The following is a 576,716-nucleotide window of genomic DNA, read 5'->3' on the forward strand; positions in this document are numbered from 1 at the left end:
TTGGAGATCACTTAATCCAACTTCATCATTTTACAGGTTGGGAAACTGACAGAAAATTGGTGGAACACCACACTATAGTAAGGACTAAATTGAATTGGATTAAATGAAATGACTTGCATGTTTACCAGGGATCTATGATGTCGGCAATGTGGGAACTTCTTCTGTCAAAAAAGATTGCAAACTATTTGTGACTTAGTAGCATTATATGGAACTAAGTGAGTTGCCTAGAAGTTAAGTGACTTGTCCAAGGTCATAGAACTAATGTCAGAGATGGAGTGTGAACTGAGGTCTTTCCCAAGTCTGACGCTAGCATTCGATCCACTCTATCTACATCAAGCTGCTTCTCTAGATCCATGGAGTGAGAGATGGGGGGCTTCTGGACAGGATTAATTATTATGCTAATAATAAAATGTCTAAAAATAAGGTTATGTTTTTACTGCTCTGTCTACTCTTTCAACTAGGGGCAGCTAGGTGGAACAGTGTATAGAGCCCCAGGCCTGAAGTCAGGAAGACCTGAGTTCAAATCTAGATTCACACATTTAGTATCTCAGTTTCTCATCTGAAAAATGAGCTGGAGAAGGAAATGACAAACCACTCCAGTATCTTTGCCAAGAAAACCCCAAATGGGGTCATGAAGAGTTGGATACAATTCAACCAACTCAACGACAACTACTTTTTCACCCTGTGAATGTATATTCCCAAATAATAACGTATAGTAGTATGCTTTGATAGAGTAAAAAACAACAGTTCTCCTTTACATAGTCCAGTGCCTTTGATTTACAACCGGGAAAATTGAGGTTTAAAGAGGGGCGATGACCTTCCCGGAGGTAGAGATAGCACTATAGCTCAGGCATCCTGACTCCCACTCCAATGACTATTACAGCACATCAGCCTGCTAACGTCAGGTCAAGTAAAGTCGAGGTAATGAGCATCTACTCTGCACCAGGCCCTATACTAAGTACTGGCGATGCAAAGAAGGGCAAAAGACAAGTCCTTGCCCTGGAGGGGCTCACAGACTAACAGGAGAGACAACATGCAAACAACTCCATACCAACACAATGTACACAAGTTGAGGTGGAGATAATCAACAGAGGCAAGGTGCTAGCATTAAAAGGGATTGGGAAAGACTTCCTATAGAAGATGGGATGTGAGCTGGGACTTGAAAGAAGCCAAGCAATTTCTTTTTTTGGGGGGGGGGCAAATCTATGATTTTATTACTAGAGGGGAATGTTTCTAGTGAGGAAAATACCAACACAGGTAGGTACCTGCTCTATCACTTCCATTCTTATAAAAATACCCAGGGCAGTGAACAGTGGAGTGACTTAATCAGAGTCACACAGATAATATGTATCAGAGGTTGGATTTAATCCAAATTTGACTGCCTTGGAATAATAACAAAAACATTTACACAACATTCACTAAGTGCCAGGCACTGCCCTAAAACACTTTCCAATTATTATCTCATTTGACTGTCACAAAATCCTTGGGAGGTAGGTGTCTTTATTATTCCCGTTTTACAGGTGAGGAAACAGGCAAATATAAGGTAAGGGACTTGTCGAGTATCACACAGTTAGGAACAATCTGAGGCTGGGTTTGAGCTTTGGTCCTTCTGACTCTAGGTCTGGTACCCTATGGACTGTACCACCACCTAGCTGCCTCCAGCTCTTGATGCATTGGCTACGCCAGGATGTCTCTTGCACTCAAATTAGGATGTCAAGCTTATGCCTAAACCAGGAAAGTTCTTGACAAAATGAAAACCGTTTCTAACCCAATGATTCTGATCCTAAGTATTCCAAAGATCTAAATAATTTATATTTACTTGGAATTGGTGACAAAGGTTTGCGGGTTGGAGGTTTCTCCTTGACTAGTCCAAGAGGTCTGACTTCCAGCAGGTGACAAATTGAAATAAATGGTCAATGAGAATACATTTGTACACGCCATCTAGCACCATCAGCACTGCCATTGATTTTGAGTAGTAAATTTGAAGAAAATCAATGGAAAATCATTCTGATAAAATGAGCTATCTCTAGTCATTTGAATATAAATCAGGATGTTTACAGCTGAAATTGAAATCCTTCCAAAATGAGGCAGCAATTCCCTTTGAAGCCTGAAATGGAAAATCAGGGGCAGGAGGGAGTTCAGAGATCATCTAGGCCAACAAACGCCCTCAAGTTCCTGCCCAAGGTCTCTTAGCTAGTAAATATCAGAGGTGGTCTTGGAACCCATGGCCTTCCAATTCCCAAGCCTAGCATTGTAATACCACGGAACATTAGAGCAAGGGAATTTGTAAGAGATCACCTAGTCGGGTGCTTTCACCTTACACGAAGAATGAATCTGAGTTTACCAGAGTTATAGCATGTTAAAGGAAGAACTAGGACTGAAGCACAGGTTTTCTGACTCCTACTCCAATGCGTAATACACCACATTTTACTGTTCAGTCATTTTCAGCCACGTCCAACTCTTCATGACGCCATTTGGGGTTTTCTTGGCAGAGATACTTGAGTGGTTTGCCATTTCCTTCTCCAGCTCATTTTACAGAAGAGGAAACTGAGACAAACAGGGTGAAGTGACTTGCCCAGGGTCACACAGCTAGTAAGTGTCTGAGGATGGGTTGGACCTCAGGTTTCCTGGTATCCACCGTGATACCTAGCTGCCTGTGAATTGACACTATCAGATGGTATCATTCAACAGCCAATCCATCAACAAGCATCTATTAGGTATGTCCTTGTGCCCAGCACTGTGCTATGCTTGAAGACACAAATAGAAAGAATGAAACAATCCCTATTCTCAAAGAGCTTGCAATATTCCATACTCATAGGTCCCAACCTCTGAAAAGAGTTATTTTTCAGTCATTTCAGCTGTGTCCAACACTTCATGACTTCATTTGAGGTTTTCTTGGCAGAGACACTGGAGTGGTTTGCCATTTCCTTCTCCAGCTCATTTTACAGATAAGGAAACTGAGGCAAACAGGGTGAAGCAACTTGCCTAGGGTCACACAGCTAATAAGTGTCTAAGGCTAGATTTGAACTCAGGAAGATGAGTCTTTCTGACTCCAGGCCCATCACTTTAACCACTGTGCCACCTAGTAGAGAAAAGTGAATTTTGTCAACTCTTAACCCATTAGAATTCAATGCTCTTTCAGTGGTCTGACTTGCAACTTACTTCACATTTGGCTACAGATAACTTTCTAACATGGGGTAGCTAGGTGGCTGCAATGGCGAGCAAAATGGGACTTTTTGTTTTGCTCTTCTTTCTTTTGGAGTTCCAGTTCTTCTCAGTGCTAAGGTAATCAAGTGCCTTTGATTGAGACTTGCCTTAGAATCAAGAGTCTTTGTGGTGACAAAGAACTGGAAATTATGAGGATGCCCTTCAATTGGGGAATGGCTGAACAAACTGTGGTATATGATTGTGATGAAATACTACTGTGCCATAAGAAATGGTGACTTTGGTGATCTCAGAAAAACATGGATAGACTTGCACAAAGTAATAAGAGCAAAATAAGCAAAACCAGGAGGACTCTGTATGTAGTAACAGCAACATTGTTTTAACAACATGGAGTAAGTCATTTTGACTTTTATTAAATAGCCAAATTAGCTACAAAAGACCTAGGATGGAAGATACTATCTGCATCCAGAGAAAGAAATGATAGATAGAAGTACGTATAGAATGGTTGGGGGCGGGGTGAGGGAAGAGAAAAAAAGAAACATAACTTGGTTATATATTTAAAAGGAATAGCAAGTTGTACATAAGAGATTTGCAGTTTCATGTGGAATCATCTCTTTTTTATTTTACCATGTTGTAGAAATGCCTGTTTTATTCCTTGAATTAAAATTAAATTTAAAAACTTTTCAAATGAGCTGGAGAAGGTCTTTTTTCTCGGCTTCTTGGCCCGCTTCACCTGCGTCCCGAGGACACCATGAGCAGTAACCAGCTTGTTCGAGAAGATTATAACCAGACCCGTCCTCGGAGACCGAGACCCAAGCCCCAAGAAAAAGGCCCTCTGCGGTTCCTGGTCGAGGCTCGGCTCGTGGGGGCCCTTATAGGGCTGAAAGGATCGAGGATTCGAGCCATGGAGACCCTTTCGGGAGCTCAGATAAAAATAGATCTGTTCACTCAAAAGGAAGACGGTGAAAAGTCCGAAAAAGCAGAGGTGCAAGTTTTCGGAAGCAACCACAGTAGACTTAGAGCCAAAGAACTGGTCGAATGTATCATCAGATGGTATCCACCGGCCTCCGACGATGCTGCAGATGAAGCACAGAAGGCTGTTGCCCAGATGTCCATTCAGGAAGAGAAGTAATATGCAGCCCAGCTGGTTTTTGTTAATTTTATACAAATAAATTATGTTTCTGTAAAAAAAAAAAAAAAATGAGCTGGAGAAGAAAAAGGCAAACCACTCTGGTATCTTTGCAAAGAAAATCCTAAATGAGGTCACAAAGAGTCAAACACAACTAAGCAATAACAAAAACAACCTAACGACAATAGGACACTATTAATTTCAACCTTTATTTATCCCAAAAATTCTTTGTAAGAATTTCCTAGCTCATCTAGTGGTTCATGTTGGATTTCCCCAAAATCCCAACAATGAATTGGTAGATAGCATTTAAAACAGAAGTCTCCTGACTCCTGGTCCATTGCTTTATCCATTACAACCCAGTTGTCTGTCATATAGAATATTCAGCTCATTACAGTGTGATATAGTGGAAAGATTACTGGATATGAAGTCAGAGCATTGTGGTTCAGATCCCACCTCTGACACTACCCTGTGACCTTTAGGAAATCACTCAAACTTCTGGGGCCTCAATTTCCTCAACTATAAAATGAGTGCGCTGGCCTAGATAGACTTTGAGACCCTGTCTAGTTCTAGATCTGTGATCCTATATAATAAAATGTCCAATCAAACGAGCCCCTCTTACAAAATATACATCAAGGACTAAACACAGCATTGCATCTTATTGGGGGTTAGGACTTGGAGTTGGAGGATACACATACAAAAACATGGGCTGGTAGCACCAACATGCATATGGATGGGAGCACATGATCTGACTTGTGAGATAACAAAGACCATACCAGGTTTTTACTACAAATAAAACTTTAGTACATCATTTGAAGTTCTTTGTTATTTTTCTCTTATCTCTATCAGGTAATAATTATTTATCTTGTAAAAAATTTTCATCACAAACATATTTTATGGGCAAAGCCTTTGGTTCTCAGGAAATGCCAAACTTGAGCATTCATTTCGAATGAAAAAAGGGTAGAATTGGGAAGGGGAAGCTAAAAGCAGACTTAGAGAAATGATGTGTAACCAGTTATATGGTTTGAGGAGAGGGAAAAATTGCTATTAACTTTTCTATTAATAACACCTCCCGTAGGAGAGATGAAGAAAGATAATGTCTTCAAGGTTGTGAACAGGAAACGATGTATTACCTCTGACAAATTGCTCCATTATCTGACCGTAATTTACTCCCAAATTAAGAAAAAATCACTGTAATTAATATCCATCAGAAGCTTTTCTGCATGTTTTGAGGAATATGATTCAGAAATATCAATCTGAATGGTTTCATACCTTTTTTTGTCTTTCACCTGGAAAGACTGCCAGTTGATGAAAGCCCAATATTAGAGCAGGGAAAAAGTGGTATCAGGGACATGTCGGTATATGGATTGTCTAAAGAGACAGAATGGATTGGTTGTCCTTTCTGGCCTTACAAATACAGGAGGTCAGAACTGTAGAGGAAACTTACTAATCTTCTGGTCCAAACATCTCAATTCACAGATTGAAAAACAAAGGCCCAGAGTAAAGTAGTATGATTTCCCCAAGTTCACACAGCTAGTTACTAGAAGAGTAGAAGACAGATCTTCTAATTTTTAATTCAGGCTCCTTTTTCCTATGTCACTCTGTATCATTTGATCTCCGTTGAATAAAAAGCTTGCCCGGTATGTGGCCCATTTAATAAAGATATCAAGCTTAATAATCATTACTAAAGACTTTTAGAATCAGATCAAGAATTTCCCATATATTTGAGAATTCCAGTTAGGTAGGTTCACAAGAGGTCACACACAGCTGAGCTTTGACTGAGGGTTGAAGGATCACAGCATCACAGAATCTTAGAATGTTGATGCTGGAGTAGGAAAATAAGTCCACTCCTCTCATATTAAGGTTAACATAGATGTGAGGTTTCAGATTCAGAGGAGAGTACAAGTAAAACAATTGGTCACTTAAATCCTCTGAGCCTATGTGTTTCTTTCTTTTCCTTTCCTTTCCTTTCCTTTCCTTTCTTTCTTCCATTCTTCCCTTCTTCCCTTCTTCCCTTCTTCTCTTCTTCCCTTCTTCTTCTTCTTCCCTTCTTCTTCTTCTTCCCTTCTTCTTCTTCTTCCCTTCTTCTTCTTCTTCCCTTCTTCTTCTTCTTCCCTTCTTCTTCTTCTTCCCTTCTTCTTCTTCTTCTTCTTCTTCTTCTTCTTCTTCTTCTTCTTCTTCTTCTTCTTCTTCTTCTTCTTCTCCTTCTCCTCGTCCTCTTTCTCCTACTCCTCCTTCTCCCTCTCCTCCTCCTCCTCCTCCTTCTTCTTTTTAAAAACTGAATCATCCTGTCTTGCCTATGATGGAAGTCAGTATCCTCTCAGAGGACTGATCCCACTCTGATCAGCATTGTAGCTTTGATCAATTCCATTTCCAGCTTGGGTTAGTTTATTCCTCCTTATGCACTCTGGTTTTCCCCATCTTTGCTCCTAGGGGCTTATCACATCAATGACAAACTTGAGCTTGAACAACCAATCAGACACAGCCTGATGCAGCTCAGAATTCCCAAGTTCAAGAAACCCTCCAGCCTCAACATCCCTAGCAGCTAGGAATACAGGCTTGTTCCAACACAGCAGCTGCCTACATATTTCTATCCTCAAAATGCGGATAAGCATTATTACTTTCTATTCACTATACTAAGATAATTCAAATCCTGGGAAGGACTTGAGAGGTAACCATAATAATCAATCTGTAACTCATATCATCCTCTCTTCTCATGTTTGGTCAGCAATTCATGTTGAATGAGGTCCACAGTTCACCCTAGGAATGTCTCCACCATTTCTTTTTCCAGGTTATCTTTTTACCACAAGACACTTGAATGACTATCACCCCTGATGGCTTCACCCCAACAGCTGCTCCTTTAACTCTCAGCTACCCACAGGGTTTTCCTAGAATCCTCCTCTTTCCCAAAAGCTGATTCAAATTCAATGATGAGACCCCCTGAACACGGGGAATTCTGAGTAAACCATCTGTTTAGTAGGTAACTTCTGTCCCCCATGGTTTTTTAGCCAAGGTACCCTGAGTGCACAGGTTAAAAACTGGGTTTATAAATCATGCCTACTATATGCTAGGCACTACATTCATTAGGCAATGGATATTAAAAAGGCATAATTAAAGTGGTGTCCACACTCAAGGAGCTTATAGTCTTTTGGGAGAAATAACGTTATACCCATAAGTGTATACAGAATAAATACAAAATAAAAGGCAATTTCTTGGAGGAAGTTGATAGGATAAAGAGGAGGTGGTGCTTGAGCTGAAGAAAATGAGGGATTATAAGAGGTAGAAATGAGGAGGAATTGTATCTGATACATTCTGTGCAAAGGCCTGCAGGCCTGGAAATGGAGAGTGCTGCCCATGAGGAATTGTAAGAAGAATAGACATTGATTGGATAATAGAGTTCATGTAAGGGAATAATATATGACAAAGTTGGGGTAAGGGGGAAAGGGAGAAGGAAGAAAAAAATAAGAAAAAAGAAATCTACATGATAACTTTGTTGTATATTTAAAAGAATAGCAAGTTATACTTAGTAGATTTGCAGTTTCATGTGCAAACATCTTTTTTATTATATTATGGTATAGAAATACTTGTTTTATTCCATAAATTAAAAATAAAATAAATGTTTTAAAAATAATAAATTTGGCAAGATAGGTTGCATCCAGCTTGTGAAGAGCTTTAAATCCCCAAGAGGCATATATTTGATCCTAGCGGCAATAGGAAGACGCTGGAATCTATTAAGCAAGATAAGGAATTGATCAGACCTGATCCTTGGGAATATCATGTTGTTAGATATGTAGACAATGGATTGGAGAGGGGAGAGGCTGGAAGCTGGGACACCTATTATGGGGCTATTGAAGAAATAGAGAAGAAAGATAATGAAAGCCTAGACTAAAATAATGGCCATGTGAATAGAGAGAAGGGAATCTGATGAAGGAATTACCATAGGTGTTCTGGAACCAGTGCTAAAAGCCTTGCAGATTGTGAAGTATTCAGGTAAGCAGTTGCTACAAGTCAGGGTTTGATTTATTGTTTTGTTGATTGTTAGTGCTAATGTAAATTAAACTTAAAAGCATGTGTGCATACATTTTCCCTCAGATACCCCAGTCGTTAAACATTTGCCACCATTTTAACCATGAGTAGAATCAGTAATACTTGACAACTTATTGGATATGTAAGGTAAGTGAGAGTAAGGAATCAAAGATATCTCTGAGGTCATGAACCTGAGTAACTAGAAGAGTTAATCACTCAATAAACATTTATCAAGCACCTACTATGTGCCAAGCACTTTGCTAAGCACTTGGGATACAAAAAGGGACAAAAGACAGTCCCTGCCCTCAAGAAGCTTACAGTCTAATGGAAGAACTCAGAATAGTGGTACCAAAAAAAATGAATGAAATGAAAGTTTGGAAGAGGAATGGGTTTGAGATATCTATGGGAGATCCAGTTCAAAATGTCCAGTATATAATAATAATGACATATTTATGTAGAACTTAAAGGTTTGCAAGACACTTTACATTATTTTATTTGATCCCTACAACGACCCTATCTGTTATACAGATAAGAAAAATGAGATTCAATAAGGTTAAATTATATAACTTAGGTCCCACAATTAGTATGTATCTCAGATGAGATTTGAACTTAAATCTTTGTGATGTCAAGTTCAGCACCCTATCTATTATACTACACTTCCTCTAGATAATTGTAACAACAATGCTATTTGCCACTTCTGTATAAGACAGTTGGCTGTATATTGGCTGTATAAGACCAATAACACCAGCACACAGGAGGGCTGCTAGCACAGGCTCTGTGATGTGCTTTTCTAAGGAAAGCAACGTTAATGGGGTTACAATCTCACTTTAATCGAACACACACGTATCATTCACTTAGTTCAGGGGGAAAAGTCAGCACCCTGAATTTCAGAGAAAACACAAACAGAAATTACAAGCAGAAATTATATAAACAGAACAAAATAAACACAAATCAACAGTCAGGCTTCTAACTGTCTGACCATAGCAATACATCTGCAATTATCAGAAAGAGAAGCACCACCATCTGGGTTTCAAAGCCAGGAGGGCTCTTTAAGAGCTACCTAGAGTCTCATCTGGCCAAATCACATGAACGGTCTTCCAATGAGTTGAGCCCCCAAAGCAAAACCTCTCCTCCCACACTTCTGAGAGTTCTAGCTTATGGCTACCCTCAGAGTATATATACCCTTTTTCAGGGCCCAAGGGCTTCACACCTCTCATGACCTAATTAACAAAAAGGTATGGGCCTTTCTGCAAACAAATGCAAGATTCAATCAAAGGCACTTGATTGCCTTAGTGCTGAGAAGCATTCCAAAACAAAAGACAACAAAAAGTCCCACTTTGCTTGCCATTACAATGATTTAGTCCAACCCATTACCCCCAGGCAGAACCACACCTGAACCATCCTAAATATAAAATGTGATATGTACAATGTATTAAAATATTTAGCTTACTAATATCTAGCTCCTGATTAATGTAAGACACTGTGCTAGGCACTAGGGCATTGGAGACATTTTTTAAGTTATTCCTGCTCTGAAAGACCTTACATTCTGTTCTAAAGTTGTGCCTAGTGCTTATGTCTTTTTGGCTTTACACAGTTAACATTAATTCAATGAAGATTTTTAGCTACTATAACATAGGAATAAATGATCAAAGAATCAGAAAGTGATGTAGTTAGAAGAAATCTTAGAAGTCATCTCACCACCACCACCACCACCACCCCATTCAACAGATAACTCCCCAGCACAAATTCCCTAATCAGCAGTCATCCAACTTCTGTTTGATCAATTCCAGAGATAGGGAATACACTCTTACCAGGTGGCACATTCCAGTTTTGGACCACTCTAGTTATTGTTTTCCATCATAAGGGACTAAAATCTGTCTTCCTCTGTAATCATGTCAATCAGCTTTGCTTAACAACATTTCCATGTTATAAGGGAGGATTCTTACAGAAGAGAGTCGTATTAGGATACCACTGTAGTATTTTTTAGAGTGTTATCAATCAACAAGCACCTACTATGTGCTTATTATATGTCAGGCACTGTTCTCCATGCTGAGGCTACAAATACAAAGAATGAAACAATCCCTGCTTTCCAAGAGCCTATATTCTAGTTGGGGGCATTAAGTTAAACACATTAATTAGTCTGAATGTTTTTGTTAATGGTTAATAGCTGTATCACATTTCAAAGACTTAGAAGTAAAAGAAAACATTTATGCAAAGAACAGTTTCCCGAAGCCCCATTTTCCCATTTAAACAACCTGGCTGGGAGACAGAAACAGAAAATGGCAATGAATGAAAAACTCACAGAGACACTCTGCTTCCCCTTGAAAGGGAGAAAGGAAGGATGGAGAAGATCACCGTCTTTTTTACTTTACTTTTTTTACTTTATTAGAGAGCCAGTGGAGATCCTTTGGCAAGAGAGTGATGTGGTCATCACCTTGGCAGCTGAGTGGAGGATGGATTGACATGAGGAAAGACTTGAGGCAGGGAGAACAGAAGTTTGCAGTAGTCTAGTGTTATAGCCTTTACAATGCTATGCTAAGTGGGGCAAACTACCTATTGCTCTGTCACTGAGTTCAAATCGTGGTTCTACCACTTATTACCTGGATAGGTATAGGCAAATCACATAACCTCTCTGGCTCTTGTGTAAAATGAGAGGGTTGGCCTAGATTAATTAATATCAACAAGCATTTATTAAATGTCCCTCAATGGCCAATGTGGAAATATTTATTCAGGTACTCAAGGAGACTTTTGATACCCATCTCCTTTCTACAACTGCCAGTCCCCCTCCTCCAGTCCCAAGCAGTAGATTTCCCAACATGAGAAAGAGAAGATCACAACAGGGTATTCCACGACTTTCTGGATCCTGTTAGGACTTGGCATGGAAAGTCCCTATTCTGGGAGGGCTTGTCTATACCCACTGTAGGATTTATTAGCTTGGCTAGATGCTGTTACTCACTTGCCTACACTTACCCGGCAATACATGTGCCCTGAGTCCTACCTTCAATCACTGACAATTTTGTGGCAGACCCTCTAGCACTCAACCAGATGTTATGGGCATTGAACCAGGTATGAAGGGGAACCAGTATAGCTCAAGGTGCCAGATCCACCCTCACCACCCAGTCATGGAGTTCTACTCAGATATGTTTATCTGAGGTGTCTCAAATATATAAACTGAGTTTCTCTGGGATATGAAGTAATGTTCATAGAACACTGGAAATTCAGGGCTTGAGCTCAGGGAACGACCTTGTGAGAAATGTGGTTTTGGCGATCACTGGACTTCCTAGGCAGGGCCAAAGTCCTGAAGAAGAACCCTTGTGATAATCCCTAGGGAAGGCTATACAGACCACAGGACTCCCAGAGGAAGACCAAGTGGTAGCCATCCCTTAATCTGTGGGGATCACAGGGCCTCCTAGGGGTCAGACCCTAAGGAAGACCCAAGTCATGGCCCCTTAGGATGGCAGTAAGATCACAAGGCTCCCGAGACAGGGCCGGAAGTCCCATGTGATGTCCCCTTAAGAAGGCCATGCAGACCACAGGGTTCCCCAAGGGAATCCAGAGTGGTAGCCCTCTTAACACCGCAGTGGGGATCACAGGACACCCCAAGACAAGATCCAGGAGTAAGCCTGGCGAGCTTCCGCTGCCTGTTGCTTCCCTTCACTTGACCTTAGGAAAATCCATGTGATTTGCCCATTCACACCCAAAGAATTCAGGACCAGAGTGGGCAGAGGAAGGCATTTTATTACGCTCCCGGGAGAGCGGGTGTAGTGCTCGCAGGAACACTCACACTGATACAGCTGCAGGAGCAGGGGTAACCATTCCCTCCACTCCTGCTAGAGTCATGGTTAGTTTACAATCTTTGTTTTTTTTACATAGTTTTCCTAGGTTATATAGTTTATATAAATAGGATAATAAGGATACAGAAGCAAAAGTGAAGTTAATTAGATTTTCCTTGTCTTAGTTTAGGATTAAACTATATTCTTTTACTTCCCCTACTTTCCCTCTTTAACATATGCAAATTAGGCCTGGATTCTTGACCAAGACCAGACCCTAGATAAGTTTGAACAGGTTCAAGTGGGTTTGGCCTCTCTAATTCCCTAGACTGCCTTCTCAAAAAGTATGCACATGAGTACAAGCCTCTGACCTCTCACCTGACCGACCTTGAGGCCTGGTCTCTGCTAAAGCTGGGGTGGAGGAGGGCAGGGAAGCACACCTTTAGTTCTGTGGAAACAAAACTCCTTCTCCCATTTCTTACAACCTGAAGCTAGAGATACAGATATGGGAGTCCCCAGAGATGAAAGGTTAATTCCATGGAAATTGTTGAGGTCTCTGAAGGAGAAAGTATATAGAGAAAAAAGAAGAGAGACAAGGACACAACCTTTTACATTTTTCATTTTTACAAAATGGAACAATAGAAATCCCATTAATCTTTCCCAGAGACTAATTGCTTTGCTGTCATTGGCATTTTTGTTCCGAACAAGCTGACTTGGTCATTTTTATAATTTGAGAAACCTAGATTAAGATACATAAGTGGAGAGAATTAAGGCAGCTAAAATTGCCTTCACATGGAGTTTCCTGAATTTAAAGAATAGAAAATGTTATTCATAATTGTCCAATGACATCTTTCTTGCTACTAAAGATATTAAAGTTTTTTAGGACACAGGAAGCTGAGGGGCCAAAGGGACTGGGAGGAGAATAAAAATAGCTGACATTTAAATAGATTTTAAAGGTTTACAAAGCGTATTACATAAATGAGCTCATTTGATTCCCACAGCAATCCTGTTTGTGCCCCATTTGAAATTTCTTTTTGTGTTATTATTTTCTTTTTTGCTTCTATTTCTACCTGCTAATTCAATGTTCTGCCCATCTCAAATAGAGAACTTCCACCATAACAAATAGTTATAGTCATACAAAATATATCAACACACTGGCCCTATCTGAAAATGTATGTCTCATTTTGCAATTCTGCCAAGAGACAAAGAGGCATTCATCTTCTAAAGTCATGCTTCATCATATGCATCATGCTAACCTCTAGACTCACATCTCTAACTGCCTATTAGACATCTTAAATTGGATGTCCTGTGGGCATCTTCAACTGAACAAGTCCATAACTAAACTCATTTTTCTACCCAAACACTCGCTGCTTCTGAACTTCCCTGTTATGGTGGAAGGTGTCATCATTCTTCAGTCCCCTAGACCAGAAAACTAGGTGTCATCCTCAACTCCTCACCTCTCACCCCACCCTCATATCCAATCTCTTTCCAAGTCTTGTCTATTTTACCTTCATAATATCTCTTGCGCACTCTCCATTCTCTCCTCTGACACTGCCGCCACCCTGGTGAGGGCTCTCCTCATTTCTAGGACTATCGCAATAGCCTGATTGTTGGTTTCCCAGCCCATCCTCCACTCAGTTGTCAAAGTGTTCTTCCTAAAGCACAGGTTTGACCATATTACCCCTTTCCCCCATTCAATCAGTTCTACTATCTCCCCATCACCTCCAGGATCAAATATAAAATCCTCTGGTGTTCAAAACCCTTCATAACTTGTTCTCTCCTCACCTTTCCAGTCTTATTACACTCAACACACAAACATACAAACACACACACACACACACACCCACACACACACACACACACACACGTACTCTGCCATCCAAGGACCCTGGCCTTCTTGCTATTCCTTGCACAAGACACTCTGTCTCTCACCCCCAGATATTTTCACTGACTGTCCCCTGTACCTGGAATTCTTTCCCTCCTCATCTCTACCTCTTGGGTTTTCCGGCTTCCTTCAAATTCCAGCTAAAATCCCAAGAAGACTTTCCTCATGCCCCTTGCTGCTAGTGCTTTCCCTCTGAGACTGGGCCCCCAACTTATCCTGTATATAACTTGCCTGTACATAATCGTTTTCTTGTTGTCTCCTCCATTAGACTATATGGTCTTTGAAAGCATCTTTTACCTTTCTTTGTATCCCCAGCACTAAGCAAAGTGCCTGGGACGTAGTAGACGTTTAATAAAGAAATTGACTGACTAATTGAATTGCTTTGAGTCCTTCAGAATTGTTTTCCTTTATATGGTTGCGGTTGTTGTCTAAATCACCCTCCTGATCCTGCACATTTCATGTTATAGAAGTCTGTATAAAGGTTTTTCAAGTCTCTCTCAGTCCTTCGTATCTGTCCTTTATTTCTTTTTTTTAAGACAATAGGGTTTAAGTGTCTTGCCCAGAGTCACACAACTAGTTAGTGTCAAGTGTCTGAGGCCAGATTTGAACTCAGGTCTTCCTGGTTCCAGGGCCAGTACTCTATCCACTGCACCACCTAGATGCCCCTGTATCTGTCCTTTCTTACAGCACAATGATATCCCTATCACATTCATGCAACATAATTTGTCATTTCCTAGTTAATGGACATTCACTATGTTTGCAATTCCTTAATACAGTAAAACACATTACATTGAAAGAGTAAGAAGTAAATTTACACTAAGAAGTGATATGGAGTAATTTCAGAAAAAAGAGAGGACTAAACTAGGGAGATGAGGAAATGCTTCCAATGAGAGATGGTACCTGAGCTGAGCCTGAAAGGAAGCCATGGATTCTGAGAGGCAGAAGTGAGGAAGGAGTGCATTCCAAGCTTTGAGTAACAGCCTGTCGTAAGGCATGAGAGCAGAGGATGTAATGCTGAATTCAGAGGATACCAAGTAGTCCAGTTTGTCTGGAACATAGAGGATTGTGCAAAAAGCCTAAAAAGAGTTGGGCACACAACATTCCTACAATCCCTCCTACCAAAGAGGGTGGGGCTGGAGGATCTCTTGAGCTCAGGAGTTCTGAGCTGTGGTTGGTTAAGCCCATTGGATGGCCTCACTAAGGTTGACATGGATGCGGTGAGCTCTCAGGGAACAGGAATCGCCAGGTTGCCTCAGGAAGGGTGAATCAGCCCAGGTGTGGAGAAATCAAAACTCCCCTGATGATCAGAGTGGTGTCTGCCAGTGAGTAGTACCAAGACTTCTAGCCTAAGTGAGATAGGGAAACTCAATCTTTTAAAAAGAAATTTTAAACCTAAAAAATTAGGCTGGAACCAAAATGAGAAGGACTTTCAATGTAGAATAAGTTTATATTTTATCCTAGAGGCAGATTATAAGAAAGAAGAAATTATGGTTGGCTCCTCCAACCAAATGAATAAAAACATGAACATATCATGATGGCTAGACTAGCTAAGGCAACCAAGAAAGCTGCTAAATGGTGGGAGCAGGGGATAGTAAGGCTGAGCAGTGAGGGAAGAAAGAGTGCTGTGACTTTCTGCTTGAGAGAAAGGACAACTTCGTAGATGTTGTTACTGTTGAGTTGTATCTGACTCTTTGTGACCCCGTTTTGGGTTTTCTTAGCAAAGGTACTGGAGTGGTTTGCCATTTCCTTCTCCAGATCATTTTACAGGTGAGGAAACTGAGGCAGGTAGAAATAAAGTGACTTGCCCAGGGTCACACAGATAGCAAGTGTCTGAGGCTCAGATCTTCCAGCTGCCCAATCCGCTGTACCAGCTAGTTGCCCAATTTGCAGATGAGCCTGCCCAAATTTGACAAAGTTCAGGTGGTATTCCTATGACAATCAAAGCATCTTTTCCCTCAGCCCTTGGCAGAAACTCCGAAGAACCAGAAACTTTGGTTTATTTGTTTTTCACCTTTTCTAGTAAAAGTTACCACTCTTTCCCTCAAAGAATTACCCAGACTCTCTTCTGATCTAACCCTGCCCCCCCCGACACACACACACACACACACACACACACAAGTTGAATACCACTGAAACTTAATCAAATTAGTAGACACAATGAAAAGTAACAGGGCCATACCCAGCAGAAGGCAGGGGTCACCTCAAATTCCACATTTTCTAACCCTGATCCAGAAGTCCTCATGTACCTACTTTGCTGTGGAAATGATTCCATTTCCCCTAGCTTTCTAGAGAAATGCAAAATACAAATCACTTTTCTCCCTGGTCCTCTAAGCCACATCCTTACACTCCATTGATTAAACATCTGATTTGTTTAGTCCACTCTTATCTTTGTCACCCTTTTGCCTCAAGGGGAAATAAGAGAGAGGAAGATGCCCATGCTAACTAAGGGAATGGAATGGAGGCATGATTAAAGCTTTGCTCATTTTTCAAATTAAGATTCAAACCAATTTGTCATACACAAAGTATGAAAGCAATACCAAAATAGGAGCAAGTGTACTCAACACCTAAAATAATTTCTGTAAATTCATCATATACACATTATTGTTGCTAGGACAAGTACAGTTGTGGTAGGAATTGTGGTGCTGCCAAGCTTTCTCCCAAGCTACACCATAAAGCTAGGAATCTCTCCTCACTCCTACCCTACCCTACTAAATTGGCTCCTTTCCAACATTCAAGTCACTCCTAAATTCCAGCCTCCTTCATTAAGCCTTACAGGACTTCACACCTCCACCCCTCACCCCACACCCTCATGGCTTCTCCTTTCACTCGCTACTCCCCAGGGACACATGCTCAGCATGCTCGTTGTGTTGCCTACAAATGCATGTTATATAATGATAGCTGGTGCTCATATAGCACTTTGCTTACAACAGTCCAGGGAGATGTGTAGTACAAAGATGACTATTCCCATTCAGAGCCACAACTAAGGGAAGGCAACTAGGGCTTCGTCCCCAAGTTTGAAAGGGCACTGAAATGAAATGAAAGGATGAAATTTAAAAGACACTGGCAACACTTGGGGTGTGTCAGTAGTGTTTAAACAACTGAGTTTAACAAGAGTAATGAGCTGAAATAGGACACTCCCAGACTGTGAATTGTCAATCATTCCCCAGGGGAGCTCTTCCCTTCTCCTTCCTCTCCCCTACCCTTCTCCGTGACCTCTCCAACAGCGTTTGAGGGAGTATGTCATATCGCTCACCCCAGGCATGTTCTGTTCTACTTGCCCTGACTCAAAACCCACAAGCATGAAAATGGTTAGTCACAGCTCTGTCTCCATTTCACAGGTAAGGAAATTGAGGTTTAGAGGCATTGTGTGATTCCCACCCTCCCCTCCCCACTCCCACCCCTTCTCCATAGAATTATAGCATTTAGAACTAAAAGGAAGCTAAGAAGCCGACTAAATCTAATCCACTCATTTTACTGAAGAGGAAATTTAGGCCCAAACAAGTGAAGTAAAGAATTATTAGACTTGGAAGAGACCTATGGATGATCAAATCCAATTACCTCACTTCCCAGGTAAAGAGACCAAGACTCGGAAGAGGTGAATAAACTTCCCCAGGGCCACCCAAATGACAGACCAGGGATTGGAATCTGGGTCTTCTAACGTGAAATCCAGTGTTCTGTCTATGATACTGGCTAACACAGTGCTTCTACCTGCTTAGCACAGTGATAGATGTTGGCTGAATTGGATTGGGGAAGAGACAAAGAGGAAGGGAATAAGCATCGATAGTGCCTACTGTATGCCTGGCATAGTACTGAGTACTTTTGGCAAATATTATTTCATGTGGTCCTCACAACAACCATGAGGTAGGTATTATTACTGTCCCCATCTTATAGTTAAGGAAACTGAGGCAAATAGAGGTTAAGTGGCTTGCCCAGTGTCACACAGATAGAAAGTATCTGAAGCCAGATTGGAACACAAGTCTTCCTGACTCCAGGCCCAGCAGCACTATTTTCTGGTGTGAGGAAATGCGCCACCATGAGGGCTGCCTGATTTCCAGATTGTTTATTGAGAGAAATGCGATAATCAACTCCCTTACCATTTTGGAGGTAGAAAAGGACATGCTCTGAACTCTGTTGGCTGTTGTTGTTCAGTTGTTTGAGTGATGTCTCACTCTTCATGACCCCATTTGGGGTTTCTTGGCAAGGATAGTAGAGTAGTTTGCCATTTCCTTCTCTAGCTCATTTTACAAATGAGGAAACTGTGACAAACTTGGTCAAGTGACCTGCCCAGGTTCATACGCAGTAAACATCTGAGGCCAGATTTGAATTCAGGTCTTCCTGACCCCAGGCCCAGTGCTCAAGTGTAACAGCAAACACCTTAGAATACCCAGGATGGCCGACTAGCACAGCTTCTTTGATCAGCTTCTCCAAGAAAGACTGCTCGAAAAGGGGTTGACAATCCTACTTTTAATTACATTCACTAGTTCAGGGAGATGAACATCAGAGAAAATACGAGCAGAGAAATTAGCACAAAGACCAACAGACAGGGCTCTAACTGCCTGATCAAAGCAATATTGCTATACACTTTACATACAGCTCTAGATCAAGAGAGCCTTTACATCTGAGTGTCAGGGAGCTCTGAACAAATGGCTATTCGGTCTTGACCAGGAAATCAAAAGATCCTTCTCATAATCAAACCCCTAAAGCAAAATCTCAACTTAGATTACACATACACTTTTGGCTAATAGGCTCAGAGCCAGAAGGCATCACAACCCTTGCAAGTCCCTCCCCCAACAGGCTCTATGACTCAGGAGGTATCACAGCTGGGTACATAAACCTGTTAATAGATGGGGAAGGTCTTCCTATTCCATCAACATCACATCTAGCTGAGAAGAATTCTCTGAGGGGGCATTGGCTGAGCCAGTTGTTTGGATGCCTCTCCATCCCACTGACTTCAAAAAAGGCGATAATTTTTCCTTTTCTATTTACCACTTTGTACTGTTAATCCAGAAGAAGTTAAGGGGCCTGTATACAATATATCAGAGATTAAAGCAAAGGAAAGAGGAAATAATTATCTAGACCATTGAGGTCCCAAAATAAGTCCTTTCTGTAGAAGAAAAGGCCTTTATTTCTTTTACCCTAATTATACAGATAGCATGTTAAAAGGAGATGAAGGCACAGGGTAAAAAAAGGATAGAGGCTTAATTTGGCTTGTTTTCATCTGATTGGGAAGAGCAACTCATGAAATGATTTTGCTCTGGCCAACCACTGCAGCACAAGGAAGGAAGACTGCTATATCTGTGCTGCTCAACAAAGCACAGCCCCTCAACTCTGGTTAATCTGCTACTAGATTTTAAAAGAGTATGTTAACAAGCGATTACTGACTCTGAAAGAGCTAGAACCCAAGTGAATAATAAGTGTGATATTAGGTAGTTTACTAGTAGAATGTAAGCTTCTTGAGGACAGGGACCGTTTTCCATTTTGTTTTTTGATCTTTAGCACATAGCACAATGTCTTTCATATAGTATGTACTAAATAGACAGGTCATCTAATTGAGTTCAAATGAATTACCTCTAAAATTCAGCTCCTAAGATACTCTCTTCTATGTCTGTCATTATCTCTTTCAACTTCTTATTGTACATTTGTTTCTGTATGAGCAGAGCTCTCACTAGGAAGGGAAGGGATAACCCTTCTAAAAGGAGAGAGGAAGGGAGAGGAATTAGATGAAGAACAACGAATGAGAAAAAGTGACAGAAAGATCCATAAGTAGAAAGGTCACTCCTTGATGACAGCAATAAAGTTTTTGATCAGCTTTCCCTCGCATAGGCCACTGATTCACAGGAGGATGAAGAGAGGGAAGGAGAAACAATTATGAGACACACAAAAGTGAAAAAAAGCACAATTTAATGAGGATCTAGTCAGTTAGCTGCAAGGTTTGTGACTCAGAATGAAATCATAGCCTAAAGGAGCTTATTAACCTTCTCTGCTTCAATATTAGGAAAACTATCAACTTTATAGACCATATTAATAATAAGAACACTATAAATCATCAGACTATGCCATTAGAAACAGAAAAGGCTTTTGACCAAATACAACATCCATTCCTATTAAAAAAAACAGAAAACATTGGAAGAGATGGATCTTTGTTTAATCTGATAAGTAATATCTATCTAAAAAGAAGAGCCTGTATTATATGTAATGAAGATTAAATTAGAGGCCTTTCCAATAAAATGAACTAAAGCGAGAACATCCATTATTACCACTATTATTTGATATAGTGCTAGAAATGCTACTTATAGCAATAAGACAAGAAAACAAAATTGAAAGAACAAGAAATATAGGCAAAGAGAAAATAAAATTATTGCTATTTGTAGACTATGTGATGGTTTGCCCGTAGAACCTTAGAGAGTCAACTAAAAAATTAATTGAAACAACTAACTTCAGCAAAGTTGCAAGATATAAAAATAAACTCACATATGTCATCAACATTTCTGTATATTTCCAACAAGACGCAGCAGGAAGAGATGGAAAGAACAACTTAATTGCAATAACTATGAAATGCATAAAATACTCAGGAATCTATCTGCTAAGACATACACAGAAATGAAAAGAATATAACTCTGAAACACTCTACGGAAATAAAAGCAGACCTAAATATCTCAAAAAACATTTCCTCATGGATAGGCCACACCAATATGATAAAATGTCAGTTCCACCTAAGTTAATTTACTTCCTCAGTGCCATCCCAATTAAACTACCAAAGGATAACCTTATACAGTTAGAAAAAAAAAACAAAATTCATCAAGAAGAACAAGAGATCAAGAATCTCAGAGGAAATAAAGAAAAAAGATTGGCAAGAAGGGGGCCTAGCAGTACCAGATCTCAAACTATTCTACAAAGCAGCACTCATCTGAACCATTTGGTACAGGTATAAGAAATATAGGGGTCAGTCAGTGGAAAGGGTTAGGTGTGAAACATGCTGAAGCCAATAAGCACGAAAGCCTAGTGTTTGTTAAACCCAAAGACCCCAGTTTCTGGTGTAAGAACTCACTATTTAACAAAAACTGCTGGGAAAACTGGATAGCGATCTGACAGAAAATACCGAGAGAAATAATTATTAGTGATCAATGATTTGGGAAGATCAAGTTTCCCATTTTTTCTAAAGTCCTGATTTTTGAAAGTTCAGTCTCTTAAAGGACATTTCTGATAATGAGATTGGACTACCTTTCTTGTTCAGACTCAGCCCAGGTGAAGTAGCCATTGGGTTGTGCTCAGGCTTGGGTGGAGTGAGGATTCTTTGAGCAGATTGCCCAAGGCTGGGGTTGGTCTGGGTATAGAGATAGTCTCTCTGTCCAGAGGTGCCATGCTGTCACTCTCACTCCCTCCTTATAATATTCTGTTCTCTCAATGATTGTTCAACCAACCAGGGTTGATTCCCACCATGGGGAACACCTACTCTTCAAAGGGTATATAAACCATGAGCCCACCACCATGATTGTCTTTGGTCTAAGAAAGATGGCCAAATGACCATCCTTTCATTAATAAATATGCTGGCCTTATTAATAAAATGATTGAAATACCCAGAAATTATGTTTCTCAAGCCTTTTTAATTGCCACAAGGTATAGAACAACATCTCACGTTGCTTACCAAGATAAGCTCCATCTAGGCACATGATCTTGACAGACAAATTAGAGGATCAAGGAAGAAATTACTTGGCAGACTTGCAGATGAGAGAAGAGTTATAGGATCACAGACAATAAAATGAATAATTTTTATTGTTTAAAAGTCTTTATACAAGCAAAACCAATACAGCTAAATTCAGTGGGAAAGCAGGTAACTGAGGAGAAGTCTTCACAGCAAATTTATCTGATAAAGAATTAATTTCCAAGAGATACAGAAAATTGATTAGAATTTATATGAAGAAAAGCTATTCACCTTGCCCACTTCTGTTTTTTAAGGAGTCATTTTCTTTGGTTAAATTTTTGGATCTCTTTTTCCAATAAGTCGATTTTCTTTTCATAATGTTCTTGATTTTCTTCCATCACTTTTATTTCTTTTCCCAACTTTTCCTCAATCTCTCTTATTTGATTTTGTAAAAGTCCTTTTTAAGCTCTTCCAAGAACTCTTTTGTGGGTTTGTGACCATTTTACATTTTTCTTTGAAGTTTTTTGAACCTTGATCTTCTCTATCATCATAGTAGCTGTCTATGGTCAGGTTCTTTCTCTGTTGTTTGCTCATCATTTTTAGTGGCCTGTTTCTTGGCTGTTAACTTTATGTTAGGTTCAGGCTGTGTTCCTGGGGCATGGGGGAATAAAGTCTCAGACTTCAGGTTTTTGTGGGTTTTTTTCCTGAGCTCTATCTGGGCGGTGGGGGTCTTTGACCTTTTGGTTCGTCCAATGTTCTATGATCCAAGATCAAATAGGTTCACTGCTCATCTCACTTACACCTTGGTCGATGAGTGACCTCAGTTGCTCCTCTCTACCCCTGACCAGGGCCCCCAGCACTACTGCCATTGCAATCACTTTTGCTCCCCATGATCCCTCAGGTGGTTATAAGCATCAGTTCACCCTTTGACCAGGAACCTAAACCAGAGACTCTACTATAGGTGAATATATGGCCACAACCAGCAGAGTCCCCACCCCTCTGCAACTGCATTCACCACATGTGCTCACTCCTCCTCCCCTGCAGCCACAGCCTGGGACCATGTCTGGTCAACGCCTCAGGGCCCCATCTCCAGTGCCAGTGGATGGCCCTCACAATCTTCTCTTGATCCGCCACCTGACTCCCCACACCTTCTATGGCATGAAAGTTCCTAAAGCTAAGGCTGCCACCAAGGACACAGCTGCATGTTAACTCAATTTCTGCCCTGTGTTATCTTCACTTGCCACTAAAGGAGGTCAGATCTTTCCTAACACCCTCCAAACTTATCTTAGACTGGACAAGTGCTTTCCTAACTTTTCATTATTTCTGCCCCTCTAAAATTCACTTTAAGGCATTGTATTAGGAGGGCAGAGTTTATAATCTCAAAGAGGATCATAAACATGTCTGAAAGGTTCGGAACCGCCAGATATAAGAAACTCTCAAAGTAGAAGGCAGAAGAATCAAAATATATATTTAGGCTCCACAGTAACCAACCCATGAACCAGCAACCCCATTTTGATATATTGATCAAAAGCTTCCAGGCCCAATAAGTACGCCTTGAAAGAGTAACCAGGAGGCTACAGAGAAGCATGATTGCGTAAAGCAAAATCATGCTTCCCCCTCTATGGTAAAAAGATTACCCACTGGCCTGAAGTCTTTGTTCAGCTTCCTCCCGTAGGTCAGCTCTGCTACTGGCAGCTCCTGCTTCGGCTGTGGCTGTGGCTGTGGATGTGGATGTGACTGTGGCTGTGGCTGTGGCTGTGGCTGTGGCTGTGGCTGTGGCTGTGGCTGTGGCTATAGCTGTAGCAGCCTCTGGCTCCAACGGGAGCTGCTTTTAACCATCCAGCTTCTGCGGGGGTGTAACGTACGCGGGGAAAGCACAGGTTCTTTCAATCTGCTTAAGCAAGGTGAAGGGGTTGACTGGGAAAGCACAGGTTCTTTCCATCAGCTTAAGCAAGGGAAGCAAGGTGAAGGGGCCGACAAGCTTACTCCAGTCCAACATACAAACAGCATTCAGTTCAGGGGAAAAAGCCAAACTAGTCAAGGGCACTTGTTGACTAAGTGCTAAGGAGCCCATTTTTGGTTGCCAATACAGGCATTAATTTAAGTTTTAGCAGATGGGGGGCTTTGGGAGAGCCAGGTATCTTCCTGCCTTATCCTGCCGTCTTCCCACAATTCCCTGGCTAGTAAGTTTCTGAGGCTGGATTACACTCCAGGCCCAGCATGCTATCCACTGTACCATCTCAATGTCCTTAACTATATATCACACATATGAGTAATAATGACTGTAACCATGATGATGTTAGTGATTATTATCATTATTTTGTGGAATTATCAAAGGTCTTATTGAAGACTATTTGAGATAGGAAAATTAGTTCTAGGTTACCCAGTAGAATAAATGGCCCTAGTTTTGTTAACTCAGATTTAAGCATGTAGCTTTTGCTGAACCTGTTTCATTGTCTCACAATTTTTAATAGAATTTTTTAAAAAACCAGAAATCTCACTAATTTTTGCTCTACTAATTAAAATTTGTAATAATTGAGCTGGGCTTCCTAAATTTTACTTCACCTTTGTAATATCTGGCTATGTAAGAAAAGTTTCTGAAGCAAGTTAATAATATCATGTTGTAGAGACTGTGTAGACAGTAGGCAGTTAATAATGAATGAATGAACCAATGGATGAATGAATGAATTCTTTAGTAAGGGTTCAAATGAATGAATGAATGAAGAGATGAATAAATTTTGTGGAGGCAGTCAGTACTAGAGCTCCTCATACTAGAAGGCAAATTGTTCTCAAGTTTTTGCAAAAGGGAAGAGAAAGTAATCTGTAAAATTCTAGGAACTTAAAGGTATGGCTAATGAACATCTAGAAATGAGGCAATAATCACAAAGAGCCAACCTGACTTCATCACAAACTAACTTCATTGTGGAGAAGAGTTCATTCAGCCTCCAGTGACAAGGATCACATTCTGTTCTATTTTGGAGTAGTTCTGGTTGTTAGGTATGCAATAGAAATCTTCCTTCTCTATAGCTTCCACCTTTTGGATTTAAAATGTTCTGCCCTCCTTGACGAAAATGCAATGGGAGGTATAAAGTATTGTGTTAAGAGATAGGAGAGAAAACTTCTGGTTATAAGAAATAGGACAGATTATCTGCAGCAGGGAGATGAGAATAGGGAAGAAGGCAGAAGCTAAGTCACATGAGAACTATTTAAAGGCATGCTCCAATGATTACAGACAGAGGACCTGGAGTCAATTTCTGGTTCTGCCGTTCAATACCTGTGTGACCGTGGGCAAGTCTCTTCTACCCTTTGGACCTCAATTTCCTCATCTATGAAATAAGGAGATTGAATTAGATGACCTTCTGTCTCCAAATCCATGATCCTATGATCTTTTTCTCGTGAGGTCACTAGCCTTATAGACAGCAGTGGGATGCTTTCGATATGGTTTATCTGGACATTAGTAAAGCATACACAAAAGTCTCACATGCCATTCTTTTGAACAAGGTAGTGAGATGTGGGATAGATGATAAATAATGAAATTAGCTAGATTCAAACTGGCTGAATGACTGGACCTAGACATTAGTCATTAATGGTCTCATGTAAATGGAGAAGGAGGTCACCAGAGAAGTGCCTCAGTTTCTGTGCTTGGACCTGTGCTACTTATTATGTTGATAGTCAATTTGGATAAAGGGCATACTCATTAAATATTCAAATGAGACAAAGTTAGGAAGTATGGGTAACACACCGAGTTACAACAACATAATCCAAAAAGATCTTGGCAGTCTAGGATGCTGGGCTATATGTAATAAGATGAAATGGAATGAAATAAAAATAAAGGTCTTTCACTTGATTTCATGAAATCAGATTCATGAGAATAAGACAGGGCAGACATGGCTAGACAGAAATTCCTCTGGGGGATTTTTAGTGGACTAAAAGCTCAATATGAGTCAACACTGTGATATGACAGCCAAAGAAATATAAATATTAGGCTGAAATAAGAGAGTCTGCAACTAGGGAGTTGATGTGCTTGTTACATTCTACTCTGGTCAGAACAAATTTGGAGGCTGTGTGCAGATTTAGGCCTCACATTACGGAGAGGGGGGCATTTATGAGCTAAACACTATCCAGTAGGGAGGGACCAAAACAATGAAAGGTCTCAAGATCATGACATATGAGGGCTGATTAAAGGAACTGGAGATATTTGACCTGAAGGAAAAAAGACTTACAGATACACAACAATTATTTTAACACCCAGCAGGTAGCAAAAAAAAAAAAACTGACAAAATGGGAATAATGTGAGAAGAGCTGCAGAAAAATAAGCATATTAACATATTGTTGGTAGAGCTATGAATTGATTCTGAAAAATAATGTGGATTAAAATGTCTGTGGCCTTTAACCCAGAATTTCCACTATAGGCAAATACCTCAAGAAAGCCACTATCAAAAAGAAAGATTCTTCACACACCAAAACCTTCATAGCAGGACATTTTTGCGTGTGATAGCAAAGATCTGGAAATAAATTGGATATTTATCCATTGGAGAATGGCTGAACAAATTGTGTGGTACATAAATGTAATGAAAAAAACATTTAATATGTGTAATGGAATATTACTGTGCAGTAAGGAGAGAGTATTAAGAATTCAAAGAATCAAAGGAAAACATATATGAACTGACGGAAAATCAACTGAACAAAACCAAAGAGAAACAGTATACACAATGACTAAAACATTGTAAATATAATTAACAGAATAACACAACTGAATGCTATGTGTATGTGGTAGGAACAAGATCCTAAACTAAGGCAAGTTTCTTCCTCCAAAGGTATTAAAATCATCCTAATGTCCCAGGGGACTAAAGGTCTAGGACTAGGTCACGGATATTACTTTCCATTCACTTAAGTACAAAACAGTCTCTTACATGGTGAGTGGCAGCTCAGGCAAAGGAACACTGCCTCAGTTGAATGAACTCAGGGTGCCCCCAGTGCATATCCTAGTTGAAGATCCTCCTTATGCTCTGGCTAAGTGAATCTCTTTTGTTAATTTTCAAACGATCGGCAACTATCTCCTTCTGTGCCAATATCGAACATAAACTTACGGGGTCCTGCCAAAAACACTATGCAGTTATAATGACTAATATTGAACTAGGGAGAAGAGAAGAGAAACTGCACCTTCATATCCCTTCTTTACAAATGACAGGATGATGGTTTTGGATAATTTCATGTGCCATCATACTCACCTCATATGTTGATAATTTTGCTGAACTGCTTTTATTACTTTTTGTTCTTTTTCATAAAGGGTGGTTCACTGTATATGGAGGGTATATTTAGAAATGGAGGTGATATAAAAATAAAAGATATCATTAAGACTATATTTTTTAAAGGAAAAGAAACTTTCTAATAAAGCAATGACTTAATTTTGTGTTTTGCTGTAGAACTTTTGAAACACTTTCCAATGCATTAGAAAGTATATTATAAAATGTAAAGTGCCATATATATCATATGACAGTATAGACATGACCCTAGACTCTCGAAGTATATGTCAGTTAGAAACAATCTCTGGCAGGTGGAAAGTGTCTGCTTTCCAAGGATCAATCAAACTAGATAGTGAGAGGCTGATCACCAGTAGACTCATCAATGATGATTTTTTTGTCAATGTCAAACCACTTGAATATTGAAATATAAATATATGTGTTATGATGTATTATATATGAGACAGTGAGGCGGTGTAGTAGATAGAGCACTGGACCTGGAGTCAGGAAGACTCATCTTCCTGAGTTCAAATCTGGCCTCAGACACTTCCAAGCTATATGACCCTGGGCAAGTCACTTAACCCTGTCTGCCTCAGTGTCCTCCTCTGCAAAATGAGCATACAACTGAAAATGACTAAACAAGTATTATAGATATGCACATGTATATTATATGTGAGTAGTAACTTACTGCTTTACTGTTATTTTCATTGCTACTAATTCTTCTCATCTTTTTTAGAGTCCAGATAGAAACAGTCCAAGGACAGCTTGTTGCTCTGCTCTTACTCTTAGATAATCAATGACCCAGGGCTATTATTAGAGTTAGACAAAATGACTGCTTTTATAATTGAGTAAGGGTATCAGGATGTAAGATCATCTGAGCAATCACCAAAAATGTCTTCGAAACATCCCTTATAGCACGCTGCTAAGACAACCATAATGATGCATGATGTACCTTATTCTTTTCCCACAGGGTGTAAGTTTCCCAAGTTATGTCTCTATATTTTAAAAGTTTTTCATTTCATGTAGTTTAGAGATTATGAATATGTAGTATGGTGGCATCTTTTATCATTGTTCTTAAGTTCTTGTGGTTGAGTGTAATATCCTCACAGAATAGTCATGAAGACATTTTAAGGGCTGCTGAGAGTGACCCCAGGAGACAAGATGCCCCACCATCACTGCCACTGCCCACACTAAATGCCACCATCAGGAAACCTCACGGGGTACTAGTACAGTAGATGGTATGAGTAGGAAGGAAATACTACCACGACCTTCCCCTCCCCATAAACCCTACCACCACCCTGGGAGATGACCCAGGACCAGAAAGCCAAGAGCACCAATGCTTTTCCAGGCCCTTGGCCCCATGGCCAATCTGGTCACCACCACAGTGCAGAGCTGCCTCCTGGAGAGCAATTCTCTCTGCAGTGATTTAGTTCCTCAGCCTCTAGGCAGCCACTGTGACTGAAAACCTGGAAAAGAAAGGGCCATCTCACCACCAAAGTCCTTGGCATGACTCTATTGTTGATAAGATCGGCATGATTTCGTCAATCCAAATGGCACTAAAGAGGCTGTGTTTGTACTTACATCAGGCTCATGACCCCTCCAGACAAACTAGATTACTTGCCACTAAGACTACCAGGTCTTCCCATCCAGCCAAGCATTTGAACCTTCCTGGGTATGTTATGTGTCCCAGTTAGAGTGTGAACTTGAAGCCAGGGACCATCCTGCTTTTCTATTCATATCCTCAATGGTTGGCACATGGCAAGCACTTAATACAGGCTTTTTTATTTATTAAAAAAAAAGATTGTTGCTTAGTTGTGTCTCACTCTTTGTGACCCCTTTTGGGGTTTTCTTGGAAAAGATACTATAGTGGTTTGCCATTTCCTTCTCCATGGCAAGTATACCACCATAGAGGGCTAACTTCCATTTCCTTGATTTTCTGTATCAGAATCTAATAAGCTGTGCAAGTCAATATATCATAAAACACAGAGGTTACCCAAAAAGAAAGCAGTCTCTGAGTCAAAAGGGGGTATTTTAAGAGAAAATTATGATATTAATAATTATAGCTAACATTATATAGTGTTTTGGGTTTTCTAGAGCACTTTACGTACATTTTCTCCTTCAAAGATATAATGAAGGACTTAAAATCATCTCTTTAACTTGCTGGTAGGCTTGTAGACTTTTAAATTTTACTCTTTGAGTGCCCCCCCCAAAGAAAAAGATCCAAAATTAGCTCCTAAATTTCTCTAAGCCCAAAGTGGTTGTGGATCTGGTAGAGATCCTGGTCCTACTTTGGTTTTCTTTCCATTCTTTACCCACCTGAATTTCTATAGGCTTCTAATAAAACTTGAAATCACTCAATAAATAAATCAATAAACATTTATTAAGTACCTAGTATGTGCAAAGCACTCTGCTAAGTGCTGGGAATACAAAAAGAGACAAATTATGGTCCCTGCCCTAGAGACAACCTACAAACAAGTATATGAAAATCAATTTCTATATAGGATAATTACAAGATAATTAGGAGAGGGGAAATACTGGAATAAAAATGGATTGGGAAAGATTTCCTATAGAAGGTGAGATTTTAGTTGGGACTAAAAGGAAGCCAGGGAGGTCAGTAGTCAGAGCAGAGGAGGGAAAGCATTCATGAGGAAATGCCCAGAGCCAAGAGATGGAGAGTCTTCTTCATGCAAAAGAAAGAGGAGTTTGTGGGAGACCAAAAAAACTAGCATTTTCACCAAACATTTTTTAAACAGAATTCTTACAAAGTACTGTTCTGGGAAATGAGGGCAATATAAAGATACATAAGATATAGTCCCTGCCCTCCAGGAGCTTATAATCAAGTAGGGGAACATAAGACATAGACACAAATGACTATGTCTATAAAGAATTCACAGAAGAGATACCAATAAATCTACACAAGAGTTCAGATGGACAAAGATATCACTTTCAAGTAGGGGTTCAGGGAAGGCTTCATGAAGGAGACGGGTTGTGAGCTCGGACTTGAAAGACAAACAGGTTGCCACATATGGAGAAAATGGGCTGGAAAGATGGGTCATACCTAGATAATGAGATAAATAAGTGAAGAAGCATAGGAAATAGAAGGTAAGTAATACTATTTTACCAAAGCATTGAATATTTTAAGGAAATTATTGGAGGAGTTTGTTAGAGACAAATGATGAAAGACTGTTAGTGCCAGGCTAGGGAGTAGGGAGTTGATTTGGAGAGCCACTGAAGGTTTACTATGAACAATGGAATGACGTTATTTAATATGGATATTAGGAGGCTTACTCTGGGGTAAGTTTTTGTGATGGATTGCAATGGAGTTGAACCTAACATAGGGAAAGTAATCAAAAAAAGTAATAAAAAGATTATTTCAATAGAATTAAAGAATCTCAAAGTTCTCATAGACTTCTGAATTTATCTAGTCTAACCCATACCTGACAGGAATTGCTATGATTCCCTACAAATGGTCATCCAGCTTTCTGGAAGACGTCCGGGAAGGAGGAACTCATTACCTTGTAAGGAAGTCCAGTCTGCTTTGGGATAGTTCTAATTGTTAGGAAGGGTTGTCATTTGTTGTTTTTCAGTCATTTTCAGTTGTGTCCAACTCTTTGTGACCCCATTTGGGGTTTTCTTGGCAAAGATACTGCAGTGGTTTGCCATTTCCTTCTCCAGCTCATTTTACAGGTGAGGAAACTGAAGTAAATGGGGTTAAGTGCCCAGGGTCACACATTTACTAAGTGTCTGAGGCCAGATGTGAACTCAGGAAGATGAGTCTTCCTGACTCCACGTCCAGGTACTCTATCCACTGAGCCATCTAGTCAACCCAGAGTTGCCATAGATAAATTTAAAATCTGTCTTTCTATAAAGCATTCCATTACTTACTCCTACTTGTTCCCTTTGGAGACAAGAACAAGTCTAATCTCTCTTGTATATAATAGCCCTTTAAATATTTGAATACAAGTATCATATCTCCCCTTCTTTCCACTTTTTTCTTGAATAAACACTCCAGGTTACTTCAACCTATCCTCATGCAGCATGATCTCCAGTTTCCTCACTATTCTGGAGATTCCTTTATCAATGTTCTTCTTTAAGGAGTTATGGTGCAATGAGAAGAGCAGTGGCCCTACAATCAGCGGATCTGGGATCAAATCTCAGTTTTGCAATTTGCTATATGTGTAACTTTAGGCAAGTCATTTCTCTCTCTGGGCCTCAGTTTCCTCAACTGTAAGGTTTGGATTAGATATCTGCTAAGGTTTTCTACAACTCTTAAATCTATGATCCATGCCTTTAACCTTAACAAAATATTCCAGATGTGATCTGACTGGGGCCAGTCTACACAGTTTAAGTGAGAAATAAAGAAGGCTTGAGCTGTATTGGAGATGGTAGAAATAGAATGGAAGGAAGGGATTTGAAAGATTTTGAGGAAGTTTACATCTTTTTTCTTCATGAATGAATGAATGAATGAAAAATCATTTATTAAGCACTTACTATGGGCAAATAAGGCAGCTGGTGGTGCAATGAGGGGCCTGCAATCAGGCAGACCTCAGTTCAAATCTGGGCTCAGACACTTACCAGCTGTGTGACTCCGGGCAAGTCATTTAACCCTGTTTGCCTCAGTTTCTTCATCTATAAAATGATCTGGAGAAGGAAGTGGCAAATCACTCCCGTATCTTTGCCAAGAAAACCCCAAAAGGGCTCACAAAATGCCAAACAACACTGAAAACCATAACAATGTGCAAAGCACTGTGCTAAGCACTGGAGATACATATAGAAAATGTACACAGTCCCTACTCTTAAGCATCTCACATTTTTTATATTTTATTTTCATTTTTATGTTCACTTCCACATTCTCTCTGTTCTTCACCCCTCTCCAATCCACTGAGAAAGCAAGAAATATGATACTCATTATACATATACAGTCATGTAAAACATATTTCCTCATTAGCCAGGTTCCAAAAAAGGCAAGAAAAATAAAGAATAGGAAAAAAAACATGCTCTAATTTGTATTCTGAGTCCATCAGTTTTCTGTCTGGAGATGGATAGCATTTTGTATCATGAGTCCTTTGGAACTGTGGTGGATCATTGTATTGATCAGAGTTGCTAAGTCTTTTACAGTTGATTCTCTTTAAAATATTGCCGTTACTGTTTAAATTGTTCTTCTGGTTCTGCATCAGTTCATATAAATATTCTCTGGTTTTTCTGAAACCATCCCCTTCATAATTCCTTATAGCACAATAGTATTCTATTGCAGTCACATACCATAACTTCTTCAGCCATTCCTCAATTGATGGGCCTCCCCTCAGTTTCTAATTCTTTGCCACCACAATAAGATGTGCTATAAATATTTTCAGACAAATGAGTTTTTTTTCCTTTTTCTTTAAGGTATGCACAGTTTTATATCCCTTTGAGTGTACATGGTTCCAAATTGTTCTCCAAAATGTTTGAACTGGTTTACAATTCCACCAATAATGCATTAGTGTATCTATTTTCCCACATCCCCTCCAGCATTTGTAATTTTCCTTTTCTGTCATGTTAGCCAATCTGATAGGTATAAGGAGGTACCTCAGAGTTGTTTTAACTTTAATTTCTGTAATTATTAGTGATTTAGAGCATTTTTATATAACTCTTAATAGATTTTATTTCTTCCTCCGAAAACTTCCTATTCATATCCTTTGACCATTTATCATGTAGGAAATGAGGAACTTACATTCTAATGAGAGAAACAACAGAGAGGAGGTTTCAAAATCAAGTCAGATGGAAAAGACTCTTGGTGCTAAGAGCACAGCTGCAAAGCAGATAGCAATATATCTTCTTTAGTGTCATTTCCACTTGACAAAATAAAATCTCTTTCTGATTCTGGATCATTTGACAATGCCAAGAACTTTGGTGGCTAAAAACCTTTTTTTTTTCTGGGTCTCTAGCAGCTGTGGTAGCTAAGGAGTTGAGGGCTGGAACAACCCACAGTTGGCAGGTCACATCTCCATAGAGGTGGCTTCCCAGAATGATGGTTGCAATGACTGGCTGGAAGCAAGGCTGGTTCCCTGCTTCTAGCCTCACTTCAGAAACCAAGAACCCTGCAGTTTCCAAGGTCCTAGGGTTAGAAGTCCTGGGCCAGCTCCATCAGGATCTGAAGGGAGATGGTGGTTGATGTGGTAGCAGTGTTTTGACTCTCTCCCTCAAGGTTCAAGATGGCTTGCTGCTGTAGCAAACTTCTCACTTCTCTCACTCATGTCTTTTTTTTTCCTCTATGTCCACTAAACACAGAGGAAATCCAGGTTGAGGTGGGATTTCCTGGGGGTGGTAAGGTCCACTAGATGGTCGTGTTTGTGGATGACATTGTCTTAATTGTATCAAGTGCCAAGGCTTTGCAGAATTTCCTAGAGGAGGTATGTAATCATTCAAAGGAGTTTGGCCTATTTATCCACACAGGGAAGACCAAATGGATGAAAAGTGCTTGTTGCCCTGATTTCAATATGTATCTGAATGGGTACCCTATGGAGCTTGTTCAACAGTATGTATATCTGGAACAGACACTACAGATGGACAATGAGTTATGGCTAGAGGTGAAAAGAAAGTCGTAATGACTACGTTTTCAGTATGAAGGTTTAACCAGTATTCCTGTACAGTGGAAAGATCTGGAACATCACTAGCTCCAAAGGAATAAGATGAGCATCACATACACAGCGGAAAGGCATATGATGGATATGAGCAGGTCCAACCAACAAGGTGCTCTAAAGAAGAACAGAAATAAAGGATGACAAATAGAGATGGGATCGATTGATTGATTAGCCATGTGGATAAGAGAGGAAAGACAGTTGAATGGCCAGAGTGATCCACTAGTCCACCTATGATATCAAGAGAAAGCAAAGACCTCCTGCATGTTGGGCAGACACCTGGTGGAGAGCTTTTGGAAGGACATTGATTATATCAACAAAGGATGGGCAGGTATGGATATGCATTGTTGAAGGGGGCTCTCAAATTGATGAGATCACAGATGCATTTGAATATTGGGTGTCTTTTATCCAGGCCTAGAACCTCTCTTCCCTTTCTCATTATTGATTTGTTATCCACAAACTATACAGAGAAACTCACTGAATCCTCCACCGTGGCTTTTGAATGAATACAGGAAATGTCTTACCTCCTCTGGAAAAGCACAATTCTCCTCTGGTTTCAGATATGGATCTCATGTATCTTCTTGTAGGCAGTCACATTGTAGCAGAGTAGTGAACCCAAATTTAGGCCCCAAAGCTCCCACTTATTAGCTGTGTGACCATGGGCACGTCACCTAACCCATCTGACTCATCTCTGAATTAGTAATATTTGTACCGTCTACATGCCAAGGCTGCTCTAAGGAAACCCTTTTGTAAATAATAATAATAAAGATAGCATTTATATAGCACTTAAAGGTTTGCAAAATGTTTTATATATGTTAGCTATATGTTATCTCATTTGATCCTCACAACTGTATGAAGTTTGTTGCTACTCTTATCCTCATTTTATAGATGAAGAAACTAAAGCTAAGAGAGTGACTTGCCCAAGATCACACAGCTAGTAAATAGTTGAGGAAGGATCTGAACTTCTGTCTTCCTGGTTTGAAGTCCAATGCTCAATCCACTATGCCACCTAGATGCCTTGAACTTTAAAACACTATATAAATTTAAGTATATAAATTACTCTGACCTCTCTTGTGGTCCTTATTAAATGCCCCACAGTTGAACACGAATTCTTCATGGGTAAGAATTATTTTAGTTTTTGTGTTCTATAGTTAGTACAGGGTCAGACATATAGGAAGAAGTTTAACAAATATATGTTGAATTTAACTGAATTCTGCTTACTTTTAACTTAATTTTTTATTCTGCATTTAATTAACACCAAAAAGGAACATTTTATCATACAAAGAACAGAAAAAGGGAATTACCTATGAAAATGTGAATTCCTTTATGTCCAATTTGCTTTTTTAAAGTATATAATAAATCAATTACTTTCAAAGCTTTCCTATTTGTTTTCTTCTGACCTTCCTTCAGTTCTCCTCTGTGTACTTTTTAAAACGCTTCAGTGATTTCCGTCTCTTTCTTTTCTTCTTTTTTCTTTTGCTGACCCTATTGCTAGCTTTTCTTTCCTCTCTAAGTATCCCCATCACAAAATAAAAATATGATCCTTGTAACAAATAAGCAATGTGTCAAGCAAAACAAATTTGCACACTTTGTCATGTCTAAAAATGTACATTTCATTCCTCCCCTTGAGTCTATCACCCCTCTGTCAGGAAGTGGATAGCATGCTTTATCATCAGTCCTTTGGCATCATGGCTGGTCATTGCAAGGTTCAAAGATCCTATTTCTCTTGTTTTTCTTTACAATGTTATAATTATTGCAAAAAAATTTCTCCTGGTTCTGCTCACTTTACTCTACATCAGATGATACAAGTCTTCTCAGGTTTCTCTGAAGCCATCCTCTCCATCATTTCTTACAGTGCAATAACACTCCATTACATTCCTATATTCCCAATTTGTTCAGCTATTTCTCAATTAAGGGGCACCCTCTTAGTTTCTAGATCTTTGCCATCACAAAAAAAGATTGCTATAAATCTTTTTGTAAATACGAATATTTCTCTCTTTCTTTGATCTGTCTGGGCAATAGGATTAGTAATGATATTACTGAGAGATGAAAGGGTACGCACAGATCAGTGACTTTGGGGGCATGGTTCCAAATGGCTTCCAGAATGACTGGACCATTTCCAGCTCTACCAACAGAATACCAGTGTTCTTGTCTTCCCCAAATCCCTCCTACAATTATTATTTTCCTTTTTCCCATCTTTGCCAAGCTGATAAGTTTAAAATGGAATCTGAGGGTTTTTTAATTTTCATTTCTCTACTTATTAGTGATTTGGAGCATTTTTTTTCATACAGCTGTTAAAATTTCTTCCTTTGAGAACTGCCTATTCACATTCTTTAACCATTTATCTATTGGGGGGTGGCTGTTATTCTTATACATTTGAATAAGTTCCTTAGATACCATAGATATCAGATCTTTACTAGAGAAATTTGTTGCAAAGATTTTTTTTCCCTAGGTAACATTTCCCTTTTTATTTTAAATGTATTGATTTTGTTTGCAAAATCTTTTCAAATTCTGCTTATTTCTTCACAAATCCTCATTTCTTACCAAGCTATACCCCAGACTTCTCTACCATGTCCTAGAAAACTCTTCATCCTGGAAGATCACTTCAGCCCTAGAATTCACATCTGAGAGGTATCCTCCACCCCTTATGGCCCCTCCCTCAAATTGGGTGGCTATTTCCAGAACTTCCATTTAAGAACACCCAAGCCAGCCTGCCATTTCTTCATTTCTCACCAGGCTCAGACTTTACCACATCCACTTGACAAGTACCCTTTCAGCTTCCTTTTACAGGTTGTCTGACCCCATTAGAATGTAATTCTTGAGATGACACAGTCTTTCTACTTCTATTTGTATTCCCAGGGCTTAGCACAGTGCCTGGAATTTAGTATTTAATAAATGCTTGTTGACTGACTAACACAAGTCATCTCCTCTGCTAGACTGCAAGTTCCTTCAGGGATGACTCCTTGCCTTAGTTGTCTTTATATCAATAATGCCTAGCATAGCTGTACTGAGCAAATACTTAATAAATATCTGTTGAATTAAATTGAGGGGGAAGGAGTATCACATGCTGACGATATTTTTCCTTACTGCCTGAACTGGTAGACTCTCGTGTGTCTCCCTTTAGCCTATCCTAAGGTATGCCTGCAAAGTTTTGCTCTCAGACTTTTACCAATCTTCTGACATGTTGAAACTCAGGCCCTTTTGGCAACAGATGCAAAAAACACCTAGTGCCAATGGTAGCAGCCAACCTATTGTGTTCAGCGCCAGATTTGGATGGCAGGCTGGCACTTGTAATGCTTCTAACAGCCGATAGATTTCAGCTGTTTGGAAGCAAACCCCTTACATCCCTCCCCCCCCCTCCCCACCAATATTGTTGTGGTTTCTGGTGAAACTCTGAATGAAGTTCATAAGCTACATTCAGATAATCCATCCCTAGGAGCAGAGATCTTTCTCTCTGAGCTTAAGAAAATCAATTCCTGTGATACAAGGATATGAATATAGTACATTTCAGCCTCACTAGGAGGGAGATACTCTACCTCCTGATAAAAGTGAATTCCTAATTATTTTATAAATTGCAAGAAATGTGAAATGGACAAAAGCTGCCTCTAATAGTCTCTACCCAAGACAGGATTCTGGACTTCAGCACCCCAAACTGAGCTACAGGAAGGAGCAGAAGAGTCAGTGGTCAGAAAGCAGGAGGTTATGTGATACATTGTCAAACCAAATAAATCGGGAGACCTAAGCAAAAACTATAGAGGGTCCTCTTCCTTGTTAACTTCTCTACCCACCCCCATTCCATGTGGCAATAGAGTACTTAGTAAAGGGATCCCCCATTTGCCTTCATCCCCTCATGAATCATACATACACAGAGTATTCATAAGCAAAGGAAGGATAATATGGGGATTTGTCTTTCACAGGGAAAATTCATGGTGAAAGGAATGCAACTCATCTATAAATACAGATAATTGTAGCCAGTCAACAGAATTATGCTTTGTCTAATATATTACCCGATTGTAGAGATGTATGGTGTCATTAAATGTTGCTTAGTATAGGAATATAAAAATGTACACCTGCCAGAACACTCTTCAGGAATCACAGATGACAGTACAATAAGAAATCAGAGTATCGAGACCTGATTGTGTGCCCTTGTGTTTTTTTTTTCTTTTTTGTTTGTTTATTTTTCATCAATCCATTGACAAGTATATTAAGCACTTTCAGAATCTCATACTACTAGATAGAGCTGGAAGGGAACATGGATTTCAAGCAGTAACCTACTATGTTCCCAGTGCCATAAAAGATGCAAAAGCCTCAGATAGTGACCCTGCCCTCAAGCTGTTCACAGACTAGCTGGGAAGCAATTCAAACATTTATTATCATTATTAACATGACAATTAATAATAACAGCTAACACTTTTACAACCCTTATGGTTTACAAAGTGCTTTGCATCCCTTAATCAGTCAACAAGCACGTATTATTAGCATCTGTGTGCTGAGTGCTGGGTTTACAAAGAAAGGCAAAAACAGTCTCTGTCCTTAAGGAGCTTACATTCTAGTTGGAGAAGACATGTAAATAAGGTTACACACAGAACAGAGGGGAAGGCACCTTCTCTGATCCTTGAAACATTCTCGTGAAGTACCACCATAATTATTCTCATTTTATCCTCCTAACAAGCACCACACTTATCATCTTCATTTTACAGATAAGGAAACTGAGGTCACAGCTTGTGGTGTTGATCTCTCTTAACTTTAATACCAGTGCTTACACGTCTATGCCAGGCTGACTCAAAAATGAAATAATTAAAGAACAATTAAGTGGTAATCTGTATAATACTGAATATAAGTAAAACTGGAATTCAGAAAAGGGAGGATGGCCTGCCAGTTAGAGGATTAATGTAAGTGTTACCTGAAGTCCAATGGGCACTACTCTCCAACATGGGACTCTAGATTTAAGTAACTCCAAGTGGAGGAGCCTAACTCCAAAGAAAGGCCACTAGGCTTTTCTCAGTCTCTCTTGGTCATAATGTTTCCCCATTGTTTATGACCAGAGATAATCTCTTAAATAAAACATAAGGATATTGCATGTTTAGCGTCTCCTGGAAAAAGGGATTAAGAGGATGCCTACTAGAAAGTTATTAATGTAAAAAAAATACTAGCTATCAGGTATAAGACAGCTATTTATTTACTCCACCACAATAAAATGTTTAATATACAAAAGGTTCATAAGCTTACATTGATAAATATTTAAAACATATAACATTAACTCTTCACTTTAATTATATATTCCCAATAGGCAAGACTCCCAGAAGACTTCTAGAACTGTTAAACGGATAAATCATTTTTACCTCTAACCTGCATCATCTGAGAAATTGTCAGGATTTTTCCTGGCAAGTCAGAACATGGCTTGGGCTGTCTCAGTCCTTTCATCAACAGTGTTCTTCTGGCAGTAGCCATCTCCTATTCCCAGAGTAGCTGTTATCTACATACTTTCTAGGGACAACCACCAATCATAGAGCCCCTGAATACTGAAATTCATGAAGTAGCACCAAAGATGCAAACATCTGTCTCAGTATTGTCTGCTTCTCTGCGCTCAGGAAATTGTTGCTGTTTGTTGTTCATCCTTCCTCCTTGAAGAGGACCAATGACATCATGAGGATGATATCTTGACTTGCAGGTGAATTGGATTTAAGTGAGGCAGGGCTGTGCAAAGTCATCAGCCTTATTCTCTCCTCCAGAGAGTCATTGGACTCCAGAGGCAAGACATAGGTCAGGATGACTGGCCAAGTCCCTGATGCAATGGAGGACCTTGGCCTTGTAAGGTCTTATTTGGTCTGAGACAACACCCATTCAGTGATCAAAGGTTAGGTAATAATTGAGGCAAAAAATGGCCTAGTTTGCCTTCACAAAAGGAATCAGTCTGGGAGAGGAAGACCCTCAGAGTTTCTGGCCAGAACAGAAACAATTGCTATTTACATTCACTCTGATCCATCAAAACCCAACAATGAGGCTTGGGCTGAGACCTAATGTTGGCCAATCAGAAAGAGCCAGAGTGATTTGGGTTTAAAGGCATAGTCAAGTAGCTCCACTTGAATCCCAATGAACTCCCAAAAAGAAAGAAAGCGAAAGAGGCAACATTAATAAAAAAAAAGGAAATTTAAAAAGGATAAGATTGACAAAATAATATTTGATATTAGAATCACTAGAGAGCTATTGTAGTTTACTGAGTAAGAGAGCAACATGGTTAGAAATGAGCTTTAAAAATAATTACTTTGGTAACTGTGTGAACGACAGATGGGAGAGGGAAAAGGCTGGAGGCAGGGAAACCAATTTGGAGGCAACCTCAATAATACCAGTAAGAAAAAAGGAGGACCTAAATAAAGATGTGAGTAGAGAGGGAAATTGGCATTAGATATACTATTGGAGTCGAAATGATAAGATTAGGCAACTGATTAGATCTGGAGTGTGAGAGAGTAAGGAGTCAAGACACTAGGGCTGCTAACCTGGGGGACTAGAAGGATAAATGGAACCCAGTCTGTAGTAACAGGACTTTGAATGAGGGGTAGATTTAGGGAAGAGGATTGTGTAATAATATCTGCGATTCATATTGCAAACAATTCCTTCATATGTTGTACTGTGTCCCACCCAAAATGAAAAGAGGCAAGGAAAGGTTCTTAATCACCCATCACTGCCAGAGTGGGAGCTGTAAGAAATGATTGAACTTTTGTTTCCACAGAAATCATGTAATACATGATTTATGAAACCTAAGGAATCATACAAGTCAGAAAGTCTCTCACTTATTAGTTACTTCAGGAAATAAACTGATTGTAAATGCAGTGGGAGATGTAACTGTGGAAAATCACCATTGGGATGTTGCTCCTGCATATGGCTCAATAGGGTATGAGAGCTTACGTGGCAGTTAGACAGTTGAAAATTCCTACCCTCCCTGTCCCCACCACCACCACAATAGAGAGGCCTCACTTCAGACCGGGACTAGCCCTGTTAAAACTGATTGAAACTGGTTTTGTGGTCCAACATGTCTGCTTATAATAAGCTATAGGGAATTTGGACCAAATAAGGTAAAAAGAAAATGGGGGGGGCACTGAAATATGGGATGGGAGATGTAATCAGGGGTGGAGACTCACATGGGTGGTTTAGGCACTCCAGATAGGCTGTAAACTCTGCAGTACTCAACCAATGGGGAACCAGGGGAGCCATTTGCATCTGGGACAGAAAGATAAAAGTCATGTTTTTGTAAAACAAGAATGTGCCTACTTATGGGTCACTCATTGGAAAGAACGTTAAATAAAAAAATCTTTTCCTGAGTTCACTAATGGGCACGTGGAGTTCTTGGTAAAGCACTTGTTTCTTACACGGCCTGATATTGCCCACTGGAGGGTACTTGCTGTACCCCAAGATGATATGGGGGCAGGGGACTGAACACTTGGGGGAAGGAAGATTTTACCAATGGCATCCATGCTCTGAGTATTCTGGGTAGTGAGTTAAGTAATTATTGCCCTAAGGCCCAGACTCCAGGTACAAAAAAGAAGATAGAATTTGTACAGGAGAGAGAGAGACAGACAGAGACAGAGAAAGACAGAGAGAGAGAAAGGAATGGGGGAGTGTTGAGGATGAGGTTAGGTGTAGTTGTGTTGAAGACAAGCTTCATGATTGCCTATCAGAGGGAGTATGAGGGTGAACCCATTATTCCTACTCTCTAATTAGTTGCATACACATCCCTAAGGGTCAGACCATGACTATATACCTACACAGAGACTTGGCCCCCAACCTAAAGACCATTGCTTCCTACCATGCTGCCTTCTAAAAGAGGTGGAAGACAAGATATGCCTGTATGACTTTGGGATGTTGACAACCTCTCTGAGCTTCAGTTTCCTCATTTGTATAATGAAAGGATTAGATTGGATATAAAGTTCCTTTCAGCTTTAATATTCTGAAAACTTATCATCTATTATCCATGATGCAGTTAGGTATCAATACATGGCAGTACATTTAGGCAGTACCTAAATTAGTGATAGAGATAATAAATAGGAGGATTAACTATGGGTTGGAAAAATCTGGGAAGGCTGCATAGAAGAACTAGAATCTGACCTGGACCTTGAAATATGGTTATTATTTGGTCAGGTGGAGAGGAAAAGGGAGGTGTCATGCCAAGTCGGAGGAATAACATAAACCAAATACAGAGCTACAAAGAATAAAGTGTTAGGGAAACAATGCGATTATCCTGTCTTTAAAGAAAAGGGTTCATGCTAGATAGATATGGTTAGAAAGGTGATGTGGGACCAGGTTATAGAGGACTTGCCCCCATCCCAAGGACATCTTCCCTCCAACTCACATTCTGTTCCTGAAGAAAGTCCTCATAGAGTGATTAAGAGCATTCAAGAGATTGTTGAATATATCAGCACTTCTTAAACTGTGGGTCGAAGGGTCTCGAAAAATTTGACTACAGTAAAAGGTTTCTGAACATACAACGACCAAAATTTAATTCCAAATCAATGAATCTGAGGTGTTTCTGGCAGCCCTTGCCCATGCTGCATCGTCACTGCAGCCTTGGTTCTGATCACAGAACATGTACGCTTTTCACTGCAAATGCCTTCAGGACATTCAACACCAAAAATAATGCTGCCCAAATGGGAAAAAGGGTGGAGAGGGGAAAAAGTTTAAGAAGCCAGGGTATATCAATATATTAACATAACAAAAATTTTTTGTTATAATATAATTAACATATTAATAACATATTAAGACTGCTGGAAATAAAGAATGACTTTTCCAACTACTCCTCCTTCTTTTTTATTGGTCCTCATCCTCTTTCTGCTCCTATGCGTAGGTATTCCCAAAGGATCAGGCTTCCACCTCCTGCTCTTATTCTCTCCCTCTGTCACTGTGTCTCTGTATTTCTGTCTCTCTCTCTTTTCCTCCCCCACTCCCTTTTCACAGCTTCAACTGTTTCTAGATGGTGATTACCCAATCTGTACTTCTATCTCTAGCCTCTCATCCAAGCTCTAACTCTGTATTTCTAATTGTCTATAAAAAAAATTTCCCTTCTATATCCTGCCATCACTTCCAATAAAAAAATGTACAAAATTGATCTCATTATCTTCCAACCAAAACTGACCTCTGCCCCTCACTACTTCCCTACTGTAATTGATGGAAATGATGGAGTGCTTGGGTGCTTGTGCGTGGACCCTAATTCTAACATCACATTTCTCCTTAGCCTCTGCTTGGGTGCCTATGCTTGGACCCAAGTTCCAAAATCACATCTCTCCCTAGTCTCAAAACACTATCCCTAGCAGTTTCTCTCTAGCGTAACAGGACAGCACGCCCTGGCAAAATGCTTATCTCTCCTCCTGATACAGCAGTCAGTGGCACCTGTAGAATTTATTAGCTTGACCAGTTGTATACATGCTGAACTGGCCATGTACTGGGTCATAGAGATATTTACCACTCATTGGCCTATCATGTGCATGCTAGACCCAGACATATGTATACTCCCTTACATTTATCTTGTCTAATACAACATTGATGGAAGCAGCCTGGATATTTCCAGGCAGCCCTGACCATTAGTTGACTTAGTGACATGTCAGACCTAAAACCACAACTCCATGTAGCCCCACCTTGGGCTATTTCCCAGTGAACTCTGGGTAAGACACCTGTGCAGTAGATACAAAAAGTGTATATTCCTTTAAGACCTGACCACCCCTTAACTACTCCCTAATCCCACCCCAAAACAACTAATTAACATCTTTGGCATGTTTCACCCCAAAATATGCTATATAAACATTAACTGCACCCCTGTAAGGTTGCAGGTTTCCTAAGAACTCTTGCCCACTGAAAAGCATAATAAATCTTTGCCACCTTGACTTAAAGAATGCTTGAGTCCACAAATTCATTTCAGATGGCCCCGAACCTCTCCAGTACTCAGGTCCTTGAAGGGTACCCCCCTCAACCACCCTGTCTGGGAACTCCAGTCTTAGGGTGCCTGTACTTTGTATCCCAACCCTCAACAGAAACAGCAATCTCTAAGTCTTCTAGACTTGAAATAGTAGAATCAACTTTGGCCAGCCCCTCCTCTATAGCTTTTATATTCATTCAGTCACTAAGTCTTGCTGATTCTTCCTTTGAACTGTCTTTCATATCTGGACTTTGCTTTTCATTCTTGGCACAGTGCACTCAATTTTATCTCCTTCCTGGTCCTGTTCCTGAATTTCTCTGGACTCCAAAACTATGCCCCTTCTACTGCTGGCTAGAACTTCCCTCAGCCCTTGGGCCTCCTTACCCTGGAACAATTTACCACCCCAAGTACCCACTCACCATTCCTCCACAAGGCCCACCTCCATCTTCCCATTATTAAATTCCTCCTGGACCTCCATTTTGTAGGGAGGCCCCAGAAGTCCTGCCTTCATTCCCCTCCAGGCCCAGTTTCTGACTTTCTCCTACCTCCACTCCTCTCCTTCCACCTTTCAGTTCCCTTATGTGTTTTGTCTCCTCCATTAGATTGTAAAAGGGTAGGAGCTATCTTTTTGTTTTTGTTTGTATCCCCAGGGTTTAGAGATACATCAAGTGCTCAATGAATGCTTGTTTCCTTCCTCCAATGAATATTTGTTAAATTGAATTGAATTGAATCAATCTGAATTGAATTGATTTTTTTTGACAGATGACAATAGTGTATTCACCAAAGACTCCAAGTCATAGGTGAAAAGATCTTGACAACCTACAAGTTGGCCAAACTATTTTATGGGCTGAGTACCTCTTTTCCCATTGTTCAATCTCAGGTTAGTATGACAGAAGGAACATGCTCTCAGAATATGGTATCAGAAGACCTAGGTCCAAATCCCAACTCTTCAACCTACTACTTGTGTGACCTTGAACAAATCACTGAACCTCAGTTTTCTCATCTGTCAATTTAGGAGATTGGATTAGATAGCTTCTCCAAGGTCTCCTCTACTTCTAAATCTGTGGTCCTGAACCAAAGATATGCCAAAGTATGTTAGGAATTTCTATTCCCTCTCAAGCTATTTGACAAATATTCACTAACTAGGCCACACATTGCCTACAGGGGCTCTAGGTAAAATATTTTATCCTCCTTTAACTTAGGTGTTAACTGACATAGAGACAATGACTAAATGACTCATTTAAAGCCTGTAGGTGAAGCTTGCCTAAGGCCACATGGAATAGATGTCAGGATCAAAATTAGTTGGTAGATTTTTCACTCCTGGTTTAGTTTTATCATTGGTTCCACCCTGCTCCTGCCCCTCTAGGCCCAGAATAGCAGAAATAGCAGGCCTAGGGAGTACTAGAGCAGGTGTTGAGAACTGTCATGGAAGGCTCTAAGGGACATTAGATGGAGAACATTATACTTAACTGCCTTTGTCGGCAGAGCTTTTCTCATCCACTATTACTTTGCCTGGACTCCTTCCCCAGTGGTTAGTAAACTCTGACCCCATTTAATCCTCCATAATTGACTATCTGAAAAACAATGTCACATAATAGATAGAGTTGACCTTGGAACCAGAGTTCAAGTCCTACCTCTGAGACTCTTGATCATTTGAGCTCTTAGCATGCTAGGCAATTCTCTAAGACTATATGATGCAGACCATGTACCAACATACACTGGTAGAGATATTTTTCTCACCTGGCAGAGATAGTGGAGTGGTTTGCCATTTCCTTCTCCAGGTTACTTTACAGATGAGGAAACTGAGGCAAATGGGTTTAAGGGACCTGCCTGGGGTAACACAGGCCAGATATGAACTCAGGTCTTCCTGACTCCAGGCCCCACACTCTATCTACTGTGCCACCTAGCTACCCCCTTTTTTTGGAGGAGGGGGGAGTGACTAAGGCAAAATGTTTTGTGTGACTTCATATAATAGGTATCAAGAAATATGATTTTTTGTGACTTCAGATGTATAATGAATATCAAGAAATATGACAGGAGCAGAGCCAAGATGGCAGACTGAAAACAGGGACTTTCTTGAGCTCTCCCCCAAATCTCTCCAAACACCTGTAAAAAATGACTCTAAACAAATTCTAGAGCTACAGAACCAATGAAATGACAGAGTGAAACAAGTCTCCAGCCCAAGACAGTCTGGATGGTCTCTGAGAAGGAGTGCAGCCCAGCATGGGATGTGCCAGGACAGACCAGGCAGGAGCAGACCGGGCAGAGCAGGCCTCAGGGCCCTGAATCACCAAATTGTGGCAGTTTCCAGCCCACAAACACCAAAGACAACTTAGCAGGTCAGTGGGAAAACTTTGTTGGACCTGGATGACAGAAGGGCGCAGTGTGATCCCAGCCCCAGGATGATGGCAGCAACAGCAGCAGCAGCAGCATGCTGCTTCCAGAGCTCCAGGCCCACAGACAGTGGGGGTAATCAAGGGACTGATCAGAGCAGGACTGCAGGGATCTCTTTGCTGGTGCTGAGGCAGGATTCTCTTGCTTTGCCTTGCTTGGATTATGGTCACAGTCCTGATTGGTGGTCCTAGGGTGAGGAGGAGCACTGGTGGTGACTATAAAGAGGGAGTCCTCCTGGTAGTTACACAGCAGAAAAGAGTACTTGAGATCACTCACAGACCAGAGCACAGACAGGCCAGGAGAGAAGTAAACACTTCTTATTGGATCATACCACCTCAGAAGAACTGAAAATTTACAGGTACCTAGAAGTAGCCCTGAAAAAAGCAGTGCAAAACCCCTAAAGCTTGAGACACAGCACTCTCCACTCTGGAAGCAGAATTCTACCTTGGCAAAGAGCTAAAAAGCCAAGTAATTGGCTGGGAAAATGAGCAGAGCATAAAACCTCAGACTATATAATCTTACTTTGGTGACAAAAAAGATCAAAACATACAGCCAGAAGAAGACAACAAAGTCAAAGATCCTACATCAAAAGCCTCCAAAAAAAATGTGAATTGGTCTTGGGTCATGGAAGAGCTCAAAAAGGATTTGGAAAATCAAGTAAGAGAAGCACAGGAAAAATTGGGAAGACAAATGAGAGTGATGCAAGAAAATCATGAAAAATGAGTCAATAACTTGTTAAAGGAGACCCCAAAAAACACTGAAGAAAATAACACCTTAAAAATAGACTAACTCAAATGGCAAATAAGGTCCAGAAAGCCAATGAGGAGAAGAATGCCATAAAAGCAGAATTGGCCAAATGGAAAAGGAGGTCCAAAAGCTCACTGATGAAAATAATTCCTTAAAAATTAGAATGGAGCAAATGGAAGCCAATGACTTTATGAGAAATCAAGAAATTATAAAACAGAACCAAAAGAATGAAAAAGTAGAAGACAGTGTGAAAGGGCGGAGCCAAGATGGCGGCTGGTAAGCACGGACTAGAGTGAGCTCCGTACCCGAGTCCCTCCAAAAACCTATAAAAATGGCTCTGAACCAATTCTAGAATGGCAGAACCCACAGAACAGCAGAGGGAAGCAGGGCTCCAGCCCAGGACACCCTGGATGGTCTCTGGGTGAGGTCTATTCCACACGGAGCTGGGAGCTGGGAGCTGGGAACGGAGTGGAGCAGAGCCCAGCCTGAGCGGCGTGGACGATCCAGACCAGAAGCCGGGCGGAGGGGGCCCTAGCGCCCTGAATATGTGAGCTGCGGCAGTTACCAGACCCCTCGACCCACAAACACCAAAGACTGCGGAGAAGGTTAGTGGGAAAAGCTGCGAGAGTGGAAGGAGTTCGCGGTTCGGCTTCCAGCCCCGGGGGCAGCGGAGGTGGGGCAGCTACAGCTGTTGTTACTTCCGGCTCCAGGCCCACCTGGTGGGAGGAATTAAGTGGCGGATCAGAGCAGGAGTGCAACAGCCTGCTAAAGATCTAAGCCCAGTCTGGACTGGGGGTCGTTGGGGAAGGAGGAGTGCGGCTCTGACAGAGCTGGCACCTCCCCCCCAAACATAGAACATAGAACTCGTAAGTCTACAAGCAGTCATACCCCACTGAAAAACTCAAGGGTCAAGTTAGTTGGTTGGGAATATGGCCAGGCAGCGAAAACGCGCCCAGATTCAGTCTCAGACTTTGGATTCTTTCTTTGGTGACAAAGAAGACCAAAACATACAGCCTAAAGAAGACAACAAAGTCATAGAGCCTACAACCAAAGCCTCCAAGAAAAACATGAACTGGCCCCAGGCCATAGAAGAACTCAAAAAGGATTTGGAAAAGCAAGTTAGAGAAGTAGAGGAAAAATTGGGAAGAGAAATGAGAAGGATGCGAGAAAACCATGAAAAACAAGTCAATGACTTGCTAAAGGAGACCCAAAATAATACTGAAAAATACACTGAAGAAAACAACACCTTAAAAAACAGACTAACTCAAATGGCAAAAGAGCTCCAAAAAGCCAATGAGGAGAAGAATGCCTTGAAAGGCAGAATTAGCCAAATGGAAAAGGAGGTCCAAAAGACCACTGAAGAAAATACTACTTTAAAAATTAGATTGGAGCAAGTGGTAGCTAGTGACTTTATGAGAAATCAGGATATTATAAAACAGAACCAGAGGAATGAAAAAATGGAAGACAATGTGAAATATCTCCTTGGAAAAACCACTGACCTGGAAAATAGATCCAGGAGAGATAATTTAAAAATTATTGGACTACCTGAAAGCCATGATCAAAAAAAGAGCCTAGATACCATCTTTCAGGAAATTATCAAGGAGAACTGCCATGATATTCTAGAGCCGCAGGGCAAAATAGAAATTGAAAGAATCCATCGATCGCCTCCTCAAATAGATCCCAAAAAGAAATCTCCTAGGAATATTGTCGCCAAATTCCAGAGCTCCCAGATCAAGGAGAAAATACTGCAAGCAGCCAGAAAGAAACAATTTGAGTATTGTGGAAACCCAATCAGAATAACCCAAGATCTGGCAGCTTCTACATTAAGAGATTGAAGGGCTTGGAATGCGATATTCTGGAGGTCAATGGAGCTAGGATTAAAACCTAGAATCACCTACCCAGCAAAACTGAGTATCATGTTCCAAGGCAAAATATGGAGTTTCAATAAAATAGAGGACTTTCAAGCTTTCTCAGTGAAAAGACCAGAACTGAATAGAAAATTTGACTTTCAAACACAAGAATCAAGAGAAGCATGAAAAGGTAATCAAGAAACGGAAATTGCAAGGGACTTACTAAAGTTGAACTGTTTTGTTTACATTCCTACATGGAAAGATGATGAGTATGATTCATGAGACCTCAGTATTAGGGTAGTTGAAGGGAATATGCATATATATATATATATATATATGTTTATATATATAAGTGAATGTGTATGTATGTATATATCTATGTGTATATGTATGTATGTGTATGTATATATATATATATGTGTTTATATATATATATATATGTAAAAGAGAGAAAGCAGACACAGGGTGAGTTGAAGATGAAGGGAAGACATCTAAAAGAAATAAAATGAAATTAAGGGATGAGAGAGTAACATACTGAGAGAGGGAGATAGGGAGAGATAGAATGGGGTGGATGATCTCGCATAAAGGTGGCAAGAGGAAGCAGTTCTATGGGAGGAGGGGAGAGGGCAGGTGAGGGGGGAATGAGTGAACCTTGCTCTCATCAGATGTGGCCTGAGGGGGAATACCATACATACTCAGTTGGGTATCTTACCCCACAGGAAAGAAGAGGGAGGAAGATAAAAAAAAAAATAAAAGGCAGGGGGATGATGGAGGGGAGGGCAGATGGGGGTGGAGGTAATCAAAACAAACACTTTGGAAAGGGGACAGGGTCAAGGGAGAAAATTCAATAAAGCGGGATGGGTTGGGAAGGAGCAAAATGTAGTTAGCCTTTCACAACATGAGTATTGTGGAAGGGTTATACATAATAACACATGTGTGGCCTAGGTTGAATTGCTCAACTTCTTAGGGAGGGTGGGTGGGAAGGGAAGAGGGAAGAGAATTTGGAACTCAAAGTTTTAAAATCAGATGTTCAAAAACAAAAAAAGTTTTTATATGCAACTAAAAAATAAGATACACAGGCAATGGGGTGTAGAAATTTATCTTGCCCTACAAGAAAGGAAGGGAAAAGGGGATGAGAGGGGAGGGGGGTGATAGAGGGAAGGGCTGACTGGGGAACAGGGCAACCAGAATATAAGCCATCTTGGAGTGGGGGGGAGGGTAGAAATGGGGAGAAAATTTGTAATTCAAAATGTTGTGATAATCAATGCTGAAAACCAAATATGTTAAATAAATAAATTGCATTTTAAAAAAATAGCTTTGTTCTTTACACAAACTATTTACGTGGAAATAAAATGTATATGCACATTTTATACAAAAAAAAAAAAAGAAGAAGACAGTGTGAAATATCTCATTGGAAAAGCCACTGCCCTGGAGAATAGATCCAGGAGAGATAATTTAAAATTTTTTGGACTACCTGAAAGCCATGATCAAGAGCCTACACAACATCTTTCAAGAAATTATCAAAGAAAACTGCCCTGATATTCTAGAACCAGAGGGTAAAATAGAAATTGAAAGAATCCATCGATTGCTTCTTGAAAAAGATCCCAAAAGGAAAACTCCTAGGAATATTGTAGCCAAATTCCAGAGTTCCCAGGTCAAGGAGATCTTGAATTTTGATCTTGCTTTTAACTACCCTTTCCCCCAATCTGCCCCCCACCCCCTTCTATCATCTCCCCTTTATCCCCTTCCCCCTACTTTCCTGTAGGGTAAGGTACTCAGTTGAGTGTGTGTGCTATTCCCTCCTTAAGTCAAATCTGATGAGAGTAAGGTTGGAATTTGGATCACTGTACTGATCAGGGTTAATTGGTCTATCACAGTTGGTTATCCTTACAATATGGCTATTTCTGTGTATATCATTCTTCTCCCTTCACTTTGCATCAGTTCATATGTCTTCTCACATTTTTCTAAAACTGTCCCTTTCATCATTTCTTATAGCGTAATGGTATTCCATTACATTCGTTTATTTTAACTTGTTCAGTCATTCCCCAATTTATGGGCATCTCCTCAGTTTCCGATTATTTGCCACCACAAAAAGAGCTGTTATACATATGTGTCTTTTTCCTTTTTCTTTAATCTCCTTTTGGTATCATAATTGATTCTCCTTATTATTCGCAGCAATAACTACTACAAACTTCACCTCTTCTCAAGTGTTCCATTGCACCCTCATTACCCACCATCTCAGCCGAAGAACTTTGCTGAGACCTTTACTGAGAAAATTGAAGTTGCTTGCTGTGAGCTCTATCTTCTCTCCTTTCATCATCTTCTAACACTGTGTTGGTAAGCAAAATGGGCTCCTTAGCACTTAGATCAACAAGTGCCCTTGAAGAGTTTGGCTTTTGTTTGCTTTGAGTAATTCAGTGCATTTCATTGAGTCTTACTAAGTGCTAAGCCTCAGGCCCAAACCCCTATTAGGTGTAAAACCTACGTGGGTGTGGATTGGCAACTAAGGTGGGGCCCAAGGTGGGGCTAACTCCAGGGAGGGCCCAGTTTACATATCTGGGAGAGCAGAGGCTTTTAGACCACGTGGGTTTAAGTCACCTCTTTGTGACGATTCTAGGTCACGTGGGTGAGTCGCATGTGTGACTCACCCCTGACCCTGAAAAACATATAAAAACAGGGGTTGGCCTTCTCTTCTTTGGAGTTCTTATGCCCACAGCCATGGTGGCACACGTGACTCTGGACCAGCCCTTGTTACGAGCTCCCGGGCTGAACCTAGATGTTGGTAACTATGAATTGTATTGGGTCTGTCTGTTGATGTTTGTAATTTGTTTGTATTTTGCTCTGAAGTCCAGTGTGCTGGTCTTTTCCCCTGAACTAAGTGAATGATATTTGTATGCTGAATTAAAGTAACCTTGTCAACCCCTTTAACCTTGCTTTCCTTATTAAAGCAGATCAAAAGAACCTGTGCTTTTGCTGCGTGCTGGTAGCATTCTTGTTGTTGGGCTTTCACCCCCACAACAGCTGCTAGCCAGATTGTTGAAACAAACACCTTGACATCATTTTTTACTCTCTCCTCTTTTCCTTTAGTTTCTGATGAAGGGATAACCCTTCTTCTTAGACCTTTGATCCCATTCTTTCCTGTCTTCTCCAGAGTATTGTTCCAACTATCATCCCCCACCCCAATCTTCAATCAATGCCCATCTACAACATCCTTCCTTGCTGCCTGCAAACACTCCCTAGTCTCCCCTCTACTTAAAAAAAAAACTCATAAAATCCTATCCTCCCTGCTAGCTACTGTCCTATATCTCTCCTCCCTTTCTCGACCAAACTCCTCCAAAGAGCCATTTACACTGGGTGACTAGGGTGCCTGAACTTAACTTCATCTCACTCTCTTCAGCTGTTATTTGTCAAAGGCAGGGCTTAATCTCAGGCTTTCTTGACTCTGAAATCAACTCTGTTCATTAGACAGTGGTCTCCAAAGTAGAAATCATAGCCTGATCACTACCGGAATGTAGTGAAAACAAATAGAAAGTGAAAAAGGTGGTTGATAATGCTGCTATATAATGCTCTGATCAGGTCATATCTGGTGTATAATATTCAATGCTGAGCATCACATTTTAGGAAAGACATTGGGAAACTAATATCTAGAATAGCATGACCATTGCCATGTAAGAATTAATTGAAGAACTGGAGAAGTTTTGTCTGGAAAAGTGAAAACTTAGGGATTAGACATTTTCTGCTTAGCCCCCAAGGGAAGACCCAGTAGCAGTGGGTGGAAGTTATGGAAAGATAGAGTTAGGCTTGATGGAAGCAAAAATTTCCCAACAATTATAGCTACCCAAAAAAATGCCATGGGCTATATTGGGAAGTAGTAGATTTCCTTTCATAAGAAGTCTTCAATCCCCAATTGATAAATGGTCAAAGGATATGAACAGGCAGTTTTCAGGTGAAGAAACTAAAGCTATCTATAATCACGTGAAAAAAATGCTCTAAATCACTATTGATGAGAGAAATATAAATTAATAAAACTCTGAGGTACCACTTCACACCTACCAGATGGGCTAATATGACAGAAAAGGAAAATGTTAAATGTCAGAGAAGATGTTGGAAAATTGGAAGACTTATGCATTGTTGGTGGAGTTGTGAACTGCTCCAACCATTCTGGAGAACAATTTGGAACTATGTGCAAAGGGCTATAAAACTGTTCATACCCTTTGATCCAGCAATACCACTACTAGGTCTGTATCTCAAAGGAGATCACAAAAACGAGAAAAGGACCCACATATACAAAAATATTTATAGCAGCTCTTTTTGTGGTGGCAAAGAATTGGGGACTGGCTGAACAAGTTGTGGTGTATGAATGTAATGGAACACTATTGCACTTTAAGAAATGATGAGCAGGAAGTTTTCAGAAAAACATGGAAAGACTTAAAACCGATGCTGAATGAATCGAGCAAAACCGTTGTACAGAGCAACAGCAACATTGTGCGATAATTAACTATGATAGGCTTAGCTCTTCTCAGCAATCCAAGATAATTCCAAAAGACTTGTGGTGGAAAATGCTAACCACGTCCAGAGAAATAACTGTGGAGTCTGAATGCAGTTAGAAGCATACTATTGTCATTTTTTTCTTGTTTTTTCTTTCTCATGCTTTTCCCCTTTTGTTCTGATTCTTCTTTCACAACATGACTAATGTGAGAATAAGTTTTACATGATTGTACACAGATAACATATGTCAGACTGCTTGCCATCCTGGGGAGAGGGAATGGGAGAGAGGGAAGGAGGATGGGAGAAAAATTTGGAACTCAAAATTTTTAAAAAATGAATGTTGAAAACTATCTTTACGTGTAATTTGAAAAAATAAAATACTATTAAGGAAAAAATAAAATCTAAGTTAATTGGGGAAAAAAGCAAGAAGTCTTCAGCAAAAGGTCAGATGACCACTTCTCAGGGATGTTGTAGGATGTAGGAAGGGTTTTGAACTTCATAACTTTTAAAGTCCTTCCTAACTCTTAAATTGTGCCACTCTTTGACTGAATGGGAGAGTGAATGGACAGAAAGAATATTGTTCTGGTGTGAGTCATCCAGGAAGGCAAGAACAGAAAGGTGGCATGGAGGAGGGAAAATATTTAATTAAAGGTGCTAGTATTGTCATTTGTTCCAAAGCTTCCAGCTCTAACTTCTGACTGAACACTTCAGGAGAACCAAGGCTAAGCAGCTTATCCGTGTGTAAACCATGTCATAAATATACCAATGAGACAGGAAATCATTCAGATATTTTCTTTCATCTCTGAAGCTTCATTTTAAAACCTATGTTCTAGTAAAATATCCTATAATGCCCCACTCCTTTTTGTTCAAGTTTCCTTCTGTGTTCTCCAGAGCCAAGGTTGGTCATTGCAATTAATCCAAGTTCATCTGTATTTTAGTAGTGTTTTATATACATCATTACATCATGTGTATATTTTTCCCAGTTCTCAATTCACATCTGTTCATATGTTTATCCCCATGCTTCTCTGAATTCATCCTGTTAGTAATTTCTTATGGAGTAAATGATATTCCATTACATTCCTATACCTCAACTCTTCCCTAATTAATGGACAGCCAGACATTTTGCTACTATAAAAAGTGTGATACAGTTCTGGTTTTTGTTTATTTTTGAAGAGGGAGGGAAAATGTTATGATCTCTATAAACAAATCAATGATTTTTCAAATATTTTTTCTGGGGTGTCTATAACAGATGAATACAAAAATACATGACAAGTAAATTATTTACTTTCAGCTAAAGAAGCTTGGACTCGTCTTGTTCTATCCAGCCTTATTTGTTTAATAACTGTGAGGTAATAATGCTGCGGATGGGAAGAGATTAGAATTTTGGCTATAAATCACTCAATGGCAGGGTATTCGCTTTATTATTACATCTTCCACTGTGCTTAGCAAAGTAAGATGCATATAGTGAGTGTATGGTAAATGTTGAATGAGTCAGTCTACAAGCATTTATTAAGCACCTGCTGTGTAACAGACACTGTGCTAAATGCTGGAGATACAAAAAAGGCAAAAAACAGTCCCTGCTCTGAAAGAGCTCACAGTCTACTGAAGGAGAAAATATGCAAATAACTACATATAAACAAGACGTTTATACAGGATCAGTTGGAGATGATCAAGAGAAGGAAGGCATTAGCATTAAGGGGGATTCAGAAAAGCTTCTTATAGAAGGTGGGATTTTAGCTGGGGAGGCCAGGAAGGAAGGAAACATTTATTAAATGCCTACAGCACATCGAACACCTCATTTGATCCCCACAACAACCCTGGGAGGTAGGTTATCACTATTCCCATTTTAAACATGAGGAAATTGAGACAGACAGAGGTTAAATGACTTGCCCAAGGTCACACAGCTAGTAAGATTCTGGGGCTACATTTGAACTCCTATCTTCCTGATGCCAGGGCCCATGCTCCATGCACTGCATCACTGCCTCTAGGGTAGAAGTCTATGATAAGGAGGGAGGGAGAAATCCAAGCATGGAAGATAGTCAGTGAAAATGCCCAAAGTCATCCTTGTTCAAAGAACAGAAAAGAGGCTGTTGTCACTGGATCACAGACTGAAAGGTGGAGATTAAGAAGGTTCAAGACTGGGAAGGTAGGAGGGGATTGGGTTATGAAGGGGCTTTGAATGCCAAAACACAAAAATTTTGATTTGATCCTAGAGATGATAGGGGGCCACTGGAGTTGATTGAATGGTCAGACTTGTGTTTTAGGCAGATCAATTTGACAGTTGAGTAGAGGACAGATGAGTGGGAGAGACTTGAGGCAAGGAGTCCAGGTATGATGTGATAGAGGCCTGGACCAGGACATTGGCAGCATCAGAGGAGAGAACGGGGAATGTTGGACATATGTTACAAAGGTAAACAATCAAAGTACTTCTTTCTTTTCCCTTTTAAACCCTTTATCGCTCCTGACTCCTCCCACCAAGTTCCTAGGACATTGCTTCAGGATGTTATAATTCTGACAAAGATGGAAAATTCTACTCATATCCCCAGACCAATAGATGTTTCATAGCCTCCTTCCCCATGCCAAGTGAATGTAAATTTTACAGAAATATATGTTTATAAAACAGCCAGGAGATGAGGGGCTGGAGCCCCTATTGAGGCTTCAGATCAGCAGCTTGAACAAGAATGGGTAGCTATGCTCAACTAACTTAATGCTTTATTCTGAATGAGCATACCTTCCTTACTCTGAACATCCTTCCTCTCCAAGGGTCAAGTAAATCTGCTTTTCTTAGATGAATTATGAGTGTCTTATTTCAGACCTAAACTACCAGGAGACCAGTCTGAGTCAGACCTGGTCTATTATAACATTCTCTTGAGTTTATTAAGCTCATACCACCACCATGTAGTGTGAGTAATATTGCAAGCTCCACAGACAAAAAAGTATGAAGGTGGCATATAGATATGAACAGAGTTTTGTATTGTAATCAAGAAAAACTTACAACGAAGTCAATATGACATTTAATGGCATACCTAGTAGTTTTTGTCCTATACTTTGGGTCATCAGGCATAAGTGATAAGGTAGTTAGGAGGGCCCAAAGACAAATTTTAAACCTTTTCCCTCAATTGGACCCATTCAATTTAATTCAATACCACGGACGTTGACTAATCACTTACAATGTCTAAGGTGATGTGCTTGGCACTATCATTTTACAAAGATGAAAAATTAAAGTCCATTCACTCAAGGGCCTTACTTCCAAATGGGATACAACATGTATACAGATATGGAAATAGAAATCTGAGAATGGAGAGAATACCAACCACCGGGGATTCACAAGAGCTAAGTGGTCACTCATAGTATTATTTTGCACCTCCCAGTGACTTTATTTGCCAGTAGAATGACCAAGTACAGGGAGTGCTTCATAGACCAGTTGCCACCTGAGCTAAGTCTTGAAGGATGATAAGAATTCTGAGAACTGAAGAAGACTGAGGAAACCATAGGACCTATCCATAGCAGGATCAGCATAGGCTCCAATTGTTTTAGAGATTCCTCCATTTAAGGAGGGCACCCAGAGCAACCAGTCATTATTTCCTGCCTGGCTGCACACATCTGGACTTCGTCGTGACCTCATGATAAGCAAACTTCTCAGTTTCTTTTTAGATTTTTATATTACGGGCTCCTTGAGATCAGGAACTGTCTTTTGCTTTTTGTTTTGTTTTGTTTTTTATCTTCAGCTATTAACACAATGCCAGGCACATAGTAGGTCCTTAATAAACGTTTATTAATCTACTATATCAATTTGCAGAAAGCTTTTTTCTCTGGTTTCCCTAAATTTTTGCCATGACTTTCAGGTATTCTTATGGGAACCTTGCGGTAACCTCCTTCACCTTCCCTGAAAATAATAATGACTGGTCCTTTGGAACCCTTTCCCCTTTGCTTAACTGGATTCAACAAACCTTTTCTTTTATGGGCTTCAAAGATTCCTCCTAAAAAAAGATTCCCCCTTAGGCTTCAAGTTGTTGTACAGACTTCGAAGCTGCCTCACTGGAGACTGATGGCCCCAATACTTTAGAAGTTTCAGCTTGAATTTTGTCTTGTTCCTCTGTCCTGGTTGGTTTGCCTGAACTAGATTCACTAGCAAGATACAACAGTTGGTATCTATCCTTTAAGTGAGACTTGAGTTTTTCACATTTTCTTCTAGGCTATTATCTAGGTTTAATTTCCCTCTAAAGGTCATTTGTATCTGTGGCCAAGTGTCTGGGTGACAAAATGCCACTACTGCTTGAAAACTGTTTCTGACTATTCCCAGTAAGACTAGAAAGCAGACTGACAACTTCCTGTTTCAAGGAGCACAACTCCTCTTTGACAATCCATTATGTTTCTATTTCTGATTTGAGGGACTCTTATTTGTTTTAGCTTGTCTACAAAGTTAAGATGGTTCTTAAGCATAGTAGTCAGCCCTTGTCTAGCTGCCACTGGACTGATGACTCAGGAAGATAGAGTGAGGCTGATGACTCTGCATAATTCAGCCTCACTTAAATCCAATTCATTTGCAAGTCAAGACATCATGCTCCTGAGGTCTTTGGTCCTTTTCTAGAACAAAGGATGAACCACAACAACAGCTCCACTTATCAGCATTGCTCACCTCTCCAGGTTTTCTCTGTTGACTCATCTATCATATGATGTACCCCATGAGTGGAATTTGCAGAGTTTTGTTATTACAGGTTTATGTCAACATGTCAAGCACCTATGATTTCCTCAGTATGGGAATTCTGTGTAAACTCCTTCAATCAATGCAGATCACAATCTCTCTTTAAATTACAGCCTTAGAGAACTATCTGAGGCTCAGAGAGGTTGTGACATAACTGTGGTCACACAGCTGGTAAATGTGATTTAGAAACTGGTTCTTCTCAGCTTCAAGTCCGGTAGCCTATCCACTTAAGCACAGCACCTCTCTATTATAGGATTATAAAAATGATATATGAAGTAATAATAATAACAGACAGTTCCCACCAATAGTAAGGGAAGGATCATTGAGTGACTATGTTCAAGCCTCAGAATGGCAGTAGTAAATTGTTCAGAGACATTGCAACAAGGTATTCATTCAAAACAACCTAATTTTTAAGCTACCATATACTAAAGCTGCTCTTAATGATATATGACCTTTTTTCAGTACTATATATTTATTAGAAGCCTTTGGATAAGGAAGATATGCTGATGGTACAAGATTGTCTAAGACATTAGAAGCTAGAGAAAGTTGTAAGGCACTCTAGAGGGATCTAGCAAAGCTCGATAATTGGGCAACAGGAAGACAAATGAAATTTAGTGCAGATATATGCAAGGCAATGCACATTTAGAAAGGGCCGCTTAACTCACAGAGACATTCGGAATTAGTTATAAAATTCTCAGGGAACAGATCAAGGTACCAGCATAAACAGCTCAATTAAGTTGTCTGCTCAATGTGTAGTAATGGTCAAAACAGAGTCTTTAATCTAGGAATAGAGAATTGCCTTGAGAGCTCTAATGAAAGTCTCAAAATTAGTTATACCTGGATTCCAGATGAAACCATTAAGCCAGAGATTTGCATAATGACATGAGCAGCGAGGTGACTGGCATGACAGCAGTTATTTGACTCATTATTTAAGCTTCTTGAGGGCAGGGACTATACCTTTGTCATCTATATGCTACCCTTCTTCACCCCACCCCCTATCTTGAACAAAGCCTGTTTTGTTGAATGAGGATGGATGGCTATTATTTATGTTTGCCTCATAAGTACTGGTAAAAGACCCTTGACAAACAGATCCCTTGGGAACATTGAACAGCTAGACACAGGTATGTAAGCACGTCACTTGGGCAAGATGGTATCTACCTAACAAAAGTTATGTTATATGTGGAAACAATTCTGGTTTCAGTAATGGACTAGGATCCTAGCTACTACACATACAATTTCATCATAACATGTTCTACAGGGACACCAAAGGCTTGGTTGCCCAAGGTAGTAGAATTGTTTTACTGTGGAAGCCATTCATCAGGATCTCTCTCTTCTCCCCTACTCAAAACCCTTTTCTTCACCCCACCCCTAATTCTAGCCTTCTTTGGTTCAGTCTCCTACTCTCATGCTCAATCTCTCTCTCTCTCTTCCTTTCTCTCTCTCTCTCTCTCTCACTCTCGCTTCCTCTCTCTCACTCTCCCGCTCTCTCACTCTCTCTCCCTCTCCCTCTCCCTCCCTCCCTTTCCCCACCCCCTCCACCATCCCCCAATGGTTCCTTCCCTACCACCTATCCACCTATATACAGACATGCCAAACTATCTCCCTCATCCTTAAAAAAAATCACTTTTTACTTGAAGCTATCAAACTATTATCCTATATCTCTTCTCTCTTTCATAAACAAACTCCTGGAAATGGTCATCCACATTCATTGGCCCTGTTTTCCCCCATGCCACTCACTTCCCAACCCTTTCCAATCTGGCTTCCCCCACCACCACTCTGCTGAAACTGTTCTCTACATGCAATCTCTTATCTGCTATACCCAATTATTTTGCCTCAGTCTCTATTTTGCCTGACCTACCTGCAGCTTTTGACAATATTGGCTACCCCCTCTTCCTGGATACTGTTTCTTCTCTTGGCTTCTACAAATCATCAGAGGTTGGTAGACCTCTACAAACAGACAGGTATTCACCAATGTCTGTCTATTGAGCCCCCTCTTCCCTCTCCCCCCGAACCTCACCCTTTCCATTCCTGAAGGAGGAGAAGGACAAGGAGGAGGAGGAATAGAGCTTCATTGGTGGAGGAGAAGCAAGCATGGGAGATGGATGCAAGCATGCTGGAGCCCAGGAGAAAGCTAAGGCCATTGTGGCTATTATACTAAAGCCCCAAGCACAGGAGCAGAGATAGCCTCAGAAGGAGGTGAGCTGGTGCTGCCACCATGAGTGAACATGCCGGGGAATGAATGCTGAGACACTAAGATAAAAATGGTCTTAATCTTTCTCTCCTCTGACACTGCCACCATGCTAGTGAGGGCCCTCATGCCTGGACTTTTGCAATAGTCTGCTGGTTGGTTTCCTGGACTCTAATGCCTCTCCTTCCCTTAACTATCAAAGCAATCTTCTCACAGCATAAGTCTGACCACATAATACATATCCACCCCATTCATTAAACTCCACTGGTTCCCCATCATCTCTAAAATATAATATAAAGTCCTCTGTTTTGTTTTTAAAGTCTTTCATAACCCAGTATCTTCCTACCTTTCCAGTCTTTTTATACTTTCCTCCCCTCCATGTACTCTACAAGCTAATGACACTGGCCTCCTTGCTTTTCCTTGCACACTGTGCTCTGTCTTTCAACTTCTGACTAAATTTTCATTGATTGGCCCCCATGCCTTGAATTCTCTCCCTCCTTTTTTCTACTTCCAGGCTTCCCCAGCTTCCTTCAAATATCATCTAAAATCCTTGCTTGTGGAAGAAGCCTATCCTGCTCCCCTCCTTAATGCTAGCACCTTCCTTCTGAGATTATTGCCAGTTTAGCCTGCATATATCCTGTTTGTAGGTACTTAACCTGCATGTTATCTCAATCATTAGACCATGAACTCCTTGAGTATATCCACTTTTTGCTTCCAGTGCTTAGCAAAGTGCCTTGTATATAGTAAGTGATTAATAAATGCTTTGGAAAAGGAAATGGCAAACCACTCCAATGTCTTTGCCAAGAAAACCCCAAATGGGGTCACAAAGAGTTGGACATGACTTAAAGAACTGAACAACAACAACAAATGCTTGTTCATCCGGTTTTATAAAAAGAGGGGAGAGAAAAGCAATTTTAGCAAAACCAATCAATGCATTATCTATTCCTGACAGTATATCAAGCAATATTCCACACCTATACCCCATCGTATTTGCAAAGAAGGGAAGAGGTTCTGTCCCTGTGCCTAGTGGCCCTTTGGTTGATCCTCATCTTCCCTCACTGGGACTAAGGATACAAGTCAGAGCTTCAAACTCCTTTCCTTTCCCTTTCAGCACCAAGCTTCACCCCAAGTTCCTCAGTTCTCTGTGAAATACAGGGCTAGGATAGATCATGTGACATTCCTTAATGTCTGGGGTCACTCGTTTACTGGGAAATCAGGGCTGCAGCTCAGGGTCACACAGGGTATCACTGCGCAGCTTTTTTCTCTCATCTGCAGACCAGGGCTACATTACAGATGGGCTTCTGGCAGTTGTATTGGTAACCGATTATCTTAGGTGCCAGCCAAAAACCAACTATCTCTAATAAGGCAACATGGCAGAGGAGGTGGGGAGAAGAGGAGGGAAGAAGGGAAGAAAGCTTGTTTTAAAGTGACAGAATCACTTATCTGACACTTGGTTTTCTGCCTGGAAATCTCCAAGGAGGGACAACCTATCCACTTTAAATATTATCCATTCCACTTTTGGACAGATCTGCTTGGTAGGAAATTTTTCCTGATCAGGACAGAGATCGGAACTTGACCTGTGACTTCACTGGCATTGGGAACTCCAGGATGATAAAATTCCCTTTAACAGTTCAGGCCAGCATCTTCACTACAACTTTCAAGTTAAGTGACTTGTCCAGGATCACACAGCCAGTGGTTCTGGTCTTTCTGGCTCCAAGGCCAGCTCTCTATCTGCCATGTAATGCTGCTTTTGTCCTGATTTCAATCCCAAATCTGTTTCTTTGCCACTTCCATTCACTGCTACTGGTTCTGACTTCTGGGGCCAAACAGAACACTCTCATCCATATAATACCCTTCAAAAATCTAGTTTCATGTCCCCTGTGAGTCTTCTCCAGGATAATCATCCCTACTTCCTCCAATGGATTCTCATACGACTCTGACCCAGGGCCCTTCACTCTCCTTATTACTTTCCTATTAATGCTGTTCAGTTTGTCAATGTCCTTTCTAAACTATGGTATCCAGAACAGAACTCAGTACTCAGCATATGGTCTGACCAAGGCACAATAGAGGAGCTATCATACCCTTATTCCTGAAACTCTACAGCTCTTATCGTCTTCAAAGATTCCATTAGCTTTGGGAGCTGCTAACCTCACATAGCTGACATCCACTGATTTTGCAGTCCATCAAAAGCCCTTGGTATTATATTCAAAGGCTCTCTGATGCATACAAACAAGCATCCTTCTGGTGAGCATACACACCAGCCTCCCACCCCCAACAAGCTGGCTGGTTTTAGACTTTCCCAAGTCATATTATGCAGCCCTTCGTACAGATGAACATGTAATCAGATTAACAAAATTTTGTGAATAAAATAAGGATTTAGATGGTAGTAGTACAAATGGTTTAGGGCTAGAGGCTTAAAAGAAATACGTAGAATCGAATTAGAGACTCTTGGACTGGATTATAGCAGGACTAGAGGGAATCTCTTAAATCCTTCCAGTGCATGATGGTTAATCTCCAATTTCACTTTGGTCTAATTAATGACTTAGAATTCAATCATTCTTTACCTAAGATCCATGAATATTTTTAACATTGATGACTATGTCAATATAATTAGTTTCCTTTGTAATCTAATTTATTTTATTTTATACTTTAAAAATATCATTCTGTGAGAAGTCCAATAGGCTTCATCAGACTGGTAAAAGGGTCCATGAAACACACACACACACACACACACACACACACACAACCTTAAGAACCCCTGGCTTAGATTTAAATGGCTGCCATCTTAAAATTATTCAGCAGGCTTCTTCCCCAATGCAAATTTCCACACAGCACCAATGTAGAACACCAAAGTAGCAAATTCTCAAAGGAAATTGTCAGGAGACAGAAACCATAGTTTCATGAAACTCCAAAACCTAGTGTTTCATTCCCAATAATAATCTCACAGGTCACCTAAAGAATATAACAGCCAGAGTAATATTGTGCTCACTCTCATTCAGGAAAACCTGGTACACAAAAGTGCAATCATCAATGCATAAGGAAGAGTGATGGTAACTTTACTACTTTATAAAAAGTGGAGCATTCAATCATAGACCTTTGTCTGTGAACCACCAGAATTTCAGTCAGGTACAGCCCAAGTAACAGAGTGAAGAGTACTTTGGAAATCCTGCTGTACTTCTCTAGCCTCATATCATACAAATAGTTTCCACCATCCTGATCCTGATTTTATAAGTATCCAAGTAGTATGAAATCCTATTCCAACACCATATTGCCCTCTGATCACAAAAAAAAAACAAGAGATAAGAGTAAATATATGCCACAAATCATAGCTTTTCCACTGAAATCTGGAAACTTGGTACTATATGAAATTGTTCATGGAAATAAGCCCTTGGTGGTTATCTAGGATGAGAACAGAATTTTGAACTACAAACATAACCCATTGTGTTGCTCAGTCAGAAAGTAAGGGCAGCTGAGTTGTGAAAGCAAGAGGGTAGCGACTAGTCCAACAGCACCAATGAGGAAGCTAGCTCTTTATCTCACTGGAAGGCTACCTCTCCAATTTGTAAAAGCAGACATAGCTTAGGTCTAGTGTTTCCTAAACTGATGCTTTTCCTACAGTTACATAGCAAACGTGTTGGCAGGAAAGAGAGCAAGAGAGCTACGTGATACCTCATGGTATCACAACTCCCATTCTCACTGACTAGTCAAGACCCCTAGAGCAAGCCTAGCTCACTCACCCCAGGGATCCGGGGCTACCCCTGAGGGCCAGTGGGATTTTCACTAATGCTATCCCATCAAGCCCCCATTCAGATCTTCTCCCCAGTGTTAACTGATAGTTACAGTTAGTGTCACCCTTATATCACCAATACCCAGATACCTTTCAATGAGTAGCACCCCAATATCACTTAACCAGTTAGTAACAATGACAATTAGTTTGTTGTTGTTGCTGTTCACTTGTTTTTCAGCCATGTCTGATTCTTTGTCACCCCATTTGGGATTTTCTTGGCCAAGATACTGGAGGGGTTTGCCATTTCCTTCTCCAGCTCATTTTACAGATGAGGAAACTGAGGCAAACAGGGTTAAGTGATTTACCCAGGGTCACACAGCTAAAAAGTGTTTGAGGCCTGATTTGAACTTAGGAAGATAAGTCTTCCTGATTCCAGGTCCAATTCTCTATCCACTGTGTCACCTAGTTGCCCAATTAGCCTTTACAAAGGGTTATTAAGAAGATATAGCACCAATAGAAGAACAAACATTCCCTCCCTAAGACCTAGGGTCATATTCTCCCCCATATTACCTTGGGTCTCGGGGAGAGTAGTCTCAAACCTAAAGTGCTTGCTATGAATATTCACCACCAATTTCACTTTAAAATGTGGCATTGTCAATGGATGAGTCAATGAGTCACTTCCTCTTGGCTGCCTTCAGTCAGTATCTATGCTGATTAAGCAGATCAAGGGAGATTACATTATTCACTGGATTTACCTGTTCATTGATTCTACCTTTTAGACCTTCTCTCTCCCAATCTTTCAAGACTCATGAGGTGGTAATCTTGTCCCATACTCATTAGTCTAAGGTTAGAAAGGAACAAACACAAAGAAGCAGAGAACAGAGACCCATTTTCATGGCTACATGTGGGCCAGAATAGTCAGTCAACCAACATTTATTAAGCACCTACTATGTGCAATGAGTGCTGGGTGGGCCTCTAGTCTGGAAGGCTTATCTTCCTGAGTTTGAATCTAGCCTCAGACACTTACTACCTGTGTGACCCTGTGCAAGTCACTTAGTCCCGTTTGTCTGAATTTCCTCATCTGTAAAATGTGCTAGAGAAGGAAATGGCAAACCACTCCAGTATTCTTAGCAGGAAAACCCCAAATGGGGTCACAAAGAGTCAGCGATGACTGAGATAACTCAACAACACAAAAAATGTTCTAGGTACTGGGAACCTTCTGACCCAAAGGCTAATAGCATGTCTTCCCTCAGCTGCAGCCAAGGTGGAAGGAGGGACCAAATCATACGGTTAGTGCCTTTTGTAAGAATTCTCAGTTCTGGCTCAGCAGCCAATCAAAATGTTCCTCTTCTTAATGAAGTAACCAGATTAGAAAAATATCAGTGCATGCTCTGAATTCCACTTGGGGATCAACAAAGCAGAGTATACCTGCTCATAAGACTGTCATCTCAATGATGATCCCCTTCTATGAACATCATTGCTGTGATTCTGCTTTCTTCAACACTTCATGAAAGTGTCTCCGTATTTCTTTGTATTCTTCATATTTGTCATTTCTTATACACAACAACATTCCATTATATGCTGGACTTGGAATCATCCTAACTCCAAGGTCTTCCTGAGTTCAAATCTTGCCTCAGACACTTACTAGCCATGTGCCCCAGGGCAAGTCACTTAACCTCTGTATGCCTCAGTTTCCTCATCTGTGAAATGAGGATATTAATAGTATCTTCTCTTCCTCCCTGGGTGGTTGTAAGGATAAAATCATTCAATGTATGAAGTGCTTTTCAAACCTTAAAATGTTTTTTAGTTGTTGACTATTCCTATTATTACTACATACCACAATTGTTCTTCCATTTCCCAATCATTCCAGACAACATATTTGCCTGTATGATGACTGGGAGAAATGAGTGGTGAGTGACTACAGGATTCCTCTAATGTTAAAACAAAGGCATCAGATCAACCTCGATTTTACCAGAGCTCACAGGATCGGAGGCTTCTAGCTCCAAAAGGGCATTTAGCCAGCCCTGGCCTTGCTAAACTCCCAGGTGCTCAAATGACTCCACCTTCCCAAAGGCCAGGCTATCAGCCAGGCAGCTAAGCATGGATGAACTGGCTGCTGGCTATTTTATATCCCTAAGGCTAAAGAAGCTGCTTGTTTCTCCCTGGTTTTTCTTAGCTTATCCTCTTCCTTACATATGAAAAAAAACCACCACTTCAGAGTTCGAATAATCTTTAAAATATTGCTAATACATCCCATAAATTCTCCAATTGTCTCCAGCTAGTACCCAGCTTGGGTTGAGAGGAAAATGTCTCCTGTCCCTTTAAGGGTTTGGTTCCCTCCTTCCCCTCCACCCCCAACTCTTTCCAAGCATTTAATATGCAAATGGCTTAGGTCAATTGCCATTAAGTTTTTATAATAACAGGTTCAACAGCATTGAAACTGAATGTAAGCATGGGATAACTTTCCTGAGGTGAAGGAACAAAATTGCCTTTTCTCCCTCTCCAGGATTACTCCAATGAACCTGAAAGGGAAGAAACAAAAAGACTGACTGGCAAAAGGGGAAACAGCTCTTCATCAAACCTTCCCAGGGACAGACGAGGGGAAGGAAGTGCACTTAACTGGACTGAATTGCGTCACCTGACCAGGGCCTGCCCATGTCTGGCTTGCTCTTAGTCACTGCCGCTCACAGCCTTATCTGGGAGCCTGCTGAAACAAGCTCCAACTGGGGAGCTGATTGTTACATTTCCAGTGTGAGCATTTACATGTCAGAAATCAGCAAATGCTACAAATTAGAGCTTGATTTATTTATTGTTTTGTTAATTGTCTAGGCTTAAAAAAATGATGGAGAAAATGCTAATAATTCAGATTAAAGGTAAAAGTGTGTCATAGGTACATTTATTTTTGGAGAGCCCATTGTTAAACATTTACTAACACATCACCAACCTTATCCCACTAGACTTGCAACTTTTGGTGTCTACCTTTCCCAGCTCTGCACCTCCATCTCTACAACTTCCACTCAAGAGACCTCCACTCAAAGCTTGAGGGATGGCTACTAGCCATTTAACTCCCTTCTCAGACAGTCCAGGATGCAGTGCTGGTTGGGGCTCCCAACTAACATTCCCTTCCCCCACTTTCCCATATTCTCCAATGTGGCCACTCCTTTAGCCACTGTCTGGACTCTGAGATCGAGACTACCCCTGGTATGGACAACCCCCCTTACCCTCCCTCACTGCTTCTTCTTGAAAGTCCATTGAAGGTCAAGAACATAACCACAGGAACCTGGGGAACTCAGAAAGATACCTAGCCCTCCAAGTTTCCATGCTAACAACTCTGGGGATATGGCAAGCCTGGGTTACAGATGCTGCTGCACTGGTCTGTCTGAATCAATACTAGATACATGGCAATTTAATGTAATCTAATACGTTGTAAAAAAAAAAAAAAAGAAAAGAAAAGAAGGGAAGACTATTTACCAGTGGGGGAGCTGAGGTGCATGAAGGCTAAGTGATTTAGTGTCATTGCTGAGAGTGAGCCTTAGGGATCCTGACTAGGTAGTCCTCCTAGCTTTATTATTTATGACTATTGATACTTCTTTATACAATTATTTCTTATAGATGATCTTGTAATATGAGGGTTTACTATTTCCTAAAGAAAAATATATGGATTTTGGGGGGCATATTAGAGGAAAATACTATCTTACTACAATTACCCTATCAGAAACTTGAGAACAATATCAATATTACAGGGGTCCTATGAGGGTTAATTATATATGGTACTTTTAAATGTTGAGTACAGACACAAAGTGCTATGGAAGTTCTCAGCATAATGCTATAGAATTACCACAATTTTAGCTTGCAAATTATATCCCCAACTGAGCCTGCACATGGGAACAGTCTGCTACAACTGAAAAGGGAAGGGAAAGAAAAGATACTGAAATAGAAATAGCTCTCAAGAATTTTGGAAAATAAGAAACCACTATTTTCTATGTGAAATTTACAAAAGGTGACTGACCATAAAAGGCAGTTAGACCTCCTGATTGGAGCCAATAGCTACCTTCTTGTCCCAGGCGGCCAGCTTCTCTGACTTTCTCAAAAATTAGTTGTGGCTCCTTTAGGAAGCTGGGAAAGGAAAGATAGAAAAGAGGAGAAAAATAATTTAAGAGATTGAAATGTGGTGCTTACACTTAGGATTTTCTTTTCCTTTTAGTTTGGTTCTTACTTTTTTGAGGTTTAATATAATAGAGGAGTAATTTTAAAATTTAAGACTGAGCATCCCTGTAGGGTAATCCCTTCTTTTTCTCTATATGCTACTAGTTCATATTTCTTAATTTATTCTCATCCTGGGATCTCATTCTCTCTCTCCTAGTGTGACTTGAGATATTGTGATCTAAGGAAATCAAAAGGTATGCTTTTATAGCTTCATATTAATTACTAAAATATTAATATTTATTTTTATTAAACAATTAACTATGAGCCCCCATCTCAGTTTTTAAAACTTTATTTTCCTCTAAGTGCTTGCTCATTTCTCTCTGGACATATAGATATGATAGATAAGTCAAACCACCTAATCTCCTAGGCTTAAATAAACAGCAAGTTTACTGGCCATGTAATTTTTTAACAATGTAGCACATAATAAAAATAGCTACGTTCAATATATCAGTTATGAGAAAGATCACAAGTCACTTTTAACTATCATTATAACTACTTCTCAATTCTGGAAACTCAATGCCATTATTCAACTTTCTCAGGAAAGCAGTTCAAAGTCTTTCAAGAATTCTTTTTATAGCTGTAGCACTTTCGACCTACTTGTCCTTGTGCTCACTCGTTATCTATTTAAGAAGGTCCCTGCTATTACCTTTTGTTATAGGGGTACCAGTGGATGAACTCTACCTAGAGCTAGTCCCATAGATAGATATCTTCCACCCCTAAAATTACAGCTCATTAGTCCCAACTTGTGTGCTTTGCCTTAACAATCAGCTAGTAGACACAATTAGTTCTTCGCAAAGGCATTTATTAAGATGGTATAGTAGGAACTAGTAGCTACAAAATAATCCCCCTCAATCTATATCCAGGGCAAACTCCCACAAATATACACAGCAAATGTGGGAAGAGTGGCCAGAAACTTCAGTGTGCAATGGTAGTGAAGCATCCATATAGGGACCATATGTAGTCAAGGCAACTCCCAACTGTGGCACTTCAGGACCCCAATGTCCTTTCTTCATAGAATCCTCACAAAGTTTCCCCTTGCATGAAGTACCTCTGCTGGGCACTTTACTGAGCGTCGACTCCTCTCTACAACTCAACTTTTAATTTCCGGGAGTAGCTCTTTTTTTGACTCCATAGTCAGCTTTATTTTCTGCTGCCAGAGGTCTTACTCTTCAAAGATGCTTCTAGCTTTAAGTTACTGCCTCTCTGGATCTGTTCCCATCAGTGGCACAATGTACCTGCTTAAGGGACCTATGTCAGTTGCAGAAGTACTTTCAAAAGGACATGGAGGGAAGGGGAGATTGAGAAAGAAGCAAGACAAGAACTTTTGAATGGCTGCTGTGAACCCTCAGAGCCATGTACATGTATGAGAAGCCAGCCCCATTATGTTCCTGGACTAACTCGGGCTTGCCTCTCTAGAGACTATTGAGGGCGGATTCCCCCAGTAAGATCATTCTCTTTCTCCTAGTGTGAGTTGAGATACTGTATTGCTCTCAGCTGAAAAGTTCGTTTGCTCTATGTATGTAGACAATCCACATTTTTACGTATATATTCACATATTAATATGCATTATATATATATACGTGTACATATCTTACATAGAAATAGCAGATTTGTTGATTATAATTTGATGATAATCTCCTAATTACCAATTTCAAGCCAGGCAGAAAACACGGAGCATATACTTGTCAAAGAGTCTAAATGGGAGGATTCTCTCTATATATTATGGGCAGGGGAGTAGTCTGCCAGATGCTCCTGTTTGTAGATGCACTATGAGGATGGCTTCAAGTCGTGGGATACTACAGAGTCTCCTTAATGGGATTAGCTATCATTAGAAAGAATTTGGGCAAACATGCACATAGGAGAAACCAATGGAAAAAAGGCAACATGGTATATTGAGCTATTTCAGAATCAGGAAGATGTGGTTCAAGTACTACCTTTGACACAAACTCTATGTGTTGTGGCCCTGGGCAAGTCACTGTAATCATTCACTGACCCCAGGTAATTTTCTAAGCCTTTTTAATTAGATAGTTATTGCAGATCTGTATTGGTAGACAGAGTTTCTTTATAAAGAAGCTTCAAATATTAATAAAATCACAGATCTGCACCCAAAAAAGGGAACAAAACAAAAAGTGGTGAAAGAATGTCTGTTGTCCACACAATAATATGCATAATATAGATGGATATACAATTGGATTGAGTTAATCCATCAATATAAGCATAATCAACACTAGAGATGAATGATGAACCAAGCTCAGAATTAGGGGGAATTGTATAACACTTTTCAGGATCACAATTTGTTTCCTGAAACAAAAGCCCGCCAATTTCTGGTTATGTTGTATATACATCTATAAATTATAAGATATCACAGTTTCCAGATACAACCCAAATATAACCCAGATATAACCATAATTCCCATATATAATTCAAAGCTAAGTTAGTTGGAGTCAGAAAGACCGGAGTTCAAATCCAGCCTTAGATACTTACTAGCTATGGGCAAGTCATTTAGCCTCAGTTTCCCTCAATCCACCAGAGAAGGAAATGGCAAACTACCCCAGTATCTATGCCAAGATAAGCCCACGGACAGTACTGACATTCCATGGTCCACAGGGTCATGAATAGTTGGACACAACTAGACAACAGAACAACAACCAAAAGGCAATGGAGAGACATATGGCACACTTAAATAGGCTGAAACCAGTCACCAACAATGTGTTGTGCACAAAAAAATGGAAAAAAAAATGTCATCCAGGAAATGTATGACCAGAAAAGGTGGTGGCCGGGGTGGGAGAAGTGTAGTCAAGTCAATAATCATTTATTAAGTACTTAGCATGTGCCTGGCAGCTGTGCTAAGGACTGGGAATACAAACAGAAAGAGATAGTTCTTGTCCTCAGGGAGCTTACATTCTAATGGAAGAAGACAACACATAAAAAGGAAACTGAAAAGGTGGATTCAGGAGGCTGGTGTGGAAGAGATAAAGGTGCTTGGTTGGTGGGCATTGTAGGGAAAGTCAGGGAGAATCAATAGAGGAATAAAGACGTGGCAGGTCTGAGCCTTCTCTTATAATGGAGGTTCTAGGAGGAACCAGCTAATCAGAGACAGCGGCTGTAGAAACAGAGAGTACAGAGCTGAAAGAGCATCCAAGGGTGAAAAGCTTTCTCGTAAATTGTGGGAAAAGATTGAGGAGAGTGAAGAGTTAAGTCTAGAGAACATTGTGGCTATAAAAAAAATTGTGAAGGTAATTTTCTATCCTTCCCCTTTTACTTTCCATCTGTTTTTACCCTTATATTTAGCAGAGGCAGAATTGACATGGGGCAACCAGATGTGCTAACATGTTGGGAGGGGTGCTTCCTGCCCCTCCCCTCACTAGCCCCAGGCTGCCACCACCATGGCCTTCATATCAGTCTCCAGGATTCATTCCCACTGGGGTAGGCAGACTGTCTTTCTTTACAACACAATGCGTTGCCTGAATGGGAGATCTGTGTTATACAGCTATGGCTTAACCCACCTTCTCTCTTCCCCCATAGTAAATGTATCTGTACCAATACTCCATTCACTATCCTTCTCTGTTCTCCCTTTCTGAACCTTCTTTGGTTCATGAGGCATGCAGAGGAAGCAGCAGACAGAGCTTGGGACCTGGAGTTAAAAAGTCCTAAATTCAAATCTCAGTCAGGCACTCATTAGCCATGTGGTCCTAGACAAGACTCTTTCCTCATCCATGTTGTTGTTGTCCAGCCATTTTAGTCATGTCTGACTCTTTATTACCCTACTTGGGGTTTTCTTGGTAAAGATACTGAAGTGATTTGCCATTGGTCACATAGCTAGTAAGCATCTGAGGCTGGATTAGAACTCAGGTCTTCCGGACTCCAGGTTTGGCACTCTATGCATTGTACTAAACTATGCCTTTCCTCACCCATAAAGTGGGGATAATAATATCACCTATCACCCAGAGCTGTCATGAGGATCAAATGAGATATCACAAGTTCTCTTTGCTGTTTTGAATTAGAAAAAAAAAAGACTTAACTGATTATTCATAAGGCTCTTTTGTATAAGCAGATTTGGTGGGATAGTGCTAAGCTGGCATTTGTAAGCTAAGGGCTATTCTCCCCCTTGAGAGAAGGGTAAGGTGCCTGGTACATAGGAAGCATCATATAAATGTTAGCTGTTAGTATATTAAAGATTGTAGGAAGGTCAAGGAGGCTCAGGATTGAGAAAAGGCAATTAGATTTGGCAAGTAAGAGAACACTGATAACTTGAGAGGTCAGTTTCAGTTAAAAGATCAAGACATTTAGGGCCAATAGGGGGAGATGGAATGTTCCTTACTCCTCACTTCCATGATTAGACCTCTTCATCACTCAGCCCCAACCTGTCATGCTTTAACTCTCATACCAACCTATCTAGATGTTAAGTGTCATCTTTCAATCTCCAGGCTATTCTCTCTTCTGACTCCCAGTGTTCTCCTCTCCCTGTCCCTGACCCCTTCAAACACCCAGCCCTCGTAAGTCAGGGGCACTGTAACAAAGTTGTTGTTTAGCAAGGCAATTTTCTTGCCATGACATAGGGGAAGAAGTCCAATTTGCCATTGTGGGCAGGGGGTGAGGGGTGCAGTAGACTGAGGACTTAGGATAAGTGGACGCTATGATTGGTACAAAGAGCCCCATTGGGCAGAAGTAGGCATTTTGTTCTTAGATAGGGACATCATATGGACAAAATTCTTCTGCTGGTCCTGATCCCAAAGGGGAAAGTCTCTGATTGTCTTGTCCTGTTCTTTTCAGGACCCATGTCATTTGACTATACACTTGGCCACTGCCCAGAAATCATGGCAGATAAAGATCTCATCTATCCTTTCTCACATGCACCAGCCATGCAGCTCAACTCACTTGCAGGACTTCTCAGGAACCCCATCGTCCAAGATCCCATTACAGGATTGATGTCTTTAAAAATCTAGTTGCCATTTAGGGAAGAAAAACAAAACCTAACCCAACCCACAAGACAGTCTGTTACTCCTGTCACAAGATGCTAAGGGAATGCTTGTTGGATTGGACTGGTCATTGCCACATCGCCTAAAGCTTGGGCTAGAGGAGGTAGTGCCATGCTCATTCTGGGCTCCTCAAGGAAGATTAAGGTAAGGAATAGGAACAGGGTTAGGGTACCCCATGAACTGTTTCAGCACAACTTTGATTGTACCAGCTAAGATTGAAGTTGTGTAGGACAAGACATATGTCCTCATAGTGTTGTTGGTTTTCTTTTCAGTTTCTTTGGAGGAAAAAGAAATCTCAACTCTGTTGGCAAAACAAAAAAGAAAAGGACTCTGTTGGTGTTAAGCCCCAAAGAGTTAGCGATCAGAGTGCCCCCGGTGGACAGGTGTTGTAATTGCGATCGTAATGTAATGCCTGGCTCAGTTCCTGGAACAACTTTCCATCTGTGGCTATGAGACTTGAAAACTCAGGTGAGGGTTAACTGTTATTGATCATCCTTAGGGCTTTGCCTATCCACTTTCAAAGAAAAAGTTTAAAGGGAGAGTCCAGGCACCTAAATTTCAGGTAGCTGGGAAGGCTCAGTTTCGGAATGGTGCAAAAACGAAACAAAACATTGGATGGCTTTGTTATAAGGAAGGGTTCTATTAGAGGTGTGTGTTTTTTTTTGGGGGGGGGAGTGAGATCAATTTTTAAAAAGCATTTATAAAGCACGCACAACATTATGAAATCGAGAAATGGATTCTGTCGCCAACTTTGCTACTTAATCACTCTATGATATCAGGCAAATTACAAACTCTCTGGGCTTCTTTATGTAGAAGGGAAAGGTTGTACTAGGGGCCTTCCAGGTTTTAAAACGCTATCTTAACCTCCTTCCCTATATCCTCCAAACAACAGTTTGCTATGTGCAAACTTGCTATAAAGAACTGGACTTCATCTGAATTGAAAAGGTAAGTGAAGACCCTGCTGCTTCAGCCTTGCTTTGATTGGTGCTCCTGTTTCCTATATGGCGCCTATCCCAGCTTTATCCGTCAACTGCAATGCTAATTAATTCATTAACATAAAGCCTCCTTTCCTCAAAGACCACCGACACTGAAAGATCACCCTCCCCTTACAGAACAAGTGGGGCTTACATACACGTAAAGACAACATTAAGTGGTATCCTGTGTATTTACAGAATTGTAAACCCGCGAATGTCCGAATTTTAATCGGCTCCCAACAAAGTGTTCTTTCCATGTCCAGCAGCAGGGTGCAAGATGCTGGAGGCCGGAGATTTAGTAACAGCTGGCGTAGGCGGGGGATGGGCAAGCTGCCCTCCGAGCTGAGCCGGCTCTGCCTCTGCGATTTGCGGGTTACGAGTCTGGAGAGTTCATTACTGCAACAGGGCCTTGAAATCAGCAGCAACATTTGCTTGCAGTTCTTACTGTTGTTGCTGCTGCTATCGGGAGTTCACGTTTCCAGGTAATTCTCGTTTGTCTCCTTGCCCCAGGAGGTCGGAGAGTGCAAGAAGCTTGCACGAATTTTGTGTGTGAGTGTGCACACGCGAGGCATAGGGAGAGAGCTAGAATGTGTCAGGTAGGCGGAGCCACCCGGACGGCTTAATTTACACAGAGGGCGGGGTTTTGTGTCAGTGTCCCGTACCGCAACCGTGCGTCGAGAGGTCAGGGAGTGAGTGAGGTGGCACTCGAATCGGGGGCTGGGGGCGTGGTCTTCTGTGTGGGCGTTGCCTAGGGGAAGGTGGGAGGCCGGGGTAGGGAGGGGAGGGCGTGCGGCCAACCTCCCCGCCCGCGGAGGCGGGGCTCTGTGGGGAGGCGGGCTCTGGCTGTGGTAGTGTCACACACGCGGCGGTTCCGGAGGCGGCAGGAGGCGCCGCCGGGACGGGCACAGTCTGTTGCTTACTCCCTTTCTCTCGCTCTTTCTCCGGGCTCCAGGAGGGGTAGGGAAGGGGGGAGTGAGGTGGGGAGGCGGGGAGAGGATCGCACAGCCCTCCTCGCTGTCAGTGGAGCTGATAGGGGGAGCTGAGAAGGATCCCTCCCCGACCCCTCGCCGGGAGCAGGAAAAGAGGGACGGGGGAGAAGTTCAAGCCGAAGCGGCAGGATCCAGGCAGAGGCGGCGGCGGCGGTGACCTCGGTGAAGCCGCGGGGAGGAGGAGGAGCGGGCCCTGCCGCAGGACGGATACCCGAACAAGCGAAAGCGAAGGAGGTGGAGCGAGCGAGCGCCCGTCCAGGTGCCGGTGGCCCGGCTCCCCGCATCCCTCCCTCCAGCCGCGGTAGTGCGAACGCCCCTGGGGGACCGCGGCCGCCCCTGGGGGACTGCGGCCGCCTGGCCCCCTGGCCTGGGGCTTCAGCCAGACCCGTGGAGCCCGAGCCGAGGGGGGAGCGGCGTCGCTGCAGAGCGGCTGCGGCCAGAACTTGAACTTGACGCTGAGCCTTTTCTAAGGGGTCTCGGCCGGGGCTGGAGACCCTCAGCGAGTTATCCAGGAGCGGGTTCGGCTGCAGCTGCTCGCCTTTCTCGCCGCTGACGCCGCCTTTCCAAGAAGCGGAGCCCGGGGCCGAGCTGCCTGCCTGTCTCGCGGGGAAGAGGGGTTCGTGGTGGCCGCCTACGTCCCCCGCAGCCTCCGGATGGCAGCTGCGGGTCGGGCCGGGGCTCCCCTGTTGCTGATCCTCGGGCCGTAGGGGGTCGGCTCCGGGGCAGTCCAGGCGGTGGCACCATGGCTAAGTGGCTGAACAAGTACTTCAGTTTAGGGAATAACAAAACTAAGAGCCCCCCGCAGCCTCCCCGGCCGGACTACCGCGAGCGCGGGCGCGGGGGCAGCAGCCGGGGGGCCGCAGCAGGGGCAGGTGGGGGCAGCGAGCGGCGGCAGCAGCAGCAGCCCCCGGCGGCCTCCTGCTCGTCCTCGTCGTCCTCTTGCTTCTCATCCTCATTCCGGGAGGACAGCGGCAGCACCAGCGACCTCATCCGCGCCTACCGAGCCCAGAAGGAGCGCGACTTCGAGGACCCCTACAACGGCCCCGGCTCGTCGCTGCGCAAGCTGCGGGCCATGTGCCGCCTGGACTACTGCGGGGGCCAGGACAGCGCCGGGGACCGGACCTTCTCCTCCGCCTCGTCGTCCGCCGGCTGCTGCTGCACCTCGGGCGGCGGGGGAGCTGCCGCGTCCTCCTCGTCTTCCTCCTCACCGCACCTCTTCCGCAGCAACAGCGAGCGGCGGCCCGCCACTCCGCCCGAGGTCAAGTACATCTCCCCCAAGCACCGGCTCATCAAGATCGACAGCGGCTGCGGCGGCGGCGGCGGCGGCGCAGACCCGGGGGGAGGCGGCAGCAAGAGCAGCAGCAGCAGCGGTGGCAGCGGCAGTAGCAGCGTCCGAACCTGGAGTCCGAACGCCTGCGGCAGCAGCAGCAAGAAGCTGCTCAACAGGTGCCCGGAGGAGAGCGGCGCCACCGGAGGCAAGAAAGAGAAGGTGAGAGACCCTCCCCCTTCCACTTGCCCCCCAGCTTCCGCGTCCTCCCCTTGGCTCCTTCAGCCCTTCTCACTCTTGCACTCTTAGCATGTCTCCTTCCACAGCAAGAGCAGCCCCTGCCGCCGTGGGTCCCTCTTGTTGCTTAAGAATTTGGGGAGGGGGCGGGAGAAGCGGGCACGAAGCTTCAGAAGCTGTCTGGGGTAGATGCGTCAGTGGGCAAATATGCAGAGTGGGAAGGAGATCCTGGTAAAACACTGGCTCTCCAGGAAGCGTTCTTGACTTCTAGAATCTTAAAGATCCAGACCAGGGTTTCTTCACGTGTGTGTGTGTGTGTGTGTGTGTGTGTGTGTGTATGTGTATGTGTGTGTGATGGCCCCTTTTACCCTTATGGACCCCCTTCTCAGAATGTTTTAAAATGCATAAAACAAAATACATAGGATTACTGAAGAAACCAGTTATATGGAAAAAGTTAATATACATATATAGTATATTATGTATGTACAAAATAACTAATTCCATGTAACTGGTTTCATATATATCTATAATATATAGTATGTTTGTATATATATTTAAAAACTTTCAATGTTACTGGTTTCATTTGCATGTGATACATATATATGTAACCAGTTACATGGAAATAAAGCTACATACATAAACAGAATGGGGAGAAGGGGTTGCAGCCTTTACTAGTGGTATGACCTTGTACTTCAAGTGGTGTGACATTTTACTTCAGAGCCTTGGCTACTCTGTAAAATGTGAGGTTTGGTCGGTCTAGTTCCAGGATTCTCAACTGAGACAGTCTCCTGAAGTGTGTGTGTGTGTGTGTGTGTAATATACATACACAAACATATACATATATGAAGCCAGTTATATTGAAATAGTTATCTATATACACCTATAGTTATCTCTGTATAAAGCTATGTATAGATAACTTTATTTCAATATAACTGGCTCCATTTATATCTCTATATGTGATAATATATTAGAAATCTCCTGAAGCATATGTAAATAAAATTCCCAAAATTCTCTCGGTTGAGAACCCCTGACCTAGACCAAACCTCACATTTTACAGAATATGCCAAGGCTCAGAAGTGAAATAATTTGTGCAAGGTCATGCCACTAGTGGGTGGCTGCAACTCCTCCTCCCCACTCTGCTTAATTCCTTTTTAACTACCGTCCTCCTTTTGGGGGCTCACAAACCAAGGAGACAGGCAGTCAGCCTGTTCTCACACAGCTACATAGATTGTATGCATCCCCCTTGTGTTTTATGGAAGGTATATAAGTGGCAGGATGAAACAGTGCTGCTTACCTGCTTAATGCACAGATTTCTGGGTTGGCTAACTTCAGTTTTACACAGGGAAAAAGAGAAGAATGGAGTGTTGCTCACTTTCATTGGGACAAAGGTTATAGAGAGAAATAACTGCATTACCTAAGGAATTTAAAATTGTGAACACACCTTTTGCTTTTTCCCCCAACCCCCTTAAGGTGGGGGAAAGGGAGCACAGCTAGTGTTTGGGATATTTTTTTTTTTCACATAGTGATGATTATTTTAATTGTAGAGAGAAGAAAGCCCATTCTGAGAAATCCTTTTGCCAATTTTAGTTTAAGTTTTCTTATTCTTTTGATATCTCTTGGGAAGGAGTGATGGGTAGACAAAAATGGAATTGACCTAATCCATCTGAGGGGTATGGAAAGAGCCTTACTCCTTCCTCACCACCCCCACAAAACAAACAAGTAACTTGAATTATCTTCCACAAGAATGCGGTGTATGTCAGATGCATCAGTCAATGAGGGAGCTGTAAGAGAAAGAACCAGCAGTTCTGTTGTCTCTCTTCATAGCTCTGTTATTACTGGCCTCTTGTCACCAGTCACCCAAAGGCTGACTTTTCCATAATGGGGCTTCCAAAAGTGATCTTCATTCAGCATAGTAGGATTTATCTTCAGTGAGTGCATCTAACTAGATTGGAGTAGATGAATTCAATGGACTAATTGGATCATCTTCAGTATGGTGTACCTTCAAAAGGATTAAGAATGGGAGGGAACAGGAGAATGATACATGTTATGAAAGTTGAATGAAATTAACCCACTCCACCCCCTACAAAACCCTAGCATGTCTTATTCTAGGAACACAAGGGCTTTTGCCCTGAGGTCAGTCAATACCTCACCTACCTTCCGGGTCACTGAAATCACTACTTTGGCTCTTTGACTGCTTTAAGAAATTGACTCTGAATTGTTAGAGAAGCTATAGTGAGAGTATCATTGATTATAGTCCCACCAACAGCCCCACTGGTACTAGGTGACACTAGGTAGTACCAGTTTAGGGGGGAAGGAAGCCCCTCTCACTGCTGGTTTTCTCCTCATGTTCTCAAGGTCCTCCATTCTAACTTATAAGCAGAGAACTTCTGTTGCTACAGGACCAAAGTTGTGTGTCCACAAGAAGAACTGAAGATTTTGGGGAGTTCACTTGGCTAGCAAAGGTGCAGGAGGCAGGGAGATGTTGCTATCTCTTGACAGATACATGCCATAGAATTTCAATTACCATTTGGGAGTCTTGGCTAGTCAGCTAGGCCAACACCTGTAGGGGCAAATAAAGAGGAAGAGTAGCCAAAGGACGAGCTTAATTTTTGTTGTTACCTTATCTTACATCATTTCCCACAAAAATGAAAAATGGCTCCTTTTTTTTCCCCATACGGAGCATTTTCAGAAAAAGGATAGGAAACTTTTTTCCCATGTTAAATGCCAAGCATTCACAAGGGGGGAAAAGATGAGATGTGAAAAAGGATATGAATTAAGAGTTTTCAAAAGAAACACTAAAAACTACTAAACAGCCATATGAAAAATTGCTCTAGATCACTAGAAATAAAAGAAGTGCAAAACATAAATAACTTTGAGGGTTAGCCTCACAATCAGAAAATTAGGAAAGATGACATTAGATGGATACTATACTGGAGGCACTGTGGGAACTAATATGTGGGTTGAGCTGTGAATTGATCTGACCATCCAGGAAAGTAATTTGGAGTTTTGCTTTAGAAAGTAATTAAAATATCCATACCCTTTAACCCAGAGATCTCGCTGCTGGGCATTTGCACCCTCAAGGATGTCAAAGAAAGAAAAAGGTTTTAGAAATGTTAAAATATTAATAGCAGTGTTTTGTTGCCATTATTTTTGCTGTATCAAAGAACTGGAAACCAAGTAGATAACCATTGATTGAGGAATGGCTAAGCAAATCGTGGTATATAATATCATGTAATATTATCATGTAATATCATGAGAAAAGACCAATATGAAGAATTCAGAGAGAGGTGAAGACACATGACCTGATGCAGAGTGAAGTAAGCCAGGAAAGCAATCTTTACAAAGACCACAACAGTGTAATTGGAAAGGACAATATCACCAACGGGAGTGTGAGAGTGTGGCCAAAAGAATCCTGGCTCTGGAGTCAGAGGAGCTCAGTTCAAATCCCATCTGTGCCTGCCACTTACTACCTGTGAGACCTTGAGCAAGCTGATGAACTTCATTCATAAAAGGAGGAGGTTGGACTGGATGACCTACCTCTAAGGTCCCTCCAAGCTCTAACTGTTACCTCATGAACCAGAATGCTCAATAGTGATAGATGACTGAGCTTGGACATGTAGAAGAGTTGAAAAATTGCACCTCCCTCCCTTTGTTTTCAGAGGTGGGGGACTAAGGATATGGAATATATGGATGTGTGTATACATACATGTGTGTATATGTACATACATATATATATATACATGATTTTGCTGAACTGCCTTTTTCTCTTTATCTTTATTATAAGGAATAGTTTGTTGGTAGAAGAGAGGGAGGGATGTGTTTGAAAATGAAAAACAAAAGGAATTCATTACAGAACTTGAAACGCCTTTGAAGACCACATGAAGAAAATGATTTTTTATTTTCAGTGATAGAAATAAAGTTTTGACTCGCTTTTAAAAGTGAGAACAGGGAATATGAAACCATTCAATAACTATGTTTAATAAATTATATTTATATTTGGCCATTTAAGTAAAAAAGATGAGAGGAGACAGGGAACAAATATACCTGAGAAAAGGAGAGAGATCTCTAGGGGAGAAGGGAGGAGAGGAGTAGGTTAACATCTTTTGATTCAGTTTTGGATTCCTACCCCCAGGCTTGTAGCCTGATGACTTCCACCACTTCCCCACATCTAGGCAGAGTCCTCTCTGCTAGACATTTCTGTCTCTGTCTCTCTGTGTCTGTCTGTCTCACTCTTTCTCTCTAGTTTCTGCCTCTGTGTCTCTCTATCCTTATAATAACCCTGTACACAGGTATTATTATCCCCATTTTACAGATGGGAAGCTGAGACTCAGGTTTAATTACTCTGTCTTTGCTAGAGCTGTATCTCATTTATAAAATCATTTATAAAATCCTTGGGATAACAGTCTGATGCCTTGAATTTTAGAGCTGGAAGGGGATGTGAAGATCTAGTGAGCAAAGTGAGGGGGAGAGATGTTTCAACATTCCAGCTAGCAGCTGCCATGGGGGTGAAAAACCAACAACAACTGGCTCACAGAACACTGCAAGCCCAAGTTCTTTTGATCTGCTTTACTAAGGAAAGCAACGTTAAGGGCTTAACAAGCTTACTTTAATCCAGCATACAAACACCATTCACTTAGTTCAGGGGAAAAAGCTAGCACCCTGAACTTAAGAGCAAATACAAATTACAAACAGACCAAGAAAACCATCAACACCTGAGTTCAGCTGGAAGGGTGAGCCTCCAGGAGTGAGAGCCTTAAGCAAATAGCTCTGTCTTCCCTTTTTTATGCACTCTTTAGCCCTCATCAAACATCATCTGAGTGACCAGAACTTAAGCTTTTACTATATTGGCTCTGGAGTTAGCACCTCCCTTCATTGGCCCCACCTTAGTTACCAATTCACACCCACATAGACTTAGCACCTAATAGATAGGGGTTTGGGCCTGGGGCTCAGCACCTAGTAAGACTCGATCAGAGACACTGAATTAATCAAAGGAAACAAAGGCCAAACTCTTCAAGGATCCCCAGCACAAGAGATTAAATGACTTTGCTCAGAATTGTTCATCTAGCTGAGTGACTGATTCCTAGTTCCTTTCCCCACACCATGCTGCTTTTTTGTTTTGTTGCATACAGTTAGAATTTGTGTTAGTCACTAACGTTTGGTGTTGGTCTCCTTCATTTCTGTAAGGTCTTGTCTTAAATGCTCCCCCTCTTTGTCTCATATAGTCTCTCTTCCTTTCATACTTTGTACATTGAGTCTCTTGCATCTACATAAAATATGGCACATAATATGCAGCCTTTTTTCTCCCATCACCTCTCCCCTCTGCTCTTTCTGGAGGTAGGACAGACTGACTGTTCACTGTACCTGTCTCCATCCAGGCCCTTTCAAAGAAGCTGAACCATTGGGGAATAGCTACAGGGTTATGACCAGGGCTGCAAAGAAAGGGGGTTTGCTAGTGCTTGGTCAGGGTGGAGGATGAAGTAAGGATTCACCCCAGAAATAGAAGAAGGGCATTCACCCATGCCCTCAGGCAGCCACAGGTGGAAGAGGGAGGAGATCTATGGGATCCCTAGCCTCAGAATGATTGATAAAAAGTTTAAAAGGTTCGATTTAGCCATGCAGTTTGGAAATCTTAACAAATAGATGCTTAATGTGGAATCTAATATTGTATAACAGTTTGGGAAAATGCTGTTTTCAAGAAAATGTACACAATTCTATACTAATGTTCCATATAGTAAAACCTGTGCCATCTGATTCTATTTTTGTTGAAGTTTTATGTTGTCTTTATCCTCATTAACTAAATGTTAGTTTCTACGACAGCTGAACAAATAGAAGAGATGTATTATCAGTTTAATGAGGAACATTGGATTTGGAGTCAAAGGACCAGGGTTCAAATCCTAGCTTTATACACTTATGTCCTATGTGACTTTGGGCAAATTATTTCACCTCTGGTCCTCAGTATCCATAAATGTCAAATAAAGGAATTGGGTCAGATGCCTTTTGAAGCCCCTTCCGGTTCTAAGTCTACCACCCTATGAATTCTGAATATACAGTGCTAATGCTCTCTATTTCTTTATTCATTCAATGTGCTAGATAGGTGTGTGTGGAGGTGGGAGGCATTCATATATAAATTAGGTATGGTCTCTGGCCTCTCAGAGCTTAAGGTAGAGTAAACTGAATCTCTGTAGTTGAATTGAATAGTAACACATACCCTGTACTTAAGTAACAAATGATAGTTTGCCTTTCCCTTTTGGTCCAGACCTATAATTTCATCTGTGCAGCAGAATTCCAGCCTAGAAACTCCCTCCAATGCTGAGATCAGCAAGCCATCCATAACTTACTGTCTTAAAGAGTTGGGAGAAGGGCATGCTGAGAGGTTGTGACTCGCCCAAGGTCACATGGCCAGTATGTATCAGAATCAGGTTTTGAACCCAGGTCTTCTAACTCCAAAGCAGGCTCTCTATTCACTATACCAGATAAAAAATCCCTTAGAGTAAAATTAGATTAAAGCCAGCTGTTAGGTTTTAGCTAAAAGGTTGCACTGTCAGAGACATTTCTATATAGCTTCATTAATAATTCTTAAAAGTGATGTGATTAAAATGAAGAAACAGAGTTGGTAGTACTGAGCTTTGGGACTGATCATTTGTATTTCAGGCTATGAGATAGTTTCTGCATGTGGTTTCGTAGCCTGCCGTATGAATTACAGGTATCCCTAGATTTATGGAGGAGATATATATTTGAAAAGTTATCCGTAACCAAAATTCAGTACACCAAATCGTATTTTCCTATTGATTGCCATAAAGAAGAAAATGCCCACATTGAGAAGGAATTAGATTTTTTTTCCCTGAATTCAGGAACTAATTTGTCAATCATAGATTTAGAGCTGAACGGGGATATTAGAGGCCATTTCCCACTTTCTCATTTTACATATGAGGAAACTGAGACTCATAGTGGTTAAGTGATTTGTCCAGGGTCTCACATGCAGTAAGTAGCAGAGCTATGTTTTAACCCAGGATCATAATAATTGGCGACTTTGTAGCATTTAGAGTTTTATAGAGTGCTTAATATTTAAGTCTCAAAACAATGCTATGACAAGGTTGATATCATTATCTTCATTGTATAGTTGAGGCTGAGAGAGCTTAAATTACTTGTCCAAGGTAATATGGCTAATGCCAGAAGTCATATTTGAACCCAGTCCTTTCCAGTTGCAAGTCCATCACTCTCTGCTGACATTCAAAGTATTTAAGAGTAAAAGAGTAAGGCTCTGATATTCATTGATGTATGAAAAAGGAAAGGGCAGCTGGGGGCACAGTAGATAGAGTGCTGGCTCTAGAGTCAGGAGTACTTGAGTTCAAATCTGGCATTGTACAGTGGCCGTGTGATCCTGGGCAAGTCACCTAACCTTTTGCCTCAGTTTCCTCAAATCGTAAGTGAGCCAGAGAAGAAAATGGCAAACCACTCCAGTATCTTTGGCAAGGAAACCCCAAAACGTATCTCGAAGAGTTAGACATGACTCTAACAACTGAACAACAACAACATGAGAAAGGGACATCTTGCTATTATCTTCTTCTGTGTTCGCCTGAGATGCAGTGTCCTATAGTGGAAGGAGCAATGAATTTGAAATCAGAAGATCTGAATTTGAATTTCTGCTTTGCTATTTGCCATCTGTATGACTTTGGGCAAGTGACCTCACCTCTCTGAGCCTCATTTTATCCCATGTAAAAATGAGGAATTTGTCATGTTCCTTCTCTCTCTAAACTCTGTGATCCTCTTGGTCTCTTCTTCTTCATCCTTTTTCAGCCATTATACGTGGTTCCTGCTTTCTAAACAAAATAGAAAGACATATGCCAATTGGATTTTTCATCTTTGAACTCAGGAATGCATGATGCACACCTCCATTCCAAAACCTTTGTGGACTTTGTGGTAGTTGGGTTACCTTTTAAAGGATCGATAGGATGGAGGAACAGTATAAGCAAAGACCTGGAGATAAGGAAGTGTGGAGTACAGGTGGAGGATGACCAGTCTGGTTGTGGTGTTGAGTACATGAAGAGGAATATTAAGACATCATGCTTAGAAGTAATGTGTTGCTAGATTGGGGATGGTACTGAATGCCAGGCTAAGGAGACTTAACTTGCCTTGACAAGCCATTGGAGGTTTTGAAGAAGTATAACAACTGTTTCTGTGCCTAAGTCTGACAGTTATGGGAGGGGTAAATTGGAGAGAAGAGAAGGGGGAAGCTAGGTGACCTGTAACAGGTCAGTGGTTTCCCAAGTGAGGGCCGTGGAATGATGCCAAAGGGGCTGTGGCTTGACCCCAGGTAGGAGAGTGATCATCTAGTTGGAGTGTAGAAAGATGAGTTGCAGCCCACCTTCCCCTACCCATAGCTGGTCATAGGTTTGTGTCCAACACAACAATATTAATCCCTTTAATATTCCCTCACTTATCTTACTCTGGTGGGCTCTTCAGGGAAGTGGTAACCTAAAATGACGCAGGCATCCACGGCAGCTATGCAAACAAAATTCCCCATATCCACTCTCAGCATCCTTGTTCCTTGGATTACCTTCTAGATGCCCATACCACAAGTGCTAGTGGGGCAGTGGTGAGTGCCTTCATCCCCCTCCCCCATCCATCTGCTTTTCATGTTTTAGTTAGTAAGCAGTACAAGATGAGCAGAATAGGATGGATCTCCACTACATTGCTTTTTTTTTTTTCTTCAAATCCACCCCTCTTCCAAACTTCCCTAATTCCTTTGAGGTCCCCATCATCCTTACAGGTTTTCCAGCCTCTTTAAAGTTACAAGTGATCTCTTAATTGCCACATTGGATGGATTTTTCCCGGTTCTCATCCCTTGGACCTGTCTGCAACATCTGACTCTGTTCACCAGCCTTTGCACTAAGGTACTCTCTCCTTTCTGGCTTGTCATGACATCACTCTCTCTTTGGTTCTCCCACCTCTTTGACTGCTGCTTCATATTGTTCAGTCATCAGATCTTGTGTCTACCTCAATATTTCTCACATTTGTCACTTTTTCTCTGCTCACAGAGTCACCATTCCAATTTAGTCCTTCATCATTTCTTAAGTAGGTTATTGAAATAGCTTCCTAACTAATCTTCTTAAGCCTCAAATTTCTCTCCTTTCCAATTCATCCTCCACATAAGCTGCCAAAGGGATTTTCCTGAAGTACTGGTCTGACCATACCACTCCCCTCCTCAGGATATTTCCCATTTATCTAGGATCAAATATCATTTCTTTTTCATAGCTTTTTTAAAAAATTCTATTTTGTGTACATTTTATAATATGTATATAATTATTTTATAACCATATGTGTGTCTAACTTATAATTAGGTAGATATACAAATATTGGAGGTGCATACTCAAACAATTTTTAGTGATAAGGGTGCATAGTGAAAATGGTTTAGAAACCACTGGGGGTAGGTGGGTGGCAATAAGGGTCAATACTAGGCTGCTAGCAGTGGAAAAATAGAAAAGTCAGTAGATGTGAGAGATGTGGAGATCAAATTAATAGACTTTGTAACTGATATGAGAGGTGAGGGAGGGGGAGTCAAAAGCATCTCCAAGGTTTCTGAACGTGGGAGACTGAGTGAATATTAGTGTCGCCTATAGAATTAGTAATTTCAGGAGGAGGAGCATTATGGGGTGGGAGGAGAGGTAATTACAAGCCTGTTTTGGTCATGTTTAGTTTGAGGTCTCAGTGAGGCAGTTAGGTGGGAACGAGGCTGTAAACCACTGGTGTCAAACACGAGGCCCACAGGACACATGTAGCCCACAACACTCCCTAGTTGGGCCTGAACCAGATTAAAATGTAATTGGGGAAATATTTAATAAAAATCAATAAAAACAATAAAACAGATGTTAGCATGTGGCTTTCTAAGTCAGTATGCACCCCAGAGGGATCCTTATGTACAGTTTGGGGGCTCCCCTTTCTGTCTGACTTTGACACCACTGCTGTAATCATTTGGAGGTGTGGTCTGAAGCTTGGAAGAGAATTCGGCTCTGGATATACTTGATTTGGGAATTTGAACAAATTGCCATTGAAGACATGAGAGCAAATGCAACTGCCAAAAGTGTTTTGAGGGGGAAGAGGGCTAAGCCAAAGTTATGGTCAACACTCACCTTAAGAGGCTGGACCTCAAGTATAGGACCAGTGAAGGAGAGAGAGAAGGAGCAAGTAGATACATGAGGAAAAAAAAAGGAATGTTTTTTCTGCAGCCTAAAGAGATGAGAATATGCAAATAGAGGGAATGTCCAAAACTATACCTGTGTCCCTGGCTTCAGAGAGAATGAGGATCTTCAAAAAGCCATTTGATTTGGTAATGAGGTACTTCCCTGTGACCTAGGAGAGAACAGTTTCAATAGAGCCCTGAGGAAAAACATCTGAATACTGGGGTAGAGGAAAGAGTGAGTGTGAACCAATGGAAGTGTCCATCATAGACAACTTTTTCAAGAAGTTTGACTTTGAAGGAGAGGAGAGAGATGGGACTTTAGTTGGATGTGGTCAGAGGGGTGGGAGAAAGCCCGCCCTTCTTTCCGTCCTTCCTTCCTTCCTTCCCTTTCCCCTCTCTCTCTGTGTCTCTCTCTCTCTCTCTCATTCTTTCTGTCTTTCTCCTTTTTTCCTTCTATCTTTCTTCCTTCAAATTTGATTAAGTTTATAGGCCAACAGGAAAGACCCAGGGGAGAGGAAGAAAGTGAAGAGGAGGCTGGGATGATTGATCAAACAAAACTAGAGGGCTGGACTCGAGGGCATACATAGGGGGATTATTCTTAACAAGAAGAGGTAGATATACCTCTTCCTCTGAGACTGGAAAGAAGGAGGTGAGAATAGATGATGTGATGCAAATAAGTTTTAATGATCTGCATTGAGGGACTTCCTTTTGAATGGTCTCAGGCTTCTTAAAAATTTCATAAAAGAAGAATTGAATACATCATGCAAGTTTTATAAAGAAATTGCTGCATACACAGAGGCATTTACACATTAATAAAATGTATAGCTTGCAATAAAATGTATAGCTTAGGAATTTAGTATATTTCTACATCTTCTGTATGAAATGGTAGGTTTAATGTTTTAAAAATTGAAAATAGGCAGCCCACAATACCTCATCACTTGCTCTCTTAAAGAATAGATCAAATGATATCTTCTCCATTTTGACAATCTGAGAGTGATTGATTAGTGCTCGATTTAACTTGGAGACTTAACCCCTTCCCCAAATCTTTCCTTGCCCACAAAAATGGCTTTCGAAAGCAAATCTGAAACAGGTGTGGCTTTCTGTGGCCATTCAGTTAAAGCTGGCTGAATTTACAGGTGGTCAGAGACCTTGACAAGCAAGTTCGACTTGGAGCAAATTTTTATAGTTTGAGTTATGAGCTCATTATAAAGTGATAATAACAAATGAAGAGAGTAGCTTTGTAATACTTGGCTTTAAAAATAAATCCTAGAATCATAGCTTTGAAGTTATGGAGCTACTTTGCAGGCCTGGAACATGGAAGACTTCCCAGCAACATGGTATTGTCTTCGAATGTTTGAAGGAGCACTTAAATCTTAGAATCATAGAAAGTTAGTGTTAAAATGGGCTGAAGAGATCAGCTAATGCAGTCCCTTTGTTGCAGGTGAAGATGTTGAAGGTTGATCAAGGTCATATAGCTCACAACCTGAGGAGCTTGAGATTTAGAGCCTGGGGTCTTGACTCTCAGTTCAATGCTTTTTTCCATTACACCATTCAAGTGGTCCTATTAAAGAGGGATTAGACTTGTTCTGTGTAGGTTTAGAGGAGAGTACGTGGACCAGTTGGTAGAAGTTATAGGGGCATGATTTGATTTAATGTAAGGAAGAACTTTCTAATAATTAGACCTTTCAAATGGTCAAATTGTCACATAGTGAGTTTTTTGTCATTGGAATTATGAAAACAGAGGCTCATTCAGGCATTGGACTTCTAGAAGGCATCTAGAATCCCTCCCAAAATCCTGTGACTAGAATTATGTCTTAATTCTAGCCCACCTTAGCTAACTTGTTCTTTTGGTTTTTCTGGGTTTAGTCATATTTTATAGGAGGATTCCTTTGGGAAGAAAGGGTGCACATTTATCATTTTTTATCACCATTCTGGCCTCTTAGGCTTTGCTGATAGAAAAAGATATTGCTGAAGATTTAATTACTAAATATTAAACTAGTAAAATATTAATAATTACTAAATAATTTCTCGCCACCTTTGCTTTGGTGAACCTTTAATTTGTATTAAATTGTATTGTTGCCCGTTCAGCAGTGTTTAAACTCTTTGCTTGTGTTAAGCAATCAACTTTTTAGAAATAGAGCATGACTAAGGAAGGTCTTTTGATCTTTCCTAGAGCCGCCACTAGTGTTTCAGGCGATTGGTTTTAGCTGATCTTGGGTGGGCTTAGTTTACATAGTAAGCAGGAAGGGTGATAGCCTGATTAATTTCCATTTTGTTCCATGCTTTAATTTTTTAATTATTTTCTGATTCTTCAGTCTTGAGGATGTTAACTGTAGATGGAAGACTTGATCACAACAATGGAATTTTCCTTCTCTTCCTGTTTGGTATTTTCCAGTAATATTTCTATTAATGTTTCACTTTCAGTAGGAGTTAACTTCCTGAGTTTTTTTAGCTTTCTCAACCGTTGAACAAAAAAGAATTAGCTTTTCCTCTAAGTCATTCAGTTTCCCTACCATTTTAATAACAAGTGTCCTTTCTGGATTTCTCATTAGGCTGTAGAGGAAGGATCTCAGAGGTGGGTCCAAAAAACTTAGATAGGAAAAGTGAGCAGTTTTGTGGATGACTCCTTTTTTTTCATATAACTTAGTATTAGAGAAGGTGGGGAAGAGAAATAACTAGAGAATTTTTCTGAGTATCTCCAGTAATCACAGGACTACAGGTTTGCTGTGTGATCTATTAGGGAATTTTGAGCCCAATCAGGCACCACCAGTGATGCCTTTTAACAATAGTTGACATTTCTCCATTTTGTGAACCTCAGTGATTTTTTTTGTTTCATAACAAGAAATCTGTGAAGTACAATGATTGCTGTCATTTTATATTTTTAATTAAACTATTTTTCAATGAACAAAAATATATTTTCTCTTCCTTCCCATCCCCATGGGGGAAAAAATCCTTGTAACAAATATGTAAAATCAAACAAAACAAATACTCATATTGGATATGTCCCAATATTTGTCTCTTTCTGCAACTCGAGTCTGTCATTTCTGGGATTAGGTAGTGGGGATCATGCTTCAATATTGGTCCTCTGGAAACACGTTACCTTTGCATTGCTATGACTTCCTAAGTTTCTCAAAGCTGTTTGTCTTTTTTTTGGGGGGGGGAGTCCTTTTTTTGTTAATTTTTTTTTTAGTCTACAATACTTATTTCCACAAAATTTTGAGTTCCAAATTTCCCCCGTCCCCACCCAAGACACATGTAAACTGATATAGGTTCTACATATACCTTCACATTAAACTTATTTTCCCAATAATCAAGTTGTAAAGAAGAATTTTAACCAATGAAATGAACCATGAGAAAGATGTAACAAAATCAAAAAGAAAGTAAAAGAAAAAAGAAAAAAAAAGAGAGCAAATAGTTTGCTTCAATCTGCATTCAGATTCTGTAATTCTCTCTGGATGTGGATAGCTTTTTCTATCATGAGTCTGTTGGAGCTGTCTTAGAATCTGGGGTTGTTGAGAAGAGCCAAGTCTATCAAAATTAGTCATCACAGAAGCAGTGTGTCTGTGGTTGTGTACAATGTTCTCCTGGTTCTGCTCCCTTCACTCATCGTCAGATCATATAAGACTTTCCAGGTTCTTTTGAAGTCTATCTGCTACTCATTTCTTATAGCACAATAGTATTCTATCACATTCATATACCACAATTTGTTTAGCCATTCCCCAATTGATGGGCATCCCCTTGATTTCCATTTTTTTTTGCCACCACAAAAAGAGCTGCTATAAATATTTTTATACATACGGGTCCTTTTTCCCTTTATATGATCTCTTTGGGATACAGCCCTAGAAGTGGTATTGCTGGGTCAAAGGGTATGCACATTTTTATAGCCTTTTGGGCATAGTTCCAAATTGCTCTCCAGAATGGTTGGATCAGTTCACAACTCCACCAACAATGCAATAGTGTTCCAATTTTCCTACATCTTCTTCAACATTTATTATTTTCCTGTTTTGACATGTTAGCCAATCTGACAGGAGAGATGTGGTATCTGCCAGCTGTTTTGATTTGCATTTCTCTAATCCATAGTGATTTTGAGCATTTTTTCGTATGACTATAGATATCTTTAATTTCTTCCTCTGAAAACTGTCTGTTCATATCCTTTGAGCATTTCTCAATTGGGGAATGACTTGTATTCTTATAAATTTGACTCAGTTCCCTCTATGTTTTAGAGATAAGGCCTTTGTTAGAGACACTGGTTGTAAAAATTCTTTGCCAATTTTCTGCTTCCCTCCTGATCTTAGTTGCATTGGCTTTGTTTGTACAAAAACTTTTCAATTTAACATAATCAAAATTATCCATCTTGCATTTCGTAATGCTCCCTATCTCTTGTTTAGTCATAAATTCTTCCTTTCTCCATATGTCTGACAAATTAACTATTCCTTTCTCTCACAAATTGCTTATACTATCAACCTTTGTTTCTAAATCTTGAACCCATTTTGATTTTATTTTGGTATATGAAGTAAGATAATGGTCTATGCCCAATTTCTGCCATACTGTTTTCCAGTTTTCCCAGCAGTTTTTGTGAAATAATGAGTTCTTATCGCAGAAGCTGGACTCTTTGGGTTTAGTAAAGAGTAGATTACTGTATTCATTGACTACTACATCTTATGTACCTAACCTATTCCACTGATCCACCACTCTATTTTTTTTAGACAGTACCAAGTAGTTTTGACGATTGCTGCTTTTTATAATACAGTTTAATGTCTGGTATGGCAAGGCCTCTTTCCCTAGCATTTCTTTTCATTAATTCCCTTGATCTTCTGGATCTTTTGTTCTTCCAGATGAATTCTGTTGTTATTTTATCTAGCTCTATAAAAATAATTTTTGGTAGTTTGATGGTATGGCACTAAATAAGTAAATTAATTTAGGTAAAATTATCATTTTTATTATTAGCTTGACCTAACCATGAGCAACTGATGATTTTCCATTTATTTAGATGTGACTTTATTTATGTGAGCAGTGTTTTATAATTGTGTTCATATAGTTCCTGGGTTTGTCTTGGTATGTAGACTCTCAAATATTTTATATTGTCTACGGTAACTTTAAATGGAATTTTTCTTTCTGTCTCTTGCTGTTGGGCTTTGTTAGTATTATATAGGAATGCTGCAGATTTATGTGGGTTTATTTTATATCCTGCAACTTTACTAAAGTTATTTATTATTTCAAGTGGTTTTTTACTTGATTCTCTAGGATTCTCTAAGTACATCATCATATCATCAGCAAAGAGTGATGACTTAGTTTCTTCTTTGCCTATTCTAATTCCTTCAATTTCTTTTTCTTTTCTTATTGCTAAAGCTAACATTTCTAGTACCAAATTGAATAATAGGAGTGATAATGGACATCCCTGTCCCCTCCCCACCCCCAACCCCCAACCCCGCCCCTGTCTTATTGGAAATGTATATAACTTATCCCCATTGCATATAATGCTTGCTGATGGTTTTAGGTAGTTGCTACTTATCATTTTAAGGAAGACTCTGTTTATTCCTATCCTTTCTAGTGTTTTTAATAGGAATGGGTTTTGTATTTTATCATAAGCTTTTTCTGCATCTATTGAGATAATCATATGCTTTCTGCTAGTTTTGTTGTTGATATGATCAATTATGCTGATAGTTTTCCTAATATTGAACCAGCCTTGCATTCTTGGAATAAATCCTACCATGTCATAGTATATTATTCTCATGATAAGTTGCTGAATCTTTTTGCTAATCTTTTATTTAAGATTTTTGCATGTATATTCATTAGGGAAATTGGTCTACACTTTTCTTTCTCTGTTTTGACTCTTCCTGGTTTAGGAATAAGTACCATATTTGTGTCATAAACAGAATTTGGTAGGACTCCACCTATTTTCCCAAATAGTCTATAAAATATGGGAATTAATTGTTCTTTAAATGTTTGATAGAATTCACTTGTAAATCCATCTGGCCCTGGAGATTTTTTTCCTAGGGAGTTCATTGATGGCTTTTTCAATTTCTTTTTCTGAGATGGGGTTATTTAAGTAATTTACTTACTATTGTGTTAATCCGGGCAATTTATATTTTTATAAATATTCATCCATTTCCCTAAGATTATCAAATTTATGAGCGTACAATTGGGCAAAATTATTCCTAATTGTTTTAATTTCTTCTTCATTGGAGGTGAATTCACCCTTTTCATTTTTGATACTGGTAATTTGGTTTTCTTCTTTCTTTTTTATATCACATTGACCAAAGGTCTATCAATTTTATTGGTTTTTTCATAAAACCAGCTCTTAGTTTTATTTATTAGTTCAATAGTTTTCTGGATTTCGATTTTGTTAATCTCTCCTTTGGTTTTCAGTATTTCTAATTTAGTATTCAATTAGTGATTTTCAATTTGTTCTTTTTCTAGCTTTTTCAGTTGCCTGCCCAACTCATTGATCTCCTTCTTCTTTATTTTATTCATGTAAGCATTCAGAGATATAAAACTTCCCATAAGAATCACTTTCACTGCATCCCATAAATTTTGGTATGTTGTCTCATTATTGTCATTCTCTTCAGTGAAGTTACTGATTGTTTCTATTGTTTGTCTTTCTAATGTTCTTTTTATTGTACAGATTGTTCTTCTGGTTCTGCTCATTTTACTCTCCATATGTAATGGGGCTTTTGGAGTATGCCCAGTTCACCTAACATGGAGCTTGTCTGGGCATACCCAGATCTAAGAGGGCAGCATTCTCTGTTCTCCTACCCTCTGAGGATACAATAGAAAAACCTGAAGGAAAGACCTTGACCAAGAAAAAGAGACTGCCTCACAGTCTTGCCAATTTTAAAGTCACAGCCTGTTCCCACTTAGCCAATCAAAGGAGGTTAACACCTGTCTAGGTGGTGGGACTGCTTCCATCTTAGGAGAGCTGCACATGCCCAGACAAGCTCCCTTAGGGATGGCTCCATCTTAGGCAACTGGGTTTGCTCCATAGATTTTTAAAGAGTCAAATGGGGAAGTGATTCACCCAGGGTCACATGGTTAATAAGTGGTAGTTTGAATTCAGATCTGAGTTTTCTGACTCTAAATCCTATAAAAGTCACATTCGTAAATCTTCTTTCAACAGCCTTGGGTAGAATATGTTTCTTATTCCTTAAACCAAGATCTGGTAGCAGCAGAATGGAATGGGCGAGGGCCACAGTCCTGACTCAAGAGGGTTGATTCCCAGTGGGAAGGCAAGGAACATAGGGAAGGTCAATCACTCCACGAACACTTACTGTATTAAGCATATGCTGTGTACCAGCACTGAGGAGTATAAAGAAAAGCAAAAACAAAGACCTTGCCTTGTCTTGCCTTCAAGGACTCTTCTAATGTAGACAACATGCAAATAACTGAGTACATGCCAGATATTTACTGTTTAAATGGGAAGTAATCTCTGAGGAAAGGAGTGTGGGGGCAGGGAGGGAAACTGCAAAAGGTTTTATCCAGAAGTTGTAAATCCAAGTGGGCAGGTTTCAATAACTGGAAGGAATCACAAGTTATGGAGCTTCAAGCAAGTAAGACAGAGGCCAGGAAATCAGGAACCCAGATGTAGAGCTTGGGAAGCACAGGGGTTGGTATTCAGGTCCTGAAGACTTGGATGGCAGCAGTAAAGAACTTAGCCAGAGGGAGAGAGGACATAGGGAACTAGTACAAATTCTAAATAAGCAGCATCATCCTCACCATCAAAGGCAAAGACTCCTTACTTGGTTGGTTCCCAGGACCAGAATGAAATCAGGGCATAAAAGGCCTGCACACAGAAGTAGGGTCAAATAGGAACTCCTTACTTGGCATAAAGGGCACATGGGGACAAAGAACAGGCAAGTCCAGACACAACCTTACAGACTGCTCTTTCCTTCTTCCCCCCAAGTAAAAATCTGGATCACCCTTGAAATCATTTTGGTGTACATTTTGACCATTTTCACTTTTCTGTTATCTTTCATCTTAAAATTAGCATATCAGTTATATTGAATTGCTAAAAAATATTCCCTGGAACAAATGTTTGTTAAAGAAACAAGTATTTGTGGAGTTTGATTCCATAAAAAAAATAAGTTTGGTTGCAGCTTTTTGGTCCTCCTCTCCCCCTTACCCTCTTCCCAGCTTAAGTATATTTATTTAGGATTACCACTGTGAACTGACAAATGATGAACTGAATACATCTCTAAGGCTATCTTCATAATACTAGCTTATCTCTTTTGCAAAACAGAAAGCTTCCTTTGTTTTCTTATTTATCTTTCTTATTCCTCTGAGAGGAACTTGATTGTTTCTTCAGTGATTTTTAAAATCTTTTGTTTACGTTTTTATTGATATCTTTAATTTTTACATGATCTTTATTTCTAAATACATTCCTTCCCCTTTCCATATGCAGTGAGCCATCCTATTCCAACAAAGAATAGCAAAAAGAAAAAGACATTTCACCAAACTAACATGTCAACTGAATCCAGATCCCTACCCACCTCTTCCAGAAAGGGAGGGAGAAGCATTTCTCCAACTTTTCTCCAGGTCCAAGCCTCTCAGTCATTATCATTGCACAACATTCTGCTTTGGGCCTTTCTTGGGTTCTTTCAGTTTACATTGTTGTAGTCTCTCTACTCTGTATGAGGTTTTATGTAAGCCTTATCATACTCCTGAATTCTTCTTATTTGTCACTTCCTATGCCGTAGTAATAATATTCCATTATATTCATGTACTGCAGTTTTCTTCTTAGGCATTTTCCAATTAATGGATGCTTTTTATTTTTACATAAGTAATTTCTTAATGTATCCCTCCCTCCCCCAGCCTCTGAATCTTGTCTTATAACAAAGACACTTAAAGCAAAAACATCATCACTGTCATGACCATCTAACAAATATTTGGCATGTTCTGCCCTTGTAGTCCCCCACTCTTCTGCTAAGAGGAGGAAGGTATATTATTCAGATGCATTTTTTAACAACTAAAATAATATTTGAAGTATAGTAATGTTTATGACTTGATTATTTGATCCAGGAACACTCTGATCTCTTTTTCCTTAGACAAAAAATCCAAGTGCTTAGGTGTAGGGTTTTGGCTTCTATGAATTAAAATCTCTCCCTGTGTTGGACTGGATTTGTCAGCCAGGAGTTCATGATGGTACTTTCTTTGTTACTGCTTTCTGGGAGCCAGCTCTTCACTGTGTGGTTTTATTATTTTGGTTGTAGTGAATTCCTAGACTACCATACCCACCTATCATATATAAAATATAAGTAAGAAATATTTTTGAAAGTGCAATGGATGATTTGGTGCAGGAAGCCAGAGCCAGATTATGCAGTCTCAAATTGCCTCCATTGGTGAAAGTTGTTAAGAATTTATTATAATCTGGAGTTGTTGAGTTAGATTGGGGGAGGGGACAATCCTGTTATTTTAAATTTAAATATTTTAATTTTAAATACATTGATGTGACCAAACTCTCTGTTTCTGCCTTTCTAAAATGGGAACAGTAGCTTCACTATCACTGTCATCCTCATGGAGTGTATGGGCAAAGTGCTAGAAAAACGTGCTGTCGTTTGTGTCTAGGGATTACTGATTATTGTTGCGATAGTAATGATGCTTTGCATTTTGAAAATAACACTTTGAATCTATAGATAGCCAGGCGTTCCTCACACATTTGTCTTCCCATCGTCAGAGTAACATAGGTGACAAGTTCATTATCTTCTTGTAACAGATCAGGAAACTAAAATAGAAAGACATGCTCAAGGCCAGATACTTGGCACCTCAGTGATGAGCTGTGGTAGACCTGGGGAGGTCTGATGTCTTCCTCTTTGCCAAAGGTTGCCTCTGGCTCTTCTTGAACAGAGTTGGCTGGACTGCCTCTGTGATGGCAGTGGCTCCCCACGATGATCTGTCATTTGTATTTTGTTTCCTTGGGGTCCTTTCCAAGGTTCAAAACTAATGACTTTATTTGCAGAAGGAATTTCTTTGGTTTACATGGCCCAGCGTCAGGTGGCTTGGATTTTAAACATTTTTTTTTCCTTCAGAGTTCTACAAAAATGAGATACAATCCAGTTCTTCTTCCTTTTTTTCCCCCTGTCTTCCTTGAAATTATTCTCATCTCTAAGGAGATTTCTGATCTCCTTAGACAGTGGGAAGCTGTTTCCTCTTGTATGCGCTGGGTAGCAGCTGCCAAACAGTTACCATTTGCTCCTTCTCCCACACCTCCCTGCCTTGCTCAGATAAATGACAAGACAAACAATGCCACCAGAGGACCCTGAATAAGAAATCAGGCACCTGCTATGTGTCTGTCATCTGAATGGATTTCAAGTAGAGGGGATGGTCAGAGGGGCAACATACAAAATACAGATTTGGGTTTTTTTAGATGAACATTTTTGGAATTTTGGAGAAATTCTGAACTAATCTGCTCAGATGCCTGGCCCATCTTAGAGGTAAACCTAAGTTCACAAAGTATGATATCATTGGAATGCATTTTGGAAAGGCTTTGAGTGTGGTCCCAGCACAGGCTGTGTCTGCCTACCTCCCTAAGTGCAGAGGTCTGTTACGATATTGTGTCCCTGCATGGTATAACGCAGAGTCAGACACACAGCCCATGGGCTGCATGAGGCCCATAACATCCCGAATGTGGCTAGAACCAGAATTAAGCGTAACTGGGGAATACTTAACAAAATAAGGAAAAATACAGTAAAACATAGCTAGTATTACATTTAAAAACTGATTCTGTGCGCAGCCCTCAGGGATACTTAAGTATGGTTTAGTGGCCCCTGTTTCTATTTATTTCACACCCCTGGTGTCACGGAAAAAGTTCTGAACTTAGAGTTGGGAAGACCCATTTGTAACCCTGCCCCAGACACGTAACTAGTTATGTGAGCACAGTTAAAATGTTAAATGTTTTTTTCAACCTGTTTCCTCATCAGGAAAATTGGGATAGTAATACCTGTAGCCCTTAATTCAGAATGTTTTTGAGAGGCTCAAATGAGATAATACGCTTTTCAGACCTTAAAAGCACCAGATAAATGTCACTTATTCTTCTTGGCCAACGCAGCCCATCTGCCTGACTACCTTAAAATGCACATCATTTTTAAAAATTTTATTTTTGTTGCTGAACTTAATAAACACCAAATGGAGCAGGCATTTCCATGTACTTAGTAGAACTGCAAAAGATTGCTGTCCGTGAAACTGCTGATCTCCATTATGTACAGCTTGCTTTTCTTTTGAAATCATTCAATAAAGTCGACCTGTGGCTTTCCAAGCTTTGTTATTTGTGCTTCTTTCTGCCCTTCTGATCTGTGCATACCAATGAATACCACACTAAATTGTGGGCGGCACAATTGTGAATGCTGTAGACCAGAGCTAAGTGGTGTCATGGGTAGATCACTGAACCTGGGGTCAGGAAGACCTGAGTTCAAGTGTGGCCTCAGACACTTACTAGCTGCGTGACCTTGAGTATGTCACTTGACCTATGCCTCAGTTTCATCATCATAAAATGGGGATAATGATAGCATCTACCCCCATGGTTGTTGTGAGGATTAAATGAGATAATATTTTAAAGTGCTTTACAAACCTTGAAGCTCTGTATAAACGTCCATTGTTAGTAAGAGGCCTGAACCAGGTATTCAGCCCGATGGGGGAGAAGGGGGTTAATGATGTTCTGTATGGCTGGGGGTAGGGGGAAAGCTACTATAGAAAAGGGCATTCATGTTGTCTTAAGTACAGAGCATGGGGCCAGGTCTAAAGCTAGGGATTCTATATAGGCAGGAGGAGACAGAAGCATTCTAGGTTCCAAAGAAGCAACAGGAGTTTCATTGTAAGGCCTTTAAGGAAGAAGATAGGAAGAAACCAGAGTGCAAGTAAGTGGGCCGTGTTTGAACATCTAGTCCAGAGAAGATAGTGGGGGGCAAGTAAAGCAAACTGGGAACAGCATCCTCGAGGCCAGAACACAGACTCCCCAGGCCGTACAAGAAACCAAATAGGATTGAGACAACTGATCCCACAGCAGAGACTCCTGTCTTCCCTGGTTTTATGTACCACGTTAGGCGTGCATGACCCACGTAACTTGAGAGGGCTAGGGATTCAGATGAGCTCCAAGATCACAACTATACCTTCTCTAGATTATTTTAATCTTTTTTTAAAGAAAAGATATTTTCTAGAAGAGGTATCAGAGAAGAAGTCGCTGGAAAAATTATCCTTCTGGGACTACTCAGTCTCCAGGCCTCTGGGATTTATCCCTATTGGGGGAGAGTCCAACCCTGCTCATATAAAAACTTCTTCACAAACAAAGGAATAGAAATAGTACCCTGCTCTAAGGATTGTCATTTGATGTAGGCCCTGACTTGGGATCTTAGTAATTGTATGTTTTAGTTACCTTTACTTTCCTCAGGTTACTTGCTGGGGCATGGTCTCTGATAATACCTGGAATTAGGCGCATTCCCTGATTCTTTACGCTCTCAGGGAGTATTTCATGCGGCTGTGGGTGAAGCTGTTAGAGAAGACATCGTTTGGCCTTTTCCATCTTGAAGTGTTAGTGGTGTGAACGAACGCAGAACCAGATTCAGTCCTTATACTATTCAGACCATTAATACTATTAATGTAAATGTCTGGTTGTACTGGAGTTTGTTTTTTAAGTTTGCTTAAAAAAGTACATTGAGGGGACGTAATTGAGCCCAGCCCCATATTTAATAATAATAATGGCTAATGCTTGTGTTGTGTTTACTATAAGCTGGGCACTGTGTTAAACATTGTGAAATTATTATCTTGTTTAATCCTCACAACACCTGGGAGGTAGGGGCTATTATTATCATCTCCATTTTACAGATGAGCAAACTGAGGAAAACAGAGTCACACAACTACTGTCTGATGCCAGATTTGAACTCAGATCTTCCTGGCTTCCAGCACAGTGCTTTATCCACTGTGCCACCTCAGGGTCCCATAAAAGGCCTCATGATTCTAAGACTGCAGGTTCGATGTTAATGAGATTGAGAGTTGTCTAACTTCTCAATGAGAACTTTAGAGGCTGCTTGGATAGAGGCTAGATCAGTGATTTCACTGTTGTAAGGAAGCTGAGGATGAAATAACTAAGAGTGGGCTTACCTACAATTTTATAGCCTTAGGGGGAGCTCTGTGGCACAGTGGAGAGAGTCTCTGGGCCTGGAGTCAGGAAGACCTGACTTCAAATCCTGCCTCAGACATTTACTAGCTATATGACCCTGGGCAAGTCATTTAACCTCTATCTACCTCAGTTTCCCATGTGTATAATGGAGATTATCATAGCACCTACCAGCCAGTATTATGAGGCTCAAGAGAGGTAATATTTGTAAAGCACAGTGCCTGACTGGCAATATATAAATGCTTATTCCCTTCTTTTCTCCTTTCCCTCTCCCTCCCCTTACAGAGTTGATTAGAAAGGACCAAGCAGATAAATGACCTGCCCAGGGTCACACAGGCAGCCAGTAAGTCAGAGAAAGGACTTCCCAGTTCCAAAGCCAGCTCTAACCAATGGACTACACTGCTTCTCAAGCACTGGGGATGTGGTTGGCATAGTTAAATTTCCCATCAGTGAAACTGTGTGGATTGTACTAGGTAATCTCTAAGGTCTCATCTTCCAACTCTAAAATTCTATCATCTTGTCCTGCCGTTAAGGAACTGTTTGTGGAAGTTTGGTCCCTAACAAGCAGCTTCTTCTCTACTCACAGAGTTGGGCAACACCATTTTCTTTCTTTCTTCTTTTCTTCCTTTCTTCCTTTCTTCCTTCCATCCTTCCTTCCTTCCTTTTCTTTTGTTTTTTCTTTCCTTTCTTTTCTTTCTTCACTCTCCACATAGGGAATCACACCCTTACCTGCCAGTGCTCTGCCCCAAAATAGTATAAATTTTAATCTCTGAAACTTTTTTTTTGTTTTCTCTTAAAAACCAGCCTTAACCCCAAATCACTCTGGTTGCAGACCAAGTCCTACTTGGTCACTGTTTGGGTCCTGATTGGCTTAGAATGAATGTAAATAAAAATTGTTTCTGTTTTTGTCAGAAACCCTGAGGGTCTTCCCCTCCCAGATCTATTTTTTTTTTAAAGAAGTCATTCTTTGCCTCATTTTTTATTAAGCCTTAGTCACTGAATGGGCTCTGCCTCAGTCAAATTTAGATCTTGAAAAGACTAAGGTCTCCCACTGCATCCAGGGCCATCTCCAGTTGTCCTGATCTATATCTGGCCATTGGACCCAGATGGCTGCAGAGGAGAGAGTGAGGCCAGTGACTTTGCGCAGTCCTTCCTCACTTAAATCCAATTCACTTGCAAGTCGTGGCATCACCTCCCTGATGTCACGGTCTCTTCTAGAATGAAGGACAAACAGCAACCGTTTGTGGGTAGAAAACATGTAGATAAAGGAGGCTAAAAAGAGGGCAGAGGAGAGGTTTCAAAATGTTTTTAAGATAGTTGAGAGATCAAGGATAACTATGGGGAGAAGTTGGCACCTGGGGTTAAGCCTTAAAGCAGATTAAAAAAAACAACTAAAAAATAAAAAAAATTTAGTAGCATTTTGGTTTATTTAACATAGCAGTCACAAAAACTGAAAAAATATTTGGGGGTGCGAAGCATAGAGATAAACAGTCCTTGATGTCATCACTGTGTTGCAGCGCAATGTAATAATTGATGTTGATGACCAAGAAAGTATCTAATTGTATTCCATAAACTCCATTTAAGCAGGAAGGCACGCAGGATGTTTTGATTTACATAAAATGATGGATACAGTGTTATTTAAAAAGGCTTTGGCACTTTAAAGGGGAAATTTTACTTGTATTAAAGAGTTCATTCCCTGGCAGTGCTGGGTAGATTAGACCTTACTGTAGATTGCTCTGTGAGGGCGTGGGTATGTGTGTGGGGGGGTGTCTGCGCTGAGCGTAGGCGTGACAAGTAGACTGGAGTCACAGAAGAGGAGTTTGACTTTCAAAATAGTATCTGAAAATGAAACATCATTCCTTCAAAGAACTGGCAGGAAACATAAAGATTCTCAAACTTTTTGCCTTGGTAGAGCCCTTCATTTTAAATCAGATTTTGTCAGAACCCTTGCAATAAATACTTTTAAGAAGAGTCGGATTGCTTTCCATCTGATGGTGCCAACAAGGATAAGATTGATTTAAAAAAATATTACCACAGACAAAACTCCAAAACATTTCCAGATAATTTTTATTTAGAATCTAGTAGTAGCGTGAACAGTTCCTTTCATTAAAATGCTATAGCTTAATTGTTGTTCAATTGTGCCTGCCCGTATCATTGCAAATGTACTGGAGTGGTTTGTCATTTCCTTCTCTAGTGGATTAAGGTAAACAGAGGTTAAGTGACTTGACCAGGATCACACAGCTATTGAGTGTCTGAGGCTGGATTTGAATTCAGGTCTTCCTCATTCCAGGCCCAGTGCTCTATCTACTGAATCACCTAGCTGCCTCCTTAATTGTTATAAATAACTTTTAAAAATAATTAGGAATCATTTTAATAATAGCTTTGCTTATGATAAGGTACCTTATAATAATTTCCATTTCCCCCTTTACTTACACAAATTGATATTTTGGGAAGTTGTTTCAGTTTGTCATACTTTCCCCTTAAACTGTTAAGAGTTTTGTTTTAAATTTTACATCATTTTGTTTGTAAGTAAATGCAGTCTTTGAAATATCTCCCGATCTTTAGAACTTAAGAAAAACTAACAATTCACAACGAACTGCAGTGTAAGAGCAAACGTTTGTATAGCATTTTCAGGTTTATAAAATGCTTTACATAAGTTATCCCTGGTGATCCTCATGACAACTTTGGGAGGTAGGAGCTGTTATTATCCTCGTAAAATGGAGGAAACCGAGGCTGACAGGTTAAGTGACTTGCCCAGAGTCACACAGCTAGTAAGAGACTGAGGCTAGATTTGAATTCAGGTCTTCCTGAGTCCAGGTTCAATGTTCTATCCACTCTGCCTCCTGCTCTATCCATGAATCCTATCTAACCCATTTTGGAGATTGCATGTATGACTTTTCTGAATTTTAATTTTGATATTCAAATCAGGTTTGTGGATATTTGTTCCATCCTTAGCTCTTGATTTTTAAGGCTTGTGTCTTGTTTTTTGTTTCATTTTTTTTCTCTTTGGTCTTTGCAAAGTCTCTAGTTTCACTCATTTATATTATAGGTGCCGATGCCAAAGTAAATTATTATTTTAAAATAAATAACTAAAAATATGAATAGATACTGATTATTTTGCATGTACTCCCTACGGTCAAACTGACAGTGAATGGATTGGATTTCTTTCATTGTTCATTTCATTCTTTCATTTCAATGATTGGGGTGAATTTCGATCACTTTCCCTTTAGTCTTCCTCCTCAGGTGATCACACACTTTAGATGTTACTGACAAGGTGGTTTTGTCTGCCATTACAACCTTCTTCTTCCCGCTGATCACATCCAGCTCTCTTATTTTACAGATGAGGAAACCAAGGCTTGCTAAGGTTAAGTGACTTGCCCAGGGTCACACAGCTAGTAAGCGAGTTGGATTTGAGCTCAGGTCTTCCTGACTCCATGCCCAGCACTCTATCTACCCTACCACCTAACTGCAAGTAGACTAGATACATCTAGCATGTGCTGTATCGGGGTAATTTATTAGCCCCTCCGAATGGAGTTTGCCTGTTCCAATGGGGGCCTTGCAGAAATGGATGTTTTTGAAACTTGATCCTTTTTATCAGGTTTTTAGCTTCATCACATACTGTTACTCAAACAGTTTTTCTGTTCTTTTTCTAAGCATTTGAAATTTGCTTTCTTTTATGACTATTACACCGGAAAAGAATGAGATGATAATACCCATAGGATTCCCTGAAAGAGACATTTAATGCAGGCTTAGACTTTTATCTATTTTAGGAATTCTGACCACGTTTTCTCTTATGTTCTGATGTGTGCTGATGTTTTGGACAGTCAGTTTGTTCAGGCAGGACAATGGTATTTGTCTGCAGAGGGGATCAATCTCCATACTCCTTTCCTGTACCCTGCCCATGCATGGGATGCAGCTCACACAGCTTGAAGCTCCCAGGCAAGGAGCTGCCAGTGAGAGGACCTGGATTTAAATCCCACTTTCGTCATTAACTCATATGACCTTGTGCCATCATTGAAGCATTTATTAAGCTCCTAGCGTCTACCAGGCACTACACTAGACCAGGGGAAACTGGGACAAAAAAATGAAATGATTCCTTTCCTCTAGGACCATACATTCTATCAAGGGAACAACATGAATGTGTAGCGTACAGAATAAGCGTGAGGTAATTATGGGGGGAAGGCACTGGCAGCAATGGGGGTCAGGAAAGGCCTCATGGTAGGAGCTGGTACATAGGTGGAGATGCAGAGGACAGTAAGTACAAAGGCCGCAGAGATAGGAGACTATGTGTAAGCATATCAAAGTCAGCGTGGCTGTACTGTAGAGTTCGAAAAGGGTAATAATGTTATAAGGCTGTAAAGGTGGGTTGGAACTAGGTTGCGCAGGAATTTGGCAAGTTACTTAACTTTTCTGGACCTCAGTTTTTTCTTTTAAGTCTTTTTTTTATAAATTTATTTAATATATTTAGTTTTCAGCATTGATTTTCACAAAAGTTTGAATTACAAATTTTTTCCCCCTTTCTACCCTCCCCCCACTCCAAGATGGCGTATATTCTGGTTGCCCCGTTCCCCAGTCAGCCCTCCCATCTGTCACCCCACTCCCCTCCCATCAGCCTTTCCCTTCTTCTCTTGTAGGGCAAGATAAATTTCTATGCCCCATTGCCTGTGTATCTTATTTCCTAGTTGCATGCAAAAACTTTTTTTTGTTATTGTTGTTTTTAAAGGTCTGTTTTTAAAACTTTGAGTTCCAAATTCTCTCCCCTCTTCTCTCCCCACCCACCCTCCCTAAGAAGGTAAGCAATTCAACATAGGCCACATACGTATCATTATGTAAAACCCTCCCACAGTACTCATGGTGTGAAAGATTAACTATGTTGTGCTCCTTCCTAACCTATCCCCCTTTATTGAATTTTCTCCCTTGACCTTGTCCCTTTTCAAAAATGTTTGTTTTTGATTACCTCCTCCCCCTGTCTGCCCTCCCTTCTATCATCGCCCCTTGTTTATCTTCTTCCTCCTTCTTTCCTGTGGGGTAAGATACCCAATTGAGTGTGTACGGTATTCCCTCCTCAGGTCAAATCTGATGAGAGCAAAATTTACTCATTCCCCTCACCTTCCCCCTCTTCCCTTCCTACAGAACCATTTTTTCTTGCCACTTTTATGTGAGATACTTTACCCCATTCTATCTCTCCCTTTCTCCCTCTCTCAATACATTCCTCTCTTAAACCTTAAATTGATTTTATTTTTTTTAGATATCATCCCTTCATATTCAACTCACCCTGTGCCCTGTGTGTGTGTGTGTGTATGTATATATATATATATATATATCTACATACATACATACATAGACACATATGTATATGCATGTATACACACACACACACACATATATATATATATATGTGCATATTCCTTTCAGCTACTATGATATTGAGGTCTCATGAATCATACACATCATCTTTTTGTGTAGGAATGTAAACAAAACAGTTCAACTTTAGTAAGTCCCTTATGATTTCTCTTTCTTGTTTACCTTTTCATACTTCTCTTGATTCTTGTGTTTGAAAGTCAGATTTTCTATTCAGCTCTGGTCTTTTCACTGAGAAACCTTGAAAGTCCTCTATTTTATTGAAAATCCATATTTTGCCTTGGAGCATGATACTCAGTTTTGCTGGGTAGGTAATTCTTGGTTTTAATCCTAACTCCATTGACCTCCAGAATATCATATTCCAAGCCCTTCGGTCCCTTAATGTGGAAGCTGCCAGATCCTGTGTTATCCTGATTGTTTTTCCACAATACTCAAATTGTTTCTTTCTGGCTGCTTGCAGTATTTTCTCCTTGACCTGGGAGCTCTGGAATTTGGCAACAATGTTCCTAGGAGTTTTCTTTTTGGGATCTATTTAAAGAGGCGATCTGTGGATTCTTTCAATTTCTATTTTACCCTCTGGCTCTGGAATATCAGGGCAATTCTCCTTGGTAATTTCTTGAAAGATGATATCTAGGCTCTTTTTTTGATCGTGCCTTTCAGGTAGTCCAATAATTTTTAAATTATCTCTCCTGGATCTATTTTCTAGGTCAGTGGTTTTTCCAATGAGATATTTCACATTGTCTTCCACTTTTTCATTCCTTTGGTTCTGTTTTACAATATCTTGATTTCTCATCAAGCCACTAGCTTCCACTTGCTCCAATCTAATTTTTAAGGTAGTATTTTCTTCAGTGGTCTTTTGGACCTCCTTTTCCATTTGGCTAATTCTGCCTTTCAAGGCATTCTTCTCCTCGTTGGCTTTTTGGAGCTCTTTTGCCATTTGAGTTAGCCTATTTTTTAAAGTGTTGTTTTCAATATTTTTTTCAGTATTTTTTTGGGTCTCCTTTAGCAAGTTATTGACTTGTTTTTCATGGTTTTCTTGCATCATTCTCATTTCTCTGCTCAGTTTTTCCTCTATTTCTCTAACTTGCTTTTCCAAATGCTTTTTGAGCTCTTCCATGGCCTGAGACCAGTTCATGTTTTTGTTGGATGCTTTTGGTGTAGGCTCTTGGACTTTGTTGACTTCTTCAGGTCGTATGTTTTGGTCTTCTTTGTCACCAAAGGATTCCAAAGTCTGAGACTGAATGTGGGTGTGTTTTCACTGACTGGCTATGTTTCTAGCCAACTTACTTGACCCTTGAGTTTTTTGTTGGGGTATGACTGTTTGTACAGCAAAGAGTACTTTGTTCCAAGCTTGAGGGGATGCGCCGTTGATTTCAGAGCTATTTCTATACAGTCGGCTCTGCCACACCAGCACTCCTCCTTCCTCAAGAACCACCAACCCAGACCTGATGCAAATCTTCAGCAGGCTCTGCACTCCTGCTCTGATCTGCCACTTAATTCCTCCCACCACGTGAGCCTGGGGCTGGAAGTAACTGCAGCTGTAGTTCTGTAGCTGCACCTCCCCCGCTGCCCCTGGGGCGGTGGCCCAACCACGAACTCTGTCCCCTCAGCTTTTCCCACTAACTTTCTCTGTTGTCTTTGGTGTTTGTGCGTTGCAAAGTCTGGTAACTGCCACAGCTCACTGATTTAGGGTGCTAGGGCCTGTCCTGCCCGGCTCCTGGTCTGGTTGGTCCTGCTGCCTCCCACGCTGAGCTCTGCTCCCCTCCACTCTGTGCGAGATAGACCTCATCCAGCGACCATCCAGGCTCTCCTGGGCTGGATCCCTGCTTCCCTCTGCTATTTTGTGGGTTCTGCCAAGAGTCTCATTTCTTAATCCAACATCTAGGTTCAGCCCAGGAGCTCAGAACAAGGGTTGGCCCAGAGTCACACGCGCCACCACTGCTGTGAGTAAGAGAGCTCCTGGGCCTCAGTTTTTCATCTGTAAAATGAAAGGGTTGGACAAGATAGCCTTATGAGGTTCATTCCAGCTTTAAAGTTATAATCTGTGAGAAATCTGGTGGGAAGAAAGGTTCAGCTTTTGGTTACTTCTTGGCCTTTAATCTTCTGCTTATTGACCCTTTGTCTAGAGGTTGATGGATATGACCGCCTAGCTAGGTCTCAAAGAACTGAGTGAAATGGGCCTTTGGAACAGCACCCACTTTTTCCCCTAGAAAAATATAAATAAGGGACTTTTGGACCTGCCTTTTCAAATAACTCAGGAAAGAGGGGACCAAGAGCAAGTTTAAGGCTTTTGGATTTAAGTTCTGGTGCCTCCTGCCCAGTGACTTTGAAAGCCACAAAAAGAGCTGAAAGAAAAGGTAGACTTTTTATCAAAAGATGGGAATTCAATTTGATCTGAATCCAGACTATTAAGTGATATTCTAGCTTCCTTGGCATATTTTCATAAACCATATCACTCACTGTGAAGGTCTTACCAGTATGGGGAGTTGTGTCCAAAACCTTTACATAAACTTAAAAATGAAGTGGGGAGAGTGGGGGGAGGAGGGCACTCCAGGAAGCTGAGAAAGGTTTTTATAAGCATCTTTGAGGAGCTACCAGTACTCTGTGTGTAGATGTGGTAGCTTACATGTAAGTGATATTAGTACCCTCTAAACTATACTCAGCACCCACTCTTACTACCACTGTGCTGTGTCCCCCTTACCCCAAGCTATATTAAAGTGACTTATTAGTCTGGAAGCATTTCCTTTCGGCAAGCTTTTCCAGGAGGGGGAAGAGGTGATTTTTAAACACTTGTCAAATGATTGTGGGTTACTTTTTTAGTTTTCTTTTTTATTTTGCACTTAAACATTATCAAACATAAACATTTAGATACAGACCAAAAGAGAATTGTGTATTAAATTTAATACCATAGTAACAACATTGTCCTGCTTATCATCTATGAATTTTCTCCTTTGCATTTGATTGCAGATTTTCATTTTCTCTTTTCCATGTTCCATCGATACTAATTTCTTTCTTTTCTTTTTTAGTGGTTTCACTATCACTGCCCACCAAATTCCTCCCCATACCCCTTCCTTTCCCTCTGACACCTGCAGATATAAACTCTGAATTTTGACTTTGGATTTCTGGATATTTCCCATTTGGAGTTTCTTTTAGGAGGTAACCCATGGATTTTTTGTATTTTCATTTTATCCTTTGGTTCTTCTAATTGATCACAGTTTTCTTTTGTGGTTTCTTGAAATACAGTATTCAGATTTTTTTTTTAATTTGGTCATGTTTTTCAGAGAGTCTGATGATTCTTTTCTTTCCTCAGCCTGTTTTTTAGACCCATTTTTTTTGTTTTGTTTTGTTTTGTTTTTGCAGGGGGGAAGGCAGGGCAATTGGGGTTAAGTGACTCGCCCAAGGTCACACAGCTAGTAAGTGTGTCAAGTGTCTGAGACTGGATTTGAACTCAGGTCCTCCTGATTCCAGAGCTGGTGCTGTACTCGCTGTGCCACCTAGCTGCCCCCACATTGTTTTTTATATTAGCTGCCTGGCATATTCAAATTTTTCAGTGTTTTGACTTGAATGTTTCTTTTTATTTAATTCTTAAGTTTGATTTTTTCCATTCTGTTTCTCAGGGAGTCTGTTACTTTTATGGTTTGTCTGTTTTCCTTCTATTTTTTTCCTTAAGAGGTCTCCTTTAATTTTTTCCCCTCTTGCTTCTTTTCTTCTACCTACTCTTTGAGTTCTTGTAGCCAGTCATTTTTAAAAATTAATATATGAGGTCCTACTTGTACTTGTAGAATTACTCTCTTCTTTTGCATTTACCTTTAGTTCTTCTTTTAACACATAGTATTTCTTTTGTTGATTCATATCTTTAGCCTCAGGCCTTGGGTAGAGACTTTGTTCCAGGGCCAAGTTACACCCCCTTCCACATTCTTGGAACAGGTAGGAAGGCCCTGACTGATTCTGTCCCCTCTGCATCATGGATGCTACTAGAGTACCACAGCACTGGATGGGATGGCTGGGACCACCTTACACCCTCTGCTATATAGTTCATGGCTTTTTCCTGCTGGTGCATTGTAGTTGCTATCTCTGGCCCCTTCTTATTAGACAATCACTAACCAGTTTTTGGCTTTGTCACCATGCTGTGGCCTAGTCAGTACCCAATCTGTATCTGAGAGTGTGCCAACTTTAAGTCTCCTAGAGATATCTGGAGTACCTCTTCTCTCTGTCTTCCCAATTCTTTTTTTCTGTCCCTGAATGAACCTGTTTCAGGCTCACAAAGCACTATGCAGCCATTGTTTTATTTGATCCTCACAGCAAGCTTATGAAGTGGATGCTGTTCTTATCCCCATCTTACTGGTGAGGAAGCTGAGGGTTAGAGAAATCAAGTGATTTGCCCATTTCACACAGTTAAGAGATGTCAAGGAGTCAGATTCAAAGCCAGGTCTTCCTGACTCCCAAGGACAACAGCCTTCCTGTTGGACTGTGTACCATGATACCTCGCAGACAAAAAGAAACCTAAAGAGGGGGAGGGAATTGACCAAACTCTTAAAAGCTGAATTTATTGTTCTGAATCTAACAACTAAACATGCTTTCAAGCAGGAAGTTTTTAAATGTCTAACATAATTTTACCATGTGCTCAGCAAATATTCTTGGAACAAGTGTTTTATCTAAGCCAGAATGTTAATGGGCAGTGGGATTGGGATCTCTCATGTTATAATACTTAAAATGGATAGACAAATGTGTGGGGAGCAGAAATTATAAATTGTATGATAACACTCCAACCATTTTTATACAAATATTGAAAGAAAACATATTGCAGAGCATAGAAATCATAAAATATATGAAGTAAAATATTTGCTGACTTCCCTGCAAGCACTATAAAGTTGCATGTGAGGATAATGGATAAGTATCCTCGTTGTTGCAACAAGGATGTATGTCCCAAGGCCTGACCTGTTTATCAATTATGTAACAAAGTTAGCTGTCTACAAGAAATTTATAGAAGAACAAAAGAAATTTTGAAACCTGGAAAAGCTGCTTGTATTTGTAGCCTTCAAGAAGGAGTGCAAAGACTAGGCAGAATGGATGGCACATGGTTAGAGTGCTAGTCTTGGGAAGCAGGAAGGACCTGAGTTACATCCTGACTCAAACATCTATTAACTGTGTGACTCTGGGCAAGTCTTAACTTTTTCGTCTCATTTTCCTTATCTGTAACATGGAGTCTCACGGAGTTGTTGTGCCACATAAATTTAGCTATTATTAAATAGTGGCATTGGATTGCCTTCTCTCTTTCCTTCTTTCTCTCTCTCTTTCTTTCTTTCCTTCTTTCCTGTCTTGGCCAGATTGGAAGTACAGTACACCACCAGATCCTATTGCTGATTGACAAGGAAGCTTTGACCTCCATTTTTTACCTGCACCTGGTCACCCCACCTCAGATAGCCTGGTAGCCGACTTTTCCTGCTCCTCTTTTCTTCCTTTGTTTCTTCCCCTTTCTCTCATCTTCCCTCCTCCTTCTTCCCTTCCCATTCTCCTCTTTCCCCTCTCCCAGGGGTTCACCATGTTGGTGCCGGACAGTGTAGGTACCCAATTGTCTTTAAGTTTCTTTGCTTTATTTATATCTTCAGGGTTTAACACAGTGCCTGGCACATAGTAAGCACTTACTAAATGCTTGTTGATGCTATATATGATGAGAATGTCCTTTTTGTAAAATTGCAGAGCTCCCCGAATATTCTAAACCCAATTTCTTTAGCAAAGCTACATGCAAATAAGATAGTGCACCTGTGTCAGAGATATCTTGCTGAATGACCCAGATAAAATCAGTTGTTTCTGAGAGTATTAGCATATCTGCTTTCCAAGTCCCCAAGGAAAGTAAAAGTGGTATACCAACTAGGAAATGGCTAGGATTTTGTTGGCAGCCACCTGCTGCTGATGTAACTCTATAAGATCTAAGACATAAAGGCAAAAATATACATGGTGAGATGCTCAAGTAATAAGATGAGTTTTCTGGGTACTTTATAGTCATGATGCACAAATATTGGTAATAATGCTACTCCATTTTAAAAGATTACAAGACAATCAGCATTCTTAGTTCTTAATGTTGGAAAGGATTTTTCCAGCTTTGCAGAACAAAGGACATCTTCTGATGTTAGGCTCAGGACTATTGAGGAGATTTCTGCCACAAGATTTATGCCAAACAAACCCTTCCAGGTTGTTGCTCCTGTCTCCTTTTCCATCTTAAATAGCTTTAGATTCTTCTTTTGCAGTGAGTAGGGGGAAGGTACTATGTTGGAAACAGAACAAATTGGGAAATGAACTAATGTAAAAAGATTAAATGGTCCAATCTAGGAAATCCTTCAGTTTTTAGAAGTTCATGGGGATGAAAAAAAAAGTCACAGAAACTATAGATAGAGACAACTGTAAACATGAGATTGATTTTACAGTTTCATAGGGGAAAATATTTAGTTTAATGAGCTTTGGAATTTTTTTCTCTTTATTTAGCAGCTTCTTTTCTGAAAATGAATTCTTTCTGTATCTGATTAACACTGTGGATCACAAGAAGTTGATTATATAATTCCTCTTCTTGAATTTAATTAATTAAAGTACAGTAATAATGAGCATTTCTTCTGTTTCCTTATATACAGACAAAAGAAATCAATTAACCCTATCCCCCAAGATGCTAGGTTCCTTGAAGTTTAATATCTCATAGCTCCATTTGTATCACTTCTACTTAATAAGAATTTCATTAAGTGCCTAGTAAAGACTTGGACAATAATTAGAAATTCACTAAACTTTTGAGTAAACTATGCTTTTTTTAGACACTGACAGTCTACCAGAATTGACTGCTTCTAGCCACACAGCTAGTTAGTGTGAGAGGCAGAATTAGAGCTCAGGTCTTCCTGATTACATGCCCAGCACTCTTGTTCACTGCTACCTCTCTGGGTCTAGGCCCCTAGTATTCCATAGTCCTCTGTTTCTGCAAAGAGGCTTAGGGGTGGTGGGAAAAATGGCTTCTTATATCTGTTCTTTAGGACCAAGCTTGATAATTTTAATTTCACGACATTCAGTTTCAATTGTTTCATTGTCCTTCCTACCAACTTTGTCGAAATCATTTTGTGTATTGTCTTCCTGGCTTTGCTTCCTTCACTCAGCATCAGTTCACAGAAGCTCTTCCATGCTTCTGATCCATTCCATTCATCATTTCTCACAGAACAGTAACATCCCTTACATTCATGGACCACAGCTGGGGTAGCCATTCCCCTCTCAGTGATGCTCTCCACTCCTAAACCCCTCAACACAGGATTACCATAATCACACATCTCAAATTACTAATTATTTATTACTAATTAATACTAATCTGTTACTAATCACATACCATTTGATTAGGTAAGAAATGGTTACTCTTCTGATTTTTCCATTATTACGAGACATATCAAACTAATTGGCTAAACTATTATTCTGACAACCCTTACTTGATATTTTCAGCTCCGGATTTACCTTGCACCCACCTAATAGCCCTATTGTGGCATTTAACCACCCCCAGTCTACTTCCCTTCATTTGATTGTTTTTGTTTATAATCACACTTGCCTTGTAGTCTCATTACATTATGAGAATGTTTCATCCTAACTTCTCCTTTCTCTTGCTGGCTGGATCAAACTGGCTGGAACTCTAGAGATTGTTTCTCATAAGTTTTTATCTCTAACTTTCATCACCCACTCTTAAACCTAGCCTCCTCCTTTCTCCACTTGCCCAGACCTGCTGCTGTTCTCCATCCCCCACCGTACATCCCTCCATACATATACTCACCAGGATTAATCCCTAAACTTTTGAATGGAGCATGCCAGACATGATAATTTTATGAGCAATCCACATTGTGTGTAATATATTTTCATGGTCCAGTTCTCTTTTTCCTTGACCTTTCTGTAGCATTTGGCACTTCTGACCAGAGGTGTCAGACACACTATCTACAACACTCCCATGTTGGCCAAACCAGATTAAAATGTAATTGGGAAATATTTAACAAAATAAATGGAAATACAGTAGATAGTACAATAATACAATAGATAGTGGTTTTCTAAGTCAATATACAGCTTTCTAGGGTTTATTGGCCACTGCTCCTGACTGGGCTCTTTTCTTGGGCTCCCTACACTGCCCTTCTGATTTTCCTACCTCCTACTGCTCCTTCATCTCCTTCTTCTGTTTCTACCCTCTTTACTGGCATCTCTTGGAGCTCTCTCTTCAGTCCTGTTCTCTTTCCTTTGTGTTCTCTCCATTGGTGAGTTCATCTCTTGTCTGGGTGACTCCTAAATTTATATCTCCAGTTCTAATCTCTCCACTGAGCACCAGGCCTGAATTTTTAGCTACCTGCTAGACATCCCTCTTCCTAATATAATTAGTTGTTTTGTAATCCATAATTATTTCTGTATATGAGTCATCCCAACTACTATATTGTAAGTTCCTTGAGAGAAGACCCTATTGAATTTTTCATTTTTTAAAAATCCCTAACACCTGGCATTGTTCCTTGAACTAAGTTAACACTTGCTGACTTTCAGGGCTGCTGTGACCTAGAGTTGCAAGTTACTTTAGAGATCATCTGATCCAACCTTCTCATTTTACAGTGACCAAACTTAGATTCGAACCTAGGATGCCTTGACTTCAAATCCAAAAGTTTTCCCAGTACATCATGCAATTAAAAATATAACAACATACACTGACATTGTATATTCAATGTCTATTCCATCATATGCTCTCGATCTTGTGAGAGGTCCAGAAATCTGCTACTGTATCTAAAGTTAAACTCTGAGAGACTGTAGGTCATAGATCCAGTAAGAGGCCATTGTATCATCTTTTTTTTTTAAATGCTAAACCTTAAATAGTAAAGCATTATGGAAAAATTCCATCTTCTGTCAGTTCACAGATACTGCTAATAGACAGTGAAGAAATATTTGTTCTGTGTCTTGATTAGTTTTCTGCCTGGCCTATTAGAGTGATTTGTGGAGCCTCAAAGGCAGATCTGATAGAGAACTTCTCATTGTATTGGAATGTGGCAAATGAGGATAACAGGAAGTGATGACAAACACTGTTCAATCCTATAAGATGACACACTCATCCATATCAGTCCATTCATTCAGCTAATGTGTTAGTTGCATCATCTCTAGGTGCCCAAGGCACACACTTTATTCGGAGTGGTTGTTTGGCATATACAGAGATCTTTTATCAAAAACATACAGGCAGATACGGGAAACTGCATTACTCTCAGTTGGCTCCAATTCTAATGTTTTGCAATAGGATGGAAAGTAGGAAGCCCTGATAAATATATCCAGCATATCCTGTATGAGAATGCCGCCCTCTCTGCATAAATATATGAGATTATTTTTCCCTTCTTGAAATACATCTACCTAGCCAGTATAATCACGTGTTTACTTAATTAAAGCAATTCATTTTTGAATCATATCCCTTTCCCATTTCACTTTTGCCAGAATTCTTAAGGCCCTGGTCACATTAGAACAGTTATCAATTAAAGATAATTGCTCTAATCTAGTGTAACTATGGCCTTATTAAGGTTGTAATCCAGTTTGTTGTCTCAATTAACTTCACTGCAGGAAGAAAAGAGGATAAGAAACTGTGATTTGAATACACATGGAGTATGTATGTGTGTGCTTACTGTAATAATAAAAAAAAGACCCCCATGATGAATGCATTCTTTCTGAAGTCTGACAAATGTGTATGTTTTAAAGAACAATGCTTTCAGAGTGACTACAGAAGCCTTTTTATCAAAAGAGATACAGCCATTAGTGAATTGAATGAAAACCTACATCCTTTCTTTGCTTTATGTTTGTATCTTTTACATTTTTTTTAAATAAAAAATAAACGAGTCGGTGACCCTTTAACAAAATAGGTAATAAGTGAATTGAATGAAATCCTTCCTCCTTTACTTTAATTTCATTATGTTTGCATCATTGATTCAAACAAAAATGCAACTCACTAAACATCATTCAGTTTACCAGTGCCTTTACCTCTTTTGGCAAAGGGTTCCTGATTTGTTTATTCCTTTTGAAAGTATTGTTCTCTAAAACATCCATATTTATTTTCCTCTCTTTAGGGACATCAGTGTACTAGTGGGAGAAAGTAGGTTTAAAGTCCAAAAGTTGGGATGTGAATTTTAAAAGGGACTTTTTGTTCAAGTACTGATGATTCTTCCTTTTAAGTGAGTGCCTCTCTCTCTTTCCTTTGTTGTTTTTGTGGCCCAATCTTAATACCCCAGACCTGGATTATTCCACTGGCCTCCTTGTTAGCTTCCCTTCCTAAAAGCTCCTGTCTCTCCAGTTCATGTTGGACACCATTACCAGACTAATTTCCTTAAGTTATCATTTTCCTTATCAATGACCTGCACTAAAATTTTCTGACAACTTAACCTGTTGCTTTTTAGGTCAAGGCCAGTGTTTCCCCTTAAGTTGGTACTTAATGCCCTCCTTCACCCAGTTGCCCTTTATACTCTTCATTCATAAGTACTTTTCCTCTTTATGGACCTCTGTTCCCAACAGGTCAACTTTTTGTACCCCGTGTATGCCATAGCAACCCTCAATTTTTTTTATTAAGATTGCTCTAGTTGATCTCTAACATAAAATGATCTTTCACTTACTAACTTCCTGTTATGCCACCCTTATAAACAGTCTGTATCATACTTGCTTATATGGGATAAAATAATAAGACTATTAAAAAATAAATAAACCAGAACTTAATCATCTCATTGATGAAGCTAGAACATTCTCTTTTGAGGCCGTGTACTTGTTCTAGTGGGGCTGTCTTCAAAAGCTAGTTTATGTTAATACAAAAATTACCCTCCTTAATTTAGTCAAATCCTTCTGATCAGCTTCAGAATGATTTAAGTCTGTTTCCAACCCCCTGAAGGAGTAAATGATTGGCACAATTGAAGACCATTCAAAGGAGGGGTAAATTTTGAAAGCAATAGTAAAGGAAGACTTCAAAAGCATTTTAATAGTGGCAGAATTTTTGAAATAAATAAATGCATGACCTCCCAACATTACTGTATTGAAAAGGACAGTACTCGCTTCAGACATGTAAATTCTGATGTTCATAAAAAAAATCAGTGACAATACTTTAGAGAAGTACTGTATAGATAGAAGTGCTCCGCTTTTCTGATAGTAATATACTCTTACATAAATACATCTTTCACACGTACATATTTATAGGCATGCAGGCAGGTACCTCTGTCCCACTATCTATACACTTTGCCTCCCTAACTAGGCAAAGAGGACCCTTTGGTCAGAGATTTTCTACTTCTTTTGTGTCTGAAGTAAAGCCTAGCACAGCACATAGACTAAAATGATTATTGTACATTTGTTACCTACCTATTCTGAGGGTGAAAAGGTCAAAACTAAAGAAAACTTTCTTACAATCCCATGCTGCATTCTGCAGGTATGATCATATTATTTAGAACTGGTAAAGTGACCTTAGAAATACTTCAGTCAAAGAGAAGTTTCATGACTCATCCAAAGTCAAAGAAGTAGTATGTAGCAGCCAGGATTCGAAACCAGATGCTCTGACTCAAAATCTAATGTTATTACCAGGCTGTGTTCTTATTGATGAAGCTAGGTAATTATTAGAACATCATAAAAGGATGTATTATTTTGGAGTGTCAAAAAATATTCTTTTCAAATTGGAAATCAAGGGAATGCCCATCAGTTGGGGAATGGCTGAACAAGTTATGGTATATGAATGCAATTGAATACTATTGTTCTATAAGAAATGATGAGCAGGTGGATTTCAGAAAAACCTGGAAAGACTTAGGTGAACTGATGCTGGGTGATGTGAACAAAACCAGGAGAACATTGTATACAGTAACAGCAACATTGTGTGATGACCAATTTTGATAGACTTAGGTCTTCTCAGAACTGCAGTGATCTAACAATTCCAAGGGACTAATGATGGAAAATGCTGTTCACTTCCAGAGAAGAACTATGGAGTCTGAATGCAGATCGAAGCAGACTATTTTCTCTTTTTTTTTCTTTCTCATAGTTTTTCCCTTTTGTTCTGATTCTTCTACAACACGACTAATGTGGAAATATGTTTAATATGATTGTACATGTATAGCCTGTATCAGATTGCATGCTGTTTTGGGGATGGGGAGGGGGGGAGAAAAAAATTGGGACTCAAAATCTTTTAAAAGTGAATGTTGAAAACTATCTTTGCATGTAATTGGAAAAAAATAAAATACTTTTAAGTAGAAAAAATATTCTTTTCAAACACTTTAAAAAGAAGGCTCATAATGCAAATTTTGAATGGTAGATTATATGGTAAATGCCTTTTTATCTAGAATCATTGGGAAATAGTATGTTATAGTTAACTGAGCATACTTTTTATGAAAAATAATGCCTGAATTCATTGTATTGAAGAAGAGGATATACATTTCCTGACATTTTATGTTGTTTAGGCAATTAGAAGGAGAGATAAACTAGTAAACTGTTTGAAGTTCAGCCTTTTTCCATTAGTAATACACAAGGATTTTTCATGCTAAATGGATTTTTTTTCCTCTGGCCCAGTCATCAGAAGAAAGCCGTAGAACGACATTTAGGATATTAAGCGTTGTGCCCATGTTCAAAATGGAGAAATGTCACATTTTTTCCTCCAAATAATCTGAACCTACCAAAAATAAATTGAGCAAAAAGGGAAAAGGTCCTTAAATACCAAGCAGTCTTAGAAGTAACCCATGGAAAAAAAGTTGCCACTGAATTAGGTGTTTTGAGTCATCTGATGTGGAAGTTAGCTAAAACAGGTTTAGTGGGTTATAGTATCTCCTTTCTTACCTGCTCATGTTTTGTAGAACTCTGGCATAAAGTAAATAACAAGCCCCTCCCTTCTTAAGAACAGGTTTGGTGTTTTGTTTTTTTTTTTAAAGACCTGAGTTTGTCAGGCTACAGGTGACTTCCCTGAAACTCTCATTTCCTCCATGACCGTGTTTGACATTCTTCCTCATGAAAAACTACCCCTCATTTTAAGGGTAGCCAGACTAGTACCTTTTCTTCAGTGGTCCCAGCCTTTAGGGAGTTAAGTCTTTGGTTTCAGTATAACATTTCCTTACTACATTCCTCAGGAAAAATAGCACTTACTATCATATTAATTGTACTTTAGAGAAAATCAAAATGAATTTTATTTTCAAATGTCATGATACCCCACCCTACGTTGAGAATCCTTGTAACTTTAAATCCTGGGCTCCCAGGATCACTATTCGCCTGCTGGAATGTTGCGTAACAAGGGATGTGAATCACTGCTCTAGCATAACAAACCCTGCTGCTCTATTATTTCATACAAATTGCCATCAGTATAAATAGAGCTAAAAAACAGGTTGGTCAGAAGTGTAAGGGAAATGACCAGCCTTCAATTCTAGTTCCTAAGTCTTCTTTTCCATAATGTCTTTTACCATTACATACCATAAGTACCATTACAAAAGAAAATGCTATTTAACAAAAACAGATTTCTAGGGCCCTACTCTATTTGGAGTCCTAGTACAAAATTCTAAACCAACATTGTTTGGAAAAGTCGCTTTATTGTAATGTGACTTCCCCCAATATTAGTCTACGGCTGTTCATCTAATCAGAAAGTATAAATTGCAAATGAATTTGTTGATTTGCAGTGGAAGGGACCTTAGAGTCCATCTATTCCAAGCTCCTGATTTTACCTGTGAGGAAACTACGTCACTGACTTGCCCAAGGTCACACAGCTACTGAGCTAGGATTTGAAACCAGTTCCCTTGACTCCAGTACAGTGCTTTTCCCATTGTACCACACTGCTGCAGAGGAATGCTTACTCATGAAGATTTTCTTAGCATATTATCGCAAAAGGAAAGAAGTAAGAACTTTGAACTGGTGCTACCAGAAGCTCTGTTCAATTTCCACCCCCTTTAGGAAAACGCTGCTGACTACTTGGGCCTTTTAGCTTTGAGCCATGCCCTTTTTAAAAGAGGCATTTACATGCTCAAAAATGGATTTTTATTGAAATAGTTTGTTTTCACATTGCTAAAATTTCAACTAATTTCCCTCTTGTTACCCTTTCCCATGGAGCCATCTCCTATAACATAATATTTTAAAAGGAAAAGAGGAAAAAAGGAAGAGGAGAAAAAAAATCATTAAAACTGATCAATCCATAAAAAAGTCTGAAAATGGCATTGAAAATTTGTCTCACTATGATAAACTTAATGATACTTCTGATATTGTTTTCTAATTCTTTCATGTGCCTTTCACCCCTCCCCACCCCCCGCTGGAGTATAATATTCCTAAAGGGGGGGGAGTAACTTTTCATTTTTCTCTTGCAAATATTTACAATTTAAGGATTAGTAATTTTGTCCTCACAAGTGTAAATAAACCCTCTTGGTGCCTGGTCCTGGAAATTTCAAACAGTAAAAGTTGTTTGTCTTCTTCTCTGTAATGATATACTAAATATTTAGTTTGATTTGAATTTCTGAGCCATTTTAATGACCATTTTATAATAATAGGCACTATTTGTAAAAGGGGGTAGATCTAGACATCCATGGTCCTAACTTTTGAAGAGAGGTAACACTGACTGTAAAAAGGGAGATTATGATGCATTCTTCTCTGAAAATCAGCTGCTGGAATTGTTTTCAGGAAAATCGGTCTTAGCATCAGTCACACCTTGTTTTTGACCGAAAGTAGCAACGTCCATTCTTGTTCTTCTAGGTCCTTGGGTGCGGCTTTTTGACCAAGTCCAAGTTTTACAAAACAAATCCTTTTATTAAAGGGATTTGTTCTCTGAAGTTTGGATTGAGTTAAAGGGCTGCACCTAAAGGGCCACATGTGGCCTCGAGGCCACAGGTTCCCCACCCCTGAACAAGACATTCCCATCTCTTGGCTCCAAACATTTTTACTGTCTGTCCTTCCTCTTCTTCCTTGCCTACTGGCATCCTTGGCTTACTTCAAGTCCTAGCTAAAACCCCAGCTTCTATAGGAAGTCTTTCCCAAACTCTCTTAATTCCAGTGCCTTCCCTCTGTTGATTACTTCCCATTTATCCTAGTTATAGTTTGTACGTAGTTGTTTTCATGTTGTCTCCCCTTAGGCTGTAAGCTACTCAAGGTCAGGGACTGTCTTTTTGCCTTTCTTTGCATCCCCATCATATGACACAATGCCTGGCCCATAGTAGGCACCAAATAAGTGCTTACTGACTGACAGTTCCAAAATAAGGCTTATAAAATTATAGAATTAGAGCTAAAAGGGTTCTTAGAAGTCACTGAATCCAGCCTCTTCAATTTCCACATGAGGAAACTGAGGCCCAGAGAGGTGAAATTTTCTTTCCCAGGGTCACACAATTAGTATCTTTCTGAGGGAAGATTTGAACCTGGATCTTTCTGACTTCAAACAAAAATATTTTAAGCCATGTCGTAATTGTTGGAATAAGTGTGTGGCCTCCAAAAGTGATAGTTTTAAAAAGAGCAACATCCATCTGAAGGCTTATTATTTTTTGCAAAAAAAGGTCACATTATTTTATAATCACTTTGTGGTTACTATATGTGGATTACATATAAAATGTGTTTTATGCAAATAAGAATAATATAATAGCTAACATTTATATAGTTCCTACTATGTGGCAGATGCTGTGTTAAGGGCTTTACAGATTTTATCTCATTATATACTTATGACCTATCTTTGGAATAGAGAGACTTGGGAGAGGGGCTGACTGCCAGACAGACTGACTTCAACTCCCAAACTTGTACCACTCCCACCTTTGGGAAAAGGAATTATGAGTAGAAGATGCCAGAGCCAGGCAAGCGGAAAGAAGAGATTTAGGATCTGAGCATGGACATGAACAGCTGCTGAGAGATAAGCCACCCTAGGGTGGTAAGGGCCTGTTCAAGGGATGGTGGGATCAGGGACCCCTTCTACCAGTAGACATCCTTGTCCTTGATAGCCAGGTGTAAGGGTGGTCAGTTCTTTGTGAGGTACTTAATAAATGCTCCTTGACTGAGTCACTGTTGCTTTTCATTTAAATCTCATTTACCTATTCTAATATCCTGTTGGCCTTCAGAAATACTAAGCTCTATATGCATTGTATTTAAGTAGAGAAAGAGGTTAAGGGCAAGTATTCTTTATTCCAGAGCAGTAGTTTTTAACTTGGTGTCCATGATTTTAAAAGAAAATATTTTGATTACTGAGGATATCAAAGGGGTCTATGACATAGGAAAGGCTAAACAAAGAGATCAGTTAGAGATGGGGGGGGATTTAGAGCTGTTAAGACAAAGTGGGAGAATGGTATTAGACTGTACAAGCCTGACATCAATTTGGGATTCAGATAGCCCTAGAAGCCCGAAGAGGTTTACTCTCACTTTCACAGGGCCTGCTACTGTATTTGGTGGGCTGAATTTGAAAGGAAAGCCTTTCCCCTGCAGAGTGGGAGAGGGGAGAGAGGGAGAAAGAAAGCCATGCCTCCACCAAGGAGGGAGGGGAATAGTGTTTTTCCCCCACCCTATCTCACCCCCAAAGTTCAGTTGTCCTTGCTGCTACTTACATATAGACCAGGACTGATTCTTTGATGATTCATTTAGAAGGCACCTCAGGATACCGTAGAGCATATTGGTCAGTAGAGAAAACATTAAGGTTCATTGTCCAGGAATGAAGGGGTAGAAAGTGTAGGAAATTGAGTAATTTCTGTACTGACTCCAGGTCATTCCTGGGAAGTTGCTTTTTAAATAATTCCATTCAATTTATTTTCCACTTGTTGCTTTCTCATAAAAGCAGAGTGCCGAATGTGACATGACTTCCTCACAGAAATCTAGTTATGTGATTTTTTTTTGGCTCTTTGGGTTCCTGATAATCAGGAACTTTATGTTATGATGACTATCCTTATGGTAGTTTGGAGTTAAATGAAAGTCAAGTTGAGGCAACAAGGGTGCCTATATGTACATGTACACGCAGGATAAATTGGAGCTAGTATTAGAGGGAAGGCACAAACCTTAAGGGGGATTATTTGACAAAATTGTTTGACTGTGCTCCCTGTGTAATTTGTTTGTATAGATTTTGTTTAGGAGTGTTATATAGTATAGTAGACTTCCCCAAATTAACATCTCTAGTTGCTGTCATCTGAATAGCTGGTTGTTCCTGTGACTTGGAAGTGCATCTCTTAAAAAGTGTGTGATTTTCTTTAGGAAGGGAGGGAGGGAGAAATTTATAAGGATTCAGGCATTCCAGGCACACTAGCCATCCCAAATATCTGACTTAGTAGCTTCATATCTTTGGTGTATTGCCACTTGACCTTTGGCTTTTTCCTCCCTTCCCTTCCCCATCCTCCAAAATCCAAACCTCTTGGGACACCTTGGGAGACCCCCACGTAACTTTAAAGGTAGCTCTGTCAGTTTCCTGCTTCCACCTACATTTGATGGTCAAAGACCAATTTTCTGGGAATGATACAACTTCTCTGGTATTACAGTTAAGAAATATACAGGTATGGGAAAACTGGGACACTAATGCACTGTTGGTGAACTGATCCAGCCATTCTAGAGAGCAGTTCAGAACTATGCCTGGAGAACTATAAAACTGTTCATGCCCTTTGATCCAGCAATACCACTACTAGGTCTATATCCCAAAGACATCCAAAAAAAGAGGAAAGGACCTAGCTGCACGAGAATATTTATAGCAGCTCTTTTTGTGGTGGTTAAGAGTTGAAAGTCAAAGGGATGCCCATCAATTGGGGAATGGCTAAACAAGCTGTGGTATAGGATTGCAATGGAATATTATTGTGCTGTAAGAAATGACAACCAGGATGATTTTAAAAGAAACCTGGAAAGACATACATGAACTGATGCATAGTGAAGTGAATAGAATGTATAAGTGACCAGAACCAGGAGAACACTGTACACAGTAACAGCAATATTGTTGATGAAGAACTGTGAATGACTTGGCTATTCTCAGCAGTACAACGATCCAAGACAATCCCAAAGGACTAATGATGAAGTACATTATCTGCCTCCAGAGAAAGAACTGATATTGATTGAATACTGAAGCATGATATGTTTCACTTATTTTTCTTTTATTCAAGTGTTCTTGTACAAAATGACTCATATGAAAATGTTTTACACAATTGCACATGTATAACCTATATCTGATTGCTTACCATCTGTGGGAGGGGGAAGTGGAGGGAGAGAGGAATAGAATTTGGAACTCAAAACTTTAAATATGTTTTAAAAATTAGGAAAAAAAAGAAATACACAGGGAATGGGAGAGAGTAAATTATCCCCTAAGATTCTAATACCCCAGCTCCTTGTAGCCAAGTAGAAGTATCAGTTACCAAATTTGGGGGTGGGGGATGAGTGAAGAGGCGTTTTTTACAGTACACTCAGACAAGTCAACATTTGTTAGCCAATGTGTCTCCCTTTGTCAAATCTTGTTGAGAGGAATAGAAAGAAGATTACTATGAGCCTCGGAGGGTAAATTCTCCATGCTGATTTCTTTGCTAGTCAGTAACAAGTTCGCTAATATTGTTGTTAGTCTGGAGTCTGCTTTCTTTGGAAGGATGAAATGGACCTTTTTTTTTTCCTGAAAAGTGAACAACTATGAGTTCTAGAAAATAATAGGAGTTCTTTCTTTTTTTTTTAATTTTAGACTCAAGGGCCAGAACACAAATATAGAATAGAGAAAAGAAACAAAACATATCATAAACTTAAATATTGAAACATAAATACAAAGTAAGAAAGGAAAAAAGCATGTCACTTGCATAGCAGAATGTAAGAGAGGATTCAAAGTATGTAACAATAAATTTTCAAGAAAGCCTATCCGATAAATAATACATGTTGTGTTGGGAATTGTCTATATTTTCTTTGCTTCCTTGTGAGTTTTCTTTTGTTCTCTGCTGTGCACTTTTTTACTTCATTCTTTTTTCCCTCCCCCACTCCCACCCCCCCTGAAAAAAAATAGAAAATAATCGGTGTTATTTCTTTATGAAGAATAGCTCTAATGCTCAGAACAGAAGGAAGAATAAGTTGGAAAGAACAATATACATAATGATTTCAATAGAGTAAATGATTCCATTATAAGCAATCATGATATATTATTGCAATCAGCCTTCATCCTGGAGAAGTGATAAGAAAGCATACCTCCGTTCTTCCTGTATAGATAGGTCCAGCTCAGCACAGACTTCAGAGACAGAATGCAAAATACACCATCCAATGTGCTTACTGTTTTGGTTGTCTTTGCTTAAATATTAAATATTGATGTATTTGATATTTTTAAATATATTAAATATTTTTCTTTGTTACAAGAAAGGATTAGATGAGGGGTGGGGGGAAGAGGGTATTCAGGGGGAAATGAGGTAAAGACAAAAGGCAACAAGAAAACTTTAAAAAAGTAACTTGAGGCAGAAAGATGAGGAGGCACAGGAAGTGTTCTGTAGAGGTCAGATCCATCCCAGCTGAATAGTCCCAATTCTGTCACTTAACTAGCTATGGACTTGTTTTTGCTTTTGTTTTTAAAGTGGTCCAGTGATGATTTCATTGATAACTAGAATTCTCAGTGAGGAAATTCCCACTTGTCAGTTTGCAGTTTATAATCTTAGTTGCCTCAGGGTACTAACAAGCTAAGTGACTTGCCTAGGGTCACAGTGTATGCCACAGGCAAGACTTAATAATCATAAATAATAGCTAGTGATTATATAAGGCTTTAAGCTTTCCTGAGTACTTTGCAAATATCTCATTTGATCTTCACAACATCCCTGGGAGGTAGATGTTATCATTATCCCCATGTTACAGATGAGGAAACTGAAGGAGACAGGTCAAGTGACTTGCCCAGGGTCACACGACTAATGAGTGACTGAGTCAGGATTTGAATTCAGGTGGTCCTCACTTTAGGCCCTATACTCTGTCCACTGTGCTGGACAACTAGCCAGTTGCTTCACTTACTTGGTCCTATAGGGTCTTCCAAATGCTGAGGCTAATTCTGTATGCACTATGGCACACTGATTTTCTTGGTGACCTAAAGCAAGTTATTTAACTTTGCCATTTATTAAAACATAAGAGCTGAACTATATGCTCTTTAAGCTCTAAAATTCTATGATTTTTAGGAGGTGTATATGGGGGCTATTTTGGACATTTGCCCTTGTAGGAAGTAGGAAAGACAGATGAATTAATATTTAATGACATTTTCCCTAGTGCAGATTCCATTTCACCCTTTTCCTTTCTTTTCCCCTCCATCCCACCCCACTTTGCTGTTAAATTTCAGGCACCAATTGGGGAATGGGAAGGTGCAGAGGAGCAATGTTTGGGGGAAATACTGCTCTAAAAGAAGGAAAGAAAGAAAAACTATAAGGAATGCAAGCCTGCTTTAGGGTTTTGTTTTGTTTTTAATTCTCCAGAGAAGTATTTCAAAAGCAACAAGACAAATGGTGGTTTTTCAAGCAGTTGTACCAGACTAAGCCATTCTGGTTAAGGAGTCCAGTAATAAAAATAGAATAAGGGAGAAATACTTTCCAGAAGAAACAAATCAATGACAAATTATAGCTTTGGTGACCTTCAGGAATCTTTCTTTAGTTGATGGAAAATTTGATCAGCTGACCTCACATTCAGGGAGGGAACCTTAGTGGACATAGAACTTAGCCCACTTCATTTTAAAGCTAGGGAAATGGAATCCTTAAGATTTGTCCAAGGTAGTAAACATTAGGTTGGGTTTTCAAACTCCACATCCAGTGCTCTAAATGCATTTGATTTGGGGATCAGACCTGCTTGGACACATGTAACAGCTTTTTGGTGTCAACTAGCAAGTTTAAGTTATAGTTCAAGCAAGCTGTGGCTGAAGTTTGAGGTTAAACTTTGGTTAAATATGGTCACTTAAAAGTGGGTGTAGTGAAAAGGTAAGATGGGCATGAAGCTCATCCTCCAGCCTAAAAAACCCTTCCCTGTCATCTTTTTTTTTAAGATTTAATGATTTTTATTTGATATTTTTTAGTTTTCAGCATTGATTTCCACAAGATTTTGAGTTACAAATTTTTCTCCCCATTTCTACCCTCCCTCCCACTCCAAGATGGCATGTATTCTGGTTGCCCCGTTCCCCAGTCAGCCCTCTCTTCTATCACCCCACTCCTCCCCACCCCCATTCCTTTTCCTCTTACTTTCTTGTAGGGCAAGATAGATTTCTGTGCCCCATTGCCTGTATATCTTATTTCCCAGTTGCATGCAAAAACAACTCTTTTTTTTGAGCATCTGCTTTTAAAACTTTTGAGTTCCAAATTCTCTCCCCTCTTCCCTCCCAACCCACTCTCCCTAAGAAGGCAAGCAATTCAACACAGGCCACACATGTATCATTATGCAAAACATTCCCATAAATAGTCATGTTGTGAAAGACTAACAATATTTCCCTCCCTCCTATCCTGTCCCCCTTTATTCAATTTTCTCCCTTGATCCTGTCCCTTTTCAAAAGTGTTTGCTTTTGATTACTTTTTCCCCCATCTGCCCTCCCTTTCTATCATCCCCCCTTTTATCCCCTTCCCCCTACTATCACGTGGGGTAAGATACACAATCAAGTGTGTATGGTATTCCCTCCTCAAGTCAAATCCGATGAGAGCAAGATTCACTCATTCCCCCTCACCTGCCCCCTCTTTCCTTCCTACAAAACTGCTTTTTCTTGCCACTTTTATGTGAGATAATTTACCCCATTCTATCTCTCCCTTTCTCCCTCTTTCAACATGTTCCTCTCTCATCCTTTAATTTAATTTTATTTTTTTAGATATCATCCCTTCATCTTTAACTCATCCCGTGCCCTCTGTCTATGTATATGTATATTCCCTTCAACTACCCTAATACTGAGAAAGGTCTCATGAATTACACACACCATCTTTCCATGTAGGAATGTAAGCAAAACAGTTCAACTTTAGTAAGTCCCCCATGATTTCTCTTTCTTGTTTACCTTTTCATGCTTCTCTTGATTCTTGTGTTTGAAAGTCAAATTTTCTATTCAGCTCTGGTCTTTTCACTGAGAAAACTTGAAAGTCCTCTGTTTTATTAAAAATCCATATTTTGCCTTGGAGCATGATACTCAGTTTTGCTGGGTAGGTGATTCTTGGTTTTAATCCTAGCTCCATTGACCTCCGGAATATCATATTCCAAGCCCTATGATCCCTTAATTTAGAAGCTGCTAGATCCTGTGTTATCCTGATTGTTTTTCCATGATACTCAAATTGTTTCTTTCTGGCTGCTTGCAGTATTTTCTCCTTGACCAGGGAGCTCTGGAATTTGGTGACAATATTCCTCAGAGTTTTCTTTTTGGGATCTTTTTGAGGAGGCGATCAGTGGATTCTTTCAATTTCTATTTTACCCTCTGGCTCTGGAATGTCAGGGCAGTTCTCCTTAATAATTTCTTGAAAGGTGATATCTAGGCTCTTTTTTTGATCATGACTTTCAGGTAGTCCAATAATTTTTAAATTATCTCTCCTGGATCTATTTTCCAGGTCAGTGTATTTTCCAATGAGATATTTCACATTGTCTTCCACTTTTTCATTCCTTTGGTTCTGTTTTATAATATCTTGATTTCTGATAAAGTCACTAGCTTCCACTTGCTCCAATCTAATTTTTAAGGTAGTATTTTCTTCAGTGGTGTTTTGGACCTCCTTTTCCATTTGGGTAATTCTGCCTTTCAAGGCATTCTTCTCCTCGTTGGCTTTTTGGAGCTCTTTTGCCATTTCAGTTAGTCTATTTTTTAAGGTGTTATTTTCTTCCATATTTTTTGGGGTCTCCTTTTGTAAGTCATTGACTTGTTTTTCATGATTTTCTTGCATCACTCTCATTTCTCTCCCCAATTTTTCCTCTACTTCTATAACTTGCTTTTCCAAATCCTTTTTGAGTTCTTCCATGGCCTGAGACCAATTCATATTTTTCTTGGAGGCTTTTGATGTGGGCCTTTTGACTTTGTTGACTTCTTCTGGCTGTATGTTTTGGTCTTTGTCACCAAAAAAAGATTCCAAAGTCTGAGTCTGTATCTGAGTCCATTTTCACTGCCTGTTCATGTTCCCAGCCAACTACTTGACCTTTGAGCTTTTTGTCAAGGTATGACTGCGTGTGGAGTAGAGAGTACTTTGTCCCAAGCTTTAGGGGCCTTGCACTGCTGTTTTCAGAGCTACTTATACACAGCAAGCTCTGCCACAGCAGCATTTCTCCTTTCCCAAGAACTGCCAACCTGGACTGGGACTCAGATGCAAGCAGGCTCTGCATTCGTGCTCTGATCCACCGCTTAATCCCTCCCACAGCATGGGCCTGGGCCGGGAAGCAACCGCAGCTGGAGCTCTGGAAGCAGCCTCAGAACTGCACCACTTCCACGCCCCTGGGGCTGGGGCCAACTATGCACTCTTTTCACTCTGTTCCGGTAGTTTTTCCCACTAACCTTCTCTGTCGTCTTTGGCGTTTGTGGGTTGAGAAGTCTGGTAACTGCCACTGCTCAATGATTGAGGGCCATACCGCCTATTCCACCTGGCTCCTTGTCTGGTTGGTCCTGGCACAGCCCATGCTGGGCTGTGCTCCTCTTAGCTCCCAGTTCCATGTGATAGACCCTTCCCAGCAACCATCCAGGCTTTCCTGGGCTGGAGCCCTGCTTTCCTCTGTTATTTCGTGGGTTCTGCAGCTCTAGAATTTGTTCAGAGCCATTTTTTACCAGTGTTTGGAGGCACCTAGGGGAGAGTTTAAGCAAGTCCCTGCTTTCTAGCTGCCATCTTGGCTCTGCCCCCCTCCCTGTCATCTTAATATGGGCTTCCCTTAGAGTAGTGATGTATTAGAAAGGACACTGGTCTAGGGATTAGGACCTTGTCCTGATTCCAAACTAATCAGCTGCATGTACTAGGGCAATTTGTTTAAACTTTAGAAGCCTCTTTTTTCTGCTTCTGTGGACTAAGTAACTTCTAGTAAGGGCCCTTCATGCACTAACATTTGATAGTTCAGTGACTCTACTGTTTTATTTTCAGTTTTGCCGCGAAGTAGCTGTTTTACACTGGGCAATTTACTTAATTAGTATTCTGAGCCTCAGTTTCCTCATCTATAAAAAGGTGATAGTAATACCTGCATCACTTGGTTCACAAGATGGTAAAAGAGCATCGTTCAATGCAAATAAACTAATTTGGAGTTAGGAAACCTGGGTTCAAATCCTGGCTGTATTGCTACCTGTGTGATCTTGGACAGTTCACTTAAACTCTCTGGAACTCAAAATCTGTAAAATAACAGTTGGACCCGATGCCCTCTAAGGCTCCTTTCAGCTCAAAATACTTTGCTGTACCCTGTGTTGTATAGGAAAGTATTTTGAAAAGTATGAAGGACTATACATATATAAAATGTTATTATTAACCTTATTTTAGAAGGATGTGAAATTGTGTGAGACAGCAATAAAAAACTAAAAGAACTCAACATTTCCCTTTATTCATTCAAGCAATTCAGTCAGTTTTGCTATAATGAGACTTGTGTTTTCCCAAAGCAGCACAGTATGCAAAATTGTACAATACGGGGAAAGTGGAGTTAGGAGCACAATGCTCAAAAACTTTGTCAGTGACACACAAAAGAAGTGGAACCTAATATAAATGATAGCACACTTTTGTACATACTACGTGGTTAAGAAATACATGGATACTACAATAAATGGTGCCAGCATCTGAGCCTTTAGCCTTCTTACAGTTTAGAAAAGGCTGGGCAGGCTGCAACTCCGGCCTAAGACTAGAGGTCATGGTGGATGGAGGGGCCATGCACACCAACCATCTTCCACCTGCAGTGCCTACTGTACCAGAAGATATACAAGAAATACGATATTTTACCTTGAAAAAGGAGTTTTCTTGTGGGAAAGGTTGCCTATAGAAGAGGACATTGGAAGAGTTTCAGTTATTGTAAAGTGGTGTGATGTGTTCTCTTTCAGGTGAATCATATTGTGCGTAAGCAGACACAAAATTCATATTATGCTCAAATGTTACCTAATCTATCAACAATGTTGGAACAAATTTGTGTTTTAAAAACAAGCCTTATAGTAGAACTGACTGTAGTTAACTGAGTTCCTGCCATAAGCAGGGCACAGTGCTGCTAAGTACAGTGAGTGATCCAGTCACATACAAGAGCTAATCCCTATCCTTAAGAAATACATAGTCCAGGAGTATTGGGAATCAAATGAGATTTAGAGTTTTTCAGATTTGGAAATATGGAAGGAATAGGATCCTTATCTATAAAGCACTTATGTAGTATTAGTGGCAAGTTTATCATACAGGAAATTCTATCCATCCACTATACTTTTATGAGTTGTCCTAAATGAGAAAAAGGCATTGAATAGTTTCATAACTATCAATATCAGTAAGATTTTCCCCCTCTTTTTGCAGTTGACAAATGTTTCCCATCATAGTGGAGTATATCCGATCTTTGTTTTTATAGCACGTTAGCAAGACCTCTTTTGTGACAGGTTGTGGCCACCACACAGGGTTGCATCCTCAAACAGGCATACAAACCTACCTTACAGGGTTAATGAGAGAAAAGCATTCTGTTAGCCTGAAAGCACTATAGGAATGTGAGCTAATACAGTTATCCCTTCCACATCTTGACTTTCCCCATGGCATTTTCAATATATCACGGATCCAGATCAGCATATGAAATTAAATGAGAATTTGGGGGAGAGTTTTGTGGAAGCTGCAGATGACACACAAAGACCAGCAGATGACACAGAAAAAAGTTTAGAAACTTAGAAATGCATAAAATATATGTATTGTATATTAAATTTTACAATAAGATACTGTAAACACTCCATAAAAGAAAAAAATATTCAGACTTCTCTCTGGTACGAAAGGAGGACCAAAAAATTTTACTCGGATTTTCCAGTTTCTGAGGTACTGCCCTCCTAAGCACTGTGATGTGGAAATTGTATAATTATTATTATCATCATCATCATTAATAACAATATAACAGTAATGAAAATGAAATCAAACTTATTTACTACTTTTTTAAGAGACCGAAGGTTTCAAGACTAACTTTGTAGCTCCAAAAGGTAGACATACATTGTCCCACTCCTTCCTGAAACTTTTAGATTATTTGTTAATTACAGCAGGATAGAGGACTAAGCTAATGGCTTCCACAAGAGATTAATATTCAGAAACTTGAGAGAAAATTGAAGTAGAAGAAAGGAGAATGTGCACAGTATGAAGTATTATTCACAAGACCTAAAGTAATATTTAAAGGATGTCTTTAAACAGATGCCTACCAGCGCTGACCAAGTCTTGGATCCACAATTCTTTCATTCATCTATTGGTTCCATTAACCTTTTGTTTTCTGGTTATTTTTTATTTCTCTTTTTAACTTTTACTTCAGAATAATGAAATATGACCATTTTCTTTGACGATATTTTTTTCAAGATTCCCATTCAACTAATCAAAAAGTATGTGCTTTAGAAGTGGGCCAAGTCAAACTGGACCTCACACACAGCCCACATTTTATGTTCTTATTTACTTTTGCTCTCCCTGTAGTTAAATCTTCTCTTACTTCTCCTGTAGGAACCCTTCCCAGAACACCTCCCAGTTGGTAATGGCCATGAAATAGCATAGCATTCTGCTCATACCTCTCTGATACATTGTGTATCATTTTGAGTTAGTTTTGTTGTTAATCAAAATAGCTTACTGTAAACATGCTGGGAGATCTGTTCAATTTCATGTCTTTTTGTTGTCCTAGTTTCATCAATAAAGGTTCTTGGTAAGAGTTGGCTTGTTAACAGAATCTTGTGCCAAACTCTCTTTGGGCTTGTTTTCTTCCCAGTTGCTTCTTTTCCTTATGTGAGGTGATAATATTGTACATAGGCTTCCACACTTTTCTGTAATGTAAATGAACTTGTATTCCAGACTGGTGGTGTTCTTGGCTACCACGTTTCTCTGGTTAGCAGTGAGATTAAGTTTTTGATGTGTAAAGCTGTTTCTTATAGCTGTGTTCAGGTATTTGAGGGGCTGTCATATGGAAGAGGGGTTAAACCTTGTTTTATTTGGCCACAGAAGACCAGTGGATAATCATAGAAAGCTAGTATTTGGGTCTTTCCTCAAATGGAATGGATTGCTTCATTAGGTAGTGAGTTACCTGTTACTTGAGATCTTCATGCTAGAGACTGGATAAACATTTATTAGCGGTGTCATAGAACAGTGTCCCTGTTCAACTTTGAGTTAGATTAGAAGAAATTCTGTGTTTCTACTTGTCAACTCTTTAAAATGAAAAGGATAAAAAAAATATGCAAGTGAACAAAATTGACTTAAGAAATGATAAGGGAGAGACAGAACTTTTGGCAGATATGGAATGTAATTACTAGAAAAGGATTTAAGTTACAATTTAACTAAAACAGAAAGGACCATTTGAAACACTTACACCTTGCAAGGTGAGGATAAAATACTCTTGATTTGAGAGTGGATTTTCTAGGCATTAAATGCCAAATGCCTCTTTTCAGTTAGATAAAAATAGGACCTAGCAGCAAGCATTGACTCTCTCTCTTATCGCTGTCTGAAAGACCCATCCACACTTGCATCAAAACAGAACAGAAAATTTTTTCTCTACCTGGCATAATAATAATGTTTTCCTGTAACTTATTCTTAGAAACCCTTTAACATCCTCCTCATACTTGATTTTGATCTCTCCAATGTTGAGAAGAATGAATTTTAAAAGAGAAAAAAATATGTAAAACTCAAATTATTCTTCTGTTGTTGGCATTAGAGTAACTGTGACCCAGAAATCTTGCTGGTCTGTAGTTAGCCACCAGGTTTGTGCACATTTGAGCTTCTCAGCTGGGATAAGAAGAAAGCAGCAACCAGTTTATCAGTGTTTCAAAAAATGTTTCAAAAGCTTGTGGGTTGGTTGTTGGGAACCTGAATCTAATTTTCTGATAAAGCAGTGTTCCAGCAAAGCAAAGTCTTTTTAGTCCATGATGTAGCGGAACCAAATTACCTAGGCTTTGTTTGCCATAGTTAATCTAGCCCCTGGAATTGTGAACTTTTGCTGTCTATCTATCCCATTTATCTCTCAACTAGATTCTAAGTGCCTCAAGGGTATTATTATTCTTTGGTGTATTCCGTGCCAATACCTTGTGGTTGTTGTTCTTTCCTTTTCCATAGTGTCTGACTCTTCATGACCCCATTTGGGGTTTTCTTGGCAAATATGTTAGAGTGATTTGCCATTTTCTTCTCCAGTTCATTTTACAGATGAGGAAACTGAGGCAAACAGGGTTAAGTGACTTGCCCAGGGTCATAGCTAATAAGTGTCTGAGGCCAGATTTGAAGTCAGGAAGATGAGTCTTCCCGACTCCAGGCCTGGGGCTTTATCCACTGTGCCACCTAGCCATCTGCCAATACCCAACAAAGCCTTTTTACCTAGATGTCCAATAAATATTTTTGGTTGATCTAATTAAATGAAAAAAAGTTTCAGAGTTAGGTGGTGCAGTGAAGAGGGTGCTGGGTGTGGTATCAGGAAGATCTGAATTCTAATCCTGCCTTAGATGCTATCTATGTGACCTTGGACAAGTCACTTAACCTCTCTTTCCCTCTATTTCCTTTTAATAAATAGCACTTACCTCCCAGGGTTATTGTGAGGATCAAATGAGATAACAATTATAAAACTCTTAGTTCAGTGCCTGGCACCTAGTAAGTGCTGTTTAAATGTTAGCTATTATTATATTAAAAGGCTACATGTCAGAATGGCAGCATTTTCCAAGTATTAACTTTCATTCTTGAACCAAAAAAGATGCATTTTAAAGCTATATTTAGATCCCATCAGATTAAAGAGACAGTTTAAGGAGAGATAGAAATAATTCACTTAAAAATAGGGTTAAAAGAAGCTTGCAGTACAATTTGTAATACAATATATTAGAGGATCTAAGATCATTGTTATCACTTGAATATATAATCTCAGGCAAACCTGTAGTCCTTCTTTCTAGGATCCCCTGATGTGTGGCGTTCAGTCTGTTAGGATTTGTCAGGGAAAGATTACAGCCACGTTGACAGAAGGACCATTGTCCCTTATATAGATGATGTATAGGAATTGCTGTCAGCAGCAGAGGGAAGCAAGCCATCGCCAGCATGCAAAGCAAGGCTCCAAAAACTTGGGAAGTCAGAGAGTATAATCACCGTGCCAGTGGAGACAGCAGCAAGAGTGAAGGTGTGCAGGCTGAGTCTTACTAGACTGGTATTAGTAGGCAGGAACAGAAGCCAGGCTGAGAGCGAAGCTTGAGCCTGGAGCCAAGGAAAACTAAATCCTGCCAGAAGGAGAGCATATCACTACTTGACAGCTTGCTTTTTGACTGGATGCTCCAGCTGCGGTTCCCTTTCTGCCAGATTTGTTCAAGCTAGCTCCATCCCTGCTTACCTTTTGGAGGGGCCTGTGCTTTCAAATGCAGGGATCCATGTGTTGATGTTTAGTCATGTGGTGTGATGGGAAGAGGGCTGCACTGGGTGTCAGAGCAGGTGGGTTTAATCTCTGTGACCATGCACAAGTCAATGCAGGAGTCTCTCAGGGTCCATGTTCCCTCATCGGTAAAATGAAATGTTGGGCTAGGGAAGTGCCCAGGTCCCTTCTATCTCTCAATCTATGAATCTTTGGTCTGCTTTTCTCATTGCTATGATAAAGGAAAAGTTCAGTTACACCAAATCACTCTGAAAAAGAGGCTGTGTTCAAAGAATTAAGAGAAAACAGACCCAAATAATTGAAAAGAGCAAGGCAAGAAATCTTAGGTGGTATGTGAATGGTTTAAGAAGACACATAGGGGCAGCTAGGTGGCGCAGTGAGTAGAGCACCTGCTCTGGAGTCAGGAGGACCTGAGTTCAAATCTGGCCTCAGACACTTGACACACTTTACTAGCTGTGTGACCCTGATCAAGTCACTTAACCCCAATTGCCCATCCTTCCCCCCTGCAAAAAAAAGAGACAGGTAATAAATTTCTTTTTAATAGTGACCCTGTACCTTAGTCTACTGTCAATGAAAGCAACATATCATATAGGAAGGACGGAAATAATAATTTATTAAGTGCCTACCATGTACCAGGCACTGTGCTAAGCATTTTACAAATAGTGTCTCATTTGAAACTCAAAATACCCTTAGAAGGGAGCTGCTAGTATTATTCCCTTTTTGTGGTTAAGGAAACTGAGGCAGGTAGAGAGGTTAAGTGACTTGTAAGGTCATACAGCTAGTTAAGTGTCTGAGGCTGGATTTGAACTTAGGTCTTTCTGCCTCCAAGCCCTTTTCTCCATCCACTGTGTCACCTCGCTGCCTCTTATACAGGAAAGAGCAATGGATTTGGAGCCAGCTGTAGTGGGCTTATAAACCTGTGTTGTTTCTACTGACTACTTTCATTAATTTGGCAAATCACTTCAGATCTTTGGGTTTGAAGGTCTTTCTCTATAAAATGAGAGGGTTAGTTAGACTGGATGATCCCTGATGTCCCTTGGCTCTGAATTTCAAGATCCCATAAGTTTTTTCAAGTATCCCTTGTTATATATAGTGCTGTCAACTTGGATGTTACCGTTGAGTGAAAAGAGTCAGCATCGTCAGCTCTCTGTAGAAGATTATTGCAATTGGAATTACATGGTTGTTTTCTAATGCATTTGGAATAGCAATACATGTGAAACATAGCTTCGGGCTGAAATTAGAGTCTTTGGTTCATAAGTTCATAGATGTAGAGGTGGGAGGGAACTTAGAGGCCACTCTAACCCCTTCTTTACTAGATGAGGAAGCCAAGGTACAGAGAAGAGATTTGTCCAAGGTCCTCCATGTGGTACGGGTGCTCAGGAGGACTAGTACCCCTGGTGTGAGGGCTGCTGAGCCCTTTCCAGGGCTCCTCATTCTCCTCTGGTGTCTACCTTTCACCCGACTTTCACCTGTGGCTCCAAGAAGCTGTAGCATGTTCCCACACCCCTGTAAAGCTTGGCATATGGGCTACACTGACAGGCCTCAGACCCTTCAGTGAGTTGGGGGGATGTCTACTCCAAGTATGTGAAGACTTCCCCAATGGAATGGGTACAAGAGAACAGATTTGTCCCAACAGCCATGAAGGCAACTGGAACAGGTGTCATGGAGCACTTAGCTTGGTCAGGCTTTGGAGACCACAAGGTCAACCACTGCATCATGGGCCCTCTCTAGTCATCTTGACTTTTGTCTTACCACTAGACTTTGATGACTCTGGAAGAGAGCAGTGAAGCTGAGGATTTTGTGCAACTCTGCCTCACTTAAATCCAATTCATGCACAAGTCAAGATATCACTCCTGATGTCATCGGTCCTCTTCAGAAACCAAAACAAACAACAATAAAATGTAGTAAGTGGAGCCAGATTTTGAACCCAGGCTCTCTGACTCTCTATCCAGGACTTCTGTTGTAGACTTTATCAAGACTTAAGCCACAACAACAATAATCATAACAGCATTTATATAGCTCTTTAAGATTTTGCTTTACGTGTGTTATCTCATTTGGTCCTCATGGCAATGCTAGCAGGGAGGTGCTATTATTATCCCCATTTTACAGATACAGAAAGGGAGGCTAAAAGAGGAGGATAAGTGACTTCTCTAGTGTCAGATATCTGGTAGATGTGTGAGGGAGGATTTGAATTTAGAGCTTCCTAACCCTACATCCAATGTACTATCCACTGCACCCCCTACCTATCTTAAACCAAAAACCTATATTTAAATAGTACTCAAAAACATGCAATCTCTTGTTTTTTGCCTCCAAAAAAAGAGCATTTTGCTATAACCTATTACAAGAGGTTTGTTGTTGTTCAGTCATTTTCAGTTGTGTCCAACTCTTCGTGACCCCGTTTGGGGTTTTTTTGGCAAAAATATTGGAATGATTTGCCATTTCCTTCTCCAGCTCATTTAACAGAGGAGGAAACTGAGGCAAACATGATTAAATAACTTGCCCAGGGTCACGCAGCTAGTAAATGTCTGAGGCCAGATTTTAATTCAGGAAGATGAGTCTTCCTGACTCCAGACCCATCACTCTTTCCCCTGCACCACCTAGCTGCCATGTTACAACAAGTAGGTGTTTGATTATTGGAGCTCAGAAATCAGATACTTGGATAATTTCTTCTAAAAATACTCATTTTATAGGCAAGGTAGAGCCCAAAGTCTTCTCAAGGAAAAATAAGATTCTAGATTTTATCAAGATAAATTCTCAAATCATAGAGTTTCTAACTACTTCATTTGGCCGTTTACATTGCACAGGATGGTCAGTATCCTTGTACTTTGAATGTAACCCTCATATTGAACAGCATACATGGGGGGAGAAGGTGGATGACAAAAACTTTAGGGTCCAGAAAACCAGTTTACAAAATCTATTTTTGAAGTTCAGGAGAAATGTTAAGATTCAATATTATTCCATGACTTGACTTTTTTGCAGTTATGGCTTTAGTATTTATTAGCCTAGACTCATGTCTTTCTCATGGTATAAGAATTGGTGACAATGTTAAAAAAGCAAATTTAGAAACTAATTCATTTATTTAACAGACTAAATACTATATGTACTATGTACATATTGACTACATACTATGAATAGGGCACTTTGGAGCATGTAGAAAGAGAAACAAAAAAGATGATGCTCAAGGAGATCCAGTCTAGTAGATAAGACAGGTGCACAACCAACTTTTATGGAAGGTAGTACTTGATTAATGCCATGAAAGAAGTGTGAAAAAGTACTTCAGAGCAAGAATACTTCTGTCAGGGGTGGGATGTGGAAGGGCATCCCATAGAGAAGGTTGTTTGGATGCTTAACGTAAATATTAAACATCACGTCTTTTAAAAATTATAGGAGAATGAAAGGAAATACCTTTTTCAGCTGTGGTGAGGGAATTCTTAACCAAGCAGGAGGTAAGGGGTGATCATAAAAAAATGGAAGATTTTGATTACATAAAAATCATTCACTACTTATTAGAGAAATGCAGAAAATTGAAACGACCCTGAGATACCATCTCACACCTGTGGGATTGGCTAACATGACAGAAAAGGAAAATGAAAAATACTGAAAGGATGTGGAAAAATTGGGACACTAGTGCGCTGTTGGTGGAATGCTAATCCACTGTTGGGTTGATCAGTTGTGAATGGATCCAACCATTCTGGAGAGCAATTTGGAACTATGCCAAAAGGGCTATAAAACTGTGCCTGCCCTCTGAGCCATCAATGCCACCACTAGGTCTGTATCCCAAAGAGATCAAAGAAAAGAGTAACAAAAATATTTGTACAAAAGTATTCATAGCAGTTCTTTTTGTGGTGGTAAAGAATTGGAAATTGAAGGAATGCCCATTAATTGGGGAATAGCATTTTTCACTGGGCCTACTTCACATTTTATTTAGTCAAAAGCATTATACAGTATTGCTAGTATCTTGCATATGCATAAAAAATCAAGGCATATATTTGCATATGTGCGTATATATGTAAAATTTCTCATGTGGCTAAACTTTTGGTCTTCACCATTGTCTCTAGAAACTCATCATCCTGAAAGAATCACATCAACTCTAAAAGTCACAACTCCTCAGCACTCCCAGTCCCTGGGTCCCCTCCCTCCCTCTTATTGGGAAGAGCTTCTCTTCCTAAAGCATCCATTTCATGATTTTCCATCTAGCTCCCCTCTTCTCTATCTACCCTCTATCCTCTGTCTCTCTGTCTCTGTCTCTGTCTCTCTTTCTCTCTCTTTCTCTCTCTGTCTCTCTCTGTCTCTGTCTCTCTCTCTCTCACACACACACACACACACACACACACACACACACAAACACACACACACACACACACTGGGAGTATTGTAGGAATGAGAAAGTCAGTGGAAAATGCCCAGAGACAAGTGATAGAATAATCCATCATTCAAAAAAAAATACTTGGAATTGGAGTGATATATTGTGCAAGAAGAGTGCTACTCAGGCAGAATAAGCTTGGTCATGTCCTGAGGGGTCCTCTATAAATATCAAGCAAGTTTAGAACAAGATATTCAAGATATTGAAGCAAGTATGATGTTCTAGCTAAACCCCCTGAGAAGAAACCATTTGGGGAAGAAGAGGGAAAGGCTAGTCTCCTTATCCTATCCCACCTTGTGCCAAAGGGGTACCTTGCAAGCCTTGAAAGGTCTAGAGGATCTGGGACTTCTCTTTTTCAAGATGTTTTATAACAACTATTCTTACTGTATCAGCTTAGTAAATACCCCTCTATAAAAATTGAGTCTACATCAACCCATGATCATGGGGAGAACAGAATGGGAGCTCAAACTGATAGCATTTGATAGAATCACTCAACTCCCACCCTCATCCCCCACTGCCACTGCCCTTCAGGGATACTAGAACTCCAAGGAGCAGATTGAGCTTCAGTCTAGGACTTGGCTCATCAGTGTGACTGGGAGATGGGATAAGCGTCCTTCAGAGTCTATAACTGCTACATTTGGTATTGTCCTTTAGAACTTTGGAAACATTTTATTATTATATCTCCACTGCCAAGAACAATGAAGCAGCCTTCCAAAATCATGTTTAGGAAACCTCCTTTAAGAGAGAATATAGTTATTCTGTTTTGCTTTAGCAGAAGTGGTTTCTTCCAGGGGGTGCCACAGGACAGTTTAAATGACTAGACTTGACTGTCTATTAGAGATTCATTTAATACTTTCAACATCAGGATTTATTAACAGCAAGTCACATTAATCCATTAAGGCGGTGTGTGTGTGTGTGTGTGTGTGATCAGCAACTATTCTTCAAAGTAGAGTTGTTGAGGGCACTTGTAGTTTAAGTGACTTACCTAGCATCATGCAGCCAGTGTATCAGAGAGACTTGAACCCCAAGTCTTACTGGCTTTGAGATTTGTTCTGTATCTGCTACATCATGCTATTTCTTATGATCATCCTAAAAAAAAAGCTGTCCAAAGGTGGACTGAGTTGCCTTGGGAAGTGATGAGTATCCTGTTACTGGAGGTTTTGAAACAGAGGCTGGATGACTACTTACTTGCCTCAGGGATCTCTACCTGTGAAGGGGATTTTTGGTCAGGTACATATTGGACTAGACACAGACATTCATGCAACTACAGGCAAATCACTCTTAGTGCCCCAGGCAATTCTCAGGTTTTTTTTTTCCCTTAATAGTATTTTATTTTTTTTTTCCCAATCACATGCAAAGGTAATTTTCAACATTCACCTTTGTAAAATTTTGAGATCCAAATTTTTCTCTTTCCTCCTGCCCCTCCTCAAGACAGCAAATGATCTGATATTGGTTGTACATGTACAGTCATGTTAAACATATTTCCAAATTAGTCATGTTGTGAAAGAAGAATCAGAACAAAAGGGGAAAACCACAAGAAAGAAAAAACAGGAAAAAGTGAAAATAATATGCTTCAATCTGCATTCAAGACTCTATAGTTCTTCCTCCGGATGTGCTTAGCATTTTCCATCACAAGTCTTTTGCAATTGTCTGGGATCTTTGTACTGCTGAGGAGAAGAGCTAAGTCTGTCATAGTTAATCATTACACAATGTTGCTGTTGCTGTGTACAATATTCTCTTTACTTCACTCAGCATCAGTTCATGTAAACCTTTCAAGGTTTTTCTGAAATCTCCCCAGGCAATTCTATTAAGAATACCAGAAAGTCCAGAAGAGTTGCCTTTTGCATTGACAGAGTTTTCACACAGGATGTTCTCCACACAAAGGAATTCACAGGTCTAGATCTGCACCACCCCCACCCCCCCAAAAAAATTTTGAAAATAATTAGAGGAAGTGATTTTATTTTAGTTATTTGGCTCATTGATTATGATGCACTGACTGCTATAAATATTAACACTGATCTTACAGTTACTTTGTTTTTAGAAGTTATTTGGGGGGAGTTGGTGCTAGTTAGCAATATGTAAGCCATATTCTTAGGGTTTTATTTCTATTTACTTATATTCATTCTTAGGATTTTATTTATAATTCTAAAAATTTCCACTATGAGGAAACTCCCTCTGACAATGTAGATTGACATTTCTTCTAAAACACTGGGTTTATAGAATTGTCTGGGACATTTTGAGGCATTTGCCTATGATTGCACAGGTATCAGAGGCAAGCCTTGAATCTACATCTTCCTAGTTGTAAGGCTAGCCATCTATCCACTGTACTCTGTTTATTGTACTAAACTGCCTTTCATTTCCATTTCCAGAAAAAAGCTATCATAATCCTAAAAAAAATCCGTGGAAATAAAACTTACTTTCCAAATTTTTCCTTGAACCTAACTGAAAACTTTGCCCAATAAGTTTCAGAAGTTTGAAAGCATGAAATAATGCCTTTTTATTGCTAAAATTCTACTGCCTCATAAAATATTAATATTCTCCTTTCCTGTGGTCAAATAGGCAGCCTTCTTCATATTTCTGCTTTTGTTCTCCCTACAGTAAAAGCGCCTTCCCCATTTTTCTTTTCTCTCATGTGTCGTACCTCACAGTTCCATGTGTCTTCTTGTCATTCTCTCTATAACACACAACCTCTCGAGTACTCAGACACTGTATTTCTCACTCATGTATACCCAATCTTACACATACACTCTTGCTTCTAATCTCCATTTACTGAAATAACACCTTACTGTACTGGTTGATGTCCTTGGCCTCCTTTCATCCAAGAACAGAATAATTTTTGTTGGGTCTTTTTTGAGGTGAGGATGGGGAAGTTCCGTGAGTCCTGAAAATGTTTTGTGTGGAGTGGAACAGCTGTCCTTTTATTTTTGGCTAATCTGTACTTTCTGGACAACTTGTCTCCACTACTTCACCCTCCTTGTGCCTTCTGAGCTCAGTCCTGAAGGTCCATGTTGATAGCCAGAATGATAGCCGCCATTATGCAATGTTTGAGGTTTTACAGAGAGCTTTACAAGCATCACTTCATTTTATCCTCACAAAAACAAGGTGGGTACTATTATCATCCCCACTTTACAGATGAGGAAACTAAGACAGTGTATTGTAATGTATTTTTCCTTAATGGGAAGATCTTTCCCATCCATTCATAGGCCCATGCGACCCATTTAAGTCACACGGAATCCTGAGTCACATGAAGCCTGTGGTGGGAGGAGTTTGCTGAACAGGTGGAACAGAACTGAGAGGAAGTGAGGTCAGAGCAGTTAGCACAGTGGGAGAGAGCAGAAGTGGTTGAGGAGGCAACTAGGACTGTGAATGTTTGTTTTGGGGAAGGCTTTGGGATGGTGATGCTCCCTGCTGGGATAATGTGTATGCACTTCTTTGTTGCTGTGATGGATTAGGTTTCCTGGTATTGGGATTTGGTTCTCTGGTGTCTGAATAAATGTTTTGCTTCTGTATTCTGTATGGAGAGTCTGTTACATTTTGCAATTCAGAACCATGCCAGCATATTCATAGCAATAGCAACTGCTGTGAATATTGCCTCGGTGATACATTTGGCATCATCTACAGGACTTGTTCAGGGTCACAAAGCTAATAAATGTCTGAAGCTGGATTTGAACTTGGTCATCCTTCCTGACTCCTGGTCCAGTTATTTATTTGCCATGCCACTTGTTAACAGGCAGTCACAACTTCACAAAATGTATGTGAAAGCTAGATTTACTACCAGAGAAATGAACATGCATGTAGAGTTCAATCCACACAGAAGTTCATGTTTTCGTAATAGTAGGGCAAAGGGAGAAGGAGAAAACACAAATTTCCACCTAAAGGGGTATGGCATGGGAGGGGGAAAGGTGAAGTAAAGTGGGAAAAGGACAAAATCCCTCTTGAAGGGGAGGAACAAGGAGATGGCTTTTCCCTTGGGAGTCGTTTGACTGCAAAAATAGGAGGGTCTGCTTATCTACAGAGGTCCCAGCAGCACAAGCAGTTTCTCAGCCTAGTGCAGACTGACTGGCACCTGTCTTGACTCTCAAGGACACACAGGGAGTCCAGTTTGGGATGCAAATAACAGATTATGTCAGCTCAGCAGGAGCTTCATCCTTGACTCATTCAGGGCCTCCTTGTATATTCCAGATACAGTGTTTCTGGAAAATAAGGCCAACTCGAAAAACAAGTTCAGGGGACCCCTTAACATTCCTTAACACACCTGGATGGGGAGAAGGGAAGGATATATATGTGTGTGTTCAAACTAAGGATAGGCAGGAGACAGATGAACTGAACCCAAGTTACAGAAAGGAGGAAGGGCAGAAATTTGGAAGCTGTACTTTGATACTCAGAAATTTGCATGGAGTGGTTTGGCCTTTTATACTCTTATATAAATGCCAGGAATTACTGCAAATACTTCATTCTGTGTTAAGACTGCTAAACTAAGAAAAGTGAAATAAAATTTGACAGAATATGAAATAGCTTTTAACTGGTTCAAAAGTGACCTTTGGGCAACTTGTTTAATTTGTTTTGAGTATAGTAATAGAATTTAAAGTTGAGCGAGACCTTGGAGAGCTATGGATGACCACTTCTCAGGATATTAAGAGAGAGGATGACCATTGTTCAGACAGTTTCAAGTTTGAGGGCCCCACATGCACCTTGACCAGGAATCTCCTCTGTGATGAACACTCCTTCATCCTCTGTTCAAGGACCTCAACAGAGGGAAGATCTGCTTCATCCCCAGCCACCTCCTTCCACTTTTGGACAGCACTGATGCCTTTGATAATGATAATTACCTTCCTACATTAGTGACATTTGCAGTTAACAGGTTCTGGAACTAAATGTGTTAATAGGCTCTCTAGCTAGCTATCAAACCCTAAATCTGGTCCACACTTCTTTGTGCAGTGTGGACCACTCCTACCATAGTGAATAAAATAGAAAAACCATTCTCTCTTAGAGCACAAGTTTCCTGGCAAATAGTAACTGCAAATGCTGTTTCTTTGCTCTTAGCAATGCTGATATAATAATAGTAATAGCACTATTAGCAATAGTAAATCTCATATATGTGCAGCACTTTGGAGTTGACCTACTCTTGCCAATGTATTGGAAAGCATTTCAGATCTACTGAAGCATAGCTCATATGCAAGGCGTTACTACTATGCTAAAAAGGTACTTTTCCAGTACTCCAGCCCAGCAGATATGTTCTCCTCTTGGGTACCTTGTATATAGTGATGCCAGAATACTTCTGAGGTTTGTTCTCGTACCATTTTGTTTATAATCATAGCAGCTTGTGTTTATTTGGTGTTTTTGCAGTTACAAAATATTTTTACTTGGAATTAGAGACTATCAGAACTGGGCATTACCTTAGATATCATCCAACCTATACCTCTTGTTTTGGACTTGACCTGTGATTTCATTGGTATAGGAAATTCCTGGTGAAGAAACTCAGTGCAGATCAGCACCTGCTCTGCACCTCACTGAGTTGCTTAGGGGACCTAGACAGCTTAAGTGACTTGTCCAGGATTGTTATATAGGCCTTTAGGAATTGAGGGAACCCATTTCTCATCTTTCATTTGCAAATGCTTCCTTCTGAGGTTACCTTTTGGCTTCCTTCAGGCAAAAGTGTATCTTTCTGGCTTGAATGACTTGTTTTATGGCCTTAAATCTCCTCTTCAGTTTGTATGTTTATGGAGACTAATGTTGAGCATCCACCAGTGTGCTTAAGGAATAGCCCCTGTAGGTTTATGATCTAGATGACCTCATGTGCATTTAAGAGAGGACCAATTTGTTTCATAATGTCTCATAATACTAAAACACCGTATAAATGTAAGCTTTTATTATTCAATAAATTTGTCCTAACTCAGGCACCAAGATGTGCTGTTTCTCCCATACCACAGCGATGCTTTTGAGTGTAGTCTTCAAAGAGTAGTTTTACAATTATAATAATGTGGCACCAAGCCAGACTGCAGGTAACAAAGGTGGAGAAATGTCCAGGTTGCCATATTACTGACACTTAACCACAGGTTAAACCTAGTCACTGTAGAAATTTAGGGGATGCTATAATCTAGCTTTGCTCACCATCGACTACGACCATGACTTCCTACTATGATCAACATGCAATACAAGGACTAGCGTCCTTATATTAATACCAAGGAAGGGAAAAGAACAAGCATTTGTTAAGCACCTACTGTGTGCCAAGACACTGTACTAAGTGCTTTACGGATATTTATCTTGTTTAATTTGTAGTTTAAAGGGGTACACTTTGAACAGTGACCCCTAACTTGGTCAGAGTGCTAAGAAGCTAAATATCTTCTGGATAAACAGAAGACCTCCAAAATATTTCAAATATGATAGCGATAAGAATTCAGTAAAATTTATTAAATAAAGTTTATTATATGTGCCTATTATGTCCAAGTCACTTTGTTCTCAAGGGATAAAAAGAAAAAAAATGAAATATTTTCTACCCAATAACAACATAACAGTCAGTAAGCATGTATTAAACTCCTTACTATATGCCAGGCCCTGTTCTAAGACTTGAGGATACAAAGAAAAGCTCACAGTCTGATGGTAGAGACCCCTTGGAAACAACCATGTCCAAACAGGATATAGACCGGGTCAGTTGGAAATAATTAGCAGAGTGAAGGTATCTGCATTACAGGGGATGAGGAAAGGCTTCCTGTAGAAGGTAGGATTTTAGCTGGGACTTGAAGGAAGCTGGGAGGTAAAGATGAGGGGGTAAAGAACTCCAGGCATATGGAAAAAGCCAGTGAAAGTGACCAAATTGGGAGATGAGGCATCTTGTGTGAGGAACAGCAAGAAAGAAGCCAGTGTCCATGGGAGTTGGAGTGGCGTGGAGTAGGTTATGAGAAGACTGGAAAGGTAGGAAGGTGCTACTAGGTTGTAAAATGTTTGGGAAGCCAAAGGTTTGTATTTGATCCAGGATTGATAGGGAGCCACCAGAGTTTATTGAATGGGCATGAGGTGGGGAAGAGGGGTGGCATGGTTGAATCGGCATCACTTTACATACATTATCTCTTGATTCTCACAACAATTCTTCCAGATACATGTTAGTATTACCTCCATTTTACAAATGAGAAAACCGAGGCTGAGCGGCTGGGTCACACAACTCTGAAGCATCTGAGTCATAACCTGAACCCACGTCTTCCTCACTCCTTGTGCTCTGTTTCTTGACTCATCCAGACAAATGTTTCTGGCTTGAATGACCAAGTTTAGGGTCTTAATTTCCCACCTCATTTTATTTGTTTATAGAGCCTAATATTGACCATCCACCAGTGCGCTTAAGGAATAGTCTCCCCAGGTTCATCATCCCACTGATTGCATAGGAGTATAGGAAAGGATTGAAGAAAGTCCATGCCATGTGATGTTTCATTTCTGTGAAAGAAACATTTTCCAGGATTGCTTGTTGAGGCTTTCTGAAGAGTTACATGATAATTTAAGAGCTAACCAACAATAAAATAAGCAGCAGTTCTGCTAAAGGTAGAGATGATGGGATTTACTCAGCTTGCCCAGGTCCACTTGAACATGTTCACTTCCTAGACACAGAGGACACTGAAGATTGTTGCTTGCCTTTGCCAAGCAGTTTTGCAACATAACTCAGTAGATCTCAGGATTAGAGACGCTGCAGGTCTGTATAGGCAAAACCTTCCCAAGAGCAAGCACATGTTGGCAGGTGCCCGTGGTACCCTCTTTTTTCTCAGGTGCTAATAAACATTTTACACCTTCTGACATCTTTCATGCTCATTCTAAAAACAAAGATGGCTGTTTTTGAAATACCTTTCAGTATTCTTTTGAATTAGGCAGAGTTTGGCACTAGAACAAGACAGTCTTGTGCTTAAATGCCTTTCAGTTTTGTTTCTTTTGTTTTTATTTTTCTCTTGTCTCCCAACTCCCAGAGGTGCCATGTGTTTATTGGAAACAAGAATAGAATGAAAGAAAAAAAAAAAGAAATACATACATCTAGACTAGGGTTTCTTAACCTTTTTTTGTATCATTGAACCCATTTGGTAGTCTGGTGAAGCCTCTGGAAACCCTCTCAGAATAATTTTTTTAAGTGCATAAAATAAATACATAGATTTTAAAGGAAATCAATTATATCAAAATAGTTGTCAAAAGTTTTAAAGTTTACAGACCTGAGGTTAGGAACTCCTGATCTAGAGCTACTTAGAACAGGGGTTCCAGTATTAATTATATCTGTCAGTGATGTCATTTTTTCTCTCCCTTTCATTTGTTCCCCAAACTCTGATTTCTTATTTTAAACCAAGTTATGGATGTAGTTGAACCCTGCACCTAGGCAACACTACCCCTCTATCCTGCCCACCCTCTATGAATCCATCCAGTCTCAGTGCCAGTGTGAGGCTCAAAAGGGACCCAGATATTTGTAATCCTCCCTTGTTTAGGCAGGCACTCTCTGCACCCTCAATCTCTACCTCTTCCCCTTACCTTGAAGAAAAGAGAGGGGTCTGTTTTACTTGAGAATGAAAGCAAATGCAAATCCCATACTCTGAATGAATATAGACAGCATAGACCAAACATGATCCATTTCATTTTGTGATTGAGGCTCATGGGCTTCAGTCTCATTGAACTTAGCAATACGGGCTTAGTTCTCTGGTCTTTATTTTACCATGCAAGCAGCTTCACAGGCTTGTGCTTCAGACATTGGCTGTGAGGGTTCCCCACATGGATTTCTCTCCTCCATCCCCACAGTGGGAACCACCCCTCATCCCACAAGAGGCAACTAATGCTGATTCTGCCAGTTACACAAATTAAGGGGAAAATAACTGAGAGAAGGAGCAGAAGATACAGGAGCTACTTAGGGGGAAAAGAGCATCTCCTAAGCTAAAGGGGACTAGACACCCAAATAAGGCCAGTCCTCTTCCACCAGAGTTTACTCTGGGCAGGGTCCCAGGCTGGGTCCCTAATATGCCCCCATCCCTAACATTAGAGTTCTGTGGCTTCTCAGCCAGTGGAAGGGAGAGGGTCCAGTGACTTAAGAGGGAAAACAGAGGCAAATGATTGGGAGAACAAGAGAAAAACTGAAAGTTTGATGGAGAAAGGCTGAGAACAAACCTAGCTCGTAAACACAGAACAGAGAGAGAAATTCATTAAGTCAAAAGGAAGAATGATTTAAAACAATGAGAGACCAGAACTCTATAAGCAAATATTGTACTATGAAGGAAAACAAACAAAAATTCCTTCGTCAAAAACAGTATTTATTAGATTCTGCAGAGATCATGTAGCAACACCTATAAACTCCAGAATGATTCCAAAAAGAAAAGATATTAGAAATAAACTTAGGTCAGAAATCAGAAGATATAATGCAGAATTTAAAATGACAAAAACAAAATATAGGATTTAAAATCTAAAGATGCATCCCTCCAAGTCCAGAACAGAACAGGACTGAGGAGGAATTGTAATTTCTTTAGTCTTTTAACCAGAGGTTGGGCTGTGGGGACAATAGCCTAAAAGCAATGTAGGGCAGCATCGAAGAGAAATCTCACCCCAGAGAGGAAAAGAAAGATGCCTTCTAAGACCATTCCTCAAGGGGTTGGGGAAGATGGGGATGCATATGTCTATGGTAAGAGAAAGGAGCCTTATAATGGGTTTTGTTTGGGGGAGATTTGTTCATTAGGAGAATAAGAAAGGATTATATCCCACCTTAGGAGAGGGTTTCCAAGGGCAGTGATGGTGGTAGAGGAAGTATAGAAGCAGAAAAAGGATAATTTGGCCTTAGGACTGGTGATTGGTCCTTTTAGTAAGTTTGCTTATACAAATGGGCATCAGAAGAGTTGCAACTTGAGTTATTGTGGAGTAGTGCAGTTTTTAAAATTCTCAATCAATGCTGAAAACTAAATATATTAAATAAATTTTTAAAAAAATGAAAAAAAATATATTGAACTCAACAAAGATAATAGAAGAAAAGGGGAAAAGCAGAGGGAGGGGAATAAGAGGGAGGGTAGATTCAAAGAGAAATGAGTCACAAATAACATGTACTCTAACCATAGAAAGTGGATTGTGAAGAGGGGTTTAAAAGTAATGATTAGAACCTGGGATTGGGGCCTGGGTAATGGAAACAGAAATGAACCATGGGAGTAGAATCAGATTACATCAGATCTATCATCTTAAATACCTAAAGGAAAGCTAAATTAATTACAAGGAGAAACAAAGTAAAATTATGAGATTAGGGGGCCTCAATGTACCCCTTTTCAGACCCAAATAAATCTAATAAAAAACTAAACAAGAATAAAAAAAGTCAAATCACCTTGCTCCAATTTCTTACATATTATAACTTTTATAAGAATCTTTCCTACTAGCAATTGTTTCTGAAGAATAAATATGTTTTTCCTCAAAAAAAAGAAGTGCATTCTATGAAACATTTAAAGAGCAATTAATATCTATGCCACACAATTTATATGCTTAGGATTTGGAGTCAGGGAGACCTGAGTTTAGATCCTGCCCCCAACAGTAGCTGTAAGAAGTTGGGCAAATCCCTTAACCTCTTTCTGCCTCAGTTTCTTCACCTGTAAATTGTGAATAATAGTACCTGCCTTACTGGGTTTTTTTGAGGATCAAATGCATTAACTTAAAACACAGGTTTAATTAACCTAAGTCTGTTACCTCCTGTTATGCTAACCAATCCTACCTCCCTACATAGTCATTTGTCATTTTTTAATATTGTATATCTTGTGAGATGATGCATTCAGTGGTTTGCTGAACTTCTTCCCCACCCTCGCCCCTTATTATAAAATCATTTTTACAAAGGAAGGCTCACAAGGCAGGAGAGATGAAGGGGGAATGTATTCAGAGATGAATATCACTTTATCTCTGTTTGCCTCAGTTTCCTCCACTGTAAAATGGGGATAATTAATAACATCTGCCTCTCAAAGTTGCTGTGAGGATCAAAGGGGGTATTTGTGAAGCGCTTAGCACAGTGCCTTGCACATAGTAGGTGCTTAATAAATGTTTGCTTCTTCCATTCCTGCCTTCTTCCTTTTCTCTCTTCCTTTCTTAATTCCCAGACACAGTCAAGACTCAGGCTTCAGCAAATAAAGTAAGGGACAACCCAGTTTGTTTCCAAAGTAAACCAAAGCTTGTTTTCTCCCTTGATGAAAGAGAAAGCAAAGCATTATTAGTTGGGAATCGAAGAGTAATTTGATAATATAGTAACAATTTTATAAAGTTGTTTCTTAAACCAGCTTGGAAAGGATGTGCCTGGTGGGAATGTGTTCGTTCAAACCAAGCACAGATCGACTAGCCAAGCAAATCCTTCTGTGTGATTCTGCTAGTACTAGAATTTTAACATTTCTTCTGAATTGCAGTCTTTCTACCATTCAGATTTTGTTTGGCCATCTATTTGGAGTGATCTGTGGCAGTCTTAGGGCATTCCTCCTCTTCCCACCCTCTCCTTGCATCCCATGCTTATAGCGACTGGATTCTTTTCCCCAGAGAAAACAAATGTAACTGTGACAAATGAGACCCATGTGTCCTCACGTTATGGATCAGAGAGGCCGCAAGCCCTATGACCTTGTCAGACAGTAGTTATTTTTTGAGCACCTCCCTGGTACAAAGTTTAATCCTAGAGGCCCTGAGCAAAGAAATCTGAATTAGGATGTAGAGGCTTTGAGTCCTGAAGGTGAGAATCTTCTGAAGAAGGGATGGACTAATGGGATTTTAGAGCTGGGAGGTGGGGCCAAGAAGGCTTATTTGACTACCCTCTTACTTTAGTGAGAAAATTGGTACCATTTGCTCTATGTTCCTTCTTTTCCCTTTCTATTCATCTCAGAACCCCCTGAGTATGGTAAGAATGCCCTACTCTCTGCTATAATAAGAGAAGGAAAGGGAGAGAAGGAAAGAGAAAAGAGGGAGAAGAAGCAGAGAAAAACATTGTGAACCTAAATAACTGGAAAAATGGTGGTTACCCTTAGCAGACACAGGGAATTTAGTAGAGAAGGTTTGTGGAAAAAGAGATTTTTGTACGTGTTTAATTTGAGATGCCCATAGAACATCCAAGTGGAGATGTCCAAGAGGAAGCTAATTGGCAGTGCAGAACTAGAGGTTAGGAGGGAACTTGGAGCTGGATACTTAAAGCTGGGAGACCTTTTTTTGAGGCAATTGGGTTAAGTGACTTGAACAGAATCACACAGCCAGTCAGGGGCTGAGGCTGGATTTGAACTCAGGTCCTCCTGACTCCAAGGCTAATGCTCTATTCACTGAGCCACCTACCTGCCCTTGGGAGGCATCTTTATATAGGGACAGTTGAACCCTTGGGAGCTGATAGAGATCACCAGAAGACTATGTATAAAGGGAAAACAGAAGAGGCCCCTGGATAGAGCCCTTGGGCTATCCAGCAAGGAGGACTGAGTTGGAGCCAGACAGCTAGAAGAAGAACCAAGAGAAAGCAGCATCACTATATAGGAATGACTGAACGAAAAGAAAGTTAAAACAGACACAGAGACAGTTAAGTGATTAGTTGTCATAAACATTTCCATGATGAAATCTCACTTATTCAAACTAAAATGAGTATGTTTCAAGTCATATTTCTGGCCTCAGACACTTTAGCTGTGTGGCCCTGGGTGAGTTACTTTCACCCTGTTTGCCTCAGTTTCCTTATCTATTTTTTTTCTGTTTTTTTTGGCAGGGAAATTGGGGTTAAGTGACTTGCCCAAGGTCACACAGCTAGTACACGTGTCAAGTGTTTGAGTTCGGATTTGAATTCAGATCCTCCAGACTCCAGGGCCAGTGCTCTACTCACTGCGCCACCTAGCTGCCCCTCTTTATCTGTAAAATGAGCTAGAGAAGGAAATGGCAAACCACTCCCAGCATCTTTGCCAAGTAAACTTCAAAATGGGGTCATGAAGAGTCAGGACTGAACAAGGACAACAAAACCCAATGCACTATCATTCAAAATTCATCAAGTGACTGGTTAAAAAACAAAAGCTAAAATGCATATATGCCATCTGGCATGCTTTTATTTGGGTGGTGGAGGGAGGGGAGAGAGTACGTGAAGTGAAGCCAACAATACAGGTTTGGAACTTCCTGCAAGCTGGTAATAACTGAGAAGGGAAGGAAGGGGTAGGGAGAGAGCTAGCTGCGGGGCTGAATGCTGTCCAGGTGCATTCGGGCTCCTGCTTTGTTTTCGAGGCACAGATTTATGTTGTGTTGCAACATGCACTTAGGAAGAGGAAGAGGACACTTCCAGTAAGGTAAGAAGGCATACCGCAGACACAGCTGAATCACCAACAGAGAGAAGGTGGAGAGCAAGGCCTCTCTGTGGTATCCTCTGGGACAGGAGTCTGTCTTAAGCTTGTGTAATTCTCTGGACTTCTTGGAGACTGATTGGTTCCTCTATGCACCCTACCCCACCTTGCCCTAAGCTGGTAATGAGAATGCACCACCAAGCCAAATTAATGGTGTTTCCCCTTCCTCCTGCCTAGTTGAGGCAAGTTATTTCACAGTCCCTTTGGTGATTTCATTCTAGAGGAAAAAGGCATTGAATACAGAAATCTGTTTGCCTAGTAGTCTTGGAATGTCTCTCTCATCAGGCGGGAAAGAAATGGAGTAGAATAGCCAGAGAATTTAAGTGATTTGACAAAGGATACACAGGTAGTTCCTGGCAGGCAGGCCTTGAACCTATGTCTCCTGCCTCGAGGTCCAAAGTAATTTCCAGTGCACTCATGCTCGCTATTTACGGATGCTTTGGGTAAACACAGTAATATGGCATTATTATGTGTGAATCTTCTTCCCTTCCAAGCAAGCTGCTAACGAAGGACTACTTTCTGAAGTAGAGCCTAGTAGATTCATTTCAGGATACTTTTGAATTTCTTTTAAGATTGTGATATTCTCTCTGACAGACAATAATAATTGACATTTATGTAGCTTAGAGTTCAAAAAACACTTTATTTACTTTATTCTCAAGCCTTGCAACTGCCCTAAGAAGCCAGCATACGTACTTCTTTTTTTTTTGGAGGGGGGAAGGCAGGGCAATCGGGGTTAAGTGACTTGCCCAAGGTCACACAGCTAGTCAGTGTGTCAAGTGTGTGAGGTCAGATTTGAACTCGGGTCCTCCTGATTCCAGGGCTGGTGCTCTACTCACCATACCACCTAGCTGCCCCCAGCATAGGTACTTCTTTGCTTCCACTGTGGCTCCCCCAATTGAAGTTAAGATGTAATCAGGGTACAGGTAGGTGGGGAAGTGGATAGAGAACTAGGCTTAGAGTCAGGAAGACCTGAATTCAAACCCTTTCTGACCTTGTATACGTCCTAGATGTGTGACCCTGGTTAAGTCACTTAACTTCTGCTTTCCCCAGTTTCCTCATTTGTAAAATGGGGGTCACAATAGCACCTACATTCCAGGGTTGTTGTGAGGGTCAAACAACATCATAATTGTAAGACTCTTAGCACAGTGCCTGGCGCATAGTAAGCACTTTCATGTAGAAGTTAGCACACAGTAGGTACTTAATAGATGGGTATTGCTTGATTGATTAAAAGACAGTGAAACTGTCCAGAACGATTAAGTGATTTACCTGGTCAGAGGTGTACGTGGAGTCTAGGTCATCCTAACTCCAGGTCCATCACGTTCTTCACTGCACCAAGCCAGGCTCCCTCTTAGATTAGGACTCTGTGCTTAGAAGGGCAGTTTTGAATGCAGATTAACAAATAAGTGCATGGTTTTATATCTGACACCCGTAGCAGCAGCCCAGAGCTGGGGGAAGCAGCTTATCCTTTAATATTTAATGAACACCAGGGAAGGGCATTTCAACTGACCTCTGTAGCCCTGAACACGACATATCTATGAGGATTAGAATCACAGCATGGCAACTAATGAAATCTTGACATTCCTATAGCACTTTACAAGAAGTTTTCCATACATAATGTCTTTGGATCCTCGCAGCAACCCTTTGATGCTGATCTTACAGTTATTTATTATCTACATTTGATAAATGAGGAAACCAAGGATGAGGCAGGTACAGGAACTTGCCCAAGGTCCCACAGCTAATTTTAGCAGAGTTAGGATTCAAACTAAATTCTTATTGTCCCCAAATCCAGTGCCCTTTCCACCGCAACATTGCTACTGTACTGTATTCATTTCACTGTGGAACTTATGGTAATCTCAGTTATGAAAGATGTGAATTTCCTGGGTAAATTTTTGGAAGGAAAGGAGCAAAGATTTATGGGATGAAAGTGGGCTATGAGAGATTGTCTGAGATATTTACGATGACAAGGAAGGACAGAGTGCAATGGGCTAGGAAAAAAGAAATGATGGAGAGGTGTTTGATGAAGGTGAGCCTAGGAGGAAAGATCAGAAGAGATGAAATTTGGGGCAGAGTGATGGAAAACAAGGCAGGTAAAGTCAACCATTTCAAATTTGATGTTCTAGAGACAGTTGAAAAGGAGTGAAAGGATTTCCTTTTTTAAAATTTATTTTTCTTTATTTCACTAAATATTTACCAATTATATGTAAAATAATTTTTAACAATCTTTTTTTTTAAATTTTGAGTTTCAAAATTTCTCTTTCTGGCCCTTTGCCCCTTCTTGAGAAGCAAGCACTTGGATTTTGATTATACATGTGAGGTTATGCCAGACATTTTTTCCATATCAACCATGTTGCAAAAGAAAACACAAACAAAATAACACAATTAAAATGAAGGAAGTTTTTTTTTCTTTAAACTATGCTTCAAGCCCCTCTCTCTCTCTCTCTCTCTCTCTCTCTCTCTCTCTCTCACACGCACACGCGCACACATGCGCGCGCGCACACACACACACACACACACGGAAGGGGTAACCAACTCATCAGCAGAGTCTGATAGTACAATGAATGTCCCACCTCCCAAAAGATGGGAGGGAGGTACATGTTCTTATCTCTTCTGTAGAGTCAAACTTGATCATTATAATTAGAAAGCCTTCAGTTTCACTTTTTGTTGTGCTTTCCATTTTCACTGTTGTAATAATTGGATCTCTTGTTTTCCCATTTCTAATGATGTCTATATCAGGTCACATAAGTTTCATTACTTTTCTGAATTCTTCATGTTTGTCATTTCTCAAGGTGCAGTAACGTTTCATTATATATTCAGGTTTGACAATTTGTTTAATCCTTCTCCATGGGCATCTACTTTGTGTCCAATTCTTTGCTACCAAAAAAAAATCTCTGCTGCTATGAATTTTTGTTGTGTATATCTTTGACCTTGTTGGGTTATATGCCTAACTAGGGATCTCTGGGCCAAAGGATATGGGCATTTTATTTACCTTTTAAGGCATAATTTAGCCCCTCTTTAGTCCTTTTCTCTGTCTCTGTTCTAATTTAACAGAAGGATTTCAGGGGAGGCATAAATTACAAACTCTAAATGATGGGAGATGTATAATTGCCAGAAGCTCTGCGCGCCCCCCCCCCCCCACCTCCACTGGACCTGTCATTTCATCAGGGAATTCAAGGGGAGGAAACATCTTTACCTGTGGAATAGCCACAATTTAAATGATCTGCCCTGGCTCACTCAGCCACTTTAAGTGAGAGGTAAGAATTAAACTCAAGTCTTAGTGAAATCAAAGCTGGCTCAATATCCATACTGCTTCTCAGCAGCTAAAGGCAGGGTGTATCAAGAGCAAGAGTTGGAGTTAGAAAGACCTGAGTTCAAAATCTGCTTCAGAAGCTGAGTTTTGTGACCCTGGGCAAGTCACTTGATTGTCCCTCAGTTCTTCAACTGTGAAATGGAGATCATAATAGCCCATTTGTCAGATTCAAATGAGTTAGTATAGATAAAGCATTTTGCAAACCTTAAAGTGATACATAAATACCAACTATATTATTAATAATATGGCCAGCTAGGCATTACAGGAGGTAAAATAATACTAAGCTTGGATAATAATAGCTCCTATCTTAGGGAGTGGGCAGCTAGGTGGCACAGTGGATAGAGTCCTGGGCCTGGAGTCAGGAAGACGTGAGTTCAAATCTGGCCTCAGACACTTACTAGGTGTGTGACCCTGGTCAAGTCAGTTAACCTTGTTTGCCCTACTTTCCTCATCTGTAAAATGAGCCGGAAGGAAATGGCAAACCCCTTCAAGTATCGTTGCTAAGAAAACCCAAAATTGGGTCACGAAAGGTTAGACATGACTAAAAAGCTTCTTACAGGGTCTTTGTTAAGATCAAATGAGTTAACACGGGTAAAGCGCTTTGCAGAACTTAAAGTGTTATGTAAATGCTAGCTATTATTAGTAGTCTTTAATGTTGACCTTAGATCTTGCAATGCTAATGTTATTCTGAAAATCAGTGATCAGTCTGTAGTACTATAGATGTAAGTATGGAGATGAGATTCAATGAGATCATTATAGTATAATTGAGAGAACCTTGGATTAGAAACCTAGTATGGAGGTTACTCCAACTCTCTGGTTGCCAGTTGTTTCATACAGCATGGTACAGCGGAAAGAGAGGACTGACTCTGGACTCAGAGGACCTAGGTTCAAATCCTGCTTCTGACACCGGTTAATGGTACGACCTTGAGCAAACTAAGCCTCATCTGGCCCCAGTTTCCTCATCTCTAAGATGAGTTGGGTTGGGCTTAGTGGCTTCTGAGGACCCTTCCATATTGACATCTATGATCTTGTGATGCAGTGACCTGTAAAATAAGATTTGGGGACTAAATCATGTCAAAGGTTAATTTTCTAAAATTTCATATATGCCAACTGCAGGATATAACTCAAAAGTTCAATTTTTAAAAAATGAAATATCTGATAAATGTACTCCTTTTTACCACTTCCCTTTTTGACCTATAAGTGACACAAGGGAATAAATTCAATTAATTGATAGTTCTTAGTGATGGGTTCTCGTTAATCAAGATATCATTTTATACTCTATATAAATGACCCTACAAAGATATGTTATTGTTCAGTTGTTTCAGTTGTATGTGGCTCTTCATGACCCTATTTGGGATTTTCTTGGCAAAGATACTGGAGTGGTTTGCCATTTCCTTCTTCAGCAGTTGAGGAGACTGAGGCAAACAGGGCAAAATGTCTTGCCCAGAGTCACACAGCTAGTGTCTAAGTGTCTGAGGGTCATGTTTGAACTCAGGTCTTCCTGACTACAGGCTTGGCACTCTATCTGCTGCACCACTTAGTGGCCCATCTACAAATATGCTTGCTTGTATATTTGCTCTAGGTGATTTAGAATCACAAGTTTGTTGTGACTCTAAAACAGAAGAATTTAGCATATTTCCTTTGCATTGGTTCAAGTTTCCAAAAACAATTTTGTTTATTGTTAAGGTAATTAGTATGTCACAGAAACTGAAGGAAATGTTTTAGAAGTTGGCCATTTTTTCCCATGAGATACAAAGTGAGGGTGTCAACAACATGATACCAAAGTGATATTCTCACTAAAGTGCAGTTATCAACTATAGCAAATTCCTTCTTGGCCAGTTCCTGAATATAGCCTCTCCACAGGGGGTTCATGACCAGGGAGTGCAGAGAACTTCCTCCTAGGAGGACAGAGAAACCCATCAAGGCCAATAACTATATTATCTTATTAAAATATTCCAAAAGCAGTAGTGTGGGTGAAAAGATGCTATATACCAAATAGTTTTCTTTGTGAAAAATTAATCTGTTTTACTTTAGAAGTAGACATAGAGTAGAAGATAAAAAGCTGGGCTTAACCCCCTCACCTCTCAGTGCTCCCGGCAGCTCTCTAAGACAGTCGGTTGCAAAGCACCTGCCGATCTGCTTTGGTGGAGGTGTTTTGCTCATCTGGGAGTTCCCTATATCAGTGCAATCGTAGATCCTATCCCTGTCCTATTTTTTATTATATTTCTTTTTGGCCTGTGTGTGTAAAACTCCAGAATTCATTTTCTTTTATGGTGAATAAACGTACAAGAAGATTTACTGAAAGTCAGAGGGTCCATGATCTGACAAAGGTTGGGAGCCCCTGCCCTATTCCCTTGGAATAGCTGTGTGAGGGGAATAAGAAACCAGTTGGAGTCCTGTGGAGGGTTGTCATCTGTTGAATCACCAGAGAATCAGGGCCCTTTTAGGGAACTACAGATCACTGAATGTGGAATTTTTATGCAGATTCCTGTTATCATTATTTTTAATAACGATGATCATGCTGCACACTTGGATAATGCCACTAATCCAAGCATCCTAGAGGTTTCCAACTATCCTCTTGCCTTTCATGGAAGTGTAGTAAGCCGGCAGATATCATTGTTCCCATTTTCCTCTTGAGAGTACCCATGGTACAAAGAGCTGAATAATGTGCCGGCACCTGGAAGCAGCAGCCATCCATCCAGTCCCTGAAATAGAATCCCAGGGTGCCTGTCTTAGGCCCCAGAGCTCAATGGCGAAAGCCTACCAACAGGCTGCCGCCAGTAACCAGCTGTGTGCATGGAGGGCAGCTGTACTGACCCAATTTGCCATGTTCGCCCTGGCTTCCTTTCTTTGATTTAGAGTTGTGGCCACTTTGTAGGAAGGAAATTGCTTGCTTTAGCTGCTGGGATCAAGCAATAAATTTAAATTTATGTAAATAGCTATGCAAAGTAGGCATCAGCTCTCCTAATCTTGGCCAGTTGCCAAATGGCCCTGTTACTGTTGTGGAAGGGGCTCTCTAAGACTAGGCAAATGAGGCAGGGATAGTAATTTATGAAATACAATATGTTGGATTTGATAGTACCTATCCAACTGGGCTCAGCAGTAGGACGTCAGTTGGTTTGCTTTTTGAAAAGGGGCTTGAGGGCAGTTCATGACTGCTTGAAGGTGAGTGGCAACAAGAGAATCCATATTTATCATTGCGTCAATAAAGCAGCCGAGGACAGGATGCTTGATGGAGCCTGCTAGGGGTGAGACAGCCCCCGGGTGAAGGTGGCAAGATAGGTTCATTTAAATTAAAAATGATAAGAACAAACTCCTGTTCACTTTGAGCTTAGATTGACAAAGAAAGGGCATGCCATTTCCTAGTTAATTCCTTAGACCAAATATTTGGCGTATAAACCCCCATGGCGGGACTGCGACAATGACTGACGCCTATTTGTGCTTTTAAAAATGTTGCTCCATAGCAAATTTACTGTGTTCAAGCACTGAAATTACTAAGTAATTGCTGCAAACACAAGCTTTTAGCAGATGATTATGATTTTTGGTTGTCAAGTCAACATTATCTCTCTTTACCTTGGAGCAATACTTCTTTTAACTGGTAGGATCAATTTATATACATTTCATTTAACCACTTGTTCATTCCATAAACATGTATTAATTATTGCTGTGGTCTCTGACACTGCACAAGTACAGGCCTCACAGATGTGTTTAGACAGCAGTTTCCGTGAAAAAGGACTTGGGCTTTTAGTGAACCCGTAAGCACAATGTGAATTAGTGGTGTGATGTGGCAACCACAAGCCCAGGGCGGTCTAAGACCAGCAAAGTGAAGGAGGTAGCTGTCTCGATATAGTCAGCCTTGATCAGAACACACGTGCAGTTTTTTGTATGGTCTGGGCCAGGGGTGGGGAACTTGCGGCCTAGCGGCCGTATGTGGCCCTCTAGGTCCTCGAGTGCAGCTCTTTGACTGAACACAAAACAAATCCCCTTAATAAAAGGATTTGCTCTGTAAAACTCGGACTCAGTCAAAAGACTGAACCCAAGGACCTAGAAGGCCACATGTTGCCTTGAGGTGGCAGGTTCCCCACCCCTGGTCTGGGCTCTACAATTTCAGGAAGAAGACTGACTAGCTATAGTGGATCCAGAGAAGGACAATCAGTATTCTGAGGGAACTGAAAACTATGCCCTATGAGAATTGGTTCCAAGAATTAGGGGCACTTAGCTAGGAGAAGGAGAAACTTGGACAAAAATACTTGTGCTTTTCAAATAACTGACAGATTATCATGTGGAAGGAAGATCAGAGTTACTCACTGTTGTTGTTGTTGTTGTGGTGGTGGTGGTGTCATTCAGTCATGTCCGACTCTTCAAGACCCCACGGACCATAGCATGCCAGGCCTCTCTGTCTCACACTGTCTCTTGAAGTCTGTCCAACATTCGTTGTTCCCATGACATCATCTGTCCATCTCATCCTTTGTGGTCCCCTTTTCCTTTTCCCTTCAATCTCTCCCAACATCAGGGTCTTTTTCAATGAGTCCCATCTTCACATTATGTGGCCAAAGCTTCAGTATTTGACCTTCCAGTGAAGAGCCTGAATTAATTTCTTTGAGTATTGACTGATCTCAGTTTAGCCCTACTCAAGAGATGGAAGTTAATAGATATCAGCTAAATGTGAGGATGGAAGCAACTTCCAACCCTTAAAGCTATCTCCAAATGGAATGTGCCATCTTGGTACGTAATGAGTTCTCAGTCACTGGGAGTCTTTACGCAGAGGCTAAATGACCAATTTGTTGGGGATATTGGAAAAAACATTAATATTTAATTTACAAGTTAATCTTAAGTAGATCAGAAACTACCAGCCCCTATGGTCTCAGGAATACTAGTTTATAAACTCTTTCTGTTTGGCATAAGAACATGAAAGTACCTTGAGCTCCTACGAAGAAAGATTTAACATAGACTATCAGGACTGAAGAGAACCTAAGAAGTTAGCTACTTCAGCCTCCCACTCAGCATAAGTCATAAAGTCACATGATCCTAGTCATGAGCAACAGTCACTACTTTGGGCGGCCCACCTCTATCTTTGTGGGATTGAGCTGATATTTAGGAAATTCTTCCTTATGCTGAGTTAAAACATTACTGTCCATAAATTATACTAATTGGTCCCTTTCCTACTTCCATGACTTGGCTCATGCTGTTCCCTCCATTCTGACTGACCTCCCTTGCTCTTTCCTCTTGAAATCTTACCCATCCTTCTAGGCCTGTACCAGTACCAGCCCATTCACAACCTCTGTTGTGTGTCTGCTAGTTAATAAATATTCAACTCCTCCTTCATGTCAGGTCCTGTGCTAAGCACTGAAGAATGCTCTCAAGGGCCTCACAGCCTGATGGGTGAGACAGCATGGTTATATACAAGACAAATTGGAAATAATCGATAGAGTGGAAGGCATTAAAATTAAGAAGGAATTCCCATAGCAGTTCTTACCTCTTTATGATACTTCTCGTACTACAGTCATTTGTATACTTGTTTTTTCTACTTTAGTACACTAGAAGCTTCTTGAGGGCATGTGCTACATCTTATTCATATTTGTATCCCCCCTGTGTCAATCTATCATAATGTTTGGTTTTTGTTGTTGTTGAGTCATTTCAGTCACGTCATACTCTTAGTGACCAAATTTGGGGTTTTCTTGGCTTATTTACAGATGAGGAAACTGAGGCAAACAGGGCTAAGTGCAAACCTCAAAGCATTATATAAATGCTAGCTCGTTAATAGTCTCTCAGTAAATATTGGCTGAATTAAATCGGTCCTAGTTCTAAAGTGACTCTGAATAATTTGACTCCTCCTACATAACAGCATTTCACTATTAGAAGATAGCTTTCTGACCTTTTCTTTAGCCTTCCCTTTTCCAGATCAGCATTGCTAGGTCCTTCAAACATCTTCATTGAACCCATTTTTCAGACCATTCACCATCCTACTTGTTGCCCTTAGGACAAAATCTTGTTTATCAATGCCTCTTTAAAGTTTGGCACGCAGAATGTAACATGATTCTCTAAATTCCAGGTGTAATTCTTTGCCACTGAATGCAGTTGGATTATTCACAAATCCTACTTATTTATTGGAAGCAAAATCATATTGGCTTTTTTTTATATCTGGTGCCCCGCTGACTCATATTTAGTGTTCCACCCCATTAGGTTTTTTCTCGTTCACATGAACTACTGCCAAACCCAGTTCTACCATATCCTGCATTTTTATACTTAAGGCTTTTTAACCCGAACACAAGACCTTGCATTAGCTCCTGTTAAATTTTTTATGTTTTTTACCCGTTGTTCTAACATTTTGAGGTGTTTTTGAATCTTGATTATGCCATGTAAAACTAGCAAACTCACAACCCCAGTGTCACCCTTGACTCTCATTCAGTCTCTCCGCAGTCTGTTGCTAAATCTAGTTATCTCTGCATTCATACCATCTCTCCCTTTCGTCCGCTTCTCTCCACCTACACCACTCCACTACAGACCCTCATCATCTCTCACTTCCAGGCTGTTAGTCTCCATGCTTCCAGTCTCCACTCCAATCCATCCTCCTCTCAGTGACCAAAGTGTGTCACTTCTGCCCCCATGAACTTTTGTGTCTCTGTTTCCCTCGGGATATAATTCTCTGTTTGGCAGTTAAAGCCCTTCCTAACTCTTAACCTGATCTATTCCCACCTTTCCAGTCTTCTTACATATTATTCCCCTCCACGTACTCAATGGGCCATGTCCATACCCTGCTTTAGCTGTTCCTTGCATGTGACCTTCAGTCTCCAGCTTGGAACTCCGAGCTCCCTTCAAGACCTAGTTTAAGCATGACCTTCTTCAAGAGGCCCTTTGCCTGGGCTATTGAAATAGTCCCCTTTTTGGTCTCCCTGGTGCAAGTCTTTCCCCATTCCAAATTACCCTAAAGTGTAGGTCTGCCCTTGTTGACACTCCCCCTCCCCATTCAATAAACTGTAGCAGCTCCCTATTAACTCCAGGAGCAAACAGAAAATCTTGTGTTTGACATTCAAAGCCCTTGACAATCTGCACATTTCCTACCTTTCAAGTCTTCCTGAACATGACTTCCCTCCATGTACTTTATGATCCACTGGCATCCTTGCTGTTCCTCATGCTCAGTCTCTCCTCTTCTCCCAAACTGGCAGTCCCACCTGCCTGGAGGCTTTCCCTTTTTAATTCTGTCTCTTATTCTCCCTGGATAAGATTCAGCTCAAATCCTGTTTTCTGGAAGAGGGTCTCTTGGTCTGTCTCACTGTTAGTGCCTTCCTCTGAGATTTCATGCCATCTGCTCTGCATATATCTTATATGCACATAGTTATTTGCATTTTGTCTACTCTGTCAGAACTAGAGCTCCTTGAGGGCAGGGAACATGTATTTGCTTATCTTTCTGTCCTCAGAACTTATCACAGTGCCTGGCACATGGTAAGCACTTAATAAATGCTTCATAGAATGACTGGCTAGGTTTCATGTAATAAGCATGCCTTCTTCTTACAGTGCACATTGTTGAAAATAAGATCAAATGGGATAAGGGCAAGGGCAGAGCCTTGTGGTATGTTACTACAGACCTCCATGTAAGTTGACATGGATCTGAAAATCACTATGGTTGTCCGTTTGTCCAGCCAGATATTGTTCTATTGAATTATACCATCCAGACTACCAGGCATTAATCTTGCCCAGAATAGTGAAAGATTTTTTTAGATGCCTGATTGAAATAAAAATTCACCATGTCGTTAGCATCCCACTGATGTACTGTTTTATAACCCTACCCAAAAAGTTAGATTAGCTTACTGTTACTTAATTAGAGTCATAGGATTTGGACCCGACCAGGACCTTCACAGCATTCAGTCCAATGTCCTTAGTTTACAGATAATGAAACAGAGCCAGAGAGGTGACGGGACTTTGCCAAGGTAGTAAGTGGCCAAGACAGGATTTGGACATATACAAATCCTCAAACTGTGTATCTACTCTTCTCTCTGCTAAGATTCTACCCTTGTTTTTAGGGAATTCACACAGACTTCCAATAATTCTAACTTTCATTTCTTAATCTTAATAACAAATTATGTGAACTGATATAGATCAAAGTAAGCAAAACCAACAGAACAACGTCCAAAGCAGCTGCAAATAATGTAAATGGAAAAGTTCACTAAAATTCTGAGTGACAGAAAAAATTAGTGAAGGTCAAGAAGAAAGGACAAAAGTGAAAGGTAGGTTCTCCCTCAAGACAGGTGGAGCACTATCATCTCTATAGTAGATGTTTTTGCTTTGTTGTTCTTCTTTGTCACAAGTGAGGATGCAATCCAGAGGAGAGTGGGAAATACCTGAGATGTAGAGAAAAAACCATCATGGGATCTTGGAGCTGGAAGGGAGGCATCAGTAAAAGGTATCCCTCCCTGCCCCCCCGGCTTTGGAGGCTATCAGGGTTAAGTGACTTGCTCAGGGTCACACAGCTGGTAAGTGTCTGAGGCAAGATTAGAACTCAGGTCCTCCTGGCTCCAGGCCTACTGTCTCTCCACTGTGCCACCTACCTGCCTCAAAAGTTATCTTTTTAAAAAAGAAAATATTTTAGAAGAAACTGGGAAGACTTCTAGGAGATGGTGTAGAGTGAAATGAGCAGAACTAGGAGGACAATTTATCCAACAAGACATGATGGGCTGAAAGAATCTTAGAGGGGAGAAACTGATTCCCAGAGAGATTGTGACTTGCCTAAGGTCCTACAGTGGCAGAGTTGGAACTTGAACCTGAGTCCTCTCACTCCACTTCCATTACATAGGAAACTGTTCTAAAGTTTAGCAGCCTATACAGGAGGAAAAAACAACATAGAACGCATAAGCTGATCTCAGGAAGCAAAAGAGCCTACCTGTATAACCTTGGACAAGTCATTTAGCTTCCCTGGCACTCATTTTCCTCAAGTGTGAAACGAGAGGAGTTGGAATAGAAAGATTCTAGGCTGCTTTTGAAGGGCAGCTGGGTGGTGCAGTGCATAGAGCCCTGGGCCTGAAATCAGGAAAATTCATCTTCTTCAGTTCAAATCCGGCTTCAGATACTTATCCTAACTCTGTGACCCCAAGCAAGTCATTTTACCCTGCTTGCCTCAGTTTCCTCATCTGTAAAAGGAGCTGAAGAAGGAAGTGGCAAACCACTCCAGTATCTTTGCCAAGAAAACCCCAAATGGAGTCACAAAGAGTTGGACACAACCAAAACAACTGAACAAAAACAAAAAAGCCCCCTTTCAACTCTGTATATATGATTTTTTTTCTGATCCATAGTCCCATGAAAAGAAAAGGAGACATCAGGCAGTGAGAGGTTTCAGCAAGACCTGCTTCCCCGAGAAACACCCCGGCAAAGATGAAAAAGCATCAGATGAACAAAGATTCAATTCAATCAAAGATAAACACCATCAACAATGGCGAACAGTGATCAAGCTCCTTCATCCAGTCCAGGACTGCACAAGAAGATGGCAGCAAACCTGCTGGCTCTGTGGTCAGGGGCCTCAGGCCAGTGTGATCTGAGATCCTGGCCTGTGCAAGCTGTAGAAAGGGAAAAAACCAATTCTAAGGATATGACTACATGAGGAGACAGATGGGCTGAGACACCTGGCATGTGTCTTCCAGGAGACCTGATGCTGGCTGACCTCTGATAGCAGGTCAAGACCCATACCAAGGGACAGAGCCAACTGCCAGCAGGTGACTGCACAATGACACAGAGGTCAGAATGCATTCTGAATGGCTAGGAGACAGAAGGAGGAGCCAGGGATGGAAAAAGAAGTCAGGGCTTGTTCCCAGGCTCAGTTCCCTGCCCCCTGCCCCAGGGTTGCAGAAGAATGCAGGGAGTGGTGACCAGAACTGAACTGCCCCATCCAGAACTATGGCAGAGCAACAGCAATGCCATCCAGTTGGGACTGTCCCTGGGGCTAGTCACTCCATCAAGAGAGTAGAGCCTGGCCTTGGTACAGTCTCAATCCAGGAACTGAAACTGGAGACATGAGCAAACAGAATAAGGCTACCAACAGAATGAAGAAAGACTGTAGGTTAAGAGAAACCAAAGAAGTGTAACCAGAAGAAGAGAATTTCTTCATCCAAGCTAAGCCCCAGGAAAAAAAAATAAGGAGTTGACAAAGACTCATGAGAGTGGATAGAAGAAATGAAGTAAGGGATTAGAAAAAAAGTGAAATTAGAGTTCCTGAGGAAAATTGGAAGGACATAACTTCAAATAAAATAGCTTCAAACAAAAAGGAGAAAACCCTACCCCAAATAGTGAGCTCCACCCAAAAAGAGAATGAAGCAGATACAACTCGGTGACTTCAAGGGACAGAAGAAATATTAAGGGAAGAGAGAGAGAGAAAGAGAGAGAGAGAGAGAGAGAGAGAGAGAGAGAGAGAGAGAGAGAGAGAGAGAGAGAGAGAGAGAGAGAGAGAGAGAACACTGAAAAATTTGAAGAACACTATAAAAACAACTGAGAGAGGTGAAGTACCATTAGACTTCCTGAAAAACGTGACCAAACAAAAACCCCAGAATACCATATTTCAAGAAATCTTTAAAGAACACTACCCAGAACTATTAGAACTCAAGGTCAAAATGAAAACATAATCTACTGGTCACCTCCTGAAAGAAATCCCAAACTGAATGCTTTCAGAAATGTAATAGCTAAAAACTGCAGTGTTTCCAGATCAAAGAAAAGATATTAGAAGCATCCAGAAAGAAAGAATTCAATTACAGGATCATACTAGGCTGTGTTGCAATTATAGTAAAGGAAAAGAATCTTAGAATATTGTAAATGCCCTCCCCCCCTCAAAAAAAAGAGAAAGAATAAGACTTAAAACCAAGAATGACTTATCTTGATTAAATAAATATAATCCTATAAAAGGGGGAGGGCGGCAGGAATGGAATTTTACTTGAATAAAACAATTCCTGATGAAAAGATCCAAGCTTGGGCAAAATCTTTGAAATATAAACATAGCAGACAAGAGAAACACAGAAAGGTAATGTTGAACAACGTGAACAGCTAAATGATTAGCAAGTGTTTAATCCTAACGGGGGAGAAGGAACAAGGGTGCCTTCAAAATTTTATCTTCAAGGGTCACTAAGGGATTAAAGAAAGGTTAAAAATCAGAGTCTGCATGTGGTTTTGTTCTCTTTTCTAATTTGGGGGAGAAAAGAGGGAGGAAGAAAAGAAATTCTTTAGGGCAGAAATAACAGAAGAGGGAGGAATTTCCTATTCTCATAATTGGAGTGTACTAGAATACAAATAAGTATACAAATACGGAGCTGAGGTTGGGGGAGCAGGCATTTCAGGAACTTTACTCTTTTATCTGAACTGATGAATGGAGGACCAAATGTAGAGAAACATGTACATGTGCATACACATACATAGAAAGCAATCTTGTATAGAAATACATTAAATGCAACAGGGAACTATTCTGGGACTAGAAAAGGAAAGTAACATTAGAGAACAGTCAAATAAATTCCAGTGGAACACAAGGTGTGAGATGGGAGGAATTTAAAAGGAGATGGAGAAAAAGCATAAGAACCAGACATATTTGGGTATAAATAGGGGAACAACGATCATTTTCCAACAGTAGAGTTACAGATGATCAAACCATTCTTGAAGGTACTTTGAAACTACAACCAAAAATTCGTTGCACTGTCCATACCCTTTGACCTAGGAACACTACTACTAGGCATATACCCCAAAGAGGTCAAAGACAGAAGGAAAGGGCCCTTGTGTTCAAAGCTCTTTATTAATATCACTTTTTTTGTTGTAACCAAGAAGTAGAAAAAAAGATGAGTGCCCATCAATTGGGGAATGGCTAAACAAGCTCTGACATTAATGTAACAGGGTACAACATTATTCTGTAGAAAACAACAAAGGAGTCGGATTCAGAGAAACCCAAGACCATTCATGACTCTAGAAGATGGATGAGAAAGCATGCCTCCCACCTCTTTGGCAGAGACATGATAGACTAGAGGTACAGAAGGAGACTTCTGTTTCCTTCCATAGCTAATGTGTTGGTTTGCTTTGCTTGGGGTAAACTTATTTGTAGCCAGGGAAGACTTCTCATTGGAGTAGAGTGAAGAGTTGCCGGGTTGTGATAGTAATGCAAAAGGTTTAGAGTATAAGATTGTAAGGACTGTAAGGACTAACTTTAATAGACTTGGCTCTTCTCATCAATGCAAGGTTCAAAGTTAGCTCCAAAAGACTCATGATGGAAAAAGCTATGCATATCCAGAGAAAGAATTATGGCGTCTGAATGCAGATTGAGGCAAACTATTTGCTCTCTCTTTTTTTCCCTTCTTCTTTGCTTTCATTTCTTCTTTCTCATGATTCATTCCATTGATTATAATTCTTCTTTACAACTTGACTGTTGTGTAAATAAGTTCAGTGCGAAGGTATATGTAGAACCTATGTCGGATTACATGCAGTCTTGGGGGAGGAGAGAAAATTTGGAACTCAAAAAGTGTTGTGTTGTAAACTAAAAATAAAAAAATAAATTTAAAAAAGAGTATAAGCATATTATATATATATATATGTATATATATATATATATATATAGAAGAGGGCAGAGACTTAGAACAGGATACCAGCAAGCAGGGCAGTATTGTGTTAAATTCAATATACATTTTTGGAAAAATAAACTTAACATATCAAAAATTCATAGTTTAATATATAATCCTCTTTTCCCTTTGTGTATTGAAATTTTACTGTTTATAATATCTCCATTCATTATTTAAAAAAAGAAAATTTAAGAAAAATAAAAGGAAATCAGTTTCACGGTTAGCTTTTTCCAGTTGGTATATCACTGTGGCTTCAGTGCTTCATCTAACTCTGTGATCTTGGGTCTCTTGTTTGATCTTTCTAGGCCCCAATTTCCTCATGTAAAATGATGGTGTTAGAGCTAGTTGGGCATAGAGACTATTGTACTAGATTTGGAGTCAGAAAGACCTGAATCTGAATCTTACCTTAGACACTTACTAGCCATGTGACCATGGCCAAGCCACTTAACTTCTCTCTCAGCCTAAAGTTTCCTCATCTCTAAAATGAGGATAATAATAGCACCTGCTTCACCAGGTTGATGCAAAGGTTCAAATAAGGGAATATTTGTAAAACACTTTGCAAATTTTAAAGCACAAATGACAATAAATTTGAGCTATTTTTATTATAATAATAATTTCTCATTAAATTGCCTTTGATGCCTACAGCTTCAAGTCTGTGATCCTGTGATTCTTCTGGTACCTCATATTTCATGATTCCCCATGCCAGACAATCTGAAGAGATTTATTTTCTATACTATGTACAGTAATAATTGCTTTGACTCTAGAAATGTTTATTCTTATTCCTCTTAACAGTGAGGATTATAATACATCCATGCTTACCCAATCCTGTGTGTAACTCTTTGCATGTCCATCCATAAGTTAATCACTATGCATCTCCTGCCCCTTCCCCATGTCCCATTCCCATATGCTAGGACCTTACTCACTTTCTCCAGTGATTGCAAGTGGAGATGATCAGCACATGGATCATATCTTGTTCTCACCGTGTAACTAGCACCATCTTTTTCAGCCATCCATTTCTCTTATGATCTTTACTTCAGTTTTTTCATATTTCCTTATTTATGTACTATAGGTCTTTACTCTTGCTGTCTCTTTTGCACTTTGAGTGATCTCTTTCTTTCCTTCTCTCTCTCTCTCTCTCCCTCCCTCCCTCCCTCTTTCTCCCTCCCTCCCTCCCTTCCTGCTCCTCTTCCTCCATCATCTTCATCGTCATCATCATCATCTTCTTCTCCTCCTCCTCCTCCTCTCCTTCCTCTCTCTCTCTCTCTCTCTGTCTCTCTCACTCTATCTCTCTCTCTCTCTCTCTCTGTCTCTCTATCTCTCTCTCTCTCTCTCCCCCCCTTCCCCCCCCTTGGCCAGACTGGAAGTGCAGGAGCCATTATTCATGGGGCCTGATTCAGAAAAGCTTTGACTTACTCCATTTCCAACTTCAGTTGCTTCACCCTTCCTCAGGCACCACAATAGTCTCCTAATCCCAGGGATTCAGCTACATTTATACCAAATTTAATGTGAACACAGGATAGCTTCAGCCGACTAACAACTCAGAACTCCCTCTCTCAAATGACTCACCTGCTTCATCCCTCCATAGCAGGGATTACAGACATGTGCCACCATTCCTAGAATGATATTCATTTTTAATTCTTTAGAGACTGCAGTGTCCCATGCTTGCAGAATACAGTACCACTATATTAATATTTTTAAGTATATTAGTCTTTTTAAGGCAGAGGCTTAGAGCCATTAAAAGAACTTTGTAATCTCCAGAGAGAAGCAGGTTGGTGTATTGGGTAGAGAGCTCGCCTTGAAGCCTGGAAGACCTCACCTTAAGTCCTGCCTCTGATACGTACTAGCTGTGCGACCCTCAGTAAGTTGCTTAACGTCTCAGTGCTATAGTCAACTCTGTGACTATGTCAGTTGTGGAAAAGTGTTGACCTGCACCAATGATTTCCTCCCCTGTTCTATGCCAGTGAGATGGTGGTGGTAGAAATAGAGGCAGCTATAATAATGATAATAGCTTTTAGAGAGTGCTTTAAGGTTTGAAGAGTGCTTCACAAATATCTCATTTGATCATCATAGCAACTCTGTGAAGCAGGCACCCTTATTATCCCCATTTTACATCAGAGGATACTGTAGCTCAGAAAAGTTAAGTGACTCGCCCAGGGTCTCACAACTAGTAAGTCTCTGAGGCTGGATTTAAACTCAGGTCTTCCTGACTCTGGGCCCAGTGCTCTATCCACTGTGACACCTAGCTGCCTACAGGTCCAATCCCTATGTCTAGTTTCTACAAGACAGTCACGCTTGCTGTTCCATTGAATTCTGAACCCAGTCCATTTGTAGTGCCTCTCCAAGAGGTGTGTACTGATACTAGACTCCAAACAGCAGGCACTCTTCATCTACTTGGCTTTTCCTTTGTGGATTCTTTGACGACTCTCAAATTCCTAAAAATCTGAAGTATGCTAGAGATTAAATGTGTGGTAATGATATGGAAGCATCACTTTTAAATTATAGTATGAATGAGCATCAAGCTTTGTGGCTTGTTTTTATGTCTTAGCTCTAATGTTTCTTTTCTTCATCCAAGGGTTCTGTGCTTTGACGTGCTTTGGGCAATGGTCATGTCTTCTTGTTTGTCTTTATAGACTCTTGAAAGCCAAGTTTAGTTGCTTTTTTTTCAAGGAAGAGAAAATTAATTTTGATGAATATATAGAAAAAAGTAGTAACTAAAGAGCATTCTATTTCTGTATAGTTGCAAGTAAAAACCTGACTGGTATCAGCCCAAAGGGTGGATAAAATAAATAAATTCTTAATAATCTACCTGATATAAAGTAACTAATGATTATAGGATTAAATGAAATCTACATCTGATGGAATAACTGTAGAACTACCTGCTATTTAAAGGATTTAGGTGGTCAAATTAACTTCTGTGGTCACAGCATCAGTGAATAGGTGGCTTTTTTTCCGACAACTAACAAATCTTTCTGTTCTATAATCACATCTGCTGTTTTGAGGATGAAAGGATGGACAATTTCATCAGTATTCCTTTTTAAAAACAATGTCACAGAAAAAAATGTGTAGTAATCATTCACCCTGGAACATCCATCTACTCCTGAGGCTATCTTACATTGGAACATTCCTCCTTCTCCTGTGGTTACCTTCCTCTCAGGGCCTCCATTTTGATGAAGCGTTCAGGCCAACCAACCTTCATACCTGGCTGTCCTACTGCAAACTTTCAACACCTTGTCCCTTGTTGGTACCTTACCCCACTCCCACCTCTAGCTCCCTTTTGGGAGCTGTTAGCTTCTTCCATTAGAATTGTAAGCCCCTTGGGGGAAGAACTACACGCTTTCTTTTTTCTTTTCTTTTTTGGCTTATAATTTATATTCCCAGGGGTTAACATAGTGACTGCTACATAGTAGGCATTTAATAAATACTTGCCTTTTTATCTTGTTTTACATCAGCACTGTAATGAATGTCTACATAGTTATATGGTCAAGCAGTAACTTTCTTTACTCTCAACAGTCCCTAGTTAGATGTAGCATGTTCCAAGCATTACATGTTAAAATGAATACTGCTTCTTAAAATGGAGGGCCTGAATGGTGGTTCAGGCCTGCAATCCTTTCTACTGGAGAGGCTGAAACTGATGGATCATTTGAACTCAGGAGATTTGAGCTGCAGAAGACTAAAAATAATATGGTGTTTTCACTAAATCTAGCACCAAAATGGTGAACCCCTGGGAACAAGAGGGCCACCAGCTTGCCTAATGAGGGTCAAAGCAACCCAGGTCAGAAATGGAGCAGATCTCAGCTTCTGTGCTAATTGATCCTCAGTGGGATCAGGCACAAGAATGGTCACTGCCCATCTAACCTGGTGAACTACTAAGACTGTCTCCCAACCCACCCACCCCCATCTGCCAACCCTCCCCACCCTCCCACCCCTAGGGATCCTAGTGGTTCACATTCAGCTAAAAAGAAACATGGAGAAAGTTAGTCTCCTTATATCTTCAGGCTTTCATTAGACAAAATGAGACAAAGAATTCAGAGTTGGAAGTGACCTTTGAGAGTCTCTGTGTTTTATAGATGTGAAAGCTGAGCCCCAGAGAGATTTGAGGTTGCAAAGACAGTGGTAGAGCTTATCACAGTCATTTATAGATTATTAGGGCAGAAAGGGGCATTAGAGATCCCCTTAGTCCACCCTACTCATTTCACAACTGAAGAAAACTGAGGCACAGACAAGCAGAATGACTTACCCATAGCTTAATGAGTGGCTGAGCTGGAATTTTAACCCAGGTCTCCTGAATCTGAGGCCCAGACTCTTTCTATTACCCCATGTTGGCTCTTTCTACATACTCAGGGCAATGCTCAGCAGTGTACTTTCTAGCCTCTGTTTCCATGCTTTTCTTTCTAGGATTCATCTCCTCCCTCCCCCCCACCCCCACCCCAAGTAGAAGTTGCTTGTGTTTGCATCTGCCATATGCTTATATTTGCATAACCACATGCTCAAAAAAAATGACCTAGTAAGCTCCTCCAAGAATTTGACATTGATGGGCTTTTCTGCTCACTTTGAAGAAAGACGCATGTAGCAGTACACTGAGACTAGCTGGAAGCCATCCAGATTCTCTTTGGGAGAAGGATGAATGTATTGCCATGTACTTATTTGAAAAAATCTCATCACTGCTAATGAAAGCCTGAGGATCTTAGGCTGAATTTTTTCCCCTTTCTTCATCCTCAGCTGAACATGTCTCACTCAGAATTCCATTCATTTGAACAAGGGTTTATTTAGCCCATGCTACATCCCAGTAGTGTGCTCATTAGGGACTTTTGAATGTAAAGAAGTGTATTCATTCAAATATTTATTAAGTGCCTACTGTGTGTCAGACTCTGGGCATTAATACAGAGACAGGAAAAAAAGCAGTCCCTTTCCCAGAGGAATTTCTATTGTGTTGAAGGGAAACAACATGTGTACAGCTAAGTACATTTACCCAAAGTAAATGCAAATAATAATGGGGGGAAGGGCATTGGCAACTAGGTGGAGCGCACCAGGAAAGGCCCCCCCATATAGCAGGTAGTGCTTGAACTGAGCCTTGAGGGACATTAGAGATTCTGAGAAGTGGGAGTGAGGAGGGAGTGAATTCTAGGCATGGGATAACTATCTGTGCAAAGGAATACTGCAAATAGCATGAATGCCGAATTCATCTGTGGGGGATAGATCCGGGATGAAGGACCCGAGTCCCAGACTTCTGCTCTTCTCTCCACCTGGGCCTTGACACTCCCTAAGAAGCAGGGATGCAGGAAGAAGCTTTATTGAGAGGAGGAGGGCTGGGGGAAAGAGCAGGTAGGAGGTAGCATCCCTTAAAACAGATAAAGACATATCAGCCCCACTGAGGGAAGGACCCAGCGTCTCTGCCCTGCCCCTCAATGGAGTAGGACAATTTGGCTGAATTATAGAGTACACAAAGAGGAATAATTCTCAATAAGCCCGCAAAGAAATATGACGAGTTCCCTGCCTGCGAAGAGCTGCTATTTTTTTTTTTGCTGGGGAGTCAAGACTTAGATCAAACATTAAATAATTTTAAAACAATGCTACATGTTGTATGTAATAGGCTAGCTAGCTGTATTTAAGTAGGAACTGATTCAGTGTTCTAAAACACTGTGGTATTTGTAGACTTTCTTAGGAATGCAAATAAATAGGAGAGGACTTTAGGAACTTGCTAACTTACCTTTTAAGTATTTGATATGTCCCATGGAAGAGGGATTAGACTTGTATTGTTTGGTCTCACAGTAGAAGCAGGAAGGAGAAGATAACTCCAACCATTAGAGCTGTCCAAAAGTAGTATGGATGACCTTAGGAGTTAACAAGGCAGCAGGGTGACAGGGTGGGGCCTAGAATCAGGACAACCTAGGTTCACAGCCAGCCCCAGGCATTCACCAGGCTGTAAGACCCTGGGCAAGTCACTTACCCTTTGTTTACTCCACTTTAAAAGGACAAGGATGATAATAATAGCACCCACCTCCCGGGACTGTGGTAAGGATCAAATGGCATAATATTTGTAAAGCACTTAAAGCAGGGCCTAGCACAGCATAAGTGCTTAGTAAATTCTTCCTTCCTTCGTCCTTCCCTTCTCCCTTTCTTTTATTTCCCTTCCTTCATTCTTTGCTTCTTCCCTCCCTCCCTTTTCCCTTCCTTCCCTCCATCCTCTCCCCCTTCCTTATTTCTTTTCTTCCTTCTTCCCTCCCTCCCTTTCTTCCATCCTTCCTTCCTCCCTTCCTTCCTCCCTCCCTCCCTCCCAGCAGATGCTAGATAACCAGTTCATTGGAGGTGTTGTAGATAGTGTTTATGCTTTAGACCAATAACTATTTCTGACGCTGTGGCAGACAGTGAAGATACAAAGACAATAATGAGATGGTTCCAACCCTCAGAGAGATTACAGTCTACTGTGGGAGAAACTTGTATAAGTACATTTATACAAAATAATTATAAATAGAATATATACAAACAAAATAAATGCAAGGGTTTTGGGGGGGGCATTAGTAGCTTCAGGCATCAGGAAAGGCTTCATAAGAAGTGGTATCTGAGCTGGGGATTCTAAGAGATGGCAGTGCCCTGGAACTCCAGACACGGGAGGAAGTGTGTGCAGAAGCAGCAATGGCAAAGGGAATGTCTCATGTGAACACAGAGCAAGATAACTAGTTGGGCTGGATCAAAGAGTGAATTAAAGAGAGTAAAGTATAATAAAGCTCAAAAGAGAGGGCGGAGCGAGGTCATGTAGGGTTTTACCAGCCAAACAGCTTGTATTTCATCCTGGAGGGAATAGGGAGTCACTGGAGCTTGTGAAGCAGGGCAGTGCCATGGTCAGACCTGTGCTTTAGGAACGTCACCTTGACCAGGTGTGTAGGGTATAGATCAAAATGCTGAGACTAGACAACCTCTGAAGTGACTTAAATGGCTAAAATTCCATAATCTTAGGACACTGTGATTACGGGTTCACAGAATTGTAGTTCTTTTCATTGGCCACTGAGAGATTTTGTGGCATCTTCTCTTTCTTATTGGAAAAGTGCGTATGTCATCATCAATGGGCGCCATTATGAAAAGAAATTATTCCTCATTTAGTATGAAATTCATTGTTTATGTATAATGAAGCGTTTGCTATTAAAATGATGATTTCTAGACCTTGATCCATTGTGATTAACAACCCCCCCTTTTCTTTTTTCCTCCTGGTTAATCTCTTCTTTAATGATATAAAGCATATCCTTCATGATGGAAAGAATTTTTCTAGTCCTAAAGTACTTGGATCCTTTTTTTTGTGGGTCATCTGTATTGGTGATGTCTGAGAAGTCCATGAATGAACAAGATGAGAAGCAGCATGATGCAGTGAATAGATAGAAAGCCCACCTCAGAGTCAGGAAAACTAAGGTTCAGTCCCAGCCTCTGACATATACTGGCTATGCATCCTAACCTCTTTGTACCCCCAGGGAACTCTCTAAGGTTATAAATTGAAGAACTCCTTAAAATGATGAATTCACAGGGCTAAATCAAACCTATGCATGTCTGTGTGTTACATGCATATATAAGTATACATATAACAACATACATATATGTATATAGAAACACATGTATATGTGTACATATCAATTTGTACATATATACATGTATATCTATAACAACATACACGTACATGTATGTATATAGAAACATGTATATGTGCACCTATCAGTTTGTATATGTGTGTATATGTGCACACATATTGTATACATATACACATGTATGCATGTGTAGAGATATATAAACTACATGGGATAGGAAAGTAACAAGGGGCTGTGACTTCCATCCAGAGAGGGACAACCACAGCACTGACACCACACATCCACCAAGGTATGCATGCGGTATTCCATATGAAACCTCAGGTCTAGAGCAAGTCTGTGTATGTATGCATGTGCGTGTATTTGTACAAATGCACACATATGCATGTAACACATGTATATATGCACACTTGTGTGTATATAAATACGCTATGTGTCTATATGCACATATGAATACATGCATATACAGCAATAACTACACATATATACACGTGTATACACATGTAAGTATATTTATACATGTATTCATAACAATGTGTGTGTAACATACAACTGCATGGTAAAGAGGGGCTGTGATTTGTATCCATAGGGAGACACCCGTAACACTGACATCACATATCTACCAAGGTATACATGTGATGTTCCTTGCTCTAATTGCTTGATTCTAAAGTACTGTGTACTGCAGAAATTAGGCGTTTGTCTTTTGAATTATGCAACTTTGCTTTAAACATTAATTTTCCTATAGGCACACTGGAAAACACTGATTCAAAGTGGATGTGGTGGGGGGAGGCATCAGTGAGTAAGTGTTCTTTTTATAAGGGTCCTTGTGTTGTTCAGAGAAATGATTAAAAATTCCTGAGACACTTGTTGAGAGAATGGCTTATCCTGACTAGTAAAACCAAAATGAAAATATCTTCTGGTTAAAATTATTTCTGTTTAGGAACAGTTGAGATTATTAAAATTCACAGACTCTGAGACTTACATATAAAATGGCTCTAGTGAGATGAATCCTGCCAAATTAAATCAGCTTTTACAATGTTTATTCCAGTGCTTTTCTTCTCCCTGGGACCTCACATGTTTTATGAAATCTGGTTGTTTCCGACAGAAGAAAAGAGCTATTTCTCCTGTCCTTTGTCAGGAAAGCATCATAAGAGATGTGGGCTAGAAATGGAGGGCGAGACATCTAGTGAAGCCTTCTCTTTAGCTCTGAGTTTCCAGTGTGAGACAAAGAAGCCACTGGCAGAGTGTCCTATTTCAACAGGCTTGACAGCCCTGTCATGGTTGGGCCAGCACGTATCACTAAGTGGTATGGATTATGTTCTATAGAAATCACAGAGCATCCGAGCTGGAAGAGGTCTTGGAGATGGCTGGTCCCAAAGGGAGGCACCATGGCGTGGTAGAAAGAGCGCTGAGAGTCACAGGATCCGGAGGACCTGAGTCCAGATCTTGACTCTGCCACTTAACTCGGTTTCCTCATCTGTAAAATGAAGGGGTTAAACCAGATGCCCTCTGAGGTCCCTTCCAGCCTTAGATCTGTGAGCCTATGAACTCCCTTGTTTTACATGAGGAAACTGAGGCCCAGAAAAAGGACGTGGCTTGCCTAAGGCAACAAGTAGTGAGAGACAAAAGCAAGGGAAGCTTAGTTTTTTCTCCTCAGAATTTTGTTTTACTGATCGTTATTAAGTTGTAGCCTCCTTATGGAAATTAAGTGAAATCTTGGAATGAACAAGTAGTTAGATGCCATTTAATTACAGAGGCAAATAGATAATAAATGTGCCTACTTCCCAGGGCTGTTAGGAGGCTCAAATGAGATAACATAGGTAAAGCACTTTGCAAACCTTATAGTGTCTTCATCTGTGGTCGTGTGCCTGCCCAAAGGCACATGCCAACATGTTTTTATCCAGAAGGTCTTTGGAATCCTAGAACTTCAGAACCAAGAGGGACCTTGGTGATTCCCTAGTCTAGCAGCCCATGCCTCATTTCACAGATGGGAAAACTGAGTCTCAAAGCAATGAAATGACTCTTCCAAAATCACAAAGCTATCAAGTGGCTGAACCAGAGCCCAGATCTCTTGTCTCCTAGCCCAGCGTTTTGTTTTTTTTTGGGCAGGGACAACCTTCTGCCTCTTTCTGTGTCCTCAGTGTTAGTATAGTGCTTGGCGCATAGTAGGCCCTTAACAAATGATTAATCAATTGACTTTTTCCTATAATGTGCTAGACCGATTGTTTCAGTGGCCGACTACCCCCTCTCCCCCGTCAAAATGGCAAAACATAAAATTTTAAAACTTTTCACCATCTGGACCCTTTCTTTCTAGTCTTTTCACATATCACTCTCGATCTGTGACCTCTCACGGTATTGGATTATATGCTTTTCCTCATACCCACTGATAGGCCTGATTGTTTACTTCCTCACTTCTGCCTCTTGGAGTTGCAGGTTTCCTTCCACACTCAGCTCAAGCATCACCTTCTATGTGAAGCCTTTCTTGATTCCCTCAGCTCTTAATACCCTCCTCCCAAAACAAGATTATATTCCTTTTTTTATATGTTTTCAATATACTTATATCCAAGAGACAGTGTGCTATAGTGAATAGAACACTAGTTATACCCCCAAAAGGTGTCTTTGAGAGAGAGAAAAGAAATCTCTTAGCACTATTTGTAGTATCAAAAAGTTGGAAATTTTACCCAACAACTGGGGAGCATGTGAATAAATAATGATGTATGAATGTAGTGGAATGTTATTGCATAGTAAGGAGTGATATACATGAAAGATTGAAAGAAATATGGGGAACATCTATTAAGTGGGGCAACGTGAAGAAAGAACCAAAAGTACCCTGTAGAAAATTATTAACTTTAAAAGGCAACAAATCAGCTCAAAGACAATGGACAAAATCCATACAAATTTAAAGTACAAACCCTTCCTTTCTTTTTAACAAATTATAAACTTCTTACAATGTAAGATCACGCGAGAGAGTTGAAATCTCTTTCATATGGTTTTGTCATTAACTCTTTGTGAGATTAGATGTTGTAGGAAGTGTGACCGGAAGGTGGGATCTGTGTGCTTTGTGGAAACAAAGTTTATCCTAAATGATTAAAGACTACAGATAATAAACAGAAAGTATAGGCTTTGTAAGAATTGACTGGTGACTTTGTAGCCTCTCAAGGTCAAAAAATATGAAGGATAAGAGGACCAAATAATATGAAAGACAAGGCTGCCTTAGACATTGAGAGCAGAGACGATTACTCAATGCCATACCCAGAGCTGCCAGGAAGGACTAAGGTATGATTGTGAATCATGGAAGAACGGCTTAAGGGCTTTTCAGAATGTTTCTATGAGGGAAGAACACAAGCTATGAATTTCAGGGGCGTGACTTCAAAAGAAAATTGTAAGGTGACTGAAAGTGGCTTAGTAAACTCTGCTAAGTTTCTCTCGTTAAAAAGAATCCAGAATAATACAACAGACATTACTTAAAGGATGACTGTGCACTGTTTCAGGTGGAAGGAGGCATACAAAGCTTAGCTATGACTTGACCCCGGCTCTCAGGTGGTCTGCAGGCTCATGGTCCCATGAGACCATCTGTCACCTCAGATCCACAGTATGATCTACTATTAGGTGCCCAGAGAATTACAGAACAAAGTGTTATGTATGAGGTGAGTGGTCACTTCTGGGAGAAGGGATAGATATTCAGTCCAGCAAATACTAAGTGCTTCCTCTGTGCAAGGCACTGTTCCAGGTGCCTACCCTCAAGGAGTTTAGGGGTAGGGAAAGTCAGCATTAACATGGATGAGTTACAACTACATAAACAGCACCAGCGAGCATTTAGAGAACACATTAAGTAAGGTTTGAAGAGCACTTTACCAATGGTATCTCATCTGAACCCTCCCAGCAGCCTTGGCAAATAATTTTCATTATTATTATTATGGTTATTGTAACTGTTTACAGATGAGAAAACTAGAGGCAAAGGTCCACAAGCTAGAGAAATATCTGAGGCGGGCTTCTAATTCAGGTCTTGCTGACTCCATGTCCAGCATTCTCAAGTCCAGTCCACTGCACCAACTGAGCAAAGTAATCTCAAGAAGTGGGGGAACAATAACAGGGAGGACCTGGACAGGCTTATGTACAAAGTAATGCAAAAGAAGGAGACAGCATTGATAACTGAAGAAATCAAGAAAGGCTTCATGGAGGAGGTGGCCTTAAAGGATGTGTAGGAGTTCTTTAGGAAATGAGAATGAATGCTCTTTCCTGGCTCCCTGGCTGGAAGGAATTCCGACTTTCTAAGACGTCAGTGTCATAAGTTCAAATCATAACTCCTCCCAGGATACTGAAAATCTGTAAAATGTCAAACTTGAAAATGAGCTATCAGGAAGACTATTTGACCTTGGCTATTGGGCTTATCTCTAAATCGACATAAGTGGGCTCATCTTTCTGCATCCCGGAAGTCACCCTTGGAAGGTTGGTTAAAAGCATTTGTGTGGAAAGATTAGAGAAAGAGCCTTCCAGGTTGAGCTCTGAATGGAGCTGACATGGGCTATAATTTGCTGTGCATTTTTGCTGGCAAGTTTGGACATGTTAAGAGTCTAACATTGTTTTCAGTTGGATGGATGTGGCCACAAAAAGGGTGGGTCATTGAAAGCCCAACAGTGACCACTTTAAACGTTTCTCCCATCCTGATGTGTTGGCCGTGTTGGTTAGGTAAGCTTGTCTGCTTTGGTAAATAGGGTTGAATATGCTTACTCCACTGACAGAGGTGGGTTAACCACAGCCTCTCACAGGAGTCAGTAGGATGAGCAAAATGCCAGGACAAGTGAATCAGCACATTATCCCAAGCACTGTAAGCTGTTTTTAAAAAAGAAAAAAAAGGAACACATTTTAGCTTTGTGGAAAAGTGGATTAAAAAAATCTATGTATCTCTTATCTCACTAGCGATTTCCATGCAGTAATCAGAATACTAAAACTTAAATTCCTAAGTCAAGTTTTTTTTTAAAACCAGACTAATGCTATCATACAGAAGGAGCAATTAGAAAAATTGGCCTGTGATAGTTAAAGAATTTGCTTTTACATGGATTTCAGCTAACCAAAATCTTTGTTTCTCTAGATTAGTTTAAATGTCTAAAGCCCACCAGAAGTATGGGAGAGTAGAAACGAAGAGTGAGTTAGTGAACTCCCATAACTTCTTTCCTTCAGTGGGAATTTAGGGGGTGGATGTATGAGTATCGCATGGGCAGCGTTTCCTTATTAGAGTCAGGGGATCATGGCAACCAAGATACATACAGAGCTGCCAAAGGACATCCTGGAGCAAACCACACAGCTCATTCCAAACTTCCTTCCTCTCAATAGCTTAAGCATTCTGGTCTTATTTCTGAAGATGTTGCCATGGTTCTTCTCCACTTTGCCATATAGACTTGTAAAAATGTATTTCTGTAAGGCACTGATGAGTTAGTCACAAATGAATATCTGCAGTTAAATCCAGTCTTGTCCATCTGGATGCATAAAAGGAAGAAGGTAGATGAAATAAGTCGAACAACGAGTAACTATTTAAGCACCTGCCAAGTGACAGCCTCTGTACTAGGCACTAGAGATTACAAAGACAAAAAATGAAAGTTTCTTCTCTTGAGGACCTTACATTCTATTGGAGGATTCAGCATGTATATAAGTATGTCAAAATATATACCGTGAAAATAACAAGGTAAATTGAAGTGGGAGTGGAGGAGAAGGATGCCAGCAGCTGAGTTTCAGGGAGAACTTGATGTCTTAGATGTTGTATGAGCACAGCGTTGAAGGAAATGAGGAATTCTAAGAAGGCAATAATGTGGAAGAACATTCTGGGCATGGAGGACAGCCAGTGCAAAGGAGGTGAAGATGAAGTAGGAGTTCTGTTTGTGAGGAAGAATAAAAAGGCCAACCTTGATGGCCAGTAGAGTGTGCTACCCTTTTCATCATTTCTTATGGTACAATAACATTCTATTATATTCATATACCATAATTTGTTCTGCAGCTCCCCAAATGATGGGCACCCACTTCATTTCCAGTTCTTTGCTATAACAAAAATGTTGTTAAGAGTATTTTATACATGTGGGTCCTTTCCCACATTTCCCTGTTTTCTTTGTAGTTACATAGTAGATATTTAATAAATGTTTATTGAGTGATTGATTATATGCCTAATAGTGGTTTTGCTGAGTCAAAGGGTGTGCACATGTTAATAACTCTTTGGGTATATATAGTTCCAAATTGCTTTCCCCTCGTTCTTTCACCTAGCCTACACCCCAAACACTGATTCTTACACTTTCTTTGTTCTTCCTATTGATTCCTGTTTACAAATAGCCCTTCAAAGTTCAAGTTTGTTTAGGTTCAGTCTATTCAAATCTGGTCTCAAACATACTAGCTGTGTGACTCTCAGTAAGTTACTTAATCCTGTCTGCCTCAGTTTCCTCATCTATAAAATGAGCTGAAGAAGGAAATGGCAAACCACACCAGTATCTTTGCCAAGAAAACCCCAAATGGGGTCATGAAGAGTCAGCCACGACTGAAATGATTGAATAACAACAACAAAATTCACTCTATACCCTCTTAAACTTAACTCTCTCTCTTCTTTTCCTCTTTATTTCCCTAGAGTGCTTAATGTATTTCTATATCACACTTTTTAAATGTGTTTCAACCTTCCTTTGCTTGGCTCAGATACGAGTGAAGTTCATTCTTTCCTCCCTTATATGTCCAAATTTTAAGAAAGCTACCTGTAGTCTTAACTTTTCTCACCTTCCTACTGTTTGGTCTCCAGCTCATCACTCACTTGAAGCTGTTCTCTGCAGTTACCAATGGTGTCTCAGTGGCTAGATCCAATGTTCTTTTCTCAGTCTTCCCTCATTGACCTCTTTGCAACATTTGATACCGTTGACCGCCCTCTCCTCTTGCACATTCTCTTCCTTCCTGATTTCCTTGACACTGCTCTTTCTTGATTCTCGTCCTGACAAACAAGGCCAGTCTTTCCCATTCTCCTTTGCTTATACTGTCATACATGTCCTGTTCTCACATTGCATTGTTGTGTATAACCCAAGGCTGTGTTCTGGACCACCTTCTCTTCTTTCTTCAAGCTACCCTGCCTCCCCAGATGATCTCATCAGCTCCTTGGTGTCACTGATCTAGGCAGATGACTCCCAGATCTACATATGCAACCCTGGTTTCTCTCCTGCATTTCAGACCACTTAACCAGGAGATTATTTTACCTTTCCAACTGGATATTCTGTAGGCATTTCAAATCCAACATGTTGAAAATAGAATGCATTGTAGTTCCCCCTCTCCCTACCTACCCTTCTCCCTAACTTCCTTATTTTTCTCTTTTGGTTACTGCCAGGCTTCTGCTCACCCATGCTCATGTCCTTGGAGTCATCCTCAACTCTTAGCTCTCCTCACTCTTCTTACCCAATCAGTTACTAAATGTTGTTGATTCTACCTCTGCAACATGTCTTGCATCCCCTTTTATGTATTTACATAACTACCATCTTATTTCAGGCCTTATCGTATTTCAGCTGAACTGTTGCAATAGCTTTCTAATTGTTTTGCCTTCTTTGAGTGTCTTCCTTCTTCAATTAATCCTCTACATAAGACATCAAAGTCATATTCTTAACACACCAGCCTGACCTTGACACTGTCCTGCTCCAGAAGCTGTGGTCATTACCTGTGACCTCGAGAACCAGATACAGAATCCTCTGTTTGGTGTTTAAAACCCTCCACAGTCAAGTTTCAGACTAACTTTGCTGACTTATTATGCATTGCTCCCCTTTACATATTCTAAATCCAGCCCCTCACCATACCTGCTGCTCTTTACATCCATGTGCAGACCATTGTGCAGGCACCTCATGCCTGAAATGCATTCTCTCCCCCTCCTCTCATCTATTAGAATTCATAGCCTTCCTCAGAGCTCAGGTCAAGTGCCATTATGTATGAGAGGCCTTTCGTAGTCCCTGACCCCTGTGCCTCCATTTACTCTGTATGTAGCTTGCCTCTACTTAACCTTGTGCACATGTCTCCCCTCCTCCCCAGTATATTGTAAGCTCCTTGGAGACAGAGACTGTTTATTTTTGTCTTTGCATCCCTTATTCTTTGCACAAGGCTGACAAGTGAGCACTTAATACATGCTAGGCAATTTATGCCATGATTTTTTGTTTGTATTTTGGCAGGGCAATTGGGGTTAAGTGACTTGCCCAAGGTCACACAGCTAGTACATGTGTCAGGTGTCTGAGGTAGGATTTGAACTCAGGTCCTCCTGACTTCAGGGCTGGTACTCTACTCACTCCACCACCTAGCTGTCCCTATGCCATGATTTTTACTCTTTGTTGGGGAGTTTAATCCATATTCATTGATTGTCATAGTTCTTTGGCTATTTACTTATGTTTTATATTAAATTATGATTATGTATTCTTTAATAATATAAGTTACCTAGTTTATTTTTTTCACTCGTTCTCTCTGAAGATAATATAGACTTTCTCATTCTTATTATTTCTGTTATCAAAACAAAGTACTCCTAAAAAGGGCCCATGTCTTGTTTTGTAGTGGTATTACATGGGATCTAAGGTTACCCAACCTCCCTTGTAGGTCATCCCTCAGACTACTACTTGAGTTTTCACTATATTCATTCTTATTATCCTAAGTTTAGGGTAATTTAGCTGGCTATATGTTTGGATATTTCCTCATTAATCACTAAAATTGCAATTTATCTCAGAACTCCACATCCCAGTTCATCAAATGTTATTTAAGGAACTAGAAACATCTTTCTTATAAGTAGTTACTCATATCTCACTTTATATTAAAACCCCTACTATCCTAGTATTGAATAAATTTTATAGTTAACTGCATTTATTGGCAATATAATCAATAATAACACAGAGAAAAATAGCTAGGTATAATATTATAGCTATGAGAAAGATCATAGCCAAGTCTCCTCTGTCACTTTAGTGCAGATGACTCTTTTCTTCTGGAAACATAGTTTCACCATTCAGTTCACTCAAGAAACAAATCAAAGTGTCTTCTTAGTAATTCTCTTCATCCTCAACAACAGATAAAAGTTAAAATAATTCCATCAAGAAATAAGATATCTCCCTCATCTTTTTCCGTTTTTTCACCTTCTCCCATGCCATAATAGGAAAGGTTACTTGGGCTTCTCTTAAGCCATCACTCTTAAGTGTCTCTATAGACTGACTCCTAATAAAATTATCTTTATAATGTTTTTTCATTAAATAACAACTCGAGACAGTTTTCCCAAGAAGAAAGTTTTTCTTCATGCTCTTTTTCTCTGTCTTCTCAATAGTTTCTCCTAAACCATGTCAATTAATTTTCTTTTTTCTGTTTCTCAAAAAACTGTCAGTCCCAAATGCAAAATCCTAAAATATTCCTTTTGGCTCTTACAATAACAATTACTATAGGCACTGTAGGAGTGCCTTCTGAACCAAATATTATGTAAGTATGTAGGTTACTTTACTTTTACCAAAGATAAAAATTTCACTTTGGAACTACCCTGTACCTTTCAGTCTTTTCACTCACTGTTTCTGTCCCCTTCTAATCTGTTCTCCCTCCTCCCCTTCCTCACCCTCCCCATTCACTTCTCTGAACCACCCTTCCATGATAACCTTTAGTGATTTGGATAATACAATACATGAAAACTCTGATATTATTAGCAACTATTTTGTCTTGCTTATTTTAAATACTTATCTTTTTGACTGAGAGGCATGTTTGTTGTAGGAGGACGTCCATGAAATAGAAATTTTTCTCTGTAAACTTTTCCAAGTTGTGCCACTGTGTGTTTTATCTTTAAAGGCCAACACCTAACAAACATTTTATTAAACACTTTCTATGTGCCATGTACTGTGCTGAGGTCTGGAGACAAAAATATAGGCAAAAAGAAACACAGTCCCTGTCTCCAAGCACCTTACATTCTAATGAGGGAAAACAATGTTTTTTCATGTTTGCTTCTAAAAATATCCACCTCCTATCTTTATAAAGCATTCTTTTCCTAGATCAGAGATTGTTAACCTGGGGCCCCTGAACTTAAAATATGTGTGTGTGTGTGTGTGTGTGTGTGTGTGTGTGTGTGTGTGTGATAACTGTTTCAATAGAATTGGTTTCTTTTGTAATCTAATGTGTTTTATTCATTTAAAAAATTATCTGAGAAAGGCTTCATGAGACTGCCCAAGGAGTCCATGGCATAAGAAAGATTAAGGGCACCTGTTCTTGATAGACAATCTTGGGTTCATGGGCCATGTTCTTAATTTTTTGAGTGCTATATTCCAGTTTCTACAATCCTTAGGAAAATCCGCAGTGATACTGATTACATTTCAATGGTAAATTATTAATTCATTTTTCCTGGAAGTTTGTGCAGGATTTTCCCCTTACATTTGTAACTTTGGAGTTAAACTATGCAAACTATGCAATGTATAATTTAGTTACCTATTGGGTTCTTCCTTGTGGGCCTTCTCCCTCTCCCTCTCCCTCTCTCCCTCTCTTTCTCCCCCCCTCTTTGTGGGGCGCGGGGTGGGGGGCACATGCATATCTATACAAAGGGAGGGAGGGAAAGAGAAAGATTTTCCTGTTTGTATTTCACCAGTTGTTTTCACTAATTTCGAAAAATTTTCTTGGACATAATGTAGAGTCCAGATTCTTTTTTTACTCTAAATTCCGTGGGATGTCAATAATCCCTGAGGTTGTTGTGTCATGATCTATCCTCCAGTTCTGTCCTTTGAGTCTCTGTATTTTCCAGTAGCATGGATAATTGAATGATTTTTTTTTTGAGCCTGTATTTCCAGCTGGTCTACACTGTGTGAAATTAGTTTTCCACTGTACTAAGTCTGCTGTTTGCTGTTTCTGTGCCTCTGTTTTTTGAAGTTTTCTATTGGATTCTCCATTTGGCCATTTTCTTTAGTAGTTCTCTTCATTTTTTCTTAATTTCCTCCTTTAATTTTCTACCTTATTCTTGCTCTCCTTTTGTATTATGTTCTTTCTTAACATTGCATATCCTCATTTAATTTCTTTGGGTTATTTACCCATCTGAGGATATGTGATTCAGTTGTGCTCTAAAAATTTTTTATTGGCATTTTTTTTATTTTAGTTGGTTTCTTAATATTGGAGGTCTAGAGGACCTCTAATAAAACGTGCTACCCACTTCCTGAGAGAAAAGAGATAGATTCATGGTACAGAATGAGGCATATTTAAACATGGCCAATGCAGGAATACGACTATGAAGATTTGCTACAAAAGTTCTTATTTGGGGGTTCCATTCTCTTTTCTATTTCTTTTAGTTGTCAGGAGGGGAGACTGGCTCTCTTCTGTCTTCTCAGTTCAATATTTTTAATCAGTCTCCTTAGGAACAGGATTATATTCTTAAGAACTTGTGAAATCCTTTTCATCTATTATCATGATCACACTTGCTAGATGCTCAATAAATACTAAATTGATTGGCACCCCAAGAAGGTTCTATTGTAGTGTCTCATTGTAGCATTGTGATAACCCTGAGCTCTTGAAAGGAAGGAAAGGAAGGAAAGCTGGGAAGCGTTAGAATGTGACTCTTATGTTCAGTTCGATTCAACAAACATTTATTCAGCAGCTATTATGTTCAAGACACTATGCTAGGCACTATGGAGACAAGATAAAAATGAAACAATCCCTGCCTTCTACTATCTTAAATTCTCCTGGGGGAGACAGCATGTACAAAATAAGTCAATACAACATACATTTGAAATAAAAACCGAGTAGTTGATTGGGACAGAGAAGACACTCCTAACAAGAGGCGTCATCAGGAAAGGCCCCTCTTTTTTTTTTAATTTAAATTTATTTATTTAACATATTTGGTTTTCAGCATTGATTTTCACAACAGTTTGGATTACAAATTTTCTCCCCATTTCTACCCTCCCCCCCACTCCAAGGAAAGGCCCCTCTTAGGAGCAGTACTTGAGCGAAGTCTTATAGGAAGCTTGAAATTCCAGGAGGCTGAATTGAGTTGTGAAAGCATTCCAGCCGTGGAGGACAGCCTGGGCAAAGGCAGAGGCAGGAGATGAAAAATCCTGTGCAAAGAACAGCAAGTCAGCCAGTTTGGCTAGAATGTAGCATACATGAAGTGTAATAATGTGGTGAATTTTATGTCTATGGTCTTAGAGCACCAGTCTAGCTCAGCTCAGAGAACCTCATCACCAGATTTATTGCAGGGTGGTAACATTTTTGACCATAGCAACTTTTCAAGACCGTGTACTAAGTTATAGAAAGGCTGCAACCAGTGCTCATTGTATCCCCACTGGCAAAATGACAGATGATTAAAACACTGAAGTATTTGGTTTTAGAGATCCTTTAAACAGAGATAGCCTAATAACTAAGCAAATGAACTAGGACCAGCATCCCCACAGAACCTCCATTATTGGATGCCATTTTAGCCCACGTGATGTCCGTTCTGGCTCTCATGAGTTTCAGAAAGAGAATCCTAAAAGTTTACATGCCCTGATAAAATGTTTTCTCCCATAAATGGAGGTGATTTCTTTTAAATAAGCTTAAGATGATTGGGGAAAAGCCTCTCTTTTAAATAATTACTAACATTTGTATAATGTTTTAAAGTTTGCCCAGATCACTTTATAATATACATACATTTGAACCTCACAAAACCTTTGTGAGCTGTATGCTACAGGTATTGCTATTTGCTTTTTTTTAACTGATAAGGAATCTGACTCTTTAAGAGACTAGAAGCCTTCCCCATGGTCACCCATTTAAGTAAAGATCTACAGGAGGGATCCCCTGTCCCTCCAGTCCAGCATTCCACCTGCTGTGCCACTGTGTTTTATCTTTAAAGGCCAGCACCTAACAAGCATTTTATTAAACACTTTCTATGTGCCATGTACTGTGCTGAGCTCTGGAGATAAAAATATAGGCAAAAAGAAAGACAGTCCCTGTCTATAAGCACCTTACATTCTAACGAGGGAAAACGATAGACAAAAGGGAAGGGTTGGGGATGGAGTACAGGGGCATGGCATTGAAGTTTGCAAAGTCAAAAGCAGAGTCAGGAGGGGAATGAAGCTTAGCTAGCCTGGGCTCCCGTTCAACATGAAGGACTCAGAAGGAACTCAGCAGTGGCAGGTTGTGGCTGGCATAACAGAGGGCCTGAGCCCCTACCCAAAATGGAAGCCCCAGGAAGAACACACCAGTGGCAAAGGGATTTTCCAGGGTGAGAAGGCAGCTGAGGCAAAATCTGTAAAGATTCTTGTTTTGTACTTTTTGACCCAGCAATATTACTACTAAGTCAGTACCCCAAAGAGTTAAAGAAAGAGGGGCAAGGCCCATACGTACAAAAATACAACAGCTTTTTTTTTGTAATTGCAAAGAAAAGGAAACTACAGTAATGCCCATCAGTTGGGGAATGACCAAAAAAATTATGGGTATGTGGATGTAATGGACAGAATATTATTGTGCTGTAAGAAATAATGAAGTGGACGATTTCAGAAAAACCTGGGAAGACTTAGGAACTAATACAGAGAGAATTGAGCAGAACAAAGAGAATGATTTAAGACCTTCTTTTGCTTTGGAATTTCAAGATTGCAAGGCAAAAACAATTTCATTAACTTAAAGACCCAGACAAAAAGTTATGATATGTCCAGTTGGGCATTATTATATTGTATTTTTAGCATGGGGTGTTTATGTTTATATGTGTGTGTGTGTATGTGTGTGTGTGTGTGTACATATATAATATATATATATATGTATATATATATATATATATATATATATATTACAGACACACACACACACACACATACACACACATTTAAATGACCTTATAATCAAGTTAATGTGGCAATGTACCAATTAAGTCAAAAGACAAAGATACTTTAAGTCTCCAGTTCTGATTGCTTTAAAAAAAAATGACAGTAGGTAAAATGAATAGCAAATGATTTGGCTCAGCATTGAAATAGACTCCCAGATTTTTACTACATTCAGTGTATTTTGTGGTAGCAGCAGCAACAGCACAAGGCTTGGAGCTCCAGAAAGCAGCTATTTCTTCTGGACAGTTTGGGTGCCAATCATGTGGGTGCAGTCATTTAAACATGTGTGAACGTGCAAGGTAGCTTTTTATAAGCTATGGACTCCTTATCTCTCTATCAAGAGATCATAATTTCTACAGAAGTCCCCTCCATTCTGCATCTGGAGTACTTCGTGGGTGAAGACTCCACCTCATAGCCTAATTAACTCTTGCCAACACAGGATGATTGCAAAAAGGAAAGCTTTTCTGTGAAGCCAGTGCTAAGATATATTTGGAAACCTGACAGAGTAGTATTGTGGGGCCGTGATAAATATTTCCACAAAGAATATGGCAGGAAACTCGTAAAACCCAACATCCAAACCCTATATTCTCCTGCGTGAGACCCTGCTGTCCATCCTTTAAATGGCCAACACCCACTGCTAGCTCACTAGTGTGACTTCCCTATATCTCCATGATCCCCATATTGCACAATCTTGGATCTGGTCCGCAGGGTTACATAGGATGATGCCATTACATTAGTGTTTTAGATTTTAGAGATGGGGAAAAATAACCTATTGGGTCATCCAGACTTCCTGAGCTGGGAAAGTAAGAGGAATTCAGAGTGATATGAAAGAGAATGAAGTAACACAACCATCTTGCTTCACACTCAGAAGTCAGCACCATGGCTAAAAAAATCACTGGGGAACAATGCAGAGTAATATATGAAAGTAATGAACTTTTGGGAGATAACATCTTAGATTTTGCACTAAAAAGAAGTTATTGAGGAAGCTTTCTTTTCAACTCAGAAGTACATTTAATTTCCTGACACCTGATCTCATCGATCCAGTTCAGTGACTACAAAATACATAAAAATGCCTCCTAAAACTTAAGTCAGTTATAATGCTTACAGTATGCCTTTAGCTGACCTCTAAGGTCTGTTCCAACTTTGAGATTCTTATTAATATAGTACCCATTCAATAAATTCTTGTTGTGTGAATGAACTTAGCACTCTATATTTATGATGAACAATAAACAACAGTAAAAACAATAAGCATATAAAGAATTCTTGAGGACCTTTCCAGGTTTGAAATCTTATTCTGAAAGATGTTCCCTGGTGTATTTGGCTTGTATTTCATCACCTAGTGCAGTATTTGAACATCACTGGAGGAGTCTTTTTAGAGGCAAGGATATTCTAGAAGGAACTCATGCTTGAACGGTGGTCTGGATGGCAGCCTCAGAAATTCCCACAAACGACTTTAATCAGAGTGGGTGTCAAGTAAATGTGTCCTGAATAAGTGAGTATAGTCATTTCCACTTAATATGAGCAAGATGCAAAGTTACAAGTTGACGTTCATATAAAGGCATTAGAATGTGTTTCATATTCATAGAGAGAACTTGTATTGGGAGGCTTTTGTTGATGTTGTTCAGGCGCTTTTCAGTCAGGTCCAAGTCTTTGCAACCCCATTTGGAGCTTACTTGGCAAAGATACTGGAGTGATCTGTCATTTCCTTCTCCAGCTCATTTTTTACAGATGAGAGAACCTAGGCAAACAGAGGTAAGTGACTTGCCCAGGGTTACACAGATAGTAAATATCTTAGGCCAGATTTGAATGCAAAAAGATGAGTCTTCCTGACTCTTAGCCCTGCACTCTGTCCATTATGCCACCTAGCAGCCCCTTTGTATTTACTTGTTTCATTTGTATCTCCAGCATCTAGCACAATGACTGGCACATGGTAAGAGCCTGATAAATGCTTTTTTCATTCCTTCAGTCTGTGATTGTGGATAAGACGTTAAAGGCAATTCAGTATTTGCAGTAGCATGTGAAGCTAAGTGCCAATGACATAAGTGAGGACAAAAAAGAAGTATTACTTTTATTAACTTTTATCTACTGAGGGCTAACAACATAGTGGTGGGTCATGGTCAGAACAGAATCAAATATGAATTCTGCATTGGTCCTTTGTATAGAAATACCACTTAAGTCCCAGACATAGAGCAGAACACAAGTGTCTGGTGTAGGAGACATTCTCCCATAGCTTCTGTCTATGCCGCTAGCCTTTTCTTGTCCTCCTTTCCATTAAGGCACCCCTCATTGTGCTCCCTTGGCAGCTCAAAGCATCCCCCTATGACAGGGGTTCTTAACTCTTGGGTTCGTGCACTTAAATTTTTAATAACTATATCTCAACAGTTTCCTTTGTAATACTATGTATTTCATGCACTTAAAAACATTATTCTGAGAAGAGTAAAAAAATTTTCACATGCCCAGAAGGTCCATGACATACACAAAAATGGTAAACCCCTGCATTACAGCATCCCTCCTAGATTAGTATTAAGTTGCAGTCCCATTTATACTAAAAATTATTTCTCCCTCCATCCCTTATTCAGTGCTTTTCTTTCAACTAGAAAACCAAATCTAATAAACTTTTACAATAGAGTGTTACTAGTGGGGGCGGGGGGGAATTGGGCAAATCTTAATCTGGAGAAACAAATTCCTAATACTAGGATTGAAAACATTGTGTCAAGTTAGGTAGAGGAAATAACTGGGTTGGGGGGACCTTCCTTGTTCCCCTCCTGTCACACCAGTTTGGTGACTGATTACTCCATTTCTTAAAAGAATGTCCCTTAAAAAATAAAATAAAATTAATTCTCAATATACTATCCACAATACTGCCCCCCACCCCACACACACACACACACAAAATTACCTTCTGGCTCTCCCACTATATACATTAGCTGCATTCTGCCCCTCACAGCTCTGTCTCCTGCTCATCTGAGCTCTGATCATACTTAGCCAGTCATACTTAATAAGAGGGGATAAACACTGTGCAGAAATGCAAAGAATTTAATTGCCATTTTTAGAGAAGCAAAGAGGCAGATATTCTTAATCTAAATCAGATTTTAAAGATATAAGCATAATGAATGTCTGTGCCCTTAAAATGGAAGTGGCTTTTGATTAGAATGTCCCACCTTCCCAGCAGGAAATATTTTGCTTGCAAAAGTGTGAATAAAGCTAGGTAACTTTTTTGTGCCTTCTTCTTGTGGTTTTGGTTTTGGTTTTGGCTTTTGAGCAGAAAATTGTTTGTTTTTTGAGGATGTTTCACTCAGGCTGGAAGTACTGCCTATTCAACAGCCCAGTTCCTCCACCAACAGCTTTGACCTGCTCCATTTTTCTTCTCCCTCCTTATGCAATCAGGTGGCCTTCACTCCAGGGAGCTTACTATATTGGTGTCAAACCAGTTTCGGACACCCAATCTGCTTTTGACCAATGCAGTTCAAAACTTGAGTTCAGGTAATCCACTACCTCAGCTTTGGTAACAGGGAGTACAGGTGTTTTACCACTGATACCTTTCATTTGCTAAAGAGTGGAGAAAAGAGAATTTCTGGCTTTCTGTTGGTCAGGTTGCTTGATTGAATTTGGAGATTCAGCTTATTCTATACAATTTATCTAGAGGATTTAAAACAAAGCATGGTGGGAACCAAAGCTGACATCATGAGGCAACAGTATGATTTTCTATAACTTGAAAGAAAAGGATCCATAGCCATTTTTCCAACCTCGTGTAAAGAAGGCTCCTACTACCAGACATCACCACAAACGAAACTGTACAGTGATCTGTTTGTGCTTGTAATTTATTGGTATATGCAACACCTTGGAAATGGTAGCTAGCCCAAGTAAGTAGACAGCTTAGTCACTTCAACTTTTATTAAGCTTTTCAAGCTGCTGATTACATTTCAAACCTAAAGGCAGGAAGCTATTCTTTTAAAAGGCAGGTAAAAGAAACTTTATTTAATTTAGTATCTGGTGAGTTTTTAAGATCATTCTTGACTATAACATGCCCATTAAAAGTTCAGAAATAAACTCATTTAAATCTATTTTAGGACTCTTTAACTATTAAAAAAAATCCAAACTCTTTTTTTTTTCAAATGAAAGGGAGTTGCAAGTGTCAGCAGGTATAAGTGAAACTGTATGTCAGTGAAGTCCAGTTGCTTTATAGAGCCTGCAAATTTGTAAATTCTTATTTAAAGTGAAATCAGGACTAGAGGCGGCTAGAGGTTCTATGACAGCCCTGATCTGTAGATGGACTTCTAATTAGGAGATACAGATTGAACATGTTACATAACCTGGCTCCATGGGTCTCCTGTAAGGGGGAAAAAATTAACAAAGGCTTAAATTTATACTCTGTAAGCCTCAGTATTTTGAAATTATGCAGCACTCCATATTGTAGCAGATATATTGGTTTTGACTGAATACAACCAAAATTTTCCTCTCTGGCTTTCCAATGCTGATAAATGACATTTTTTTCCCTTTAAAAAGTACTTGTTCTCATTCTGCATTCCCCTTCTACATCTGTTTCCTGACTTCCCCGACTTCTTTCAAGACTCAACTAAAGTCCACCCCCTTTGACAAGGAGCCTTTACTATCCTCTCTATTAACCTTAGTGCCTTCCCCCTGACACTATCTGCAGTTTATCCCATATGCAGGGTATCCATAAAGTCCATGTGCAATTTAAAATAGTTGTGATAGAAAGAAGAAGCACTTAATTTTTTTATTGTTCTTGTTAATTTTCAACATGTCCACCCTCATTACTAATACGATTCTGTAGTTCATGGAAAGCATTTTCAAGCTGACCTTCAGTAATGCCAGCAATTGCGTCAGCTATCCTAGCTTGCTAGTCCTCTTTAGATAGAGGTTTGGTTGAATAAACACTAGTTTTCACATGTCCGCATAAAAAGAAACCCAATGGAGTCAAATCTGGCTAACGTGGAGGCCAAGAAAATGGTAGACTTTGGACAGCAGTGTAGATTTTAGTTCAGCCAAGCAGAGAACACAGTTTACTTTCTCTTCTAGTGAAACTATTTGTCAACAGTAATCCTGAAAAATAAGTAATTTTTAAATTGAATTTCTAAAAATAAACATAAGCATAAAATTTCTAAAGACAAAAATAAACTAGATATATCAAGCTTTCTAATCCTTGTTACAGATTCTTCCTATCACATATAGTTGTACAACATTACAACTATTTTAAATTGCACATGGACTTCATGGACACCCTGTATTTCTTGTTTGTACTCAATTGTTTGCACATTATCTCCCCCATAAGACTGTGAGCTCCTTGAGGGCAGGGACTGTGGTTTTGTTTTGGGTTTTTTTTTTTCTTTCTTTGTATCTTCAGCACTCAGTGCTGTGTCTGGCTTATAGTAGGCGCTTAATAAATTCATGTTGACTTGAAGATATCGTTGTATGTATGAAGCAGACAGAAAGGAAGATCGAGACAAGAGAAATGAGATCAAATCTCAGAGAGAAAGTTCATCATTTTATCCATTCTGCCTTCTGGTCTCTTGAACTCTGAAAGATGTTACCATTGTATTTAAACCAAATCAGCATCTGATATTATCCTGTTTGACAGCAGTTCACGTGTATAATTTTCCCCCTAATGTTTTCTGCAAATGGCAAAGTAGAAATATCAAATAAAAGACATTATCCACATTAGGCTCCTTTGCTGTTTCATGTCATTTTAGTGCTGTTATTTTAAAGAAAGGAGACTATTATGGTGTCAGCATCTGGAATCGGAGCATAGCAGGGAGCTCGAGATGCTATCCATCAGTTCTTGACAAGGCAGCATCAGGAAAGTAAATGGATGGTGTTTTAGCTCTGGGGCTTTTACAGAGAAACCTGCTCTTGTTCTGAGGAGAAATTACTGCTGCCTGATGCACATTGTTGTCTTTGTGTGAAGTGCACCCAGCGCTGACACCCTCTGACAGGACTGCTGATTACAGCGCCTGCATACATTACTGACAGACAACCTGTGGTCTTTGTCATGGAGTTCACTAGGAAAGCTGCAATAACAAGCCATTCATTGCAGTGGTTAAGTAAAACAAAGGGTCCTTTTTCCCCCCTCTCTTCACCCTTGTCCATTTGCAAATCCCCCAACTACCTTCAAGGCTTAGCTTAGGTGCCACCTCCTACCGGGATCCTTGCTTTATCTCCCTAGTTGGTTAAGTTTCTCTCTCTCTCTCCCTCTCCCCCTCCCTCCACCTCTCACATTCCCTCCCTCTCTCTCTCTCTTTCCCTCCATCCTTCCCTCCCTCCCCTGTCTCCTTCTCTTTCCTCTCCCTCTTTTTTTCCCTCCCTACTCCTTTTTCTCTCATTCTTCCTTTCTCCTCTTCCTTTCTCCTCTTCCTCTTCTTTCCCTTTCTCTCCCTCTTCCTCTCTTTCCATCTCCTTCTCTCTCCCTCTTTTTTCCTCCTCTCCTTCCCTTCCTCCTTCCTCCTTCCCTCTCTCTCCCTAAATTATATTACCTGTTTACTCTTTTATTCCCTTTTCACCTCCCCCCAGGAAGGTAAACTCCACTAGGACAGGAAATGTTTTTCTTTGTTTACACAATGACTTCCACATTTTTCTCCCTCTGCCCCAAATTGGTCTTGAAGACTACCACTGTGGAAACCCTTTCCATTAGTTCAGATTGGCAACTGCTCTATAATTTGTAGTCTTTGCACATAGTAACCACTTAGTAAATGATTTTTCATATGTTTCATTCATTCATTGGAGAATTGTCTGGGATCCTGAGTCAGTAAATGGCTTGCTCCCAGGATCATAGCCAGTATCTGTCAAAGAGGCAAAATTCAAATCTAGCTCTCCCTCTCTATAAGACCTTCCCTCTCTCCACTATCACATACTGCCTTTTTTATTGTACAGTATAAGCACTGGACAAATGCTTACTGAATTGAATGTGGGTCAAGAGAGTGTCAGCTTTTAAACCCTCTTTTTTCAGTAACAGAAGGTGACCCTATAACTGGTAGGTTAAGAAATTTCTCTTACAAGCTAAGGGGAAAAAATAAACATCTTGCCCTAATGTGATAGAGAAATGAATTTTTCTAGATCTTACTCTAAGCTTTAAGCTCCAGATGTCTGTCACATGTCTTACAGGGGTCAGGGGGAGGATGCTGATTTCCTATCCTGTGTAACTAGAGGTTCTACTACAAGGAGGATGAGATGAAAAGCTGGCCCAGGGTCCACTCTCTAATCCCTGCAGAGAAGACTGCCCTTTAAATAGCGAAGGGGGACACTGGCAGTAAAGTTTCTGTCTGCAGGAGCTTTTCCTGTTCAAGTAGAATCTTGGCAGGCCTTCCTGACATGCTTGTGGTTGGCATCAGCCCTCAGGACCTCAAGTAACAGTTGTTTTCCCATTGCTTTATGATTTGGCTCTTGTCATTTTCCTTCAAAGATGGAAAGGCTTCTGAAGAAGATGAGGCCGAAAGGGCCAGAGTTGTAAGAAGGTTTGCTTCTTTTCTTATTGATGGTATTGGCTCCCTGATAAGCATGATGCTTAAAGCTGTGTATTGGGTGAGAGAGAGCCACCCAGTAGTTTAGGAACTACAGTGGTTTTATTCTAAAAATATTACAGAACTTCATCTTTAGTAAGTCTCTATATGTGTGTACTGTATAGGTGAATGTGTATTTAAATATGCTCTTGAGAATATGGAAAAGCAGCACAGTTTGTAAACTTAATAAATCTGGGACATTAGTAATTTCTTTCCCTTTCTTTTTTTGTGAGGCAATCTGGGTTAAGTGACTTGCCCAGGGTCACACAGCTAGTAAGTTTCTGAGGCCACATTTGAACTCAGGTCCACTTGACTCTCAGGCAGGTACGTTGTCCTGAGTAGTTTCATTTTACTATTTTTTTAAAATGAATTTTATTGGTGACTATTGTTTTAAAATCTCTCATTTGTGGTAATAGACTCTCTTTTCCCCTCCATTTTGAACAAAGAAAAAAAGTTAAGCAAACACACCTTCTATAGTAACTAAGTCTGACAATGACTGAATCAATCAACAATATTTTTAATCAACCAACAAGCACATATTATATTCCAGACACTGGAGAAAGAAGTACAAAGAATGAAATGGGTGTATAAAACTTTCTGCCCCAGTAGTCACCTGCCTATCTGGTGAGAATAGGGAGATGTTTCATTATCTGTCATCTAACCCATTCCTACCTTCTCATTGGCTACATCTTAGGATCATAACTTTAGGGCTGGGGGTACCCCAAAGGTCATTTAGACCAACTCCCTAACTTTACAGAGGAGGAATACTAAAGGCCAGAGACATTAAGTAATTTGCCTGAGGTCACACTGAAAGTAAGTAGGAAAGCTGAGATTTAAATTTCAGGCCTCTTGATTCCAATCTGAGAAAAAGTCCAAAGAGGTCCTTGTTTCATCATCTGTTGGGAAATGAAAGCAGTTGAGAAGAGGAGTATGAATGGTGGTTGCAGAATTTGACTTCCTTTTAATGATATTAGCATTCACGTTATTAAAGTCATGTATTAGGGCTCTTCGAATTTCTCTTAGTTTACTGTGTATCAGTTCATAAATATCTTCCTATGTTTCTCTGAAGTCCTTTTATTTGTCATTTCTTATTGCATAATAATTTTCTCTAACACTAATATACTATTTTGAGTCATCCCCCAGTTTTTAATGGGCACCACTATGTTTCTAGTTCTTTACTAACACCTCCTTCAGGTATATGCCTCATATAAGGATCAGTGATCTCGCTAAATTGCTTTCTGCTAACCCAAGAGATAATTGTGTTCCACGTTGGAAGCGGGGGAGAGATTAAAGAATATTATACAATATCTATCTTTGGGGGAGAATTTGTGCATTTTGGGACTCCCTGTGATCTAGTAAGGAAAGCACGTTTGAAAAGCACTGGGAAAGGTACTTCCCAGGGGCTCTCTTGCTTTACTTAATTTTTTGGCACTTTACTAACTGATGCTTTTGGGCCGAACCTTTGGTTTTCAAATAGATCAGCAAACAGTGGCAATAGCATGAATGAATTTTTTTCTTATTCCAGGTTGTCATTGCGGATGACTACTCAGATCCCTTTGATGCCAAGAGTGAGCTAAAAAACAAAGCAGGAAAGGGGGAAAGCACTGGCTACATGGAGCCCTATGAAGCCCAGAGGATCATGACAGGTAAGAATGGCCAGCGACCTACAGATAAGGAAAGCAGACCTCAAGCTCTTCAGGGTAGAAGAAGTGGCTGAGGTGATACGTGAGTACGTGTGCACGTGCAAGATTTGGAGCAGGGTGTCATGTTTCAAATGAGGTTATTTGATTTGGCATCTCCTAAGGAAAGTCAGTGAAGGCCCATCTTAAATTGTGAGTATGTTGACTTGGGTCAGAGAAAAGAGGGAGAAGGAAAGGCACGTTTTCCCAGTGACTGTTTTCCAGTAATGGGGGAAAGGGGGAGAGAAAATATTTAGATTTAAATGTTAGCAGAACACATTGAAGTAATTTTGTAGAGATTTAGGAAGCCATAATATGTTTCTAAAGCACCAAAAAAAATTGTTCCTTGATTTCTCTTGCTGTTTTTAATGTATGACCATGTCTCTCTGTGTGCCTTTTTTTTTTAATTTCTATGACTTTGGAGGCTTCTTTTGAATACTCTATTTCTTGGAATACTATTCTGGAATGCTTTTTTTTACATGTCATGTTTTATCTAAAGTATTGATAATGAAATAAGTTTATTTTTATAGAAACTAATTTTATAACTTCTTCAGTGACCAGTTGTGATATCTCATAACAAAGAGTTGAATTTTTTATGATGTGCTGTGAAAGGGAGAGATTGGCTCATAAAAATCAGATTTTTATTCAGACATACTTTGAAAATAATGATCTCCATCCTGCTGATTTTAATTTTACCCTGTAAAAACCAACTTCTTTGAGGAGTAATTGGGCAAAGGTTGAAAAGCCTAGGCTTAGAACTGAGCAATAGCTGGCAGCCTCCCAGACAGACTTTTAATATCTAGGGAAAGTTTGCTTTTGTTTCTCATCAGATAATTGAAAGCTAATGATGCTATTTAGGTGAATGTAAAAAATTTGTTTTAGATACTTTTTTGTTTGTTTGTAGCTCTGTAGGTGTGGGGAACTTCTGATGTGAATCTCTGTGGATATAAACTTGGAATTTATCTGTTAACTTAGAACATTAGAGAGTTATTTTGGTCACTGGGAGTATAAGTGACTTGCCCAAAGTCACATAGCTAGTATATGTCAGAGGTAGGATTTGAACTCGGACCTTGAATCAGTACAGGAGTGTGATGTAGTGGATTGAATGCTAAGCCAGGAAGACCCAAATTCAAATTCTACCATTATACACTTAACCACAGTGTTTTACCCTAAGCAAATTACTTATCTGTCCAAGCCTCAGTTTTCTCATCTGTAACATAGCGGGTTTGGACTTGACCTCCAAACTTCCTTACAGCTCTATATTTAAGATCCTATGACTTCCCTAACTCTAGGGCTGACTGTCTATACATGACACCACCACCACCATTGCCACTGCCTTTCTGTAATTTTAGGTACCTTTCTTTTATGCTAGATAAAGTCCAAAGCTGAAAGCTTATCCCAGTGAGGCACAAGCTCTGACAGGCCCTCCCAGACTGAAAAGACTTTGAATAGGTGCCCGGTGATGAATTGTATGTCTGAGAACCAGCCTAGCTAGCTATGTTAAGGGAAGCTCCATCACCGGAGGGTTGGCCAGCAGGTGAGGAGTTGGTTTTGGCCATATCAACAACTCCTGAAATTATTGACTACGTCACTAAAGATTTGTAATTTGTGTCCATGGAGAGAGCGTCCATACCAAATCCTGGAAGTGTTAAGTACAGGAGATTAAAAAAATTATATATAATGCTAGTTCCTCATCTCAGGATCCATCGTCTCTTTTGTAGAGTAGAGAAACCCTGCTTCACTGGTCCTTTCTTTGGGAGAGAGGACTTTAAGGAATCACATTAAGGGCAGTTGGGTGGTGCAATGGAGAGTGACTCCAGCCAGGCCTGGAGCCAGGAAAACTCATCTCCCTCAGTTCCAATCTGGCCTCAGACTCGTTGTCACTTTAACCCTGTTTGCCTCACTTTCCTCATCTGTAAAATGATCTAGAGAAGGAAATGGAAAACTACTCCAGCTTCTCTGCCAATAGAACCCCCATTGGGATCATAAAGAGTTGGACATGACTGAAATGACCGAACAACAGCAATTGAGGCTTAGTTTCAGGGCCTTTGTGGCCACAGCAGCTGTTATCTCCTGGGATGATCAGGATTTAGACCAGGAGAGGGGAACCGGCAGCCTCGAGGCCACATGTGGCCCTCTAGGTCCTCAAGTTCAGCCCTTTGACTGAATCCAAACTTCACAGAACAAATTCCCTTAATAAAAGGATTTGTTCTGTAAAACTTGGACTCGGTCAAAAGGACCTAGAAGGCTGCATGTGGCCTCCAGACCACTGGTTCCCCGCCCCTGATTTAAAATTTCCAGATTTACAGAATCTGTAGCTCCAGTTACTTGGCACAATTTGTCACATGAAACTGGTTAAAAATTTATGGTTGTCAAAGTGAGTACTGGCTGGGAATTTGAAAGAGGGGGTGGGAAACTTGGGTTTGTGATCTAGGAACCTAGCACCATACCTAGTGGTAAGCTGGTCATGCCGAAGTGCCCAAAACTGTCCTTTCCCCTCCCTTGTTGTCTGCTCCCCCCAATGGAGAGAGCATTTATGATGTCCATAGGTACAGCACATGATGACAGGATGATGACAATGATGGGCAATAGCTAGGGGCCCAATTCTTGGGATTGGGAGCAACCAGCAGGAAGACTACGTGACACTATGGGGAACAAGGCATATCCCGGTATTCTCTACCTCCTCCTTTCTTGACCTCTCTGAAGTATCTTTATACTGTGGATGGTCTTATCCGTTCTTTCCTGGTTCTCCTCCTACCTGTCTGACCACTTTGTCTCTGTCTCCTTTGATGATTCCTCTTCCATGGGTTTCCCTCAAGGCTCTGTTCCTGGCTCTCTTTTTTTTTTCCACTATATAATCTCAGTGGGTGATCTCATTAGCTTCCATGAGTATCATCTTAATGCACATGATTCCCACATCTCTCTTCTCTCTCTCCCTCTCTGTCCTCTCTCTCTTCTCTCGCCTCTCTTCTCTCTTTCTCTCACACATGCATACACATTTTCTCTCCCACACACTCTCCTGTCCTTCATTTGCAACTGAGGGAAGCTGTGATTTCTGTTCCAGCTGCAATGCAGTGGCTATTTTTAGCTTGTCCCTGCCTAAGTGCATCAGATCTGGTTGGTAGAAGAGCTGAGATGGAGCCAGGGTAGGAGAGGGAGATTTCTTAGTAGTGAGACTTCTGGTAAAGTATATTCAATTGGCTGCTCTACTTTCTAAATTATGTCAGTCAGGCTTAGTTCATTGAGTTTTCTTTTTAAAATATCACAGCTATTTCTGTACCTGATCCATGAAGGACAACAGCTTCTGTCCCCCTTGATGACCCTGAAATTATTTTCAGAACATACCCTTTTTCTATAGAGTAAATGAATTGAGTTGAAAAGCTATATTTAAAGTAGGCTGATGGTGGTTGCTCTCATTGTATTATTTGTTATTGACCCATGGGCAGGTGCAGGATTTATATTGTCCCTCCTGCCTTGAGATCTGTTTAGAACAGTGCCTTTAAAAATCAACCAGAGAAAACATAAGGGAAAGCATGACTTTTCTGAGTCAGAGCTACCTTTTATTGTTTCCGTTTTGCTTATGTGCAATTCAAGTTAATGCAATTTTTAAAAATAATGCTTAATTTAGAAATATGTTGGTAACTATCAGAGCAGAGTAAAATGATTTTGCTGGATCTTTATGTTTCCCTTAGTTACTTACAATTCAAATCCTGGATTAATAAGCAAAGACAGCAATAGCAGCCACTAAAAGAAATTCTGTGCCCCCGTCATTTACTTAAATAGGCCTTCCTCTGACCTATAAAATTTTTTTTTAACTGCTTCCAGTTTTATTCATAGGGTCTGTGTTAAAGGTTCTCATTCCTGATAAATAACATGATGGCAAGGAAGGAACAAAAAGCTTCAAAAATCCTACACATTTACTCTCAGGCCTCCTTCCAAAAAGAAGGCCCACAGAAAACAAATTAACAAAGTGGAATGAGATATGAACTTTCACGTGAAGAGCAACCTGTGGAACAAAGATCCTGGAATGTGATGCCTTTATGCTGACCCAGCAATTCTGGATGTTTCACTTTCCTCATACACTTAAAAGCCCCAAATCAAATATTTATTAATTAAGCATTTGCTGGTCTGCCTAGTATTATGCTAAGTGTCAGTGCCACAGGATAATTAGATATAACAGTCACAGGAGGAACTTAACGAACTAATCAAGGAGATAAAGTGGAGAATAATAAAAGATAATATGTAAGCAATGATAAATGATGTGTTCAGAAGAAAACCTAATTGTGGTGGGAATTCAGAGAAGGGAAGATATCAGGGAAGGCTTCATGGAGGAAACCTTTAAAAAATGTATGTATAGGACTTGAAATTGGTGGATAGGAATAAGGATCATATTCCAAGTTGAGGATTAGCAAAAGCAAAGTGGGTAGAAAGGATTATTATTGTACATAAGGATAGTACCGTAAGGGCAGTCACAGGATTTCAGAGTTGTGAAGATCCTCAAAGACCACCTAAGTCTAATCTATATCTGAAAAGGAATCCTTTTGGCAAGTGTATACTCCACATCAGTAGGTTCTCAAAGCATTGGTCCACCGACCTCTGAGGGTCCCCAAGACTGTTTCAGAGGACGCACAAAGTCAAAACTCTTTTGGTAATAATACTGATATTTGCCTGAGATAGTCCCTTTTCCAACTGCATATCTGTGAGGCTGGATTTTCTTGTTATACTTCAACCAAAACAACACATCTCAACTGATTAAATTCCAAGGCAGATGTGAGAATCCATCTGTCTTCTGTTAAGCCAGACATTAAGGAGATTTTCAAAACTATGTAAAACAGTGTCACTCTTCTCATGGATTTTTTTTAATTTTGGAAAATAAAGTTATCTTTCATTAGAATGTTATTTATGTTAACATAAAATTTTCATTATTGTTATTTTAAAATAAATTCATAACTTTAAAAATTTAGCAGTTTTCATTTCTAACATGATAATTATGAATAATATAATCCACATAAACAAAAGCTCTTTGAAGTCCTCTAATTTTTAAGAGTGTGAAGGGGGTCCTAAGACCAGAATGTTTGAAAACCATCAATCTATAACATACTAGACAAATGGTCCTCCAGTCTTTGCTTTTCCTTCAAGTGATCAAATGAGATAATAGTAGTAAAGAGCACTTAGCATAGTGTCTAACACACACACACACACACACACACACACACACACACTCACACACTTCTTTGATTCTTTAAAAAAGAAACACTTTATGAGAAGGGGGTCCACAGACTTCACTGACTTCCAAAGGGTTCCATGACACAGAAAAGGGTCAACAACCTTCCTTTTTTTGAGGCAATCGGGGTTAAGTGACTTGCCCAGGGTCACACAGCTAGTAAGTGTCTGAGGTCAGATTTGAACTCAGGTCATCCTGGCTCTAGGGCCAGGGCTAGATCCACTATACTACCTAGCTGCCCCAAACAGCTTTCTTTTAAATAATTTTAATAGCTAAGAAATTTTACCTTACATTGACCCTAAGATCTACCTCTTTATAACTTCAACCCATTATTTCTAGTTCTGCTCCTTAGGCTCAAAAAGAACATGTTTAATCCTTCTTCCACACGATAGCCCTTCAAATACTTGAAGACTGCTGTCATAGAGTAAGAGTGAGTGATAGAAGGGACCCTAGATAGTCCATCCTCATTTTGGAGATAGAAAACTGAGACTAAGGATAAGTAAGCACCTAGATTATCAGTGGGACAGTGAGGTGGTGCGGTGGATAGAGTGACGGGCTTAACATTCAGGAAGACTCATCTTCCTGAGTTCGAATCTGATCTCAGACGCTTACTAGCTGTGTGACCCTGGGCAAGTCGCTTATCTCTGTTTGCCTCAGTTTCCTCATCTGTAAAATGAGCTGGAGAAGGAAATGGCAAACCACTGCAGTGTCTTTGCTAAGAAAACCCCAAATGGGGTCACAAAGAGTCAGACATGACTGAAAAACAACTGAACAGACTGTCAGTGATGGAATCATGTTGAATCATGTCTCTCTTGTTTGCTCTTCTCCAGACTAAACATTGCTAGTTCATGATCTCAAGGACTCTCAGGGTCCTGGTCACCCTCTGCAGCTGATACTTCTTAAAATGCAGCACCTGGAGCATTATTAATGCCAGGTGAAAATGATTAAAAGCAAGTTATCTCACAGCGCATTATTATGACACGCATTTAATGTCTAGTCACTAGCAGCAATTCTCAAACTTTTTGGTTTTACTTACACTCTTAAAAATTATTGAACCTCCTCTCCCCGCCAAGAGCTTTTGTTTACACATGTTATATCTCCCAATATTTGTTGTTGTTCTGTCAGTTTTCAGGCATGTCCAACTCTTTGTGACTCCATTTGGGGCAAAGATACTGGAGTGGTTTGCCATTTCCTTTTCCAGCTCATTTTACAGATAAGAAGCTGAGGTAAACAGGGCTAAGTCACTTACCTAGGGTCACATAGCTAGTGAGTGTCTGAGGCCAGATTTTAACTCAGGAAGATGAGTCTTCCTGACTCCAGGCCCCATGCTCTATCTACGGTGCCACCTAACTGCCCCACCAATATTCACTGTGTTAGAAATTAAAAGTCACTAATATTAGAAAAATAGTTTTAACCTGGTCGCCCCTCTGAAAGGACCTTGGGACTCTCTTTGTGTTCCCGGACCATAATTTGAGCCCTGCTGGTCTATAAAAAACCTTTAGAAAAACTAGAGTCAGAGTTCCTGGTTTAACACAGACTTCTCTTAAGTCATCTTGGATGTAATTTGTCACTAATTTGTTTGGATACGATAAATTTAAAAAGCCCATTGCTGAGGCGTGATCTCGAGGAATAGAACAGAAGAATGAAATGGTGATCAGCACAAAGACTTGAATGAACAGTTTCTCATTGCTCCTGAACTCACTTCCCCTAAGAAATTTTAGTTCATGAGCCTGATCTTTCTGGCCATCCTACTTAACCTTTTCTCTGACTCCTTTGAAATCTGTTCTAAAATCTATTTTACGTCTGACTTATGCTTGTCTTTCCATAATACAAATTCCAGGATGAAATGATCTACTTTCTTCTAAGAGTCACATCATTTCTACCCCCAAAACAAGTCCGTACTCATTGTTGAGAATCAAGGCCAGAATTGGGGTTTTTTCACTGTTTGAATGATGGCGTTATCATTAAAGAATACCAGAAAATGAGTTCTCCTTTAGGCCAAGACTGAGCTCCAGCAGATACTTAGATAACTCAAGTCTTATGTCAGTACTATATCATGCCTCCATGCCATGCTTATGATCTTTTCCTATGCCCTTCAACCATTTCCTCTTCTTGCCTTCATGGTCCGTAGCATATGTTTCTGGCAATCAATATCACTTCTGTTCCTGTGTTCATTCATCTTCACCCCCAGGTTTTCCACCGTGCTTTCCCCATCTGATTCCTAAATTTCCTTACACTTGCTTCTCTTGTTAATGTGCATCACTACCCTATTCCATTACCCCATTATCCACATTTTTCCTTTCACGTAAGGTCCATCCTTCCAGAGCCATATTGCAGCCTTCTGCCCCATCCCACTAAGTCTTGATGGTATCTAGGAGTTGTTTGAAATCCATACTTTATGCACTTGCATATTAGCCTTAGAGGCCAGGGATTTTATTGCTGACTCTATTCCTCTTGTCTCCTATAAACTTCTGAACATCTCTACTTCTAACCTTCCTGCATTGCTGCTACTTTATATGATATATAGTCTAGTTAGATATACATAGTTTCTGCTTCCCACTTCTTTTTCAGTTTAAAGCCCTTTATGTTATGTCTACAAAAATCCAAGTAAATGCATTTTTTCATTTTGGCTAATGCTTGTTACAAGCACTCCATCCCTGGCCATGATACTGTTCTCTTATTTTAAATTGTCCAGAAATCGAAATCTTATTCTGACACTGTCTTGTTAACTAGCTATTTATTTCCCTTATCATTTTTATACACATTTTTAACAAAGCCCCAACTCCTGTATTACCCAGAGCTGCTTTTGGGATATACCTCAAATAATTCTTAATAATAAAGCCAGACTGGAGCACAGATCCCAATCTTTCTCTCCATTTGTCTCATTTCTGTGAACTATGGTCCCAGACTGCGTGAGTAGAGCACAAGTTGAGGGTTTCTAGTATCCCAGCAGCAGTATTTTATAATCCATGGTATAACTATAATGTGTATGAGAGAATCTGAAGGCTAGTTTTAAAAACTATGGGGGATAAACCAGTATTGGGAAGCTTGAAGGGCTCCCAAGGGTCAACACTCAAGTCTGCCCTTTTTGTGTGGCCCTCGAGCAAAGGATGATTTTTTACATTTCTAAATAGTTTTATTGTATTTTAAAATATAATTTGCTGACCCTTGAACTAGAGGAATATCTTGGAGCGAGACTAATACGTTGTGGCAAGCTTGTCATTGCTGATGATCCTTTTAGAGATAATAGTGTTTGCCACATCTCTTCCTGTACTTAACTCCACCTTGGATTTAAGCAGACTGTTAGCCATATAAAATTATCTAAGATCATTTTTTTTATTTAGAGGGATCATTATATGGGAAAAATTTGTAGATGATTGGTTTCATTGTGACATGCAGAACTTCTATCCTCTCTAAAAAAAAAAAAAATCACATCCACTGATTAAATTTTTCTTACTCTATTTTCCAAATTCCTTTTTAAAAGCAGTGACTGTGTCCATTCCTAGGACAAAGGATGTTTACCTAAACATTGTATTTTTTTTTTTAGTTATTAATGATATTGAGACCAAAATCAGACTCTTTTGCTTAGATTTTTTCTTATTGCAAGTTTCTTTTCAAAGTCAAAATTCTTTGTATTTGATTATAAGTGGTTGCATAAATAGAGGTACTTGGTGTCAATAGGCCCTCAGATTGTGTTTGAAAAATCAGAATGAATATATAAGTATCAGTAATCTGACCTGAAATAAGTACTTGTAGTAGAGAGGAGAAATATAGAGAAAGAAATGGTGATTAAAGAGGATGACTGACAGTAGGGTCTGTGAGTAGGGTGAAGGGAGAGAAGCAGTGATGACCTATAAATTTGGTTTTTTTTCCTGAAGTTTCCATGAGACTGCAGCATGTGTTTGATAGTGAGTAACAATAGCAGGCCTTTGATATTCGTGTTTCTGCTAAAATATAGATAGCTTTACACTGAAAATTCAGCAAACAGTTCTTTCTTTTTTGCCTTTGAATTTGCCAAATGTAACCAGAAATTGTTTACCTCCAGTTAGAGCATTGGAGATGGCCAAGGCCCACTGTGTAATCAGAAGTTCCTCTATAAGCAACCTCCACCTGAAATCAACCAATGTTGACAAAGGAGTGTCAGACAAATGTAGATTTGCATATAGAAACAGAAGGGTTTATGGTGGCAACTCAAGATCAAGATTATTGCCACTAGAGATTGTAGATAGATGAGTTTTCCTTAAGAAACCTAATTTTATTGATCAGTACAGATTATGCAAGGTAGACACTACATATAACACATGTCTGCAGGCTCCAAAAATTTAGCTCCGGCTTAAAACATGGGCAACTAGGTGGCACAGTACACAGAGTGCTGGGCCTAGAGTCAGGACAACTCCTCTTCCAGAGTTCAAATCTGCCCTCAGACACTTACTAGCTGTGTGACCTTGGGCAATTACTTCACCCTGTTTGCTTCAGTTTCCTCATCTGCAAAATGAGCTGGAGAAAGAATGGTCAAACACGCCACTAACTTTGCCAAGAAAATCCCAAATAGGATCAGGAAGAGTAAGACACAACTGAAATGACTAAACAGCAACAACAAAATCAAATACAGAGTGAGGCATGACCTTGTGGCTAGAAATACACATCAGAAAACAGCTGTCTAAACTAGAAGGCAATACGCCAGAAATACAGGCCTCAATATATCCTAGATTAAGATTCGCCAAATAAAAATGTACCGGTACTAGCCCAGTATCACAAATGAAACTCCTCCCCACAGTCTCCTGGATGCAATACTGATCCATAAAATTTTAAGGACAATGTTTTTAATAGATGCTCATAATCTCCAAGGTATATTGAAGAAAAAATTTTCAAAGTATAGACATCTTGGAAAAGAAATACAAATGCTGTAAGAGCATGATGAAATATATCATCTCTGTTTTCCTAAAGATGCTTTCAGTGAGGCTATAGAAGATGAGTTTACATTTCAACACTTGGATTCAATTATAAGAAGAAGTTATTTTATCCATTCCTCCTATAGTGTACGGAATATAGCAACTTATTGCAGGATAGTTTCTCTCTGAACTCCATCCAAAAAAATGAGAAGAGATGAAATAATGTTAATAACATTTTTTAATGCCAACTATATGTCAGTGGCACAGTAGAACTAGCGTGACATGCCTAGACTCAGAAGACTCATATTCCTGAGTTCAAATCCCACCTCAGACTAGCTGTATGACCCTAGGCAAGTCACTTAACCCTATTTGCCTCAGTTTCCCTGTAAATTGAGCTGGAGGAAAAAAAAGGTGTACCACACTAGTGTCTTTGCCAAGAAAACCCAAAAAAGGGTCATAAAGGGTCACTAAAAAAAGGTACTGAACAACATGTGTTGGGCTCTGTGCTAGGGTTCTGGGAATACAGAGACAAAGAAAGAGTCCCTACCCTTAAGAAACTTAGATTCTATAGAAGTTGCTAACATATATGCATAGAAGTATTTGCCAAGTATATATAATTAGTACTTGGTAATTTGGTGATGGGAGGCACTGTTAGCTAGGGGGATCAGGAAAGTCTTCATGTATAAAGTGACTTTTGAGCTGAGCTTCAAAGGTAATTAGGGATTCTCAGAGTTGGAGCTGAAGAGAAAGTATATCCTAGGCATGATATGGTAGATGATGCAAAAATACAAAGATGGACTGTCATGTCTAAGGAACAGCAGGAAATTCAGAGTACTATATTCCCAGATGTATCAGTAAGGCAATAAACACATCAATGATAACTGTGAATATGCCTATGTAGTTCTGTATCACAAAGTATGAGAGACTCTCCATAAAGAAGGCAAAAGCAGTATAACATTTATTCAGACACCAGAAAAGCATATCCCATAACCAAATGTTCAGTTCCCACAACCAGTTAGCCCGCTTTATTATAACAGCAAGGAACTTAAAACACCATATGACAGCCTGGAGCCTCACCATCCCAGAACCTCTCTGACACCCTGCTGGGGTTTTCCCCAAAACAAACTCACAGTAAAGCTGTCAGCCTGTTCAGTTCTAACAATCACGAGGGTGGCCATTAGCAGCCATAACATCTTTCTTTCTTTCTCTCTCTCTCTCTCTCTCTCTCTCTCTCTCAGCATTTCCTGTGACATAACTTCCTTTTCCTGTCAGGAAGCTCCTCCCACCACATATGTCTTAGGCTTCCTGTGATATAAGCAGGTCACCTGGCCTGTTAATGGGTGGGAAAGATCTTCAAATCTAAATTGCTACTACACCGGAGTACATGAAGTGGAGTAATACATAACAACACTGGAAAGGCACATTGGCATGTAAAGCCTTCATATCTTCATTCCAAACAGAGGAGTTCATATTTCATCCCAGGAGTATTTAATAGCCACTGGAGTTTACTGAGCACTCAATAACTATACTCTTATGCTCAGTATATATAATAATCCTTCACAGTGTCTGTAGCACTTTATGCTTTGCAAAGCACCTTCATTGGTGGATCCTCACAAGCACCTTGTAAGATAGCGAGGTCAGGTATTATTGTCCCCATTTTACAGATTGAGAAACTATGACATCCTGAGGGGTTGTGGTTTGCAGCCCAAGGTCATACTACTGGTCATAGATAGAAGTGAAAACCAGGTCTCCTAGCTCCTAATTCCATGGGCCCTGCCATGTATCACATTGTCCAACGTGGTTAGGGACAGGGACTGTCTTTTGCCTCTTTTGGTATCCCCAGCACTGAGAGCAGCGTGCACAGAATAAGGGCTTAATAAATGGTTTATTGATGAACTGACTTGCAATTTAATTAGTATAGTGATCTCCTGGAGAGGAGGGCACAATTTCTGCAATTGTTAGTCTTAGAGAATTGCCTAGAGCACCAAGAGGTTAAGGGACTCGCCCATGGTCTCATAGCCGGAGTGGGGCAGGGTAGCTTCAAATGTGGAGTTAAGCACAATGCCTAACCCATGGTAGGTACTCACTAAATTGCTTATTGACTGAGCAATTATGTGTGTGTGTATATATGTGCATGTTCTATATATATACACATATATATTAGGAAACAATCACATATTTGATGTCATTTTGACAGTGTCACCTATTTTCTTGTGGAAAACCCTTCATTGTAGTATACATTTCTTTTTTAAATGCTCTTTGCTTTTAAAAAAAAAAAGAAAAGAAATTGGATGGAGGAAAAAAGAGCGCAACAGATCAGATCCCCTTCCATGAAATTTCAGAAAAGAACCCAAAATCTATTGTATGGGAATTAAATGTTGAATACATAATTCACCATCTGCAGATAGCAGGGCTCCAGAAATCTCTTCATTAAACAGTATCATCTTTGCACATAGTAGGCAGTCAGTAAATCCGTGTTAAATGAACACATCGACAAATGAATGTCATCGAATATTACATAGAGAATTTCACTGAGATGAGTTGTTAATTTGTATACAAGGCCAAAATTATAACTCTCAGTCCCATTAATACCTCCTTATTAGAGATTTGCTTTTAAAACTTTTGGTTAGTCTATTAAATAAGAAAAAGTAATCTTAAAATATAGAGTGTGCCCAATGTGGTCAAATTAATGCTGTGATTAATAAACTAGCTATTACCATTTTAATTCATAAGCTTGATGCTACATGTTGTAGTGAGTTTTTATTTGCCCTGCATAGGATAAGAGTTCATTCATAAAAACATAGGCCCTCATTTTCGAGGGCTTGGTTGCATAAAACAGAGGCAGGGCTCAGCTTCTCTTAAAATTACATTAGACAGTATGCAAATGAGCCTACCTGAATACCTTTTGCACTCACACCTCCTGAGTTGAGCCACAAGGTTTAATTATCTGTTCTAAGCGTAGACTCCCAAATGCTTAGGCCACCATTATGTCAGCACAGGATAAAACAAATGCTTAGTTTGCCTTACTGGTCTTTCCAGGTTGTGAAAAAGGGGGTAGGTCATGATCAGCTTCTCAACACTGCACAGGTAATGAATGCATTCCTAGTTGGTAGCTATGATTGTAGTTTATAGCTAATGTCATATGCCCAGACATGTTCCTCCTTTTGAAAGTTCCCCATTGGCTACAGCATGGATTTTGCTGTAAATCTCCTGAATTTGTCACCAAGTCCACAGCTTTTTGCTCGTTTTTAATTGTCCTTTCACTTTGACATAATATATTTTAAGGAAATCCTAAAAACAAAACAAAAAGTGGTTGTCATCAGCTAAGATCAGAACTTTTTATGATTTATTTTTCTATTGTATTTCAAACTCCTTCTGTTTCTGTCTCAGGCCTTTAGGAGAATGTTGGCAGGGTGCCCCAGAGAGTCCTGGTTTTGGAGTAAGGAGATTGCTTCAACTGTTTTAAGCCAGACAAAGCGCTTCATTTCTCTCAGGCTGAGTTTCCTCGTCTGTAAAATAGGGATGATGATACTTGAATGGCCCCTTTTTGTTGTTGTGAGTAAAGTGTCTGGTAAACTGCAAAGTACGGATGTGAGCTATCTGTTGGCTCAGAGAGAGAAGTCCGAGTTTTTGTCAGAAACTTGATTTCTGACAAAGTTTTTTACTTTTTTTTTCTTCAATAATCAAACTTGTACTTTGATGAGGCAGTCGTCAGTGGCAGCATGCTATAATAAAAGATGGAGCCTTGGGAGCAGACCTGAGCTCTCCTCTTGTCTAAGCCTAGTTCACATTTTCAAGTTCTGAAACCTTGAGGAATTGGCCTCTTCTCTCTGGGCCTCGCTTTCTTTATCTTTAAAGTGAGGAGGTTTTGAATCCTCTGAATCTGTAGAGATATTTGAATAAAGAAAGTTGGTCTTCCTTTAGCGCCTTACTTTGGCAAATATTAGAGGGAAATATGGAGATATGATTTGGGTGAGAAACAGATTTCCCATGTGTAGGAAGGGCATCCAGTTTAATAGTTGGTTTTGCTCCAGAGAAATGATACTTTTAGTCACCTTATTGGTTTTGGTATTTGGTCCCAGGAAACCTTTTCTGGGCAGTTTGCAGGGTCTGGAGTCAGGAAGACTCATCTTTCCTGAGTTCAAATGAGGCCTGAGACACTATCTGTGTGACTCTGGGCAATTCATTTAACTCTGTTTGCCTCAGTTTCCTCATCTATAAAATGAACTGTAGAAAGAAGTGGCATCTTTGCCTGGAAAACCCCAAATGGGGTAAAGAAAAGTCAGACATAACTAAAAAAATGACTCAACAACAACAAAACCTTTTCTCTCAACTCCCTAATTCTTAGTGTTCTCTACCTTTTCAAATTATCCTGTATTCGGTTCTCTTTTTACATGTCTTCCCATCCCCTGATAGAATGCCCTCAAGAAGCTTGCATTCATTTTTTCAGTCTTGGCTGACTCTTCCTGACCCCTCTGCAACACTGCATGGATTGTGCTGTCCTTAGTTCATTGGTCCTCATCATCCCTAATCTATCACACACTTCCTTTATTTACATCCAAAAGATTTATTTCCACAGGGAAGGATTAACAGAGTGGCACTGGTCCATTATACACTGTAACACAATTATTAGGATTAGTCACAGGCCCAGCCCATTTCACCAGGGCCCCAGTGTCACTTTGAAACTTACTTTGAATGAGAGAGTCTTAGGCTGGAAGCTTCTTCTTAATGGTGCCAACATTATTTTCCTAAATGAGAAATTGATTTTCCTTTTCTTTCCCTCTTTGCTTCCCTTTGTCGTCTTCTTGTCCCATCTCATTTTCTCCTTCTCTGTTTCTTACCCTTTAAGACAGATTGTGGCCAGGCATGATGGCGCATGCTTGTAATCCCTGCTAATGGGGAGGCCAAGGCCCGTAGATCTCTTGAGCTCAGGAGTTCCGGCTAAGCCAGTCTACTGTCCACATTAAGTTCAGCATTAATAATGATGAGCAATTGTGGAGGTGGGGGAGAGGAGGAAACCAAGTTGTCCAAGCAGAGGCAAACTGGCCCAGGGTGGATGCAGAGCAAGTCAGAATTCTCTCACTGATTAGAGTGGGATCAGGCCCATGAGGGCCCCCAGTGCTTTAGCCAGAGCAGAATAGGGTGACTTAGTGAACAAAAAATATTCATTAAAAAAAAAAAAGACAGATCATGATTCATTTTATTAGTCTGACCTTTCAGGTGGGAATTTTCCGCCTCAAGTAAACTGTAGGCTCCTTGCTGCAGTTGTCCATGTGTTCAATAGACCTTTTTCTCTACCTACTCCTCATGTGACCCAATCATACATCCTGTGGGGACTTACAAAATATTGATGGCTGCCTCACAGAGGGACCTTGAGAGCCCTAATGAAATATTCAGAGATGGCAGCATCTCCTAGATCAGGGCTGTCCAGCCTTAGGTTTTTATTGAAACAATAGACAATATATTTTGATTTGCCATTTTAGTGAGAGCTCTGCGGTAGCTCGGCTTTGTTTACTAAAGCATTTATGTAAATTTCTATGCTTGTAGGTAGGTGGCATAAATCGCACTGCAGGTCTGTGGGCTCATTTTGGACAGCCCTGTCCTAGATAGTCCTCTTTAAACTCATCTAATTCTCAGATCAGATGGGAAGCTTACAGTTCAGCATGGTGTGTAGATAGAGTTCTGTACCTGGATCAAGAGGACCTAGTCTGAATCCCACACTGAACATTTCCTGGCTGTGTGGCCCTGAGCAAGTAACCAAAACCTCAGTTTACTCATCTACAAAACCAGGGAGTAGAACTCAAAGACCTTTAAAAGTCCCTTCCAAGTCTAACATATGTGATCTTGGGTGTAATTCCTGTTATTAATGGAACCTTATTAATCCAAGACCATTGGCACTGAAGAAAACCTAGCTCATGACTTGCTTCCTGCAACATACTTTCAGAGAAAGTGTGAAGATATAGCTGAGGAATGAAACACTAATTAGTCCTCAACATTGGGCCCCCAAGTTTAGATGAGATTTCTATTTTTTTTTCTGAATGTCCTTTTAAATATTTTTGATGTGTCATCTTTTACGTAGGCATCATTTTAAATCAACTCTTGTGTTTCAGCGTGCAAACAATTAATTGTTAATTACCTTTTTAAAATATTGAAGTGTTTCATTTCCTATCATTTCTCATCCTCTAGGGGACTGCCCCTTTATGTACAGAAAAGATCTCACAGGTCAGTAGAACGAATTGTGATATTCATTAAATATGAACAGCAAAGACTGAAAGAGTCCCATCTATGGCACCACAACCCCCACCACATCCTGGTTATTTCTATCCTGGCTTAGGGAGGTTAAAGAAATGACTCCTTCTGTAATGGGAACAGCCTTTTAATAAAATACCATGCTCTCATGTCTGCTATAAAGCCTTCACCAAAGCTTGCTGGCATTTCCAGCCCAAAATCAAGGAATGGATGGAAACCACCACCACTAGTTCCTTCCTTTCTGTGGGATGGCTCCCTCTGTCTCCTTGTGTCCTTGAGGCATGAGCTTCAGGGAGACAGTGGATAAATCTCTACCTTGGTCCCAGATTCCCAAATGTCCCTGTTTCCTTTGCCCTTTAGTGTGGTTTGTGAGTTAGTGTGTGTTTCTGATCTGGGAATGCCCATGGGGAAAGGCTCAGAGTCATCCAGGAGTTCATAATTGATAGACTAAAACCCCTCCCCTGGCTTGTCAGTATTTCCAGAGTACCAGAGTTAAAGGAGCTTGGCACAGTGGGAAGCACCACCACCATGTCCTCTCCCTGTCTGGTAAGATTGCTTATCCCTTTTCCCCAGTGAATTATCACCACTGTGTATATACACACTACAAACTCTAGTGAATCATGAATGTGAGAAATTGTAGAGGGCCAGCTCTGAGAAAGTCCATTCTGGGATAAGATACAGGTCAGGTTTCCCCTGAAGCCTGTTCTTGCCCTTGGGCTAATAACTCAGCATGTGGGCTCTCCAACCCCCCCACCCCTCCCCCAGCACACACATGCTCTCTCCAAAGCTCCCTTGGCACACATGTGCTAAATGCCACCTGCGGGCTATTAACACAATATTGTTTACAGCAAAAGGGGAACAAAGCACGAGGAAGTCATGCTATATAACAAATGTCTCGCATGTGAATTTGTTGATCTGCTTGCCTAAAAAGGCATATAAGCCCTTTTCTTCAACTTAATGAACGGAGTTGTCCTATACTCTCCTGCCTGGCCTGTGTAATCTTTTCACTCTCTGAGGCATTCAGCCATCTCTGGCCATTTTTGTGCCGCAGCTGCTGGCAGCAAGAAATAAAGGTCTTCACTATAAAACTATTGGGGATACCTGTATTCAATGAGTTTATATTGTCCCCCTCCACTCCAAAATTCTCTGATTCTACAAAAGTTTTGATCAGTCTCCCCTGCTTTTGAATAAGTGAATGAAGAAAGTACTTAAGTGCTTTGCTGTTGTTCAGTCACATCCGACTCTTAGTGACCCTGTGGACCATACTGTCCATGGGGTTTTCTTGGCAAAGATACTGGAGTGGTTTGCCCTTTCCTTCTCTGGTGGATTAAAGCAAATAGAGCTTAAGTGACTTGCCCAGGGTCACACAGCTAGTGTGTGGTGCTGGATTTGAACTAGGCCCAGTCCTCTGTTCACTGAGCCACCTAGCTGCCACCATTTAGGTGCTGAGTACTAGGGATACACATAGAAAAGTAAGACAGTCCTAAGTTCTTTTACTCTTTGAGGTCCCTTAGCTCTTCTTAGTTTTAGTTTGAAACTATTTTTGATCACTCCATGAAAAAACGTCAAGGACTCCCACCACTCCCTCTCTCTTAGGTTAGTGCTGTCTCTTTCAAGGGGGCTATATTTCTCCAGCTGTGTATTATTAACCTGGGATTGAGTTTCCTAACAATATAAAGCATTTGAAATCACCAGAGAATTGACTCCTTATGGACCTAATCATTCAACAGCAGGGGCAAAGTCCAGGTTTGTTCCTCCACACTGTGACTTTGTGCCCTACTGCTTCTCACTTCCAGCTCCAATTCCAACCATTGGTTGATTGGTTTGATCAGAATCTCTTTCACTGTGTTTAGGAAGCTCAGTCCAGGAATTCCTTGTGATCCAGGAGGCTCAATCTAGAAATGCCATGTGACTGCCTCTGTTGCTTTGTGCTACCTCCTCCAAGGCATGGGGTTTTCCAGAAAGGGGCCTCATGGATATATAGGAATGCCTTTTCAGGAATTCAAGTTTTTACAGGTAGCCTTCTCTTCTCTAAGTGTCTCTCTGATCCTTTTCTTTATGAAGCCCAAGTCCAGGATGTATGAGCTGGTCATGAATTATAAGATCATAGCTTGAGACCTCGAAGGAAACCCAAAGGACATCTTGTCCCAGCTCTGCTACCTGAGTGACCATAGGCAAGTCACTTAATATCTCAAGGCTTCAGTTTCTTTTTCTGCAAAATGAGGGCTTGAATTGTATGACCTTTGAGCTGCCGTCTAACTCTTAAATTTATGAACTTAGTCTCGTCCCCTCATTTTATAGATGATGAAATGGAGGCCAAGAAAAATTTGCCTCTTCCTATATAAGGTCCTTGAGGGCAGGGATTCTTTCATTTTTTTCCTAGCCTAGCATCTCACACACAATGGGCACTTTATAAATTTCCCTTGATTGGTTGATTGCCAAGGTCACCCAGGAAGCAAAGCCAAGATTTCAACACAGTCCTCTAACTCTAAATACATTTTCTCTCTGTAATACACTGCCTTTTAGTCTTCCCATGGCATTAAATTGAACTGTGGGAGGGTCAGGGGAATGAGTTCACATCATATCAAAGAGCTAACCTTTAGAGATAAGTGTTTCCCTAAGGAGATTCCAGAGAGATTCCAAAGGGCCTTACCAAGTTCATCCTGGGCACACCCTCTAACATTAGCCCTCCCCTCCCCCCAGCTAAAGAATTCACAATCCCTGCAAATTATACTGGGACACACACACACCCTACCACAGTTTGGGATTTCTCTGAGGACCTGGAATGTTTTCACTGCATGATGCAGCAATCCTTTGTCCTACCTCCTTAATACCTTCTATCCCTACGATGCCAGGGGTAAAGGACAAAGTCATATGGGTTGTATCCTTGGAATAGTTCATAGGCACTCATGATTAAGTCTAGATCTCCTGTAACTATTAACTGCCCTGACCTATCCACAAATGCTGTATACTGCTTGTCTAGGTTCATATTTACCTTTGTTCTTATGAAGATCTGTCTAAAGTTGGCCATGTGGGCCAGCTGGGTGAGGCCCTCCTGAGTGTACCTTTATCTCCTTAAAAAGTGTTAAGTCTTTGAAGTAAGATTTGAACTGACCTGGCCCTGGTTACTCATTCCATCACCACCTCTCCCTTCCCCACTTTTGTCCCTTTAACTCATTTCATACACCCTTGGACTTGGTCTTTAAAAGAGAACCAGAGAAAGACTGGAGAGCTTTACCAGGTTCCTCTTGGGCACGCCCTCTATACTGGCAAATAAAAGGTTTAAGTCTTTGGCATCTCTTAGCTATGGCTTCTCTGACTAGTCTATCATTTACCAGAATGACTTGCCTACTGGACAGGAAACAGATTATCAAAGGTAAATAGATTTTGTATGAGTCACCTGATGACTTTCCTGCACTTAGGAAACAGAACAGCACACCCTGCAGTGAATGGGGCTAGTTAGGCCAACGTGATAAACGACGGAGTGTGAGCAAGGGGAAAATGTTAAAGGTCTCTGTTCTCTTGACTGAATGACTCAGATTGTGCTGTGCAACTAAATGTGAAGGAGGATAGAAGAATTTCTGAGGCATGGCTTTAAAAAAATGTAAAATTCTTCATTTTGGACAAATGAGAAAGGAGATTGGCTAAGTCTATGAAATCATGAACAGTTTAACCCAATCTTAAGATATGAGAAATGAAGAGCACCCTTTGAAGCTAGCAGAAAAGTAAATTTGGTACGCGTCTAGTTCAATTTAATACCTATTTCTTTAGTGCTTCCTAATGTATAAAGTCAGGTACCGTGGATACAATAACAAAAACAGAACTGACCCTGCCCCCGGGGGCTTATATTTTACTTGAGAAGTACAGCACATGCTGGTGCTTAATATGTTTGTCACTTGGGCCAACTCACTTGACCTTTCTAGAGCTTCATCTTTCTCATCTGTAAAATGAGAAAGTCAGATGGACTGAGATGACCCAAAGTCCCTTTCAGCTCTAATGCTGTGATCCTATGTACACAGAAAAGTAAAAAGGAAGTCGTATGAGGAGGCAGAGATCACTAACAGCCTCAAGTAATAAATACTGACTGCAGCTGACAATAAAGTTATAGAATTCCCTACCCCCAAGACATGCTGTATATAGGTTGAAAACATAAATACACTTGTGGCACTTGTCTTTCCCAAATAGGATTGTGGACCACAGAGCAACTCTTCCCTGGAGTGGGTATGAGGAGGTAAGAAAGTATAAATTTGTTTTGAGTAGGGTGCATGGTGGAGGAGGTACCATCCCTGGAGTTAAAGGCCCTAGCTAGCTTCAGATACTGCCTATGATATTGTCTGTATGACCACGGGCAAGTCAGCTACCTCCCTAGTCCTCCATTTTCTCCTAAGTAAAATGAGGGGCTCTCTAGATCTCTGACAGGATATCTCTGTGTATTATGAAGGCAGAATTTATGATTTCAAAGAGAATCTCATACGTGCCTGAAAGGTTCGGAACCGCAGAATATAAGGAATTCTCTAGGCAGAAGGCAGGAGAACTAAAGCATGTATTTACACTCCACAGTAACAGGCCCACAAACCAGCATCCCCATTTTGATATTTTGATCAAAAGCATCCAGGCCCAATAAGTCTGCCTCACAAGAGTAACCAGGAGGCCACAGAGAAGCAAGATGGTATAAGGCAGAATCGTATACATGCTTCCCCTCTACGGTAAGAAGATTACCCACTGGCCTCCAGTCCTTGGTCAGCACTCCTCGCTCCACGTGGGTCAGCTTTGCTACTGGCAGCTCAGCTTCAGCTGTAGGCATCTCTGGCTCCAACTGGAAAAGGAAAGAGAGCTCTTCAAGCTGTCCTCTCCCTCTTATAGAGTTTTCAATATCCTCAAGCGCCGCCTGAATGACCAGGGCCGATTGGTTCTTGAGTTGGCCCCTTCCCCTAGGTTAACACCCAATAGGACGTGGCTCTGGAGTTAACACCTCCCCTCAGCCAGCCCCATGGCTCATCACACAGGAAGTTCTCTGTCCCAGGCATGGTCTCTGGGCTTCCTGCCCGGGAAGAGAAGCCCCAGCGCCCAGCGAGGCTCAGTGAGGTAAGCTGAGTCACTCGAAGAAAACAAAGGCCATTCTGGCCACACTCTGATATCAGCCCGACCAGTACATGAACATTGGCCGTCATTCATTCCAATTTAGTACAGGCTATAGAAAGTGGGATGAACATTCTTCAGAGCCCTAGTACATGCCTATTAGACTTCATCTCTATAACATATGTTACCTAAAGTTTGTAGTTAAGAGTTTTTGTTGGCTTTTTTTTTAATCCCCTACATGGACTACAGATGCCTGGGGGATGAGGTGGTCAAGATTGTGAAGAGGCAGAAAGGAGAGGAGGGAGGTTTTGTGGTCTTGGGAGAAGAGAGATTCAAGGAGTGAGTGTAACTCAGGATGAGATGATCAGAAGGAAAAGGGTCTGGGGTCATGAGCCTGAGAGGAGAAGAGAGAAAAGTTGGGGTAGGATGAGGGCAGGGAGGAGCTGAAGCTATTGATAGGAATACGAGTGCCTAGAACTAAGAAAGAACAGGCAGAAAATTCTGGGAGCAGGGACAGAGACGTCTGCTTGCTAGGTTGTGGCTTCACATGTTTAGAAGGAAAGCTCTTTCCTTCTAAGTTAAAGCCAGGAATAAAGGTAGGTTGAGAAAGCAATTGTTTCATATGTAAGAAAAGGATTTTTAAGAAAAAATATTTTTATAATTTTTAATACCAGAAAAATTCTGTTCTTTGCATTTGCTGGGCGGAGGGGTCCATATTTATGATTGCCCTGAAACAGGGAACTACCACTGAGGAAACTCTATCGATGCAAAACAGCAGTTGTTCTGACACTTACACAGTTGCTTAGGTTAGGTATCTCTAAACTTTTTTGATTGCAGGTACGTAGGGCCCTAAAATTTTTTATCAGACATACCAATTGTATGTGCACTACTATATTGTGTACATTGTAAAAGTTACACAAAGATATTAATTTTAAAAAGGATTGAGATAAATATGAAGTAATATCTAATATCTTAATAGAGAACCATTGGAATTTGTTGAATAGGGGAAGGGTGACATAGGTGACATGATCAGACCTGCGCTTTAGGGAAATCACTTGGACATGGTGTGGATGATGGATTGGACAGGGAGAAAATCAATTAGGATACTTTTACAATTGTCCAAATAAAAGGTGGTGAAGGCCCTTACTAGAGCGTTAGACATATGAAGAGAGAAGAAAGACAGGTGGCAGAGATATGGAGATAGAAATGACATGATCTGGTAACTGATTGGCTATATGGACTGAGGGACAGTGAGGAGTCAAAAGTAACCCCTGATATTGTGAACTTGTATGACCAAAAGGGTGGTTGTGCCTTGGTAGTAATAGGGATATTCAGAAAAAATGATAAGTTTAGAGGAAAAAATAATGAGATCTGTGACCTGTCATGACCTGCAGATGCCTCTTCATCCTTACACTGTCCCACTTAAAATGAAAAGGAGACTGAGGGGGGGGCGCGGAATTTTCCCCAATGGCACTAGGCAGCTAGTGTGGGTTGTGGGTTCCTTGATAGCTTGGGTTATAACTGTAGTGAGGGGCTAAAGTCTGGCTCAGAATGGGGGAGGTAAGTAGCTTGCAAAGTGGTGTGACTAGGGTAGTCAGTCTGTGTTGAGGGACATGGATGGTTGTACTTGTGATGGAGTCAATTCCTGTGATTGGCTATGTCAAGGAAGGTGGAATTCATCCCATCTTTCCCTTTCCTTGTTGGCTGACCACATATCCACTGGGTTAGGCCATGTGGCTTTTGAAAACCACTGGCCTAGACTGCTACCAAGGGGTATCAGAGTCAAGGCTTGAACCCAAGTCATTCTTACTGTAAGACAATATGGAGCTAATTGAATAATGTAGTATTTTATACTTTACCTAATTTGTAAGTATCAGAACTCTGAAAGTTTCTCACACTAGAGTAAATATAGTTTTGTATGGGAAAGGACAACAGTGGTTGGGGGTTGCCATCGGAGGAGAGAAGTCAGCTTTCAGATCTCCATAAAGATAAAGATAAAAATGAAGTATCAAAAGCAGCAGAAACTGTAGTTAATGAAAGAGTAGAACATGTACTTCATTAGATAAAATTATATGTGACAAAAGTCATATTTGATGAGTTTGGGATTCCCATCCTGCCCACCCTCAGGAGTGGCTCTATTCCATAGTTGCTTTAGCCAGTGGAGAAACATGCAAGTCCAGAATACCCAGTGATATTGATAATTTCTTCCATTCTAGTTTTTTACCTGTTCACAAACTGGCAAAAATTAAGAGATGCTAGATCATTTGAAAATCAATATCTTAGGGATTTCTGGGTCACATGAACAACAATATGGCAGACTAGACATTTTCTTTGATCCCCATCACTTCTCAAATTTCTCCAAAACAGAAATTATATGCTAAAGATAAAGCATTTTCAGCTATTTCTATTGCCTGGGACACCCAGGATCCAAAAGAAGATTAAAAAACAAACCCTAAAAACCAGGAACTGACACTCACTAACCCTGAGCTCACATAGCACCCCTCCCCCCACCCCCTCCCATGCTATCAACAAAGCTACATTAGCAAACCCAAGGAGACAACACAGGCTTATATCATAATCCACCCCTATGCTCTGGTCTCCTCTTCCTCTTTCCAGTGCTGTAGAGACCCTGACTCAAAGCTGGGAAATTTTCCTTAGGCCTCAACAGCCAACTTGGCCACAGCCCTTCAGAAGCAAAAGCCTGCCAGGGACTGCAACCCAGAAGCACCAGTGCTGCAAAGCTCTGAAGTATTTGGTGCTGGGGAAATTAGGCTCTGCTGGTGTTGAGTAAAGGAGGCTCTGAACTAATGGTTGTGGTCCAGAGAAGTAAGGAACAGAGAGAGTGGGATAGGTAATAAGGACGGCACTCTGTGCAGCATTCCACCATCCCTGAGGAAAGAGCACATTGTCCAGCCAGGGCCAATTCTGACCACCCGAAAGTCAGTTGGGGCAGAAACATAAAGAGTGAACTATGAATTGCCTGGTGTGGTGGGAGGAGGCTGAGACACTTTGAGATCCAGCCCCTAAGGAAACCACAGCAAGAGGGAGTCAGAAGTGAACAATAAAGAAAATAAGGTGGGGGAGGGCACTGAAAGTACCAAAGATCCTAGGAAGAAGAAGTCTCAAAGACCTTGAACATAAACAGTAACAACAGGAGGCAATATGGCCTCCAAATCTAGTAAACAAGTTCAGGCATCTTTGAATGAATACTTCAAGGTGCAAGAAAATGATCCAATACTGAGGAAAACATGGAACTGCAACACACTGTTCCTGAGTAGTTAGTTGAAAAGAGGAAGAGTAGTTAGTTGAAAAGAGTTTAGGTCCTGCACAGCAAAATTAATAAGCAGAATAGAAAAACTTGAATCTGCAATGGCAAGCCTCATCAAAGAAATGGAAAGGGAACAATAGATTGGGAATGTAAATACAAAGAAGTGAAAGAATTCAGAGGAAGAAAGGCAAAAAAAAAAAAAAAAAACCATTTAAAAAACCATGAAAGCAAAGCAGAGAAAAGATTGTGTGGAGACATTCTAAGGATAGTAGATCTCCCTCAAAAACATGACAGAACAAAAAACCTTAACACTGTAACAAAGGAAATAATAGAGAACTGCTCAGAACTTCTGAACATAGAAAATGGAATTCCAATTGACAAAATTCACAGACCACCCCCAGAAAAAAAAAAAACAAGGCTGCAAACTCCAAGATACATAGTGGTTAAATTGAACAGTTCAATTCAGAAATAACAAGTTCTGCAAGCCATTTTAGGAGAGATATCAATATATTATAGCTCCCCCCAAAATGTATTTAAAGATAAACTCCACAACAATAATAATTGCACATAACTAACGTTTAGATAGCTCTTAAGGTTTTCAGAGAACTTTAGAAACATCTTATTTTATCTTCGCAGCAACCCTGGGAGGTAGTTGCTTTTATTATATTCATTTTATAGATGCAAAAACTAAGACAGACAGAGATTAAGTTACTTGCCCAAGGACATACAGCTTAAATGTCTGAAGTAGGATTTTAATTCAAGTCTTCCTGACTCCCTGTCCAAGGCTCTAACTACTGCATCACTTAGCTTTATTATTTGAATATATTATAACTTAATTTGTTAAGCAGAATAATTATATGAGCCAGCCAAATTGTATGTTGTACATTTTTAATGTTTTGAATCACCAAAATGACTGTTTCTTTATATATAGAGAGTGTGTGTGTGTATGTGTACGTGTGAAGAATATTACTCCCCCTCTCCACACCCAGCATTTCCATTTTCCACAAAAATCCACATTTCTTGACCATGATAATAATAATTGAGTCGTGCCAAAGAAATCACAATTTCAGCAGTGCTGAAACAGGAACAAAATTGAGCTCTATGGAAATTGCTGATTGCCTTAGCACTCTAACTTGATCCTAAGAGTCAGAATAAATAGACTGGATAGCGTTGGGCTTCCGACTAGTCAACTTGAAGGAAGAGTGACTTGATCAACTTGACACGGGGAATAGCAAAGCAAGAGGGGCAACTTCTTTGTGTCTTGGTAGCACAAAAAAGGGAAGATATGACAGAAAGGTCAGAAGTATTCTAGCAGCTCCAAATGCTTCCAGGCAAATGGTACTGTCAACAAGTGGAGTTAAGCCATAAGTACCCACAAAATGGACTAAAAAGAAGAATGCTTTCACAGTGCACTAGCAATACTATATCTTAGCAAAACTGGAAACATCTCACCAGTAATAGACAAGGGCTTCATGTTACTTTTTTGTGAATGATGCCCTCAGCTCCGTGTCATACAACAAAATATTGCCTACCACTGTCAGGAAATCATAAGTGATAACTCCATCCTTAAGGTTAGATTGGGTAGAGTAAGAAATGAATTTGAAGAGGTATTGCAATCTGGGGAATACAAAATGAAAGAACCAGAGGTCATTGGGGGAAAAACATCACTAAATGCAAACTCCAAAATTCTGCCTGATAACAAAACAGATGACAAAGATACTACCTCTGTCTCAACTGATTTTGAAAAAGAGATGGGCATGCTTTGACTTGAATTTCAAAACCCCCTTTCTTTAGCTTGACATCTGAAATTCAACCAGTTGACCAGTTTCAGGATTCAAAAAAGTAAGTCCTACCAGCCACTATGAATGGATACGTTTACATTCTCCCATAGTATTTAGCGAAAAAGTATACAGACATTTCAGGACCTCCACACAGGATTATATATGGTGGTCATTGCTACAGTTGACCCATAGAAGGAAGATAAAACTATCAAGGAATATCCCTACAGACAGACATCAAACAATATGGCAGAAGCAACTTCAGAGAGGAATTAAAGGTGTGTAGGAAAGTATTGGAAGATAACATCATTGTGTAAGATAGGACAATTACATCAATATGTAGTTAGTAAGTGCAGTAGAAAAGTTTTGGCTGCCATATTGCCCAATTAAAGGCAACAAAAAAGAAGTATGGAGAAAGGCATCCATATAACATAAGTACATCAGAAATTGTAGATTCCTTTAACCAGCAATTGAAAGCAAAAGTCAAAAGGTTAGGGTACACAATGAATCAGAGTACCATAAAGATAAGCAATTCAACATCATTCAGAAACTTTGCTCTCAAGGTTTGAGAAATAAAGAAATCAGATGCCAAGAGAAACCACAAATGTGGAAAATTTGTGGCCAGCAATACGGCCACAAGAAGTCCAATATCAAATGCACAAGTTGAATCAAATGAGAAACAGCTTGCACATCATTAATATGACTCAATACAACCATTACATTAATGGAGGTAACTTAAACTGTAGCTTCTCCGTAAAACTGGAAAAGGACAGGCCCCCCAAAATCCAAAATTATTGGCTTAAATATTTCACAGTGGTATGTGAATTATTTGCAAGGAACTTTACCAACTTCCTCTCAAATGTAAGCTTAATGCCACCTTTTTAAAAAGGAGGCATTGTATCTATTACCCACCCCCCCAAAAAATGAGAACACACCAGTGACTCCTGCAAAGTGTGGACCAAAAAGATATGTATGTACTTTATGAAAATCATTGTATCACTACATGTATGTGAGTGTGGAGCGAAGGGGTGCACATACATATATACACTATTGTCCAAGGAGCAAATAAGTGTGTGCCAAAAATCCCAGGGTTATAAAGAACTATGTATTATCAATTTGGTCATTTTTGAACAGATGTCCTGAAAACATTGTAATGGTTATAGCAACTTTGTTGATTATTCCAAAGTCTCTGACTCAGTTTTACACAAACAGTTCATTCACAAACTGCAAAAACATATAATAGATCCAGGTATGAGAACACCAGAGTATTTGGTATTCATGTGGAAAATTATCCTCTTTCTAAAACAAGTCACCAACACAATGATGTTAACAAAAGATAAAACATGCCATTTTTTCAGAAAAACAGTTTTAGACTATTAATTGTCTACCCTTAGACCCATTATTAGCTCTTCTAAATAAAATTATGTATGGCTTCCAAATTAAAGAGGAAGTTGGACCAAAATATCTTAAATCATTTGATGTATTTGGATAATATCAAACTATTTGGCTCCACCAAATTACAAATTCAGCAACTTCTCATGGAATCCTCCTTCAATCATGTCTAAATGTCATTTGGACTCAATAAGTTTAAAACTCTTAACACTAAGGAAAAATAGAGACTGAAGGCTGAAATTCAATTGTCTCATAATAAGGATTATAATAGTAATGAAAATGTCTAGCAAAAATCCAATGGAAAAAAGGAATTTCCTACCTGTTTCTGAAGTAGCTAATTTGTACTTGAAGCATGTGTTCTATTGGCTACCTTTCTGATCTGCAAATAATGAGAACTAACCAATTGCCTAGCTTCTTTACTGATGTACCAGAAAAAATGGTAAAATTAGACACTTCTCTTGCCTACCCTGTTATTTGACTAATTGGTGCCACTCAGCTAGTTGGGTCCCAGTATGTACTTCAGGAAGGTTGGTTATGATAATAATAGTTATTTGCTACTTAAGTGATGCCTTTCATCTAGTGATCTCAAAGCACTTTATATATTACCTCATTAATCTCACCAAACCCCTGGAAGGCAGCAAGTATTATTTCCATTCTCTATATGAGAAAAATGAATCAGAGATCTGGGATGTTTGTGACTGTTGGATGAGTCAGTGGTGGGGTAGGATTCAGTTCTTTCCAGTCACTGCGCCTTCAGCCACGTTAACATTTCTCCCACATTGTCAAGTGCATTGATGCTCAGTGGTGTTAGGAAACTTAATCTTCATGCTGATATTTCATATCACATATATGATCCATCTACTCTCATGTCCCTGCTGCCTGTTTCCAGCCATACTGTATTCAGTGCCTGAGCTAATAGAAGTCAAGTTTAATGTTCATGTTACTTTGGCAGCTCCAATAACAAAACAAAGTACTGCTTAAATATAGAAAAACAAACACCACAAATCATTTCTTTCTCTTTTAATAATTACAGGTATTCTCATATATATTGGGGCCAAATGAATCCCATTTGTCCTTCCTTGGAATATGGGATGCTGCTTTTTCCTTAGAAGGGCTAGATCTGTTCTCCATAGGAAACTTTTATGTAGTTGTAAAGAAAGTTCAAACATTCTTTCTCTTTCCTTTCTTCTCATTATTACATACTTCTGCTCTTGCCAGCTTCCTGAAGCTGGCTTTTTTCCCTCCTTTCAACTTTCTAAGAATATTTTTCTCCTGTGCTTCCAACTTGTCTTGAAACCCTTTGTCCTCTCTAATAAGCTAGAGAATGCAGATGTTCTTGAACTCATTCCCCTTATCTAGGAGACATACCAACTTACATTTAATTCACACATAATTGGAGAGTACATCTAGGAAGAAGGTAAACACAATAAAACCTTGCATCTCGTTCCAGTAGTTTCCATACCTAAGAAAAGAAAGAATTGGGGCTTCTTCAAATGTAGCCACAGTTCACTGTAGCGCCACCTAAAACCTTCCACTGATACCTCTCACAGAACATTGCCTGTTTCTGATGCCTCCATTGCTGAATTTGACTGAGGACCAACCCTGAGACCTGAACTTTGATGATTTGTTTAAATGATTTGTTATCTTGATATGGAAAAAGAAAGACATCTGACATCTTATGGTAGAAGTTGGAGACCTGAAGGAATTTTCTTCTATTACATATGTGTGTGTATGTATGTGTTTGTGTGTATAGACAACATATATACACAGACATATACATATATGTGTGTACATATCTACACACACACACACACACACACACACACACACACACACACACACACACAACAAGATTCCATTTCCAGCAGCAAGTACATTGGGTAAGGAACACAGACTAAAAAGAGTAGAATTAACTGTGGGCTGAATAGCCTTCCTTTCTGGACTATGCTCTTTCTCCTGCATTTTTATTCCTGGTTATCACTCTTAGGATCCTCTCATTTATGACTTCTGATGCAAATAGTCCTTATAAAGAAAAGAGCTAATGTGAACTGGTGAAAGCTCTCTTTGAGCCTTCTCAAAGCTGTTGTAAAATAAGAGGGCGATTGCAAAATGAACTGTCTTCTTTTTTTTTTTTTTTGATGGGTTTGAGGATCATATGGAAGAAAGCGTTTTTTAAATAAAGGAGTTTGGGAGCTATTTTAGAACTATATCTGATAAGAATTCATTCAAGAAAAGGTGAGAATGGGAAGAATGCTTCTTCTTTCTGTCTGATAGATACCTGATGTATATTTTATCATATTCACTTTTATTTATGATAGCTTTTTAACTGAACCATGAGAAGCATGTCAGATTTTTGAGAAGTGACTTCTTTGAGTAGGTTCCATTTTTTTAACACTCAGAATAGTTTTTTATGTACTGCATTTTCTTGTTAGTCAAGAAGAACCCTAGCCCTATAGTTTTGGTTTTGAAAACAACCTCTTAAATGCCATATTTTTTATTTTAATAATTTATACGTATTCAGCCAGCTCAAAGACTAGAAATTAGTAGTTTCAATGCATTAAGCCTCTTTACTCTAGAGGCTTGGAGCTAATTTTCATTTGGACTAAGATTTGTTGAAAATAAGCTAAGGCTCCAAATGCTAATGAAAAGCTTTGAGAAGCCAGTGTGCCCTGTGTTTGGCTTCTTCTCACAGGAGAGGTTTTTAATAAAATGACACAAAATAATATTTTATTACTTTAAACCTATGGCAATACAGCCAGGCTCATTTTACAGCACATTTTTCATTTCCTGTTTCCAATAAAGTTTGTCCATATATTTTTCTTTTTTTTTTAAACCTGCTTAATTACAAGAAGTTTGACTTTCAGAGGTAGTATACAGTTCCCTCTTGGTCAATTAGCTAAAAATAAAGGCTTAATTATAAGTAAGCAGCATCATTTTACTCTGGTAGTAATAGAAGTATTTGGCTCTACCCAGAAGACATTCTACTGTTCCTTCCCATGGAAGATGCAGCTCTTGCTTCCCCAGATTTAGTGAGAGGAGTAAATATCATTAGCCATTATTTGGAGAAGAATATTCTCGCCCATTGAATGAATATCTTTTCTAACAATTTAAATTGTTTCTCCCAAATTAAATTGTTTCTCACAATTTAAAAGCCATGATATTTTTCTATAGCACCTACCTCAAATAATTTCCGTGGTTATCTATTGGTTTACTTCTCCCTCTTAAAATAACTTTAGAATCTTCCTCAGATGTTGTTTGTCTACCTTGTCTCCCACCATCCTCCTCAGTGATTTCAGTGTCAGCATGAAAGATTCTTGACTTCATAGTTCCCTACCTTTTTAAATTTAAAAACATTCATCTCCACTCTCCATTAGCTCTGTATTATCATGGCTACTCACCAGGACTCATCATTTCACTTTACTTCACTATTAAGATCTCACCCTTGCTGACCCAGCTCTTTAGTCCTATAACACCTAGAACTTTCTATGTTGTGTTAGTTGATGGACCTGATGCCACTATATCAACTATAACCAACCTGGACTTTCCGACCCTAGTCTCTTCTCATTCCAATAGTGTACTCTACATATTGCCATCAGACTAAGTCATTAAAATTTTTTTTTCATTAGCTTAAGAAACTTCAGTGGTTCCTTATGTGCCATATCCAAATCTGAACTCCTTTCAACATTTTTCGTTATCTATTCCCACCCTGTTCATTGAAATTTTATTTCTAACCATTTCCCAACCTATAACATTGTCATAGCAAAAAGACAAAAACAAAAAACTGGTTCAAACATGTACCAGGTCAATGGAAGCTTGAATCAGTAAGACAGAAAACACAGAGATATGGGGAGGCGTCTTAGTGCCTTTTATGCCCTAAGAAAAATAAGCTGGTTTCTTTTCGCATTAGCCTTTCAGGTGGGCTTGAGGTATTTCAGCATTGATGCAGAACTTTGTGATTGTTTTTGTTGTTATTCAGTCTTGTCCAACCCTTCAAGACCCTATGGACCATAGCACATCCGTACTGTCCATGGGGTTTTCTTGGCAATGATAATGGAATGGTTTGCCATTTCCTCCAGTGGATGGAAAATGGGGACAAATAGGGGTTAAGGGACTTGCCCAGAGAGTCACACAGCTAGTATATGTCTGAGGTCAGATTTGAACTCAGGTCTTTCTGACTCCAGGCCCAGGCTCTATCCCCTGCACCACCTAGCTGTTTCATTATTATGGTTGTCTTGTTTACAACAAAGACTTCCTGTTTTATCAGCCAAGTAGCAAGGTCCAGAGTGGGAAGGGTTTGGAAAATTAAGGATTTAGAAGAAGGTGTGACTTCTCACTTTAAGTGAAATGAAAGCCAGTTTTGATTACTCATGTCCAAAGAGGAAAGATGCAAGCTCATTCATATTATATCTCTCTCTCCCCCCCCTCTTTTCCTCTCTCTCCCTCTCTCCATCCCTCCATCCATCCCTCCTTCTTCCTCTCCCTCCCTCTTTACCCTTCCCTTTCCCCTTCCCCTCCTCCCATCCTCAAACCTAATCAAGCTTATTTCCTACGTATACCAAGATACTCCCCACTCTTCTCCATGCCTTTGCATGCCTTTGCACTTTCTCTCCTCTCCGTTTGGAATATTCCTCTATCTCACCAAGCTCTCTCTCCAAAACCTCCATTTTCAAGGCTCAGCTCAAATCCCGCCTTCCTCCTCGAAGACATCTGTGACTAGTCTACTCCTCCCTCTCCCCAGATTCTGTAGCACTTCTATAGTCTTACCAGCCCCACTTAGAAATGAATTATATACTACCTGACCTTCTTCTATAGTTGTCATATATTTTTCTTCTTTGCTCACTTCTCAGAGAATGAAGTGACTGGCCCATCTACTTGTCTCCTTAATCCTGTCTCCTCTAGCACTTGCCCTTCAATCATCTCTTCAATTTAAATAATTTTCAACCTCTACTTATCCACTTGCTTTTCTCCCTACTACCTTCAAACATGCCAGATGTTCCATATCTTTTTTTAAAAAAAATTATTTGACCCCCACTAAGAACCCAGAATTCTTGGGTTCCAGGCCAGTGCCCTCAGCCAGCATCCTGAGCAGCCACTCCTGTGGAGAGACAGCCAGCTATTCCTGCAGGTGCTAAAGCCACAGCTACTGAAAATCCAGAAAAGAAAGTGTTTTACTGCCAAAAGCCCTTGGAACTGTCAAATGTCAGAAAATAAGATTTAAAAAACAAAGCTGATGTGATTTTATAAGTGGAAATAACATTAAGGAAAAGGCATTATCATCTGTTTTGCTGCTGTACACTAAACTCTTTACATCTTACTTGCACCTTAGGCCTTCCGTACTGTGTTCTCCCCCATTAGAATGTGTACGCTCAGTGGTTAGCACATTACTTCGCACAAAGTAAGCATTTCATAATTTTTTTTCATCCATTCATTCATACTGGCCTCTATCCCCAAACTGCATTTATGTTTATTTTTGTGTATATCATGTATACTTATACATATGTATACATATAAGTACATGTGTTTCCCAGTAGAATGTGAGTCATAACATCCCTAGCACTTAGCACAGTGCCTGATACATAATAAATGCTTTTGGGGGGTGGAGCCAAGATGGCAGAATAAAAGCAAGGACTTGCCTAAGCTCTCCCCCAAACCCCTCCAAATACCTGTAAAAAATGACTAAACAAATTCTACAGCTACAGAACCCACAAAATGACTGAGTGAAACAAATCTCTATCCCAAGACAACCTAGAAGGCCAACAGGAAGGGTCTGTCATACCCGTCTGGGAGTGGCGCACAATCCAGTGTGGGCTGCACAGGGCCAGAGCAGGCCTCAGGGGATTGAATCACTGGCAACTGTGACTGTTTCCAGACTTCTTAACCCACAAACACCAAGGACAAAGTAGAAGCTCAGTGGGGAAACTCTGTCACACCTGCGTGAGAGAAGAGCAGGGTCTGGCCCCAGCCCTGGGGCAGTGGAGGTGGTGGTGGCAGCAGCAGCAGTGGCTGCTTCTGGAGCTCCAGACCCACAGATAGTGGGGGGATCAAGCAGCTGATCAGAGTGGGATTGCAGGGGTCTCTTTGCTGGTGCTGAGGCAGGATTCTCTTGCTTTGCCCTGCTTGGATCTGGGTCATAGTCCTGGGTGGCAATCTTGGAGTGGGGAAGTGCATTGGCATGGCAGAGCTTCTGGTGCCTTCTCACAGTTCCAAAGCAGAAGAGAGTCCCTGTGGTCACTCACAGACCAGAGCACAGGCCAGGAGAAAAGAAAACACCTCTCCTTAAATCATAGCACCTTAGAAGAACCGAAGATTTACAGGTACCTAAGAAGTATCTCTGAAAACAGCTGCATAAAACCCCTGAAGCTTGGGACAAAGCATTCTTCACTCTGAAAGCATACCCTGACAAAGAACTCAAAAGTCAAGTAATTGGTTGGGAAATGAGTGGACAGCATAAAAAAAAAATCAGACTATAGAATTTTACTTTGGTGACAAGGAAGATTCAAAACATACAACCAGAAGAAGACAACAAAGTCAAAGCTCCTACATCCAAAGCCTCCAAGAAAAATTTGAATTGGTTGCAGGCCATGGAACAGCTCAAAAAGGAGTTTGAAAATCAAGTAAGAGAAGTAGAGGAAAAATTGGTAAGATAACTGAGAGTGATGCAAGAAAATCATGACAAACAAGTCAACAGCTTGCTAAAGAAGACCCAAAAAATACTGAAGAAAATAACACTTTAAAAAATAGACTAACCCAAATGGCAAAAGAGCTCCAAAAAGCCAATGAGGAGAAGAATGCCATAAAAACAGAATTGGCCAAATGGAAAAGGATGTCCAAAAGATCACTGAAGAAAATAATTCCTTAAAAATTAGAGTGGAGCAAATGGAAGCTAATGACTTTATGAGAAATCAAGAAATTATAAAATGGAACCAAAAGAATGAAAAAATAGAAGACAATGTGAAATATCTCATTGGAAAAACAACCAACCTAGAAAATAGATCCAGGAGAGAGAATTTAAAAATTATTGGACTACCTGAAAGCCATGATCAAAAAAAGAGCCTAGACATCATCTTTCAAGAAATTATCAGGGAAAACTGGCCTGATATTTTAGAACCAGAGTGAAAATAGAAATTGAAAGACTCCATCAATCACCTCTTGAAAAAAATCCCAAAAGGAAAATTCCTAGGAATATTGTAGCCAAATTCCAGAGTTCTCAATTCAAGGAGAAAATATTACAAGTGGTCAGAAAGAAACAATTTAAGTATTGTGGAAACACAATCAGGATAACACAAGATCTAGCAGCTTCTACATTAAGGGATCAAGGGCCTTGGAATATGATATCCCAGAGGGCAAAAGAGCTAGGATTAAAACCAAGAATCACCTACCGAGCAAAACTGAGCGTAATACTTCAGGGGAAAAAATGGACATTCAGTGAAATAGAGGACTTTCAAGGATTCTTGATGAAAAGACCAGAGCTGAACAGAAAATTTGACTTTCAAATACACGAATCAAGAGGTAAGCAGGAAAGAGAAATCATAAGGGACTTATTAAAGTTGAACTATTTACATTCTTATATGGAAAGTGATATTTGTAACTCATAAGACCTTTCTCAGTATTAGGGTAGCTGAAGGGAATATATATATAGACAGAGAGCACAGGGTGAGTTGAATATGAAGGGATAATATTTTAAAAATAACATTAATGGATAAGAGAGGAATATATTGGAAGAGAAAGGGAGAGATAAAATATGATAAATTATCTCACATAAAAGAGGCAAGAAAAAGCTGTTACAATGGAGGGGAAGAGAGGGGAGGTGAAAGGGAATGAGTCAACCTTACTCTCATCAGATTTGTCTAGAGGGAGGGAATAACATTGGGTATCTTACCCTAATAGGGGGGAAAGGGATAAAAGGTGAGGGAATGATAGAAGGGAGGGCAGATTCAGGGAGGGGGTAGTCAGAAGCAAACGCTTTTGAAAAGGGACAGGGTCAAAGAAGTAAATGGTATAAATGAGAGGGGTGGGATAGGATGGAGGGAAATATAGTTAGTCTTTCACAATATGACTATTATGGAAATGTTTTGCATAACTACACATGTATAACCTGTATTGAATTGCTTGCCTTCTCAATGAGGATGGGTGGGGAGGGAAGAAGGGAGAGAATCTGGAACTCAAAGTGTTTAGAACAAATGTTAAAAATTGTTTTTACATGCAACTGGGAAATAAGATATATAGGCAATGGGGTATAGAAATCTATCTTGCTCTATATTAAAGTAAGGGGGAAGGGGATAAGAGGGGTGGGGTGGGGTGATAGAAGGGAGAGCAGACTGGGGGAAGGGGTAATCAGAACACATGCCATCTTGGGGTGGGGGTAGAGGAGAGATAGGGAGAAAATTTGGAACTCAAAATCTTGTGGAAATGAATGTTGAAAACTAAAAATAAATAAATTAATTCAAAAAATGCTTTTGGATTGAATGATCTTCTCTCCCCAATTGTATCGCAGATTAGTAAAGGGCAGAAAGCATGTCTTGAATTTTCTGTAGCCCACAGTGTCTAACACAGTACCTTATATCTAGGAAGCATTTAAAACAGCCATATTTTGTATACTTAACATACCTTTGTGTTATATGCATAATAATAGAGGCAGTGAATAAAGTGCCAGATTGGAATCAGAAAGACGGGGATCAGAAAGAATCCTGCCACAGATACCAGGTGTGTGACCCTGGGAAATCACCTGACCTCTTTCACCCTAAATCTTGTCAAATGTAAAACAAAGAGAGTAATCCTACCCTCCTTCCTAGGGTAGTTGTGAGGCTCAGAGGAGTACCATATACAAGGTAGCTATCATTATTATTTTTATTTCTGCATAGTAGCAGTCCTATAAATTGCCAGTGATTTCTGTAATAAAACTTCTCAAGTGTAAAATTGTGCTTTTCTAGAAGTTACAAAAGTTTGTCTTTAAGTTTGTACTTTAAGTATTCCCTTAGAAATATTATCAATATTATTAATTTTCATGGTAAAGAAAGGAAGGAAAACCTGAGCCTAAGATCCCTTGTTTAAAAGAAATTTTCCTTGTCCTGTAGAAATAAAAATCACCTTTTTATGCTTTTCTTTCTTGTGACTGTTAATGGTGTCATCTCAACATCCTACGTCTAAAATAGGGATCAGTAAGAAAACTTTTTTGTTTTCTGGTCTCTTCAGGCTTATGGCAATTTCTAGTTATCCTGTCAGAATATATCACATTTTCCCAATTTCTTAAAGGGTATTTTTTAATTAATTCATTAGTGTTTCCCCTAAGTAGTAGCAAGAATTCACAGAATGCTTTGTACTTTAGCTCGTAAGTGAGTCCTAGAAAGCTGACACAGTTTGTTAGAGAGGGGAGTGTTCTGGGCTGACTCTCATGGATATTTCTATCTTTGGAGGGGTGGGGGAAACTGTTAAGTGAGAATACTTTCAATTTATATAAAACCTTTCTTCTGTGAGATCAAAATGTTTAATCACCAATGCAACCCTGATCCCGAATGTATTGTAGGGAGCTGACAAAATTTCAGAGGTTGCAGTTTTGAGAAGCAAAATTAAACAATCTGTTGATGTCTCTTGTTCCTCAAAGCCTTGAGGATACTCCTGCTCTTAGAGAGCCTCAATTTGATAGTGAGACAGAGTTGGAAAGAAAAAATGTCTCAGTGACATTTTAACCTTGAAGAGTTAGACATATTCTTGCAGAAAGGGGTCGACAGGATTAATAGTATCTGCATGGAGCTTTGAAACAACACTCAGTGTTGTCATCTTTAATTTCATGTCACTGCCATAGCCTAACTGAGCCTAACTCCACAATTATCTCTATTTACTCACCAAGAGTCCTTCCCTATCCCTGCAGACATGTAGATATAAACACATAGGCATTTTTTCCTTGATGATAAAAATCTAAAAGCAAGGTTCAAAGGAAACTATTAAAAGTGAGCTGCCCTATTTAAGAATTGTAAATAAACAAAAAAGTCTTTTCCTGGGATTAGAAAGAGCTGAGTGACCAAAGGGTGACCAAGAACTTCCATAAAGGGTGGCATTCATGTGTAAGATGTGGTTTTGAATCATTATTTTTTTTCTGTCGTTTTCTCCCTATCTTTTCCTTTTGTGGATATGCAGTAGAAACCAAGGTTCAAAGTTTGAGGCTAATGAACGTTATTATGATGATCTGGTGAGGCATACTCACCTAGAAGCAATATGAAGCTGATTGGTTAACCGAGTCAATAGCGGTTAATGAATTACCCTAAAATACATACAGAAAGGCCAAGACTGGCCCAAGAGAGTTGACCTGTAGGCTCTGGAGAGTAAATTGGCATGAAAGGCCAAAAATTCTTCTGGAGATAGATGATGGAGAACAACCTCAAGCTAAAACAATAGGAAAAATATGGCCTTTCCTTATGTACTGTGAGACCATGATTGTCTGTAGACAATCAAGTAAGACCACCAAAGTCCTTGAACTCTCCCATCAGTAGCTACTCTCTAGTGTATCCATGATTTTTCTTTTAATAGTTAAGCCCAAAGTACCATCAGTTTCAAGATTAGCAAGAGGATTTCATCAACAAAATATTCTCAAAATAATTTTCACTGCCTTGCCTTCATGGACAATTTCTGAAAGTAATTCTCTAGAATTTCCATAAAGACTTACTCAGCCCTCTATATCTGTGTAACCCCATGAAGCTCAAGCCTTTGTTTTTGCTTGAAAAAGTATATGTCTCATGTGGTTGGTTGTTCTTCTTAAATGGTTTCTTGTGGAATGTTTGTTTTTTGACTACCTATTCAATCCACACACCTTTTTCTCTCCTCCCCCATCAGTTTGGCTGTCAGCTTTAGTACTTTCTGTCATCTCAACAACTTGAATTGTCTTTGAGTAGTTTTTCTAGAGAAAATTTGCAGTTGTAAATGATTTATTATTATGGGAATAGCTGAGCCATTTAGAAAAGGGTAGACCATTATGGCTATGATATACTAGATTGCATATTCAAGTGAAATTTTTGGAAACCTTTTAGGGATTTTTGAGAAACAATCTCTTGTCCTTGGGTTCTTTCAGTATTGTCTGCTCAGGAGGCAGAGAGATGAAATAGATTTTTCTCTAAGTGCTTTTCTGATTTGTTATTTCTTCACTGTGATTCTACATTTTTCTTCACCCCTTAGACCATACAATGACAGCATAATGTTTTGTAGGATTCCAATATAAACTGGTCCCATCACCTGCCAGAAACCTTTCCTCAAGGAAAATTTATCTCCTTTACTCTAGTTGGTGGCAGCCTTTAGGTAGAAAGATGTGCAAATCATATGGGGTCGTGACCCACAAAAACTATTCTCTTGAGCACAAACCAGCCATTGTAAGGGAGCTTTCCAATGTTACACAAACCTAGGACACTTTTGGGCAGTCCTGTTATTGCTAAATAGGTTCATTTTATCACAAGTTACAATCAGATTTGTAAATAGTCATATTGTTACTGTCATCAAGTTCCACTTAGCCCACCAGAAACTGCTTAAAAAGTAAATTTACCACAGCCTCTGAAGAAAAAGCCTTTCTGCAGAAACCCATTTCAGACTGGCTTATGGTACCTTCCCTATTTTTAAACATGCCTTTAAAAACACTTAAAGTATTCTCATTATGTTTTTTGTAAACACATCATTTGAAAGGAGGAAAGAAACATTTTAAGGCATCTATTCTGGTTATAAAAGTTGATGGTGCTACAATTCTGTCACACTTTATCTTTCATCATATTGATCTATGAATATGTTATAATAATTATAATAATAATAATAATAATAGCAAGCCTTTGTATTGTGCTTACTATGTGCCAGTCTCTGTGCTAAGCACTTTTACAAGTTTTATCTCTTTTGATCCTCATGACAGCCCTAGGAAGTAGGTGCTATCATGATCCCCGTTTTACAGATGAGGAAACTCAGGCAAGTGGAGGTGAAGTGACTTAGCCAGGGTCACTTAACTAGTAAGTGTCTGAGGTCAAATTTGAACTCACATCTTTCTGAGTCCAAGCACACATTCTATTCACAGAAATGCCTAGCTGACCCCCTGCCTTCCCTGCCATATGATAGATTGTAGACTTCTTAAAGACAAGAATCTTCTCATTCTTCACCTTTGTATTCTCAGCACCTAGCAGTGTTCAGTACATACACATATAGTGTGGTTGCTTAATAAGCGCTTCTCAAATTGAATTGGTAGAATTGAGTTCTGTGTACTTCTGACACATTTTTCATCCACATCCAAAAAGGGTAGTTGGGGGGGGGGGTGTGGCGACCACAGATGCAAAGGCAACATTCAGACAAAGGAGGTGGAATTTTCTCTATTAAAGTGTAATCGTGGGACTTTAAGTACTTTAAGTATTTTAGGGAAGACAGGGGGAACTTCTCAAGAAAAAACACATATGTGTAACGTAAGTGTAATGTGTTGAGGGAAATGGCTGTGGTTTGATGTCACAGGAATGCAGGGGGCTCTGGTGGAATAGAAGGAGCTAATGAGGCTTAATACAGATAAACAAAAGAGACTAGAATACTGGAAATCTTAGATGTTGTGATTCAACATTCAGTGACTCAAAAAGCACCTAAGGGAAAAAGGAGATACAGTAAAGATATTATAGGATTTCCAGGGGCAGAGCTGAGAACACTGGGAGACAGGGTGAGGAAACTAGCTATGAAGTAGAAGTTTCAAACAGAAACCACTGGGTTTCAAAGTGAAAAGGACCTGTTTTCTCCTGGGGCTCAATTAATTATTTAAATAAAAATATCCCAAACCATACGATTTTAGCAATAACTACAGAAAAAGCCTTTAACAAAATATGGTTATCCCTTCCACATCGCCAGGTTGAAATCTGAAAAATCTGTGTAAAATTTATCAGCCTTCTCTTCGTACCAGAGAAGTCTGAATTATTATGGTATTAAAAGAGAAAATATGTTGACATTATACAATACTATACAGACGTTTTAGGCATTTTTGAGTTTCTAAACTTTTTCTGTGTTATCTGCTGGCCTTTGCATGTCTTCTGTGGCTTCTGCAAAATATAAAAATATAAAGAATGAAACAATCACTGTTCTAAAGGGGCTTACATTGTATCAGGGGAGATAAGTACATAGATATATATATAGAGAGAGAGAGAGAATGAATATAAAGAGAATAAATGCAAAAAATGCAAAGTAACTACAAGATAGTTTTAGAGGGAATGATCTAACAGTTGGAGTAGGGGTGAGAGTAGAGATCAGGAAGGAAAAACTTCAAGTAGAAGGTGGTACTTGAGCCACATCTGGAAGGATGAGAGGAATTCTGTGAGAAGGAGTGTATTCCAGGCATGGGTTGATGGCCAGTGCAAAGGGCCTGGAGTATCGCCTTCAAAGAACAGAGAGAAGGCCAGTTTAGCTGGATCAACAGAGCTCAGAAAGAGAAAGTAATATACCGGAAAGCAGAAAAGATACTGGTAGGTTTTGTAGAGTTTGAAAAGCTAAACAAGAGTTTACATATTATCCCAGAGGCAATGGGGAGCCACTGGGGTTTGGGACATGGAGTAACATGATGTGATATTGAGGAGGTGAGGCAATATGTAGCATAGTGTGATTTTCTTGAGGAAAATCCTTCTGGTAGCAGTGTTTAATGGAGATCAATTAGGCTGTTGAAGTAATCTGGATCCAAGGTTGATGAGGGCCTGAAGTAAGTAGACAGATATGTGAATATCAAGAAGGGGTAGGGTTTGAGAGATGTTAAGGAGTTAAAAATGGCAATATTGGGCAACTAATTGGATATGTCAGTTTAGGGAGAGTGGTGAGTCAAGAATAACACCTAGGTTATGGACCTGGGAAACTACAAAGATGGCTTTCACAGAAATAGGAAGTTTGGAAGAGGGTGGATTTGTTGGGAAAGATGTATTCTGTTTTGGACCAGTTTAATTTGATATATTGCTGGGACATCCATTCAAAATGTCTAATATGCAGTTGGTTATGAAGGACCAAAGCTCACTTAGATTGGGGGAGGGGGCATAGTATCAGATAGAAATCTGTGAGTCATCTTTTTGGATGTGATACTTAAGCCCATGAGAGATGATGAGGTTGCCACGAGAGAATCTAAGGAATTAAGAGAAATCAGCCTAGGAATGTGACCTGGGGGATGCCTACTACAGTTCAGGGATGTGATATGTATGATGAACTAGCAAAGGAAACTGAGAAAGGGGTGATGTCTACTGTACAACAAGCTGGATTTCCAGAAAGGATTGGTGGTGGTTGTTCAGTTGTTTCAGACTCTTTGTGACTCTGTTTAGGGTTTTCTTGGCAGTGTCTGGAGTAGTTTGCCTTTTCCTTCTCCAGCTCATTTTACAGATGAGGAAGCTGACACAGAGTTAAATGACTTGCCCAAGGTCACACGGTGAGTGTCTGAGGCCAGATTTGAATTCAGGAAGATGAGTCTTTCTGACTCTAGGCATACCTAGACTGTGCCACCTGGCTGTTCCTGACTGAAAGAGTTGGCAGGAAAGAATTAATGGATACTAACAAACCAAGAATGGGGTCATACTTGCAGAAAAAAACACTAACATCATGCATATGGTTTGCGATTGTGCAGCAGCCACAACTTTGGGGGTCAGAAGCATTTATAAAAAGATAAGGAAGGGAGAGGGTCCAGCCAAGCCATATATCATCTTTGGTTGTTGCCCTTGTTTTAATTACTTAAAACTATCCCAAGCAAGTTGAATAGTGTGAGCCTACATATTTGTTTTATCTCGATTTTATTTCATGTGTTACCCCATAATGCTCCTACACTGTTATAAATTTTCGTTGTGTACTGGAACCAAACTGTTCACGGAGCTGCACTTGAAAGGATGAGAGAAAAAGTTTGGCTGGAGAAGAAGGGAATAGGGATTCAAGGTCACTATCTCAGGCAGAGAAATCCTTTGCCATTTATTACCTTGGGTGGTGGCAGCAAAGATTGCATCTGAGTCTTATCTATCAGCAAGAATGTTGTACCCTCTTTCATCACAGGATGAAATGCATATTTTATGTGGCCATTAATGGAATTTTTTTTCCTCCAGTAGACAGGAAATTAGTACTAATATGATAATCGTGCCTAACTATTCCTCAGTAATAATAACTGATGTAGTGTTTTGAAATGTACAGATTTGTGTACATCATGTTGTTCGATCCTCAGAACATCCCTGTGAAGTGGGAGGGTAAGTTTTAGCATTCCCATGTCATGGATGGAGAAAATGAAGCTTAGAATGATTAAATAACTTGCCCAATTTCATCTACCTAGGAAATCACAGCACAGGGGCTTGAAGGCAGGTCCTCTGACTCTTCTCCATTAAACTAGACTGTTTCATCTGCCTCCTCATGTATTCTCAGTTCACGGAGAAGTCACCTTAGATGCAGAGCAGCTAAATGACTTGGCGAATTCTTCCACGCAGGGTTGCAAAGTTGGCCCTGTACTTTTCATGTTATCTTGACAATGATGATGACGATAAGAGCTAGTATAGCACATTCAGGTTTGCTAGATGCTTTGCACAATATCTCATTTGATCCTCACCATAACCTGGGAGATAGATGCAAATATCATTCCCATTTTAGAGATGAGGAAATTGAGGCACATAAAGATGAAATGACTTGCCCAGAGTCACACAGCTAGTAAGTATCTGAGGCAGAATTTGAACTCAGGTCTTTCTGACTCACAGTCCAGCACTCTATTTACTGTACCACCTTACAGTCAATTAGATTATGTTGCCTAGTTAAGTGTTTCATATTTTATATCATATATTTATATAATTTTAAATATTTCTTCAAGTGGAGAACTAATTATTAAAATATTTATTTGTATCCCTGCGTATCTTTTTCTTATAATGAAATGTTATTTTTTTATTCTAAATTTAACAACCATCCATGCTTTTACCTACCCTTCCCCGGCCCCCTTTTACATTGTAGTGTTGAGAGATTTGTCATAGAAATATTTAAAGTTTGTTTTGTTGTGGAGCATATAGGTGAGAAAAGGTAGATAGAAAGGGCCAACTGAAAATAGAAAATTAAATCAGAGATGACCTATTTTCCAAGGACATTTATGCAAATGAGCTATGTTTCAGTACTCCTAAGTAATTACTGTAATACTCATTCAAAAAAGTTCGTCTTTGTTTAAACTTTGCTGAAAGATGTGCTTTATATGTACTGATTTTAGATCCCTATTGTGCCTTGAAGTAATGGGTGACCAGTTCCAGAGAAGTCACTGTGGACTTTTGGAGTGTGGCAGTTTTGTGAACTTCTCTCTACCCAGCAGGCTTGGGAGTTCTCCTCCTGCCAGGACTTTCTATTGTGGTCCCAGATGGGATCATTATCATCATTGTCATTATGAATAAAAATCTGCTGAGGTCCTTCTGAATGCAAAGCTCTGCCCTGAGCTAGGTGACTCAGGCAGAGAGATTGGGACCCAGGAGACCACAATTTAGTTGTAATTTTGGAACTGATGGTATGAATTGGACTCAGATGGCTGTTTATGTTCAACCTGGAAGGAGGTTCCTAGCGGTGGTGCCAAAGGAGTCTGTCCTTGGCCCTGTTCTTTTCAACATTTCTATCAGTGACTTGGATGAAGTCATAGAAGGCTTGTTTATCCCACTTGCAGATGACACAGTGTTGGAAGGAATAAACTTTAGATTAAATGACAGAATCCAGAAGGGTTAGCTTTGGAAGGCGAGAAAGCAATTTTATCTTTATCTTTTGAGACAGAAGGCCAGGATGAAAGGATTTGTTTCTCCGAGGCTTTCCTCATCCCCTTAGGAATCATCTCTGCCTCCTCTGAAGTCCCACAGTACTGTGTGAATACCTCTCCTATTGTACTTAATTGCACTACTTTCCCTTCCCTGTTGTTATCTCTTGACTTATAAGTCATGCATGCAGCATTTTACATGTTACTTAACCTATCAATCGACCATGATTATCTGTAGCATGTCCAGCACTGTTATTAAGCCAAGTTTTTTGTTTTTCTGAAATGCCCTCATTCACTGCAGCCTTTTACTGTAGTTTTAAGTTGGTTTTATTACCATTGCAGTAAAAACATGAATTGTTGAAGTTTCCCTTTTGTTCCTGGGGTGAGAAATGAGTAACCGCCAGGCTGTTAAACCACTCTTCTTTTTGGAGAGTATGGATTACTTAACTAATTATCTAAATATTTGACCTAGCCTTGAAGGTGAAAGTCTAAGGTTAAATATAAATGAGTAACTAATGGCTCTACAGTTCTGGGAACTTTGCCTCATTAGTATCATTGCCATTTGTGGGGGCATCCTGTAAAATTAATGGTTGGCATCCCTGAATGTAGCACTTTGACGTGCTCAGGAGTCAAGAAACATGAGCTCATTTATCCTCAGAAGTTAGTTAGTAGTTAGTCGGAGTTTATAATCTGGGACTCTGAGACTTTTTGATAGGAACTATATAAAATGACTTGGTATTTACATTTATAGGAGTGCTTGAAATAGCTAGACATCATTTTACGAGTAGAGGGCTTTGTTTTGTAGTAGACATCAGTGATTACATTTCTTATATGAAAATTTCTTTTCACCTTTAAAGCTAATGATTTGAGTAGCCCAGAAATGTGTATATAATATAGCACAGGTTTATTTATTTTTTCTTTTTAAAAAATTTTATTATTTTTCAATTGACATTTATTTTTGTTCCTTCTCACCCATCCCCAATTGAATAAAAACAAAATAATATAAAAATAAAAACAAAATAAAAAAGAAACCCTTGTAACAAATATGTATAGTCAAGCAAATCAAACTCCCTGATGGCTCATGTTCAACAGTGTATGTCTTCTACATCTTAAGCTGTCATCTCTGTCAAGATCAGAATTTTCTTAAATACATCCTCAGGGTGTGTCACTATCATACTGCAAGTGAACTAATTCACTTGCCATCTTCTTGTTTCCTTTACCTTTGTATAGTTAGCCACTTTCAGTATGATGAAATTATTTTTTGCTGAGCTGGAGCCATATTCTCTAGGGAATTTACCACTTGCCTGGGTTAATATAACAGCCACTTCTGCATTTAAGTGACCCAGAAGTAAGCCCTTAGAGGGAATGTAACCTAGGGCAAGTAAGTCACTTAACTTCCCCAGACCTGACTTTCTGACATGTAAAATGAGAGGGTTGGATTTAGATGATCTCTGGGGACCCTTCCAGCTCTAATACACTATGATAAGTGATCAAGTGACCTCCAAATGGGTCTCTGAGACTTAAGTTTCTCCCCTCAGCAACCCATCCTTCAACCAGCTGCCAAAGTGATATTCCTAAAGTATGTCTGCCCACAGTCTCAAAAACTTCCCTATTGCCTTTAAGCTAAAATAAAACTCCTTCATTTTGGCATTGAGCCCTTCACAATCTGGCTTCAGCCTATCTTTCCAGGCTTATCATACCCTGGTACTCTTTACATACTCTGTGTTCCAGCCAAACTGCCTACTTGCTCTTCCTCGTTCACAATGTGCCACTTCCCATCCATGTCTTTGCACAGACCACACATTCCTCATGCTCAAAGTACATTCCTTCTGAAATGCTTTGAGGCTCAACTCAAGTACCTCCTTCTACAGGAGGCCTTTCTTCCTCAGTCTCCTATCTGCTAGTGTTACCCCTACCCCCAAACTATTTTGTATTTGCTTTGTGCATATTTAATAGTTACTATATCTGTACAGAGTATAACTTCTGGTGGAATGTAAGCTCCTTGAAGGCAGGAACGGTTGAGGTTTTTGTCTTCAAACCCCCATTGTCTAGCATAGTACCTGGTGCCATAGTAGGTGCTTAATAAATATTTGTTGAATGATGTATTAAAATTACTACGAAATCAGAATTTCAGGTGACCTGAGCACTCTTTGTGGGACCCTGCATTCCAGCTGACTTAGAAATCAGTGGAAAAAATTCTAGGTTTGCTACCTGTGTGGCCACCTCTCTAGTTCTTAATTTCCATCCTCTGTAATTCCAAAATGAGAGGTTTGAACCTGATGATTTTGAAGGAAAAGAAATCTTTGAGTGATATGTCAAACTTAGTTATAATTTATTTATAATTTATGCTGTCTTGCTTGGAACAGCCAGCAATGTTTTTGTTCATGTTTTTTTTTACCCCTAGATTTTTAGACAGAGGAGTCTGAACTCTTGAATAACTAAGGGAAGAAAAATAGTTTCAACAGGATTCATTCAATGACCCCATACTTCTTTTTTTTAATCTTTTTTTAAAATATTTTTAGTTTTCAGCATTGATTTTCACAAGAGTTTGATTTACAAATTTTCTCCCCATTTCTACCCTCCCCCCCACTCCAAGATGGCATATATTCTGATTGCCCCATTCCCCAGTCAGCCCTCCCTTCTGTCACCCCACTCCGCCCCCCATCCACTTTTCCCTTACTTTCTTATAGGGCAAGATAAATTTATATGCCCCATTACCTGTATATCTTATTTCCTAGTTGCATGCAAAAACTTTTTTTTTAACATCTGCTTTTAAAACTTTGAGTTCCAAATTCTCTGCCTTCTTCCCTCCCCACCCACCCTCCCTAAGAAGGCAAGCAATTCAACATAGGCCACATGTGTATCATTATGTAAAACCCTTCCACAATACTCATGTTGTGAAAGACTAACTATATTTTGCTCCCTCCTATCCTATGCCCCTTTATTCAATTTTCTCCCTCCACCCTGTCCCTTTTCGAAATTGTTTGCTTTTGATTACCTCCTCCCCCGTCTGCCCTCCCTCCTATCATCCCCGCTTTTTTATCTCCTTCCTCCTTCTGTCCTGTGGGGTAAGATACCCAGTTGAATGTGTATGTTATTCGACCCCATACTTCTTAAATAAAAATACATCATCAGATTTTCAGTTGGCATGAGGCAGCAAAGAATTATGACTCTTTGGAAATTAATTGGAGGGTAGGGAGCTTTAAAAATAGATCAAAAGATTAACAGGATTAAACATATTAGCAAATCTTCCCCTCTCTGTTCCAATCTCAATCACTGTCTTTGTCTCTCTTATGACTAATCCACTCCCACTGAACAGTAAGGACATTTTTCCCTCAAAAGCAATTTTGATCAATCTTATTTTTCTTTCTTAAACAAACTGAGAAATTATTTCTCAAATAATTTGAGCTTTCTCCAAGCTGGCCTGAAAGTGCTGTTTAAGTCAGGAAATAATGTAAAAGAACAGATCAGCTTTTAGGTTCAACATGTGCTCTTCTGTTGAGAGACAAGTGAGGAGAGATAAATCACTGGTCCTCTTGCAGGAGTCTACTGAACACAGCTTGGTTTGGGGCATCAAACTCACCCAATTGTCCAGCCATTGGCACTCAGTGATAGATTCCCCAAACCCTGGCTCCCCATCTTAAGCTTCTGTCCCATCTCCTCCCTTACTCAAAACACAGTGTCTCTTCTCACACATTTCTTTCTTTCTGTGTCCATCTCTCTCAATAATTTCTCAGTTGAGAGGAAGGAAACTTTCTACTTAAAACTAAATTTCCTAGAATTCATGCAGGTAGGTCTCAGAGCCTCTCAGAACCCAGCTACAGTGGCACTAACATAATAAGTCAATTCAGTTAAATTAAATACTTTTTAAAAATGTTCCCTAATCAAAATCTTTTTTTTCCCCCAAATCATATCTCCAACTGTTTGTTAAACATCGTACTCTGTACCAGGCTCAGAGGAGGATACAAGAATGTGGAAGTCACAATTCCTTCCTCTTAGGGAGCTTACTGTTATCTCGTTAGAGATGCACTCGAAAATTTAAACTAAAATGCGAAATGTAAATATTCCTAGAAAATTGAAGAGGTGGCCCCAGTGCAAGACTGATTAATTGCCAGAGGAGTTATATATGCCATAACTGATATAGTTGTGCAGAAGAGGACTATCCCCTTAGCTTGAAGTGGTCAGGGAAGGGCTGTGGAGGAGGTAGAGATTTAGGGGCAGGTGTGAGGAAGATTTAGACAGTCTGAGAGGAGAAAGGTGGGCATTCCAGGAATAGGGGAAGGAAGGAGGAATGTGTTAGAAGGGTTAGGGAAATGCTGGTTGACAGCCTGAGGAGACGAACATACTGAATTGCAGAATATTTAAGAAGCATAGCTTTATTAGTAATAGTAATAATTGAAGGTAATAACATGAAGTATTAAAGTAGCTTTATTACTTTTGAGTATGTTTGTCCAGTCGTTTTTTTTTCAGTCATGTCCAACTCTTTGTGACTCCATTTGGGGTTTGTTTGGGTTTTTTTTGGCAAAGATACTGGAGTGGTTTGCCATTTCCTTCTCCAGATCATTTTTCAGGTGAGGAAACTGAGGCAAACAGAGTGAAGTGACTTGCCCGGCATCTCACACAGCTAGTAAGTGTCTGAGTTCAAAATTGAACTCGGGTCTTCCTGACTCCAAGCCTGGAGTTCTTACCCACTGCATCATCTAATAACTCAAACTAGGCTAAAAAAAAAGTTTTCCTAGTGATATGATTAACAATGGGATTTGATTTTTAAAATGAAAAAAGAATGATTTGGAATTCATGAGATCATAACATAGATCTAGCTCTGGAAAGGACCTTATAGGCCAAACCATGTAACCAAGAGATGTTGCCCAAGGTCACACAGGTATTAGGTGAAAAACCTGGATTCAAAACTGAATCTTTTTTACTTTTTTGCAAATGGTGCCACCAGGTGCTTGAGGTGACCTAGGTTTTTTCTCTAAATTATTTTAAATATCGTATAGCACTTTTGCGGTGTTAATGAATTTTATCTTTTTTTTTTTTTGCACTGAGGAAAAGTTAGATTTTTTTAAAAGGTAAAATTCACCCTCAAATAGAACTTCAATAAGTGAGTTTTAATTTGTTTTCAACGGCAAAAAACATTTATTAAACAAACATAATTTTCTGCCCCTGTAAAATAAGGGGATTTTATTAGGGCAGCTAGACTAGAGCACAGGACATAGAATCAGAGCTGAGTCCAAATCCTGCCTCAGACGCTAGCTGTGTGATTGTAGACAAGTCATTAAACCTTTATGTGCCTCAATTTCCTCACCCATAAAATGGGAATGATAATAGCAGCTACCTCCTGGCACTGTTGAAGTGACATAACATTAAGTATTTTACAAACTTTTAAAGGCCACATTAATGCTAGTTTGTTTTATGCCTTCTCTAAAATAAGTCTTTGATTCTGTCTTCTTCTTTGCCACTTTTTTAAACCAGAACTCTGTATCATAAACCTCTTAAATAACTAAGGGCAGAAAAAGAGTTGCCACAAATTCACTCAATGACCCCACACTGTTTTAAAAAAAAAGTCAGATTTTCTGTTGGCATGAAGCCACAAAGACATAGAAGACTCTTTGGATTTTAATTGGAGGGTGGAAAGCTTTAAAAATAGATCAGAAGGATAACAGGAATGAATATTAGAATATATACACTGGGGAGATTAACAAAAGATTCCTTTTGGGTTGAAAAAAATTCATCGTGGTGTGTTTAGCATTCTTTGTCATGCCCAAATGAAAATGAATGTATGGTTTATACTGTGTGGTGTGTATACAGTAACTTTGCCTGCGGTTTTCATTTAAACTCTCATAGTCCCAAAATGGAAAAGGTGAGTAAAATCTGAAGTCGGTTTGCTTGGGGGTTCCCCCCACCCTGACAGCAGCTGTAATGAGCCAGCTGCTATGCCCCTCCTCCTCTTTTTCCCCTTCTCTCTTTAAACCAGCAAGCTTGCCTGGAGATACCACATAAGCTGTCAAGTGGCATTGGTTTTTATAGGTTCTTAGTTGTTGGAAAAATGCCAAACCAAAGCAGATGATACACTTAACTAAGCACTCAAAAAGAAGGTTGTGCCTTTCCTATATAAGCCTCTCTTTAGGGTCAGAGCTGGTATTTCCAAGCTGTTTGATGCTATGCGTGCAATGAATTTGTATTGAGTTACATTGGAATCCCTTTTTGGTGCCCTCAAAATATGTTTTCTTCAGTTAGCAGTGTTTCACAAAAACTGCTCACTTATATCAAAGGTACAATTTGTAGCCAGGTTTGGAGGCTAAGGAATGAATTTGCAGCTCCAGTGCAACTAAGGAGTTGATAATTAGGAATTGAGATGAGCCTTGCAAGATTAATCAGGCCATGGCCTTTGTTTAAATTATCATTGTTTTGTTTTAGTATCAGAGTCATTTGTGTATTTGGAGACTTAGAATTTGATGACAAGTTGTACAGAAAAAATAGAATTTGATAAAAATGATTCTATTCTTGAGTAGAGTTTTAGAGAGGAGGAGAGTCATTCAATGAGCATTTATTAAACACCAACTATGTTCCAGGCACTGTTCTAGACTTTGGAAATGCATAGACAAAAGAAAAAATAGCCCCTACTCTGAAGGAACTTACATTCTACTTGGGGATCAGTCAGTCAATAAGCCTTCACTAAATGCCTTCTGTGTGCCTAGCACTGTTAGACACTGGTAATATAAATACTGTACAAAGAATGAAACAATCCCTGCTCTCAAGAAGTAAAGAGGAGTCAACAGTCTCAAGTGCAGTAAGCATACAATCAGCATGGAAAATAGGGATTAAAATCTTACAAAAGAATCTTAATATTTATCAAGGTAAAACTGAATGCATTAATGAATAACAAACAAAAAACCACTTTCATTTTATGTCTCCTTCCCGGTTTTTCTGACATGGTCTTTACCTTCTTTCTTTTCTTTCTTGTTAATATAGTCAATGTATATATAGTTTGGCACCTAGGTGGCACAATGGATGGAGTGCCAGACTGGAACTCTGGAAGACTTGAGTTCAAATTTAGGCTCAGACACATCCTAGCAAGTCCTTGGTCACACTGGGCAAGTCACTTAATCATGTTTGCCTCAGTTTGCTCATCTGTAAAATGAGCTGGAGAAGGAAATGACAAGCCACTGCAGTGTTTTTGCCCCAAAACCCCTCAATATGGTAGTGTAGAATCAAACGCAATTGAAATGAGTAAACAACAAAAATATGCAGTTTGGGTTCTTCTGGTGTCATTTTTCCATATTTGCTTGGATCCATCACTGTTTATGACACCAAAGTGTTCCCTTCTGTGAACATCCTATGATTCAGCTAGCCATTCCCCATTTGGGGAATATAGAATCACAGTTTTAGAGCTGGAAAGATCTTAGAAACCATTAAGCCTAGCTTCATATTACAGATGATGAAACTTAGGCACAGAAAAGTTAAATGATAATGCATGTTTTATTTAATTTATTTTTTATTACAAATAGAGCATCTATGAATGTTTTTGTACAAATAGTCCCCTCCCTCTTATTTTTATGATGTTTTTGCCATAGAATTCTAGCAAAGGAAACATTGGATCCAAAAAAAGTATATATTTTTTAATCATCAAAACCCACTAAAAATTTTTCAAAAGCATTGAGGTACACTTTTATTCTGGTTCACAAAAATGGGAAACAAATCCTTAAGCAGTTATTTAGATTATACTTTTATATATGTTTTTAATCTACAACTTAATTAAAATTTCTTTGTCACTCACTGGCAGCTTGTTATCATTTGGTACCCCCATATCTTCCATATTAAAACCTATGCAAATACCGATCATGAAAAATATTTCAACCTTGATATTATATCAGTATGTAGATAGCATCATTCCAACCTGGCCTACAAGGATATCTAAGCATTCTATTTAGCTTTTTGTATCAGAAGCCCATAAAAGAAAATTTATAATGTTGGAAATGTTGTGTGGTTTGAATTTGTTTCCTACTTGGGCATTTGTAGATATGTATCTAATACAAATTTTTTAAAGAGTTCTCATAAAAGTGATTCTTATTCTTTACTGTTTTCTAATTTGATGTTACCTATTAAAGACCTACCTGTATGCTTCTTTTGCCACCTTTACTGACTAATTTGGCAGCTTGAACTGATTCCAAGCAGATGCAACCAATCAGGATACATTGCATTTGCAGTTCCAACTTCATCCTACAATGACTTGGTCTCTGGGAAGGCATTACATCTTTAAAAAAAATGTTTGCCCATATTGTTTTTGGGATTGCAGAGAAATGCACCATGTTCCCTCCAAAAAGGCCTTCCCCATAATCATCCTCTCACCTCTCCTTTACAAACAATACTTCTACCTCTAGTCCACATGGCACAATACTTTGGGCATCATAGGTAATAATCCATACCACCCCTGAGTACTACTACTTGGCCCGAGAGAGCAGATCTAGAAGCAGTGGTTGGAAATTACAGAGATGAACATTGAGGCCTGATGTAAGGGAAAACTCTCTAACCATTAGAACTATCCATAAATGGGATGGGATGCCTGGGAGATTAGGGAGCAATAGATTTCCACTCCTTATAGGTCTTTAAGCAAAGTCTGGATGACCCCTTGTTATATGTTGTAGAGGAGATTTTGTTCAGGTGGCTACTGAGAACTCTGCCACCACTGAAATGCTTTGATTTTAAGTTAATATTAATCCTTTTCCTGCCCTCTGAGGAAACACTAAATTTGGATTTTCCAAGTTCTCCAAATTGATTAAGATTGTTGGAAATCAGAGTACCCATAACATATCATCTCAGCTTCCTACAGAGAAAAAAAGATTCCCACTGAGTTGAAAATGCCTCTAGCCATACATAGTAGATACATACTGGGAACTAGAACCCTACAAAGGAACTCAGCTCTCCCAAGAGGACAAAATATGAGACCCGGGATGTCAGACCAGAGGAAAACACGCAAACATGTGATGTAGTATTAATAATACCTTCAATTTATATAACACTCTAAGGTTGGCAAAGTGGTTTACATATTATTTCTTTTAATCCTCATAACTCAGTGAAGTAGGTACTATTATTATCCCCATTTTACAAATAAGCAAACTGATTAAGTAAAAAACAAATTAAGCAAAAGATTAAGTAACTTAGGATCACGCAGCCAATAAGGGCATAATGTGGGATTGGAACCCAGGGCTTCCTGATTCTTAAGTCCAGAGCTCTTTCCAAGAGGCAAAAGTGAAAGAATATTCTTGGCAGAAAAGATCCATCACCAACTACCCTAGTGCCTTTTGTCTCAGAGGCGTTTCTTTGCAAATCACTCTCCAGTCTGCAAACAGACTGGAGAGTAGCCAGGAAAGGCATTTTATATTAAGTTTTCTAGCTGTCAACATATTGCTGGTTTTTTTTTTTTGAGATAAATGAGCACTTTTATTTCTTTGTTTCACAAACAAACTGGCTGAAATAGTTGTTTCCTGTGGGCTAATCAAATAGACCAAATGCCATATCTTCTTCAGATTCCTCCGATTCTTCCTTGGCTTCCACCTTGGCTGGAGCAGCAGCAGCTGGGGCAGCAGCCACAGGGGCAGCCACTGCAAATGCCGAAGGGTCAGCCAGGAAGGCCTTCACCTTTTCAGCAAGTGGGAAGGTGTACTCAATCTCCATAGCTACAGCCAAGACTCGCTTGTACCCATTGATGATTGAGTGGGGTACTGATGCAACAGTTGGGTAGCCAATCTGCAGACAGACACTGGCAACGCTACGGATACCCTCTAAGAACCAAAGGTGCAAAGTTTCCTCCGTGATGTCCAGCACTTCAGGGTTGTAGATGCTGCCATTGTCAAACACCTGCTGAATGATCAGCCCAAAGGAGAACGGGGAGATGTTCAGCATGTTCAACAAGGTGGCCTTGCTGGCACTCACTTTGTCCCTGATCTTAATCAGCTGCACAGCACTCAAGATTTCAATGGTGCCCCTGGAAATCTTGGTGGTGATACCCAGAGCCTGGAAGAAGGAAGTCTTCTCACGACCCAGGCCAGTGTTCTGGGCTGGCACAGTGACATCACATGGGGCAATGGCACTGGCACGGGCAGCAGCTAGCACCTTATTGGCCAGAAGCATATGTCTAATCTCGGTCAGATCTTCCTTGGTGAACACAAAGCCCACATTCCCCCGAATATGAGGCGGCAGTTTCGCCAGGGCAGGGTTGTTTTCCAGATGCCCACAAATGGCTTTACGCATCACAGTGTTTTTTTCCCATCAATACTACGGTAGCCTTCCCATGGAAGGACATCCGGAGCTGCTGCATCTGCTTGGAGCCCATACTGTCTGCTCCCACAATGAAGCATTTTGGATAATCATCCAAAAGTTGGATGATCTTGAGGAAATAATTGGATTTCCAGGTAGCCCTGTCTTCCCTGGGCATCTCGAAGGTGCTTCAGGGATTGCCACGAAGGGTTTAAAGATGATGTCACTTGCACGAGGACACCTGGGGAGAGCCATATTGCTGTTTCTATACAGGAGGCATTAAGGTTTAGCCACAAGTGTAGGTTGTAGCCCCTGCTTGGGGCATTGAGCAGGTACTCCCAAGCCCCATGACTGCTCCCAGCCATATGAGTCTCTTGCAGCAGCTGGAAGAGTGACCATTGTCACAGCATCAGCTCATTCTGTGTATTAGACACTCCTTAACCCCTTTAAATGTCTGTGTTCTAACTGGCCCCTTTTGAAATTATAATCTATATTCCATTAATAGGATTCCTTGGTGAGCAAATAGTGGAAAATCTTAGTTGTAAAAATACTTTTTAGTTCTCCAACAAAGGAGGGGAGAGGGATTGGCTGCGCTGATCATCAAATATTTATCCTCATATTTCACTGTCAACTCTGCTGTTCTGCCATTCAGCTGCTGCAAACTAGTCCAGAGTACAGGGAGAGATTTTTAGGAGAAATCATCAGGGTTTTCAACACCATGTCCACACCCTGGCCAAAAGGATGTATATAACAAAAGAATCCAATAATGTCCCGCTTCCCTGGTGTAACTTCCTCAAGCAGACATAGAGTGCAGTCTGAACTTGGGAACATGTGTATGTGTGTGTTCGAGTAAGGACCTCAGTGTCTGGTACCTTATCCTGCCAGGTGATCTTCAGAATCTTCCTAAGATGATTCAAATGGAAGCTATTCAGTTTCCTGGCATGGCACTGGCAGACTGTCCAGCTTTCATGGGCATGCAACAAGGAGGTCAGCACAATGGCTCTGTAGAGCTTCGGTTTGGTGGGCAGTCTAATACCTCTTATCTCCCACGCTTTCCCTTGGAGCCTTCCCAAACACTGAGCCAGCTCTGGCAACATGTGCACCAACCTCATTATCAATGTGTACATCCCTAGGAAGTACACTGAGACACTGAAGTCCTTTCTCAAACTAAACTCCCAAGCATTCAAACTCTGCTACAGGGAACACAACTCTGATGGGCTGGCCATGTTGTTCAACTGCCAAATGCATGCTTACTGAAAAGACTCACACAGTGGTCAGACAAAGCAATACAAGGACACTCTCAAGGTCTCTCTGACGAACTTTGGAATTGATTGTGTGACATGGGAGACAGTGGCACAGGACCACTCAACATGGCATGCTGTGCTATATAAACAAAGCAGAATTGAAGTAGCTCAAAAGAAATGCAAGATGCACAAATTTAGAGAATTCACCCCAAATGTTCACATGGACTTAATAAAAGGATTTGTTCTGTGAAGTTTGTATTCAGTCAAAGGGCCAAACTTGAAGACTTAGAGGGCCACGTGTGGCCTTGAGGCCACAGGTTCCCCACCCCTAACATGGACTATTTTTGCCATGAGCTCATATTGATCAGATCAGCCACAGTCGGACGCATTGTGGCCTGACTCTAACATAGTGATGTCATTTTAGAACGAAGGGCAACACTCAATGTGTGTGTCTGTCAGCAGATTGGCTGCATTTAGGATGTTACCAATTCCCTCACAGAGTTGTCATGAGGATGAAATGAGATAATATTTGTAAAGCACTTAGCGTGGAGTCTGACACATAGTTGGTGCTTAATAAGTGCTTGTTTCCTTCTTCTTCATCCTCCTCTAGCTTCTTAACCATTCTTCAACGTCCAGCTTCACATTACGTTGCCTTGGGCATAGTGGATTTGGAGTAAGGAAGACCTGATTTCAATACCTCCCTTCGTTGCTTCCCAACTTATTGGTTGTGTGACCCTGGGCAAGTCACATACTCTCTCAAACTCAGTTTTCTCAACTGTAACTAAGAATAATTATAGCACCTACTTCATAGGGTTCTTAGGAAGATCAGATAAGAGAATATTTGTAAAGTACCTTGCAGGACTTTAAGCACCGTAAAAATGCTAGCTATTTACTACTACCTCCACAGAAATTTCCGATGGTAAAAAATGTTCTTCCTTGCCTCTCACCTAGCACTTTGTTTTATGAGTCTGAATTTCATTTGTCATGTAAAGTTACACATTATGCTCTTCTGAAACATTATTAAAAAGGAATCATGAAGGATAATCAGTATAAAAGATATCGCCAAAGAAATGTATGTGAAAAAAATGGCCTCACTCCACCAACAAGCAAGGGATAACCAGTGGACAGCCCTTATGTTCCTCCAATATTCTTGTCATGTTAAGAAAAAGAGAGGAAAGTCCCCAGGGTTTTGGGTAGACGCACTATGGGGAAGTTATGGGAAGAATTGAGAAGATAAGATTTGCATAGATAGGAGGCAGCCAGTATCATTGGATGGAATTGCTGACATGACTGATATTACAGATCTGTTGGACTAGCTATTTGTATCAGTGCTTTGTCTGCCTACTATACTCCATGAGGGAAAGGGCTGTCTCTTCTCCAAACCTTGCATCTTCCCCAGCACAGAGTAGTAGTGTTTGTTCAATCGAATTCCAGAGTCAGGTTCTTCTGGTTCTCCATCAAAAACCAAACTTCCATTTTCTAAAACTAAATTTCTCTTTTGGTGGTCCTGACTCAGTTTTTCTTTTTAAATCCTGTGAACAAGTAGTTTGTCATGTCATGTCAGTAGTCTTATTAATAATGATAGTAAAATGAGATGTCTTTGATAATAAAACCTAGCATTTACATAGGGCCATAAAGCACCTACCTCAAAATTCCTATGAGTTAGGCTAGGGAGGTACTAGTCCTGCCATTTTAGAGATGTGGAAATGGGGATTCACAGACTTTAAAGGAGTTGCTCAAGGACCGCATTGTTTTCAGTGCCTTCCAGTTTAATTTCATTTGCAGATGCCAGTAAAATGACCTATTCTTGGTATATTAGGAAGGCAGAATTTATGATTTCAAAGAGAATCTCATATGTGCCTAAAAGGTCCGGAACCGCAGGATATAAGGAATTCTCTAGGCAGAAGGCAGGAGAACTAAAGCATGTATTTACACTCCACAGTAACAATCCCACAAACCAGCGTCCCCATTTTGATATTTTCATCAAAAGCTTCCAGGCCCAATAAGTCCGCCTCACAAGAGTAACTAGGAGGCCACAGAGAAGCGAGATGGTATAAGGCAAAATCGTATACATGCTTCCCCTCTACGGTAAGAAGATTACCCACTAGCCTCTAGTCAGCTCTGCTACCGGCAGCTCAGCTTCGGCTGTAGGCGTCTCTGGCTCCAACCGGAAAAGGAAAGGAGGATCTTCAGGCTGTCCTCTCCCCTCTTATAGAGTTTTTGACATCATCAAGCACCGCCTGAACGACCAGGGCCGATTGGTTCTTGACTTGGCCCCTCCCCCAGCGTAGACCACGTTAACACACCTCCCCTCAGCCAGCGCCACGACTCATCACACAGGAAGCTCTGGTCCTGCCCCGGAAGAGCAAGCCCCAGCGTCCAGGGAAGCTCAACGAGGCGAGCTGAGTCATTCAAAGAAAACAAAGTCCATTCTGGCTACACTTGGTTACTGATTGGGGGGCTTGAATTTTTTCTCTTGTATCCCCTCAATGATCATTTTTTATCCTTAAATTTTTCTCCTTTCGGATTAATCCAGGGATGTGCTGCAAAATGTTTAACAACCAGCTCTAGGTGGAGGGGGGTGGAGGAGATAGAGAGGATGCACACATGACATACTTTTAAGTTTAATTTGCATTATTAACATTTTCTCTATCACTTTTTAAAATTTAGACAGTCACCAAAATATTAAATCAAGCCCTTATTTGTAATATTTGCTGATTCCCAAGGTGTAAATACCCACACTGAAAATTCAATGATTCACTCTCCTGAGCCAGTACAAGCTGGCTCCAGCACACCACAAGATGAATATTTATAGTTATAATTATTATAATTAAATCGATTTTAATAATTTATATTTTTCTTTTTGAAAGGGACAATTTCAAACATCTATTGAAGTAAGATAACTGAATAAACTACCTTATTTCACTAAGATGTCAATCTCTAAAAGTAACCTAACTTAGTTGATAGCTTCCTCTTTATTTTTAAAAGTGCTTCTTAGTACTTGGGGGTTTTGAATAGCAGACTACATTTAAGATTTTGCTTTGTTTTTGTTTTGCCCTCCCTTAACACATTCATCAGAACCTACTACCAGTGTTGAGATAGTTACAGCAATACAGAGTTACAAAATATATGTGTGTGCATATATACGTGCATAATGTGCAATATCATGTATAATATATGTGAAGAATACATAATGTTTGTATATAATATTATATAGATATATACATATAATGTTTCCTCAAATCTGCCTGATATTGACACCTCGTAGATGTAGTATGACTCTTCCTATACATGTCAATATACATTGAAAAATTAAAATCATGGTTAGGAGAAATGCCATATTTTATGTGAAACTCCATTCTTATAATTAAGAATTTGGAAAGATCATGTTAAATAAAAATGATTTAACATCCTTTGAAAATGCGATAGAGCCAACAAAGTAGCTCACAAAAATAGCAAAAAAAATTTTTTTTCAGACTATTCCTTATCTGTGGTCTTGGGGAATCCTGTGGGAAATTAAATGCCATGTTAAAATTGCCTCATTTCACCAAGTTCCTACTCTGCTCATAATGAATGGAAGAGACCCTAGGTTCTCAAATACTACCAGTAGACCCCCAAGCGCTAGAAGGGTCCTGCTGAAAAGACTTTAAGTACTGTTAGCATCTAACTTAGAACAAGTGGGCAACAGAACCTTACTGGTATTTCAAATAATGGCACTTTCATGCTGATCAGGTTTTGTTTCCACACACTCTTGAATCATATATACATGTATGTATCCATTAGACTATGATGTAACAAGTTATAGAGTGACCAGCAATCTGACTAGTTATTAAATGTTGGATAGTACTTATTAGTTAGTCATAAGATAATTGTTCACCATTAGATCATTTCAGCCAGGGAATGCCATTTACATAGCCACGTATTTGTATTCAAATAATGCTTCTGCATTATTTTCAGGATCCAGAAGGCTGAATTACAGTGTTTCTTAGTATACTACCATTGAATTAATTTCTGATTCCAGGATGTCTGAAATGGGAATAGGTTTTGATAAAGACATGTCCCACTCTTTGATACAACTTAGCCCCAAGTCAGGCTCTCCATAGGGGTAGCTGCATGGTTAACACCCTGGAAGTCTGTCTAGCAACAGTGGCAAGTTTCTAAGTAAAATGTTAATCAATAAATAGGATTTGAAATAAAAAATCAAAAAGTCTTTTAAGTGGAAACTATTGGTTAGTATTCCCAGAAGGTCATATATGTATCTGCCACATTATTACTTTCTCCTGGTATTCAATAGTTACTTTAAAGCAGAAGTTCTTAATCTCATATCTGTTAAGTTAAAATTTTCATATGTGTGTATATATATATAAATGTATATATGATAAATGTGCATATATGTATGTATTGTAGGTGTATGTGTGTGTGTAGATAGATAGATAGATAGCCTGCTAACTAAGTATAATTGGTTTCCTTTGTAATCATATGGTGTTTTTTTCTTTATTTTATGCATGTTAAAATACCATTCTGAGAAGGGATTCACAGGCTTCTCCAGACTGCCTAAGTGGATCCAGGACACATAAAGGTCAAAGTCCCTCCTTTAAAGCAATGGCCAATGACTCCCAAGCTTTATGTTGTGGTACTCGAATAGTATTATTGGGACTGGTGGACTTGCCTTTTGACACAAAGTTTTTTTTCTAAATATGATATCATTTATGATATTCCTAATCAGATTTCTTCAGCAACTACTTAACTTCTCTGAGTATCAAGTTTCTTCACAGTAAAATTGGGGGAAGGGAGTGTGGCAGTGCAGGGGTACCCAGGGGCCTCTAAGCTTCATTATAGATCTAAGATTATGATATTACAATACAGCGTAGATACTCTGAAACTATAATACATCAGAGATATTGCGAGTTTGGTTTCAGAACACTACAATAAAGTGAGTCACATGAATTTTTTCATTTCTCAGCACATATAAAAGTTATGTTTACACTGTACTATAGTCTATTAAGTGTGCAGTAGTATTATGTCTTTAAAAAACACATACCTTAATTTTAAAATATTTTATTACTTAAAAAAAGTGCTAACCATTATCTGAGCCTTCAGTGATTTTTTTGTTTGGTGAAGGGTCTTGCCTCGATGTTGATGGCTACTGACTGATCAGGGTGGTGGTTGCTGAAGGCTGGAGTGGCTTAAAATAAGACGACAGTGAATTTGCCCCATCAATCGACTCTTCCTTTCAAAGATTTCTCTGTACCATGTGATGCTGTTTGATACCATTTTCCCCACAGTAGAACTTTTTTCAAAATTGGAGTCATTCCTCTCAAACCCTGAGGCTGTTTTATCAACTTAGTTGTCTCAAATATTTTTGTGTCTCAGGGAATAGGGAGCCCCAAGGAGAGGGAGAGAAACAGGGGAACAGCCAGTCAGTGGAGCAGTCAGAACACACAACATTTATCAATTAAATTTGCCATTTTTATGGGCGCAGTAAAATTACTACAGTAGCATTAAAGATCACCATTCATAGATCACCACATTATAATAATAATGAAAAAGTTTGAAATATTGTGAGAATTACCAAAATGTGACACAGAGACATGATGTGAGCACATGCTGTTGGGAAAATGGTGACGAAGGACTTGCCAAACCCAGCGTTGCCACACACCTTTCATTTGTTAAAACAAAACAAACAAAAACCCTTGCAATATCTGCAAAATGCACTAAAGCCAAGTACAATAAAGCAAAGTATGCCTATATTTTGTTTTCATAACAACTACAGTAGAAAGCCCTGTTTCACACAAGCAAGATATTCTAAAGCACTATTTAAATGCTAGCTATCACCATTATTATTATCAATCTATCACTATTTTGGGTCAAGCAGACAACTCCATAGTCATCCATAGCCAAAACATAAGATTTGATGCACAAACATTTGTTTCAGACTACTGTCACAAGTCAGGTCAATTAACCATTCTTATTCAGATAAAAGTAAGACCAACTGTATCACATTTGCTTACAGCAAATGGATTCCTGATCCACTCATATTTAGAAATAGGCTGAGAGTTCAAAGAGACCTTGTAAATTATGTAGGTCTTTAAGATCAAATGAGAAGTACTTCTTTAAGCTGATCAGGTGACTAATAAGCATGTCTTTATTTTCTTTGATTTCATTTTGCAGGGTATAAGTGTTTTTCAAATGAGAAAATATATCAAAATGTTTGTAAATCTATTATTTATAATTCTTTTCCTTAAATGCAGTCATTTTCTCTTTCTAGATCAAAGTATAAGCTTGAAAACCTTCATTGATTTATTTAAATTATATACTTTTTTTCAAAAATGCCTACCAAATATGCAAGCCTCAGGAAGAAATATTTGTTGTAAAATGAATTTGCTTCATCTTTATTATTAAAAATTTTTTAAGTGACGGTTTCTAATTTTGGCTCAATAATCTTGAGAAATATTTTGGCTTCAGAATGCCACTTGTTTAGTCCTTTTCAGTCACGACCAACTCTTCATGACCATATTTAGGGTTTTCTTGACTAAGTTACTAGAGTAGTTCCCCATTTCCTTCTCCAGCTCATTTTACAAATGAGGAACTAAGGCAATCAGGGTTAAGTGACTTGACCAGGATCACACAGCTGGTATCTGAGGCCAGATTTGAGTCAGTCTTCCTGACTCCAGGCTCAGCATTCCATCCACTGCACCACCTAGCTGCTGGAGAAAGCCAGTATTATATAACAAATAGACATGTCTTAGTCTTTACTACCACTGCCACCACTACACCTTCTAATACCATCACACAAGTTTGCAAAAAAAAAAAAAAAACAACTTCCCTTTAATGGACTGTTTTTCTAACAAAATGTCTTTTGTAACAAATTGAAAAGCTATATGTTGCTCTTGACTCATGCTTGATACAAATGAGCATGAAGCAGTGTGTCCAAATGGTACCACAAATTACATTTTTAACTAATACTTCTTGACCTATGTTTCCTTTTGACCGCAAGTGTACTCCATCATTGCAGAGTCTAATACATTTTTCTCCACCATCATATCATCTTCACTTCTAAAAGTCCATCAGCTATATTGGATATTTCTCTTTATGTGGCATTTCTATTAATAAGTTTGTAAAGTAACAAATCTTCCCCCAAAATCATTTTCAACTGTCTATCTTACAAATATAATCAAATAGGTATCTTTATCTCTATCTGTTGCTTCATCCACTTGAAATAAAAAGTCGAATGATTTTAGCTTCTTGGTTTTTGATCATGAAGGCCTTCAGACTTTTGGGCAGTGCCTCTTCCCATTGTATTATCTCTAAGTGGAATTATATTCAAAGCTGCTTTGTATATGATTCACCAAGCATCATTTCCACCAGTCAGTAAGAATTTATCAAGTGCCTGTTTGGTGCCAGGCACTGTGCTATAACTAGAAGCATAAAGAAAAGCAAGACAGTCTCTGCTGTTGACAGTCTCTATCAATAGCTGCAGCTAACACCGTTTCTTTTATTATATGAGGTTTTTTTACACTTAGCAATTCTGCAAGCCACCTTTTGCAATGCAAGTAATTCTTTTGATTATATCGACATTTTTTATTTTTTTTTTAAAAATCTACATTTTAAGGCCTCTAATTTTCTCAGAAAAAATCTTTTTTCCCAAGTTTTTACATATAATAAATAATTACTTTGCTTCAATCACTGTAAGTGTAATTGAATTTCCCATTGTAAGTTTTATTTGCCTCAACTTTGAGTTGAAATTTATCTTTTTGTAAAATACATTTATTTACATGGGAGTTGAATTTTAAAATATCCAATCATTTTTGCTGTTGCTTCATACCTCTCCCCATGGGAGCACGCCCCCAGAATTTGGAAAAGTCTGCTTTAAAGTCTTCTGCATTCCTACCTACTTATTTTCAGTAATATGAGCACACGGTTCTGATACATAGATCTGGTCTGCTCAAAAACCATCTGTTTCTCCCTTGCCTGTGGAGTCAAGTTAAAAGGCCTTTGCCTGACATTCAGGGGCATTCTCCAGTCTGATGCTACCCTCATTTCCCAGCTTCCTCTCGTGTTTTTCTCCTTCGTGCACTCTTCCCTCCAGCCAAACTGGACTGGCTTCCTGCTCCCCCTTCTCTCCAACATGCCCTCTGTTCTCCTGCCTCTCTGGCCTTTCCCCAGTACTGTTCCCTCTGCCTTGCTTGCTATCTCTTTCCCTCTTCTGTTAAATTCCCGTCCACTGTTTAAAGCTCAACTCAAATTGGAACATCCCACAAACACTTCAAGTCGTACCTCACTAATGTACCTTTTGAAAATATTTTATAGGTGCATTTCATCTTTATAATACAGACACTTCCCAATAACCTATGTTCCTTAGTGCACTTATTTTTTTAAAGTTAAATAAAACCATCTGGTAACAGTAATCATAACTGATAGTATGTAACTTTTTATAACCATAGTCAACCACATTTTTAAAAGTTCATTTCCGTATTTATTCAGCACCTACTATGTGCCAGATACCAAATTAAGTACTCTATGTGTCTGTGTGTATGTCTGTGTCTGGGGCCAGAGTCAGGAAGACTCGAGTTCAGATCCACCCTCACACACTTGTTATACATATATACATACACACATATATATGCATGCATGCATATATATATATATGTATGTATGTATATATGAAAGACAGTTACTGCCCTCAAGGAACTTACAGTTGAATGAGGGAAGACATCACATAAAAGGAAGCTAGAAAGTGGAAGGGGGTTGGGGAAAGGACAGCAGGAGTTACCTGGCATAGGGGCATCTAGTTTCATGGAGTTGAAACCAAGCAGAGATGCAGGTGGAAAGGGGAGTGAGCTGGAAGTCCAATTTCTGCTGTCTACAAAGAACGGCTTCAAGAGGAGTTTATTGTTGCATCCTTCAGTCCTTCAGTCAGATGGGAGAAGAGGCTGAGGGAGGGGGGAATACTGCAGATTGCAGTCATCAGGTAATTCAGTGAATGTGAGCACCTTGAAGGCAAGGACTATTCAATTTTGTCCTTAAATCCCTAGCACCAAGCACAGCGCCTGGTGTGTAGGTGTTTAATAAATATTTGTTGATTGGCCTCCTAATTGATTTTTACTTTTTTTTTTTGAGGCAGTCAGAATTAACTGACTTGCCCATGATTACACATCATGTAATCTAGTAAGCATCAAGCGTCTGAGTCCAGATTTGAACTCAGGTCCTCCTGCTCTATCCCCTGTGCCATCTTGCTGCCCTTGATTTTTGACTCTTGACTCTACAAGTTCAGAAACCATGTCTTGACTCCAAGCTTCACTGCTCCCTCAGTACCTAGAACAGTGCTTTGCATACAGCAGGCAGTCAATAAATGTTTGTTATTGCACGAACACATAGAAGGGAGCATATCAATGAGTCAACAGGCATTTGTTCGGTCTACACTATGTGCCAGGTACGGTGCTTACACTGGGGATACAGAAACAAAAGTAAATACGCACCCCTCCTAAATATAAACGATCCTAATCACATAATGGGTAGCAAAAGTAAATGTGATATTTTATTTATTTGGGACAGGTGAGAAAATCATTGGTAAAGTTTAGAACCAAATTAACTCAAGAAGGTATGAATAGACTCTAATAGTTTGCATATAAAGTATATCACTTCATTTCCATGGAAATAAGAGCTTGAGTTCTGCATTAATAATTGTGATATATTTTTTTTAAAAACCGGGGAAGGTCTGCAGTGGCTTGAGTGAGTCCTCTACAGAAGGGTGATGGAAAAACATGAACAAAAATCTCACAGGAAGGCATGGGAAGGTACAGTCTGAACCAGTGGGGGAAGGCCCCCGCTTAGATTAGATTATGGCTCCATACAAGCCTTGATTCAGTCAGGATGGCTGGAGGCCCACATTTCCACACTGTCACTGTCAGTCTGGTCATCCTCATCCTGGAATGCTGCAGCGAGGTTGATAGATTTTATAAATGCCAGGGAGATTAATTTATACTTGGAGCCTATTCATCTCTTAAAACAGTTCCTGAGCAAGGAAGATTGAGGCCAGAAGCTTGCCAGACCACAAAGAGGCACTTCCTGTCAGACAGCTGGGATGGGCATTGGAGCATAGTTCCAGAAACTCCCTCTCAGCAGGAGGGGAGAAATGACCGAGGAGGCTGCTAGAAGACTGCCAACACCCACCAGATGTATTCTCCATGTCATCTGGCCAAGAGTAAATGCACTTGAAGGGAATTTTACAGCACTCCTTTGCTTGATTTGCGTGCTAGTCTTTACCAGCGACAGTAGTAACCTTTGCCATCTTTCTGAATCATATTCTGAGCTCTCTGGCCAATGGGAGATTTGCATTTTGAGGTCAAAACTTGGTGCTGGGTGGTGGTGGTGGTGGTGGTGGTGATGGTGATGGTGATGGTAATGGTAATGGGAGAGTGTTGCTGAAAGAAAATGCTGGATGAAAACATCACCCTTTGAAAACTTCTGTGCGCTGGTCCTTGTGAGCCTGGCTCCCTGCAGACTGCCCCATCTGTCCAGTGTCAGGCTGGAATCATTGAGGTGGAGATAAGGAGTTTCCTTCGTGAAAGCCAAATTAGGACCAGGGAGAAGGGAAGAGGTGGTCAGAGCCATTGAGCTAATTCTTAGCTTTGAGGTTTCAGAATGAAGTCATTGGCTCTTCCCAAGTAACAAGTGCTTAAGGCAAGAGGAACCATAGTTGAGCTGCTGATAGACCCCCTGGGACCGGAGTCAGGAAGACTCAATGCACCCTCACACACTTGCTAACTTCACGACCTTGGGCAAGTCGCCTGACCTTTGTCTGCCTCAGTTTCCTTAACGGTAAAATGAGAATCATAATAGCACCTACCTCCCACAGTTGTTGTGAGGATCAAATGAGAGGATATTTGGAAAGTGCTTAGCACAGTGCCTGGTACACAGTAAGTACTATATAAATGCTAACTATGATTATTGATACTGAAGAGACATCTTGGAAAGAACAGTGGCTTTGTAGTCAGAGGATCTGGGTTCAGATTCCACCTCTAGAGAGCCACTGCCTGTGTGACTTTGGGCAAGTCATTTAGCTTCCTTGAGCTTCAGTTTCCTCATGTATTACTGAGGGGGTTGAACTAGATGACCTCTGACATTCCTTTCCAAACCAGGTCCGTGATCTTGTGATGTCCTGTTCCCTCTCCCCCATGCTAGGATATTGTTTTCTTACCCTTTCTCTTCTCCTCTATCTTCCTCCACTCTTATCTCTCCCACCAAGATGGACTTCTTGGAAGTGAGTTGGGAAGAACATGGGAAGGAAATAATTTGTCAGGTAAATGGGCTGGTAGCAAATTGCTTCGGCTCCTGTGGTTGTTTGAGAGAGAAAGCAAATAATTCTAGTTCATTTTCTCCTGACTCCCCATCACCAACCAGTCCAGGATGTGCTGAGGAAAAAAAAATCTGCATTTGAATCACATGGTACTTTCTGCTTATGATCAATTAAATGAACTCCAAAGAAGCCTAATATATTAGTCTCACCAAAGTATAATTCTAGTGCTGTTTTCATTTCATAAACCTCAGCAAATTAACATCTTTAGTACCCAGACTGAACTTCTCACTATCATCTGTAGTGGCTACCACCACCCCTGAGTGCCTAAGTTTGCTGATGGGGAAAGGGGAAGCCTGTAGGCACACTTTCTTAGTTTAATGGTTCCTGTCCAGATATCACCGAGTCTAAGGCTTCAATCCCATGGGAAAGGCGGCAGCAGTAGCCTTATTTCCACTGCCTCCCCACCCACCATCCCCAAGCTTACCTCCTCATCAAGGATATTCATGAAGTAAACAATTGAGATTTCTCAGTGGTCATCATACACCCCCATCACCAGAGTGTTCTCATTGGCCTCTGCCTGCTCTCTCAGAAGGTATTGTTTGTGCAGTCTACATGTATACTTTATAGTCAATGACAAATTTTGTCCAGAGCTATTAGCCCCAAGGAAAAGTACGATACTAATGGTAGGAATTTCTTGACTCTAAATCTTAAGGAACCAATGCTTCAGAACCTAAACATATTTTTTACCTTGGCCTTAGGGAGCCCTGGATGACTGCAGCCAGAGAGTCCTCCAATGTCTTGGATTTACTATTATTATTCTTGTCATTATTATTAGTTTAGTTCATAAACTCAGGCCCCCATCCACTGGTAAACATAGTCCTTCTAGAGGACTATGTGTAAAAAGACTGACTGTAGAGAAGAAGCAAGTCAAGTCTTCTCTGAACTGTGCATCAACAAGGTTGCTATACTTAAATTTAAAAAAGGTTTGGTTTGAGAATATCTTGATTAAAATCTGTTCTTTCTGTCTTTGGATACTTCCAAGGTGCTGAATCAATCATAAGTTCATTGAAGCTAAGACCTTTATCTACCAGATTTCAGTGACTTTCTTTGGTTTTTGTTTTCTGTTTTTATAGCTTCATCTGATTTCTGTTCATTCTAATCCATTTGACTCTTCAGAGATATTTTCAGAGTATGTATGCATTTCTTTTCTCCTATAAAAAAGGAGCATATGATTTGACCTGGGACTGTGCAGTGAGTAGTATGGGAGAGTAGAGGAACAGGGACACAAGACATCAGTATTTCTTTCCAAAGCAAGAGCATTCTCTGAAAAGCAAATAGTTAGTTCCATAGAAGGTTAGTTCCCAGCAGTGGAAATTGGAATGAGGATGCTGTAAACTCATTCCCCAATGCTTAGAAGTGAGGAGCAGCATGTCTTTTCTGCTGCCATCCATCCCCTTTTCATTTTGATTAGAGCATTCTTTAATTTTGTGCTCAAGTCAGAAGATTCACGATGTTGACGTTGAAAAGCATGGGCAGAGGCCTTTCTGGCTTTTCTGTGTCTGGATCATTATTTGTAAACAGTAGATCTCAGAAGATGGGGCCAATGTTTTCATTATAACATCCCATTGAAAGCCTCTGAAGCCTTAGCCCAATATGAGCTTGGAAATCAGGACACCTGAGCCGTACCTCTGCCTTTACCTCTTATTTCTTATGTGACCTAGAGAAAATCACTTAACCTTCCTGTTCCCTTACCTGTAAAAGAAGGATAATGATATTTTCTACCTCCCACCTCCCAGGGATGTTGTAAGGACTAATGGAGCATCTCTAGAGCTTCTCCAAGTAAAAATGCCACATCAGTGTGTATGATCTTAATTGTTTTCACGCAAGGCAGCAGCTCCTTTATTTCCAGGTACTCAGCATTTCTCGTAAATGCTGTTGGTTCCTCGTAGGTAACTTGTTATCTTCTTTTGTTCCCATTTTTTTCAGTACAGTAATAAGTCACCCTTCTTTTTATATTGTGATTACCATCAGTGTTTATTTAAAAAGCAATTTTCCAATCCTAGAATCTTCTGTTTCTTCAACTTTTTATCTTCTGAGATGGGATCCAAATGATTCCGAGTATCAGTACAAATTATCAGCAAGTGATTGAAATGTCCAAAATATATTTTTTTTCATTTTGTCCATTTTTATGGAAAACTCCCTCTTCCAGTGTAGCAGATCAACACCTGCTTTGCACCTTCAATTCTGAGAAGTTAAATGACTTGTCTAGGACCACACAGCCAATATGTGTATATAAAGCTTTATTTCCTGAGCTTCCCACTTCAGAGGCTTTCCCTCCCCAAATTACCTTGTTTTGATTTTGTGTATATTCTCTATAATGTCATGAAGTATATAATTATTTGCTTCCTTGTAACTAAGATCTACTTTGTCCTGTTTGTATATTTTTGCCCTGAGACTGTACATTTTAATAAAATTATGAATAGTTAATAAAATAACACTAGTAAATTTAAATTCCTCTTCTGTAGTTACCTTATCACCAGTCACTCTTCGATCCAGTGACCCTATCCTATTTGCTGTTTCACGAACAGGACCCTCTATCTCTTGGCTCTGGGAATTTTCTCTGGCCATCCCCCAAGTCTGGAATGCTCTCACTCCTCATCTCTCTACCTGTTGGTTCCCCTGGCTTCTTTTATATCCTGACTAAAATGTTATCTTTTCCAGGAAGCCTTTCCCAATCCCTCTTAATTCTCATACTTTCCCTGTTAATTATTTCCTATTTATCCTCTCTATAGCTTGTTTGTCCACATTTGTTTGCATGTGAGGGAAGCAAGTGGTGGTGTGAATTGACTGAATCACACCGACTCCATCTTGGGACTCAGTTCTGGAGCTAGTTCAGTTCTCTTTCTATTCAATTGTGGGTCTGGTACAACGTCTGTCTTGTGAGAAAACTTTATTCAATTGTGGGAACTGGGAGAAAACTTTCTTGCATTGTTTGAACCTAGCCCTGCGTGGCTGGGAAGCTGGACCACCTTTACCTGCTGCATAGAGACCCTTAACTGAGTACCTAGGTTATGCTGACCAGAAACCCAGTCAGATCCAAAGATTTATGCAAGGAGTTTTCTCGCAGTTGTACATCTTAAGCAACCCATGTCTTACCACATATTATCTACCCCGTTAGATTGTGAACACAGGGACTATCTTTGTCTGTCTTCTGTCTGTCTTTAACTATCTTTTCCCTGTTTTTGCATTCCCAGCCCTAGCACATGGTATAAGCACTTAATGAACATTTATTGATTAATCAATATGTATTTTTCCCTTCCTGTTGTGTCCCTGCTGCTAGTTACCAGGTTATGTCTTAATGAGGCATTAAGTAAATGCTAGACAAATTTTTGCAGCCTGCAAAGATGTGTTGCACAGTTTCTACCATTTACTTAATTATGTTGATTACCAAATCCAGGCTTCATAAGGATAATCTTTTTGGACAATTGAGCCATATCACCCCTTACTTAGTAAACTTCAGTGGCTCCCTATCACCTCCAGGATCAAATACAAAATCTTGTTTAGCATTAAGGTCCTTCATAACCTAGCCCCCTCTTATCTTTCTAATCTTCTTTCACCTTACTCCTCATCACATACTTTTTCCATCTGGCCTCCTCGTTTCATGAATACAACGCTCCATCTCTCAGCTCTGGGAATTTCTCTGCCTGCTCTCCAGTATATCATTCCTGGCCTGCTCTCCCTCCTCGTCTCTGCCTCTTGGCTTCCTTTAAGTCCCAACTAAAATCCCAGATTCTAGTGTTTTATTTCTGTTATTTATTTCCTATTTATCCTATATATAGCTTGTCTTGTGTATATTTGTTTGTTGTCACCCTCTTTAAATTGTGAGCATCTTGTGTCCCCAGAGCTTAACAACAGTGCCTGGCACATAGTAGGTGCTTGATAAATATTTATCAGCTGACTGATTTTTGTGATTTATAGTGGAAATGACCTGGTCCTGAAGTGCCACTATAAATCCTTCGGTTTCAGTAAGTAAATCTAGATGATGACTCAGCCATTTGTTTGTTGGTCTTTGTTGACATTTATAGTTGGCTGAGTTCATGCAGTTATCTCCCGTGGAAGATCTTTTGATTCCTTTCTTGGATCTTCAGCTCAATTCAGAGGCAAACCACTTTATTACATTTGACAAACTCAATGAGGTATACATACCTATCATCTACTTTTATTTTACTTAGTGAAGTGATGGTATCAGTTTGTTCCTAAAATATTTGTCAGTTTTCTATTCTTTTTATCATGTGCCTTGAGAATATATATTAATATCCTCCTTTTTGGTAAGGAAGTATTAATTTTCCATAGCTGCTTTAGAATGATGAGCCCTGGGTTTTGTTAATATCCTAGGATTTTTGTTTTTTGGCTAGGATACTTTGCAAATTTGTTATGATCTATTTCAAAGTATACATTAAGACTAGCGTTGTCTTGCTTTAAACAGTATAAGAAGCTAAAGTCATACACAAGGTTAGGAATCACTGTGCTAATAATAATAATCATAATTTTATTTAATAATTCTGTAATCTAGTTTTTATTTGACATTCTGCTCACTTATTTTATCTTCTTTTTAACACTGAATTTCTTTTATTAATTTCAATTTACATTTTTAGTTAAATTATGAGAACTCATAGGATGAAAATAAAGATGTGATTTTGAAAGCAAGCCAAAAATTCTGATTAGAAACTTGGCTTTGTGCCATATGAATTATCTCTCATTTAGCATTGTAAAGGAACTTTATTGAAATTTTGCCATAATGCAAGTAAGTGATTATTCCAGTCCATAAAGACAATCATAGGACCAATATTTTATATCTTCTAGTATTATTTATTTCCATACCACATGTTGCTTCCACAATGTACTAAAACATATAAATTATGTATAGAAGCATATATAAACTAAGATTTTGAAAGTACAGCCATTAAAATGATATATGAGAAGATGGCGGCTGAAAAGCAGGGACTTGCGTGAGCTCCCCACCACGTCCCTCCAAAAACCTATAAAAAATGTCTCCGAACAAATTCTAGAACTGCAGAACCCACAAAATAGCAGAGGGAAGCAGGGATCCAGCCCAGGACAGCCTGGATGGTTGCTGGATGAGGTCTATCATGCACAGAGTGGAGGGGAGCAGAGCTCAGCGTGGGAGGCTGCAGGACCAACCAGACCAGGAGCCGGGCAGGACAGGCCCTAGCACCCTGAATCAGTGAGCTGTGGCAGTTACCAGACTTCTCAACCCACAAACACCAAAGACAACAGAGAAGGTTAGTGGGAAAAGCTGCGGGGGACAGAGTTTGAGGTTTGGCCACCGCCTCAGGGGCAGCGGGGGAGGTGCAGCTACAGAACTACAGCTGCAGTTACTTCTGGCCCCAGGCCCATGTGGTGGGAGGAATTAAGTGGCAGATCAGAGCAGGAGTGCAGAGCCTGCTGAAGATTTGCATCAGATCCGGGTTGGTGGTTCTTAAGGAAGGAGGAGAGCTGGGTTGGCACAGCTGGCTGTATAGAAATAGCTCTGAAATCAACAGTGCATCCCCTCAAGCTTGGAACAAAGTACTCTTTGCTCTACAAGCAATCATACCCTGCTGAAATACTCAAGGGTCAAGTAAGTTGGCTGGGAACATGGCCAGGCAGCAAAAACACACCCAGATTCAGTCTCAGGCTTTGGAATCTTTCTTTGGTGTCAAAGAAGACCAAAACATACAGCCTGAAGAAGTCAACGAAGTGCAAGAGCCTACACCAAAAGCCTCCAAGAAAGATATGAACTGGTCTCAGGCCATGGAAGAGCTCAAAAAGGAGTTGGAAAAGTAAGTTAGAGAAGTAAAGGAAAAATTGGGACGAGAAATGAGGATGATGCAAGAAAACCATGAAAAACAACTCAATGACTTGCTAAAGGAGACCCAAAAAAAAAAATACTGAAAAAAATATTGAAGAAAACAGCACTTTAAAAAATAGACTAACTCAAATGGCAAAAGAGCTCCAAAAAGCCAATGAGGAGAAGAATGCCTTGAAAGGCAGAATTAGCCAAATGGAAAAGGAGGTCCAAAAGACCACTGAAGAAAATACTACCTTAAAATTTAGATTGGAGCAAGTGGAAGCTAGTGACTTTATCAGAAATCAAGATATTATAAAACAGAACCAAAGGAATGAAAAAATGGAAAACAATGTCAAAAATCTCATTGGAAAAACCACTGACCTGGAAATTAGATCCAGGAGAGATAATTTAAAAATTATTGGACTACCTGAAAGCCATGATCAAAAAAGAGCCTAGATATCATCTTTCAAGAAATTATCAAGGAGAATTGCCCTGATATTCTAGAACCAGAGGGTAAAATAGAAATTGAAAGAATCCACAGATCGCCTCCTCAAATAGATCCCCAAAAGAAAACTCCTAGGAACATTGTCGCCAAATTCCAGAGCTCCCAGGTCAAGGAGAAAATACTGCAAGCAGCCAGAAAGAAACAATTTGAATATTGTGGAAAAACAATTAGGATAACACAGGATCTGGCAGCTTCCACATTAAGGGACTGAAGGGCTTGGAATATGATATTCTGGAGGTCAACGGAGGTACGATTAAAACCAAAAATCACCTACCCAACAAAACTGAGTATCATGCACCAAGGCAAAATATGGATTTTCAATAAAATAGAGGACTTTCAAGCTTTCTCAGTGAAAAGATCAGAGCTGAATAGAAAATTTGACTTTCAAACACAAGAATCAAGAGAAGCATGAAAAGGTAAACAAGAAAGAGAAATCCTAAAGGACTTACTAAAGTTGAACTGTTTTGTTTACATTCCTACATAGAAAGATGATGTGTATGATTCATGAAACCTCAATATCATAGTAGCTGAAAGGAATATGCATATATATACATATGTGTATTCATATATATATACATATGTGTGTATGTATGTATATATGTAGATATATATATGTGTGTGTATATACACATATACACACAAAGGGCACAGGGTGAGTTGAATACGAAGGGATGATATCTAAAAAAATAAAATCAATTTAAGGGATAAGAGAGGAATATATTGAGAGAAGGAGAAAGGGAGAGATAGAATGGGGTAAATTATCTCGCATAAAAGTGGCAAGAAAAAGCAGTTCTGTAGGAAGGGAAGAGGGGGCAGGTGAGGAGGAATGAGTAAATCTTGATCTCATCGGATTTGACCTGAGGAGGGAATACCATACACACTCAATTGGGTAGCTTACCCCACAGGAAAGAAGAAGGAAGAAGATAAAAAAGGGGGGATGATAGAAGGGAGGGCAGATGGGGGGAGGAGGCAATCAAAAATAAACATTTTCAAAAAGAGACAGGGTCAAGGGAGAAAATTCAGTAAAGGGGGATAGCTTAGGAAGGAGCAAAAGATAGTTAATCTTTCACAACATGAGTATTGTGGAAGGGTTTTACGTAATGATACGCATGTGCCCTATGTTGAATTGCTGGCCTTCTTAGGGAGGGTGGGTGGGGAGGTAAGAGGGGAGAGAATTTGGAACCCAAAGTTTTAAAAACAGACGTTCAAAAACAACAACAAAAAAAAGTTTTTTCATGCAACTAGGAAATAAGATACACAGGCAGTGAGGCATAGAAATTTATCTTGCCCTACAAGAGAAGAAGGGAAAGGGGGATGGGAGGGAAGTGGAGTGACAGATGGGAGGGCTGACTAGGGAATGGGGCAACCAGAGTATACACCATCTTGGAGTGGGGGGAGGGTAGAAATGGGGAAAAAAATTTGTAATTCAAACTTTTGTGAAAATCAATGCTGAAAACTAAATATATTAAATAAATTTTTAAAAAAATATTGAAAAAAATAAAATGATATATGAAAACTTTATCTACAGTAATAAATTGCACTCATATATTTTCAAAACAGTGATGAAAGCATCCTTTCCAGGGCTTGGGGAGGAATCTTTAAAAGCAAGCCTTTTAAAGTTCTTAAAATTGTTTCTAAAAATGAATAGGTTCTTTTTTCCCAAATACAATAGCATGACGTGCTGAATGGAAAGGCAGCCTCAAAGTCAGGGTTTGATGTCTTTGCTGGACTTGGTGTCAGGAAGATCTGAATACAAGATCTGCTTCTGTGCTGTACTGGCCATGTCACCTTGGGCAAGTCACTTGACTCCTCAGTCCCCCCAGGCAACTCTCTAAGACTGTAAATTAGATAGCAGGTACTCATCTGAATTGGTACAAGGAGTTGCCTACCTTAATAAAACCATAGGTACAACTGAGGTTTTTGTTTTTAAAAAAAAAGTCACTTTAAATAAGGTCACTGAGTCTATGTTGACTATCCAACATACAGGCTGGCAAATTACTATCTTGTGATAGTAGGTAGATGCAATTACCTCTTTCTCTAGAAGGTTCCCTCCTGGATTTCTTGCTACCTGGGAGAAATTAACCTTCGCCCCACTCCATTAGCAACTTCTTCCTGCTTACCTTACCTAATTTATCTGCTAACCTGCTTTTAGGGTGTGTGTGGGTGTGTGTGTGCGTTTTCAGGTAGAGAGAATGGAAAAGAAGAGAAAATCAGAACAGTTAATTTCACTGCTTGTATGGAATCTTGGAAACAAGGTTTGATGGAAGTGGGTTGAAAATAATGGCTAAATGGAGAACCAAAAGCCAGCCATGTCTGACAGTTTCAAGACTGGTTTTAATTATGTGTAATTCTGACAACTAGTAGCCTCCCTTCACGAAAAAAAAAATGGTTTGTTCTCATCTCAGTCTGTTTTTTGTCGTTTTTTTTTTAAGCTTAGCAGGACAATTTAATTAAACCTTTGATGATTCCTGAAGCTTCAATGTTTTAAGTATGCACACCTGATTAGTCAATACTTTAACTAGGGCAGAATACCTCACTGCCTCAGGTTTTAGTTTGTGTCGTTGGATGATTTTGTTACACCTCAAAAGTCTGATTAAAACAGATTACCTTTCTTCTGAATAAAAATATCAGAGAAAAGTAGGTTCCCAGAATGTTGCAGTGAAAATAGCCTTCAGTGCACAGAGAGTCAGGAGACTCTCATTCTACTGCTAGGTCTGTCACCAGCCATCTATTGAGGTGTGAGACTTAACCAGATTAAAGAAGTACCTAAAAGAAAAATCCAGAATGGAAGGTGGTGCCTTTGCCGTCACTAGGTCTTCAAGCAAAGACTTCAAGGCTGCTTCATGAGCTCCATCTCCCAGCTGTCCCCTCTTCAATCTATCCGTCCACACAGCTTTCAGATTGGTATTCCTAAAGCACAGATCTTGCCATGTCACTCCCCTGCTCAAGGAATTTCAATGGCTCTCTATTTCCTCTACAATAAAATACAATTCTGGCATTTACAATCCTTTGCCATCGGATTCCTCTCAGTCTCCAGTCTGGTTTAAGATTACTCCCCATCATACATTCTATGCTTCCGCCAAACTGACCTATTTGCTGTTTCTCATACATAACATACCATCTTTCAACTCTAATTTCTCACAGGCTATCTCCTATACTTGGAATGTTCTACACACAAACACACACACAGACACACACACACACACACACACACACACACCCTATCTATTTCTCCAAGTTGAACATAAAAATCTCTTGAGAGCACAGGGATTACTTGGATTTTGTTTCTGTATTCCTCCATAGCTAGCATGATTCCTTGCATATTATAGGCATTCAATCCATGCTAATTTAATTTAATCATGTTTGAGTTCATTCGTGTCTGACTTTCATAACCCCATTTGAGACTTTCTTAGCAAAGATACCAGAGTGGTTTGCTACTTCCTTCTCCAGCTCATTTTACAGATAAGGAAACTGAGACAAACAGGGTGAAATGACTTGCCCAGGGTCACACAGCTAGTAAGTATCTAAGGCCAGATTTGAACTCAGGAAGATGAGTCTTCCTGACTCTAGGCCTAGCATTCTCTCTACTACGCTATCTAGCTGCCCTAATTTAATCATAGAAATTAATTCTTCACATCTCAGTCTCCTGTAAATAAAGGGTAAATGAGCTGGATTAGATGGTCTTTTTGAGCATTCTATAGCTTTATAGGCTCCACTTTGTTCGCAATACTGGCTCTTTGAAACTTTTCACTCATGCTAATATTAAGGAACAGCAGCAGCATTTTAGTAACAGGACTTATGGAGCTCAGTTTCAAGGACTTGATGTTCAGAAGCAGTAGTGTGGGGCCATTTTGGTTTTGTATGTTTGGTGCAGTGCATTGTGATTAAACGAACATCCAGTGAACGTGACTTTGGGATAAGTGAAATGGAAGAAAGGGTAGTTGGGACACTTTCATCTACACCCCCAGTATTTATGGGGATGCTTGGATAGTATTTATTTGTCTTACTTACAAGTGAACTACTTTGGTCAGCCCCTTCTGATAGCATGGGATTAAGTCAAAGCAAAATTATTTGGTTTACCTGTAACTGTGCGTATGGGTCTATATGTCTCAATGTAATCACCTAATAATGGATACATCCATTATTTCTCCTATTCACTAATTACAATAGCTTGTTTCTCTTTTCTGTTGTTTGACAGGTGCAGAGGTCTTTCCTGCATGTGTTACTTGTGTTTAACCGAATTGTTGATTATAAATAAAATTGTCGACTTTGGAAGTGAGCATCATAACACTCTTCTGTGTTAAAGTCAGAGCTGTTCATGTGATTCTAGTCTGGCATTCATATCTACAGGCTAAATATATGTTTCTTTCACACCAAGGTGGTGGCAAAAGCCTGGGAACATTTAGCTGAAGCAGATTCCATGTCCCCAACTCACCCTGTCACTCCAGTGATTCAGGGATTGAGTTTTAAAACTCACAAACAAGCCCAGCAAGGTAAATTAGAAATGAAGGGCTTATTTTACATTTTTCAGCCCCTGTCATTTCAAATTAGGCTCCTGTTTGTCTGCTTTCCTCTGGTATTCCTGCAGATCCACCTCCAGGGCTGGGATGCAAGCACAGGAAATGGCTAGCCAACCCTGTTCAAATTATCTGGAATGTTTCACCTATAGAGCAACCATTGTGGACCACCAGATTATCAGCTTTTGCAACTGGGGCTGCCTCAGGTCCTATTTTGATACATTTCGAGAGAAGGAACCTCCCATCTTTAATCCATTGACTTAAACCTTCTCTCTTTTCCTCTCTTCCACTGCCACCCCCAAAATAAAACAAAACACTTTGGCACACAAATTGCAGACATGTAGTTCATCTTTTTTTTTCAATGTGGTAACTCATCCTGAGTTCACAGATTTCATTCACAATCATTCTGTATGTCTGTTTCTCAGTGCTCCAACATACCCAGTAAAAGGGGAGATAGAAGAACAGCTGAAAGGTATGGTAGTCCTGCTGGTAACTATTGCCTCCAGGGGTTGACCATCTCATTGTGGGAGAAGACCAGTCTTGGTCGATCTTCATATAACTGGGGCACAGGAGAATGGACATAAGATCATATGAGAAAGTAACATAAGATTGTGGCAAGTGGCACCAAGGGCTGCTTTCCTAAGATGAGCTAGAAATGATAATAGATACTTAAAACTGGGAACAAGACCTATCAACAAACATATATTAAGTGCCTACTGTGTGCTAGGCACTTTGCTAGGTGCTGAGGATACAAGAACTACTTTCAAGTAGCTGATGTGACAGGGACAGGGATGCACGCACTGAGATAGCTATCATGTTTCTATCTGGGTCTTCTCATCCCCAGTTTTCCTTCATCCACTAAGTTAGTCAGTCAACAATCATTTCAGTGTTTACTGTGTTCCAGGCACTGGGCTAAGCAGTAGGAATACAAAGAAATGCCCCCCCCCAAAAAAAAATATGATCTTTCCCCTCAAGGAGCTCACATTCTCAAGAAAGGAACAACTCGCACATGGTTTGGTACATACAAGATCAAGATAGTGTGAATAGCAGGGAATTTTAGAAGGAAGGGATTTAGCGAGGGCCTCTTACAGAAGGTAAGATTTGAGTGGAGTCTTGAACAAAGGTAGGAATTGCAGTTAAGGAAGAACAGTCCAGGTGGGAGGTACAGCCAGAGTTGAGAGATGGAGTGTTGTATGAGGAACAACAATCATGCCTGTGTACACGAGCCATAGAGTACAGAAAGAGATGAAGGGTAAGTGGGCTGGAAGGGGAAAGAAGGAGCCAGGTCCTGATGGGCTTTAGAGTCTAAACAGAAGAGTATATATTTGATCCGAGGCCTAATAGGGCGCCATTGGAATTGACTGAGGTGGGAGCGGGATGGGGGATGGGGGTAACATGGTCAGCCCTGTACTTTAGGAAGGTCACTGAGTGGAGAAGAGGGTAGAGTGAGGAGAGACTCGAGGCATGAAGACCCAGATAGATGACTCCTGCAGGTGAAAAGGGCTAAGGTGGTTGTGTGAGTGGAAGGAAGGGAACATATATGTGAGTTATTATGAAGGTAAAAATGAAAAGAGATGACAACAGATTAGATATGTGGGGTGAGTGTGAATAAGGAGTCCAGGTTATAAGCCTGGGTAACTGGAAGAATGGTGGTACCCTTGACCATAGGAAACTTGGGAAGAGGGGAAGATTTGGGGAAAATATAAGAAGTTCTGTTTTTAACATGCTGCACTTGAGAGAGCAATTGGGAGACTTTAGGTTTTTTTTTTTACAATTTTGAGTTCCAAATTCTCTCCTACCTACCCCTTGAGAAGGCAAGCAATATGATATCGATTATATGTATGTATGTATATACATATATTATATATACACACATACATATAGTCGTGCAAAACATATTTCTCTATTAGCCATGTTGCAGAAGAAAATACCCACGAAAAATAAAGTTTTTAGAAAGTATGCTTCAATCCACACTCAGAGTTTACCAGTTTTCTCTCTGAAGGTAGATAACATTTTTCATCATGGATCCTTTGGAATTGTCTTGAATCATTGTCTTAATCAGAGTAGCTAAGTCGTTCACCGTTGATGATCGTTAAAATATTGATGTTAGTGTGTACTATGTTCTCCTGGTTCTGCTCACTTCACTTTGCATCAGTTCATCCAGGTCTTCCCAGGTTTTTCTGAAAGCCTCCTGTTCATCATTTCTTATGGCACAATAATATTCCATCACAATCACATACCACAATTTGTTTAGCCATTCCTCTATTGATGGGCATCCCCTCAATTTCCATTTCTTTGCCACCAGAAAAAGAGCTGCTATAAATATTTTGTATAAATAGGTCCTTTTCCTTTTTCTTTTATCTCTATGGGATACAGACCTAGTAATGGTACTTCTGGACCCTTTGGGAATAGTTCCAAATTATTCTCCAGAATGATCGGTCCTATTCACAACTCCACCAACAGTGTATTAGTGTAGTTCAGGGACTTTTCACTAAACCTCCAGTATCTAAAGGGGGGGGCAGGGCAGCGATAAGAGACAGGCAGCATATGGATGGTATTTATTTGTCTAATTTGCAAGTAAATTGTAGTACTTTGCTTATCCCTCTTTGACTGGCCATCTTCACCTCTTGGAGCGTCAGCTAGCATTTTTTAAACATCTACTATGAGCCGGGCACTGTACTAAGCCTTGGGAATACAAAGAAAGGCAAGAAAGCAGTCTGTAATGTTATTTGAATTACAGATAACATCTGGTCAAGATTTAAGGAAAGAAGATCATTAAGCTCCCAAGAGGCAAAGCGTTATAGTTAGGTGGCACCCATGCAGTTTGACTTTCCAAAGTAAATGTGAGCAGTGGCCTTGGGAAGAAGAGTCCTATAGCCAAGGTCACCTAGTAAGTCATAGTCCATTCTTTAGGACTACAAAGAAACTGGTCAGGGGGAGGTCTGGCTGCAGAGTGGTTTGGTTTACAGGAACTTTCTCCATTAGGACATTTTTATGATTAGCTGTGGTGCTTGGAATAGCAGGAGCTTCCCTGAGATTCCCCTGAAGACTCATAAAATCCTGTCACCAAAGGGGCTTATGCAGCTAGGCTATCCTTACTCTCCTGCACTATGCCAGGAAGGCTCCTTTATCTAAAATATCTTCTTTAAATGCCAAATGCTACAAAATAGAGATTAATTAATATGCTTCTCTATTAACATTATGAATCAGCCACAAGACAGGGTCAAGGCAGGTTAGTATAAATCAGCTTAATCACATTGTTTTCCTGGAATATCTGGCTGAGATTGACTGCTCTGGAAGAATGGAAGCTTTGATGTAGGGCTGGAAAGAGGGATGGTCTTAAGAGAATGGGATGTCGTAAGGAGAAACACAGGCTTCGGTAGGGACTTCAGGCTATGTCAGAGTAAAGGAAGGGCAAGAAAGAGGCACACCAAGAAGCTAGAGTGGGATGGAGAAAACTGTGGCAGGGCACCAAAGGCAAGTGTCTTCTACCTCAAACATTTGCCTAAGGCTGGTCTTAATCTTGTCCCTTCCTCTCAGAGGACAGATGAAAAGTGGCCCTTCCCTTTGGAAATCTGGGCTCAAGAGAAAATCCATCCCTATTTGCCCAGAGCACCTGGCAGGACAGAGCAAATTGAGAAATGAGGGTGTAGGCCAGCTTCCCTGAGAGAGAGAAATGAGATGGAAACATTCAATAGAGTGAAGAACTGAAGGCAACTCCGTCATAGTGGATAGAGCGCTGGGCCCAAAGTCAGGGAGACCTGAATTCAAATCAGATCTCAGACACTTCCCAGCTGTGTGGCCCTGGGCAAGTCACTTAACCTGTTTTCTTCAGTTTCCTCAATTGTAACATTGGGGATAAAAGTAGCAGCTCCCTCCCAGGGTTGTCAAGTAAAGATCGAGTGAGAAAAACACTTCAAATAGTGCCTGGCACACAGTAGGTGCTTAATAAATGCTTGTTTCTTCCTTCACTACACTCCAGGCCTTTTGCTTGATAGCCGCACCTTCCTTCCCACTCACCCCACCTTCTGAAACGGGCTCGCTCTGTGGTTAAGTGAACAGGAACCTGGAGAAAAGCTTTGAAGGTCCAGAATTAATTAGGCCCAATGATCAGAAAGTATGCACAGAGATATTTGGGGTCTTGACCATGTGAAGGCTGAGGGAGCTGTGCAATCCCCAAGGATTTCTCTTCCCCCTTGACCTTAGATGGGCTGTGTAGGTTTACAGTGACTGACCCTCGTAAGCTTTAGTAAAGCCTTCCTACTTCCATTGGCAATGCTTCTGGGTCATGTGAGTGAGAGTTTATGGGTAAATTTTATTGTAGCAAAACCTCTATAAAGTCATGTCTAGATAAGTGACTCGTGCTCACAATACTTTTTTGGTTTATACAAATAATCTTGTGTGTTTATATGTCTCTCACACACATCTCTGTGTGTAATCATCACCTATGGTGTATGTGAAATAACACAGTTAAAACACTTTACAAACTTTAAAGCACTGTATAAACAAAGTACTATATAAATAGCTATAGAAGAGCTATTCTTGTTGTGGTTGTTATTTTGGGCCTTGGGGGAGTATAGAGAGTAATGAAATGCAGGCAGGGGGACCAGATAAAAGCTAAGCAGTCACTTAACTCTTCTTAGCTTTTTTACTCATTAATTAACCATTCCGTTTCCCTCATCACCATCACTACCCACACCCTCCCCTCATACTTCTCACTTCATGTTTCTTAAACCTTGACCTAAAACTCCAAACCAGAAAAAAAATCCAAAGAAAAAGTTTCTTGAAGGTATATCTCAGATATCTCCCAGAGATCTGTGCCGATTAGGAATTATATTTTGTACTATGTACTCATTACTCCAGGGCAGCTAGGTGGTGCAGTGCATAGAATATTGGACTTGAAATCAGGAAGACTCATCTTCATGAATTTAAAGTCAGCCACAGATACTAGCTCTATGACCCTGGGCAAGTCATTTCACCCCGTTTGCCTCCATTTCCTCATCTGTTCCATGAGCTGGAGAAGTAAATAACAAACCTCTTCAGTATCTCTGCCAAGAAAACTCCAAAATGGGGTCACAAAGAGTGACTCAAATGATTCAATAACAACTCATTATTCCAGACTTCCATTACCATTCAGCCAATTTAATCTCCTTCTATTCCATCAGGGTGGATGTAGCATGAGATTCCCAGCCAGGGCCACAAGCGGTGGAGGGAGAAATTTGCAAGCAGCTCCTGGGAGATAATTGTCTACTTCTAAAACAGAAGAATTCATAGATTGAGATCTGGAAGCTAGAGCTTAGAGTTACAGCCGTGTCATCGTATAGATGAGGAAACTGAGGTCTAGAGAAATCAGACTTGCCCACGATTTGGTGGAACTGAGATTTGAGTGGTGCTCTCAATTCCAATACAGTGCCTTTTCCACTGCATCTCAGAGATTCCTGGTAAATTAGAGGATGGAGGCAAGTATAACTATAAGGTAAAATTGTAGTCACTTTTGGAGTTTATTGTATGGTGGGATCTGACCTGTATTTTCGGCTCTCCGTTTTTGATTGATTGTTGCCATGACCAAAACTGAGGAAAAAAGAGTTTTTGCCTACAGTGACAAAGATGGCTAATTCTACTCCAGATGCCCTGGGGCTAGAAGGGACTTAGACTTCAGCAGAATCCTCTCCCCTAATAAATGTTAAACGTTCGATCCATGATGACCTCCATTCCAGCCATCCTCCCCATCTTCCTCCATTGGAACCTCGGACTTCACCCCTGGGACACCGGGATTGAAGGGGTGAGCTTTCTCCCTCTCTTCCCTGGAACCAAGCTTCCATAGCCATCCCTATAGGATGCTGCCCCTACTCCCATGTTTTTCGAGCACCTCTCTATATGCTGACTTCCCCGCATCAGAATGTGAACTGCTTGAGGGCAGGTATAGTCTTCTTTACTAGTCTTTATGTGTCTAGAGCTTAGCATGGTGCCTGGCACATAGTATGTTCCCAGAAATAAATCATTTATCTTTGTCTCTTTCCAATTGGTTTAAAGGGAATCAAAGTGTGTTCATTGACAACTGGCAGGGCATCAAAAATGATAGAAAAAGCGAGGAAGAACCGGTGGAAAGCCCTAGACTCTAGACCTGGGAAAAGGGGAGCAAATTTGGGCAATTCGTTTTTTGACATTAGGAAGGATGAAAGAATCAAAGAGATATTTGAGAAAAAGGATGTAATAGCAATGGTGGAAAAGCTGACTAGAGAAAGAATATCATTTTATGATAGTTATGACTATGATTTTTTATAGCTTAACTATGGTGGGTTGGAGTTGACTGTGGCATATTGTTGACAATGCCTTAAGTGAAAAAGATATCTCAGAAAAGATATAACTATAAAAAGGAAGCTAAATATGTGAGAACAAGAGATAACAGCTGGACAGCCTGAGGCCTGCACTGGTACTTCTAGAATGATAAAGGCAGGTGGCAGGCAACCAGCATTTATTGAAAGCTTATTATGTGCCAGTCTCTGTCCTAAGAGGTGGGGTTATAAAGGTGGGATATAAATATAAGCAAACGCTTACGTTCTAATGGGAGGGGAGTGGAGGGCACATAAAAGGAAGCTGAAAGGGAGGGAGAAGTAGGGAAGGAAAAGGTGAAAGTGTCCATAGAGTGAGCAGCACAGCTGGAAGGGGAAGGGGAAGGAAGTGACCAGAATGGACACTTCTACAAAAAGGAGGCTCTGGGAAGAGGTCATCAGTGGGAAAAGAGGGTGTGGATTTTACATAAATATGGTGTAGGTTGAAAAGGCTGAATGGGCAATTGGATATTCCAAGGCAAGGAGATTCTTGGCACTGAGGAAAATTCCAGGATGAGACAGCATGGTATGGAAGTCCAGGAGCCAGGAACAGGTCCCCCAGAATGGGAAAAGGTTTAAAGGAAGGCCTCTGTTACACTGGGCAGACCCCTTTCAGAAGATGTTTGTCAGGACATGGAGAAGAGCTGCAGAGGATGAGAAATGTGCATGTGTTGAGATAGGCACTGTTAGAGGGAGACCCTGTGGGCGAGATCATAAATCTACAGAAGTAATGAAGCCTTTAACTATGGGGATTAAGAAAAAAAGAAGACTTTTGGTGACATGTGGCAACACAGTGGAAGATTCTGGTCCCTCTGTTCAAGTGCCCTTAGATCAGATGTGACCACTAAAAAACAGGGTCACATCAGTTAAATGCCTGCCTTTTCTTATTTCAGTATCTCAGGGATCTTTGCTTTCATTGGTTCTTCCTCCATGAATGCAGATCCAAACCCTTCACACTATGGTAAATAGCTTCCTGAGCTGCCCAGGCCAGGTGCTTCTCCCTTCGTGGCCAACATTTTGATGATGAGCTTTCTTTAAACTTGACTAAGCAAGTTGTCATTCCTCTCCCAGAGTCTGTACACAAAGCCTTTATGTCTTGCTAAGACCTGTCAAAGCCTGCAATCTTCTTGGATAGCCTGTGAGCATCCAGAGGTCACCTCCACATGAGTCACTGGAATCGGACTTTACTAGTTGATTTGAGAGCCCAGCTTGTGTATTACTGAGCTGGTGGTTCATTTCTCATTAATTATAATATTTATCTACAGGCTTAAATTCCTCCTGCTGTTTTTCCATGCTAGTAAATGTAGGGGCTTTTCCTTGTTTTCTCAGTCTTATGAAAGAACTGAGTGTTTGGAGTTTCATTTATGGGATGAGTGTGGAAAAGGGTTGTCCTATATGAAGTCACTGGTTGAGAGAACCAAGTGCTTAGTTGAATCAAAATGTGAAAGATAATGTCATCTGTGTATAATTATGCACTAAAGTTCCTTATTAGAAGCATGGTTCTCAGTTCTTGGAATAAAAATTAAATTAACTTAGTACAATTTTACTCCTTTCTCCCAGTGTGATTTATTATAAGACATATGGCCTTTTTACTTCTTGTCCTTCAAACAAGGGCAGGAAATATATCTGTCCCTGACAGAGGTTACAAAAATTAGCCACAGGGTTTTTATTCAATTCTATATCTTAGCACAGCTAGATAGTCTTTAGATTCTCAAGCAGAAATAATAATAATGTTAGCTAACAGTTATAAAGCACTTACTGTGTGCCAGGCACTGTGTAAGTGCTTCACCATTTTATCTCATTTGGTCCTCACAACAACCCTGGGAGGTAGATGCCAATATTATCCCCATTTGACAGATGGAGAAACCAAGGCAAACAGGAAGTTTTGGTGGGTTTTGGTTTGTTTGTTTTTATTTTTTTGCAGGGGGGAATGAGTTGGCAGGACTGGTTTATTTTATTTGTTTTTGAGAAGTCAGGGTAGAAAACTGGCAATTAGGGGGATCAGAAAGAGCCTTATGTAGAATGAGCTTTGAAGGAAACTAGGGATTCTAAGAGACCAAGGTGAAGAAGGACTGGAGGAAGAACAGCAAGATGGCCAGTTTGGCTAAATCTTTAGTATATTGGAGGCATTGGGGGGTGGGAATTGATGTGTAAGGCCCTGGAGAGAGTGAGAGAGATTAGAGCCAGGTTGGGAAGGTCTTTAAATGCCAAACCAGAGTAGTCTGCTTTGGATCCTAGATGTAATAGGTGCCATGGTTATTGAGAAGGGGAAGGGGAGTGACTTCACACACACCAAAAGAGCCCGAAGTGCCTGCTGTCAATAGTAATATGCCCAGATTGAAGAGAACACTAAAGTAACTTTTCATTTTTTTTATAGATATTTAGAAATCCATATAGAGCTTTAGTATAGTTTCAGGGTGCTCATTTCGCCCGTGACCTGTACAGTCATAAACATCAGAAAAGGGGTCATATAGAATGAGTTGACAAATTGCTATTGATGTGTCTCTGTGTTGTTTCCTTTTTATAGTAAATAGTTTTTTAAAGGAAAAAATCAGGTGAATGAAGGTATTCGCTCTTGGCCTTGATCTTGCCTGAGGCAGACACTATCTTTTTTCACCATCTTTTTGTATCTGTTCCTAGCCTCTTGTGCACTGTGCTTCACACATAATAAGCGCTTAAATGCTTTTTCATCTGTCCATCCATTCATTTAAAATCCTCTACTGGAAGTTAAGAGGATAGAAGTTGATATTGGAACCTAGAGTTGATTCTCTCTGAGGCCCCTTCCATGTTTCTACATTCTTCCCTTTGCCTCTGCCTCTCTCCCTTACTTACTCTGTATGTGAGCATGGGCAAATCATCACCTGCTGTGTCAGGCAGTGTGATTGCAATGGACCTAGCTCTGGTTCTGGAGTCAAAGTATCTTCCCTCTGTTGACTTTAAGCAGGCCATTTAACTTCTCTGGGCCCTAGTTTCTACATCTGTGAAATGGAGGGGAGGGGAGTGAGCTATACCCCGTCCATGGCCTCTTCGGGGGCTCTTGTTTGTGCCAGTCCACAAGATTCTTGGAGACAACTCTGTCACTTCCTAAATTAAATATGTTCAATTGAATTCAGTTCATCAAACAGTGAAGCTCCTACTGTGTGCAATGTACACTATACTAGATTCTGGGTTAAAAAGGCAAAAATAGCACTTGCCTTCAAGTTCATCCTACACAATGAATTTTTTTTGCCCATTCCACTATAAAGTGTTCAATTACAATAAATTGTATTTATTATAGGCTATAGATTTGGAAGGAGCAGGGCAATCCCACCCAATGAGTCAGGATACTTAGAGGGAAGGGGTCTGAAACCAATTTCTGCTAGCTTCTGGGAAGGGATCCTAGTGCATGTCAAAGTATGAAAGATGACACCAGATGTAATTCCTTGTCCTTCAGGGCTCTCAGAGCTGTGCGATGAAAATCCACCCCCTACCCCCATCCCTTTTGTACACCTTGCTAACAAACTCAAATAGAAGGGCAATGTGAGCTTTATACTGACTAAATAAAGACATAAGTTAACATTATCTATACTGTATTACATTTTACTTTGTTGAATATTTCCCAATTGCATGTGAATCTGGTTTAGGCCCACACTAGAAGGAGTATTGAGGGCAGCTTGCAACACCTCTGGTATATACTACTTGAGCTATTCCCCCAGACTGGGTTGCCTCCAGCTCTTCCAGGTAATTATTGAATGAGGAAATCCTAGTGAGATTACTTGTTGGGTAGGCAGAAGCATTTCATATGTGCCAGTCACTGTTCTAAGTATTGGAGATCATAATATAAGCTTGCAAAATAGTCCCTACTCATAAAGATCTTACATTCTAATGGGAGAAGACAATAGGTCCCAGGGAGTGGAATGGCCCAGGTCAAGTTTTGTAAGAGTGGCATTGTAACAGACAAGAATGGGGGGGGGGGGATTCTGGAGCGAGAGATGCAGGAAAATACAAATAATAGAAGCCATACTTTATATATCATAACAAAATTCCACAGTGATCCATTGTCCTAATGGTAGGAGGTGAAGCACAGTGTCTCTCTAGCTGGACCTGCAGGGGATTGGTCTGCTGAGTCATTGGTCGAGACCACTGGTTGTCTACCAGTTATTTCTACTGCCTCTGTAATGGGACTGCAGCTCTGGACTGTTCTCTCTTGTTGGGTCATAATGATGAAGGCCATTAAGTTCATCCAAGTGTCTGAGTTCATCATGGCTTCGACCAGCAATACTCAGAGCTCTGGCAATTCAGTCTCAAGGATCAGACATAGGTGGGGTGAGACATGAAGAATGGGGTAAGAACTCTCACCAGGCCCCCTTACCTGTAATGGCTGGTAGGCTGTTGATGGAGCTGTGGTCCCAAACAATCAATGGTCAACAAGCATTTACCAAGCACCTACTGTGTGCCAGGCACTGGGCTAAGCACTTGGGGTACAAAGAACAGTCATAAAAACCAAAGCAGTTATAGTTTCAGGAGAGAAACAGTATAAATCAGAACATGCAAGATAAATTAAGAGTAGATAGAAGGTAGCTTTAAAGAGTTAGGCACTAGAGTAACCTGTGGGGACCAAGCAAGGTTTCCTGGGCGAGATTTGGTTTGAATAGAAGCCAGGGGCCAGTCAGAAAAATTTACCTCAGACTGTACAAGTATACAAATATAAGCTGGTGCATATGTACCTAGAAATGTTTGTGATGCTCATGGCTGTTTTAAGAGGATATCCAAGGCAGTACGCATGGGACACACACACCCCTCTCTCTCTCACACTCTCTCTCTCTCTCTCTCTCTCTCTCTCTCTCTCTTTTCTCGGGGTAATTAATTATGCATAGATTGATGGGGCCAAGCTCTCTGAAAACTGATCTACTGAGGCAGAGATAGGTAATTCCAAATACCTACTTAGGGCAACCAATGAGCTGGTGTGTCTATCTCATGACTCTAATAGAGCCAGAAAATCTGCTGTTAACAACGTCTGCTATAAGCACAGATTTTCTGGAGCTTCTACAGCAGGGAATTATTTTCTGTGGCCCTGCTTAGAAGCTACAAGGCATCCTTGGAGAAACCCCTGTGGGTAGAGCTTGGTGAAAGAGCCCAGGGGACTTCAAGTGTGATCAGGATGCCGTGTAGAAGTCACCAAACTACAGTCCAAACAAAGGCACTAGGGCCATTTTTATGAAGACTGTGAGCTAAGAATGGATTTTACATTTTTAAATAGAGTTTTATCAAATTTTAAACCATTCTTAGCTCTAGGGCCATAGAAAAATAGAACCGGTGCCAGTTGCTCAGGTCATCTGACTCCAGCCTCCCCTTGAAGTAGGCATTTTAATCCTTGCGCCTTGTAGTCCATGCCGTTCCTCAGCAATTTGGGCCAATTATCTCTTCAAGTTTTCAGTCTCTAATGTCCTCTGCTGGTGGGCTAGCAGCTTGTATGGCCCATGAGCTCTCCCATTTTCAGCTGAAAGGTAGCCTGTTTAGGGAGTCAGCCAGAAACAGTCACAGCTGGTGATTAGGGGCCCCTGCCAGGGTGAGGTAGGGGTGAGAAATATTCTCTTGGGGAAAGAAGGGTGGGGTCTTTCAGGGGATCCAAACAAACACAAATCAGTCAATTAACTAGTATTTCTAAGGGTTTCCTATGTTCCAGATACTGTGCTAAATGTTAGGAATAAAAAGAACCACAAAAACTGGGTCCCTACCCTCAAAGAGTTAGTGGAGAAGACAACAAGCAAACAAGTATATACTTACACAATATATAAGAGTACATGGTAGAGGGTCATCTCAGAAGGAAGGCTGGATTGGGAACCTGGGTTTCTTTGGAGTGCCAGAATCCATGGAACTGAGACAATTAATTAAACATATGTATGAATACTTCCTGTGTGAACCAGATGAGATACTGTGGAGGAATTACAGTCTGCAGTCCTGAAAGAAATACGTGGATTAAATATATCCCGAATCCACTAAATTATAACCTTGTACTACGGGCTCTGTGGGTACAAAATAACTGACTTAGCTGACTATCTAGGCCTCAGTTTCCTCCTATAAAATGAGGGGGTTAGCAAGATAATCCCTAAAGTCTCTTTCAACCCTTAAAAAAAAAAGGCCTATCCTTAAGTAGCTATTACTTCCCAACCATATTGAATAATTAAGGTATGTCTCTATGTGGAAGCTCTAGGGCCTTTCAATGACCATGCTTAAACCCCAAGAGATAATGCTGTTCCAGGACTCACCATAAACAAAAACCTAGCTATCAAGGCCAGGTGCTTTTGTGATTTCCTCAGTTCACAATATGGAGAAAACACTCCTGGTGCCTTGGCCACAACTGCCTGCCTGAATGGAATGAAGCTTTTTTTAAGCTCCTTTTTATGGAAATATTTGGGATAAAGATTAAAGTTAAAATAAAATTCAAGCAAACTAAAGACACGTATTACATTTCGGGTCTTTCTGTCTAGTTTCACTGTGACAATCTTTCTTCTCCTGAAGTGGCTGGAAAAAAAAAGAAAGAAATCCACCCTGTCAATTTAATGCTCATGTACTCTGACTAAGAGGCATGAAATAGCCACCTGCCACCTCAGTATTAAAGGTCATTTTCTATGAATTTATAGATAGGCTGTAAAAATAACATGATTTAAAACATATGACCACTGACTACTGTATTAGATAGATTCCTGGACTGTTGGATGTTGGTATCTGCAATAAAGAAAGCCCACACAGATTGTTAGCCAGGAAGAGAGGGCTACATTTGACTATCTGGCAGGAAATGATTGCCCCCTTATCCAATATATAATGGAGTGTTGCCTTGGAAACCAAATAATAACAATTAATAATAGTAAGTGAAATTTATAAAGAGCCTTAAATTTTTCAAAGCACTTTACATACTCATTTACATGCCTTATTGCTTTTGTTACTCATAGAACTCTGTATGGGAAATATGCTTTTTACACATGAGGAGCTGAGGTTCAGGGAGGTTAAGCACTTTCCCGTGGTCACACAACTTGTAAATTCAAAGGCAAGGATCATTATAGAGACAGCTAGGTGGCCCAGTGGATAGAGTACTGGGCCTGGAGTCAGAAAGACCTGAGTTCCAATCTTGCCTAGTTTTGTGACTCTGGGTGAATTTGTAACCTCTGTCTGCCTCAGTTTCTTCAACTTTAAAATGGGGATGCTGGGAGAATCAACTGAGATGGTATTTGTGAAGCATTTAGCACAGCACATGGCATAGTAAGCATTAAATAAATGTTTGTTTTCTTCCTTCCTTCCTTTCTTGCTACTATACCATACTTTTCACAAGTCCTACTTAATGAGTAGAAACGTTAATAAGGAAAGATCAGTGTTTCCTAAACTACTTTAGATAACGTAAGCCAAATTTGTTTACTTCAAGTTTTTATATATTACTGAAAATTTGAATTTTTCTTGAATACAAATAGAATCCCATTTTATTGAATAGCTTTCATTTAGCAATGCCATTCCATATAATGATGCTGCTCTTTTCTGGTGGAGTGCCAGTTCTGACTGTGCTTTCCTGGTGTGTCTATAATCATAGAAGAACCAAGAAATGTAAAGACCATCTAGACCAGGGGTGAGGAACCTACCGGGTGGCCCTCTAGGTCCTCAAGTGCAGCCCTTTAACTGAATCCAAACTTCACAGAACAAATCCCCTTAATAAAAGCACCACATGTGGCCTTGAGGCTGCAGGTTCCCGACGCTTGGTCTAGAGACCATGGGTTCTTGACCATTTTTGTGTCACAGACCCCTTTGGTAGTCTGATGAAGCCTATGGACCCTTTCTCAGAATAAGGTTTTTAAGTTTATAAAACAAATTATGTAGGATTCCAAAGGAAACCAATTATATTAAAATATTGTTATTAAAACATTTCTTTAAAAACAAGTCTATGGGCCAACTCCAGGTTAAGAAGCACCTGGTCCCACTCCCTCATTTTGGAGATGAGGAAATTGAGTCTCAAAGCTGCATTATTAGCAGAACCGAGACTAGAACCTTCTGTCTTAACAGATTCTGAATCCCCATGTAATGTCTTTATGATTTGTCCACAGTGTTGGTTTGTGTACGGTTCGCCTGTCTTAACCACACAGTTGGACAGCAGCCTCTGAGCTGAAATGTAGTCCAGTTCCACTATGTAATCACTGGGAAACTTTTCACCTTCATTTTTACCTTGTGGCACCTCTCACTTCTGCCCATTTTTAGACACGAGTTTGAAACGATACGACGCAAATGCATCTTAGGGGGCTTTTAAGAATTTAGTAGAGAATCTGACTCAGAATGTTCTGTCCTTTGGGTCATGTTTAAATATTTACCACTAAGATGATTTCGCCATCATCAACTTTACTCTTTTTCATATTTGATTTTGCTTTTCACCACGCCAGCATTCTAGCAGGAAAAATCGTGGACCTTCGATAGCAAGGTGTGAGAGGTAGGTTCTGCCACACTGCATCTTGCTCACAAGTCCTGTAAAGAAGAGACAGGAACATTTTCATACTTGCTTTCAGTGCATTTTTGCAGCTACCCTCCTGAGATTTGGACATGCACAATATTTCAGAAAGGCTGTAAAAACTAAACAGTGGCAAATGTGTGGCTTACAGTATATATAAGATATAGTCAGACAGTCAGAATTAATAGAATTTAACAAGAATAAGTTATCAAGGTTCACTTTAACCAGAGTTTTGTAACCAGACAGCAATTTACCTAAAGAAAAACTATTATTTAATATGCAATACTCAGTTATTCAATATTTTTCCTGCGACCTGTCTTAATGTTTGACCACATGTCACCCTGAGAGATGAGATCTATAAAACATCACTCATGGTAAATTATAAAACACCAGTCTTTAAAGCAGGGATTCTTAACATTTTTTGTGTTGGCACCTATTCATTCATCAAACAGTTACTGAACACCTTCAATATACCAGACACAGCGTTCACAATATAATGAATATCTTTTAGCAAAGATAACCGCTACAAAGGTATGGTAAACTTTACCAGAGTTCCGGACCAATTTTTTTTTTTAAATCAAATCAGTTGAGAGATAAAAGCCTTGAAATTCAGCGGAAGGAGAGAGTAACACTCAGCAGGTCATACATGCATCAGCCTAGACTGAACAACCCAAGGCCATGTGTTCTTTTGGGCAACAAAAAGCCTACTGCAGACAAGCCCCATCAGTATCAACAGGAACCATATAAGTGTCTAAGAGACAGCTACAGATCTTAACTTGCGTGTGTATAATAGAGCCCTTCTCAGAAGGGTTGTTTTTAAATGCGTAAAATAAAGTATATAGGATTACAAAGGAAACTAATTATATTGAAATAAAGGTGTCACTCTCTCCCCATCTGAGTTCACAGATACGTTCTCTCTCTCCCCCTACCAGGGGTGGGATTCAAATGAATGAACTGGTTTTCCACGGCACTCAGCCCAGGCGCCACCCACAAAGGTGATATGGCAGGCAGGCGAAGGCTAGCTCCACTACCCCCAACAACCCCTTGCAGAACTCCCCCTAAAATTAGGTGCCGGTCCTACCAAACCAATGGGAACAGGCTGAATCCCACCACTGCCCCCTACCGCTACTCCCATGTAGCCATCCCACCCCCCTGCCCAGAGCCCCTGCCCCAGGGGGTGCATAGCTTGAGCTGTTTTGTAGCCAGTAGGCCAGAACTGAAGAGACAACATGCTGTAGTGAAAAGAAAACTTGATGTCAAATCAGAGATCTGAATTTGATTCCCAGCTCTTCCACTTACCTGTGAGACCTCAGGCAAGTCAGTTAACCTTCCTTGGTCTCCTTTTCCACATCTTGTATTGCCCAATACAAAGGGATTTTGTCTAAAAAAATTTTAAAGCATTTTATAAGCCATAAAATCCTATTATACATATGTAAGCTAAGATTTATAGGCATTTTATTTATTTATTTATAGGTGCTCTTTTAGGCACTTACATGAATCCTTGTTGATACTAACAGGAGATTGGCTCTTTGTTGTCCAAAAGAATACATGACCTTGGGTTGTTCAGTTTAGGCTGAAGCATGCATCACCTGCTGGGTCTGTTAGTCTGTCCTACTGTTGAATTTCTAGGCTCTTGTTGTTTTGGGGGGGGTTTTTTGAGGGGGGAAGTTGGGGCAATTGGGGTTAAGTGACTTGCCCAAGGTCACACAGCTAGTAAATGTGTCAAGTGTCTGAGGCCAGATTTGAACTCAGATCCTCCTGACTCCAGGGCCAGTGCTCTACTCACTGAGCCACTTAGCTGTCCCAAGGCTCTTGTTTTTAAACTAATTCGATTTTTTAAAAGTTTGATCAGGAACTCTAGTAAAGTTTACTTTGCTTTTGTAGCAGTTTTCTATGCAAAAAGAGATTCCACTATATTGGGGATTCTGTGTCTGATGTATAGAAAGTGTTCAATAATTGTTTAACGAATGAATAAACGAATGGTTCTAGAAGTTATTTGTCTTTTGAGAAAGAATTTGGAGGAAGTTACCTCTGGCTGTCTAGGATTCCATCATTTTATATTTAGACCCAAACTATTTTTGAGCACTTTTCTAAGATTCATTTACAAATGATTCCTACCTACATCAGATCCCTAGATTGTCACATCCTGCCTAAGACAGGTTAGATTAGTGCTAGTGAATTAAGCAAATAACTGGGAGGGGAAAGGGTTCTCCTCCACCTCTGTTTGGGATGGGTTGGGGCTGGGAATGTAGTTCAAATCAGGAGCTAAGCAGGCCAAACCAGGTTAGTTTGGTATACAAGGCTGTCTGCATAGCACCATAATCCAAAGAGTTAGTGTAAGTGGGAGGGGGAAAAAACAGATGTAGGTACTGAGATTCAGGCTAGGGGATTAATTCTTGATCAGGAAGCAAAATGCAAGCCATCTCCCCAAAATTAAAGGTGTCAGATCCTCCAAGAAACAGAAAACTAGTATTCACATACATTATGCCACAAAAAAAGGCCTTTTTTGGCAGCTGCCACCTTGTATCAACATACCAATGTAGGCATGAAAATGCCATCCTCACATCCTCAGGTGATTCAGCCACATCTGTCAGGCTGTAGGTGTGTATGTCGATGAACCTTTGTTTGGAAACTTTTTCTTAGCAATCTCTTAAACATGTACTTGGAAATCACAAAATTGTTTTGTCTTTTCAAATACTCTATTATTCATAGTTAGTAATTACTAAGTCAGATAAGCCTATTCACAATTAACTTAATCTCCAATTCTTCCTCCTTTTAGGGTAGTCTCCTATATATTAGTATTAGCACAGCAGACAGAGTTTTTAGTTGAAGTCTTAGGCAAGAGATTGTTTTAGATTTGTTTCTTAGCTGAAATTTTAAGCCTTTTGTTTGTTTGTTTGGGTTTTTTTGTTTTTGTTTTTCCTCTTCTAGGCCCTGGGGCAGAGAGAAAAATCTGGGTGAGACACTATTTACTCCCAAGATATTTATTGTTATAGTATGAGGATAAGACACTAGAGCTGATAGCTCAAATGTACAATATTATATGATAAATACATTTGAGAATTCAAAAATAAAGTGCTACATGAGGTCTGAGGGGAAAAGTTATTATAGACTGGAAGGGATGAGCAGAAGCCTCCTGGAAGGCAGAGCATTTGAGTTAGACTTTAGGGTAACAACATAGCAGATGAAGAAAATATAAGTACACAAAGGCAGTATTCTAATTATTTGTGTATGTATCTTTTCTCTCCTAGTAAATTGTAGGCTCCTTGAGGACAGGGGCCACATGCTTTTTTTGTTTCTATCTTTCTCCAGTAACCAGCTTAGGTATTTGCAATCTGTAAGTGCTTGATAAATACTGGTGCTTGATAAATGGTTGTAAATAAACACTACTATGATCTCTAGGAGTAGTGAAGAGGCAACTTTTAAAAGGCCAAGCTAACTTTTTCATTCTTAAAACATTTATAATAAATGATGTTTTATCCAGAATCCAAACAGTAAGACTAATTTTTTTATAGTAACATACAAAAACAATTGGTTATTTTAATGATGATGCTGAGGTCCTATAAAATCAATGAATTATTAAAGGCTAGTTATATTCTGTATATCTTTATTAGTTTATGATGTTCTGGACCAGGCTTAACTCAAAACCAATATGATTGTTTAGGCTCAGGGTTGGAACTATATAACAGTTGACAAAAGAAGCTTACTTAACAATAGCATGGAAAAGATATTCAGGAAAGAAATAGCATTGACCGATTCATTGAAACTCTTTTACCTTTGAATTTTCTGGGTTGAACTGCAGGGGCTGGAGGATGTGTTAACCTATAGCCATGGACTTGTGCTGAGTAGTCTGAGTCTGAGTTCTCCCTCCCCCTCCTAATCCAATTAAGTCTCTAGGATATATTCTCTCTCTCTCTCTCTCTCTCTTTCTCTCTCTCTCTCTCTCTCTCTCTCTCTCTCTCCCCCTTCCCTCTTTCTCTCCTTTTGTTGCAAGGATTTTCCAGTCTCAGTAGATGTTGCTTCTATAGAATATGTTTTTTACTGCACTTTAGTTTTTTGAAAATCAGTAATACTATGGACTTTTTTTTTTAACTGAACCTCTGACCTCATCAAAGTAGAGAGCTCCTGATAAATTTTCCCTTTACCAATGAAGGCCCTCTACAGCTTGAAAAGGCTTAGAGAATTTCTGCCCTGGGATACTGAGAGGTTGAGCAGTTAGGTAGCAAAGTGAGTAGTCCACAGAGTCTGGAATCAGGAAGATAACTTCAAATCTGCCCCCCAACACTTACTAGCTGTGTGACCCTGGACAACTCACCTAATTCTGTTTGCCTTAGTTTCCTTACCAGTCAAACAAACTGGAGAAGGAAATGGCAAACCACTCCAATAGCTTTGCCAAGAAAACCCCAAATGGGGTCACAAAGAATCAGATGTAACTGAAAAATAACTGAAGAACACCAAAAAGTTAAAAGTGACTTGCCCATGTTTACCAGCCAGGTGGTATTTGAACTCATTCTTCCTGATAGCAAGGCCAGCTGTACAATAATGTATACGTACAATTGTTTGGTAGGGGGTTTATGGGGTGTTCAGGGAGGATTAGTACCTCTGGTGTGATGCCTTGCCAAACCCTTTTCAGAGGTGCTTATCCGCTTTTGGTGTCTTAACTGGTCATCCAGCTCTCATCTGTGGCTCCAAGAAGCTGTATCATGCACAGTGGCCATACCCTGGTAAAATTGTCTTGGCAGACAGGCTAAACCAGGTTGAGGGTAATCAACAGACCTCAAATCTGATGAGTTACAGGGTTGTCTACCCCAAGCATGTGAAAATGTGAAAATTTCTCCTGGTGGAAAAATGGGCCCACCTTGTTCCAAAGGCAGCTGACTCCAGCACTGTGGAATGCTTAGAGCCTGGTCAAGCATCAAAGACACCAGGGTCTTCTACTATATGCCAGGCCATCACCAGTCATCATGCTTTTGTCTGCCTCCAGACTTCGATGACTCTGAAAAGAGAGTGCGGCTAAAGACTTTGTACAACTCTGCCTCACTTAAACCCAATTCACAAACAAATGTCATTGGTCTTCTTCAAAATGAAGGACTAACAATAACAGTTGTTTGGTTACCAGAACCTTCAATTAACCATAATACTCTATTCTCCAGCCATTTGGAATAAAAAAGGTTTTGCTGTTATTTTCAGTGTGGAATTGTACGATCACAGAGGTGACAAATTTCTTGAAAAATATTTCTAAATACGAAAATCAGAAATCAGAGTATGATAGATCAAGCCTCAAATTTTAAAGATGAGAAATCTGAGTTCTGTGGAGGTTAAATGATTTCCAGAAGGTCATATAGCTAGCACATATGAGAATCGAGATCTGATCACCTGGTAAATTTCCTCTAGCTATCCACCCTAGACAAACATGAGCTCAGGAGACCTATGGTGCTTGGTTGCTTTCAAGTCTTATCTAATATCCTACTTTCTTCAAGAAGTCTTTCCTAAATCGTCCTTAGTTAATCTTTAGTGCCTACTGCCCCAAGTTCATCCTGTATATATTTCTCTTGTACATCGCTGTTTACATTATGTCTTTACCTCTGTTAATTATTTCCTTTTTATCCCATATGTAGCTTACTTTGTGCAATGTGTTTCCTTTTTGGCTCCCTTATTAGACTGTAAGCTCCTTGAGGGCAGGGGCTGTCCTTTGTCTCTTTTCGTATCCCCAGTGCTTATCGCAGTGCCTGGCACATACTTACAACACACAATAAATGTTTATTGGTTATTCTCTCCCCTGTTAGACTGTGAACTCCTTGGGAAGCAGAAGCTATTTGTTTGTTTGTTTGTTTTCCCCCCCTTTCTTTGGGTCCCCAGCACTTAGCACTCTGCCTTGTACATAATTGTTCTTCAGCTGTTTTTCAGTCACATTCAGCTCTTGGTGACCCCATTTGGGGTTTTCTTATACTGCAGTGGTTTGCCATTTCCTTCTCCAGCTCATTTGACAGATGAGGATTAAGTGGGTTGGTTAAGTGACTTGCCCAGAGTCACACAATTAGTAAGTGTCTAAGGCTGGATTTGAACTCAGGTAGATGAGCCTGCCTGACTCCAGGCCCAACACTCTATGCACTGTGCCACCTAGCTGCCCTGTACATGTGATAGCTATTTAATAAGTGCTGGTTGACTGACAGTGAAGATAGCAAAACCTGTGCTACTTTGATATTATAAAGGATCAATCTCAGACCTTTCATTTGCACTAATTTCCCTTCCTCTTGTATATCAGTTATTTGTGAAGTTGTTTCTCCATCTGTATATTGTAAGTATCTCTAGAGCAAACAGTCATCAATCAAGAACTTGTTAAATGTTTACTCTGTTCCAGGCACTGTACCAAAGGGGAAGCAAAAAATAATCCCTGCTCTCAAGAAACTTACATTTAATGGAGGAAACAGTATATAATAAATCGTTATGCAAATAACCTACACACAAGACAAAAACCCAAATAACCTATGCACATAAATGTATAGAAATCAATACATTCATCTTTACATAGTAGATGGAAGTAGTCTTAGAGGGGATGGCACTGTCGCTTGTGAGGATGGGGAAAGGCCTCCACAAAGAGGTGGCCCTTGAGCTGAGTCCCAAAGCTAGCCAGGGATTCTGAGAGTGTGAAGTGAGCTGAGAGAGCCTTCCAGGCTTGGGAGGTAACCTATGCAAAAGGTGTAAGAGAGAGGGAATGAACACTGTACGGTGTGTGCATTGTGAGCAACAGGCTAGTGTGGCTGGAGCATAGAGTGTCTAAGGGAGGAGCAATGCCTTAAAAGGCTAGAAAGATGGGAAGTGGCCAGAACTTTAAATGAAGTTCTTTCTTCTTTTTAATCCCATGTACCAAGTGCAGTGCATTGCGTGTAAATAGATGTTTAATAAATGCTTGTTAAGTAAAGGTTGCATAACAGGTTCCTATCAAATTACATTAATACTATGTTTCTTTTCTCTGCAGAATTTCAGAGGCAAGAAAGCGTGAAATCTCAGAATAAAGGTGTCCAGTTATATGATACACCTTATGAACCAGAAGGCAATGGTGTGGATTCAGATTCTGAAAGCTTGGTCAGCCAGCGTTTACGAGAGAGCAAGCTGCCTCAGGATGACGACAGGCCTGCAGATGAGTACGACCAGCCTTGGGAGTGGAACAAAGTCACGATTCCAGCCTTGGCAGGTAAAAGAATAGGAGTTAATGCCTGCATTTTTTAGTAGTCTATCCTGTATATATATTCACTACAGAAGATGCACAAAGTTCTCTGTAGTCATTCCAAAATAAGCAACAGCATTTTCCATCTATTTACTTCTTGGGAGCATTCCACTGAAACCCATTTTTTGTGTATTGGTGACCATTGGCATCATTTGAGGGGGTAACTTCACATCTATGAAAACACATATCCATAGATTGTCCTTGAAAACCTTGTGACGTCTATGTAGATTTTTGCCAAAACTGTCCCCGCCTCCTTGAGTTAGGTAAATCAGTGTCCCAAGAAGAGGGAAAAATATGAGGTAAGTGACCCAGGCAGTAGCCGAGTCCACTGGTATGCCCAACTCTTTTCCCCCCTGGGTTCCTATCTCCACTGTCAGGCCTCACTTCCCCTGCACTGACCTTACAGAGATGTCTTTGGCCTTTCTCCTAAAAGAATCTTGGCCCCTGAAAACCCAGCCCTTGCCATTTGACTAATTTCTCTTCAATCACTTTGGTTTGCCTGAATCATATTCACCAATTGAATACTTAGCTCAGCTCTTCCTTCTGTGAAACATGTTGTATTAAGGCAGCTTCTAGGCCCAGACTCTGTAGTGAGTCAGCCTGTCAATAAGCATTTATTAAGTACCTACTGTTTCCAGGCAGCTAGGTGGTAACAGTGGCTAGAGAGCCAGGCCTGAAGTCAGGAAGATCTGAGTTCAACTCTGGGCCCAACACTTCATATGTATGACCCTGGGCAAGTCACTTCACCTCTGTTTGCCTCAGTTTCCTCCACTGTAAAATGGAGATGATAATAGCCCCTACCTCCCAGTGTGGATCAAATGAGATGGTGATTATAAAGCACTTAGCACAGGGCCTGGCACACAGTAAGCATTATCTAAATGTTAGCTATTTTTCTATTCTCTTGTATGTGCCAGGCATTTTGCTAAGTGCCAGGGATACAAAGAAAAGTGAAAGAAATATCACAGCTTTCCTCAAGTAGTTCCCAGTTTAATGTGAACTCCAATGACAAATGTTACCTTTGAGTCACATTACTATCAGCCCTTTTGAATCATAGAATCACTCCGTTCTAGAGCCAGGAGGGACCATGTAGTCCATAGGTTCCCAAAATAGGCGGTACCTCCCCCTGGGGTACGCCGGAGCAAGCCAGGGGGGCAGTAATAGCCTCAGGTGTAATTGAGGGGGGCATCGAATAAAAATAAGGGTTAGCCTAACCTAACTCCAGGGGGGCACTGAATAAATTTTTTTAAAGGAGGCGGTAGGCCAAATAAGTTTGGGAACCTCTAATTCTAATCCAACCTCAAGATTTAATAGATAGGAAAACTGAACTCCAGGGGACTGAGTGGCCCTGGTGACCAGAAGTAGCCTTCCTGTCTCTTCCTCTTTCAAAGCCTGAACATTTTGGGTGTCCCACCAAGTCCTGTTTCCTGTCTGAGGGTTGGTTGCCTTCAGCTCATTTGCAAAGCAGAGAGAAAGATTAATAGTTCTCAATCACTATTCAACTTTTCCCTGCTCAGATTCCAGGCCTGGCCACTCTCCCGGTTCTCATCAAGTAGGTATTCCCTAGGAGAATGTTTTTCTAAAACTCGGTCATTAGAGTTTTATAGTATCAAAAATCCCTTAAAAATACATCGAGTGATAGATAAACCTCCCACCAAGGGAAAAGGATGATCTTTCTCAGAGGGTTTTAAGGAGAAAGTTTTTTTTTTAAATGTAGAATAAAATTTTTTTCTTCTTGTTGTATTGCTTGAATCTCTTCCATACATAGGAGAGAGTAAGAGAGAAGTGATATTCCAATTGTCTCCACTTCATTTAAAAACCTATTGTCATTTATAATTAGTGAATGCTAATTTTTTTTTTTTTGCAATTTATTTTTTTAACATATTTGGTTTTCAGCATTGATTTTCACAACATTTTGAATTACAAATTTTCTCCCCATTTCTACCCTCCCCCCCACTCCAAGATGGCTTATATTCTGGTTGCCCTGTTCCCCAGTCAGCCCTCCCCTCTATCACCCCCCTCCCCTCTCATCCCCTTTTCCCTTCCTTTCTTGTAGGGCAAGATAAATTTCTACGCCCCATTGCCTGTGTATCTTATTTTTTAGTTGCATACAAAAACTTTTTTTGTTTTTGAACATCTGATTTTAAAACTTTGAGTTCCAAATTCTCTTCCCTCTTCCCTTCCCACCCACCCTCCCTAAGAAGTTGAGCAATTCAACCTAGGCCACACATGTATTATTATGTATAACCCTTCCACAACTCATGTTGTGAAAGGCTAACTACATTTTGCTCCTTCCCAAACCATCCCACTTTATTGAATTTTCTCCCTTGACCCTGTCCCCTTTCCAAAGTGTTTGTTTTGATTACCTCCACCCCCATCTGCCCTCCCCTCCATCATCCCCCCCCCCGCCTTTTATTTTTTTTTTTATCTTCCTCCCTCTTCTTTCCTGTGGGGTAAGATACCCAACTGAGTATGTATGGTATTCCCCCTCAGGCCAAATCTGATGAGAGCAAGGTTCACTCATTCCCCCCTCACCTGCCCTCTCCCCTCTTCCCATAGAACTGCTTCATCTTGCCACCTTTATGCGAGATAATCCACCCCATTCTATCTCTCCCTATCTCCCTCTCTCAGTATGTTACTCTCTCATCCCTTAATTTCATTTTATTTCTTTTAGATATCTTCCCTTCATCTTCAACTCACCCTGTGTCTGCTCTCTCTCTTTTACATATATATATATATATATATATATATATATATATATATATATATATATACACACACACATATATATATACACATACATACACATACATAGTGAATGCTAATTTAAACTACTCTGAGGTACCACTTTACAGCCATCAAATTGGCAAATATAACTTGAATAGAAAGACTAGTGTTTGTGAATCAATCCTAAAGACATAGACTCACTCTTGCATACGTCACTACCTACTTAGTGCAAAGCACTGTCCTAGGTACTGAACTACAAATTAGAACCTTTTTCAGAGATTTTCTGACAGTGTCCAAGAGTCAGAAAAATAATTGTACTCTGATTCAATCTCATTAGGATCATATCCTTATTGTTATCCTAAAGAAAAAAAAAATGACAGAGAGAGAGAGGTGACAGATACATACATGCACACATACATGCATACGTAACATTATTTTTAATTGCAAAGTGCTATAGACAGCTTCATTGCCCAACAAATGGTGAATAACTAAATACATTGTAGCATAGCAGTGTAATAGAATACTATACCATCATTAAAACAATGAAAATAAGGAAAATATAGTTGTAAGACTTTTGGAACGCCTCATTTAAGGTAGTACAGAATAAAGAAAGCATAAGTATATATACTTACTGAGACTACATTAAAAGAAAAATGCATTTGCAAATACACGGATGAATGAACAAACACAAACAGAATGAGATACCAAGGAAGGAACTAATAAGCTCTCATGGATGTTTTGTATGTAGAGAGATACTGGAGTGGTTTGCTATTTCGTTCTCCAGCTCATTTTACAGACTGAGGAACTGAGACAAACAGGGTGAAGTGACTTGCTCAGGTAGTCATTCAGCTAGTAAGTATCTGAGGCTAAATCTGAACTCAGAGTCTTCCTGACTCCAGGCCTGGCACCCTGTCCACCGCGCCACCTAGCTGCCCCATAGAGCCATGGAGATTGGTACTGAATTGAGAAATGACCTGTGAGTGTGCTGAAATAGAATCACGTTGAGGCCACCTATGAGAGTTATAGATCTGAGTCTTAGAATTCTGTATCTGGGTACATCACAATTTTGATAACCAGTCCCCAGGAGAAAATTTTAGGGTTTTAAAAAATATTTTGTAGTGATTCAATGAATAGGGACTCTAATTGAGGGGAGTCTAATTTATGCCTGGATGAGAACCACCAAGGCAAAAAGCTATCCTAACATTCTGCAATAAGAATATCTGTTCAGATGATATTTGGATGGCAGCCCTGAATTCCTGGAGATGCTGAGGAAGGTCCTTGGTATCCCACGATCTGCTCAGCTCTCTCTTTTTATCTCTTTCTGCAACTGTCAGATAATAAACTACTGTTATAGGTTTGCCAATAAGTACTAAAAGTGGGGGGGGGGAGGTGAGGGGGGAGGTATGTACTAAGCTTACCAGGCTGGATACCTTTCCTCATCAGGGATAGTGACATTCGCATTATTCACCTGTTGGGTTTTTCAGTGTAATTTCCAAGAAGGTTGTCGCCCTAAAAGACATGTCAGTTTGGAAAGTCGTCCTGGCTCCCGATTGCCAGGGATGCTGGAACTCCCTTGCAGTTCTCCCTGGCTTTCATTCCTGTTTCCTTAATATATCTCAGATTCTTCCCCTCCTTTCCAGTCACACAACTCCATTGTATTTCAAAACCTCATTACCCCTTCCCTGAACTATTACAGTAGCTTCCTAATTGTTCTCTCTGCCTCTAGTCTCTCTCTTCACCAGTCCCTTTTCCATACATACAACTTCAGAACTAATATTCCTAATGCAAAGATCTGACCATGTCTCTCTTCTAATCTAGAGACTCCCATGACCCCCTCTTTCCTGTAGGATCAAATGCAAACTTCTCTTTTGGTTTCCAAAATCCTTTCCAGTCTGGCTTCAGCATACCTTTCCAGCGTTACATTCTGTAGTCCAGCCAAATTGACCTAGTTGGTGTTCATTATCACCATTTGCACGAGCTCCCCTTCTCTGGGGGACAGCAGAAAATATACTTGCTCGCAGGTCAAATCCCACCTTTGATCCTTACTCCCCGGGTGACCTTGAGTGAGCTTAACCTATCAACCTTTGTTTCCTTATCCGTAAAATGTGGGATTTGGACTAGATAGTCTCCAAGGTCCCTTCCAAATCTAGAGCCCTGATCCTCCGACCTTCTGAATATTCCCTCTTCATCACTTCTTACAGGAAGCCCAGCCCATCCTCCCCCATACCTCCAGTTTCTAATGCCCTCACAATTGCTTTGTCCATATTTTGTATTTAATCTTCTGTGCACATGTTGTTCTCCCCTCCCCAAAAGAGAGCATAAGGTCCTGGAGGGCAGAATTGGTTTGGTTTTGTCTTTAGATATCCAGGAACAAGCATAGTGTCTGACATGTGAGTGTTGTACCTGCGATTTCATCTGGGAGTAATAGAGACATTCCCATGAAGAACTTGTTCTGCCAGAGCAGGACCTTCTCCACGATTTACAGTAGTAGAGAGCTGCCCAAAGCACTGAGGAGGGTTTAAGTGACTTGTGCAGGGTGACACAGGCAGTATGTATTAGATGTGGAGCTTGAACCCAGGTCTTTCTGACCTGGAGGCCAGCTGGACTCTGTCCTACACCCTAGACCGTCTCTGTCTCTTCCCCTCTCCCTCCTTCTTCCCCTTCCTCACTTTCATCCCTCTCTTCCATCTCTCCTGTCTCCCATCTCTGACTCTTTGTCTTTCTCTGTCTCTTACTCCTTCACTCCTTCCCTCCCTCCTCCATCTGTTTCTTTCTCTGCCTCTCTCTCATATCTTTCTCCTATTTGTCTCACTAGCTGTTTCTCCCTATCTCTCTCTGCCTCTGTCTCTCTCTTCCTCTGTCTTTATGTCTCTCCATCTCTCTTTGTCTTTCTGTCCATGTCTCTCCCATCTCTCTCTCTGTTTCACTGTTTCTTTCTGTCTCTATCTTTCTCTCTGTCTCTCTCATCTCTCTTTCTCTCCCATTTCTCTCACTAGCTCTTTGCCATCTTTCTCCTATCTCCCTTTGCCTCTCTCTCTCTCTTTGCCCCCCACCCCGTTTTTATGTCTCTCTAACTCTCTTTGTCTTTCTGTCTCTGTCCCATCCCTCTCTCCTGTCCCTATCTCTCATCCATCTCCCTGTCTGACTTTGTCTATCACTTTCTTTCTCTGTCTCTGCTTCTGTCTCTGTGTTTCTCCCATCTCTATCTCTCATTTCTCTCTTTATCTCTCCCATCCCCCTCTATCTGTCTCTGTCTCTCTTTCTGACTCACTGTCTCTTTCTTTCTCTCTTATTCTTTCTCTGTCTCTGTCTCCACATAGTAGCTGCTTAATAAATGCTTGTTGAATTAAAGTGACAGTTGAGGAGGGTTTTCATTCGTTTGTGGAGAGGAAAGTGGTAGAAGAGCTTAGCAGGCTAATGAGGACTAATTAATGTAATGTGATTGCCTTTCCCAGTAGCTCTAACCACAGTACTTGTAAACCGAAGCACTGCAGACATCTTAGAAATGTTACTCTTCTGTAAAGAGAAGAAGTAACGCTCGTAGCAGTCTGAAGGATGCTGAATGATGTTAGTTTTGGTCTTTTGTTGAGGGTTTTGGTTTTTGTCGTTAACTTGCTTTCTTTTAAAAGAAAAGCCAATCAGCGGGGCATAAGGAAATGCCTGTCTTTCCATCCTTCTTTGCAATGGTTTGCTTTAAATTTTGTTAAATTGTCCCGGATCTCTTCATACGTGAAACCTTAGGCTACTGGAAAGAGGAGGGATTTGTTGCAAAAGAAGGCATAAATCCGAATTGTTATTATTGTTGCTTTGAATTTCTACAGTGCTTTGTCTCTTTTCAAAGTTCTTTGACATCATGGAAAGGAGGGAGGGTTTGTTAAAAAGATAAAAGTTTGGTGAAAAGAAATGCCTTGCATTTTCCAGTGGAAGCATCCATTCCACATTTGTAGTGTCTGAGTTCTGTATGGGTGACTATCTCCTGGAAAACTACAACCCACATTCCATGAAGTCAGCGCAGTCCCTGTCAACACTTTTCCGAGTCACACGTGTTGTAAAGTGTCAAATGGTGCTGCCAGGCCTTTTTGGTGTCATGACTTACTCTTTCTCTTGGAACTTGGCTACCATTATTTAGCTGAGGCCTTCAAGAGGAGGCAGGCAAGAAACATTTTAAACTCTCCTAAGAGTCTTGACCAGTACCATGTTTCCCCTATCCAGCAGCATGAGCGTGCAGCCATTGGCCAAAATCCCCCCAATGCCAGAAAACATTAGGAACATTTGGCTTTTGATGAGTCCCAGCAGCAGAGGGCAGATCCTGAGGATCTGATTTCACAGCCCAGCAACCCACACAGCTTACAGAGGGAAACAATATAGGATCTCAATGGGAACAGAAGGATATTGTAAGTTTAATCAGCCTTGCACGCCACCTACCCTTCCACCAGCGGGAATCCTGCATTTTAGACAGGAGAGCATCTGTTTCTATGCAATTTTGAAATTCCCATTGAAGCTTTTCTAGAAACAAATTGCGTGGTCACAGCCACAGACCTCATTACCAGGTGGGTTCTTAAATTCACTTCCCATTCACTCAGAAGGGGCAGCCGAGACATGGAACTTGGTTCTCTGTGTGAGCCCATCAGTCTCCCTGAAAAAAGGAAGGGGTACACCACAGCTGTGGGCAAGATACCCTCCAAACAGCTGTTCACATCCCAGACTGAGCTCTGGGCCGAGTACCTTAAAGTCAGCCTCAGGATATCCCTAAATTTTCTACTTTCTCTTGGTTGTCAATTCTGAGTTGTTTTTATCCAGCTTGTGGAGAGTCTCTAATCATAGAATCAGAGATTTAGAGCTAGAAGTGGCCATTCAGTTCAGTTTCCATAATTTTGTAGATGAAGAAACTGAGGCACATGTTTAACCCTAACATTCATTGAATATGCATAATATTCTAGTAAGGCTGTTTCATTTCTGAATGTAGCCCACAGAAAGGGAATATGTGAGCTTCCTGTCCAGTTTGGGAAACTCTTAAAAACTGACTTTTTAGAGTGAAGCATTCTGCATTTGATACCTAATATGTGCCAGCAGTTTTCATTTAGAAAGCAAATTAAATGTACACTACTAATAACAGACTTTCAAGTTGTTCCCAGTTTTCAAGAGCCATGAAAACTTGTCCCAAGTACCTTTGATTGACATTGAGGATTATAATTCAGGAAGAGAAAGATTTGTTTTAACCAAAAATTGAAATAAAATGTAAGGGTTTTAGTATCATTTCCAAATGATCCTCAGAATAAAACTCAGTAGTCATTCCACAAATTACCCAAGGTGATTATAAGATTTAGGATGAGGGGGCAGCTAGGGGGTACAGTGAATAGAGCACCTGCCCTGGAGTGAGGAGGACTCAGACACTTGACACATGTACTAGCTGTGTGACCTTGGGCAAGTCACTTAACCCCAATTGCCCTACCAAAAAAAAAACCCCAAGATTTTAGGATGAGAAAAAATCAGCACATCCAACCCTGTCATTTTATAGAAGCTGAGGCTTGGAGAGCACAGGGCTTGGATTCTTTTTTTCTTTTGAAATATTATTGTTTATGTATGTATACACACACACATATCATATCAGTCACTTCCCAAGACACTTTCCTTGTAACAAGTAGAAAAAGTGAAACAAAGCCAATAAATGCTTTGTCTGTATCTGTAAATGCATGCCTTATTCAAATTCTGTAGTCCACTTCTGCTGTGAAGTGACATACATGTTCAGCTCAGTCCTTTGAAGTCACAACTGAAGTTCTAAAGTCGTTTTTAGTATTTTCTTTTACGTTGTGATAGTCCACATCAATTCAGATAATTTTTACCAAGTTTCTCTTATACTTCTTCATATTTATCACTTCTTATGGCTGCAGTATTTTGTTATATTCATCTTGTATTCATGAGAGGCAGCATGGTTCAGGGAAAAGAACAATGGCTTGATCCTCAGAGACCTTAGGTTCCAGTACACAGGTGTACCTCGTTTTATTGCGTTTTGCAAATACAGCATTTCTTTTACAAGTTCAAGATCTGTGGCAACCCTGCAAGTCTCTCAGCACCATTTTTCCAACAGCATGTTCTCACATCATGTCTCTGTGTCACATTTTGGTAATTCTCATAATATTTCAAACTTTTTCATTAGTTTGATGTCTGTTATGGTGATCTGTGATCAGTGATCTTTGGTGTTAAACCATTATAATTGCTTTGGGGCACCATGAACCTTGCCCGTGTAAGATGGCAAACTTAATAAATGCTATATGTGTTCTGACCGCTTCACTTACTGGCAGCTCTCCCATTTCTCTCCCTCTCCAAAGGTCTCCCTATTCCCTGAGACACAACAACATTGAAGAATATTACATAAACTTAGTTGATAAAGCAGCGACAGGGTTTGAGAGGATTGACTCCAATTTTGAAGGAAGTTCTACTGTGGATAAAATACTATCAAACAGCCTCACATGCTACAGAGAAATCTTTCATAGAAGGAAGAGCCAATCAATGCAGCAAACTTCACTGTTGAATTATTTTAAGAAATTGCCACAGCCACCCCAACCTTCAGCAACAACTACCCTGATGAGTCAGCAGCCATCAGCATGGAGGCAAGACCCTCCATCAGCAAAAAGATCCCAATTCACTGAAGGCTCAGGTGATTGTTAGCATTTTTTTTTAGCAATAAAGTTTTTTTTTAATTAAGATACACACACACACACATTCTTCTTTAGATATAATACTATTGAGTACTTAATAGACTACAGTATAGTGTAAACATAACTTTTATATGCACTGAGAAACCAAAAAATTCTTGTGACTTGCTTTACTGCAGTAGTCTGGAGCCAGACCCTCAGTAGCTTCAAGGTATGCCTGTGGTCTTTGCTGCTAACTACCTAGACGGTTGTGGGAATTGGGCTTGGTGCTTTCTGACATCCCTTCTAGCTCTCTGTGTATGATATACCGCAATGTATTCAGTTATTTCCCTCTCAATGAGCACCCACATTCCAGCCTGTTCTTCTCTACTGCAAGAAGTGTTGAGATGTGTGTGTGTAGGTGCTATCACTTCTCTCCCTCTCCCTCCCCCCCTCTCTCTCTCCCTCTCTCCCTTTCTCTCTCTTTCTCTCTCTCTCCCCCTCCCTCCCTCCCTCTCTCTCCCTCTCTCTCTCTCTCCTTTATCTATACAAGGTATCCCAAAAGTCTTAGTATAATTTTAAGCTATTAAAGTGTGTGTGCTATATGCCCAGTAGTGGTTCGGGGCATAAAGGAGTGAGGAGAAAGGTAATTTTTTTAGTATAATTCCAACATAGTTTCCAGAATAGTTAGGCCAATTCACCAGAGCTTGGATTCAAACCCAGATAGTCTGATTGCGAATCCAAGTACTGTTTTCATTACATAATACTGCTTATAGTTTGAAGAATATGTAAACTAGTGCTTCACAGTGGCGCGTAATTTTGGAAATTGTACCAACTCATTCAGAGGAGTGGTATTATTTAAAATGTCCTGCTAGCAAATACTGACTAGTCTAATACTCTACTCAAGCAGCTTATCTTGCACACCCACTAATGCAACTCCTAGGAGTCCAGTGTTCCCTCAGTAGTACATTAATCACCCATCATATACATCTCTTTCTCTCAACTCACACAGCCCCAACCCTAGTCTTGCCTTTCATCACCTCTTGCCTGAACTACTGCAATAACCTTCCATCTGGTTTCCCTGCCTTGTCTCTCCATCCATCCTCCAATTAGCTGCCAAGATGATTTTTCAAAAGTACAGTTCTGATCTGTCACATCCCTATTCCATGATCTCCACTGGCTGCCTTTTACCTGCAGATCAGGATGCTCCCTGATACAGAGATGAGTATATTTTTTCTAAACATGCTATAAAGCTCTCAATAATCACAGTGCCCCCAAAGTATGATGTACCTAAATAAGGGTCGAGGTGCATCTGGGAATTGTTAAAAAACACTTCACCGTTTCCCAAATTCACTCCCACTCTCTTCCTCCCATTCAATCATGGACCTATCATTGTCCATCTTCAGTATCCATCCAAAATAGCTGTTGTGATGAAATAATTCAGTAGGTTGCCAACTAAATATATGTGAGAGTTTCTGCAGGAGGTATTCTTTATGCATGTGGTTTTTCCTGAATGAATTGTGGAGCTGACCTTTTTGAGCTGTCATGGGATTTCACACCAGAGGGCTTGATACAGTCAGAATAATGCCATCCATGGACAGGAGCACCTAGAATTTCCTACAGGAGAATTTCTCTTCCTTTGGACTCTGTACAGTACAGCCTCAGTGACTGTGGCAAACATTTCTGATGAGCACATGTTTCCTGTTTTATGCTTCACTTAATTTTGATCATCAGAATATCCTTTAACAATGTTATGCTTGTGGGTGCATCTCTCAAGGAATTCATATGATCTAAACAGATACATGGAAGTCACCTTGTTGGGGAAAGTCTTTAATATGCTACATTATGCTCCATTGAGTAAGATTTTATTTATTGATTTTTGTGGGTAATCAACAAACAGTTGACACAGCAGAATCTTAAATTATTTGCACCTTTCCTAATTGGGCAATTATAAAAACTCAGTCTGCCATTGAAAATGGTCTAGAAAAGCCTGTCCATTTTCTTTTCACATATTTATCAATCAGTAAGCATTTATTAAGTGCTGTTATGTGCTGGGCACTGCATTAAGTGCTGGGGATACAAAAATGAGTTACCGAAAAAACCGCCAGAGTCTCTTCTCTGAAGGAACTTATATTCTAATGTGATACCTTCAGCATGTATGTATATATTATTCCTCTGTATTCACTCCTAATTTCTTCTTTTATGAATCTTATTTCTCTTGGATACTTATGGAGTTTTCTTGTTCCCTTGATCTCTGTGGAGTTCTCAGAATTCTGGCTTTCACTAGGCACTATGGGTTCACTGTCCTTCGTGTCCATAATATTTCCTAAGTATGCTTTGATTTCTCAGTTTTACTCATTCTTTTTGTTTTTGGAATCCTCTCTGGTGATTTATTTGCCTATGCAGCATGTTTTTACTTAGGTATTTTCTCTTGATATTTCTGGCATTCCACCCTTAAACATTATATCCCAAAATATTCGGGTGAAAGGTCTTCCTTCAAAGCCTGAACAACATATGCTTAAAACTAATTTCTACTTTGCTATTGTTATTCCTCTCTGGCCATCAGTTTCTCCATCTATAAATGAGAGGGATTGAATTAAATGATCTTTAACTTCCCTTACGGTTCCAAAGCCTATACAATTCCTGTGAAATACTATAAAACGCTTATCCCTTCCAGTCCTAGCTAATTCTATAATGCTTCTTGGGGCTGCAAATCTCATTAGCTTCTCATCTCTGTGAAGCATCACAGCATTTAGACAGTACCTTGCACACAGTGGGATCTCAATAAATGTGTGTTGAATGATCAAGGCTTCATTGGCCCTTTTCATGCTGTTCATGATTCTATTTTTAAAATAAGTATCCCTTTCCCTGATGGGTAGACCACCTCCCAAAGCGGGACTCAAAACTGCCTCTACCTCCTTGTGGTGGGGCACAGGATAAGGCCAGGTGATTGTACAGTCCCATTTCCATCAGAAAACTACTCATACCAGCATATTTTCAACCAGCTTTATTTGTACTCTACCCTCCTTTCCTTCACATGGTTGGGCAGGAAAAAGTGTCTCCCACCTGCATGGTAGAAGTGTTCAGGAAGTCACTGAAACTAAGGGAGTTTCTACCCTGGGTCTGGCGCTGAGGCAGAGAGCTAAGTGAGCCCTGTAGAGATTAGATCTCTCTGGTTATGGTTCATAAGATTTTTACGGATGGGAATGAATTGGGGTAAGAGAGGAGTCTTTTCTTCGTATCCTGTAGATTTTGTTGTAATTCTGCTTCTGGTATAAATTTTTTTGATGTTGAAGACAATTATAGAAAGCAGCCTATCTGCTGTTTTGCTGGTCAACTTGTAGAGCTCATTCCTATAAAAAGATTTTGTCGCAGAGGACATGGGGTCAGTGGTAGACTGAAAATAACTAGCTCTACCTGAATTCAAATCCCCAACACCAATGCTTATGATCTTTGTGACCTTCTGACCAAAGGCAGCGAAGTGTCACAGTGGATAAGGCTCTAGGCGGGAGCCAGGACGACATGGGTTCAAATCTAGCCTCAGACATTTACCAGCTGTGTGACCCTGAGCAAATCACTGCTGTGTTGAAACTCTTGTACTGAGCACACAAATCAAATCAAAATACATTTATTTTTGGAAAGATGGTGTCCATTGACTATCCTATGGATTAACTCACAACCCTAGTGACTTCCCAAACCAAAACTCCCTTCTGGTCACCATTCCCCCCAAAATATTGTCTCATCCTATTCAAATATGAGCTCCTCAAAGTCAGGGACCCTCTGACTTTTTTAGTGCCTTGCTCAGTCTCTGTTATGGAGTGCTTATTACGTGGTTTTTTATTCATTGATTCATGCATGGCAACAAAATGGATGAACATTAATTAGGTAATTGCTGAAAAAAATATGACATCAGATTAATATAATGGAATACTTACATGCAGTAAGAAATGACATATTTGTAATTTGGGGAAACGTGGGAAAATTTACACAAAATGATGCAGAGCAAACTGAATTTAATAGAGAATCTGAGTCTGAACAGAGCCAAGAAAATAATAAACATTATGAACACAATGATGTAAATGATAAAACAAAATCACTTAAAGGAAATTTGAACTAGTAATGGAAAAACCAAGGAAGGTCCTGGAGAGGTCAAGTCAGCAAATATCTATTAAATATCTACTATATGCCAGGTACTGCGCTAAGTACTCAGGATATGAAGAAAAAAAGGACAGTCCCTATTCTCCAAGAGTTCAATTGGAGAGGCATCATGCAAACAACAGCATGCAAACAACCATATAAAGGATAAATTAGAGATAGTCAACAGAGGGAAGGCACTAGCTTTAAAGGATTCTTACAGAAGGTGGAATTTTAGCTGAGACATGAATTTATTCAGGGAACCCAGGAGATGAGGAATGAGAGAATTCTAGGCATGAGGGAAAACCAGTGAAAACACACTGAGCAAGAGTATGTTCTTCAAGGACCATCAAGGAAGCCAATGTCACTGCATCTCACAGAATATGGTGGAGGCAGGGGAATACAGAGGGAGTAATTTGTAAGAAGACTGGAAAGGTAGGAAGGGGCAGGTAATGAAGGACTTTGAATACCAGATGATTTTACCATTTGATCCTGGAAACATAGGGAATGAATTGAGTTTATTGCCTACAGAGGTGACACAGTCAGAACTGTGCTTTAGGAAGATCACTTTGACAACTGAGTAGAAGATGGACCCCGGTGGTGAGATACCTGAGGCAGGGAGACCAACTGGAAGGCTACTGTAATAGTGCAGGGGTGAGGGTCTGACTCAGGATGCTGGTAGTGTCAAAAAAGATAAGGAGATTTCACAAGTATAATTGATATCATATTGCTTGCCTTCTTAATGGCCATGGGAAGGAAGAGAGAATTTGGAACTCAAAATTTAAAAAGAAAAAAAATGCTAAAAAAAAAAAATAAATTGAAATGTTAGAAAAAAAATAGATTTTTTAAAAAAATTTAAAAGAAGATAAAGGGCTATATATGAGAGATATTAAAAAAATTGAAATGACGAGAAGTTGACAACAAATTTGATCTGGGAAGGGTGAGGAGAGAATGAGAGCTTAGGTGCCTGGGAGGATAGTGGTGCCTTTGACAGTTATAGAAAAGAAAGGAACCAGGGAGGAAAGATGATGAGTTCCGTTTTGGGTATGTTTAGTTTAAGATGTTTTCAGGTCCTCCGGTTTGAGATATCCATTTGGATACTCCAATGACAGATGTGAGTTTGGAAGTTAGGAAAAAAGTTAGAACTGAGTAAGTAGATCTGAGATTCATCAACAAAGAGATGGGAACTGATGAGATCACCAAGTGAAATTTTGTAGAAGAAGACGTAGGATGGAGCTTTGAGAGACACCCACCTTTAACATGTGTTACCTAGATTAAGATCCATCAAAGGAGACTGAGAAGGAGCAAACAGATGATAGAAGAACCAGGAGAGAATAATGTCAACAGAAACCTAGAGAGAAGAGTGTCCAGAAGAAGAGGGTGATTGACCTTGTCAGAGTTTGCTGAATGATCAAGAGGGAGGAGGATTAAGTAAAGCACGTTAGCTTTAGCAGTTAAGAGATCATTGGAAACTTTGGAGAGAGCAGTTTCAGTTGAACGATGCAGTAAGAAGCCAGATTGTAGCAAATTAAGAAGAAGAGTGAGGAGGGGAAAAAATGAAAGGGAGGTGTCACTTGTAGACTCTGCCTTCTCAGGGGCTTAAGAAGAGGTGATAAATTTTTTTTCTTTAAAATAATTTCATCTGGCTTCTTTATAATAGTTCAGTGTCTACCCCAATTTGAGATCTCTTGAAATTTAATCCCTTGGTGCTTTCAGAATTGTGTTGGTCTAGTCCAAACAGAGAATGACATCATCATTTTAGTGCCATTTCTACTTTCTCGTGTAAGACATAAAATACTGGGTTGTGTTAGATGCCAAATTCAGTGACTGCATTGACAATTACAAGAAAAGGGTGACAGTTATAAGAAAAGAATGCCACCGAAACCTTGGCTTATCCATTCCATTTTCTTTTTTTTTTTCCTTTTTTAAAGTTTATCTGGAAATAATCTAGCTTAGTTGGGCTATCCACCAAACCTTCTTCAGACTCGTTTTCCCTTCCATTGTTGTTTTTGTTTTTGTTTTTTGTTTATTTTTTGCTACTTAACTATTGCTGCTAATGATGGTCTGCTATCCACTGTAATGCCTTGCAAATAAGTATACCAGAAACTGATAGTCGCCCTTGGCTGCCATGTCTCCGTGCTTGACAAGGAGATAGCATATGTGAGCTGAAGCAATTTCTCTGCTTCTGTGGTTGTGGTGAATATGTTATATCAATTAAAATGCTGTAAGAAATGGTGATAATCAGAGTCAATGTATTTTTACATTTATCCTTTTCTCATTTTTCAGGGTCAATAGCCAGCTTGAATAGTTCAGCTTGGAGCTGAGATAATTGCAAACAGTGTCTTCTCATATTTATCCTAATTTGGGTTGGTTTTGACCTTTGCCCTGACGGTTGATGGTCTAAATGCACACAGACAACTAGCTCCAAAATGACTAAAAGGCTCCTTAGGTCATGTTTCCACCACTTTAACAGTTTTCAAATGAATAATAATAGCTAATGTTTATGTAGTACTTTGAGGTTTGCAAAGCATTTTATAAGTAGCTGCTATGTACCAGGCACTGTAATAAAACAACCCCTTTCATCAAAAAGCTTTTATTCTATTGGAGGAAAACAATAATCACACATATTCATTGCAGTCGTTTTTTCAGTTGTGTCCAACTCTTCATGACCCTGTTTGGGGTTTTCTTGGCAAAGATACTAGAGTGGTTTGCCATTTCCTTCTCCAGCTCATTTTTACAGATGAGGAAACTAAGGCAAACAGGGCAAAGTCACTTGTCAAGGGTCATGCAGCTAGTAAGTGTCTGAGGCCAGATTTGAACTCAGGGAGGTGACTCCTCCTGACTTCAGGCCCAGCATACTATCCACTGAGCCACCTAGCAACTATATACATATATATATATATACATATATATGTAAATATGTGTATATATACATACATAAGAGTAAAGACAAAATCATTTCTAGGGATAGGTTACAAGTCTAATATGAGGGTAGTTTATTAGCAATAAAACAGGATTCCAGGGGGCAAATCAGAAGAAGATTAAAGAGTGCAGCAGAGCCTCTGGAAGGATGAGTCTGACATAGGTGGGTTTGGGAGGGAACCTCAGCCTACTCAGCCTATGATTGGATCACAGAGATTCTGAGTAGAACCATAGGCAAATAAGTTGTGACACCCTTCTCAGAAACAAGAATCAAGTTGGTTTGATTATCAGTCCCTGAGAAAGAAGTGAAAAGGAAGTGGAGGTAGGCTACACATACAGCAGTACAGATGTCCCAGTCCAGCCTGATGGCCAAAACAAGGATCTTTGGAGTCCTGCTTAACAGGCTGGTTATTGGAGTAGTGAGGCATGTTTGAGATTCTTGCCCTATGTCTCACTCCAGTGCTGGGTAAATTATGTTTAAGGTTAGGGGAGGGAGCAGTATTCACGAAAGTATTTGCAACCTTACAACAATCCTACTTTTTTCTTAGCCCCATTTTACAGATGAGAATAATTGACATTGAGAGAAATTAAGTGACTTGCCCAATGGCCACAACTAGTTGTGTCAGAGTTAGGATCAGAACCCACTTCTTTTGAATTCCAAGAGCCAGACTCTATCTCCCATACCACACAACCCCATTCTCTAAGAGGAAAAAAAGTCAACCAACATTTGTACCCACATCATGATAATTTTAGTTTTTTAATTGTCGATTCTTTGTCACCACTTGTTTATTATGTGACTCTAAGCTAGTCTCTTGATCTCTCTGAGCTTGAAATATCTCAGCAATAAATAAAGATTTTGATACTTTACACCACACTGTTGGCATTAGTCATGTTCTCAGATTCTGGGGTGAAGGAGAATGAGCTGTAGATTAGTAATTTTTTAATGCAGTGGTGGAACTAATAACCACAGCATTAAAAAAAAACAAGCTTTTGAACCTGTCTGAAGTGGAAACAAGGTACTTGCTCCTGATGAAAATTATATCTGCAAAGGACACATTTGTAATCTTTTTTGGCAAATGAACTATTTTCTTATGCCACCATTAGAGCAGATGATAGAGGGCAAAACCGGTCTAGTTATTTCATTCTAATAACCACTCAGGTGAGTCCACTTGGACTTAACTACATCAGACACACAGAGAATAAAGAAAGAGCTGTTGAAGGAAAAGATGTTCTCACAGTTAGTTGGCTTTCCAAAAATAATATTTGATTCTTCATTCTCTAAGTAAATATTTCAGTTCTTTATGAGAATAACACTATGGTGACCTACTGATGCAGCCAGTGAGTAGTCTAGATGTGGATAAATGAAATGAATGCAGAAGTAAGCCCAAAACTTTTATGAACATGTTGAAGAACCCATTCTTCCTCTACCCCAACCCCATCCCCTCCTCTGTGACTTTGTTCAATTGATCATTCCCTCCCATCCATTCATCTTCTCACCTTCTGGCTCTTTACGTATTGTCCCTTAAACAGTGAGTATTCCCCAAATTTCTCTTCTTGGCCAATGGCCACAACTAGTTAAGAGTCTCTACTGACTGTCTCTTGTGTGGAAGGTTGGAGGTGTGTGTGTAGACAAGAAAAGAGAAGGAAAAGGAAAGGTTTCCCATTGGAGCTCATGTATGAAGGAATCTAAGAATTCATGAGAGGCATGAGGAAAAGTCTTTGCAAAGCCACAAAAACAGGAAAAGGAATGCCATTTACCGGACACATCAAGTAGACCATTTATGATGTAGGAGAATGATTGGAAGGGAAGAGTATGAGTTAAGCTTGGAAAGGCATACTGGAACCAGGTGATGAAGGCCTTTAAATGCCAAGGTGGGGAGCTGATATTTTAACCTTTAGCAGGGGATAGACCTGTGCCGAGAAGTATCAGTTTGGCAGAGTAGTGAAATAATTTCTAAGTGTTGCAGTGGCCCAGGCAAGAGGTGATGAAGACCTGAACTAGAGTGGTAGCCATGATGGTGCTGAACAAGGCATTGTGTCTATAAAATTAACAGATCTCGTCCTGTGATTAAACAGAAACCAGCCCTCTACAGATATACTAGTCAAATGGTGTCTCTTTGTAAAAGAGGCTGTGTCTCTCTTTAGTGCTCAGACACCCCATTGGTGATGGTCGTTTTTGTTTTTTAATATTTTCTTTTTGCAGTCTCTCTCAACGCTGAGCTCTCATGATTTTTGCATGCTTTTTACTTTGCTTCTTGTTTCTCCTAAGAGCCGGAGCTTGCCGGGAGTGGGAGGGGAGAGAAGCGGAGATAAGGGTGTGTGTTCGTTCTGTCTCTTTCAGAGTTACCCTGGTTGTCTTGTGTCAATCAGCAAGGAAGCTATTTTATTTGTACCATTAACATTGGATATGTAATAAATAACCATTGTAATTAATGTTTAACACTGTGACAGAGCAAAGGGATTTAAATGAGGGAACTAGTAACATTGACTTCGGATAATAAGAGGCTGGTGGCAAGGTTTTGGTAACTGGTTTTCCCAGTTGAAAAATGAACAGATTCATTTAATGGCTTCTCAGAAGTCAATGTTAATGGCTTTAGCTCATCTGCATGGGATAATTGGGAGATTTGAATTTTCCCTAAGATTACTTTTGTGTGTTGTTTGAAAGGGATCCAGAGTCAATATATTATTTTCTTTGCTTTTTGCTTGACAAATCAGGGACCTTTGCACATGCAAAGATTTGGGCAGGAATGATTTCGTCAGATACTTTTTAGGGAGGAAAAATGTGTGTTTTTGTTGTTGTTCAGTCGTTTTAGTCACGTCCAACTCTTTGTGACCCCATTTGGGGTTTTCTTGGCAAAGATACTAGAGCGGTTTGCCATTTCCTTCTCCAGCTCATTTTTACAGATGAGAAACTGAGGCAAATAAGGTGAAGTGACTTGCCCAGGATCACACAGCTAGGAAGTGTCTGAGGCCAGATTTGGACTCAGGAAGATGAGTCTTCCTGACTCCAGGCCCAGCACTCTATCCACTGCACCACCTAGCTGTCCCAAAATGTATATAGGGTTACGTTGGCATGTTGACTTGCACCAAGGATGGTGTGTCCTATTTAACAATAATAACACAGTGTCTGGCATGTAATAGCACTATGTAAATGTTGGCTATTATTATTATTAATGGCTAACATTTATATACCACTTTGAGGTTTGCGAAGTACTTTACAAATGTTATCTCATCTGATCTTCACAATAACCCCAGGAGGTAAGTACTTGAATCCCCATTTTATAGGCGAGTAAACTGAGACAATCAGAGTTTACGTGACTTGCCCAGGGTCACACAGACAAGTGTCTGAGGCCAGACTCAGGTCTTCCTAACTCAAGGCCCAGAACTCCGTCCACTGAGCCACCTAGCTCCCTCATATTTTAAGCTTAATATTCAATTCATATATATATATATCAGCGAACTCATCAATTTGGTGATTTCATACATTGGTGCCAACCACAATGCACCCCCATCCTCTGCAACCCTTATCTATGCCCATCCCCATGTTGATGTCATTCACTGGCTACAAGGATATCCCTAGCCTATCTGTTAGGGGTCTCCCTCACTTTCTCCTGACATCTCAAGGATATACCAGTGGTATCTAAAGATTGTCCATTGTTTATTCCTTACTTGGCACATGGCTAACTCATCGTTTTCCTTCCTGTGTTTCCTTGATGATATCATTTACTCTAGTTCTTCGTATTTCCTTGTTTGCAATGTGTGGCTGCCTGTTCCCACCCGCCATGTGCCTCTCCATTGCCCTCTGGGCATACTCATTTTCAGTTCATCAGAGACTCTATTGTTCCATGGCTTGCAGCCATACAATCAAAGGTTGGGCTTATTAAATGATTTCCTCTAATGAATTTGTTTCAGTCATATCATCCTTGTGGTCATTATTTACCATTCCACATGCCAGATAATAAAAATAATATGAGTTTTCTCAATTTTTATGCTGACTGGCTCATGTGAAAGAGATTTATTCAGTTTAAATGCCAGTGGATATTCTACGGATGAGTGCAGGAAATGGTAATGAATAACTAGTGGGCAGAGACAATGGACTAAAATATCATAAACGACATCCACAAACTAAATGGACTAGGCAACTCACTAATGAACTGCACTTTTGTCAAAATAAAGGGGAAGTGGAGCTTTGTTCCTTATCATTTTCCGTGTCCCCATCACTTCCAAATAAATAGAGGTTTATGGCTCACAAATAACACACTTAGCTAAATACATCCAGTTCCTTGAATGATGTAATTGAACTTCTATATCAAAACAGTCAGTCTGTTAAATTCAAGTGCTTGATGATGCGCAGATGAAAAATTAAGGAGCTTTGTCATTTCCTTTATTAGGCATCTGTGGGATATGTCTGTGTCTGTACTCAAGTTGATCAAGTACAAATATATATAGCAAAGCATGTAACTGAAACAAGGAGACTTTTTTGTTTTATTTATAAATGTCTTAATTTATAAACACATGAATTCCCAGAGTTCACCTTAGGAACACAAGTAGAATTTATTAGAAATTATCCTCATTTTGTATGTACAGCTTGAGCCAGTTACTTTCTAATAGCCTTCCCTGACTATAGGCAAAGAATCACAAAATATTAGAGCAGTTAGGATCCTCTAGTCCAAACTTCTCGTGTTCTAGGTGAGGGAAGACCTAAGCCTAGAGAGGTTGGAGTGGCCTGTCCTGTGTCCTGCAGCACACGAATGACAGAACTAAGACTCAAACCTGGGTATCCCAACTCTATCCAGTGCTCTTCCCATCCCAGCATGCTTATCAGTCAGTGTTTTTAGTGGGAGAGAACTAAAAAGGGTCATAGTCCTGCTTTTTCTTCTCTTCTTCCCTTCAAACATGAAGATCCCTGTGTTACACATCCAGAAACATGCCTTCAGATAGTGAACATTTGGAAAGACACAGCATGGAACATTTAAAGTGGCTTCCCATTCACCCTGTGGGATTGGCACGATGAATGCCTGAAGAATTGGATGGGAAAAAATAAAAATATTCCTTGGCTCTTGTTGACAGCTTTGGAAAAGCTACATTGCCAAGAAAAGGAGAACGAAAATAAATTGTCCATGCTTATTAGGCAATTAGAGACCCAGGTGAATGAGCATTTGATCTTGAAAGACTGAGCCTAGGCTAAAGAAAGATTAATGGATCTTGTAATTATACACGGGAAAAGGCCAATGTTAATGGAAGTAGAGATTAATAGACTACAGGTGGAAGGTATGATCTGTGACTCAGAGCTTTCTCTGGAAAGTGTGTTAAAACCTGGCAAAATTAAAGCTATAAGAGAGGAAAATAGGAGCAGGGATGATCATGAGTGGGAATCAGGGCTGGAGAGGAGAGCCTATGATTTATCCCATTATTTCTCCCCTCCCCCATCCTCACCTCTAGGATATTATTTTCTGTAGAAAGACTTCCTCTACGTGGGAGAAAGAGGCTTGCTGTGTTTTTACCCCCAAGAAATCTGGGTAATTGAAAGAAAAGTTTTAATAGTAAGCCTATGTATGTAACATTAGAACACGGTCTAAACCCCAGCCTTTGGGATAAGAACTCACTATTTGACAAAGACTGCTGGAAAAACTGGAAAACAATAAATAAGGTATAGAACAACATCTCACACCATGTACCAAGATAAGGTCAAAATGGGTACATAATTTAGATGTAAAGGGTAACACTATAAGCAGATTAAAAGAGCAAGGAATAGTCTACCTGTCAGATCTAGGAAGAAGGGAAGAATTTGTGACCAAATAAGAGATAGAGAGCATCATGAAATGCAAAATATGTTATTTTAATTATATTAAATTAAAAAGCTTTTGCACAAACAAAACCAATGCAACCAAGATTAGGAGGAAAGCAGAAAGCTGGGGAAAAAAATCTTTACAGGAAGTGTGTCTGATAAAGGCCTCCTTTCTCAAAAACATAGAGAATTGAGTCAAAGTTATAAGAATACAAGCCATTCCTCAATTAATAAATGGTCAAAGGATATGAACAGGCAGTTTTCAGATAAAGAAATCAAAGCTATGTATAGGCATATGAAGAAATGTTCTAAATCACTTTTGATTAGAGAAATGCAAATTAAACAACTCTAAGGTACCACTTCACACCTATCAGACTGGCTAATATGACAAAAAAGGAAAATGATAAATGTTGGGGAGGATGTGGGAAAATTGGGACACCAATGTACTGTTGGTGCAGTTGTGAACTGATCCAACCATTCCAGAGAGCAATTTAGAATTATGCCCAAAGGGCTACAAAACTCTATGTACTCTTTGATCCAGCAATATCACTGCTAGGTCATATCCCAAAGCCATCCCAAAAAAGGGAAAAGGATCTATCTGTACAAAAATATTCATAGCAGCTCTTTTTGTGGTAGGTAAGAATTGGAAATTGAAAGGATGCCCATCGATTGGGGAATGGCTGAACAAGCTGTGGAATATGAATATAATGGAAAACTGTTGTGCAATAAGAAATTATGAACAGATTTCAGAAAAACCTAAAAAAAATTGTACAAACTGATGCAAAGTGAAATGAGCAGAAGCAGGAAAACATTGTACACTGTATCAGCAATATTGTGTGATGATCAACTAAGAATGACTCAGCTCTTCTCAGTAACACAATGATCCAAGACAAGTACAAAGGACTCAGGCAGGAAAGTGCTATCCACATCCAGATAAAGAACTGATGGACTCTGAATGCAGATCAAAACATAGTTTTTCCACTTTGTTTTTTTTTCCTGGTTGTTTTTTTCTTTCGATCTATTTCTTTCACAACTGTGACTAATATGGAAATATGTTTTCTATGATAGCACATGCATAACCTATATCATATTGCCTACCATTTTAGAAAGAGGGAGGGAGAAAAATTTGGAACTCACAGTCTTTTGAAATGAATGCTAAAAATTGATTTAACATATAATTGGGGAAAAAATAAAATACTATTATCAAATAAAGTAAAATTGTCACCACCAAGGAAAGAAAGAAAAAATATGGTCTGATGGGACAAATCAGAGTATTTTTCAGGTGTAGAGCTCCATGCTGGAGAGATCATAGGTGACTTGCTATAGGAAAGTCAACTGAATCAACTGGAGGCCCCAAAAGGAAGGATTGCCCTTTTGGACGTGGATAAAATAGGGCCTTCTGAATATTTCACCCCATGATAATGAATTCCCTCTCTAGCCAGTTTCCAAATGAGGGATAGAAAGGAAAGGTGTAAACTTTTTTAAAGAGACAGGTTTGGTGAATTAGATTTATGCCCCCTCCTTCATCCTTATGACCAGCCTGCTTTACATGTAATTAGTTCCTTACTGAAAGGCACAATTGCTACATATATAAGATTCACACTTTTTCCCACATACGGTATTTGTACTCCCACATATATAAAAATGTTTCTTTTCAAGAAACCCAGATACCTGCGACAATTTTTTTGTTGAGTTTTAAGATTTGGTTTACTTCCTTTTTGTAGTTTTCCAGTTTTAAAAAAGGAAAATATTTAATTTTAACTCCATATAGTCTTTGATTAGCCTTTTTCATTAGTTTTTATCAACTCAGTTTTTACAAGTTTATTTTATTTTTAAAAGTAAGCTAAATTTTTACTGATTAGGAAATTTTATAAAGCTTTAAAATTTACAAATAGCTTTCCTCATAGTGTCCCTAGGAGTAGTTATTCTTCTGCATTTCAGTGGATCTTGTCAGTGCCTACAATGTAATACCTCCAACAAAAGCTATCTATGCCTTCTTCTGCATGACTTTTGTCCATGTACTCTTATAAATCCTCCATAAAGGACCCACCCAGTGTGCTGGAGGCCTTCCTCTAGTCTTTTAACATTATGTGAGTACCAGGGCAGTACTCAAGTTGTCCATCTCCTGATCCTCACTTTTGCTATATGACTGGTCCACCTCCTTCTCTGATGATACATCTCTTGCATCATACCCCCATTACCACTTCTTGTGTGCAAGTGTTGCATTACAGCCTACTCATGCCGACTAGACATCTCACGTCTTTCTGCTCTTTTTAAGTCACCTGCAATTTGGATTCTTATGAAATTGAGATGCTAGAAGTGCTGTGCATTTTCTGAAGTCTGAGCCCCATTCACTTCCATCTGCAAAGTGTGTCCAAGGTAGATGTGCCAATGGACCAACGTTATTTTCCATTAAGCTACATATCATTGTCTTGGTCAGTGGTTCTCAATGTTTTTTGTTCTTTCCCTTTTATTTCCTCCCCTTTCATCAACAACAAAAATGTGTTGTGAAACTTCAGGGTAATTTAATATAGTACCCACAATATTCTGCAATTATTTGCTATTTAAGGCAGCATTAAAGAGTTTTTATTGTGAATTCATTTGAGCATTGACACAAACTCCCAAGGGGTTTAAGAACCAGTGGGGACCACTGGTCTAGGTAATAATTATTCTTCAGCCCCTTGGTTTTTCCTATATTGTAGTATTAGACCAAATTCTTTGTTTTAATAATGAAGAAACTGAGGTGCAGAGAATATTGGAGAGATACAGAACTTGAACTCAAGACTCCTGGCTTTTAGTTCTATATTCTTATTACCAAATCATGTCCTCATACTGAAATGTCAATAGAAACAATATGCTCTCTTTTTTTAGAATGGAAATACAGGGCATTTCTCCCTCTGTATTACACACACACACACACACACACACACACACACACACACACAGAGAGAGAGAGAGAAAATCTCTATATTATTGAAAGAGAGACAGAGACAGAGAGAGTATATAATCTAGAGCTTCCTTGAGTTAGAGAAAAAAAATTTTCCTCTGCAGGTGTTGATTTATTCCTTACCTAAACCACTGCCTAACTTAATATGTAAATATAGTAAAAATATGTGTGATTAATAAGGTTTTTTTTTTTACTTTTTATAAATCCTGGGACTCCATTCACAATATTTTTAAAGGTCATATGGAGAGCATCCATATTTCTTCCTCACATGTTTTTCTGTTTAACTGAATTTTTACTAATAATTATAGTTTCTTGCATTTTATATCTTTGTACATTTGATTATTATTTTGAAAGTACTTTATTATTGGTACGGTTCCTTAATATTATTTCATTGGTACATGACAGTATTTTCTTTACATCTATATACATATATACATATATAATGTATTATTTACTTATTTTTAACAGTGTTTTAAAATTTGGAGTCCCCAATTCTCTCTCTTCCTCCCACCCCACCCTCACCCACTGAGAAGGCAAGCAAAATTATATCAATTATACATGTGAAATCATACAAAACATATTTCCATGTTGGCCATAACTAAAAAAATGAAGCAAGAAGATTATATTTCAGTTTACACTCAGAGTTCCTCGTTTCTCTCTGGAGGTAGATAGTATTTTTTCATCATGAGTCCTTTGGAATTGTCTTGGATCATTGTATTGATCAAAGTAGGCAAGTCTTTAACATTTGATCATCATTACAACATTGCAGTAACTGTGCACAGTGATCTCATGGTTCTTCTCACTTCAGTTTGCATCATTTCACACAGGTCTTACCATGTATTTTGTTTTTCCTGAAACCATGCCTCTCATCATTTTTTGTGGCGCAAGAGTACTCCATATGTCACAACATGTTCAGCCATTCCCCAATTGATGTACATCCCCTCAATATCCAATTCTTTGCCACAAAAATAGCTGTTACAAATATTTTTCTGCATGAAGATCCTTTTCTTTTTTCCTTGATCTCTTTGGTAATGACATTGTTGGGTCAAATGCACAGTTTTATAGCCCTTTGGAAATAATTCCAAATCACTCTCCAGAATGGTTGGACCATTTCACAACTCCATCAACAGTTTATTAGTGTACCTATTTCCCTCATCCCCTCCTGCATTTGTCATTTCTGCTAGGTGTGAGGTGGTACCTCAGAGTTGTTTTAATTTGCATTTTTTTAATCAATAGTGATTTAGAGCATTTTTTTATGTGATTCTAGATAGCTTTGATTTTTTCTTCTGAAATTTTGTTTGTATCCTTTGACCATTTATCAATTGGGAATGGCTCTTATGTTTTATAAATTTGACTCAGCTCTCTATATATATTTGAAAGAAGAGTCCTTTATCAGAGAAACTTGCTGTAAAAAATTTTCATATTACTTCATTTTTATGGTAGCTTTTAATAAAATGTAGTTTACCTGATTATCTCCTATAATTTGGTCTATTTTTACTTTTGCTTTGCCTAAGATTACGATTGCTGTCCCTGCCTTTTTTGCTTCAGCTGAAGGCATAATAGATTCTGCTCTAGCCACTTATTTTAACTCTGCATATGGGTCTTTCTACTACATGTGTGTCTCTTGTAAACAACATATTGTTGGATTCTAGTTTCTGACCTATTGTGCTATCTGCTCCCATTTTGTGAGTGAGCTCATTCCTTTCACATTCACAGTTATGATTACTGTGCATTTCCCTCCATCTTTTCTTCTGTTTGTTTATCCTCCTCTCTTTATCCTGTCCCTCAAAAGTCTGTTTTGCTTCTGACCACTGCCTTAATCTGTCCTTTTTTTTGTCATCTTCCGCCCCGCCCCACACACATACATCTCTTATCCCCTTCTCCTCCTGTTTCCCTGTTGGGTAACATAGATTTCTATACCAACTGAGTGTGTGTGTGTGTGTGTGTGTGTGTGTGTGTGTGTGTGTGTGTATTCTTCTTTTAACCAATTCCAATGAGAATGAGGTTCAAGTGTTGTCTATCCGCTGCCATTTTCCCCTCCCCTATAAAAGCACTTCCTTGCTTACCTCTTTTCTGTGACAAAGTTTTCCCCATTCTGCCTCTCCCTTTTCCCTTCTCCCAGTGCATCCCTCTTTCTCACCCATTCATTTTTTTACAGATCATTCAAACATAGTCAAATCACACCCATGAATTCTTTGTAGACTCCTTTTAACTGCCCTAGTAATGATAAAGTTGATAGGAGTTAACTGTATCATCTTCCCATATAGAAAATTTTATTAAGTCCCTTATGATTACTCTTTCATGTTTACCTTTTTGTGCCTCTCTAATGTTTTATGTTTGAATGTCAGATTTTCTCTTCAGTTCTGGTCTTTTCATTAGGAATGCTTGAAAGTCCTCCATTTCATTAAATATCCATTTCTCCCCCTGAAAGATCATACTCAGTTTTGCTGGGTGGATTATTCTTGGTTGTAAGCCTAGCTCCTATGCCTTCTGGAATATCATATTCCAAGCCTTCTACTCCTTGAACGTGGAAGCTGCTAAACCTTGTGCAATCCTAACTGTGGCTCCATTTTATTTGACACCTTTCTTTTTGGCCTTTTGCAATATTTTCTCTTTGACCTGGAAGCTATAGAATGTGACTATTATTATACGTGAAAGTTTTTGTTTTGGGATCTCTTTTTGGGGGTGATTGGTGGATTCTTTCCATTTCTATTTTACCCTCTGGGTCTAAAATATTGGGGCAGTCTTCCTTTATAATTTCTTGAAATATGATGTCTGGGCTCCTTTTTTCAACCTGGCTTTTAGGTAGTGCAATAGTTCTTAAATTAGAGGTGGGGCGGAGCCAAGATGGCAGCTGGAAAGCAGGGACTTGCGTGAGCTCCCCACCAGGTCCCTCCAAAAACCTATAAAAAATGGCTCTGATCAAATTCTAGAACTGCAGAACCCACAAAATAGCAGAGGGAAGCAGGGATACAGGACAGCCTAGATGGTCACTGGATGAGGTCTATCGCCCCAGAGCAGAGGGGAGCAGAGCTCAGCGTGGGTGGCAGCAGGACCAACCAGGCAGGGAGCCTGGCAGAACAGGCCCTGAGTCAGTGAGCTGTGGCAGTTACCAGACTTCTCAACCCACAAACACCAAAGACAACATAGAAGGTTAATGGGAAAAGCCGCGGGGGACAAAGTTCGTGGTTCGGCCACTGCCCCAGAGGCAGTGAGGGAGGTGCAGTTACATAACTACAGCTGCAGTTACTTCCAGCCCCAGGCCCACGTGGTGGGAGGAATTAAGTGGCAGATCAGAGCAGGAGTGCAGAGCCTGCTTAAGATTTGCATCAGGTCCAGGCTGGTGGTTCTTGAGGAAGGAGGAGTCCTGGTGTGACAGAGGTGACTGTATAGAAATAGCTCTGAAATCAACAGCACATCCCCTCAAGCTTGGAATAAAGTACTCTTTGCTCTGCAAGCAGTCATACCCCGCTGAAAAACTCAAGGGTCAAGTAAGTTGGCTGGGAACATGGCCAGGCAGCGAAAACACACTGAGATTCAGTCTCAGACTTTGGAATCTTTCTTTGGTGACAAAGAAGACCAAAACATACAGCCTGAAGAAGTCAACAAAGTGCAAGAGCCTACACCAAAAGCCTCCAAGAAAAACATGAACTGGTTTCAGGCCATGGAAGAGCTCAAAAAGGATTTGGAAAAGCAAGTTAGAGAAGTAGAGGAAAAATTGGGAAGAGAAATGAGAATGATGCAAGAAAACCATGAAAAACAAGTCAATGACTTGCTAAAGGAGACCTGAAAAAATACTGAAAAATATACTGAAGAAAACAACAACTTAAAAAGTAGAGTAACTCAAATGGCAAAAGAGCTCCAAAAAGCCAATGAGGAGAAGAATGTCTTGAAAGGCAGAATTACCCAAATGGAAAAGGAGGTCCAAAAGACCACTGAAGAAAATACTACCTTAAAAATTAGATTGGAGCAAGTGGAAGCCAGTGACTTTATGAGAAATCAAGATATTATAAAACAGAACCAAAGGAATGACAATGTGAAATATCTCATTGGAAAAACCACTGACCTGGAAAATAGATCCAGGAGAGATAATTTAAAAATTATTGGACTACCTGAAAGCCATGATCAAAAAAAGAGCCTAGATATCATCTTTCAAGAAATTATCAAGGAGAATTGCCCTGATATTCTAGAGCCAGAGGGTAAAATAGAAATTGAAAGAATCCACAGATCACCTCCTCAAATAGATCCCCAAAAGAAAACTCCTAGGAACATTGTCGCCAAATTCCAGAGCTCCCAGGTCAAGGAGAAAATACTGCAAACAGCCAGAAAGAAACAATTTGAATATTGTGGAAAAACAATCAGGATAACACAGGATCTAGCAGCTTCCACATTAAGGGACCGAAGGGCTTGGAATACGATATTCCAGAGGTCAATGCAGCTAGGATTAAAACCAAGAATCAACTACTCAGCAAAACTGAGTATCATGCTCCAAGGCAAAATATGGACTTTCAATAAAATAGAGGACTTTCAAGCTTTCTCAGTGAAAAAACCAGAGCTGAATAGAAAATTTGACTTTCAAACACAAGAATCAAGAGAAGCATGAAAAGGTAAACAAGAAAGAGAAATCCTAAGGGACTTACTAAAGTTGAACTGTTTTGTTTACATTCCTACATGGAAAGATGATGTGTATGATTCATGAGACCTCAATATCATAGTAGCTGAAAGGAATATGCATATATATATATATATGTGTGTGTGTGTGTGTGTGTGTGTGTGTGTGTGTGTGTGTGTATGCATATATACATATGTATGTGTCTATGTATGTCTATATGTAGGTGTGTGTATATATATATCTATATATATCTATGTATATAGACTGAGGGCACAGGGTGAGTTGAATACGAAGGGATGATATCTAAAAAAAATAAAATCAAATTAAGGGATAAGAGAGGAATATATTGAGAGAAGGAGAAAGGGAGAGATAGAATGGGGTAAATTATCTTGCATAAAAGTGGCAAGAAAAAGCAGTTCTGTAGGAAGGGAAGAGGGGGCAAATGAGGAAGAATGAGTAAATCTTGCTCTCATCAGATCTGACCTGAGGAGGGAATACCATACACACTCAATTGGGTATCTTACCCCACAGGAAAGAAGGAGGAAGAAGATAAAAAGGGGGGGATGATAGAAGGGAGGGCAGACGGGGGAGGAGGTAATCAAAAACAAACAGTTTCAAAAAGGTTCAGGGTCAAGGGAGAAATTCAATAAAGGGGCATAGGATAGGAGGGAGCAAAATATAGTTAGTCTTTCACAACATGAGTATTGTGGAAGGGTTTTACATAATGATACACATGTGGCATATGTTGAATTGCTTGCCTTCTTAGGGAGGGTGGGTGGGGAGGGAAGAGGGGAGAGAATTTGGAACTCAAAGTTTTAAAAACAGACGCTCAAAAACAACAACAACAAAAAAAAGTTTTTGCATGCAACTAGGAAATAAGATACACAGACAATAGGGCATAGAAATGTATCTTGCCCTACAAGAGAAGAAGGGAAAGGGGAATGGGAGGGGAGTGGGGTGACAGATGGGAGGGCTGACTGGGGAATGGGGCAACCAGAATATACGCCATCTTGGAGTGGGTGGGAGGGTAGAAATGGGGAGAAAATTTGTAATTCAAACTCTTGTGAAAATCAATGCTGAAAACTAAATATATTAAATAAATTTTAAAAAAAAAGAATTGGGAGGGAATGCATGCCAATTGACTGGAAAAATGGCTCAACAAACTCTAGTACATGAATGTAATGGAATATCACTGAGTTATAATAAATACAGAGAACCATGATAAGACTTAAATGAACTGATGCAAAGTAAAGTAAGCAGAGGTAGGAAAACATGTACAATGTTAGCAATATAAATGGAAAGAATCACAAAGTAATTGAAACTAACTGTTGCAAAATTGTAAACAAGCTTGCCTCCAAAGAAGAAGTATGAGAAGAAACTTCCCCCCAACTCCTTATTGAGATTGGGGAGGAAAGGGGTCATCCACAGGTGTGGAACACAGGATAAGATATAAGATTTTTTGATATACTGATCAGTTTTACAAAATTTGCTCCCTCCCCATCACTGCCCCAAAGAATCCCTCTCTTCCTTGAAGATGGAATTTCAAAAACCATACGCTACATGAAGCATCCGCTACCCCCAACTGCTAATGCTCTTCACTCCTAACTTCTATATTAAACTATAGTAACCTTGTCTTTATTTGAATTTTAAAATTTATTCTGCATATAAAATTATAAGTGTACTTGTCTCCCCAACAAAATGTAAATTCCTTATGAGTGGGGAGTTGTTCCATTCTTTTTATTTTTGTATCCAACATATAGTAGGGTTAATAAATGTTTGCAATTGAAAAAAATAAAAAAAATAGTTCTTAAATTATCTCTCCTTGATCTATTTTCCAGGTCAGTTATTTTTCCAATGAGATATTTCACTTTTCTTCTATTTTTTCATTCTTTAATTTTGTTTGATTTATTCTTGTTGTCTCGTGGAGTCATTAGCTTCTACTTGGCCAATTTTGATTTTTAAAGAGTTTCTAATTTTAATTTAATTCTAATTTTAATTTCATTTTCTTAAGTGAGATTTTGTGCTTTTTTCATTTGGCCAAATGTAGCTTTTTATAGTCAAATTCTTTTTTTGTTGTTTACTCATTCTTCCAGCCTGTTTCTTGACTTTGAACTTTATGATAAGTTGGGCCCTCCTCACCTGGAGGTTGGGAAGGCGCTGTCCCAAGTCTCAGACCTTTTTGTGCTACTCTTTTCAGAGTTAGTTCTGAGAGTCTGCAAGTTTTCAGTGCTTCCAAGGTGGTGTGATTGAGAGAGAAATTTGGTCACTGCTCTGCTGGTCTTTAACCAGGAAGGATCCCTGTTCCCCTCTTGGCCCTGTGACTGTGACCCAGAGCTGCATGTGGGCAATAGAGTTGCCAATCAGCACCAGCTGCACCTAATGCCAGCAGAGGGTCCTCCATAATCTCTTTCTGGCCAGTTATCCAACCTATTTACCATCTCTAGGCTGAAATCTTCCAAAGCTGTCACGGCTACTGTCCCACCCCTGAGGCCAATAGTTGGTGCTACTGCCATGCTCCAGGCCTGCTCCCACTTTGGTGTCACAGAGCCCTCTTACTAACCTTCTAAGTTGCCTGGGGCTAGAAAAAGTCTCACCCTGATCTTTTGTTGACTTTGCTCCTCAAGTTGTTTGGAAGGGAATGTAGGGAGAGTTAGCTGGGCTGCTGCCTGTGCTTTGCCATCTTGGCTCCACCCCTAGCCCCTCCCTTCTTTAGTGACTTTGAAAGCAATGAATTTTATTAGTTATTCCAATTTTGTTGAGTTTAAATATCGTTCTTAGATATTTTTCATAAAATACTTGGGATCTCACTATGCTCACCAAGGGATTGTCTTTCCTGAATATTTTATTGCTCCTTTGGTTAATTTTTCTAATATGTGTTGATACTCAAGGAAGTCTAAGTGTTACAGAATATCTATGAAATCTTTGGTATAATATAAGAATTTTGTATAAATAAACTTGGAGCAAGGCTTCTTTAACTTAGGGGTTCATGAGCTTTCTTAATATTTATAATTGTATTTCAATATACATGTCCTTTTAAAACAGCATGACAAAAAATGGTGATTTTGTTTATGTAAAGAATACACTTGATTTGTAAAGAAAATAGAAATATGGCAGGAATAAAGTCCTTTCTATGGAAGTGTTAGTAAAATTGTGTCAGGACATTCAGAACCAGAGCAAAAAGGGTCCTCTGGTGCTACCATGCTCTTTGACTTATCACAAAATAAGCGACATTCTGTATGAGCTAGGTGCCTACTTGATGGGTTTCCTTGGTGCTGTAGCTACCCATGTCTGATTTCCCTGCTTGTCTGGTATGTAACTTACCAAAAAGCAGATTGTTAATGAAGCGTTTATTGAGTAGCTATGGCATGTAATACATAATTTGTCCACAGTGCGGCACTAACTCCCTTGTCACCAGCCAACGGGCTTTCTCTGCAGGTATTTTATGTGCATGCGCTGCCTCTCCTGAAGGCCTCTGCAGACTCATCCTATAAGCTCTTAGACCAGAAGTTCTCAAAGTGTGGTCCAAGGACTCCTAGACATCCCCAAGACCCTTTTAAAGGATTCATGAAATCAAACCTATTTTCATAATAGTACTGAGGTGTTATTTGCCTATGAAAATACTGCTCCTTTTCCCAACGACACAGGAGCAGGTAGGTGGCACAGGAGCACCAGGCCCAGAGTCAGGGAGACAAAAGTTCAAATCTACCCTCAGACACTTCCTAGCTGTGTGACCTCGGGCAGGTCATTTCACTTCCTCGTCTGTTAAATGGGGATGATAATAATAGCACCTCCCTCCCCAGGGTTGATAGCAAGGATCAAATGAGATAATGATCATACAGCACTTAAGACAGTGTCTGACACATAGTAATCACTATGTAAATGTTAGCTATTATTATCAATCTGTGTGAGGCCAGACTTTCTTCTTGCACTTCAGCCGAAACAACCTGACACAACCAATTGAATGCAGACACAGATGAGAATCCAGCTGTCTTCTATTAAGCCAAACATTAAGGAGTTTTGCAAAAATATATCAAACAATGCCACACTTCTTTCTAATTTTTTTTTGTTTTGGAAAATATGTATCTCATAAAAGTGTATTGTTTGCATTAACATGTAATCAGTTTATTATAATATGGTAAATATTGAAGATACTACCCATATAAATACAGACCCTTTGGGGTCCTTGGTTTCTAAGAGTATACAGTGGTCTTGAGAACAAAAAGTTAGAGAACTGATATCTTTAACTATTGCTTCTTCCATTTCCCTAACTTCTTGGCCAGGCACTGGATGGATTTACAGTCAGTTCAGGAGTATAGAAACAAGAAAATGGAAAATCACTCCAAAATATGAATATTATAGACATCTCAATTTGTTTACAGTCCCCAGCCCCCATTTGAGAACTCTCTTAGTCAACTTAGATATAAGAGTTAGACAGTGAACTTTTTAGTGGCCACATGAATTATATAAACAAAATTATTAACAAGCTGTTATGTAGCAGAACTTCAAAGAAACTTCTTTGTCAATCATCCTCTGGACCACCCTCACTGCTCTAGGTTAGGAGAAGGCGTTGCATGGCAGGAGCCCACCTTGGACCATCTTTGCGAACAATCAGAATAAATGAGAGGAGGGCCATATTTTGTGATGAATCTCCCAACCTGAGACGGAGATGGAATCTCAGAGGGAAGGCATTAGCATTCAGGAGGATTAGAATTTTAGCTGAAACTTCAGAAAGCAAAGGGACTCAGAAGGGAATAAGGAGAGAAAAAATTCAAGGAGCAGCAGGGAGGCCCTGATCATAGAGCACATGGAAGAGGGACTAAGATGTAAGAAATCTGGAAAGGTAGGAAGGGACCCGGTTATAAAGGGTTTTAAACTCCAAACAGAAGATTTTGTCATTTATCCTGGAGGTGAGAGAGAGCCACTGCTGTTTATCAAATAGGGTCTGTGATGTGGCCACGTTACTTGATAGCTCATTGGAGGATGGACTGGACTGGGAAGAAACTTGAGGCAGGAAGATCCACCAAAAGTCTTTTTCATTAGTCTAGGTATGAATAAATGAATAATGGATGAAGCAAGTATTTATTAAGCCCTTACTATACACAAAGTGCTGTGCTAAAGCACTAAGAATTATTCCCTGTTATCAAGGAGCACACCTTCTAACGAGGAAGGCAACATATACAGAAGGTTTTAGCAACAAATCAGATGGGAAATTCCCAAGGTCCTTTGGGTGATGAGGTGATAAGGGCCTGAACTCGTGGTGCAGTATGAGAGGAGAGAAGGCAACCCAGCAGATCAAATGCCCTACACCTGGAAAGAATCAATAGTGTTCTCCACTGAAATCTAGTTCGTATTTGCTGGTCAGAGTTGTCTGAGCCAAGAAGAGCATTGTTATCCTCGTGGGCTGCCATGATTTGGGTTTAACTTACATCTTCTTGGATTCAGATTAAATTTTTAATCACCTACATGTTAAATTAATTCATTTCCACCATTTTAATGGCTTGTGAGGGTGGTGTGTTTTTCCCTAAATACAATTCTTTTATATCTTTATCTTCTGCAGAAAAATCACTAAATTAAAAATATTGCCATTTTAAACTGCAGACTAAAGAGAAATTTAATTAGAAGGAAAGAAAACTGTTATGTGTTTAGAGCTTCTGTGATTTCTTTTTTCACCACTGAATTACTACGATTGTGGAGTTTGAATATTTTTATTTTAAGGGAAAATGATTTGCCTAATTAAGCTTGCCATTCAATTCCACCTGTTCTGTCTAAAATATATGGGTATACGATTATGGTTGCAAATGAATGTATAAATTAATTCAGCGGGGAATCAAAGTATTGTCTGTGACATTATTAGATTTTAGCCAATTTAACTGCTCTCAAAACTGATATTTTACCGTAAAGAAGAAAAACAGCAGGCATCTAGTTTCCTCCATTAATGAACCCTAGTGTCTGTGTACAGTTATACCCCAGTTTTCTATGTTAATAATAATAATAATAGCTAACAAGTATATAGCCTTTAAAGATTACAAAGCATTGTATATAAATTTTCCCTCAGCTACATTATGGTAATAGATTTAATTTTAAAATTGAAGTCTACAGAGAATGTAAACTCCTGACTTTAGATAGGAGCCCCTCTCCCCCAGCCTACCTTTTAGTCTCAAGGGATCAAGGTTAACTGATTTGAGTTTCTCTTCCTTGTCCTTCCTCTGCTCAAATGATGAGAGAAATCAATATTAGAAGCAGTCCATCAACAGGCATTTAATAACCCCTTGCTATATGTGAGGTGCTGTGCTAACCATTAGGCATGCAAAGAAAGGAAAGGAGAAGGGAAATCTGCCCCCACTCTACTTTCCAGTCATCTCTGTCTTCCAGCCTCTTCCTGCTCCCCAGCCTTTATTTATCTCATTTACATATACCATACCTTATGTCACTTAAAAGCCAGTTCCCCCAGGACTGAAACTGAGTCTTCAGCTTCCTTAGAGTACCCCATATGATCTCTCTTAGTGCTGCCCGCCTAGATGTGGGTTACAAGCACATACCCACAAAGTTGCCCTGAGCAAATTTGCTTTGAATGAACGTTATTAATACATAACTCCAAAACTAATATTCCTAAAACACAGGTCGGACTGTATCACTCAGACTCAACCCTCTCAAGAAACTCCGGTGATTCCCTTTTTCCTCTAGGAGAGACTGAAAACCTTTTTTTTGTTTGTTTGTTTGTTTTTTTAGCTTTTAAAATCCTTTGCCTTCTGGCTGCCATACTTTACAGGCCAGCTATGCACTTAGCATTCCAATCAAATCCGTCAGCTTTCTAGTCTCTGTATATAGTTATCTCTTCTACACGGAGGGCGTTAGGGGTGCGATGTCCCACCCGTCACACTCACATACACACACGCAAACACACACACACACACACACACACACACACACACATCTGGAAAATCCACTTGAAGCTTAAAATTTTATGGCCCTCCCTTCATACCAGAGAAAAGGTCTGGATTTTTTCTTTTTCTTTTATAGGCTGTTTACAGAACCTTATTGTAAAATTTGGGTCGATAAGATACAATACTATACATATATTTTACACATTTCTGAGTTTCTAAACTTTTTCTGTGTCTTCTGCTGGCCTTCTGTGTCATCTGTGGCTTCTGCAAAACTCCCCCCAAAATTTCCATTTAATTTCTTATGCCCAATATGAGATATAGCAAAACCACAATGGGAAAAGTCACTATGTAGAAGGGATAAATGTACAATCTTCTATCTCCTATCTCTTAACCTTTGTGCTCCACACGTCTTCTCTCCTAGTTTATCAAAGTGAGAAAAGCACTGACTTTGGAGAAAGAGGACCCGGGTTTGAATTCCACCCTTCTGCAAATTTACTCAACTCAGGTTTCTCATCTGTAAATTAGACAGCAGGGCCTCTAACTTCCCTCCCAACTTTACCCGTAGGATCCTATGGACAAAATTCCACATTAAGTAGAATGTAGAATTCTACTTAATTCTACATGCAGAATGTTTTAATTCTTAATGTGGTGTATGGGAAAGATACTAGATCTGGAGTCAAATGAAGCCAAGGTTTGTGTCCTGGCCTCCGAAATTTATTAGCTCAGTGCCTGGGGATATGGAGGAAATACGCATTTATATAGCACATACTCTAGACCAGACACTTTATCACTTTACAGATATGATCTCAGTTACCTGGAAGATAGATGCTATTATTCTCCCCATTTTTCAGTTGAGGAAACTGAGGCAAGCAGAAATTAAGCAACTTGGCCAGGGTCTTGCAGCTAGTTTCTGAGGTTAGATTTGAACTCAGGTCTTCCTGACTCCAGGCCCCATGCTCTGTCCACTGCCCAGCTACCCCTACTGTAAGCAAGCCAGTTAACTTTTCTGAGTTCAGTTTCCTGAGATGATCAGGTTCTTTGCTCTATGATTTAGCAGTTTTGCCGGTGATATGTTTTTTTTTTTCAAGTAAACCAGAAACCTCTCTGCTTGAGACTTAACCTACACCAGACTTCTGAATTTTAGTAAATAAGATGTGGAAGCAACCCCTGGGAGGGTGACCAGATATCCTCGTTTTAAGGGATTATCTCATTCCTGTTCCTTAGTCAGTGTTCCACGTAGTCTTTGGAGGATTAGCAAATCCCACAATTTTGGAACCGAAAGAAACCTTAGCCATCATTTCTTCTCATTTTATTAATGAGGAAATTGAGACACAAAGGAAGTAAATCATGGCATTAGAGATTTAAAACTAGATGGTACCTTAAAGGTCATCTAGTTCAAATCCCTAATTTTATAGATGAGAAAACTTAGGCCTCGAAAAGCTGAGATTAATTCAAATATAGGACGCTTTTGTGAAAATGTGAGCAATACCCACATACTGGAGAATACTCCAGGTCCATGAATATAGCAGAATATTCCTGCACAGTTTTTTTTTAAAAAAGCTAATAAGATGGGTACAGAGACCCATGGGAAGAATTATATGAATTGATACAAAATGAAGTAAACAACCGGGAAATGCAAATCCACAATGACTCCAACCACATAAGCAGAAGTAACAGCATCTAAACAACCCAAACTGAATCCTACAAAATTATAATGACCAAGCTGGACCCCAAAGAAGAGAGAAGAGAAGGCACCGCCCCACCCCCTTCTTTGTGGAACGCTGCATATCGATGTCAGACTTCTTCAATATTGGTTAATTTTGCTAAATGGGCTTTTTTTCACTCTTTATTTGTTGTATAGCTCTCTGAAAGGAGGAAATACATTAACAACCACACTGATAATAATAATTGCTAGCATTTTATGGTGCGTGAAGGTTTGCAGAGCATTTTAAACATGTTATCCAATCCTCACAACAACCCTAGAAGGTGGGCACAATCAATATTCCCATTTTACAGGTGAGGAAACTGAATCTGGGTCAGTCAACAAACATAGCTGTCTACTGGGAGTTGTAGATGATTTAAAATAAAAGATATCAATAACAGTTTTTAAAAGAAAAGAAATGTCCTCGGAGATGATAGTCATTTTTTAAAGAGGCAGTTGGGGTTAAGTGTCTTGCCCAGGATCAAATAGCTGATAAGTATCTATGGTCATACTTGAACTCAGGCCCTCTTGACTTGTAATAGCAATTAAGTTGGGTGTCTTTGATTGTGTCTTACTAAGTGCTAAACCTCAGGCCCAAGCCCCTATCTACTAGGTGCTAAGCCTGTGTGGGCATGAAGTCCTCAGGGTCCTGAGGGGAATTGCTAAGACCAGAGCCAATCTTAGGAGACGAAGTTCTGTCGCTCAGATGACGTTCGATGACATCTGAAACTGTATAAAAAGAGAGAACAGAGTTATTTGCTTAGGGCTCTCACCCTTGGCCTTGTGCTGATGTGGAGACCCTGGGCAGCTGTAGTTAAGAGCCCTCCAGCTTGTAAACCCGGATGTTCAGACTCCATTAAACCCTGGTAACTATGCATTGAGATTTGAATCAGACAAGGTCTGTCTGTTGATGTTTGTAATTTGTTTGTATTTGCTCTGAAGCTCAGGGTGCTAGCTTTTCCCCCTGAGCTGAGTGAATGATATTTGTATGTTGGATTAAAGTAAGATTGTTAACCCCTTAATGTTGCTTTCCTTAGTAAAGCAGGTCAAAAGAACCTGGGCTTACAGCATTCCTGTTATTGGGCTCGTGTTTGTTTTTCACCCCCGCAGCAGCCGCTAGCCGAATTGTTGAAACATGACTCCAGGGCCTGTGCATCACCTAGTTGCCCCTAGATTGTGGTCATTTAGAGTGTGTTTCCAGAGATATATTCTTCCCCAATAGTTAAAAAAAGAAAAGAAATCAATATGCTATATTGTAAGAGGAAGAAATAAAATGAATGCTCACTTTCAAAAAGGAGTAATAGAAGGGTACCCATCCTTATATGTATTTTCTATCTCCTTTGTTCATACGGCACCTTAGGAACAAAAATTAACTTTACATTATATGGCGTGTTAGAAGCACTGCAGAGTCTTTAATATTTGTGAATTCAAAAGTATATGTTTGTACTACAATCAAAAATGAATTATTTGTCCCCTAATCATGGGCTTAAAAATTCAACCTCCTCCCCTACTCCTTTTCAAATGAGGAAGCTCAGGGCCCAGTAAGGGACTTTAGCCAAGTAGTCAGATTTCTAGCCCATAGAACTAATTGCTTTCTCCATTGTACCATTCTGATTCTCCCCTACTGGACTGCTCAACTCTTCCCAGATGGAAGAAATTTTATCTCTTTCATTCTCTCCTCCTTGCCCAGTGATTAGAGTATGGTCCTCCATACTAGAACCCCTGTCTGTTTCACCAACGACTGTGGACTGACTGAATGTCTCATTTCAGCAGTTAGGCTTATTCATCACACACTTTTCTCATTCTAGAGTCACTTGATGTTCTTTTTCTTTTTTTTTTAATGAATCAGGATCCCCAAGCCAGATGTTTATGTCATCCTGGCTGAGACATTAATCTGCAGGAGCCTTCAAATTTAAACTCTATGCTCCTTTGTCAAAGGATTTCATGTGGGTACTGACTTTTAAATACAACATTTCCATCACAATATTACTATGATGGTTGCATCCAGGAAAATGTGTTAGAAGGCTAATTTTTTGCTGGGTTAAGTTAAATGATTTTCAGTATCTAATTAAGTATATTGTTCAGGGGCTCCAGGCACAAAGCTAGTACATTAGCATTCATCTATCCCCAACAGACGGAAGATTTCCATATTAGAGTGGCTGCTTTCCCTACTCCAATTTTATTCTTATTGAAAATAATAGTTGATTGCAAGTTACATTATAGGCCTGTGCAACTGCCCTTTAGCCCTGGTCCATTCACAGAATCGCCCCTTGTTAAGGATGTTGTATTTCTGAAGGAAGTATTTGTGTAGTGTGCTGAAATTATGAAAGGAAATGTTTTCTTTCATTTCTCTAAACTATATTTTGAGGAAGAAATGTAGTTGACACACAAATATTAACCAAAAGGGAAAATGAGCTGTGTAGATATTTTGGTTGCAAACAGAAGTTTGCATTTTGATTGCAACGCTTAAAGAATGGAGAACATTGCAACCTTCACTGACACACTAACAGCATGGAAAGAGGGCTGGGTTAGAGAGGACCTTGGTGAGTTCCACCTTAGGCATTCGTTACCTGTGTGACCTAAATCAAATCATTGCCTCCCCTCAGTTTCCTCCTCTGTAAAATGCGGGGGTTGGACTAGAAGAATCTTAAGGTCCCTTGCAACTCTAAATATTGAGCCTATGAACTCTAACTCATCTCTTTTAATCCTCGACCATGGAGTGTAATTGCATGGCATATAAAATCACTTATTTTCATCCCTGACGGGGGTAAGGCTAACAGACATCTCACCCCTCTCTCTATTCTCAGAGACCTGTGTCCTATTTTGAAGTTAGTCGGTGTTTAGGAAGGTCTCTGACACCAGCTGTGTAACCATAGGCAGGTCACCCTTTCTGGTCCTCATTTTCCTCACTTGTAAAATGAGGATAATGATCCTGTGTTGTTGCAAAATACACGTGTGATAGCATACGTGAAGCCCTTTGCCGATCTTAGAGCACTGTATAAAATGCTAGCTGTATATCATTTTGTTGCTTTTTTTCTTAACACAGTAGCTGGAGCATTTACTGGAGTGTTTTGCAGTTACTCCTGAAGGCGGGGAGGTTTACAAAAGCCTGAGTTCTCAGATTCACTACACTACTGCCAGGGTAGTAGTGGGGGCCCATCACCCTGACTATTTGTACCTTTCAGGTTAGGGCCACGATCCTGGCAAACATCTGTCCCCAGGAGACAGTAGCAACGCTGCAGAGGCCCCTGGTGTCATCTCTTCATCCCATAGCTGAAGAGTCATTCATGTGGTTCCAGCTTCTCACCACCTTATCTGGTCATCTTCAATCCAAAGATGTGCCTGTTATAAGATGTATTTAGAAAGCTGTGACCTCACTGTGTCTCATTGAAGTCATAGTAATGTGGGTTCTGACATGCCCTGATGTGTTTTCTTAAGATGCTTCTTTCCAGGGGAGAATGTTAATAGTTCCCCATAGTATTCTTTACTTTTGAATCAGGACTAATTTCAAAACAGGACACAGGTCTCTGAGAATAGAGAGAGGGGTGAGATGTCTGTTAGCCTTACCTCAGTCAGGGATGAAAATAACTGATTTTCGATCTCACTTTCATATGCCCAAACCATAATCTTACTTAAAAATCAAAATCCATGTTTGTTTAGTCCTATTCAGTCGCGTCTGGCCGTGACCAGTCAACAGCGGGCTGGGTGTCATGTGCCTGAAGAGCCCCGTATCATTCTTTTCTAAATTCATAACAATTCTGATGTGACAGGTATGGCTCATTGGTATGGCTTTAATACTGCACTGTTCTTGTATCTCAAGCCATGTGTAAAGATCTCAGTATGTGACTCATTCCATACTTATGATTACCAGCACGTGGATTATTAAATTTTTTATATCAGAGAGCAAATGAATACTTTGGGGCTATTCTTATCTAATCTCAAGTGTAAGCCCCATACATACCAATCTGCAAAGCGTATATTTCATCATTTTGTAGTTGAGTGAAAAAGGACAAAATGTACCCACCCAATCTGAACATCCACCAGTCATAACAAAGCATGGGAGAAATAGTGACTGAGTCATCCCTGTGGCTCCTCATCCCAGTTACACACACACTAAATATTTAAACAAGCAACACCAACAGTCGCCTCATTCGTGATTTCAGGGTGTCTGGATGATCAAGTTCTAAAAAGCCAAATATATTTTTAGCCTTGTAGTTTTCACTGCTGGAAAAATTACCTCAGTGGGACACCTTACGAAGAAAATTTTTCTTCGCTTAAAGCATTAAATACCAGTTTGGAAAGGGTAAATGATATCCTTATCATGTGAAGGAAGCCTTGTAACAAATTGGACCTGTCTGCAGATGTTTACACTTTTTAAAAAATGTTATCACTGATTCTTTCACTCTCTGATAACTCTTTCATCTTTATCTCTTACAGCTCAGTTTAACGGTAATGAGAAAAGGCAATCTTCCCCCTCGCCTTCCCGAGACAGGCGTCGACAGCTCCGAGCCCCTGGTGGAGGCTTCAAGCCCATCAAACATGGGAGCCCAGAGTTCTGCGGGATATTGGGAGAAAGAGTCGATCCTACTGTCCCACTGGAAAAGCAAATGTAAGTTCAGTGAGAAACCAACTTTATCCTGGAGCTCTGATAACCTTTTTAACTGTTACATTGTAAAGTACTACTTTGGGGATTGTAATGTGATTCTCAGAATTGCAGGGCCCCAATAGCCATCGCCTCCATACGCTAGCACACTAGACTGGTGACCCATCCAGCCTTTGCTTGAAGATCTCCAGTGAGAGGGAACCCGCTACCAACTGAGATACTCGATTCTTACTTTTGTTGTTGTTGGTCAGTCACGTCAGTTGTGTCTGTCTCTTCATGGCCCCATTTGGGGTAAGAAAACCAAGAAAGGCAAAGATACTAGAGTGGTTTGCCACGTCCTTCTCTGGCTCATTTTACAGGTGAGGAAACTGAGGCAAACAAGGTTAAGTGACCTACCCAGGGTCACACAGCTAGAACGTGTCTGAGGCTAGATTTGAACTGAGAAAAAAGAGTCTTCCTGAATCCTGGCCTGGGACTCTATCCACTGCACCACCTACCTGCTTCATTTTTACTTTTAGGTAGTCATGATTATTCAGGGGTCTAATTTAAGATGTTATCAGTTACTGGTCATGTACCTACTTGATCATCATCCCCTGGACATCCTTAACCAGGGGAACATTTCTTATTATTTAACCGCCTTTGTGAGAGGGGCTTCAGGGCATATTGAATTTCAAGAAGTGACCTTTGAGTTAGGAAGACCTGAGTTAGGTCATATGAGCATGTTGCTTAACCTCTCGGTGCCTTAGGCAACTCTCTAAGGCCATCTGTAAATTATAGAACAGATGCTATTCTCCATTGGGAGAGGGAGTTTTCTCATTGGGAGTCCCCTATGTAAATGAAATCATTAGTCTGTTTCACCAGAACAAACCCTTTTATATCTTAGAAAATCTCTTAAATATAGTACATTTTTGTAATCCTTTTTATCATGGATGAGGAATAAGAAGCAATGATGGACCATCAACTATCCCTATTACTAGCCTGTTCTTTTAAAATATGTGTGTGTGTCTGTGTGTATAATTTACATATATATGTATATATATATACATATATACATACATATATATATGTATATATATATCAGATTTTATTTTGTGGAAAGTCATTCTTTCCAATGATTGCCAGTCAAAGAAGTTTGCAGGGTCATAGGTTTGGAGCTGGAAAGTACCTTAGCAGATACCAAGTACACTCCACAGATGGGGAAACTGAGATGAAGAGCTTCAGTGACTCGCCCAGGGCCACACAGCTAGTGAGTCCAGCATGGCGTGGGGGATGGGGCCTGGGGTGCCGATATTCATTGTAGAGTGAATTTTCCGATTGGAAGTTTTCCTTTAAACAATGAAATCACAAGTCTGTCCGCCCAAAAAACGCCCTCTTTATACTAGTACAAGTTATAAGGTAACAAGTAATCATAACAGCAACAGTAATAGGTAGCATTTTTATAGGGCTTACGTCATTCCAAGGCACCGTGCTACGCTCGTTACAAATATTATCTTATTTGAGCCTCAGGACAACCCAGGGACATAGCCGCTGTTATCATCACCCCCGGTTTATAGATGAGAAGACTGAGTTTAAGTGACTCGCTCAGGGTCATACAGCTAGCAAACATGTGAGAGTGGATTTGAACTCAGGTCTTCCTGACTCCAGGCCCAGTGCTCTGTTCACTGTACCACCTAGATGCCCCATTAATTACCCCAACTAACACTAATACTTCCCTCTCTCTCTCTCTCCTTCTCTCTCTCTCTCTCTCACTCACACACACACACACACACCCCTCATTCTCTCTCATACACATATGCTCTTATCTTAACCATTTAAAAACAATTGGTTAATTTTGCCCGAATCCTTTTTGAGATATCACCCTCCTCCGTGTATTAATTCTATAAATCTGGATTTTCATAAATAGAATTTTCTTAAAGCGAGGTAAACCTCCGTACTTCAGAAATCTCCAGACAACTGAAAACCGGTAGTTTCGTCTTGTTTTGTTCTTAGCAAGTTTTCCGTACGTTCACAGAAAGAAAGAATAACATGCTGCTGGAGCTTTCATCAGTTGATAAACACTGTGGGAACACCAACTCCCATCCTGGTCACACAAGCCTCACCCTTCCCTGCTCCTAGCCCCAGAGGTGCTTCCAGCTCCAGTGTACAAGCTCCCTTCAGGAGATCCCAGGACAAAACTGAGGAGTGTCCCAGAGCCTGCGACTGTCACTGTTCTCAGTCTGTATATACCCAGGGGACTGACGTTGTTCAGGGGACATAGAAACACTTGTATTGATTCCTGAGGACCAAGAAGTGGCCATGCGGTATACGCATACACATCACTTCATGATTTACCCTTGTTTGAGTGCAGAGACGAGCAGGAAGCTCCAGGAGTTCTGCACGTATTCCCAGCCCAGCCTTACGACTGCTCACTCTTGTGGTGCATATATACCACCACCACCCTCTCCGGCACTGGAACAAGCACTTAAATGCCAACTTCACCCATTAGGACAGGAGTTCTTAACCTTTTTTGGCTTATTAAGTCAGTTTTCAGTCATGTCTGATTCTTCATGGCCCCATTTGGGGTTTTCTTAGCAAAGATACCAGCCGTTTGCCATTTCCTTTTCCAGCTCATTTTACAGATGAGGAAACTGAGGCAAACAGAGATAAGCGACTTGCCCAGGGTCACACAGCTAGGAAGTGTCAGAGGCCAGATTTGAACTCACAAAGATGAGTCTTCCTGACTCCAGGCCAGCACTCTATCCACTGCACCACTTAGCTGACTCCTTTGGCAAACCAGTGAAATCTATGGACCCCACCCCTCAGAATAATGTTTTCAAATGCATAAAATAAAACTCCGAAAGCCCAGGATCTAATCACAGAATGAAAGGGTGTCCATACCCCAGTATATAATCAGGAGATTTTATTATGCTAACTTTAGGAAGTATGAAATCTTTGCTGGATTGAATGAGGATTGCTAGATCCCCATAACACACTTCCTGATCATCTTTAATGTGAGTGTAGGCCTGGTGCTACCTGTGAGGAGCCCCCCAGGGAAGGGGAGAGGAAGAATTTCTCTCTCATTCCCCCCAGGCCCAATGGCCACGTGGCTTCTAAGCAAGGCAACTCCACCAGTAGGAGACATGGCATCCAACAGGGAACAAAGACACTTACTCCAGGCAGACCTGGGTACCATGAGGCAGTCTGTCACTAGAGGGAGGAAACAGCTTCTAGTAGTGGGACCTCTTGAAGGAGAAAAAAGGATTGGCTATGGACTTGAGAGAGCTAACCCTGGAAACTTGAGAGGGAATAGCAGACTTTCACAACCCAGATGAGCAACCCAGCCAGGATGCAGCTACATCACAACTCCACAAAGAGATAAAGGACTTCCAGGTCCTTTAGTACCAGAATTTTGAGTTGCATTAGCCATATGTATTTCCTATATGTGTGCATCACTACTACTGTATTCTGAGTTTATGCCCACTTTTCTCACAAATGCTGTATATACTAAGTAGGAGATCCCAGATTTATGAGGGGGAATGTTTTTTAGCTATATGTCTACTGCCTGATTGTTTGGGGAAGTACACTACTGGGGGCTTGGAAGCTACAGGTCAACCCTGGAACCTGAGGCAGCAGGCATCTGGGAATCCAACACTGGAATAAAAGTACAAATTGTAGCAGAAGCCTGGAAGGGATGACACACTTATTAACCAGTTCCTTCATTGTCATCCCATTCTAGTATTTCATTGTGAATGGAGATGACCCACGTTTTGTAAAGCTGCACTACTCAAGGGCCAACTTTGCCAAGTCCTAACAAACTAAACACACCAGACAATGCACTGTAATTCTTGAACCAGCCTAGCCAAGTTTGGTGAGTTCAGTTACCAAAAGCTTGGGCAAAAGATGATTGGTGGGGTTTTTTCAGCCACAGCAACACATAAAGGCCATTTACTAAGTCATAGAGAATTTTCAATCAGCAGAGAGAGTGGTAGTGTCAGTGAAATATTAGATCCTCGAAGTATGGAAGGATCCGTCTCCTTTCTTTTTTATAGCCTTTGTAGTAAGACTTATTCATTACCTCTGCTGGGAAGCTTTCTCTGAACATCCCAGTAACCTCTCCCACTAGGGAACTCCTAAAATGGGTTTTTTTTCCCATCCTCAGTTATATACTCATCCAGCACTATCTTATGTAGTATTGTTTATTTTCTCTGAGTTTGTGTCTTATCTCACTCATTCATTTTAAGCTCCTTGGTGACAGAGACAGTGGCTTCTACCTTTGGGTTCTTCCCAACACACCACACATAATAAGGACTCGATAAATGCTTTTTGGTTGAACCAAAGAAAGGAGATGTTTTTCCAGTTTCCAGTTTCTGAGATGCTCTTCTCATACACGTTAGGTCCCACACTGAGACCTGGAGATGGCAGCTTTCCTTGTATACAGCCGCAGCAATATTCCCTACAGAAATTCTCTAGAACAGAATTAGAGTGTATAGAATAGTAATAAAGAACGTGGTCCCAGAAGACTCACATTAATTGGATTCTTCTAAGAACATTACCCAGTTTGTTCTTTGCTATTCACATCCTAACAAAGTTGCCGGAAGATGCAAATGGCTGATGCAGCAAGAATGACCTTCCTTTTGTTGCTATGGGCATATGAAGGGAAGTAACCAGAGAAAAGAGAATCAGAGGGTCAGGTTTTCTCAACAAATTGATTTTTTTTGCATTCTGTTTCTAAAATTTTATTTATATTTATTCTAAATGTGAACACCCAAAAAAAAAAAGTATTTCCATATGCAAAGTGGAGTAGAGAAAGAGGATTGAACATGAAACCACAAATCTTTATTACATACAGCTCCCTTTTAAGCATGTAATCAATTTAACAAACTTTCAAGGATATCCTGCTTGTCTGGGTTTCCTTTTGGCTTTCCTTCTCTTCTGTGTATTTTTAAAAATGCTTCAATGGAGCTCTTTTCTTTCTTTTTTCTGACAACCCCATCTCTAGCCTCAATTTCTCCTCCCAAATAGAAAAAGAAACAAGAGAGGAGAAAGAAAAGAAAGAAAGGAGGAAGGAAGGAAGAAAAGTCATACCCTTGTAACAAATATACCGAATTAAGCAGAAAAAAATTCCCACAATGGCTGTGTCCAAAACAGCATATTGATCTTACAAACTGGTTCTTGAGCTGCTATCATCCCAAGGACACTGTAGTATCATAGAATTATAGAATTGGCAGAGACACCATCTAGTCCAAATTTGCCCGATATATAAATATTTTCCATAACATTTCTGTAAAATAGCTTCCACTTAAACTTCTTCACACACAACGGGCAATTCCCTTTTTAGACCTTCTAAATGTTAGAAAGTTCTTCCTCCTATTATAACAATACAGTACAATAAATATTTATTAAGTACCTACTATTTGCTAAGCACTTGGGATACAAATAGAAAAAGAAAGACAGTCCCTAACTTCAGGGAGTTTATAGTTTAATGGGGGAAGACACAAAAGGAAGCAGAATGGGTGAGAGGGGAAGGTATTAGATATAGAGCATGACGATGGCAGAGTTGAAAGGAAGCATTCAACTAGTAGGAAATAAAGAATTGGTGGGCTTCTGGGCCGTCTCCAAAGGGAGGCTTTGGGAGGAGTTGTTTACCCTCCAGCCTTCTAATCAGAGGGGCAGAAACAACTGAGGATACTGATGTGGTTTGAGGACCAAAGCTGAAGCAGTATCTATCATGATGAGTCTCCCGGTGATAATCATTTTGGAGATGGAGAGGCTGATGATGGTAGAATTAAAACCATGCAGCTAGTTAAGAAATGAAGCATTGGCTAGGCTTCTGGGACCTCTTCAAAGGGAGATTTGAGGAGCAGTTTTATACTCTGCCCTCCAATCAGAGAGGCAGAAGTAATATTCAACTGAAGTCAGTTTCCCTACAACTTCCACCCATCAGGTCCTAGTCCCATCCCTAATACTAAGCAAGAGTGAGTATAAGTCTTCTTCCATGAGACGGGCTTTCAGATATTTGAACTATTCCCCAGTAATTCACTGCCACTTAGTAGAGTCTTTGAGGTTCAAGACAGATCCATTGGAAAGTTTTATAATTTGTCCTAACATTATTTTTTCATTCTAGGTACCTTGTTAATGTCATATCTACTTCATTCACCAAATAAGGGGTGGGGTCAGGTTTTAGTAACTGACTTCCATATCATAGGAGACGGCATTGTAACCTTGGAAGTGGGAAGATTTGCCTACCTCAGACATTTACTGTGTAATCCTAGTCAAGTAACTTGCCCTCAGTTTCTTCATCTGTAAAATAGAGATGATAATAATATTTACTTCACAGATTTGATGAAAAGATATGTAAAATATTTAGCAAAATTTAAGGCAATCTAGAAATGCGAGCAATTATTCAGAGAAGTATTTCTGAACAGAGATGCTACCATCAGGATTCTGACAAATGTTTGTTTAGGAATAAAAATTTCTTATTTCTAAAAACTTGAACAAAAAATTATGACCCCTACTGCAAAATTAATGAATAATGTCACAAAAACAGATTTGTAAATAACAAGAACTCTCTTGAGCAGACAAATGTTAAATATGTCTAATTTAGTTCTGTGGCAGAGTTCCACTTATTCAGTCAAATCTGTGTTCTGCACCCCCCAGCTCACATTCATTGGCACTTATCTTCTATTTGTTAGTTCTCTTCACTAACACTTTTTTTTCTCTTGTAAAATGGAGGTATTAATACTTGGTGTACCTACCTCATAGGGTTATTTTGAGAAAAGTGTATATTAAACATAACCTGCCAAGTCAATGTGAGTTATCATTATTATCATGACCATCTGGAGATTCAAGCCCCTTATCAACTAACTAATATAATTCATCCAAATGTATAAGCCACACTTTACCCACCCCCCACCCCCCGATCTGGCATGTATAAAAACTGAGTGTGGTCTATTATTGTACTCTTAGTAGCAGAGACACAACTGATAGATAGCATCCAGCAGCAGCAACAGGAACAACAGCTTCTCCACTGGCCAACACCCTTGTTGAAAGGGCCTGTGCCTGATACTCCTACTAACTAGTGCTAAGAGTTGCCTGGGGAGGCGGACCCTTCCTGCATGCATTTCCCCAGTAATTTTGGTTGTCTCCCTAAGATAAGGGTCTCCCTGAAAAGCCTACTAATTGTGCTTTCTTCCCCAGTCCCGACCACCTACCTGTATTCCTGAGGCAGGATCCCAGGATCTTCTTTCCCATAAAGTTTACACTTTTATCTTACAGCTCTGGCATTGTTCTTCACCTTCTCAGGACTGCTGCTAATAACTGCAAGTGCAGCTCCATATCATGAAACCAATGAATATGGGAGGCCAGGGGTGTAGGGTCCATGAGATTGTTTCTACCCTTTGCCACAAAAGAAGGGACTGCCCAGAAGTGGAGGGAGGCAGGAAAGGCAAGTCAAAGTGATCCATTTATGTTTGCCTCCTCTTTGGCCTTGAAAGCCAACTCACTGTTAGCAATTTTCCTACTTCTCTGGGTTCCTTTTAACTTGTTATGATGCATGGTTTTCTTATGTTGCAAAACTTCATTCATTAAATAAAATAACAGGTTCTCTCAAGTAGGTCAGCATTCTTTAATACAGCCATTTCTTTTAATTGCTTTTAAGTGTATATGTGAGTATAGGGATTTTATAGGGATTGTCAATCAACAAGCATTTATTTTACTGTATGCCAGGCAATGTGCTAAAGGCTGGAAATTCAAAGAAAGGCCAAAAACCTGGTTGCTGCCCATATGTGTTCACATTCTGATAAGAGAGACAATGCACAAATATCTTACAAGATGTATACAGTGTAAATGGAGGTAATCTCTAAGGGAAGGCACTAGCAGAGGGAGTTGAGAGACCAAGAAAGGCAACCTTCAGAAGCTGGGTTAGGGATCTGGACTTGTGCTTTCATTGGTGTAAGGAGCTGACACACGCTGGCATTGTGACCCCAGGCAAGTCACTTAACCCTTCAGTGCTCTATACCAGAGGTGTCAAACTCCTGAACCAGATTAAAATGTATATATAACTGGGAAATTGGGAAAAATAAATAAAAATACAATACAATATACTATTGTCCACTTAGTTTAGTTGTGTCCAACTCTTCATGACCCCATTTGGGGTTTTCTTGGCAAAAATACTGGCGTAGTTTTCCATTTCCTTCTCCAGCTCATTTTGCAGATGAGGAAACTGAGGCAGATGGGGTGAGTGACTTGGTCAGGGTCACACAGCTAGTAAGTGTCTGAGGCCAGATTCGAACTCAAGAAGTCCTGACTTCAGGCCAGGCACTCTACTTTACTGCCTACCTGCCCTACAATACAACATAGACAACATTAATTGATGATTTTCTAAGTCAATATGTGACCCATTTGACATCACTACACAATTCTGTATAACTTGAAAAGAAGGTGTCAAACTAATTTCCCACATGGAACTGGCTCCATAAGTGTCTTCTTTTTGGGGCCCAGGTCCTTATCCATCTATAGAGCTTGTTCAAGATAGACTGTTGATAGACTGGTTTGATGAGCTGATTCTCCAGCTCCTTGCCATAATTTGTACGTTGTGCATTTTCTTCTACTTTATTTCTCCAATATAGACCACAGGTTCATAGGATTTAAGAGTTTGGAGGGAACTCAGAGATCATCTAACCTAGGAGATCTTAGCCTGGCATCTATGGACTCGTTTTTTCAAAAAATTAATAGCTGTATTTTAGTGTAATTGGTTTCTTTTGTAATTCTATTTTTTTTTCATTTAAAAACATCATTCTGAGGTGTCCATAGACTTCACCAGACTGCCAAAGGGGAATTCATGATACCAAAAAGGGCTAATAATCTTAGTCTAGCTCCATTTTACCGATGAGAAACCCAAAAGCCTAGAAAGAAGTGACTTGTCCAGGGTCACATTAGTAATATGCACCAGACTCAGGTCTTCTGAATCCAAATCCAGTCCTCTTTCCATGTAACATAATGCCCAGAAAGGGGCATTGGTGTGGGTTTCACTGAGGAGCTTTGGTGGTGGTTTGGAGTTTCCTGCATTGAGTACAGTGCCATCTATGAATAAGAGTAGTTGGAGAACCTCATTGTCAATATGAAATCCTTCTTTTGTTTAGACTTTATAGAGGACATCTTCTGTTACATGGGCAAATACTTCCAGCAAAGATTTATCTCCTTGCTTGATGCCAGTTATCTTGTCCACAAAATGGTATCCTGTGTCAGTTAATAAATATCAATTGATTATTTATCACGTACAGGGCCTTAAGGTAGGTATTTGAGAGCATTCAAAGATGAATTAGATTTGAGTCCTGTCTTCAGGGAGTTCACAATCTAATCAGGAAGAAAAGTCACAGACACTATAAAAAGGTAGCTAACCTACTACACAAAATAGTAAAGATCAGGAGCCAAATGAAGTCAGGAAGTTCAGAGCATTCAGAGAACACTACACATGAAAGGGTCCAAGTGAGGGCTTCACAGAGAAGGTAGGACTCAGGCTGTACCATAGTGAAGATTCAGATAGATGGGGAAAGATGGGGTTCAGGAGGCTGTGGCACAAATATAAGAAAGAGAGGAGTCTAAGGATTTGGTTTGCCAGAGTGACAGGAGTCAGCTGGAAAAGAGTAAGGAGGAGAAAAATCCTAAATAGAATTTAAATGCAAGTTAATGTCATTCTTGGATCTATTCCAGTCTTCATCATTCTAAGGCATCTTTTCTGAATGGTATTTTGGTGTTAACATGATTAAGAATCGGTCTCAATTACTGTGTCTCAGAGTTAACCATGTACAATTTAAAGTATCAATTACTTCTTGGAGGGTGATGTCAGAGGACAGCAGTGGAACCTCAAACACAGGGTTATATATGTAATATGTGCCATTCTCCTTCATTCTCTTTTCTTTTTAATGGAAATTCTCCTTCCATTATCAAAAGAAAGGCACTAAAAAAGAAAGTAGAAACAAAATATTCTATTACTTCAGTCTTAGATTGCATTAGATATCCCTGCCACACTGTGGATATATCATGAGTCCATAAAAGAATCCTCCATGGTACTTATCACTGGGCCATGCACGTAGTAGACATTCAATAAATGCTTGTTCGTTGAAGGAGTGATTGGCATAGACCAACATTTTGTGGATGAAGTAGTCGGCCAGCTTATTTGCCTAGGTCATTTGACATTTTTATCATTTGAACTTAGTTTTTTGGTCATTCATAATAGCATCAAACAGGACATGGCCCTCTAAATGCATATAGGATGAACAGATTGCTGGTTTTTCCAGACTTTATAATGTACCCCTCCCCCTTAAATTTTGTTTTTAGAATATACAGTAACAGAAATATGCTTCCCCGATGTCAGTTTAACAGCTTAGATTTAGCTATACATTAAGACAGCAGAGATGATTTCTCAGCAGGTGTTGTGTTAATCATTTATCACAACCACACAGACTGGGTAGCAGGTTTTTCTTGTTTTCTACGCACCAAGCATAGAAACTGTGCACTTTTTAATCAACAAACAAAGCCAGATCCAGAGATATCACAGTCCATTTTACTTTTTAAGTAGTATCTTTAGTATTGTTTTGAATGAATCTGTTCCTATGTAAATATACAATCTGCCAGGCTCTGTTTTACCCAGGACCCAAGTTACTCTCTAGTTGTAAATAAAGCGTCTAATTAGGGCATTAGTTCTTTGAGAGCGTTACTGCTAACCTTCGATCATTACTTTTTCAGGCCAGTGAAAATAATCTCCCCATCAGACATTTAATGCTATCCTTTAAGCATCTCACCCACTTTCAGGGAAGTAATTTCTGATGTGGGAGACTGTTTCCATTAGCAACTCTTAGATTTTAGAGATTCGAGATTATAGAACTCAAACTCCACTGCAGATAATGTTAATGAAGCCAAATTAAAATGCCATTCTTAAGATAGAGATGTCAGTGTTAGTGAAGTAACAGTGTATTACAATAGTTACTATCTCCTTTTTTAAAAAAACATACTTAATTTCTACATTCTCTCCCTTTTAAATGTTTTCATTCACAGATTCAGACTAGCAAATTTGAACAGGGTTAGAGTTCAGCTTATCTTCCAACTCCCTTAGTTTACAGATGAAAAACGGAGCCCCAGAGGCTGAAGTGATACAGGCAGAGCCAGGGCTAAAACCGACTCTCCTAATTTCTAGACTACTGCACTCTGATGTCTCCTCTATTCTTTGGGCCTCGAAAGATTGTGACTAATCCATTTGATGGCTCTGTTTCTGGATCTCCTTCCATACCATCTAGAAGAGAATTTTTTAAAATATATTTCCATTTATACAGATGAAATAGTATAAATAGATTATGAGTAACTAGTTTATAATCCTATGTGCTCCTCCCTTGTATAGTCACTTGCATGTAATACGTGCTTCATTAACATTTGTTGAATTAAATGGAAGTGAATTGAATTGTATTAGGCTGAAATACTAGCTAGTCTATTACAGGAAAAAAAGGAGTTAGCAAAAATAGTGAATTCTAATCCCTTCTGAGTGCCCTAATCTTATACTCCACTTCAGTCCTAAACAGGCTTACTCCTTCCCCCACCACTAAAGTTGAACCTAGGAAATTCCTAGAGTACCGTGGAGAAACCACTGCAGCATGGGGTAGTAGAAGGACCAGTAGTGAGAGAGATGGAGGACCATAGGGACAGAGTGGTAGGTTCATCACTGAGCACCGACACTGGATTAGTTTTACAGTGCCTGATGCATAGAGGGGACTTAATAAATATCAATCAATTGCTTAACTGTTTTTCTTTGTTTTACAAGAGGGCTCATTGTGTGTGGGGAGGAGGGGCGTATTTCCTGGAATCCCTGATGTAAAAACAAAAGGAATCAACTCATTTAAAAAAAAAAAATAGGACCCTGGAATGGCACCCAGTAAACCTGGGTTCTAGCTCTGACATCATTTCTTCCTTGGACAATCACTTAAGGTGTCTCATGGGTAAATCAAAAAGTTGAACTAGATAGCCTCTAAGATATCTTCTGGCTCTAACCTTCTATGATCCTATAATGTTCTGGTGAACGTGTCATCTGTCATTCAGTCATTTTCAGTTATGGCCGACGCTTCATCACCCCATTTAGGGTTTTGTTTTCTCCAGTTCATTTTATAGATGAGAAAACTGAGGCAAACAGGGTGAAGTGACTTGCCCAGGATCACACGCCTAGTACACATCTCAGGCCAGATTTGAACTCAAAAAGATGAGTCTTCCTGACTTTGGGCCCAGTGCTCCATCCACTGCTCCAGCTAGCTGCCCTGAACATGTAAATGTATGCTTGCAGATGTGTGAGCCACTGTTAAACTGAGATAGCTCACTGAAGCTATTTAATAAAAAAAAAAAACCATTCTTTGTACCCCCAGCACTTAACTGTATCTAGCATATAGAAAGCACTTAATAAAGGCTTGTTGATTGGTTGATTGATTGGAGTTAGTTACTTATAATCTTAACATTCTAATATCTTACTGACATGCAAATGACTTTTTTAAATCTAACTTTACTAATAGCTACTGGAATTAGGAAATCCTGAGTTCAAATCTGGCCTCAGACACCTAATAGCTGTGTGACTCTGGGCAAGTCACTTAACCCTGTTTGCCTCAGTTTCCTCATCTGTAAAATGAGCTGGAGAAGGAGATGCCAAACTAATTACTCCAATATCTTTGACAAGAAAATACCAAATGGGGTCACAAAAAGTCAGACAAGACTGAAAAATGATTGAATAAAAGGCATGGTTGATCTCTTAAAGTTCTTTCCAATGCTAGATCAATAACATAAAGGACAAGCTTATCAACCACCTTACTTCAGCAAACGTCTTATGTCTGAAATGACTGTTACACAGTTACCTTTTCGCCATCATTTTCGTCTTCTCCAAACATTATTAAATTAATAACTATCAGATGCACAGGGGTGTTTTTGTTTGTTTTTTAACTTTTAAAATAAATCCAGTTTTGTCTGGTGTGTGGAAATAAAAGTACTTTAGAAAATTATAAGCAGGTGATAGCAGAAAACTGTGACTTGAATTTCCTACACAAAGACAATCCCTCTATTGTAAAGCAAAAAAAAACAAAAGCCCAACTCTGTGTCCCCACATTCAATTAAAATGTTGCTGGAGTAATAGTGCAATATGAATCAGATACAGCCCAAAAAAGGCCAGTAATCAACAGATCCTTCTTGAGCATTTCTTGTGTGCCCAGCACTGTAGGAGAGCACACATTTCTCTCTCTCTTTCTCTCTCTCTCTCTCTCTCTCTCTCTCTCTCTCTCTCTCTCTCTCTCTCTCTCTCTCTCTCTCCCCCCCTCTCTCCCCCCCTCCCTCCCTCCCTCTCCCTCTCCCTTTCTCCCACTCCCTCCCTCCCTCTCCCTTTCTCTCCTTATCATAGTAACAACAACTCACATTTATATAACACTTTCATGTTTGCAAAGGGTTTTGTATCTATTTTCTCACTTAAGATTCCCAACAACTTTGTGAGGTAGGTACCACAAATATGTAATGTGATCTTCCTAAATCTCAGGTCTGGCTGTATCATTCTTCTGCTTAGTGTATATTTGTGCCTCTCCACTATCTCTAGGCTCAGACAAACTGTGCGGTACATAGATCCCTTCTTGGCCTTTTTAGAATTATGCATTACTCTCCTTGCATCCCTTGGTCCAACCAAACTGGCCGCAATCCTGCTTCCCACATGTGACGTTCCATCTTCTGTCTCCCCACCTTTCTTCAGGCTACCTCTTCCCTGAACTTCACAGCCCCAGCTCGAGGAATGCCCCACCTCCTCATCTCTACCTCTTAGAATACCTAGTTTCCTTCAAAGCTTAGGTCAAACATCATCTCTTTTGTGAGGCATTTTTGGGATATCCCTTCCCCATACCCTTATTTTTCATAAGCCTGCTTTCCATGGACAGGTTTCTGCCCTCCAGCTCTATTTGTTTTTACAGCTTGGAAGTTGCTTCAGCAAGTCTCTGCCATCAAAGGTCTTCTCTTCACTCTCAGAGGACTCCTCTCTGCTCTCAGAGGTCTCCTTTCAGTTCAGCACTCAAAGTTCATTCTTCTTCTTCTCTGTCTCTTCTCTTCATTCTCTTCTTCTCAATACTGGCTCACCCTCTGGATGCTAGTATTATCTCTCTAATGGAATGTATTTGGAGAAGGCCTCTGATAGCAGAAGTGGCTTCTCCTGGGTCCCATCCCTAACATATTCATTGAATGAATTAAATAACTTCAGCCTGTTGGGATGGTAGGATTGGTAGGACATCTGTAGACAAAGAGGAGGAGGGAAGGCTTTGAAAGGTGCAGTAAACGGTGGTTCCTGTGATCTATATTTTAGGGTTGGTGAATTTTATCAGTTTAGACCTTGAGAATGTCTCATCCAAACTCTTCATTATTGCTACCCTCTAAAGGTATATTCCCTACCGCTTATTTCCTCTGGCAGTAGAAGAACCGAAATGGCCCTCTTTAATAACTGAATTCAAGCCGCTCCTTTTACTTTCTGTGGCTATATGTACACTCATGGAGGCTGGCTATTCATCTTTAATTTGCAAAGTCCAGACCTGGAAATTCTTCCCTAACCAATTATTGGTTGCCGCTGTCCAGAGACTTAAGTCTCTTTCCTTATTCTCTTCCTTTATCTCCAAGTGGCATTTGCCATCACTTAGGATCATGGGGTTTGGAAGTAGGAAGGGCCTTAGAAACCATGTCATCTAACCCTTTCCCTTTTAAAAGTGAGGAAATTGAAGCCAAGAGACTCAAGTCACAGAGGTTATAAGGGCTGAGCTAGGATTTGAACCCAGTTTTTCTCATTTTAATCCTAGTGAGCTTTCTGCTATGTCATGTATTTAATAGAATTTAATCTATAAAGCATTAACTCCAGTGGGCTTTTTTGCCACTGTGCTACATATTTAATAGAATCTTGTCTACAAGCATGCTCCCCAGAAGCTCCTCCTAGATCTGCTTGTAATTGGTATTGGTTTTATATATTAGGATAACATAGGTTCAAAGGATAGATTATTTCGCAGGCATAGATAACTAGAAAGGAATTAATGCCCACCGTACAACCAAATGGCCTTTTTTTCTGAAGCCAAAGGATTCAAGTTGCATAGGTTATAAGTGGCAGAGCTGAGATTTGAACATAGTTCTTCTCATTTTAATCCTAGTGAGCTTTCTGCTATGCCACGTATTTAATAGACTTTAATCTATAAAGCAAGCTCCCTAGAAGTTAGTTGGTTCTTCCTCAATTCCACCTATAATTAGGAATGTGAGTATTGAAATAATCATTTTTAAAATGTAAAGCTTTATGGTACAGCACAAAGAACATTGCCTGTGGAGTCAAGAGGCTGTTGTTCATTCATTAAGTCCTGTCCGACTCTTCGTGACCCCATGGACCGTAGCTTACCAGGCCCTTCTTTCCTGCACTATCCCCCAAAGTCTGTCAGAGTTCATGTTCATTGCTTTCGTGGCTCATCCTCTTCTCCTTTTGCCTTCTATCTTTCTCAGCAACAGAATCTTTTCCAATGAATGCTGTTTTCTCATTATGTGGCTGAAGTATTTCAGCTTCCACTTCAGGATTTGGCCTTCCAATGAGTAGTCTGAATTAATTTCTTTAAGTATTGACTGATTTGATCTCCTTGCTGTCCAAGGGATTTCAAAAGTTTCAGAGGTCTTGAGTTCAAATCCTGCCTTTAATGCTTATGAACTTTTTTGACCTTAAACAATTTGCTTTGCCTCCCTGGGCCTTGGATCCTCATCTATAAAATAGCTGGCTTAGACTAGATGACCTCTAGCTCTAGATCTGTGATATCCACTGTCATTAGTAATTACTTATATTTGAGTATTAGTAATAACAATTTGGAGAAAGATTTTGAAAAATCTGACGCTTATGGCAACAAACTTAAGCTCCTCGCCAAGCAGATATGGCAGCCAAGGGCAGCACCATTCTAGAATATAAACTTGTTTGTAAAATCTTACATCACCTCGTAAAACTGAAAAGCAGCGAAGAGAAACAAGTTTGCAGAAAACTTGGCAAGATATCCAATTAAGCCAAATCATCTGAAGCAGATTTAAGGATGAAACTGGAAAACAACGAACAGACAGAAAATGGAATATTCTCCTTAAAGATTTCTCTAACAAGCACTTTCCTTCCTCACTGGCAGTGAAGCTGCCAACTGCATAACTCTTAATATTAAGCTTCCCATTGTGCTCCATGAGGAAATAAAAATGGCTGTAACAGAAACAAAGATGAGAAGACCCGCTGGACTTGACCAGGTATATGCACAGCAGAATTCCTTTCTATAGCTACATGTGAAGGTGTGGAAGAATGGATTCTCAACATACCTTAAAGAGGGGATGATACCAAGTACTCAGAAAAAAATCAGACCTTATTGTGACCTCCCAAAAGTTATCCATCAAGTCACCAGGTCAAGAGCTTACTTTCCCTCGTCACAGATATTTATGAACAAGAAAACTACATCCCATCGCAAACTACATCTTTACAAGCACACAATTGTCTGAGAGGTAGAAAGACCACAGATCCTGTTTTCTGCTCAGTTCACGCTCAGAGGTCATGTAAGCCTTTCCAGGTTTTTCTGAAATCATCCTGCCTGTCATTTCTTATAGCACAGTAATATTCTATCACAGTCGTATGCCGTAGCTTGTTCAGCCGTTCCCCAGTTGATGAGCATCCTCTCAATTTTGCAACCACAAAAGAGCTCCTATAAATGTTTTTGTACAAATAAGTTCTTTGAGAATTTCTGGGAAAATATGGATGAGCCTGTTGAATGAGAAACTAGAGAGCTTAGGGTACCTTTAGGATCACAATCCACATCGGTGAGAGAACAGATCCAATGAAGTATACCCTCAGATGCACACAGAGGTGCCTTCTCACTAATAACAACTGTATTTAGTTTTTATGTATTCTATTTGTCTCTTTCTCAGGTTGAGTAATAATGTGCTCTTAAAAGCATAGAATTGCATAGTATGGGGGAAAGAGTGCTGTAGCTAGAAGACATAGGTTCAGAGTGCATTTCTGATTCTTACTGTGTGGCCTCGGGCAAGTCGCTTAACCTTCCTGGGCTTTGGTTTCCTCATCTGTAAAATGAAAGGACTTCAGAAGCCATCTAATCCAACCCTGGATCTATGAGCCTGTGACTTTATAAATTAGCCAGGCAGCACAGTGGGTAGAGTGCCAGACATGGAGTCATGAAGACCTGAGTTCAAATCCTGCCTCAGATGTGGCTCTGGGCAAGTTACTTAGCTTCTATTTGCCACAGTTTTCTCATCTGTGGAGAAGAGATAATAATAGCTCCTCCCTCCCAGCATTGTTGTGAAGATAAAATGTTTGTAAAGCACTTTGCAAACCTTATTTTATTGTTCAGTGCTTTTCAGTCACGTCCCCCATTTGGGGTTTTCTTAGCAAAGATACTAGAGCGGATTGCCATTTCCTTCTCCAGCTCATTTTACTGTTGAGGAACTGGGGAAAACAAAGTTAAGTGACTTGCCCAGGGTCACACAGCTAATAGGCACCTGAGGCCAGATTTGGACTTAGAAAGATGAACCTTCCTAACTTCAGGCCCAGCACTTCCATTGTGACCTGGCTGCTCTTGCAAACCTTACGATGCAATGTAAATGCTACATGTTTTGCCCAAGGTCACACAGCTAGCTAGTAGCAAAGCCACAGCTAAAACCTTGTAACCACAGTATAGGTTGCCCCGTGTATAAAAGTACCGTGATGTGAGAGCCTCAACTCATTAACTGATCTCTAATGTTTCTGCTGTATTTACAAACCTAGATTCTTAAATAAATATGCTTTTTATGAACCTTTTAAACACATCACTAGACAGAAATAAACAATTTTTAATACAGTCGTACAATAGTTTCTTCACTATCTCATGCCATTTCATCTCTTAAGCTGTCTGGAGTATACCTTCACACCAGCCTCGTGAGTCTTCATTAGTTGACTGTAATCACGAGTATGTTATGAAGGTACAAATGTTCAAAGAGAACCCAATTTTGCACAACTTTGCCGATTTTTTTTCCCGTTTCTCTGTTTCTGCATACAGTTGACCAGTCGTATTGATCTAGCTTTGTGTTTATTCCAAGTCTTCATGCTCTGCTCTGAAAATTCTGTATTGTTATTCTCTTATTTCTAGTGCGTTTCTGTTTCCTCAGCCACCTAAGTGTCCTCTCTCCAACTCCTAATGCTACTTTAGCTTGATCTTTCAACAGAATTCCTCTGGCACCATGGACAGTACATCTCTTTTGATGCTCAGCCTCTTCTCAAATTCTCTCTTTCTCTTTCCTATATGTATTTGGTATTGATTTATCCATATATATGCCCAGAAGAATGTAAGCTTCTTGAGGGCAGGGACTGTTTAAATTTTTTTTCTTAGTATCCCTGTTGACTAGCAAAGTCCCTAGCATAAAATTAATAAATGTTTGTTGATTGGATAAATGAATACCCTCACTTGGAAGTCTTCAGGTAAAAGTCAAGTGACCACTTCTCTGGTATGTTGTAAAGGGGATCCTTGTTCAGGTATGGTTTGGCCTTCTCAGGTCCCTTCAACTCTGAGATTCTGTGATATTTTTTTTAGACTACTTATCTTAGGATCAGAGATTTTATACCTTAGAGGTCATCAAATCCAACCCTCTCATGTATAAGATGAAGAAACTGAGGAACAAAGAGGTCAAATAACTTGTTCAAGGGCAGATAGCTAGTAAGTATATGATGTGGGATTTGAGCCCAGCTCTTCCTGATTCCAGGGCCTGTGTTCTAGCCACTGTTCCATTCTGCTTTTTCCTTCAAAGGCTGTCTGGCTTCATGGGGTGGGGGGGAGAGAGCAACAGAAAGAGAAATTCCATTCAAAATAATTACTGCAAGCTCAAAATATTTGGGAGTACACTTACCAAGACCCACACACAGTAATGAATACAACTAAAAAAAACACTACAAAATGAAGACATTGAAATAATTGGAAAGATATTAATTGATTATGGTTGGACCATGCTAATATAATAAAAATGACACCACCTAACTTACAGAATTAATGCCATAGTAATCAGACCACCAAAGCATTACTTTATAGAACTAGGGAAAAAAGACAAAATTCAAGAAACAAATGGTCTAGAATCTAAAGAGAAATAATGGAGAAAAATGGGAAAGGAGGTGTAGCAGTCTCAGATCGCAAACTATGCTATAAAACAGTGATAGTCAAAACCATTTGATACATGTTGAGAAAAAGAGAAAAGCTGATCATTGGGATAGATTAGGTATAGGAGGTCCAGAAGCAAATTAATATAATAGCCTAGTGTTCTACAAATCCACAGATCCCTACTACTGGGATAAGCTTAGACTAACTATTCAACAAAACAGCTGGGAAAACAGGAATGCAGTCTGCTAGAAATTAGGTTTAGAGCAGCAACTAACACCATGTGCCACAGCAAGCTCCAGATGGATAAACGAACTAGATTAAAAGGCCATATCATTATTTAAAAAAAAAATACAGGAGCAGGGAATAAGATACCTTTACAACTCTGAATGGGGGACAGTTCTTGAATACACGAGTGCTAGGAAAAAAGCATAAGAGATAAAATGGACAATCTTGATTACATAAAATTGAAAAATGTGGGTACAAACAAAATATATCCAAGATATATAAGGTATTGATTCAAATATAGAAGAACAAGAACCATTCCCCATTAAGGACATGCTCAAAGGATACAAATAGATACTTCTCAAAAGAATTAATGTTAACAAAAGCTGAGTCAATCTTAATGACAATGAGATTTCACCTTCTCCTGGGGAAGGTATGGAAAATTAAGACCTTCTAATCTATCTGTCCATGGTTCTTTTCCCTCCCTTTGTGTCTTTGTTTTAGATGTGTCTGTCTCTGTCCTGCTCTCTCCCCTTGTCTCTTGTCCTTAACTAGGTGTAATACTAGCATTTAAGTATTTGTTTTTAAAAATTCACTTTATCTCCTTTATTCTTAATTATGAATACATTTGTTTTTATTTTTCAAAAAGCAGGGAGAGTGAGCCCGGGAAAATAAATGCTTGTTTATTAAAAAAAATAAAATAAAATTTGAGAGACAAAAAATAAACATTCTAAAAGCAACACATTTTATATTTTTCTCTTTAAAAGAAAAAAATAGATGTTACCTTCCACTGAGTTTTTTTTCTCTGCTTGTCCTAGGAATTAGAAATAGAAGAGACTTTAGAGATCCTCAAATTCAACCCCCTGCTTTTACAAATGGGGAAACTGAGGTCCAGAAATATATGAATTGCTTTATTTTCCACTGCTAGTAATCAGCAGGGCTAAGATTTGAACCCAGGCTCTCTGACTCCAAATCCAACCTGTTTTCATCACACTCCTTTGCTTCCACAGAAACATAATTCCCCATCTCTGCTCCAGCTGATGTCGTTTTCCCTCCTGCATTATCTATAGCAACTTTTGTATTATTGATCCCACAAAAATGAATGATAGTGTTATTCCCAGCTATCCAATTAATACCAAATTTGTTTGGCAGCAACACGTTAACAGTTTGCTGTAGTCCCATTCCAACTGATTAATTCTCTGTGTAATGAGCCCCAAGTAATGGTGTCACAGCTGTCACCCCACAGCAAAAGAGACTCTCTTAATGTCCATCTTTGTGAGATTATCCAATTTTGAAAATAAATTGTTTATTTTTCCAAATGTGTTTTAGATGGTATCACGGAGCAATCAGCAGAACAGATGCCGAAAATCTTCTCCGGTTATGTAAAGAGTGTAGCTACCTTGTAAGAAATAGCCAGACAAGCAAGCACGACTATTCTCTGTCACTGAAGTAAGTATGATTTAATCACACTTTTCTGGCACCCAGTTTCCTAATCTCTTCCTTAGCCGACTCGTGATCACTATAAAGTAGAAGACTTTTTATAACGCATTCCAAGGGATTTTAGCATTCCCTCCTCCGAGAGCGTACTGTTCCTACTAGCAAGTCTTAGATTTGATCTTGTGTTCTTGGGACGTGAAGAAATTTTCATTGTTTACCATTCTTTGTCCAAAAGAAGAAAATATACTTGTTCTTTCTCCCAGTTTTTATATTAAAATGATTACTTTCCTTTTGGTAGGTCATAACACTACATTTGGGATACTGTGTTTTAATCATATTCCCAATCTGGGGAGATCATTACAGGCTTTGATATTTTAGGGAAGAACTCCTCACAGCATACATAAAACACCTTCTATGTTTTGTATTCAGCCTTTGATGCAAAAATTACTGATTGCTGGTTCTTTGTGAATGAGGCATTTATAAAGTCTTAGGGCCCTTTCAAGGAGAATGGCCCAAAATTTAGAGAAAAAGGTTGCTTTTTATTTTTCATTATTTTTTAATCTCTTTTGCTTTCTATGGCCTTGGCATTGTTTTGAGTTTGTTCAATTGGTTTTTGTATTTCAAAGGAAACTAGAATCTTATAGCTGGAAAAGACCTTAGCACTTATCTAATAAGGGATGAGGAACCTGCAGCCTGGACTCCTCATGTGGCCCTCTAGGCCCTCAAGTGTGGTCCTTTGACTGAATCCAAACTTCACAGAACAAATCCCCTTGATAAAAGGATTTGTTCTATAAAACTTGGATTCAGTCAAGTGCATACGTGTCCTCAAAGCTGCAGGTTTCCCCACCCCTGATCTAATACAACTCCCTTCCTGCCCCCCCCCCATTTTACATTTTACAGATGAACTGACAATTAATTAGAGGCAGAGGCTAGGAGTAAAATCTAGTCTTCCTAAACCAACAAATGCAAAATACAAGGAACCACCTGCCTGTCCATTTTCCCCTGCTTTGATACCATGTTGAATGTTTTACATAACTAAAGTTGTCTGCTTTGTTTTTTATAATTTCTTCTATCCCTTTTTAGTTAAGAATTTTTCTCCTACCCATAGTAGTACAAGGTACTTCACCTCATTCTCTTCTTTTCTTTTTTAACAGTGTGACTGTTTATATTTAAGCTATATGCTCAGTTTTATTTGTTGGGGTATATGGTATAAAATGTTGGTTTAATCCTAATTGCTGCCAAACTGCTTTCCAGTTTTCCCAGCAGTTGTTGTCCAAAAGGGAGTCTTCCCTCCAGTAATATATGTTTGTGGGTTTATTGAACACTGGACTACTAATTTTTATTACCTCTTTTTCCTGCTTATCTAGTCTATTCCACTGATCTATTTTTCTGTTTTTTAGCTAGTACTTAGTAGATTTAATGATCACAGTGTCATAATATAAAATGACATTTGGTAATACTATGCCCTTCCATTCATAATTTTTTCTTATTATTCTTGAGATTTTAAATGTTCTGTTCTTCCAAATGAATTCTGTTATTTGTATCTAGTTCTAAAAAAAGTATAACTTGGATAATTTCATTGGTATAACACCAAAACTGTAAATGAGTTTGGGCAGTGTTGTCATTTTTATTATATTGGCATGGCCCAACCATGAGCATTGAATATCTCTAATTATTTAAATCTCCTCATATTTCGGTCAAGAGTGTTTTGTAGTTGTATTTATATAAATCTTACGTGTGGGTGATAGTTAACTCAAATATTTTGTGCATTTTATAATTATTTGAATAGAATGGCTTTTATCATTTCTTCCTGATTTTTGTAATGTATAGATATTCTGGTGATATTATACATTTCATTTGAATATTGTTCTTGCTCTTAATCTTTCCAGTTTTTTCACTGGTTTTCTGGGCTTTTCTAATTACACGACTATGTTGATTGCAGATAGAGATAATTGTGTATCCCCTTCATTGATGTTTATATTTTTTTATTTTGTTCTCTTGTCTTATTGCTATAATCAGCATTTATGTAACTTTGTCAAATAATAGTAGGGAGAGGGAGCATCTTTGTTTTACCTTCTTCATATATACTGGTAAAGAGTCTAGTCTTTCTCCATTGCAATTACACTACATAATTTTGAAAATTCTAGTACTTGGTTTTAGATTTGTGCTTTGGATATGCCGCACGATTTTGACAAGTCTAAACTCTTGATTTTAAATACATGCTTTTGATCAAACGAAAGAAGGGCCTTTCTGTGCCTGTAATTTTTTTTGGGGGGGGGGGTATATAAATTACTGCTGATTTTTGTCAAATATATTTCTGCATCTCTCGAAATAAGCAGGTGGTTTTTGTTGTCTTGGTTATTTATGTGACTAATCGTCCTTGTTGTTTTCCTAGGGTTGCACCGGTCTGACAAACCTTGGTCCTAGTGAATTATTTTCTGGATATATTTCTATAGTCTTAGGAGGATTTTTCTTCACTTTTTTTGCATCAATATTCATTGATGAGATTGGGTTATAGTTCTCTTTCTCTGCTTTGTTTCCTTTCTATTTGAGGATAAGAACTATAATTGTCCAAGAAAAGACATTTGGCAGGGTGCTTTTTATCCGTTTTGGGAATAATTTTTGTAGCGTATGGATCAGTTACTCTTTAAATGTTTAATAGAATTCACTTGTAAATTTTCCTGACCTGACATGTTTTCCCCACCTTTTGGCCATTCATTTGTTGTTTGTGAGTTCTTTTTCTGAGATTGAGTTAAGATCTCTTTTTTGTTTTGTTAATTCGGGTATTTTATGTTTTTGTTGATCCTCATCAGTTTCTTTTGAATTCTCAGTTGTGCTGGCATGTAATTATGTGTAGTAATTTCTGATAATTGTTTGATTTCTGCTCACATTTAGGATTATAAATGCTTTTGTATTTACTTCCATCAGCTATTTATGTGAATATAGATTTAAGATATAAATTTGCCTTCTCTTGCAAGTCAGCAGTCCTATAAGCTCTGCCATTTGTTTCTACAAATCTAATAGCAGTCTCATCTTCCTCTGCACCCCAGCTCCCTTCTCCCTCCCATCATCCTTCCCAACCCAGACTCCTTAAGTTTGCCTGTTTTTTTGTTCTCTCTCTCTCTCTCTCTCTCTCTCTCTCTCTCTCTCTCTCTCTCTCTCTCTCTCTCTCTCATTTTCCTTTCCCACATCAGATAAACGTTCAGGTGTCTAAGCCTCCCTTCCCATCCCATCCATTCCTCTCTGTCTCAGTGATCTTAATTATTAATGCCACTTTCCAAAAAGTATTGTTTTCTCTCCACTCTCCTTTCTTATTCCTTCCACTTTTGAGGATTCTCTAGGCTCTGTTCCCAGGAACACTAACTCTTGATGGAGATCATCATGATATTTGGGGAAGTGTTCTATAACCATAATCTGAGAGATTCAATCCTTTTTTTCTGTCATCCTTTCTTGCTTTTCCCTTTTGATTTGTTTTGATCACAACCCCAACTCTTCTTTTGACCCTGTGAACCTGTTGATCTACCCTATCCCTATCACACCTTCCCAGATACACCACTGCCTCATCTCCCACTTAGAGACAATATAAAGATGCATGACTTGTCTTATCAAAGTGTCTTCTCTAGCCTGTAGTTAGACTTGCTGATTTCTTCCTTTGAGTATTCTAATCTCTGGCCTTATTTCTTTAATGTAGTCTTTATTTCTTTGCTCTTCTCAACCATTCTGGAGGTTCTTAGAGTTTCTGTATTAATTTTTTTAACCCTAGGGACCTTACAGAATTTCTTGTACCATCCTCAGTTCCCTTTGTTGAAAAGTACTTGCCCACTGAGATGCACCTTTTCTTCAAATGCTTACATCTTCCTTCTCCTCAGTCAGCTTTTTACTGTCTCAATCAATTACTCCGCTGTGAGGTTTCTTGAAAATGTGCTTGTCATCATTCCCTTCCATTGAGAAGTCCCAGCCCAAATTAGTCCCTTCTCCAGCACTTGCTGCCAGTTCCCTCTTCTTTCTGACTCCTCACCCAAGGTTGAACAAGGCCTCAGAGATCAAGAGTAGCTAGTCGAAACACTATTACAGGGACACCCCAAATGACTGATAAGATGGGGCCAACCCTCTATTTTTTTTCTACCAGTTCCAGTCTTCTTAGTTTTCCCATCCTCTGTGCAACTGTTCTACAGGCATCAAACACGCTGCCCACTGTGGCCTTAATCAGATTAAAATATAATTGGGAAATATTTAACAAAATAGGTAAAAATAGAATGAAACATAGATAACGTTAATATGTGGTTTTCTAAGTTGATTTGCAGTCTTCAGGGATCCTTATGTAAGATTTAGTGGCCCCACACAACTAAGAGTTGTGCTTTAAGAAAACTTTGTCCTTGGACTTTTGGATATGGCCACTGAGGAAATTTGTTTCACTTGACTTTGTATTTTGTTTTCGGTTTCTTTTTTGTTTAATTGATCAGGGAAGTAGGTGGTGGGGGGCAGGGGGGAATAAATGCTAGTTAATTTGAAAATAATAAAATTAAATTTTATAAGAAACTTTGCACTTGAGTTTTCTCCAAACTCCTCTCTAACCTCTTGGCTACCTTTTTCCTCCTGTACTATATTAGTCAACCGTGCGTTTCTAATCTCTACCCTCTGCTACGTTCTCAGGTTCTGTATTCATCCACTGCCACCCCCTCCTTCTTAGGATTTAGCGCTGGTCAGATTCAGGGACCTCAACTTGACCTGGTAGCAGGATGTCCTCTTGGGACGTGTCATAGGCTTAATAGCAAAAACTAGAGAATTTGGAGGTATTGGAGGTATTGGAAATAGCAAACTTACTTGGCTTCCACCTATCCTGGAAGTAAAAACTCTCTCAAAACCTACCCGACCTCGCCCCAAATTAAAAAGCTAACTTCAAAGGCAGGAGCCTAAAATCATAGCAGCAATGATGGGTCAAAGGATCATAGGTGGAGTGGGACTGGAATGGCCAGGTCAGGAACGATTGGAGAGATGGGAATTGCCAGGTTAGTGAATTGGTCTTCAGCTATTTTTTCTGCAAGAATTACCTTGTGTAGAGTTCTCTCAGTCATCTTGTTAGCATTGAACCTTCTGAATCTGGGGGCTTTTTACTTGTATTTTTTCGGTCTGGCAAGCAGAAGCCATGCCTGGGAAGTCTTTCATTCCCTACCATCTTCCCAGGATTCACATATCACATATTTCTGGCTAATAAGAAGATTAATAAAGATCTGATTTGTGTAGGGCAATGAGAATGGGCCATTGTCCCAGTAAATAGGCTCTAATAGTTATGTTCCTTTGTATAGTTCCTCATACTTCCTGACTGTTGTCTGTTCTGGCTTTCCATTTTTATTTTACTTTTTATAACCAGCTTCCCATCCTGCTTTGAGATTTGTTCTCTGAGTCTATTTCAGGGCAGCTTTCCAAAATCAATTTCCACACGTAGAGGGCTTCTCAAAACTATTGCCATCTCTTTCATTCTGACGGGGAGTGGAGACAGAGGAGGAAAAATCGTCAGACTCAAAGACTTCAGACCTGGGGTCTCACCCCAACTCCATCACCAATTCATGACATGACTCCAGGAAAGCAATCTGCCTTAAAGGCCTCAGTTTTCTCCTCTATAAGATGGAGACAGTGGATTAGATGAAAAATTTTTAACCTTTTGGGGATCATGGTCCCCTTTGGCAGTCTGCTGAAACCTATGGATTCCTTCTCACAATCATGTTTTTAAGTGCATGAGATAAAATATTCTAGGACTTCAAAGGAAACCAATTATACTGAGAGAATTATCTAAATACAGGGTGTCCCAAAAGTCTTAGTGCCATTTTAAGGGCATCTGGGTAGCACAGTGGATAGAGCACTGGGCTTGGAGTCAAGAACCTGAATTCAGATCTGGCCTAAGACCTAGCTGTGTGACCTTGGGCAAGTCGCTTAACTCAATTTGCCTCAGTTTCCTTATCTATAAAATGATCTGGAGGAGGAACTGGCAAACTACTCCAGCATCTTTGCCGAGAAAACCCCTAAACAGGTTCACAAAGAGTCAGACATGACTGAAAATGACTAAACAAGCTAAAAATGACCCTAAAATTTTTGGGACAGCCTGTTTTTATTATGTTTCTTTAAAGTTTATCATCTCCAAGTTCAGAATCCCCTGGAACAGATGAAGTCTAACATCATAGGATCATGTGATTTTGAGAAGGGAACAATGGAGCCAACTCCAAGAACCTCCCAGTTTTCATTGTACTACCTTGTACAAAGGCATACTAGTACAAAGGCTCATGGGAAATTCAGTACAAAATCTCTAGGGTAGGCACTCTTAACTTCTCTTGTGTCATGGCGGTCTGATGAAGACTAACCCTACTATGGGTTATTGCCTGTGTTCATAATTAAAGGAAATGCTAAATTTTAGTTAAAAGATAGTGAAAATATGTGATTTTTTTTTCCCGTTCAAGTTCCCCAATCCTCTGAAGTTGATCTGTAGAAGTATAAATGCTTGCTCTAAAGAAAGTGGAAGTTGTAGCCTTGATAGAACAGGCCTGCAGAGCAATTTAAGGAGTCAGTTTCCATTTTTCAAACATTCATTAAGCACCTACTAAAGTGGAAGGCACTGACCTGGACATTGTGGCTACAAAGAAGAAAAACAATACAGTTCCTGCCCTTAAAGAACTTAAAATCTTATTGGTCAGTAGAAAGAAAAAGAAAAAAGATCAGTAAAGGCAGCATCAGAGATGGATTCTGTCCCCCGCCTTTCCTCTCGACAATTCTTAATGAGCCAAATTACAAGTTTCTCTCTACTGAAGATTGATTACAAATGCCACCTTTAACCTGCTAAGTTATGGCTTATCAAAAGAAAAAAAATAATATTGTTAATCTGTATTTGTGCTGCATAGTGTCCTCCAAGGAGCTCTCTGTGCCTTAAAAACATCTAAATGTTAATTTTCACATTTGATCCAGCCAATTAATAACCAAGTCAGTTACCACATTCAAGGAAAATTCAGTGTATTAAGCCCCAAATCAAGTAGTATGTGGAAGCTGGCTCTACAAGAACCCAAAAAAAGTTCTAACTTAGTTGTAGAAAGCCAAATCTCTTCCTGAGAAGAGTACAGCTAAGCCTGAAGGGCATTGCCTATAATGAGCATGGAAAGCAAACATTAGTATCTTTGACTCCACATTGATCCTTCTCATTATATTCTTTTCTCATTTAAAAATATTTTAAAATCACTTTATAACCTGCATGAAAAATCTACCTCCAAGATTTCTACTTTTCTGAGCAAACATCCCCTTTTGAGATCGGTAATGTGAAGGAGAAGGCTTTCGTTTTTTTATTGGGGGTGGGGCAGATGGAGGTGGATAAAAGAGCTTCATTAGCTTAAAGATGCCTCACCTCTGACTGGAGCCAGCACTAACGGGAGCCAAGGTAAGAAGCTGAATTTCCCCACGTAGGTTTTGACTATAAGAACTGCCTACAGCAAGGAAGGAAGGATGGAAAGCTGGAAACTGCAGAAAGTAGGCTAAACTGTGGTTGATTGGTGTATTGGCCAAGGACAGCAGTGTGTATGTTCAGTTGAAGGACCAATTCAGGAAGAAATGAGGGGAAAGTAGGAAGGCAGTCTTATTGTAATAACTGACATATAGACGTTAATGTTTATGTAACGTTTAAGGTTTGTAAAGGACTTTCATTCACTATCTCATTGGCTCTTTATAATAACCCTATGAGGTTGGTAAATGAAAGTATTGTTAACCCCACTTTACAGTGAGGAAACTGAACCTTAGAGAAAGGTAGATGACTTACCCAAGGTCACACAGCTAGTAAGTGGCAAGGCTGAGCCTGGAAACCACAACCACTAAATTCAAGTTCAATTCTCTTTCAGTAAGTATTGATAAATGTGGGGCAGCTAAGTGGCGCAGTGAGTAGAGCACGGGCCCTGGAGTCAGGAGGACCTGAGTTCAAATTCAGCCTCAGAGACTTGACACACTTACTAGGGCAAGTCACTTAACCCTAATTGCCCTGTCTTCCCCACTCCAAAAATAATAATAATAAATGAACTCCATCAGTTTGCCTGGCTTAGTTGTTAATATTGCTTGTCTAGAGCAGTTACAACTCAAAAATAGATAACCACTACAGTGATTGTTTATGTTTGCTAATATTCCCATATCTGCTTCTCTTTGCATCCTATGAATAATTCATAGGGAATTATGAGCCTTTTAACTGAGGTACTGATCATGTCTTCACTCATTTAAGAAACATTTATTAAGCACTTACTAGAGGTAATGCTTCATAACTCAGTAAACAAGCATTTATTAAGCATCTACTATGTGCCAGGCAAGAAAACTGAACATTAAATTCTGACCCCCAAGAGCTCACAGCCTAATGGGAGAGACAGCCTGCAAACAACTATGTCCAAACAAGCTACGGACAGGATAAATTGGAAATAATCAACAAAGGGAGGGTACTGGCATGAAGAGAGATTAGAAAAGGCTTCTGGTAGAAGGTAGGATTAAAGAAATAAAGAGAAGCCAGGAGAGGGATGTGAAAAGGGGGAGAATCCCAGGCTGTGAGGGCAGCTGGCGAAAATGCCCAGAATTAGATGATGGAGCGTCTTGTGGGAAGAACCTGAGAGAGGCCAGTGTCACAGGGTTGAAGAGTGGGGTGAATAAGGTGTAAGAAGGCTGGAAAGGAAGGGGGGGAAGGGACCAACTTATGAAGGGCCTTGGACACCAAAAAGGATTTCATTTTTGATCCTGGAGGTGACAGGGAGTCATTGGAGTTAATCGAATCAGGAGTCAACATGATGAGATAAACTCAGGGAACTCATTGTGGTATGTATGGAGAGATACAGTAGAACAAATAAATTAGAGTAATTTAAAGTGCTGTGAGATCACTCAAGAGATAAATCATTTTCCCTTTGGGAGAATATGGAAGGCTTCATGGAGAAAAAGTAGAATAGAGATGTCAGTCAAATGGAAACATATCGCTGCTGGCTTCACATTGACTTAGAAAACTACAAATCAACATTATCTTTGTTGTATTGTATTTTACTTATTATGTTAAATATTTCCCAATTACATTATAATATGGTTCCAGAGGCACTCAAATGTCTTATATTTGACACCTCTGAGGTAGAGAATGGCACCAGACAAAGTTAGGGCCTCTCACAGAAGAGGATACTCAAGTTAAAGGGACCAATGTGAAAAAAGGTGCTGTGGTAAAGTGTGTCCAGGTTGGCTTGGTTGCCACATCTACCCTCTGCTCAAGAATCTTCAATGGCTCTCTCTTGCCTCTAGAATAAAATGCAAACTCTTAGCTTGACACTTTAATCCTTTGGCAGTCAATTAATATGTATTCTAGCTAAATTAGCTTTCTGTTCCCCCAGCTCTTCATTCCCCCCTCCCCCAGTGGATCTGCTCAGACCATCCCCAAGCCTAGAACACATTTCTGCCTTGTAGAGGGATCCCTGGCTTCCTACAAGGCTCAGCTCCTTTGCTGCCTTTTATAGCAAGCCTTCCCCTACCCATCCTTCTCACATTATCGTGTGTGTGTGTATGTGTGTGTGTACTTACTCATTTAAATTTTGTAAACCCTGCCCTCTCCCCCGATAGATTGAAAGTTTCTTGACACCAGGAACCCTCTTTTGTTTCTTCTTTGTCTCTTAAGGAAAGGTGCCTTGTAAATGGTAGATGCTTAATCAGTGTTGGATGGATTGGATTGAAGGGTAAGATGTATAATAGAGCTCATTTGGATTCAGACTGGAGAGACTCCGGTGCTAGGCCAAGGGGTTTGGTCCCAATTCAGTAAACAATGAGGAAATCATTGAAGGTTTTTGAATAGGGAACTGCTGTGGTACTATCTGTGCCCCCCAAATACCAGGCTAGCAGTAATCCGCAGGGTAGCAGGAATCCGCAGAGTTGTAGAAAAATAAGAGGCAGGAAGGTGTTTGGGGGGGGGGGGGCGGGGTGGAGGAGGGTCTCTTTTGTTTTTATATGTCCCGTCTCTGTGACCCTGTTGTTGATGAGTCACTTCGGTCGTGTCCAAGTCTCCACGACCCCGTCTGAGTGTTTTCTTAGCAAAGACGCTGGAGTGGTTTGACATTCCCTCTTCCAGTTCATTTGACAGATGAAGAAATTGAGTTAAACAGGATTACGTGACTTGCCTAGGATCACACGGCTAATAAGTGTCTGAGGCTGGATTTGAATTCAGATCCTCCTGACTCCAGGGCCAGCACTCTATCCACTGTACCACCTCGCTGCCTTCAGTGACCCTGGACAGGTGTAATTGATGACGATGACGATGATGATGATGATGATGATGACGATGACGACGACGATGATGATGACGATGACAACGATGATGACGACGATGATGATGATGACGATGACGACGACGATGACGATGTTGACGATGACGATGTTGATGATGACGATGATGATGATGACTATGATGACGACGATGATGATGACGACGATGATGATGACGACGACGATGACGACGATGATGATGATGATGATGACAATGACGATGTTGATGATGATGATGACGATGATGATGATGATGATGATAGCATTTATATAGTGCTTTAACTGGCTTTGCAAAGTGCCTTACAAATCATTTCATCCTCATAACAGTTCTGTAGGGTAGGTGCTATTATAATCTCATTTTACAGATGAGGAAATTGAGACAGAGCGGTTAAATGATTTACCCAGGTCACACAGCTAGTAAGGGTCTGAGGCTGGATTTGAACTCAGGTCTTCCTGACCCCAGGTCCAGGTCCAGGTCCATCACTCTATCCACGCATCTCGGTGCTCTTGCCAGTCAGTGGTGTCAAATTCAAATAGAAACCAGAACAACTAAACGTATGTACAGATCCCAGAGGGCCTCATATTGACTCAGAAAATTGCCTATTAATATTGTCTACATTTTATTGTATTTTTACAATTATTGTATTTTGTTTAATCCGGTTCAGGAGTATTGCAGGCTGCTGGGGGCCATGTCTGACACCTCCGCTCCAGGCAGCTCTCTGAAGACAATAAATTACAGAGAGTGTGCAAGCCTGAATTGGTGGAAGGAATTTCCCAGTCTGAGAGTGCTATGCACAATGAATGCCCAGGTCCATTCCCTACTTACTATCTTCCTCATTTCCAAATGTGTCCCTCCCCATTCCCCATCGAGGGAACCATTTCTTGGAATAATTCCTAACCTGGGGTGGGGGGTGGGGAGGTAGAGAGGGGAGCAGTTCAACAGAGCCAGCTAATATATTTACCCAAGTCTAACAGCATAGTGCAATACTCTCTATGTGTGTGTCTGCCTCAACAAAGAAGAGGGTGGACATTTCCTCAACTCCTCCAGTCCCAAATTTCTTGGTCTTTATAATGCCCAAAAACCTGAAGACCTCTTAGGAGACCATGGTGGAATAATGATCCAGGTGAGAGAGCATCAAGGAGCAGAACTAACGTGGCTTACCATACCTAGTGAGAGGCAATGTAAGGAGAGAGAAGGGAGGAAGGGAGGAAGGGAGGGAGAGGGAGGGAGGGAGGGAGGAAGGAAGGAAGGAAGGGAGGGAGAGGAAGGGAAGGAGGGAGGGAGGGGAAGAGAAGGAGGGAGGGAGGAAGGAAGGAATTAACAGAGCTCCAGACCATGCTCAGCCTCTATCAATAAAGATGCATTGATGGCTTCAAGACCTAACCAGCATGAGCAGTGTGTCTGTAGATGCAGCTGTCCATCCCCATCAGCAGGCCATGTCAATGCCCATCCTCCCTTAGGGGCTTGGCTATTCTCAGCTTCCACAAAGGCCAAAGTGAGACAAACTGAGCTTAAAACAACAGCTTGATGGAGGCAAGTTAGGATGAGGACAAATTTCCTAGTAGAAAGGGTTGCTATATGTAACAATGAGCTGCAGAATGATAATCTTGTTTTAGGAGGTCTTTTAAAGAAGCGTAATCAGGTGTATGAGATGGTTTAGGCATAGAGGAGGGGAGAGGTACTTTCTAGGCCCAAATTCTGTAATCTAGCACAATCTGTCACATGTCACCTGCTCTTTGTTTGCCAGTAGCAGCCCCTGCCTTGGAAATCCAGGCTGTGGGAGACTCCACGGGAGGCCATCCTATTGTATCAGCAGTACATCTTTTGCTTCACAAATTTTAACAACCCAGTTTCCCTGAAATCCACATGCCTTCTGTTTAGCCTGTCGGATTATGGATGAAATCCTGCCGACAGCCCTCACACGGAAGAAGAATAAAATCGTATTAACCATGCAGGGAAACAAAAGAGAACTATCTAGACAGAACTAGAAAATAAGCTTACCCTAGACTGGGGAGAATTTGTCCACCACAAGCTGGCATGGGGGGTGGGCTCGAGTTTCTTTTAGAGTTTTTGTTCCCCTTGGACATCTGGAGGGTGGCAGGAATCTGAACTCTATCCTATTCCTGACCAGCTGGGAGATAGCCGGTCCTCCGAGGGGAACATCTGGTTTGGTGATCTGTGCGTCCCTTATCTGCAGACAGAGCCTTCCTCCCCAGGGCAATGACGCCTTACATCTGCAGAGCTCTTCACAATTTAACACAGCGTTTGCATGTCCATTTTGTTCTTTAATCTTTACCATGGACCTACAAGGCAGGCAAAGGACTTATTATCCCCCATTTTATAGATAAGGAACGTGAGGCTGAGAAAGGAACTTCTCCCCAAACAGAAAGGCTAAAATCTGGGTCTCCTAATTCCTCGTCCTTGGCTCTTTCTTCCCTCTCCGTGGCCAGCCAGAGAATGAAGCAGACCTTGAATGCACAGGCCACAGACATCATCACTTTACACCGCCCTGAGCTCTTTGCACTGGCCTGCCCGTGGAATGTGAAACCCAGCATTAAGTCTGGAATTCTTCCCGAAGCACAAACCGATATGTTATAGTCACTCATCCAGCTCCTAGGTCCAAACTGCACAGCTGAAATCCTTAGGCTTGGTGGATCTTGGTTTGAGGCTTCTTAACCAAAAGGTATCCCCCTGGACAGCCCTGGGATATAGTGATCTGCTAAGTACATAATCAGAACATCAGTGCCCAACTATTTATGTGCCACAAAGTTCATGAAATATAAAGCTTAAAAAAAAGACCTTAGAAATAGGGCCCTAGACCGGTATATATAAGGATCCCTGCAGCAGCATGTTGACTTAGAAAAATACATATTAACATTATCTGTGTTCTATTGTATTTTTATTTATTTGGCTAACTATTCCCCAAACATATTTTAACCTGGTTGGATCCTCGTGTATGACACCCTCTACTCTAAAGCACTGTTGGTAGAGTTATGCATTGTTCTGATTATTCTGGAAAACAATACGGAAGTATACAAGAAAGTCACTGAGGTGTACATACCTCTGAGTCAGCAATACCAGCGCTGGACGTGTATCCTAAAAGAGGCCAAAGAAAAGGGGAAATATCCCAAATATGCAGTAATATTCTTGGCAGTACTTTTTGTGGTAGGAGAAAACAAGAGACAGAGTAGCTACCCGTTGTTTGGGGAATGGTCGAACAAATCGTGGTAGGGGAATATAATGGAATATTGTTGTACCGAAAGAAACTGTGACTATGAAGGATTTAAAGAATTTTAGGAAGAATTTTAGGAACTGATGAGAGTGAAGTAAGCTGAACTAGGAGGACAGTTTTTCCACAATGACTACATAATCACAGCGACCATATAATGTAAAGAAAATATTGAAAGTCGTCAAAGCTCTGAACATTCAACTTCAAAAGACAGGCTATGAAGTGTACTTCCTTTTTTTTTTCAAGCAAAGAGATGGTAAACTGAAAGTTTGGAAATAAAACCTTTATCCTTACTAAATTTATTTTGCTTAGCTGTACTTTGCTACCAGGGAGGGTTCTGCTGGAGAAGAGAAAGAGAGAATCTTTAGGAAAAAAACAATGATTCAATAAAGAAAAAGCCGTTGCTTTTTCTTTGAAAAACATTTGGGCTTTTTTTTAATGACCTTAGAGATCATCTGAGCTCATCATTTTAGAGGAGGAAACAGTGCAGAGGTGGGGGGTAGTGAGATCCTGAAGGTCCCAGAGCTAACTGGTGGCAGAGAAGGGATTAGAACCCAGGTCTCACTTGACTCCTACTCCATCGGACTTATCACTGCACCAGTCATCAGGGCTTGACTTAGAATCACTTTTTGTTCTCAGAAGGAAAAGCGGCAAACTACAAGGGAGAAAGAAGTATTGCTAACTTTAGTAACTTAGCTGCCTCTTCTTCCCCTCCATTCTTTTTTGAGGCCTTATTTACGTAGTTCTGCCAACATCTGGGTGATAGTTATATTCCCAAATTTCACCACATGAAACTTGGAAGTGATTCAGACTGAGCCAGTAAATGTCCCCAAGGCAAGAGGGACATGCTTCAACTAGAAGGAAAAAAAATTAGATTATTGCCTTGAGTATCCCACAGAATCAGTTTCTGAAGCCTGTTTGTTGAGCCACCGTACTGTTGGGGCCCCAGGGTTTTTCCCTTGGAAGCTCAAAAAACCCTTGGGAAATGGACCGAGTACTGCTATTGCTGGTCAAGGGATATAGGTAGTTTGCTAAGTGTTTGGGCGTAATTCCTGAATGAATTCACAATTCCACAATTGGTCTATTTCCGAAGATAATTAGAGAAAAAGGAAAAGAACTTATATGTTCTAAAGTGTTTATAGAACTCTCTTTGTGATGGCAAAGAACTGGAAATTTTAGGGATGCCCATCAACTGGGGAATGGCTGAACAAGTTGTGGTGTGTGATTATGGTGGAATACTACTGTGCTATAAGGTATGATGAGCTCAGTGATTTTAGAAAAACATAGAAAGACTTGCATGAAATAATGAAGAGCAAAATGGGCAGAACCAAGAGGACACTGTATACAGTAATAGCAATATTGTTTTAAGAATGACTTTGAGTGAATGTATTATTTTGACTATTATAGCCAAATTAACTATAAAGGATATATGAAGAAAGACACTATCTGCATCCAGAGAAAGAACTAGTAAATAGAAGTATATATAAAATAGTTTTACATACACACACACACACACACACACATATATATATATATATATATATATACCTGTTTGTGTCTAATGGTAGCAGTGGGCTGGGGGATGGGGAGAAGGGGACAGGGGAGGGAAGGGGAAAAAAGAAATTTACACGATACTTTTGTTGTATATTTGAAAGGAATAGCAGGTTGTGCATAATAGATTTGCAGTTTCATATACAATCATCCTTTTTAATTGTATAGAAATGCTTGTTTTATTCCATAAATTAAAAATAAAAATTTTTTAAAATCCTTGAGGTCGCACTCTCCTGAATAGCAGATCTTCCATATAAACTTTGTCATCCTAAACACCCTTCTTCCCTTTTGCCAATTGTACAAGAACTCTTTTGGTAGCTGACACCCAACAGAGTTCCAGGTCACAGAATATGTTTAAGGGATGGGGTTCCTCCCCCCACTTCAGTATATCATCTTCACAGAATGGAGTCCCACAGGATGAGGTTTTAGCTCACCCATGCCCTTATCCCTTTATGAGTTTCAAACTCTTTACCGACTGGATCAAAAAGAGAACAGTACAATTGGCTGAACAAGCAGGTTAACCACCCCTGGGTGTGAAATGCCTGTTGATGGATGTTTGGATGGATCATTTTAGCCTCTCCGAATTAATCATCTTTCCTTAGGAGACTGAAACAAAGCCTTTCTGGAGAGGAATTGGGGAGAAGTTTCTCATTGTTACTTTTGGGAATCAAGAGTCCCAAGAGAATGAAAACTTAGACTTTTTGGCAAAACCTGGTAAATGAAAAAAATACTAAGTAATAGCCTTCGATAGGTCGTGACAAGCTGTCAGTATCCTGTAGCCTGCTTCAATAGTGAGTGGTATTTATTACTTTACTCTCTGCTGCTAAAAGAGAGCATTTGAGCTGTCTTTGGGGACGGCAGCAAATCAATTAAGTGTTTTCTGTTAAATTTCCCTAACTACACTTCAGGACCTCACTTGCACGTGTCCTGATTGGCCCTGTATTGATCTTCATTTATATTCCTAATTTGCCTACATCTTGGTTGGTTCCCTTGCTCTTCCATGGCAGATTGTTAACGACTTTTTAACCTCCCGATAAATTTGTGTGCTGGATTGTCATTTTTATGACTCACAGAGTGGTGCATTGGGAAGACTGCTGGATTTGAGTCAGAAAACTTGGACTCAAATCTTGCCTCTGCTGTTTATTACCTCTGTGGCTTTGGGCAAGCCCACTTAAATTCTTTGAGCCTCAGTTTCCTCATCTGTAAAATGAGGTTCTTGAACTAGATGGGATGACCTCTGAGGTTCCTTTCAGCCCTAGACCTGTGATACTACCAAAATGCCCAGGAGTTTGAAAGTGTGGTGGATCCTAAAAGTTAAGGAAAAGAAAGGAGAGTTTCCCAAGTATACCTTGCCTTCTTGCTAATTTTGGAAATACTAAGCATTATGCCTAAGAGATTATTATGATGTCACAGGACAAACTAGGCATTTCAAGTTCATTGAGTTGACTTTTTTCAGGGAAATTTGTGCATTGTTCTTCACTTTTCCTGTCTGTCAGTTTTTACCTTGGAATAAATAACTTTGTAATGCACATTGACTCTTGTAATAATTTTCTTCAATTTCTAGAGCTCTAGATCAACCAGCATTGGTATGTAATCATGTATTATGGCATTCAAGATCCAGGGCAGAGGGAGGCAATAAACCTGGGAGATTTATTCCAATTCTGCAAGTCTATGATTCTGTTATTTGTGTGTAATGAGTGAGTCCAAGGGAAAGGAGAGGTAGCTACAGAGACCCAGAAAAAAAAAAAAAAAGCCCTTGTTGCCAATTCAGGGGTTTAAGTAATAGCACTCACCGGAAACTTCGTGGTCTGTAGCACAAAAGATGGGGGAAGCTGCAGGATGTGTGATAAATGTTAATAAACATCTACAAATATTAGGAAGCAAACTTAATAATAATGAATGACATGTAAACAAATACGTAGATAATTTAAGTTAATCTAAATGAGCAGAGCTTGGATGGCTGGTATTCAGGGGCTCTTAAAGAACTGGCAGAGAAAGTAGTGCAAGATTATATTTTTAAATTTTTCCTTGGAATCACGTAGGGAAGAAAAGTTGAATACCATTCTGGGCAGCTAGGTGGCACAGTGGATAGAGTGCTGGGTCTTTAGTCAGAAAGACTTATCTTCATGAGTTCAAATCCAGCCTCAGGTACTTACTAGCTGTGTGGCCTTGGACAAGTCACTTAACTGTTAGCCTCAGTTTCCTTATCTGTCAAATGTTTGCCAAGGAAACCCCAGCTGGTATCACAAAGAGTTAAACATAGCTGAAAATGACTAAACAACAAGCAAATATGATTCCAAAATCATAAAGAGTGAGAAGGAAAGGGGAAAAAAGGGCTCTGGATAGCCACCGCTCTCCTTTGTCTTCCTTTAAAATATGCGTGTAACTAAGAATTTGCTACAAAAATGCTGATTTCCAAAATAAATCTGGGAATTCAATTTGGTTAAATTTTTAAAGCACCCACTATGTGGCCAGGCTCTTGGCGGGGGAGGGGGGGGGAGCGGGGGGGGGGGGGAGGGCAGGGATGCGGGGAGGGAGCAACAATCAGGAAGGGCCTTAGGTAGGAGCTAGCACTCAACCTAAGCTATGAAATCATGCAGGGCTGAGGAGGGAAACCATTCCAGTCCAGAAGTAGGGAATGGAATGTTGAACATGAGGAAGTTAAAATATTCTAGCAATGGAATCCTCACACTTTTCAATCTGGTAGAAGTTTTTCTTCCCGTTCTTGATTTTGGGTAACTGGGTGACACATCAGATAGAGCACTGGGCTTGAAATCAGAAAGACTCATCTTCTCGAGGTTCAAATTTGGTCTCAGACATTTACCAGCTGTATGACCCTGGGCAAGTCACTTCTCCCGGTTTGCCTCAGTTTCCTTATCTGTAAAATGAGCTGGAGGTAGAAGTACTCCAGTATCTTTGCCAAGAAAACCCCAAAGGGGATCATGAGGAGAGGAAAAAAACAACTGAATGACAGTTTCACCAATTAGTCACGCTGCAGGGCAATGAGAATAGCTGGTACCAGGGGCAGGCAAGGGAAGGCAGCCCTGTAGCCTTCAGAGGATGCCATGGGGAATGCTTTTAATTTTACATATTTTTAATTCTGGAGAATTCTGTTCTCTCTTAAATAGGCATTTATTTGGTGACGGGCTTTCAGCATTCAGTTTTTAAAGCCCTTCATAACTTGGCCCCTGTCTTTCCAGCCTTGTTTTTGTTCTGCCTTTGCGCTGACTGTCCCTCCGTCCCTAAAGTGTGCTCCTCTCCACCTCCACCTCGTAGAGTTCATCTCTTCCTTCCTGATCCCCACAACTGTTTTCGCTACTGCCCTCCTTTTCCAAATTACCTTGTATTTAAGCACTGGGCCTGGAGACAGGAAGTCCTGAGTTCAAGTGTGGACTCAGACACTGACTTGCTGTGTGACCCTAGACAAGTCACTTAACTTGTGTTGACATTAATCCACTGGATAATTAAAAGGCGAAGCACTCCAGTATCATTGCCAAGAAAGCCCCTTACAGGGTCACAAAGAGTCATATGTGACTCAACAGCAATAATAAGATATACTTATTTATACTTGTCTCCCTGTTAGAATGTAAACTCTTTGCCAGTAGGGATTGTTTCCATGGTCTCCATTCTTGGTATTTGTGTCCCTAGTGCCTAGCACATGGTGTTGTTGTTTAGTCCATTCATGCCCAACTCTTCGAGACCCCTTTGGGGTTTTCTTGGCAAAGATAGTGGAGCGGTTTGCCATTTCCTTCTCCAGCTCATTTTACAGATGAGGAAACTGAGGCAAACAGGGCTAAGTGACTTGCCCAGGGTCACACGACTTAGTATCTGAGACTGGATTTAACCCAAGGCTTGCTGACTTAAAGCTCACTCTATCCACTGTGCCACCTACCTGCCCATAGCAGGCACTTAATAAATGGTTGTTGATTGACTGAAATGAAAGCTTTAAGCAATAATTCACTGGATAGGAGGGAAAGGGTGAGGTCCTCCAAGCTTGCCCAGCTAGCACAGATACCTATGGGGGTTTCCCCTGAATGCTCTCTGTGTCATCTGCATTTCACCATTCATTTAAAAAGTTTCCACAGTTTGCACCACTCAGCCTGTATTTTCTCTGAGTCATTTTATTACGATTACAGGTTCTAGCCTTTAATAGAATTTCCTAGAGTATACCCAAAATCCCAGCAAAAATTAGTTTCACCTACTGGTAAGATCTTAAACTGCAAGGATTTAGATTCAGATGGTCATATCCTAGTGTCTATAAATAACTTTCATCCTATGCTGATAAGTGTTTAACAACTGGCTCTCTGGAAAAATAATGTAGGTGCATGTACTTTAAGTTTAACCAATTTATCAATAAACAATAAATAAATCATTAAATAAACAATCAAGAAAACAATAAATGAAATCTCCTAATTTGCAGCTTGCCTTTGAAATAAAACTACTTACTCTGTGAACCCTGGAACTATTCTAATGTAGTATGTAGATGAAGGCCCCAGGAATCCTAGACTTTAATTTCTTCCCTCTCTCCTACACTGGTCTTGCAAGCCTGTCAAACAAGATTCCAAGGTCAGCAGAGAGATGTACACTCTCAGGCCTAAGGCCTTCCACCAGATCACAACAGTAAGGACAAAGGTGCCAACTTCTTTATAAAGGAATGAGCCTAACATCCTGATTAAAGCTGTTTTTAGGGCCGGAGACAGGCAAAAATCAGGAGAAACACCAAGTTCCTATTCACTGCTACTGTGTTGAAATGCAGATTAGAAAATGTCTTAGATGATCTTGTTTGCTTCCTGCGTTTGGTTGATGAGAACTGCCACCAGCAAATATGACGATTGATGATAGGGGTGAATCAACTCTGATAAGAGTTCTAGTGCAAATGACAAGGCATTGTCCCCAAAATTACTATCAATCTGAGATTATATTTTTCCCCAACAGGAATTGTTTTAAAGCTTCAGAATTGGTCAAATTATTCCTAAAAGAGCATTGTTGATAGGTTCTGATTAGCTGAACTGATAGGTCAAAGTTGACAAAGAAAGGAAAAGGCTGAATATTTCAGCAAGCAGCCTTGCTTTTAAAGTAAGATGTGCTTCTCTATTTTAAGGCAGCAGCAAGGGTTCCAGCTTAGCCATGTCCAGTTTCCAGTTCCTCTGGGTTTTGGCATGGACTTGATAATAAGACTCTTAAGGAGAATGAGGCAGTGAACTGGATGTGTGAGTAATATCCTGCAATTAATCACTTGAGACCATTAATGGCCATTGAATTAACCATCAACTTGGGATTCTTCCTTAGTCCACCAGAAGCTAGGGCGTGTTATCAAATACTTCCAGCCTGACTGAGAAGGGTGGTGGTTCTTCCCATCCAGCAAGTACCATTTAAGCTCCTTGACACTGGAATTCAAACAATTTTCTCTGCTCTCTTGCCATTTTAATGCAGGGGCTGGGCCTGAAAGAGAATTCCTGCTGGGGAAACAGTCAGCTTTGTAGTTGGTGGTACCATTATTGTTGGAGTAGGTAAATGGAATGATATTTCTAGGGGGTGTAGAATGGTGACGGAATAACCACTTTTCACCCTCAGCTCCCAAAAGCTCCAAATATTCACCACCTGTTCAAGTCCAGAATTCCACCTTCAGTCCTCCTTCACTGACCACACACACACACACACACACATCCTCCCAACCAGCTACCATGTTCCAAACACCTCTTCCTCTTCTTTAATTATTAAAGGATTAATCCAAACCTCTCATCACTTCTTCCCACCTGGGAGAGGGGACACAATATATTTTAAAAGAAGCACACACACCAAAAAAAACCTAAAATCATGCTTAATTAAAGCCACTCACTGCAGCATTTGGAAGGAGGGCTCCTTGAGTTTGGAGAATTTAAAAATCAAGAGGAGATGTATCTGTTTCTTCCACCTATCTCAATTCCTTCATTTGGAAGAAAATGTCTGGGATTCAGAACTTTTTTGTGTCATGGATCCTTTCGGCAGTTCTAGTGAAGTCATGGACCCCTTCTCAAAATAACCTTTTTTAATAATTGAAAGAATTACTAAATTTCAGTTAGAAGTTAGTGGAAGTAAAGAGAGAGATTTTTTTTTTTAATTTTTGAAGTTCCAGATTTTCTTCCCTCTCTCCCCCCCTCCCTCCCCAAGGTGGCATGGAATCCCATATAATTTCCACGTATAACTTCGCACTGAATTAATTTACACATTAGTCAAGTTATGGAGAAGAATTACGACCAATGAAATGAATCATGAGAAAGAAGAAACAGAACCAAAAAAAAAAAACCAACCCAAAAACAAAAACAAAAGAGAGAAAAAGAATAAAGGGGGGGGGAAGGCTAGCATGAAGTGTGCCTCAATCTGCATTGATATTTCATAGTTCTTTCTCTGGATGTAGATAGCATTCTCCATCATGAGTCCTTTGGAGTTGTCTTTGTACCTTGTGTGGCTGAGAAGAGCAAAGTCTATCAGGGTTAGTCCTCACAGAATCCATACATCTGTGGTTGTGTATAATGTTCTCCTGGCTCTGCTCCGCTCACTCGCGTTATGTCGTGTAGGTTTTTCCAGGTTGCTATGAAGTCCGTATCATCCCCATTTCTTATTGTACAATAGTATTCCATTACTTTCATATACCACATCTTGTTCAGCCATTCCCCAATTGATGGGCATCCCTTTGATTTCCAATTCTTAGCTACCACAAAAAGAGCTGCTAGAAATATTTTTGTACATATGGGTCCTTTTCCCACTTGTGTGATCTCTTTGGGATATAACCCTAGAAGTGGTATTGCTGGGTCAAAGGGTATGAACATTTTTATAGCCCTTTGGGCATAGTTCCAAATTGCTCTCCAGAATAGCTGGATCAGTTCACAACTCCACCAGCAATGTAACAATGTTCCAATTTTTCCACATCCTCTCCAGCATTTATCATTTTCCTGTTTTGTTATTTTAGCCAACCTGACAGGAGAGATGTGATATCTAAGAGTTGTTTTGATTTGCATTTCTCTAATCAGTAGTGATTTAGAGCATTTTTTCACATGCCTATAGATATCTTTAATTTCTTCCTCTGAAAACTGCCTGTTCATATCCTTTGACCATTTCTTAATTGGGGAATGACTTGTATTCCTATATATTTGGCTCAGTTCCCTGTATATTTCAGAGATGAGGCCTTTATCAGAGACACTAGTTGTAAAGATTTTCTCCCAATTTTCTGCTTCCCTCCCAATAAAGAGAGATTTTCACCCATCCAAGTATATAAACTCCTTGAAATCTGTCCTACTCGATCCATGAACATTAGAGATCCAGATGAAAGGTTTAGAACCTCTGGTTCATGTGGTAACCCAAGTGTCCACATTAGGGAAGGGTAAAGAATGCCCATACAGAAGACTAGCATGTCTAAACGAGATTCGTTGAAGGAGATTCTTTTTAGCCAGCTCTGGACAGGATTGGGACGCTCTGGGTATCTAAATCTGTTTCCAGATTGCCGCAAGAGTAGGGTAGTATGGGAACGGCCAACTCTTCATTTTTTTCTTCCATTTTCCCTTTAGGAAAAGTCTCATCTCTATTGAGTATTCCTCCTTTCTATGGGTTCTAGAAGAGTGATTGATAAGAGAGCTCAGTGTTAACATCTTTGATCTCGGCTTCCAGGTCTATGCACTGGGATCTCAGTTTGATTACTCGATGGAGTTGAGAATGAAAGTAGAATGTTCTCTGATTTTCCAAAAGAATTAGCTAACAAGAGGGTTGTGGATGGTCCTATCCATGATGCCAGGTACTAGAGGGCTATCTGAACCCAGATGGAAGCTATCTCTGAAGTTATTGGGAAAACGAGAGGTCTTGTCAGCTGTCTGTAGGGATGGAAACAAACAAGAGAAGATGCACACTTCCTGGTATGGCAGTTACTGCCAAGAGGCTAGCCTTAGGTAGCTCTCTCAGTTAAGGTATCAAAAGCTGTAGAGTGGCACTTAACGGCTTTTTTTTTTTCCCTTGGAAAATGTGAAATGCTACTTCACCATATAGGGGAGAGGGAATAAACTTCCAGAATGCTAATATGCCAACCATGAGAATAAATGCCTTACTTGTTAATATAGCTATGTATAATCGTGTACATATTCTATAGCAAGTACTTTTGATTCATTTCTAATCCTCTGAATGAGTAAAGAGCATTTGCAGTTACAAAATTCTAAGAAGTAAAACCATATTATTTATACATATAATAAGAAAAAGGCATAGCAGTGCAAAGGCCAGATATTACGAAAGGCATTGCAGCAGTTAATTCCTTTTTTTTGTCCCTGTCTACATATTTTAAACTCTTAACCCTTTCTGTTGATCCATTTCTTGCCAGTGCTTCAAGAAAGACTAAACCAGTTTCAATTCAGTTAAATTCAACAAGCATTTATTATTAAGACCTTGCTATGTTACCAGGCACTCTATTAGGTGCTGGGGATACAGAGACAAAAACCAAATGGCCTCTTGTCTTCAAGAAGCTTATATTCTCCTGGAAGAAACAACATAGGGACAGCTAGGTGGCCCAGTAAGTAGAGCACTGGCCCTGGAGTTAGGAGGACCTGAGTTCAAATTTGGCCTCAGACATTTGACGCACTTACTAGGTGCATGACCTTGGGCAAGTCACTTAACCCCAATTGCCTTGCCTTCCCCCCTCAAAACCCCCCCAAAAAAAACAACGTAAAACTTTGTGTTTCTCTATATTCCAAGGGGGTCCACTTCCGAGAAGTGAGATAGAAATGTTGAGGATAGCATCATCCATGTAATCTCTGGGGATCACCAAAGTGGAATTTACTCTGACTTCAGGAAAGTGAGGTTTGAGCCTGTCGGGGAACCCTGAGCATTTGCAGCTCATTTACCCTTGGCCAAAAAAACAAAGACTGAGTTTAAGAAAAACTGTAGTAGGAGCAGAGGTTGAAAAAAGACTCATTAAAAAGGCTCTTCAGGCACTTTGGGATATTGAATAGTTTTTAGCAAGTATGATTTTGATGAGCTTTTCTGCAAAGGAATAAGGAGCATATGAATTAAATCACACTTCAAAGGCTTTGGGATTTAACATGAAGGGGAGAAAGGATTGGCAAAATGAACTTTGGGTCACTCCCCATTGCTTTCTCATCTCATTCCATCTCTTTTTGGTTGATCTCCACCTGAAAGGAGTTATTTGGGCAAGATTCTACATTGGCCTTCACTTAGACACGTGGTTTTATTTTACTTGAAGGACAGCTTCCCTGGAAAGTCACAGTGAGGGCACCCTTCCTCAGAGAGGAATCATTCCCTCTTTTTATATTAGAGCAGTGAGAAATTCTGACCACAAGAGAATCATCAACTGTCAGGGCCAGGTGGCTCCTCAGAAATCAGTTAACCCAACCCCCTGTTTTACAGATGATTTTTTATTAGTTTTTTTTTAATTTTTACATAATTACAGTGATTTTTACAAATCATTTTTATTGATGCTCTTAGAAGTTAAGGTCAAACAACTAATAATGACTTCGGTCTAGTTCTCTAGACTCCGAATTCAGTGTTCTTTGTACCACACAATTAAGATGTATCAAAAATTCAATTTTCTACCTCTTCTCCCACACCCTCACTTTTTTGTATAGCTGACTGGCAGGTCCACAGGTATAGAACATTGCAAAATGACAGAGTTTTTTCAATGGATTGATCAGTTTTGCTGATATTTGTTTCTTTTCTTCCTCAATCATCTTTCTTTCCTTTTTAAAAATTCTTTCATGTGTTTTGCGTGATCACATAGGTATAACCTATATTAAATTTCTCACCATCTCAGGAAGGAGGGGAGGGAGGGAGAGAATTTGGAACTTAAATTTTTTTAAAAACGAATGTTAAAAATGGGCTTTACATGTTATTAGGAAAAAATAAAATGCTATTTTTTTTAAAAAAATTCATTGAAGGACTGGATCTCTAGGGGAGGAAGATTGGATATAGGAGAGGAATCTAGGTAATAAATAAAAGATATACATAAAATCTGTTTTGTTTTTAAGTTTAGACTTCTTTAAAATTTCTAGGGTAGGCAGCACTCCTTGGTAATACATGGCTCAGGATCTTAGACCCTTTCTAAGTCAGAAAGATCTTTAGAAAAATTGCTGTCAGCTCTACATGTTGTCAAGCCTGTTGTTCTTTCTCAGTCTGTCTTCAGTGAAAAGTTGCTCACTGTCACCCTCTCACCATCTATATCTCTTCATATGCTCAGGGATTATCATGATGTTTATTCAGCTGGGACAAAAGAATGCTTAGGGAAAACTTAATAATAGCCTCCCTGCCCAGTTTTATCTTCTGTTAGCTATGTAATAATTTTAGCTTTTCGTCACTTGGCCTATCTTCTGGACTCTCATGGTTCTCCACAGTGTGCGTCACTGTTCCCCATGATTGCTAAGCTAGGCCTCTCTCAGAACTGCAGTAATGGCCCTCAGTCCTTTCAGAGAATAGGAACCAGAGGAGATTTCTTGGTTTTCAGCAGAAACCTCACTCTGCCCAGTTAATCCCTGACCTTTGGAGACTGAGGCCTGCTCCTTCAAGACTGGTAGCCTGTTAAAGGCCTGTTAATTGTTCAGTGCTCTTGGCATGTTTTGTTTTTACGTTTGGTCCTCCTGACAAGACTTTTTTTTTTCCTTTCAGATTGTGAAGACACAATAAATATAGCAGCAGAGAAAAATACACTGCTTATTTTAAATTAAATCAGTCATGGTTTCCCCTTTCCCAGCCTTAATCTATTCCAAGGTAGAGTGAGGAAGATGACAGGAATTTCTCTGACCCCTTACTATTTCATTTCTCTCACCCACCCCCTTTATTGAGGGAATCCAATCAGATACACAGAGCTTCCCCTTCCCCACTTCTGCACCCCCTGACAAATGCAGCTGTCAAAGAGGAAGAAGGTTCCAAGAGGATTTGATTTCATCTGTTCTGAAAAGTCCCAGAAGGTATTTAGGGTGGAGCAGACATCATAGGAGCAAGGAGTCAACAGCTATGCTCTGCCTAACCCTTCTCTTCCCTTGTCCTTTAGAAAGTGTTCTGATAGAGGCTCTTCCCCAGTGCCAGACGTAATGCCAGGTGAATCTTGTCATCTATGCCCTAGGGGCGCTAGAAACAGTCTTGGCTCCTTAAGGGAGGAACTTGAGAAGAGGACGGCTGTCACAGCAGGCCAATTGTAGAGCATGCACAGCAGCGTGTTGTGCTAATAATTTAATGACATCCTGTTATTTAAATACAGTTTCATTTAAATACAGTTACTGTTATTTAAATATAGTGTTGTACTAATAATTTAATAACATCCTGTTATTTAAATACAGTTTCAGAGCAGTAATGGGTTTGTGTTGATTTTGCTCCCAGCACTTTTTGTTTAACTGACAAATTTGTTGGGTTTTTTTTTCCTGCTCATGGCTGAAAGGAGGAATGGGAAGAGTTGATAGTCTGCATTCCAGCATGGATATGTGTGTGTGGATGTGGTATTTTGTTGCCTCGTTGATTTATAGAGCAAAAGAGATGGTTGTCAAGCAGTAGACAGGTTGGAGTTTGGTTATGTGATTAATCTGGATTTGTAGCTGCTGACAGCCACAAGCAAGAAACTGTGAAGATTATTAGGAAATGACAGCAAAATATGATAGGGGAAGGGTTGGTAAAGGGTAAGAGTGGGCAGGAGTTGGAGGAGAGAAAAGGATGTAGAAAATGCACTCGACACTGCTCCATCAGGAAGCATCGTGTGGTCTCTTCCTCACATTTGTTTAATTAGCTCGATTCTGAACAATTACCTTATTAAGCTTCAACAGCTGAAACATTTGTTGTTGTCATTGAGTCGTTCGGTCATGTCCGATTCTTCACGACCCAATGAGCCGAAGCACTCCAGAAAATATTGTCCATGGGGTTTTCTTGGCAAGTATACTAGAGTGGTTTGCCATTTCCCTCTCCAGTGAATCAGAGTCAGAGAACTCTCCTCTAGGACCTACCCACCGTGGGTAGCCCTGCATGGTGTAGCTCCCTCTGCCTCACAAGGTAGTGATCCAGGAGGGGCAAATATGCCTGCTTTTATAACACTTTGTTTTCCTTGTTGGCCATAGACCAGCCCACTGAGGAGGGTTGCGTCTGACAGCCATAGAGGGTACCTTACCCTCCTCTAATGCAGAAAAGTCAGCAAGACGGTCACAGGTATTTGGCCCTACATGAAAGTCACAGTTTCTGCTAGTTGGGAATGCTTTCTGGATTGCTCCTGCAACAACATATTTAAACAGATTGGGTGGAGCTCCCATAATCACACGCAGTGTCTTCTCATCTTTTTTTTCTATTCTGACTTCGTATTTATTTTTGCTTTTGCTTCTGTTAGTGATCTGCCCAGCAGCTGCATCTGAAGTGACTGCTACATCTTTAATCCCTCATTTCCTGCCCATTAAAATGCAGTCAGTTTCATTGTTTTTAAATGATGTGTTTATTTGCCATGTCCAAGTCTTCCAGTGCCTTTCTTAAGTAAGATACTCATGATTCCTAGGCATGAGGCTTATGAGGATTCTGCAGACCTTTGGCCTTTCTTTTCTTGGTCCAGAACCACATGCTCCAGCATAGTTTTTGGTGTCTGCCTCTAGGTTACACCAGATATCAAAGCAGTGGTAGACTTGTTTTAAAGGTGGTTGTCAAGTTTTTCATAGAATTTCTTTATTTTTTTTAATCCTTTGAAACCGAAATTGCGATAGGAGAATACTAGTCATTTTCATGGTGGTTAGTTGGCATATTCTCAGCTGTGAGCAGTGCAAGGAGAAGTAAACAAGTATTCCATGAAATGATATTTCTGGTTACCTTTGGAAATAAGATGAAAGCAATTTCACCAACCCCTTTATTGGTTTTTTTCCAGAAGAACCTGCAAGCCTTCCTTCTTTCTATTTAACTGCAATTAAGAGAACCAGCAGTTAAAATTAATACTTAAGGATAGGATCTGGACCTGTGATTTCATTGATATAGGGAACCCTCAGATGAGGAAAACACCCCCCCCCATGCCAGTCATCCCATCTTTGCAACTTAGAGAATTGCCTGGAGCACTGAGGGGTGAAGTGACTTGTATCAAATGCTCTTGTTCTACACAATTAGTCACTGAATGGAAATCATTATAACCAACTCAATAAAATGATTTTTAATAAACAACCCTTTTTTGTATTTGCTTATAATTGGACAATTTCCACCTTACAAAGTAGTTGTATTATAAATCAGTTGTTTGGAATTTAGGACACATTTTCCACCTCTGGAATTTAAAAAACACATTGTCTCCATAAGAGACAGTCTTATAATTTATGGTTAGGTTTCCAGCACAGCCCACAAAAGTTATTGTAGCCCACAATGTAGCTGAATATAATTTATACTTTCTCTTTAAGTCAGTCCACCCACTGCCACTATCCTAATGGGGTTACAGAATCACAGTATGTCAGAAATAGAAAGGGGCAGCTGCAAAGATCGTCTTGTCCAGCTGCCTCATTTCCCCAGTGGGGAAACTGAGGCACTGAACTCTTAAGTAAGGAAAGGGCAAAGTCAGGATTCAAATCTAAGCCTTCTGGGTTTGACTCTGAGCATGATGCTTTTTCCCCTCCACCACGCTTTTTTCTCCCCTGCCCCCTTTTCTTTGCGACTTGCCCAGGGTCGCACAACCAGTAAGGGTCTGAGGTGGGACTTGGCCTCAGATCTTCCTGATTCCAAGTCCAGCTCTCTACCTACTGTCTCCCGTCTCACTGCCTCAAAATACTGGTTCTTGTTCACCAGTATTTTTGCATGTGCTGAGGTATAGCTATAATCACAATCATCTGGTATGCATGCTCCTCTTTCCCCTCCTCCACACCTTGGAATTGCCTGATATCACCATCCCCCTATCTTTGTTTCCATCTTCAAGGCTTTGGAGCAAAGCTTTGGCATCATTTCTTCTCCTTCTAAGACCAACTCCACCCCTTTGTGCCCTCAAACCAATTCCCTTCTGTCCTGTCCAGGAGTTAACACCTTCTATCATTCCCTCCCTCTCATCTGCAGTCTCTCTCTGCCATATATGTGTCTGTGTGTGCATCTAGGTATACAAGTGTATGTATGTGCATGTGTATCTGCATAGATGTATATATACATACATGCATACATACACGCAGACACACACACACCCCAGATCTCCCTCATACTTTTTTAAAAATGATCTTTACTTAATTCTGCTTTCCCCTCAGGCTGCCATCTTATATTTCTTCTCCTTTTTGCAGCCAAACTCCTAGTCATCTAGCCTCACTACTTCTTCACCTCCCTCAAGTTTCCGACCTCATAATTCTACCGAAACAGCCTTTTCCGAGATCATCCCACAACTGATGATCTCCTGGCAGCTAAGTTTCAATGACCTTTTTCTCATTGCTTATCCTACTTGAGGTCTTTGGATAGTTATCTATCTCCTCTTGCCCCTCCCCCTTCCATCCATTTCTTCTAGATCTTTTTCCTCCTCTTTCCCACCTGGCCTTTCATGATACTACCCTGGTTCTCCTATGACCTCTGATCACTTCTCGGCCTCTTTTGCTGTATCATTGTCTCTGTTCTTCCTCCAAAGCACTGGTATGTCCCCCAAGGCTCTTTGTCCTCAGTCTGTTTTCTTTGCTCTCTCTATACACTCTCTCTTTTTGGTGGATTCAATTATTATCTCTATGTGGATTTCAAAATCTTTACATCCACCCTGATCTCTCATCTGAACTACAGTCTTACATCACCACATAGACATCTCCACCTAGATGTTCCGTTGACATCTCGAACTCAGCATTCCCCATACATAATTCATTATCTTCATCCTTAAACCCTCCTTCAAACTTGCCAATTTCTGCTTGGAATCTCCCTAGTCATCCAGACTCATCATCTCTGAATCATCCATGAGTCTGCCATCTCCCTCACCCCCCAGATCCAATCAGTGGTCAAGTCTTGTCATTTCTACCAACATCTTTCATATATGTCCTTTACACTTAAATAACCACAGCATCTGACACATAGTGAGCCCTGGAGAAATGTTTCCTGCCTTGTTGAGTGGCTAGTTCAGGCCTTTATCATCAGTGGTGTCAAACTCAAATAAAAATAGGGCCCACTAGACTGTACGTAAAGATCTCTGTGAGCTGCCCGTTGACTTCATTTTTAAATGTAATGTTATCTGTTTTATTGTATATTTATTTATTTTGTTAAATATTTCCCAATTTCATTTTATTCTGGCTCAGGATGCACTTGAGCGTGTTGTGGGCCACATGTTTTGACACCTCTGCTCATCATCTCTCCCTTTTCTATTTTATTAACTTCTTAAATGGGTCTATCTCCTTTCCAAACCATATACCACCTAGCTGCCAAAATTATCTTTCTAAAAACACAGATGTGTCCAGGTAACTCCCCTGATCAAAAATGATCCTTCAATGGCTCACTATTGCCTCTAAGATAAAATACAAATTCATTATCCTCTAATTTCAAGCACTCCATGATATGATAACTCCTACTTACCTTTATTTCACATTACTTCATCAGCATCTGTTAAAGCACCTACTATGTGGGAAGTTCTGTGCTACAAGTGGGACTACAAGCACAAAAACAAGAGTCCCTAGCCTCAAGGAGCTTCATACTCACCTTAATATGTGATTCCAGGAAAATTAGACTATTTGAACTTGATGTGCCATTTTCTACTTCTGTATAAATTCATTGATAATGAAAATATTGGTCTTATGCTTCTACACACCACAGGCTATGTAAGGAAATCAATACATTATGTAAGGAAAGGCTTGTGATTTAATAGGCTGGAATACACTTCCCCCCTTATCTCTTCCATGAGTGCTCAACTCTGGTGTCATAAAACCTTTTCTTCTTCTCTTAACCCTTTCTTTCTTCCTTCCTTTTTCCCTCCTTCTGTCAGTTTTCCTAGAGTATTTTGTCAGTCTCCCCTTTGTCCCTTTTACTTCCTAGTTTGTTAGCACTTTCCCAGTGCTAATCTCCATGTATACTATATCGCTCTCCACCCTCAAAGGAATGTTAATTACTTGAAGGGAAAGACTTTGTAAACTTTATATCCCCAGTTGCAGGCACAGTTTCTTTAGCATGTTTAAGAAATGTTCCATGAATGAATCATTCCATAAGGTAAGTTGTGTAGATGGTGACTCCATTTTGCAGATGAGAAAACTGAAATCCAAAGAAACTAAGTGATTTGCAAAAGGTCCTTTCTAAGCTATAGACATGAAAGGGAAACTCCATGCACAGCTCAGAGCTTCCATGTAGCATGGTTGACAAAAGATCAATGCTTCGGACTGGAGGGTCCATGTTGGGAAGTAGTGAGACCTAAGTAAGCTGCCCCCTGCCATTCTCAGAGGAAATAATCCCCTGGTCTTCCACTGTAAAAATTCCTAAACTGAGCTTTCTCTTTCCTAGTACATTGCTGAAGACCAGGTGAAACTTCTCGGCACTGCCTTATTCAATCTTTTCTGGCTATCATGCTCTCTAAGCTTCACTTCATTAGAAAGATTTCTCTTTACTTATACGGTTTGTCCACTTCATTTTTCTCCCCCAGTTCCCAGTTCCCACCTCCTACCCACCCCCCCACCCCCAGTTCCCTCTTCTGAATCTTTTATGATATTCACCACGCAGTCACCAGTCCTCATTGCTCCAAGGTCATGTTCTCTTTATCTTTATCTTCTCATTATATATATCAGGAACTCTGATAAATCAGTTCATTTTCAGTCACCATCCAAAAAGCCATTTTCAGTCCAAGTGTGATGGAAATATGAAGGGAAGGTTTCTTTGCCATTCAGCCATCTCTAGAAGAGGAAATTCTTTCATTGTTTGTTTTTTGAATGTGATGTGTGCATCTGCTTTTGGTTTTCACCTAAATTTACAATTAGCTTTTTTATCATAGAAGGTATACCTTAAGGAAGAGTAAAATTTTGAATATCCATTCAAAGATTAAAGCAGGATAGAAAAATATGACTTCTTTCCGGAGCTGTCACTGTAGACTTGGTATTAAATTTAACCAGAAAATTGTGTTTGTTAAAATAATAATAATTGCCATCCTTATCATCAACATCAACCTATTGTAAATGGAAGAAATCTTCCCAGAAAACTCAGCACCTACCACAGTACCTGACACATAGTGGTACTTACTAAATCCTTGTCGATTAACTGATTACTAGATCCCATGATAGGCATTTTGTGTAAAAAAGCAACAGCGAACTTGTTATGAGCACCTACTTGGGGGCGGATTCCTACGAAGTAGACCACAGTGTTTTATAAAGCACTGTATTATAATAATTTTTTTTAAAAAAACCAACAGAAAACAGAAGATGCAGCAAAAGCATGTTTACATTATGCCAAAGCTGCTGTTTGGTACTTGCTGATTTCCTATAAATATCAAAGCGTAAATATTTTTTCCTGCCCAGCCCGATGACAAACTGCGAAAGAAAAGCCCCTGGGTAATTTACTGCCAATACCTACTAAATCACAAGCCCTCCGTTACATAATGTATTGATTTCCTTACATGGCCTGTGGTGTGTAAGAGCACAGTACCACACTTTCATTATCAGAGAATTTATTACCAACAATACACCTTTAGGAGAGTTGATTTAATACAGAAAAATAGCCTTCAGGCACATTTCCTCAACTTATTAACTAAATGGAAGCCATATAGTCTGGGCCTCATGAATCCAGTGGTAGACCTGCACCACTTTCTAAGTCAGCTTAAAATAGATTAAAAACAGAAGTTTTTTAATTAAATTTGACATAAAATGGAAATCCCCAAAATAGTGCATTATGTTTATTTTAATATTTATTCTATGGAAAATTTTATTATTGTTTCATTTATTTCACATGGCTGAAAGGATTTTGATGAAATTTAAAGTTCAGCATTCATAATATGTCTTCACTGTAGCACTTGGCTGAGGCTAGGGTTAGCCCAACCAAGGAGAGGGGTCACCTAGCGAGCAGGGCCTTTGGGGCCTAGGGGACCGAAGGAGGAAAGGTGGAGCAGTTCCAATTGTTACGGCATTTAGGAGGAAGAAAAATATGATTTAAGGAGAAAGAAGCAAATGACAGGAAAAGAAATGTTCAGACTTTTGGGTCCTCACTACAGAAACCATCTTTTTCCCATCCAAGCTTCTGGCTTACTGATGTCCCTGGCTTCCTTTTAAGCCCCAACTAAAGTCTCCCCTTCTACAGGAAGCCTTTCTCAGTACCACTTAATTCTAATGCATTCTCTCTGTTAATTATTTCCTAGCTATCCTGTATATAGCTTGACTATACACAATTGTTTTCATATTGTCTTCCTCATTAGACTGTAAGCTCCTTGAGGGCCAGAACTGTCTTTTACTTCTTTCTATATGCCCACTGCTAAATGCTTATTGACTGAATTATTCCTCATTTCTGTGGCGAAAAGGAGAGATCAGGCTTCTTTTCTTCCTTATTTAGAAAAGTCTAAGCTGTAATTGTTTGCCTTGAATAAGACACACCATTCTTTCATGGCTTCAAGAATGATTCCCCCCAGTGCAGTCTTGTATCACTTCACTTACTCACCATTGTATATCAAATGGTGGATACTTGAAATGGCGAGCAGTTGGAGGGTGCTTCCTTATTGACTTTCTTTTAGTCAAGAAAAAATAGGCCCTTTTAAGTTGTGTCCCACATCAGTGTGGAGCATCTATTGGCTTCTTTCTGTCCGTTGGCCTGCTCATTTGTGTGTGCTGTAACATGTCCCAGTAGTGAGGAGGCCCAGCCAGCAGAGGGTGAACAGAAGCTGAGTGGACCTGGAGGAGGTGGTATCAACCATAATCAGACAGGATCACATCAAAGAATGGAGAAACACTAAAGCAAGTTTTGGAATTCCAGGAAGGAATGTTCCCCACTGTTCTGGCATCGTAGCGCAGCCTTAAACCTGTTTTGAACAATCCGCATATACAGAACATGTGCTTTTATGAGGTTCAGTTTACTTTTGCAGTCTGAGCTGTCTTACTCCAAGTCCGGTCAGAGCATCAGTATCAGTTCTCTGAGCAGTGCAGTGAACTTTTCGGTTATGTTGTGTTTTAGAGCCTTCCCAATTCCATCCATAGTGGGTTTTCCATTATCTCATATTACCCCGTGTAAATCTTCCAGGATGTCTTAAATCTGTTCAGCTTGTAAAGGGAAAAATTTCAACAGCATGCCCTGGAGCCAAGAAACACATACTCCAGTTGCTTTGCTTTGAGGACTTAGATGGCTTCTCGAAATAAAGGGGGTGGAGACCTTCAATTGCATTTGTAACATTTTGCCAACAAGATATTTTAAAATAGATATTTCTGCAAAAGTCATCTATCAGGGACTGGGGTGTTTGAGTAATAGGACTGGGAGAGGGGAGGGCGGGAGGCAGCAGCATGCAGTAAGGGAATCCGCCACCTCTTCCAGTAAGCTTAGTCTAAGTGTCAGATCTACACTTCCCAAATGTGAGGGACCTTCCAACTCATGTAATCCCTCCATTTCACAAAGAGGTCAGGTAACTTGACCGTGGTCATACAAGTCATTGGCAACAGAGCTATGTTTCAAGCGAAGGTCCTCGCACTCTCAAGCCGTGGCTCTTTCTACTCAATCACAAAAAGCCTGACAATGGCAACCTCTGACTAAGCAAGAAAGGGGGCGAAATAGTTCCAGGAAGGAGCTATTGAGAAGGTTAAGGATGGCTATCCCTAACTGGCTAAAAAAAAAAAAAAAAGACTTACTAAATCAGCCTTCAGAATAAATTTTGGCCATGGATGCTGAGATACGTATTAACTATTATCATGAAGCTGTACTACCCTCTTACCCCCAAAATAGATTCCTGGTAAAACTGGAAAATTATCATAAATTTCACTTATGTCCTCTGTATAATCATGAAAAAGGCAAGATAAGAGGTTGGCTCTTTTTTCTAAGCAATAGACTTCTGTTCCACAAACAACAAACTGTATTCACTTGAATTGAAAGAACTCAACGTCCAGTTGGTATTGCCAGAATTCCATCTCAGCAGACCTGGTCCAGCAACCATTTTAGTGGTTTACTTAAATAAGTAACTCCTGTAGTTCCATTTCCTAAGGAATCTCTTTTACTGTGACTCACTAAATTTCTGATCTATTTACCTTCTTCCAAATGGACATATGGTACTCAAATTGGTTCTACGGTCAATACCTCCATGACTTCAGTACCAACAGTGGCATGGTCCATCATCAAAAGAGCTCATGCCTAGAAACAAATTGTCGAACATACTGGAAACATGTTTTGTTCTACCTCTTCTTTATAATTGGTATTTTAGAGGACCTTCAGAAGGAATTTCCTTAGTAGTATACATAAATTTAGGAAATAGCTACGATTTCATCAAGGAAGGGAAGGAGCTTGGGGCCTGGAGACTCTCTCCCAGGTGCAGACTCACCTCCCAGGCCATGGGCTTTCCATTCACATAGCTCCTGCCTTAGTTCAAGCCCTCATCACCTCTCACCTAGATTATTGCCCTGGCCTCCTAATTGAGTTCTCGGCTTCGTTCCCCACCACTCCAGTCTATCCTACACACTGCCAAAGTAACTTCCTCCACCATAGACCTGATGATGTAGCTATGGTGGCTTCCTTTTGCCTCCAGGATAAAATATAAATTCCTCCATTTAGCTTTGAAAGCCCTATACAGTCTGGCCCTGGGCCATCTTTCCTCACTGTACCGTACCTTTCCCCTCCCATACTCAGCTATCCAGCCAGCCTTCTTCCTGTTCCTCACATATGATTCTTCATATCCCATCTCCACGCCTCTGCACTGTCCATGACCCTACATTCCTGGAATGTTCTACCTCTTTATTTCTGCATCATAGAGCCCCCATCTTCCTTTAAGATGTACCTCCGGCTCCATCTTCATCATGGAGCCCTTCTTGATATCCCTCGCTGCTAGCTCCATCCCTCCCTTGTAGTTAACTACGTTGTATGCACTTCTCATTTTATATTTATATTGTATATATTCATATCTGTCCTTGTTGTCTCCCCCATTAAAATGTAAGTTCTTGTCAGTAGTGATTGGTTCATTCTTTGTACTAAAAACCACAGTGCCTGGCACATAGTAGGCACTTAATAAACACATTCATCAATTGTTTTATTAATAATGATGAGGGAGTTACCCCAGATAGAGGTTAAATGACTTATCCAAAGTCACAAGTCTAGTGGGTAGGAAAGGTGAGATTTGAACACAGGTCTTCTGACTCCTAACCATGCTGCCTGTAGCCTAATTCTCGTTTTAAAAAAAATAGAATTTTAGAGGGAAAAGGGGAGGGTCATGAATATAGCAATCATCTAAGCAGCCTCCCAGAGACCCAGAGGTCCACCACTCCACCACCTCTATGACCTAGTGACAACAATCCGTAAGGTCCCTTCCAGCTCTAAATCCTATGACAATCAGGTTAGAAACAACTATAACACGGGATTACTAGTCTAAAATTCTGCTAACTTTCACCTGTAAGGAATTTTTTTAGGGAGTTCTAAAGCACTTAAAATACTTCATTTGCATAAAATATCCACTTGCTCTAAAAACTCTAAGAGTATCCACTTGCTGAAAAAAATCTAAACTTCTAAGCTTCACATTCAATGCCATTTACAAACTGGCTCCAATCTCCCTTTGCAGCCATTTCTGATCCCTGAAAAGAACCCTCAGCTCCTTCCAGGCTGGTCTCTTCAATGAATCACGTTAGAGGGAGGAAGGTTAGAGATCCTGAGGAAACAGGTTCAAAAGTAAAATGACTGGCCCGAGATACTGCAGCCAGCCAAGTGGCCAAGGTGAGACTCCAACACAGACATTCCAGATTCAAGTGCAGTGCCCTTTATGCTGGATCGCTGTCCCCTAAAAGAGACGGGACATTTGGGGCCCCAGGCTTTATCTTTGTTCACACAGGGCATTCCTGCATCCCCTCCTCTTTACACATCAGATCCAAGCTCCTCCTCTGTCTCCAATGGCTCTGCCTTACACTGAGCTCTTCACTCTGGTACCTTACAGCCTCCTCGCTCCATGAACGAGACACTCTATGTCTTGGCTCCAGGAATTTTCTCTGGTTGTTCCCCGTGCCTGGAGTGTCGTCCCTCCTCATTTCAACTCCTGGCTTCCTTCAAGTCCCTACTAAAATCCTACCTTCCACAGGAAGTCTTTCTCTTAATTCTACTGCCTTTCCTCTGTTAATTATTTCCTATTTATCCTGTATGTAGCTTGTTTGTACATGTTTGTTTGCTTGTTGTCTCCCCCAATAGATTATGAGCTCTTTGAGGGCAGAGACTGTCTTTTGCCCCTTTTTGTATCCCTATCACTCGGCATAGTGCCTGGAACATAGTAAGTGCTTAATAAATGTTTATTGACTGGATTATTATCTTTATAATATATTTCTGTATTGTGGCATATGCCTACCCAGCTCATATGATACCTCATCCATGAATCTTCCCTGATTGCCCCACTCTCAGACTTCACAGAGCACTTGGCTTTTCACCTTTCATGTCTCTCATAGTCATCTGTCTTCACATCTTCTTCCCTTATGAGACTTACATTCCACTTGGGAAGGGATCAAAACTTATCTAGACTTGGTATCTCTCCCAGGTTCGCTGAATGCTCTGAGCACAGAATGCAGGCAATACCTGTTTGTTAGGTGAATGAATATCAGCTTATAGTGTTATGTTGTTGTTTCAAATTTGCTTCTTATATCCCGTACAAGATTGTAAGTTCCTTGGAAGGGAAGACCAGGTCTTCTGATTCTTTTTGTGTATCCCCCACAGCCACTAAAAACAATACTTCGAGTCTAGCACATAGTAAATACTCAAAAGTATTTGTTGAATTGGATGAAAGGTCTGTTACCAAGCTTGAGATTAAGGTCTAATTACTCCTTTGGCTCCGATCCACTTGGAGAAAGTGCAAAAAACAAGGACGAGGAAGCTAGACTCCAGAAAAAAGAACTCCTGCCCAATGTTCTCTCTGTCTCTGTCTCTGTCTCTCTCTCTCTCTCTTTCTCTCTCTCTCTCTCTCCTCTCTCTCCCCCCTCTCCCTCTTCCTCTCTCTTTCCCCCTCTCCCTCTCTCTCTCTCCCCCTCCCCCTCTTCCTTTACCTCTCCTTCTCCTCCCTCTCTTTCTTCGTTCTCTCTCCTCCCTCTCTTTCTTCATTCTCTCACTTTCCTTCTCCTTCCCTCTCTTCCTCTCTCTCCCTTCTTCCCTCCTCTCTCTCATCTCCCTCTTTTCTTTCTCCCTCTTCCTTCCCCTCTCTCCCTCCCTCTCTCTCTTCCCTTTCCTTTTCTTTCATCTCCTTGTCTGTCTCTCTGTCATCTTTCTCTCCCTTCCTCCTTTCTCCTTCTCCTCCCTCCCTCTCCTCATCTTTCTCTCTTTTCTCCATCTCCTAAGTAGCCCCTGCATTGCAAAAGGGCTAGAGAGCTATTGAAATTAACCAAAAGTAACCATATGTTTGCCTCAGGGTCCAAAATATCTAGCTATGTGCCTGTAAAAGCTGTACTTCTATTTTTATGACCATCTTTGCCCTCAAATCAATAAAAAAATCTGGATAAATAGCTCTGAAAACCCATCTGAAAATATTGTTTGTTCCTTCTACTATGAACATTATGTATGATATGTCTTCTAGAGTCCGAAATGACTGGTTTCACAGTCAAATTCGGCTTTGCCTTTTCTTAATGTATACAATCTCTAGTACCACGTTTTCTTTTCCCACTCCTTTGGTCCTCTCTGAGCCTTTTCATTCTTACCTCTATGGGCTAGCTGTTAAGGTTATAAAACAGCTCTTGTACATAATACCCTTGTTGTAATGGGAGAGATGCTTCTGAAGCTCAAATTTTAAAAGCCAGGTTGTGAAAGGGCTTACCACACAGGGTTACATGTGTGTATGTGCGTGTGTTTAGTCTTCATAAGATCAGAATATCAGAAACAAGTGTGGGTTAGCATAGCCAGTTGTGATAGGTAGTATTTTAATTGAAAATGATAACTTTCCTTTAAAAAAAAAAAGAAAAAGGAAAACCATCATCATGCTCCCACACCTCTGAGCTGTTTGACGGGTCCATCATAATAGACTGATCCGTGTCCATGAAGAGCTCTCTGTCTGCCACCCTTCATGGCACACTGTACACACTGAATTAACATGTTGCCATACCTTGAGCCAGCCTGCTGTTTAAGATCAATCGTAGATTTAAAGTTGTAAAGCCACCTGTGCCAACGCCTGCATTTTATAGATGAGGAAACTGAGCCTGAAGATTTGCCTAAGATCTCGCCGAGAGTAAATCATAAAACTAGGATTTAAACTCAGGTGCTTATAAGAATGATAATCACAACAGCTGCTGTCTATAGAGCACTTTAAGGGTTTGCAAAGCACCTCACACATGTTATCTCATTAGCTCCTCACAACAGCCTTGTGGGGTAGGTGCTATTATAATCCCCATTGTCCAAATGAGAAAACCGAGGCTGAGAGATGTTAAGTTACTTGTCTAAGATCAAACAGCTATTAATTGGGCTGGATTTGAACTCAGGTGGCACAGTGGATAAAGTGTTAGGCCTGGAGTCAGGAAAACTCATCTTCCTGAGTTCAAATCTGGACTCAGACACTTATGAGCTGTGTGACTTTGGGCAAGTCAAACCCCAGATGCGGTCAGGAAGACTCAGACAAGGCCAGCTAGGTGGAGTGGTCAGTCGATAGAGTGCTAGGCCTGCAGTCAGGAAGACCTGAGTTCAAATCCAGCCTCAAATACTTACTAGCTGTGTGACCCTGGGCAAGTCACTTTAACCCTGTTTGCCTCAGTTTCCTCATGTGTCAAATGAGATGGAGAGGGAAATGGGCAACCACTCCTGTATCTCTGACCGAAAAAAAAACCAATAACAGGGTCACAAAGAGTCAGACACAACAGAAAAACAACTAACCAAAACTGACTAACTCCAAACCCAAGATTATCGATCGTGCCACCTCTGTCTCGAAGACGCATGCTGTTGGCCATTTAATTTTAGCAATGGACTTTTACATCAGTGACTACACTTAGGTTGAAGTCCTAAGTAATAAGACATTTGGCCACTTTTGAATCTAAAGAACATGGGACTCGTAGTTAGAAGACTTGGGGTCAAGTTCCTGGCTCTGCCCCTTTGTGCCTGTGTGCTTGGGTCCTGAGACTCTGAGGTCTGTGATCCCATGATGAGTAGAGAGTCTCTTCCAACTCTAACTCTGTAATTCTAATTCCAAAGAAGATGAAATCAAATTTTATCTCCAAAGTGGGCCAAGAGGCCGTGGAATCATCCCTGCTTCCTCAAAACCCTACTAACTGCTTCCTGGTGCCTAAAAGCCTTATTCTACTCTTGAAGATAGAATGCTTGAGCTGCAGGTGTATTGGCTAAACTCCATTCACAGAAAGTGTAATTAATCAACAAATTAAGTGCAATGTTTTGGCTCTTTTAGGAAGAGGTAGTTAAAGCCATACTTATCTGCAGAGTGCTTCTTTGGGCCTCAATTTCCTTATCAGTCAAATGAAGAGAATGGACCAAGTGACTTCCAAGATCTCTTTCAGCTCTACATACTTCATCCCAGGAGCGCACACTCCAAACATCTTGCTCAACTGTGGGGAGATTCAAAGAATGAGGCTAAGTCCTCGCCTGGGAAAGGAAGCAGAAAGAGGAAGCTCGGAGCTGGATATACAAACTTGGTCTTAATAATTAACTCCCATTCATGTGTAATTTTTTATACATGGTGTCATTTGATTCTCACATCAACCCTTTGAAATAAATAAGGCATGTAGGATCTCCATTTTTGTAGCTGAGGAAACTGAGGCTCATTAAACTGAGGGGGAGTGAGTCACCCAAGACTACACAGCCAATAGATAGCGCAAACCCGTATCTTTGGACTCTGAAGTCCAATGTACTTTGCAGTAAGTTGCTTCTTAGATAAGACAGTCTAGATTGCTCTGTTTTATGGGGAAAGGGGAAGTGATTGAAGTCAGCTCAGTGACCAGCTCTCCCTTTAATCAGAAGAGTTGAAAGAGAAAATATTAGCTTAATCAATGAACGTGAAAGAATGTGTTCCTATTTGTGTCAGCATACACTAAATATAATACTGAAGCTAAAATGCTTTCGCCACATGAGAAGATGGGGCTCACTGGAAAAGACCCTGATGTTGGGAAAGAATGAAGGCAAAAGGAAACAGGGTCGGCAGAGTATGAGATAGAGAGATAGCATCATGGAAACAACAAAAATGAACTTGGACAAACTTCGGGAGATAGTAGAGGATAAAGGACCAGGTGTGCTGTGGTCCACTCAGGAAGAATGGGACATGGCTGAACAACAGCACTTTTTTCCAAGTAGATATCATCTGAAATCCATGCTGGTCCATTAGCAAAATGAAATGCAATTTTACCTGAGCCCCGGTTTCTTAATCTGTGAAAAAAGAGAGGGCTGAATGAGATGATCTCCAAGACCCCTACCAACCCTAAATCCTATGACCCTAACAATGACCCACGAGAAGTGACAAAAGACACCTGAGGTGCCCTGGAGGAGGCTGTGAAATGGAAAGCCAAATGGAAAGCCATAAAGAGAAAACACCTCCTAAGAGGAAACCAGAGCAGTACAAATAAAATTATGAAAGAGATAACAGGGAGTAGAAAGATCAATAGACTGGCTAATCTCTAGCCCTAATTTGCTGAGTCATTTAACTTTCCTGGGCCTCAGTTTCTTCATCTATAGGATAAGGGAGATGGACTAGATAATGTCCAAGTGCTTCCCTAGAGCTAACATTCTACAATTCCACTGGGGCTTAAATGTCACACTCAGGATCAGAGAGCAAGGAGGGACCAGTGAAAGACTGTATCCCAGGGGAGATGAGAGCCCCAAAACCATAATGAGCAAACCCAAGAAAGAATCCGGGAGAATACTTCCTTTTTTTCAATAGAAATAGAAAGGAGAATATGCCAGTAGTAATACTGAAGGAGTGACCAGAAGCCTGGAAGGGGAGCTAAGGTGTTGTTCCATGACTTAAGTTTTCAAAATTCAAGCTTCAAAGAAAGTAGATATTTACTGCCTCAGTAAACCAACTCTATAACACGAGTACCCCAACACCATAAAGCGGTCATGTGTATGGCCGATCAGAGTCGGGGTGGGGAACCTGCGGCCTTGGGGCCTTCCCATGGAAGTTTGGATTCAAAGAGCCACACTTGAGGACCTAGAGGGCCACATGTGGCCTGGAGGCCACAGTTCCCCACTACTGGCTAGGCAATAGGATAGGGCAGTGAAGTCTAGAGGAGAGTGATTTGGAGTTGTTGGGTTTTTCATTTAAGAATAAAGAAGACTTTGACAAAAAGTGCTGTGAAAACTGGAAAACATTCTGGCAGAAATGAAGCTTTGACCAACATGTTATGCCAAAAATTCCAAATAAATAAAAGGCCTTACCATAAAAAACATAAATTAAAGAACAAAGGAAGACAGCACCTTAAATACCTGTGGGCAAGAGGAGAACACCAAGCAAACAAAGCATAGAAATGATCATCAAAGATAAAATGGACAATGTTGATTACATTTCTTCAAATGGAAAATAAATAGGAATAGAAATTAGACAACCGGGAAAATCTTCACAGCAAAGTGTCCACTAACCAAAATATCTAAAGAATTAACACAAAAATACAAGAATAAGAACCGTTCTGTGATGGACACTTGGTCAAGAGACAGCTAGCTCGGGCACTGAATGGAGCGCTAGAATGGGAGTCAGGAAGTTCTGAGTTCAAATCTAGCCACAGACACTCAGTGACTTTGTGACTCGTCACAAGTCAGGTCACTTAACCCCTCCATGCCTCAGTTTCCCCATCTGTAAAATGAGAACACTAATAGCACCTATCTCCCAGGATTGTTATGAGGAGAAAATGAGATACTACTTGTAAAGCGCTATATAAATGCCATCCATCATTTTTAGCTATTATTATCAAAGAGTGTGAGTAGACATTTTTCCAATGAATAGACGCAAGCAATCCACAACCATGTGAAAAATATATTATCAATAATAAGTCAAATTCAAACAACACTAAGGTTCCAACTCACACCCATCAGCTTGGCAAACAGGACAAAAGAGAAAATAACGGTTGTCATAAAGACTACAGAAAAACAGCAACTATACCCAAACAAGTCCCTGAGCTCTGCGTACCTTTTGACCCGTAGGTACTACAATACTACAATAAAGCATTGACATCAAAGACGGAAGGAAAGAAAATACATGTACAAGAATATATAGCAGCACTTTTTATTGTAGCAAAGAATGAGAAACAAACTAGGTGCCTGTTAATTGGGGAACAGCAAAACAAATTATGGAATATGAAGATAATTGAATTTTATTGCGCCATAAAAAGTAATGGTGAATATGAGAGAGTCCAAGAAATATGGAAAAACTTAGATAAACTGGTGCAGAATGAAATGAACAGTTCCAAAATATTAACTTAGATGATGACCACAACAATAACTTTAAAAAATCTCAGAACTCTGAACAAAGCAGTGACCAATCATGACTTCGAAAGACTAATGATGTAACATACCCCCTACCTCTTGACAAAGAGGTCAGTGGACTAATTGTACTTATTGAGATGTGAATTTTCAGACATGGCCACTATATTGATTTTCTTTAAAATTTGGCTATGCATATTTGTGACCAAAGAGGATTTATTAATTAATTAATTTGAATTATTTTAATTAATTTATTTAATTTAAATTATTAATTTATTTATGGCCAATATGTTCACCCCAAAAAAAGTAATTTAAAAAAAGACTTGAACAAGGTCATGGACCAGAAGGGAGAAAGAAAAGTGGAGGATACAAAAGAAAGAATGGATAAATTGTTTAACTGTTCTGGGGGAAAAAACCAACAACCTTAAGTGGATCCTGATTGCTGGCCCTAGTGAAGATAGAAACTCCTCATCTTGATATTCAGTCTGACTTCAGCCTACCTTTCCAGCCTTATTAGTACCTGTTGTATCCATTCCAACTAGACTAGATAATAAACTGTCCTCCATTCTTATTCTGAGCACTCATGTCTTAGGGGCTTTCTTGACCACATTCCCCCATTCCTTGGTGCCTAGAACACTGTCACTCCCCATCTCAAAGTCCTTCCTTTGCTTCAAGGTCCAACTCAGCTGGAAATGAGCTTTCATTCGGCAGAATCACATTCTGCCGAATATTTGTTATTTGTATTATAACTCCTTCCCTTTTTAGATTTGTATTATATTCCTTCCCTTGAGTACAGAGATTGCCTTATTTCATCTTTGTGTCCACAGTTCCTAGCATAGCACCTCACACGTAATAGATTCTTAAGTGTTTGTTGAATTATGTTTAATGAAACAAGGACCTAGAAGAGACAGAAGGGATGGACCCAGGTACCCAAGTGGAGGTGTAAGCTTCAGAAGCAAGATGGGACAATCCTTCGTCTGAGAAAGAAGGAAAGAATGGATGAAGATAGAGAAATTTTGAGGTCAAAAGGTAGGAAGTTAAAGGAACTCATTTGAGCACCTTACTTTTCTAAGAATAGAAGGGACCTGTCATCGGAATAAAGTGAGAACTTTGGAAGTGGAGGCTTACAGGGAGTGAGAAAAGTGTTTGTCCTGTCTTCTGAACCAAATTGTAAGCCCTTTGCAAGCAGAATCCTTTTTTCCCCACTTCCCCCCAAAATCAGGTATTGAGCTATTCCACTGGCTAACCCATGTTCCTAAACAAACTATCATTTGAAACAGTAAAGAGTTTTAGAAATGGATATGATATGAAAATAGGGAACTTAGATCTTGTAAGACCAGGGGAAAAAGGAGAGAGGCACCGTGTTATTTTCACTTGTGCCCTAAGCCAAGAATGTGTGAATTTGATCTTCCAAAAAAGCACTAACATTTAGCCACATTGTCTTTTCCTTTCCCTTTCTCCAGTAGTAACTGGTGTTTTGTAAATCTTAAAGCTTATGGAAATATGATTTATTATTATTGCTATGGTAATAATAGATCAATTCCATTGCAGTTGACAGTTTTAGACAGGTGGTACTATTCCAATGACTGATTTAAAACTCTGGAAAGCATAACTTATTGACATTGGAAAATAGAACCATCAAAGCAGCCAAGATTCCATTCAATCCAACATCTACAGGGGACTACGTATTAATCTCCTGGGGAGCATACAGAATGTTTAGACAAGGCAAATAGAGGTTCCTGACCTCTGGGAGTTTACTATCTAAAGGCAACACAAAACTGATAATGCTAACTAGCCACATTATATTGTGAGGGTAATTTGTTGTCATTATTTAGTCATGTCGGATTTTTCATGACCTCTTTTGGGGTTTTCTTGGTAAAAACATTGGAGTGGTTTACCATTTCCCCCTGCAGCTCATTTACAGACGTGGACACTGAGGCAAACAGGGTTAAGTGACTTGACCAGGGTTCACACAGCCGGTAAGTGTCTGAGGCCAGATTTGACCTAAGGAAAAATACTCTTCCTGACTCTAGGCCTGGTGCCCTATCCACTGTGCCACCTAGCTGCCCCACAGGTATAATAGAGAAATGCAAAACAAGATGCTGGGTGAAGTTAAGTAGGTAGGTCATTAACAACAGTGAGGATCAGGAAGGCCTAAGGTGGGCAGTAGTATGTCAACAGAGGCAGCTAGGTGGCACAGGAAAAAGAGCAGTGGGCCTGGAGTCAGGAAGACCTGAGTTCAAATCTGGCCTCAGACACTTAATAGCCGTGTGATCCTGGGCAAGTCACTTAACCCTGCTTGCCTCAGTTTCCTCATCTGTAAAATGAGCTGGAGAAGGAAATGGCAAACCGCTCCACTATCTTTGCCAAGAAAACCCCAATGGCGTCAGGAAGAGTCAGACATGACTGAAACAACTCAACAATAACAACTTACTAGCCATGTGACTCTGGGCAAGGCATTTAACCTCTGTCCGCTTCAGTTTCCTTCACTGTAAAGGGGGGATGATAATAGCATCTGGCTCCTGGGGAGCTTGTGAAAATCAAATGCAACAATATCTGTAAAAAGCACTTAGCAAAGTGCCTGGCACATAGTAGGCGCTTAATAAGTGTTTGTTCCCTTCCCCCATCCCCATTTCCATTGTCCTTTAAAAGGCTGGTTAGCAATTCAGGTGAACAGGAGTCAGGGAAGACATTTCAGGTGTAGGAAGCAATGAGCAAGGCCCAGAGACCAAAGAGCAACCCAATTTGGCTGGAACACAGAGGATGTGGAAGAGAGTAATGTAAGATAAACTGAAGAGGTAAAGTGTCACCAGATTCTTGGGAGGTCCTGAACTTTACTCAGCAGGCTATTAGGAATCACTAATTTTTTGAACAAAGGAGACCTTTCATACATTTTATAGCGTACTTGAACTTGGAATTCTTCTCTTCTTCAATATTCAAAGAACCCCTTTTTGATTGACATTTTTAAGCTGTCCAGGTATGTTGAACATCTGTGCTATATGTTTGTTTGTTTGTTTATTTATTTATTTACTTATTTATTTATTTGTTTGTTTGTTTATTTATTTATTTATTTGTGGGAGTCTGAATAGCAAGTCTCTAATAAGAATAAATAACTTCAGAGAGCGCTATGGCTTGCAGCCATACTGGCAAAACTATAATTAATGTCATCAGGTTCCTGGCCAAACGATAAGATGAAGTCTTTGTTGTGTATCAGGCTATAAATCAATTTTATTTGTGGAGAAAAGGTTTTGATTTGTGGAGATTTAAGTAAGAGAAATTTCTTTCCCTGTAGGAACCGGTTGTTCCCTCTCCCTTTATCCCCCCAAAAAAGACTAACAGCAGCTATGAGGACTCACTATCCCAAATTACAAAGCTGTGAAACTGACCTTTCCAAATTTCATTTCTAAAATTTGTAAGTTAATGACTTTTTGCCTAATAAAGACTGTAGAGATGTATCATTTTGCTTTTTGCTTTCCTATGTACCTGCCTGGGTACTAGTGGGCACTTTATGCGTGTTTGAACAAATGAATGAATTAGCAGAATGATTTCCATAGCTGATCAGATTTGCATGTCAGGATAATTAGTTCCTCTTGGACAGACAATGACAGATCAATTTGCACCCTGGGGTGTGTGTGTGTGTGTGTGTGTGTGTGTGTGTGTGTGTGTGTGTGTTCACTTCTGGTTCACTAGACACCTCTGACAACAAAGAAAGGCATTGTCTCTCTAGAATGGATGCATCTTGCTCTTCCTGGGTTTATCAATGAAACTTCCCAGCTTGGTCTGTAACAGTAAAGAGCGGTAGAAATATGTAGGACCCTTATCTCCTTTTGAATTGAAATGTCAGATGCCTTTGCCACCATCACTGTGATCACACCTTGAGGAAACTCCTTGGAAAATGCTTAGTATATGGGCCCTTCCTTTTCTACCACCCTCACAATAATTTTTTTTTGCCTTGGAAAAGTGATTTTGTCTGGATGTTTAAACTTTATTCGTGCCCTTTTTTATGCCATAATCATTTCCCAGTATATCCTCTGGTCAGTGAACCCAGTCTCATAAAAAAGGAACAATTGGCCACAATTGAGGGACAAAGCAACTTTAGTGATACTTTATTGTTTTATGTTTTTCTGACTCTGCTTTCTTTGCTCTGTATCATTGCATACAAGTCTTTCTCCATTTCACTGAATTCTTCGTATCTGTCATTACATATGACACAATGATATTCCACAGCTTTTTTAAAAAGTGCTTTATTAATGCTCTTTTCTTTATAGATACATTGGTCAGTCAGGTCATGGTCATTAAGTGTCCCCTCCGAAGTCACACTAGGAAGCCAGAGCTAAGATTTGAGCCTAGTGGAAATAGCATACTGCCTCCCTCGTGTAGGCAGAAGGGTCATATTGTAAAATATAGCCAAACAGCAACTTCACCTTCCTAACCTAGTTAGTTTAAAGGCCTGTTTCCCCACATTAGCCAAAAATGGAAATGAGAAGCTTCTCTTTTTATCCCTAAGTAACTCCTACTATTCTTAATATTGGGCCAGATGTTAAGTTGGTAAGTGAAGTGAGAGGAGGGCTTGGGGCAGATCAGGGTAGAAGACAGAGGCCTGACTCTGGGCAAACTTCTCCCATGTCTGCTTGCCACTGAATCACACCAGTCAGTGCCAGGGTAGTCATATTCTCAATCTCACTGAGGCCCACTCAGGAAAGAGCATGGGCTTAAGTCCAGAAAGACTTGATTTGAAAATCCAACCTTTGATACCAGTTTTCTGACCACGCATTTAACCTCAATTTTCCAGGTCTGTAAAATGGTGATAATGCTATCTACTTGTCATTAAGAATCAGGTGAGATTGGGGCAGCTAGGTTACGCAGTGAGTAGAACACTGGCCCTGGAGTCAGGAGGACCTGAGTTCAAATCCGGCCTCAGACACATGACACACTAGCTATGTGACCTTGGGCAAGTCACTTAACCCCAATTGCCCTGCCTTCCCACCTGCAAAAAAAAAAAAAAAAGAATCGGATGAGATAAGGAAAATTGCTATTCACATCCAGAGAAAGAACTCCATGGAGTCTGAATGCAGATCAAAGTATACTATTTTCCCTTTCTGTGTGGGGGGGGTTTTTTCTTTTGGTCTGTTTCTTCTTTAACAACATGCATAATGTGGAAATGTGTTTTACGTGATTGCAATTCATGTAATGTATCAAATTGCTTACCATCTTAGGGAAAGGAAAGGTGAGGGAGGGAGAGAGAAAACTTCAAACTCAAAATTTTTAAATTAATGTTAAAATTTGTCTTTACATGTAATTAGAAAAAAATAAAATACTATTTATTAAAAAGACTCAGATAAGAGAGAATGTATGTAAAGTGCTTTGTAAACCTTAAAGCAAATAAAAATGTAAGTTGTCTATTGTATTGTCGGGTGTCCAGGAGCTCCAAAGAAAGAAGGCTTCAATCACACCTGATGCCAGTAGTCAGTTATTAAGCATATGCCATGTGCCAGGCATTGTGCTAAGCACTCTAGATATGGGTGGAAAGGCAAAGACAACCTCCCCTACCCTCAAGGAAATCATATTCTAGCAGGGAAACCAAAATGCAAATATGTAGCTCTGTACATACAAGATAGAAACAAAATAGGTGAAAAGTAATCCCAGAGGGGAGGGCCCTACCAACTGGGGGAGCAAAAGTAGGATGTGAGCTTAGTCTTCAGGGAAGCCAGGAGGTGAAGGAGAGGAGAAAGCATCAAAGGCTTGGGTGACCACCAATACAAAGACATGTGCTTGAGAAATGGGATGTCATGGCTGAAGAAGCAATGAGGCCGTTGTGGCTGGATTGTAGGTTATATGGGGAGAAATAAAATATAAGAAAACTGGAAAGATAGGAAGGGAATGGGCTGTGATGGGTTGTAAATGCCGGATGGGGATTATTTGATCCAGGAGGAAATACAGAGCCATTGGAGTTTATTGATTAGGGGAGGGAGGTACAGGACATGTAGGTCATACCTACACTTCAGAAAAGTCGCCTTGCAGCTGACTGCAGATTGGATCATAGTAGAGAGAGACTTGAGTCAGAGACACCAGTTAGAAGGCAATGAGGGTCTGAATTAGGATGGCTATCGGTGTGAGTGAAAAGGAATTCATATATGAGGGATGTCATGGAGGCAGAGGTGACCAAATTTGACAACAGGTTGGATACCCGGCAGCAATTAACTGAGTCACTGACAAGCTGCCTAGGATAGGTGATTAAAATGAGGAGGAAAATAAACCCGTGTGACTTTAGTTGCATTTATTGTTTCTATTATATTTTTGTTTTAATTCCAAAACATAAACAGGTTCTTTCTTGTTTCATTTCCTTTTTCTTTTTTCTTTCTCTTTCTTCCTCCCTTTCTTCATTCATTCCTTCTTTCTTTGTTCTTTCCTTCCTTCTTTCCTTCCTTCCTTCCTTTTTCTTTCTTCCTTTCTTTCTTTCTCCTTTCTTCCTTCCTTTCTTTCTTTCTTTTAAGCCAGAACTCTGATTAAAAAAGATTGGGAAAGGCAAATCAGGTGCTCAATGCCCACTGGTATTGCTAGAGGGGATTTCCTCACTGGGAGCTCCTTATACCCCCTCTAGCAATACCACTGGACATTGAGCACCTGATTTGCCTTTCCCAATCTTTTTTAATTCTAGTGCCTTCCCTCTGCAGATTAATCTCTATTTATCTTGTTTGTATATATTGGTTTATATATTGTTTATATGTTAACAATTTGTATAATTGTGTATATGTTGTCTTCCCTCATTGGACTGTGAACTCCTTGAGGGCAGGGACTATCTTTTGCCTTTCTTTGTATCCCCAGAGCTTAGTACATTTCCTGGTACATAGTAGGCACTTAATAACCTTATTGACTATCTTAATAAGTTGCCTAAAGCTCTGAGACTCGAATTTACTTGCCCAGGGGACATTAAGCTAGTGCACTTGTGCCTCTTAGAACCTGAACCTAGGTCTCTCTGACTTCAAGGCTGGCTGGTTTTCTGTCCACTTTCTTTTCCTTTGTATTCATTCAGCATTAGAATCATAACAAATAGTCATGCCTTCTGTGGTTTTCACCTTTGGTTTAAGCTGGGATCAGGTGGGTTTTACTAAAAAGGGCTGCCTGGGAACTTTAGTTATGTACACACACACCGCGCGCACACACACACGCACGTACAACCTTTCTCTCAGAAAGGCTACTCCTCTAAACGCCCCCCACCCACCCACCCAAGATCATTGGGTTCCCTCGAATGATTTGTTTCATGAAGCATAAACAGAAATTTATAGCTTGCAGTTTTGACCCATTTCACTGCTTCAGCAGAGATAACTACAGCAATGAATGCTGGGTAGGAAGGAGGAAAGCACTCATTACTCTAGCAAAGACAGAATTGGAGACATAATATGCAAACCAGATGGGAAGAATATGTGTGTGTGTTGTGTGTGTAAAATAAAATGCCAGCTTTTTTAGTATCAATCCTGCAATTCTTTTGCATGTCCCCCAAACCCCTGCCTAAAGCCTCAATCTTCTTATCAATATCACCAACAAATGTTTATCCATTTTCCACTTAAGGATCCCCAGAGGTAGTTCATCCCACTTTTAACAGGAAGGTTTTTTTTCCTTATATTAACTTGAAATGTGCCTCCCTATAACTTTTATTTGATCCAAGATCGAAAGCTGAAAGGGAAGAACCTCAGAGTCTGTTTGGTCTAAGCCCCTCATTTTACAGATAAAGAAACTGAGGCCCAAAGGGGTTATGACTTGCCCAAGGTCACTTGCTAATAATAAGAAATTAATGACAATCAAGATTCTTGCCTTTTAAGACCAAGTAAAATAAACCTAAATCCTCCACTCCCAGGCAGCTCTCCTAAGAGTTAAAGAGAGTTTTTACGTCACCCCTTAAGGCTTTTTTTCTTCAAAATACATAAGCATTCTCAGCTGCTTAATTCCCAAGATGTTGTTGGTGTTGTTGATGGTGGTGGAGGTGGCGATGATCTTCGTCCCTCATTCTCCAAGAAGACCAATGGCATCACAAGGCTAACATCTTGATCTTCTCGTCGATTGGATTTAAGTGAGGCAGAGCTGTGAAAAGCCGTCATCCTCACTCTCTCCTCCAGTCATGGAAAGACTTTGCCCAGCTCTGCCTCACTTAAACCAAGATGTCGTCTGACCCAGCATGGTGTACGAGTACAGTGATAGTATCATCTCCCTCTTTGTATTAACATACTCACTCTACTTCTTTATTAAAAGCAATAGCTCACCTTTATAGAATGTTTTGAGGTCTGTAAAGCGCCTACCTCAAAAGGACCCTGCCTTCCAAGGCAGCTGATATAAGTATTTTCACCATTTTCAAGAGGAGAAAATTGAAGTTCAGAGAAATTAAGTGACCCAGCCCATAGCCATGTGGCTAATAAGTGTCAGAAGCCAAATTAAACCCCTTAGCTACTATGGCTGCTTCATTATACTGTTTACTTAAAATGAGCCATTAAAACCTTATTAATAGCTTCAAACGCACAAAGATTTTTGGGACACCCTGTATTTAGCTTGCAGCCAACCAAAGTCCTAGGTGGTTATTGTCTTTCATTTGAATTATGAATTCACATGAATTGAGCAAAACATTATTAAAGTCTCTGCTATTTTCAAGGCACTGTGCTAAAAGCTGAGGTTAAAGAGACGTACATAGCCCCTATCCCTAAGGAAGTTATGTTTTACATACTGGTGATATGCTGTATGTGTGTGTGTGTCTGTGTCTGTGTATAAGTATAAATATATGATAATTTAATGAGGGAGAGAGCACCAAATCTGGCCATGTTTCTTCCATCTTATGTTTGTACAATTGATTTTTAACCCTAAACTATGGATTTTATGATAATCCCTATTAAATGTTACTTCATTAGATTTGGGCCATCATTCTAACTTGTTGAGGGTTTTTGGAGTTGGGTTTTGTTTGTCCTCGGTCAGGGGGTGGGGGTGTTTGTTTGTTTGGATTTCAGTTTTGTCACGTAGTATACTAATTTTCCTTCCCAGACTCATGTCAGCTGCAAAAAATTTTCCCTTTCTTTGCCATTAACAACTTTGATAAGCATGTCTTCTACGCCTTCATCAGAATCATTCATAAAAATGTTGAACAAAAGCACGGGAAAAGTCTGGAAGCCTTCCACTAGAGACCTTCCTTCAGGCTGACCTTAATCAAGAATCTTTGGGTCAGTTGTCCAGCTTGTTCTGAACCCGCCCAGTTGTGTGCTCCCTTTTTGCTGCCAGTTGCTCCATCTTGTCCGTAAAGACAAGCTATAATGAAAGTTTGTGAATGATTTTTTTAGCAGAGAGAACAGGGAAAAAAAAAACAAAGAAAATTTTTTAAAAAGCAAAAAGGACAGAACTTTCATCCAACTGTGTGTTTTTCCCTTCAAAATTATCCCTTTTGGAGAGCATAGACTTAGTATTTGGACAGCAATATAACATGGCAGATAAAGTACTGCCCTTGGAGTCAGAATTGGTGATTTTCTTGTTGTTCACTTTCAGTCGTGTCCTACTCTTCCTGACCCCATTTGAGATTTTCTTGGCAAAGATACTGGAGTGGTTTGCCATTTCCTTCTCCAGCTCATTTTACAGATGAGGAAACTGAGGCACAGGGCTGAGTGACTTGCTCAGGGTCACACAACTATTAGGTGTCTGAGGCCAGATTTGAACTCAGGAAGATGAGTCTTCCTGACTCCAGGCCAGGCACTCTATCCACTGCACCACCTAGCTTCAAATCCCTCCTCTGACATTTACTAAGCTATGATGATGAACAAGACCCTTAACTAGAGCTTCAGCTTATACGTCTCTAAGATGGGGATAATAATACTGTATAGTACCTTCCTCACAGAGTTCTTGTTAGACCCAAATGAAAGGGTATTTTTTAAAGTGTTATAGAGGGGCAGCTAGGTGGTGCAGTGAATAGAGCACTGGCCCTGGAGTCAGGAGGACCTGAGTTCAAATGCAGCCTCAGACACTTGATACTTACTAGCTGTGTGGCCTTGGGCAAGTCACTTAACCCCAACTGCCTTGCCTTCCCCCCTCTACAAAATAAAAATTAAAAAATAAAGTGTTATATAGATGTCAGTTATTGTTTCTGCCGTACCAGTTACGTTGCCTTTGTTTAAAGTCTTTTTTGAATTCCTTTGGAATTGCCTTCAGTACCTATAGCTTAGCATTTTAAAGATCCTCCATTCTAGTACATCGCCATGTGTTTAAGGCTGGTTGGATATTTTTTAAGTCCCCAAAAGGCATTTCAGGACAAACTTGGTGAACAGGTTGGGTGATGATGTTTAGGGTCGGAGAGGTGTGACTATAGATTAGTAAGACTCATTGCCTTGTGAGAAGTTGAAAATGGTACCAAAATCATAGAACCACTGAATTTACAGGTTGGAAAGAGACTCAGAGGCCTTCCAGTCCAAACCATGCTCAGAAGGAATCCCTGCTTCAGCGTACGCAACAGTCATCCAGCCCCCAGGTGAAGCCCTCCAAGGAGAGGAAACTTCTCAGCCACCCATTAGACTTTTGGACAATTCTAACCTTTAGCAAGTTTTTTTGGCATCCAGCCAATTGGCCTCTGCCATCCATTACTCCTGCTTCTACCCTCAGGGACCATACAGAACAAATCTAATCCCTTCTCCAATGACAACCCTTCAAACATTCCATCAGCTAGGATGCCCCCCTTGAGTCTTCTCTTCTTAAATTAGAATCACTTCCTATAACAGTTTGAATAATGGCTCTGTGTGAGTTCATGGAGATTTAAAAATGAAACTCGATCAGCTTCTTCTGCCCACTTCATTTCCTACATTTGGTAGCAAAGACCCCTCCATATGAGTGATTATGTGGTTAACTTAGCTTCCACACTAGGAAAGGGAAAATGAAAGGACCCAAACACAAGACTTAGGGTCCAAATGATATTTGTAAAGGATATCCTTCACAGACAGCTGGAGAGGGGTACAGCTGTCCTCTAAATCCGCATCGACATGAATGAATGGGTGGATGGAGTCTTCTGCAGGAAACCTTTCTCAGTCCTCCTTAATTTTAGTGCCTTCCCTCCAGTGTATATTTTCCAATTTATCTTGCACAGAGCTTGTTTGTACATAGTTATTTGCAAACTGCCTCCCCTCTTAAACTGTGAACACTTCAGAAGCCAAGATTGTCTTTTGCCTTTCTACCTCCAACACTTAGCACCGTATCTGGTACATAGTAGATGCTTAGTAAATGTTTATTGACTGATTTGATGGATAGATGGATGAAAAGACATTTATTAAGCTCTTACTATGTACAAAGCACTATACTAAACTTTGAATATACAAAAGGAAAAGAGAACACATTCTAATAGAGGAGACAACATAAACAAAAAGTCTCAGCTGCAAGCCAAACAATATATCACTTTCTGATGTCAAACTGACAGTGCCAAAAACTTTGGTGACAAGAACTTTCTTTTCCAAGTCTTCTGTAACTATGGGCTGTAGGACTGCATCTCTGTGGAGGTTACTTCCAAGGATGACAGCTTCAGATCTGGGCCAGAAACAGGACCAGTAGTCTGAGGGGTGCTGCCACCCCTAGGAATCTTGAGCTTACCTGTCCATCAGCAGCCACTACTGGTGGCAATAGGAAAAGTGTGCTGCTTCTCCCAAATGTTTGATCCTATCACTTATGGTTGTGAAGTCCAGGCTGGAAGCAGGGCCCTGACACTTTCAAACCTCTCGGTTCAGAGTCCTGGATCATCTCTGTCAGAGTCTGACAAGAGTTGGTTACTGAGGTGGTGGACATATCCAAACTACCCTAGAACACACTACTACTTCTTGTCCCATCCCCCCTTCCTTCCCCCACTTCCCACATTCTTCCAAGCTGTAAAAGCCCCATTTCTAATGTATACTTGAGTTGTTCTCTCCCTTTGAGGGGTTTCAGAATTCAGATTAGAGAAGAGTAAGGTGTTATCTGCTACCTCCTAACTTCCAGATTTACAATTTGGAGATCTTTGAGCATCAGTAATGGGTTAAGGGAGTTGAGAATATAAATTGGATTATTTTCTAATTTACTCAAAGCTGGCTGATAGAGTTTATGTATGGCTTTATCTATGATCTCAGGTATTATGGGGCTGTTTGGGTCCAGGCAGACATTTATCTATGAAACTATAATTGGAGAAATGAAGAAAAATATCTCAGTAAATTTTAGGAGGGAGAACAAAAGAAAGTGAGAAGCAATTAAAACCACATAGATATATAGGAGAGCAGACAGTTAATATGGGTAAGAGACTTCCCAGGGTCTCTGCCTCTGGGAATTCTGCCTCTAAATGGCCTGGTCTATGCCAGGAAGACGGCCTTGGATTGTCCTCTGAAGTGAAGATGAAAGGCCCCCAGTAGAGTGCTGAGAACTTTTCCCAGGGGCATTCTACAGAAGAATCCTGACTGTATGGGGTGGAAGTCTAGTATGCAAACATCCTAACATGGAGAAAAAATAGCCGCATATAAACATGTCTGAACATGTATATAGTCTCTAATGAGGAAACCCAATTAATTTGTATTCCCCCAAGGAACGATGGCACTTGCAGTTACAAAATTCTAAGAAACAAATATATTCTTATGCACATATTTTTTTAAGAAGGTCATAGAAATCACAAATCAAACACCACAAAATGGATTGTCTTAGTTTACTGAGCCCTAGAACACTCCAGGATAAACATCCCCCCGCCCAGGCTTGTCAAGTCTCCATATGACACGGACTGAAGACCTTTCACTACCCTGATGGCCCTTCCCAAGCTACTACTCAGCTTATCATGTCCTCCTTATACTGTGGTGGCCAGTACTGAATACAGTACTCCAGGTGAGGTCTCCAAGAGGTGGTACTTAACCTTATTGAGTTAATCTTGTTAGACTGAGCTAGCACTTGTACCTGAAGAAATCTTTCTGAATCCTAACCCTGTCACCATTTTTTTAGCCAGCCCTCTGAGCTTTGGGTCACCTATAAATGTGATGCCGGTGTTGTCTGCGCCTTTATCCAAATTGCCAATAAAAACATTAAACAGCACGGGGCCAATCCCCATGCTGTTGAACGTCCCTTGGGTACTCAGCTGGAGACTTCCCACCAAGTTGACATTGAACCTTTAACAATTACTCTTTGAGTCTAGCCATCTGAACAGTTCTGAATCTCTCATTGCATCATTGCTTAGTCCACGTCACAACATCTTCACAAGAATACTGTGAGAAAAACTCTAGGTAAACTTTATTGACAGCAGTCCCTTAGTCCACTAGTTAAGTAACCCAGACGCAAAAGGAAATGAGATTAATCTGGGATAATTTAGTCTTGATGAAACCTCTCTGGCTCTTGGTAATCACTACTTCCCTTTCTATTTGTTTGACAGCCAGTCTCTTTAATGGTCCATTCTGAAATTTTCCTTGGAATCAAAGTCAAGGTCACTGGCCTCTAGATTGCAGGTTCTGTTCTCTCCCCTCCTTTTTTTTTAAAAGAAAATCAAGAAACATTTGCCCCTCTCCAATCTCTCCTATCTCTCCTTTTGGAAGAGCTTTCAGCTTTCACTGATAGTAAATCAGCAATCATATCTGCCAGTTCTTTCAGGACCCAAGGATATAATTCATCTGGGACATATGACTTGAATTCATCAAGACCAGCTGCTTTCTTACCATGTCCATATTTATCTTAGGTATCTTTTTGTTCAGTCCCATTTGGGGTTTTCTTGGCAAAGATACTGGAGTGGTTTGCCATTTCCTTCTCCAGCTCATTTTTACAGATGAGGAAACTGAGGCAAACAGGGTGAAGTGACTTGCCCAGGGTCACACTGCTAGTGAGTGTCTGAGGCTGGGTTTGAACTCAGGAAGGTGAGTTTTCCTGATTTCGGGTCTGACATTCTAATCACTGTGCCACCTAGCTGCCCCCAGTCTTGGGTATTTTCTCCCCATTGATTATTTTTCTTCTGTCACTTTCATGGTAAAAGTCATTCTCCTTAGCAAAGAAAACAAACAGAAGCAACAGTAGCTCCAGTAACATTTCGAGCAATGACATCCTGGTCTGACTCTGTGTGTAGCTTGGTGTGTATCTGGCTGGGCCCCTTTTTCATGTTGTCTTTAAGTCAATACATTAAAGATCTGGGGTTATCTTAGTATGAGAACTAACTCACTGATAGTATTATGCCTTGAGAGCCTGGCGTAGAGTAACCCTTTAAATGCTTTCATTTTGTTAAATGCATTCAAAAATGGTAAAGAATCTTTAAAATGTTGCCTGTGGTCACATGCCAGACCCTAGGATTTGAACCTAAGTCTTGCTGATTTCAAGTCCAGCACTCCATTCATTATGCCACACGGCCTTCTCTGTGTTATCCTTTGTGACTGACCTCTGTCATTAGGATTGACCGTGATTTCATAAGTCACTGGTTACCCAAACTGCCAGGTGCCAGGCTTGAGAGTTTCAGCCCACACAGAGGTAGTTCCTCTTCACACCCTGAGTGCATGTTTGTTTTGTAACCAGTAATCTCTACAAGTAAGAACGGTTTCTTGTGCCATACACAACAACTTGTCTCATCACTTTAAAGTCATGCCTTATAGTATTAAAGTTTAATACAGGTGTTTGCGCTGCACAAACCACACACACACACACACACACACACACACACACACGCGCGCGCGCGCGCGCGCATACGCATACGCATACACATCTATCTATAAAAAGCCCTACAAAACCTGAAGGAATCAGTTCTTTCCTAACCTTTTTAACTTCTTTTCATAGCTTTCCTTAGATATTTCAGAATTTCATTTAGTGGGAGGTATTGAAACGTATAAAAAATATCAAAAATGTGCTTTCTTGAACTTAAAACTCTGTTTTATTAACCTGTCTATAAAAAATAATTTGGAAATACTTATGGCAAGAGGCTTTTGTTGTAGCAAAAAACTAGAAGCAATCAGGAGGGGAAGGACTGAACAAATTTTGGTATATGAATATAGCGAAATTACTGTGTCAAAAGGAATAAAGAATATTACAAATTCAGACAAATATGGAAAGACTTGTAGAAATGAACAGAACCAGGAGAGTAGTTTGTGCAGTGACCAGCTAATATGAGGGAAAACAAAGTGAAAGGCCCCCACAGTTCTGACCAAAGTAGCAATCAGCCACGACCAGAAGACTGATGACGTGCTGTGCCTCCTCCCTCCTGGCAAAGAGAAACTCGAAATGCATCATCAAGTCAACAAGCATGAGAGTGGGTACTGTGTGCCAGGCACTGGACTAAGCTCTGGGGATTCCAAAAAAGGCAAAAGACAGTCTCAGCCCTCAAGGGGCTCACAGTCTAGTGGAAGAGAAATATAAAAAAATAACCATGTACAAACAATAGATGTATGTACATATAGATATATATTGTATATACATATATACATACATTTATATTTTGAAAGTACGGAATAGACATAAAGCACAAAAGAAATACATATATTTTAATATGTCTTTTTTTCTTTCAATCAATAAATTTTTTTAGTGATTATATTTTATAAAGGGATTTACTGGGGGACTTATGAGAAAATACCCATTTTGTCCAAAGAAACTGTATCAACAAATTTAGGGTAGGAGGTGAATCCCCAAATAAAATTGCTGAACCTGTTATTTTATTGTTCTCAAGAACTCCTGAATGAGGAAAGTCCCTTCACTAGTACAGGTTGTCACCTCCTCTACAATTTAGAGTCTAAGAGAGTTACCTGTGTCCCTGAGACTTTCCCAGAATCAAAGAGCTGTCTGCATCAGAGGCTGGACTTGAACCCAAGTACTCTAAATTCAAGGCCAGCTCTCTAACCACTACAGCACAGCTCCCCCTTGTAACAAAAGATGTTTTCAAAATTAAAAGTAAAATGTTCCAGAGCCAGGGATAAAAAAGCAAATGTGAACACAACCATTTTCATTATATCCTCTTTGATCACGGAGAGGAAGAATGAGAAAAAATAAGAAATACACCAGGGAGCGCCTCCCTTCAGACTAGTGATTTGGGGCAGTGTGTGTTGGTTGGGATCCCACGAGCATCTCTACCAGCATTGTGGCACCAAAGGCACTCAGCGGATACTCCCTGGCCCGTTGATTTTGTGGAATCTTTGTACTGGCTGTTTCTTAACACCCTGAAAAGTGGCAGCTTGCCAGAGGTAACACTCAGCTGATCTTCTGTTGATAATGTCCTCAACCCCTTTTTTTAAGTGTATTCTTGCCTTAACTGGAACATATATGTTTTTTTTTCTATTCTCTACACAGGCCAGCAGCATTCGGTACATATTAAATTATAATAATTATAACATAAGCTGCAGCTGCAGAGTCATGGTGCCATAGGAGAACAAAGTCCCAGAGGAGATTTAATAGACAACAGAAGTTAGATGTTTGCAAATACTAAGTTTCTAGAAAGACCCAAGTTTTTACCTGCTCAGAGAGTCCCACAGAAAATTTAGAGCCAACTCTTTGAGAACATGAGTGAAGAATGGGAAACAGCCTTTTGTAAGAGACCTCACCAGCCTACAGAAAGCCGTTACTAGGGGTATGTGTGAGTGTTTGTGTATATATGTGAGAGTGATTCCTAGAATTGTCAGCTATTATCACCAAAAGGTCCCTCAGAGATCTAACCCGCTCATTTTCCAAATGAAGAAGCTGAATCCCCAGAGAAGGGAAAATGATATGCCAACCATCAGGCGGGTCAGTGTTTCTGTAATAACTGATTCCACAAGGAAATTCTGTTCCACTCAACAGACATTTTTAATTTCTTATTTTCTTTCATTCAAATAAAATGAACATTTCCATATACAAAGCGGAACAGAAAAGGAGTATTGTTTATGAAACTGTAAATCTCTATTGCATACATACAGCTTGCTTTTTCCTTTTGAGTAGATAATTTCAACATGTAACTTTTACTTTTGAATTAACATGCATTTATTTTCTCTCCCTTCCTGTCCCACCAATTTAGAAGAAAAATCCTTATAACATATTCATAGTAAAATAAAACAAAACAAGATTACCAAATCATCCATGTCCAAAAAATATTATCTTCTGCAGCCTATATGTCAGGAGGTAGAAAATAGGTCAGCATCAGTCTCCTGGAATCATGAGTAGCAAAGCATTGGTCTTTCCAATGTCTGTCTCTCCAGCATTGCTATTGTATTCGTGGTTCTCCTGGTTCTACGTACTTCCTCCTGCATCTGTTGAAATACAACTTTCTAAACTGTCAGGTTTATCTGTGCTTCCTTCTGGCTTAACAACAACATCTGTATTTCATTCTGCTCTCTTCCCTGCATTTTTTTAAAAATTTCTTCAATGACCCTTTTTTCTTTCTTTTCTTTTTTTTTTCTTTTGGCCATTAGTCCACTTTCCTTACTCTAACATCCTCACCCCTCACTGAAGAAAAGAAAAAGAAAATCGCTCAACAAACATTTCTTGGAGTTGCTTTACATGCAAAACACATTGTAGCTAGTGTCATTGGGGACACAAAGCAAAGGAAGAAACAGTCCCTGCTTTCAAGAAATTCATCATTTCACAAAAACAGTAACCAAAAAAAGTGTAACTGATTTTATGAAAACCCACTGCAAGTACAAAGTTCCATGGAATCATATTTAAGTAGTATTACTAAGTTTGTTCATTCAACAACCATATAGTAATCAGCAAGCATTTATTAAGCACCTACTATGTGCCAAAGTCAGTCCTAGAGACTGGGGCTAGGAAAGGATTAAGCATTTATTATGCACCTGATATGTGCCAGGCACTGACCATGCTAAGTGCTTTGATCCTCAACAATTACCCTGGGAGATGCTAGTCATTGTCTCCATACAGTCTAGTAGAGAAAATGAGACAGATGAGAAACATAAAAAAGTACAGGAAGTAACTCTAAGATAACCTTTCTGAGAGAGATGAAAAAGGGCCCAGGGTAGTTTTCTCTAAGCTCATCCACCTCCATCCAGGAAGTCTGGGAGAATCAGAAAATCTGTGCATGGTGCTCCCCCATGGAAGCCACTTCCTCCCTTGCCGGTGTGCAGTTCATGGTATAACAGTAAAAAGGCAGCACTTTTTGTAGTCACAAAGATTTAGAAGCAAAGTAGACTCCTGTCAATTAGAGAACAGCTAAGCAAGTTTAGGTGAATGTCATGGGATGGTATTATGCCCTAAGAATTGATGAATGTCACAAACACAGAGAAGCATGGAAAGACTTATACAAAGTGATGCAAAGTAAAGAAAGCAGAACCAGAAAGATCCACAAAGACTCCAACAGTGTCGATGGAAAGAACAACCAATCGAAACTGAATGCTTCGGGGCAGCTAGGTGGCCCAGTGAGTAGAGCACCAGCCCTGGAGTCAGGAGGACCTGAGTTCAAATCCAGACCCTTGGCACACTTACTAGCTATGTGACCTTGGGCAAGTCGCTTAACCCCAATTGCCCTGCCTTCCCCACCGCTCCCCCGCCAAAAAAAAATTGAATCCTGCAAATTGAAATGACCGAGGCTGGCCCCAAAGAAGAGAGAAGAAAAGGCACCTGCCCCACTTCTTTGTAGACACGGGGTAGGATAGAACACTGCAGATAATATCCAAGGGTGTTTTTTGTTGTTGACGTCATCGTTAGTTTTGCTTCTTTCTATTTTTTATTAATTATTGTAAAAGATGGCTTTCAGGGTAGTAGAAAAGGATACATTGAAAATGTAGATGCGGTAAAAATAAAAGAAAGAAATGAAATTTTAATTAAAAAGGAAAAGAATACCCCTCTCCCAGCAGTGGGAATAACTCATAGAGCCTAAGGAAAGTTATTCATGTTTTTGTTACTGCTGTTTAGTTGTTTCAGTCGTGTCCGACTAATTGTGACCCCATTTGGGGATTTTCTTGGCAGAGATACTGGCGTGGTTTGCCATTTCCTTTTCCAGCTCATTTTACAGATGAGGAAACTGAGGCAAACAGGGTTAAGGGACGTGCCAAGAGTCATATATCTAGGAAGCATCTGAGGCATTCCTGACTCCAGGCCTAGCACTCTATCCGTTGTACCGCCTAGCTCCCCAAAGTTATTAATAAGTTTGATTTACTGATCGTATGGGGTCGTAGGTCCCAGAAGTCATGTCCTATGGTCCAGCCTCCTCATTTTACAAATGGGGGACCTGAGGATCAACAGGATCGAATAACTTGTGTCATCCATGTGCATACACATGCTCCGGAATGTATCGTGTGTGTTTATTATTACTTTCAAACCCACTCCCTCCCTCCCCAGATTCTTATGGTGAAATATCCAAGAGGAACATTTTCCCCAGAGAAACCCTGTGTCATGTCCCTGGAAGCACCCCTAGTTTTAAAGACAATCCAATAGAAGCCATCTCCCTCTCCCATCAGCCACCCCCAGGCAGAGAAGCAAGCAGAGTGAAGTTTTCTCTGGGGCTCTGAGGATAATTTTAGTGTAGCTGAAAGTCTCCCCAGCCTCCTTAAGTAGATCTGTGAGTTCCCTCTCCTTAAGTTTCAAATATAGACACATGCACAGAGTTTGAGAACAATGCAAACAGGTTTAATGTCGTTCTTTTATTCTGACGTCCATTCTACCATGTGCAATGCATTATGCTGGGGCCTGAGAGAGCTGGGACAAATGAGACACAGTCTCTTCCCTCAAGGCAAAGTGTACTGGAAGGAGCCCTAGGTTTGGGTTTGATTATTGCCTCTGCCACTCACTAGCCGTGCGACCTTGGGAAAGTCACTTCACTTCTCAGCCTTACTGAAATGGAGGGGGCGGATTCAGTGATCTCTGCATTCCCTCCTTGAATTACAGTCACTGATGGATAGGTAGGTAGATCTAGAGCTATGGATCTCAAAGGCTATTCCAACCCCATTCAACAGAGGAGGAAACTGAGAGCCAAGGAAGTGGTTATGTGCCCAAGGTTGCGAAAGGAGTAACCGTCAGATGTAAGATTGGAAGACTCCTCTTCCCGAGTTCAAATCCGGCCTCAGACACTTACTAGTTTTGTGACCCTGGGCGAGTCATTTAACCCTCTTTGCCTCAGTTTCCTCATCTGTAAAATGAGATAGAGAAGGAAAATACACTGCAGTATCTTGGACAAGAAAACCAAGGGAAAACAAAGAGTCAGATACAACTGAAAAATAACTTAACAACAAAGGAAGAGCGCATTGGGGGGAGTTATTAACAGGTTTTGAGATAGAGAAAATATAAGTTGGCCTTGGTGAGGGGAAGAACCACTTCATCATAGACTGGAGTAAAGGAGGAGATAAGGCAGGGGGAGGGGTAACATCAAGGAGGAGAGAGCTCACACTGAATGTCAGTCCAAAAGGAGGAAGGGCAGAAGAGGATTCAGGCAAAGAGAAAACCTCTAAGAGGTGGAGATGGTGGGGAACAAAGCAACAGATGAGAGAATGTGGGCCTCTCCATCATGAATACAAAAGGCCTGGATGTATTTGTCAGGAGGTCATAACCTTTTTTGTGTCATGGGCCCCTTATCAGAATAATGTTTTTAAACAAATAAAATAAATAGAACTACAAAAGAAACAACTCATATTGAAATAATTATTTTTAAAAAATTGTTTTAAGTTCCCAGGCACTAGGTTGAGATCCCTGGAGTTCAGTCCCCTGGCATCCATGCATGAGAGGTTTTCTCGTGGAGGCTATTTCAAATGGGAGTTTATGAATAAAATGACAGATTTATCCCATTACTAATGGAAAGAACGTTAGAGGTTTTCCTTATTGCATCACTGTTTGATACAAACTCAATTTTGTCAGACCTGCCTGCTGTTACTCCCCTCTAACCTCGAGTGAATAACCCAAGTTTAAGCCATAATCTGGCCATGTTTAGCTATTTAAATATTTGGTTTGACATAGTCCCATAAACTTATATTTAACCTAGTGTTGTAAAGTATATGTAACAGAGATCCTTAAAGCAATCCAAACCATTCCAAGTGTCTGGAGATTTGGCATTTTTCTTTTTAAAATTCCATTGTCTTCTGGATAATAGATCTAAAGAAAAACTAGTGCCCAGCCCCCTCTACTGTACATTATGTAAATAAGCTGGGAATCCTTGTGAAGTCCAACCAGTAACAGTTATTTTCTCAAAGGAAAGAACTACCTTTGTTCTTTCTTTTCATCTAACAGTTCAGTGCTCTGTTAGGTCACCAGCAGGTCACCTTTTTGCAAACAACAGATAGAAGGCTAGATTTGGAGTCTCGGGACCTGGATTCAAATTATGTTTCTGCCACCATGACTTTGGGTGAATTGCTTAATGCCTCAGTTACTTCATCCGCACTATGTTATTGCTGCTGTTTGTCCTTTGTTCTCGAAGAGGACCAATGACATCAAGATGGTGATGTCTTATCTTTCGAGTGAATTGAATTTAAGCGAGGCAGAATCGCACAAAGTTATCAGCCTCACTTTCTCTTCCAGAGTCATCAAAGTCCAGGGGCAGGACAAAAGTCAGGATGACACGGGGATGGCCTGGGATGCAGTGGATGACCTTGGCATCTCTGACATCACTCCATAGCACTTGCTGCAGTCACCATCATGGCCATTAGAACAAATTGTTCTCATCTGCCCCTTCCACCGGGGGAGTTTTCACATGGCTGGAGTGGACATCCCCAACTCACAGACAGATTTAGGGCCCGTTAGTTACCCTCAACTTGGTTTAGCCCATCTGCAAGATGGTTTTACCAAGGTATGGCTGCTCCCACACCAGAGGGGCTAGTCCTCCTGAATAACCCACACACCCCTTGTAAAGGCACTAGTTCACAGGTTTCCACTTGTGAAGTAATATTGCAAGAGAATTTGATGTTAGTCTTGCTTTTGGGGGGAGTGGGGGCGGGGAGTGTGTGGGTGAGGGTGTGTGTTTGGTGGTAGGGAGCAGAAGGAAGGAAGGTGCTTAGAGATGGCATAGAAAGAGTGCATTTATAATGAATATCAGGTACAGAAGGAAAAATCTCTTACTTTGGATTCTGTTCTTGAAGTGAGGAAGTGGGAAGGTCATTTTTCTAACTTGGCTATTAAGTAGTTAGTCTCTGATTCTGATTTGGCTGTAGCGGGGAGGGGGCTTGCAGAAGGAGCCAACAATTGTCACCAGGAACCAATGTCATGCTCCCTTGAGGCAGTAATGACGGTTGACATTTCTACGGTGCTCTATGATCCACAAATTGCTTTACATGCATTATCTTATTTGAACCTTGCAACAATCCTGTGGGATTGGTTCCACAAGTATTGTTATCCCTGTTTTAGAGGTGAGAAAACCAAGGCTCAGAGAGATTAAGGGACTTATCCATGGTCACACAGCTGGTACGTGTCAGAGAAAGAACCTAATGCCGTAGCCTACTGATTCCAATTCCAGCACACTAAGCACACAATACCACATAGGCAAGTCTAAACAAAACAGAAATAAGAGAATATGCTGCTTTCAAAATATGCATCCCTATTTCTAAAGTAACTTTTCATTACTTTTAAGTTACTCCTTTTACTAAAGCCTTCTGCCTTCTTGATATGCCCCTTCCTCATCCCACCCTCCCCACCTAGTTATAGGGGCGCCCAGGTGGTGCAGTGGGTAGAGCAGTGGGCTGGAGTCAGGAAGACTCATCTTCTCGAGGTCAAATGTGGCCTCTGACAGTTATGAGCTATGTGACCCTGGGCAAGTCACTTAATTCTGTTTGCCTCCGTTTTCTCATCTCTAAAATGAGTCAGAGAAGGAAATGCCAAACCCCTCCAGTGTCTTTGCCAAGAAAACCCCAAACGGGGCCACAGAGAGTCGGACATGACTAAAAACGACTGAACAGCAAAAAAAAAAAAAAAAAGGCCAAGTCATAAAGACTGGTTTTGTAGCAATGACTTTTTAGTACACAAAATCTCGTTAATAATAGTTCACATCTCCATAGTGTTTGAGGTCTACAAAGGCCTTTACATACACTGTGTCATTAGATCCTCAACAATCCTGTGCAGTAGGTGCCGTATTACTATCCCCCTTTTACAGACTAGGAAAGTGAGGCAGGGAAAGTAACTTGTCCAGGGTCACACACCTAATAAGTGCTTGAGGCAGGATTTCACCCCAAATCTCCCAAGTCAGTTATAACCAGTTTGGGGTGTGTTTTAAGGTGTGTTTTTTTAAGTTGGTTAAGGTCAGTCCTTGGAAGTGATTATAAGTAAATGCTGTTTCATGAAGATGAGATTGTTATAGACAAAGTAGAGATTTTGAAAAGGTGACATAAAGCTGTGCCTTTAATCTTGGGTTCCTTAGCTGTGGGCAGGATTGAGATGAGGGGAAGGAGGGGAATACTTTTTTCCTCTGTTCTTTCATTTTCCCTCCTTCCCCCTTCTAATTCAAGAATTGGAATGATTACACAGGGAAATGCCACCAAGATGGACTGGAGAGATTTACTTGCATTGGGGAGACTAAAGCTGACGTCCTTACAAACTAGTCCTGGTATTAAGCTTCCAGGGAGTAAGATAATGGATACATGAGTTGTTCCCTTCCTGGACTTTACAAACCCTTTGGTACCCCCATAGAGGGTACAGGAGAAGGTTGAAGCCTAGCACGGGGAAGACAGTCAAAACCGTGAATTGCTTTAAAATGAGAATTCAAGAAGGTTTCCTACATTTTGGGGGGTTTTTAATTTGTTTTTAGAATATGAGTTTGATATTAGTTCATAACTGCAGCTATTCATTATTTTAATTACTACATTTAATGAGCATTACTCTCCAAAGGGCCAGCATCGCTTTCCTGATAAAAATTGAGGCCAAGAACATGGTTTCATACATTGTTAAACAACATACAGACTTAGAGAAAGGTCAGTACTGCCAGTAATCTGTTCCTGTAGAGAAGCAACAAAGTACAACCATGCTTGAAAATAGCAAAGATAGACCACTGAGAGGAGCCCAGAGTCCCCTCTGCCTCCTTACCATGTCTGACTTCTCATCCCCATCCCCTCACTCCCACGGAGGCATCCAGTCGTCTTCCATGGCCCTGTGCAGGGCCTCTCAAGTCTGGTTCACTCTTGTTTTTTGTTGTTGTTCAGAGAACCTTTTCCTTGATAGAGAAGGAAAAAAATAAGATAGAAGGAAAAGTACTTCTGCCTTCTGCCTTTGGATGATAATGCTTGTCACGCCTCCTTTCCTGGCTGAATACTGGAAATGTCTACTTGGACCACAGACCACCAGGTGTGCCTTGAGAATATCTCCACGTCCCCTCAGTTGGCACAGCTTTCACTCTGCTATGTGAGCATCGTCCCCCTCTCCTCAGTTAGGTGGCTCAGCGGATAGAGCGCTGGACTGAGAGTCAGGAAGACACGAGTTCTAATTCCACCTCAGACACTTAATGGCTGTGCAATCCTAGGGAAATCCCTTAACCTCTCTCAGGCTCAGTTTTCCTCCTCTCTAAAAGGGGGGTAATAATAGCACCTGCCTGATAGGGTTATTAGGAGATGTGTATAAAGTGCTTTGTACACATTCCATAGAGCTCTGTACAAATACTAGCTATCGTTATAACTATTAGCCCCAAAGGGTGAACAAAGAGTTATTACTGTGTGTGAATTCTTTTAACAGGATCATAATCATTGACACCAGAAGATGATTTCTTTGCTTTCTATTGCATAAATATTATATGTAAGTATTTTAAGTCATTTCATCATGAAAAGAGGTGATTTAACATAACTATTACGCTGTATTCTTCATGAAATATGCATTAAGCAATTACATCTAAAAGTGAGAGGCAAAGGCCAGGCACAGTGCTTCAGGCAGTGTGCCCCAGCAGCTGCAAGGATGTGTGATGTATTATTAAATATCTTGATTATTATGAGAGGATGGTCCTTGTTATTAGGCCCCATCCAACGAGGAGGTTTTGATAATCTCCAGGATCAGAAATTACTTTTTGTTAGGATAATTAAATATCTGAGCATAGGTATGGATTGTATCTTGTATCATTTGAGAGTGCGGTTGCATTAATTAGGCAGGTCACCCACCAGGGAAAGCCCTCTAATTGTGACTTTGCTCCTTCAGTATGTTCTATCAGAGGAGGAGAAAATGGCATGGGATCTTGTGTCATGTCTGGGAAAGTAGCTGTCAGCACTGGCTTGTCAGGCATTGCCTTGGATTGCCAGGCGTCTTTGAAACATAATCCTGTTGCAGCACAAGCAGCAAGGAGCAGGGACAGGACATGGGACCCTCTCTTCCCTCCCCCACCCCAGCTGACCTAAGACCTTGGAACATGGGTACATATTAATGCATTTTTGAGTTGCCCTTATATTTGGAGTCTCAACCAGTAGATCATTTTGGAGAAAAAATCAAGTTCTCCCAGCCAGTCTCCTAGGATGTGGCTCTGGCAGAATCCCTGCTCATTTATCCTATAACTGATAGACAGCCAGGAACAGAACACATTCCATCCCCTTTCCTTCTGTGTCCAAGAAATTTTCCCTTCTGACCTCACTTTTTTTCACTTCAAACCTTCAAGTGAAGGTTTAACCTTTCCATATATTTGGCAGCCAAAAAAAGGATGTGATTTAGGATTGGAGGGGCATATTTGATTCTTCTACATGGCACCTCTGTGACTTGGCAAGGCACTTAACATCTCCAGGCCTCAGTTTCGTCTTCATAAATGGGGGGGCAGGGGAAAGGGGGTGTTTGAACTAACTGATCTCTTTAATGTCCTATCTAATAAATGATCCTTTGGAGGAAAGACTGGGTATGGTGGGTGAAAGGGTATAAAATGAGTGGCTGTTTTCCTTTGAGCAGGAGCTTTAGGAGGTAGCTTAGTAAAGGGGAAAGGATGCCAGATTTGGAGTCAGAGTCCTGCTCCAATGATTCGCCCCAGCGTGGAGGTGAGCCCGGGATCTAGACGTCTATGCCAATGAAGCATGGACATTTTTCCAGCAGACCATGCTGGAAAGGCTTCAACCCTGGTGACAGATTACATATGCTTTCCTAGGATTCAGTAAGACCCTTGAAATTGTCACCAAATACTTTAGTATTAGAGACAGTACAGTACAGAAGTGGATATAGAAAAGAATAGCAAAACATATATGGATAGATTGGGGGGAGTGAGTATATGTAAAATATGAGTCAGCATTAAGAGACAGAGACCAAAGACTTTTAGGCTACATAAAAGTCTGCTGCAAAAAGAGGACTGAGCATCATTATTACAAATACTAAATGATATCACAGTTAAATTGCTTATATCGCAGTGGATAGGAAATGGTTGGACATAGATGCTGGAGTCATTTTCAGGTGGACCTGGGTTCAAATCCTGCCTCCGATACCTGTTGCATGACCTTAGGTGAGTCATTTACATTCTATGTACTTCAGGTAACTCCTTAGAAATTAGCTGCTAAGTCATAGATGGGTTGCAGTCTTTGTTAGAGAGGAAGTTCCTGGAAGAATCTGGAAGAGTGAGGAATTAATTCACAAATCATTCACATGTACAGAGGAGGATTAAGAAAAGAGAAAGAGACTCTGGGAGGTGGAGCCGTAAGTTAAAGAGACCTGCTGTTCCCGAAGATGGCCTAACATGAGGAAGCCCTGCCAGGTGGGAGCCAGCTGTGATACTGGAGATGGAAACAGATTCTACTATCCCACTCTGGCAGAACAAACCACATGGAGCTGCTCGAAGTGTAGTTCGGAGGATTGGGACTAACCTGCCCTTGAAGCCCTGTCCTCGGGCGTCCTTTCAGACACTGCCCAACATCTCTGACCTATATCTGTCCCTACTTTGGCTGATATTGCCTGGATAGCCACAGATGAAGAGGAAACCTATGCTCGAGTCAGGAGTGACACCCGGCCCTTGTGGCACAAGTGGAAGCCCAGCCCACTGTTCATCATGCAGCGCAATGCCTCAGTGCCCAACCTTTGAGGGCCAGAGGAGAAGCTCCTGGCCTTGAAGAAGCCTGGCCTACCAGCCCTGAGCCGAACCACTGAACTACACGATGAACTAAGTCACCTACGCAGCCAGATTGCCAAGATTGTGCCAGCAGATGCAGCTTCAGCTTCATTAACGCCAGATTTCTTATCTTCAGGAAGTTCAAATGCCTCTTCTCCCTTACCTTGTTTTGGAACCTTATTCCACTCTACAACTTCCTTTGCCATTAGTGACATCACAGAGGAGGCTGAGTTAGAAGGCCCCGAGCTTCCATCGGTTCCCATGCTTTGTCCTGCCAGCTCTGAATGTTGCACAACTGACTCCAAAGCTGCGTGCAGCTTGGCTGAAGACGAGGCCTGTGTGTCCCTCTCAAAGACTAGCAGCTTTGCAGACATGATGGGCACCCTGAAGGACAGTCACCGGATGAAGCAGAGCCAAGACCTGAATCGGAGCTTGATGAAGGAAGAAGACCCTGCTGTCCTCATTTCAGAGGTGTTGAGAGGAAGTTTGCTCTGAAGGAAGAGGATCTCAGCATAAAAGGAAATGGATGACCCTTTCTATGGCTCCCTATGTATGGCCCTTTCTCTATAAGCTGTCTCACAACAGATACTTCTGCCTTGCAGTTAGAAATGTCCTTCCACAATGGAAAACACTGACAGGCTAGAAATGGGGAGAAGAGAGAAAAGCTGAACTGCTTCCCCACACTTCAAGCCTTAGCAAAACTTTTAAGGACACTGTTCTAAAAATAGTTTTGAGTTGCGGGTTTATAGGTAATCAGTCGTGTTGCTTTGGTTGTTTTACGTTGAAGATCAAGATGGGAGTTTTTGTTTTCTTCCTCCTGTGAAAATAGGCCCCAGACCAATGACTAGCTTCACTGCACTATCTATCCAGCTCCTGGTCTCAACTGGGTACATGCAATATGTCCCTCAGACTGAGCTGCTTCCTTGCAGGGGATGAGGGTGTTGGGGAGCCCCGAGGTCTTCTCAATACCAGTCATAAACAAGACTTGCCCCCTGACCTCATCTACCAACACCCAGCGGTGCTCAGGCCTCCTACAGGTCCTGTAGCTCCAACTCATGAAGAGGCTGCTGCTGGCAGGCCAGGGCTGTTTTTTTTCTTCTTAAAACACATTTTGTAATACTGCAAAGAAACCAAATCTTTCCGTTACCCCCCAGGATCCTTGTGGCCTCCTCATTGCCATGGCATTAATGTCTTGTTCCACTGCCATTGTGGGTTCTCAACAAGGAAGAGGGGAGGGGGCTGTGCTTCATTTAGGGCCACTTTTTCTCATACCGAACCCGTTAGGTCATGCCAAAGTCCTCACCCAACACACTTAATGCATGACCCACCCTTACTTGGGACCTCTTTAGTAAAGGTGTGTGCACATGTGTGTAGTGTTTGGATTGAAGCACTCAGTGTATTAAAGAAAGTTTTTGAGTGGTTAAAAAAAAAAGAGAAAGAATGAATGAGAATGCTGTAGTGGGTAGAAAGCCAGTCTTGGACTCTGCAACTCCTGCTTCTGACATACGGGGCAAATCACAGCTTTTCAATGCCCCAGGCAGTTTCTGATCAGAATTTGTTTTTGATCTTAACTGGTAAAGAGAATTTCCTACACAGCTGAAGTCAAAGGAAGTGGGGGTGGGGAGAGAGAGAGAGAGAGAGAGAGAGAGAGAGAGAGAGAGAGAGAGAGAGGGAGGGAGGGAGGAAGGAAGGAAGGAAAGAAAGAAGGAAGAGAATACACTCTGTGTAAATTTTCACTGCTAGGGTAAGGCTATGGGATTCTCATATTTCTAATAAAGGACATTGTCCATTTAGGGCATTTACTCCCCCCAATGCTCAGTCCCAAATTAGGAAATCAAGGCACAAGAACTTAATGGCTTTCGATTATATTCATAATATGCATGCTGTATATAACATACATGACTTCTTGATTCCACCTCAAATATAGAACAATTAATTTCCCCAAAGTGACTCAGACCTTTTCACCCACATGCCCACAAGCACTTTCTACTTGTCCCTGAGCGATCTCTTTTCTCATGTAGAGCCTACTGGTGATTCAAAACAGGACCAGTTAGAGATCTTTATCTGCCAAGGCTTGGTCATTACAGCTCTCAGAAATCTGGTATTATTCCGCAGCCACTAAATTCAGCTACATGGGCAGGGATCCCTTTGCTTTGCTTCACAGCGAACGTGGGATTCCCCTCCTAGGATCCACACTAAGCTGCCCTTCCTATCATTCTCTCTAAACGTCAGGTTCAGATTCCCTTAGTTCCACTCTTAACTCCATCTGATCTTCAAGCTTCTCCCTCTCTCTTCTTGTCTTTTTCATCCTCTCCTTGTCCCTCTTCCCTTTCCCTTTCTCGCCCTCTCTTTCCCTCTCTTTTTCTCCCCCTTTCTTTATTTTTTTTCTCTCTCCTCTCTCTCCCTAGCTTTCTCCTTCTCTTTATCCCCCTCTTTTTATCTCTTTCCTCCCTGCCTCTGTCTCTCTCTGCCTCTCTCCCCTGCTTTCTCCCTCGCCTTCTCTCCCCTCTTCTTTCCTCCCTCTCCCTCTCTTTTTCTCTTCTCCCCTCCCCCTGTCTCTTCCCCCCCTCTCCATCTTTCTCCCTCTCCCTCTCTCTCCACTTTACTTCATTCACTCAGCAACCACTACATCACAAGCACATCTTGGGGCCAGCTCTTCTACCACCACACCAATAATAATCACCAGGATCAAGAGTACCACCCAGTGTCCTTTTATAACCCAGGGGATAAATAATGATTTTGTACAGCTGGGTGAGTTTTGCATCCACCCTGCCGAGGTGTCTGACTGTGCCCTGCTGGCAATCTCAACCTGAACCCAGAAGGCCTTTCCACAATGAAGGATCAAAAATACATGTGTATGGAACAGCAGGTGATCTGAGCTAGAAGCCTTCCCTTCTTCCCACTGGGGAAGTCAGATATGGGGGGGGGGGGCAGGAGAGCTAGATTTTAGTATGAGATATTCCATTAATGATAAACTTCTCCTTTTGTTTTGCTTCTTTGAAACTTTTTTTCAAAAAGCATTTATTTCCTCAACCTCCAACTTCTCCTGTACCCAAATGGAAAAGAAAAACAAAGCCCTGGTAGTAAATATAAATTGTTAATCAAAATAAATTCCCACATTAGCCATGTTTAAAAATATATATTTCACTTTGCACCTTGAGTTCATCATCAGTCTTTCGGAGAGAGGGTATCATGCTTCCTCATCAGTCCTCTGCTGTCCTGATTTTGTCACTGCATGGATGAAAGTTCTTAAGACTTTCAAATTTGCTTGTCTTAGCAGTGTTATCGTGATTATATAAATTGTTCTCCTGACTCTGCTCACTACTTTCCGCATCAGTTCATACAGATAGTCCCTAAAATGGTCCCTTTCCTTATTTCTTAAGGCACAAAAATGTTCCCTTACATTCAGACACCATTATTTGCACAGCCATTCCCCAATTGACAGGCACCCTCTTTGCCACTACAGAAAGAGCTATTATATTTTGGGTACATATAAGTAAAGGCCTCTTTGTACCACCATCTGCTCCTCTGTAAAATGTGGAAGCCGGACTGGATGACTTTGAAGGTTCCTTCCACTCTCAACATTCTCTGCAGGCATTATATTCCAAGGCGAGCCAGCAATCTGGCGTCCAGGACAGCACCGCTAGGATCAGAAAGCCCATCATGCGGCGAGTCTGCAGGAACATACCCTGGCCTGTGTGCCCAAGTAAAGCAGGGACAGAGAGGTGACAATCACGTGGCTCATTACTGGCAACTGTAAACAAAAACTCAGGTCTCCTGACTCCCAGTGAGTCAACTAGGTGACACAGGGGATAGAGTGTGGGGCCTGGAGTCAGGAAGATCTGAGTTCAGATGCAGCCTCAGACACTTATTCGCTGTGTGACCCTGGGCAAGACATTTCATCTCCGACATCCTCAGGTTTCTCAGCTGTAAAGTGGGGATAATGATAACACCTACAGCGGGGCTGTCCAACCTTAGGTTGTTATTGAAACAATAGACAATATATTTTGATTTGCCATTTTAGTGAGAGCTCTGCGGTAGCTCACCTTCCTTTACTAAAGCATTCGTGTACGTTTCTATGCTTGTAGGTGGGCCACATAAACCACACTGCAGGCCTTGCATTTTGGACAGCCCTGACCAACATCACAGGGTTGTTTTGGGGATCGAATGGGGTGAAGTGCTTAGCCCAGTGCCCTGGCATAGGTGCTTAACAGATGTTTGCTTCCTGCCTTCCTTCCTTGTCCGGTGGTCTTGACGTTGTTCAGTCGTGTCTGATTCTTCATGACTCCATTTGGGGTTTCTTGGCAAAGATACTGGAATGGTTTGCCATGTACGTCTGCATATTTTAGATTCGGAAACTAAGGCAAATAAGGGTAAGTGACTCGCCCAAGGTCACACAACTAGTAAGTGCCTGAGGCCAGATTTGAACTCAAGTCTTCTTGACTCCAGACCCGGGGTTCGAAGCCCTGTGTCAACCAGCTGCCTCCGTTATACTATTACACCATTTTTTTCTCCTTCTACACCTAAAGTCCTCCCACTTAAAAAGAAAGCAAAGGATGTTGTGTTCCATTTGTGAGAGATTGACCCCAAAGGATCAGAGAATAAGAGATCTGGAGCTGGAAAGGGTCTTAGAGGTCATCTAGTTCAGCCTCTTCATTTTACAGATGGGGAAACTGAGACCCAGAAAAGTTAAATGATTTGCCCAGTTTGCCAAGGGCAGTAAGTGGCAGAGCAGGCATTCAGTCTCAGCTTCCCTCACTCTCTAAATCCAAGGTGCTCTCCTTTGCCCCAGACTGCATATCCGTGGTATAGTGAAAAGAACATGAGGTTCAGAAGACAGACTTCAGGTCCAAGCTCCACTGCTAACTTGACCTTAGACAAGTCATTTAACTTGCTCATCAATAATAAAAACTGACACTTGAATGACACACCTTAGAGGGGTTTTTGTGAGGAAAGATTTTTATCAGTTGTAAAGCTCTTATTAAGTTTATCTTATCCTAAAGATCCCCCTGCCCTAAAAGCAACCCAGTACTAGATGCAACCTGGTACTTCAATGCCAGGTATGACGCCACAGGTTCAAACTGAACCCCTTCCCTCTGGGGTGTAGTGAATTCAAAATCAGCAGCCCTGGGACAACACAAGACCTTCAAGCATAAAATAAACCCCAACTATTCACTGAAGACTAGACTCCAGGAACATATGGCAGTGACCCCCAAAAGGCTAGTATGGATTTGGTTGTTCCCTGAGTGTAAACATGCCTATGTGTTGTGTAAGTACACATAGCTGCATGAGATTAACGTGTCTAAAGTATTGGGGGCTGGGCTTCTTTATTATAATATGCGGTAGGCAAGTTGGATTATATCATACTTTGGTGGTTAAAAAAAATGGCATTGTATATGGTTAGCAGATTCTATTTCTATTTTCCAAAAGGTTTTTCCCCAGGCATTTCACCATCTCTTAGGTTGCTTTTGCTGTGATTGTGAACTGTGTCTTATATAGTCCACCTGGAGTAATTTATTCATGTTGTCCTGGGGATTGGCCCACATAGGTACATTTTCCAAAGTTCCCTACATCCTTCTTCTCCTTCTCTTCTTCCTCTTCCTCTTTTCCTTTTCCTCCTCCTCCTCCTTTTTCTTCTTCATGATGGTGATGATGATGATGGTGATGGTGTTGTGTTTTTGTGGAATTCCTATGCCTACATGAAAGACCTCAAGTCTCCACCTTTCTCCCTTTAACAGCTTCAAGCACTCTCTCCGTAATCTTCACTTTTACTTGAAACCTAGGTCTTTAAAAAGACCGTCTAAATTTGTCGGAATTTGGGTTCCTCAGCATAGTTTGCATCTATTTCTCTTCTCACATTAATTTAGGGGTAGAACCTTAAAACGATTTCCTAGCAAAAGGAATGCTTGATGAATGGTTGAAATAGAACAATATAGCTGCTCCAAACGTATTTAGAGATGTCACCCTTGGCTTAAAGGAAATCACTTAGAGAGTAATTATGTTTCAAAAGCGAGTCATTCCTGTAAAGAATTGAAATTTAAATCAAGATTTCTAGGTTGGCAATGTTATAATTACAGTGCCTGCAGTGATTTCTACTCTTCAGTGAAGGGTCATTTCATCAGAGAATTGCCTCAACAAATCTGAAAAATAGGAGCCTGCATTTACTTAAATTGTTCCAAAGAGATTCGCACAGGGATATAAAATGGAAATTTTAAAATAACACTTGTAATAATACTAATATCACTGTGGCAACACCAAAATGAGAATTTTAATTGCTAAATATACACACACACACATCATAAGATAACCACAATTTTTTTTATTACACACTGGCATTCCCTGGCCCAAAAGATGTTGGTGTCAGGAATTAAACTGTTTAGGATATATTCCCTAAAGAGTCCCTGCTGTGTGAAAGCAGTATAATCTGCTTCAGTTGATGTTGGAAGGCATGCTGTGAATGGCATGAAAATTTGGGTCAAGACAAGAGGTTTGCTCTTCTTACCATATAAATTATCCAGTTGGGTTATTGAAAGAAGGCAATCTTGTTGCTATGACCAATTCACACTGGCCTTTCTTTTTTGGTAGTATCCATTATTATGTGTGTCTTCAAAATATTTGGTCAGTGATGGTTTACTGCTGAAACAGGGATGAAGTTAACAGTGAGTGCTGTTCCCAGGCTATGCATTCACAATAGTAACCACAGATTAAAGCCCTATAAAAATCTGCCTAAGCTGTAGGGATGTAATGGACAAAATGGCATACTTATCTAATAAAAAAAATTGCTTAAAATTTCCATTATATCCCAACCGATTTTCATGACTCAATTAATAATTTTCTCCTTCTAGGTGACATTTTCTTCTAAGGAGTTCAAAGGACTTGATCCAGAAGTTCTTGCCCTGGGGACCTTGAATTCATTTTTAGACAGACAGATAGATGGATAGATAGATAGATAGATAGATAGATAGATAGATAGATAGATAGATAGAACTGGTTTTTTTTTTCAAATAATTGGTTTCCTTTGCAATCTTATGTATTTTTTTTTACATTTAGATATATTACTCTGAGATGGGGTCCCCAGGTTTCACCAGACTGCCGAAAGGATCCATGATTCAAAACAGGATTAAGAACCCCTGGACTAAGGGCCCTTCCAACTAGAAACGTCTAAGGATGTCACAGAAATGAGTTAATTTCCCTCTCTCTCACACTCATGCAGGCAGTCCACCTGCCCCCACCCTTTTCCACAAGCCTCTTACCCCATTCCTATTGGATAGTCACCCAAGAGCATCCCCTCCCAACACAGATACAGAAGGAAAGGTGAAAAGGGTCCTGATTGGCTGGAGATGACCACAGCAGCATTTCCAATGTCCTGCTAATCCGGATTCTCATATTTCCACCACAGTAGCAAAAATTGATGGGAGATAGAGGAAGTCGCCAGTATCCGGGGGTGTGTTGGCCTTGTTACCAAGGGTTATCAGCATGACCTTGAAGTAGAAGGTACTGTTTCAGTTTACCTAAGTGTTGTGCTTTGATCCTAATCAAAGACAAGATTTCAAACCTAAAGGTTTTGAAGGTCAAAAGATAAAGTGAATCCATAGCTATGATTATCTCTGGCATCCGGCAGGCACTCCTTAGCCCCAGGATTTGAATAAGCAGGGAAACTGGGATTTGGATTGGCCCCAAATCTTTTTTTTTAATTTTCTATTTAATTTTTAACTTATGAAATAAAACAAGCATCTCCATAACATAGAATAACAAAAAAGATGATTGCACATGAAACTAGAAATCTCTTATGTACAACTTGCTATTCATTTTAAATATATACTAAAGTTATCATGTAAATTTCTTTTCTTTTCCTTCCCTCCCCTCCCCACCCTAGAGTTGGCTACCATTAAACGTACCTCTGTGTGTGTGTGTGTGTGTGTGTGTATGTGTGTGTGTGTGTGTGTAAAATCATTGTATACATACTTTGATTTGTCAGTTCTCTTTCTGAACGAAGATAGTGTCTTCCTTCATAGATCCTTTACAGTTAATTTAGACATTTATAATCGTCAAAATTAGTTATTTGCTCCAAGTTGTTCTTAAAACAATATTGCTGTTACCACCGTTCTCTTGGTTCTGCTCATTTGACTCTTCATTATTTCGTGCAGGTCTATCCATGTTTTTTTAAGATCATCGAGCTCATCTTGTCTTATAGCACAGTGCTATTCCATCATGGTCATACACCACCACTTGTTCAGGCATCCCTGCAATTGTTCCAGAGGAGCTGGCTTTCAGAAGCCCTTCACACGGCCTCCAGTTAATTCTGGTGATTGTCTGAGAGAGAGCGGCTATCCCCTGGTCTGCCCCTCACATCTGCTCCTTGTCTTGTCTTGGCAGGTGGAGCCCTCTCTCTGGCACGTTTGTCCCCTTGCCAACCCTACCAACATAATGTCTCCTTGCTTTCTCCACAGGAGCAACCAGGGCTTCATGCACATGAAACTGACAAAAGCCAAAGAGAAATACATCCTGGGGCAGAACAGCCCCCCGTTTGACAGTGTCCCCGAAGTCATCCACTACTACACGACCAAAAAGTTGCCCATCAAAGGAGCGGAGCACCTGTCTCTGCTGTACCCTGTGGCTGTCCGAACCCTGTGAGAGGAGGGCCCTGCTGGCCTCTTCCTGCGTATGCGAGGGAGGCCACGGAGAAGCAAGGAAACCAGGACTCCACCCCGTGCGTTGACCAGAGCTCCGGACTGAGAGAAGAAACAGGAGCTTCCAGCTTTTCACCATCGATTGAATGGCCATGTTCAGATCATTAGAGTGGTACTTTGGCACTGCTGCATGTCTTTAGAACTATGTTTCTATTTAAGGGGATGGAGGAACCATATTTAAATGTGATAGCAGATAATCCTGCCCCGCCCCCGCCCCCACATCTCCTTTTATTTCCTGTGAATTAAAATATTTTCAAATCCAAAGATATGCCTTCCAGGGTAAACAGAGCAAAGCAGCTTATAGCAAACAGTGAGCTCCAAGGATTTTCATTTCTTTGTTCTCCTGCTGTCATGAACTCACACCTGCATATGGTAAAAAATAATAATAATAGTAATGATAGTTCTCCACTGGTGCTATACTGTCCCCTATTGATAATAAGAACAGACAGATGCTGGGCCTTTCAGGACCTAGAGGGTGACAGCACATTCCACTCGTTCCCCACAGGGTGTGTGTGTGTGTGTGTGTGTGTGTGTGTGTGTGTGTGTGTGCGCGCGTGCGTGCTCGAGAGAGCGCGCTTGAGTATATGTGTGGGTTCAGGGGTGTGTGTGCTTTCACACATGGTTGGTTAGGCTAATCCGACAAAGAAGTTCTTTTTCTCCCCTTGATGTGACTAGGAGACCTTTCTCAATGGAATCACTTTGCAGTAGCAGAAAGAGTTCAATTATTTATGACTAGGGTATGTAAATAAAATAGTGGTTTAATATATACATATATATATTTTTAATCTTTTTTTCTTTGGTACAACAATAAATCTCTAAGGGTGTATCTGTTCACTCACAAGTTTCATTCAGAAGCCGAGTAAGACACCGTGGCTTCTACCTTATGGTAGTTAGTGCATCGTGGCCAATGTTTCATTAATGGGACTAAGTTATTCCAATGAGAGTGGGGGGGGCGGGGCAGACTTGGGTTTCAGGCCTTCCAAAGGCTATCATTGTTTATCTCATCTCATTTTCACAAATAGTGCATGAATGAATATCCCTAAAATAGCCAGCTCACAATACCCAACGTCCTTTTTGCCTCAGGGATAGAAAAGCATTCTAGAAATGGTGTTTCCATTTCTCTAAGTCAAAATGAATCCTAAGTAGACAAACAGTAAATCTGGCCTTTCAGAGGGCATTGAGTGGGGTGGGAGGTGGGGGTAGGGTTACCTTACGTAAAGAAATGTGACCAAATGTGACCTGGCTTATCCTCATAGCTAAATAGATCATCCGGGCCTGGACAGGCCCTGCTATCATCTAGTCACTTGGAAGAAAAAAAAATTGGCAAAGTTGTGTTGCTTCAGAAATATAATCTGAACCCTCCTCCCTGACTTCCCAACAATACCTGGTACACTGGATGTGACAAATGACAAAGCCATGATCACACATGAATGCAAAACCTGTTCAGAGAGCTCACTGATGCTGCCCACTAACCTAATACCATGTTTCTCCATTTGCAGTTGAGGCAGAGCAAGATTGTATAACTTGCACTTCACCATGCATTGAATACAGACTATGAGAAAACTATGAAAATATTTGCTATTTAATCCTCCTTTCTTTCATACTGTTTCCCACTCATTCACCAACCAGGCTTTGGTTCAGCACTGAATGAAAAAAAAAATGGTTTTGAATAATCATTTGTTCTGAAGTCTCTAACACACACTGACCCCTTGATGGGAAAGCAAAATGGGGTGGGACCAGCATTAGGTCCCAGGCTGTTTTCTGCTTCCTGATTGCAAAACCTTTGATGCACTGATTTGGATTTGGTCTAGATCAGGGGTGTAACCTCTGGCCTCAAGGTCACATGTAGCCTTCTAGGTCCTTGGGTGCGGCCTTTTGAGTGAGTCTCAAGTTTTACAGAACAAATCTTTTTATTAAGGGGATTTGTTCTATGAAGTTTGGATTCAGCCAAGGTCTGCACTTGAGGACCTAGAGGGCTACACATGGCCTCAAGGCCACAGGTTCCCCACCCCTGGTCTAGATAATCCCAACACTAGTGAGAAGAGGAGTTGGAACAGACTTGAGGGCCCAGAAATCAGATTGCCCTCTTAGGTGACTTAGTTGTGTCTAAACGTTCTGACTTAGAGCTACGGAAGCAAGCTGTTATCTTACCCCAGGAAGGATTGTTCCGTGATTGTTTCTATCAATCCACAAACTTTCTCTCCAAAAAAAATGTTTCTTGTTGAGAATGGCAGCCTCCCTTCACTGTCCTCATTCATCACCATGAGGGTCATTTCTAAAAATATTTTTTCCCACCTGCTAAAGAGAGCCTGTCCCTGAGAAGGCACTTCTGACAAAACCTGGGATTTCTACATCAGCTGGTGCATTCTGATAGCAATCTTAGTTAGGTTTCCAAAAGAAAGAGCCACAGGATTTGTCCCATTTTGTATTATCAGATACATTCCATGAAACCCGATTACCTGGTGTAATTTGTGTTTGCCTGCCCTTTTTTATGACATGCAAGTAAGTTGAATCTGCATTTTGCACGGAAATGCCACACAAGGGTAGCATGACAAGAGAACCTGTTAGTGATGTCATCTTTTCTCTCCCTCCTTGGGGGATGGAAAGGATTATGTCCTGCACAATCAGCCATTCTTCTTAAATATGCAAGCGTGGAGCTATACAAATGTCTACAGCAGCTTTGCAGTCCACCGATTCCATCTCCACAAACTAAATTAGTTTCCTAATCTGAAGAGTCATATCTTCTCTTTGGATAGTATTAATAATGAGGGGTTTTTTTTAATGAAAATTTTTCTTAAGAAAATGCTCCGCTCCCTTATGTGCAGCTGAAATAAAAACAGGAGTTTGCACTGACTTTGTCTTTGCTTGTTGATGTGATTATAAGCCACAATGGCTCACCAGTCATCATTATCAAGTTTACCCAAGACTCGTAATCTATTCCCCTTGGTGAGGGCCTAGAGAGCAGAACAGGTTGAAGAAGCAATGTGTTAGTACAGATTCACTCTCCATTACCAGTTTTTGTTTGTGTCTTTTTTGGTGAACCTCTCCCTCTTCCTCCAATTGTGACTGCTTCCTGTCTGTCAGCCTGTATTCAGATTTTCTTGAACATCTAACAATTGAAGCTGTTTTTCTCTTTCAGGACTACTCACATGTAGATTACTTGGGATTTTTTTTGGTTAGTTCCAAGCCTAGCGTGTCAGCAGCAAGTAGTGAAAATAATAATTAAGTTCTGTTTCAAGGAGAAAAAGAAGGCCTGTCGTAGCATTTCTGTACTTCTCAGTATTTCATCTTTGAGGGAAGGAGAAAAAGAAGCCTTTTGAGTTGTTGTATATCATCTAAAACCAGAATATAGATATGTAACAGTGCTGGTGTTCGGGTCAAGAAGACCTGGGTTCAAATCCCACGTTTCACACTTGTTAATTGTGTAATATAGTGGAAAGTCACTTAAAACTGAAGCTCTGAACTTCAGTTCCTTCATCTTTAAAACAAGGGGACTAGTGACCCTTTCAGCTCTAAATCTATGATTCTGTGGCATCTCCAGCCACAGAACTTCTAATGACACTGTCCCAGTAGCACCTTCAGATTCAACCACTTGGTAACTATAAAGCTGCCATTTGGGATGCCTTTTCTTTTCCATTTAGTAGCTCAAAGCAAATGCCCCAAAAAACCTATAAAGAAGAAAAGGAAGGCTTAAGGGAGAAAGAATCTGATCTGTGTGGATCCCAAGTTCCCCCTGAATGCTTGGGTATGAACTATAGAAAGGAAAATCTTGACTAACAAGGGGATCCTTGACAAAACTGCCTTTTTTGCAAGATTTGTTTTGTTTGAGAGGGGAAAATGGGTTTTAGCCTGTGATTTCATTCACATAGGGACCTGGTAGGCAAATCTACAACTTTCTAAAGTTTAGTCATTTGTCTACAGTGCAGAGAACAAGCAGCCTGTCCCTATGTGGCAGAATAGTACCTCGGTCTCTCTGGCTTAAAAGACCAATTGACCGATATTAACTTGTATCCCTCTTTTGTCTTTTTTTTTCTTAAAGTCCAGTTTCTTAAATTGCCCAGAGCTGTTCCCACAAACCTTGATGGGACCAGGGCCCTCTCTCGGTTTTTTGTCATTGCTGGAAGCATCGCATTTGTTATTCTAAAAGACTTTTGTGATGTTGTCCTCCCACATCACCTTGGTTTAACACTTTGAAGAACATACATGGTGTTAAAACACTGACAGAACAAGAGAACAGGGTTATTATTTTAGGAAGAGCCTGAGAAGGATGAACAGGTGAAGTCATTTCACTGAAAGAAGTTCACCATCGGTTGTTAAATGAAATAACCCTCTTTTTTAAGGGTTCGAACTCAAGTTCTGTACGACCTTCTACAAGGTATCCTGGGAGCAAAAGTCATTCATGGCTCCATGGGAAGTGAATCCATTGGACTTGCTTAGGCCCCTCATAGACAGGTTTGCCATTTGGCTCTCCGTACTGATTTCATTGGATCCTTTCTTGGCCATTGGAGCAGAACACCCCACAGATAGGCAGAAGCAACAGTAGCATCAATAACCCCATCCTCTCTTCATAGATGAACCCACAGAAGGTACATTGCAAGGGTTATCAGGGAACTTTGTCTTACTCCTCATGCTGTATTTATCCTGTGAAATCCATTGAGGATTTAGGCTCTGAGGCATCAAGCCAATGACAACTGTTAGGTAGACAAAGCACATTGGATTGTTGGAATACAACCTTTTCACCCTTAAAAGTTAGTTCACCAAACAGCAACAGAGAAGGCAAAATGGGGGGGGGGGGTTGTCCAAAATGAACCAGCTCCATGCATGATGTTGTTACATAAATGGTGCCTTCAAGACCTCCGCACTGATGAAATCTCCTAGGTAGATAAGGTGGTATTTCATCTCTGATCTCACGAATGCTGTTCTCCCAATGGTTCTTCCATGTGGAATATGTGCCAATTATACTCAGCTGTTTTGTGTGTCACCTGTCACTTATCAGTCACTGCTGTAAGTTGTGTATTGGGTATCTCCCATTTAAAAGTTTATGGAAACTTTGAATGCAAATTGTGAGTGTTTTCATTCTGTGTAATAAAATGTATAAAGATGTATATTTAATGTGAAACTTTTAATATAAAAGTGTCTTGTTAAATGCATTTAATAGAGCATGGAAATTTCTTTCTTTAAAAGACAACTTCATAGTCCTTTATGTCATTTTAATATACTCTGAATGGCTTTCTAACTGGATTTGCTATGATTCTGACAGCCATGATCCATTCATCTACCACTGCCAAAAAAAAATTTATATTATTATTCAAATAATCAAAGTCATCTGAACTGTAGTTCTAACAAGCCAGCTAAACAATAGCCAAAATCTGCTTTAGTCCTAATGCAAACATTGTTCCCTTGGCCCACATAAAGATACTTGAGAATGTTAGACTCTATAATTTTATTTATAAACAGAGACATCAGATATTAAGGAGATTATTGTTTTGAACATGAGAAAATGGTATGCACCTGAAACCCAGCCAGTACCCCTATTCTAAGCAAGGCCTCTCATGCCACTGATTGGAGGGGTCCCATCTTCCTGGTGTTGGGTGGTAAGGGACAGGTGTCGTCCCTCTTTTACCCATAGAAAAACTAACAAAGTTAAGACACTTACTCTGTGCTATATGCCGAATCATAATGATTCCAAGAAGAATCTTAGAATCAAAGAGTATCCCAGTCTTAAAAAGAAGCCTCCCACGTCTAGGGCAAGAGATGTCCCTTTGTGAGTGTGAGCCACAGCTTCGGGTACCACTGCTATCCTCCAAAATTAGGGGGAGGGGAAGAGTTGCTCCAATACAGCTCTCACATCACTCAGCTTGTACCTTTCCCAAGTCTACTTTCCGCATCGTTTGAATTTTCAGCTCTAGGGGCGGATGAGTGGGGCTTTTTTTTTTGGTTGCACAGATGAATGTGTAAGATTATTGACCATGCCTGGCCTTCTGCTGCTTCTCTTTTATACTTTTTTTCCATCAAGTAATTACATCTTGGCAAAAGCTAATAACACAAATAGCTAATATTTGGGAATCATTTCCTTCATTTTAGAGAACTATGTATGAGATTTCAGGACCAAATTAAAATCTCCATACCAAGTGGTTTCTTGTGTCATATAGGGATGAAAGAGTCTGAATTCACCACTTCAGTGACCCGTATTTTCATACATAGGAGTTTCATACTCACCCTACCTGTGCAGATGACAAACTTTCTGTGTCTCAGTATATAGTATAATGAGTTTCTATGGCCAAAAAACAAACAAAATGATGTATCCGCTAATGGTCAGCCAGCCCTCTGCTGATGAATCAATCTATCGATCAAAAAGCATGTATTTATTAAATGTTTACTATGTGCCAGGCCCTGTGCTAAGCATTGGGGATACAAAGAAAGATAAAAGTCCCTGTCTTCTAGGAGTTAACATTCTAACTGGAGAAACAATAAGCAAATACCTAGATCCGTACATAAATGGAGTAGATGGGAGATAATTTCAACGGGAAAGGCACCAGTAACTGGGAAAATGATGAAAGACCTACAATGGTGGGTGGGATTTGAAAGAGACCAGGAAAAGTAAACAGTAGAGGGGAAGGAGGAGAGCATTAGACATAGAGGGGACAGCCAGTGAAAAGGCACAAAAAGATGGAATATTGTGTGGGAGGAATAGCAAGTAAGCCAGTGTAGCTGAATCATGTTCAGTGTGTGTCCAACTCTTCATGATGCCATTTGGGGTTTTCCTGGCAAAGACATTGGAGGTTTTTCTGCCATTTCCTTCTCCAGCTCATTTACAGAGGAGGAGACTCATGGTTAAGTGATGGGTAAATAAATGACTTTCCCAGGATCACACAGCTAGGAAGGGTCAGTCCAGATTTGAACTTGGGAAGATGAGTCTTTCTGATGCCAAGCCTGGTGCTCTATCCATGGTACCATCTAGCTGCCCTAGCTGAATCATACAGAATTTAATTAGGTTAGTCTTCAATTGGCAGTCGTATTTCCCATCACTAAGTCCATCCTTAAAGCCTTTCTAGCCAGAGCTTACTCTCTTCTGGCATGGATATTCAAAACCCAGAGTTACTCTTAGTAAGTAAGCCTTTAGTGAAGACAAGAAAATGTCTAGTTGGAAAGTGAGATAAAACACCAGTTTGGGGGCACAAATGTCTCCATTTTGATTTGACAGTGTCTCAGGGCAAGAATCTAACCCTATAGAAGAACACTGATGGAGGCTGAAAATGCATAGAGAATGTCACAGACCGTTAGGACTAGAAGAGATCTTAAGAATCCTCTCTAGTCCTTCATGTTACACATAAAGAAAATAGGGACCAAAAAAGTTGTGTCTTGCCCAAAGTCACAGACCTCAGAGTACAACCTGGGTCTCCTGACTCCAGTCCAGTGTTTGTGCACCTAGACCACACTGACTCTGAACTTGTTATGATCTGTATAATAGCAAGGAAAGGAGGCATGGTTGTTGATGAAAAGTTGAGAGGACTTAGGTTTGGAGAGCCAAGCTGAACTAGATGGTCTCTGGGATCTCATCCAACTCCAAAATGCTATTATTCTAGGTAGAACTCCAGTCCAAAAAGCTTTCTGATAAAACTTCCCAGCAGGGTCAGGAGCCAATCTTTAGGGGTGACGTTGGGCAAGCACTGTATATTGGGTTCTCTTGTGCTTTACTTTGATAATGTAATGGATCCACTATCACACGAATGCAAGGATTTCCCACAGCTTTACCAATTACAACCCCAAAGCCCGGTGTTTTGACACATGCCTATAACCCTCCTACATAAGGCTAAGTCTGGTGGATTCCTTGAGCTACAGAGTCCTGAGCTACAGCAGGGCTGAGCTAATAAAGCGTCCACACTAAATCTGGTACCAATGTGGGGAGCTGCTAGAAATGGAGGGGCAATCAAGCTGCCTAAGAAGGAGCAAACCAACCCTGCACAGAAATGGAGTAGGTCAGTTTCCATGCCAATCAATAGGGGGATGGGGACTGAGAGGCCACTGCACTTTCAGCCCATTCTCAAAACAACAACAACTTGCAATTCTTATCCATAACTTGCCATAAATCTTCCACAGAGGACAAAAATAAGCTGCATGCATGTAGTCACTTAAGAGCTACAAAGCATTTTCCTCATAGTATCCCTATAAATTAGGCGTTGAAAGTACAATTATCTTCATTTTACAGTTTTTTAAAATTTTATTACTATTTTTGGAGGCTCACGCAGCTAAGTGTCTGAGGCCCAATTTAAACTGAGGCCCTCCTGACTTAAGGGCCAGTGCTCTGGCCATTGTGCCACCTAGCTGCCCTTACCTATAGGTGCTCTGCCCAAAGGAATATAAATTTTGATCACAGAAACCCCTGCTTTAAAGCCAAATTACTCTGGCTCTCCTTGATTGGCCAACAATAGGTCACAGGCCAAGTCCCACTTGGTCATTGTTTGGGTCTGACTGGCTCAGAGTAAATATAAATAGCAATTATTTCTATTTTGGTCAGAAACTCTGAGGGTCTTCCCTTCCCAGATTGATTTTTTTTGACTAGGTAAAGAGGCCATTCTTTGCCTCATTTCTAACCTAGCCTTAATCACTGAATGGGTGTTGCCTCGGTCAAACCGAGATCTGTTAAAGACCTTAGCTTAAAAAGGCCAAGGTCTCCCACTGCATCTATATCTTGCCACTGGATCCAGGTGGCTCCGGAGGAGAAAGTGAGGCCAGTGACTTTGCATAGCCCTCCCTTAAATCCAATTCACCTGCATGTCATGGTGTCACCTCTCCGATGTCATGGTCCTCTCCAAGAATGAAGGACAGACAACAACAATAACATCTTCATTTTACAGGTGAAGAAACTCAGATGTGAAGTTAAGTGCTTTACCCAAAGTAACACAGCTAGTAAGTGTCAGAAGTGGGATTCAAACCCAGATCTCTGCAGACTATAAACACAGTGTTTTTTTCCCTATACCATGATGCTTTACCCTGTTTCCTCCATGCCTTCTTCTAGTTAATGTCTTTTATGCCATTTCTCATGCAAAAGTTGCCATTAACAGAATGCTACCTACTGATGCTTTGTTCAGTAATTTTTCGGTTGCATACATCTTTTCATTACCCCATTTGGGGTTTTCTTGGAAGACATACTGGAGTGGTTTGCCATTTCCTTCTCCGGCTCATTTTACAGATGAAGAAACTAAGGCAAACAGGGTTAAGTGACTTGCCAAGGGTCACATGGCTAGTAAGATGAGTCTTCCTGACTCCAGGCCCAGCACTCCATCTACTGTACCATCTAGCTACCCCCACCTGTTTACATCCACCCATATTTTTACATTCTTTTTTGTCTTACTAGGAATTTTCATTATTCCTAGATAAAGATGTTCTATATAACCATATGGCATCATTGGAAGAATAATGGTGATGAAGAGATGGGTTTTTGCAAGAGCTAGAAGTCTGGGACTATGGAAAGCCCTGTACAAATTCCTAGATTTAATAGAATCCAAGTTCTTCTCAGTTCTAGGCCCTGATTTATTGTCCATTTGCTCTACCTGCCCAAGATACATTATACATGGATTAACTCAGGAGGTTACATAAAGGCTGAGCAACATGAATTTTCCATCCAGTCTCTGCTTAGTTAGACCAATCTCTTTCATAATGCTGTAGAATTTATTGTGGTATTGAGGGCTGATATACTATTGGTTCAAAGCCAATAGGAACACAGCATGCTTATTAAATGCATAAGTGGAACAAAGCTATGAGGGATAACCCTGAATCACAGTCAGAATTCAAAAAAATCTTGGAAGGTGAGTTCACTGGGCTGAGTTAAAAAGTTTAAACGGAAGAGAGGATAGAGTTCTGGTTAAGAAATCAGTGTGAAAGGACATAGAGGAGTCTAGCTCTCCTAGATATACCACGTGAGCTTTCTGACGAGGACCCCCAGATAGAACAGCGATAAAGAAAACTGAAGGTAGACAGAAATAAGCTTCTCCATCTAGTCCAAAACTGACCCCAGAATGACCAGAAGCTGGCAGAGTCTGGGACAAGGGTCTTCCTAGAGAAGCCAGCACAGGATGATCCTGAAGGCAACAGATGACTTGAGAAAGGAAACTTCAGGGAGGTCACAAATCAGCACAAACTTCAGGAGTTGGGGCCTGAAACCATATCCCACACCAGTCCTATCAGAACAGAAGTAAAGGACAGAGTCACCTCTCATGGGTCACTGTGCAGAGACAGAGCAGTGGAACACTGGGAGGCATACCCGAAGACAGGCGTCCACACCAAGAGGCATTACGAGAGGTCAGAGACCACAATAATCTCTAGTATCCCACTAGAAGATGTCAGGGCCACATCAGGGAATAGAACCACCTCCCATTTGGGGATTGCACAGGTGAAGGAGAGGGACTAATTCAATAGACTTTGAGGAGACTGAGACAGAAGCCAGAAACTGAGGCAGTGAGTGGGGTTCTACTACCAGCCACCCCATCCAGAACTGAGGCAGAAACAGCATCCAGGATGTGGAAAAGATAATACCACATAAGGCCTTCTCAACCCATCCAAAAGTAGTAAAGGACTGCAACCCAGTCCTAATCCCAATACAAGAACTGGAGCTAGAAATATAAGTAAATAGAAGAAAACAATGAATACAATGGGAAAAAATATGGAACAGGAAAGCCCAAGAGGTAAATCTACAAGAAAGTAACTCCATATGGACAAGCAGGTCCTTAGAGAATAAAGTAGCTCAGGACTACAAAAGTGGCTAGAAGAAGTGAAGCCAGTGAGAAAAAAATGGAATTAGAATTAAACTAAGAACTCTGGAGGGAAAAATTATAAGAAGAATAAATTGTTGTTGTTGAACATCAGGATATCAGAAAGGTGATGCCATGACATGCAAGTAGATTGGATTTAAGTGAGGGAGAGCTGTGCAAAGTCACCAGCCTCACTTTCTCCTCCAGAGCCATCTGGGTCCAGTGGCCAGATACAGGTCAGGACAGGAGCAGGATGCTCTCAGAAAAGCCTAGAAAGACTTACATGGGTTCATACAAAGTGAAATGTAATGGGTATAAAGTAACAGCAATATTGTAGGATAATCAGCTGTGAATGACTTAGCTACTCTCAGCCATACAATGATCCATGACAACTTTGAAGGACTGAGGATGAAAAATGCTATCTATCCCTAGAGAAAGAACTGATGGCATCTGAATGCAGATTGAAGCAACATTTTTTCCACTTTCTTTATTTTTCTTGACGTTTTTTATCTCTGTTTTCTTTTAAAACATAACTATTATGGATATGTGTTGCATGACTATACACATATAATCTATATGGAATTGTTTGCCTTCTCAATGGGGGGGAGGGAGGGAGGAAGGGAGAGAATTTGGAATTCAAAGTTTTTAAAACAAATTTTAAAAACTGTTGTTTACATGTAACTGGGGAAAAACTGAATACTAAATAAATACCAAAAATAAAAAGATATAGATCAGGACAACTGGAGCTGGCCCCAGATGCAGCAGAAGACCTTGGCTTTTTTAAGCTAAGATCTTCCCCAGGTTTCAGCTTGACTGAGGCAATACCCATTCAGTGATTAAGGGTAGATAAGAAATGAGGCAGAGAATGGCCTCTTCTACCTAACTGGAAAAAGAATCAGCCTGGGAGAAGGAGAACAAATAGCTCAGAAAAGAAGGCAGAAGAATTCACACAAGTAGAAGACACCCTTAAAACTAGATTCAAATAACCAGAATAGGGGGCGGAGCCAAGATGGCAGCTGGTAAGCAGGGAATAGTGTGAGCTCCCTACCGAGACCCTCCAAAAACTTATAAAAAATGGCTCTGAACCAATTCTAGAGCGGCAGAACCCACAAAACAGCAGAGGGAAGCAGGGCTCCAGCCCAGGACAGCCTGGATGGTCTCTGGGTGAGGTCTATCCCACACGGAGCTGGGAGCTAGGAGCTGGGAGCTGGGAACGGAGTGGAGCAGAGCCCAGCCTGAGTGGCGTGGACCATCCAGACCAGAAGCCGGGTGGAGGGGGCCCTAGCGCCCTGATTCAGTGAGCTACGGCAGTTACGAGACTTCTCAACCCACAAACACCAAAGACTGCGGAGAAGGTTAGTGGGAAAAGCTGAGGGAGTGGAAGGAGTTCGCGGTTCGGCTTCCAGCCCCGGGGGCAGCGGAGGTGGGGCAGTTACAGCTGTTGTTACTTCTGGCTCCAGGCCCACCTGGTGGGAGGAATTAAGCTGCGGATCAGAGCAGGGGTGCACAGCCTGCCAAAGATCTAAGCCCAGTTCGGGTTGGGGGTTCTTGGGGAAGGAGCAGTGCTGGAGTGGCAGAGCTGGCACCTCCCCCCCCAAACGTGGAACATAGAACTCTGTAATCTACGAGCAGTCATACCCCACTGAAAAACTCAAGGGTCAAGTTAGCTGGCTGGGAATAGGGCCAGGCAGTGAAAACGCACCCAGATTCAGTCTCAGACTTTGCATTCTTTCTTTGCTGACAAAGAAGACCAAAACATACAGACAGAAGAAATTAACAAAGTCAAAGAGCCTACAACAGAAACCTCCAAGAAAAACAGTAACTGGTCCCAGGCCATGGAAGAGCTCAAAAAGGAGTTGGAAAAGCAAGTTAGAGAAGTAGAGGAAAAATTGGGAAGAGAAATGAGAAGGATGTGAGAAAACCATGAAAAACAAGTCAATGACTTGCTAAAGGAGACCCAAAAAAATACTGAAAAATACACTGAAGAAAACAACACCTTAAAAAACAGACTAACTCAAATGGCAAAAGAGCTCCAAAAAGCCAATGAGGAGAAGAATGCCTTGAAAGGCAGAATTAGCCAAATGGAAAAGGAGGTCCAAAAGACCACTGAAGAAAATACTACTTTAAAAATTAGAGTGGAGCAAGTGGAAGCTAGTGACTTTATGAGAAATCAGTATATTATAAAACAGAACCAAAGGAATGAAAAACCACTGACCTAGAAAATAGATCCAGGAGAGATAATTTAAAAATTATTGGACTACCTGAAAGCCATGATCAAAAAAAGAGCCTAGATACCATCTTTCAAGAAATTATCAAGGAGAACTGCCCTGATATTCTAGAGCCACAGGGCAAAATAGAAATTGAAAGAATCCATTGATCGCCTCCTCAAATAGATCCCAAAAAGAAATCTCCTAAGAATATTGTCGCCAAATTCCAGAGCTCCCAGATCAAGGAGAAAATACTGCAAGCAGCCAGAAAGAAACAATTTGAATATTGTGGAAACCCAATCAGAATAACCCAAGATCTGGCAGCTTCTACATTAAGAGATCAAAGGGCTTGGTATACGATATTCCGGAGGTCAATGGAGCTAGGATTAAAACCTAGAATCACCTACCCAGCAAAACTGAGTATCATGTTCCAAGGCAAAATATGGGCTTTCAATAAAATAGAGGAATTTCAAGCTTTCTCAGTGAAAAGACCAGAACTGAATAGAAAATTTGACTTTCAAACACAAGAATCAAGAGAAGCATGAAAAGGTAATCAAGAAACGGAAATTGCAAGGGACTTATTAAAGTTGAACTGTTTTGTTTACCTTCCTACATGGAAAGATGATGTGTATGATTCATGAGACCTCAGTATTAGGGTAGTTGAAGGGAATATGCATATATATATATGTATGTATATATATATGTTTATGTATATATATAAGTGAATGTGTATGTATGTATGTATTTATGTGTATATGTATGCATGTGTATGTATGTATATGTATATATATGTGTTTTTATATATATGTATATACGTAAAAGAGAGAGCAGACACAGGGTGAGTTGAAGATGAAGGGAAGATATCTAAAAGAAATAAAATAAAATTAAGGGATGAGAGAGCAACATACTGAGAGAGGGAGATAGGGAGAGATAGAATGGGGTGGATTATCTCGCATAAAGGTGGCAAGAGGAAGCAGTTCTGTGGGAGGAGGGGAGAGGGCAGGTGAGGAGGGAAAGAGTGAACCTTGCTCTCATCAGATTTGGCCTGAGGAGAGAATACCATACATACTCAGTTGGGTATCTTACCCCATAGGAAAGAAGAGGGAGGAAGATAAAAAAAAAATAAAAGGGCAGGGGGGGATGATGGAGGGGAGGGCAGATGGGGGTGGAGGTAATCAAAACAAACACTTTGGAAAGGGGACAGGGTCAAGGGAGAAAATTCAATAAAGCGGGATGGGTTGGGAAGGAGCAAAATGTAGTTAGCCTTTCACAACATGAGTATTGTGGAAGGGTTATACATAATGATACATGCGTGGCCTAGGTTGAAGTGCTCGACTTCTTAGGGAGGGTGGGTGGGAAGGGAAGAGGGGAGAGAATTTGGAACTCAAAGTTTTAAAAACAGATGTTCAAAAACAAAAAAAAAAGTTTTTGCATTCAACTAAAAAATAAGATACACAGGCAATGGGGCGTAGAAATTTATCTTGCCCTACAAGAAAGGAAAGGAAAAGGGGATGAGAGGGGAGGGGGTTAATAGAGGGGAGGGCTGACTGGGGAACAGGGCAACCAGAATATATGCCATCTTGGAGTGGGGGGGAGGGTAGAAATGGGGAGAAAATTTGTAATTCAAACTGTTGTGAAAATCAATGCTGAAAACCAAATATGTTAAATAAATAAATTTAAATTTAAAAAAATTTAAAAATATATAAAAAAATATAAAAAAAAAACAAACAAAATAAAAATGCTCTGAGGAACTCACTGAAAGTAAAAAAAAAAAATAACCAGAATAAAATTAATTCTATTAGCATATTAAAGGAAAGTAAAAAATAGAAAGAATCCTATATTCAACTTCTGAAAGAAACCCTAAATGGAAAGAAAAAAAATACAGGGATACAACTGCCAAAATCTAAAACTTCCAAGTCAAAGAAAAAATACTGCAAGCATCTAGAAAGAAAGAGTTCAAATATCAAGGAATTATACTCAAGATAATATAAGACAATGCTGCAACTACTATAAAAAGTAAAAATATTGGACTTATACTCCAAAAGGCAAAAAAGAAAAGCTTGTAACCAAAACTGAGTATAACATGACAGGGGAGGGAAATGGATCTTTATTTGAGTAAAGGACTTTCAACCATTCCTTCCGAAAAAGCTAGAGCTGAGTAGATATTTTGCAATACACACAGAAGAATCAAGAAAAACCTTGAAAGGTAAGTACATTTGAGCAATTAGAAGCACTTAAACAATGAAGTATTTAGACTCTAATAGGAGAAGAGATGGGTCCCTTTTGATTCCTAATGTTTTCATGAGCTATATACAAAATCAGGGCTGTCCAACCTTAGGTTTTTATTGAAACAATAGACAATATGTTTTGATTTGCCATTTTAGTGAGAGCTCTGTGGTAGCTCGGCTTTGTTTACTAAAGCATTTATGTAAATTTCCATGCTTGTAGGCAAATCACACTGTGGGCAGCATTTTGGGCATCCCTGATATAAGATGAACTCAATATCTGAGTGCAGGTTTTTTGTTTTGTTGGGCTAAAGGGGAGCAGTTGAAAAGCAGAATTGGCCAAATGGAAAAAGACATATAAAAACTCACTGAAGAGAAGAGTTCCTTAAAAAATAGAATTGGCCAAATGGGAAAAGAGGTACAAAAGCTCACTGAAGAAAAGAACTCCTTAAAAATTAGAACTGGGTAAGTGGAAGCTAATGACTTTATGAGAAATCAGGAAACAATAAAACAAAACCAAAAGAATGAAAAAATAGAAGAAAATGTGAACTATCTCACTGCAAATAAATGGACTTGGAAAACAGATCCAGGAGAGATAATTTAGGAATTATTGGACTACCTAAAAATCATGATCAAAAAAAGAATCTGGACATCATCTTCCAAGAAATGATCAAGTAAAACCACCCTAATATTCTAGAACCAAGGGGTAAAATAGAAATTGAAAGAATCCACAAACCACCTCCTGAAAGAGATCCCAAAGTTATAGCCAAATTCCCGAGCTCCCAAATAAAGGAGAAAATATTGCAAGCAATGGAAAAGGGAGGCAGTAGAGGGAAGGGGGTAGAGGTGGGGAGAAGGAGGGGAAAAGGAATACCCTACTGCATGTGTACCCTAAGCTTGTATTAAGCATTTATTATGTGCCAGATATCATGCTAAGTACCAAAGATATCAAGAAGGGGAAAAAACGGTCCCTTACTGCTAGCTTACCTTCTAATATGGCAGAAAACATGTATATAAATGATACATACAAAATACATTCAGAGTAGGTAGAAGGTACCTTAGCAGAGAAATGATTTAACTGGGGAGACCAAGAAAGTTCTGCAAAAGACCAGGAAAGATCTCCTCAGTCAATCAAGGACTCTAAGAGTCAGAAGTGAGGAGAGTGAGCATTACAGATGTGAAGGACCATTACGGCAAAGGCACAGACAGAGGTGGCAGATGGAGCACCATGTCTGAGGAGCAGCAAGTAAACCAGTATGGCTGGAATGTAGAGTAGGTAAAGGGCAATAATCTATAAGAAGATTGGAAAGGTGAAAGGGAGACAGGTTGCAAATGACTTGAAATGCCATACACAGTTTATATGTGATCCTAGTTGTAATAGAAAAGCATTGAAATTCATTAAACAGGAGGACAGTAACATAGACAGACCTGTGCCTTATGAGAATCCCTTTGACAGCTGTGTGGAAGATGGATAGGAGTGGGGAGAGACTTGAGGCAGGGAGACCACATAGGAAGCTATTGCAATAGTCCTGATGAGAAGTGATGAGAATTTAAATTAGAGTAATGGCTGAGTGAGTATAGAGAAAAGGACATAAATTTAAGCACTGCCTTACAGCTAGGTGGCACATGGGGCAGCTAGGTGGTACAGTGGATAGAGCACTGGAGTCAGGAAGACCCAAGTTCAAATCCAGCCTCAGGCATTTACTAGGTGTATCGTCCTGTGCCTTCACCCTGGAGAAGGACATGGCAAATCACTCCAGTATCTTCCAACAAAACCCCAAATGGGGTCATGAAGAGGAGGACACAACTGAAAACAACACAACAACAACTTACTTATATACATTTTCTTTGGGCTTGAAAAATGAGTTAGTGCTTCATTCTTTCATTTCCCAAGCAACGTAAGGTGTCATGTCCTATAAGAGGGTTCTATGTTTGAGTGTGTATTAAATGTCATCCACAACTTCTCCATGACTTTATAGATAGTTTTAAAATTTTCTATAGCTACCAACCCCTGTAAAAATCATTACCCAGTGGCCAGCTCTTAAACAGTAATAGGCTCTTCTCTTAAACTTCAAATTTAACTTAAAAGAGTAGTCAATTTTTGGCCTTTTCATACTGGTAAAATCTGGCAGAACTTGGGCCTTTCTGGCATAACCTTCTAATATGATAAGACATCAGAATCAGACTCTAGAAGACAATATATACCATAACACACATCCTTTTCTGTATGTTTGATATTCATCTTATTTAAGGCTACAATTGACCTTAGAGCTCATCTAAGCCAATCTTCTCATTTTGCAAATGGAAGAGGAAAAACCTAGAAAGGTTACATGACTCATTCAAGGTAATCCAAGTTGTAACCAGCAGAAATGGGACTAAATCCATCAATCTTCCTGATACATGGCACCAGCTCTCATATAGTATTTATTTAATATTTCAAGGATCTATGATCTCATCGGATTGAGCAGTTACTCCACCATCACCAATCAAAACCTCTATTCCCCTCAGTAAGTTGTATGGCTATACCCACAAAATCATCATCTCATGGCCAACCTGGTGATAAGTTTCTCTGAATTTAGCTCTTCTGGTCTTCCTACAGTCCAAATGATCTGCCAGAGCTTGTCTTCAGCCTTTAAAAGAAACAAATAAACAGTGTTGATGGCTACTATACTGATACTGTTTAAAAAAAATGGATCTGTGGTGCTGAGTGAAGTGAGCAGAACCAGGAGAATAACAGTAACAGCAACATTGTGCAATGATCACCCATGATAGACTTAGCTGTTCTCCGCAATATAATGAGTCGAGACAATTCCAAAAGACCCATGATGGAAAATGGAACTATGGAGTCTGAATGCAGATCAAAGCATACTATTTTCACTTTTTTGTTTTTCGTTTTTCTCTTTCTCTTGGTTCTTCCCTTTTCTTCTGATTTTTCTTTCACAACCTGACTAATATGGAAATATGTTTCACATGATTGTACATGCATAACCTATATCAGATTGCTTACTGTCTTGGGGAGGGGTGAGGGAGAAAAATTTGGGACTCAAAATCTGACAAAAATGAATGTTGAAAACTATCTTTACATATAATTGGAAAAATAAAATGCTGTTAGGTGCAAAAATAAAAAAATAAAAATCATTAAACCTTAAAAAAATGGATCTGACTGGAGGCATTTCCATAATCCTCCCTACCTCCTAGGGAATATTGTGGATTTATCCATTCAGAACCAACTCTCAGGCCCCTGCCTCTGACAAATCTCATCTCTTCCCTGATTTTCTATCCTTCACTGAGCTCTAGCTAGTCACATGATACTGGCTGGAGGGGGTCATTCCCCACAGAAGCAGATAGGCATTCAGAGATACTGAATATAGTCTCTTATCAAAGGAACAGTAAAAGTAATGAATGATGGCTTATAAAACATAGGGTTTTAGGTCTAGAGCTGGAAGAGGCCTCAGAAGCTGTGTATCCCAACCCCTTCATTTTACGTATGAGGAAAGCCAATGTTATTTCCACTGCACCACAGTCTACCACATGACTTCAAGCCAACAGCCTCTTCCAAACCTAGGCAACCCACAGATCGTATACAAGTTGCAGTGAACCATTCAGTTCAAGAAACACATAGCTCAGTTTGATTAGAGTCTATGGCCACCCCTTTTGTGAAGGAGGACAGAGACAACATAGTAGTTCCAGTTTTCAGCGTTCTATTGTGGCCAGTCTTTATATTAAGTCTCAGGAACTCAAGCCTCAATTCTTTGATTTGGGACATGGATTTACTCAAAGACAGAAAAGATCCTACAATTAGCAGTTCTCCTTTCAGTGTCCTATTGATGTCCAGCACCTCCAACTGCTTGTCATGGACTAATCTATCACTTGTGGGTCTAGGGGAGGAAAGGCACAGACAGGCCAGATGAAGGAAGAAGAAACTCTCCCCAACCTGATTATCACCTTCATTTATCCACCTCTGATCTCTCCTTGACTTTTCAGCTTTATGATCAGGGCTGACCAGGAGCAAAGGGCATTTGTCATAGGAATGTCAAGTCCACACCGGGTTGATGAGGAATTAAAGTGGGACTTTGACAGAGGATATAGATATTTAATTATTGTATAGGATAGAAAGAGTTAGAGGCAGGAGGCGCAGGAGAGAGAGACAGAGTGAGAAAGAGAGAGAGAGAGAGAGAGAGACAGAGAGACAGAGAGACAGAGAGACAGAGAGACAGAGACAGAGAGACAGAGACAGAGAGGCAGAGAGAGACAGAGACAGACAGAGAGAAAGACAGACAGAGACAGAGAGAGAGGGAGGGGGCAAGAGAGAGAGAGACAGAGAAAGGGAGAGGGACGGACAGTTTCATTTTTGTATTTGTTTTCTCAGCACCCAGCACAGTACCTGGTACATACAGTAAGCACTTAATTGACTGGTATATGTATGTATATACATGTAAGAGTGACTACTCTGCCCCATTGCCTAAAGGTTGGGTATATTACCTTTCACCCCACCCCTAGTACCCCAATTCCCTTTAACCACTTAACAGTTAAATTAGCTTTTACAAAGGAATCTTTACTTCAAAGGCATAGCAAGAATAAACATATACACATATGGCCCCCCAACACCCCAAAGACATAATCCTCTCTATTTCCCCTTATCTCTGGTGAAGGGGGAGAGAATTAGGTTTACAACATAGCTTAGTTCCTATATAGTATTAATCCCACCAAGTTCCAACTTTAAAGTTTTCTTTGAGCTTGTGTCCTGGGACTTTATCTTCTCAGGGCTTCCCTGACGGGCTGGTAGCAACATCTGGCCTGGAATCCTAGCTACAAGGTCCCCATGGCTCAAGTTCCTGGGTCCAGGATGCCGCTCCCTGTACCTAAAACTGAAAAGGACAAATGAAAAAGACCAAAATCACGAATCTGTTTCTTGGGGCCATGGGGCCCAAGGGGAGGGGAGATGGCCCTCCCTCCATCCAGTTTAGTGGGGGAAGGGGGGAGAAGGGGAGAGAGAGAAAGAAAGAGAGATACAGACAGAGAGAGAGAGAGAGAGAGAGAGAGAGAGAGAGTGACAGAGAGAGACAGAGAGAGATAGAGAGACAGAGGGAGAGTCAGAGAGAGAGAGACAGAGCGAGAGAGAGACAGAGGGAGAGAGAGAGAATGTCTCAGTCTGGCAGTTTTAAAGACACAGGCAGTTTCCAGGTACTCACTCAATGGAAAACATTGCTCAATATGGAAGGAAAACACAGAATCTCTTCTCCCAGAAGCAGGTCCCTTGCATCTCCTGCTTGGGTGCTCCATCATAAGTGATCTGAACATGCGCTCAATCTTATTACATACATATAATTTATATGATAAAGATTGACCTTCAGTTGGCTCTTCCATTTAGAAATACTGCATTTAAGAATTTTCTTTGAGTGTCTCATAGTGACATGATCTGATTCTAGTTTCCTGAAGACTATCCCAGTGGAAAGTAAGCCCTGACAGATTCTACCAACCTAAAAAGGCTTCAAGGCTGTCCCTAGCAAAGGACCATACGCAGACATCTAAGTACTGGCTTAATTTCAGAAAGACTCACTGTCAGATTGGACTCCAGGACAGTGATGAATTTCTCTGTCTTGCTAACTTTTGAAGGCCTTTTGCCGGAAGGGCTATGACCTTCATCATTGGAAGAACTGCCCACACCAATGAACACTTAAAGTCTTTAAGACCAGCCCCATTTTGCTTCACTGATTAAATTCAGTGTTTCACCATGACAAGGGAACTGAGCTACATCTATCAAGTATAGGTTTCTTTAAAGTCTATACATATAGACACTTTATTCTAGATAATCTGTGGCACTGAACTGCAGCTCTGGGATCTCACAGACCAGTCTCAGTCCTGAAGATTTCTCAGTAAATGGTTCATTTGCCCATGGAAACCTTGGAATTACCTGAATTTAGTTTGTTTCTAACTCTCCAGTGGGGTCGTTAGCTTTCTTGGAAACATCAGGCCATTAATAAGCATTTATACACAGAATAGGTTCCTTATAAAACATGAAGAATAGAAAAGTGACTCATATCTAAGCCGAGCTAGCAAAAGAATAGGAATAGATTGCTTTCCAGCAAGTGCCATTTCCTTCTTCTGCCCCACCCCTGAGATTCAGTCAAATTCCCTGCAAAGCTCGTGGCACCACATGGCCAAGTTCCCTTTTCATGCCCTGCAGTCTCAGGTCCACTGTCATTCCTCTCTGGGGAATGTACTCTCTTCTTCTCCAGCACTCTCAGTCTCCATCCATTTGTCTCAACTCTCTGCCTTTCAGCTCCACAAATTTCTGCCCAGCACCCCCTGCCCAGCATCACTACCACAACTCCTGTCTCACCTCTGGAACAGAGCTCTTGCCTGGTAGCAGCTGCCTCCACCACTGGTTTGCATTTATCCTGGGCACCGTACCTGGAAAATTCCTTTCTCCTTATGGCCTTCTCTCCACCCCACCCCCATATCCCTGCTCACATCTTGATCTGTTCATGCACTTTAGGGTTTTTCTTCCATCTCATACATAGGAAAGACAAAAGGCTGCCCGAATCCCCTTACAACTACTAGGATTCTTTTGGCATGACTCTTCTCTGGGCATGCCTTCTATATTTGCATCTGGAAATCTTTTAATTTCAAAAAAGAAGATTATTCTTGTTTATTTTTTCAACTTGAGGTTTATGGTCTTGTGAGATTTCATTAGATTTTGTAAAGCTGAGGAGAGTCAAGTACAAGAAGCCTGTTCGGTTGTGTAAGACCACAGGAAATGAAGCTATTCACCGAGACTTTCCTATTCTCTCTTTTTCTACATCTCAAAACCCCATAACAATATTCCTTATTCTCTTCTTTTTTCCAGTGTCTAAGGAAGACATGACCTTTGTCTTTGCCAAGGTCAATCCCTCTATATGTACCCTAGATCTTGTCCCCTCTAGTCTTTTCAGCAGATTGCCCCTACAATCACTTCCTCTGTCTCTGTTTCTTTCTATCTTTCCTCCTCTTCCTCCTCCTCTTCCTCTTCCTCCTCCTCCTCCCACTTCTCCTCTTCCTCCTCCTCTTCCTCTTTCTCCTCTTCTTTCTCCTCCTCCTTCTCCTCCTCCTTCTCCTCTCTACCCCTCTCCAATCTTCCATCTCTTGCTACTATTTCCTTCCTTGTTGTCTATATGCTCAAATTTCCCTCCTGAAAAACTCTTCACTCAACCCCAACAACCCTTCAAGTTCTTGCCCCTTTCACAGTCACACTCCCAGAAAAAGCTGCCTGCCCCTATAATTTCCGTTTCTTCTCTCTCAATCAATTCTTAAACCTTTGCAATTTAGATTTTGATCTCACCCAACTGAAATAGTTCTCAACAAAGTCACCAAAGATCATTTAAGATCATTTATTGGACATCTCAAACTGCATATCCTATAAATATCTTTAACTCAACACGTCCAAAATTGAACTCATTTTTCCCCGAGAGTCCACCCTGGTTCCAATCTTTCCTGTTACTTTGAAGGATACCACCATCCTCCCAGTCAGCTGGGTTGGCAACCTAAGTGTCATCCTCGACTCTTCATTCTCTCTCATGTTCCATGTCAAATCTGTTGCCAAGGCCTGTTGATTTTACTCCTGAAACATCTCTCACACACACCCTCTTCTCTTTTCTAACACCACCACCAATCCTTTGCAAGCATTTATAACCTCAGGCCTAGACTATTGCAATACACTACTGATTGGCCTCCATGCCGCAAGATTCTCCCTACTCCAGGCCATCTTCCACTTGGCTATCAAAATGATATTCCTAAAGTCCAGGTCTAGCCATGTCATCTTCCTACACAGTAAACTCTAATGGGTCTGTGTCACCTCTAGGATCAGATGCAAAATCCTCTGTTGGGCATTCAAAGCTCTCTGTAACCTGACCCCTTTCCCCTTACCTTTCCAGTCTTCTTTTACTTTACACCCTGCCCCATGTACTCTGTGATCCAATGACACTGTTTTCCTTCCTGTTCCTTACGCATTATGTGCCAACTACTGACTCAGCATTTTCACTCGCTGTCTCCCATGCATGGAATGCTGTCTCTCTTCATCTCTGCCTCCTGGCTTCCCTGCCTGCCTTCAAATGCCAGCTAAAATCTTGCCTTCTATAGGGAATCTTTCCCGATCCTCCTTAATTCTAGTGCCTTCCCTCTGTTGATTTTTTTCCTGCATACATGTTATTTGTACATGGTTGTCTGCAGGTTGTCTTTCCCATGAGATTGTGAGACCCTGGAGGACAAAGATTGACTTTTTGCCTGTCTTCACTTCCCCAGCATGCAGCACCGTCCCTGGCATATAATGGTCACTTAGTAAACGTTTCTTGCCTGACTGTCTCAAGAGCAAAGTCCGGCGGCGTTTTCTTATAACTCCACCTTCTCAATCTCTCTGCAGCATTTAACTCTCTTCCTCTCTGGGTTTTTGTGACTGCTCTATCTTGACTCTCCTTCAAACCTGTCTGATAGCTTGCTCCTCAGTCACCTCCGTGGGTTCATCTTCCATAGCATGCCTTTAACTGTAAGTGTGGCCCAAGATTCTGTCCTAGGTCCTCTATTTTCTCTCTATGCTCTCTCATTTGGTGACCTCATCAGCTCCCATTTATTTAATTATCATCTCTATGGAGATGACTCGCAGATCTATAGATCCAGCCCTAGTTCCTCTCCTGAGTTCTGGTCCCATATTTCTCCAACTGCCAATTAGATACAGTTATCCCTTCCACGTTGCAACTTTCCACATTGCAGTTTTGATATATCGTGGGTCAGCGTAAGAAATTAAATGGGAATTTGGGGGGAGTTTGGTGGAAGCCACAGATAACATGCAAAGTCCAGCAGACAACACTCAAGTGCTTATGCCTCCAATCCATGCTCCACATGGCTGCCAAAGTGATTTCCCTAAAGTGTAGGCCTGACCATGACACTCCCCTACTCAATAAGTTCCGGTGGTTCACTCTTGCCTCTAGGATCAAACATGAATTCCTCAGTTTAGTTTCTGAAGTCCTTCAAAACTTCCCCAGGCTACTTTTCCAACCTTGTTAGACATCGTGCCCCTCACCACACCCTGTGAACCCAGTCAAACTGGACTTCTTGGTATCCTCAAACATGAGACTCTATCTCTCGTACTTTTTTACGGACTGGCTCGCATGCCTGAAATGAAACTCCTTCCCACCTCTACCTCTTGAATCTCTTGTTTCTTTCAAAACTCAGCTCAAATAACACTTTGGAGTGTTTCAAGTAACACGTGAAGTTTTCCTGATCCTCCCAGCAGCTTATATCCTCTCTTCCCCCCACAAAATTATCTTATATTTATTGCCTTAATACTTTGCATTTACTTATTTATTTGCTTATTTATGTAAATTTCGTGGCAGTCACTTCAGTCAATAATCATATATTACTTGTCTACTATATTCTCAGTGGGACTTCCAAAGAGGCAGCTATATGGTTCAGTGGTATAGCACTGGGCCTGGAGTCAGCAAGACTTGGGTTCATATTCAGCCTTAGACATTCACTAGCTATGTGACCCTGTACAAGTCACCTAACCTCTGTTTGCTTTAATTCACTGGAGAAGGGAATGGTAAACCACTCCAGTAACTTTGCCAAGAAAACTCCATGGACAGTATGGCCCATGAGGTCATGGAGAGTTGGATGTAACTGAACAACAATGTTCCAGATGCTATGCTAAATGCTTGGGATGTAAAGAAGGGGGATACAAAATCCCTGCTCTTGAGGAGCTCAAAGTTTCTCTGATAAAGTTTAACCTTCTTGAGGGCAAGGACTGTTTCCTTTTTGACTTTGTATCCCCAGGGTGCAGCATATTGCCTAGCACATTGCAGTAACTCAATAAATATTTGTTGATTGAGTGACTGGTTGACAAGCAACTCAATGCCAGGCAGTTTTTATTTTGTTTTTAGGAAAAATGTAATGTGTTTTACTTTGTCTTCTTTTTTAAATAATATTTCCCCCCAATTACATGTTAAAACAAATTTTTAACATTTTTTGTTTTGAATTCCAAATTCTACCCATCCCTCTATATCCTCCCCGCTCCCTGAGATGGTGAGCAATCTGATATAGGTTATACATGTGAAATCATGTAAAACCTTTCCCTATTAGTCATTTTGTCCAAGAAGACAGAGAGAGAGAGACAGAGAGAGGAAGAGGAGGAAAAAAAGAAAGAAAGAAAGAAAGAAAGAAAGAAAGAAAGAAAGAAAGAAAGAAAGAAAGAAAGAAAGAGAGGGAGGGAGGAAGGAAGGAAGGAAGGAAAGAAGGAAGACAGAAAGAAAGGAAGAAAGAGAAAGAAAGAAAGAAAAAGAAAATAGCACACTTCAGTCTGCATTCAGACAATATCAGTTCTTTCTCTGAAGGTGGACGGCATTCTTCATCATGAGTCACTTGACATTGTCTTGGATCATCATATTGCTGGGAAGAGCTAAGTCATTCACAGTTGAAGATCTGTTTGAATTGATTGTACGATGAGGATCATATAATATTGCTGTTGCTGAGTCTGTTCTGGTTCTGCTCATTTCACTCTGCATCAGTTCATTTAAGTCTTCCCAGGTCTTTCTGAAATCCTCCAGTTTGGTATTTCTTATAACACAATAATATTCCATCACCATCCTATGCCATAGCTTGTTCAGCCATTCCCCAACTTTTGGGATTTGATTCAATGATAAGCAGACAGAAGTTAACCAACCAATGAGGATGTCTGTGAAAAAGCTTTCATTAAATGATTGAAAATAAGGAAACAAACGTTTATTAAGAACCTATCATGTGCCAGGCTAAGCCTTTACAAATATTTCCCATTTGGTCTTCACAAGAACCCTGGAGGTTGCGTTATTCCCAAGGGAGGAGGAGACAGTATCATCCCCGTTTTTATTGTGGTTGTTATTAAGTTGTTTTTCAGTTATGTCTGGCTCCTTAATTTAGGGATTTCTTGGCAAAGATACTGGAGTGGTTTGCTATTTCCTTCTCCAGCTCATTTTACAGATGAGGAAACTGAGGCAAACAGAGGTTAAGTGACTTGCCCAGGGTCACACAGCTGAGGCCAGATTCAAACTCAGGAAGAGGAGTCTTCCTGACAACAGGCCTGGCACTTTATCCACTGTGCCACTTAGCTGCCCCAATTTTATAGTTGAGCAAACTGAGATAGGCAGAAGTGACTTTTCCAGGGTCACTCAGCTAGTAAGTCAGAGGCCAAGTTTGAACTCAGGTCTTCTTAACTCCAGGTCTGGTGCCGCTCTATGTACCACACCACCTACCTGCCTCTAAAATGCAGGAACATTTTTAGCCAATACTAAGCCTAGGCTGGCCTCAATGGATAGAGAGCCTACTTCAAGGCAGGAAGACCTGGGTTCAAATCCTGTTTCTGACACATATTATCTGTGTGACTCATGGCAAATCTCTTCATCTCTAAGTGTCCCCAAGCAACCCTTTAAGACTATAAATAGGTAACTACTTGTACCATAGAGGCAGCTAGGTCATGCAGTGGATAAAGTCACGGATTTGAAGTCAGGAAAACCAGTTCAAATCCTGCCTCACACACTTGTTAGCCAGCTGGTCCTCACTCAATTTTTCAGGATCAGTTTCTTCATCTGTCAATGGGGATAACCATACTGCTTACCTCATAGGACTATTATGAGAATCAAATAAGATAACTTGTAAAGTGCTTCGTAAACCTCAAAGCTCTATATGCATACTAGCTATTTATTATTTTTGTTGTTAAATTATTAATTACAGAGAAAGTTTAGAGCTGCATTGGTGGAAAGTGTTTCCTCACCAGGGCTTCCCTATATCATTGAAATCACAGGTCTAACGTTTTGCATAACTGACTTCACAGGTATAATTGATAACCAATATCTTGCTTTCTCGATGGGTAGGGAAGGAGTGAGAGGGAGGGAGAGAATTTGGGACTCCAAAAAAATTTTAAATGAATGTTAAAATTAAATAAGAAACCAAAGGTCTATTATAGCAAAAAGAGAGAGGTCATCCTTTTTTTAAAAAAATAAATTATAGGGTTTTTTTACTTTTTTTTTATTTTGAGGACAGAGAGAAACAATATCATCTTAATATTGTTCGAAGTCTTTCAGATATCTCGAAAAGCTTTCTTTCCAGCTCTCCCTCTCCAAGACCCAAGCTGCTGAGCTACAGATCTTTCTACCTCAGAACACAGGCCATTCTCCAAACTTGACTTTAAAAATAAATAAACAGGTTTTTTAAAATCCCTTCACTAGAATCCAGTTTGGCAGGGAGGTAGCCCTGAGTTCTCACATGTCGTGTCCACAGAGTGAAGGCTCCAAAGTGTCCTACAAACCTGGAAAGGTGGTGGACTGAATGTCAGTTGTTCAATGACCAGCCTAGCTCAGCGCAGAGAAGCTTTATCATCCAAAGCTCTACTCCAAGATGAATTTTTCAGTCATGTTGCCTATTAAGGGGTCGTGACCTGCGTCAGTGGAGACAGCTTACCCGCAGAGAGGAAATCACAGATCTTTCCAAGTACCAAGATAAAGATTCAAAAATGGAGATATAACCTGATGGAAATAGCTATGAAATATTGTCCCCTTCAAACAACAGAATTAACTGGAGATTAGGTGAAAAGTGAAAATCACCCTGCTACCCAGAGAAATCTGAGATGAAACTTTACTGCCATCATCTGGCTGAACTCTGAGCCACAACCTGGACAGGAGTAGAACATTTCTTTTTTTTCTTCTTAAAACCATCCAAATTCACTGATTCAGACAAAAAAAATAAAACATCAGAATTAGTAAAATTCAATTAATTTTAAAAAATATTTATTAAGCAAGTCAGCTTGGTGTAGTAGATAAAGAGCTGGCCTAGGAGTCAAGTGAAAACTTGCTGGCTATGTGACCCTAGGGAGGTCTAATAATAATAATAATACAGATCTTCCACATTGCAGGGGCTAGGGGCATGGTGCCCCCCCCCCCGCAATCTGGAAAGTCCATGTAAATTTTTTTGGCCCTGCTCTGTACCCCGAGAAGTCTGAATTCTTTCTCTTCCTTTTATGGGGTGTTTACGGTATCTTATTGTAAAATTTGGGTTAAGCATTTATTCACAGGCTCTGTGTCATCTGCTGGCCTTCATGTGTTGTCTGGTTTCTGCAAAACTTCCCCAAAATTTCCATTTAATTTCTCATGCCGACCCACGATATATAGACACCGTGATGGGGAAAGTCAAGACGTGGAAAGAACAAGTGCAAAAACAACAACCTTTGTAATAGCAACAATAGTGATTATTAAGTGCCAGGCATTGTGCCAAGTGCCTTACAATTATCTCCTTATTCGATCCTCACAGCACTCCTAGGAGGTAGGTACTATTACTACCCCCATTTTACAAATGAGGAAACTGAGGCAAACCTGGGGGTGAAGCGACTTGCTTAGGGTCATATAGCTAGTCTGAAGTTGAATTCAGACTCAGGTCTTCCCTGATTCCAAGCCAGCGCTCTATCTAGCTACAACTCTATAAGACTATAATTTGCAAAACGGTTGCAGATCTGCATAGTAGAAGGTGTTTCCTCACAGGAAATTCACTACGCCAATGAAATTACTGGTCTAGACATCCCCAGAATGTTTAAACTTCCGTGTTATTTGCTGGGGAATAAACTGAATACAAAACAGTCTCTGCCTCAAGGAACCTGCCATGTGCACATATCAGAAACTAAAAATTGCAGGACAGAGAGAGAAAGAGAGATAGAGAGCTATATAGCTACAAGTGTATACATGCATATATGCACACACAAATATATATGCACATACACACGCACACACATGCAGCACACCAGTTCAGTGCACACAAATATACATGCACGCACAAATACACATACCAGTTCAACTCACACACACATATATATTCCAGTTCAGCGCACACAAGTACACATGCACACACAAACACATGCGCACGCGCGCGCGCGCGCACACACACACACACACACACAGCAGTTCAGCACACATAAATACATATGTACACACACACACACACACACACACACACACACACCAGTTCTGGAAAAGCTACATACAAAAAGTAGTTTCTAGGCTGAGTCTTGAAGAAAGTTAGGGTTTTGGTGGGTGTCTGGGATCTCCCACACTAGTGCCTCCATTTTAGATGGTCTGGACATGCCCCACATCCCTGTTATACTAGGAAGTCATCAATCAACAGGCATTTTATTAAATGTCACTGTGGGCCAAGCACTTTGCTAGATGCCAATAGTACAGAGACAAAAATGAAACATCCCCTCCCCTCAAGGAGCTTATTTTCTACAGGAGGACAACACGTACATATGTAAAAATATACAGATACACACAAGTTAATCTGCTGGGGCAGGGGGTTGAGGAAGAAGGTACTAGGAGTTGGAGGATTGGGAAAGGCCTCCTTCCTTCAGCTGCACTTTGAAGAAAACAAAGACTTCTGTAGGGCAGAGGTGAAGAGGGCCTCCGTTTCAGGCATGAGTAGCAGCCTATTTTAGAGTTATACAGATAGACGATGAGAGGTCATACGTAAGGAAGAACAAAAGGGCCAGTCTGGCTAGAGGGGAGAGTCGTGAAGGGGAGTAAGGTGCAGCAAGGCTGTAAGGAAGACCAGAGCCAAACGTGAAGGACGCGTATTCCAAGCATTAGGGCTGTGGTTTGTCCTTCGTTCTCAAAGAGGATCACGACATCAGGGAAATGGCGACATGACTTGAGGTTGACTTTGATTTGAGGGAGGGAGGGCTGTGCAAGGTCACCAGCCTCACTTTCTCCTCCAGAGCCATCTGGGTCCAGTGGCCAGATATTTACCAGGAAGACTGGAGATGGCCCTTTTAGGCTAAGGTCTTTTCATGTTCTCACTTTGAGTGAGGCAACGTCCATTCAGTGAATAAACTTCTTTAAGAAGTAAAACAAGGGATGGCACCTTTACTAAAAAAAAATCAAACTGGGAGGGGAAGGAGAGCCTATATAAAGGTATGGAACAACTAGGTGGCACAGTGGATAGAGCGTCGGGGCCTGGAGTCAGGAGGAGCTGAGTTCAAATCTAGCCTCAGACACTAGCTGTGTGACCCAGGGCAAGTCACTTAACCCTTTTTTGCCTCAGTTTCCTCATCTGTAAAATGAGCTGGAGAAGGAAGTAACAAACCACTTTAGTATCTTTTTCAAGAAAACTCCAAAAGGGGTCACAAAGAGTCAGACATGATTGAAAAATGACCGAACAACAGACAAAGGTCAGACAAAGGTGTAGGAAGCAGCTGGTACCCCAGTTTGGCTAAAAAATTGAGTATATGAATGGGAGTAATAGGAAATATCTGAAAAGACAGTTGGGAATCGGACTGCGGAGGTCTTTAGAAACCAAGCTGGGGATCTTGTGCATTATCCTAGAGGCAATAGGAAGCTACAAAAGATTTTTGAGTAGGAGAGTGAAAAGATCAGATATGTATTTTAGCCATAGTAATATGGCACCTACCTAGAAAGGAATACAGATAATCAAGGCAGGAAGAACTAGTAGGAGACTGTTACAATACAATATGCAACATACAACATGCAAGAGATGAGGAGAGGGGCAGCTAGGTGGCACAGTGAGTAGAGCACCAGCCTTGGAGTCAGGAGGACCTGAGTTCAAATGCGGCTTCAGACACTTGACACACTTACTAGCTGTGTGACCTCGGGCAAGTCACTTAACCTCAATTGCCCTGCCTTCCTCCCTCAAAAAAAAGAGAGAGACGAAGAGGGCCTGAACTGGGGTGGCAGAGTATGAATTTTGCACCATACCTACTTTCCCTTACGTTCCACTAGTCACCTTGGAGAGGATACAAAGGTAAGCAAGGCAAGTGCATACCCTGTAGGAGCACAGAAACTAGAAGGCGGAATAAGAATGGTGCATAAATATCTGATGTTCGAGGCATATTAGTATCAAGAAGGTTAGATTTGAAGTCACTTTGGATTTGGGCCAGAGTTCAAGTCTCGGCTCTGCCATATATTCTTGTACAACTTTGGGAAAGTCTCTCAACCTTTCTGGGACCCCATTTCATCATCTATATGATGAGGACAGGCTTTCTAGATGACTCAATCTATGATCCTATGTACTCAAAAGTATGAAAGAACTGCAAAGTTCATGTAGTCTAACCCCACATGCAATGCATGAATCCCCTCTGGAACATCCCTGACAACACAAAATAAATAAGCATAGAGACCATGAAAGTTTAGAATAGACAGAAAGGGAAGAGAATTAATGGAGAGTATAGAGAAAGAAATCCTTTTTAGAAAAAAAAAAAAGGTGCAGAATATGAAAAAACAAAAACCTCATCACAAACAAAACAAGCTGAAAGGGAGGAGAAGAATAGGAGTTTTACTTGATTACTTAAGTGTCCTCCTCTGGGGACCCAACCTACTGTAAGATTAATGGGAAATAAGATCTTCCCCGCCTATCAATAGGCCTCATGTGGAGCCCATTAAGGGAAGCTTGCTTTCTTGTAGGAAGACTTATGCACCTTTTATTAATTTCTAATTAGGCATTGAGCCTAAAGAGTATATATTCTGAGAGTTGAGCTTTTGCTTTGGGGGCTCATTTATGAGAAAGATGTTGTGATTCTCTGGTCAAGACTCTGAGTGGCCGTATGTTCAGAGCTCTCCAACTCCTCGGAGGTAAAGGCTCTCTTGACTCAGCGGTGGATGTAGAGCTTTGATTCAGGCAGTAGAGTCCTGTTGGTCTTTATTTCTCTTCTCTGTATTATAATTGTTTGTCTTTTATGTAATTAAAGAAGATTGTTGACCCTGAAACAGCTGTCTTTCCTAGTAAAGCAGATAAAAGAACCAGCACTAGCAGCTATTGCAGGTGTAATAACAACCACGCTGGCACACCCAGGATGGTTAGTGGTTAGTGGCAGTTGGGAAAGTGGTCCCCAAGGTTGTGTTACCCCAGGATAAAGCAAGAGAACAATATCTGCTAGGCAATTGGCAAGGCAAGGATTTGAGAATAGGAATGACATGACCAAATCAATGGATAAGGAAGATGCCCAATAATGATTTGAAAGACAGTGGCAGTGGAAAGATCTGTTTGGGCACCATTGGTAAGGTTCAAGGCAATGGTGAAAATGATCTGTACTAGGGTGACTGTGTTTATGTGTGTGTACTCATACAATTATATGTATATATATATATATATATTTATATATATATATGTGTGTGTGTGTGTGTGTGTGTGTGTGCGCGCGCGTGCGTGTGTTTGTATGCATATATACATGCACATTTATATCCATATCCATAAGCATTTATTAAGCACCTACAATGTGCCAGGCACTATGCTAAGTTCTGGGAATAACAAAGAGAAAAGCAAAATAGTTTCTAACCTGAAGGAGCATCTATTCTATCAGAGGAAGCAAATTATTTGCACATATAAGTAGTTACAAAATATACGCAAATATATCAAAGGGTGTATGTATATGTGCATGTGTGTCTATACAATATGTGTACATATACATGCATGTATATAATCATGGAGGTAGAAGGAAAAAGAAGCCAATCATATTTTTCTTGATTATGAAAATTGTGACTAAGCCTGGGTCACACAGATGGTAAATGTCTGAGGCAGGATTTGAATTCAACTTTTCTGGATTCCAGTCTAGTTCACTGCCCAATGGAAGCAGATAAAGTTGGAAGAATGAACAAGTTTGAGGTAAAAGATAATAAATTACATTTTAGATGTGTTGAGTTTGATGTGCCAGTGGGACAAAATATAGGTCTGGAGCTCAGGACAGTGGTCAGGAATGGGAATATAGATTTAAGGTTCAGCTACATAGTGGTCATAGTTGAAGCGTAAAGATAAATGGAATTGCCAAGAGAGAGTGCAGAGAGAAAAGAGAAGATGGCCAAGAGCTGGTTGATGGTAAAGGAGGAAACAGACTTTGAGACTGGACCTATCTCCAGCTAATGCCAGGATCTTTTCTTTTCTTTTTTTTTTTTTAGTTAATTTATTTATTTTTAGTTTTCAACATTTACTTCCATAAGTTTTAAAGTTTTTCCCCCTCCCTCCTCCCTCCCTCTCCAAGATGGCCTGAGATATGATATAGGCTCTACACATACATTCCTATTAAACATGTTTCCATATTACTCATGTTGTATAAAAGAATTGTAATGAATGGGAGAAACCATGAGAAAGAAAAAACAAAAGAAAAGAAAAAAGAAAATAGTCTGCTTTGCTCTGCACTCAGACTCCATAGTTCTTTCTCTGGATGTGGATGGCATTTTCCACCATGAGTGCTTTGGAATTGTCTTAGGCCCTTGCATTACTGAGAAGGGCTAAGTCTATCAAAATCAGTCCTCACAGACTGTGGCAGGATATTTTCTTGCCATAAAGAATAGGATGGGGGCAGCTAGGTGGTGCAGTGAGTAGAGCACTGGCCTGGAGTCAGGAGGACCTGAGTTCAAATCCGGCCTCAAACACTTGACACTTGTACTAGCTGTGTGACCTTGGGCAAGTCACTTAACCCCAATTGCCCTGCCAAAAAGCAAAAAATAAAAATAAAAAATAAAAAAAAAGAATAGGATGCTGTCAGTTCAGCTAGGTGGCCCAGTGAGTAGAGCACCAGCCCTGGAGTCAGGAGGACCTGAGTTCAAATCTGGCCTCAGACACTTGACACACTTACTAGCTGTGTGACCTTGGGCAAGTCACTTAACCCCAATTGCCCTGCCTTCCCCCCTCCAAAATCAAAAAAGAATAGGATGCTGTGCTGGGTGTGGAAGCACATGCCTGTAATCCCTGCTGCCTAAGAGGCTGAGCAAGGCTGGTGAATTACTTGATCTCAGGAGTTCTGAACTGCAGTGGGCTTCAGTTCACTAGGTCCTGCACCAATATGGTGACTCCTTGGGAAAGAGAGCCACCAGGACGCCTATGGAGGGACAAACCTAGGTCAGAAACCACAGCAGGTCAAAGTTCTTGAGCCAATCAGTAATAGTCAGCAAAAACAAGTCTAACCATAGGTGCTCTCACCATACGCTTGCTTGCTATTTGTTTTAAAGAAGGTAAACATGCCAACCATTATAGAGAGGTGATGGATTTAAAATGCAGAAAAATAGATACAGATATATGTGTGTATACATGCACATATATGTGTGTGTGTGTGTGTGTGTGTGTGTGTGTGTGTGTATATATATATATATACCTGTGTGTATGTTATGTATATATGTGTGGTTGATTGTTTAATAATTTTCTTCATGTCCAACTCTTCACGACCCCATGTGGACTTGTCTTGGCAAAGCTATTAGAACGGTCTGCCATTTCCTTCTCCAGACAAGGAAACTGAAGTAAACAGGGTTAAGTGAGTAGGCCACAGTCACAGAGCTGGTAAGTGTCTGAGACAGAATTTGAGCTAATGTCTTCCTGATTTCAGGCCCAACACTCTATCCACTGCATCACCTAATATGTGTACATATGTATACAGCCATTAAAGAAACTTATTTTGCTAGATCATGCATACTTATTATAAGAAAAAAAATTATTACAATGGGGTGGGAAAGAGAGAAAATAGATTTATGTTTTGGTCTGTTTTTTCTTTTAAATGAGAGAGATAGGAGGGTGGTACAGATGTGAAATGTTGCATGTACTTTCAGATAAAGTCATTGTGTTATTAATTTTGCTTAATTGTTTTACTTTGTTCCAAAGACCTTTCATTAAATGAGAGTAATCTCTAAATGTAATGTAGAAACAAAACATATCAATAATATTTTTTAAATTTAAAAGACATAGGAATGAAAAGACTTTTCCTTAATAAAAAGCATTTATCTAAAAGCCAAGACATGGTTTTGTTACAGAAAAAATGGAAGTTTTCCCCAGTAAGATCAAAAGGGAAGCAAAGATGTCCATTGTTGTCATTTTTAATTAACACATTAATAAAAATACTAGCTATAGCAATAAGACAAGAAAAAATTAAGGAAAAAATTAGTAGAGAGATGTTTTCTCTGCTTTCAAATAAGATGATAGTTTACCCAGAAAACTTGGGGAATCAATAAAAATTAATGGGGGACAATTAATTGCTTCAGTAAAGCAAGATACAAGATAAAGCCATTAAAATTTTCATTTTTTCTGTATATTTGTTGCTGTTTAGTCATTCAGTCCTGTCTGACTCTTTATGACCCCATTTGGAGTTTTCTTGGCAACGATACTGGGGTGGTTTTCCATTTCCTTCTCCAGCTTATTTTACAGATGAGGAAACTGAGGCAAACAGGGTAAAGTGATTTGCCCAAGGTTATACAGCTAGTAAGCATCTAAGGCCAGATTTGAACTCAGGTCAGGTATCTCCATATTACCAGAAGTGAATCAGTGTTCCCTTTTCGTCATATCTCTACCAATATTGAATTTTAGAATATATTATCTTTGCCAGTGTGATAGGTAAAATCATACCTCAGAGCTATTCTAATTTTCATTTTTCAGATGACTAGAGGTTTAAGTACTTTTTAGATAGTTGGAATGGTTTCTATTTCTTCTTTGGAAAAAAATTCATATCCTTTGACCAAATATTTATCTATCAAGAAATTATTCAAATTTTATAGCTGTCAATTATTTATAGATACTAGATTTTTGTTCAATGAAGTTTCACACAAAGATTTTTTTCCCAGCCTATATCTTTTCTAATATTTTACTTTATTTCATTTCTGAAAAAAGCATTTCATAATTGCAATAGTCTGTCTTGTCCTTTATAATATTGTCCACTCATAGGACCAAAGATCTTGAACAGTAAGGGACCTCGAAGGCAGAATGACACGGTGAATAGAGAGCCCACCTCAAAAGTAAGAAAACCTGCCTCTGACACATAGTGGTTAGACAAGTCCCTTGTCCTTTCAGTGATTTAGGCAGTTTTCTAAGACTATAAACTGGAGAAAGTAGGAGGAAAGGGCAGATGCCAACCAGCATCGATAAGAATTTCCTCACCTGGGAATTTTCTTTAACTAATGAAATCACAGGTACAATCCTTCTCCCTAATATTCTGTGTTGTAACTGGTTACAAATTTATCCCTTATCCAAAGATGTAAACAATATTAACTTCTTGTTTTCCTCTAACTCTTTAATGGTGCAGCTATTTATTTTTAATTAGAATTGTTGTAGCAAATGGTTTAAACACATCTGTCCTTTTAACAACAGAAAATTGCTAAAATGTAAGGTTCCTTTGGTCACGATGACTGTTTTGTGTTGCCTTACTTAACTGTGTGTGGTGGGGGACAAACTGTATGCTGAGGTGATTCAGTTGTGAGGACACTGTGGTACTGAATGGTGCATCAAAAGAAAATGTAGCAATAAGTGGAGGGGAAGGAAAACACTATCCTGTAGGTCATTACTGTTCCTGAAAGCTCAGGACCCCTAGATGCTATTTCCTAAAGCAGTATCTTCACAGTTACTTCACACATAGCCCACACCCACTCCCCCTCATGTCCCTACACCCCCTTCACAGATACTGCTTCTTCTGACATTCCTTTTGTGTAGCTCTGCCTCACTTAAATCCAATTTACACAAAAGTCAAGACATCACCCTTGTAACGTCATTGGTCTTCTTCAGGATGAAGGAGGACAACACTAGCCTGAAGCTCATCTAGTTTTATATGATTCCAGCTCTGTGCTTATTACCCTCCCTGCTCCTCACTATTCAACCCCATCACGCTTTCTTCGCTCTAACTTCTTTGGCTCAATCTGAACTCATTAAATGCAATGACCAGTCTTGATTCCAGAGGACAAATGATGAAACACACTTCCATCCTTTTGGTAAAGAAGTAGTGGAGGGACTGTGGGTAGAAAATGTTGTCTGTGTTGTGTTGCTTGGTTTTCCTTAAAATTTCTTATTTTTCTTTGAGAGATAGAAGGGTTTGGGAAAGGGGTAAGCAGGGTATATTAGAGTGTTCCTGTTATTAAAAAATACATTAATGTCATCTTTTAAAATATAAAGGACATGTAGTGGGCACCCCACATGTCCTGTGTGGAGTATGTGTAGGGGAAAATTCCCTTATAAAAGGTAAGATGGAGCTCCATTTGAAATAGCTAATGGCCCCTGTGAAGTTAGAGGATGTGTGAACAGAGCTCCAGCAAGCACTCTGATAGATGGATAGGCACTTCATTTGGACTTCAAGGGTCCTTCCCTAGCTTGGCTGGTATATACCTCAAGGTCATATCTCACTGCAGCTAGGGAGTATTTGAATTATGTCTCTCTATTTATATGCTCTCCTGTTTATGGAAACTTGCACTTGCCTAAGGATATGAACATAGTCCATCTCTCTTAACATTCTGAAAAATCCATACAAGATAAGTGTCTCCTCCTTCTCCCTCCCCTCAAGGTAAGCTGAACAGGGATGTGTCTCCTATCTCTAGGAGCCAAAATCTCTTCCTGAATCTCTCCCTTCTGCTGTCATTAATTACCAGAAAAGAATTTGGTGGCAGCCTGCTCTCTTGTTTATAATTGAACACAGGACATACATGACAATTCAAGGGACAAGAAAAATTCAATCTAAAGGCCAACCAAATAAACCAGCATAGATTGATGCTGACTATTGACAGGGTGAGACTTCTGTCCCTCTTTCTGTGTCTTCTTCCCCTACCCAAACAGAACGTAGAGTGATGTGGGTAGCAAGCATCCCATTAATTCCAAGTACCACCAACCTGCAAAGACAGCCTGTCACAGCTGTCAAAGTGCCTCAGGAGGGGATAAATCCAGAACTTGACTCTGCCTGCTGGGGTTTTTTTGGTCACTTATTTTTTATACAGATGTACATTATACAAACCTGACAATCCGCCCACTCACCACCATGTAGACATGGTCCAGCCCCAAAGTCCACATGGGGTGCAGTATTTGAGTTGGAAAAGGAGTAAGTCAAGTCAGCTGATAAACATTTATTAAGCTCACACTCTGTGCCAAGCACTGTGCTAAGTGGTGGGGATTCAAAGAAAGGAAAAAGACAGTCCCTACCCTCAAGTGCTCACAGTCTAGAGGGGGAGACAACATACATGTGATTCCTACCTCTGCCAGGACAATACTGACATGTTCCTGTAGCCCTGGCAAGGGGCAGATGCCTAGGTTAGGTCTAGGAGCCAAGAGTGGGAGACTTTGGTACCTATGCCCTACATTGTGCCCTCAGGATGGTTATGGGGTTGGGGGAAGGAACTTATACCTAATATCTAAGTTCAGAACCCTGAAGGAGCCAACCTTAGGCTTAGGGTCCTCTTACTCTTCTGACTATTTAGAACAGTACTTGAAAGGCATGAGATTGACTCTAGAACAAGAAGAAGCATACAACAGAACTACTGAGCGCAAGCCAAGGTCTGGCTTCACCTGCAGAATTCCTTTCAAGCCCAACTTGAATGTCACCTCCCATAGAATCATATCAGTAGCAATCTTCCCCTGTTGGTAGCAATATGTCCTATACCACCTGAATGAATGAATAAATAAATGAAGGAAGGAAGCATTTATTCAATGCTTATTATATGCAAAGCACTGTGTTAAGTGCACCTGGAGGTAGCAGAGAGGAGAGGAATAATCACAGTTTTGGGTCCTCGAGGTGTATCAAGTAAGGAACAAGTTCAGAAGTATATAGTAGCCTTCTGATTCCAGGAACAGAGCAGGGGCTCAATTCTAGCCTCCAGCCCAGGGTGAAGCCAACAAGGGAAGGAATCCCAGCCCAAAGGGAAGCTTAGTCAATTTTAGTAGAAAGTTAAGTCAATCTGAAGTTGCAGAATCTCTCAGTGGGTGGATAATAGTTGAATCTAGTGCTGAAACTGCCCACTAGAGAAAAGCCAAGAGACCCAAACCTAGGTCAGGAACTTAGAGAACTCAGACTAGGAAGTCAGAAAGCAGAATTCATCCCAGATCGTATCACTATGAGAACACTGAAAGCTTACAGGTCCCCAGCCTGAGCTTTGAAAGCAGCAGAAGGAAGGCCAGATAACCTACTCTCTCAGAAGTGTCTAACCTCACAAGTCCAAAGTCAATAGATGAGCTAGAAGGACAAACAAAAAGAATATGCAATAATACCACAATAAAGATCTACTATAGAAACAGGGAAGCTCAAGACACAAACCCAGAAGAAGAAAGTGACTCCAAAAAATCTATAAGCAAAGCCTCAAAGAAAAACTCAGGTTAGGTACAAGTTCAACCAAAATTCCTAGAAGAGATAAAGCTAGAGCTTAAAAAAGCAAAATATTATTTTAAAAACTAAATAAGAGTGGTAAAGAAAAATAGGAAAAGAAATGAGATCTATAGAAGAATGATGTGAAAGGACAATTAATTAATTCTTTGGAACAAGGGGAACACAACCTTGTCCAAGAAAATAACTCCCTGAAAAATAGAATTGGGCAAATAGAAGCTAATGACTCTATGAGACATTTAAAAATATCCAAACAAAGTCAAAAGACTAAAAAAATGAAGAAAATGTGAGATTTGATACAACTGAACTAGAAAATAGATCAAGGAGAGATAATTTAACAGTCACTGAACTTCCTTAAAGACATGACCAAAATAAGAACCTCGACATCATATTTCTTTTTTAAAAAATATTTTTTCCAATTAAATGTAAAAACAATTCTTAACATTTTTTTTTAAATTTTGAATTCCAAATTCTCTCTTTCCCTCCAGGCTCCCTGAGACAGCAAGCAATTTAATATAGGTTATACATGTGCAGTCATGTGAAATATATTTCCATAGTAATCATATTGTGAAAGAAAACAGATTTTTAAAAAGCATGAAAAAGAAAATGTAAAAAATAATATACTTCAATCTGCATTCAAACTACATCAGTTCTTTCTCTGGTGGTGAATAGCATTTTTTATCATAAGTCCTTCAGAATCTAGACATCATATTTCAAGAAATAATAAAAGAAAACTGTCCAAATTTCTTAGAGGGCAAAGTAGAAATGAAAGAATCTACACGTCACCTGAAAGAAACCCCTCAAATGAGAATTCCCAAGAATGTTACATTCAAAATTCAGAGTTTCTAAGTCAAAGGAAAAAAAATACTGTACTGTGGAGCCAAAGTCCTTGGTGACCATCATCACACATGATTTAGCAGCCATCACTATAAAAGAGCAGAGAGTTGAAGTATGATATTCCAGAAGGCAAAAGAGCTAGACTTACAACCAAAAATAACTTACCTAGCAAAACTGAATATAATACTACAGTGGGGAAAATGTATCTTTAATGAAATAGATGCCTGAGTATTCCTGAAGAAAAGACCAGCGCTGAGTAGAAAATTTGACCAAACACAGGAATCAAGAGAAGCATATAAAGGTACACATAAGCAAGCAAACATAAGGAAATAAAAATTATTAAACTAGTTACATTCTTATGTGGGGAGATGTATCCCCTCAAAATTCTGTCATCATCAGGGATCATAAAGGGAGTCTAATTAGACTGAAGCCCTGGGAGTGCTTCTGTTATGTTTTAATGATCTTAACAGAAGAATAGAAAAGGAAGGGGACAGGAATACACTGGAAAAGAGGAAGGGAGAAGAACAGGGGAAATTATCTCACATAAATGGGGCACCCAAGTAGAAGTTCATATACCTCCCAGAAGAGGGAGTGGGAGTGGCTGACACTTGAACTTCTCTCTCATCTGAACTGGTCAAAGGAAGAAAGTATACACATACATACACACACACATAGAATTGGGTACAGAAATACACTTCATCCAACAGAGAAACAGGAGAGAAAAGGAATAAGGGAAGAGGGGGTAGAGAATAAAAAGAGAATATATTAAGGTAAGGATTAGACAGAAGCAAAACAATCTCCTAAAGAGGAGATGAGAAACAAGGAAAAGGAAAAGTATGAGAGAATAGGACAGAAGGAAATAAACAATTAACTATCATAACTGTGACTGTGAATGAGATGAATTTACCCATAAAATGGAAAATGATAGCAGAATGGATTAGAAACTAGAATTCAATAATACATTGGTTCTAAGAAACACACTTAAAATAGGTATACGCAGAGTTAAAATAAGGGACTGGAGCAGAATCTATTATAAAAGATAAACAGGGAAACTACATTTTGCTGAAAGGGATTATAAACAATGAATTAATGTCAACACTAAATGTATCCGCCTCAAATGGCATCACAACTAAATTCTTGAAAGTTAAATTAGTTATGTGGAGAAATAAATAGTAAAACTACAATAGTGAAGAACCTCAATTTACCCCTTTCCAATCTAGATAAATCTAACCTCCCCCAAAAAATTGAAAAAGAAATTAAGGACCTAAATGGAATTTTAGAAAATTTACATATAATAGACTTCTGGAAAATATTGAATGAAAAAAGAAAGGAATCTATCTATTCTCACATCTGTGTGGCACCTTCACTAAAACTGACCATGTATCAGAGCTGAAAACCTCAAAACACAAATGCAGAAAAACAGCCAACCATAATGCAATTTTAAAAAATTATATTCAATAAAGGATCTTTGAAGTAAGATTAAAAATTAATTGGAAACTAAATAAAAATCCTAAAGAATGGGAGGGTCAAAGAATAAATTGTAAAAACAGTAATTTCATTAAAAATAATAACAATGAAATTACCTACCAAAATTTGGGAGATGCAGCCAAAGTAGCACTTGGGGAAAATTTTTTATCTCTAAACGCTATCATTAAGGAAAAAAAGAAAGAACAGATCAAAAAGCTGGGCATACAACTTTTTTAAAAAACCTAGAAAACCATCCAATTAAGAGTCCTTAATTAAACATTGAAATAGAAATCTTGAAAATCAAAAGAGAGATTAATAAAACTGAAAGCCCCCCCAATTGAATTAAATAAAACTAAGACCTATTTTAAAAAAACAACAACAATAAAATAGAGGCGCTACTAGCTAACTTGATTTTGTTTAAAGTAGAAACCAAATTACCAGTATCAAAAATGAGAAGGAAATTCACAACCAAAGAATAATATGTAAACGAAATCATTAGGTGCTATTTTGCCCAATTGTATGCCAATAAAACCGGTCATCTAAGTGAAATATTTGGAATTTATAGCAGGACATAGGGGAAAAAAATCAATCTGGGAGGGGAAGACTCTCAGGGTTTCTAGCCAGAACAGAAACAATTGCTATTTACCCTCACTCTGAGCCATCAAAATACAAGCAATGACCAACAGAGGCTTGGGGACCTATTATTGGCCAATCAGTGAGTGCTAGACTGATTTGGATTTAAGGTATATTAGAGTAGCTCCATTTGGATCCCAATGGGACTTCCCAAAACCTGGTTTTTCCAGAGCTCTGTTTCAAGAAATCTACTTTCCTTTGGGCAGAGCATCCACATGCAAGTGCATGGTTCCCCATGTATACAGACAGAGGGAGGAAGGGAGGGAGGGAGGGAGGAAGGAAGGAAGAGCATCACCTAACTCTTAATATCCCCAAGCAATAGGACCAGACCATATATTTCCTCCATAAAGGCATGCTGCCCTGCCTTAACATCAGGTCCAAGGTCAGGAAATAGGCTGGAAGAAAGAGCAAACAAACAAAAAGAATTCTAACACAAAAAACTATTATGGTGACATATATGCTCAAGACATAAACCCAGACATCTAAAAGCAAAGGGTCAAAGAAAAACATAGCTCAGGCACAAATTCAACTAGAATTCCTAGAAGAAATGAAACAAGAGTTTTTAAAAGAGTTAAAAATCTTTATAAACGAAATAAGAATGTTAAAGCAAAAAAAATGGAAAAGAAATGAAAACTATGAAAAAAAGAATTGGAAAAGGAATTAACAGTTTTGTACAAGAGGTACAAAATTTTGCCTAAGAAAATAACTCTCTGAGAATTAGGATGGACCAAATAGAAGTCAATGATTCTAGCATACAACAAGAACTGTTTTGTTTTGTTTTGTTGTTAAGCCAAAAGACTGAAAAAAGTAGAAGATGAAAGGTATCTCACAGCAAAAGTAACTGACCTGGAAAACAGACTACGGAGAAAATTTTAAGAATTATTGAACTACCTGAACACTGTGACCAAAAAAGAGCCTAGACATTATATTTCAAGAAATTTTGAAAGAAAACTGCCTCAATTACTGCTCTGGTTTTAAAGAACCAGAGAACATCTTTTGAAAGAAATCACAAAATAAAAACTCCTAGGAATATTATAGCCAAAATGCAGAGCTTCTAAGTCAAAGGAAAAAATGCTGCAAGCTTCTAAAAAAAAGTGCCAAGCAGCCATAGTCAGGATTACCCATGATTTAGCATCCACTGTTACAAAGAAGTGGAGAGCTTGGAATATGATATTTGAGAAGACAAAAGATCTAGGTATCCAACCAAGAATAACTTACTCAGAAAAAATTAGTACAATCCCTTCAGTCATTTTCAGTTGTACCTGACTCTTCATGACCCCATTTGGGGTTTTCTTGGCAAAGATACTGGAGTGGTTTGCCATTTCCTTCTCCAGCTCATTTTACAGATAAGGGAACTGAGGCAAACAGGATTAACTGAATTTCCCAGGGTCATACAGCTAGTAAGTGTCTGAGGCACTTGAACTCAGGAAAATGAGTCTTCCTGACATCCAGGCTGCCCCTGTGAGAATAATCCTACAGGGAGAAAAAATGGATCTTGAATGAAATAGAACATTTTCAAGCATTCCTGATGAAAAGACTAGAGCTGTGTAGAAATTTGAAGTTCAAATACAAGGGTAAGGGAAATATAAAAAGGTAAATGAATGAACAATGATAAAAGAGTAAAAAAAAAAACTTCTTACATTCAAATATGAGGAGATGATACAGGTGACTTCTCTAATTATTATCACCAGAGGTCATAGAGGAAGTCTAATTAGCGAAGGTTGAGATTGGTTCTGTTATGTCTTGGTGATCTTAAGAGAAAATAAAAAGAGAAAGGAAGAATACACTGGGGGTAAGGGGAGGAGGGAAAGAAATTACTCCATGTAATCAGGGTGTACAAGTAGCCATCTACAGAAACAAAGAGGGGATAGGGTCGGAGGGAGCAGAGACACTTATACCTTCACTCTCCTCTGAATAGGCCAAATGAGGGAAGACTACACACACACACACACACACACACACACACACACACACACAGAGAGAGAGAGAGAGTCAGATACAGAAATAACTTTCATTCAACAAGGAAACAGGAAGGAAAGGCAAAAAGGGGAAATTAGAGTTAAGGTAGATTAAAGGAAAGATGAGTCTTAAGCAAAACAAATTCAAACTAAGGATGTACAAAACTATTTATAGCTCTTTTTGATGTGGTCAAGAGTGGGAAACCAAAGTGAGTTCTATAAATTGGGGAACTGCTGAACACATTATAGTACATAAATGCAATGGAATACTATTGTACTCCAAGAAATGATGAAGGGTATGGTTTCAGAGAAACCTGAAAAGATTTATATGAACTGATGAAAAGTGAACTGGGAAAATAATTTATCCAATGACAAAAACAAAAACAACTGAAAAAAATTAGGAACTCTGATCACTCTAATGACCAAACTTGGTTCCAGTGGTCTAATAAGAAAATATGATACCTGTGTCCTGATAGAGGTGAAGGACGCAGAGTGCAGAATGAGACATATTTTATTGGGACATGTCCAATGTGGAAACATGTTTTGCCTAACTATGCACGTTTATAACGGGAATTTTGTTTTTCTTTCATTCTTAATTGGAGAGGGTTTGGCTGGGTGGGAAGAGTGTGGAGATAAGAAAGACTCTTGCTGATTGAAAAACTATATATATATAATATGTATATGTATTATATATATAATATGTATATGTATTATAGATATTATATATATAATTTTTTAAAAATCAATTAAATGGATGAGTAATTACAAAAATAAAAATTTCCCAAATTAGCAGAAAAGGAATTTGACTACTTAAATAACTTTATCTTACAAAAATAAATTAAAACAATCCATATATGAACTCCCAAAGAGATTAATAATTGAATTCTAACAAATATTTAAAGACCAATTAATTCCAATGCTTCATAAACTATTTTAAAAGAATAGGAAAAGGAGTCCTACCAAATTCCTTTATAAAATAAATACGGTCTTGATTCCTAAACAGGAGAATGTCAAAACAGAGAAAGAAAACCACAGACCAGGCCTGCACAACCTGTGGCTGGCAGGGCACTTGTGGTACACCAAAGGATTTTGAGCAGCTTGTGAAAGATGTAGAGGAAAATATCCTCTACATTTTTCACAGACTGCCTAAAATCCTTTGGTGGGCTGCAGGTTGTGCAGGCCTGCTTTAGACTGATATCTCTAATGAATATAGATGCAAGATATTAGCAAGGACACTTCAGCAGCATACACTATGATCAGGATAGATTTATACCAGGAATGCAGAGCTGGTTCAACATGAGGAAAATTATAAATCTAATTGGCCATATTAATAACAAAAACAACAAAATCATATGATTTTATCAATAGCTGCAACAGAATTAATTGAAGTCAACATATAATAGATGGGATTGGAGTTCTGATAAGTCTTCCCTAAACCTTAACATTTGCTTTTTAAGTGTGTCACTGAGATTTTTGGGAAGAAAATTAGTCTTTTTAGGCAGCCAGTGTAAAACGGTAATTAAAGTAAGACATACTGTAATACTAGAAGGTATATCCAGATGTTATGGAAGGTGAATTAGTTTGTTTCCCTCACATCAGTAGAAAGGAGTTAAACTACAAATGTGGACTAAGACTGTCATATATGGCCAATGTATTGATCTGCTTTACGTAATTACATTTTGTTTTTTACAAGAGAGAATTCTATGGGAAGGGGTGATTGGTAATCATGGGGAAATGACAGCAATTTTTTTAAGCATTAAGAAAATATTTATCTTTTAAAAAGAAGATGTTTTAAAGAGCAGTATAAAATATGGCTGGAGAAGTACATTAAGAGGATTAGTATAAAAAAAAGTTGGAGCCAGATTCTGAAGGGTCTTAAATGCTAGGCAAAGGAGTATGCATCTTATCCCATAAGTAATGAGGAATCACTGAAGGTTTTTGAGGAGAGGGGTAACTTAAGATAATTTTAGCAAATATGCAGAAAGATCAGAGAGAAGAGATACTGGAAACAGGAAGACCAATTAGGAGGTTAATATAGTAGTCCAGGCAAAAGGTAGTGGGGAATTGAGGATGGTAAATTTGTGAGTAGCAAGAAGGGGACAGATGCAAAAGATCTTGTGGGGAGAGAGCTGACAAGATCTGGCAGCTGCTTGAATATGGGGGACATCAAAGATAAGAGTGCAGAATATAACCAAAAAAAGAGTGCAGAATATAATGGTGATCCAGCAAAGACCAAGAAGGAGTGGTCATACAAGTAGGAGGAGAATCAGGAGAGAGTAGTGTTACTGAAGCCAAGGGTGGGGAGAACATCCAGGATCATGGGATGGTCAAGAGAATAAAATCTGTAGCTTTTTATTCAAGGAGGTCAAGGAGGATGAGTACTGCGACTAGATCCTTGGATTTAGCAAATATGAGATTATTGTAACCTTGAAGAGAAAAGATTCAGTCAAGCATTCCAATAGGAAGTCAGATTTCAAGAAAATGACAAATGACTGTGTGGTGAAACAGTGTAGACAGCACCAGAAATCATTCTAAGTCTGACAATTAAAGAGAAGAAAGATATAGGATAATACCTTGGGATGGCCCTTTATGTATTCTATATTCTATATAAACTGGACTGTTTGGCTGTCCTCTGAATTCAGCACTGCAACTCCTACCTTGGACGTGCAGGTAAGTCATGCTTGTGCCTTCCTCACCTCTGGCCTCTTAGCAACAGTTGTTAGCGCTCACCCTCACCTAAATTACCTCTTTTTCACGTATCTGTATACATGCTATATACAACACACACACACACACACACACACACACACACACACACACACACACACACACCATAAAAGAATACAGGCTTCTTAAGGGCATGACCTGTTGTTTTGCTGTTTTGGTTTTTTTAATGTCCCTATCACCAAGCCTAGAATGCAGCATCTTCCTTGGTGTCTTCAATGTCTGACCAAACTCTAAATGCTCCATAAAATCTACTTAACGGCTTCAGCCGTCTTCATGGGCTTTGGAACAAACTGTTCTCACCTGCGCATTCGACCAGGGAAAGTCTTCACTTGCTTAGGAGCAAGGAGAAGTAGTGGTAGCTGTACCCACCCCCCTCACCCTATGCACTGATCTCTGACTTTTTGGGTGGGTGGGTGGTTTTTTTTATTTTTATTGATATATTTTATTTTTATATCACATTCATTTCAGAATACACCCCTACCCCCTTCCCAATCCAATAAACCCTAGAGACAAAGAATTAAAAGGAAAGGGGGTGGGGCAGCAGGAAACAGTATAGCAAAACTAACCAACAAGCCAGATAAGTCTAACCATATTCAGAGAAATAGCCAGTTCAGTTCCAGACCACTACAATAAAGCAAATATTGCAATAAAGTGAGTCACACAAATTTTTTAGTTTCCCAACGCATGTAAAAGTTATGTTTATACTATACCATAGTCTATTGAGTATGCATGTCTAAAAAGTATTATGCCTAAAAGGACAATGTACATACCTTAATTTTAAAAAATACTTCATTGCTAAAAAATGCTATCATCTTAACCTTTGGCAAGTAGTAATTTTTTGCCAGTGGAGGGTCTGCCTCAATGTTGAAGGCTGTTGACTAATCAAGTTGCTGAAGGTTGAAGTGACCATGGCAATTTTTAAAAATAAGACAACAATGAAGTTTGCCACATCAATTGACTCTTTCTTTCACTCAAACACTTAGAGGCCATCGTAAGGTTATTAATTGGCCTAATTTCAATTTTTTTGTGTTTTAGGGGATAGGGAGTCCCAAGGAGAGGGAGAGACTGGGAATCATCAACAGAGCAGTCAGAACATATACAACATTTATTGATTAAGTTCACTGTCATAAGATGGTGTGGGTGTGGTAAATGGGTGAGATTCATGGTGCCCACAAACTACAATAGTAACAACAAAGATCATTAATAACAGATCACTATTACAGATATAATAATAATGAGAAATTTTGCAATGCTGTGAGAATTACCAAAATGTGGCACAAAAATAAGATGTGAGCACATGCTGTTAGAAAAATGGTGCTGACAGATGCTTGATGCAGGGTTGCCACAAATCTTCAATTTGCAAAAAACACCATATATAAAAAATAAATTAAAAAAACACAATATATGTAAAGTGAAATAAAATGAGGTATGCCTCTATGCTATTTTACATAACCATAGTCCACCATCTCTGCAAGGAAACAAAGGACATGCTTTTTCAATTAAAACACTTATTTTCTTAGTTCTGCCTACCTATAAGCTTTAACCCACTGGGAGGTTTCTGTCCCCTAAAATAACTCACACTTTACTCCCACGTCCAGTTCCCCAGACTTCACTGACCCTCAAGTTCTGCATAATCTTCCATTCTCCTTCCTTCCGTGGTCTAGCCTATCTTACAACAGCTAAAGCCCCACTTATGGCTTATGTTCTCATAAAGGGTCAATTCTTAGCCCAAAGAGTTAAAAAATAAAGCCTTCTGTTTTCCAATAAACACTATGAGGCCTTTTTTCCAAAACCACAATTTCTCAAAGTGATTATTCTACATCTTTCCCTGGGGATGTACTTCTCACTCTTCTTTAATTAATCCATTTAATTACACTCACACAGACCTAAGTTCAAAGCCATCTTCAGACATACACTGGTTTTGTGATCCTGGGCAAGTCATTTAAACCTCTGTCTGCCTCAGTTTCTTCAGCTGTAAATGGGGGATAATAATAGAACCTACCTCAGGGTTATTGCAAATGTTCAATGAGATATTTGTAGGACAGTGTGTCTTAATAAATCCCTTCCCCTTAATCAATAAAATCTACTTAACCAGTTGGCATGGCCAAAGTGGGACTTTCCATATGATCCACCTTCTTTGTTCTATGGCACTCCTCACCCCAAACAGATGTCTCACAGATCCTTGTGCCTCTGAGCTGAATAACTATCCCAAGCTGGGGGAGGGGGGGTGAAGCTATAAATACGGGCTATAGAGCGGCCAAAAACTATAGGAAGTACTTTATATAAATTTTAAAATCTTGTAATCCATCATTAGTATTATCACCAACAAATAATATTTATTGAGTGGCCAAAGAGCTTATTGCACATAAGTAAGAGCTAGAGGAACCGGACATGTCAGCTATATGGATTTCAAGCACAAAAAGGATCTGGCTTGACTCCAAAAATGACTACTTTATTCATGACCTGGTATTTTCTCATTCCATTGTCTTTGCTACGCCTAGATTGAGCATTTAATTTAAATCCATTAGTTCCTTTTTCAGGTTTTAACACAGAAGAATAATTGCTCCATTCTAGTCTGAAATTAATTATTGATATTTAAGACTACTGTTAGATGCTTGACTGATTCACTTATTTTTTGAATAATAGGACTGAATAGAAAAGGGCACAAGATAGGGCAAATATAATTTCCCAGTAAATTCATCTTTCCCACCACTCTCAAATTAATCTTTCTAAAACAACATGTCATTGTGTCACTCCCCTCCCAACAAATCTTCTCTCCCAATTTAATTTTTCCCTTGGTGTCCATAAAACAGGGGTGTGTAGCATGGTATAGTCAATGAAGTCACACTCAAATAGAAATCTGGGGCAACTAATCAGTATATAAGGATCCCTGCTGGCCACACGTTGGTTTAGTTCGTAAATGTAATGTTATCTACCTTTAAACTTTTAATTTATATTTATATATACATATAATTTATGTTCATATGTTATATATAATTTAATTTGTACATATAATTTATATTTAAATTTATATTATTTGTTTAATCTGCTATGTTTGTCACCTCTGGTGTAGTGGGAAAAGCATTGGATTGGGAACCAGGAGAACTGGGTCCCACTCCTAAATTTGTTAGAATTAGCTAGTTGAGTAAGTAGCTAGGTGGCACAGTGGCTAGAGTGCCAGGCTTGGAGTCAGGAAGACTCCTCTTCCTGAGTTCAAATTTGGCCTCAGACACTTACTAGCTGTGTGACCCTGGGAAAGTCACTTAACCCTGTTTGCCTCAGTTTCCTCATCTGTAAAATGATCTGGAGAAGGAAATGGCAAACCACTCCAGTATCTTTGCCAAAAAACCAACAAAAAACAAAAACAAATAAGGTCATGAAAAGTCAGATATGATTGAAAAACAAGTGAACAAATTAAAAAAAACCAAACAGGTAGTTGAGTAATTAATCTTGGTCAGGTCCAAGTCAGGTCCATTTCTGGAAATTATTTTTCCCATCTGTAAAAAGGAGGGACTTTCCCAGGGTCACAAATTTAGGAGTGGGACCCATTTCTCCTTGCCTCCCTCTCATACATCTTTAATCCATCCCTTTCTACAGGTTCATTCTCCTATCTCTACAGGTTTCTACTAGGTTTCCCTAATACTATAAAAAGCAGTGTCACAACCCTTCTACACTACCCAGCTACTATCCTATTTTGCTCCTTCATGACTAAAGTTCTTGAAATAATGCTATACATTTATCCCTTCCACACCAGGGGGGTTAGAGGTGTTGGCGCCCATGAGATCTGGAAAATCCCTGTAAAATTTTTTGGTCCTCCTTTCATACCAAAGAAGCCTGAATTTTTTTTTCTTTTTCTTTTATGGGGTGTTTACAGTGTCTTGTTGTAAAATTTGAGTTAAGTATTTGGTCATAGGCTATATTATACAGTACTATACATAAATTTTATGCATTTCTGAGTTTCTAAACTTTTTCTGTTGGCCTTTGCATGTCATCTGTAGCTTTTGCAAAACTCCTCCAAAATTCCCATTTAATTTCCTACACTGATCCAAGACACATCAAAACTGTGATGGGGAAAATCACAATGTGGAAGGGATAACTGTACACATGATGACTAAACTACCTCCCCTTGAAATAAGATACACAGGCAATGGGGTATAGAAATTTATCTGGACATACAAGAAAGTAAGGGGCAAGGGGATGGGGTGGGGGGGAGTAGGGTGATACAAGGGAGGGCAGACTGGGGAAAGGGGCAATCAGAATACATGCCATCTTTGGGTGGGGGGAGGGGAGAGATGGGGAGAAGATCTGTAGCTCAAAATCTTGTGGAAATCAATGTTGTAAACTAAAAATAAATAAATTAATGAAAAAAATAAAATAAAATAAACTACCTCCCCTCCCAGTCATCTTCTTACCGTTTGGCTGACTACTTTAGTGAATGGTTCTAATTTGACTATTAATAATAACAATAGTAGCTGATATTTATATGGCAGTTGGTCGTTCACATGTTTTCCTTCTCACCCATGGGTTCCTACTTAGCTACCTTAGTTGCACAGAATTCAAGTTAAGTACTTTATGGCTTAGTATCCTCTCCAAAACATAGCACATGAGCCCCACCGATGTGTTTACTTTTACCTGTCAGCCAGAGAAAAGGTTCACAACAAAAACTTTTAAATTTTGTTTTTATTAATCTACGTTGTTCCAGCATTACCTTCATTTCAGATATATACTTCCTCCCTTTCCTACTCAGTGATCCAGCTCTTGCAACAAAAAGAGAAAAAGTTTTTTTTTTTTTTTTAAAATGGAGTTCAGCAAAATCAGCTGACTGAGTCTGACAGTACATACTCTGCGCATTGGTGCAATGAAAGGAGGGATGTGTGTTTTCTCAACTTTTTTCCTGGGCTAACCTCAGTCATTATAATCACATGGCTTTCAGCTTTGTTTTTTTTTTATTTATCATTCTTTCCACTTATATTACTGTAGTCATTATGCAAGGGCAGCTAGGTGGCTCAGTGGATAGAATGCTGGGCCTAGAGTCAGGAAGACCTAAGTTCAAATCTATCCTCAGATACTTAATAGTCATGTGATCCTGGGCAAGACACTTAACCCTGTTTGCTTTAATCCACTGGAGAAGGAAATGGCAAACCACTCCAATATCTCTGACAAGAAAACCTCATGGATAGTATGGTTCATGGGGTCAAGAGTTGAACACAACTGAACAACAACAACCATTGTGCAGATTGTTTTCCTGAGCCTGCTTACTTCACTTTGTATCATTTCATATAAGTTGATGCTTCTCTGAATTCTTTATATTTGTCATTTCCTATGCCACAGTGATTTACTACAATTTGTTTAGTCATTCTCCACGTATAGGCATTTACTTTGTTTCTAGCTCTTTGTTACTGCAAAAGACACTAGTATAAATATTTTAATGTATACGGAGCCTGGCTTTGATCTCACTGTTCTACTCTGGGTAAAAGGGTATGGACATTTTTGGATTTTTTTTAGCACAATTCCATTTGCATGGCAAATGAAAAATTGAATCAATTTGCATATCTACCAGCTGTGTATTAGTGTGTCTGTGTTCCCTCCAGTATTGACTATTTCTTTCATTTGTTATCTTTGGCAAGTTTCTGAGTATATGATGAAACCTCAAAATTGTTTTGATTTCTTTTATTAGTGATGTGGAGCAATCCTTTGTATGGTTATTAACAGTCGGCAATTATTTGAAAACTTTTTTTGTCGTTGGAGGATAGATCTTGGCCATATATTTATGTTAATCCTCTATATGTCTTGGATATCACACCCTCATCACAGATATTTTTTCAATTAACACTTTCCCTTTTTATCCTATATGCATAAACTAAGACATATAATGAGATAGTATCAGAACTAAACATTTCTCCATGAACCTTGAGCTTACTCTCCCATAAATACATACCCACACACACACACACACACACACACACACACACACACACACACAAACGGAAACAGTAGGCTTAAATAAGAATCATTGTAAGAGTACATTTTAGTCCTGGTCAACTGCCAGCTACCCATCTCATAGATCCCAACATATGAACTGCTGAAGAAAAAGCCCTGAGTGCATGTTAAACTATTCACTGTACCCATAGCATGTTTTAGAGTCTGGAGACTGGAACAAGAGAGTTAAGAGATAAAACAGAAATTTAGAATATGAACAAACTTTGATACCTTTGTTTTTTGTATGAGTTCATGACCACCAGTGCTAGGGAGAATTCCTTAGAAGTCCAGCCAAGGCTGGGAAGAGCAGGCTCCTATCTCTATGAGACCAGGCCTATATCTATGGGATGGGATGAATCTGCAACCCTAAGATGAATCAAATTCTCTCCCCACTTCCCTTTCACCCTTCTTTGCCTCCTCAATCCATCACATTTCTCAAAAGGCACCAAAGCACAGATCTGGAAGTAGAGTTAACAGATAACACCTTGCTTTCCCAACATTCACCATTTTGAAACAACTAGAAAATGAAGGCATATCACCTAACACATGTCAGAAGTGAAATTTTTCCTATACAAAAGTTTAGAGGTAATTTTTGGAGCTGCCTCCTCCTCCAACCTAGATTCCCCCATCTCTAGCCAGCACCAGAGAGAATATGTTTTATTTGTCATTTAGAAAATTGTTTTTTGCATAGGTTTTCTCCTTTTCCCTTCTCCAACATAGGTATTGAATTACCATTTAATCAGTATTTTGAGTGTCACCAAATGAAGGAATAGAAATCAGTTGGAAAAATTAATCAAGTCTCCTCATGTATAACAATAGGACTCCCACAAATAGCTATCATTCAAAACGCTGTAATGAGTGGCCCTGATTCAATCATGCATAGGACATACATATAGGGGGAATGTGGGTGAGCAGGGCATGTTTGGAAGGAAAACTCATACCTCTGATGGTGCAAAACTGCCTAAATCTTCTGGTAATATAACTGTGTTGCTTGCTCTCTGTTGGACCTGCTCCCACCAGGGATTATCTCTCAGCCACTTGACATTGGTCATCCCCACTATTTCCCAGCAGGTTTTACATCTCTGTTCCAGCTGTTCTTTCTCTATCCTGCTATCCTCAGGGTCATGTAATATCTTGTCCAACATCCACTGGGGAAGTTATGACTCACCTCCTCCCTTTATGGAGGGCTACATCTCCGTTCACCAGCTTTTCCAGCCTCTGTTATGCCTTAATTATAGTACTCAACTGGAGCTAGAATCAAAACCATCTGGTTTTGAATAAAAATAATTTGGTTACTCAGGTTCCAACTACTAGGGGTACTGTAATTTGTAAGCCTCTCCCCTATAGAAAAAGCCTATCAGCCCTCTCAGAAGATGAATGGAGCTTTGTCTAGTTCTCATAGTTAATTCTATGAAGATTTCTTCTATCAATCCTCACAAACATAGCCAATGGTCATGAAGCTCTTTCTTACCATCAAATTGTACCAGAAGATAATAGCGATCAGGCTAAAATCAGGTCTGCTCCATGAGCTCTTCTTAGGACTCTTCTGTTTTATTTTTTTCTGAACTATTCTACAGACATATTTTACTAGTCTCTCCTCCACTATCTCACTTGAGTCTCTGAGTTCAACTGTCATCTAATATGTGGTCAAAAACCTACTTCAGTTCTAAGTATCATAGCCCCTAGGTAGGTAAATATCTTCAGAGTTCTACTTCCTCAAAATGAAAAGAAGCTGAATGATATTATGATGATAAACCTATTCTAAGCTTCCCCCAACATGTCCTTCTGTTCTATGCAAATAGCAGTGGCTGTGGTGGCTAACGAAGGCTGAAAAAGCTGGTAACCTTGGTCCCAATTCCCCCTAATATCAATGCCTGATCTCCTGTATATTATAACTCATTGTCTCCCAGGCCTCTTTACATTCAAAAGAGTCCTGTGAGGTGATATTGCAAATACTATCTCATTTTTACAGCTGAGACTTAGAGGTTAAATAACCTATACTAGGTTACACAACTATTAAGATAGAGAGCTGGGACTCAAACTCAATAATTCCCTCCAAATTAAATTAACATTTATTTTACTATACTCAGTGACATAAATGCAAAAATGGATATAGGGGAGAGTAATGAAAAATATGTCGGAAAACATGATTCAGGTTTAAAAGGGAAGATGTGAAAGACTTACAGACTACATAGAAACTTCATGCCTATATACTTTGTTTAAAAAGTGAATTTGGGAATGAATCTGAGTATTGTGTCAACTGGATACAGAAACATCAAATAAGATCTTTTAAAATGAAAATGGTTATGAAATAGGAAATGAAAGATGAAAAATGTAGGAGTCAGTTCTGAGTCATCTGTCTGTGTGCAATCAGACTGCTGATTCATCAGAGCAAATATCATTTTCAAATTAGAAGTAAGAAAAACAAAGAGAAGCTACATTGTACAATTAAAACAACTTCAACTTGACCTGATGAAGGTATTGACACTGACAATGGGAAACAGACCACCACCATTTCCTACAGAAGTTTAAATGATACAAACCAATCACTACAAGGAGACCCAAAAAGGCCAGAAAAGTGCATCAGCAATCAAAGAACACCTGAAATCCTTGCAAAGCAGAAGAATATGACAGACAAAGGGAATGTACTAGTGTAAAGAGCAAACTCCCTCAAATGCAACAAATCAGAAAAAAGCCCCAGTTGCCCCCAAAGTGCATACTCAGTTCCAGTTCAGCAGCCAATCAAAAAAGCACACAGTAAGCGGACTAAAACAATCATAGAACACTTGTGTATGCTCTAAAGTGAAGAATGGTGCCCTTTGTTACACATGCCTGAAAGCAGGCTCACCAAACATCCATGTACCTGCACATACTCATAGGATTGGACTCAATCTCCCGTTATATTAGTAATGGTAAAATGTGAAAATATGTCGTAGACTGCTGAATTAGATAGTGGATCCCAAGTAACTATAATATTTTAACTCTTTTATAAGTAACATTTAAGATAAATAACTTCACAGCCTATGAAAGGATTAGTGCTTGATGTCCTAAGTGATAAAGATCATCCATATCTGGGTTATATCAAAGTATCTTTAAAGTTTCCTCAAAAATGTTATTAATGGCAATAGGAAATGTGGATGCTGGCTCTGCTATACCCAGATCCACTAACTATTGTTGGAGTGTCAGCATTAATCAGGACTAATTCCAGCTTCTTAAAGATGGAATACTGTATGCAAAAAGCTGGGATCAAATATCTACTCATCATAATTATCCATATAGTATAAACAGAGGCTTAAAGGAAAACAGAACCAAATGATAGCAGTCAACATCAGAAGATTTTAAGTTTTATTTTAGTGACTCTCTACCACCCAAAGAATGGAAGAATAAATTGAGGAACTCTGGAAAAGAATAGGCGTACCACCATTATGTGACTGGGATTGGGTGCACCCAAGTACAGGACCACAGAATACAATTTACTGACTCAACCATAGAGCATTCTCCTGGAAAATTCCTTTATCTGTTATGGTTAGGGATAGGGACTGGCCTTGTGATTTCAGTATAATAGTGAACTCCTTTTTGGGAAAATTCTTTTTTACCAATTCAGGTTATTGTGCCTTTTCTACAATTTATAAATTTTAGATGCCTATAGAGCACTAAGAGATTAAGGGACTTGCTAAAGGTCAGAAATCCAGTGTGTTAGGGGTTAGATGTGAACCTAGGTCACTCTGGCCGGATCTCTCCACTATGCCATACTGCCTCTCTGTTTCTATCAGTGATGGATCTCAGATATCATCTTAAGGAACTACGGGAGTCTAACAGCTTTTATGCATTACCTCTGGTGGTGGTATAGAAAAAAAGCAGAAAGATACAAACGTGTGGAGCACAGGACTCTGAACAAAAGAACTAGAGTGGACCAGTATATACTGCTATGAATTCAAGATGCTCTGGACCGTCTGTCTCTTAGGGCAGCCGATGGTTTTCAGCACTGTATTTACAGAGTAGTTACTGTCAGTCTCCAATGGCAGAAAATGATGAGGAGATGGCTTTCGTCGGCCCAGCTAGATTTTTAACAGTGTGAACATATAACTCAAGGTATCCTGAGGGTACCTGCTACTTTCCAATAATTGATAAAGTAGCTGAAGATATGAATTATTTACCTCCCTACTTTAGCATTGTTGGTGCTTTTAAGAAGCCCTGGAAGAACATGAAGAGAGACTGATAAAAAGTCTTAAACAGACTAGAGAAGGTTGATCTGAAATTGCCAACTGACAATGCCCATGCTGCAGAGCTTCTGTTTAGTATGAGGGTGTATCATCTCAGCAAGGAGTGACCACTGACCTGGGGGGGGAGTGGGGGAAGAAAACACTACTTAAGGCCAGGTCTAACAAATCTTTGAGATTTAAGAACTTTTCTAGGAGTTGGAGATTATACTCATACATTTATAGAGCATTACCTTTTTATCTCTGAACCACTGTTGATCTTACTGATAAATATATGATCGAAGAGAACAGAAACAGAAGTTCAGAAAAGAGCAATATTCTCTAAACCCTTTGAAGTCAGTTGGAGATCATTGAACAGACAAATGTGAATAATCTTTTAAAGGTCTGATCAATTGCATCACAGGCATGTTAGTTATGACCTTTGCAGAATCCAAACAAGCTTTCTATTCCTAAGTACAGATGATAACCTGGAAGGTTTAGAATCATTATTATGCCTACAGAGTAATGGTAATCAGAAACCGAATGCCTTTTCAAATAGAACATTTAGTAACAGTGAGACTTGCTATATTGTACACATAAACTGGAGTTTATGGCTTTGATGTCAGCCATCACTGAAAGGTTTACACTATGTGCATGGAAACTAAATTTCAAATGCATAGACTGACAATAATCCACTCACAAAATTTGACTTATGGGATAAGAAGATTGCAATTACTCATGACCAATACATTTTGCAGCTGAGAGTAAGGTTGAAGAAAGCTTACCATCTAGCTGTGACCTCAGCTCAGAAAAATTCTAACCTTATTGCTTTTTGTTTCTTTTCTTCTAGACCAGGGATGGGGAACCTGCGGCCTGGAAGCCAAGCCCTCTAGGTCCTCAAACATGGCCCTTTGACTAATCCAAACTTCATAGAACAAGTTCAAGACTGTCGACTTTGGTGAATTTGCATTCCCAATCATTTCACTCTGTATCAATTCATACACATTCCTAGGTTTCCCATTTCTTTGAATGCAACAAAATTTCATTAAATCAACATGCAATAATTTGTTCAGTCATTTCCCAGTTGTTGAACGCCTACTTTGTTTCTAGTTCTGGGGTATAACAAAGTGTTTCTAAAATATTTTTTGCATATGAGTCCTTTCCCTCTTCTTTAATATTTGTAAATCTTTTTGAGTTATATTCCAATTAAAGGAGTCACTGAGTCAAAGAGTATGCACAGTTTAGAGAGTTTTGGGGTGTGGTTCCAAATTGCTTTCCAAAACAGTTAATAGCTCCAATAATGCATTAGTATGACTGTTCTCCCATAGCCCCTCCTAATTGTCAATTTCCATTTTTGATATTTTTGCTTATCTGTTTGTGCAAAAACTTTTTAATTTACTGTAATCAAATTTATCCATTTTGCATTTTATAATGTTCTCTATCTCTTGTTTGGTCATAAATTCCTCCATTCTCCACAAATCTGACTGATTCCTTGCTCCCCTAATTTGTTTATAGTATCAGCCTTTATACCTAGATCATGTACCCATTTGGACTTTATTCTGGTATACGGTGTAAGATATTGGTCTATGCCCAGTTTCTGCCATACTATTTTCCAGTTTTCCCAGCAGTTTTTGTCAAATAATGAGTTCTTATTTCAGGGTCTTTGGGTTTATCAAACAGTAGCTTACTATAATCATTGGCTACTGTGCTTTGTGTACCTAACCTATTCTACTGATCTACCCCTCTATTTCTTAGCCAGTTCCAAATAGTTTTGATGATTGCTGTTTTATAATATAATTAGGCCACCTTCCCCAGCATTTCTTTTCATTAATTTCCTTGATATTCTAAGACTTTTTGTTCTTCCAGATGAATTTTGTTATTATTTTTTCTAGCTCTACAAAATAATTTTTTGGTAGTGTGTCTCGCATGGCACTGAATAAGTATATTAATTTAGGTAGAATTGTCATTTTTATTATATTAGCTCGGCTTACCCATGAGCAACTGTTGTTTTTCCAATTATTTAGATCTGACTTTATTTATGTGAAAAGTGTTTTGTAGTTGTGTTCATATAGTCCCTGGGTCTGTTTTGGTCGGTAGACTCCCAAATATTTTATAATGTCTATAGTAATTTTAAAATGGAATTTCTCTTTCTATCTCTTACTGTTGGGCTCTGTTAGTAATATATAGAAATGCCAACGATTTGCGTGGGTTTATTTTATATCCTGCAACTTTGCTAAAGTTGTTTTTAATTTCAAGTAGTTTTTTTTATCTCTAGGATTCTCTATCATCATATCATCTGCAAAGAGTGGTTAACGTAGCTTCTTCTTTGTCCATTCTAATTCCTTCAATTTCTTTTTATTCCCTTAATGCTAAAGTTAACATTTCTAGTACCATATTGAATAACAGTAGTGACAGTGGACATCCTTGTTTCAAACCCTGCCCCACCATCTTATTGGAAATGCATCTAGCTTATCCCCATTGCATATAATGCTTGCTGATGGTTTTAGGTAGATGCTACTTATCATTTTAAGCAAGGCTCCACTTATTCCTATGCTTTCCAGTGTTTTTAATAGGAATGGGTGTTGTATTTTGTCAAAAGTTTTTTCTGCATCTATTTATTTATTTTTGCTTATCTGAAGAGTATAAGATAGAACCTTAGAGTTGTTTTAATTTGCATTTCTTATTATTAGTCACTTGGAACATTTTTTTTAATGTGGCTGTCTATAGCTTCCTTTCTTCTTTTGAGAATTGCCTTTGTACCCCTTTCAGGGGTACATTCAGGGGAAATGGCTCTTGTTCTTATATATTGGTATCAAGTTCCTATGCATCTTGGACATGAGACCTTTATCAGAGAACTATGCGGCAGTTTTCTCAGTTAACTATTTCCCTTTTAGTTCTAACTTCATTGATTTTGTTTGTGCAAAAGCTTTTCAATTTCATGTAATCAAAATTTTCCATTGTTTGGTGAAGAACTCTTCTTCTATTCATAGCTGTGAATAGACATCTATTGCTACTCCTGTAATGTGAACTCTTAAATTTAGGTATCTGAAATGATCCATTAGTTCTGTTTAATTTTTTTTATTGATACTATTTATAGTTAATTGTTTTTGTCCTATAATTGCCTAAGTCATGGTTCTTTGTCTCTGAATTTAGTTCAAAATTCAGCTGGTCTGTCATGGGTTAATATTGACCACTAAGCTATCCTTCAAGGATATCTGGTTTGCTATCCAAAGAAGCCTGGGCTATTATCTTGCAGGTAGACAAAAATAATGAACACTTCTTAATCACAGAAGGTAAGGTGCAGGTCATTGCTAGCCCTTCCTTACCATTTGTCTAATCAATCATACTGTTTTCCACACTTCAGTTATATAACTAATTATGTTATCTTCAACCCCATGTCACTTACCCTGCTCTGTTCTTTGTTCTTTACTCCCCAAAACCTGTAAAACTATCCCCTTCATTTGGGGATCTTATCTTTGCTGAAGAAGCTGAAATACTATTTATTGGTAAATTAATGCTTTGCTAATAAATCAATGATGCTCAGAAACTTGTGCCTCAGTTTACCTAATTTTTAACTGTTACATATCCATTTGGTTATCTCCAATCATCCTGATCTATGTCTTACCACAAGACCGAGATAGCTCTGGAGGAGAAAGTGAGGCTGGTGACCTTGCACAGCCCTCCCTCACTTAAATCTAATTCACTTGCAAGTCATAGTATCATCTTCCTAATGTCATGGTCCTCCTCAAGAAGGAAGGACAAACAACAATATCCATTTAGAGCTTATTGTGTTGTACTGTGTAAACTGTTGGTCTAAACCTAACTTCTGTCATTGTTTTCCAATTTTCCTAATTTTTGTCAAATTGTAGGTCTTTATCCAGCAGTTAGGGTTCTTCTGTTTATCTGGATTACTTCTGCATCTTATGTGCCTAATCTAACAACTTTTTTTTAAATTTTTTTAACCACTACCAAATAGTTTTGATGATTACTGCTTGGTAGGATAGTTTGAGATCTGCTACTACTAGGTTACCTTTTCCATGATATCCCTTAATATATTTTTGGAGAAGGAAATGGCAAACTATTTCAGTATCTTTGACAAGAAAACCCCAGGGACAGTATGGTCCATAGGGTCATGAAGAGTCAGATAGGAGTGAACAACAATCCTTAATATTTTCCAGAATGTATTTGGAGAAAAGGGATAAAACCTATAGGCTGTGAGTTACGTGGAAATCTCTTGAAGAAAAAAATAACCTGAGAGGTCAAAGAAATAGAAAGGTTGTCTAAATAGAGACAGACCCTCTGGCAGGCACCAATTGGATGAATGATTTCTATCTTGAAGACTTCCACTATTGTAGATGTGTCCTATCCCACCAGGACATTATAAGACTAACCTTTCAGAAATGTATTATCCTACTGGAACAAACCTGATATCTGGCAACTCTTGAGACCTCTAGGTTATGATACAATATGATAAACATTTATTATGCACCTACTATGTGCTGGGAACTATGCTAAATGCCAGGGATATAAATGAAAGCAAGACAGTCCCTGCTCTCATGGAGTCAGTCTAATGGAGTAAGACAATATACAAAAGGAAACTGAGAAGTGTGTTAGAGATGGAGTGTCAGAGGGCACTGAGGACAGGGGTATTAGGCAGAAGATAATGGAGTAGAAACCAAGCAGAGAGCCTGGTGGCAAATGAAGAGATGGCTGGCATTTTGAGCCCCCTCTAAAGGGAGGCTGTGGGAGGAATTTTTTTTGTTCCCCCTCCAAGCCACCAGCGAGGCATCACTCAACCTCAGCGAGGTTGAGGTACTGGTGATGTGTGAACAGCAAAGTTAAAGCATGCCAATGTTTCCTGGTGACTTTATCCTAGGGAAGGGGGAGTGGCATGATAAAGTTGTAGATGGGGTTGAAGTCCCACTGAGCATCTGGTGACACATTAAGGAGATTAATATAGTCTAACCTCAATGTTAACAGGGTTTCCCCCCTAGCCCGCTCCAATCATCTGACATCTTGCCCTCAGTACTTAACGTGCCAAATACGAAGAGTGACTGAGTAACCTCACCGGCTAGCTCCCTTCAGCCCTGCAGAAAGCCTGCCCTAAAGCTGTGTATAACCTTCGTTCTGGCCTCGCTCAGCACCTGCTCATTAGCAGATGCTAAGTTAACCAGTTATCTTCTAGCCAGCTCGCTGACTCATTGACCTCCAGCCTAAGGAACCAAGGGGACAAGAATTACTCTCACACAGGATCTTAAGACCTCTGGGCTGAAGAGTGTTCCGATCATAGCCTAGATGGGGGTGGGCAATCTGCCGCCTCCGGGTCACGAGTGGCAATCTAGGTCCTCGGGTGTGGCCTTTTGACTGAGTCCAGGTTTTACAGAATAAATCCTTTTATTAAGGGGATTTGTTCAAAGTCATTCCCTTAATAAAAGGATTTATTCTGTGAAACTTGGCCTGGGTCAAAAAGCCGCACCCGAGAACCTAGGGGGCCCCACGTGGCTCTGAGGCGGCGAGGCCGAAGTTTCCTTTCCTTCTGAACCTGCAGAGAGGGGTGTGGGGTGTTGGTGTTTTTTGTCTTTGGGCACCGCGGCTGCCGCTAGCTTTAATTGGCACCAAAATCCTCTTCTGCGTACGCACCAGCTTTATATAGGAATTCCTAGAAGGCACAGAAAGCACATGTGCTAACTTAATTTTCGGCCCCAAGAAAGGGCCCCGCTGAAGCCTTCCATCTGCCCCTGAGAAGCCTGTGGGTACAGGCAGTGACGGACGGAGAAAGATTGGGGATCCCCGAAATGGCACGTGATCCAATACACCCCAAGGACGGTCCCGCGCAGAGATGGGGGGCGGGGGGAGAGGGAGGTGACACCCCCATGTCACGTGACTTCCTCCGTGCGCGGTCAGGAAGCTGGGCCAACCCTCGCGGAGTCACGTGGTCCCCGGTTGGGGGTAGGGTGAGGCCGGCCGGCCGAGCGGCTCGTTTTTGTGCGCAGTGCGCCTGCGCACTGCCTCTCCTGCTGCTCCCTCACTTCGGTGGCGGCTTTCCTGATAGCCCTCCTGCGGGGGGAGCCTAGGCCCCTTAGTCCGCTGCGATGGGGGGTAGCCATCCGGTGAGTCTCAGGACCTGGCTACGTGACTGCCGGAGGGCACGGTCCATCACACCCGGGGGTGGGCAGAAGGTTGGGGGGTTCGGGCCAGCGACCCTTCCGCATGCCGCGCCGGCGGCGTAGCGAACCGGAGGGGAGGCGCAGGGCCTCTCCCCTCCCTTACTCCTTTCTCCTCCGCGGCAGCTGCCCGGGCGGGGCTCGGAGGGCGGGGCCGAGGGCCGCGGGGGAAATCCCCGCAAACCGCTGCGCTGGGGCCGGGGGCGCGGGCCGGACCCTCCCGCGTGACGCATCCTCCGCGCGTGGCGCGGCCGGGTCGTGGCGGGAAGGCCGCTCACGGGCCCGCGTGGGAGCGGGAGCGTGTGCGTGTCTGTTCACGCCCGCAGAGGCCGGGCGCTTTGCGGACAGCCGGGGGGACGGCGGCGGCCGCGGCTCCTGCCCTGCCAGCCGAGATGCCCCATGGAGGTGCAGGGACAGGCTGCTGCGAGTGGAGGTGGTGTTACCCCGGCGTCACCATGCCTCCGCTGGTCGTTGTTATGATCATCATCACCATCATTATTATTATTACCCAGACCCCTCGCGTGGCGGGCTGGGAAACGAGTCAAGTGCCGGGCCCAAGGTCGCAGTTAGATTAGGTCCCCTTTCTTCCTTAGGGTGACAAGCTGTCCCTTGACACGTGTGTGTGTATGTGTGTGCGCGCGCGCGCGTGTTGGAGGGGAGTGGTGGATGTAGTCTTTATCGAGGAGAATTTAGATCGTTCTCTTTACCTGCAACAATCCTAGAAAAAAAAAACACGTCCTGGGGCCTCTTCGACGCGTGCTGCCCCCGAGTGGGACTCGGGACCGGTCCCTTAATGCCCGGGAGTCCGAGGCTGCAGATTGCTGAGGAGGCGCCCTGCGGCGTGGGCAGAGTGCCTTGTTCTCCCGTACCAGTGTCATCACGGGTCTAGTCCCCGCTCCTTAAGCTTCCCGGGGAGATTCCAAGCCTTAGTTTTTAGCACATTTGTGTGGTATCCCAGAAAGGATTGCGGCGTCATCTTGACTCAGTTTCCTCCGCCTTGCAACCCGCTGCCTAACTCTGACCATCCTCCTAACCTTACTCTGCTAACATTTTTTGGGAGCTGACCGAAAGGAATAAAAAGTGCTAAGATTTTAGATCTAGAGGTTCGAGATCACTTCCTTCAGTTGTCATTTTAAATACAGAAAATGGACTCCTCCGGGAACCTTAGAAGTCATCTAGCCTCACTGGTGCGGAGTGGTGCCTATAGATGGAAGGAATTTCGAGGGGTCACCGAAGCAGCGAGTTCCCGTCAGAACTAGAACTCGTGTCCGCTAACCCTTCCTAGGGCACCGCTCTGAGGAATCGGACGAGTTGGTGTTTTCCCAAATGCCCCCTCAGACTAAAGATTGAAGTCACTGTGATTCAACGCCCTCACCCCTCCGAAGAAGCTCACGCACGGTTTTTTCTTTCACGTTGCCTGCTTCCTGCTCTGTACCTTAGACGAACCTGTTCACTGGCTCCCTCCCTCGCTAGCATGTAGGTTCCTTGAGGGCCGGGGCTGTTTCTGTACTGTTGTCCTCCTTTGTGTCCGCCTCACCGTGAAGAGGCTGCTAAGTTCTAGGTCAGGGGTGGGGCACCTGCAGCCTCAAGGCCGCGTGTGACCTTCTAGGTGCTTGGATGTGGCCTTTTGACTGAATCCAAGTTTTACAAACAAATCCTTTTATTAAGGGGATTTGTTCAGCGAAGCTTGGATTCCGTGGAAGGGCGGAACTTGGTCTCCAGGCAAAAGGCTCCCCACCCCTGTTGTGGGCAGTGTGGTGAGTGTTGGGGATACACAAGGAGGCCGAAGACAGTTCCTCCCCTCAAACAACTCTCCATCTAATAAGGAACGAGCAAACAAATTAAGCTATGAGAGGGAGGGCGCTAGAATTAAATAGAAAATAGGATTTTAATTGGGACTTAAAGGAAGCCAGGGAAGGTAGTAGGTGGAGGTGAGGAGGAAAAGCATTCCAGGCATGGAAGACAGCTAGAAAAAATGCCCAGAATGGAGGGATGGAGTGCCTTGTTTTTGAACCAGCAAGGAGGTCTGTATCACCACATCAGAGAGAATGTGTGGGACACTAAGGTGGTGGTGCGTTTGTCCTTCGTTTTAGAAGAGGACCACGACATCAGGGAGATGATGACACGGCTTGCAGTTGACTTTGATTTGAGGGAGGGAGGGCTGTGCAAGGCCACCAGCCTCACTTTCTCCTCCAGAGCCATCTGGGTCCACTGGCCATATATTCATCAGCATCACTCTGAGTGAGCAAAGTGTAAGAAGACTGGAAAGGCAGGAGGCGGCTAGGCTATGAAGGGCTTTTTGAACAGCAAGAGCATTTTGTATGTGATCCTGGAGGTAACTGGGAACCACTTTAGGAACTGAATGAAGAGTGTGTTGGCATGGGGAGAAGCCTGAGGCAGGCAGGGTCATCAGCAGGCCCATTGCAGTAGTCCAGGTGGGAGGTGATGGGGGCCTGCACTGGAGAAAGGGGCCTATCTGAGAGATGTTACAAAGGTGAAATCAGCAGTCATTGGCTGCAGCTTGGAGGGGTGGGGGTGGGGTTGGACTGGGAGGGTGGTATGCCCCTCGACAGCAATAGGAAAGCTGGGGGAGGGAGAATGAGTTGGTGTTGAGTGTAAAATGTCTACTGGACGCTCGTTTCAAGATGTCTGAAAGGCAATTGGAGATGAAAGATTAGAGGTCAGCAGGGTGAATAGTCAGGAAGACCTGAGTTCAAATTAGGCCTCAGAAGCTTGACATGTACTAGCTAGCTGTGTGACCTTGGGCAAGTCACTTAACCCTGATTGCCTCACCTCTCCCCTCAAAAAGAACCCCCAAGATTAGAGGTCTACTGAGAGTTTGGGGCAGGATTGGTAGATCTGATGATCATCTGCATAGAGATAGTAATTAAATCTCTGGGAGCTGAATCACCAAGTGAAGTAGTCTAGAGATGGTAGAGGACAGGACCTTAGACAGAACCCTGTGGGACACCTATAATTGGAGCAAGTATGGATGAGAATGTAGGAAAGAAGAGTAAGAAGGAGGGGTCAGAGAGGAGGAGAATCAGGAGAGAGTGGTACTCCAGAGACCTAGAGAAAAGGAGAGGGTGATTAGCAATGACAGGGGCTGTGGAGAGGGTTGAGAAAAGGCCTTGGATTTGGCAACTAAGAGATCACTGGTAACTTCGAAGAGAACATTTCCAGGTGGAATTGATAAGGCTGGAAGATTGTAAGGAGTTAAAAGGAAGAAGAGAAGGTTAATAGTTTCTTGTTGCTTGATTGTTCCAAGTGATTGATGGAGTTGCACATAATCGTTGGTTACCCCAAAGATTTCAGGTTGTTGAAAAGTTGGCTTTGTAGAGCATCTGGTGCCCCTTTTTAATTTTACTCATGAGGTTGATTTCATCTACTTAGGTTCATAGACTGTGAGTGTTTTACCTGGTTGAGTCATACAAGTGTAAATTTGTTGGAAATAAGCAATTATTAAGCATCTCCTATGTGTCAGGCCCTGTAATAAGTGCTTTACAGATATCCCATTTGATTCTCACAACATCTGGAAGGTAGATGTTTTTATTATCCCCATTTTACAGTTAAGGTTATATGACTTGCCCAGGGACACATAGCTAGTTCTGAGGCTAGATTTGAACTCAGGTCCTCCTGAATCCAGGCATAGTCGCTGTACTGCCTAGCTGCCTGTAGGCAAATACCACCATAATACTGTATATATCTTTGGAATCGATTTTTAATTGGTAAGACTTACTATCCATGCTGCATATTTCAAAGAGAATTTCATGGACTTGGGGGTGACGACCATGTTGATAATGAAGCAGAAGACTATCAGAAGACAGAATCTTGAGCCATTCAATCCAGTATGGTATTGTACATCCTGTTCCTAATTTGATAGGAAACTTTAAATCTATGTAGGCTGTTTGAGGGTTTCACAGAATTCTAATTTTCTGGCTCTAGTCTTATTTTTTTGAGGTCTGAGGATCTGTGTAAAGACTGCTATTTTATTTGTATAAAACTACCAAATTCTGTTTTTGTTTTAAAATGTTAGCTATTCTACAAACATTGAGTTCCTTCCTGTGCAATGTATGGATTAGAGAATAAATTCACCAAGAGGGTTTTCATATTTGGATGTCATCCAGTATTACCTTTCCATCAGATTAATTTTTTTTTTACCTTGAACTGAATAAAGCCCCTTTCTCAGGTTTTGAATTTAAAAAAAAATTATTTTCTATATCAGTGGTGAGAAGCAGCATTGAGTATAGAACTGTTTCCTTTTCTTGGTGTCTTGGGTTAAAGTCTCTCCTCTTACACATACTATGTATGCAACTTTAGATAAGTTTTCTCTTTAAAAATTGTTAATATCTTTTGTTTTTATATAGCGTAAATTTCTTCCTGTATCCCTGCTGCTGCAGCTCCACCACCACCACCATCATTTTAAAAGAACAGTAAGAAGAAAAAACCCAGCAAAACTAATCAATTTATTGGAAAAAAAATCTGTCAGTATATGTAGTGTTCTATACCTGTGGTTTCTCCATCTCTGGAAAATAGTGGGGAGAAGTGTCTTTTCATATTTCTTTGTTAAGACCCAGCTTGTTCTTTGTAGTTTTGCAGCATTCATCTTAGATTGTTATATTACAGTGGCTGCTACTTCTGTTAACAGCAGCATAATCATTATGTATATTGTTTTCTTGCTCCTGCTTTCTTGGCTTTGCATAAATTTACATAAGTCTTTCCACGCTTCTCTGTTAATCATATTCATGGTTGTTTCTTACAGCACAGTAATATTCCATTACATTTATGTACCACAGTTTATTTAGTCATTCCTCAGTCGATGGGCATCTAACGTACTTTGTTTCCAGTTCTGTTGCCACAAAGAAGTGCTGCTATAAATATTTTGTTGTATTTGTGGGATATATGCCTAGCAGTGGAATCTCTGGGTCAGAAGATATTTCAGGCACTTTATTCGCATAATTCCAATTGCTTTCCAAAATATTTGTGCCAATTCACAGCTTCATGAACAATGTACTAGTACCTATCTTTCCACAGTCCCTCCAAGCACAAATATTTCTTTTGTCATCTATGCCATTTTACAGAACATAAATTGAAACTTCAGCATTTGCATTACTCTCATTAATGATCTGAACCTGGCTAGTCTGACTTAACTAGTGTCTTTGGGCAAGTCTTTAAGACTATAAGTGGGTGCGGGTAGATGAAAAAAATAACTATTTACATAGAGCCTACTCTAAAGCTAACCTTAACCCTAATTTCTGCCAGGCACTGTGCTAAAAGTACTTCTTTGCAAATCTGTGGGGCAGGTGCTGTTCTTATCTCCATTTTACATTTGAGGAAACTGAGGCAAGCAGAAGTTGAGTGACTTGCCTGGGGTCGTATTTTTAAGTCTCTGATGCTAGATTTAAACTCGGCTCTTTGTGACTCTGGTTTCGGCACTTTATCCGCTGTGCTACCAGCTCTACTATAAGTTGTAGAAACTAATTGTGAGGTTCTTTCTATGAAATCACAGGAGGTGCCCTCCTCATCCCCCACCCCTCACCCCCCCCAAACTAACTATGACATGTGAAATGGTAAGCTTACGCTTAATTTTTCCCGGTTATAAATTATGTTAGTTAATGAGGAAGAATACTAATCTGTATAAAATCTTTTCAAGCAGTGCTTTTTGGGCAGTGTTAGATAGTATGAGAGAAGGCTTTATGGAGGAGATGTTATTAAACTGGACTTGAAGGTAAAGGAGTTCAGTAGATTTGAGGGGGCACAGAAGCAGTGAAATAATGAAGGCCTGAATTACAGTGGTGGCAAGTGAGAGTGGAAATGAGGAGATGGAATTCTGCCAGGGTCATCCTACCACCCAAATCACTATGGTTCCCTATTAGCCCTAAGGTCAAATAGAAATTCCTTTCGCATATTCCTTTTCACAGAAATTCTTTTTCACAGTCTGGTCTCTTTCTACCCTTTCAGTTTTCTTACGCATTATTCCATGCTCTCTGGTCCTGTTATACTTGCCATTCCTCCTTCCACTGGCTTCCTCCGGGCTGTCTTTCCCTTCTCACCTTTTGGGATCCCTAGTCCTGTGAAAATTCAGTTTAAGTGCCATTTCATACATGAAGCTTTTCTTGATTCTCCCACTCCTCGCTGCTAATGCTATTCCTCTCCAAAATACTTTACATTCATTTTGTATAGTCTGTTATTTCCTACTAGCTCCTTATGATTAGGGACTATTTATTTAACTTTTCTTTACATTCTTAGCATAATGCCTGGCATATAGGAGGTACTTATGGTACGTACCTGGTGATTGTAGATGGATGTGAGAGATTTTATAGAAAACAAGCAGCCAAACTGAGGAGGTTTGAAGGATGAGGAAAGGTGAAGAGTCAGATCAGTTGAAATAGAGCAATTGAGAGGCTCAGGTTTGAGTGGTAGGGAGGCGCAAGGAGGGTGAGGTCATTTTTGTATGTTGAGTTTGCAAGACTCATGAGAATTCAGGTGATGTCTAGCAGACAGCGGGTGTTGTGGGACTGGAGCTCAGAAGAGGCAGGCGACTGGAGAGAGAGTTAGGAATCATAGGCACAGAGGTGACGAAGCTGTGGAAGTAAATGGCATTACCAAAAGAGAATAGAGCAAAAAGAAGAGGGCCATGACAACATATTGAGGCACTGCCCCACATTGGTAGGCAAATGGATGAAAAGAAGCCAGGAAGGAGGCCAAGAACGAGAGGATCAATTTGTATCTATCCAGTAGTAGACAGTCCAACGTTGCAGAAAGGTCAAAGGAGGATGTCAGGATTGTTAACATTTTGCAAGCCACGTGGGTTGGACTGACAAGCAGAAAGAGAAAGAATTGAACCTTTGTCTGTGCTAGGTCAGTATGTTAAACTAGAGTGAGTTTCATTCGTGACTGTAAAAAATATCCTCTCTAACCTAAGGAAATTGTTATGAATAATATACCACAGGGCTGGATTTAGAGGAACTCATAGGCATTTTCCTAAAGTATCGTGTGTTCACTGGGTTCTTAGTAGCGTCCTACACAGAGACAGTCTATTTGGTGCCTTTATAGATAGTGTGATACAATTAGACTAGTGGACATTTGCAGCTCTGGGATACGGGCTGTGCAGTTAATAATCACTCAGTAACGCAGTGTTCTAAGATGTGCAGAATGCTTTCCCCAAACCCTGTGAAGATGCTTCAGATATTATCATTTTACACATGAGGAAACTGAAGGTCTAAGGGAAGCTTTAACTTAAGGGATTTGCCGATGGCAGCAACTATAACAACAATATTATAACAACAATATAACACTTAAAGATTTGCAATATGCTTTGCAAATATTTCATTTGTCCTTAGGGCTATGCTCCCTGCTGTGGACAATATTGATTATGTTTGAGACAAATACACTTCTGTGACTAGGTTAACAAGGCTTTTAAAAATTCTGTTACCCTACTCCTGTGTGCCTTGTATCATGCTAGGGAGACCGCTGCAACTGGAAGGGGCCGCAGTGTCTCAGATCCATCTTACTGATGAGAAATAGGTGTAGGAAGTGACTTGCCCAAGCAGAAACCTTTACTTTCAATCAGCATTATTGGTGCTAAGTGTCAGAGGGATGATTTGAATCCATATCCACAGATTCCAGGGCTCTGTCCTTTGCTATGTCTCAGACAGTAATTACCAGAGGCAGAATTTGAACCCAGACCCTAATAGATCATGTTATCAGATGTTTTGTTATTACAGCTATTTATATATTTTAAGTTCCTTGATGGCAGGAATTTTCTTTTCTTACATGTCATTTCTGAGAATATCTAGTTTCATGTTGTCATTAAGAAGCAAAATTAGGATGGATGCATATCCATGTAATTTATTCATTATCCATTTATCAGCAAGAATTTATTAAGTGCTTACTGTATGCCTGGCTTTGTGTCAGGGGCTAGAGATGCAAAGAAAGGCAAAGACACAGAAACACTCACTGTCCTTAAGGAACCTAGGTACTAATGGTGGAGACAACATGTAAAGAAATGGGTACATCCCTTACGTTGTCAGCAGTCAGTAATAGAATGCTCTTCTATAGGACTGCACGTATTTCACATTTGAGGCTCAGTGAAGCAGCAGAATGGAGAGATTGTTTGGCTAGGAGTCTGGAATATTTGATTTCAGATCCTGCCCCTGGCACTTTATACCTTTTGGACATGGACAGATCACAGACTTGGTTTCCTCAGTTCTAAAATGGAGAAAATACCTGTCACACTGACTTCCCAGTACTGTTATGAAACTCAAATTAGATCATTTATGTGAAGCACCTTGTAACCTTTAAAATGCTATAGAAATGTCAGCTAGTATTGATATATGCCATTATAGATTGTTTCAAGTGATGTCATGTCCCCCTGAACATACCATAAAAGTTTTTGAACTCAGAGGGACCTCTAAGAACATCTAGTCCAGAGGTTCTTAACATTTGCATATTGTGGTCATCTTTGGCAGTCTGATGAAGTCTATGGACCTCTTCTTTTTTTCTTTTTCTTTTTTTGTAATTTTTTTCTTTTTAGTTTCCAACATTCACTTCCACAAGATTTTGCATTCCAAATTTTCTCACCATCTCTCCCTTCCCCCCACCCCAAGATGGCATGCATACTGATTACCCTTTCCTCCAATCTGCCTTCCCTTCTATCACCCCCTCCCCCCTTTCTCTTATCCCCTTACCTTCTATTTTCCTGTAGGGCAAGATAGATTGTTATACCTCATTGCCTGTATATCTTATTTCTCAGTGGCACATAAAAACAATTTTTAACATTCATTTTAAAAACTTTTGAATTCTCCCCCTTTCTCCCTTTCCACCCACCCTCATTGAGAAGGCAAGCAATTCAATATAGGTTATACATGTGTAGTCACGCAGAACACTTCCATAACAGTCATATTGTAAAAGACTAACTATATTTCTCTTCATCCTATCCTGCCCCCCATTTATTCTATTCTCTTCTTTGACCCTGTCCCTCCTCAAAAGTGTTTTCTTTCTGATTACCCCCCTTCCCATTTTCCTTCCCTTCTATCATCGCCCTGGCCCCCGCATCCGCTTCCCCACCACTTTCCTATTTGATAAGGTAGATTTTCATAACCAATTGAGTGTGTATGTTATTCCCTCCTTAAACCGCATCTGATGAGAGAAAGGTTCACTCATTCCCTCTGACCTTCCCCCCTGCCCCTCCATTGTAAAAGCTTTTTCTTGCAGCTTTTATGTGAGACAGTTTATTCCATTCTACCTCTCCCTTTCTCCTTCTCCCAGTACATTCCTCTTTCACCCCTAAATTTTATTTTTTAGATATTATCCCTTCATGAGGTACAGATACGATCATTCCAATGTAAACAGTTCAACTTCAATAAGTCCCTTGTGATTTCTCTTTCCTGTTTACCTTTTCATGCTTCTCTTGATTCTTGTATTTGAAAGTCAGATTTTCTATTCAGCTCTGGTCTTTTCATCAAGAATGCTTGAAAGTCCTCTATTTCATTGAATGTCAGTTTTTCCCTCTGAAGTATTATACTCAGTTTTGCTGGGTAGGTGATTCTTGGTTTTACTCCTGCCTCCTTTGACATTTGGAATATCATATTCCAGGCCCTCCAATCCCTTAATGTAGAAGCTGCTAAATCTTGAGTTATCCTGATTGTGTTTCCATAATACTTGAATTGTTTCTTTCTGGCTGTTTGCAATTTTCTCCTTGACCTAGTAACTCTGGAATTTGGCTACAATATTCCTAGGAATTTTCCTTTTGGGATCTCTTTCAGGAGGTGATCGATGGATTCTTTCAATATCTATTTTCCCCTCTGGTTCTAGAATATCAGGGCAGATTTTCTTGATAATTTCTTGAAAGATAAGGTCTAGGCTCTTTTTTTGATCATGGCTTTCAGGTAGTCCAATAATTTTTAAATTATCTCTCCTGGATCTATTTTCCAGATCTGTTTTTTTCCAATGAGATATTTCACATTGTCTTCTATTTTTTCATTCATTTGGTTTTGTTTTATAATTTCTTGATTTCTCGTAAATTCATTAGCTTCCATTTCTTCCATTCTGATTTTTTTAATCATTTTTATTTAATATTTTATTGAAAGTCCATATTTTGCCTTGGAGCATGATACTCAGTTTTGCTGGGTAGGTGATTCTTGGTTTTAATCCTAGCTCCTTTGACCTCCAGAATATCATATTCCAAACCCTTTGATCCCTTAATGTAGAAGCTGCTAGATCTTGTATTATCCCGATTGTGTTTCCACAATACTCAAATTGTTTCTTTCTGGGAACTCTGGAATTTGGCAACAATATTTCTAGGAGTTTTCTTTTGGGGATCTTTTTGAGGAGGTGATCTGTGGATTCTTTCAATTTCTATTTTACCCTCAGGTTCTAGAATATCAGGGCAGTTCTCCTTGATAATTTCTTGAAAGATGATGTCTAGGCTCTTTTTTTGATCATGGCTTTCAGGCAGTCCACTAAGTTTTAAATTATCTCTCCTGGATCTATTCTCCAGGTCATTGGTTTTTCCAATGAGATATTTCACATTGTCTTCCACTTTTTCATTCCTTTGGTCCTGTTTTATAATATCTTGATTTCTCATAAAGTCACTAGGTTCCACTTGCTCCAATCTAATTTTTAAGGTGGTATTTTTTTTCAGTGGTCTTTTGGACCTCCTTTTCCATTTGGGTAATTCTGCCTTTCAAGGCATTCTTCTCCTCATTGGCTTTTTGGAGCTCTTCTGCCACTTGGGTTAGTCTATTTTTTAAGATGTTATTTTCCTCAGTATTTTTGGGGTCTCCTTTAGGAAGTCATTGAGTTGTTTTTCATGGTTTTCTTGCATCTCTCTCATTTCTCTTCCCAATTTTTCCTCTACTTCTGTTACTTGCTTTTCCAACTCCTTTTTGAGCTCTTCCATGGCCTGAGACCAATTCATATTTTTCTTGGAGGCTTTTGATGTAGGCTCTTTGACTTTGGTGACTTCTTCTGGCTGTATGTTTTGATCATCTTTGTCATCAAAAAAGATTCTAGAGTCTGAGCCTGAGTCTGCATCCATTTTCACTGCTTGTTCATGTTCCCAGCCAACTACCTGACCCTTGAGCTTTTTGTCAGGGTATAACTGCTTGTAGAGTAGAGAGTGGTTTGTCCCAAGCTTGAGGGGCTGTGCTGCTGTTTTCAGAGCTGCTTCTACTCCACTGTCACAGCAAGCTCTGCCACACCAGCGCTCCTCCTCCCCCAAGTACCGCCAATCAGGATGCAGACCCAGATCTAAGCAGGGCAAAGCTGCCTCTGCACCAGCAAAGGGCTCTTTGCACTCGTGTTCTGATCTGCTGCTTGATTCCTCCCACACATATGAGACAGGGACTCTGGAAGCAGTCACAGGAGCTTCCTGCTGCTGCTGTCACCATCGCCGCACCACCTCTGTCACCCCCAGGGCTGGGACTGGACCACTCTCTAACCCAGTTCAGCAGTTTTCCCACTAACCTGCTCCATGGTCTTTGGCATTTGTGGGTTGAAGAGTCTGGTAACTGCCACAGCTCAATGATTCATGGCCCTAAGGCCTGTTCTGGCTGGGTGACTCCCGTTCTGGTCTGTCCTGCGCTCCACTCCCAGCACTGTGCAATAGGCCCTTCCCAGGGACAAACCAGGCTCTCCTGGGCTGGAGACCTGCTTCCGTTTGCTATTTCATGGGTTCCACAGCTCTATAATTTGTTCAGAGCCGTTTTTTACAGGTGTTTGAAAGGATTTGGGAGAGAGCTTAAGCAAGCCGCTGCTTTCCAGCTGCCGTCTTGGCTCCACTACACCCTGATTTTTAAGGCATTATTTTTTTCAGTGAGCTTTTGGACCTCTTTTGCCATTTGGTTTAGTCTAGGTAGGTGTTATTTTCTTCAGCATTTTTGGGAGTCTCTTTTAGCAAGCTGTTAACTTGTTTTTCCTGATTTTCTTGCATTACTCTCATTTCTCTTTCTAATTTTTTCTCTACTTCTCTTACTTGATTTTCACAATCCTTTTTGAGCAGTTCTTCCATGGCCTGAGACCAATTCATATTTTTCTTGGAGGCTTTAGATGTAGGGGCTTTGACTTTGTTGTCTTCTTCTGGTTGTGTTTTGATCTTCCTTGTCACGAAAGTAAAATTCTGTAGTCTGATTTTTTCCCCCACTGTTTGTTCATTTTCCCAGTTACTTCCTTGACTTTTTAGCTCTTTGTTAAGGTAGGTCTCAGCTTCCTGTGTGGAGGGTGTGCTGTCCCAAGCGTCAGGGGTTTTGTGCAGCTGTTTTCAGAGGTGCTTCTAAGGGCCTATAAATTTCGAATTCTTCCAAGATAGTATGATCAAAGGAGAGGTGTTTACTCCTCTCCGGGTCTGTGCTGTGGTCTGTGAGTGACCATAAGCACTCTTTTCTGCCTTGGAACTGTGAGGAGGATTCCTTCTCTACCACCACCACAAGTTCTGTCACACCAGCCCTCCTCCTTGCCACAGGATTGATACCCAGATCCAAGCAGAGCAAAGCAAAAGAATCCTGCCTCAGGCCAGCAAAGAGATTCCTGCAATCCCCCTCTGATCAGCTGCTCAGTCCCCCCACTCCACCCCACCCTGCCATTGCGCTGGGACGTGCAGACCTTGTTCCTCTCTCACGTATGTCCAACAGACCTTTCCTACTGACCTTTTAAGTTGTCTTGGCATTTGTGGTTTGAGAAGTCTGGAAACCGCCACAGGTGCCAGTGATTCAGTTCCCTAAGGCCTGCTCTGGCTCTATCTGTGCCAGCGTGGCCCATGCTGGACTGCGCTTTTCTTTCAGACTGGTGCAGCAGACCTTTCCTGTCTGCCTTCCAGGTCATCTTAGGCTGGAAATTTGTTTCACTCTGTCATTTTGTGGGTTCCACTGCTCTAGAATCTGCCATCTTGTAAGGACTATAAAAAGAGTGCTTCATTAATATTTTAGATACCAAGGATTTAAAACTGTGAAAGAGAACATAGAGATCTTCTAGTCCTCCCCCTCCCCCGATTGAGAAAATTGAGGCCCAGAAAGATGAAATTACTTATAGAAATTGTTGTTCAGTCATTTTTCAGTCATGTTTGACTCTTCATGACCCCGTTTGGTACAAGGACTAGTGCAGAGGTGGTAGTGGAAGATGATCACATCAAAGGTTTTGGGGTTTTATATGTTTCTTCTCACCAGAGGAAGCCACAGTCACAGAAGTGAATGGCAGGATTTTCACCACTAAGCCATTGTGTGTAGTTTTAGCCCAAGCAAAGAGGAACAAATGAGTGTCTGAGCTGTGCCCGACCTTGTAATCAACCCCTATTAGCCTCCTTCATGTTACTTCATGGCAGATGTTCCTCAGATTCAGAATCATAGTGCATGCTATCTTGCTAGCCAAATTGCTCCACTCAGAGCAAGTCCCCCCTGGACTGCTCATCCATTTCAGAAAATGCCCAGTATTATCCACCCAGCAGCACCTAGGCCACCATTTAGTTCAATGAGACCAACCTCTTCACAGTTTCCATGAGTGTACCAAACACGTCAACCTACATCCCACCAGCTGGTGCTACTGCATCTACTCCTAGTGTCTGCACAGCCCGACAGTTTAAGTGTGCTGCAAATGTTCACAATTCTCAGTAGCATCTTATTGCGCAACCACAGTTTACCATGCAGCAACCTGCTATTGGTGTGCAAGGTCAGGAACCTTTAACTGCTTCCATGTTGGCATCCATCCCTCTTCAAGATCAAAAGCAGATGTTGGGTGAATGGCTGTTTCCACTCATTCAGACTATGCACCCTACTCTGGACACTAAAACCCTGCAGCTCCGAGCTTCTTCATATGCTTGAGTCACCTTGAGTCTCTCCATTCTAAGACTGATGAAGCCATAACCACACTGCAAGTGCACCAAGCTAAAGAAGTGTCCCAGAAAGCAGTTAACAGTGCCACTGGCATTCCAACTGTTTAAAAGAAAAGATCAGCGACCATGGAATGGAACTTCTGCTTCACTGAAGAAAAATACCTAAACATCGAAAAATGTAAATATTATGAAAAATTGCAAAATAAAAAAGGAAACTGGAAAAAACCCCACTAACACTGCTTTTAATCTTTGTTGATGTATTGCTGGTTTTTGCTGATTTACTTTTTGTCTCTTTAAAAAGATGTTCTTTGTTATATGGGATGACTCTTCAAGTGGGAAAGCAGATGGATACTGGGAGAAATTTTTGCAATGTAAAAACAAACTATCGAAAACTTTTTTGGTGGTAGTTTGTAGTAATCTTCCATCTAGAAGTAAACTTTCAATTGTTCAAATACTTTAATCTTAATTTTTACCAAATCAAGAACTAGCAGAGAAAAATATTTTAAGGAAAAATTAACAGCCATTTTAAGGCAAAATGGGAATATTATCCATAATTACCTAGCAAAAACAATACTTGTTAGAGGAAGTAAGTATGCCTTCCATTCCTATGTTAAGGTCATATAAGATTCCTAAATAGGTACAACCACTTAGCTTTTTTTGTAAGTTTTTCTTTGATTATCAAGCCAGGCATAAAATAAGATGACTTCTACTAGCAAAAGATATTTGCTATTGAGAATGTTGCCAACGTGACATCCAAATTGGAGAGATTCCCGATGGATAGTGAGGTTTTCTAGATGCTTTTGAATCCCAGAATAATTTTAGGGCTTTCTCAATGAAATCCAGAGTCACTCAAAGTCATTGGCCTTTGGTGTTTTGACTTTTGCTTTGACTGGTTTATGGTTTAATTATACAAAAATGATTCTGAAATAATCCCTAAGTTAGTGACCTTTACTATTAAGAGAGTAAATTTTACATATGATGATGTTTGTTGCTTTCAGTGTCTAGCACCTTCCCACCATTTTAAAGAAAGTATGCAGGAGCAGTATGCTGGCTCAAAGCACCGGCCCTGGAGTCAGGAGGACCTGAGTTCAAATCCAGCCTTGGACACTTAGTAGCTGTGTGACCCTGGACAAATCACTTAACCCTGATTGCCTCCAAAAAAAAAAGTATGCACAAATTATACAGGATTGAAGCTTCTGAGTTGTCTATAAGACTGCCTTCCCTCTCCCCCTTCCCTATGCCCATCTTCACACTAAAGATAGAGTGTTCATTTTTGGAGGATTTGATCAGGTTCTTTTTTCACTCTCTCTCTTTTAAATATTTGATTTATTTTTCAGTTTGCAACATTCACTTATATAAGATTTAAATTTTCTTCCCCAAGAAGGCTCTACACATACATTCCTATGAACCACATTTTCGCATTACTCATGTTGCATAGAAGAACTATAACAAATGGGAGAAACCATGAGAAAGAAAACAAAACAAAAGAGAAAATAATCTGCTTTGCTCTGCATTCCAACTCCATAGTTCTTTATCTGGATATGGATGGCATTTTCCATCATGAGTCCTTTGGAAAAGTTTTAGGGCTGTCTATCAAAATCAGTCCTCACACACGGCTGTTACTGGGTACAGCGTTCTCCTGGTTCTGTTCACTTCACCCAGCATCAGTTCATATAAGTCTTTCCAGGTTTTGCCAAAGTCCACCTACTCACCATTTCTTACAGAACAGTAGTATTCCATTCATTCATATACCACAACTTGTTCAGCCATTCCCCAATTGATGGGCCTCCCCTTAATTTCTAGTTCTTGGCCACCCACAAAAAGAGCTGCTATAAATATTTTTGTATATGTGGGTCCTTTTCCCATTTTTATGCTCTCTTTGGGTTACAGCCCTAGAAGTGGTATTGCTGGGTCAAAGGGTATGCACATTTTTATAGCCCTTTGGGCATGCTCTCCAGAACGGTTGGATCAGCTCACAGCTCCACCAACAATGAACTAGTATTCTAACTTTTCCACATCTCCAGCAGTTGTCATTTTCCTGTTGTCATGTTAGCCAATCTGATAGGTGTGATGTGGTATCTCACAGTTGTTTTGATTTGCATCTCTAATCGATAGTGATTAGAGCATTTTTTCATATGATTCTAGATAGCTTTAATTTCTTCCTCTGAAAACTGCCTGTTCATATCCTTTGACCATTTAGTAATTGGGAAATGACCTGTATTCTTGTAAATTTGACTCATTTCTCTGTATGTTTGAGAAATGAGGCCTATATCAGAGTCACTAGTTATAAAAATTCTTTCCCAGTTTTCTGCTTCCCTCCTAATCTTGGTTGCATTGGCTTTGCTTATACAAAAACTTTTCAATTTAATGTAATCAAAATTATCAGTTTTGCATTTCATAATGTTCTCTATCTCTTGTTTGGTCATAAATCCCTCCATTCTCCATAAATCTGACTGATTTCTTGCTCCCTTAATTTGTTTATAGTATCAGCCTTTATACCTAGATTATGTATCCATTTGGACTTTATTCTGGTATACGGTGTAAGATATTGGTCTATGCCCAGTTTCTAACATACTATTTTCCAGTTTTCCCAGCAGTTTTTGTCAAATAATGAGTTCTTATCCCAGAAGTTGGGGTCTTTGGGTTTATCAAACAGTCATTGACTGCTGTGTCTTGTGTACCTAACCTATTCCACTGATCTACCCCTCTATTTCTTAGCCAGTACCAAGTGGTTTTGATGATAGCTGCTTTATAATACAATTTAAAATCTGGTATAGCTAGGCCACCCTCCCTAGTCTGTCTTTTCATTAATTTTCTTTATATTCTGGACCTTTTGTTCTTCCAGATGAATTTTGATAGTTTTTTCTAGCTCTATAAAGTAATTTTTGGTAGTTTGATTGGTATGGCACTGAATAAGTAAATTAATTTAAGTAGAATTGTCATTTTTATTGTATTAGTTCCACCTACCCACGAGCTACTGATGTTTTTCCAATTATTTAGATCTGACTTTATTTGTGTGAAAAGTATTTTTAATTGTGCTCATATAGGCCCTGGGTTTGTTTTGGCAGGTAGACTCCCAAATATTTTATAATGTCTATAGTAATTTTAAAATGGAATTTCTCTTTCTGTCTCTTACTGTTGGACTTTGTTAGTAACATATAGAAATGCTGAGGATTTAGGTGGGTTTATTTTATATCCTGCAACTTTGCTAAAGTTGTTTATTCTTTCAGGTAGTTTTTTACTTGATGCTTTAGGATTCTCTAAGTATACCATCATATTTTCTGCAAAGAGTGAAGGCTTAGTTTCTTCTTTGCCTATTCTAATTCGTTCAATTTCTTTTCTTCTCTTATTGCCAATGCTAACATTTCTAGTACATATTGAATAACAGTGGTGATAATGGACATCCTTGTTTCAAACCCTGCCCCACCATCTTATTGGAAATGCACCTAGCTTATCCCCATTACATATAATGCTTGCTGATGGTTTTAGGTAGATGCTACTTATCATTTTAAGCAAGGCTCCATTTATTCCTATGCTCTCTGGTGTTTTTAATAGGAATGGGTGTTGTATTTTGTCAAAAGTTTTTTCTCCATCTTTTGAAATAATCATGGTTTCTGTTTTATTGTTGATATGATCAATTATTCTGATAATTTTCCTAATATTGAACCAGCCCTACATTGTATAAATCCTACCTGATCAAAGTGTATTATTCTCATAATAAGTTGCTATAATCTTTTTGCTAATATTTTATTTAAAATCTTTGCATATATATTCGTTAGGAAAACTGGTCTATGATTTTCTTTCTCTGTTTTGGCTCTTCTTGGTTTAGGTATCAGTACCATATTTGTATCATAAAAAGAATTTGGTAGGACTCCTTCGCCAATTTTCCCAAATAGTCTATATAGTATTGGGATTAATTGTTCTTTAAATGTTTGATAGAATTCGCTTGTAAATCCATCTGGCCCTGGAGATTTTTTTCCGAGGGAGTTCATTGATGGCTTGTTCGATTTCTTTTTCTGAAATGGGGTTTTTAAAATATTTTACTTCCTCTTCTGTTACTCTGGGCAATTTATGTTTTTGTAAATATTCATCTATTTCACTAAGATTGCCAAATTTATGGGCATACAATTGGGCAAAATAATTCCTGATTATTGTTTTAATTTCCTCTTCATTGGAGGTAAATTCACCCTTTTCATTTTTGATATTGGTAATTTGGTTTTCTTTATTTTTAGTCAGATTAACCACAGGTTTATCAATTTTATCGAGTTTTTTTTTTTTCATAAAACCAGCCCTTAGTTAATTTTATTAGTTCAATAGTTGTCTCAATTTAAATTTTATTAATCTCTCCTTTGGTTTTCGGTATTTCTAGTTTGATATTTCATTGGGGATTTTCAATTTGTTCTTTTTCTAGCTTTTTCAGTTGCATGCCCAATTCATTGATCTCTTCTTTCTCTGTTTTATTCAGAGATATAAAACTTCCCCTAAGAACTGCTATCACTGCATCACATAAATTTTGGCATGCTGTCTTATTATTGTCATTCTCTTAGATGAAGTTATCAATTGTTTCTATGATGAACAGGTTCTTAATAGGATTCTTCTACCTTTTCATACTCCAGAATAGATGCTAGTGTATAAACTACAGTTAACTTGATAGTGGTTTTTTGTTTGGTTTGGTTTGGGTTTTTTTTTTTTGCATGAGGCTGTAGAGGTTTACCTCTTTGATGTTTCTTGTTGGAAGCAACTCCTTTATTTTCCTCTCCTAGGGGGAACCTGTGAGCCATCCTTCCATTCAACTGCAGCTTCCTTATATCTTCTGGCATATTGTGAATGTTGATGTGGCTCATTCCTGTAGATATTTATAAGTAGTCTCTAAAATTTGCTTGTCTCTTCTGTATCCCTTTCTTTCACTTCCAGAAAGCCATCCTTTATCTTGATACACTATAATTCAACTTTTACTATGAACCTTCTCTCTGCATACATATTTGATATTATTTTGCTGTATATTCTTTCAGAATGTTTTATAAGTGTTCCAAATGACTTTCATGTGAGTATTGTATTGCTCTAGCTACTGTTATTTCTTGGAGGACAGGAACCTTTTCTTTCCTTTCATCCTAGCATCTGTGACCTTGGCTAACATCTAGTCCAATGCCTTCCTTTTATAGATGAGGAAACAGATTAAGCTTGGAATGATCTCCCTCCTCCTCTCCCAATCACCAAACCCTTTAGCTTCCTTGAGGTCCCAGCTAAAATTCCACTTGTTACAAAGCCTTCTCCAACCCTTTTTAATTCTAGTGCCTTCCTTGTTAATTATTTACTGTTTATCCTGTAGCAACTAAGTGACATATTGGATAGAGCACAGGGCTGGGAATCAGGAAGCCTCATTTTCATGAATTTGGCTTCAGACACTTACTGTGTGACCCTGGGCAAGTCACTTAACCCTGTTTGCCTTAGTTCCTCATCTGTAAAAGGAGTTGGAGAAGGAAATGGCAAACCAGTCCAGTATCTTTGCCAAGAGAACAGCAGGTCATGAAGAGTTGCACACAACTAAACAACACATTTATCTTGTATGTAGTTTACTTTGTATATATTTGTTTGCATGTTGTCTTCCCCATTAAGATTGTAAGTTCCTTGAGGGCAGGGACTTTTTGCCCCTTTTTGTATCCCCAGCACTTAGAACAATACCTGGGATAGAGTAGGCTTTTGATAAATGTTTATTGATTGATTTACTTGTCCAAGATCACAGAGCTGGGACAGTGATTTCCTGAATACTGATATGCTGGCAGTAGAATGCTATTTCCCTTCCTACATACTCAGTCTTTATTCTTTAGCATATTTTGGTCACTTTTTTGCCCCAAATGCTTACTAAAGAGAATAAGTAGAACATGAAATTGAAAGAAAATTTTGATGAGGTTGATTTTGTTCCAAAAAATTCTTTTATTTCTTTAGACTGTGATCTCTTAGATCAGTTTTTTTGAGGTATCTTATCAGATTTTATTCCAATTCTTTAATCATCTAATCGAAGGTTTTTCTCCCATTGGAATCTGTAATTTAGAATTTTGCAATTGGAAGAATGGTCTTTAAAGGGTTTTAGTATTCTTTAATGAATATTATATTATTGTATATGCCCCAAAATGAAAGTGACTGATAAAGTCATCCTTAATAGATGCTAGTTGTCCAGTCCATCCTGGGACAAATCTCACTATATCCTATATTGTGTTTAATCATCCTTCTAGTAACAATTTTTATTCTATGAAAGCATATTAAAATAAACAAAGAAAGAAAAAGGACCCACAAAGAGGAATCATGTTGGGGGTGGGATGTAGGAATGAAAAGACCAGATTTTTTGAAGTGTACTTTTTAAGAAGCATCAGCTGGTAGAGCCACCACTTCCCTTTCCCCCCAGCCACTCCTCTGGTCACCTCTTCGTCTTCAGTGCTATTAAAGTAAATTGACATATTTATAAAATGAAAAGTAAATTTGGTGAGTTTGATTTAGTTCCCAGAATTGCATCTCATATTCTTATCTTTAGATTGAGATATCTTAGATCAGTTATATTGAGTTTTCTTTTGAGATTTTAATTCAAATTTGTATAAATCCTGTGTGGGGCAAGGTAGGCTGATGTGATATACCCTAGTTGTAGGCATTGTGTTTTTCACTATAATCATTTATTTGATATATTAGAACATGTCACAGACTAATGGAGCAAATTGACTGTAGTCACAAATTTAGGAAATATTTTGAATTCTGAGAAAAGATTGGTGGATCAAAACATATTTACAGTCTTACTCACATGCCATATCCTTTTGTAGGTAAAAAAAATTCCCATATGAAGAAGAAAAACTTTCTTCGATATGATGGATTCAGAAGCTCACGAAAAGAGGCGAAAAATCCTGTCTCCTCCACAGCAGGATATATCACCTCACACTGTTAATAATTTTAAGCACTACCTTTGTGGTTGCTTTGCAGCCTTTAACAACATAGCAATCACATACCCCATTCAGAAGATCCTTTTTCGGCAGCAGCTGTATGGACTCAAAACTCGAGGTGCAATACTTCAGTTACAGAAGGAGGGATTGCGAAATTTGTACAGAGGGATCCTGCCTCCATTGATGCAGAAGACTACAACATTAGCACTTATGTTTGGTCTCTATGAAGATTTCTCTTTCATTCTCTGCCAGCATATCAGTACTCCTGAAATTGTGACTCGAAGTACAGCAGCCGCTATGGCTGGTGCAACAGAGGCACTTCTTACACCTTTGGAACGTGTACAGACACTGCTGCAAGACAACAAGCATCAAGATAAATTTACAAACACTTATCATGCTCTCAAGGCTTTGAGATCCTATGGAATTGGAGAATATTATCGAGGTTTGATACCCATTCTTTTCCGTAATGGACTCAGCAATGTACTGTTTTTTGGCCTTCGAGGACCCATCAAGGAACATTTGCCTGAAGCAAATTCTCATAGCGCTCATTTGATTGATGATTTTATCAGTGGAGGTCTATTAGGTGCCATGTTGGGATTCTTGTTTTTTCCAGTGAATGTTGTCAAAACTCGAATGCAGTCTCAGATTGGTGGGGAATTTCAGTCTTTCCCCAAGGTTTTTGCAAAAATCTGGCTAGAGCGTCATGGGAAATTGACACATCTTTTCAGAGGTGCCCATCTGAATTACCATCGATCCCTCATATCTTGGGGCATAATTAATGCAACTTATGAGTTCATGTTAAAGGTATTATGAAAGAGGTCATCAATAAAATCCCAATCATAAGCTCAGTAGAACTTCCAAGAAGACTTCAGTTATACCTTGGTTGTTAACAGGTTGAATACCTAGACAGTGTCATAAGTCAAACTGAGCAAGATGAAATGAGCAGAATAATTTTTCTTTGGGATAAAAAATGAGAATAAAGATTTATGGGTAGGGAAGTTAAAATTATTTTTTATCAATACTTGCTAGATCTAGACTTTTGTTATTGTTAATTACCATCAGTGTTGATGGAAAGGTTCAAAGTCCAAGAAGTGATTTTTTTTTAAAATTCTTTGAACAGTCTATATTAAAACTTGAGCTGCCACAAACAGCTGGAGAAAAGAGCCCTAGTGTCCTGAGATTTCTCAGGCTTTTTGTGCTTTACTGTCATTTGCTCGCTAAAGCTGTAGAAAAGGATCTTTAGTTTTGTGAGGTTTCAGAATTTGGAGAGTCAGGGAGGAAAGCAAAATAGAGAAGAGAAGCAGCTCTATTAGGTATGGGCTTTTCATGGAAAAACTGCCTACCTGCACTGTAAAGCCAAATTTATACAGTTACCAAAACTGTGTTGCTCTTAAGTCACATAGGATTTTATTGTGATGGAACTGAGCAACTGTTACAAAATAACTTTCTGTTCTGGAAAACTCAGAACTTTAAATTAATAATTATAAGCTTCAGTTTTCCTTTCTAGATGTAATTCTCTCATTTAATGGATCCAAGATTTATGTTGAAGAATAACTTTAGATGTTGATTTATCCTGTTTAAAGTTAAATTTCATCACAAAAATGAGGAAACTTGAATCTGTTAGTTTGTCCTTTGAAACAAAAACTTTCATTCCATTTTCACATGGCACAGAACTGTGTCTGATTGAATTGGTGCTTCATCAGCACAGGTGTTTTGTTTCCTTGCATGGTCACTTAGGTAACTTGAATTCCACTAACTCACTATAATCCTTCCTCCCTTCTCCCCTTGAAAAGAAGCAGCTTTATTTAGTTGTTACTTCATCTCCACCTCTGACATGTGTCCTGGCTTTGCAAAAGTTCATTATTTTGTAGCCTGTGCTTTTTCCGGTTTCTGAACAAAACCTGGAAAAAACCTGAACTCTTGCTTTGTATTAGACTAGCTAATTTTTTGTTGGGACCCAAATTTCAGATTATCTTCATATACCATAAAATTCAACCAAGTCTTAAGCTTCTGGGTAAGACTTTGGAATTTTAGCAGTTGACGCTTAACTAGATATCTTGACAGCTAGTAGCTAAACAAGTTGGAAATATCATTTACTGAAGAAATGGGATTTAAACCTTTTTTTTCAGGTAAATAACGTGGTCGAAATGACTGACATAAATCAGAATTTTACAAACAGAAATATCCTAAGAAAATTATTTAACCTATAAAAGAGCTACTAAATATTTAACTTTAAAATAGGTTGGTTTCAGATATCTTCCATACTGACATCAGTGACTTTTCAACTTAGAACTGCTGCCTCCTTTTTTATAGGAGTGATAAATGGATGTTGTACAGCAGTTTAATGTCCCGACCTTGCCATTCAAATGTTTTAATAATCTATGAGAATCTGTGCTTAAAATCAAGGCTTTGACAAGTGGCGTTTACTAAGGGTTGCATGGGATTAGTTAGTGAAAAGTCTAGAAAGAATACATACTTCTAAATGCAGTATGTGACTGACTGATCTAGTGAATTTGACATCTTCAGCTATATGAAATGAGAATCCAGCAAACACCATTTTTAAAAATTGCTTTCTATAACTGCATTAACAGCCTTAAAGTGGCCCCATTTTGTTATGTTGTAGATGAAAAGATATAAACTGGCATTAAGGATATTATTAACACTATTCAGGGTTAAATGTTACCATTTCAAATCACCAAATATGTGTGTATGGCGACCTAAAACTTAATAAGTGGAAGATTATTTAAGCAAATGGAGTGGCACTTTTCAGAGTTTAAATTTTTAAAAAATATGTGAGGTAGGCCTTGATTTTGGTCATGTTTTCAGACAAAACCTTTGGAAATATTCCCAAATACTCACGCTTATGTATGCATGCATTGTAAATTATTTCCCCCTCCATTGTACCTTGGTCTACTGAATTGATTGTATTATCTTTATTCCATCTTGGTCCACTCCTGTGTTTACACTCCAGTTGGTAGAAGTTGTGTTCTCATGCACTTTTGTAGACTGTAAATGAAATTAGAAGTTGGAGAGAGTGCCTAGTTTTCCCTCTCTGTTTAGTTTTGCTTTGTCCTTTTTCTTTTTTTTTTCAATAAACAAGTTGGCTCATGAAATAACATTTTTAATGCTTCTAACTCTGGATGCTATTTTGGATTTCCTTGTCACTTTGTTACAGCATATGAAAACCAGAATGCACATATGTTATAGATGAAGATGATTTTGCATCACACAAGACATCTTCAGTTTGACAAAAGATTGGATGATACTTGTGTGGATCATTTAGCCATCTGCATTGTTTCGGACTTTAAAAAAAGTGTAGTCACTGAATTTTCAACTTCAGTGTAACTAGCTTGCTGTAAGACTTTTGAAAAGGTAAATGTTTGTTAACTTTATCTGAAAAGCTTTTAAAGTGGTCTTTGTGTCACCCCATTGTCTATTTGTGAACATGGGGGTGCTTTTTGTTTTGCCCTTAATTAAATGCCTCCAGGAATAAGTTACAGTTTTGTACACAGTCCTAAACATTTGTGTGTGCCCCCAATATAGTAAAACACAGCCTCTGTATGTCAATAACTTCTGCTGCATCTCTATTTTATTTACAAGTGGCCAGAAAAAAATGGGCTTTTCTTCTTAGTTAGCATTCATCTTAGCTAAGGTTGTACAGACCATGTAATATATATATTGTGAACAGTGCTGTAAAATAGGATCGTGTGGATGGAGAACTGAAATTCCTAAGTGTAGATTACTGGAGTAATACTTATATTTCAGTGCAGCGTAGTAGAAAGATATGTGTAAGAAAAAGAACACGTTAATAAAACTGGGCTTCATGGCAAAGCAGTCATGTCTGAAAAGCAGATCCAGTATAGGTGAAATTATGTACTATGTGGTATTCAGTCATGAAGTAAAATTTGCAGTAAAAGGGGGAAAGCACTTGGATCCAGTTTTGCTTTTTAACTTCAATAAAAGATATCTCCATTTGTTTTCTGATGAAGAGCAAAGTATTATGTATATTTTAGGAACTTGGAAATTTTTCTCCAATCTTAAAAGATTAAATTATCTTGTTTTAAAATTGTCCTTTGCTTATTTAAAATACCCCAAATTGAATACTTGACAAATAGCACGTCTTGTTTTCTTATGCTTTGCATTAAAGCTATTTTCATTTGATACATAGAATTTAGTGATTTTACCAATTTATTAATGAAGCCTGTTAAAGTGTCTGATTTTTCTTTGTCAACATTTGGTGTAATATATTTAAGTCAGTCTTCCTTTTTTGGTCCCCTGTATTTTGGTGCATTTTTCTTTAACCCATTTTTTTCTGGGTCAACTGACATAAAACATTTAGATTATTTTGAGTTACATTGAAGCTGCAGATCCTTTGCCATTTCATTTGGGTGTCTTAACCTAAATCAACTTTCGTCATCACATATTTATTTATTGCTTTAGCTGTAATACTTTTCCATTCTCTATTTCCATGCTATTCCTTAATTATAGAACTCATGTTAACTGGTCATGTTGCTTCCTTCTACATTTTTTTTGGTACACTATGCCAAAATTTTATCTGGAGACCTTTAAGTATAGTAATAACTCCTCTATCAAGCATCAGAGAAGAGCTCCTTAAGTTAATTTGCACATACCTGAGGTTTACTGCTATAAGCACTAAAACATTCTAAAGTATTGGAATGTATTATATGGTTATCCACTTTCTTAAATAGAAGATACTGGATGGAATTAAGTTTTTTAAGGGCTGAGTCATCATTATTGTAGTCTGCTGTGATACAGTTCTTGTTGCCTATTTAGGTGTATACGCGTTATTCAAGCCTACAACCATTGTGCTTTTTGGAGTTCTTCTGTCTCTCCTTTTGTTTTTGACTGCTCCATTGTTTTCAACTGTCACTTCAGCATTTTACAATTTGGACGTCTAGCAAACTATATAACCAGGTTTATTTCAATTCCAGATAAATTAGAAGTCAGCTCTAAGCAAGTACCTGAGGAGTTCTCAGATGAGTCAGGTTCACAGATTTTAATGTAGTTAAGTCTGACCAGCCAACAGCAGGTGTTAACTGAGGCCTGTTTTGCTGTATAGACTACTGAATGAAGTGGATGTAGAGCCACTAAATGTCCTGTTCTTGCCATTTGAATATTTTAATACTGTATGTGAATCTAGGCATAAAATCCAGGCCTCAGTGGATGATAGTTAATAACAGCTGTACAGTCTGGAAAGGATATGACCTAAATGCAGCGACTGGTTAAACCAGAGAATGTGATATCCTCACATAAAGGATGAAAATCTAACACTCTTTTTAAAAATTTTCTTTATAGTAGTACTGTCATCAACGCAGCTCATTCTCGTCATGCTAGAAATGAAAAGATATCTCAAGCTAGCATAGTGTATTGTATTGTTTGGAGTTGAATGCTAACATTTGAAGTTGCCACATAAATGAATTATTTCTATATAGTGGAATACTTTTAAAAACAATTGTTATTCCTTGTTTCAAAGAGAATTCTTTGTTTTAACTTACAATTTAGAGAATTAACGAAGGAAATTATTTTATGTAATGGAAAACCTTAAATTTAACATTTTTCCAGGATGGGAGGATATCATGTTAGATGGCAGCACCTATTGATAAAATGACATTTTAGCCCAGCTATCTTAGCAGTTGTAAAGACCTAGCCAAAGAAGTAGGGCAGCCTAAGTCTATAAGATTGAGGTGTGTGGTTATTTTCCCAGGCATGAAGGAGAGTTCTCCGATCACGGATGGGATATAAGAAATGTCCCACAGTTGAAAAAGCCCAGCAGACCACAATGCATAGGCCAACAAAAGTCTCAGAATCAAGAAACTGAAAAAAAAAATTTCAGATAAATATCTGTGCATTGGGAAGTCGGTATAAAAGGATTTATTTTAATCACCCTGATTAGTAAACAGTCTTCCATAAATTGAGAGACACATGCCCAAGGAAATTACTTATAATGTTATTTCATATTTGACACTTATTGGCAGATTGTAACCAAATTTCCTTAGGAAATCTGGCTGAGTGCTTATGATGGGATCTTTCTAGTCTGTAAAAAAAAAAAAAATGGACTGACCTTTATGCTGTAAAATGCCTACTGAATTGAGATATTTAATTTTAGAAGTGTCCTGAAGCCAGGGTGAGAATTTACAGGTATTTTATTTTTCTTAGGTTCTTTTATACCTCCTGTGCCAGTCTCTCAGACTCACATCTGACCCAAAGTGGCACGAGTTGGAGTGGACTGCATCACCCAGCTGCCTGAAGGCACTCTTATCAGATTTGCAGATGACAGACAATTGGGAAGAATACTCTTGACATACTAAGGTTCTAAAAAGGTGACCCACATGAAAGTAATGTGAAACTTAATAGGGATAAACAAACTGGAAACAACACTGAAGAAAACAAGGATGATCGTCACCTAGACTAAATTTACAGTGGGGTCTGTGCTCAAGGCAAATTCAAAGGTGTGGTCAAGTCTCAAGAGTCATGAAACTATCTTGGAAAAAATATTTGTCCTGACCAGAGGCGTCTAGGTGTTGGAATATTTCAAGTAGGCTTCAGTTCAAACTAGCCTTAGACACTAAGCTATAAGACCTTGGGCAAGCCACTGTCTGCCTCAGTTTTCTCATCTGTAAATTGGCGATCATTGTTGGGAGGATCAAATTACATTCCTAAAGCATTTTGCAGACTTTGAAGTTTAAACCTATTTATGCTAGGATATTAAAAAGACCAAAAAAAGAATGTTAATTATCCACATGCCACTTTTCCATCTCTACAAAAATTGTATGAGGATAATTAGCATACATACTGACAGCATTCTTTAAGGTTTGAGAAAGGAATAGGAAGACTTGTAAACCATTTTATAGAATGACCATGTCTTTAGAGGCACATGATTCAAAGGTGCAAAGAATACAATGAGCTCATTGTGCTTACTGTTTATTGATTATAAAAAGGATTTGATTCAGTACAGGAAAATGCCAAGAAAAAAACCAACTGGATCAAGAATGATTGTACAGATAGGACATTGGATAGGACATAGAACTAGGCCTTTTATCTTGGATAGACACTGCAGATGGACCATGAGATTGGTCTGTAGCTGAACAAGAGCAAAGCCGGCTACTGTTTGAGAAAAGCAAGATGCTTTTTTCAATGACCCCAGGCTTCTGAAACAAAGCCCATTCTTAAAAACACTATTCTCCTGGTGATACTGTATGACTGAATGGGGATTGCAGGGGTTTTACCCTGCAAGGGTAAAGAAGAGGGACACAGCATAAGCAAGCAGCAACATATCAGCAAATGAATTGTGCATAGGGATGGAAGATGTCTTAGGACAAATATAAGGCTAGAAAAAAAACAGGCCTGTCCTATAGTAAGAACAAAGACAACAGATGATATTGTCCATGGGTAAAGAAATAGGCCAGTCACGTAGAATGTGTGGGCATGGATAAGTTAGGATTTGCATTGTTGTAAGGGAGTACTCACACTGATGTGATCACAGTTCTACCCAAGAGTGCTACGGTGGGACTGTTTTTGTCATTTGCACAAATTAGGGAACATGAGGCTAGACGCCAGTTCGTGTGGAAAAAATACCTGGAGACTGTATACTGCAAGCCTCATTTGAGTAAAAAGTGCGGTGTGGAAACATAAACAAAAACCTAGTGCAATCAGACTGAGTTAATAAGAACATGGTACCCAGAGTAAGGGAGATGATCATTTTGTCTTCATGCTGGCAAGTCCATCCATACCTTTAGTGTTTGGGTCTAGACACCAAATTTTAGGACACTGACAATCTGGTATATCCAAAGGAGAGAAATGAGGATAGTGAGAAAACTAATACTTACAGGAGATTGTTACCAGAGATGTTTATTATCATGAGAAAGAGAAGACTTGGGGGCAGGGGGGAGAAGAGGGTCAGAGCTGATAGTTTCAAGTACATGAAAGGATTGCCGTGTGGAAAAAGGAATAATTTGTTTTTGTTTGGTCCCAGAAGACAGAATTATGTAGAGGAGCAGTCAGTAAGAGTTTGAAGAAAATTCAAGCTAAAGTCTACTAAGCCAGTCCACTTTAAGAAAGTGTATTTTGCATCACTGGAGGCCTACAGTCAGGCTAATAGCCTACTCAACTGGATATTTTAAAAGGGAGATTACTTCTTAGGTTGTCACAGTGCCTCTTCGGATAAAAGGGAGGGGACAGAATATTCTTTAAAAGTATTCTTTAAGTCATTCAGCCTCTAAGCTATGAAGATTATTCATCTTTACATCCTGAGGCATAGCATCTCTATAGGTTCTTTTCTGTGATGAAAGGCAATGACTGCCATTCGGATATTGTTTTACTTTTTTGCATTTCTTATGAGAAATATGACCCTGTATCTTCCCTGTGTATTCAATAAACTAATAAACTTGGGTTTACATATAAATTGATAACTGATTTGTTACAAGAGATTTTATTGAGAACTAGTAAAGATATTTAACCCTTTTCTCAGGCAGCAGAGAACCAGTGAAGTAGATATGCTTAGGTTTTCAAGCTTCATTTACAGCCCTCCTTGCCGATTCCCCATTTCTTCACCTCTCTTCTAAAAAGGTTAAAGCTGGCTGACTGGCAGGAAAAGTATAGATGCCAATGGCACAGTGCTATGAAATGCCACACAGTGAAATAATTTAAAAGAGTCCTTAGGTAGCTCATAATCACAAGAAAAGATGTTTCTAATATGGAAACAAGGCTCTTAAATAGTAATTTGAACTCAATATTGGAAAGAAACTGAAATTTAGGTTACCTTTTGCACGTATGAGATTTCTAACATAGTTACCTTAGGTACCTGAGTAGTTTAACATGTTGACAGGTTGTCTTATATACAAAAATCTGGAAACCTGTGTTCCCTCTTTTATATCCCCAAGAAAAACAGCATATATTGAATATTTTAATATTTACATTCATATTTAAGTCAATGCCTCTGCTTCTCTGGCTGCTGGTTCTTTTTTAGCTTGTAGCTCTAACCAGAAATGCAGATGTTTCGGTGATACAAAAACAAGTCAGTTCTATTTGTACTCTTTGACAGAGTGCTGTTAAAATGCTTGATTTGGGCAGGGCCCTTAAAAGAGCAAAAGTGCCTAAGGAACATTTAAGTCCCAAGAGAAAAATAATTAAAACCATAAGTGGAGAGACTTTACAAATCATTTAGTCAAGCTGATACAGGAAATTAGTAGGAATCTGGTTAAATTGTACAGCTGACATTAACAATACGGCAAACATAATGAGGAAATATACTCTGCTTTGATTAGGTAGTATATAACGGACACATTTTTGAGAACTGAAATTTATAACTGAAGGACTTTTTCATATCTATGTGACAGGTTAAGATAGCTGTAAGAGAGGGCATAGGTCTGCAGCAAAACTCGATCCAAGTAAACAATCCATTGTTGATATAATTCCACTAATGGGCACCATACTTCATAGTGATGTGGAAGTGACTGTGTTCTTAAAGTCAAAGCAGAGGAAGCATGAGGCTGTGACAGGTCCTGTCAAACTAGAAAGGTTTTGCGTATGGCCCATTGATATGTTGTCCAAGGCCCAGCCTGAGTTCAGAGACTTTAAACACCAGAGGGTGGCAATTTTTTTTTTCAGCAACAGCAATCAGAGGACATTTTAGTAAATTTTGTAAAAATAAAGCTCCTCAGGTAAGGAAGTTGTGTTTGCTGGATCCAATTTAATGTCTGTAGCATACTGACTAATGAGTTCTTAGTAATTTCACAGATCTTGCAAAATAATACTATTCATCTCAAAATTGCAGGATGACCGTTTAACCTACAAACCCTCAAATCTTAGGGAAAAAGATTACCACATTTTGGGGTAGGTGACAGGGTAGAAAGGTCTGCCTAACTTTTCCCTTTGTTCAAAGAGTTTTTGGATGTGATCTGAAAGCTTATCTGTGAATTCCAAGCTGCCTAGGAAGAGATGATCTACTCAACCCATCGGACTAGCAGTGTCTAAGACAATAACCTGTGCTAATGAAATGCCCAGATTAATTGGACCATTTTGAGAATTAAATTTCAGCTTTTAAAAAAATGTAGTGAAATCTGCAAACAAACTTCACATTGCTTAGGAATACATACAATGTATTCAAATAGATCTGATACTTTTTTGTCACTTTTCTATGTAATCTGCCGAACCAATTTTTTTTTTTAACACATCTATAATTATCTTGTCTACCTCTCCAGTAAAAGCACTGATTTGGTAGAGAATAATTTGGGTGAGTTAATTGCATTTTATAATGTTAAGTTTTAAAGCTTTTTTTCCTTTAATGCTCTGATGTAATTTTAACTTCCATTTTTCTTTAAAATAAAAAGTATGATTCCAACTACTTTAAGATTTGTCAGGTTCCAAATAGTTTTTTGTGGTAGCAGTACTTTAGGATTTTAAGTGACAGCCTTCTAGAGTATTTTATGTTCAAAGACATAGGCCATAACAACTTGATTAACAATTCAATAACGTAATGGTATTCATGGTAAACTTAATACCAGAAATGCTGTCCCAGTCCTTTGTCTCAGTGTAGCAACAAGAAGCAATCAGAGAGAGGTCATTTTCTTCTAAAAGTTAGATATGCCCAAACCAGCACCAACTTCTTTAAATCAATTGTAGGGTTGTCATTTTCAGCCTTGCTCACCTAATTTTTATGGCCACTCTAGCCAATTAGTATTTTAATTGCCAGTGTCTAGATTCCCTTTATTGCTGAGATGTGACAAGTTATTCTTGGCATAGGTACAGAAGGAGACTTAAAACTATAGACAGGACTCTCTTTTGGAGTCAAATAAATAATAGTATTATGAGCACATTAACTTGCACTCCATTAACCTTTCTTTAATCCTCTTCAGAATCAACACCAACACCCCCAAAAAATCTGGTAAAAAATGAGGTTTAGAGCTGTCTTTAAAAACAAAAAACAACTTTGCTTAATCCTTAACCACCTCTCACAATGGAGTTCCAAACATTTTTTGTAATGTGGTGACAGAGCCCTCATCAAATGAATCATGTTAACTGAAAATATAAAATTTCACTTTAGTAGAGTATAAACAAGTGTAGACACAACTTTTCTGAATGAGTTAGAAAACCATACCTGGCTGTGACCCTAATGTGAACCTGAGCCAGCTCCTTATCCCTCTTTGGACCTGTCTCTCTCTAATGTGGAAGTAATACTTAAGACTACCCAGCTCACAGGGTTGTGAGAAGTGTTTTGTAAGCCTTCAAGTGCTATGCAAATGTGAATTATTGGAAAAAGCAAGTAGATTACACAACCCAAGGAATGATATATGGCAAATAAACTTGTAAATGGTCAGAAAATCAGGATACAACTGATCTTAATATAAAACATCTAGAAACACCACTAAACAAAATAAACTATTGCCTGTTATTAGTTCTCTTAATACCTCCTGGTTTCTTCTGGGCTACAAGTATACTCCTGGGTTAAACTAAAAAAGCCATGCTTCATAATATTCTTTAAAGTAAGAATGAGGTAGAATACAATGTTATGAGGTATTTAACCAAGTATTCAGTTGCCTTTTAATTCCATGCTGAGAATATGAACATATCAAAATCCGCTGAAGAATAAGGTGTTGATTTAGCAAGCTCAGAAACGTGCCATCCGAGTCAGAAAGTGTACCAGGCAAGGAGGGTCCTAGGCCTTGCCTTCCAGCTGCTTCCTAACTTCTAATATTTGTTTTCCATACTTATCTGATAAAGATTAATTCCGTATAAAATCTGTTAATTAAAACCTTAAGTGGGGGCAGCAAGGTGGCGCAGTGAGTAGAGCACCAGCCCTGGAGTCAGGAGGATCTGAGTTCAAATCCAGCCTCAGACAACTTGACACATGTACTTGCTGTGTGACCTTGGGCAAGTCACTTAACCCCAATTGCCCTGCCCCCCCCCAAAAAAAACCTTAAGTGTAATTTTTTTAAATGACCAAAACAGATTTTTCTAGCAAAATTTCTTAAAATTATAAGTTTCACAAGTATATGCTATGCTTGTTAGTTTGCAGGACTCAACATCAGATAAGGGTTTGTTGGTGTCTTTTTTTAAATCGTAAAGCACTGGGAATCATTACAGACTCAAAAAGTGAGAAAGTTATCAGCAAGCATAATCTGTAGAAGTAAATTAGATTGGGCTAAGCTATAGACAGTATCCACACTACATCTGACTCCCTGGAGTGAGGGGGCCACAGGCTGACTGAAGAGGGTTGAATCTGTCTAGGACAAATAAATAGATAAATAAATAAATAAATGGGTGAATACTTATATGAACACAAAGGAAGTGAATTGTAACTCTAATGCAATTTTTGTCTTTAAAATTTAAGTCAATTATGGAATCTGAATGAATAGCATTTTTTTCTGCCTGCCTTTTCTAGAGGCATTTTATGACTACATACACACGCACACGCACACACACTCATTCACGGATGAAATTTTCAAGTTTCGGTTTGTATTTATATCTGCTGTGTACAAACACAGGTAAAATGTAAATGATTTTTCCAACTGTCTTCATTTATATACTCCTTGAGCACTGGGATGGGCTTACGCCATGCAAGTTCATAACAACACTTTTCTATCTCAGGAAAACCACATTTTTTATTTATTTTATTTTAAATTCACAAATTTGCATGAGACACCGCAATGGCATTTAAATGTGTAACCTCTACTAATGTTAAGCATATGCTGCAAAGCTTTACCTAGCAGGATCTGAACAGATTACATATAGTTTGTAAGATAATGGCTTAAAGTTTTCTGTCTTAAGGATGCAATTATATCTGGGAAGTTGTCAAGATTATTCTAATCAGACATATAATTCCTAGTAGTATTTTCTGAATTTTTTTCCATATTAAAAATAACGAAATATGTCTATAAATGAGGAGCCTGAGGACCAGAGGTTAATTGACTTGCCCAGGGTGACAGGTAACGACAGAGCTGGGATTCAAGCCCAGCTTGTCTGGCTCCAAATCCAGGACCTGGTGATTCTTGTCTCATAATTTTTATTTTGGAACATGTTTAGTCTTCATTAGGTGGGTGAAAGACAAAATGAGTCAGATCTGGACCTTTCCTAGAACCTCATCTATTTGTTACTAAGAGCCATGAAAAACTGGGAGCAAACAACTTCTGGTCAAAATAGAGACTATCTAGTTAGTGCATATACTGAAGGTGAAGATCATGTACAGAGCCCATCTATGATTCTGTAGCTGCTTTTACAATATGAGCCTCGATGTCTTTCAGCTCACGCTGGTTTAGAGGCAGGACACAGGGTTTTAATGCTAAAGGTAAACACTGACAGCTAGAAAAGACAACTAAAAAAACTATGGTCTAAATCTGTGGCTGTTTATTGTAGGGGCTAACTAAAGGCCCTAACGCCTATTCTGGGAACATCACTGTATATTAACTGACATTCATAGTGATCCTGTAAGTGTAAATTTTAGAAATTTTCAACCAAAAGTGATTTTAAAAAGGTATAAACTTCACCTGGAAAATTCATTTGTGAGTAATAATTCAATCCTGGAAAGATATACCAAACGATGGGCTAATGTGCATTATTTTACACATCATTTATTGTTAGTTCACAAATATTTGATTGTCAGCAACTATTAGGATGTTTCATACCTCCTTTACCAAGTGGGAAAAAAAAGGATCTGTTTTCCAGAATAAAGTCGACCAATGACGACGAGTTTAACTGCCTTTTTCTACTTATTCCTCTAATAGTGTAATAATATTATCAAGTAATATTTGTACTTTTCCCAGGGATATGGTGAGAACAAATAAAAGAAGTCCTTTAGCACCTTAGGTTAAAGGTTAAATATATTTACATATGCCCTAAAACTGAATTTGCCACCCACTCCTCTACCCCTGAATGCAGTTGTGTATGCATTTGTTTATGCTCAGGATCCCTAACAAAGATCAAAAGTTCTGTTCTCTTAATAGACTGTACAATATGTCATAACCTTAAGTAAGCTGATGGGAGGCTAGAAACTCTTTAAAAGTGGAATACTGCTCAATATACCTTCAGATTTTACAGCCTATTAGGAATAAAAATGACTAGATTTAACATGAAACAACAGATTGAATTTTTATTACTATAAGATGTAACTAATTTGAGAAAAATAACTTGAAATAGAAATTATAGAAATAAAAAAGGTTCATTGCTTCAGGTAAAGTACAACACTCCTTATGCTATTTTCTTTTTCTACTTAATACATGCTGGTTACTGTGTAGTCATTACAGAACATTATTAACAAAATTTAGGATCTACAGAGTCTAAGCAGTTCTTAAATTTTAATTTTTCATTTGGGGCTTATCTCCACTCCATTTTTCCTTATATGACATCTACTTATTCCTTGAGGCATTTTTGTTAGGAAACTGTGTTCCAATTAAAGATTTAATTTGCTACATATGGAATACACACTCAAGGAAGTAAAACATAAGAGAAGAGCCTTTAATGGGTACCTGATACCCCATGTGTGCAGAAAGTTATGCCAACACTTTCAATAACAAACTTCCAAGGATTACTAAAATTTGACAAGTCACTAATGGCCACTATCCATTCACCCTATGACAAAAACCTTTCCAGTCTCAAAAACCTTCAGTTCTTAAAAACCAGTAATTACCTTTACCAAGGGAGTCAATGAATGAATTGTAAAAAGCCAAGGAACATGACTTGACAGCTTTTTCTTAGGTGGATTTGGACCCCAAGAGAACACAATTTGTGGTACGGTATTTAAAGTTTCCATGTAATAAACTGTATCTTGTGGCTTCATTAATTTTGGCTAGTAGCATTGTTGGAGGGCCTTTGCCCCCAGAAAATTATTTTTCTCTAAATATATTACATAAAGAGGTTCTCTGCATGCACAAGAGTAGTTTTTATTATGTCTTGTGGCAACATTTTTCTACAGAAAAGCATCTCCCAATTGTATAATACAAATCAGTGAGAAAATGATTGAGTGGACAGAAATTTCCCCAACATATGAGGAATGTATCTACTGGCTAAAATGAGGCACATCTGTACATTTGAATGATTAGTTATGAGGGCTTATTAAGAAATGTCACATATATTGATTACTGAAATACTAATATACAAAAAAATACCCTTTTCTCCTTATGAAATTCTTAGAATCCAATTGGCTCAACAGGTTTTGAAGCTGGCTTCATTTGGTATAATTGTATCAGTATTTTTGTAGTTCTGAAGTTTACTGCCTAAGCTGGGATATGTGATCTGGTCCAAGAGCTAGGCCTGAGCTACTACTTAATTTATAATCTAACTCTTCACAAGTATTCTACACATACAGATCTACGAAAGTAATATTTTAATACATGCAAGTACCAATGATAATTACTTAGCAATAACAAAGGGTGGGAGGATGTTTGCATTGGCATGGCAACCTGTGAATAATTGTCATTTCTTGAGTATGGCCCTTGATTGTTGCTTGTAGGCCAATGATTTTCAGGCCCATGATAAAAAAAAGAAAGAAGGAAGGAAAAGAAAAGGGGCGAAAAGGATTTCCAGCCCTGGTTTAAATATGAAACCTATTCAGTATGTGCTCTTATGTTACATTTCATTCAATACAGTCACAATATCAATATCCTAACTAGACAATTAGCTCAGAAATAGTGCTGGAGGTCTCCACTAACAAATAGAACACCAATGAAACCAATTAAGAGTTCTCAAAGAACTCAGTATTCTTACGCACAACTTTTCCCAACGGGAATAAGGGAAGAAAGCAGAGTAAGAGAGGGCATCTTCACTCACTGATTGGCCCCAGGTAGTATAACAGTTTGTACTACACTATATAGATTGCAACAGAAGTGTCTAAATGATGCTTCTCCCATCACTCAGTAATAAGTGCATTCTGCTACGCCAGCAGAACCTTTTTTGCACCACAAGAAAAAGAAAAGTCCCTTTCTTCACTTCTCAGAGCTGTCAATAAAAACAAGCATACACAATAAGGAAACTAGCAATTTAACTTCACACGAAGGAAACAAATTACAGAGACATGACAACATTTTTCTACTATTTTACAATAAACAAAATCCCTCATGTTGTGAAAACTAGTATAGCAATTTTAATAAACTTCCAAGGTCATTATGACAAAATCTAAGCTAATAAGTATGAGAACAGTTTCATTATCTAGTCCTTGTATTGAAATAATGGCAATTTAAAAGGGCGGAGTGAATGGACGAGATATAATTTCGCTCGTAACAACCAATATGCCAACATCGAACTTCTAGGTTTTATTCAGTACTAGGACCAGTTTCCTTCTACCCCAACCAAAAATCCTGCCCGATGTCTACAACGAGTCACACCCAAAGAAAAACCCTGACAAGAGCTACTGTGCAACATAACCAAAGGAACAATGGCACAGGATCAGCAGGAGCAGAGGAATGCTGAAGAGGAAAGACAATGCATAGAGTCTGACTTGGAGATGCAGTATATCAAACATCAGTGCTAGACTGAGTGCTCCTATGTCACTGTGGGGATGTTCACGGACCCCTAGGAATGAGGATCTTGAACCACACTTACAAGATCTATAAAGAAAGTACTTCACCTAAACTGAAGTAATTTAAAAGTCAAACACCAGAAGAGTTCCTTTTTTGATGTCAGTTGTGCCTAAAACTTTGGCTGATACAAAGAAACACGTCCACTAAGGCACCCTGAGGCAATCTGACAATGTGTGGGAGAGAACTTGGTTGTCAGAACCACATCATTGTGAGAGTAGAGAGAACGAATCTCCTGCAAGGGACTAGCTTCTTGGGGTAAGCAGTCAACAAGTTCATTGCACTGGGTGTCAAATCCCAACAAGCGAATCCCATAGCCATGGGGGGAAGAAATCATTCGACCATCAGGGCTGAAACAAAGTTCTTTGATGTACCCCCTGCCTACGTTAGCTTCCTCAATATAATGAGTCAATCTTAGAGAACAACGAGGTGAAACAGGTCGTACTGGAGCCCCTTCTTGAAATTCATAGACACAGGTCCACTAAAGGAAAAAAGAAAGGAAATGAAAATTAGTGATTCTCAAATGTTTCTTACATAACAAACTCACTTGATAAATCAACATCATGATGTAGTGGAAAAAGAATGGGATTTATGATCAGAGGATCTGGCTTCCAGTCCCAGTGGGACAAGATGATCTCTACATCTCTTTCAACAAAAGCCTATGATCCTATAAAATAAATAAAAATTTTTTAACCAATGGAATTCATAAAATCACTATAGAAAATTGATGTGCACAATGGTAGTGTCCCAAAGTATGCTTCAGATCCCCCCTCTTGCCTTCATCTAAAGAGCAGTAGCTGATGTGACTACACTCTCTGCTTTGAAGTTTTTTCTAGCTTCTACATTTCATTCTGTGCAGCATTTTAAAACCCCGAAAATGGCGGCTGACCAAGCCTCTGAAATTTCAAAAAGTAGGGCAGTCCCCTCAAGTACTATTTCCTTATGTGTTCTGAAGAAAGTGGAATAGCAAGTGTTAGTGAGAACCACACTGATTCCATCTTGTGACTCAATTCTGGAGCTGGCTCAGTTCCAGAGGTTCCCAAAGTGGGCAGGGCAACAGTAGCCTCGGGTGCAATTGGGGGACGTTGAATAAAAATAAGGGGATAGTGGAAACATAAGGAAAGAAAAGAATTTGGAAAAACCATTTGTACATGTTTCATCTGTTGTGTAACAGAGTTAAAGTCGCAGTGATAACATTATTTTCCAAATAAACATACAAAATGCAGTGGTCAAGTCCACCGACAGGTGGCAACAAGCAAGTGTTGGCAGGCAAGCTATGGTCAGGAAGTCCAGCATGCACCAGCAGAAATATGTGCATGTAATGACTTGTTTACAATACTATATGGTCACACAAGGCAATACTGTATCATCAAAATTTCAATGCAGGGAAAAACCCACAAATTTTTATTAAATTATTCAATTTAAGATGCATCATTTTTAGAAAAATGGTGCAAATGTTTTCAAAAAAACTGTTAAAGGGTCAAAGAAAGCAGATTTCCAGGGGGGTGCTGAGTAAATTTTTTTTAAGTGGGGTGGTAGGGTGAATAAGTTTGGGAACCTCTGGCCTAGTCCAATTTCCATCTCGTGAGAAAACTTTATTCAACAGTGGGAATTTCAAGAAAACCTTACTGCATTGTTTGAACCTATCCCCACGTGGCTGCAAAGTTGAACCCAGTCCACCTGCTGCTTAGAGACTCTTAACTAAGGACCTACATTAGGGTGATCAGAAACCCAGTCAGACCCAAAGGCTGACACACGGAGTTTTCTCACAATTAAACATCTCAAGCAACCCATATGTCTTCTCTGAAAACTGGCCCTGTATGGGTCAATCAGTTACTGTTTCCATGTTCCCTTGATTGAATACAGACAGTTGGGGAGAGTGGGATACCTCTTCTTCTGATGTCAGGGAATTATCCCTCCCAACTTGGAAAGTCCCTAATCTTTCCTCCAATTAGAAATCAAATTTTGTAAACTGGGCAATTGTTTTCTTTTAATTAATTGGTCTTACTTGATTGTTTTAAATGCATAAAAGTCTATCTACCCTTGTATTTGGGATCCAGCCCTAAGCTGAGGAGGTCTGGTCCTAATTTGTTAGGCAATTGGCATACGTTGTTTAATAAAGTTGAAATATGCTCAGAAGCTTGTACCTTCCCCTCAGTCATTTCATCTTCCACCTACCACACTTCCAAATTTCCATAAACTGTAACTTAAAAAAATTAGTGGAAAAATATAACATACTTTGCTAAATTTCACATTATAACCAACTATACTGGTAACATTTCTATCCACAAAATCAGGGGAGCCACCAGATGACCTTTTACCTTAACCAAAAACTTTTTATAGTTGCTACACCAGGCAAAGGTAGTGGTGAGATTGTCTGAAATGGTCTGTCAAATGTTGGCACATCAAGGACAAAGATTAGTATTTCAAAACTTTCTGATTGTAGTCTTTACCCAAACAGAATGTGGAGTGAATGGTGTTAGAATTTGGGGAGCCCAGAATAGTGAGAGGGAATAAAGGGAAACCAATAGGATTATTGGTGAAATATTCCTTAAGAAAATGGATTTTATTTTATGTTACACTATAGACTCCCTATATCAACTAACAATGGCTTACACTCAATAAATTTCTGTTAAGCTGAAGCGTTGTGCCCAGCTTTGTACATCTCTGACCTGTGTGAGGGTTGCCGCCCAATATTAATTAAAAAGATAGATCTAAAACATTCGTTGAAAATGGAGCACAGAACAGGATCTATTTTCAAAACAATTATTAATCAAATTAACACTATTTTTGAAAGCTAATATTTTCAAGAACATTCAAAAGACAGAATTACCTCCTGGTCATCTGTATTACTAGAACACCGTAGAAGGGTAGCCCAACCTTTAGGATGTAGCTGCAAAGATGTAATGCAGTTACCACGGTCCCTCTCACCAGGAACTTCTGGCGTCAAAACTTCAAGACTATTACGAGGTGACACCCCTAATGCAACAAAAAAGTTTAAGAATGGTAACTACAAGAGAATTCAGTAAATATGGCTATATTAGGATCGGTACTTTAGTAGGAATCAAAACAGTTATGTTTGCAGCTGTTCAACTGCTCTTAGAAACCTTTATAGGTTCTGTTCTCAACGGGCTCAACTTTAAAGATATGACACCTAAATATGAAAAGTTAATTCCTTCTACTTGCTGACCATTTTCTAGAGATTTTCTTTCATATATGTATGTATGTATGCATGTATATAATCTCTCATCCAGATGGAAATCCATCTGAGACCACAATTAGCATTCCTTTACAATGTGTAATCTTTAATATTCTTGATTTTTTCCACATAAATTTCATCATTATTTTTTATTCCTTAAAGAAGCTCCTTAAAATTCTGATTGGCGTTGCATTAAATATATAAATTAATTTAGAAGTACTGCCATTTTTACTATTAATCCAATACATCTATCAACATACACTGTCATTCCAGTTGTTTTGGTTCTACTTTACTTCGGTCATTATAGTTCTATAGTTCTTTTCTCAAACAGATTCTGTGTATTCTTAGGTAAATTAATCCTTATTACTAATAAATAAGAGTATAAAATAATCCTTCAAATTTGCTGATCTAATTTACTATCTTCAATAACTCTCTGGTTGAAGTGGATGGAACTTTTGGATACATAAATATGAATGATGATATTTTGTGTTCATTTCCAGTGTCAATCACTCACATCTTTTTCTTGTCTTACAGCAATTGCTAGATTTTCCAATACTACATCAAATAAAAGTGCAGAAAGCATCCTTGTTTTGTACCTGTTTGGGATGGGAATTATTCTGTTTCTTCATGACCTATTACACTGGCTCTTGGCTTGGGGTAAATACTTTTGATTGTGTTGAATAAAAATTGATTTACATCTATTCCTTTTGTTTTTAATCTTGAATGAACTGAATTTTATCAAGTGAAAATGCTAATAGGATAATGGAGAATGGAGAAAGATGTACACTTATTCATTGCTGGTGGCACTGTAAATTTGTAAAAATCTTTCTGGAGAGGAATGTGGCGATAGGAAATAAAGGCAACAAAAATCATCACACCCTTGGATCCAATAATTACATTCTCAGGAATATAGCTTGTTAGTGTTGAGGAAAATTGTGAAACTTGTCTGTTGAAAAATTTCTTGTAATATTATTATGTGTAAATGTAATCTGAAATCAACAAGTATCCCACAACAGGGAATGGTTAAATAAACTGTGGCACATTAGAGTAATGAAATGCTGTACAACTAGCTCAACAAGTAAGATGAATGCAAATAAATCTGGACTTTTGAGAACAATGCAGCATTAAAAAAAAAAAAAAGCAAAACCAGAAGACCATAAACATGTGAAAAAGCAAATGAAAAAAAAATGGACAAAGAATCCTAATGGGCCTTAGAAGGAGGAAAATACCTATAGTTCTTTTATTAGAAAAACTAATAAAATATTTCATTTTTAAGTAAATGCACATAAAGGACTTATTAATGATAAATACCAAATTAATAACTGACATTTGCTTTGCAGCTTAAAGTCTGCAAAGCACTATACATATTTTATCTGAACCTCACAACAACCCTAGAGGTCCAAAATGTTAGGGATGTTCAGAAGAAGACACTGCCATGGGATGGGAAGTTTTATATGAGGAATAGAATTTAAAGCTAAACAGGACCTAAATTATTACAAGGAGGTGATTTCAAATGGGAGAAATGGCACAGCAAAGGTACTATGTGTTCATTTTGAGAAGCAGTTGGAAAGAAAGGCTAGGATTGTATTTTATTTTAGACTCAATCTCTTAAGACAATTTAGAAGACAACTAAATATGAGCTAGATTTTACAGATGAAGAAAGTCATGAAGAGGTCAGATGACAGGTCCAGTCAATTAACCATCTAGTTACAAATTAAGCAGATGAGAATTAGTAGCAAAACCAGGACTAAATTCGGCCTCCTGGCTTCTAGGTCAACATTCTTTTCCAGACTAGATGACACGATCTCCTCCTCATCAAACAACAATACAAACTCCAACACAGGACTATGCCTAAAGAATTCAACAATATTAATGTAAACATTTTCTTAAAGTTTACTGAGGAGACTAAAATTTTTATGGATTAAAACTAAAGAGAAAACTCCTAGCTTATTTAAAGGAATCAGTTTTTCCAAGACATTAAAATGCTACTGTTTTACTTGCCTTCTCGTTGAGAGGATCGTGACACGTTTTTCTCAGATAATGAACTAGAATCACTATGATGACAAGGTGAACCAGAAGCTCTGGGAGTAGATGAACTTGGAGAAGTAGCCACATCTTGAAAATGCAAAATAACACCAACATAAATGTAACAGATCGGTGGTGCCTATTAATTTTTTTATACTTCCGAAGCATTCTTTAAAATGTCATCTAAAGTACAGTGTAATGAATATACATGGCACACTGCAACTGAGATTAAATACAGCAAACATATCCCAAACATTGGCCTCCTTTCCACAAATCTCCTTCTTTTAACTTAAAGATTTAAGTGAGATAAAAATGAATCCCCCCCAAAGTGTTAGTACAGTATCATTTGTTTTGAATTTGATTACGTTAAATCTGTGAGTTTAATAATGTCAACTTAAACTTATTTTACGCACTTCACATATATCAGTTCATTTGAATCTCACAACAACCTGTGAATTAGGTACTTACGGTATTACTACCTCCATTTTATAAATGAGGAAACAGAAACTTGAAGAGGTAATGATGGCAGTAAGTATAGGAGGGAGAATCTGAACTCAGGTCTTCCTGATTCCAAGTCCAGAACATTTTCCACCATAGCTATACTCAATGTCTCAATGAAAATATCTGTGGTATTATGCATACTGTTTTCTAATGCTAGAAAAGGAATAGATTCATTACTTGAATTTCTTTGTTGGGACCAATTCAATGAAATCTGACTTCAAAAGAACATTAAAAAATGTAAATTAATAATCATCTTAAAACCAGGAACACTACCATTTTAAAAACACTATAACGGATTATAGAAAAGATCATGGATTTGGAGCTGGAAAGAGGAAAGCTCTAAAAGAGGACATCTAGTTCAGTCTGCTCAATTTACTGCTGAAGAAACTGAGGCTAAGAGAGAAGAAATGACTTCTCCAAGGTCAATGAGGTAGTAAGTGAAAAAGGTAGAACATGAACCCAGGTCTTCTTCACTGCCAGTCCAGCACTCCAGTCACTACATCATCTTGCCTTTAAACCTCACTATTAAACTCAAACTGCTCTCTCCAAATGCGGAACCGGTGACCTTCCATAAACAATCCAAAGGTCGTCTCAGACCTCATCCTTCTTAAACCTCTCCGCAGCACCTGACACCGTTGAATCCTTTTTCCTTCTGGATACACTTTCTGCTCTTGTGACACAACTTGCTCTCAGTTCTCTTCTTACCTATCTGACTGTTCCTTTCTTTTGCTAAACAGTCATCCATATCCTGTCTGCTAACTGGGGATACTCTAACGTTCTATCCTAGGTCCTTCAGTTGAAGTTCCTCAGCAGGAACTTCTGCATCAATAAAATCACAGTTCTGATCCAAGTAAGCATGTGTGTATTATATATTTGTATGTGTACATGTATGTATGTGTCTATAATATGTACACACAAAACAGACCTAAATATGTACCTGCTGACTCTGAGGGCAGGAATTGGTCAACTTTTTGCCTTTGTATTTACAGCACCTACAAGAGTACCTGGCACATATTACGTGCTTAATAAATGCTTGTAGATTAGCTGATGCTATAGAGAGGATTTCTGTTTCAGGATGCCCTATGAGGTCTCTTCTATCTCTGGGATTCTATGAAATATTCCACCCCCGCCCCAAACACAGAGCCTATGGTGAGGCACCATGACACAGTGAATAGACAGCTGGCCTCCCAGTCAAGAAAACCTGGCCTCTGAACTGTAATGGCTGATACCCTAGGCAAGTCACCTCTTTTCCAGAAACGCTAAGTCAATAATATTGCAGAACAGTTGGAGATCTGCACTGGTAGGGGTTTCCTCACTAGAAACCAGTTTCTAATGTTCACCTAAACTGATCAAATCACAGTTTCTGGCACCAAAAAAAACCCAAACCCCCAATCTTCTCCATTTCACTTATTATTTTCCAGCCCAACTATCAACCTGTATTAATCTTTGCCAGTCTTTTTCCAGGCCTATCACTTAATATCAGACCCATTCTTAGAACCCTTAACTCTGAGTAGCCAACATGTCCTTTTCAGACCCCAAGAGTATGGCATGCCTGAAGTATTTAGCAATTAAAAAAAAAAACTTAACAGAAGGTATCTCCAAACTAGGTCCTGCCACCAAGTAAAAATATTCTTAAGAGCTGCTCATATAGCTGTCTAATCATGTTATCCATTCCAGATGCCCCTCGATAAATTGTAAATCAAAGCACAAGGCAGGTCTTTCAAGTCATTACCTCACTTTAACCTACAGCTGTTTGCAAATAATTCTGGCATTTACACACATGAGAGAGATAGAGAGAGAGAGAGAGAGTGAGTGTGTGAGTGTGTGTGTGAGTATGTGTGTGTGTGTGTGTGTGTGTGTGAACTATTCAGAAGCCTTACACCTATATATTATTATTTTTTTTTCCCAGAAAAGAGTTGGAAGGTACTGGATATGGCAAGCACCAAAATTTACTTTCCCCCCTGCCAAAAAAAGGAAAAATGATTAACCTTGCAAAAAAAAAACCCTAGTTACTAAGGTAAAAGTAACTTTAGAATCATATGTTGGTGTGTAATCAAACCATCAACTCGTTCAAGCAAAGGTCAAAAATCTACATCAAATTAGAGGTCAGGATAAATATGAGAAGACACCATGTACAGTTCCAACAACTATAACCTGGCCAATTCAAATAAGTCACAGATAGCAAAAACTGGAAAACTAATGAAAAGGCAGAGATATTGACACCGGTTATCTGCCATTTCTGAAGCACTTGCCACCAAGGACACCCAAAAAGCCCACAAACTGCCACAGCCAACAAATGTGGCAACAGAGTTTAGAATATAAACTCATTTATAAAGCACCATAGAAGATAATGATGATTTATGAACATTATGACCTCACAGCATAGCAAAAGGGATTAGAGGAGCAAATAAATCTGCAAGAAACTTGGGATAAGAATCAATAAGGCTAGATTACCAAAGATCATCCACAGATGAAAATGGCAAGAAGAAAAATACATATAAAATGGCACAGATGTCATTTCTCTAATGATCTATTCTCATCAACAAAAACAGTGAAATATATTCATTAAGAAAATGAAACTGAGAAGAGTATCTAGAGGAAATCTTGTACAATAAGGAAATACAAGACCCACAAGATCCTGAAAGCAGTGAGGGATCATTCTGGATAACAATGGGGACTGGGGGGAATCCGTTAATTTCTTCAAAAGGTAATTAGGAGAACATCAAAAACTACTTTCTCACCAATAAAAAATTTTATCAAAATGTGAGTTCACTATCAAGTTTCCCCAATTAGGAAGATTCCTAAATTCTATGATTCTCAAAAAAGGTTGGCCAAACAATTCATATAGGGGAAATGGCTTCAGATTTTGACATACAGCTGGAATTAGTCCACTGAAGTGATACATTAGCATACAAGTGGAACACTCTGGCTATCCTCCAGTAACCATTCACTCGTGCCATATGATCAAGCCTATTTCTCTTCCTGCCATACAATTCCTTGATGATTTACTTTACTCATTCTTCAGAATTCTTCATTGGTTATGTGCTGCAGCCTGCTCAGACCTACCATGAGCCCCTCCAATGTCCTTTGTGTGATACTTCTCTTCAGTTCTTTCAGTTTCACATCTCACAGACATTTAGAAGGATAGACACTATGATTTCATTGGTATAGGGAACTCCCAGATGAGGAACACCCTCCCTTAACATAGGTTGACACCTTCTCTGTACCTTAAAAGTCTCAGCGAGGTGCCTACATGATTGAAAGATTAAGTGACTTGCCCAGGATCACCTAACTAGCACGTGTAAGAGACAGAGCTTAAAGCCATGTCTTCCTGGGTCCAAGGCCAGCCCTCTATCCACTACTCCACAATACTATATAGCAATACCAGTAAAAGGTTAACATTGGAAAGATGGACCTTTGCTTTCAAGGGAAGCTTTGCAAATTTCTGAAAGCGATCCACCCTATTCGCCTTGCCAACACTGGGACCAGCTCATTATGCATCTGTCTCGGATAGCAGACAAGCTCTATAGAGTGTCCATCCAACTCCATATTGAAATCTCAGCAGCTGACATTCTTCATTCATTTGTGTGGCTCTACATCCAGGTCTCTCCCACTGACAGTGGGTATTCCTCCCAAGGCTTTGTCCTGGGTCTTCTCCCACTTCTTCTCTTCTCCCACTATGCTATTTCATTTGGTGATCTTATCAGCTTTCATGGATTCAATTATTATCTCTATGCTGATGATTCTCAGATCTATTTATCCTGCTCAAACCTCCACTCACATCTCTAACTGCCCCTTAGAAGCAAGTAGATGTACCATCTAATAAACCCAACATGTCCAAAATGGAACTCCTCTTTCCCCTCCAGCTCTCTCCTCTCTCTACCTTTCCTATTACTGTGGAGGGTATCATAATCCTCTCAGTCACTCAAGGCTCACAATCTAGGTGGCATCCTTACTTCTTCACCGTCTCACCCCACATATTCAATCTGTTGCCAAGTCTTGTCATTTCTACTTTCACAACATCTCTTCTATAAGACCCCTTTTCTCCTCTGATGCTGCCACCAACTCGGCCTAGGCCCTCATCAGCTCACACTCAGATTACTAAAATAGCCTGTTGGTTGTTCTCCCTGTCCCAAGTCTCAATCTCTCTCTGTCTCTCTCTCTCTCTCTATATATATATATATATTCTTTTTTTTAAAACAGCTGTTCTGCTTCCTTTCAACTTGTCAAACATCAGGCCTCCCCCAGAAAAAGCTCATTTCCTGAAATCTCTTCATCTTAGAAACTGATTCACCTTTGATACTCAACACCTCCTCAGCACGCTCAGATGCCTTTTCCTTATGACTGGAGAGCAAAGCAATCAGTTTCTCCCAAGCTTTCCTTTTTTAGAGAGCTCAGACTTTTTCCTCACTTAACTTCAATTACCATCAGTTGCTCTGCAACTGCATGAGTATCATCTTCTCATCCCCTCCTCCCACTCTGACCACACCCCACCCCCTTCAGCAACATTTTATATACTGTCTTCCCCCATAAGATAGCAAACTCCATGAAGGCAGAGACTTTTTTTTTATTTGTATCACCGGTGCTTAAATCAGCACCAGGCACATAACAGGTGCTTATAAATGTTTGCTGACTGAACGACTTGATTAAACAGACCAAAACTCCTTTTAGGGATTATAGCTCTCTTTCAGAAGGCTCAAAAACAGAAGTTCCCAAATTTATTTAACCTACCATACCCTTTAGAAGAATTACTCAGTGCTCCCCTAAAAATCTTTCTTTAACGCTTTAACAGTTTTTTTTTTAATTCGCATCATTTCAAAAAGTATAATTTTTTAAATGACACATCTTAAATTTAATAATTTATTGTAAATTTGTGGGGTTTTTCCTGCACCGCAATTTTGATGATGCAATATTTCATCATGTAACCATATGGTTTTATATTATAAAGTCATCACAAGCACATATTCCTGCCAATATATGCTGGACTTCCACACAATATGTGATATGTTCACCTGCCAATACTTGCTTGTTAAGACCAGTCAGCGGACCTGACCACTGACCAGTTATAAGTTGCATTTTGTGTGTTTATTTGGAAAATAATGTAATCACTACAACTTTGATTCTGTTACACAACAGATGAAATATGTACAAATGGTTTTTCAAAATTTTCTTCTCTTCTTTCCTTATGCTTCCACTTTACCCTTATTTTTATTCAATGCCCCCCAATTGCCCCTGAGGCTACTACCAATCCCACCCCCATCATTTCAGTGTCCCCCAGGTGCAGCATTGACTACTTTGGGAACCTCTGTAAAAATGTATTGGGCCTTGATACAATCAGTACAGTGTCATCCACAAACAGAATCATCTACAGCAAAGGTGACCAACTTACTCCCTGCCTGCTGCCTCCAAAATAGATTAAAATGTAACTGGGAAATGTTTAACAAATAAAAATACAACACAGATAATATTATGTTGTGGTTTTCTAAGTCGGTATGTGAGTATGGATTTCTATTTGAGTTTAATACCACTGATCTAGAGGACCTAACCATCCACGGGGAATTCCTTTTCACTCCGGGCTCTGCAATGAATATCCTCCATCAAGGTGGGAAATATCCCTTGGCCAATTTAAGTTGTTTTTTTAAGCCTAGCTTGATATTTATTATCAGAGGGTCAATGAACAGGCTAATTTCTGTTGTTACACCTTCCAAGTAGTCTTGAATGATCTTGCTATATGGATAGGAGTTATAGGATATAGCTTGCAATAAAAGAGCTACGGAGACATTTAATTCCACTGAAGCAAATGCTTTTTCATAATCAATAACCACAATGGGATCTTATAATTCTATTTTCAATTAACTGTGAGATGATAAAGATGTGGTGCATTGTTGATTGTCTTATGAAAGCTTGTTTGTTCTTTACTAATATCCTCATCATCCTGATTTATGTTCCCTCAGTCACTTTTTTCCGGTATTAACATGATTGATTTTTTCCTACCTCCATATTATCCTTTTCTCCTTCAGAAAACTTATACATCAGTTCCCTAACTGCCCTTACAATTGTATCACCTCCAATATAGATGTCCACTATACCTTCTTCGTCCAATTTAGTTATTTCTCTCCTTCCTGCAAGTAAGTCAAGTGAAGTACTAACTAAGGTACTTTCTGGGTTCTTTTGATCTCATTCTGGCAATTAAATGACAGTGGTTAAACTTCTAAAAACAGACATCAATACTTTTATCTAGGAACATACTGCATATGGACACTGGGTCAGTCCCAGAACTGAAGAGGAAAAAAAGTGGTAAGTGGACTGAATTTGGAAAATCTTAGTGCTTTTAATGACTCCAACTTCCTCAAAAAACTGTCTTTTTAATACAAATGTTCTCCTGATGAAGCCGTAAACGTTGAGACACCACAATTCTCTTAAGGCTAAAAGTTGGTATGATCCAAAGGGCAACAGAGACGCATAGAGGACATGAGCAGACCATAGCATTCCTTGTGATGAGTTCTGCTAAGATGTGGAGTAAGAGATATTACTGAGGAAGTGAATGATTGAAAATAGAGGTGGGGACAGTCAGGTATGGAGGACAAGGTTAAAAAATGGACAGAACAGCCAAAGAGCTGCACCAGTACTCCTGAAATGTTCAAAGCCCCAGGGGAAGGCAGCTTGCTGGGTAAGTCCTTTGTGGAAGATCTGTAGAATATGGACAAAAATCACAAGGGAAGAACAAGTAGAAATGGGTTACAATCTACAGTGAAGAAGAGAATACTCACACTGATAAGATTATGAAAGTCAAAGTATAGTAAACTCAAATTATCTGACATCGCTGACAAAAAGAATGTTCCATTTAATAAATTAATGGTGTTGCCATATAGAGCTAATATACATTAACAATCTCAAAGAATTAGAATAAGATTGTCTCAACTTCCAAAGATTTTGTGTTCTAAAAATTAATTTGTTTCAGTTTATAGGAATTTAGCACATATTTTCCCAAAGAAACTATAATTATAAGTAACAGGTTCCCACAAAACCCTACTGAACACATTAAATAACTCAACTGTTCTCCACTCAAGTCCTATTAAATGCCTTTTCATGGTACGGGAATACCCTGGGTTCCTGAAAGTTACGTGGGCTCCCGCAAGTGCTCCCTGCCATGAGAAAGGCTTCAATATATCATTTGAGAACCAGCTACTTTGGAATTTATGAGAAAATTTGCCATGAATTATTTTGGCCACTGTAACTTATGAAGGTATGGAGAGACTGTGATCTGCTTAAGCATGGGAAGTATCCAAAATGAATGAATTCATGGATCTTCTGAATTTGAATTTTTAATTACAGCTGAACTACAGAGTACTAACGTGTCTGGAGTCCCCCTGAGGTCATGAATAAGTCTGGTGCTAAAAGAAGGGAAAGACTCCACAGGAGTTTAAGTATTAGTGTATCAGCACACGTGTGTGTGTGTGTGTGTGTGTGTGTATATACACACACGTGTACGCATGTGCACACACACCCATTAAAATGTGAGCTCCTGGAGGGCAGGAAGTATGTATTTGTCTTCTTTAGTATCTACACAGCTTAGCATAGTGCCTGACACATAAGTATTTAATAAATGCTTGTTGACTTGTTAGCAGCTGGTCATCAATATCTATGTGTCATTTATTATCAAGTGTTTCTAAGTTAAAGACTACAAGTGGAATAAAAATATGTAAAACTAAAATGAATATGTGTTAGATCTTCCTTTGATGACTCCAAAAGGTCCTTTAAGAGCTTTCGTTTTCATTATGAACATAATCATAACCATAGTGATGAATCTCTGAAGTGTTCATTGTTAATGGAACTATCAGGTTAGGAGAATGTAAAAAGACATTTGCGTATTTAGTATTCTCTCCTGTAACAACTATTTGCAATGAACCGTGGACTAATGAGCACCCACATACATAAAAGACACCACGTCAATAATAAGAAATAACATGTTTTGAAAGTTCTTAATTCAATGATAATTCATTCAGAAGCTTCTGAACTGAGCTGCTTCCCAGAATCTCTTTAATTCTTTCCTCTTTTTCTTAGAATAGTCTTTTGAATTTTAAGAAACTCTTCACTAAAGAAGCAGGCCTTACCTGAACTTGACGTAGTTCTTCTTGCCCTCAGAATTGGATAGCTTCCAACCTCTAAAGATTTTGTTAAGTCAAGATCATGTAAAATCAAAAGATAACCAGAAGAGGTGGAAATCAGCATTTTGGAACAGTCTGGAGTTAACCTCATCCGCATAAGAAAACGTGTATGAAAGAATTTCTTGTGTGGGCATCCATCTTCTGTGCACCTAAAGATCAGAAGTAGTTGTCACTGAATAGTTATTTACCCAGATAATTCCCAAGCGCTGCTTTTAAAACACTTAACTATTGGTGTTAAAAAAAAAAGCTAAACTATAATATATTTCTATTTGTCTAGAATAGCTAGAGAATAAAGCAAAGAGAGTATCTTTCAAATCCAAGACTACTACAACACAGTAATAGACAATTTCATGAATTACTGTGTCCAGAAGTGATCCGTTGCCAGATGGCCAATTTCTTGGTTAAGTACTTCTATGTATCAGATGAGACAAAAAATTTGTCTCTAACTTGTATCCAAAGGCCTTCCAGCTTACACTCTACTGGAACAGAGTATACTCTATGTATGTATGTATATATCTCACAGTTATCTAAGTATTGATATATGACAAAGAACACAAACTAAAAGGAATATACTTCTTTACAAATTGAGAAAAACCATCTGGGATCATACTGTATTTAAGGTTCATCACTATGAACATTATTTAAGGTTCATCATTATGAACATTTATTACTGTAGCATGTAAAAGGTATATATTATAATAAATCTATACTGTGCTTAAAATACTCAAAATTGCCCCCTTTTATTCTTTTTAAAAAAATAAATATAGTTAACAGTTTGATTACTTGTTCTCTGTGTCTCTCATGAAAGTAGAACAAAAGGAAAAAAGTAACTTGATGAACTTTCTGTTTCTTTGGATACTAAACAAGTTTACTGAATACTTTTTATTCCCTATCCCATCAATGAAGAAAAACAACTTTCAGAAAGCCCAAGCAATACAGAGAGAAGAAACCAAGAAAGTCCAGAAACTGCTTCAGCTAACAAAAGCTTAATCTCTCGGTCAATTCGGAGAGATGATGAGAAAAAGCAACGACTCTTTAGAGTAAGATTTTTAAGTATGGATTTGGATAGATCCCTCGACTTAGGAAAAAATTACATCTTTTTTCACTATAATTGGTTTCCTTTATAATCCTACATATTTTACTTTTGGGCAGTGAGATGACACAGTAGATAGAGTGCCAGGCAGGAGACTCTTCTTCCTATGCTCAAATGTGGCCTCAGACACTTACTAGCCGTGTGACCCTGGGCAAGTCATTTAACCCTGTTTGTCTCAGTTTCCTCATCTGTAAAATGAACTGGGGAAGGAAATGGCAAACTACTCCAGTATCTTAGCCAAGAAAACCTCAAATGGGGTCACAAGAAGTTGGACACAATTGAAAAATGACTGAACTAAAATATTTTATTTTATGCATTTAAAAACATCATTCTGTCTCTAGAAACATGGAGGGTATAGAAGAAAAGAAGAAGCTACCATCCATTCCAGAATCCCTTCTGAAAAAGCGAAAGGCTTTCACAATACTGAAGGCCAAACACTTGAAGAAGATGATGGCTATAAAAAAGATCTATAAAATACAGAAAAAAGTTATCTATGAAAAAGCTAAAACCTATCATAAGGAGTACAGACAGATATATAGAAGTGAAATCCGGCTGGCTAGAATAGCATGCAAAGCTGGCAACTACTATGTACCAGCTGAACCCAAGTTAGCTTTTGTGATCAGAATCAGAGGTATCAATGGTGTTAGCCCAAAGGTCTGAAAAGCACCGCAGCTTCTTCATCTTAAACAAATCTTCAATGGCACTTTTGTTAAGCTTAACAAGGCTTCAATTAACACGCTGAGGACTGTGGAAGTGTACACTGCATAGGGTTTCTGTGAATGACTTGATTTACAAGCATGGTTATGGCAAGATCAAGAAACAGAATTGCCCTGATGGATAATGCCCTTAATGCAAAATCTCTTGGTAAATACGGAATTGTCTGCATGGAGGACTTGATCCATGAGATACACACTGTTGGCAAGCACTTCAAAGCTGCCAACAACTTCCTGTGGCCCTTCAAATTATCGTCTTTCTCCACGAGGCAGCATGAAGAAAAAGACTGCACACTTTGTGGAAGGTAGAGATGCTGGTAACAGGGAAGATCAGATCCACAGGCTTATAGAAGAATGAACTAAACGTCTCTACCATGTTTATTTTTCCAATAGTCTGTTAATAAAAAATGCCTGTGACAAAAAAAAAAAATCCCACCATTATTCTGAGAAAGGGTCCAGAGGCTTCATCAGACTGACAAAGAGGCTAAGAATGCCTGCATTATAAAGTGAAGTAAGCAGAACCAGAAGAGCATTGTACACAGTGACAGCAACAGTGTAGTGATTATATTGTGAGCAATTATCAACTATAAAACTGTAAAACTCTTGCTGCTATAATCCACACAATAATCCAAGACAATTCCAAAGGACTCACATAGAAAAATGTTATCTACATCCAGAGACAAAATTAATGAACTCTGAGTACATACTAAAGCATACTTTTTTCCACTTAAATTTCTTCCCTTTTTGGGGGGGGCAACATAGCTAATATGTTTTATACAACTTCACATATATAACTGATATACTGCTTGCCATCTCAATTGGTGGGGGAGGACCTGAAGGGAAGAAGAGAACTAAGAACTCAAAATTTTGAAAATTAACGTTAAGACAAATGAATTATAAAAAAAAATAATGCCTGCATTAGAGAACAAACTTATTCGTAAAACATTAGAGGAAGAAAGTGGAAGATGTGTTATCATCTTTAAAAAAACCCAATAAGATACAGTAGAGGGGAAATGAATCTGTCAAAAAAATTAGCATAACTGCTGGGAAAACTGGAAAATAGTATAGCAGAAACTGGGCACAGACCAACATCTGACACCGTATACCAGAATAAAGTCCAAATGGGTACATGATCTAGGTATAAAGGCCGATACTATAAACAAATTAAGGGAGCAAGGAATAGTTTAACTGTCAGATTTATGGAGAATGGAGGAATTTATGACCAAACAAGAGATAGAGAGAGATACAAAGTGAATAATTTTGATTACTTTAAATTGAAAAGTTTTTGCACAAACAAAGCCAAATGCAACCAAGATTTAGAAGGGAAGCAGAAAACCGGGAAAGAATTTTTACAACTAGTGTCTCTGATAAAGGCCTCATTTCTCAAATATACAGAGAACTGAGTCAAATTTACAAGAATACAAGTCATTCACCAACTGCTAAATGGTCAAAGGATATGAACAAGTAGTTTTCAGAGGAATAAATTAAAGCTATCTAGAATCATATGAAAAAAAGCCCTAAATCATTATTGATTAAAGTTGCAAATCAAAACAACTGTGAGGAGGGGGTGGAGCCAAGATGGCAGCTGGAAAGCAGGGACTAGCGTGAGCTCCCCGCCAAGTCCCTCCAAAAACCTATAAAAAATGGCTCTGAACCAAGTCTAGAACTGCAGAACCCACAAAAGAGCAGAGGGAAGCAGGGCTCCAGCCCAGGAAAGCCTGGATGACATCTATCCTGCACGGAGCTGGAAGTGGGGTGCAGCGGAGCAGAGCCCAGTGTGGGCCACGCGGACCAACCAGACCAGGAGCCGGGTAGTGTGGGCCCTAGCGCCCTGAATCAGTGAGCTGCAGCAGTTACCAGACTTCTCAAACCATAAACACCAAAGACAACAGAGAAGGTTAGTGGGAAAAGCTGCTGAGGACAGGGTGATAGAGTTCTCGGTTCAGCCACCCCAGGAGCAGTGGAAGTGGGGCAGCTACAGAACTACAGCTGCAGTTGCTTCTGGCCCCAGGCCCACCTGGTGGGAGGAATTAAGTGGCACATCAGAGCAGGAGTGCTGCAGCCTGCTGAAGATCTAAGTCCAGTCCAGGTTGGGGGTTCTTGGGGAAGGAGGAGTGCTGGTGTGGCAGAGCTGGCGCATCCCCTCAAGCTTGGAACAAAGTACTCTTTGCTCTACAAGCAGTCATACCTCACTGAAAAACTCAAGGGTCAAGTAAGTTGGCTGGGAACATGGCCAGGCAGCAAAAACGCACCCAGATTCAGTCTCAGACTTTGGATTCTTTCTTTGGTGACAAAGAAGACCAAAACATACAGACAGAAGAAGTCAACAAAGTCAAAGAGCCTACAACAAAAGCCTCCAAGAAAAACATGAACTGGTCTCAGGCCAAGGAAGAGCTCAAAAAGGATTTGGAAAAGCAAGTTAGAGAAGTAGAGGAAAAATTGGGAAGAGAAATGAGAAGGATGCGAGAAAACCATGAAAAACCAAGTCAATGACTTGCTAAAGGAGACCCCAAAAATACTGAAAAAGATACTGAAGAAAACAACACCTTAGAAAATAGACTAAGTCAAATGGCAAAAGAGCTCCAAAAAGCCAATGAGGAGAAGAATGCCTTGAAAGGCAGAATTAGCCAAGTGGAAAAGGAGGTCCAAAAGACCACTGAAGAAAATACTACCTTAAAAATGAGATTGGAGCAAGTAGAAGCTAGCGACTTGATGAGAAATAAAGATATTATAAAACAGAACCAAAGGAATGAAAAAATGGAAGATAATGTGAAATATCTCCTTGGAAAAACCACTGACCTGGAAAATAGATCCAGGAGAGATCATTTAAAAATTATTGGACTACCTGAAAGCCATGATCACAAAAAGAGCCTAGATGTCATCTTTCAAGAAATTATCAAGGAGAACTGCCCTGATATTCTAGATCCACAGGGCAAAATAGAAATTGAAAGAATCCACAGATCGCCTCCTCAAATACATCCCAAAAAGAAATCTCCTAGGAATATTGTCACCAAATTCCAGAACTCCCAGATCAAGGAGAAAGTACTGCAAGCAGCCAAAAAGAAACAATTTGAATATTGTGGAAGCACAATCAGAATTACTCAAGATCTAGCAGCTTCTACATTAAGAGATCGAAGGGCTTGGAATACGATATTGCAGAGGTCAGCAGAGCTAAGATTAAAACCAAGAATCACCTACCCAGCAAAACTGAGTATCATGCTCCAAGGCAAAATATGGATAAAATAGAGGACTTTCAAGCTTTCTCAGTGAAAAGACCAGAGCTGAATTGAAAATTTGACTTTCAAACACAAGAATCAAGAGAAACATGAAAAGGTAATCAAGAAAAAGAACAAGAAAAAGAAATCACAAGGGACTTACTAAAGTTGAACTGTTTGGTTACATTCCTACATGGAAAGATGATGTGTATGATTCATGAGACCTCAGTATTAGGGTAGCTGAAGGGATATGCATATATATATATATATATATATGTGTGTGTGTGTGTATATATACACACACATACACACACATATGTGTGTATGTATATATGTATGTGTATATATAGAGAGAGAGAGATAAAGAGAAAGAAAGAAAGAAAGAGAGAGAGAGAGAGAGAGAGAGACAGAGAGAGAGAGAGAAAGGGCACAGGGTGAGTTGAAGATAAAGGGATGATATCTAAAAGAAATAAAATCAAATTAAGGGATGAGAGAGGAATATATTGAGAAAGGGAGAGATAGAATGGGGTAAATTCTCACATAAAAGTGGCAAGAAAAAGCGGTTCTGTAGGAAGAGAAAGAAGGCAGGTGAGGGGGAATAAGTGAATCTTGCTCTCATCAGATTTGACCTGAGGAGGGAATACCATACATACTCAATTGGGTATCTTACCCCACAGGAAAGAAGGAGGAAGAAGATAAAAAAAAGGGGGGATGATAGAAGGGAGGGCAGATGGGGGAGGAGGTAATCAAAAACAAACACTTTCGAAAAGGGACAGGGACAGGGTCAAGGGAGAAAATTCGATAAAGGGGGACAGATCAGGAAGGAGCAAAATATAGTTAGTCTTTCACAACATGAGTATTGTAGAAGGGTTTTACATAATGATATGCATGTGGCCCATGTTGAATTCCTTGACTTCTTGGGGAGGGTGGGTGGGAAGGGAAGAGGGGAGAGAATTTGGAACTCAAAGTTTTAAGAACAGATGTTCAAAAACAAACAAAAAAAAGTTTTTGCATGCAACTAGAAAATAAGATACACAGGCAATGGAGTGTAGAAATTTATCTTGCCCTACAAGACAGGAAGGAAAAAGGGGATGGGAGGGGAGTGGGGTGACAGAAGGGAGGGCTGATTGGGGAACAGGGCAACCAGAATATATGCCATCTTGGAGTCGGCGGGGAGGGTAGAAATGGGGAGAAAATTTGTAATTCAAACTCTTGTGAAAATCAATGCTGAAAACTAAATATATTAAATAAATTAAATTAAAAAAAAGAATAAAATAAAAACAACTGTGAGATAACACATCACACCTATCAGATTGGCTAACATGACAAAACAAGAAAATGATAAATGTTGAAGATGTGGGAAAGTAGGAACACTAATTCATTGTTGGTGGAGCTGTGAGCTGATCCAACCATTCTGGAGAGCAATTGGGAACTATGCCCAAAGGGCTATAAAAATGTGCATACTCTTTGACCCAGCAATACCACTTCTAGGGCTGTATCCCAAAGAGATCACACAAATGGGAAAAGGGTACACACATACAAAAATATTCACAGCAGCTCTTTTTGTGGTGGCCAAGAACTGGAAATCAAGGGGAGGCCCATCAATTGGGGAGTGGCTGAACAAGTTGTGGTATATGAATGTAATGGAACACTATTGTTCTATAAGAAATGATGAACAGGTGGACTTCAGAAAAACCTGGAAAGACTTAAATGAACTGATGCTGGGTGAAGGGAGCAGAACCAGAACATTGTACACAGTAACAGGCACAGCATGCAAGGACTGATTTTGACAGACAGCCCTTCTCAGCAATGCAAGGACCTAAAATTTTCCAAAGGACTCATGATGGAAAATGCCATCCACACCCAGGGAAAGAATGACAGAAAGAGATTATTTTCTCTTTTGTTTTGTTTTCTTTCTCATGGCTTCTCCCATTTGTTATAATTCTTCTACGCAACAAGACTAATGTGAAAATATGTTTAATAGGAATGTATGTGTAGAGCCCATATCAGATTACATGCTGTCTTGGGGAGGGAGGAGGGAAAGAAGAGGAGAAAATTTAAATCTTATATAAGTGAATGTCAAAAACTGAAAATAAACAAACAACAACAACAACAACAAAGATCAGCATAAGCCAAAACATTCCAAGCACATTTAGAGCTGAAATTAGATGAAAGAAACAATAGAGAGGAACTGGAAGAGATCAGCCAGTGTGTTTATATATTCACCCATTCTCATCATCAATGACAGTGGAATGTCTATATGGCATTCGATGTGTTGCGTGAGGAAACGTCACTTAACAACATGAAACTAAGGAATTACGACACCTAATTAAATACATAAAATACAGAAGAAATAATGGAAAAGGTACTTGGGGATCTATTTTCAAAATTTCCAAGGGGGAAAAATTCCAGAAAAACAAAAAAATATCACAGATACTATCATCTCCCTCAAAAAACAAACAAAAAACCAAGTTACTCGAGAAGAGAGCAGCAACTACTGACATACAGGCTGACTTTCTCATCTCTGTAAAATCACTGTGAGACTCGTCTACTCAATGGACAATTTCGATTACACACCACTGAAAAGTTTTGCTTCAAACAAAAACAATAGTTCCAATCAGATCTGCAGCAAAGTTCTTTGAAAAAGGACTGATACGCAAGATTATAGGGGATAGAAATATCTATTTAAAAACTACCATTCCCCAACAGAAAAGAAGTCCAAGGATATGAACAGAGAGTTCTCAAGGAAAGAAAGCCAAGTTACCAACGATATGAAAATTTTAAAAGGCCCAAATTACTACTAAGAAAAATATGAGTTCAAATAACTCTAAAGTTTCACCTCACACACATCAGATTGGTGTGGAGATTCAAAATATCTTCAGAGTAATACACCGCTGGAGGAGCTATGAAGTGGCTGAGGCACTCTAGAAAACAATTTGGAACTACACCCAAAAACTCACTAAGCTATGCCTACCCACTGAGTTAATTACTACTAGGCTCATGCCCCAACAGACCAAAGACTGAGGGAAGGGATCACCTTTTGTTGTAACAAATAACTGGAAAACTGGGGAATGGTTGAACAAAAAAATTGTCATATGAAGTTAATGGAATAGTATTGCACCCTAAGAAATTCACAAAGAGAGAGTTTCAAAGAAACTTGGGAAGATTTGTATGAACTGATGCAGAGTGCAGTGAGCAGAACCAGATAAGTATCTATATAATGAGCACAACAAAACAGAGAAAAACAACTAGGAAAGACTTAAGAATTCTTGATTAATACAATGAAAAATCACAACTCCAGAAGACTGATGATACAATCTACCTCTTGGTAAAGATATAGTAGAACATAGATATAAAATTAGACATGAAGGAGATGTACATTTTTTAGATTCGTCCAAACAGAAATCATTTTGCTTGATTAAGCTCATTTGTTGAGGGAAGATGGGGGTGGACAGACTAGTGAAACAATATAATAATGTTTAGAAAAACTATCACAAAAGCATTATGAAACATTTTTAAAATCTACATAAGAAAACAGAAGAATGTTTAGAAGAGGACAAAGACAAGCAGAGCAATGTTGTTTATATCCCATTAACATTTAATATATATTTAAAAAAACAAACTCTATGTAACCAATTCAGTTTCATACAATCCACTTTTTTCTATCCTTTGCATATATGAATATTGATGTTTATTGATCATTTTCTAGTCCGTAATAATTTTTTTAATCAAGTGAAACACAAAATGGAGATACTCATCAAAGATATTAGCAGTGTCATGTAGGGAAGTGGTATCAAATGCAAATGGAAACAGAGGCCACTGAAGGTCACATATTCACTTAGAAAACCACAAAAATTATCTATGTTCTATTGTATTTTGTTAAATATCCTCCAATTATATTTTAATCTGGTTCAAGGTTGAAACAGCTCTGATGTTGGATATTCAGCATAAAATCCAAAGGTAAAATTTCCCTATATAGATTGGAAGGTTCTCCTCATGCTTCTGTTTGTAAATTTTGATTTGTAATTTTGATTTTATCATCACTAGGGTTTCCTAAGATTCACTGTACCTCAAAATAAACTGGTGTAGCAATCAATATAGGAAAAGCCAAAAAGATTAAGAAGGCATTTTCGATTTTTTATGTACTAGAATAGACAGTTTGAGGTATGTGTGTGTGTGTGTGTGTAGAGTACTGTAGAGAAAAAAGTAAGCTTGCCTCAGGACTGAACAAAATAAATTGGTTGAACTATGCAGCACTTTCAATGACCCCAAGTTTCTCCCGGTTGCTAAAGTTTATCTTTTTAAAGACCAGTATTTTCCATGTAATATCTATGGCTAATGAAAACATGGAACACAATGACCTTAGAAAAGTCAAAACTGCAAGTGACCCAAAAAGTAATGAATGACAAAAATCATAGTGGGTTTTAAGTATCTTATACCCAATGATGACTTGAACATAAAATTGTAATGAAATCAAGACCATGTATAACTAGAAAAGAAGATGAGAATTAAGCACAAGAAACAGATGGACAGCTCAAATGCTGCAGTGGTATTCATATTCATTGCTTGGGAAAAGTTTTGTGCCTCTTATGCCAAGTTGTTAATTCTCTTTCAATTCTTTCTTCCATAACTTTCATTTCTTTTCTAATTTTTTCTCTAGCTCATTTCATTTAGAAATATTCTATAGCTTTTTTTATCTTGTGTTTCATATATCCTAAGAATTCCAGTTGAATTTGTGCCAAATCTGTTTTTCATGAGGCTTTACTTTTAGATGTTTTGTAGAGTCATTCTCTTCTTTTGGGTTTGTGTCTTGAGCATCACTGTCACCACAACAGCTCTTTATGGTTCAATTCTTTTTTTTGTTTGCTCATTCTTCAAGCCTACTTCCTGACATCAGACTTTATGTTAAGTGCTGTGCACTGGAAGGAATGTCTGGGCTAGTCTTCCTACTGCTTTTTTGGGGTACGAGGTATTGTATTATTCTACAATCTCAGAGAGCGCTCGGATTGGAATCCCACAAGCTTTCAGTATTTCCAAATGATCCAGAGAAAAGTCTGATTTCTAACCCCCTGGTCTAGGCTCTGCAAGTTCCTGACTCAAATTTTGGGTTTGCCCTTGGCTGGAGTTCTGTAAGACTGCTGCTACTGTCAGCCACCATAAGCCAAGTTGGAAAGTGCCGCTGGTCCAGAGTGATAGAACTGCAGGCTCTCCTTTGGTCTGGAACTCTTGCCCTAGTTATTCTACTGTACGCTTCAGAGTGAGCTGGAGACTGGAAATGAGATTTCTTCTTTGCTCCTAGGTTCAGAGCCACACAGCTACTGTCTGTTTCTAAACTTCCTCCTTTCTCTATATAACAGAAAACTGCTCCTCACTCTAGAATGCCACCCCTAGAGAGAGGCCCCTTCTTCCACCTACCCTGGATCTGTGATACATAACTGAGTAATGAGCGAGGGACTGAGCTGCTAGCTGGTACCTGTTCCTGCACCCTACACAAATTTAGCCCTCTCTACCCCGAATCTGAGACCTCTTGCCTTTGTGCACAGCCTCTCTTTTCTCCCCACAATGGAGAGCTTCACAATGATATTCTTCTGGCCAGACCCTATCTTCAAATATCTGAGGATCTCTCTGTCTCCTTATGTTGACCTGGGCTAAAAAAAAAAGATTCATTGTGATTTTGTTTTCCTTCAATTTTCCAATTAGGATTCAGTCTAGTGCATTTTCTAGATCTATTTGAACAAGGGAGGAATGGGAAACATTTGCTGTACTCTATCCTACTACTTGACAATCTTCTATTGAAGAAATATTGAAAGAACTAGGATATCTGTTTAATTGGGTGAACCTGTAGGGAAGATTTATGGAACTATATATATTGTTACCATCCCTACCAGCACATTGAGTACTGAGAGTCCAGATCTATCAGCAGACTAAACAATGCTAGTATTCTCAAAATGTAATACCAGTTTAATTTTAATTTTCCACTAACTTAAGAAATTCTACTAATTCCTTGCCCAATTTTTAAAATGGTTATTTCCCCAAAACTTGCTTTAATTCACAAATGTTAAACATGAAAAATATGAGGCAGATTTCCATCTAAAATCACATGACAAGTCATCCCTTTCAAAAAACTTTAAATGCATTTATAACTTTCTTTGTTTAATAGATGAGAGTGTATGCATTCCTCTTAACACTTGATGCACCAATAGAAGAAAGGTGATGATAATATTACTTTACATCTATATAACACTTTACAATAAATTGACATACATTTCTCATTTGCTCCTTTAAGGAAGATGGGACTCACCATTACTATTACAATTACACAAATGAAGAAACTAATTCCAAGAAAATTAGGTACTGTACCCATGGTCACATGTGTGATAAACTCAAATCTTTAGACTCCTCTTTCCACAATAGGCTGCCTTGAGATAAGAAATAAACAACAGTGGGCTACTATATCTCCCTAATTAGCCATAATTATTCATGAAACTACATACTAAGGATGGCAGTATGCAACCTATACCAATGGATAGTGTACTCACACCCAAGAAATCAAAGTACTAAAACAACAATTTCCTAATCTGCTAACACTGATTCATATATACTACAGACTTGTAGCACACATCCAACCTAACATATCATATTATCATTAAAGCAGGGGTTCTTCACTTTTTGTGTATGTTATAGACCGATTTGGCAGCCTTTTGAAGCCTATCAGCCCTTCTCAGAATAATCTTTTTAAATGCATAAAATACCTTGAGTTACAAAAGAAACCAATTATACTTAAATACAACTATAAAATATATTTTTTAAAAAGTCTGCAAACCTCAGGTTAAGGATCCCTACTCTAAAGGGTGAGATTGGTGCTGCTAAAAGTCTACAACACAGAAGTGTCAAAACAATCCCAAATGTTTAAGTGGGGCCCAAACAGATTAAAATATAATTGGAAAATATTTAACAAAATCAATAAAACAGAACACAGACAATGTTAATATGTGGTTTTCCAAGTCAATATATAGCCTGCAGGGATTCTTCTGTACTGTTTAGTGGCTCCCTACTTCATTTCAGTTTGACATCACTGGTCTGCATCATTATACTAGGGGCAGTCTCTCTCTCTCTCTCTCTCTCTCTCTCTCTCTAAATCACAGATTACATCTGGCCTGGAAAGTGGAACATTTATAAAATTTCACTATTTGTACCACTTATTCTCTAACAGAGATTTAGGGCTGTACCTGTGATTTCATTGGTATGAAATCCTCCTTAATGATGAAACATCCTTTACCAATGTAGGCTGGCACTTTATTTGCCAGTAGGAGTCTTAGAGAACTGCCCATAACAAAGAGGATAAGTAACTTGCCAGTATGTGCCAGAGGCAGGATCTGAACCAAGGTCTTTCCGGCTTAAAAGTCAGCTCTCTATCCGCTCTGCCACGCTACTCTTCTTTATAGTAACAACACATTGTAAATATAAAGTTTTTCAAATAACAATTTTTTTTCACTAACAACTAACATTTTAGCACAAGGAAGTTCAAGTAAAAATATTGCATTATAAATACTAAGAAAAAAGGAGGAGAAAACATTCTTCATAAAAGACTATTTTAGGTAAAAAGCATTATTATTATTATATTATTAAGCAGTACTAGAGAAGTAATCTATTAATACAATATACTTCAGTTCTAAGTAGGGAATCATGAAAATATTTCTCTTTAAACCAGACAGACTCATTTTGTGGGCACTTAGTAACAAATCTATTAAGTTTTGCTATGCTTTTCAAATTCTTCACATATAAGAAGTGACTAGGAAACAGCAAATTATAGTTTCATGATCTGGATTTTTTACCTTTTTATTCAGTCACCTTCTGCTCTAAAGATTTATTATAAACGAACACATGAATTTGTTCACAGTTTACTCTGTTCTCCTCCTCACAAACCTGTTAGTGTCCCAAATGATGACATTTCCATCGAATCCTGACGTAACTAAGAGTCTTGTATTAGTGTCATATTCAATGTTCTTCACCCAGCTAGTGTGACCATGTAAAGTGCACACTTTTGAGTTTAATTTTCTCAGATCCCAAAGGGCTATTGTAGTGTCATCAGAGCATGTTGCAAACAGTCTATTATCCAGAAACCTACCAAAAAAATAAAGGAAAGAGTAAAATCAGTTCATTCCTTCTAAAATATTGTTCCAACAATCTCATATCAGAAAAGTAAAAAGAAAAATCATGTCACAAATGGTTTTTAAAAGATACTCAGTGGTACCAAGAGGGTAAAGTTGAAATATAGTCAAGACAAAGGAAGACATTCTCAGTTTCTGTTTGGGATGGGAAATAAAACAGGCAAGAGATGATAGAAATCTTAATGTGTAACTCATAATCCAAAGCAAATCTGGCACATATGCTACATATAAAAAAAAACACTTTAGTGCCAATGGAAGACATAGTGGCAAGGGAATTACTATGGACAAAGCTGTTTAAGGTAAAGGACCATTATTAATGAAAGTTTGCTAAAATGGACTTTTCAGTCTGTTCATAAATATGGAGCTAGAAAGAAGCTTAGAGGCCCATCTATTTCAGCCTCTTAATTTTAGAGATGAGGACACTGAGGCTCATACAGGTTAAAATAAATGACTTGCCCAAGGTCACATTCTGAGCAAATACCAGAGGCAAAACATTTACCATGGTTAATAAGCCTTCCCCTTCACAGAAGTAAATGGATTTATAAGCATTAGTACCAAAAGTTGCCAAATGGCAGATTCAATGTATTTGGCCAAATAGCAATAAGAAATAATCTTAGGTCAACTAAATAATTTTAAACTTGGAATTTTATAATAATAACAATAATTCACATTTATAAAGTATTTTAAGGTTTTGTAGAAGCCTGATGCCCAACCCCTAGATTACAATACTAATTCCCAATCCAAAGGCTTTCCACCACTATACGACGACTCTCAAAGTTTATTTTGTCTTTAAATTTGATTAAATGGATTTTAAAGTTGCATTAATTTTTAAATTTTACAAATATAGTAAAAACTTCATTAAACGGGAATATATCCCAGATATAAGTATACCCCCCACACACACTATTTGACAACACTTTATCATTGAAATATTTACTTCAAAGCAATAAAATTCTTTTTAAAATAATGTGTTCTGATATGTTCACTAACCAATGTATTTTCCCTCTCTGCCAAATATGTTAAATAAATAAATTTAAATTTAAATTTAAAATTTAAAAATACGTTCCCAACAGCACAATGGGAGGTAAACAACCAAAAAAAGGGCACTCGAGCGTTAGGATTCCCTAAAATGAGCTGCAACTCTTGAGTTAGAAATCTACCATTCCCACATCCACTTAATCACCAAAGACCTTTTGAGAGAAGAGGGTTTCAGGGTGGGAAAACCCCTACAAATAAGGAATGTCGGGACTGAACGATGAATCAATGGTGTGGATTCAAACTCCATCATCCTCCCCCCAAAACAATAAAACATACTGTCGATCGGGGGAATTTTCCTCCTCTCACCTGAGTAATCAATATAAGAAAAAAGCACATTGTCGTTACAAGTTCTAACTACAAAATACATGTTGGATATCTGCAACAATTCATTTCTGGGAAAATACTAATCTCTGAATAAGAAAGAAACTTTCATGGATATATCAATTGTAATTCCCAATTCTGTAGCCAACTGTGATAAGTTTTTTCCTGGTAATGTAAAATAAAGATAACATGGATAAATGAAGACCTACAGGTAAAAAAAAAATGTTTATTCATTATTCATAGCCTCCCCCAATCCCAATCCCAACCCCAATCCCATCCATTTTACTAAAGCTGATAGGCAGAGAAAAAATTGACAACAGGGTATTTTTTCCAGTTATCTTTCATTCTACTATAATTTATTTGACAACTACACATAATTAAATGTATAGTAGCCATGTTCACTGACCCCCAAGATAACTTCTCCTTACCGGGGAGAAGTGCTAATGAACTGCAAAATGTAGAAAAGAGGTAGAAATGCAAGGAATCCAGACAATCAGCCCTTCTCCCCTCCCCTCTACAAAATGGACAATTCAATGCAAACTTACCATACACACACACACAAAAAAAATAGGAGTCTCAAGACAACTGGAAAGCCTATAACTTACTATTAGTAAATCAATTCCAAGAGAACATACTAGATTAAAATCAGAAGATGCACTAGGAAAAAAATGAGTCCTGAACACTCCTTAATCACCCATACATACCTGGAGAAACCCCAGTTCAGTTCTATTGCATCAAAAATCCACCTACATATCCACAAAGACACCTAGGAGTACAAACAATATAAGATCCTACAATACTGCAAAACTTCAGCAACATCTTAGATTGTCTTGAACATTCTATTAATTGGCAACTGCAATGACTTAAATAGGATAAAATACCCTATCTTCTCCCCCAATTCTCCCAATGTGTTCCTCGCAAAGCTAAATCCTTTTAAAAAAAATATCTGAGAGAACCTGTGTCAGATTGCATGCCATCTTGGAAAGGGGGGAAGGAAAGGAGGAAGAAAAAATTTGGAATTCAAAATCTTGTAAAAGTGAATGTTGAAAACTATCTTTGCATATAATTGGAAAAAATAAAATACTATTAAGTGGAAAAATATCTGAGATATGTTAGTTTCAATACTCATGGCAAAAATATTACATAGTAGAGCATGAGTTTAAATTTAAAGAAAAATACAAAAAAAAGACCAAACTACATTTCAAACATTTAAAATTCTAAAGATGAATGACTATTTTTTCCATATTCCATAATTAGACATACTAGCCTTAACAAAAGTATAATTTACTTCAAAATACAAAACATGAGTCCCTAACATATTGAACTCTGTGAGAATTTATACGAACTCTTCAAGAAAACATTAAGAAAAAAAATATGTGGCACTACAAAAGTAGTAGAATCAATGATTTAACAACAAATTACCATGTAAAAACCACCGGGTTTACAAGAATAAACTGTTATTATAAGGAGTACAATTTAAATGTCATTTTTTTCTCTACCACCACCAGAAGCAAATAAAAAAAAGGCTCTGCACAATTAATTTATATCTTGTATATTCCCACAAGATAACATTTTTTTTGCAATCCCCAAAATCTACAAAGTAACACCTCACTTAACCAGATGTCTTTTATCAAGCAGCTTCAACTTTCTCTAACAGTGGTCCAATAAATCCAAACCTCTCTGACCCCTAAGGCCTCTGAGATGAAACTCATATACTTTAATCATGGCAGAACGTTTGCTCACTTGGAAAAGACTTACTAAACATACACATAAATTTTATAAATGTGATAGAACAGAAAGACTATGAGTTGGGAGTTCTAGTTCTAACTGCCAATGGCTGTGTGACTGGGAAAGTAACTTCAACTCAGTGGGGCTCAATTTTCACAGCTGTAAAATGAAGAGATTGTACAAGATGACTGGCAAAGTCCCTTTCAGTGCTAAAAATCAAAGATCCTGAGGAACCTTGGTTATCCGTTTTTATAGTTCATTGAAAAGACATAATAAATGGGGTTAGAACAGGCACACTGACACCGATAGGAGACAGAAAACTATTAAAAGTAAATAAAAGGCATCAAAAAGTACAGCAGGATTGAGTTACCTCATACAGAGGCAAAAAAAAAAAGTGTACACACATGAAAACGCCAGAGGGCAGCACTATATTGTAGCACAGTATAACTGCAAATCATAATGAAGTTCCTGAGTCACAAAGACAAGTTTAACTCACATTGTGTTTTAAGTAGGTAAGGAAGTATAAAATACATTCTGGGAAGATAGAGACAGAAATGTACAGGTATACATATACACAAACACACACACACACATACACACATACACACACACACACACACACACACAGAGACATATTTTAGGCACATATAAATGATATGTATATGCGTATTTAACAGAAGTTTTCATTCCCAAGGGGATAAGGTTATTTGAAATATTCAAAGGCATATGGAACATCTCACTCCTCAAAGATATCTAAAAATGAGATATTTTGTGCTTTCAACTCTTTGTAAAATATAACATTTAAGACCACACTGAGTTTTTATTATTTTCTACAAATAACTTACTAACCTGATATTATTTACACAGTCTTCATGAGCTTCAGAAAGCGTTTTAATATGCTTCGAAGATATGGGGTCAAAAAGAAGAACTTCAGTCTGTTCACAAGCAACTGTCAACACCGACCTACAAAAAAGTAAACATTATTTCTTTTTTTTTAAAGATTCCTAGCATTTCTTTTCGTCAATAAAGTCTTACTCTTTTCAGTGAAACTATGCTTACTCATGTCTATTTTACATTCAATTCCTAAATTCAACATTTCCCAAGACCCAAGTATCAATACAAAGATGTTAAAGTTATTTTATAGTCCTTCAACACAAATGATTACAAAGTGAAAAATGTTAAAAAGAAAGTAAGTCAAACTGCAAAATAGGCACAATTTTCAGAAGTATGCTTTATTTTACATAAACACATTAAAATATTAGGAAAATACACTTTTGAACCTATATTTCTACCAATGTAGATAGGCTGAGCTGATAAACTAGATCTTAAATACTATCCACAGTCTATTTATTTAAATCAGATCAAATAGTCCGTGATCTTTTACATACTTCCTGACCATCAGTAATATGTAAATGCTTCAATGAACAATAATTATGTAAATAATTACACAAGTTTAAAGCAATAACTGTTTAATCTTACTTCTGACCTCATCACTAAACTGAAATAGCTCTCTTCAAAGTTACCAATGATCTCTTTTTTTTTTGTTTTGTTTTGTTTTTGAACATCTGTTTTTAAAACTTTGAGTTCCAAATTCTCTCCCCTCTTCCCTTCCCACCCACCCTCCCTAAGAAGTCAAGCAATTCAACATAGGCCACATGTGTATCATTATGTATAACCCTTCCACAATACTCATGTTGTGAAAGACTAACTATATTTTGCTCCTTCCTAATCCATCCCCCTTTATTGAATTTTCTCCCTTGACCCTGTCCCCTTTCGAAAGTGTTTGTTTTTGATTACCTCCTCCCCCATCTGCCCTCCCTTCTAACATCCCCCCCACCTTTTTTTTTTATCTTCTTCCTTCTTCTTTCGTGTGGGCTAAGATACCCAATTGAGTATGTATGGTATTCCCTCTTCAGGTCAAATCTGATGACAGCAAGATTCACTCATTCCCCCCTCACCTGCCCCCTCTTCTCTTCCTACAGAACTGCTTTTTCTTGCCATTTTTATGCGAGATAATTTACCCTATTCTCTCTCTCCCTACCTCCCTCTCTCATCCCTTAATTTGATTTTATTTTAGATATCTTCCCTTTATCTTCAACTCACCCTGTGCCCGCTCTCTCTCTCTCTCTCTCTCTCTATATATATATATATACACAGACATACATATATAAATACATACACATTCACTTATACATATATATACGTAAACATATCCTTCGATCTCTTAATGTAGAAGCTGCTAGATCTTGAGTTATTCTGATTGTGCTTCCACAATACTCAAATTGTTTCTTTCTGGCTGCTTGCAGTATTTTCTCCTTGATCTGGAAACTCTGAAATTTGGCGACAATATTCCTAGGAGATTTCTTTTTGGGATCTATTTGAGGAGGCGATCTGTGGATTTTTCAATTTCTATTTTGCCCTGTGGATCTAGAATATCAGAAGATGATATCTAGGCTCTTTTTGTGATCATGGCTTTCAGATAGTCCAATAATTTTTAAATGATCTCTCCTGGATCTATTTTCCAGGTCAGTGGTTTTTCCAATGAGATATTTCACATTGTCTTCCATTTTTTCATTCCTTTGGTTCTGTTTTATAATATCTTGATTTCTCATCAAGTCACTAGCTTCCACTTGCTCCAATCTCATTTTTACGGTAGTATTTTTTTCAGTGGTCTTTTGGACCTCCTTTTCCATTTGGCTAATTCTGCCTTTCAAGGCATTCTTCTCTTCATTGGCTTTTTGGAGCTCTTTTGCCATTTGACTTAGTCTATTTTTTAAGGTGTTGTTTTCTTCAGTATCTTTTTCAGTATTTTTGGGGTCTCCTTTAGCAAGTCATTGACTTGGTTTTTCATGGTTTTCTCGCATCCTTCTCATTTCTCTTCCCAATTTTTCCTCTACTTCTCTAACTTGCTTTTCCAAATCCTTTTTGAGCTCTTCCATGGCCTGAGACCAGTTCATGTTTTTCTTGGAGGCTTTTATTGTAGGCTCTTTGACTTTGTTGACTTCTTCTGTCTTCTTCTTCTACTCTTCTTTGATTCTCCTCCTACATGTCTAACCACTTCTTCTTAGTCTCCTTTTCTGTTTCATCTCCACATCATAAACCAAAACTATAGGTATTCTCCAAGCCTTTCTTCACAATACTCCTTTTGGTGACTTTGTCAGATCCCATGGTTTAAGTATCATCTCCATACTGATGACTCCAAGATTCAAACTACCCAGAATCAGTCTTGCCCCTGAGCTTCAATCTCAAATCACTAATTTCCTATTGGATATTTCAAACTGGATATCCAAAACCAAACCCAGTACCTTTTCTTTTAAACCTATCCCTCACCCAAACTTCCCAATTTCTATAGAAGGCACTACCATTTTTCCTAGTACTTGGCATTATACTCATTATTCTCTCTCTCCTCATATAACCAATCAGGTGACAAATCTTAACAGTTTCTGCCTCCACAACATCCCTCACACCCACCCTTTCTATCTACTCACACAGCTACCACCTCCTTAGTTTGGGCCCTCAATGCTTCTCTCCTACATTATTGCAATATCTTAACTGGTCTCCTGACTCTAGTCTCTCTCCAACTTCAGTCCAACATCCACATTACAGCCAAAGTGATTTTCCTTGAGGGTCAATCTGACCACATCACTGTCCTACTCAATATATTCCAATGACTTTCTATTGCCTCTCCTCTGTTTAGCTTTTAAAGCTATTCCGACCTATCTGCATAGTCTCATTGTCCGTTATTCCCCTGGGATCCGGCTAATCTGGCTTTCTCTCTGGTCCTCAAACAGGATACTCCGTCTCTGGTCTCTGTGCCTTTGCAATGGCCACCTCTCCAAGTCCAGAAAGCCTTCCCTCCTTACCTCTTATCTCACAGAATCTCTCTCTTCCTTCAAGACAGCTCAGGAACCATCTTCTATGTAAATAAAGCCTTTTCCCAACTCTCTCAATTACTATTTTCCTCCCTTTCCAACTAACTTGTAATTTAACTGCTTTTTGTTTGTATTTATTTTCTTTATAATTATTCTGTATATATTTACATATGTCTTTGTTGTTTCCCCACTAGAATGTAAGCTCCTTGTGAGTAGGAATTGCATCATTTATTGTATTTGTATCCCCAGGGCCTAGCACAGTGCCAGGTACATAGCAGGCATTTAATAAAAGCTGGCTTGACTCTTTGATATGTACGAATTCTGAAATATCTCCTGACACTTCAAAATTATTTTTAAATAGCAGTTCTTAAGAGGCTTTACTTTGTCTAAAAATTATCTTGTGACCTAGGTATGCTACCACCAGGGAACAGTAGTACTTCAATGCCAGAATCATTCACTGCCCCATTTGGTAGGCGATGGGGACATGTGTAACATGAAACAAGTACGTAAGTATCCCAGGAAGTTAGCAACGACTAGAAGCAGCAGAGCCAAAATAGAACAATTCTCTGTGTTATGACAATGACTAGTAGGGATCAAGAGATTTAGGTAAAGCCTAACCAAGGAATGGGAACACACTATGAAGTCACAGCAATAGAGGACTTCCTTATTTAAATAAAAGTAGCACTGAGAAAAGGCTATTTAAAGTGAATCTACTTAGTCGGGGTCCAAACAACAACAACAAAAAACAGCAGATAAAAAAATTTTTACAGGGACTTTGTCTTGAAAAATAAAACAAAAAATAA

General features: G+C 39.8%; 3 protein-coding genes and 3 pseudogenes across 3 annotated transcripts in view; 4 read left to right on the plus strand and 2 right to left on the minus strand.

The window, feature by feature from the left end:
• The first annotated feature begins 74,637 nt into the window (after positions 1-74,637).
• Positions 74,638-442,117, plus strand: SHB (SH2 domain containing adaptor protein B). The gene is made up of 6 exons (XM_036741534.1): positions 74,638-76,114; positions 198,083-198,203; positions 298,278-298,493; positions 341,312-341,483; positions 362,183-362,302; positions 441,106-442,117. The coding sequence occupies exons 1-6, from the start codon at positions 75,368-75,370 to the stop codon at positions 441,287-441,289; spliced, it is 1,560 nt and encodes a 519-aa protein (XP_036597429.1). The 5' UTR covers positions 74,638-75,367; the 3' UTR covers positions 441,290-442,117.
• LOC118834091 lies at positions 252,322-253,285 on the minus strand (annotated as a pseudogene).
• Positions 432,330-433,031, plus strand: LOC118827937 (annotated as a pseudogene).
• Positions 442,118-504,373: 62,256 nt separating the features above from the next.
• SLC25A51 (solute carrier family 25 member 51) lies at positions 504,374-529,409 on the plus strand. The gene is made up of 2 exons (XM_036741535.1): positions 504,374-504,538; positions 525,227-529,409. Exon 2 carries the CDS (start codon positions 525,269-525,271, stop codon positions 526,154-526,156), a length of 888 nt encoding a protein of 295 aa, XP_036597430.1. The 5' UTR covers positions 504,374-504,538; positions 525,227-525,268; the 3' UTR covers positions 526,157-529,409.
• Positions 529,410-539,420: 10,011 nt separating this feature from the next.
• The window catches only part of DCAF10 (DDB1 and CUL4 associated factor 10), a 59,969-nt gene continuing 22,673 nt past the window's right edge, over positions 539,421-576,716 (minus strand). Inside the window, exons 2-7 of the mRNA XM_036741536.1 lie at positions 572,891-573,004; positions 568,710-568,907; positions 555,709-555,911; positions 547,070-547,183; positions 544,703-544,848; positions 539,421-542,350 (exon numbers count right to left, since the gene is read on the minus strand). Of these exons, the coding sequence (XP_036597431.1) occupies positions 541,982-542,350; positions 544,703-544,848; positions 547,070-547,183; positions 555,709-555,911; positions 568,710-568,907; positions 572,891-573,004 (1,144 nt within the window). The 3' untranslated portion in view covers positions 539,421-541,981. The remainder of the gene's footprint in view (positions 542,351-544,702; positions 544,849-547,069; positions 547,184-555,708; positions 555,912-568,709; positions 568,908-572,890; positions 573,005-576,716) is intronic.
• Positions 557,201-557,926, plus strand: LOC118827986 (annotated as a pseudogene).

Source organism: Trichosurus vulpecula, chromosome 1, assembly GCF_011100635.1.
Source record: "Trichosurus vulpecula isolate mTriVul1 chromosome 1, mTriVul1.pri, whole genome shotgun sequence".
Classification (NCBI taxonomy): Eukaryota; Metazoa; Chordata; class Mammalia; order Diprotodontia; family Phalangeridae; genus Trichosurus; species Trichosurus vulpecula.

Excerpts from the sequence above, each read along its gene's own strand:
- SHB (XM_036741534.1), top strand. The coding sequence starts at position 75,368 with ATGGCTAAGTGGCTGAACAAGTACTTCAGTTTAGGGAATAACAAAACT. Across the intron at positions 76,115-198,082 it reads CCGGAGGCAAGAAAGAGAAG|GTTGTCATTGCGGATGACTA; the intron begins GTGAGAGACCCT and ends TTCTTATTCCAG. Across the intron at positions 298,494-341,311 it reads CACGATTCCAGCCTTGGCAG|CTCAGTTTAACGGTAATGAG; the intron begins GTAAAAGAATAG and ends TATCTCTTACAG.
- SLC25A51 (XM_036741535.1), top strand. The coding sequence starts at position 525,269 with ATGATGGATTCAGAAGCTCACGAAAAGAGGCGAAAAATCCTGTCTCCT.